General features: G+C 45.0%; 10 protein-coding genes across 15 annotated transcripts; 2 read left to right on the forward strand and 8 right to left on the reverse strand.

Annotated features, from left to right (window-relative positions):
• Nucleotides 1–25942: 25942 nt before the first annotated feature.
• Nucleotides 25943–26492, reverse strand: LOC137301276 (small ribosomal subunit protein uS3mB-like). The gene has a single exon (XM_067970736.1). The coding sequence runs from the start codon at nt 26472–26474 to the stop codon at nt 25956–25958; it is 519 nt and encodes a 172-aa protein (XP_067826837.1). The 5' UTR covers nt 26475–26492; the 3' UTR covers nt 25943–25955.
• Nucleotides 26493–60539: 34047 nt separating this feature from the next.
• LOC137301378 (cell surface glycoprotein MUC18-like) lies at nt 60540–177657 on the forward strand. Of its 2 annotated transcripts, none has more exons than XM_067970838.1 (16): nt 60540–60734; nt 147001–147128; nt 148084–148297; nt 148581–148651; nt 149925–150021; nt 151085–151267; nt 156604–156725; nt 159026–159179; nt 161632–161756; nt 163063–163201; nt 163969–164090; nt 165815–165953; nt 168315–168353; nt 170433–170577; nt 170832–170949; nt 173842–177657. In XM_067970838.1, the coding sequence occupies exons 1-16, from the start codon at nt 60650–60652 to the stop codon at nt 173842–173844; spliced, it is 1884 nt and encodes a 627-aa protein (XP_067826939.1). In that variant the 5' UTR covers nt 60540–60649; the 3' UTR covers nt 173845–177657. The 2 variants fall into 2 exon arrangements, with proteins under 2 accessions (XP_067826939.1, XP_067826938.1); XM_067970837.1 differs by having other exon boundaries at nt 60541–60734; nt 173847–177657.
• Nucleotides 177658–190927: 13270 nt separating this feature from the next.
• On the reverse strand, nt 190928–365209 carry cbl (Cbl proto-oncogene, E3 ubiquitin protein ligase). The gene is made up of 16 exons (XM_067970839.1): nt 364955–365209; nt 329243–329490; nt 276410–276556; nt 260962–261118; nt 242244–242365; nt 237693–237830; nt 234840–234927; nt 225518–225649; nt 223718–223918; nt 215092–215223; nt 210225–210605; nt 208656–208750; nt 205840–206001; nt 204880–204977; nt 204533–204730; nt 190928–202077 (listed from the first exon to the last, which is right to left on the reverse strand). Exons 1-16 carry the CDS (start codon nt 365108–365110, stop codon nt 201815–201817), a joined length of 2718 nt encoding a protein of 905 aa, XP_067826940.1. The 5' UTR covers nt 365111–365209; the 3' UTR covers nt 190928–201814.
• A 3041-nt stretch (nt 365210–368250) lies between these two features.
• On the forward strand, nt 368251–385832 carry drc12 (dynein regulatory complex subunit 12 homolog). Its single transcript, XM_067970737.1, has 7 exons — nt 368251–368338; nt 372952–373024; nt 379311–379376; nt 380965–381084; nt 382830–382922; nt 383679–383809; nt 385371–385832. Exons 2-7 carry the CDS (start codon nt 372973–372975, stop codon nt 385497–385499), a joined length of 591 nt encoding a protein of 196 aa, XP_067826838.1. The 5' UTR covers nt 368251–368338; nt 372952–372972; the 3' UTR covers nt 385500–385832.
• A 4644-nt stretch (nt 385833–390476) lies between these two features.
• Nucleotides 390477–407725, reverse strand: LOC137301279 (hepatic and glial cell adhesion molecule-like). The gene is made up of 10 exons (XM_067970738.1): nt 407554–407725; nt 405949–406263; nt 398781–399098; nt 397475–397741; nt 396604–396741; nt 394642–394662; nt 393836–393883; nt 392898–392945; nt 391776–391810; nt 390477–391319 (listed from the first exon to the last, which is right to left on the reverse strand). The coding sequence occupies exons 2-10, from the start codon at nt 406010–406012 to the stop codon at nt 391194–391196; spliced, it is 1065 nt and encodes a 354-aa protein (XP_067826839.1). The 5' UTR covers nt 406013–406263; nt 407554–407725; the 3' UTR covers nt 390477–391193.
• Nucleotides 407726–410118: 2393 nt separating this feature from the next.
• ift46 (intraflagellar transport 46 homolog (Chlamydomonas)) lies at nt 410119–427700 on the reverse strand. Of its 3 annotated transcripts, none has more exons than XM_067970840.1 (12): nt 427600–427700; nt 425689–425785; nt 421406–421500; nt 418897–419024; nt 416458–416532; nt 415331–415424; nt 414808–414936; nt 413383–413504; nt 412390–412456; nt 412226–412286; nt 411462–411547; nt 410119–410345 (listed from the first exon to the last, which is right to left on the reverse strand). In XM_067970840.1, exons 1-12 carry the CDS (start codon nt 427648–427650, stop codon nt 410253–410255), a joined length of 1098 nt encoding a protein of 365 aa, XP_067826941.1. In that variant the 5' UTR covers nt 427651–427700; the 3' UTR covers nt 410119–410252. The 3 variants fall into 3 exon arrangements, with proteins under 3 accessions (XP_067826941.1, XP_067826942.1, XP_067826943.1); XM_067970841.1 differs by having other exon boundaries at nt 413383–413501; nt 427600–427699; XM_067970842.1 differs by lacking the exon at nt 427600–427700 and adding an exon at nt 427372–427588.
• Nucleotides 427701–428973: 1273 nt separating this feature from the next.
• vps11 (VPS11 core subunit of CORVET and HOPS complexes) lies at nt 428974–455542 on the reverse strand. The gene is made up of 16 exons (XM_067970843.1): nt 455376–455542; nt 453814–453957; nt 452410–452548; nt 451818–451981; nt 450405–450649; nt 448466–448667; nt 446525–446676; nt 445541–445727; nt 443047–443190; nt 441070–441267; nt 440229–440390; nt 436954–437093; nt 435040–435242; nt 433523–433694; nt 432769–432991; nt 428974–431432 (listed from the first exon to the last, which is right to left on the reverse strand). The coding sequence occupies exons 1-16, from the start codon at nt 455526–455528 to the stop codon at nt 431265–431267; spliced, it is 2796 nt and encodes a 931-aa protein (XP_067826944.1). The 5' UTR covers nt 455529–455542; the 3' UTR covers nt 428974–431264.
• A 6886-nt stretch (nt 455543–462428) lies between these two features.
• On the reverse strand, nt 462429–495546 carry hyou1 (hypoxia up-regulated 1). Of its 2 annotated transcripts, none has more exons than XM_067970844.1 (25): nt 495461–495546; nt 489829–489914; nt 488318–488411; nt 488148–488226; nt 486328–486482; nt 485556–485632; nt 484554–484735; nt 483904–484019; nt 481920–482106; nt 481594–481728; nt 480949–481031; nt 477812–477944; nt 476194–476378; nt 475010–475148; nt 473917–473977; nt 472548–472630; nt 471545–471739; nt 470871–471052; nt 470369–470456; nt 467859–467981; nt 467365–467498; nt 466850–466934; nt 466014–466293; nt 465543–465662; nt 462429–464980 (listed from the first exon to the last, which is right to left on the reverse strand). In XM_067970844.1, exons 2-25 carry the CDS (start codon nt 489899–489901, stop codon nt 464922–464924), a joined length of 3048 nt encoding a protein of 1015 aa, XP_067826945.1. In that variant the 5' UTR covers nt 489902–489914; nt 495461–495546; the 3' UTR covers nt 462429–464921. The 2 variants fall into 2 exon arrangements, with proteins under 2 accessions (XP_067826945.1, XP_067826946.1); XM_067970845.1 differs by lacking the exon at nt 495461–495546 and adding an exon at nt 495155–495173.
• A 2218-nt stretch (nt 495547–497764) lies between these two features.
• Nucleotides 497765–521579, reverse strand: treh (trehalase (brush-border membrane glycoprotein)). Its single transcript, XM_067970709.1, has 13 exons — nt 521519–521579; nt 519233–519380; nt 517615–517702; nt 514380–514480; nt 512047–512139; nt 510457–510573; nt 509119–509241; nt 508686–508735; nt 508037–508237; nt 506374–506698; nt 504344–504473; nt 501342–501377; nt 497765–498334 (listed from the first exon to the last, which is right to left on the reverse strand). Exons 1-13 carry the CDS (start codon nt 521577–521579, stop codon nt 498191–498193), a joined length of 1617 nt encoding a protein of 538 aa, XP_067826810.1. The 3' UTR covers nt 497765–498190.
• Nucleotides 521580–527071: 5492 nt separating this feature from the next.
• On the reverse strand, nt 527072–560466 carry ddx6 (DEAD (Asp-Glu-Ala-Asp) box helicase 6). Of its 2 annotated transcripts, XM_067970846.1 has the most exons (15): nt 560104–560466; nt 558530–558590; nt 553673–554142; nt 547877–547940; nt 546010–546114; nt 545648–545777; nt 544239–544385; nt 542251–542345; nt 537934–538056; nt 536928–537056; nt 536016–536132; nt 535095–535158; nt 534253–534354; nt 533651–533843; nt 527072–532420 (listed from the first exon to the last, which is right to left on the reverse strand). In XM_067970846.1, the coding sequence occupies exons 3-14, from the start codon at nt 553879–553881 to the stop codon at nt 533668–533670; spliced, it is 1461 nt and encodes a 486-aa protein (XP_067826947.1). In that variant the 5' UTR covers nt 553882–554142; nt 558530–558590; nt 560104–560466; the 3' UTR covers nt 527072–532420; nt 533651–533667. The 2 variants fall into 2 exon arrangements, with proteins under 2 accessions (XP_067826947.1, XP_067826948.1); XM_067970847.1 differs by lacking the exon at nt 558530–558590.
• Nucleotides 560467–576716: the final 16250 nt, after the last annotated feature.

The following is a 576716-nucleotide window of genomic DNA, read 5'->3' on the forward strand; positions in this document are numbered from 1 at the left end:
CCTAAGGAAGGATATACCTGCCTTAGAGGCGATGCAACAAAGGTTCACTGGATTGATTCCTGGGACGAGAGGGTCATCCTATGAGGAGAAATTGCGAAGAATGGGCCTATATTCTCTGGAGTTTAGAAGAATGAGAGGTGATCTCATTGAAACGTATAAAATTCTTAGACAGCTTGACAGGGTAGATGCCGAGCGGCTGCTTCCCCTGGCTGGAGAATCTAGAACTAGGGGGCATAGTCTCAGGATAAGGGGTGGATGATTTAGGACTGAGATGAGGAGGAATTTCTTCACTCAGAAGGTTGAGAATCTTTGGAATTCTCTACCCCAGAGGGCTGTGGATACTCAGTCATTGAGTATATTCAAGACTGAGATCGATAGATTTTTGGACTCTAAAGGAATCAAGGGATACGGGGATCAGATGGGAAAGTGCAGTTGAGATTGAAAATCAGCCATGATCTTATTAACTGGCGGAGGATGCTCGAGGGGATGTATGGCCTACTACTGCACCTATTTCTTATGTTCTTATTTGCTATAAAGTCTTTCGGATGTGACATTAAACCATGGCCCCAACTACCCTCTCAGGTGGACGTAAAAGATCCCACGGCACTATTCAAAAAAGAGCAGGGGAGTTCTCCCCGGTGTTCTGGCCAATATTTATCCCTCAACCAACTGATTATCTGGTCATTATCACATTGCTGTTTCTGGGATCTTGCTGTGGGCAAATTGGCTGCTGCATTTTGTATATTTAAGATAATTGGCAAAAAATCCAGGGGGAAACGAGGAGACATTTTTTTACACAGCGAGTTGTTATGATTTGAAATGCACTGTCTGAACGGGTGTTGGGAGCAGATTCAATAACCCAGGCCAACATTGCCAGTGCAGTACCCCATTTCCTACATTACAGCACTTCAAAAGTACTTCACTGGCTGTAAAGTGCTTTGGAACACCCTGAGGTCTTGAAAGGCGCTATAGAAATGCAAGTTCTTTCTTTATGCAGCGATGCACTGCAAATTGATCCATGTCACTTATGTCCATGCTGGCCAATTGGAAAGATCCTGAGGCAAAAGAGTTTGAGGCAGCTGTCACTTTCACTGCAACTGGTAGAGCCATTCCTGCCCTAGAATTGGGCTGCAGGTCCTCCTGCATCATGCTGCACAGTTCCATCACTGCCTCCCCACTTGGTTCGGATAATCCCTATGTGGCTGATTTATTTGCTTAGCACGATAACAGCAGTTTTGAGTCTGCCTCCTGTGATGATTCCTCTTTTTCTTGGCATCCAAGTATTCTTCTTATTCTTTCTCCTCTCCTCCTCCTTCAAGTAGAACATGTACAATTGGATTCCAAAACAGTACATTCCCTAGCTCTGTTTTGAAAGCTCCTGGCCAGTGAAGCCCTACTGCAATGGTAAACTTTTACATTTTTCTCACCTCACTGCTAAAAGATATTTTGCCCTTATCCAAGTTGGTGTTTGGCTCCTTAAAGTTCTTAAGATTTAAACACATCATAGAAAACCACTGCACCTAGTGACACACGACCTACTACAAGCATTAAATGAGAAAATAGACATGCAAGCCATGTTGATGTCACTTCCAGCTTTTTACATTTCACTTGCAAGCCAGCACTTGTTTAAGGCATAATGGCCGAGAAATTCGTCCGCACAGCACCCATTTTTCAGGCGCTACTTGGACAACTAAGGCCCCAGTCAGAAGTGCGGCCCCACCATATTGACTAAGGACAAAAAACATGCGCCCATTACTCATGCCTGAAACAAGCATTAGGCCCTTTGCATATGCAAAAAAGGGGGCTCACGACTGTTTGAAGGAGTATTACAAACAAAGCAGATGAGCTAAGGGCACAGATAGACACATGGCAGCATGATATCATTGCTATAACGGAAACCTGGCTTAAAGAGGGGGATAATTGGCAGCTCAACATCCCTGGATAGAGTGGGTGATAAAAAAAGAGGGGGGTAGCATTATTGGTTAAAGAATCAATTACAGTTGTGAGAAGGGATGATATGCTAAATGGATCATCAATCGAGGCCATATGGGTTGAGCTAAGAAATAAAAAAGGGGCAGTCACACTACCAGGACTGTACTATAGACCCCCGAATAGTGAAAGGGAGATAGAAGAACAAATATGTAGGCAAATATCTGAGTGCAAAAATAAGAGGGCAATAATAGTAGGGGACTTCAACTACCCTAACATCAACTGGGATTCAAACAGTGTGAGGGGCACAGAGGGTGCAAAAGTCTTGATCGGTGTCCAGGAGAATTTTTTTAGCCAGTACGTGACAAGCCCAACAAGAGGGGATGCAATTCTAGATTTAGTCCTGGGAAATGAAGATGGGCAAGTGGGTGAAGTGACAGTGGGTGACCATACTGGGGATAGTGACCACAATTCAGTTACTTTTAGCATTATTATGGAAAAGGACACAGTTAAATCAGGAGTAAACGTTTTAAATTGGGGGAAGGCAAATTTTACAGAACGAAGAGGTGATTGGCAGAAGTGGACTGGACACAACTACTTGAAGAGAAATCAGTGGCAAGCCAGTGGGAGGCACTAAAAAGTGAAATTCTACGGGTACAATGCAGACAAAGAAAAAGAGTGGCACTGCCAAATTTAGAGCCCCCTGGTTGTCTAGAAGTATATGGGGCAAGATAAAGCAGAAAAAGAAAGCTTATGACTATCACAGAAAACTAAATACTGCAGAAAGCCAAGAGGAGTATAGAAAGTACGGGGATGACGTAAAAAAGGAAATAAGGAAAGCAAAGAGGGGCATGAAAAAATATTAGCTAGTAAGGTTAAAGAAAACCCAAACATGTTTTATCAGTACATTAAGAACAAGAGGATAGCTAAGGAAAAGGTGGGACCTATCAGGAATGATAAGGGTAACTTGTCTGTAGAAGCAGAGGATGTGGGTAGGGTTTTAAATGAATAAAGGAAAGGGATGATCCAGACGTAGTAGTTAAAGAGGAGAGGTGTGAAATATTGGATAAGGTAAACATTACGAGAGAGGAAGTACTAGTGGGACTGGAATCTTTGAAAGTTGATAAGTCACCAGGGCCAGATGGATTGTTTCCTAGGATATTGAAGGAAGCCAGGGAGGAAATAGCGGATGCTCTGAGGATCATTTTCCAATCCTCACTAGATACAGGGGAGGTACCGGAGGACTGGAAGACTGCAAACGTAGTACCATTGTTTAAAAAGGGTACGAGGGAAAGGCCAAACAATTATAGGCCGGTTAGTCTTACCTCGGTGGTGGGCAAACCATTAGAATCAATACTGAGAGATAGGATAAACTGTCACTTGGAAAGGCATGGTTTAATCAGGGATGGTCATCATGGATTTGTTCAGGGAAGGTCATGCCTTACAAATCTGATTAAATTCTTTGAGGAAGTGACAAGGAGGATTGATGAGGGTAGTGCAGTGGACGTTGTTTACATGGATTTTAGTAAGGCATTTGACAAGGTCCCACATGGCAGACTGGTCAGAAAGGTAAAAGCCCATGGGATCCAGGGAAATGTGGTGAATTGGATCCAAAATTGGCTCAGTAACAGGAAACAAAGGGTAAAAGTCGATGGATGTCTTTGCGAATGGAAATCCGTTTCCAGTGGTGTGCCACAGGGCTCAATGTTGGGTCCCTTGCTGTTTGTGGTGTATATTAATGATTTGGACTTGAATGTAGGGGGCATGATTGGCAAATTTGCAGACACAAAAACTGTCCTTGTAGTTGATAGTGTAGAGGATAGCTGTAGACTCCAAGAAGATATCAATGGGTTGGTGGAGTGGGCGGAAAAGTGGCAAATGGCGTTCATCCCGGAGAAGTGTGAGGTAATGCACTTAGGGAGGGCAAGCAGTAAAAGGGAATATGCAGTAAACGGGAATATATTGAGAGGGGTAGAGGAAATGAGAGACCTTGGAATGCCTGTGCACAGGTCCCTGAAGGTGGCAGTACAGGTAGATAAGGTTGTTAAGAAGGCATACGGAATGCTCTCCGTTATTAGCTAAGGTATAGAATACAAAAGCAGGGATGTAATGATGGAACTGTATAAAACGCTGGTAAGGCCACAGCTGGAGTATTGTGCGCAGTTCTGGTCACCACACTACAGGAAGATAGGCTGGGGTTGTGTTTTCCTTGGAGCAGAGGAGGCAGAGGGGAGACTTGATTGGGGTGTACAAAATTATGAGGGGCCCGGATAGAGTAGACAGGAAGTACCTGTTTCCCCTAGCGGAGAGTTCAAGAACCAGAGGACATAGATTTAAGCTGTTTGGCGGAAGGATTAGAGGGGACATGAGGGTATGGAATTCGCTGCCCGAATTGGTGGTAGAGGCAGGGACCCTCAACTCTTTAAAAAAGTACTTGGGCCTCCACCTAAAGTGCTGTAAGCTGCAGGGCTACGGACCGGGTGCTGGAAGGTGGGATTAGAATGGGCACCTGGTTGTTCTTTGAGCCAGTGCGGACACGATGGGCTGAATGGCCCACTTCTGTGCTATATCTTTTCTATGGTTCTATGGTTCTACAAGATTGGTTTGCTCCGAGGCTGCGTGGCTGCACTCAGGAAAACCAGGCCTAGGGATCTAGGCCCAACCAAGAAGATAAGGAACTTACCTGAATATGGAGCCGGGAGGAGCAGGAATGCTCCGCATCACCCTCCTCACCACTCCCCCCATATCGCCACTCACAGATCTCCTTCCCCTGACCACCCTGATCACCAAACCCCTGATCCCACTTATCTGAGGGCTGCTGCGATGCTAGCAGTAACCCGATCTTGCCCTCCATTGGCAGGCTCAAATCATCGCACCAGCTCCATTATAATGAGGCCCAAGGTTCAATATCTGGGGGCCTCGGGCCTCACCGAAATCCTGGGCCAAAATCAGTGCCCCTGCCCGAACTATGACCAGAAGTGTACATGAAGCGCAGGCAGAACAGAGAGCGGAGTCAAGGGGTCTCCCCCAATTTTTCCTCTGCGTTGTTTCCCAGAAATAGGCATACATGGATCCCAATGTAGAAAAAAATTGGCCCCAGGATATTTAAGCATGACAGATAGTTGTGACAAGGAATTATTATAGGAAGTTGAGCTACGTCAGGAATTTCCTCAGGGGTTCTGCCAATTGGTAGACGTAATTTCTGCGGAAGACCGGCAGAAACTCTGTTTTGGCACGTAAATGGGTTTTCCGCCAAGCTTTTGCTGAAGTTATGGCGGCCGATTGGGAGAGCCCCTAAGAAAATTCCCAGCATAAGGTCTTTAATATATTTGGATTGATGGAAAAAGATTCAATTATGTGGTTGGCACCAAAATGACACCATCTTGTAACTAATTGCATTTGCTGGCTAAAAGGAAACCCTTGCATGTGTTGTAGATACATAGAAAATAGGAGCAAGAGTAGGCCATTTGGCCCTTCGGGCCTGCTCCGCCATTCAAAACGATCATGGCTGATCGTCTAACTCAGAACCCTGCTCCCGCTTTTTCCCCATATCCCTTGATCCCTTTAGCATTAAGAAATATATCTATCTCCTTCTTGAATACATCTAATGACTTGGCCTCCACTGCCTTCTGTGGTAGAGAATCCACAGGTTCACCACCCTTTGAGTGAAGAAATTTCTCCTCATCTCGGTTCTAAATGGCATACCCCGTACCCTGAGACTGTGACCCCTGTTTCTGGACTCCCCAGCCATCGGGAACATCCTCCCTGCATCTAGTCTGTCTAGTCCTGTTAGAATTTTATATGTTTCGATAAGATCACCTCTCATTCTTCTAAACTCTAGTGAATGTAGGCCTAGTCGACCCAATCTCTCCTCATACGTCAGTCCTGCCATTCCAGGAATCAGTCTGGTAAACCTTCGTTGCACTCCCTCCATGGCAAGGACATCCTTCCTCAGATAAGGAGACCAAAACTGCACACAATACTCCAGATGTGGTCTCCTGTATAACTGCAGTAAGACATCCCTGCTCCTGTACTCAAATCCTTTTGCAATGAAGGCCAACGTACCATTTGCCTTCCTAACTGCTTGCTCCACCTGAATGCTCGCTTCCAGTGACTGGTGTAAAAGGACACCCGGGTCTCGTTGCACCTCCCCTTTTCCCAATCTATCACCATTCAGATAATAATCTGCCTTTCTGTTTTTACAACCAAAGTGGATAACCTCACATTTATCCACGTTATACTGCATCTGCCATGTTCTTGCCCACTCACCCAACATGTCTAAATCACATTGGAGCCTCTTTGCATCCTCCTCACAGCTCACATTCCACCCCAGCTTTGTGTCGTCTGCAAACTTGGAAATGTTACATTTAGCTCCCCCATCCAAATCATTGATATATATTGTGAATAGCTGGGGCCCAAGTACTGATCCCTGCGGTACCCCACTAGTCACAGCCTGCCACCCGGAAAAAGGCCCGTTAATTCCTACTCTCTGTTTCCTGTCTGTCAACCAATTCTTAATCCATGCCAGTATATTTCCCCCAATCCTATGTACTTTAATTATGCACACTAACCCCTTGTGTGGGACCTTATCAAAAGCCTTCTGACAATCCAAGTACACCACATCCATTGGTTCTCCCCTATCTATTCTACTAGTTACATCCTCAAAAAACTCCAGTAGATTTGTTAAGCATGATTTCCCTTTCATAAACCCATGCTGACTTTGTCCAATCCCATTAATGCCTCCAAGTGTTCTGTTATCACATATTTTATAATAGACTCTAGCATTCTCCCCACTACTGATGTTAGGCTAACTGGTCTGTAATTCCCTGTTTTTTCTCTCCCTCCTTTTTAAATAGTGGGGTTACATTTGCCACCCTTCAATCTTTAGGAACTGCTCCAGAGTCTAAGAATTTTGGAAGATGATCACGAATGCATCCACTATTTCCAGGGCCGCTTCCTTTAGTTCTCTGGGATGTAGATTATCAGGCCCTGGGGATTTGCCAGCCTTTAGCCCCATTAATTTCCCTAGAACTATTTTTTTACTAATACTGGTTTCCTTCAGTTCCTCCCTCTCACGAGACCCTTGCTTCCCTAACATTTCTGGGAGGTTTTTGTGTCCTGCTTTGTGAAGACGGAAGCAAAGTATGTGTTTAATTGTTCTGCCATTTCTTTGTTCCCCATTATAATTTCCCCCATTTCGGACTGTAAGGGACCTTCATTCGTCTTCACTAATCTTTTTCTCTTGACATATTTATAGAAGTTTTTACAGTCAGTTTTTGTGTTCCCTGCTAGTTTACTCTCATACTCTATTTTTCCCCTCTTAATCAATCTCTTTGACCTCCTTTGCTGAATTCTGAACTCCTCCCAATCCTCGGGCTTGCCGCTTTTCCTGGCAATTTTATATGTCTCCTTTTTGGATCTAATACAATCCCTAATTTCTTTTGTGAGCCACGGTTGAGCCACCTTTCCTGTTTTATTTTTGCGTCAGACAGGAATGAATCATTGTTGTAATTCCTGCACACGTTCTTTAAATATTAGCCATTGCCTATCCACTGTCATCCCTTTTAGTAAAGTTCCCCAATCTATCATAGCCAACTCGCACCTCATACTTTCATAATTTCCTTTATTTAGATTCAGGACCCTAGTTTCGGATTCAACTACTTCACTCTCCATCTTAATGGGGAATTCTATCATGTTATGGTTGCTCTTCCCTAAGGGACCCCGCACAACAAGATTGTTAATTAATCCTTTCTCATTGCACAATCCCCAGTCTAGGATCGCCTGTTCTCTAGTTGGATCCTCAACGTATTGGTCTAGAAAACCATCATGTACACACTCCAGGAATTCATCCCCCACAGTATTATTGCTAATTTGGTTTGACCAATCTATATGTAGATTAAAATCACCCATGATCTAGGAGTACAGGTTCATAGCTCCTTGAAAGTGGAGTCACAGGTGGATAGGGTGGTGAAGAAGGTATTCAGCATGCTTGGTTTCATTGGTCAGAACATTGAATACAGGAGTTGGGAGGTCTTGTTGAAGTTGTACAAGACATTAGTAAGGCCACACTTGGAATACTGTGTACAGTTCTGGTCACCCTATTATAGAAAGGATATTATTAAACTAGAAAGAGTGCAGAAAAGATTTACTAGGATGCTACCGGGACTTGATGGTTTGACTTACAGGGAGAGGTTGGATAGGCTGAGACTTTTTTCCCTGGAGAGTAGGAGGTTTCGGGGTGATCTTATAGAAGTCTATAAAATAATGAGGGGCATAGATAAGGTCGATAGTCAAAATCTTTTCCCAAAGCTAGGGGAGTCTATAACGAGGGGACATAGATTTAAGGTGAGAGGGGAGAGATACAAAAGGGTCCAGAGGGGCAATTTTTTCACTCAAAGGGTGGTGAGTGTCTGGAACGAGCTGCCAGAGGCAGTAGTAGAGGCGGGTACAATTTTGTCTTTTAAAAAGCATTTGGACAGTTACATGGGTAAGATGGGTATAGAGGGATATGGGCCAAGTGCAGGCAATTGGGACTAGCTTAGTGATATAAACTGGGCGACATGGACATGTTGGGCCGAAGGGCCTGTTTCCATATTGTAAACTTCTATGATTCTATGATTCTAGTTGTACCCTTCTTGCATGCGTCTCTAATGCCCTCCCCTTGTGCCAACCTTTCCTGTTACCAAATATTGACGGTCTGCAGCAGAGATCTTAGATCAGGCACTTCCAGTAACTCAGCTATCTCCAATAAAGTGACACTGACTTTTAAAACAATATCCCTTTATATGAATAGGGCGACAAAGTAACTTCCGGATATGAGATTCCTGAGGATGATTAAGGGGACACACTGCTGAGGTGAACTTAAGGTGAAGGTCGGCCTCCTACACAACAACAACTTGCATTTATATTGCGCCTTTAACGTAGTAAAACATCCCAAGGCGCTTCACAGGAGCGATTATCAAACAAAATTTTATACCGAGCTACATAAGGAGATATTAGGACAGGTGACCAAAAACTTGATCAAAGTGGTAGGTTTTAAGGAACATCTTAAAAGGAGGAGAGGCGGAGAGTTTAGAGAGGGAATTCTAGAGCTTAGGTCCTAGGCAGCTGAACACATGGCCGCCAATGGTGGTGCGATTAAAATCGGGGACCCGCAGGAGGCAAGAATTGGAGGAGCGCAGAGATTTCGAAGGGTTGTAGGGCTGGAGGAGGTTACAGAGATAGGGATGGGCGAGGCTATGGAGGGATTTGAAAACAAGGATGAGAATTTTAAAATCGAGATGCTTCTGGACCAGGAGCCAATGTAGGTCAGCGAGCACAGGGGTGATGAGTGAACGGATCTTGCTGCGAGTTAGGATACAGACAGCAGAGTTTTGGAAGAGCTCAAGTTTATGGAGGGGGGAAGATGGGAGACCGGCCAGGAGAGCATTGGAATAGACAAGTCTAGAGATAACAAAGGCATGGATGAGGGTTCAGCAGCAGATAAACTGAGGCTAGGCGGAGACAGGCAACGTTACGGAGGTGGAAGTAGGTAGTCTTGGTGATGGAGCGTACATTTGGTCAGAAGCTCATCTCAGTGTCAAATAGGACGCCAAGGTTGCGAACGGTCTGGTTCAGCCTCAGACAGTGGCCAGGGAGAGGGATGGAGTCGGTTGCTTGGGAATGGAGTTTGTGGCGGAGACCAAAGACAATGGCTTCAAACTTCCCAAGGAAGTTGGAGGAAATTTTTGCTCATTGATGATGGAAGCAGATTCAACTGTGGCTTTCAAAAAGGAATTACTTGAAGGGAAAAAATTTGCAAGGCCATGGAGAAAGAGCGGGGGAATGGTACTAACTGGATTGCTCTTACAAAGAGCCATCACAGGTTCGAAGGGCTGAATGGCCTCCTTCTGTGCTGTAACCATTCTATGATCCAGTACTGGATGTCGGACAAGCAGAGTGACAAATCAGATGTAAGGAGTCGCACAACACCAGGTTATAGTCCAACAGCTTTATTTGAAATCACAAGCTTTTGGAGCTTTGCTCCTTCGACTCTTCAGCTGACGAAGGAGCAAAGCTCCAAAAGCTTGTGATTTCAAATAAAGCTGTTGGACTATAACCTGGTGTTGTGCGACTCCTTACTTTTGTCCACCCCAGTCCATCAACGGCATCTCCACATCATGACAAATCAGAGACAGTGGAAGGGTCAAGAGTGGTCACCACAAGACCATAAGAGATAGGAGCAGGAGTAGGCCATTCGGCCCCTTGAGCCTGCTCCGCCATTCAATGAGATCATGGCTGATCTGATTTTTACCTCAACTCCACTTTCCCGCCTTTTCCCCATATCCTTTGACTCCCTTGATGATCAAAAATTTGTCTAACTCAGCCTTGAATGTATTCAATGACTCAGCCTCCATAGCTTTTTGGGGTAAAGAATTCCAAAGAATGGTGGTGGTGAGTTGGAGCTGGGTGTCGTCAGCATCCATGTGGAACCTGACATTGTGTTTTTGAATGATGTCGCTGAGGGACAACATGTAGATGAGAAATAGGAGGGGCCAAGGATAGATCCTTGGGGGACTCCAGAGGTAACGGTGCAGGAGCGGTAAGAGAAACCATTGCAGGTGATTCTCTGGCAATGAAGCTCAATGGAAGCGCGAGAAATAGCACCTAATCTTTCAATTAGGCACTTTACAACCCTCCACACACAACAATGATTTCAATAACTTCAGATCATAACCACTGCTCCCATTTTTTAATACAGGTACAGAAAATAATCAAAAAGGCTAATGGAATGCTGGCCTTTATATCTAGAGGTCTAGAATACAAGGGGGTAGAAGTTATGCTACAGCTATACAAAGCCCTAGTTAGACCACACCCGGAGTACTGTGTTCAGTTCTGGGACCACACCTTAGAAAAGATATACTGGCCTTGGAGGGTAGATTTACTAGAATTTACTGGACTCCACGGGTTAAATTACGAGGCGAGATTACACAAACTAGGGTTGTAGTCTTTGGAATTTAGAAATGGACTGGGGTGGACAAATGTAAGGAATCTTACAACACCAGGTTATCGTCCAACAGTTTTATTTGAAAATCACAAGCTTTCGGAGACTTTCTCCTTCATCAGGTGAGTGGCTGATGCCTCTCATCATTTTCCTCACTGATGCCTCTCATCTCTTTGTCACCTGATGAAGGAGAAAGCCTCTGAAAGCTTGTGATTTTCAAATAAAACTGTTGGACTATAACCTGGTGTTGTAAGATTCCTTACATTTGGAATTTAGAAGATTCAGGGGTGATTTGATCAAAGTTTTCAAGATATTGAGGGGAACTGATAGGGTACATAGAGAGAAACTATTTCCACTGGTTGGGGAGTCCAGGACTAGGGGACATAGCCTAAAAATTAGAGCTAAGACTTTCAGGAGTGAAGTTAAGAAACACTTCTACACGCAAAGGGTGGTAGAAGTTTGGAACTCTCTTCTGCAAATGGCAGTTGATGCTAGCTCAATTGTTAATTTTAAATCTGAGATTGATAGATTTTTGTTAACCAAAGGTGTTAAGGGATATGGGGCCAGAGCGGGTATATCGAGTTAGGTCACAGATCAGCCATGATCTCACTGAATGGCGGAACAGGCTCGAGGGGCTAAATGGCCAATTCCAGTTCCTATGTTCCTAGCAGGTGCTGGTAATAGTTCTGCTGTTGCCATTTATAGTTTCTCTAAACCCTTCTTTTGTTCCTTTTCTTGTCCCCTTTTGCCTTGCACCATCATCCCTTTTGTCATTTAATCACTCCTGCTCTCCACCCTATCACAGACCTCGCCCTTTGTTCTTTCGTCCCCTCCCACGCCCCTTTCCCTGGCTCTGCACTTGCTTAAAAACTGTTAAATCTTTAACTTCTTCCAGTCCTGACGAAAGGTCTTCGACCTGAAACGCTAACTCTGCTTCTCTCCACAGTTGCTGCCTGACCTACTGTGAATTTCCAGCATTTTCTGTTGTTATTTAAGATGAAGGGTATCTGGCAGTTAACCTGCGTTATTTAGTACAGTTCAATAGTTTGAAATCTTTACCAGAATCAAGCTAAATCTGCAAGTAATCATTCTGAAATGTAAAGTTAGAAAAAAAAACCCAGTTGCATCTATTTTTCCCTCACTGATGCCTCTCATCTCCTTAGTATATCCTGTAGCCAGGACAGAAAATTTGCAAAAAGCAAAATACTGCAGATTTTTTCTTTTTTTATTCGTTCATGGGATGTGGGCGTCGCTGGCAAGGCCAGCATTTATTACCCATCCCTAATTGCCCTTGAGAAGGTGGTGGTGAGCCGCCTTCTTAAACCACCGCAGTCCATGTGGTGAAGGTTCTCCCACAGTGCTGTTAGGTAGGGAGTTCCAGGATTTTGACCCAGCGACAATGAAGGAACGACGATATATTTCCAAATCGGGATGGTGTGTGACTTGGAGGGGAATGTGCAGGTGGTGTTGTTCCCATATGCCTGCTGCCCTTGTCCTTCTAGGTGGTTGAGGTCGTGGGTTTGGGAGGTGCTGTCAAAGAAGTCTTGGCGAGCTGCTGCAGTGCATCCTGTGGATGGTGGAGATATGAAACAAAAACAGAAAATGCTGTAAACATACAGCGGGTCAGGTGACACCTGTAAAGAAGACAGACAAGTTGACGTTTCAGGTATGGAACCTTCAACAGAACTGCCCATGCTCTGACACAGGAGGAGGTGCCCTAGCCACAAGGTCAAACAGCTGGTGTCAAATTCATTTTTTTTAAATTGAGAAACATAGGTGAGAGACCAAACCATATAATGCAGAAGACTGGCAAGGTTATAAAGGGTAGCAGAGAAGAAGTAAATCAGGAGGGTTGTGATTAAGTGACACCAAGCTTGGATTTTAAAAGATTGTAGGAGAAAAGGCAGACTGAGGGAGGTAAAGGAGTCCTGGCAAAGAATGAGTATGGGTAGTTGTGATGAGTCTTGATTTCAACACAGTGAGGATGCAGGGTTGACAACTCTGGTTGGACGTATTCCTGGAGGTATCATCACATGAACACCCGCCTCCAATTGCCCGCCCAGTCAAACAGCCTTCCTTTCCATTGCTAATATTTTTTATAACTAATAAATGAAAGTGTTCAAAGAAAATAAGAAAAGCGCACAATTTTGTTTTAATGCCTCTATGATTTTTCTCCCGGGTTGCTCGTAGCAGAGTCCCACAGATTAATCTTCAATTCCCGGAGATTCCTGGAGGGTTGGCAACCCTACAAAGGCTTGAGTGAAATGTTCTGCTCTCATTGGGGTCCGAATCATCTTGGTTGTGATCCAAATTTGCTTTCCATCCATTTGAATCCACACCACTCCAGTGCAAGATCACTCCATGCTGGCTCTGTGCTCCACAAAATAGCAGCTTGCACATTAACTGTGCCAGTGTCAGCATGCCAGGTTGTACCCCTATTAGGAAATGATTTTTAATGGAATTATTTCTGTTTTGTTATGCCTTCAGGAAAAGCTGAGGAAATTTCTCTTAAAAAGGCAATGTTGCAATTTTAGGAATTTTATATTTTGATTTTCTAAAATTAACACAGATGCTTAGAATAGAAAAGAATGCTGGTCATCCATGACCACACCAGTACTCGTTAACAATAAGATGGAGTGCAGAATCGGAGAGGTGGATTCTTTTTAATCACTTGATGAAAATCAGTTATGTACCGCAGTGTCAGTTTTCCACTTTGCAATGAGATATCAGGTTTACCCGTTGTGGTTTGGTTGGAGCAGACAAATATTTCCCACCAGTCACACACGAATCCAGTACAATCCTCACGGCTGCAAGGTCATGACCGCAGTGATGTAAAATGAGTCTTAATATCATTCAAGTAGCCATTTATAGTTAGATTTTACATGTGTTAAGAGTATGCAATTATGTAATTATGTCACATTGCTTAAAAATTACATAACAATTCATTTTAGATTTTTAATCTAATTTTTTTTGGTTATTTCCCATTTATAGTCCTCTCATTATCTATTATTAAAGGAAGTTATAGCAGGGCACTTAGAAAATAATGCAATCAGGCAATCCCTTTGTGAAAGGGAAATCGTGTTTGACTAATTTATTAGAGTTCTTTGAGGAAGTAACAAGCAACGTGGATAAAGGGGATCCTGTGGATGTGGTGTACTTGGATTTCCAGAAGGCTTTTGACAAGGTGCCACATCAAAGGCTACTACACAAAATAAGACCTCATGGTGTAGGGGGTAACATATTAGCATGGATAAAGGATTGGTTAGCTAACAGGAAACAGAGAGTAGGCATAAATGGGTCATTTTCAGGTTGGCAAGATGTAATGAGTGGAATGCCACAGGGATCAGTGCTGGGGCCTCAACTATTTACAATCTATATCAATGACTTGGATGAAGGGACCGAATGTATGGTTGCTAAATTTGCTGATGACACAAAGGTAGGTAGGAAAGTAAGTTGTGAAGAGGACATAAGGAGTCTGCAAAGGGATATAGATAGGTTAAGTGAGTGGGCAAAAATTTGGCAGATGGAGTATAATGTGGGAAAATGTGAACTTGTCCAGTTTGGCAGGAGGAATAGAAAAGCAGTATATTATTTAAATGGAGAAAGATTGCAGAACTCTGAGATACAGAGGGATCTGGGTGTCGTAGTACATGAATCACAAAATGTTAGTATGCAGGTACAGCAAGTGATTAGGAAAGCAAATGGAATGTTGTCATTTATTGCAAAGGGAATGGAATATAAAAGTAGAGATATTTTACTACAGTTGTACAGGGCATTGGTGAGACCACATCTAGAATACTGTGTGCAGTTTTGGTCTCCTTATTTAAGAATGGAAATAATTGCTTTAGAGGCAGTTCAGAGAAGGTTCACTCGACTGATTCCTGGGATGAGGGGGTTATCTTATGAGGAAAGGTTGGACAAGTTGGGCCTGTATACATTGGAGTTTAGAAGAATGAGAGGTGATCTTATTGAAACAGATAAGATCCTGAGGGGACTTGAAGGGGTAGATGCTGAGAGGATGTTTCCCCTTGTGGGAGACTAGAACTAGGGGCCACAGTTTAAAAATGAGGGGTCTCCCATTTAAGAGGGAGATAAGGAGAATTTTTTTCTCTCAGAGGGTCATGAGTCTGTGGAACTCCCCTCCCCTGACAGCGGTGGAGGCAGGGTCATTGAATATTTTTAAGGCTGAGTTAGATAGATTCCTGATTTACAAGGGAGTCAAAGTTATAATAGGTAGACGAGAAAGTAGGGTTGAGGTCACAATCAGATCAGTCATGATCTTATCAAATGGCAGAGCAGGCTTGAGGGGCTGAATGGCCTACTTCTACTCTTAATTCGTGTGTTCCTACGTTCATCACTTTAGTTTGCTGACAGGACCTTCTCCCAATGTCAATCTGTATCCAGCAGTCTGTGGGTACATAAAAACTGCCCAAATTGACCAATGCTCGAATTTTCCCACCCTGGGGACATTTCCCCCCTTAACCCCACTCATTTCTTCTCCCTATTTGGTGCACATCATATGAATTGCTTACCACTTTGTGCCAGTACACCAATGTGCCATGCTACCAGGCCTCCTCCTCCTCCATCAAATGAACTTACCTTTTAAAATACTGCAATAGGAGCCATTTGTTGCAAATGAACCACTCTCTGGTGGCAATTGGCATGGTTTTTACAGGATTAGACCTGGTCTCCCTTCAACTGGCAGTTTGGTTTGTTCACAGGTGCCAACTGCCTGACGATTAAAGAAAGATTCCTTTGCTATCAGCCTCCCAGACGGTAAGATCATTATGACAGAGCACTGAGTGGAATGTGCTTTTCAGGAATGATTCATCAGGCTCACTCTCACCATAGCAACAAGGAACTAAATTCAAACTTTATCTCTCTCTTTGTTTATGTAGCCGTATATTGATGGCATATCTCTCTTTCTGTCTCTGTATACTCTGGGTCCATCTTTCTCTTTCCTGATCCATCAAATCTTATTTTCATCTGATCTAACAGGTTAAAAAAAATCCAAGATAATCGTTACTTTTTTTTAAGGTGATTTAACACCGTTCACTATTATTTACCGTTAACCCTGATTCCCACTAACGCTACATCATTTGTGCTATTAATTGTTATTGCTATTTACTTCTAATAATATTTAGTATATTTCTCAGCAGTCCATGTTAATTGGAATGTTCCGACATTAAACAGTGCCATTGAGAAAAGCAGCCATGAGTCAAATTTGGTTGATTTGTTGGTTCTACAGAAAGCCCCGCTCGTGCTCCAAATGCCAACCTGAATTCCATTCTTTCAGTAGATTGCAGGTTTGGAGCTATGCTGTTTACCATCTGTACTATTTGCTGTTAGCATGATACAAGATCATTTAAATCTGGGGGAAAAAAACCACAGTACAATTAAATGTGCTTTACAGTATTGAGAGGGAGGGGGTCCAAACTGCACTTCTCCCCTCCACTACCAACGCTCAGCCCTGATCACTGTGTCTTTTTTTTCAGTCCAGCAAGACAGATAAAGCTGTAGAATTCACAAGGTTAAGGAAATATTTGTCCTGACGTCTTGCATACCAAGCTCATCAGCCCCTGTTTGGTAGGTGGAATGGTTTATTACCATATATAGTGAAATTAATCTTTCCTCTCCAAGAGCCAAAGTAAACCTCTCAAAAATCATTAGGTTTTGTGCAACTCTCCCTGGTAACTGGACTCAAACAGCAGCCTGCAAGCCCCGTTTACACAAACACACCAATGTGAACAGAGCACGACAGAGATCTTACCGAAGTGGGGGAAGGGGGTACACTACACTCTTAAAGGGGCCACATCATCTTGTAAGAATATCTGTCCTGCTTCTAATCAAGGTGTGCGCGATTATGACATGGAGTCAATTTTTTATCCTCTTGGTTATTTCCTTTACTTTTATGTCCCTTTTTATTCCCTATTGCTTCCTTTTCACTTGTACCTGCATCTCATGTCGTTTCTCGTGAGATGAACAGTCTGGTGGCCTGCTTCAGCAGCTTTGCTGATTTCACTTGCTGATTGCATGCTACATGGTTTGGAAGAGCAGCTCATACTGAGTTGCCCCACATCATTTCTCTTCTCTTGATTGGGGAACTGCCTAGCCTTCTCATTTTGGCATGATCAAGATTGTGAAGTTGCCACATAGGAAATTGGATGCAGAAATTGTTTGACAACATTCCAGACTCACACAATGAAAAATTACCACTAAGGCTGCCAGTGTGCTAAAATTGTACCTTAGCAAGAGTCAAGAGCAGAGGAGAGAAAATTGGACCAAAAAAAATTGCTGCTACACCAGGATTTAGATTCCTGCAACAACTGTTGTTTTTTTTGCCCCAACTTGGAGCCAGTAACCTTCTGTGGAAAAATAACAGAAGTAGATTTCTGCAATGGATCTCCCACTCATCTGCTGTAACTTCAGCAGAAGAGCTGCAGAAACAATGGAAAACCTGGGGAAGTGAGCTCACTGCACCAAGAACGCAAAATACAAAAGTGCCCCAAAGCAGCAGGAACAGAATTTCAGTGCCTCTGCAACTTTATTTAAATATTGCATTGAAGCTGTCACCTCTTTCAGATAGGAGTTTCCTGCACCCATTTAATTCAACATTGGAAATGTGCATGATGTGCAAAATGCATGGAGATCCAGTGTTGTGGATCACCACCCAATTTCCTGATTGGTAATCCCCACTTTATGCCTGAAAATTGGGGATTACCAATTACCAATTTTGTCTGATCCACAAACTTAGGTGTTTTATTTACAATACCGCCATTAATACGTATAATATACAGCAAGAATCCTACCAGATCCCTGCGGTCTCCACTGGTCAAAGCTGCACCATTAAGACTGTTCTCACTGATAACTAACCTCTGCTCCTTATGCAATTAATAATCTATTTACAACTTCATCCTAAATTCCATGAGCTTTGACAATGACAATAAATAATAAATTCACTTAATTGCATGCTGGGGAACCCATGATGAAAGGGAATGCAGAGAATTGGTGTTACGATATTGTAGACCTATCTGAGACTCATGCTCCCTACTGCTGGGAGTACAGTTTGGTGAAATCACCCTAAAAATCATGAGAGGAGTTATCAAATGCTTTCTATAGGTCAAGACACACCCTCATCTGTAGTGGGTAAGTTGTTAGAGGGTATTCTGAGACAGGATCTACGGGCATTTGGAGAGGCAGGGACTGATTAGGAACAGTCAGCATGGTTTTGTGAGAGGAAAATCATGTCTCACAAATTTGATTGAGTTTTTTGAAGGGGTAACCAAGAAGATAGATGAGGGCTGTGCAGTAGACGTGGTCTACATGGACTTTAGCAAAGCCTTTGACAAGGTACCGCATGGTAGGTTGTTACATAAGGTTAGATCTCACGGGATCCAAGGTGAGGTAGCCAATTGGATACAAAATTGGATTGTCGACAGAAGACAGAGGGTGGTTGTAGAGGGTTGTTTTTCAAATTGGAGGCCTGTGACCAGCGGTGTGCCTCAGGGATCGGTGCTGGGTCCTCTGTTATTTCTTATTTATATTAATGATTTGGATGAGAATTTAGGAGGCATGGTTAGTAAGTTTGCAGATGACACCAAGATTGGTGGCATTGTGGACAGTGAAGAAGGTTATCTAGGATTGCAACGGGATCTTGATAAATTGGGCCAGTGGGCCGATGAATGGCAGATGGAGTTTAATTTAGATAAATGTGAGGTGATGCATTTTGGTAGATCGAATCGGGCCAGGACCTACTCCGTTAATGGTAGGGCGTTGGGGAGAGTTATAGAACAAAGAGATCTAGGAGTACAGGTTCATAGCTCCTTGAAAGTGGAGTCACAGGTGGATAGGGTGGTGAAGAAGGCATTCGGCATGCTTGGTTTCATTAGTCAGAACATTGAATACAGGAGTTGGGAGGTCTTGTTGAAGTTGTACAAGACATTAGTTAGGCCACACTTGGAATACTGTGTACAGTTCTGGTCACCCTATTATAGAAAGGATATTATTAAACTAGAAAGAGTGCAGAAAAGATTTACTAGGATGCTACCGGGACTTGATGGTTTGACTTATAGGGAGAGGTTGGATAGACTGAGACTTTTTTCCCTGGAGAGTAGGAGGTTAAGGGGTGATCTTATAGAAGTCTATAAAATAATGAGGGGCATAGATAAGGTAGATAGTCAAAATCTTTTCCCAAAGCTAGGGGAGTCTATAACGAGGGGGCATAGATTTAAGGTGAGAGGGCAGAGATACAAAAGGGTCCAGAGGGGCAATTTTTTCACTCAAAGGGTGGTGAGTATCTGGAACGAGCTGCTGGAGGCAGTAGTAGAGGCGGGTACAATTTTGTCTTTTAAAAAGCATTTGGACAGTTACATGGGTAAGATGGGTATAGAGGGATATGGGCCAAGTGCAGGCAACTGGGGACTAGCTTAGTGGTATAAACTGGGCGACAGGGACATGTTGGGCCGAAGGGCCTGTTTCCATGTTGTAAACTTCTATGATTCTATGATCTAGTAATTGTGTTACCTGGTCAAAGAAATCCAACGGAATAGTGATACAACCTACCTTTCACAAACCCTTATTGGTGGCTCGGACTTTTTTTAAAAAAAAGACTGAAATCACATCTGTTTTAGAGTCCTCTGGTACTATCCCTCTGGGAATGTGTTCTCCATAACTGCAGAAAGAGGGAAAGAAGAGATGAAAGGACAGGGAGAAAGGGAAGTGGGAGCTTCAGATCCAAAGATAGTGGGATGAGGAGCTCAGCGATCAGACATAACACGTGCCAGTGGGTTCTGAGAGTTAATTTCTGGTTACAAATTGCAGTGGATTGTTTCCAATCGGGAATTTTAAAGAATGCAGAGGTTGATTCTGGAGACCAGAGTTAGCGTGGGAATTCTCAGTGCCTCCAGGCATAAACTGGAGGGCTGACAATTGTGTGGCTGTGGTTAGCAGTTTAAAATAGAATTACAAAAAAGCAGTAATGCATATCATAGAATCATAGAAAGCTACGGCACAGAAGGAGGCCATTCAGCCCATTGTGTCCGTGCCGGCTTTCAAGTCAAAATTATGCGCCCACAATGGGGAACATTCTCTTACTGCTGGTCTTGAGACAGATACAGACTGAAAATTGTATGCGTGATAATGGGCACAAGTCACCTGAAGTATGCTGAGTCTGACCTGAACTGGACCCACCTGTATATGAAAGTTCAGCTCATATGCATAACCCAAAGCACCTGGCCCTTGGCCCAGAATCTGGGCGGTGGAAATGCAGCTGCTGTCGCAGGCCTGAGAGCATGGTCATGGCTGCTGGCTTCAGGGCCTTTTAGTCATAGAGTCATAGTCATAGAGTTATACAGCACGGATAGAGGCCCTTCGGCCCATCGTGTCCGCGCCGGCCATCAGCCCTGTCTACTCTAATCCCATATTCCAGCATTTGGTCCGTAGCCTTGTATGCTATGGCATTTCAAGTGCTCATCCAAATGCTTCTTGAATGTTGTGAGGATTCCTGCCTCCACAACCCTTTCAGACAGTGAGTTCCAGACTCCAACCACCCTCTGGGTGAAAAAGTTCTTTCTCAAATCCCCTCTAAACCTCCCGCCTTTTACCTTGAATCTATGTCCCCTTGTTATAGAACCCTCAACGAAGGGAAAAAGCTCTGTTTTACTCCTGTTTCAAGGCAGCAGCCAGAAGACCTTCTGACCCGAAGATTTTGGGGAGCTGCAAAATAAAACTGATTTCATTGACTTTTTACCTGCTCATGTCAGACCCTCTGGTCTGAGGGGGTCCAGGTGCAAAGGCTACTGCCAATTTCTTCTCTGCAACCCTCCATACGAATGCCTGCCTGGCATACCTGGAAGAAAATAAGGCAAGAGGTCTATACAGGTGCCCCCTCATTTACATTGGCCGCACCTGCTCGAAGCGTCCTTCCCCCAACCCCCCAATCTAGGGAATCCCCAGGAAATCTCTGGAAATATAAAGGAGGCGAGGATCTGGTTTAACAGGGCCATGGATATGTCTGGATTTGGAACGCACTCCATCTTTTAGAGAGAATTAGCATTTGATGTCTCACAGCCCTCACTAATATGCTTGCAATTTACCCCTGTCCACTTAGAAGCAATGAACTTCTCCAATAATTGCATAAATGTCAAATGCTCTTATGTTAATAAGGTCAGAGGTGATCTTATATCACAATGATCCTGTCGGTCTGTGAGAGTAACAGTTATGCTTATAAGTGGCCTAATATGATATTTACAGGAATACGGTAAAAGAAAGTGCTAAAGATGTAGAATCATAGAATCATAGAAGTTTACAACATGGAAACAGGCCCTTCGGCCCAACATGTCCATGTCGCCCAGTTTATACCACTAAGCTAGTCCCAATTGCCTGCACTTGGCCCATATCCCTCTATACCCATCTTACCCATGTAACTGTCCAAATGCTTTTTAAAAGACAAAATTGTACCCGCCTCTAATACTGCCTCTGGCAGCTCGTTCCAGACACTCACCACCCTTTGAGTGAAAAAATTGCCCCTCTGGACCCTTTTGTATCTCTGCCCTCTCACCTTAAATCTATGCCCCCTCGTTATAGACTCCCCTACCTTTGGGAAAAGATTTTGACTATCTACCTTATCTATGCCCCTCATTATTTTATAGACTTCTATAAGATCACCCCTTAACCTCCTACTCTCCAGGGAAAAAAGTCCCAGTCTATCTAACCTCTCCCTATAAGTCAAACCATCAAGTCCCGGTAGCATCCTAGTAAATCTTTTCTGCACTCTTTCTAGTTTAATAATATCCTTTCTATAGTAGGGTGACCAGAACTGTACACAGTATTCCAAGTGTGGCCTAACTAATGTCTTGTACAACTTCAACAAGACATCCCAACTCCTGTATTCAATGTTCTGACCAATGAAACCAAGCATGCCGAATGCCTTCTTCACCACCCTATCCACCTGTGACTCCACTTTCAAGGAGCTATGAACCTGTACTCCTAGATCTCTTTGTTCTATAACTCTCCCCAACGCCCTACCATTAACGGAGTAGGTCCTGGTCTGATTCGATCTACCAAAATGCATCACCTCACATTTATCTAAATTAAACTCCATCTGCCATTCATCGGCCCACTGGCCCAATTTATCAAGATCCCGTTGCAATCCTAGATAACCTTCTTCACTGTCCACAATGCCACCAATCTTGGTGTCATCTGCAAACTTACTAACCATGCCTCCTAAATTCTCATCCAAATCATTAATATAAATAACAAATAACAGCGGATCCAGCACCGATCCCTGAGGCACGCCGCTGGTCACAGGCCTCCAGTCTGAAAAACAACCCGCTACAACCACCCTCTGTCTTCTGTCGTCAATCCAATTTTGTATCCAATTGGCTACCTCACCTTGGATCCCGTGAGATTTAACCTTACGTAACAACCTACCATGCGGTACCTTGTCAAAGGCTTTGCTAAAGTCCATGTAGACCACGTCTACTGCACAGCCCTCATCTATCTTCTTGGTTACCCCTTCAAAAAACTCAATCAAATTCGTGAGACATGATTTTCCTCTCACAAAACCATGCTGACTGTTCCTAATCAGTCCCTGCCTCTCCAAATGCCTGTAGATCCTGTCTCTCAGAATACCCTCTAACATCTTACCCACTACAGATGTCTGTAGTTCCCAGGCTTTTCCCTGCCGGCCTTCTTAAACAAAGGCACAACATTTGCTACCCTCCAATCTTCAGGCACCTCGCCTGTAGCTGTCGATGATTCAAATATCTCTGCTAGGGGACCCGCAATTTCCTCCCTAACCTCCCATAACGTCCTGGGATACATTTCATCAGGTCCCGGAGATTTATCTACCTTGATGCGCGTTAAGACTTCCAGCATCTCCCTCTCTGTACACTCCTCAAGACATCACTAGTTATTTCCCCAAGTTCCCTAACATCCATGCCTTTCTCAACTGTAAATACTGATGTGAAATATTCATTCAGGATCTCACCCATCTCTTGTGGTTCCGCACATAGATGACCTTGTTGATCTTTAAGAGGCCCTACTCTCTCCCTAGTTACTCTTTTGCCCTTTATGTAGTTGTAGAAGCTCTTTGGATTCTCCTTTGCCTTATCTGCCAAAGCAATCTCATGTCCCCTTTTTGCCCTCCTGATTTCTCTCTTAACTCTACTCCGGCAATCTCTATACTCTTCAAGGGATCCACTTGATCCCAGCTGTCTATGCATGTCATATGCCTCCTTCTTCTTTTTGACTAGGGCCTCAAAAGGCCAAAGGTTGTTTTAAACAAAGACAACACCCACAAAGCTGAATCCACTAATCCTAATTCGTCTCATTGGAAGCTCCAGATTTTTTCCCCTAGTTTTCTTCATGTATGAGCCTAAACAGTGAGTATCAGCAGGTTATTCAAACATCGTGAGTATCACAACCAAGTTTGTTCCTGTTCTCAATCAACATTCACACACATGCACACTTTCTAGCACGAGTCACTGGATATCCATGAACCCTGGCTGATATTTCTTCTCTCTAGCCCAAACGTGTTGAGGTCAATGCCGGTATCCCAACTGACATAGTCATTAGGGATACAGAAACGCTCAGGTAAAGAAATCTCCAGATATTCGAATATACAATAAACAATGCTGCCAAAGAGACCGAATAATAAAAGAAAAGAGAAAGTACTGAATAGAACAAAAGCAACAAGGCACAAGAAGTAAGTAAAAGGAGTAACTTTATTTGGAAACAGAAATTTTCTAATGTTTCTCTTCCCAAACAAAGCAACAAAGAAATACGACAGCACCCAATGGTCTTTCCAATTCCAAAAAAAATCAGAAAATGCTGGAATGCACAGATCAGCCAGCCTCAGAAATTGAAAAAAGTTAACATTCTACTTGGAGATCAGAACTTTATATTACTCCTAAACTCCCTCTTATAACCCAATCCTGCACATAATCCTCCAAACCAGTCCCCAATCAATATGTGCACTCAATTTTCCCCATCCCTAGTCACCTATCCTATCCCCACTTTGCTACATACCCAAATTTTGGATCTGAGAAGGAGACTATATACCTCACCACCTTCCCCCACAGCATTACCAAGATCAGGTGCTTGATGCATGGGGAATTGCTTTGCTCTTTGCAGTTCCTCTTAATCTGATCAGAATGCAAAGCGGAGGAGAAAGTGTTTAAAAAAGGTTGGTTGTCTCTAATTCAGTGTGCCAGTGCTGACTGAGGCTTCCCAGAATCCACCAGTGTACTTCCTCCCTATACTGCGATTATGTGACTGCTTTGTCTCAACCATTCTGTTGCTGAGCTGTTTGTTTGCTGTGTTTATGTTAGGAACATAGGAACAGGAGTGGGCCATTCAACCCCTTGATTAGATCATGGCTGATCTGCACCTCAACTCCATTTTCCTGCCTTTGCTCCATACTCAGGAAGCTCGACACCATCCAAGGACAAAGCAGCCTGCTTGATTGGCACCCCATCCACCACCTCAAACATTCACTCCCTCCACCACCGGCACACAGTGGCTGCAGTGTGTACCATCTACAAGATGCACTGCAGCAACTTGCCAAGGCTTCTTTGATAGTACCTCCCAAACCCACGACCTCTAACACCTAGATGGACAAGGGCAGCAGGCGTATGGGAACACCACCACCTGCATGTTCCCCTCCAAGTCATGACTTAGAAATATACCGCCGTTCCTTCACTGTCGCTGGGTCAAAATCCTGGAAGGTTCTCCCAAAGTACCTAACAGTACTTTGGGAGAACCTTCACCACATGGGCTGCAGCGGTTCAAGAAGGTGGCTCACCACCACCTTCTCAAGGGCAATTAGGGATGGGCAATAAATGCTGGCCTTGCCAGTGATGCCCACATCCCATGAATGAATAAAAAAAATTCCTCGATACCCTTACCTAACAAAAATCTATCTATCTTAGTCTTGAAAGCTCCAGTTGATGCCCAGCATTCACAGCCTTTTGGGGGAAGAGAGTTCCAGATTTCTACTACCCTTTGTGTTAAAAGTGCTTTCTGATTTCGCTCCTGAGTGGCCTAGTTCTAATTTTAAGATTATGTCCCCTCGTTCTTCATTCCCTCACCAGAGGAAAAAGTTTCCCTTTATCTACCCTATCAAATCCTATTAACATTTTAAACATCTTGATGAGATCACCCCTCAATCTTCTATACTCAAGGGAATACAAGCCATGTTTATGCAACCTGTCCTTATAATTTAATGCTGTCAGCTCTGGTACCATTCTGGTGAATCTGCGTTGCACCCCCTCCAAGACCAATATATCTTTCCTGAGGTGCAGTACCCAAAACTGAACGCAGTATTCCACATGAGGTCTGACCAAGGCTCTGTACACCTGAAGCATAACTCCCTCCCCTTTGTATTCTAGCCCCCTTGAGATCGATAACGCTATGCTGTTTGTTCCACTTACAAATGGCTGATAATAACATGGGGGTAGGGGTGTAGGAATGTACCAGTAATTCCAGCTGTTACAGGAGTGCCTCACTATCCCCTTTTAAACCTCTCCCCGGTTCATTCACTGTCTCCAAGCTGAAAGCATGATTTTTTTTTAGTTCCAAAAGTAGTTACAATGAGCAATTTATTAATACAAGACTTCAACTGTACAGCACATTTACAATGACAGATAGTCTCTTTAATAGTAAAATGGCCATATAAGCTTTAAAATTTTGCATCAGTCCAATACAATGTTCTTTTGACGTGACTGTAAGACTGGGGTGTACTACAATCTGTACATAGATGCTGCAGCAAATTGTCCACTACAACAACCTGAAAATAGAAAATGCTGCAGAGTTCAGGGGCTTTCATCTTGGTCCCCCCCATCTCAATTCAACAGAAAAAAAAGCTGGCTGTAGCTCCACTGGTCCACAATATCGCATGACTACCACTACCCACTGGGCACCCATTTTACATTTATTTCCCTCATTTACAAGTCAACCACCATTATTTAAAAAAAACAACCAGGTAACGACACTCATCTAATAATGAGAGCATGTTCCAGGAGGTATCGTTCTGTGCATACAGTCAAATGTATTTATACACAATCTTCTTATCAACTGTCTGCACTTCCATCTTGACTGGACATTTATACAGGTAGGAGAGGAGAGTCTCGGTGTAGCCTATTAGGAAATAGAACTTTTGCGGTGGCAATTTCTGTACCAAGACTAGGCAGATGACAATGACGTTTGCTCTTCTCTTTATCACTGCTTCATTGGCCAGACATCCGTGGAACGTTCCATAGATAAATTTGCGGATGAAAACGTCTTCAATTGTGCGGTCTGCAGCTCCTTCTTCGCCATCCAGATTGCTGGTGTGTTGGGACAGCCAACCTTTCCTGTGAGCAATGAAGTGAGGTGGGTGCGCCTGCTCATAAGTAACTGGCTTATCACTCTTGGCAACACGAACTCGGGCGGCTCGGTTCTTGAAGCATGATGTTGTGGTCTGAATACTCCTTCTCCATGCAACAGTCCACGCACTCCCACATCGCCAAGATAACAAAACCTGCAAATTGCTGAAACCCCGAAAAAGTGCGGGTGCCGCCATATTGGATTTGCATGATAAGGCAGCTTGCTGCAAGACTTCTCTGGTGCCACTCATTAGAAAGCTGCTGAAGCTTTGCAAGACCAGCTCTGGGATTACCCTGTCAAGACATTGATGGTGAATTTCCTCACCGTTTCCAGTGCATTAGCGGAAAGGCGTAGGAAATTTTTCTAGTAAGGAAGCTCACATGAAATCCATTTTTGGCCTTTAAATGGCCTCCCCCAAGTTTCCTCCTGCTTTTGGAGCTGTTCCATAATGCACCCATGAGTCGCCACTGGCCTTATTTACATATAGCCATCTGTCAGCCAGCGGCATGACAGGTGGGAGTTTCCTGGATTTTTAAAAAATTTATTCTGGTGATGTGGACATTGTTTGCCCATTCTTAGTTGCCCCCGAGAAGATGGTAGCAGGATAACTGATGGCTTGCTGGGCCACTTCCAAGGGCAGTTAAGAGTCAACCATGTTGATGTGGGACTGGAGTCTCATATAGGCCAGACCGGGTGAGGACGGCAGAGTTCCATCCTTAAAGGACATTGGTGAACCAATTGGGTTTTCATGACAATCCGACAGCTTCACGGTCAGTTTTTTAAAACTGATATCAGCTTTTTATTTCCAGAATTTTTTAAAAACTGAATTCAAATTCTCAAACTGCCAAGGTGGATTTGAACTCACATTCTCTGGATTTGTGGTCCGGATTTCTGAAATACTAGTCCACTAATATAACCATTACATTACCGTACCCATGATTGCACTCAGGGTAAGTTACTATGTTGTACGTGGTGGATCACCTGTTAGGATCAGCTGATACTGGTGGAAGTGAGGAGCTCCCGACAGAGGAAAGATTGCAGATCTTATTTGAAGATTTCTGAAGATAGAAAACATTTTTTTAAAGTTTTTTTTTGCATTCTGCCAACAGACACCTGCACTTGCTTTGGTATAATAGAATAGCTTGTCAACACTATCTAGGCTCACACGTGAATAATGGAATGGTCATTCTGGCAAGCCACCAGAGGAACAGCCAACATCCACGGAACCATATTCAAAGATGAGTCGGTGCCTTCAGGGGAAGAAGGGAGAAAAAAAAGCAAGCCATCATTTATCCCTTAAGTAACACTACCAAAAGAGATTATCTGGTCATTTATCTCATTGCTGTTTGCTATGTACAAATTGGCTGCCAAATTTCCCTATATTATGACAGTACCTACACTTCAAAAAGTAACTAATTGGCTGTGAAGAGCTTTGGGACATCCGTATGGTTGTGAAAGGCATTATATAATGTAAAAATGCAAGTTCTTCTTTTGTAGTTTTTTCCAGGTGGCAAAATCCAATGACTAACACTGCCAACCCCAGTTCAGTGAAATGACTGGACTATCCTGTCTTATCATTTACTGATCCTTGAGCTATCAAACCGATTCTGAAAGCAGCAAAGAGAGTAATGGCATTAGCCAAGTCCCGTGGGTCCTCGTTTTAATAATCTCCATAAGATTATCCACACTATCACAGATGGGACAGCACATGCAGTCACTGGCCATCACCCACTGGGGACAGATATTAATGAGAGGAGAAAAATCACTGAAAATGGCATTAACCCTTTGAGTACTGCTGCAACACCAAACTCAAAGAGTCATTTATTGGTGTTTTATTTCATGTGTGCAGATACAATATTAGTAGTTTATTAGCAGTGGATTATTTCTGAAACTAGCACATTTGGTCTTCTGAAATGGTCTGCCCTTCTGCCAGCATTTTCTATCTGTTACAATTATCTAATCTTTACTAAGATCTTAACAATAAGAGACTTAGCCACTAGTTTCCACTTTTGTATAATGTGTGCATCAGCCAGCTCGCTTTCACACCAGATGGGATTGTTATTACTTCATGGCACTGCAACAATGACAACTTGCATTTATATAGAGCCTTTAACTAAAAAAAATCCCAGAGGCATAATCAAAAAAAATTGCCAGAAGTAATGAAGTGGTATGCTAATATGCATTTGCAAGTGTCAGAATGCTGATATCATTTTTAACATTAGCAATGAGCTGTGACTATTCTGCAGAATGAGATCACAGAAGGAGCAGCAAAGCTCCCAGTATTGTCCTGTCTTAGATAAATGAGTCCCTTTCCTGAGCCTGTTCTTTTTCCATTGAATCATTTTAATTGGATAAGTGAAATCTGTGAGACAACCGATGGTCCCTGTCACCTGAGCGTGCCTGCAATTTATGTGAAAGCAAAGGACACAAGTATCTGAACAACACGAATCAGATAAGAACACTTATCAAAGAGCCACAGAGGCAGCCACTCCACATCCATTATCCACAATAATTAGCTGGAGACCAGGAGCTCTTCACCAATTTTCAACCCTATTGCAAAACTCTGGATAATTTTCCAGTGACATGTAGTGATAAAGAAAAGGACTGTATATGTGTGTGGATGCAGTATGCTTATTAATAGCTTTATAAATAAAGACTGCTTTCATATCTCTTACTGGAAAGAGTAGTTACATAAATTTTATTTTTCAATTTTCCCCTCCTTTCCTGACAGTCTGATTCTCGCTGACATAAAGTTGCATGGCTACTGGCAGCACTCCAGGAACTCACTCAAGTGGCCATTCTTCATGACAGTAACTGTCATCAGATAATTCCATCGTGGCACGCGTCACAACTGAGGCCAATCCTGTTCTCTGTCTAAATTCATAAATGTGCAATTTCCAACAGGAGTCACTGAATAACGATCAGGAGTGGGAATCCTGCCTGATTTTCCTCCTCTCTAACTCAGAGCACTGTGCCTACCACTATCCTGGCTAAGATCAGCTAATTCAGCACCTGCCAGGGATATTGATCCAGGGTCCTTCCTGTCTGTATGGCTTGCAGCAGACATGATGTCAAAATGGTGCCTTTACCCAGTGAACCAATGGGACAGCAACAGTATTTATAGGGCCAATATGACACCAAACCTGAAATATTGAATGGTTGCTGTTTTCATAGGTAACTATCTGGCAAAGAGAGAAGAACCAGAGGAGTTGCGAGTTGTTTCCGTTGAGCTGACGTCACACATAAGCAACACAATGATGAATTTGGCATTGCTTACTTTGTTACATCATGTAATTACAAATAAAGTAAAAACTAAATGGTTCACTGAACATTTTTCCCCCTATAAATTGGGGAAGCTGATGCTTCGTTTTATTTCCTGTCAAGGTTTGGTGAAAAAGATTTATAATGTTTTGGTGAAATGATGCCACTTTCTTTTACCAAAATGTTCCAATTTTCTGATGTGGATTGGAAAACTTTGCACATTTTGTTCCCAGTGTCAGCAGTGAACACCTCTACTTCCGGCATATCATGCATTAGATCAGGTTAATACTCGCTCTTCTGTGTCCCATTGACCGCTCCCGGGTCAGGGAAAGGCACTTTATCTCAGAAAACTGTTGGCTGTAATCGGTGGCCTTTTTCCATGCTGCTCCACCATGGGAAACATGTTACCTTGTAAATGCTGCCCATACTTCAAGTCACACTACAGGACTTGCGATTGCATCTGTACCTCAAGACTTATTGAACCCTCCTCACGGTTGCTGTTGAGTGTGCTTTGATATCTTAGGACACAATGAACACTTATTGCAGTGTAGCCTTCTACCAGATTCTTCCTTTTACCTCAGGGTTCATGGCCCATACTTGTTACCTTCCTGGGCGCATTCTGCTGGTAATCAATACAGAGATGAAATCCTGTATGAATGTTCCTATCATTCTTCGTTCAGGATCCTCAGTGGTACCTGTTAAAGACCCTTTGATATGAAATAAATCACATGCACCTCTACACCACAAATATCCTTCTATTTACTTACTTGGTTTGAACTTCCTTCAGTGGACTGAGGTTCCATAAACAGTCCATTATTATCTCAGTCTGACCTCACCAATAAATTTATTTTCCCGATACTGTTTTAAAAATTATTTTCGTCAACTGAGTTTTATTGCAGGTGGTCGCGAGCGGCCGGGAGGTGGGGCGGGGTCATCCTACCAATCAGGTCTCTGGTCACCCTGTCACTCAGGCTCACCCCGCCCACCAAGTGTCAGCCTACCAATCAGGTCTCTGGTCACCCTGTCACTCAGGCTCACCCCGCCCCCCCCTCCGTGGGCGGCCGTTATTTTTTCCACCTGGGCACGCGCTCTTTCCCGCCCATTTTATTTTTGGGGCACGTTTGTCGATCTCAACTGTTTCTTGCTCCTTTTCAGTTGATTATTCTCCTCATTCATTACTTGACTTTATTATGCCTCTTATGTTGTCTGAATCCAGCGCACTCCACACACTTTCCTCACCTTCAAGAAAATTAATGCTCCAAACATCCCACTTTTCACAGGACGGGTGCCTGGTCGCACTCCATTCCCCCCCCCCCCCCCTCCTCCTCGGTCACGGCTGGTCCTGGGTGAGACTTTCAGTAAGAGTCAGTTTTTCATTTGCGATACAGGTTGTAGTGTGAGAGGGCCTGTCCCGATTTAGCAACCCCACCACCAGCCCCTGATTTTCTTCGGTTATGGAAGGTCCAGGTAAGTGGAAAAATTCTTGCAGAAGAAAACAAAATCAAAATGATGGGCAGATGTGGCTGCCTTGCTCTGCGGTGCTACCAGTGGTGTGGGTGGCCTGTAACTGCACCCTAACAGACATCTGTTTACAAAGGATATATTTTTATTATAAATATTCATATAAGCACTTTTACATATGTGTTGACATTGCAATTTTACATTGTAAATGTTGACATAAGTGGATGTTGTGTACAAGACTTTTAATAATGGACACGTTTAGTGTGTCTAATAATATACTAGCGGATCTTGTGTGGCGTTGCTCACAGTGGGTCAGAAGTTATGCTGCTTTATAATCATGGGGGTGTTTAGGGCATGTAGGGGATAAATTCAAGGCCACTGGTTGACTTATTTAGTTGCTGTAAATATCCATGTCTGTTAAATGGTGTTCTGGGACTTTTACTGCTGCTTTGAGGATCGAATTCCATGACAGCTTATTATTCTCTGAAACCTGTAATACATTCCTTTTCCTAGCAACTTGATTTTTATCCCTTATTAATTTTACAGCTGAAAATATACATTTAGATGGAATGCAAAATGTTCCATTTGGAGCTAGATATTTGAACCTAGAAATTGCGTGATCCTGGGATTGCAAATCTGATGGGTTGGGTCAGAAAATGGGGCAGAACCCAAATTCACTGTATTCTGTCTCATTCAGAAAAAGCCTGATAATTGTGATGGGGCGGTGGGCTTGTGTTTCTTTGGCCCACTCCACTTGTGTTGCAATAGCAGTTTGGGGGCATGCCTTGGGGGGAGGTTCCCAGTTACCCTTGGAATCCCACCAGATACGCCCGATTGTAAATCAGTTTATAAAGAACATGTTTAGTATTTTGTTGTGCTAGTTCCAGGAATGGACTAGCTACAGTATTTGAGAAATCAGAAGGTTTTCTAAGTATCGCTGTGAATGATTCTATAACGCTGTAATATGGGATGCCTCCCTTTTTCCATGAATCCTGAAGAGTCCTGTGCCCTTTCGGAGGAACCAGTCTGCCCCGACTAGTGCACAGAGAAAATCTTAGTCCCTTATACCTCTTCCCTTTCTCTCTTTCCCATTTGCTATTTGTCATTTCTGTTCACAGCCCATTTTAATGTGATATTTTGCTAGCTTCTCCTAATTTACCTCCCCAGAAAGCAGAAGTATTGTATGGAGTTGGGCTGCTGTAGCGTCCATACCATAAATGAAAGGGCTCTATTAATACACAGACCCTATTGCTACAGTGCAAGGACACAGCAGATTATTTTTCATTTTTTTTGCAGTTTTTCTCCCCATGAACTCTGGAAGATACTGACTCGTGTTGGAATGCAGTTCCAAAAGCACCTGATGTTCTGTTGTACCTCTCAAAAATGGCCATTCTTTATAAATGAACATAGATAGTGAGCATCGATAAGTTGTTTGACCATGGGGGACATATGTCTAAGGCTGATACTGTGCGCTTCTACCATACAACCTGAAGACCCTGTTAGAGGGCTTTCTCCCCTCAGTGCCCATCAGTCAATCCCTTCTTCCCCTGACTTCAGCCAGCAACACTTCCACAGATGCATTAGAGAATCTGGGAGTCCTTCCTGCTGATAACCCCTACCCCTGCTACTGCTGCTCCTTCAGACATTTTACACTCACTGCTCCTGAAAAAGTGATGGGAAACGGATAGGAATGGCAGCTCAACGTTCCTGGTTACAGGGTTTTCAGACGAGATAGAGAGGGGGATACAAAAGGAGGGGGGCGGCAATATTGGTTAAAGAAACAATTGCAGCTGTGTGGAGGGATGATATGTTAGAAGGATCATCAAATGAGGCCATATGGGTTGAGCTAAAGAACAAAAAAGAGGCTGTCACACTGCTGGGAGTGTACTACAGACCTCCAAACAGTCAGAGGGAAATAGAAGAGCAAATATGTAGGCAGATTTCTGAGAAGTTCAAAAATAATAGGGCAGTAATAATAGGGGATTTCAACTACATAGTATTAAGTGGGATACAATCAGCGCAAAAGGTATAGAGGGCGCAGAATTCTTAAATTGCATTCAGCAGAACTTTCTTAGCCAGTACATAGCAAGCCCAACGAGGATGGGCAGTTCTGGGTTTAATTTTAGGGAATGAAGCTGGGCAGGTGGAAGGAGTATCAGTGGGAGAGCATTTTGCTGGTAGTGATCATAATTCAGTTAGATTCAGCATAGTTATAGAAAAGAACAGAGATAGAACAGAGTAAAAGTTCTAAATTGGGGAAAGGCCAAATTTACTAAGCCGAGAAGTGATTTAGCAAAAGTGGACTGGAAACAGCTACTTGAAGATAAATCAGCGTTCGAGCAGTGGGAGGCATTTAAGGGAGAGATTCAAGGGGCTCGAATTTAGCAGGCCTGCGGGTTCCCAGCGGGTGGTCCTCCGGGAGCGTGGAAAACGCGGACGGGTAATTGTGTGCGTCCCCCACGCGATCGCGGGATAATTGGACCCATTAAGCCCTGCTTCCGGGTTCTGCGCTCCCCAGCTGCGTGCCGGCCGGCTGCGCATGCGCAGTACCGTCGACGCGATGTAGGAGCTCCAGTTAAAGGGGCAGTCTCCCAAAGCCCCTCCTGCTGCAAGCAAGAGGTCTGGGAGAATGGCTCAACAAAGGGGAAAGGCTGCGCCCCGTTTTTCAGATCTGGCACTGCAGCTGATGCTGGAGGGCGTGAGGAGGAGGAGGGAAACACTCTTCCCAGAAGATGGGCGCAAGTTCCCTGCCGCCGCAACCAGGAAGGCATGGGCAGAGGTGGCGGCGGAGGTGAGCAGCAGGGGCAACACCCCAAGGACTTGGGAGCAGTGCCGCAAGCACTTCAATGACCTGACTAGGTCTGGCAAGGTGAGTACACCAACGCACCCTCCCACATCCCGTCCCCACCATCACGCCAAGCAGATCACAACCCCCTCCTGCACAGCCACCACTGCGCTCCATCAGCAATCCTCACAGCCACTCATTCACCATCCTCGCCGTGCACGCAAGTACCCACCGTCCCTGACCCCACCCGAACACTACCACACACCCCAATCCCCATGCAATGGGATGGGCACGTGGCCCACGCTTCCTCCCATCCGTTCCGCGCCACGCTCAACCCAACCACACCGATGCTCGATGCGTCTCACGATGCAAGACGCACCCACTCACACATCTGTGTTTTGCCTTCACAGGAGAAGAGAAGCAAGAACAATAGGGAAAGGGCACGCACCGGAGGTGGGCCGCCGCAAGTGGTGGAGCTCACCGACGCAGAGGTGGAGGCGCTCGACCTCGCCCGCACGCGACATTGCCTGTCGGTGGCCGATGGCGAGTGTGTCGCTGCCGAAACGGCCGGTAAGGGAAAGCTGACACTCAACACCCATGATCGCGAGTTACCGTCTCATCACCTGCCATCAGGCGCACTGTCAAGTTGGTCCACATGCCTCAAAGTGCCCTCTGTTCTCTTGCAGGTCCGTCTTTGGGTCAAGTGAGCGTGGAGGTCGATTCCTCAGAGGACATGGCGGTCTCTGAGGGTGCATCGTCACATCAGAGCCAACCATCCACCAGCGCAGAGACACGCACCTTGGTGGGTCCCCCTCGCCAACTAGTTGGGGTAGCACTTGGTGAGTCACTGCGCACGAGTGAGCATGAGCAGACCCTGGTGGCAGGGGCAGCCGCGGAGGGTCCGCGACGGAGGGAGCTCTCATCTCCAGGCTCTGCTCAGCCGGACCCAGATGCTGAACCCAGGGGGCCACCAGAGAAAAGGAGAGTCGTCGAGGGCCACCAGCTAATTGCTGAGGTGCTGGCAGAGGTGCCGCGCGCATTGTCCACAATAGCGCAGGCGATGGAGGAGTCCACCTCCTGCATGTGGGCATTGGTGGCGCAGGCACAGGAGGGTACCGGCGACACAGTGTCGCGGGTAGGTGCGGGACTGTCTGCGGTGGAGGACAGGCTGGCCTCCCTCGAGCGTCACGCACAGCTCCACTTCGAGTCCTTGCAGGCCCTCACAACGTCTGTACGGATTCAGGGTGAGCAACATTCCACCAACAGGCTGAGGGATACACTGGGGTGGCCTTGCAAGGCCTCACACGTGCCATCCAAACTGCCGTCCAGCAGGGTAGAAGGGGTGATGTGGGCCGAGGCCAAGAGAGGGATGATGGTGACCGGGGACATGGAAGCGGGGACGCCGTCCCACCCGTCGCCCACCTCTCAACCAGTACCCGCAATGGTGCCTCCTCTCCAGGTGGCCGAGTCTGCCCCTGCCCCGGTGCAGGAGGAGCAGTCTGTGGAGGTGCCCTCACGGGCACCGAAACCCAGGGGCCGTCCGCCAAAAGCATCTACCCGGTCAAGGCAAGAAGACGAGCAACCTGCCACTACCTCTGCTGGAGCCACAGGGGTAGCACCACGTAGGGGTTCCCGGAGAAGAATTGCAAAGGCCTTATAATCACAAAGGGAATACACCAGGGTGTTTATTATTTTGTACTTTGTTTCTTATATGATGTCACATTCCAGATATTAAATAGTCTATTCTCACCACTCCTGCCACCTCTCGTCCATTCTTCCGCGGCTTGTGCAATAGTTGCGTTCCGTGGAGGCCATCATGACGGCGAACACCTGCTGCCACCCATTGGGCACACTGCTGTGGGTGCAGGATTACTGGCAGCACTCTTCAGTGGAGGGGGCTGGTATGGCCGCTCGCCTGTGCAGGTGAGGAGATGCGAGCGCCTCGCAGTGTGTGACTCTAGGAGAACCGTTGACGTATGAGTGCGTCCCTGGCCCGGCGACCATCCCGGTGAGTCGCGGCTCGGCGCATGGGTCGTCCAACATCCTCTGGCGCGTCCTCCTCCTCCGCCTCCTCCTCCTCCTCCTCCTCCTCCTCCTCGCCCTCGCCTTCCTCAATGTGGGTGGCGGGTGTGGATGGGGCCTCCTCCAGCGGCACCCCTCTCTGTTGGGCCATGTTGTGCAGGGCACAGCAGACAACTATGATTCGTCCCACTCTGAATGGTGTGTATTGGAGCGCTCCCCCAGAACGATCAAGGCACCTGAAGCGCATCTTGAGAAGCCCTATGGTCTGCTCAATTGTAGACCTGGTAGCAGTGTGGCTGTCATTGTACCGACGCTCCGGCTCGGTGATGGGGTTCCTCAGAGGTGTCATGAGCCACGTGTGGAGGGGATACCCCTTGTCGCCGAGGAGCCAGCCGTTGCCGGCGTTGGGTGCCTGCAGGATGGGCGGGACGGCGGACTCCCTGAGGACGAAGGCATCGTGGCAGCTGCCGGGGTATCTGGCGCACACGTGTAGGAATCTCTGGTGGTGGTCACAGATGAGCTGGGCGTTCATGGAGTGATACCCCTTCCTGTTGATGAACAGCCTTGGCTCATGCGGAGGTGCCCGTATTGCGATGTGGGTGCAGTCGATTACACCCTGCACCCGTGGGAAGCCGGCCATGGCATGGAATCCAACCGCCCTCTCCATCTGGCTGCGCTCGTCCATGGCGAAGTTGATGTAGTGGGAGGCCCTGCGGAACAACCCATCGGTGACCTGCCTTATGCACTTGTGTGCAGAGGACTGACAGACCCCGGTGATGTCCCCGGTGGCACCCTGGAAGGAACCGGATGCGAAGAAGTTGAGGGCAGTGGTGACTTTGACGGCGACAGGTAAGAAGATGCTGCTTGGTCCATCAGGGAGCAGCTCGTCGTTAAGGAGGCTGCAGATGTCGGCGACTACCTGGCGATTGACTCTGAGCCTCCGTATGCACTGCTCCTCGGAGAGGTCCATGAAGCTGAGCCTCGCTCTGTACACCCTGTGCGGAGGGTAGTGCCTCCTGCGACGCATCTCTCTCTGCGGTTGCCCTCCCTCCTGATGTGCAGGTGGGTGTGCCGCAGCACCGTGTTGGGGGGCCCCACCTCTCCGAGGCGGACGGCGTGGACTGCGAGGCTGCTGGGGCTGGTCATCCTGTTCGTCCTCCGACGATGTCAACGCACCACCCATCTGGCAGGTGTTGGTGTGAGGGGTTGTGCAGGGTAGGTGGGTGGGTCCTCGGACTGGGGCTGCGGTTTCGTGTCGGTCTGTCCTCTGGCTTGGCGGGGGTTGGTGGAGGGCAGGGGTTGCCCTATGTGACGCGGTGGCCTCCTGCGTGGGTGAGGGCTCTCCCCCGTGGAGCGCACCTTGGCACCTGCCACAGGCTGCTGGCTGCAACACGCCTGGTTTGAAGGGTCCTGTTTCCCCCAGTGTGGGAAACTGACTGCGTTGAACCTAAAATCCCACACTTCCTCTTTTGACAGCTGCTTCAGCTCATTAACTGACCACAACGAGCAAGTTAAGTGCTCTCAAGTGGAACCCCGCTGGCTTTAATTGCCTGCGGGATTCCCACTTCCCACCAGCGGGGCTTTCGCGCGCAGCCCCGCACGTCAGCGCGGTACCCGGAAGTGGCCGGGATTTCGTCCGAATCCGGTCACGTGATCGGAGATCGGGATTTTCGGGGCCCCCCCGCTGGAAACCCGCAGGTAACCCGACCCTAAAATCGAGCCCAAGGGGTTCAGAGTAAACATGTTCCCACAAAGAAAAAGGATGGGACTGCCAAATCTAGAGCCCCCTGGATGATAAGGAGCTTACAGAGTAAGATAAGGCAAAAAAGGGAAGCTTATGTCAGACACCAAGAGCTCAATACTGCAGAAAGCCTAGAGAAGTATAGAAAGTGCAGGAGTGAAATTAAAAAGGAAATTAGTGAAGCAAAGAGAGGGCATGAAAAAATACTGGTAAGTAAAATTAAGGAAAACCCCAAAATGTTTTATAAATACATAAAGAGCAAGAGGATAAATAAGGAAAGAGTAGGGCCGATTAGAGACCAAAAGGTAACCTATGTGTGGAGGCGGAAGATGTGGGTATGGTTCTTAATGAATACTTTGTGTCTGACTTCACAAAAGAGGGGGGACGATGCAGAGATTGTAGTTAAGGAGGAGGAGTGTGAAATTTAGGATGGGTTAAACATAGTGAGAGGGGAAGTATTAAGAGGTTTAACATCTTTGAAAGTAGATAAATCGCCAGGCCCGGATGAAATGTATCCCAGGCTACTAAGAGAAGCAAGGGAGGAAATAATGGAGGCTCTGACCATCATTTCCAGTCCTCCTTGGCTACAGGCTTGGTACCAGAGGATTGGAGGACTGCTAATGTTGTACCGTTGTTTAAAAAGGGAGAAAGAGATAAACCGAGTAATTATAGGCCAGTCAGTCTAACTTCGGTGATGGGCAAATTATTGGAATCGATTCTGAGGGACAGCATAAATCGTCATTCAGAAAGGCACAGGTTAATCAAGGACAGTCAGCATGGATTTGTTACGGGAAGGTCGTGTCTGACTAACTTGATTGAATTTTTTGAGCAGGCAATAAGGAGGGTCGATGAGGGTAACGCGTTTGATGTATTGTACATGGATTTTAGCAAGGCTTTGACAAGGTCCCACATGGCAGACTGGTCAAAAAAGTAAAAGCTCGTGGGATCCAAGAGAAAGTGGCAAGTTGGATCCAAAATTGTCTCATTGGCAGGTTGCAAAGGGTAATGGTTTACTGGTGTTTTTGCGATTGAAAGGCTGTTTCCAGTGATGTCCCGCAAGGCTCAGTACTAGTCCCTTGCTTTTTGTGGTATATATTAACGATTTGGACCTGAATGTGGGGGCTTGATCAAGAAGTTTGCAGATGATACAAAAATTGGCCGTGTGGTTGATAGTGAGGAGGAAAGCTGTAGACTGCAGGAAGATATCAATGGACTGGTCAGGTGGGCAGAAAAGTGGCAAATGGAATTCAATCCGGAGAAGAGTGAGGTAATGCATTTGGGGAGGGCAAACAAGGCAAGGGAGTACACAATAAATGAGAGGATACTGAGAGGTGTAGAGGAACAAAGGGACCTTGGAGTGCATGTCCACAGATCCCTGAAGGTAGCAGGACAGGTAGATAAGATGGTTAAAAAGGCATACGGGATACTTTCCTTTATTAGCCGAGGCACAGAATATAAGAGCAGGGAGGTTATGCTAGAACTGTATAAAACATTGCTTAGGCCACAGCTTAAGTATTGCGTACGGTTCTGGTCACCACATTACTGGAAAGATGTGATTGTACTAGAGAAAGTACAGAGGAGATTTATGAGGATATTGCCAGGGCTGGAGAATTTTAGCTATGAGAAAAGATTGGATAGGCTTGGGGTTGTTTTCTTTGGAACAAAGGAGGCTGAGAGGAGATTTAATAGAGGTATATAAAATTATGACAGGATTAGATAGAATGGATAGGGAGGACCTCTTTCCCTTAGCAGAGGGGTCAGTGACCAGGGGCACAGATTTAAAGTAATTGGTAGAAGGATTAGAGGGGAGCTGAGGAGAAATGTTTTTACCCAGAGGGTGGTGGAGGTGTGGAACTCACTGCCTGAGAGGGTGGTAGAGGCAGAAACCCTCAACTCATTTAAAAAGTACTTGGATGTGCACTTGAAGTGCCGTAACCTACAGGGCTACGGACCAAGTGCTGGATAGTGGGATTAAGCTGGATAACTCTTTTTTGGCCGGCATGGACACAATGGGCTGAATGGCCTCCTTTTGTGCTGTAACTTTCTATGATTGTACAATGTCCCCCTTTAACTAGCTGCAGCTTTTTAAAGGCAGCTGTAACAGTACTGACTTTCCTTTCCTCCCAGTGGCAATAGCCCTATCAGGAGTAGTATTAACACTCCAAACCTATCCTGCAGAGCAAATGAGGCCCCGGGAGGAAAGCTCAGCAGAGAGCAGTGGAATCACATGGGCAGCCAGTACTCCGCTCTGTTACTAACCCACCAATGGAAGGATAATTGATCCCAATGTACACTGCATATACAATGTAGAGGGAGCATGTAGCCCTACTTTACTTGACGTCAAAATGTTTGATAGATCAGTGTCAAAGTCTTATTCTGTATCTAATCCCTGTTGTATCTGAACTAGGAGTGCTTAATGCAGTAAAGTATTTCATTCTTCACCAGTCATATCTTTTAGTTTAATGAGCACAGACTGCAAACAAAAAATACAAATTTGCTAAGATTACAAATTTGTCAATGAAAATAAACTATTCTGTAAGTGCCAAATTTTTTCCAAATCTTTACCAACTCTGTGCTGTTTGAAGTTGTTTGTACGGTTGGTGATCACTGACCAAAGCAGTATGAAGTACTATTCACATCTATGTCCCTTCAAACCTAACCTTCATCTGTCTCTGTTTCTATATTGTCTCTATATGCCTCTCTCTCTCTCGTTCTGTCTTTGTTTCCCTGATTATCTTTGTCTAGCTTTGGATTTCTGTTTCATTCTTGTTTTTTTTTCTCTCTCTCTTTCCCCCTCTCCTGCTCTTGTCTCTTTCTGAATGAGTTTATTTTTTCCTAACTCTGCCTTAATCCCTGTGTCTGGATTTTAGGCAAGAACATCTGACACTTTTCTTTCCAACGTTTTAATATTTTATACTCATCTATTGGCAGGGCTTTACCCAAGAGATTTGTACATGTTGAGGAAATTCCTATGACAAATCTCAGACAGCAGATGTCCTCTTTAACAGTCATTGTAGTCCAAGTATTCCTGATATTCCATATGCCATGTCTTAGCTTTGTTGCTTTGTCCCATATTGTCTTTCATAATTGATTTATTCAAGGGTTCCACAATGATGTGGATTTGTCACCATCTTTATTTAAAGGGGTGGTTGTGTTTTTGTAAGCGTGATGTTTCACAGTGAGACATGATAATTGTGCCAAAATGCCGCAATACTAGTTGCTAGCTGTATAATCTTTAATTTTTAAAAAATTCATTCATGGCATGTGGGCATCGCTGGCAAGACCAGCATTTATTGCCCATCCCTATTTGCCCTCGAGAAGGTGGTGGTGAGCCGCCTTCTTGAAGCGCTGCAGTTCGTGTGGTGAAGGTTCTCCCACAGTGCTGTTGGGTAGGGAGTTCCATAATTTTGACCCAGCGATGATGAAAGAACAGCGATATATTTCCAAGCCAGGAGGGGAACGTGCAGGTGGTGGTATTCCCATATGCCTGCTGCCCTTGTCCTTCTAGGTCGTGGGTTTGGGAGATGCTGTCGAAGATGCGTTGGCGAGTTGCTGCAGTGCATCTCGTAGATGGTACACACTGCAGCCACGGTGTGTCGTTGGAGGAGGGGGTGAATGTTTAAGGTGGTGGATGGGGTGCCAATCAAGCGGGCTGCTTTGTCCTGGATGGTGTCGAACTTCTTGAGTGTTGTTGGAGCTGCACTCATCCAGGCAAGTGGAGAGTATTCCATCACACACCTGTCTTGTGCCTTGTAGATGGTGGAAAGGTTTTGGGGTGTCAGGAGGTGAGCCACTCGCTGGAGAATACCCAGCCTCTGACCTGCTCTTGTAGCCACAGTATTTATGTGGCTGGTCCAGTTAAGTTTCTGGTCAGTGGTGACCCCCAGGATGTTGATGGTGGGGGATTCGGCAATGGTAATGCCATTGAATGTCATGGGGAGGTGGTTAGACTCTCTCTTGTTGGAGATGGTCATTGCCTGGCACTTGTCTGGAACGAATGTTACTTGCCACTTATCAGCCCAAGCCTGGATGTTGTCCAGTCTTGCTGCACGCGGACACAGACTACTTCATTATCTGAGGGGTTGCGAATGGAACTGAACACTGTGCAATCATCAGTAGACATCCCCACTTCTGACCTTATGATGGAGGGAAGGTCATTGTTGAAGCAACTGAAGATGGCTGGGCCTAGGACATTGCGTTGAGGAACTGCTGCAGCGATGTCCTGGGGCTGAGATGATTGGCCTCCAACAACCACTACCATCTTCCTTTGTGCTAGGTATGACTCCAGCCACCTGATTCCCACTGACGTCAATTTTACTAGGGCTGCTTGATGCCACACTCGGTCAAATGCTGCCTTGATGTCAAGGGCAGTCACTCTCACCTCACCTCTGGAATTCAGCTCTTTTGTTCATGTTTGGACCAAGGCTGTAATGAGGTCTGGAGCAGAGTGGTCCTGGCGGAACCCAAACTGAGCGTCGGTGAGCAGGTTATTGGTGAGTAAGTGGTGTTTGATAGCACTGTCGACAACACCTTCCATCACTTTGCTGATGATTGAGAGTAGACTGATGGGGCGGTAACTGGCCGGACTGGATTTGTCCTGCTTTTTGTGGACAGGACATACCTGGGCAATTTTCCACTTTGTCAGGTAGATGCCAGTGTTGTAGCAGTACTGGAACAGCTTGGCTAGAGGCACGGCTAGTTCTGGAGCACAAGTCTTCAGCACTACAGCTGGGATGTCGTCGGGGCTTATAGCCTTTGTTGTATCCAGTGCACTCAGCCATTTCTTGATATCACATGGAGTGAATCGAATTGGCTGAAAACTGGCTTCTGTGATGGTGGGGATCTCGGGAGGAGGCCGTGATGGATCATCCACTCGGCACTTCTGGCTGAAGATGGTTGCAAACGCTTCAACCTTTTCTTTTGCACTCGCGTGCTGGGCTCTGCCATTATTGAGGATAGGGATGTTCACGGAGCCTCCTCCTTTTAGTTGTTTAATTGTCCATCACCATTCTCGACTGGTTGTGGCAGAACTGCAGAGCTTTGATCTGATCTGTTGGTTGTGGGATCGCTTAGGGGGTGGGTGTGGCACTTAACTTGCCTATTATGGTCAAATCATAGAAGTTTTTCCTGCACTGTATTGCTGATCTTGGGTTTGTGGGGGTTGCACTAATAGCTTCAGCCACCTCTCAAGACAGTGCTCTCATTGTAACCCAAGATGGTTCCTTTCCCTGTGTGACAAACAGTCCTGCCCTTCTTGCCGTCATAGCTTCCAGGAATATATCCAACTCTGCTTCACTGAAATTAGAAACTCCCCTCCTGCTGGTTTTCTGGCTCCCTGGACATCTCCACTCCTCTCCAATATTACCATTTTTCAATTAAGCTGCTACAGACCTTCAATTCCTGCAGCAGCTTGCCATTTTCTGCCTACTCATTTTTGCCCAGTCATTGGTTTTCCAGGAGGATACTGCAGATAATTATGTTAATGAGCTAACCCCAAGAAATCTGCTGGGGTCAGCAGTGAGTTCAGTGGGTGGGCGGAATTGTGCCTCCGTCGCACTTCCACCGACTTAAGCGTGAATTGGGAAATTCAGGTCAGTAGACTCTGGTTGAAGAGTTTCACCTTTGGTGCAGCCTTATCCTGCATGCCTCGCTCTTTTCCTCTTCATCCTGCTGCTGCTCTGCCTCCATCAAAAAGGTATATGGGAATGCCCACAGGGAATGCCATGGTCAGGGCTCAATGAAAGAAGATTGGGAAAAAAGATTTCCCTGCCCAAAACTGCTGAAAGGCAGCTTGTAGAATCCTTTCTTAGCAGCACAGCAGAATTATTTCTTTTCAAACTGCTTCAATTAAAACTGAGATATCAAACAAAGTCCTGCAGGTAACACATGCCTCTTTTATACAAGCTTACGTTAAATCAGGTGCAATACTGGCTTAAATGACAAAATATTTAATGAATTAGGTTATGCCTTTATTATCCTGTCATTTGTATACATCTGATACTTTGGCGTTAGATGTATCTTCCACCTTCCCCCACTTCCGCTGGAATTTAAGGTGTATTTTCGAATGAGTCTCACCCCAAATCCCAATCCCCTCTGCCAGAAATGTGTCATTTTTGCGTCCAAAAGATTATGGAATTTCTAGGCTGCTGTCTCCCATGCCTTTGAAAAAAATCAAGTCACTTTTTTTTAGATGGGTGAGGAGTGGTAGGTGGATAGAGAAAAGCAATCCTGTAATGAATATTAAATCATTAGCAAAGAAGACACAGGCCTTTTACCTAGTCTTCCCTTTCACTCAGTGATTTCTGTATTGACTAGATTTAAAGTGTGTCAGGGCAAAATCCCAGCACCCGTCCATTCTGGAGTTCTGAGAATAAGTACACAAGTATGCTGTCACTTTCCACTAACTGATTTCTGTATCTCCTACAAACATCCTCTCTTTCCCCTGTTCAGTAACTTACTTCCTCCCACTTCCATAAGCACAACCTGCAACTCACCAAAAGGACAAACTGTATTGATGATAGTCAAGATCAGACACTAGGATGCACACTGCAGCATGGTGGGCTGATCTGTCTTAACTTATCATTTTGATTTCCTCTTGTCCTTCATAGTTACGTAGAACAGACTCCCAGTTAAAGTAGCTGAAACACAAATAATCCTTCATGAAGAAGCTGGATAAATATCTAGTTGGGAACAGTACTGCAAGTTGTAAGTTGCAAGTTATTGACTGAGATGGAACTCTATTACTCCTATACTGGGTCAGAGAGGGGGAAGTATTATCTTAGAGGGCAGTAGGCCAAGATTCAGTCATGAAGATGAGGCAATGGATGAATATTTTGGTGTTTTGCTTCATTATGTCTGGGTTAGAATCTACTTCCTTAATGGTTTCTCTCTATCTACCCTATTTCTCCTGGTGGGAGAGTCCAGAATAAGGGGGGGATAACCTTAAAATTAGAGCTGGCCATTCAGGGGTGATGTCAGGAAGCACTTCTTCACACAAAGGGTGGAAATCTGGAACCCTCTCCCCCAAAAAGCTGTTGAGGCTGGGGGACAATTGAAAATTTCAAAACTGAGATTGATAGATTTTTGTTAGGCAAGGGTATTAAGGGTTATAAAACCAAGGTGGGTAGATGGAGTTAAGATGCAGATCAACCATGATCTATTTGAATGTGGAACAGGCCTGAGGGGCTGAATGGCCTACTCCTGTTCTTATGTTCCTTTCATTTGGTATCAAAGTGCATCAGTATATTGAAACACAAATAGCACTCAACCAAGCCTCTTCATAACCTCTTACACTAATGATGGCTTATCAGAGGAGAGTAATGGAGTATAATCACTAATCTCTAATAATGAATTTTCAAGAATGGTGCCACTTTTCCACACAAACTTGCTTCTTCCTGTTCATGTGATGGAACATCGAAATTGAGTTGAGAGCTCTCAGATCCTGTAGTTCCATAATATCCTGACTGGAAAGCTTTTCTGGTAACCTGTCATTGTCATCCATGCTCTTTTACTTGTTTATAATAATGCTTTCTCTCCTATCTGACAGCATTCATAAATAAATTCATTAACACAGATCTGATCTGTTTATGTGTGCAAAGCTGCAGAACCTGCCAGACTCCACAGACATGAATCTGTGATGGATAGTAGATTATTTTTTTCCTTCCTTACATTTCTGCACATTTTCTTGCAGGGGCAAGATCTATGGGTGCCGTGCACCCTCTAGTACCTCAACCAAATGATAATTCTTCCTGTGTGAGCCTAGATAGTGAATCTCAGCAGGCTGTTTCACCAAAGAGGACTTCATACCCAATCCTGTCCTCACCCAAGACACACCATGCATACTTCCAGCAGAGGCACTGGATAGTGATTAGGAGAAAGAACCATAATTTGCTTTTCCCTTCCATAGCCTGGGTGCACTGAGATCAGTATGCACCCCAAGGCTGCCCTGGTTGAGATCAGTTAAACAGGGATCAAAACTAGCCTATATTGCTCAATTACTCATTGTTTTTCTACTATGAGGAAGGCATAATCATAGTACTGTCACTGGGGCATTCAATGCACCAGCTAGTAGGTGTTTGGAGTGACAATGGCAAAAGTCTGTCATGAGTTCATGTCTGCCCTTTTAGGTCCAGGAGATAGATGGTCATGGAATAGAGATAATAGTCAAAAAGTTGCAACAAAAACAAGTTAATATCAACAGAATAAAGTGACACCAGAGTTTGATTTCAAAGGAGAAGAAGCTATAATGAATTTATAATCCGTAGAAATATCTAAAAATGTTCTGGACCATTTCACCAAGGTAGGTTCTGCAATACCAACACTGTTTACACTCCGCTAAAGACTATTTTTAATTGCTAATTTCCTCTAATCACATTAATCATGAGACAGCGACTAAGTTTTTCAATATTTTAATTTTCTGGCTCAGTCAGTGTGTGCTACAGTGATGTTGTTAGCAGCTGCCACATTGACGTAGCGCCCCACTCTCATTGAAGACCTAACCCACTCACACTGAAGTAGCGTCCACTCATGCACCAACCACACCCTTACAATAACCCAGCCTGTTAAACTCGGGGATAAATTTTCTTGCCGTTCCGCTGGACTCCTGCTACAACTCTGGCCAACAGTGTTATGTTTTTCTGCAAGGTAACATAAATACATGCATCAATTAATTTGTGACAGATAATCTGAATTTAGAGTTGGTGATGTTTAAAAATGAGTGAGTTTTTATTACAACTAAGATTCTGGCCTAACAATGAGTCTCTGTTGCACATTTGACCAGACCCCTAGCCAAATCCAGGCTGAAAATCTACACAATGCCTGGTCTGGCCCCTGTTAAGCTCTTCATCCAGCCCATCTGATTCGATTAAGCTCTAATTAAAGCAGAGCAGAGTTGTCTTTTAGAGCTGCTGTACCACCTGACTACATGACTAGCATGTTTATCACATCTTTGACATGGCATTAGGGCAGCCATCTTTTGCCAAGTCCAAATCTGATAGGGTAGATAAAAGGAACATGGGATTGGGATCATGAGTCCATTTATGATATTTTCTTTGTTGATAATGAAAATGAATTCTTGTACTGCTGCATTGTCCCTGAATCTCCTTATATTTTGTAACATGAAAGGTGTTATATCACTTTAGTTCTTGTAATTGTTGAAAACCTAAATAACTAGGGGCTAAAATTCCATGGGGATTCCAGTGGTCCCCTGCAGTCTCCGCCATTTATGCTGGGTCTCCAGCAGTTCCCTAGGGAGTCCGCTGGTTTCCCGTTGAAGTTGCAGTGGGAGACAGGTGGAATCCCTGTAGAATTTCAGCCTGGCGGCATTTTCACAACAGACACTAAAATAAAAGTCATTTTTATATTTATAAGATGGATTTTTTTTGTCTTCCATTTACACCGTAGAAATTTCCAGACACACTCAAAAACAGGCTGTCCACTCCTATTTGTTCTAAACTCTAAGTCATAATCTAGTATATTGCTATCCTGTTGCCTTCCAAAGCCAAGGAGAATCACATGAGGTTACCCGATAAAACTGAAGTAAACTGGAGAGGGTTCTCTGTTTGAACTCTGGACAAGCTACAAATTTGCTTAGCTATTTGAGCAAGTGAAAACATTCTGAGACATAGGGAGCTAAGGCGTATGTACAAGAGTAGTCTGAAACACGGAAGCCAAAATTATCTACAGTAAAAAAAAGAGTAAAGATACCCCCAAAAATTAACAGATATTACTGGTGACTTTGATCGTGCGATCTAGGTGTTGTGGGTGAGGCGGAAAACAGGTTGAAGGGATTCAAACAGGGAGTTGTGGGAGAGGTATACATGGCGTTGGGAGGCAGTGACGTTCAAAGACCTTGGAGTGGGAAGGGAGGTTGGAGATGGGATGGTAGTTGGAGGGGTCTAAAGGAGTGAGGTAAACAATCAATATGTTAACACATTATACCACCCAGACTCATAATAGCCATTGCGTTGTAAAAGGTACCACAGTGAGCACAATCGTGGGTTTAAAAGACTGGGGGAACAATGCTTAGCTTGAAGCACCAGATCAGTCACTGTAGTTCCACACAGTTTTAAGTGTTAACTTGAATTCAATTTGGATCCCATCTATGTTAGTTCTTCCAGTCCTTGAATGTTACTCTGATCTAATGGCTATCTACAAAGGTGAAGTCTTTGGAAGTGTGCAATTCTACTCCTAGCAATTCCTAGAATATTAAAAAATGAACATCCTACCCACCCCCCCCCCCAGCCCAGAAGGTCCCAACAGGTAATAAATTATCAGAATAAGGCCAGGAGCACCACTTCCAAACCGCACATACACAGCAACCGGAAACTTAACCATTTTAAAACAAGGTTTCAGAAAACTGAATCCTGAAAATATATCCATATATCAGCAATTCAATGTCCTGGTCTAGAAAACATATCTGATGCATTTATGCATGTTGATTCAGAAATGATAGTATATTATTCATGTCTTGAAGTATCTATGAATGTGCTTTCTTAAAGCTAAGAAAGTAAATAAAAACGAATGCTATAGCATGACACGGTTTTGCTGCTGTTACGGTATGTTTGCTAAAAATAAAGGTTTCAGCTTTTCTTGAAACCTGAATATTTGCATTCCAAGGATAAATTCATCTGAGAAAATAAATTGCTGACAGACAAAACATTTGCCTCTCTTGGCAGCATAGACCATGTTAAGGAGACTGTAATTATTGGAACTTATTCTCTGCCTTTCTGTGAATGTGCTGTCTTTGTCCCTGCTGTCCTCCCTTTCTCTTTGTCTAGTTCCCTCTCTCTTATTTTGTTTCTCTCTCACTGATTTTCTGAGTTTCTCTTTGTCTCTCATACTCTTTCTCTCTGTTTACTCCCCATATTTCCTATGCTTCTCTAGCTGTTTTTCTCACACACTCATTCTCATTTCCTTTCTCTTTCTCACTTCCTCGCTGTTTCTCTCTCAGTTCTTTTTGCTCTCTGTTTCTTCCAGTTTTTACCTCTCTATCTCTGTCTTTAGCTCTTTCATTCTTTCTGTCTTGCACATATTGCCCTAGATTTTTTTTGTCTTTAGCATCCAGTTTTAGGCATTCCCAGTGGGCAAAGCTCTTATCAGAAATTTGTGTGCGCTGTTCGCGATCTTCCGTCCATCGTGGACAACTCTTGCCAGAATTTCTGATAGGCTCTCCCAAAGTTTATGCCTAGATATTGACATTGAAAGTCCAGGCCACTTTGTTTCACTCCATTTCTCTCTCACTCTTTCTATTTATGTCTCACGTTGTTTCTCAATCTCATCATCTCAGCCTATCTTGTAGTCTGTTTTTCTTTGTTCCCTCGTTGCTCTGTTTCTCACTCCATTTGTGATATTTTTATATCTCTACTCAACAACTAAGTACTTTTAAGAGCTTATTGCAAAAATCTCTAATGTTGATAGAGCCACATGTTCAATAGCACTGATTTATTTGCTCTTGTCATCTTTACTTCTGCAATGCTAGATTGCTTTATTAAACTTTGTTCTATCCCACCCACAGCACATTCATGGAACCACAGTATCTATTTCTATTTTCTGCATATCACTGTAAAGATGAATTTGATCTGTTTGTCCTGATGACTCCTCATACACAGTAAGTGAAAAGATAATAGGAGCACCTTTATCTAGGCCAGGACTATCTAAATTTTTCTACAGTACATCACTGCTGGTTTATCAGTGCTTTCCAACTGCTCTACTTTATCATTTTATGCCTCAAATTAAGCCCGAAGTATCACAAGATCATCACAAATCAGAGCCTGGGGGTGACTCATCCACCACATACTCTTCTCTCTTCTAGTATTTGTTCTCACTAATCCTCCTCACCCCTTCTGCACCCACTCATTCCAATCTCTGGCTGCCTGACTATAAACAAACTGAAGCTTGGTTAGATTGCTGCCTCTGAAGAGGGATAAAGCAAACATAATGCCCGTTTAATAATGCACAGAATGACATTCTCTCTATCCACAAACTCTGAACTGTTGTTGCTGCTGAATGTCTTCTATTTTAGTTTTCTCTGTAATTATCTGGGTTCTCATGACCAGGACTTCACTCAGAGTTTCAGGATTTCCATTCTGTGATCTCAGGGTGAGAGGGAAGAATTTGAGAAAAATTTAAAATCCTTTTTTCCTCCTTCCCAAAATAAACATAAAATAAAAGCATAAAACAAAAATGATTAACTAGAGAAGGTGAAAAATATGGGATCCTTGAATTAGTGCAAGAGATGAGCCTGATTATAGTGAGAAAGATGACATACTCTTGGCACACTATCTCTTCACAGGGTCTGCATTTGACGTTTCTACGCATTCCCCAACTGAGAGTCATTTGGACATGGATACCTGGTGAGAAAAACTCCCAGATCTATTATCAGCCAGGGCAGCAGTATGGGTGGGATAATCAGTGTCAGGACCCTTGGGCTAAGGAGGGAAAAAAAAAATCAGTCGAGCTTCACATTCCCGATTGCTGTCAGTAACCTCCATGGTAGAAGTGCATGTGTGTGGACATCAGCTGAGGACATGACTGGATTTGGCTGTGATGCTCTGCATGGATGGAAAACCTGCTGATTCTCACTCCCTAGGCTCACACATGAAAAATGATCACTTGAGTGAGGTAGCAGAGGGTAACCAGCACCCAACAAATTACGCCAAGCAAGAGGTTACACTGTCAGGAAAAGGGACAATATTGGGGGGAAAAGTAAGTTCCCAGGTCTGAGTATGCTGTTTCTTTATTCAGTACTAGAGTTTCTGCTGGATGGCTTGTCAGGTTTTAATAATGCAAGCTGCAGTGCAGCAGATATGAAACACAATTAAACTATCAACACATTTCACTGATCTGTCTGTCAGTTACAGTTAGAAACAGGTGCAGTAAGCTAAGACTCTATCTAGTTTCCATAACAACAGGGGTAATTTTACAAATCTGTGCTGCCAGTGGAAAGCTTCACCTACCGGCAGCGCAAATCAGAAATTTGAGCGCATACCAGCTGTGACTTTACAACCAATAAAGTCTTGGGCAGTGCGCACCTGAATTTCTATTTCTAAGGCTACTCACCAACACTCCAGAATCATAAAATTACCCCTAACATGTTTTCCCATTTTGTACGGCAACACCATTGAGCACGAATAAGGGCTCCTTCTCCACTGTAATCCGGATCAAAATTCTTGCTTTCTGACCCTCTCACCAATCCTGTCCACATCCTGTGTTGCACTAAAACCCTGAAGTTGAATTTCAAAGACACTCAATCCATCCCTCTCTCCCGGCACACAATTCAAACCTGCTCGTTCCTTCCCACAATATTTTCAAGGGATCTACAGACTCTTTGACACGATTGTCATTTCTATTGATTTCAATAGAAATGATAATTGAGCTGACGATCCTCCCCGCCGGTTCACCACCCGGCCCGCCCCGCCGGTTCACCGACCGGCCCTCCCCGCCGGTTCACTGCCCGGCCCGCCCCGCCGGTTCACCGCCCGGTCCGGCCCGCCCTGCCAGTTCACCCTGTGGTCCGCCCCACCCGCCCAGTCCACCCCACCGGTTCACTACCGGGTCCGGCCTGCCCCACCGGTTCACTGCCCGGTCCACCCCGCCCAAGCAGTGGAGGTGAAAATTACCCAAAATATGCTACTTGGGCCACTGATTTATAGTGCCCGAAAAAGGGAAATTCTGTTTTTATTGCTTAGAATTTTGGAATTTATAGTGTTTTGGGGATTAAATTTGGTAACTTGGACCCTTTTTCCATGAAAATTGAATGTGTAGCCCTTATTATTATATGTTTCTTTGCATATGCATTTAACTTTTATCTTTTACTTTTTTTTTAGAAGCTCAGGAAATGCAGAAAATTGTGGGAAGATGTTTGCAGTTCCAGTAGTGGGAAGTGGGATGTACAGTTCATGGGGTTTGGCAATAATGGAGGGTTGAGGTTGAGGTTTAGGTATTATTGGGGTGGTGCTGGCTTTTCTAAAACTGAGGGGTGGTGCTGGAGCCTGGCAATACTATGATGGGGAGGAATGAGTGGTCAGAGCAGGAGTAGTAAAAGGTGACAGGAGAGAGAGTAGGTATGGGCATTTGGGGAAGGAGGGAGTAGAAGCGAGTGGCTAGTGGCAGAAAGACACGAACGTTCAGAGTAGAAGCTACAAAATCTGGTAGGAAAGAGCAGGAAGGGGAAGGTAGGGGCATTCAGGCAGGATGTGGTAGAAGGAAGTAGTATCAGCCTTGGCGCAGCATCAGTACTCTCACTTCTGAGTTAGAAGGTTGTTAGTTCAAATCCCACTCCAGGATTTGAGTGTACAATCTAGGCTGATATTTCAGTGCAGTACCAAGGAAGTGCTGCACAGTCAGAGTTGTCCTTTTTTAAATGAATGTTAAACCAAGGCCCCATCTGCTTGCTCAGGTGGACGTAAAAGATCCCACAGCAATATTTGAAGAAAAGCAGAGGAGTTCTCCGAGGAACAATATTTATCCCTTAACCAACACTGCTAAAAACAGATTAACTGGTCATTCATCTCTTTGCTGTTCGTGGAATCTTGTTGTGTGCAAATTATCTGCTTTATTTGCCTATATTACAACAGTAATCATACTTCAAAAGTGAGTCACTGGTTGTAAAATGCTTTGGGATATCCTGAGGATGAGAAATATACTATATAAATACATATTCTTTCTTTCTTTAGTCCTAAATTTCAGTAAGCAGTAGTGGGGAAAGGAAGGGCGAAGGAGGAATGGCAGAAGGCTGGGCAACAAGGTGAAACAACAGACCTAATGGAAATACAGCTGGAAGGGCCATATCACATGTTCATCTCTGGCCAGAGATAAGTGGCAGGAAAGGCTGGTGCCACAGCGCCACCTAACCGGGAGGTTAAGCTGGGAGGACTAAATAGCACCATTAATCACCCCACTGAAATCGGCAAGAATTTTCTGTATGATCGAAAAAGCGTAACGGAAATAGTGTGAGTGTGACAGAAAATCATGTTAGAATGAATTATTGCAGTGTTACTTGACAGGAAGTGCATGCATATACTTGCTTTTAATATATTATTGGCAAATCCATTCTCTGCTGGTGTCATAGTGAGTTGGAGAATAAATTGTTTTATAACAGTAGAGGTGTTATCAATAAAGCGTGATGGGGCAAGTATTACAGGAACAATACCACATATATTTATGCACAATACTTCAGGGTGCCAAAATTGCTTGGCTATCCTGGCAGACTCCTGCCGTAATTCCAGTGGGAGTATAGCGGATTGGCCACAAACTCCACTGGGAACTGATTACACCAGGTTCCAGACTAACGTTGTCTCAGAGGGGTGGTGCCAAGGACAGGGACTCCCTACGGTAGCCATTCCGATGTCCTCAGCTTAGGAGCAATCAGGGTATCTTTGGAGGACAGCTTACCCAGTCAGGAGAAATGTACTGCCCTCAGGATCGCCGTTGGTGATGCCCATCTTGGGGATTTAGGCCAAGCGTGCGTTCGCCTTACGAAAGTCTTGCGTATACCATGCACCTCCAGTGTAATTGCTGGGATCATGACCCGAGGATTTTCGGCTCCCTAATATATTACTAGATGATCTCCTATGGTTTTGCTCACAATGAGTCAGGCCACATTGAAGTGTGACATCTGAAGTGTGATGGGAAGAAAGTGTGACATTTACAGGAATTGCATGCGAGACACAAGTCTTCTAATATTTACATGAATGCTGAAGGGTTCAAATACCGGGACACCACAAGTTAGGAAGCTAGACATGAGAAACCAAGGGATTATTTTTATACAAAATATAACAGATCTGTACAATAAGTGACTAGGGAAGGCCATCGAACTAGACAGTATGTGGGTTTAAGAGACAATTAGATGCATTTCTGGAGAGAGAACAATTGAGGGATATGGTGGATCTCATTTATGAGAAAAGGATGTTTCTTTTTGACCTAATTTTTTTTTATCACAAATTTTATTATGTTCTAAAGATTTTTATTCCCACAAACAGAATCAGGACTGTGGCTTTATATAAATGGCGTGGATCACCAAAACAAACATTATTAGATCTTGCATACTGGGAAGCACTCCTAATCCAAAAGCCAGCATTAACATGGGAAAGGTTATAAGTGTGACCTTTCTGTTGGCAGAGAAATGTATTGAGGCAGGCATTTTTAATCACTGGACTGCAGCCCCCTGGGGGTCTGTGAAGTTATTAGGGTTTTTTGAGGTTGCATTGTAGTTTGTTTATGAATGTGAAATATACATGTCTTAATGATTTTGCCCAAAAGGGACTAAAGACCCACGAAAGGTTAAGCCCCTCACATCAGGTTATGTCAACTCTTAAGATTCTTAACTCTTCCTTTCTCTTTTTCCGTAACTTCAAATTTTGGTAGCTTCTATACGCTCATCATCTTAAGCTATCAATGAATCAGTGGGTTAATGTATTGCCTATTGTGATACTGAGCAATACAAACCAGGAAGCCCTAGGTTTGATTCTTGGTTTGTGCTGAATTACCCAGTTTGATCCATGGTGGCAAAAGTGGCAATAAAGTTAAGCTCAGCACTCTAGATTAGGCAGGATAAATCAGCCAGGGTTCCCACCCCTGGTTGCTATCCAGTGACACCTGTTGGAAAGTGCACGTCTGGATGTCAGGTAAGACAGGATCTGACGAAAGGTCATCGACCTGAAACGTTAACTCTGTTTCTTTCTCCACAGATGCTGCCTGACTTACTGGGTATTTCCAGCATTTTCTATTTTTATTTCAGATTTCCAGCATTCGCAGTATTTTGCTTTTAAAGACAGGAATTGGCTTGGTTGTAAAGTCACCTGTTGTTGAATAGCCTGTTGACACTTCCTATCAAGGCTCAGACATGAAGAATGGTGAGGAACTGGAGGGCATTTAGAGCCTGTGCAAATGTATCCTGGCAAGAGTCTGTGCCACAGGAGAAGTGGAACAAAATGGGAAAACAACCATAAAAGAAATGCTTTAATTTTGAAAATGACCCCGATAGCATGCATAGCACGAGTATTAACACACTGCAAAATGGGGCTCAATGATCCAGGTCCACAGGCACAGTTCCCCATCTGGTAAGTTCTCAATTTTTCTCAATCTTTTTTGGGTCGGTAAGCGAGTTGTGGGGAGCAGAGGTGCCAAATTTTTCTCTTGGGGAGAAATAAAGGAAAAAAACCCATAGATGGGACACCCTTGGCTGTATGTGTTCCTCTGAGTGTTGTGTCTGACCCCTCGGGACAGTCACCTGTGCCAACTAAACAATTTAAGTTGTAAATTCCTTCTCAGTGAATACTCTACCATATTTCACCCAGTTTATAGCCTAAATGCACAATCATCTTATGTGCTAAGAAAGAACTTGCATTTATATGGACCCCACAGCTTACGAAACTGCAGACAGACAAGCAGGGCTAGAAGGTAGTGCAGGAGTCCCCTGGGGGCATTTCATTCTCTGATCTGTATTCTGTTCTGAATACTGGTGTGGGAGAGGGTTCCTCTGGGTAGTGCAGCCAGTGCCAAGCCCATGGGTGGCTCGGCTATATAGGGGGTGCGGGGAGAAAGGTCAGGAGAGCAATAGTGATAGGGGATTCTATAGTTAGGGGAACAGATCGGTGTTTCTGCGGCCGCAGACATGATTCCAGGATGGTATGTTGCCTCCCTGGTGCCAGGGTCAAGGATGTCACTGAGCGGCCGCAGAATATTCTGGAGTGGGAGGGGGAACAGTCAGAGATCATGGTCCATATCGGTACCAATAACATAGGTAGAAAGAGGAATGAGGTCCTGCAGGCAGATTTTAGGAAGTTAGGAAAGAGATTAAAAAGCAGAACCTCAAAGTTAGTAATCTCCAGATTACTCCCGGTGCCACACGCTAGAAAGTATAGAAATAGGAGGATAAAGCAGATGAATGCGTGGTTGGAGAGATGGTCCAGGAGGGAGGGCTTTAGATTCCTGGGGCATTGGGACCAGATCTGGGGGAAATGGGACCTGTACAGGCCGGACGGGTTGCACCTCAACCAATGTCCTTGCGGGGAGGTTTGCTAGTGCTGTGGGGGAGGGTTTAAACTAATTTGGCAGGGGGATGTAGCATTGGAAAGGTGCACAAAGGATTGGGACAGAGAGATAGCACTAGAATAAGAAATAGTACGATATTAGGTGGGATCAGACTAAGAGAGTACAAGAAAGTCTAAGATTGGTTTACAGTGCATGTGTGTAAACGCACGAAGCGTGGTAAATAAGGTTGGTGAGCTGCAGGCGCAAATAGCTACATGGGAATATGATGTCGGGGCAATAACAGAGACCTAGCTCAAAAAAGGGCAGGATTGGGTACTAAATACTCCTGGATACAAGTTGTTCAGGAAAGAAAGGGAAGGAAAGAAAGGAGGAGGGTGGTGGCAATATTGATTAAGGAGAATATTGCAGTGCTGGAGAGAGAGGATGTCCTGGAGGGATCAAGGACATAATCTATTTGATTAGAGTTAAGAAACAATAGAGGTGCCATTACACTACTGGATGTATTCTATAGGCCACCAACTAGTGGGAAGGAGATAGAGGTACAAATTTGCAGGGAAAGTACAGAGAGGTGCAAAAGCCATAGAGTAGTGAAAGCGGGGGACTTCAACTATCCGATTATAAACTGGGATAGTAATAATACAAGGGGCAAAGAGGTGGAGGAATTTTTGAAGTGTCTTGAGGAGATATCAAGAAACGGCTGAGTGCACTGGATACAGCAAAGGCTATGGGCCCTGACAACATCCCGGCTGTAGTGCTGAAGACTTGTGCTCCAGAACTAGCTGCGCCTCTAGCCAAGCTGTTCCAGTACAGCTACAACACTGGCATCTACTCGACAATGTGGAAAGTTGCCCAGGTATGTCCTGTCCACAAAAAGCAGGACAAATCCAATCCAGCCAATTACCGCCCCATCAGTCTACTCTGAATCATCAGCAAAGTGATGGAAGGTGTTGTCGACAGTGCTATCAAGCGGCACTTACTCACCAATAACCTGCTCACCGATGCTCAGTTTGGGTTCCGCCAGGACCACTCGGCTCCAGACCTCATTACAGCCTTGGTCCAAACATGGACAAAAGAGCTGAATTCCAGAGGTGAGGTGAGAGTGACTGCCCTTGACATCAAGGCAGCATTTGACCGAGTGTGGCACCAAGGAGCCCTAGTAAAACTGAAGTCAATGGGAATCAGGGAGAAAACTCTCCAGTGTCTGGAGTCATACCTAGCACAAAGGAAGATGGTAGTGGTTGTTGGAGGCCAATCATCTCAGCCCCAGGACATTGCTGCAGGAGTTCCTCAGGGCAGTGTCCTTGGCCCAACTATCATCAGCTGCTTCATCAATGACCTTCCCTCCATCATAAGGTCAGAATTGGGGATGTTTGCTGATGATTGCACAGTGTTCAGTTCCATTTGCAACCGCTCAAAAAATGAAGCAGCCCGAGCCCGCATGCAGCAAGACCTGGACAACATCCAGGCTTAGGCTGATAAGTGGCAAGTAACATTCGTGCCAGACAAGTGCCAGGCAATGACCATCTCCAACAAGAGACAGTCTAACCACCTCCCCTTGACATTCAACGGCATTACCATCGCCGAATTCCCCACCATCAACATCCTGTGGGTCACCATTAACCAGAAACTTAACTGGACCATCCATATAAATACTGTGGCTACAAGAGCAGGTCAGAGGCTGGGTATTCTGCGGCGAGTGATTCACCTCCTGACTCCCCAAAGCCTTTCCACCATCTACAAGGCACAAGGCAGGAGTGTGATGGAATACTCTCCACTTGCCTGGATGAGTGCAGCTCCAACAACACTCAAGAAGCTCGACACCATCCAGGACAAAGCAGCCCGCTTGATTGGCACCCCATCCACCACCCTAAACATTCACTCCCTTCACCACCGGCACACAGTGTCTGCAGTGTGTACCATCCACAGGATGCACTGCTGCAACTCGCCAAGGCTTCTTCAACAGCACCTCCCAAACCCGCGACCTCTGCCACCTAGAAGGACAAGAGCAGCAGGCACATGGGAACAACACCACCTGCACGTTCCCCTCCAAGTCACACACCATCCCTACTTGGAAATATATCGCCGTTCCTTCATCGTCGCTGGGTCAAAATCCTGGAACTCCCTTCCTAACAGTACTGTGGGAGAACCTTCACCACACGGACTGCAGCAGTTCAAGAAGGCGGCTCACCACCACCTTCTCAAGGGCAATTAGGGATGGGCAATAAATGCCGGCCTCGCCAGCGATGCCCACATCCCATGAATGAATAAAAAAAAAGAACTTTCTTGACCAGCCCAACGAGGAAGGAGGCATTGCTGGATTTGGTTCTGGGGAATGAGGCGGGCCAAGTGGAGCAAGTGTCAGTGGGGGAACATTTACGGAACAGCGATCATGGTATCATAAGGTGTAGAATAGCTACGGAAAAGGATATGGACCACTCTAAAGTAAAAATCCTCAATTGCATGAGGACCAATTTCAGTGGGTTGAGAACAGATCTGGCCCGGGTAAATTGGAATCAAAGATTGGCAGGCAGAACTGTCATTGAACAGTGGGCTGCCTTTAAAGAGGAGATGGTTTGGGTACAGTCTAGGTACAATCCCACGAGGGAGCAAGGTAGGGCAACTAAAGCCAGAGCTCCCTGGGTGACAAAAGAGATAGAGAGTAAGATGAAGCAGAAAAAAGGGGTGTATGACAGATTTCAGGTTGATAACACAAGTGTGAACCAGGTTAAAAATAGAAAGTTCAGTGGGGAAGTGAAAAAGAAAACAAGACGGGCAAAGAGAGAGTATGAGAATAGACTGGCGGACAACATAAAAGGGAATCCAAAAGTCTTCTATAGGCATGTAAACAGTAAACGGTTGGTAAGAGGAGGGGTGGGGCCAATTAGGAACCATAAAGGAGATCTACTCATGGAGGCAGAGGGCATGGCCAAGGTACTAAATGAATACTTTGCATCTGTCTTTATCTAGGAACATGCTGCCAGAGTCTCAGTAAAGGAAGATGAAGTTAAGATACTGGATGGGCTAAAAATTGATTAAAAAGGAGGTACTAGAAAGGCTAGCTGTACTTAAAGTAGTCAAGTCACCCGGTCCAGATGGGATGCACCCTAGGTTACTGAGGGAAGTAAGGGTGGAAATTGCGGAGGTACTGGCCAAAATCTTCCAAACATCCGTAGATACGGGGGTGGTGCCGGAGGCCTGGAGAATTGCAAATGTTATACCCTTGTTCAAAAAAGGATAAGGATAAACCCAGCAACTACAGGCCAGTCAGTTTAACCTCGGTGGTAAGGAAACTTTTCGAAACAATAATCTGGGACAGAATTAGCAGTCACTTGGACAAGTGTGCATTGATTAGGGAAAGCCGGCATGGATTTGTTAAAGACGAATCTAACTAACATGATAGAGTTTTTTGATGAGGTAACAAAGAGGGTAGATGAGGGCAATGCAGTTGATGTGGTGTATATGGACTTTCAAAAGACGTTTGATAAAGTGCCGCACAATAGGCTTGTCATCAACATTGAAGCCCATGGAATAAAAGGGGGCAGTAGCAGCATGGATACAGAATTGGCTAAGTAACAGGAAACAGAGAGTAGTGGTGCATGGTTGTTTTTTGGACTGGAGGGAGGTGTACAGTAGTGTTCCCAGGGGTCAGTGCTGGGACCACTGCTTTTCTTGATATATATTAATGACTTGGACTTGGGTATACAGGGCACAATTTTAAAATTTGCAGATATCACAAAACTTGGAAGTGTGGTAAACAGTGAGGAGGATAGTGATAGACTTCAAAAGGATATAGACAGGCTGGTGGCATAGGCAGACACATGGCAGATGAAATTTAACGCCATTTCAGTAGGAAGAATGAGGAGAGGCAATATAAACTAAAGGGCACAATTCTAAAAGGGGTACAGGAACAGAGAAATCTGGGGGGTCTATGTACACAGATTGTTGAAGGTGGCAGGACAGGTTGAGAAAGTGGTTAAAAAAGCTTACGGGATCCTGGGCTTTATAATTAGAGGCATAGAGTGCAAAAGTAAGGAAGTCATGATGAACCTTTATAAAGCACTGGTTCGGCCACAGCTGGAGTATTGTGTCCAGTTCTGGACATCGCACTTTAGGAAAGATGTGAAGGCCTTTGAGAGGGTGCAGAAGAGATTTACTAGAATGATTCCAGGGATGAGGGACTTCAGTTATGTGGATAGACTGGAGAAGCTGGGGTTGTTCTCCTTGGAACAGAGAACTTTGCGAGGAGATTTGATAGAGGTATTCAAAATCATGAAGGGTCTAGTCAGAGTAGATAGAGAGAAACTGTTCCTATTGGCAGAAGGGTCAAGAACCGGAGGACATAGTTTTAAGGTGATTCGCAAAAGAACCAAAGGTGACATGAGGAAAAACTTTTTACACAGCGAATGGTTATGATCTGGAATGCACTGCCCGAGGGGATGGTGGAGGCAGATTCAATCATGGCCTTCAAAAGGGAACTGGATAAGTACTTGAAAGGAAAAAAATTGCTGGGCTACAGGGATAGGACGGGGGAGTGGGACCAGCTGGATTGCACTTGCATAAAGCCACCACGGACTCAATGGGCAGAATGGTCTCCTTCCATGATGTAACCTTTCTATGATTCTATATTACATTCTTCTGTATTGATGTTTCTGAGTTGTATTAATCTGTTGTGAATTGGTCATCTTTGTGTTGTGTTACTGGCTGTATTGTTAATCATTCTGTTATATTCTCTTTTTATTCTATGATCTATTGTTACTCTATTAATCTGTTAAACAGTTACTCAATATTATTCTTTGTTAACTCTTACTCTGTTGTATGTCTCTGTATTGGTACTTTGTTACTGTGTGACATATTGTTTCTCTACTTTGTTCCTGTATTCTACTTTCTGTATTACTGTACATGGTTACTCTGCAGTATTACTCCTGTATTATTACTCACGGATACATTGCTTTTGCTGGTTGTGTTCTGCGGGGGCTGGTCTCTGTTGCAGTGGGTGGGATTTGGCCAGTTCTCAATGCCTCGCCTCCCTCTTTCCTCTTTCCCTCTCTCCTGAGCTGCTGCTTCTCTTGGTCTCTCTCATTCTCCTCCCGAGTCTCCAGGTGGAAACATGTCTTCAGCAGCCACACCGGGACCAGCATCAGTAAGCGGGAGTCTCTGCCTCACCCTGATAACTCTCATCCTCCCCATCCCAGGTAAGAAATGTCCAATAAGCGTCACCCCGCCCCGAGGCGGGTGGGGGGAGCTCTCGCCGACTCCAATATCTGCCGATACCGGATCGCACCATTTGTAGATTTCACGGAAACCGACTCAAAGCAACAAATGGATCGGTAGAAAAAGAATTGTAGGAATTTGTGGAATTTTGGAGAAAAATAATGTCTGCTATTTCTCGGTAGTTTGCAGAGGGAGGGATTTTTGTGCCTGAACCTTTTTTTTTGATCTGTTTAAATTTTCATCTCCAATAGTAAATAACTGAAGGGTGATGATGCAACGCTGTAGTTTGAGCTTTTACTAATATCTGGGGAGGGGTTAATGTTCCCAGGGAGGGGGCTCCTGCGCCAGTGGCGCTGATTGAGTCTCGGGATATCCAGCACCCAGATTGCTGCAGGGAACGGACATCGGCGCTGCAGATGAGAACTGAAACTTTTAGTTCCGTATAATTTCCCCTTTTTCTAGTTAATTGTGTCTCGGAATCGGAGGGCAGCAGAAGGCTGCGCCTTCCAGGGGACGATACGAAGAAGGGAGGAGAAGCAGAGAGGGAGTGCGGTAGTGATTGAGAAGGCAAAAAGAGAGATGGGAACAGAGCGAGGCGAAGAGAGATAATGAATAAAAGACACGGGAGAATGAGAGAATAGGGACTGAAATAAGATATAAGAGCCTGAAAGAAAACGAGGTAGAAGTAAAGAGAAAGATGACAAAAGAAGGGAGAAACAGACAACGAGATTGAGGCAGCAAGTGAGGCAAAAGAGCAAAGGCAGCGATGGACTGCTGTATTTCAGGAGTTGGTGGAGCTGTTTGCAGCATCTTTTGTAACATTGTGGCCAGACCAAGTTACTGATGCATGCACCTGGAGGTGTTTATTTGTGTATCTATTTTTCTGTTATTGATACATAATATACTCATCTATTTATTTACATGGTGCATTCATACATTATTCTTGTGTTAAATGCATGCATGTGTTAGTTTATATATTATTTTTTATCTGTTGATAAAGTCAAACTCAACTCAGTTTTAATGTTTCACTCAGCTTTGTCGTTAATCTTCTCAACTTTACTGTATTTTTTAAAAACTAACTTTTAATAAAGTGGAAGAGGGCCTGGATCAGATGGTCAGAGCCATTGTCTGTTGGATGTAGGGCTGTTCTAGGAATTGAGCTTAAAGTCAATTGAGAGTTTACTGATTCATTTTTATTATTTCTATATTTATTGTTTCATCGTTATTTATTTCTGTGCTGTGATTGCTTTCCTATAGCCGGTTCTCTGAGCTTTGAGTCTGGAGTGTCTAATGCTGCTGGCAGCCACTCCCTGAAGTGATGGTCAGTTTGTTGGATTATGTTAATCGGAGGCAGCAGTCTGCCCAGCTCTCATTTACCGATAGGTTTGAACTGTCAAAACTAATTCTTTTTTTTTTAAATCCTCTGGTTCAATTGTTGGTGAGTACATAAAGACCAATGATTATATAAAATAAAACTTAAATCTTGTTTCCACAAGCAACTTAGTCTTTTAGCAGGAGGTAGGAAGCTGCTCAGCCCCACCCTCGAGCCCAGGCTGTGCCGATCATTCTGAAACGCTGCATGTCAGAAGAACATAAACATCTTTACTTAAAACCTTTACATTTAGTCTTTACCTTCTCTCTCATACATGCTTTATTCTATTTTTTTCCTTCCCTCCCTCCAATGCCCTCTCCTTTCTTCCTCCTTATTCTGCTAACTGTGTAATGTTTATCTCTGTCACACTTCAGTCCCACCTTTCCTTTCCCAATCAACCCTGTACCAGCTCCTGCATTAATTGTGGGCCAGAATTGTCCATTAATCCCATCCCAGATGCCCAGTATCATCCCTCCCCGATTTCCATTGCTTGCATGAGCTCTGAAACTATTAATCCGAGGGGGGACTGCTCTTCACTTCTGAAATAATTTACCAGTTCTGATTTTGTGATGCATGTTTCCAGTAAACAATGTCACTGGACATCTTGCTGGTTTGTAGAATCAAAGAGTTCTCTCAGTGGACAAAGATACAGCACACAGAGTCTGTTCAGCTGTCTTATGTGGTTTCTAAATTGATCTTTGCTGCAGTCTTTTTAAGAAAAGTTTTTTTCATCTCCTTTCTCTCTCAAATTCATGTTGTCATTCTTAGTCAGGAGTCTGTGATGGCATCAGCGTTGTTCCTTGGAGTAACGGGAGTCACGCTTAAGATATCTGGGAACTGGGCACATCCCTTCCCCAGACCTATTTAGGACAATCCTAGTTTCAATGTCAAATCAGGACTAGGATACAAGCTGAAGTTCCCTGTACAGAGTGCAGTGTTCTAGTGCTGTAACTATTGGGCTGTGTATTGATTCTGCAGCATAGTTAACCCTGCAGGACTGCCCTGAGGTTCCTGCATTAAAAACATTTTATAATTTTATTTCAGGGATTTAGTTTTTTGGGGGAATGCTGTAAAATGTTTAATGCTTTTGTTCTTTTCACTAAATCCAGTTGTCAATCAAAAGTTAGAAGTTGACAGAATTTAAAGCTAAAGTCCATTGTGATTGGGTCAGCAGTACTGCATGGGTTAGGCAACCATCACCCCCACCATGAAAGAAAGAACTTTCACTTATACAGCGCTGTTCACCACCTCACGACTGTAAAGTCTCAAAGTGCTTTACAGCCAATTAAGCACTTTTTGAAGTGTAGTCACTGTTGTAATGTTGGAAATGTGACAGCCAATTTGGGCACAGCAAGCTCCCACAAACTGCAAAGGTGATAATGACCAGATAATCTATTTTAGTGATATTGATTGCAGAACAAATATTGGCCAGGACACCAGGAGAACTCCCCTATTCTTTTTTGAAATAGTGTCCTGGGATCTTTTCCATGATAAGTCATGAGAATGATAGGTCTGGCCCAAAAGTTAAAATTCTAAATTGGGGAAAGACCAATTTTGATGGTATTAGACAGGAACTTTTAGAAGTTGATTGGGAGAGTCTGTTGGCAAGCAAAGGGATGTCTGGTAAATGGGAGGCTTTCAAAAGTGTGTTAACCAGGGTTCAGGGTAAGCACATTCCTTATAAAGTGAAGGGCAAGGCTGGTAGAAGTAGGGAACCTTGGATGACTCGGGAGATTGAGGCCCTAGTCAAAAAGAAGAAGGAGGCATATGACATGCATAGGCAGCTGGGATCAAGTGGATCCCTTGAAGAGTATAGAGATTGCCGGAGTAGAGTTAAGAGAGAAATCAGGAGGGCAAAAAGGGGACATGAGATTACTTTGGCAGATAAGGCAAAGGAGAATCCAAAGAGCTTCTACAAATACATAAAGGGCAAAAGAGTAACTAGGGAGAGAGTAGGGCCTCTTAAGGATCAACAAGGTCATCTATGTGCGGAACCACAAGAGATGGGTGAGATCCTGAATGAATATTTCACATCGGTATTTACGGTTGAGAAAGGCATGGATGTTAGGGAACTTGGGGAAATAAATAGTGATGTCTTGAGGAGTGTACATATTACAGAGAGGGAGGTGCTGAAAGTCTTAACGCGCATCAAGGTAGATAAATCTCCGGGACCTGATGAAATGTATCCCAGGACGTTATGGGAGGTTAGGGAGGAAATTGCTGGTCCCCTAGCAGAGATATTTGAATCATCGACAGCTACAGGTGAGGTGCCTGAAGATTGGAGGGTAGCAAATGTTGTGCCTTTGTTTAAGAAGGGCGGCAGGGAAAAGCCTGGGAACTACAGACCGGTGAGCCTGACATCTGTAGTGGGTAAGTTGTTAGAGGGTATTCTGAGAGACAGGATCTACAGGCATTTGGAGAGGCAGGGACTGATTAGGAACAGTCAGCATGGTTTTGTGAGAGGAAAATCATGTCTCACGAATTTGATTGAGTTTTTTGAAGGGGTAACCGAGAAGATCGATGAGGGCTGTGCAGTAGACGTGGCCTACATGGACTTTAGCAAAGCCTTTGACAAGGTACCGCATGGTAGGCTGGTACGTAAGGTTAAATCTCATGGGATCCAAGGTGAGGTAGCCAATTGGATACAAAATTGGCTTGACGACAGAAGACAGAGGGTGGTTGTAGAGGGTTGTTTTTCAGACTGGAGGCCTGTGACCAGCGGTGTGCCTCAGGGATCGGTGCTGGGTCCGCTGTTATTTGTTATTTTATATTAATGATTTGGATGAGAATTTAGGAGGCATGGTTAGTAAGTTTGCAGATGACACCAAGATTGGTGGCATTGTGGACAGTGAAGAAGGTTATCTAGGATTGCAACGGGATCTTGATAAATTGGGCCAGTGGGCCGATGAATGGCAGATGGAATTTAATTTAGATAAATGTGAGGTGATGCATTTTGGTAGATCGAATCAGACCAGGACCTACTCCGTTAATGGCAGGGCGTTGGGGAGAGTTATAGAACAAAGAGATCTAGGAGTACAGGTTCATAGCTCCTTGAAAGTGGAGTCACAGGTGGATAGGGTGGTGAAGAAGGCATTCGGCATGCTTGGTTTCATTGGTCAGAACATTGAATACAGGAGTTGGGATGTCTTGTTGAAGTTGTACAAGACATTAGTAAGGCCACACTTGGAATACTGTGTACAGTTCTGGTCACCCTATTATAGAAAGGATATTATTAAACTAGAAAGAGTGCAGAAAAGATTTACTAGGATGCTACCGGGACTTGATGGTTTGACTTATAGGGAGAGGTTGGATAGGCTGGGACTTTTTTCCCTGGAGAGTAGGAGGTTAAGGGGTGATCTTATAGAAGTCTACAAAATAATGAGGGGCATAGATAAGGTAGATAGTCAGAATCTTTTCCCAAAGGTAGGGGAGTCTATAACGAGGGGGCATAGATTTAAGGTGAGAGGGGAGAGATACAAAAGGGTCCAGAGGGGCAATTTTTTCACTCAAAGGGTGGTGAGTGTCTGGAACGAGCTGCCGGAGGCAGTAGTAGAGGCGGGTACAATTTTGTCTTTTAAAAAGCATTTGGACAGTTACATGGGTAAGAAGGGTATAGAGGGATATGGGCCAAGTGCAGGCAATTGGGACTAGCTTAGTGGTATAAACTGGGCGACATGGACATGTTGGGCCGAAGGGCCTGTTTCCATGTTGTAAACTTCTATGATTCTATGATTCTATCCACCTGAGAGGAGAGACAGGGCCTCAATTTAATGTCTCACCTGAAAGATAGCACCTACCAACAGTGCAGCACTCCCTTGGTGCTGCATTGGAGTGGCAGCTTAGATTTTTGTGCACAAGTTTCTGGGACATGACCCCACACCCATTCCTGACTTAGAGGTGAGCGTGCTGCCCACTGAGCCACAACTGACACTAGGAGACAGAATTGTTGCTGACTGCTCCAGTGCACCTTCTAATAGCTAGCTAGGATACAGCATTAGCAGAGGAGCAGGTCGCCTGGCTCCAGTCTTAGCCATGGGAGTTGTATAGAATAGGAAGACTAGAAGAGGAAAAAATGGAGAAAAATGAAAGAGTAACAAAGTCTCAGGTAAAGGAAAGCGTTATGAAGAAGCTTTAAATTACCAAAAGTTGTTAAGGACAATGAGATCACAAAAGGTTAACCTATATGAAAAGTTGTAGATAATTCTATTTTATGTGACTTTCTCCACTGCAAAGTACATCAGACAATGAACTAGGTGAACTATTGTGTTAGAAGATTTGGAATTACGTTTTGTATTTAAAAACAAAAAAGGTGAATGTTTTGCTCACCCAGGTGAGGGATATCAGCATTGAACATGTTCAACTTGTTGCACCCAGTGCTAGCCTCAAGTATCAACAGAAGTTAGATACAGAATGAAGTTCTCTCTACATTGTTTCAATAGTATGCCTTAATCCCAGCCACAGAGGACATCCCTCACCGCACCAGTGTGATATCTTTATCTCCTACACCAGCCATTCTGTGGTGTCTCTGAGTGAGACTGTCAATCCATCTATCTATTGCTGTCTATATCTGGCACAGTTCATTGTGTCATACTTTGTTACAGAAGCAAAGTATTCTATAAAAATGTATACAAAATAAAAAGAAAGCCCATCATTTGTTCCAGGCAATGATTCTTTGTAGCTGTGCTGCCCAGTAATAGTGATGTATAGGGTATGGTAGCCTATTGGTTGTGGCACTGGCTTAGGAACCAGGAGGTGTTGAATTTAAATCTCATCATAGCAAGTTGAAAAATTGAATGCAAAAAAAATTAGTAATTTGTGGGATAGCAGCAGAAAATAAGCATGAAAGCTATTGTCATACTAATCCAACTGGTTCACTATAGGAATGGAACCTTCCCCCCCACCCTGACATGGCCTTTGTGGGGCACCAGTCCCATACTATGTGGATGACTTTTAATACCCTCAAGACGATTAGGGATGCACAATAAATACTGCCTTGCCCATATCAGCCCTCCTTTGTTGGGGAGCTGTAATTGTAACAAGGCTTCTTCTTGGCCATCTCCCTTCCCATTTAGAGCCCAGGAGATATGCATATCACAGTCACATAACTGCTGTGCCAGAATTTGGATAGGTGGAATCTGGAACTGGTAGTGTTTATAGCCATTAGACCTTGTGGCCTTAAATGAATGACAAGCCAATTTATACACAGCTGCATTTTAGCAAAAGAATACTCAGAAGATTTAAGTCTTGTGTGTTACATGGTATGTTTTTATCCTCATAAAACAACATATCCTCCGATTTACCTTAAGTAATGCCGTACAAAATGTTAGTATAAATCACTAACATTTTTGTGCTGTTGGATCAATGCCTACTAAGAACTGGGTGCAGACTGTCTCAAACTAATTTCACAAAGAACCATGAGAGGCATTTTCATTCCACCTATTTGGGCTAGATTCAAGCCCAGGTGCTAGAGGTGAAAGGGTATTGTACTGCATCACTTGAGTAATAGCTTCAAAAAAACTCAAAAATCTAAACAAAGCACATCGTAAACTGTTTGGTGGATTTAGAGACTAAGCAAGTATGGATAGTCCTGTATAAATAACCAGAACGCAACAGAACAGGAATCGGTTCTAGTGCCACAATGGGTCTTCAAACAGACATTCTAACAGTTGAGGTGAAAGAAAAATTAAAAGTGTTGGAAATCTGGAATAAAAACAGAAAATGCTGGAATAGGCGGGAAAGTGGAGTTGAGGTCGAAGATCAGCTATGATCTGATTGAGTGACGGAGCAGGCTTAAGGGGCCGTACGGCCTACTCCTGCTCTTATTTCTTATGTTCTTATTACATATTTCCACTATTTTAAAATCTGATAACCTGCTAAGATATTAGCTGCGTCTTTATTAAAAATAGATAGTTGACCTCCACCTGTTGTTTTCCCCTCTGCTTTCTTGACATGTCCTGACTTGTTTGGCCTACAAAAGGGACTTTTCCAGCCTGGCTGCCAGTTCTGAGGAAGGTTTCACCTCAAACGTTACTCCTGTGTTTTTCTTGGATGTTGATTTACCTTCTGTGCCATGCCTGCATTTTCTGTTTTTAATTCTCATATAAATTGACTTGGCCCAAGAACACAAGCGGCATGGAGTAAGGGCTGGCTCCATTTGGAAACCATTTTTGCTGTTTGCCCAATCTCTACCACATCTTTTTTCTTCCGTGTGAGTCATACCATGGCATGTCAGTAATTATAATTCTTTGTGATGGGCAAAGCAGTTACAAAAGCAAGCGCTGTAGGAAATTAAGCACATAAGGCATGTACAAATCAAGTGGAGATTTGGCATCCTGCTCCCTTGTAACTTTTCTCTAACATGTTTAAACTTTTGTAAACAATTTTACAACACCAAGTTATAGTCCAGCAATTTTATTTTAAATTTTTTTTTCGTTCACCTGAGGAAGGAGGAAGCCTCCGAAAGCTTGTGAATTTTAAATAAAATTGCTGGACTATAACTTGGTGTTGTGAAATTGTTTACAATTGTCAACCCCAGTCCATCACCGGCATCTCCACATCATGTTTAAACTTGTGTGAGGATTTACTATCTTTGGTCAGGCTGGTGCCAATGCCACTTAAGTCACAACACTGCTGACGTTTTTTGTTAGAAATTTCATTTTCACCCTCCCTGTTAGAAGCAAAAGAGTTTCTTGATGTCCTACAGAGAAATTATTTGGCATTAAATCTGACAGTAACCGGGAGGGTTGTAGGGTTGATTATGGGACTAATATGGGACCTTGGCTCAAGGAAGATTCTGTTTGTCTAATGAAGGCTTAGCAACAATGGATAACTCCTTGTTAGAATGGTTGCTGCTTTTATTGGAGTTTGGCTGTGATGGAGACTGACATAAATAAATATTACATTTTATTTTGACTGTCTGTAGTAACCATTTTCTGAAATTTGAGTTCGACTTTTGTTTTGTTTTAAATGTAACATTTCATAAAGAATCCTCAGTGTCTGTAATGTTCCAGTGGTTGTCAATCTCCGTTACATGCCCAGTGATACAGATTGACAGTCAAATTAACAGACGAAGTCCTTTACAGCCTTGCTTTAAAGCACAAAGTTGCCCTTAGTTGCATTGTTTGGGGCAAATTTTTATGTTCATTGAGGTGAGAGAGATCAGAGCTTGGAATGTAATTTTGTTCTACTGTTTGTACAGTGTCAGTATTGAGCACTTCCAGGGTACAGAATGATTTAGATACAGAGTAAAACTTACTCTACACTACCCCCATCAAACCCAGGTCCCTACATTGCCCCATTTGACACGCCCAGATCAGGTACAGCATCAGGTACGTTTAGAGTAAAGCTCCCTCTACTGTGCTCCATAATGTAACTTAACCCTAACTTCAGAAGAGTATTCCCTACTGAACTAATATGGAACATTCTGGAACATGTTAACAGAACAGAGAGCAGAGCAAAGAGGAATCCGGAAATGAAAACAGTAAAGATGAGTAAGGTGTTTTGATTGATCATAATGTATATTCATCTTCTGATCTGTGACATTTCAATTCATCAGCACTTGCGTCACTCAGTTTGATGAGTACAGAACTTAATTAAGTCATACTACAAGTGCTCATCCGTCAAGAATCACAGAATAAACGGTCTAGTTTCCTGTAACGTTTAAATTCAAAGCTGTGATTCTGGAAACAGTCTCAGTTGACCACTCTAGCCCGGTTCACATTACCCCGCTGATGTTAGAACTGACTCTTGTGATTGTTACAGCTGCTGTAATCTTTCTTGTCAAGCATGTGAGATCATGCTTTGCAGAAGATACTCCACTTCTGTTTAAATTTTATGACATGAGGGGACAAGTGCTTGCCCCCTACATGTACCTTCCTCTTAGCAATTGTGCTGATTTGTCAGCCGTTTTAATTGCCTCCGTGACCCATGTTGAGAGCTGTAGCACAATGATGGTATAATGATCAGGTTGTTAAAAAGGACAACACAAACATTTATACAATGAAGCATTTTTAAACTCCATATCAGTGATCCATTTCACTTTTAACTGCCTTTTTAGGATACAAGCAATTAGAGAATTGCTAAAGATTATTGATGGTTATAAATGGGAATGTTGTGTGGTTCCTGCTGGAGTCCTGTTTATTGTCTCTGAAGTGGGCAGCTGGTTCCTTTCTTTTCTCCTTTTCAGTTCAAGGCTCTCTGGTTTCAGGTAGAGTAAACAGTAAGATGGAGATAGTTTAAAGTTTCAGCCAAAATTTGAAGCAACAACGTGATGGATGGAGTGCGTCTATGCCTGTGAAAGCCAGGTTCTCTGTACTGACAGACCACTAAAAGCTGCTGTTTTTTAAAAAAAAATAAACTACTGCTTGCACTGTCAGACATCACTAACAAAAGCCAGGGAAGGCAGCATGACTTTAAAATGCATTGGCAAAGGAGTGTCTAGGAAACTGATCACTGCGACTCTCTGCCTGTGGGCTCTCGTTTTGTTCTGATTTTAGAAGCAGCTTGTTAAGATTTCAGCCTAGCTTCCACAAAACATATTTTAACAGGACGTCAGGGTGTGTTTGTCAGGCCACACATGGAGCCACTATTTGCTCCAAATTCTTAGTGCAGTTTGAGGATTCAGTGCCTTTTATTTTTCTGTTGCCTCTATGGAACAAACCTAACACAGAACTTTCGCACTCTACCAAGTACAAAGGAAATCTGAAATAAAAACAGAAAATGCTAGTAATGAACAGCAAGTTAGTCAGAATCCGGAAAGGAACGCAATTTTTGCCGTAATGAAGGGTTGCAATCCCATCATGCCCACCCTCTCAGGTTTCTACATCATATTGTTTTGTGTAGTCCTTGGACCCTCTCAGAATGCCAAAGTACTGTCAGCGCCACAAAAACTTTAGCATCAGGGAGCTGGGCGAGAGAGAGAAGAGAAAGCAATCTAAAAGGTCAGTCCATTCCACCAGCATCTGGAATTGTGAAACTGAAATCTGCATCCTGAGATTTCACCATGTAAGGTCTTGATTCTTTAATCTGTGGTTACTAATGTTTTTATTTAAATACCTCAATCTTCCTCGCTAAGGATGGAAAAATCAGCAAGGGTGCCCATGTTTGATCATTATTCAGTGATTCCTGTTTTTAAACGTTTGTGCATGGACAGTGATTGAGGAGAGGACCAAGCTCGGCTGTGGTGCCCCCATGGTCAAATACCCTGCTGACATTGTGTAGGCTCACACATAAAAAATGGCCAATTAGGTTCCAGAGGATGGACCGACACCTGTGGAACCCAGCGGGAGTCAGCACCCTCAGGAGGAGAGCAGCAAAAATGGGAGGGGAACAAAGGCAGTAAAATCATCTCAAGGCTTAAAATAATCTTTTTTTAACACAGACTTTTTTTGGTAGGCCTGTTGGAAACCTCAAAGTCTCTGGATTAACAGAAGAAAGAATGAGACTCTAGAAACTCAATAAACTTGTTGGTTTATATGGTTAGTTCTTTTGGCAGCAAACGAGATAGTTAATTTTATGCAGTGACAGGGTCAAATGTTCCAGTGCAAGCTGTTTAATTATAGATTCTGATTCATACAAGATTCTGAGGGGACTCGATAGGGTAGATGCTGAGAGGATGTTACCCCTCATGGGGGAATCTAAAACTAAAGGGCATAGTCTCAGAATAAGGGGTCGCCTGTTTAAGACGGAAATGAGAACGAATTTCTTCTCCCAGAGGGTCATGAATCTTTGGAATTCTTTACCCCATAAAGCTATGGAGGCAGAGTCATTGAATACATTCAAGGCTGAGTTCGACAAATTTTTGATCAGCAAGGGAGTCAAAGGATATGGGGAAAAGGTGGGAAAGTGGAGTTGAGGTAAAAATCAGATCAGCCATGATCTCATTGAATTGCGGAGCAGGCTCGAAGGGCCGAATGGCCTACTCCAGCTCCTATCTCTTATGGTTATGGTCTTTATAGAGTTTCTCAAATAACAGATTTCACCATGTTCTCAGAGCAAGATTCATATAAGCACACTTGCCAGTAGCTCACTGCATGTGTTTTGCATGGACTTAAATAGAAAACCAGGTGGGATGGTTTGGGGAAGCCTAAGGTTAATCTGGTAGTGTTTGAGGGACAGTGGTTGGCAAATAATAGGGACAAATAACCCCTGATTGGGGTTAAAATTGGACAGCTCCATCTGCACCTCCACTGTTTGCAAGGCCTGCAGACCCTACTGGATTGCACAGGGTTGGCTAATTAAAAAAATTCAAGTATGCTCCCTGTGTATTTTTAATGTGTGTAGGGAGCACTGTTGCGTGGGGGGAGGGGGGGAATTTGAAGTACAGCAGCTCTTAAAAGGAGGCACAACCTATTTTTGGCTGGAGATTGACTGCTGGTACTGAAGATAGTTGCAGCAGTACAGAGACCTATTCCCTTCACTGAAGAGAGTCTGGAGGTTCTAATGGAGGAGATGGCACTCAGGAAAATGACCCATTTGAGGCAGAGGGGAACCCTCCTAATTAAGCTACTGTGCAGTAGGCATAGCGGAAGGTGGCAAACAGAGTAAATGCAGTCTCCCACGGTTCATAGGTTTTGGGAGCAAATGTGCAAACGTTTCTCAAGACTGAAAAAAGAGTATCCAGGTATATTTGAAGAAATAGTGGCTGCTGAAAGAAATGCAGCCTGACCAAAGCATGGTGCTACATCACAGCAGTGCAGCCTGCAAAACACTGGTCCCAGTTGTCACATTTTACACCCCCCTCATTATCATCTCAGTGAAGCTGCAGCTCCAACTTGGTTGTGAATCTTTGGAATTCTCTACCCCAGAGGGCTGTGGATGCTCAGTCGTTGAGTATATTCAAGACTGAGATCGATGGATATTTGGACACTAAGGGAATCAAGGGATATGGGGATAGGGCGTGAAAGTGGAGTTGAGGTAGAAGATCAGCCATGATCTTATTGAATGGTGGAGCAGGCCCAAGGGGTCGTGTGGCCTGCTCCTATTTCTTATGTTCTTGAATGTTGGCAGGTAAAGATCATGGCTTTCATTCACTCATAGAACTGTTGTCTATTTCTTCAGCCACTCAGTATGGCTCCCCAAATTACTTGCATGCTCTCTACTCCTTCTTTCACACAAAGTGGGATGTTGGCTGGATGTAGAGCTGTAATGGTGTCTACTGCATCCTGCACTTGACACACACACTCTGCACTATCACCAAGAGCAAGCATTGAGGAAGCAAACATTGATGCAGGGACACACATGGTGTAGAGAAATAAACTGTTTGTACCTACTTTAGAATTTTTGACAATGGGCTTTTGCTTGTTTTCTAAGTTGGCATGAATGCATTCCTTTGCTGCTTTTGCAAAGTTTTCCTTCTTCGTTGCACAGCACCCTCTATAGTCATGGATTCCATCAAAACATCAGAAAACTGCAATATTGACACATCAATCTGGACAATCAATGGCCGCTTCAGCAGCGAAACAAAGTGGAATAAATAAAGCTTGAAATTACCATTAAAATGTTGGGGCTGACAATCGTGATCTGTCTTTGATGCAATTGCTTAATGTGTTTAACACATCTCAAACTGTCTCTTCATAAAGCATTGAGTGTTTTCCAAATATGTTCCTGATTTTTAAATAGGGGGGGGGGGGGTGCAGTTGGAACATTCAAAGAGAAGGTTCTTCTCAGAGCTTATTACTGAGAAAAGGACTTCATTGTGTTGGCCATGGAATGCAGCTGAACTCAGTCCCATTGACCAGTTGCCCTCTCTTGTGATCACATAGTTCTCTGTGTATCATGCATTAGCTGCATCCTTGAGGCAGTCTGACTTAGCGTGTGTTACACTGACCCTCGTTGGCAATGATGTTGCTCCCCAGTCTTTGGAATCAGAGATTGCCGTTATTTTGTTTTAATTTTAAAAAGTATAGGGGGAAAAATTGGATAAGGGCCGTTTTTGGACGTAGGTAGCGTGATGCGCTATTACCCTGCGCCCAATCCTTCATGGTCCCTTTAAATAGCGCTGGTGGGGGGTTCTCCAGGCACTCCAAGGCACATTCAGATGGTCGGGGTTAAGACAGTGCGTTGAGTTGAGCGTTAAGTCCCAAAATGATGCCTATCACTTTAAATCAGCGTTGCACACTGATTGAAGCCATTTTCTCCCTACTTTACATGATTCCAGCGTTCGTTATCTGCACTTGCGCTAACTCCTATACCAAGATGGCGTCCAGCGCACGTCACACTGGAAACGTGAGTGCGCATCCAAAGCACCATCTTGGATGTCAGAGAGGGCGCTAGTGCCCATTATCTCTTATCTTTAGAGGAAGCTAAATCCAGTATGATGGTGGGCTCCAACAGTTTGATCCTACAATATGTAGAGTTGTCTTGTCACAATAGAGAGTGATTCATTACTCTTTTTATTTTCAAAACTGTTGAAATTAGAACATTGCATGATTTTGGTGTTGGCTATTGTTTTGATCTGCAGAGATCCCACTTGCTGGCTCGGCTCTGGCTGTGGATTTGGTAAATGAACTGTTCAATCTCATGATTCGCGTCAGAATTACTCTTCGGACTAGTGGCTGATTTAAATATACCTGTAATTGATTGATTTATGATCCAATTAATTGGCAAATTCCCTATTGATTGTCGATTTTTATTTGCATGTGGGACCACGGGACAAATGATGGACTTGAGCATTAAGTGAGCCTCTAACAGAACTGATAACCCAGAGTTTGGAGCAGGAGGGGAGGGATTATAATTATAGCTCAAGTCTTAATAATTCAATGAGGTGACACCAAAGACATTCCAAGAGTAACTCCGAGGTCAAATATTGTGATGTTAGAGAGCTCCAACAGTAACACAGATCCTTTTTAGAAAGCCCAGATCAGCTTTATGAAGGTAGGTAACTGTCTTGTCAAAGTAAAATGCCATTCATACCAGTGTATCTGGTATCAACGCTTTGTTAGCTTACCTTCAACGAAGATAAGGGGAGACCGAAACCAGAATAATTATCAAGGCGATTTCTCATTTGATCCCATTAAGCTTGGGGTGAATGGATGAGCAGCACTCAAGTTGGATAATGTACTGTTTGGAAACAATATAGTGCTCCTAAATTCAGTATTGTACAGACAACATAGAGAACAGCGCTCCTATATTGGATATTATACAGGATAGAGAGAGTGTAGAGTCCCGAAGGTGGATATTGTGCACATTAGAGAAAGTATAAAACTCCCTCTTGGCTGGTAATAATGCATATCAATTTCCCAACCTCAGGAAAGCATCCCTTGAACCAAAACTACAGTTTTCAGTTTTTTTGTGACATCTGTAGTTACAATCTATGGGATTTTTGAACTCTACCCTAACCTGTATGATGCCCAACTTGGGAGTTTAGTGTTGCTTCCTGTATTTGGCTTGAAATTATTCCCAAACTCCTTCAATTCTTTTTTTAATAAGAACCAAAATTTGGACAATAATTAGATTTTTTTAGTTTTCACTTCAGGGCTGAGATAGAAGTCTGACTGTGTTATAGTTTACAGTTTCTAGTTTGGGATGTTGTTGATTTTCCAGCCAGTGCCTTACTAAATGTGCACATATGCCCATCTGCCACCTGACGCATTCCAGACATGATTGTGTTCGCATTTTGTTGCAATCTGCGCTTTCATTTGTTGCCAATTTCATAGCAGGCCTTCAGGGATGGGAGCAGATTCTAACCCCTGGAGCAACAATTGCTATGTTCTTTGTCCCAACTGCATGCAGGTACATGTTCAGCCACTCTCACAACCAAGCTGGCCATAGGCACTGCAAGACCTCGCCAACACGCTCTCCTCTCCTTTGTACCAATTCCCACTGCTGTCTGCCCGGTATGGCTCTTCTATTTAAGTCTTCCCTTACAGCCCCACAATTTGGGTTTCCATATTATTTTATCCCAGCTGGAACCCATACCATCACCTTTTGATTTCTCCTCATTGTTAGTTACTCTGGTCTCCCAGTGCATTCCAAAAGCATGTAAGCTCTGCTTCTGTGCCTTCATCAGATTTCAGCACCATGCAGAAATAGCTTCATACATGATACACCTCTCCTCCAGAGTGGTTTCACCTTTTTCTGCATGCCCTCTCACTGGGTGCACAACATCACAGCAACATAGATATATCCATTCCATTTTCTCAGCATCAATGTCCATTTTCCAGCACAACGGTGGACTTTGGGAAGCTTCCAACTGATTTTAGGGTTTTCATCTCCTATACACTATCCGGAAATTCATTCTATGAGCTGATCATTCTGTATGAAGAACTTCCTGACGTCAGTCCTAAATTTGACTTTTACTAGTTTGAACTTGTGTCTCCTTGTCCCTTTGTCACTGGTTTGAAGTCGTGCGATTTGCTTATCTTGTACATGTCCCAGTTATAGCCTTAGGCTGAAAAGCCTATGTTTCCCCAGTCTTTCCTCAGAACTCAGTCCTCTAATGCTTGGCATCAGGCCCATGACTCTTTCTGAATCTCTTCGCCTTGAACGTCACCTTTTCGACTTGGTGATCAAATGTGGACACGGTACTCAAGGCGTGGTCTGACCAGAGTGCTACACAATTTGAGCATGACTTCCTCTGACTTGTTCTCTCATGCGTGACTCATGATTTAGTCCATGAAAATATTCAACAAGATGGATGTATCCTCGAAAGACTTCTGATGTTTTTCCTGATGCAAGTCTTTGTTCCCCTTTAATAGTTTGGAAATTTTTCTATCTACTCCATGGAGTTCCGGGACCACACTCCACGCCAAGTCATATAATCTTTCCATTTAATCCTTACAGATCTTAAGGATTAAATGGAAAGATTTCCACCCTTTTCTCCAGCTCCTCAGCGGGAGAGTCTGTTCGTTTTAAATTGCTATCTTCGTCTATAACAGGTCTTTGGGAGCCAAATCATTTTGTGTGTTCTAATGAAACAGTTGCTTCGAGGAGTGCATTGCAACATATGGAACACAAGGAAGGTTGGCAGCTAAAAGCTGATAGCTTTATAACAATGTGTTTTATAAAACAGATGACTCCCAAGTCTTATTACAAGAGAAGGTTCTCCCATGACTTTTTTTTTCCCTTGGCTGTTTCTTATTCCTTTGATTAGAGCATTCAGTACTCAGTTAGTTAGGCCCCTAGACTGCTGTGATAGGAGTTTAGGGTATATTTATGGAATAAAAATGGACCATACTTGCATAAAGCTTCCAATGAGACCATTCCCATCAGATTTTATCGTTAATCTATAGTGAGGTATCTGCTGTCAGTTTGGGCGGTGTTTGGGACATGACAGTTGAGCTCAATGCCCCGGGAGAGGAAGGGAAAAATCTAACAGTGTTAAACCCCCCCCCCCACCCTCACAGATTGCTATCTAGTGACCCCACTGGAACATATATGTGTGTGGATTTTGGGTTTAGCTGTGATGCCCTCCATGGTCAAGTAGCCTGTTGACACTTGCTGTCTAGGCTTGCATATGAAAGATGTCTACTTAGTGCTCATATTACTGTATTCCAACTTGGATACTTTTTATCTTCAGAAGAAAAGGAGAAAATATTGTGGGAGGTGGGGGAAATGAACGAGAAGGAGTTAACTAAAGAGGAAAATGAAAGGAACTTACAAAACCAGAGAATGTTTATGAGCTTTCACTCATTCTTTGAATAAAACCAAAATTTAAAGGTTAAAGTCTTTGTAAGTATTTTGGCTAAATTTAAATGATGAAGTCAATGCTGAGGTGTGCCTGTGTGTAAGGTTTGCACATATTCAATGTGTGGTATCACAATCCAGGATCAAGCTTTCAGTAGCAAGTTCCCCTTGAGACCCGTTTAACCTCCAGGGCTTCTGGAAGTTAGCAGTGTTCAGGAGTCGGACAAAGCCAAAACCCCTTTCAGCAGTCTGTGTGATTGCCAGATGGTACACAGACGTTTTTGAAGTAAATCCACTCCATTTTACATCAAAGTAATCAGCTCTGAGGAGGTTTATAGAACAGCCCCCTCCCCCCGCCCCTCCCGTTAAACTGAGTTTGAGACGTCTGTCTTGGTCTCTGAACCATTGGTTAATAGAATCTCTGATTCAGACATGCAGCAGTTATTAGATCAAATATCTGTTTCTTTTCATCTACGTGAAGGCCCGACACCCGGGTAACTAAGGATGGGCAATAAATGTGGCTTCACCAGCGTTGCACAAATCCCAAGAACAAATTTTTAAATAAGGGATGCCTTTAAGTTACTTTCTATAAAACATGCAGTGCAGACAGTGAAGGTTCAAAACTCAAAGAAAAATGCAGAACATCTGGGGCCCGATATTAGGAGGGAGGCGGGTTGGCAGCAGGGGGTCGACTGGGCACGTGGGTAACGTGCCCAGTGAAATCAGTGGGTTTGGCATGCGATTGTAAGTAAATTGAAGCCACTTACCTTGGTTTCTGGGTTTCGCGCTGGAAAGCTGCGCAGTGGGCAGACTGCGCACCCGCATCATAGGCTGTCAGCTCGAGGAGCCCTATTTAAAGGGGTAGTCCTCCACTGACTGATGCTGCAGAAAATAGGCAAAATTACAGCATGGAGCAGCCCAGAGGGAAGGCTGCTCCCAGGTTTAATGATGCCTCCCTCCAGGTCTTACTGGATGGGGTGAGGAGGAGGAGGAGGGAGATCGTCCACCCGGCGGACGGGAGGAAGTGGCCTGCCTCTGCCACCACGAAGGCCTGGCTCGAGGAGGCAGAGGAGGTCACCAGCACCACCAACATATCACGCACCTGCATATAGTGCAGGAGGCGCTTCAATGACCTAACCAGGTCAGCCGAAGTGAGTACTCTTACTCATTCCCCTACACTCCATCTGCCACATCACTGCCCCGACCCCACATCTCCTTCTGCACTGTCACCACTACTCTATCATATCACTCCTCACACCCACTGAACCCTCATCCTCATCTTACCTGCACTTCCTCACCTCCCCAGTACTCATCCCACCACTACCACTCAACCCAATCCTCATACAATCTCATGGCTCTGTCTCATACTCACCCTCTCATGCATCTCTTTCATGGTCAGCCTCACCCCACCTGCCACTACCTGTGCTGCAGCCACAGGGCATGCATCACGTATGTGTGGTAGGAAGTGTAAGGCAAACGTGTCATGAGCATGAAGGGGATGCACAAGGGTGTTTGAGGGTTTGTCATGGTTTTAACTATATTTGATTTCTGATCAACTCACATTATATATTATATTGTCACCACTACAGCCAGGTCTTGGCCATTCTTGACTGGCTTGTGCAATAAGGCCCTTTCATGAGGTTCTCCATGAACACCCTTGATGCCACCCATTGAGTCACCCTACAGTGGGTGTATGTGTAGTTGCACGACTACATTGTGCAGGTGCCTGTTGCGCAGCACTGTGTTGTGTAGCTCCACGTGGCGGAGGTGGACGGCGTGCCTGGCGAGGCTGGTGATGCTGCTCGTCCTCCAATGGAGTGATGAATGCAGCTATGGAACCCCCCCCATCCTGACGGTGTGAGTGTGAGGGGGTCCACAAAGTAGGTAAATGTGTTTGGACAGCAGAGTTTAGAGTATGATGTAATAATTTTGAGTGTGGAGATAACGGTGTGGCAGGCAAAACTTTGTCTGAGGTGACAGAGTACCATGCTGCAATGAATGAGGTATTCCCCCCAACTGTCAAGGAATCCTCTGCATCTCCCAATGGCTGCTGACTGAAACAGGACTGCAACATCAGGGAGTGTTTCCCACAGCATGGGAAACACACTGAGGAGAGTCCAAAATCACATCCCTGCTAAAATCTCTTCCCAATGCGGTTGGTCAATGACCTCAAGTACCTCCCTAACTATCTAAACTGTCATCCCGCCGGCTTTAATTGCCGGTGGGAATCTCGCATGCGGGGGCTGCGCACGCACCGATTCGCGTCATTGGGGAACCCGGAAGTGGGCGGGTTGGAGCCGGGCTCCGGACCCGCTCCGGGATTCCCCAATTTTAGGAACCCCCCCCCCGCCAGGAACGCACCTGCTCGGCCATTCTAAAATTGAACCCCTGGCCTTTTACAGTCTTTGTGCAAACCATTGTGTTAGTCAACTGAAATTAGGGGAATACGCATTGACTAAAATTATTGTATTTTCATCAACTTTATTAAAATTTGGAACAAAATTTCTCATTAAGACTATAATTAAAATAAGACTAAAATGAAAAATATTTCTAGGACTAAAACAGCACTGGTCATTAGTCCAGTGGGCTGATTTTTCCCTCTCTTCCAGCCTAAGTCAGGTAATGCACTGTTGCTCAGCTGAACCTGATGAAACAACTTAGAAATATAGAAGTCTCTCCCTAGTCACCCTATCATAACCCCTCATAGGGCCCGATATTACCAGAGCGGCGGGTTCGCGGCAGGGGGGTGCGATTCGCGCCCGGTGACATCTGTCTGCCCTGAACGCAATCGCAGGCTAATTGGATCCACTTACCTCTTGTTCCGGGTTCCCCGCTGCTGAGCTGCGCGGCGGGCGGACTGCGCATGCGCAGTAAGATCTGTCAGCTGGAGGAGCTCTATTTGAAGGGGCAGTCCTCCACTGACTGATGCTGCAAGAAATAGGAAAAATTACAGCATGGAGCAGCCCAGGGGGAAGGCTGCTCCCAGGTTAATGATGCCTCACACCAGGTATCATTAGACGGGGTGAGGAGGAGGGGGAGGACGGAGATCTTCCCCCCCTCCCCCCCCCCCCCCCCCCCCCCGGAGGGCGGGAGGAGGCGGCCTGCTTCTGCCACCAAGAAGGCCTGGCTTGAGGTGGCAGAGGTCACCTGCACCACCAACATATCGCCCACCTGCATACAGTGCAGGAGGCGTTGCAATGACCTAAGTAGGTCAGCCAAAGTGAGTACACTTACTCATTCCCCTACACACCGTCTGCCACATCACCGCCCCCACCCGACATCTCCTTCTGCACTGCCAACACTACTCTGTCACACCACTCCTCACATCCACTCAAACCTCATCCTCATCTTACCTGCATTTACTCACCTTGCCAGTACTCATCCCGCCACTACCACTCAACCCAATCCTCATACAATCTCTTGGCTCTACCTCATACTCACCCTCTCATGCATCTCTTTCACAGTCAGCCTCACGCAACCTGCCACTACCTGTGCTGAAGCCACAGGGCATGCATCACATATGTGCAGTAGGCAGTGTAAGGCAAACGTGTCATGAGCATGAAGGCGATGCACAAGGATGTTTGAGGGTTTGTCATGGTTTTTACTTATATTTAATTTCTGAGCAACTCACATTACATATTATATTGGCACCACTACTGTCACGTCTTTGCGAATCTTATCTGGTTTGTGCAATAATGCCCTTTCCTGAGGATCACCATGAAGACCCACAACTGATGCCACCCATTGTGTCACTGCAGAGTGGGTGTAGGTGTATTTGCAGGGCTCTTTTGTGCAGACGACTGAGAGACGTCGGCGATATCCCCGGTGGCACCCTGGAAGGATGCGGAGGAGAAGTTGTTGAAGGCAGTGGTGACTTTGACAGCGACAGGTAAGAAGATGGTGCTCGGGCCAGTCGGGAGCAGCTTGGCATGAAGGAGGCTGCAGATGTCCACGACTACATGTCGAGTGACTCTGAGCCTCCGTGTGCACTGGTGCTCAGAGAGGTCCAGGAAGCTGAGCCTCGGTCTGTGGACCCTGTGGCGAGGGTAGTGCCCTCTGCGACGCATCTCTCTCTGCCATTGCCCTCCCTCCTGCTGTACAGGTGGATGTGTCACAGCACTGTGTTGTGGAGCTCCACGTGTCAGAGGTGGACGGCGAGGCCAGTGATGTTGTTCACCCTCCGAGGAGGTCATGACTGCAGCTACAGCGGCCCCCATCCGGAAGATGTACATCTGAGGGGGTCCGCAAGGTAGGTACATGTGTCTGGACACCGGGGTAAGTGTGCAAGTTGGTGAATTTTGTTGTTAGGAGGAGGGTGGTGGAGGCGAAACTTTGTCCAAAGTGACAGAGTGACCTCCTGCAATGAGTGAGGGTCTTCCCCCCCCCCCCCTCCCAACCTGTCAAATGAACCTTTGCAGCTGCCACAGGCTGATGGCTGCAACACGTCCATTTGAACTGGGAGTGTTTCCCCCAGTACGGGAAACAGTCCCAGTTGTTTGTCAAATCCCAACCCTCCTGAAATATCTCTTTAATCAGGTCTGTAAACGACCTGAAATACCTAAATAAATACTTTAAGTGGCACCCCACCGGCTTTAATTGCCGGCGGGAGTCCCACATGCGGGGGCTGCGCGCGCATGTCAGCGTGTCCATGGGAAAACCGGAAGTGGGCGGGTTGGAGCCAGACTCCCGACCCGTCCCGGGAATCCCCGATTTTCGGAGCCCCCCCCCCCCACCAGGAACGCACCCGATCGTGGGTGCTAAAATTGACCCCATAATGTTTAAACCTCTATTAAATCTCCTATTAGTCTTCCCTGCTCCAGTCGAACTGGTTCCAATATCTTAAGTTAATCCTCGTAACTATAATTTCCCGTCCCTAGCGAATCTACACTGTACTCTCTCTATGGCTTTAATGTCCTTTCTATGATGGGGTGCCCAAAGTGCACATGCTACTCTTAACTGTGTCCGTTGCCGTGTACAAATTTATCATTACCTCTTTAGTCTTGTACTCTACACTCCTATTTATAAAATCCAAAATGCTGCTGGCTTTTTTGTGGCTTAATCTACCTGCACTCATATTTTCAGGGAATCATGTATTTATGTAGGTCTCTCTGTTCATCCACATCCTTCAACGTCTCTCCATTGTATGCATATTTCTATTCCTTATTTTTCCTCACTAGATGTATTACCTCATACATCTCCAAATTGCATCTGCTGCCTGTCGGCCCTTCCACTAACCCATCTGTCCTGAGGTCTTTTACAGTCCTCCTTACGTTTTAAAATATATATTGAGGAAACTTCGGCACTAGGGTGGCACTAGTGTATCTGGCCACTGAGGTTACGGCAGGAGTATGCTACAACGCCCCGGGACACAGTACTGAACCGTGGGATATACTGCTCCTAACCTTTCTCAAGTCCAAGCAACATCCATTTATCCTAACTCTTTGTTTCCTGTTTGTCAACCAACTTTGTATCCATGCTGCTACATTTCCTTGCATTTATATAATATTCCTTATGTGCAGGAAAACATCTGAAAGTGTTGTACAATAAGGAGGAAAAGGATATTGGAGATGCTGAGCATAGGAAAAGGGGGAAAATTGGTCAAGGTTCCTGCATCTGGTTGCTGGAAAATGCGCATATGTAGACGTCAGTTGAGGACAGATCGAGCTCAGCTGTTATACCCACATTGTCAAACAGCTGACAACATTCAGTGTTCAGGTTCTCACGTAAAGAATAGTCCCTTGGGTGAGGTTCTGGAGGCCTGCCAACCCTAGTAAGTTAACAATCTTGCCTTCATGAAAGGAGGAGAAAAATTGGAGAGGCAAAAAAAGGGAAAGAAATTAAAAAGGATATTCTTTTACAAAATCTTCTGACCTGTTTGACTTGGAAAGGAGCAGGGAGGTGAATCAAAATTGTGCTCCGGTTAGGTCACTAATAGATCTTTTCCATCATCTCTCCTAATGACTGTCAAGCTTAATGCCAAGGACATGGCTTCATTTGGAAAACAGCTGCTGTTTCTTTGCATACTTCTGTTATTTTATTACTGTGCTCATGTCTTTGCTAACTTTCCAGCACCACTGTATTTGATTTTGTAACTGCAAATGTTGGACCTCATGCTTGCCAAGCATTTGCAATGGTAGTGCACCACACTCGCCACCAGAAGAGCCATGATCAAATGCCAGCTTAAATGGCATTTCTACTTAGCTTTCACCTGAGGTCAATTATCATCTGTTGGGAGGATGGAAAGCCTGCAGAGTTTGAGTGTGTCCCTCAATGGTTTGAGTGAAGCACACTGATATCTTGAGACTTGCCTCTTCTGTTCTCTTTTAAAACCTTATCCTTTTCATCACCAGGCTGCCACTTCTTGATTTATCTCATCTTCTCTCCTATTCTTTTTGACTTTACCAATGTCCTGCGCTACAAAGCTTCAGGGTTTGGTCTCACGATTTTATTGGCTCAGATGGTTGATTTTTTTTTTTAAGCAGTTCTGATCTGAGTTGTTAGTAGAAGTCTGTCTTTTGGGGTGAGGGAGAGAACGGGTGATGACTGAATTCATTCATCTATTTGACCCACTTGAATCACACCACCTGATAGCAAAAGACAGGGTTTCTGATGCTCAATAATTTAGTGCATCCTGACTGCAGAAGGACCTCGTATTAGCGAGTGTGAGAGGACTGACTTATGAGGAAAGATTGGAGAAACTTTGGCTTTTAAGCCTTGAAAGGAGGCGACAGAGACGGGACCTTAGAGAAGTATATATAAGATAGTAAATGGTAATGAAAAGGTAAATTCAGAACACAACTTCAAATTAAACCATTACAATGAGACAATGAAGCACAGGTTCAAATTAGCAAAAGGTAAATTTGGGACTGTTGTTGGGAAATTCTTCATACAAACAGTGATCAATACATGGAGTGGACCTCCAGGAGGAATAGTGAAAAAAAAACCCTTGAATTATTTAAGACAGCTGGGAACTGTGATGATGGACTGCAGTGGGTTCATTCTGGATGGTTAGCTAAGGTAGACAAATAGCCTTCCTCATCTGTATCTATCTTATGATCTGAGCAGTTTGGAAAGGAATGGAAAAAAATATTTTTAGGCCTAATGACATTTCTTATGAGGGTTGTAAAAGTTTGTATCTAATATTGCTAAATGTAATTAATTCAAAATCTCATTTTTATTTCTGTAAAGCATATATTGTATAAAACGTTATCTTCAATGTCAGATGACACTAGAATAACATGTTTCTTGACTTGAGTTTTTTAAAGAAAGAAGAAAGATGTGCATTTATACAGCACCTTTCACGACCTCAGGAGATCCCAAAGTATTTTACAGCTAATGAAGTACTTTTGAAGTGTAGTCGCTGTTGTAATGTAGGAAACGTAGCAGCCAACTTGCGCACAGCAAGATCCCACGAACAGCAATGTGATAATGACCAGATAATCAGTTGTACTGATGTTGGTTGAGGGATAAATATTGGCCAGGACACCGGGGAGAACTCCCCCTGCTCTTCTTTGAAATAGTGCCGTGGGATCTTTTATATCCACCGAACGTTGCCACTCCCAATAGTGAGCACTCCCTCAGTACTGGCACTGGGAGTGTCAGCCTAGATTTTCTGGAGTGGTACTTGAATCCACAACCTTCTGACTCATAGGCGAGAGTGCTACCACTGAGCCACGGTTAGATTTCCCTTACTTCCGCAAGACAAAACTTTCAGCATTTTGGTTTAGTTTGGTTGTTGCCAAACCTTTTTGTGGTTTCTTGCATGAGAGATGGACGGCCATAAGAAGGAAACTACATTTTTAAGTGGCCAAAACTAATTTTATTTCGGTTTGTAAACTGTGAATACTGTACAGATACGGAATAAAAGCTGCCTCTTTCTCTTTATAATATTTTATTTAATCAGTTTCTGGACTCAGTCTGCACATTTATTGAAATTGTGAGCACTTTGAATCCAATAAATACAATTTTTTCCGTTTTAAATTGAATTTTCTTCTGCTAATCTGGCATACACTCCATCCTACATGAAACAGTAAACAAGTAATTGGCCCTAGCCATCCGGTGATGACCTTGTTTAGGAAGTATAAAAGCAACTGCCCTTCCCTCAGGTGGCCAACCTGGTGATTTTTCTCTTGTGTGGGGATATTCCTTGTTGAACAATTACTTTGCGTCAGTATTTACAGTAGAAAAAGAGCTGGAAATCCCAAGAAAACTAATATTGAATCGGGGACAGGGACTTGATAAAATTAACATAAGTAAAGCAACAGTAATGAAGAAAATAATAGCACTAAAGAGTGACAAATCCCCACGACCAGATGGTTTCCATCCCAGGGTTTTCAAGGAAGTAGGTGAGCACATTGCAGGTGCCCAAACTATAATCTTTCAAAGTTCTCTAGATTCAGGAACTGTCCCTCTAGAGAGGGAAACCAGGGAATTATAGACCAGTTAGCCTAACATCTGTTGTGAGGAAAATGCTGGAGTCTATCATTAAGGATAGGGTGACTGAACACCTCGAGAATTTTCAGTTAATCAGAGAGCCAGCGTGGATTTGTGAAAGGTAGGTCCTGCCTGACAAACCTGATTGAATTTTTTGAAGAGGTGACTAAAGTAATGGACAGGGGAATGTCAATGGATGTTATTTATATGGACTTCCAGAAGGCATTTGATAAGGTCCCACATAAGAGACTGTTAACTAAGATAGAAGCCCATGGAATCGAGGGAAAAGTACGGACTTGGTTAGGAAGTTGACTGAGCGAAAGGCGACAGTGAGTAGGGATAATGGCAGGATGTGACTAGTGGAGTCCCGCAGGGATCTGTCTTGGGTCCTCAATTATTCACAATATTTAGTAACGACTTAGATGAAGGCATAGAAAGTCTCATATCTAAGTTTACCGATGACACAAAGATTGGTGGCATTGTAAGCAGTGTAGATGAAAACATAAAGTTACAAAGCGATATTGATAGATTAGGTGACTGGGCAAACTATGGCAAATGGAATTCAATGCAGACAAATTGAGGTCATCCACTTTGGATCAAAAAAGGATAGAACAGGGTACTTTCTAAATGGTAAAAAGTTAAAAACAGTGGTTGTCAAAAGGGACTTAGGGGTACAGGTACATAGATCATTGAAGTGTCATGAACAGGTGCAGAAAATAATCATTAAGGATAATGGAATGCTGGCCTTTATATCCAGAGGACTGGAGTACAAGGGGCAGAAGTTATGCTGCAGCTATACAAAACCCTGGTTAGACCGCACCTGTGAGCAGTTCTGGGCACCACACCTTCGGAAGGATGCATCTACCCGACAATGTGGAAAATTGCCCAGGTATGTCCTGTCCACAAAAAGCAGGACAAATCCAATCCGGCCAATTATCGCCCCATCAGTCTACTCTCAATCATCAGCAAAGTTTTGGAAGGTGTCATCGACAGTGCTATCAAGCGGCACTTACTCACCAATAACTTGCTCACCAATGCTCAGTTTGGGTTCCGCCAGGACCACTCGGCTCCAGACCTCATTACAGCCTTGGTCCAAACATGGACAAAAGAGCTGAATTCCAGAGGTGAGGTGAGAGTGACTGTCCTTGACATCAAGGCAGCATTTGACCGAGTGTGGCGCCAAAGAGCCCTAGTAAAATTGAAGTCAGTGGGAATCAGGGGGAAAACTCTCCAGTGTCTGGAGTCATACCTAGCACAAAGGAAGATGGTAGTGGTTGTTGGAGGCCAATCATCTCATCCCCAGGGCATTGCTGGAGGAGTTCCTCGGGGCAGTGTCCTAGGCCCAACCATCTTCAGCTGCTTCATCAATGACCTTCCCTCCATCATAAGGTCCGAAATGGGGATGTTCGCTGATGATTGCACAGTGTTCAGTTCCATTCGCAACCCCTCAAATAATGAAGCAGTCCGAGCCTGCATGCAGCAAGACCTGGACAACATCCAGGCTTGGGCTGATAAGTGGCAAGTAACATTCGTGCCAGGCAATGACCATCTCCAACAAGAGAGAGTCTAAGCACCTCCCCTTGAAAATCAACGGCATTACCATCGCCGAATCCCCCACCATCAACATCCTGAGGGTCACCATTGAATAGAAACTCAACTGGACCATCCATATAAATACTGTGGCTACAAGAGCAGGTCAGAGGCTGGGTATTCTGTGGCGAGTGACTCACCTCCTGACGCCCCAAAGCCTTTCCACCATCTACAAGGCACAAGTCAGGAGTGTGATAGAATACTCTTCACTTGCCTGGATGAGTGCAGCTCCAACAACACTCAAGAAGCTCGACACCATCCAGGACAAAGCAGCCTGCTTGACTGGCACCCCATCCAACACCCTAAACATTCACTTCCTCCACCACCGGAGCACAGTGGCTGCAGTGTGTACCATCCACAGGATGCACTGCAGCAACTTGCCAAGGCTTCTTCGACAGCACCTCGCAAACCCGCGACCTCTACCACCTGGAAGGACAGGAGCAGCATGTACATGGGAACAACACCACCTGCACATTCCCCTCCAAGTCACACACCATCCCGACTTGGAAATATATCGCCGTTCCTTCATCATCGCTGGGTCAAAATCCTGGAACTCCCTTCCTAACAGCATTGTGGGAGAACCTTCACCACACGGACTGCAGCGGTTCAAGAAGGCGGCTCACCACCACCTTCTCGAGGGCAATTAGGGATGGGCAATAAATGCCGGCCTCGCCAGTGCCGCCCACGTCCCATGAAAGAATAAAAAAAACATATTGGCCTTGGAGGGAGTGCAGTGTAGTTTTACTGGAATGATACTCGGACTTCAAGGTTAAGTTACAAGGCGAGATTACACAAATTGGGGTTGTATTCTCTAGAGTTTAGAAGCTTAAGGGGTGATCTGATCGAAGTTTATAAGATATTAAGGGGAACAGATAGGGTGGAAAGAGAGAAACTATTTCCGCTGGTTGGGGATTCTAGGAGTAGGGGGCACAGTCTAAAAATTAGAGCCAGACCTTTCAGGAGTGAGATTGGAAAACATTGCTACACACAAAGGGTGGTAGAAGTTTGGAACTTTCTTCCGCAAACAGCAATTGATACTAGCTCAATTGCTAAATTTAAATGTGAGATAGATAGCTTTTTGGCAACCAAAGGTATTAAGGGATATGGGCCAAAGGCAGGTATATGGAGTTAGATCACAGATCAGCCATGATCTTATCAAATGGCGGAGCAGGCACGAGGGGCTGAATGGTCTACTCCTGTTCCTATGTTTCCAGTTGGTGCCTCCTCATCTCCTGCTACAACAAAAACAATATTGGGAACTCACTTTGTGAACAGCAATGCACACAAACTATTTGATCTACCACTCTGCGGTATAGTATGTTGGAGCACCACCAATGCTATCACGTTGTAATTAAACTAAAATTTGTTTGTTCGTGAGTCTCTATGCAGGCTGAAACATTAAGCCTGCTGTCGATGCAGGAGAATTACTTCGCAATAGTTAGGAGATTAAATGCAATGTGAATGGGAAATGGTTGTGTCTATTGGCTTCGTCCATTGGATTCTAGACTCGGGGAATGAATGGGAAGGAGTTTGGCCATTTTAGATTCTGTAAATTAAAGTGATTGGAAGTTTTTTTTATTGAGAAACTTAGCGAGTGGCCAAGACCCATAGTGGAGAACACCACAAAGGTTGATGAGAATGGGAGAAAAGACAAAGTAAATGAAGTAGTAGTTATTTGGTGATGCTAATCTTCGGTTTTAAAAGCCCATAGAATGCAGAAGGAAGGGACAGTCAAGGAGCAAAGGAATTCCACATTTAGAGGTCCTAAGAAAGAGTAGAAGATGTTCAGTGAATCTTGATTTTTAACACAATGAGAATGCAACGAGGAGGGAGAGCTTGAAGGACAGCGTATTTGGAGCTTGGGAAGAAAGTTCAACAAGCAGTGACCATAGTAAGGAAAGAAGAAAAAAGTTTCATTTTTAAAGCACTATAAGACACTTTCAAGATGCCCCAAAGTGCCCCACAGCCAATGGATTACTTTTGAAAGGCAGTAATGGTTGTTATGTAGGTAAATGCAATAGCCAATATGTGCATAGCAAGGTCCCACAGACATCAAATGAGATTAATGGCCAGGTAATCTGGTTTTGGTTGTGTGGGTTAAGGGAGGAATGTTGGCCAGGACACCAAGAGAACTTGCTGCTCTTCAAATAGTGCCATGGGAACCCATACGAAATGTGGACCAGTGGGAACCTCCACTGCCGACCCTGGTGAACTTTCTAATTTTCCTGCAAATGGTGGATACCTGTGCCACAAAGAGTGCATATGAGGTGCCTACCATATAAAATAAATATAGGTGCCCAGGCCAGGGAGATGTCAGGGCCCTCAACCTGGAAATAATGCAGGCCACTTACAGAGGGGCCTACTTAAAATTTGGTGCCAGATCTTCAGGGGTCTAGGCCATGATCCCAGCCTGGACCACCAGGTGGTCCCCATATTCGCCAATGGTAGCCAGAGTATGCCGGGCATATCTCCACAAACCAAACTGCGGGTTCCATTGAAGGCCCAGAGCGTGGGAGCCCTGACATTCGGAATACCTGCCTCCAGCCCTGACCCCTCCTACATCAATGGTCATGCTTGGAGTGGGCAGAAGCTTCACCCCAAAAGGCCACTGAGGAAACTTCAACAGTAAGCCAAGACCAGTGTATCTGGGATCCAGCCTACTTTCTGGCCTTTCCGGCATACAGCGTACTCCCACCGAAGTTACGACATTCATACCCAGAACAGTTATAGATTTTCAGGACTGGGATTTTTATACCCACCTGATGTATGTTGGTAAAATAGAGCAAGACAAGAAACATTGCAACCAGAGAGTGAGAGTTGGAGGGTAGAGTTGAGAGAAGGATGAACTATCAGATTAATTGGCCCATTGAAACTATATTCTTAGATCAGGTTGGTATTTATTTGGAGCTGATGTTAAAGATTCCCTTTCCCATTGGTAGCTTGTGAGTATTTAAATCCTTAGATGAAATTCCCCTTTTAAAGAAGGCTATTTTTCTCTTTAATTAACTAACTACTAACAAAATTATGGCTTTGATACATACAATTTCTAACAATGAGATTTTGTTGTTCATTTATTCTGGAGGTAAACAGGTACCCTCCCATTTTTCATTAAAAGACAAATTCACACTAGAGTGAAAGAGAATGGAAGAAGGAATTTTATGTACCTGGGCATCCTACATGCAATCTATAGGCACATTGGCAGAGTGGGGTTAATATTCCCAGTTCATGATACTGACAGGGAGCCTTGCTTACCAGCTGAACATATCAGAAAGTCATGGACTGTATGCTTGCGATCTCACGATATGCACTTCTAGTGGAAAAGCTCCCTGCCAGTAGTGGCCCTGGAGTAATCATTGCTGGTGACATAGGCAAGGAACAAAAATAAATCACCAATTCAAGGGTCAGGGCTGAGTGCAGACTCAGAAGTGATATGGCCGAGGACTTGCCTCTCATCAGGGGTAGGCTGCCCAAATGTTGCTCCTGCAAAATTGATTTTTGAATAAGTCAATAAGTCAGGAAGAGTTTCCTGACATCTTGATGGGTTTCATTAGCTCTGCAGATTATGTGTTTCATGAGAACATTAATGGGATTGAGAACTATTCTAGTGTCTTCTGATGTGAGGATTCAGCAGAGACAGAGATCGAGACAGATAAAAGGAAAGCAGGAGGGGGATTGTGCTAGGTTTGTTTTGAATGCAGTGGAACTTAAACCATAGAACAACAATAATTATGACTGTAGTTTTGATGTAGAGAGATTAATCTTAAAATAAAGCCTCAGTTGATCACAAGATAGGTTTGGATACAGATGGCCCTTTTGCCCTTTGATCTTATCCTTCCAGGGCACCAACCCTAATGTTTAATGGCCCAAAAATTGCTTAAAAAAGAACAGTCAGTGCTCACCATTGTTAGTGGCGATATCGAAGAGCAAGTTCCGGCGTTTGCACATGTGCAGTCAAATGCGGAAATGCGGAACTTGCTTCTCCTGGTTTGCCGGTGATATGACAGCTGTGTATTAAAGGGGTATCGCTGGCTGCAATCAACAGAATCAATGGACAAGCGCCAGCTTGCTCTTCTGCACAGCTGGAAAGTAACTAATATCGCCACAAAACAGGTACGCTTAAAAATACCAGGTCTAAACTAAGTTTTAACGGTGCAGTAAGTCTTAATGACTGCCAAACAACTAAAAATTAACTTTTAAAAATGCGAAGTCTCATTACTCCTTATTTTTATAGTTTTTGGCCATTAAAACATTTTTTAAAAGATATTTAAAAAAATATTTTTAATTTTCCCTTCCGTCTCTTTTATTTAATTCAACTATTTCTTACCCTCTTTTTTCGTGGTCTATAACTGTTTTTACAAATGATTTTAGTGTTGTACCTTTTATTTCCTGGATGTTACGTTCCAGTTTGTCAAAAATGCTGCAATCTGATCGGTCGAGGAGAGAGATCGTCTCACTTCTCCCATGGGTCCGAGCGACACTGGAGCTAACGCTGGGCTCTTCTCCGCTTCCTATTAGAGGAAGTGCCCGCAGTAAAGACTGCGGTAAGTTAGTGGGTTAGTATAAATCTATGGAGTGGCGAACACTGTTGGTTTGCCATTGGGAGCAACTTCTGGGCCAATGGTTTCCCATTGAACTTTTTAACATGCACTTGAACAGCAGACAGCACCTCAATCAATAATGCTCCACCTCTACTGCACTGGAATACCAGCCTACTCAAGTTCTGGAGTAGGGCTCAAACCTACAGTTTGCTGACCCAGAGGTGAGCATACTACCAACTGAGCCAAGCTGACACTGAATCCAGAGTATACATTGTGTGCCTATTCTTAAAAAATACTATATAAATCACATTAGTGTAAAGTGAAAAAATGTGACCCATGTTCATCCCCATTTTTGGGAGGAAATGAGGCAATAATGCTGTGAAAATATGGATGCAGAACATCCCACCCCGTTCCCACTGCCGATCCACCTATCACCATTTCCACTGGGGCCTAGACATAGGTGACCAGAGCAGTTTCTGAAACACCTTGTTGCTGCCCTGAGAATTGCATCCATGTCCCAGGGATGATTCTTCTGACGTTTACATTCTCAGCCACCTCCTTCCAGGCTTGCTGCAGCGTCTGCCTGGGCACCCTTGTGCTATTTGTGGGGAAGAGAAACTGTCTCTGGGCGCTCACCTGCTCCAGCAGGACCCGCACCGCTGTATCACTGAACCTGGGAGCACTTACTCTATCACAGAAAGTTCCAAAAATCGTGCCAACATTTTTTTCAAATTTAATGCACTCCTCACTTAAGTAGCTGGTGAGACTGCTGCAAATCCTGCCCTTCAAAGCGATGAGCTGTCAATCAACACTAATTCTCAGGCAGCTCACCTATGAGATTTAAATGAGGCCCAACCATCACAATGGTTTGGACCTCTCCCTACTGGTCACGATCGCCCCGCCTGATTTGCACCACACATGAAGAGCGACCCCAATGTATAAGAAGCTGCACCTAGAGGATTAAAAGTAGATGTGAAATAGTGGCATGTACTGTGTGTACTCAGTGCTGTATTTTAATCACGTTTGTGCCATGGGCACTGCTGACATCATCTATCGTAAAGAAAGTGTGTTAAGTTACACTCGGGCAGCCCAGAGAATTAGTGAAACCACATCACTTGGCGGTTTATCAAACACTGCTCCCCTGGTCCTCGGCATGGTGGGCACAGTATGTCACTGTTCTGGTTCGTGGTAGATCCAGCGCTCTCTCGGATCTTGTGATTCTTTAGTTGGTGGAAACTTGGAGCTTTTCTCGGGAGGGAAGATTAGAGCATAAATAAGTCATTTTAGCAGCAAGGCCATGAGAAGTATTAGAAATCTGGGGACAAATTGTGCAGCTGCCCTGTCAGCTGGGACCAGTGCATGAGGACCTACAGAGTGTCTGCTTTGGCTGATCTTGAAATATGGATTTTAGATTATTTGAATAGGCACTGTCACCTAAAGGATTGGCCATTTTCTTTTCAATATAATAGCAGATCTCCCATGACATTGCTCAGACAGTGAGCATCTGCTAAAGGATGACATCTGAAGTGTGATGTCTGCAATGTGATAACTGTGGCAGATGAAATTTAAAATAGACAATTGTACGATACTGCTCATTGGAAGGAAACATGGGCAACATACGTAGTCCATGAATGGTGTTGAAATAGGTAAGGATGAAGTTGAAAGAAACCTAGGTGTCTTAGTAGACTCAAAGCTCAACATGTCCAACCAATGGGGAGCAGCAATCAACAAAGCCCATAGAATGGTGATCTACACAACCCAAATAGTAGAATACAAGTCAGATGTGTTCAAACTGCACCTTGAATACTGGGGCCAGCTTTGATTGACTGCTGTCATTGTTTCTCTTAGTTGTGTTTTGCTTGTCTCTACCGTTGTATTTTTTTTGGATTCTTTTTCCTGATTTGTTTCTCTTTTTCTGTGTGTTGCACTTTTATCCTGTTCTCTCTGTTGCATTTTGCTTCTGTCTTTTTTTATTCATTCCTGTCGAGTGGGAGGTAGTGGGTGGTGTGGCAGATCTTGGTTGGACCTTTGGTTGTGGTTGAGAGAAGGATTGAAGCAGGATCCAGTGAGGTTTTGGGTTGTGGGAGTGGTGAAGGAAGTGAGCAGGATGCAGGCCATCTTGTGCGTGACATCTTCTGGAATGCGGTGCCTGAAAGGGTAGTGGAGCAGATTCAATCGTGGCTTTTAAAAAGGAATTGGATAAATACTTGAAAGGAAAAATTTACAAGGCTACGGGGGAATGGGACTAACTGGATTGCTCTTACAAAGAGCCAGCACGGGCTCAATGGGCCGAATGGCCTCCGTCTGTGCTGAAACCATTCTTTGATTCTATGACATTGCATCCTATCTCTTACAAAAACTCTTTACCCCATATGCTAACATGCTGCTTTGTTTCGCCCTTGTACTCCTTCCCTCTCAGTCCCTTTTCTCTGGTCATGTCTGCTGCCCCCAACCTACCATTCCTTTGCATCTCTACACTAGGGATACCAATCCTCCAGGATTGTCTTGGAGTCTCCAGGAATTAAAGATTAATCTCCTAGACATTGCTGTGAGCAAATCAGGATAAAATCTATCAGGGCATTAAAAAAATTGCATTTTTCATTTTCTTTGAACACTTTTGTTTATTAGTTATAAAAATATTGAAGATGGGGAAAAAAGCTGTTTGACTTGGTGGGACGTTTGGAGGTGGGAGGTCATGTGATGAAGCCTCCAGTAACACACCCAACCAGAGTTCCTGTTGTTTTATCAGGAAGCAGTTGCTTTGAATGCATCCAATCATTTTCATTGTCTTCCCAGATTTCCCCATTCTTCAGATGCTCACTCCCCTATCGCTCTATTACCACACTCTGCCTGTCCCCGTCCCCCCTCTCTGCCTGTCCCCGTCCCCCCTCTCTGCCTGCCCCCGTCCCCCTCTCTGCCTGCCCCCGTCCCCCTCTCTGCCTGCCCCCGTCCCCCTCTCTGCCTGCCCCCGTCCCCCTCTCTGCCTACCCCCGTCGCCCTCTCTGCCTGTCCCCCTTATCCCCCCTCTCTGCCTGTCCCCCCCATCCCCCCTCTCTGCCTGTGCCCCCCATCCCTCCTCTCTGCCTGTGCCCCCCCATCCCCCCTCTCTGCCTGTGTCTCCCCCATCCCCCCTCTCTGCCTGTGTCCCCCCCCATCCCCCCTCTCTGCCTGTGTCCCCCCCATCCCCCCTCTCTGCCTGTGTCCGCCCCCATCCCCCCTCTATGCCTGTGTCCCCCCCATCCCCCCTCCCTGCCTGTGTCCCCCCCATCCCCCCTCTCTGCCTGTGTCCCCCCCATCCCCCCTCTCTGCCTGTGTCCCCCCCATCCCCCCTCTCTGCCTGTGTCCCCCCCATCCCCCCTCTCTGCCTGTGTCCCCCCCATCCCCCCTCTCTGCCTGTGTCTCCCCCATCCCCCCTCTCTGCCTGTGTCCCCCCATCCCCCCTCTCTGCCTGTGTCCCCCCCATCCCCTCTCTCTGCCTGTGTCCCCCCCATCCCCCCTCTCTGCCTGTGTCCCCCCCATCCCCCTCTCTGCCTGTGTCTACCCCATCCCCCCTCTCTGCCTGTGTCCCCCCCATCCCCCCACTCTGCCTGGTCCCCCCCCATCCCCCCTCTCTGCCTGGTCCCCCCCATCCCCCCTCTCTGCCTGTGTCCCCCCATCCCCCCTCTCTGCCTGTGTCCCCCCCATCCCCCCTCTCTGCCTGTCCCCCCCCCATCTCCCCTCTCTGCCTGGTCCCCCCCATCCCCCCTCTCTGCCTGGTCCCCCCCATCCCCCCTCTCTGCCTGTGTCCCCCCATCCCCCCTCTCTGCCTGTGTCCCCCCCCCATCCCCCCTCTCTGCCTGGTCCCCCCCATCCCCCCACTCTGCCTGGTCCCCCCATCCCCCCTCTCTGCCTGGTCCCCTCCCCGCCCCCCCCTCTCTGCCTGGTCCCCCCATCCCCCCTCTCTGCCTGGTCCCCCCTCATCCCCCCTCTCTGCCTGGTCCCCCCCGCAATCCCCCATCTCTGCCTGGTCCCCCCTCTCTGCCTGGTCCCCCCATCCCCCCTCTCTGCCTGGTCCCCCCCCCCAATCCCCCATCTCTGCCTGGTCCCCCCTCTCTGCCTGGTCCCCCCCCATCCCCCCTCTCTGCCTGGTCCCCCCATCCCCCCTCTCTGCCTGTGTCCCCCCATCCCCCCTCTCTGCCTGTGTCCCCCCATCCCCCCTCTCTGCCTGGTCCCCCCCCCATCCCCCTCTCTGCCTGGTCCCCCCCATCCCCCCTCTCTGCCTGTCCCCCCCATCCCCCCTCTCTGCCTGTCCCCCCCTCTCTGCCTGGTCCCCCCCATCCCCCCTCTCTGCCTGTCCCCCCCTCTCTGCCTGGTCCCCCCCCATCCCCCTCTCTGCCTGGTCCCCCCATCCCCCCTCTCTGCCTGGTCCCCCCCATCCCCCCTCTCTGCCTGTATCCCCCCCCCATCCCCCCTCTCTGCCTGGTCCCCCCCCCATCCCCCCTCTCTGCCTGGTCCCCCCCCATCCCTCCTCATCCCCCCTCTCTGCCTGGTCCCCCCTCTCTGCCTGGTCCCTCCCATCCCCCCTCTCTGCCTGGTCCCCCCCCATCCCCATCCCCCCTCTCTGCCTGGTCCCCCCCCATCCCCCCTCTCTGCCTGGTCCCATCCCCCCTCTCTGCCTGGTCCCATCCCCAATCCCCCCTCTCTGCCTGGTCCCATCCCCCATCCCCCCTCTCTGCCTGGTCCCCCACCCATCCCCCCACCCATCCCCCCTCTCTGCCTGGTCCCCCACCCATCCCCTCACCCATCCCCCCTCTCTGCCTGGTCCCCCCCCCATCCCCCCTCTCTGCCTGGTCCCCCCCAACCCCCCTCTCTGCCTGGTCCCACCCCATCCCCCCTCTATGCCTGGTCACCCCCACCCCTCCTTTCTGCCTGGTTCCCCCCCCCATCCATCCCCCCTCCCATCCATCCCCCCTCCATCCCCTCTCCCCCCCCTGCCTGGTCCCCCCCCCTCTCTGCCTGGTTCCCCCCTCTCTGCCTGGTCCCCCCCCCTCTCTGCCTGGTTCCCCCCTCTCTGCCTGGTCCCCCCCCCCTCTCTGCCTGGTTCCCCCCCCCACCTCTCTGCCTGGTTCCCCCTCCCTCTCTGCCTGGTTCCCCCCTCTCTGCCTGGTTCCCCCCCCCTCTCTGCCTGGTTCCCCCCCCTCTCTGCCTGGTCCCCCCCTCTCTGCCTGGTCCCCCCCTCTCTGCCTGGTCCCCCCCTCTCTGCCTGGTTCCCCCCCTCTCTGCCTGGTCCCGCCCCCCATCCCCCCTCTCTGCCTGGTCCCCCCCCCATCCCCACTCTCTGCCTGGTCCCCCCCCCATCCCCACTCTCTGCCTGGTCCCCTCCCCATCCCCACTCTCTGCCTGGTCCCCCCCATCCCCCCTCTCTGCCTGGTCCCCCCCATCCCCCCTCTCTGCCTGGTCGTCCCCCCATCCCCCCTCTCTGCCTGGTCCCCCCCCATCCCCCCTCTCTGCCTGGTTCCCCCCCATCCCGCCTCTCTGCCTGTCCCCCCCTCTCTGACTGGTCCCCCCCCCATCCCTCCTCTCTGCCTGTCCCCCCCCTCTCTGCCTGGTCCCCCCCATCCCCCCTCTCTGCCTGGTCCCCCCCCATCCCCCCTCTCTGCCTGGTCCCCCCCCCATCCCCCCTCTCTGCCTGGTCCCCCCCATCCCCCCTCTCTGCCTGGTCCCCCCATCCCCCCTCTCTGCCTGGTCCCTCCCATCCCCCCTCTCTGCCTGGTCCCCCCCATCCCCCCTCTCTGCCTTGTCCCATCCCCCCTCTCTGCCTGGTCCCATCCCCCATCCCCCCTCTCTGCCTGGTCCCATCCCCCATCCCCCCTCTCTGCCTGGTCCCCCACCCATCCCCCCCTCTCTGCCTGGTCCCCCCCCATCCCCCCTCTCTGCCTGGTCCCCCCCATCCCCCCTCTCTGCCTGGTTCCCCCCCATCCATCCCCCCTCCCATCCATCCTCCCTCCATCCCCTCTCCCTCCCCCCTGCCTGGTTCCCCCCCTCTCTGCCTGGTTCCCCCCCCCTCTCTGCCTGGTTCCCCCCCCCCTCTCTGCCTGGTTCCCCCCCGTCTCTGCCTGGTTCCCCCCCGTCTCTGCCTGGTTCCCCCCCTCTCTGCCTGGTTCCCCCCTCTCTGCCTGGTCCCCCCCATCCCCCCTCTCTGCCTGGTCCCCCCCCCATCCCCCCTCTCTGCCTGGTCCCCCCCCATCCCCCCTCTCTGCCTGGTCCCCCCCATCCCCCCTCTCTGCCTGTTCCCCCCCCATCCCCCTCTCTGCCTGGTCCCCCCCAATCCCCCCTCTCTGCCTGGTCCCCCCTCATCCCCCCTTTCTGCCTGGTCCCCCCCAATCCCCCCTCTCTGCCTGGTCCCCCCCAATCGCCCCTCTCTGCCTGGTCCCCTCTCATCCCCCCTCTCTGCCTGGTCCCCCCCTATCCCCATCCCCCCTCTCTGCCTGGTCCCCCCCATCCCCCCTCTCTGCCTGGTCCCCCCCCCATCCCCCTCTCTGCCTGGTCCCCCCCCCATCCCCCCTCTCTGCCTGGTCCCCCCCCATCCCCCCTCTCTGCCTGGTCCCCCCCATCCCCCCTCTCTGCCTGGTTCCCCCCCCCCGCCATCCATCCCCCCTCCCATCCATCCCCCCTCCATCCCCTCTCCCCCCCCTGCCTGGTTCCCCCCCCTCTCTGCCTGGTTCCCCCCCCTCTCTGCCTGGTTCCCCCCCTCTCTGCCTGGTCCCCCCCCCTCTCTGCCTGGTCCCCCCCCCTCTCTGCCTGGTCCCCCCCCCCCTCTCTGCCTGGTCCCCCCCCTCTCTGCCTGGTCCCCCCCTCTCTGCCTGGTTCCCCCCCCCATCCCCCCCTCTCTGCCTGGTTCCCCCCCCCATCCCCCCCTCTCTGCCTGGTTCCCCCCCCCATCCCCCCCTCTCTGCCTGGTTCCCCCCCCATCCCCCCCTCTCTGCCTGGTTCCCCCCCTCCATCCCCCCCTCTCTGCCTGGTTCCCCCCCATCCCCCCCTCGCTGCCTGGTTCCCCCCCCATCCCCCCCTCCCCCCCTCTCTGCCTGGTTCCCCCCCCTCTCTGCCTGGTTCCCCCCCCTCTCTGCCTGGTTCCCCCCCCCCCCATCCCCCCCTCTCTGCCTGGTTCCCCCCCCCCATCTCCCCCCCCCCCATCCCCCCCTCTCTGCCTGGTCCCCCCTCTCTGCCTGGTCCCCCCCCCCATCCCCCCCTCTCTGCCTGGTCCCCCCCCCCATCCCCCCCTCTCTGCCTGGTCCCCCCCCCATCCCCCCTCTCTGCCTGATTGCCCTATTTCACCTATTTGTGTGAGTTCCCAGAAATCCCACCTGGCAAACTCCAAAGCACTTAAAAGACCAAATTTGTTAAAAGACCAAATTTGTTATAGTGCTAAAAAAAAAGTTTTTTTTTCTTTAAAGCACTACAGTATTATAACAAAGGTCAGAGCATCAGCAGTGGTTCAAGGCCCAGGATTGGGCCAGAGAGTGTGTTGTGGTTGGAAGCCCAGGAGAGGGCCAGGTGACTCGGTGTGGGAGCTGGAGGACCAAGAAAAGCCTTTATAAAGAGTCATCGCTGGGGCTGGGAACCTGTGGTGAGGTCAGAGAGCCTGGAAGGAAGAGCCCAAAGAAAATTGAAGGGTGTTAGGGGCAAGAAACTGCAGGGGAGCAAGAGAACAATAGAACCACAGAGCAGGGCCAATGTATAGAATAAAATTAAAAATAAATTAAAATAAATGAAGAAAATTAAAAACTTACCTGCAGAGAAGGCAAAATAATATGTAAAACAAAGAGGTCAGACCTAGGTGATGCACCCCACAGTGCCACCAGTGGTCGGAAACCGTATCACAGGCATTACAATGTTACCTATTAAAAGTAATAGAAGCAAGCACTACCTGGAGGTGTTACTAAGGCGTTGATTTAACCGTTCCTGCCGGGTAGGAAACTGGTACAGCATGTCGCCGCTTGTTTTACGCTGCTAGGTGAGAAAGTAAGCTGTGAGGCGGACACAAAGAGCCTGCAAAGGGATATAGACAGGTTAAGTGAGTGGGCAAGAAGGTGGCAGATGGAGTATAATGTGGGGAAATGTGAAGTTATTCATTTTGGTAGGAAGAATAGAAAAACAGAATAATTTTTAAATGATGAGAAACTATTAAATGTTGGTTTTCAGAAACACTTGGGTGTCCTCGTATAAGAAACACAAAAAGTTAGTATGCAGGTACAGCAGGCAATTCGGAAGGCAAATGGCATGTTGGCCTTTATTGCAAGGGGGTTGGAGTACAAGAGTAAGGAAGTCTTACTACAGTTGTACAGGGCATTGGTGAGACCTCACCTGGAGTACTGTGTACAATTTTGGTCTCCTTATCTAAGAAAGGATATACTCGCCTTAGAGACAGTGCAACAAAGGTTCACTAGATTAATTCCTGGGATGAGAGGGTTGTCCTATGAAGAGAGGTTGAGTAGAGTGGGCCTATACTCTCTGGAGTTTAGAAGATTGAGAGGTGATCTCATTGAAACATATAAGATTATGAGGGGGCTTGACAGGGTAGATGCTGAGAGATTGTTTCCCCTGGCTAGAGAATCTAGAACTAGGGGGCATCATTGCAGGATACAGGGTCGGCCAGTCAAGACTGAGATGAGGAGGAGTTACTTCACGTAGATGGTTGTGAATCTTTGGAATTCTCTACCCCAGAGGGCTGTGGATGCTGAGACATTGAATACATTCAAGACTGAGACGGGTAGATTTTTGGACTCTAGGGGAATCCAGGGATATGGAGATCGGGCGGGAAAGTGGAGTTGAGGTCGAAGATCGGCCATGATTGGATTGAATGGCGGAGTAGGCTCGAGGGGCCGTAAGGCCCACTCCTGCTCCTATTTCTTATGTTCTTATGTTTACACCTCGCCCGATTCTCCTTTCTACTGCTGCCCGTTTCCCACCCCGTGGGAACAGTTAAAATCGACCCCTAAATGTCTCAAAGCATTATTAAATCGTGACAACAGGATAAGCAGGAAATCTCAAGGATTTTAACATATTGCAGATAGATTTTATTAATTCAAGGTTAAAATATAGATTTATTAAATTACAATTACTGTTAGGCAGCAGTAGTGGTGTTATATTTGACTCAGGGCTAGAATAGGGAAAATCAACCAGGGTTCCCGCTTCTGTCACTATCTGAGCTTTGCTGGAAAGTGGCTTTGATATATGATGCCCTCTACAGCCAAATAGCCTGTTAACTGTCAAACCTCACACGTGGAGAAAGCCCACTTGGGTGAGATACCAGAGGGCCGCCTACACCCATGTACTTCAGTCAGTTCTTTCAGATGGGGAGAGGAGAGCATGAGGGAAAATTAGGACAATAAACGTCTACGAGTTGGTACCTCACTTTCAGGGACATTATTGATGTTGGAGTTACAAACAAAATATCAGCTTCAGATAAAATAATCTAAAGGGAACTCTTAGTTTACATTTTATTACATATCAAGGTCAAATTGGTCTTTAAAAGTGCTAATGGCTACAATTTCTGTGCTGACTGTGTGTGGATTTTGATTTTATTAATCGGAGAATAGGTTAAATAATTCAAGGGGATCTTCCTGTAAAAATCTGAACAGGAATCCTATTACACAGAGGAAAAGAAAGAATGTCTCCATTCAGATCCGGTGTAGGGTCTGGTCAGTTGCTAGCTGGTTGGGTTTGGAGTGGTGGAACATCAGCAACTCAGCTGGCAAGATACTGCAGCTGTTGTGTGTCTACAGCTCCACACCTGGACAGAGAGGGGGCTTTGTCCCAGGAAGCCTCTGCTGGCCCCACTGGAGAGAGGAAAGGGGCCTCTTTGTCTGGTAAAGCACTCTGCCAGGCTCTGCTCCTGGGGTTACTGTGTCTTTGAAGCCTCTCTTATCTTCTGCATGGTATAAAGGAAGTGTTCAGTCCTGTATCGCTGGAGCTTTTTTTTGCCAGATCAACTCCCAGAGGGAGGGAGCTTAGCTTCAAGTTATTAGTTCCCCAGCTGTCTGATTTTGCACAGTGTGAAGCACAAATGAGCCAAGTCTTGAAATATCCACAAGAGTGGGTGTAACTGTTAGGCAGTACACCGTGAGCAGTTCTGCCATCCCTGGCAGGTTGTTAGTTCTTTTAATTGTACTGTTAATGAGGTCCTGCAGGGTATTGCTGAACAAAGAATTGGATCAGTTTTAAGACTACAAACAGCACAATGCTAACGTGATGATAATCCTGCTTTTTTTGTTCCTTCAGCTTAAATTTCCTCCTATCTCCTCTCCTCTCCTAAGGGCACTGACTTGCTGCTATATTGTCAAGAGGGCATTCTTCGTGTATAGGTTTAGACAAGTGGGCCTGTTTTTGTTTAAATAGCATTTTCCATCTTTGTGACTTTATGACGGTAACGTGCTAATCTAAATGACCTTTCGGCATCAGGAGCGAGGATAAGAACATAAGAAATAGGAGCAAGAGTAGGACAATCGGCCCCTCGAGCCTGCTCCACCATTCAATAAGATCATGGCTGATCTGATCCTAACCTCAAATCTAAATTCATATCCAATTTCCTGCCCGCTCCCCGTAACCCCTAATTCCCTTTACTTCTAGGAAACTGTCTATTTCTGTTTTAAATTTATTTAATGATGTAGCTTCCACAGCTTCCTGGAGCAGCAAATTCCACAGACCTACTACCCTCTGAGTGAAAGTTTCTCCTCATCTCAGTTTTGAAAGAGCAGCCCCTTATTCTAAGATTATGCCCCCTAGTTCTAGTTTCACCCATCCTTGGGAACATCCTTACCGCATCCACCCGATCAAGCCCCTTCACAATCTGATATGTTTCAATAAGATCGCCTCTCATTCTTCTGAACTCCAATGAGTAGAGTCCCAATCTACTCAACCTCTCCTCATATGTCCACCCCCTCATCACCGGGATTAACCGAGTGAACCTTTGTACTGCCTCGAGAGCAAGTATGTCTTTTCTTAAGTATGGACACCAAAACTGTATGCAGTATTCCAGGTGCGGTCTCACCAATACCTTATATAACTGCAGCAATACCTCCCTGTTTTTATATTCTATCCCCCTAGCAATAAAAGCCAACATTCCGATGGCCTTCTTGATCACCTGCTGCACCTGCATATTAACTTTTTGATTTTCTTGCACTAGGACCCCCAGATCCCTTTGTACTGCAGTACTTTCCAGTTTCTTGCCATTAAGATAATAACTTGCTCTCTGATTTTTCCTGCCAAAGTGCATAACCTCACATTTTCCAATATTGTATTGCATCTGCCAAATCTCCGCCCACTCACCCAGCCTGTCGATATCCCCTTGTAGGTTTTTTATGTCCTCCTCACTCTCTACTTTCCCTCCCATCTTTGTATCATCTGCAAACTTTGATATGTTACACTTGGTCCCCTCCTCCAAATCGTTAATATAGATTGTAAAGAGTTGGGGACCCAGCACCGACCCCTGCGGAACACCACTGGCTACTGGTTGCCAGTCCGAGAATGAACCATTTATCCCTACTCTCTGCTTCCTGTTAGATAACCAATCCTCCACCCATGCCAGAATATTACCCCCAATCCAGTGATTCTTTATCTTGAGCAATAATCTTTTATGTGGCACCTTGTCGAATGCCTTCTGGAAGTCCAAATACACTACGTCCACTGGTTCCCCTTTATCCATCCTGTACGTTATGTCCTCAAAGAACTCAAGCAAATTTGTCAGACATGACTTCCCCTTCGTAAAGCTATGCTGACTTTGTCCTATTAAATTATGTTTATCCAAATGTTCCGCTACTGTCTCCTTAATAATAGACTCCAAAATTTTACCCACCACAGATGTTAGGCCAACTGGTCTATAATTTCCAGCCTTCTGCCTACTACCCTTTTTAAATAAGGGTGTTACATTAGCAGTTTTCCAATCTGCCGGGACCTTTGCCGAGTCCAGAGAATTTTGGAAAATTATTACCAAAGCATCCACAATCCCGACTGCCACTTCCCTCAAGACCCTCAGATGTAAGCCATCAGGTCCAGGGGATTGATCCGCCTTGAGTCCCATTAATTTACTGAGTACCAATTCCTTAGTGATTTTAATCGTATTTAGCTCCTCCCCCCCCTAGAGCCCCCTGTTTGTCCAGTGTTGGGATATTCTTAGTGTCCTCTACCGTAAAGACTGAAACAAAATATTTGTTCAGCATTTTTGCCATCTCCATGTTTCCCACCATTAATTTCCCGGTCTCATCCTCTAAGGGACCTACGTTTGCCTTAGCCACCCTTTTTCTTTTTATATAACTATAGAAACTCTTGCTATCTGTTTTTATATTTTTTGCTAATTTATTTTCATAATCTATCTTCCCTTTCTTAATCAATCCTTTAGTTACTTTTTGGTGGCTTTTGAAGACTTCCCAATCTTCTACCCTCCCACTAAGTTTGGCTACTTTATATGTCCTTGTTTTTAGTCGGATACTATCCTTAATTTCTTTACTTAGCCACGGATGGCTGTCATTTCTTTTACACCCTTTTTTCCTCAGTGGAATATATATTTTTTGAAAGTTGTAAAATAACTCCTTAAATGAACACCACTGCTCATGTACCGTCTTACTCTTTAATCTATTTTTCCAGTCCACTTTAATCAATTCCGCTCTCATATCATCATAGTCTCCTTTATTCAAGCTCAGTACGCTTGTTTGAGAACCAACCTTCTCACCCTCTAATTGGATATGGAATTTAACCATGTTATGGTCACTCATTCCAAGGGGATCCTTGACTAGGACATTATTAATTAATCCTGGCTCATTACACAGGACCAGGTCCAAGGTTGCTTGCCCCCTTGTAGGATCAGTTACATACTGCTCAAGAAATCCATCCCTAATGCACTCAATAAACCCTTCTTCAAGGCTGCCCTGCCCAATTTGATTTGTCCAGTTAATATGATAGTTAAAATCCCCCATAATTATAGCTGTTCCCTTATTACATGCCCCGACTATTTCCTGATTAATACTTCTTCCAGCAGAGTTGCAACTATTAGGAGGCCTATATACTACGCCCACTAGTGTTTTTTTCCCCTTATTATTCCTTATCTCTACCCAAATTGTTTCATTATCCTGATCCTTTGTCCCAATATCATTTCTCTGTATTACAGTGATTCCTTCCTTTATTAACATAGCCACCCCACCTCCCCTTCCTTCCTGCCTGTCCTTCCTGATTGTTAATTACCCTGGCATATTTAATTCCCAGTCGTTTTCACCCTGCAGCCATGTTTCTGTAATGGCCACAAGATCATACCCATACATAGTTATTTGTGCCGTTAACTCGTCCATTTTGTTCCAAATGCTACGTGCATTCAGATAAAGAGCTTTCAAATATGTTTTGTGACACTTAGTTCCTGCTTTTTCCTTTTTTAACACTTTACCTTTTACTCCATACCTTCTGTCCCTTCCTGACACGCTTTCCTCTGTCTCCCTGCTCAGGTTCCCAACCCCCTGCCACAGCTTTGATGCTGGGTTAATCGCCTTACGCCTTCTAGTTTTTATTTTATCTGTCGAGCCTAAAGTACACTTTCTTTCCGCTGCTCTACGCTTTTCCCTTTCACTTGTTCTTGAACAACTGTATGTACTATTTGTATTGTAGATTTCCCCTGGGTCTTCCCCTCTCTTGCTGCTCTCAACTTTACTCCCTTCTGACTCCCCGCTCAGGTTCCCATCCCCCTGCCACTCTAGTTTAAACCTTCCCCAAAAGCACTAGCAAACACCCCCGCGAGGACATTGGTCCCGGTCCTGCTCGGGTGTAACCTGTCCCGCTTGTACAGGTCCCACCTTCCCCAGAACCGGTCCCAATGTCCCAGGAATCTAAATCCCTCCCTCCTACACCATCCCTGCAGCCACGCATTCATCCTGTCTATTCTCCTGTTCCTATACTCACTAGCACGTGGCACCAGTAGTAATCCTGAGATCACTACCTTTGAAGTCCTGCTTTTTAATTTATCTCCTAACTCCTTAAATTCACCTTGCAGGACCTCATCCCTTTTTTCACCTATGTCGTTGGTACCGATATGGACCACGACTACTGGCTGTTCACCCTCCCCCTCCAGAATGCCCTGGATGTTGACATTACAAATGAGGGTGGTGTCTATGAACTTGCCCGGGCCGATTGTTCAGTTACAATCTGAAGGGAACTAAACCTAGAAAATGTAACTCAGGCAGAAAAGCAGAAATACTTGGGGGTAAATTTTAACTCCCAAGAACGAGCGGGTGGGGAGTAAAAATTCTCAGTTTTCAGAGCGGGACTGCATCCCGGCTCCAACACAACTGCTTCTGGGTTTAACCCAGGCAGATTTTTCTGCGTGTGGAGAGCAGACACCAGGAAGTCCCGCCCCCATTTAAAGCCAGTGGGCTGATACTTAAAAGGGCAATGTACCTCATTGAGATACTTTAGATACTTAATATTTTGTGTATTGGATTAATAAAATAAATTTAACTGTACCTGTTCGGGTTTCCCATCGCTTCCGATTCACATCAGGTGAAAGCAGGCAGGAAGGGCCGGATCCATGAGGTGAGAGCCTTTACTGCACTGCTTGTGGGCCCAGAGGAGCAGGAGTGCTTCATCCAGACCTAACAATCTCACCAGGCCGACAGGACCGCCCCCCCTCATGATGGTGGACCCCATCCCCCCGTCCCCCATGGTGGACCTGTACCGACCTCCGAGTGTTCACACAACCTCCAGCGACCTCCGATCTTCTCAGCCCCCTAATCTCCTCAGCCCCCCCGATCTCTTCCTCAGCTCCCCGATCTTCTTCTCATCCCCCCGAGCTCTTCCTCAGCACCCCGCCCCCCCCGATCTTCTCCCCGGCCTATGATCTTTCCCTCCCTCTCTCTGATTCCCTGTTGCAGCAGGCCTTCCTGCCCTACAGCCAGCCAACCTGTCCATCAGGCTGGCTGCCGGGTGTGAAACCCAGAAGTGCAATTGATGGACCGCAACGATCGTGACCCACCCACTTACCTTCTGGGTTTCGCACCTGGAAATCTTTTCCCCTGCTCCCTTCCAGGCTGGAAGTTAAAATTTACCCTGTTCTCACCTGTGGTCCAAATTTTCTGGTCTCTCTAGATTGGTGGTCTTTTGCAGTTGCTTTAAGTTTGGGAGTAAAGTTGGTGCTCCTGAGCCTAATGACCTATTCACCTGGTCAGCCAAAAAAAAAGACTTGAATTTATATAGTGCATTTCATGACCTCAGGACATTCCAAAGCACTTTACAGTCAGTTAAGTACTTTTTTTTGAAGTGCATTCACTGTTGTAATGTGGGAAGCGTGGAAGCCAGTCTGCACACAACAAGGTCCCACAGAAAAGGGCAGATTCGTCGCCACATGAGACTGAAGTAAGTAGCACAAAGTGTGGCATATAGAATAAAGTTATTTTTCAATTTAATATAGACACTATAAGCTGTATCCCTTTGTTTAAGAAACATAGAAACGTGTCTGAAGGTGTGACTTATATGTCAGAGTTTGCAATACACCCGGATCACAATTTGAAATGAGCTTTCCTGTGTATTTTACCCCTGACGGGGTCCTTTGGCGCCTGAGTTATGTTACAGTTTGGTACCATGTTGTCACCATCACCATGCTATACCATGGATAGCTGGGATGCAGTTCCGCTCTCCTCTGAGTTCCTGATCTCAGCCGTGTGTTTGCAGAGGCCCAAATGTCTCCTCAAGGGGAGAGCAAAAAAATTGGATGGAATGAAATTGGCTGAGATTAACTTGGCATTGGCCTGAGAGGAGAACATAGAGTAGGTACATGTCCTGGGAGAAGAGCAGCAAGGGAGAAAATGGTGGATGGTATGTGGAAAAGGAGTTGCATGGCCTTGAAATTAATTCGACTGTTATAAAACTATATTTATGGTAAAGGAGCAAGGTCAATCCCACCGAATCTGACAAGGGAGCAGTTCAACTCGCTGAGCATTTGGCCATTGCTCTGTTGATTTACTGTCGATCACTCAGCATTGCTCACATTTCTGGAATGGGAATACATTTCCAGAGTATTTCTAGAGTCACACAGGAAGTTGTTTCCTCCAACCATTGTGACCGGTAACATTTTTGTATTGCGGAAAGGCTTGGTCCACGAACGGGTTCCATTCAACTGAGTTGAACTGTCTCTTCTCTTTCCTGCCCCCCCTCTTGAGTAAACAGTGCTTTAAGTAACTCCATCGAGTTCTCTAGCTGGGGCTGTTTGCTCAGATGGCAGGTCTGTCAGTTCTGCAGCTGACGGTCTTGTCTGTAGAGCAGAGTGGGAGCAGATGGTATGAAGACAGGCTGCAGAACAGTATCACAGTGTGTGCCAGTCACAGCAGGGTTAAACTACACAAATCAATGGGAGCTCCACAGGGCTGAGAGGTGCAGTGGTGCCGGCAATCCTTTTTGCTGAAGTGTCTGTATCAAGGCTGTCTGATAATTGTCTACTGTATCATAATGACATTATTATGTAAATTACAGCAGAGCCACAGGGGCAGGAGCATCTGATCCGAGTCTTGTGAGCAGCCTTCTTTGGTGCTTTTTTATCCAACAATCCATCAATGCAAAATTACTTCTTTAAAGCTTTCTCTTTCTCCTTATTGTGGGTTAGGTGTAACATTCCTCACTGATGTGAAATTTGCCATTAAAAACCTTATTTGTAAAGACCCTGTTGTCCGGTAATGTATCTTTCATTTTTTTTCAGATTTTCACAGGGTTTTCATTTTTCTCTTCTGAAGGCACTGACCCTTCGTGGTTGGTAGCTCCAGTGTGCCACAAACCCTCAAAAAGCAGCCGTTCTGATGTGTCAGCCCAGATAACAATAGGTAATTTGTCACGGGGTGCATCACAGCCAAAACTCAACCCTCATTTAGGAACATAGGAACAGGAGGAGGCCATTCAGGCCCTCGAGCCTGTTCCGCCATTCAATTAGATCATGGCTGATCTGTATCCGAACTCTATCTACCCGCCTTGGTTCCGTAACCCTTAATACCCTGGATTTTTTCAATTGACTCCCAGCATCAACAGTTTTTTGGGGAGAGAGTTCCAGATTTACATTGCCCTTTGTGTGAAGAAGTGCTTTCTGATATCACCCCTGAACGGCCTGGCTCTAATTTTAATGTTATGCCCCCTTGTTCTTGACTCTCCTAACAGAGGAAATAGTTTCTCTCTGTTTATCCTGTCAAATCCTTGAATCATCTTAAACACCTCAATTATAATACCCCATAATCCTTTATATTTAAGGTAATGCAAGCCTTGTCTATGCAACCTGTCCTCATAATTTAACCCTTTTAGCCCCGGTATCATTCTGGTGAATCTGTGCTGCACCCCCTCCAAGGCCAATATATCCTTCCAAAGCTGCGATGCCCAGAACTGAATGCAGTACTCCTGATGGGGTCTAACTAGAGCTCTGTGCAGTTTTAACATTTTTAACTTTCACCCCTTTGTGTTCCAGCCCTCTTGAGATAAAGGCCAACATTCCATTAGCCTTTTTAATTTTTTTTGTACCTGTCCACTAACTTTTAGTGACTTCTGTACTTTGACTCCTACCTGATGTCCACACCTGATGTGCATTTTCCAGAATTAGATCAGAAGCAGGAATCCAGGCTTCCCCCCTTTCTGGGACAGGGATGCTGAAACCTTCTGTTGCATTACTGCCACCACCCCAGCTAAGATCAGCTAACAGCACAGACCGGGGATCGTCCAGTGCTCTGTCAGGCTACTAGGCCATTGGGAGAGCTTGTAAAGTATCTTTCAAAAAATGACCTGCTTGTAAGTAGAAGCCCTTGGTGACATGATTGGTGACACAACAATGCTTGCACCCCCGCGAACATATCTGGATCATTTTTTACCATTTTAGGAAAACCGCGTTATAAAAGTTTGCGTTGCAACAGGTATTGCACCTGTTACATCACGAGTTCACACTGCCAGCGCATGTGGAAAAGTTTTGAACAGTGGCTCTTACAGGAGTGTGCTCTGCCTACAAACTCCCATACATGGTACTGGCAACACTAACCACCCTGGCACCAGACTACTCTGTATCTGCAGCATTAATCACAGGCACAGTGGATGATATAATGAGCTTGACTTCCGTTATCATAATAGGACTCTGCTGATGCACTGTGTAATTGCGCTGACTGCTGTGATACTGAGCCACAGAGACCAGGAAGGTTGTAGCTTCAATCCCCGCCGGTCTGTGCTGAATTGGCTGGTTTCAGTCAGGGCACTACAGTTGGTCTGAGTATCTGATCATTAGGGAGGGGGGAAAATCAGTCGGGGTTACTGCTCCTGATTGCAAACCAGTGACTCCTGCTGGAAAATGCATGGTATGTGATGCTGACGATCTGAATTATGAGTCTGATGTCAGTGGTTATTGGCAGAAGTTATGAGTCTGACATCACACTGATTAATGCAGACTCTCTCCCTGTTGGTTGTGTCTGATATCACAGTGATTAATGTAGATTCTCTCCCTGGTTATTTGTGGAGGGGTCTGGTTTGTTTTTTGAAGCTGTTATTTGTGAACTCTATTCATATGCTGCTGTACAGCTGGTGTGGGTCATTGATCTGTAACTGTAAATCATCTCCCTTCCCTGCACCTTCGCAGACTGGGAGCCCCTCGCCAGCCCTTTGTTTACTCTGCAATAAATTATGGCTGTGGGGTTGAGTTTTGTTTTGTGCCCTCAATGTTATTTTTGAAGTTTGGAAAACATTTTTTTACAAATTCACCTGAAACATAACTTAATATAATGTTATTATTCTGTGTCACATTTTTACATACAATTTTCCAAAGCAAAAAATTACCATGCAAACATAAATGAGCCAGTGTGAAATTGAGCGTTAGGAGGATATTTGACTATGGGGCGTCATTGGCGAGCCTGTTCTTGTACTCACCTGATGTCCACACAAGCACACTTGCCAGCCGGGGTCACTGGGTGGCTGGCTGATGTTTCCCCTCCCTACTCTAGAGTTGTTAAAGTCAGTCGTAATGCCCCAACTTTTGCGTCAGCTGAGGTCAGCTATCTCAGCAATGCAGGCTTGGAACTTGGGACCTTGCTGGTCTGTCCAGCTCAGTACTACACCACTGGAGGAGCATGAAACCTTTATATTTTAAATTCATTTTTAAAAATAACATGATTTAAAAGAAACTTTAAAAATGAGTTAAAAGTCCGAATCACATCTCGACAAGTAGATTAATAGGCAGTTTGTAATTAAGAACAGTGGTTGCATGAAATTAGAGCATGTGAAAAATACAGACATACTCTCATGCACCTTGTTACCAAAATAAACCTAGTCTTCTGACATCACCTGCTTCATTAAGCAAAGGGGCAGCAAGCCAAGAAGGATATCCTCTGTATTGTGTAGAGGCTGTGATGACTGTGACAGCTGCTCAGGGACATATTCCTGGTGCGCACCCTCCTATGGCTTTTGTTTCATAAGTGTGTCGAGTGCCGGGCAGCTTGAGATTATGTGCGCCTTTGTAACACCTTTGGACCATCTGCTTCCATATTTATTGCCCAGGGTCAGCAGTTCAGGCATAAATATTCCGCTGACAGAGTTAGGAAGAAGACATTCTTGGATCCTGCAAGATTGCTGATATGTTTCATAACCTGCCGATACAGTGAATTAGCCCCCACCCCCATCAGCAAGCGAGCTGCCAATTTGGAGTAGGCAATGACTTTACCAATGATTCAAAGGAGATGAGATGTATTGATCTGTGTTAATTACTGAGTGCACAGTTCTTTCTAGTGGACTGAGGTTAGGATCAAGCTTTTTTTTTCAATTTTTTCCCTTTATGCTCCCCAGTTCTGAATGGGAAAGGAGTTTGGTCAGTTGGAATTCTATACAAAGGGAGTGAATTGGTCCATTGGGATTCTAAACAAAGAGTCAAATTGAAAGGGCTTGGTCCCTGGAATTCTATACAAAAGGAGTGGATGGGAAGGAGTTTTGTCCATTGGAATTCAACACTTTGGGAATGAATAGGAAGAGATTTGGACCAGAGACGTTCTGTCGTTTTATTAGAATTGTTCCGGGATGAGGTGTGTGTTATCTGGAGCCGTTCATCTTTCATTGTCCTCTCAGTGTTCTCCATTCCGAAGTTTGTATTCATCGGTGTTGACTGAAACTGTACTTTTCATTTTGGTTTCAGAACAAGGGGTTAATGAAATAAATCCTATTTATAGCACCTTTCACATCCTCATGAGGCCCTGAAACACTTCACAACCAATGTATTACTTTTGAAATGTAGTCACTATTGTTTTGCAGGTAGTGCAGTAGCCAATTTTCACACACCAAAGTTCCACAAACAGCAAATGACCAGACAATTTGTCTTTGTGGAGGGATGAAAGTTGTCCAGGATACAAGGGTGGGACCCATTGGACCGAATGGCCTGTTTCTATGCTGTACATTCTATGTAAGGAGAACTTGTTGCTTTTCTACCAGGCAGACTATGCCTTAGTTTAATATCTCATCAGAAAAACAGCACCTCTGACAATGTCGCACTCCTTCAGTGCTGTACTGATGTGTCAGTCTAGATTATGTGCTCAAATCCTGGAGTGGGGCTTGAACGCACAACTTCCTAACTCAGGTACCAAGTGACACTTAATAAAATGTTTTCATACTTTACCTTAAATCTGAATTGAAGACTTACCTGGATTTAATTTCTGATATTCTGTGAAGTTTGCTGTGTTTTGGCAAAAAACTAGTGCAGTAAGAAATATCATTGCCATTTCTGATTGGAGCCATATGTTGATATTTCTCTTATACTGGTTAAGCTGAATCCTATTTGTGCTCCTATGTCTGGCTTTGTACTGTATACCTTGTTTTCTTTTTGTTGAGAAACCCGGCTGAAGGGCAGACATCATCAAATTGAAAAAAGTAGGAGAGAAGACTGGATAAATCAGGGAGAAATGGCTTAGTAACACCATGGGCTCAATTTTGAAATGGTGGCAGGGGGAGGGGTGAAGGTGCACGTGGCAAACCCGATTTTAAAAAAACTTACCTTTTCCGACGCAATTGCGATGTAATTGCTGGTGATTAAAGTTGTTTCCGGGTTTCGCGCCCATCAGCCAGCCTGATTGACAGGGAGTAGAGGGCGCTGAAGATCGGTGGGGGGATAGAGGGGGGGGGGTGGGGGGGGGGAGGGAGATCGGGGGGGGGGTGCTGAGAGGGACATCGGAGAGGGAAACATCGGGGGGCTGAGAGGAACATTGGAGAGGGAGACATCGGGGCTGAGGGAGACATTGGGGGAAGAGGGGAACATCAGGGGGGGACATCGGAATGGGGGGGGTGCAGGTAATATCGATGGAAAGGTAAGTTTATTTTGTTTTTTAACTTTGTGCAATGGTTTTTTATTTAATTTATTTCGTTTATGATTGCCTGATCCAGCCAGGTGTGAATTGAAAGCTGTGGGGAAGCCACACAGGTAAGTTTAAAATTGTTTTAACTATCTACTATGTCAGAAATAAAGTACCTTAAATACCTCAATGAGGTATATTTGGTTCTTCAACTATCATCCCGCTGGCTTTAATTGCCAGCGGGACTTCCGTATTTGGGAAGCACGCACGCACAGGTGCACCTGTGGGAAACCCGGAAGTCGGCAGGTTGGGGTCGACTTCCTCACCCGCTCGGAATTTTCCCAATTTTCGCAGCCCCCCCCTCCCCCCCCCCCCCTCCCCCCGCAATATGATTTGAAAATCGGGGCCTATGTGTGGGTTTCAAAAACCTATAGATTGTAGAGGAAAGCAAGACTGAGGTAGGTGAGGAGTTCCACGATTCTGAGATCCCGGGGAAGAATAAGAGTAGGAAACGTTGAGTGGAGACTTAATTGTATATGTTGAGATGTAAGGAGGAAAAACATGTAGACAGTCTATTTGGATCTTAGGAGAATCAAGAGGAGGAAATTTAATATTCAAATCTTAAAACTTTGTGCCTTATGTTCTGCTTTCCCAGATAATGGAGATCCAGGTGTGTTAGAATACTATGGCCAATCCCACACTCCCATCAGGGAGCTGCACCCACAGCGAACATGGGTTCAGTATTCTCGTCTACAGCGTTCTGGCCCTATCTGTAGCCCACATGCTTTTTGAGTGAGGCTTCCCTGCTGGAATTGTGGAATTAACCCTACTGTTTATGACTTCAAAGCTTGCATTTGCAATCCCACTCAGAGAAAGGACAAATGGGAGCTTTGATTGCTGTGTCGATGCAGTTGTCCAGGTTCAATCCCTTCTCAGTGAGCCCGTGCTTATAAACTAACACTTCCCTCACGTTCAGTATAATTTAGACAGATTCTGATGATCTCTGTCAAACTGGCCATCACCATGGAGTGTAAATGGCAGGAAGGGTCCCTCCAGTTTGATACCCACTGACAACTGAATTAGACGAACAAGCAACAGATGTGACAACTGGCTACCAGAGAGGGGCTATATTTTATATTTTCTAGTACAAACAGGGCTGAATTCTCTTTTGTGTTCCTGTCTGGAAACTGGAGGGAATAGTGCAGAAAATGAGGGAAAATTTGGATGCTGAGGCCTACTGCCTGACCTGCATTTCCTTCCCTCGATCCCCACTGGGACTGTCACGAGCCAGTCCTTTCCTGCCTGCCACATGGAAATGGTTGCGGGGGGTGGTGAGGCCAGGGGTGGGGGGGCAGGGTCCCTAGTGGATCTTCTGCCCTGGTAGCCACTTCCTGGAGCCATCATTTGGCGGCCATGAGTCGGGGTGGCCAGTAAACCATCTGGCCCTCGGCAGCGTGAGGCCTGGGAGATTTTAACTGCTGGGCCTCATCAGAATCAGTATCCTGTCTGACCCTGCGAGCTGGCTGGCACACGCGGGATATTGGGCAGCAGGAGGCTGCCGCTGGGGACCCAAAGGAATGGACCCCGGCACCCGGGTAAGTGGTTGGGAGGTTGATCGGGAGGGGATCGCAGTCAGGGGGAGAAGGGAAGCCTGGGGCAGAAGAGGCTCCATGTTTCCTTCTGGGGCCCGGAGAAGCACTCCTGCTTATTGTAGCCCACATGGAAACAAAACATTTTACCTACCTTTCTGGGCCTCATCTGGCCCTGGCTCCTGTTGCCGCCAGGCCTCGGGTTAAAATTGCAGTCGGGGCCCAATGACGTCATCCAAGCTCAATCTGTATATTTAGGTGGGTGTCCCTCTCACCTGCTTGAAAGAGTTGGTCAAAATTACAACTCATGGGAAGGCAGCGGGATCGGAGGGGGTAAGTCGCTGCGGCAATTTTAACTACCCGCTTGCCTGCAGAGTTAAAATCGGCCCTTTAATCATTTTCGTGAACTCGCATCAAACTTGACTAGTAGAACTCTTACAGTTTAATTTCATTTTTTATCTCAACTATTCAGTTTCTCTTTCTGTCTGTTTTATTTTCCATCCTTCTCCATTTTAAAAAATGTCTCTGTTCTCTTTCTGTTTTTAGCATTCTTTCTCATATGGGACAGACAGCACCATAGTCAAAGGAGACAAAGTAGATGCAACACAGAACAGCATTGTATTATTCATGAGTTTTCTAATTCCTTTGAAGAGCAGGATTGCAAGAGGAGGAGACGAATCTTGTTAACTTGGCTGTCATCCTGCTTGAGTTGAAAAATATCTTGATATTTCTCTGGCTCAGAGAATGAGCTTTGCACAAAATGTTGGGAATGAACCTGGTGACTTCCATTCATCCCCAGTGAAACACCACTGTCAGAAAAGAATGAAGAGATTGATGGGGGAGGAATCAGGTTGTAAGGAAACAGTTAAAAGTTCAAATGAAGGTCTTGGGACAGTCACAGCTGGATGACTTGTGATGACAATATCTGTTTCATGAAGTCATGCTTGACTAAGTGACAGCTCCAGAATAAGCCCTCAGCATCCAAGCACTGGGTATCCTGTGTAGAGCTCTATCAGATGGTGTGTGGAGGGTCTGAGTTCCCAGATTATTTATTGCATTCAGTGATAACTCCAGTCTTTATTTAGAGACATTCCTTTCCCATGAGTGAGCCCCTTTGAAGGAGAGACACCGCACAGTTTATTATCTGCCACACTATTTTTGCGATTACATCAAGACTTGAGGTTGCTGTTGTTGATGTGGTCAGTGTTCCTGTTTTTCGATTGTTGGTGGATTTTGGTTGTATTTTTCCATCTGTAAAATATGGCACGAGTCCTTCATTCTTTCAGCACACTTTAGCAATCAGCAGTTCGCGATGCATCAACAGACTCACATTTTCAGCTGTACAAAGAAATTGGTGACACAAGATGTTTCTCTGAAGCTCCGTACTGTGGGTTCGAAGGAGTGTTTTGTAGATTCTCGTTAGGTACCACACATCACAAATGTCAGGCTGTGGCATTCCTACCTCATGCATTCCTGCAACGCAGTCTCTGAACAATCTGTTCATTCTTAAACGCATTTCTCTGCACAGAAACAGCAGCGTGATAACTTTGCATTTGTAAACAGCTGCAGTCAGAGTATTTGCAGAATTCATTTAGCTTGATTGGCTATCAAAATACAATTAGGCAACTTTTTCACAAACAACAACCCCTGAAATTATACCAACTAACTGATCACTGACTCAGCCTTGTACCTGAGACTCGCACCTATTGTCGTTACTGACCAATGTAGTAGTTGCACTGTATGTTGAAAAATACTATTTTAAAAAATTACTGATGAAAAATTTGCAAAAATAATCACAGAAAATTTCTACGCCCCAACACTTACTGTCAAGGTTCAGGCATGTAAAATGGCTATTTAGGTAAGGTAGCAGAGGCCCATAAAACCCCCACACTACAGCATGAGCCAGCACATTCTGGACAGGGAGAAAGGAAACTTGGAAGAGAGAAAAAAAGCTTCATCATCTTCCTGCTCAGATGGTCTGGGAATTCAGCAGGTCCACAGTCGTGGTGAAGTTGTTTGGAGATTTGAGCATGCTCTTAGGTGATGCCCTCTTAGCTTTGTTGTTCTCCACTTGTTGAGAAACATTTGGCCACTGCTTAGTGTCTTTCTTGACACTAAAAATAAAAATTCTCAAAAATACTACTTTAAAGTTTAACCAAGTTCAGCCACCTGCTTGTTTCTTGGTTTCAGTGAAACTTTGCTCCCTAGACTGAAGCCACAAACTCTGTTCACACAGTATTGCTGCTAGTTAACTGGTTCATTTGAAATAACTAGAAGGAAATAACAAGTTAATTTAACACTACTCCGGCACCCTGTACTCCTTATGACAGGACTGAGCCTCTGAGCAACACCACAACTCAGGAGAATCTGAACCCTCATCACCAGCTGGGATTGGGAAACACAGGAGCAGTCAGAAAAAGGATCAGTTAACTACATGAGCTGAGAAAAGAAAAATTCCTGAATACTGGAATCAGAAATAAAAACAGGAAATGCTGGTTTTCAATTTTTGTCTGATTGCACTCCCGTGAAGCGCCTTGGGACATTTTACTATGTTAAAGGTGCTATATAAGTGTAAGTTGTTGTTGTTGTTGAAGTACACAGCAGATCCGTCAGCATCTGAATGATAAAAGACCGATCAACATTTCAGGTGCAACCTTCACCATAACTAGAGGCCAAATCCTTTGGCCGTACTTTTCCCCACACCCCTGAGAGTGAAACAGAATTGGAGTAGAATTAGGCTGTGGCTTTTCAATGAATTTATCAATGTGCATGTGTTTAGAATTCATTGACATGTATGCAAAACAGTAACTGGTGTAGTTGAGGTAAAACCAGATTATTACTTCAAAGTTAGGTTAGTAGGTCCAAAGGACATAAATGGAGATGGAAATTTAGAAGAGAACATTACTCATAGAGTGAAAAATGTTTGGAATAATCTGTCAGACAGCATAGCAGAGACAAAAACACGGGTTGGTAAAAATACAGTACAAGGGAGTTATGAGTGAGTTAGAGAGAGATCTAGGGCAGCATTTTAGCACCCGCTATCGGGTGCGTTCCTGGCGGGGGGCCCCCAAAAATCGGGAAATCCCGGAGCGGGACCGGAGCCCGCCTCAAACCCGCGCACTTCCGGGTTCCCCGCTGACGCGCCGGCGTGCACGCGCAACCCCCGCTGGTGGGAATCCCGCAGGCAATTAAAGCCAGCGGGATGCCACTTGAAAGTATTTATTTGGCTTGTTCAGGTCATTAACTGACCTGATTAAGGGATTATGTGAGGAGGGGTGGGATTTTATAGAAAACTGGGACTGTTTCCCACCCTGGGGGAAACACTCCCAGTTCAAATGGACGTGTTGCAGCCATCAGCCTGTGGCAGCTGCAAAGGTCCATTTGACAGGTTTGGGGGGGAGACCCTCACTCATTGCAGGAGGCCACTCTGTCACTTGGGACAAAGTTTGGCCTCCACCACCCTCCTCCTGACAATCAAAGTCACCAACTTGCACACTTACCCCAGTGTCCAGACCCATGTACCTACCTTGCGGACCCCCTCAGATGTACATCTTCCGGATGGGGGCCGCCGTAGCTGCAGTCATGACCTTGGAGGGCGAACAGCATCACCAGCCTCGCCATCCACCTCTGACACGTGGAGCTCCACAAGACAGTGCTGTGACACATCCACCTGCACAGCAGGAGGGAGGGCTACCGCAGAGAGAGATGCGTCGCAGAGGGCACTACCCTCGCCACAGGTTCCACAGACCGAGGCTCAGCTTCCTGGACCTCTCTGAGCACCAGTGCACACGGAGGCTCAGAGTCACTCAACATGTAGTCGTGGACATCTGCAGCCTCCTTCATGCCGAGCTCCTCCCGGCTGGCCCGAGCACCATCTTCTTACCTGTCGCTGTCAAAGTCACCACTGCCCTCAACAACTTCTCCTCCGCATCCTTCCAGGGTGCAACTGGGGACATCGCCGACGTCTCTCAGTCATCTGCGCAAAAGAGCCCTGCAAATACACCTACACCCACTCTGCAGTGACACAATGGGTGGCATCAGTTGTGGGTCTTCACAGTGATCCTCAGGAGAGGGCATTATTGCAAAAACCAGACAAGATTCGCGAAGACATGGCAGTAGTGGTGCCAATATAATATGTAATGTGAGTTGGTCAGAAATTAAATATGAGTAACAACCATGACAAACCCTTAAACACCCTTGTGCATCCCCTTCATGCTCACGACACGTTTGCCTTACGCTGCCTACTGCACATATGTGACGCATGCCCTGTGGCTGCAGCACAGGTAGTGGCAGGTTGAGTGAGGCTGGCCGTGAAAGAGATGCACGAGAGAGAGAGTATGAGATAGAGCCATGAGATTGTATGAGGATTGGGTTGAGTGGTAGTGGCGGGATGAGTACTGGCGAGGTGAGTAGGTGCAGGTAAGATGAGGATGAGGTTTGAGTGGGTATGAGGGGTAATGTGACAGAGTAGTGTTGGCAGTGCTGAAGGAGATGTGGGGTGGGGGCGGTGATGTGGCAGACGGAGTGTAGGGGAAAGACTACGTGTACTCACTTTGGCTGACCTACTGAGGTCATTGGAGCGCCTCCTGCACTGTATGCAGGTGGGCGTTATGTTGGTGGTGCTGGTGACCTCCTCTGCTACCTCGAGCCAGGCCTTCCTGGTGGCAGCGGCAGGCTGCTTCCTCCCGCCCACCGGGGGGAAGATCTCTGTCCTCCCCCTCCTCCTCACCCCATGTATTGATACCTGGAGTGAGGCACCATTAAACTGGGAGCAGCCTTCCCCCTGGGCTGCTCCATGCTGTAATTTTTTCTGTTTGTTGCAGCATCTGTCTTTAAATAGAGCTCCTCCAGCTGACAGATCTTACTGCGCATGCGCAGCCCGCCCGACGCGCAGATCAGCAGTGGGGAACCCGGAGGAGCAGGTAAGTGAATCCAATCAGCCCACGATCGCGCGGGGGGCAGACTCATTTCGCCGGGCGCGTTACCCATGCGCCCAATAGCCCGCACGCCGAGAACCCGCAGCCCTGCTAACATCGGGCCCATAGAGTTAGAGAGTTGAATGCGGGAGAGACTAGAACTAGGGGCCACAGTTTAAAAATAAGGGGTCTCTCATTTAAGACAGAGATGAGGAGCAATTTTTTCTCTCAGAGGGTCGTGAGTCTGTGGAACTCCCTTCCCCAGAAAGCGGTGGAGGCAGGGTGATTGAATATTTTTAAGGCTGAGTTATATAGATTCCTGATTAACAAGGGAGTCAAAGGTTATAATAGACGGGAAAGTAGGGTTGAGGTCACAATCAGATCAGCCATGACAGAGCAGGCTGAAGGGGCCGAATGGCCTACTCCTGCTCTTAATTCGTATGTTCGTTCGTATGTTCTTATGTCCAAGCAATGTGCAGTTTTAACAGGACAGCGTTCAACTTGTACACCATTGTTTTGGCTCTGCAGTTCAGCATTGTTTGCTGCTCAAGAGTAACTGGACATGTTAAACACTGAGTCTACTAATACCGCAGATCTCTTGTAGCTTGACCCTTAGCTAACGCCACCACTCATGGAGTACTTGGGACTGACAGTGCAGTACTTGCACATTGCTGCTGCTCATCAGGTGCTGAAAAATGAGCTGACTTCAGACGATGCTGTATGGTCAGGTCTTTAAAATATTTTCTGGCACTCCTGGCATGTAGAGCATGACACGCTGGGAATACCAGGGGGAGGCTAGGAGGGGCTGCGTGCTGCCTGTGGAGTGCCACAGTTTTAGTCCTGTTTGTGGCACAAAGTCCCTACTGAAGAATAGGAAGCTAGAAACGTAACATGTTGTTGCTGCAAGAAACATGGATAAAGGAGAGGACTTACTATAGGGCGACCCTGTAAGGAGAGGGCCAGTCAAATAAAGATTTCAATGTTTTTAGCAGACCTCCCCATAACCGCCCTTTCCGAGGGGACACCATTTTAACCTCCAAGAGTTGGGGGTGGATGGGAGGTTAAAGTACCAACTTTTTGAAGCAGGACTGCATCCTGGTTCCAATGCGCCCACATCTGGGTTTAACCCTGGCGTGTTTGGATGCGCGGAAGTCCTGTCCCCACTTAAAGCCGGCGAGCTGATATTTAAAGGGGCAATGTACCTCATTGTGATAGTTGAGGCACTTAATTATTTGCGTATTAGAAATGTCAAACAAATTTAACATTATCTGTTCGGGTTTCCCATTGCTTCTGATTCACGTCAGGTGAAAGCAGGCGGGAAGGGGGCGGAAACATGGGGTGATTGCCTTTATTGCGTTGCATGTGGGCCAGGAGAAGCAGGAGTGCTTCATCCAGACCCAACAAGCTCACCAGGCGTGATCGGACCCCTGCGATCGGCCGACCCCCCTCCCATGATGGTGGACCCACCCCAAGGTGCACCCCACTCCCTGATGCTGCACCCACCCACCCCCACCCAATGGTGGACCTCCCACTTGATGGTGGACACTCCCCCCGATCTTCTCCATGTCCTATCTGATGTCGCCCATGTCCTCCCACTCCTCCAATTTCATCCACGATCTCTCTCTACCTCCCTCCCCCTCTCTGATTCGCGGCTCCTTTCCCTTCCAACAGGCAGCCAGCCTGTCAGTTTAGCTGCCTGGTACGTGGGAAACCCGGAAGCACAAATACTTACCTTCATCTGAGTTGTGATCGCAGATTGCGACGCACTCACTTTACTTCTGGGTTCCCCACACGAATATCTAAAAACGGGCTAGGTTCCCGGCTCTGAGCTAAAATAGTGGACAGGGGAAATGTCAATGGATGTTATTTATATGGACTTCCAGAAGGCATTTGATAAGGTCCCACATAAGAGACTGTTAGCTAAGATAGAAGCCCATGGAATCGAGGGAAAAGTACAGACTTGGTTAGGAAGTTGACTGAGCGAAAGGCGACAGAGAGTAGGGATAATGGGTAGGTACTCACATTCAGGAGCGAGATTAGAAAACATTACTACACACAAAGGGTGGTAGAAGTTTGGAACTCTCTTCCGTAAATGGCAATTGATACTAGCTCAATTTGCTAAATTTAAATCTGACGTAGATAGCTTTTTGGCAATCAAAGGTATTAAGGGATATGGGCCAAAGGCAGGTATATAGAGTTAGATCACAGATCAGCCATGATCTTATCAAATGGCGGAGCAGGCACGAGGGGCTGAATGGCCTACTCCTGTTCCTATGTTCCTATACTTCCAGTATTAAATTTCTCTGGGATTCTCGTTCTGTTATCTGTGACTTTTCCTTCATATTGATTGTGGTCCAATGTTTCACTGGTACTAATGAGCTAAGAAAGAAAGGATTTGCGTTTATATAGCATCTTATCACATCCCTAAGAAAGGTCCAAAGCACTTCACATACGCCAAATTATTTTGAAGGACAGTAAGTTCAGCACACAGCAAGATCCTACACACAGTTGAAGGAGGAATGTTGGCCAGGACAGTAGGAGAACTTCCTACTCTTCTTCGAGTAGTGCCATCAGGTTTTTAACATCTACAATCACCATCAGGACAAGCAGACAGAACAGTTTTAACATCTCGTTCAAAGAACAGCATCTCTGACAATGCAGCACTCCCTCAGTACTGCATTGACACGGCAGCCTAGACCATGTGCTCACCGCCCAGAGTGAGGCTTGAACCCATAAGCTTCTGACTCAGAGATGAGAGTGCTACCTACTGAGCCAAGCACTCCAGAAAGGACATAGCTTCTCTAATAACACCAGCTCTCTAATATTTTGCTTTGCTCTGTCTCCTGGCTTGGTTCCCCTTTTCATATGTTGCTTTTTCCTACAAGAATTCTGACAAAGTGTTGAAACTCAGAATTAATGGAACTTGGTTGTGCTGATCAGTCACCATAGTGAGACAATAGCAAATCTTGGGGTTACTTGTTGCCATGATGACACTATCAACCCATAGTTTCCCTCTGTGTTATATAATGCTGCGTTTGGGGAGGAAGACAGCACGGTTCAGTGAGAGTACTGGGGGAGGGAAAGAGGACTCTCACGCTGTGCTGGGGTGTGCTGGCCTGTGCTGCTGGAGGGGAGGGGTGCAATGCTGGGGTGTGCTGGCCTGTGCTGCTGGAGGAGTGGGTGCAGTGCTGGGTGTGCTGGCCTGTGCTGCTGGAGGGGGAAGTTGCAATGCTGGGATGTGCTGGCCTGTGCTGCTGGAGTGGGGGGTTCACATAAGAACATAAGAAATTGGAGCAGGAGTAGGCCAATCGGCCCCTCGAGCCTGCTCCGCCATTCAATAAGATCATGGCTGATCTGATCCCAACCACAAATCTAAAGAACACAAGAAGTCGGAGCAGGACCCGGCCACATAGCCCCTGGGCCCTCTCCGCCACCCACAGGGCATTGACCGATCCGAACTCAGCTTCATGTCCAATTTCCTGCCCGCTCCCCGTAACCCCTAATTCCCTTTACTTCTAGGAAACTGTCTATTTCTGTTTTAAATTTATCTAATGATGTAGCTTCCACAGCTTCCTGGGGCAGCAAATTCCACAGACCGACCACCCTCTGAGTGAAGAAGTTTCTCCTCATCTCAGTTTTGAAAGAGCAGCCCCTTATTCTAAGATTATGCCCCCTAGTTCTAGTTTCACCCATCTTTGGGAACATCCTTACTGCATCCACCCGATCAAGACCCTTCACAATCTTATATGTTTCAATAAGATCGCCTCTCATTCTTCTGAACTCCAATGAGTAGAGTCCCAATCTACTCAACCTCTCCTCATATGTCCGCCCCCTCATCCCCGGGATTAACCGAGTGAACCTTCTTTGTACTGCCTCGAGAGCAAGTATGTCTTTTCTTAAGTATGGAGACCAAAACTGTATGCAGTATTCCAGGTGCGGTCTCACCAATACCTTATATAACTGCAGCAATACCTCCTTGTTTTTATATTCTATCCCCCGAGCAATAAAAGCCAACATTCCTTTGGCTTTCTTGATCTTGTACTGCAGTACTTTCCAGTCTCTCGCCATTAAGAAAATAACTTGCTCTCTGATTTTTCCTGCCAAAGTGCATTCAGTGCTGGGGTGTGCTGGCATGTGCTGCTGGAGGGGGGGTGCAATGCTGGGATGTGCTGGCCTGTGCTGCTGGAGGGGGGGTGCAATGCTGGGATGTGCTGGCATGTGCTGCTGGAGGGGGGGTGCAATGCTGGGATGTGCTGGCCTGTGCTGCTGGAGGGGGAAGTTGCAATGCTGGGACGTGCTGGCCTTTGCTACTGGAGGGAGGTGGGGGGTGCAATGCTGGGATGTGCTTGCCTGTGCTACTGGAAGGAGGGGGCAATTATGGACTATGGTACTAGATTGAACATCAGAGGCCAGCGAAGCACAGAACAGAATTATCAGTCAATTGTTGCTGCAGCTGTTTTTAACTCAACATGGCTTCCACTGATCCCTCTTGCATTTGAGGAGCAGTAAAATGATGGATTTACTTTCTTTTCTTCACATCTGTTTCCAACAAGTTGACTTTCTCCATCATCACCTCTGGCTCCGATAGTCACTGCTGGCAAATCAGAGGCTTGGAACAGCTGAGAAAGGTACTGGAATAGTGAGTGCAATTCGAAGACAGAGCCTGACAGATAAAAAGGGATCAACCGATAAACTGCAGTGAGCCACAAAAACAGTTATTTAACAGTCTTCCTATGAGCACTGGTGCGATAACAAGCACAACAGCCTCTGTAGCTCCGTAGATAGGTAGGGGCTTTCTCTCTGACTTAAGGACAGGTGATCGGAACACACATCAAGACTGATTTTTCACTTGTAGCGGGGTTGGGGGGCATATTCCCAGGGAGTGCGCTGTGAGAAATTGTGCACACGCTGACCTGTGATTTTCAGTCCATTAATTTTTATGGAAACTCACTGGATGTGCATGTGACTATTTTTATGTAGACAAACACGGCAGTGAGTCTCCACAGCAGCTCCCCATAAACAGCCATAAACTGAAGGAACAGTTAATCTGCTTGTTGATGTTGGTTAGGGGGGAATGCTGGCTAGGACACCAAGAGAGCTCCCTTCACTTCTTCAAATAGTGTCATGGGATCATTAACAGCCACCTGAACCACTGGAAGATCTGCTCCAATATTCTGGACAACTACCCCCCTCAGTACTGGATTGGAACGTACGCCTGGAGCTCAAAGCCACATAAACTACTGCTTTTTGAATTTGAAAAAAAATTATTTATAACGGGCTCGATGTTACCAGGGCCACGGGTTCGTGGCAGGGGGGCTATAGGCGAAATCAGTCTGCCCCCCGCGCGATCGCAGCCTAATTGGATCCACTTACCTGGTCCTCCGGGTTCCCCACTGCTGATCTGCGCGTCGGGCGGGCTGCGCATGTGCAGTAAGCTCTGTCAGCTGGAGGAGCTCTATTTAAAGGGGCAGTCCTCCACTGACAGATGCTGCAACAAATAGCAAAAATTTCTGCATGGAGCAGCCCAGGGGGAAGGCTGCTCCCAGTTTAATGATGCCTCACTCCAGGTATCATTAGATGGGGTGAGAAGGAGGGGGAGGACAGAGATCTTCCCCCCAGCGGGCTGGAGGAAGCGGCCTGCCTCTGCCACCAGGAAGGCCTGGCTCGAGGTGGCAGAGGAGGTCACCTGCATCACCAACATATCGCCCACCTGCATACAGTGCAGGAGGCGCTGCAATGACCTAAGTAGGTCAGCCAAAGTGAGTACACTTACTCATTCCCCGACACTCCGTCTGCCACATCACCGCCCCCACCCCACATCTCCTTCTGCACTGCCAACACTACTCTGTCACATCACCCCTCATACCCACTCAAACCTCATCCTCATCTTACCTGCACTTACTCACCTCGCCAGTACTCATCCTGCCACTACCACTCAACCCAATCCTCATACAATCTCATGGCTCTATCTCATACTCACCCTCTCATGCATCTCTTTCACAGTCAGCCTCACTCAACCTGCCACTACCTGTGCTGCAGCCACAGGGTATGCATCACATATGTGCAGTAGGCAGCGTAAGGCAAACGTGTCGTGAGCATGAAGGGGATGCACAAGGGTGTTTAAGGGTCTGTCATGGTTTTTACATATATTGAATTTCTGACCAACTCACATTACATATTATATTGGCACCACTACTGCCACGTCTTTGCGAATCTTGTCTGGTTTGTGCAATAATGCTCTTTCCTGAGGATCACAATGAAGACCCACACCTGATGCCATCCATTGTGTCACCGCAGAGTGGGTGTAGGTGTATTTGCAGGGCTCTTTTGTGCAGACGACTGAGAGACGTCGGTGATGTCCCCGGTGGCACCCTGGAAGGATGCGGAGGAGAAGTTGTTGAGGGCAGTGGTGACTTTGACAGCGACAGGTAAGAAGATGGTGCTCGGGCCAGCCGGGAGCAGCTCGGCATGAAGGAGGCTGCAGATGTCCACGACTACATGTCGAGTGACTCTGAGCCTCCGTGTGCACTGCTGCTCAGAGAGGTCCAGGAAGCTGAGCCTCGGTCTATGGACCCTGTGGCGAGGGTAGTGCCCTCTGCGACGCATCTCTCTCTGCGGTTGCCCTCCCTCCTGCTGTACAGGTGGATGTGTCACAGCACTGTCTTGTGGAGCTCCACGTGTCAGAGGTGGCCGGCGAGGCTGGTGATGCTGTTCGCCCTCCGAGGAGGTCATGACTGCAGCTACGGCGGCCCCCATCTGGAAGATGTACATCTGAGGGGGTCCGCAAGGTAGGTACATGTCTCCGGACCCCGGGGTAAGTGTGCAGGTTGGTGAATTTTCTTGTCAGGAGGAGGGTGGTGGAGGCCAAACTTTGTCCCAAGTGACAGAGTGGCCTCCTGCAATGAGTGAGGGTCTCCACCCCCCCCCCGACCTGTCAAATGGACCTTTGCAGCTGCCACAGGCTGATGGTTGCAACACGTCCATTTCAACTGGGAGTGTTTCCCCCAGTATGGGAAACAGTCCCAGTTGTCTCTAAAATCCCACCCCTCCTGACATATTCCCTTAATCAGGTCTGTTAATGACCTGAAATACCTAAGTAAATACTGTCAAGTGGCACCCTGCCGGCTTTAATTGCCTGCGGGAGTCCTACATGCGGGGGCTGCGCGTGCACGTCTGCGCGTCTGTGGGGAACCCGGAAGTGGGCGGGTTGGAGCCGGGCTCCCGACCCGCTCCGGGATTCCCCGATTTTTGGAGCCCCCCCACCAGGAACGCACCCGATAGCGGGTGCTAAAATAGAGCCCAATTTGTCTGACTGTTATGAGGTGGAGGCAGGGAGATACAAAGGATAATTTGTGATCCTCTGCTCTTGGACAGAGAGAAAAGTTGTGAGACAGATTCAGAAAGTGGGAGAGACACTGACAGAGGGAGTGTGAAAGAGGCAAAGTTCTGACTTTAGAACAACAACTTGTATTTTCATAGGCCGAGAATTTCTCGGCTCCTCTGCCTTACCTTCACCTTTACATGGATAAACGGAGTTTCCGCTGTGCTGCCACAAAGTTCCGTTGGCGCAGCAAGTGTAGCTCCAAGAAAATTGCTGGTCATAGTAGTGACTTGAAGGGAGGCACTTTGCATGGGGGGGGGGCGGGGGGGGGGAGGGTGAGAGGAAAGAAAAATATCAGAACAGATAAGGGAACGGATGCCAAGCCATAAAGGGAGAGATTAGGAGGGTGATCGAAAGCTTCGTTGAAAAGATGGGCTTTGAGAAGGTTTTTAAAGGTGGAAAGAGAAAAGAAGGGGAGAAGGGTTTAGAGAGGAAATTCCAGGGAGTAGGGTGAAGGCAGTTGAAAGTTCTGCCACTAGTATGGGGGTGAAGGCAGGGAGGAATGCACAAGAAGCCAGAGTTGGAGAAGCAAAGAGCATGAGAGAGGATGGAAAGTATAAGGAGGATGGAGAGAAAGTAGGGAAAGGACATGGAGGGATTTGAGGACAGGATTTAAAATTTACTACGCTGAGGGACTGGGAGCCAATGTAGGTCTGCAAGGACAGGGTTGATGGGTGAGCGGGACTTGGTGTGGTAATGTATAAGGGTTGCTGAGCACTTGGATTTTATGGATGGTGGAGTACAGGAGACCAGCAGGGCCCATTTAGAGAAATCAAACCTGGAGGCAACAAAAACATGTATCAGGGTTTCAGCAGGTTGGCTGAGGTCGGGGCAGAGGCAGGCAGTGCTGTAGAGACGCAAATAATCAATCTTGGTGATAGTTAGGATGTGGGGTTTGAAGCTGGATTGAATAAGTTGTCAAGGTTTCGCACTGTGTTTAGTTCTGTGCGAGTGAGTGGCTAGGGAGCAGCATGGAGTCAGAGAGGTTAGAGATGGGGTGGCATTTAGATGAAGAGAGGAGATGATGGTGCTGATGATGATTTTAAAAGAGAGGGACAATGATTGAGAAAAGAGAGCCATAACAACTTGCTTGAGTCTATGGGGAAAGCTAAGTGGTGAGGTGTTGAGTAGGAAGGGGACCAACGGAACAGTAGATGGGTGTCATTTAGATAGTAAAGGTAATCTTTAGATATTACTGTGGATTTTTATCTTATTCCAGAGAATAACTCTGCCTCCCCTCTCAGTGTGTGGCGTGAGATTATCCACCTGTAACGCAGGCATCTGTGTGCATGGGAAACATTTACTAAAGACTTGTTCGAGTTGCACTGACCTGAAAATTGAGCTGGCAGTGGGTGTAATGTACCTGTTAGTCACGGTTCAGAGCATTAGGGGAGGAGGATTTGTTTCAGGACAAAGTGATGAGGGAGATGGGAGTTGAGAGCAGCTGAATTCATTCTTTCCATAAGAAAGATTCCCACTCAAATAATCACCAACTTGCAATTACTGTTACGAAGCAACACAGCTAAAAGGGATGCTCATTGTTAAAGTGCTGCAATTGGTAAATTAGAAGCTTTATATGTTGTGTACCTGTCGCTGTGTGACTGACTGACTTCTGATAGTGCAGCCCTGGAACTGTATTCTTGACTGACCCCACAATCGTGTGCCACTGTCACTGTGAGACTGACTCACCCCATGAGAGTGCGGCCCCAATCTTAGCCACATCAATCAGTAATGGCACAAGGAGCTGTGGCAGCTCCCAGCAGGAGCAGAGAATAAAATTTGGGGATGGAGGGGGGAGAGTTAATCCTAGGGGCCATCTGTAAGTCATCTTTAGGTGATGTTAGTGGTGGCTTGGGACCAGAACGTGTCCCAGCTGGAAGTGTCAGGCCAGACAGGCAAGGAAATAGAAAAGAGGGCGGGGGAGTAAAGTTACCCAAATAAAAATCCAATTACATAAAAATGAAGCACAGAAGCTGCATTCACCAAAATTTGCATTGTAGTGGGCACACTGGCTCCATTTCTCTCTCTCCTCCCCGCACCTGCCACCTGCATTTCTGGATTGCCAACCAGGCTGAGTAGCAGAGTAAAAGCTTTGATTTTACACAGAGATTTTAGGCCGTGGTTGCTATGGAAGCAGACAGGATGTCAGTCAAGTGATCAGTGTCAGAGCAGTGGGAGGCATTCAAGGGGGAGATTCAAGGGGTTCAGAGTAATCATGTTTCCACAAAGAAAAAGGATGGGACTGCCAAATCTAGAGCCCCCTGGATGACAAGGAGCATACAGGGTAAGATAAGGCAAAAAAGGGAAGCTTATGTCAGATACTAAGAGCTCAATACTGCAGAAAGCCTAGAGGAGTATAGAAAGTGGAGGGGTGAAATTAAAAAGGAAATTAGGAAAGCAAAGAGAGGGCATGAAAAAATACGGGCAAGAAAAATTAAGGAAAACCCAAAAATGTTTTATAAATACATAAAGAGCAAGAGGATAACTAAGGAAAGAGTAGGGCCTATTAGAGACCAAATGGTAATCTGTGTGTGGAGGCGGAAGATGTGGGTATGGTTCTTAATGAATACTTTGCATCTGTCTTAGAAACATAGAAAATAGGAGAAGGCTATTCGGCCCTTCGAGCCTGCTCCACCATTCAATATGATCATGGCTGATCCTCTATCTCAATACTATATTCCCGCTCTCTCCCATACTCTTTGATGATGTGGAGATGCCGGTGATGGAATGGGGTTGACAAATGTAAGGAATTTCACAACACCAGGTTATAGTCCAACTGTTTTATTTGAAAATCACAAGCTTTCGGAGGCTTTCTCCTTCGTCAGGTGAGTGACACTCACCTGACGAAGGAGAAAGCCTCCGAAAGCTTGTGATTTTCAAATAAAAAAGTTGGACTATAACCTGGTGTTGTAAAATTCCTTACATACTCTTTGATGCCTTTTGTGTCTAGAAATCTATCTATCTCCTTCTTAAATATATTCAGTAACTTGGCCTCCACAGCCTTCTGTAGTAGAGAATTCCACAGGTTCACCACCCTCTGAGTGAAGAAATTTCTCCTCATCACAGTCCTAAATGTCCTACCTCCTATCCTGAGACTGTGACCCCTCGTTCTGGACCCCCCAGCCAGGGGAAACATCCTCCCTGCATCCAGTCTGTCTAGCCCTGTCAGAATTTTATATGTTTAAATGAGATCCCCTCTCATTCTTCTAAACTCGAGTGAATACAGGCCAAGTCGACCCAATCTCTCCTCACACGACAGTCCTGCCATCCCAGGAATCAGTCTGGTGAACCTTCGCTGCTCTCCCTCTATGGCAAGTATACCCTTTCTTAGGTAAGGAGACCAAAACTGCACACAATACTCCAGGTGTGGTGTCATCAAGGCCCTGTATAACTGCAGTAAGACATCCTTGCTCCTGTGCTCAAATCCTCTTGCAATGAAGGCCAACATACCATTTGCCTAACTAACTTCACAAAATAGAAGGACGATGCAGAGATTGTAGTTAAGGAGGAGGAGTGTGAAATATTGCATGGAATAAACATAGTGAGAGAGGAAGTATTAAGGGGATTAGCATCTTTGAAAGTAGATAAACTGCCAGGTCCGGATGAATTGTATCCTCGGCTGCTAAGAGAAGCAAGGGAGGAAATAATGGAGGCTCTGACCATCATATTCCAATCCTCCCTGGCTACAGGCTTGGTGCCGGAGGATTGGAGGACTGCTAACGTTGTACCATTGTTTAAAAAGGGAGAAAGAGATAGACCGAGTAATTATAGGCCAGTCAGTCTAACCTCGGTGGTGAGCAAATTACTGGAATCGATTCTGAGGGACAGCATAAATCGTCATTTAGAAAGGCACGGGTTAATCAAGGACAGTCAGCATGGATTTGTTACGGGAAGGTCATTTCTGACTAACTTGATTGAATTTTTTGAGGAGGTAACAAGGAGGGTTGATGAGGGTAATGCGTTTGATGTATTGTAAATGGATTTTAGCAAGGCTTTTGACAAGGCCCCACATGGCAGACTGGTCAAAAAAGTAAAAGCCCATGGGATCCAAGGGAAAGTGGCAAGTTGGATCCAAAATTGGCTCAGTGGCAGGAAGCAAAGGGTAATGGTTGATGGGTGTTTTTGCGACTGGAAGGCTGTTTCCAGTGGGGTTCTACAGGGCTCAGTACTGGGTCCCTTGTTTTTTGTGATATATATTAATGATTTGGACTTGAATGTGGGGGGCTTGATCAAGAGGTTTGCAAGGTTGAAAATCCAGTTAAAAAATCTTTCCTTTCTGAGCCATTTTCGGGGAAGGGGGGTTAAGGGAATATTTTTTATTTAGAACTGGGAAACTGAACAGCAGACTTTTGAGTGTTTTTTGAGTTAATTTTTATCTATTGAAATTTATGTTTATTGGAGACTGTACAAATCAGCAACTCACTACTAGTGCATTGCTTTAAAGGCAGAAAGAAGGTAAGAAGAGGAGCTGGCTGAAGACTGGGAGAGTAGTGAGAGGCAGGTGGGCAAAAGGGGTAATAGACAGGGAGCCTGGTGACTTTAATGGGGCCCATTCCCTTGGTGACCTGTCCCAGTATTCCCACAACCCACCATCGGTGGGGTTCACAAATGCTGGGATGCCCTCCAACTATTGCTAGACCCTGAGACCCTGTGACATTAATGTCAGACCCCGGACTGCCCCCAGTGCTGATAAATTAATGTCCCTGATGAAATGGTCTGGCAAAACACCCTTGTTCTTATAAAACTTCTGATGTACCATAAACAATGCCACGGAAGATCTGCTAGCTTTTTTTTATACATATATATATAGATTGGGGTGGGGGAGGTTTATGAGGTGAAAGCGTGGAGATTGTAGTTTTATATTTCCAAGGCTTGTTTTTGACATTCTTTGGGTGTCACAGCTACTGAGCAACAGATGTTGGAATGTCTCTGGGATCCAGTAAAAGCAGAGCTAAGCCCCGTGGTTAAAGCATTTGTCTCCTTGGGCAGCATTTAATATTTTGAGGATTATCAGACAGAAAGCTGTTTAAAAATTGATTTAAACAAATACTTGCTCTAGACATATCAACGAGTTCCGAGGTCATTTTATATCCGGTCACAGTGGTGAAAATTAGGCTCAACTGACTTCCACTCTAAGCATGGTCCTAAATCTCTGCCCAATTCCTACTTGCAGCCATTGAATGGAATCGCACTATCCCATTGCCTAACCAGAGCTTCTTCTTGGTCGTCACGGTGCTGGTTCAGGGCCTGCAACTGGACTCGTGCTGCTAGTGCAGGTCCTGCTCTTGACCTCACAGTGCTGATGCAGGGGCTGCTCCTACAGTTACAATGCTGGTACATTCCCTGATCTTGGTGCAAGCCCTGGGCCTGTTTCTTATAGTGTCAGTGCAGGATCTGTCCCTGGTTCTCACTATATCAGTGCAGAGTGTGTCCCTGTTTTCAGTGCCGATGCAGAACCTGGGCATGTTCTTATGGACAGTACCTGAGCACAGCTCAGCAAAGTGAGAAGTTCAGACTCATTTGTCTCAGACAGGCTCTTTATGCTGGAGGAGTTTATCTCTGACCGTCATTTGGCCCAGGGCTCTGGTAAGGTCAGGCGCCTTTAGTATATAGATTACCGTTTGTTAAGGAGGTCCATTTCTTTTGAAGCTAAAGAATCAGAAGTGCAGGAGTTTAATGGCTTCAGTGATCTTTACAAAGTGGCTTTCACTCGAGAAATAGGTGAATCCTTCCTGCAACAGTGCAAATCCATAGAATTACAGAATCATAGAATCACACAGCACAGAAGGAGGCCCATCATGGCTGTGCCAGCTCTTTGAAGAGCTATCCAATTAGTCCCATTCCCCTGCTCTTTCCCCATAAACCTGCAAATATTTCCACTTCAAGTATTTATCCAATTCCCTTTTAAAAGTTATTATTGAATCTGCTGCCACCCCTTTCAGGCAGCGCATTCTAGATCATAACAACTCATTGTGTAAAATTTTTTTCCCCATGTCGCCTCTGTTTCTTTTGCCAATTACCTTAAATCTGTTTCCTCTGGTTACTGACCCGTCTGCCACTAGAAACAGAGCAAATAAGGAGAAACTGTCAAAACCCTTCATGATTTTGAACACCTCTATCAAATCTCCCCTTAACCTTCTCTGCTCTAAGGAGAACAATCCCAGATTCTCCAGTCTATCCACATAACTGAAGTCTTTCATCCCTGGTACCATTCTAGTAAATCTCTTCTGCACCTTCTCCAAGGCCTTGACAGGCTTTCTAAAGTGTGGTGCCCAGAATTGGACACAACATTCCAGCTGAGGCCTAACCAGTGTTTTATAAAGGTTTAGCATAACTTATAAAGGTTTGCTTATTAGGTTATGTTAGAGGAGCCCTTAGGGTAGATTCCCCCTCTAATTTCCCCTCTTACCTTGCATGGAAGCATCCAACCTACTCTCATGGTCCAGGCAGAGATTATAAGCTGGCACGAGGGGTGACCAACGGAATGTAAACAAATATGTATTTGTAAGAAAATTACTGTTTTTAAAAATTTGTGTACAACAGCCTAGACTACTATATGCGGAACTACGTTTAACACCTTTATGATTGAAACTGCTTTAAATACTTTTGTGTACTATGTCCATGTGTTGTCTTTGCCTTGCATCATTGATCGACCCTTCCTCGAGCACCACATTAACAAACAGGTAACCAGAATAACTACTTGTATTTATATAAGAGAATTTGAACGTAAGAACATTTAAATTTGCATTTCTATAGTGCCTTTCACAACCTCAGGATGCACAAAGTGCTTTACAGCCAATGAAGTACTTTTTGAAGTGTAGTCACTGCTGTAATGTAGCGTCTTTAATGTAGAAAAACATCCCAAGGCACTTCACAGAGGTGCAGGGAAAAAACACACCATAAAACAGGTCCTGACACCATCCAGTGGCCACAAACTGATCTCCATTCCCAATCCCATAATTTCCAGAGTCATCCCGTTTAAGCAACTTGCATCCTCTTCCAAAACTGTCCTCATCACTCTGCACTTATATTGTCCTCCATCCTTCCCCGTCCCACCCACATGGTTCTCGATAAACTCTGGACGTTGGTTGATATTCCCAGCTTCCAGATACCTGTTGGGATCACCTTTCGTGAATGCGTGGTTGAGATCTCGGTAATCTCTGGCTGTGTTTATGCATTTGGATTCTTTTGCTCCATGTTTAAATGCAGCAGAATTCAGACTGGGCGTAAAATGGAGCCATGCGGGGTTACTGCTCTGAGTCGAGAGGCTGGTAAATGATCAGCCCTTTACACATAAAACGCGTGTTTTAAACGTCTATCACTGGCTGCGCCAACTGGCAGAAATCCTTAAAACAGATTGGGAGTAAATAATAAGCCTTTCATTCACACCCTCGCTATTTTACGAGCAGAGGCAAGGGTCAAGAGGCCCCATTTCCTGCTGATATTTTAAAACCAGTGCGATCAGGGTAGTTTTATATTTCATTGATTTCTCCCTGCGTTGTTTTCAGTTTTGAGAGGAAGCGGGCACTCACTGGGTGAGTAGAGTGGATTTTTCTCAGATTTATTTTTTCTTCTTTCTCTCTTGAGGTTCTTCTGAGTTCAGAATGTTAAAGGATGATTGGGGCCATGAAGTGCTGCAAGAAGACAAACTGGTTACAAAGCCACTTTTTCTCACTGCTCAATAGACAGTGTGGGGAAAATTTCCCCAGGGTTCTCCCAATCTTCTGCCATAACTTCAGAGGAAACCTTGGAGAAATGGCCATTTTTAGCCATTTACGCCACTTCCCTGGGGTTCTGTGAAGTTATGGCAGTAATATTTAAGGAAGGACATACTTGCATTGGAGGCAGATCAGAGAAGGTTCACTAGGTTGATTCCGGGTATGGAAGGGTTGTCTTATGAGGAAAGATTGAACAGGTTGCTCCTATCTTTTATGGTCTTATATCAGAATCCCCGCGGAAACTCCAGGCGTCTTTTTAGTTGTTGTTTCCATGTGCTCTGTGAGATCAGGATTCTTAACACCTCCAACTGTTGTAATACAGCCAATCACACTTTGACACCTAATTATCTGTTCCTGCTCTAAACATAGTCATCAGTCACATGCCTGATAATCGCCATCTATCTGCCCGATACCAGCACCTTCAGTCTGGATGTGGATTAATTTTGCAGTCCCACCTGATACACCTCTCATCCCACATGAGTTCTGCCTCAACAACTGAATGCATTCCTGCAGCTTCCCTAATGTCCCAGTGAGGAAATGCGCCTCCAGGTACGTACCGTACTAAGACATATAGACCAAGAAGCTCCCAGATTTGATCCCCGTACTGTGCTCAGTTATCTGATCACAGCCAGGGCAACAGCTGAGGGACTACAGTTGGCCCCAGCATCCTTGGGCGAGGCAGGGTTCCAGTGTCCAGTGATTTTTGTCGGAAAGTGCACATGTATGGACATTGGGAAAGGCAAGGTTGGGCTTGACGGTGATGCCTCTGTCGTCAAGTAATCTGTCAGTGCTCAATGTCCAGGCTGCTATATGCAATTCAATATTTGGGTGTTAATGAGATGCCATTTCATATGTTGACACCCAGATACTCTCCTTGAAGGTAACCTCCCCTGCTCCATTAGTATGCTGGGCTGACAGTTATGGTTGCATGTTGTGGGCCAGTTTACACCAGGAGATGAGATTTGGAGGGAATTGTACATTAAAGAAATGCAGCTGTGTGTAACAGTGCCAGTAATCTCTGAACAGCTGGACACCAATCATTCTTCAGTTTCTCTCGTACCAGGTCTCAGGGTTATTTATTGCTAGAACCTGTGATGTATTCAATGGCGTCCCAATGCGCATCATGTAATACCGCACCGTAACTGTGCCACAAGCTGTGCAATACATGTTACATAGTGAGTAATTAGAATATGGAAACTGATAAACGGTAAGGGTCTAACATATACGCAGCTTGGGCCAGAGAGTGGGTCTGCAATTACCCACATGGTCAGTCTTCTGTTTACCACCATGCCACTTTGAGGAATCAAGTGGAGGCCAGGCAGTTGCCTGTGTGGAACAAGTGAATATAAGAGTCATCCCCAGGCAGAACTCACCTTGATGAATGCAGACACGGGTAAGTTGTGTATGTTCGTGTGCACGTGTAACAGAATTGTACACAGCCACGTATAAAATGCCTTGCACATGCATCTACGTCTAGAAAGAAGCCTCGTCCATGCCTTTCACTTGTGATATTTGTCCACAGCACTTGACTTTTTGTAAATAACCGGAGGGATAAGCGGGTCCCACTCATACACTGGACGCTGTGCAGTGCAAGTGATATTACATTAGCCTGACTTTGAAAAATAGTGCTGCTGCATCCTATTAAAAAATTGCAAGAGTGGAACACTGAATAGATTTCAAGGAGGATCAAACAGGCACAGCTGCTGGAACAAAGCAGAGATTATTGGATACCGAGCCCCGGTGATTAACACTAACTTCTTCCACTTCCTGTTGAGAACAAAGGAGAGTTTCAACCTCTGAGTGATGTCACTGCTCAGAAATTAGCTGGTCTCAGAACCTGGGCACTGCTGGGGGAGGGGGGGGACCCTGCTGGGGGAGGGGGGGGCCCTGCTGGGGGAGGGGGGGCCCTGCTGGGGGAGAGGGGGGCCCTGCTGGGGGAGAGGGGGCCCTGCTGGGGGAGAGGGGGCACTGCTGGGGGAAGGGGGGCCCTGCTGGGGGAGGGGGGGCCCTGCTGGGGGAGAGGGGGCACTGCTGGGGGGGGGGGGGCACTGCTGGGGGGGGGCACTGCTGGGGGAGTGCTAGCTCACGGTCCGGCAGCGCCGCGATTTCTTGTCCTTATCTTAAAATTCTTATCCTTGTTTTCAAATCCCTCCATGGCCTCACCCCTCCCTATCTCTGTAAACTCCTCCAGCCCTACAACCCTCCGGGATCTCCACGCTCCTCCAATTCTAGCCTCTTTAATCGCTCCACCATTGGCGGCCGTGCCTTCAGCTGCCTAGGCGCTAAGCTCTGGAATTCCCTCCCTAAACCTCTCCGCCTCTCTCTCCTCCTTTAAGGTGCTGCTTAAAACCTACCTCTTTGACTAAGCTTTTGGTCACCTGTCCTAATATCTCCTTATGTGGCTTGGTGTCAAATTTAGTTTGATTATCGCTCCTGTGAAGTGCCTTGGGACGTTTTACTATGTTAAAGGCGCTATATAAATGTAAATTGTTGTTGTGTTGTTGCGGGGGCATTGCTGGAGGAGGGGGAGGGGGCATGTGAGATCCATAGGAGGGAATGGGAGAATACCCACTCTAAAACATCTCAAATCAGGAAACAATCACCACTGTTTTAACAAATCCTAATCCATACCATCCAGGTGAGTGGGTAGACCTTTTTTTAATATATAAACTGTACAATAAAACTGATTTATTCAATCCCTCGCCTCAGTAGAGTTAGTTGATTTGAGCCAGAATGGTGCTAGAGTCAGTGCAATTGTCCTCAGCGCCACTGGAATGGAGAGGGGAAAAATCAGATGAATTCTCACTCCTGATTGCTGTTCAAGTCCCTCCTGCTGCAAAGTGTGCGTGTGGACCTTGGATGGGTATAGGAACAGGCTCAACATGGTGCCTTCCACAGTCAAATATCCTGCTGACACTCACGGCACAGGCTCGGGCATGAAGAATGGCCACTTGAGCAAGGTGCTGAAGTGCTGCTCGTAGTAATGGACCCCAAGAAGAGTCAGTGGAGGTGAAATTTGTCTTGGGAAGCAGTGCAGATTGGACGGCAGTGGATCGTCCCCTGTTTTACACATTGTCCGATTGATATCAATGGGAATGAAAATCAGTTGGTGTGTAAGACCAGCGGCCAATCCGCTACCGCCCAATACAGATTTCTACCCTGGTGCCTTCTGGAAAGGAGGGAAGAAGATTGGGAAAAACAGTTTAGGGCAGTGTTAAAACAATGCTCACTGAGTGCCTGGAGCCTGCTGCAATGATTTCATTGTCTTATAAACATCCATTCTTTTCTGTTGCACAGTATTACTAGGCACATGTACATTAGTGTTCCATTCTTTAATTCACATTATTTTACCATTTTTTATTGGACCATACATTTTCGTTGGTTTTATAGGGGGAGTAGTTTTACAGTGATACAGTCACACTGAAATTCTGGGGTTGATTTTAACTGGGGGCAGGTTTGGAGTAGGTGGATTGTAGAGCTGGAGGGGAACTCCCACAGGGAGCTCAGGGTGAGTCCCAGGCTATTTAAACTCCCGGCCCTCATTTGAATAAACATGAGTATAGGAATTGCTAAACAAAAAAAGACCAGGGTCCATCTAGTTCACCTTCTACCATCCTGGTAGTCACATGATACAATAATGGAGTTGTTGACTAATCATAGCAATCAATCTCTCTCAATTAGTCTCCAACAGACCCAGACAGGAGGCGAGGAAAACCCCCAGTGGTGGAGAGCTTTGGGAACCAGAGGTCCAAGTCCTGTTGCTCTCCAGCATGTTACGCTTACCATATGTCATGTCTCAAATTACTCATATACTGTATCCCAAAATGTTAATTTCTGAAAGAAATCTGTCTAATTTGCATCTCATAAAACAGGACTCCTGCCCAAAACTAGCGGAAGTGACGTCAGGGTCAGCGGGCGGGAACAGAAATCGGATCAGGAGCCCGAGGACCCAACGGAATGGTCCCCAGCATAAAGTTAGCGCTGAGAAAGGTGGTTGGCAGCCAATACCAGCGCTGCGAGGGAGAGGCAAGACTGTGGCTGGAGAGGCCCAAGGACCCCTTGGGGTCCGTGGGGGGGAGCACTCCTGCTCCCCCAGGCCCACAATGATTCCACAGAAAAGTTACATTTTTAAACTTACCTTGGCCTCTTCTGGCCACTCCGTGACTCCCGCCGTGTTTCTGCTGTCGAGGTTCGGCCTGTGTGGACCTCTCGACTCCGGAAGTTAAAATGCTGTTGTGCCAATGACTTCATCGGGCCGCAGATTTGCAATGTAAAGTAGACTCCCTCCTGCCAGTGTTGGGCTGCCTTCCCGAGCTTGTTCTCAGGTAAGTTAACCCCCCGCGAACACTGTTCCTGCCTGGTAGGGTAGGGGGGGTGGAATTAAAATCTACCGCTCTTGCTTAATGATATTTCAATAAAATATTCCCACCCTGTAACTACTTGGAGTCTTCACAATGCAAACAATGATTGTTAAAATGCTACAGTGTGGTGGACTCATTAACTGATTTGGTTGGCTGGAGTCCTTTCTGCTGGGCTTGGCAGGAACAACTTAGAAAGTTCAAATTCCAAAACCTCTGCCCCTTTCCTGCTCCCCTCCAGTTCAGACACAGACCCTTCTAATGAAAGTACCAGCAGCTGCATCAAGTAGGGAGTTTTACAGTGCGATTAATTTTTATCTTAGTGGCGCCTCCAAGTTAGTGAACAATCAGAGTTTCAATCTTACTGTGTATTAGTCAGCAATAACATTCCTGTCGACTTTCAATTTCCTATTTTATTCTGATTATTGATAAGGCTCTTCTCTTTCTCCCCTTTCTGTTGGTCGACAGTCACAGGACCATTGTCGAAGGGCCCACTCGAGTGATCTGCTCGGGTTCTCTGACCATGACATGCATTTTTTGATTATGTCTCTATGAAGCGCTTTGGGACTTTTTTTTATGTTAAAGGCGCTATAAAAATGCAAGTTGTTGTTGAAGCCGATCACCACAAAGGTACTTACCAGTGGCACAGGCTTCTGATTTTCCACCTCAATCTGTGAGGGAGCGCTTGAGTTTTGCTTTACTCCTTTCCATCCTGCAGTGTAACAACTGAGGTCAAGAGCTCACCGTGTGTGGGTATCAGGGGGGTAAGGGGTAGGTGTCAGGTGTTGACCTGTGTCCTAACCAAGTGTTGGGGCTCTGATGCTCAATGCAGTCTCTCTATTATTTTTTCTTAAACTCACTTTCTCGGCTGGAGATTCGAATGAGCTGAACTGATCAGTATTTAGGACTCGGCTGAACTTTACCAGGAAAGATTCTCAGTGTTGCCAACAGATGGTGTGTGAAGTATTAAGCTGTTTGAGTAGTTTCTCAGAGGTTACAGGACTGTCTTCAGAGTTATATAAGTGGGCTATAAATACATCCATCAAATCATCATGCACTAGTGGTAGCTTCTCCCAGTGGCTCTGGGTAACTGCCCCATTGAATGTCAGACAGACCAAGATGGTCCCAGTTCAGTCCTTAGTTTGTGGTGAGTTAGCTGATCTCAGCTGGGTGGGGGATGGAGCTGTGGTGACACTGCAATTTTAAAAAAAAATTTATTTTTCTTTTTTGTGTTTTTAGGCCCCCCTTTTATAAGGGGGGTTTAGGCTGTGTTTTGTGCAAAAATTCAAAAGAAAAACCAAAACAAGTTCAAATTATAATTTTATTATCCCGGTCCAGGATGCACTCCAGCCCCTGTGGTGCCCACCGGCCGCGGAAAGCCTCAAGCATACCGGCAGTCACCGCGTGCTCCATCTCCAGGGCCACCCGGGCGCGGAGAATTCCACGGAAGAGAGGCAGACAGTCCGAGCGACCGCCCCCACGGGCCACACCCAACCTGGACCTGTGGATGGTGACACTGCAATTGATATCAGCACTCTGGAAGGAGGAGGGGTTTAACATTAGCTAGGGCCTGATGCTCATCACCACCTTGTGATCCCAGCTGGAAAAGGCACAGCTGTGACTGGTGGGGACATGATTGGGCTTGGCTTTGATGCACCTCATGGTCAGACAGTCGCAGCATTCACGTGAAGAATGGCCACTTGGACAAGGTACCAAATGGTAGGCAGCACCTGTTGAACTGGACCCCAGAGCCTTCAGGAGAGAAGGGAAGGAAAGTAGAGGGAAAAAAAACATTTTAAAACAGAAAAAGCCCCAGGCCATGAGTCGAGGTGAGGGGGGCAGTTTTGCTGCCAGCTTTGTCCAATACAGTGCTGTGTCTCAGTTTCACGGGATCTAGAACTTGAGAGTACATCAACACTGTAACTCACAACACTTAAATACTTGTAGATTCATTTCCCATTTAATTACAGTTGCACACAGTTTCACACAGAGATCGTTGCAGTGATTACTATCAGAGGACTATCATTCTGCACTGGCTAGAAGGAATGGACTGAGTCTCATATTCATCCCTCTGTGCAGTTTGAATTTTTCACACTGCTGTGAGTGTCATGTTGCAGGTTCCCTGAGTGCTGAGTAAATGAGACACAAGGGTTTTGTAGTTAAAATGTAAAAGATGATAAGCTGCCCACGTGTTAGTGCTGCCAAAAGAAATATTAGCTCTGAATCTGTCCTTGAATCCCATTTGCGCCAAGGCTGACCTGTAACACTGATACAGACTGCAAACAAAAACCCAGTGCACGGAGCAAGACTGCATCCTCAGCAACTGACATTGCTGTAATGAGGTGAGAACCAGCTCTGCTGTCAGACCACTGTCTCAGCAGTGGGTGTAACTTCAACTGAATAAGCGTTTGTTTCATTTATGTTCACCACTGGGGAGAGGCAAGGTCCTTAGTGTACCCACTTGCACGCTTCAGTAGTAAAATACCATCGCTGAGCTCCAGGGGGCAAAAGCTTGATGGGTCTAATGGGTGTCGGATGTCTTGTCCCTGTGCCAAAACTACTGAATGAGGTTTGGTGAATTGGGTCTATGTTGGTGATAGTGTGATCAAGGGCCGTGTTCTGGAACTCTGCTGTGGTGTTCAGTTTCACAGTCTGTCTCAACACTGTCAGAGTTACTGATCCGGGACCATGTGGGTTAAGGCACCCAACATAGCATCTGCTGGAAAGTGTGCCATTGGGTGAAGTATGCCTCTTCATGTATTGCCTCGCTAAGCTTCCTGACCCAACCCCCACTCCCAATGGTTGCCTCTGCTTTCCATTATTTTTGCTGTGCATTGCACCTCGGTACAAAGGGAATGGTGTGCTGATGTCTGATTGCCAACTTTCCGATCTGGCATCAAAAAGGTAAGGGCCCACCAGAAAGATCTACGAAGATCTATGATTACGGGTCCATGAATTAGTTGATCTCAGTTTGGGTAGCAGTTAGGCCGTTGTAAATAGTCTCATCCTCGTTCTCGCAAGAGGAAAATCAACCTGGTTCCTGCTCCTGATCTCTATCCACTGACTCCAGTGAGGTGCATCCACTGTAAAATAGCCTGCTGACACTGGGGGAAATTCCCCTCTGCGATCCTGCCCAAAATCAGGCTGGATCATGGTGGTGAATGAGGGAGAATTGGGGCCACTTCACTGCCCTAACTGGGATTTCCCTTCCCCCGCTCGGACTACTGCTGGTCACTCCTTCCCCGCCTGCTGCATGTAAATAGCCGGTCCCTGAAGGATACCCCTCCCATCCGCCCCAATTACTGCTGCTTTGTGGGGCAGCCATCTGGAAGGTGGAGTAAAGACCTTGAGATTTCCTCCTATAATGGCCTCATCTACCACCAGTTGGCCCCAAACACTTAACCGCTCAAGGCCTCGGTTTTAGCACCACTGGAATTCTCTGCCTCTGCACTGGCAGGAGCCTGCCGTTCATACAAACCCCAATCCAGGAAAATGGTCCCCCTAGAATCCGCCTTGAACAGGAGAATCATGGCATCACTGTCTAGACACACACACAAAGACTGGCCACTTGGGTGAGGTTCTGGAGGGCAGCCAGTATTTATGGAGTCAACAACTGCGGGAGAGATGGGGAAGAGAAAGCTGATGGGAGAACAGAATCCTTTCGATGAGATGCACCTGTTCCAGACACATACTTAGTACCCAATGTTATAATTCCCCTTATCGGTGGGGGAATGCAGTGGTGTGTATGCATGCACATGTGTGAGTAAAACTACAGGGTAAAGCAGCTCATCTACATGGAGTAATACAGCAACGCACTGCAGACAAAGTCTTCTTACTGTATGCAACTTTGTGTCCTCCCTATTTACACATTAGCTTTAACCCACAGATTTTGGTTAGGTTTGCTGTGGACAGTGAAATGGTTAATAAATCTCTGTGCCAATGCCTAATTTTAACCTTAACAGCCTGTTGGCTGCTGGGATGGAGTCCGCTGATCGCTGGCCAGTGAGGATAAACAGAATGAATGCGGCTATTGAGAGTTTACTGCCAAAAATGTGAAGGTTAATTTTTTTCTAAACAGACTGTGAAGCTGACTTAGAAACTCTGTCAAGCCCCAAATGGAGAACAGCTCAGGAGGGAGAGGGAGAGGGAGGGGGGAATACATTCCTGCAACTGGTAGCGGTTGAGCAAATTCTCATGTCCTTAATTGGGAACATCTGAATTTAACAGCACAGAATAAAGACTGGCAGAATGCGAGGCATCAGTGTGAGTGTGTGCATAAAGTCCTCACAGGTTTTTAGAACGGAAGCCTTCCTCTGTTCTCATAGCCCTCCCTCCCCCGAATGCAGATAATCCTCTGTGTTGATTTAATCCACTCACTCTAAATTTTCACTTTTGTCTCAGTGTGACCATGTGTTAAAAGTTGTTTCTTTAAATTCTGTTTTTAGATTTCATTTTGATTTACAAAAAGTGAGAGAAAAGCGGCCATGAATTCCATGTACCCCATCACCTGGATAATTCCTTATCTGTTTTTGAAAAATATAAAAAGTTGTTCTACTTCTTTGGATCTCAGCACTGAGGGAGTGCTGCACTGTAGGAGGGGCAGTACTGAGGGAGTGCTGCACTGTAGGAGGGGCAGTACTGAGGGAGTGCTGCACTGTCGGAGGGTCAGTCCTGAGGGAGTGCTGCACTGTAGGAGGGGCAGTACTGAGGGAGTGCTGCACTGTCGGAGGGGCAGTACTGAGGGAGTGCTGCATTGTAGGAGGGGCAGTACTGAGGGAGTGCTGCATTGTAGGAGGGGCAGTGTTGAGGGAGTGCTGCACTGTAGGAGGGGCAGTACTGAGGGAGTGCTGCACTGTCGGAGGGTCAGTCCTAAGGGAGTGCTGCACTATTGGAGGGGCAGTACTGAGGGAGTGCTGCACTGTCGGAGGGTCAGTCCTGAGGGAGTGCTGCACTATTGGAGGGGTAGTATTGAAGGAGCGCTGCACTCTCGGCGATACCATCTTTCAGATGAGATGTTAAACCGAGGCCCCGTCTGCCCTGAAAAGATCCCATGGCACGATTCAAAGAAGAGCAGGGGAGTTCTCCCTGATGTCCTGGCCAATATTTACCCCTCATCCAACATCACTAAAACAGATTATCTGGTAATTATCACATTCCTGTTTGTGAGACCTTGCTGTGCGCAAATTGGCTGCCACATTTCCTACAATAGTAACTGCAATTCAAAAGTACTTCATTGGTTGAGAAGTACGTTGGAACGTCTTGAGGTCATGAAAGGCGCTGTATAAATGCAAGTTTTTTGTTTCGAAATTAAATGCTACCTTCTCCTTCACCAAACCACACCATCTGCTCCCTGTGCGAGAGGTGATATGTCCTGCTGCCAGGCTTCTGCCAATGCCGCTGTTGATTTGACCTCATGATATGTAATAGCCTGGGGTGACCTGCCCTCCTTTTTAATAAGTGCCAATCTCGAATTAGTGCCATTTTCCCTCCTCCCACGCTACATGCCTGAGATGTCACTATTTTTTTCTTAATATTTTTCCCCCATTTACTGAGGATGCTAACTCTTGCTGGAGTAGAGCACTTCAATACCCAAATAACTGTTCTTTATGGATTAGCCTAGACAGTGCGTATTGGGCAAGCTAGTCAGCTGTGGAGGATGTCACAAGTCCTCACCCAACGTCCACATACATGCACTTTCCAGCAGGTGAACGTCCCTATTCCCAAGGTTTAAACCAGCTGAACAGCATGGAATTTGTGGCTTTCCTGGTCCAAGTGGCCCAGGTACCCGCTGAGTGAAGAGGCTGAGCCATCGGGGGATTTGCTGCACATGCTACCCAGGCCAGTGACAGCTATCGGATTGTGGGTTAATGCCACAAAACAATGAGTTCCCGAACAGTATGTAATTTCAGTCCAGAGGTTGTGTATCCAAGAGGTGAAAGCTTGAATAATGGATAATCTGCACAGACAGATTTATGCTCCCAGTTGATACTAGCCTTACTGATTATGAACAATCTCCCGCCAACAATTTATAGCTCGGTACGGTCGACAATCAGTTGGAGTTATAGTCACACGGAACCTTTTTGGAGTTGACTCATGAAATAACTTTACTCAACCATCTGAGCTTTAAGTTTTTATTTTCTCACGGCTCTGAGAACTGCGCCACGTTACAAAGTGAAGTGTCTCAACTTAGGTGGACAACGGCTGAAGGTAGCAGGGTTAAATCAATGGTCTAAACTCTCCCCTTCTGAGACCTTTTGGGAAAACTTGCTTCTGAGGAGGCATGAACATTGTGTGTCAACATCACCATGACAACTGCAATTGTAAATATCCTGATGAAGTATGTAACTTTCAACATGATTTACATCATTGTGTTAGATTACAAAGGACGCTTTGCCAGACTCTGTTTCATGAAGACATGCGCCCTTTAAATTTGAAACAAGGTTGTAACAGACCAAGTGTGGAAATTAATAAGTGAGTGGGGGGCATAACAGTGAGTGTGGAAGAGGTTTACACTGAGGGTGGGGTGTGAGTGTGGAGATGTTTGTTGTGGGAGTGGCTGGTGTGTGCTGGTTAATTTGAGGTCTTCAGAATTGCTGCCTTATTAAGCCAACAAGTGCTGGCTGCCGTCTTAAATCACTTCATTCTGATAACAGTTGGTTCCTATTGCTGCTGCTATTTAATAAGTAAATTGTTTCCATATAATATTCAGTATATTTACACAGCCACCAGCAGTGCACAAGTGTGCTGTAGTTTGGCGAAAAGAATGAGTGATTCACTCCCGACCCAGTAGTGCAGAGAGGTTCTATCATCATGTGACACATCTGGTCATTTTCTTTAAAGGTCAGCTGATTCTGTCCATCAATCTCACAATTCTTCACCAATCAGCTTTCTTTCTCTGTTCCTGCAGTTTCTTAGAAAAACAGGAGTTAATCTCCCATTACAATCCTGAAATTCCCCACACCCATCACTGTAACACTAATATGCCCCACACTCCTCACTGTAACACTGATATACCCCACACCCATCACTAACACTCTGTTATACCCCACAACCTTTACTGTAACAGTCTGCTATATCCCACACCCCTCACTGTCACACTATCTGATATACCCCATACCCCTCACTGTAATGTTGTCTGTTTACCCCATACCTCTCACTGTAACACTGATATATCCCACACCCTTCACTATAACAATCTGATATATCCCACACCTCTCACTGTAACACTCTGATATATCCCACACCCTTCACTATAACAATCTGATATACCCCTCACCCCTCATTGTAATACTCTGATATGTCCCACACCCCTCACTGTAACACTCTCTGATATACTCTATACCCCTAACAAACTTTATTTGGCGAGTAGGAGGTTAATAGAGAGTTGTAGAGAAAACATATGAAGCTAATATCTTTGTTTGCTCTTTGCTCACAGGCATAAGTGCCACCGTTCAGGTCTCTACACCACCTGTGGTGGAAGCAGAGCTCGAGAAACCTATCAGCATACCATGTGTTCCGGAGATATCCACCCCGAGCAGAATGAGATACATCCAGTGGTTTGTTGTAAGTATAACCATATTATTGTGTGACTGATCCCACGATAGTGCAACTTGTCACTGTGTGATGACTGATCCCACGATAGTGCAACTTGTCACTGTGTGATGACTGATCCCACGATAGTGCAACTTGTCACTGTGTGATGACTGATCCCACGATAGTGCAACTTGTCACTGTGTGATGACTGATCCCACGATAGTGCAACTTGTCACTGTGTGATGACTGATCCCACGATAGTGCAACTTGTCACTGTGTGACTGACTGATCCCACGATAGTGCAACTTGTCACTGTGTGATGACTGATCCCATCATGGTGCCAACCTGTCACTGCATATTTATGTATATATATATCTGTGTGCGTATATATAGATTTACATTTTGAATTAATTGGAGATAAATTGGAATTGATTAAATATTAAATCGATTAACGAATGTGTCTTTGAGCCAAAGACATGCAAAGTTTTGGGAAATTGCTAGCAAGCTGCCAGCTGTTCAGCATCTGTTCCACCCACAGCTTCTAACCAGTGAGGGATTGAAGTCAAAACCTTCAATATAATTGCCTCACAATTCTCTCTGAGTGTGTTGCCCTGTAACAAATTCTGACTTTAAAATGTGGCCTCAAAATAGCGCTGAGCTACTGCTCCATGGATGGTTAGCTCTTGGGCTTGTACCCAGTTTCCACAGTGCCGATGGTGCAAGCATGGAGTAGAGGAAAGTGTGTCCTGCAGCGATTGAGGAAGGCATTGAGGCAGAGTTGCTCATAGGCTACTCTTCAGCATCTCCTGGAGGCCACTGACAGACCAGCACTGTCTGATGCTTCAGAGTAGGTCATCTGCTTAGCATTTCAGCTGGGGTATGGTGTGTGGCTTAGGGAGGGGCAGCTAAAGGGGGCAAGAATTATAATTATGGAACTTACATTTTATTAAAACTCTTTAAAATTCCTATTTTTGTCTGTGTTCAGATGGAGAAGAACAATCGCCAACGAATCTATTTCCAGGACGGGAAAAGTAGTACTATCGACAACGACACTGACTACACCGATCGGATCACGGTGGATAAGAATTACACTCTGACCATTGACCATGTCAAGCTTGGAGATGAGCGGACATTTTTGTGCCAAGTTGGTGCTGGTCCAGCAGGCAGCGGTGAAGCCACGACAGAGCTCAAGGTTTACGGTAAGGATTCTTCCGAAAGCTACCGCGATTTAAATAAAAAAGGATTACAGATTTTCCAAAGATTCTTTTGTGGAACAGTTGATTCTTTTTGTGACAGCTGTGTGTCCTGTTTTGACCAGTCAATTAACATGCATTGACAAGCCATCTATTTCATGGACTTCACATCTGCATTTTGCATTGCAGGGGCAGGTTGGGGTGGCACAGATGTGAGCTTTGGATTTTAAAGTGTCTGCTTTAAAATGCCCCTGCTTCCCCATGTTTAACAATCTTTTTTTTTTGGCAGATGCACCAGAGATGCCTGAGATATTTCGAACTGATACAAGCATATCGGTAATGAAGAAAAGCCCAGCAGAGGTAAGAGGAGCTAAATGACTGACATTTGTTGTCTCACTTTTACACTTGGAGAATGTTTTATTGTGTAAAGAAATTGCACAGCCTCACAGATGGTGAGATGCTTCAGGTTAAAAAAAACTACAGTACAAATTGCCCCTCAGTACCACACACATCAGGATAACCTGAGACCAATGTGTCGCTCTGATCTCCCTCCAGAGTGTCTAAGTCCTGTTGTTAACTCCAGGAAGGGTCTCAGAGTATCTGTTTTATCTGGATCAATACCTGATCTGGCAGTGTAGTTAGGGTATTACTCTGTATTAGTACCTGGTCTAGGAGTGTTTGATGGGGCAGTGTAGTTTGGGTATTACTCTGGATCAGTGCTTGATCTGGCAGTGTAGTTGGGGTATTACTCTGTATCAGTACCTGGTCTGGGAGTGTTTGCTGGGGAAGTGTAGTTGGGGTATTACTCTGAATTAGTACCTGGTCTGGGAGTGTTTGCTGGGGCAGTGTAGTTGGGGTATTACTCTGTATCAGTACCTGGTCTGGGAGTGTTTGCTGGGGCAGTGTAGTTGGGGTATTACTCTGTATCAGTACCTAGTCTGGGAGTGTTTGCTGGGGCAGTGTAGTTGGGGTATTACTCTGAATTAGTACCTGGTCTGGGAGTGTTTGCTGGGGCAGTGTAGTTGGGGTATTACTCTGTATCAGTACCTGGTCTGGCAGTGTTTGCTGGGGCAGTGTAGTTGGGGTATTACTCTGAATTAGTACCTGGTCTGGGAGTGTTTGCTGGGGCAGTGTAGTTGGGGTATTACTCTGAATTAGTACCTGATCTAGAGGTGCTTGATGCTGACACTGGGTAGAAGACATGTTGTGTCCCCCAGTAGTGCCACCCCTTAGTGTGACAAACTGAAAATGTCCTTAATAAAAGAAATGTAATAATTTTGAATAGTGTATGTACGTGTATTTTTATATAGAGACTTTTTTCTCCACTCTTAAAGGAAGGAAAATTGGCCTGGTTCCTTTAGAGGTATACGTTCTGACCCTCCCGATTATGCGATATTAGCTGCACCCAGGCGCAGACCCAGGAAATTCGTTCCTATAGTCTCATAGAGCTTGTGGCGGAAAGAAAGAACTTGCATTTGTATAGCACCTTTCACAAGCTCAGGATGTTCCTGAGGTTTTGATAGCACTTTATAGCCAGTGAAGTATTTTTTAAGCAGTCTGGTGATTTACTGTCGTTGAGATTGTCATCGTTGATGTGCTTTGACAGTCACTGGTATATCTCTGTCTTTTCCAGATTGCCACATGCCGCTCTAGGAATGGTTACCCCGCTCCCATCATCACATGGTACAAGGACCGCACCCCACTTCAAGCTGCCAGCAAGGCAAACGACAGTACGTCACATTCTCATGTCACCTCCTCCATCGACTGCTGCCGTCTCTGGCATACACTACCTGCGAGCAGTTAAAAGAGCACCTCACCTCCATGTAACCTGTATTTGATTGCCCCACCTAGTATCATCCATCACTCATTTCCTAACTCCATCTGCACACCAGACTTAATTGTCAGAACAGATGTTTTGTAGCCACTGGTTTCTACGCAGAATTCGATTACAATCTGATTGAGTTTGACTCTCCCACTTGTGTGTCGCCTGGCTTACTGTCATCAGGGGACTGAAGCCAAAGTGAATTTAGAAACAGATTCCTGGAAGAAAGCAGTGAGGCCGAAATTCCTCGGGCTTTCTACTGGTCTCCCACCGGTGGAACCCCTGAAAAGTGCCGGCGATCCAGTTGCGCCAGACATGCGCTGTTTCTGGAAGCTTCTGACCTGCCTTGTGACTTCAGCCCACCCCATTCAAGGCAAACGCCATCGGGGGTGGGGGCAGAGCCAGGGGCAGGGACTCCCTACACTGGGAATTCCCATTCTACTGGGTTGGTTACTGGAGGCAGGTAGGGTCCAAGAAGGGAAGCAGCTGAAGAAAGGGATCATTTTTAAAACAGATTTTTGCTGATTGGGCCTCTTACTTAGGGTGCTGTGGAGAACGTGGCCAGAGTCAGGGGATGAGATTCTCAGGCAACCCCTCCTCATGGCACCGGCGTTTCCAGTCATGTAGGGCGGGTGGATGCTGGAGATGTGCCCATCTGTCCCGTGCAAATGAGATACCATCCTCCCACTGACTCTGCAAACTCCAGGGCAGTCAGCACCGGAGACCACCCACGGCCGCAGTCTTGTGTAACTGCTGGGGTCACATTCCGAGGAATCTTGGCCCCAATATGTTTTGCGTTGTTTTGTAGAAGAGGTTGAGTTTTCAGTTACTGACCTATAGCCAGTTGGGCAGCCTCTGTCCTGTATTCAGTGTGTGACTGAAGGTGAAAGTGGATAGTGTGTCATCATTCCAAGCGAGTTTAACTGATAATAGCCTCATGCTTTCTGCCTGGTTTTAATGTTTTTCTTTAGAGATGTACATTGTGCCTCAGACCACGCAGGAACCCAGTGGCCTTTACACCATCAGCAGCACACTTTATTACCTGCCTGAGAAAAAGGACAAAGATTCCAAGTTTTACTGTGAGGTGAGCTACAGGATGCCACAGAGAGAGGACAAAATGAAGGAGTCTGATAGGATCAGCGTCTCAATAACCTGTGAGTACTCACCAGCATTGCAGAGCAGATTTAAACCAGGAACCAGTACAGTATTGCATGGACCTGCCTTGATAAGACTGTAGTTGTATGCACAGGTCTTCTCTGTGAGACCCTCACAATCCTGATTTGGAGGCTCTTATCTCCTAAACTATTGTCAGAGATACAAGTTTCACTGTGTGCTGTCTGGAGCAATCCGGAGCCTCCAATTCCCATTCAATAATTGCAGATGCAGCTGCAGGTACAGCTCTAACTGAGGGATCACCGTAGCCTAACCTGGAGAATCTAACTACCGCAGTATCTTATAAGAAGTACTGTAGAGGTGACAGATTGGTGGTTCAGCACACTATGCCACATAGAGTTAGGAAGTGGACTGATGCCTGTGATTCGCTGCAGTGTGAAGTCTCTGCCCTCCTTTCCCTAAGGCAGATAGGTTGAGTTTTGGAGCTCAGAGTAGTGGGGAATTGCATGTGTCACCCACGTCTCACAGCTCAGAATGTTCACACCATCCAAGGCATGTTCTTTATCAGTTTCTGAAAAAGAAGACATATGAAGGATTTTATACCGATAAATTACACCATGGTTTGGAGGGTTTGATCAATGTAACCATTTTTGCAAAGTGTGCCCCCTGGGGATTTGTGACTTCCAGCATTCCCTGACTATCTTGATATGGACCCATTGGTATCATGAATGCAGGTCCTCTGGTACTTTGTATGGTTCAGTCAGGTCCTGGTTTCAGTCATTGTGAGTTTTATTAATAGGCCTCCCTCTTCTGGCAGAAAACAGTTATGGTAACATTTTACAGAACTAAGAGGTGATTTGGCAGAAGTGGACTGGACACAACTACTTGAGGAGAAATCAGTGGCAAGCCAGTGGGAGTCACTAAAAAGTGAACTTCTACGGGTACAATGCAGTCCCCTCAAAGAAAAAGGGTGGCACTGCCAAATTTAGAGCCCCCTGGTTATCTAGAAGAATATGGGGCAAGATAAAGCAGAAAAAGAAAGCTTATGACTGTCACAGAAAACCAAATACTGCAGAAAGCCTAGATGAGTATAGAAAGTACAGGGATGACGTAAAAAAGGAAATAAGGAAAGCAAAGAGAGGGCATGAAAAAATACTAGCTAGTAAGATTAAAGAAAACCCAAAGATGTTTTATCAGTACATTAAGAACAAGAGGATAGCTAAGGAAAAGGTGGGATCTATCAGGGATGATAAGGGTAACTTGTGTGTAGAAGCAGAGGATGTGGGTAGGGTTTTAAATGAATATTTTGTCTCCGTATTCACAAAGGATCCGGACGTAGTAGTTAAAGAGGAGAGGTGTGAAATTCGGATAAGGTAAACATTACGAGAGAGGAAGTACTAGAGGGACTGGAATCCTTGAAAGTTGATAAGTCACCAGGGCCGGATGGATTGTTTCCTAGGCTATTGAAGGAAGCCAGGGAGGAAATAACGGATGCTCTGAGGATCATTTTCCAATCCTCACTAGATACAGGGGAGGTACCAGAGGACTGGAAGACTGCAAACGTAGTACCATTGTTTAAAAAGGGTACGAGGGAAAGGCCGAACAATTATAGGCCGGTCAGTCTTACCTCGGTGGTGGGCAAACTATTAGAATCAATACTGAGAGATAGGATAAACTGTCACTTGGAAAGGCATGGTTTAATCAGGGATAGTCAGCATGGATTTGTTCAGGGAAGGTCATACCTTACAAATCTGATTAAATTCTTTGAGGAGGTGACAAGGAGAATTAAATACGATTAAAATCACTCAAGAGATGGTACTCAGTAAAATAATGGGACTCAAGGCGGATAAATCCCCTGGACCTGATGGCTTCCATCCTAGGGTCTTGAGGGAAGTGGCAGTAGGGATTGTGGATGCTTTGGTGATAGTTTTCCAAAATTCCCTGGACTCAGGAGAGGTCCCGGCAGATTGGAAAACTGCTAATGTAACACCGTTATTTAAAAAGGGTAGTAGGCAGAAGGCTGGAAATTATAGGCCAGTTAGCTTAACATCTGTGGTGGGTAAAATTTTGGAGTCTATTATTAAGGAGACAGTAACGGAACATTTAGATAAGCATAATTTAATAGGACAAAGTCAGCATGGCTTTATGAAGGGGAAGTCATGTCTGACAAATTTGCTTGAGTTCTTCGAGGATATAACGTATAGGGTGGATAAAGGGGAACCAGTGGACGTAGTGTATTTAGACTTCCAGAAGGCATTCGACAAGGTGCCACATAAAAGATTATTACTTAAGATAAAAAATCACGGGATTGGGGGTAATATTCTGGCATGGGTGGAGGATTGGTTATCAAACAGGAAGCAGAGAGTTGGGATAAATGGTTCATTTTCGGACTGGCAACCAGTAACCAGTGGTGTTCCACAGGGGTCGGTGCTGGGTCCCCAACTCTTTACAATCTATATTAACGATTTGGAGGAGGGGACCGAGTGCAACATATCAAAATTTGCAGATGATACAAAGATGGGAGGGAAAGTAGAGAGTGAGGAGGACATAAAAAACCTGCAAGGGGATATAGACAGGCTGGGTGAGTGGGCGGAGATTTGGCAGATGCAATATAATATTGGAAAATGTGAGGTTATGCACTTTGGCAGGAAAAATCAGAGAGCAAGTTATTTTCTTAATGGCGAGAGACTGGAAAGTACTGCAGTACAAAGGGATCTGGGGGTCCTAGTGCAAGAAAATCAAAAAGTTGGTATGCAGGTGCAGCAGGTGATCAAGAAAGCCAACGGAATGTTGGCTTTTATTGCTCGGGGGATAGAATATAAAAACAAGGAGGTATTGCTGCAGTTATATAAGGTATTGGTGAGACCGCACCTGGAATACTGCATACAGTTTTGGTCTCCATACTTAAGAAAAGACATACTTGCTCTCGAGGCAGTACAAAGAAGGTTCACTCGGTTAATCCCGGGGATGAGGGGGCGGACATATGAGGAGAGGTTGAGTAGATTGGGACTCTACTCATTGGAGTTCAGAAGAATGAGAGGCGATCTTATTGAAACATATAAGATTGTGAAGGGTCTTGATCGGGTGGATGCAGTAAGGATGTTCCCAAAGATGGGTGAAACTAGAACTAGGGGGCATAATCTTAGAATAAGGGGCTGCTCTTTCAAAACTGAGATGAGGAGAAACTTCTTCACTCAGAGGGTAGTAGGTCTGTGGAATTTGCTGCCCCAGGAAGCTGTGGAAGCTACATCATTAGATAAATTTAAAACAGAAATAGACAGTTTCCTAGAAGTAAAGGGAATTAGGGGTTATGGGGAGCGGGCAGGAAATTGGACATGAAGCTGAGTTCGGATCGGTCAATGCCCTGTGGGTGGCGGAGAGGGCCCAGGGGCTATGTGGCCGGGTCCTGCTCCGACTTCTTGTGTTCTTTAGATTTGTGGTTGGGATCAGATCAGCCATGATCTTATTGAATGGCGGAGCAGGCTCGAGGGGCCGATTGGCCTACTCCTGCTCCAATTTCTTATGTTCTTATGTTCTTATGTTGTCTACGTGGATTTTAGTAAGGCATTTGACAAGGTCCCACATAGCAGACTGGTCAGAAAGGTAAAAGCCCATGGGATACAGGGAAATGTGGCGAATTGGAATCCAAAATTGGCTCAGTAACAGGAAACAAAGGGTAAAAGTCGATGGACGTCTTTGCGAATGGAAATCTGTTTCCAATGGTGTACCACAGGGTTCAGTGTTGGGTCCCTTGCTGTTTGTGATATTAATGATTTGGACTTGAATGTAGGGGGCATGATTGGCAAATTTGCAGACACAAAAATTGGCCGTGTAGTTGATAGTGAAGAGGATAGCTGTAGACTCCAAGAAGATATCAATGGTTTGGTGGAGTGGGCAGAAAAGTGGCAAATGGAGTTCAACCTGGAGAAGTGTGAGGTAATGCACTGAGGGAGGGCAAACAGGGCAAAGGGAATACACAGTAAACGGGAATATATTGAGAGGGGTAGAGGAAGTGAGAGACCTTGGAGTGCATGTGCACAGGTCCCTGAAGGTGGCAGTACAGGTAGATAAGGTTGTGAAGAAGGCATACGGAATGCTCTCTATTAGCCGAGGTATAGAATATAAAAGCAGGGATGTAATGATGGAACTGTATAAAATACTGGTAAGGCCACAGCTGGAGTATTGTGTGCAGTTCTGGTCACCACATCACAGGAAGGACATAATTGCTCTGGAGGGAGTGCAGAGAAGATTTACAAGAATGTTGCCAGGACTTGAAAATTGCAGCCACGAGGAGAGATTGGATAGGCTGGGGTTGTTTTCCTTGGAGCAGAGGAGGCTGAGGGGAGACTTGATTGAGGTGTACAAAATTATGAGGGGCCCAGATAGAGTAGACAGGAAGTACCTGTTTCCCCTAGCGGAGAGTTCAAGAACTAGAGGACGTAGATTTAAGCTGATTGGCAGAAGGATTAGAAAGGTGATGAGGAAAACTTTTTTACCCAGAGGGTGGTGGGTGTATGGAAATCACTGCCTGAATTGGTGGTAGAGACAGGGACCCTCAACACTTTTCAAAAGTACCTGGACCTGCACCTAAAGTGCTGTAAGCTGCAGGGCTACGGACCGGGTGCTGGAAGGTGGGATTAGAATGGGCACCTGGTTGTTCTTCGAACCGGCGCAGACACGATGGGCCGAATGGCCCCCTTCTGTGCTGTATCTTTTCTATGGTTCTGTTTACTCCACAGCTCCAGAGACTTTAATGCTGATACTTCCTCCAGGTCTGGACCCAGAAACATGAAAGACTTTGTGAACTTGATGCAACTCCACCTCACCATCAATGTCACATAATGGAAAAAGTCCCCTGTTGATAATGAGTGCAGAGCTAGGCTGCCCTTTTACAGCTGCAAATATAAATATGAGACTCACAGGAGGAATTACTGAGATTGTCAGACGCGTGCAGGGATCACTGTACAGAATTATGCACTGCTTGTTTTCAGTAATTCGGGATTTTCAGCTGCCTGACAATGGGATCAGATCATTCCATAACTGAGCACCTTGAGACTGTATTCCAGCCAAGTATCCAAAGCCACCCAAACACTTTCCAAATTGGGGAGTAAAAATGCACCAAGTACTGCACTGTTCTTGAATCAATAGCAATTTTGGCGGTTTGTGGTCTGATTTGATTTAAATTGAGCGAGCAAATAAATAAAATTTATCCCAGTTGAATGAAGGGATCTCTTTGAAATCTGAATCCTCATTTGTTATTAGTTTTGGTGCTCTATTGTGATGAGTGTTATCAGCAATTTTACCATCAATGAGCGATCAGTTCTTCAGTCGTGTGACACTTCCACTACCTGGTCTTTATCTTTTTGCTCCTCATCAGATCCAACAGAGAATGTGGAATTTCTGATCCAGCCCAGCGTGTTGAAGGAGACAGACACTATGATGATGGAATGCAAATCCGATGGTTCATCTTCTGTTGTGTACACCTTTTACAGAGTGCTGGTGAGGACAGGGTTATGTCTTAACTCTTAAGATAATCAGGAAGCAGATGGTTTAGAAGCTCATCAGTGCAATTTGACCTTCTTTCTTGAAGGTGTGGACTAGATTGGATATGGCTGCATTAGCATTAATAGTCTCTTGTACCTTGCTGAAGTGGCTATCCTTCATGTATGAGTCTAGACACTGAATTTCAGCAGAGTTATATTCCATGAATCAGACATCACGGCAAACCCCAATTATGTCCTCTCCTGATAACCAGACACTTTCCAGCAGAAATCACTGGCTAACAGTCAGGAGTAGGAAATCTGGCTATTCCACTCTCCCCCCTCCACACACCAATAACGCAGAGGCCAGATGTAGTCTCTGCCACATTTCAGGATATTTTGACTAGTTCTGCACAGAAAGGATGTGGGAAAAGTTATTTTTAAAAGTGATGTTTTAAAGCATAGTGTGATCACACAAGTTTAAAAAGGCACTAAGCCAATAGGTGGTTAAAATGCTGGTGATTTTAATCTTTGATGTTGTTTCCCTAAAGACTAGGAATAATGAGCAATTTGTTAGTCTGTCTCAGCAGTTAATAAACACCTCACTTCTAGTGTGTCGGGACAGCTCTGATCCTTTTTGATTGTAAACAGAGAGAAATGAGAAACGGTGCTGGAAACACAGGCTGTTGGTATTGTTTTATACAGAATGCTATGAGGAATGTCAGGCCCATCCAGTTGCAAGAACGTTAGAATGCCTGAGGTAGTTAGGAGTTATTCAGTTTGTCAAACAAGATGACCCACTGATGTAGGGAAGTGTGGTGTGTTCATTATTTTGTATTATTACATGGAGGCAAGTTGTACTGATTGATCTAAGTGAATGAAATCATAATTGTTGCTCTGTCTATTACGCTCTTCGAAATAAACCAACTTAATGATTTGTATCCAGTCTTGTCTTACTGAGTGCTTTCTCAGTCCGCTTTCAAAGAGAGCAAGACACAAATATCCAGTTCACAAGGGGATACCACTGTTAGACTCCGGGTTACACTATTGTATAGTTAGATATTGGGCAGCATGGGCACAACCTTAAAGTAAGATGCTCAGATTGCTAGCACCATCGTACCTGAGAGAATATCTAAGCCAAGGTGTGAATTTGTAACACCCACATACTGCGACTAGATCAGGTAATTCAGTACAGGTCAAGGATCAAACCTGGGCGTGTTACCATTTGGGCTTCCTTCTAACATTTTAGTGTTGTGATTATAGCAAAAAAGTATTATCTTGTTGATGAAGTGGAAATGTGCCCCTTTAAAACCACAAAGCAGAGGCTAAGATCAGAGTTCAATTATTGTCTTGCATATAGTGGTCATTTCCTGTGTCACACTCACTTCCTGTACCATTTCCCCCCATCACACTGTCAGTTTTCCAGAATGGAATTTGACTTATTCAGTCATTGTAAACGAGTAGCCCTGATAATACACTGTGTGTTACATAGCATAACAGCCCTCTTGTTATAAAACTGTATTTGCTCCAACTTTTCAATATAAAACTCTTCTTTGTGTAACATAGATGTGGAGATGCCGGTGATGGACTGGGGTTAACAATTGTAAACAATTTTACAACACCAAGTTATAGTCCAACGATTTTATTTTTAATCCCACAAGCTTTCGGGGGCTTTCCCCTTCCCCAGGCGGGGGCTTTCCCCTTCCTCCACAACGCCTGAGGAAGGGGAAAGCCCCCGAAAGCTGTGGGATTAAAAATAAAATCGTTGGACTATAACTTGGTGTTGTAAAATTGTTTACAATTGTGTAACATAGTTCCACAACATGTGGTTCATTCATCACTAAGCCGTTGAGAAAGCCCAACAGTTTTACCTTTGAACAGCAACACCTTTTGTGACCTGTCTTGGCACTGTGTAGAACTCTGGTTCTCCACAGCCATCCTTCTCATCATGTGCACATGGATGTACATTCCACATCTCTGTTCTGACAAGCAGAAGCCACTGACCAAAAGGAGGAAAGCAACAAAATAGCCCACAAGTCACCCTTGGTCATTCTTGTACACTGTGTGAGATCACCAGTCCACAGTCTCACCTAGTGAGTTTTGCACATTGCAAAAGACAGGACCCTAAAGAAATGATAAGGTATTCAATGGATTACATCCTAAATGAATGTACAGACCGTGCTCCTGTCAGCATCATTGCTGTACCCATCAAACACTGGCTGAGCAAAAATAATCTGACTCAACATCTTCTGAGCACTGAGGTTAGTCAGATGGAAATAATCTTTGTAATAAGAACTCTGCTTCCCTTCTGATGAACAGGATGGAATGAATGAGGAGGAGGTCCTTGATGGCACTGACAACACCATGGAGATTAATGGAGTGAATCGAATGGACAGTGGTGTTTATGGCTGTAAAGTGCTGGACTTTGATGTACCAGATGAATTTTACAGCAACCAGACGGTAAAAATCAATTGTACGTATTTTTTTTCTTTTCCCTTTTCCCCTTCCTTCTTTCCCAAAGACTCTGGCTAGGGTCCAATTCCACAAATGCCAGCTGCCCTATGGCACCCCACTTTAGTGACGATTCCTTGTGTATGTACAAGAATAGGGATCCAAGTAAGATCAAAAACTACCTTGCTGATATCACTGGGTTTTAAGGTGATTCTTTGGGTTGTCGCAGCATGTATCTTGCATATTCTGGACATCTCCTACACATTCAAAAAGGAACAGGCTGGATTTTGTTCTTGTGAGGAATGTGTAGTACAGGTTGTGGTTTTATACAAGATTGTGGAATATTGTAAGGCTCGGGAAACCCACTTACATGGCTTTCATTGATTTTTTAATAAGGTTTCATGAATAAATTGAAATTAATGGCCATACACGGGCTAATCAAGGATAGATGAGTCACTGGAAATGAAATGAGGCAAGGTTGTTCACTGTCACTTATTCTATTTAATGTCTTCATCAATGATGTGTTGGATGACATTATATGGTAAGGCTCAGAGTGTATGTTTTGGGCATTTCTGAAAGACTTTGGGTGCTCCTTTATACAGATGATTTTGTGTTGTTGGTGGACTAACCTGGGGCTCCATTACTCTCTGCTCACTATCTCGAACAAGGAGCTAACCACTCGTATATGGCAGTGGGTTCCCCCAGGTGCAACATTATAGCTTTGCACAGCTCAAGGGGTGATCTCAGAGAAGATATAAGGGGCATCTGTCCCGACTGTTGAGTCATATAGGTACCTGCAGGTCCTGGATACAGTATTTTTAGCCTGGATACAGTATTTTTGGACCACATTGAGAAGGGGCGAAGGGATACTTTGGTCTTTCTCCAATAACAGGAAAGTCCCAGGCAGTTTAAGTTTGTGGCCTATAAAACAATTCTTCTTCATGCTTCTGAACTCCAAACGTGCAACAGAAGAGCTTCCTTTGTCCCATGTGCAATATCCAGCTCTAAGCTGCGAGGTGGATTTGTGGCGAACAGGGAAAATTGTTGCAGGGAGGAGGGCTCTGGCCTTACACCAACTTGTCATCAAGTCCACTGGAAGGGCAGACAGGTTGGGCCCATATCTTGAAAACCTGAATTAATTAGCTGCCGATGAGTAAGTCTGCTGCATTGGAAATCTAGAACGTCACAGGGGCTGGCATATCTCAAGCTGTTCTGCATAGGCCTGTACACAAGCTGAAGGTTAATATCCATCCTATAACTGATGAAGAAACTGAGACTTAGGATACCAGCTGTCAAAAGACATTAGCTGAAGGCAGGGTCTGAGAACAAATACTTATATATCCAGGGAAAGCTTGGGTTGCAGAAAGACAAGCAGTTGCTGCTAAAGTTCTGCACTTCCAACTGCTGGAACCACCTTCAGTGTTCATATTATGGTTGGAGGATGATGGAAATGCATTCACACATTTGTGGTGAGTTGTACTGCTCGTGAGGAGCTCTTGGTATTTGCTTTTCACCTTGTCAGTTGTTTAATGACCAAATAGTGATTGTCCTCCTGGGAAGGGAGGTAAGAGGAATCACTTTGGGATTAAGATGATCCCAAGAGGATACACTTGAGCATGGATAATCTGAGCCCAATCAACTTTGTGCGGCAGGCTTGGTAATCCCATACCTGAGCCACAGGTCCACAGTGCTCCAGGACACTGATCAGTCAGTCTGGCTTATGAGCAGGATTTGGAGGGATAGGCCATTCACTAGTCCCCTAACAGGTAGGATGGCCCTGTCTGGATATACATGGGAAGCTTACCAGGGCTTTGTGTTGGCAAGCCTTGTGGTTAAACACCAGTAGTACCTCTGAAAATACTTAAGGTCCCTAACTATTGCTTTTTGCCAACCTGCACCTAAGATCTCTGGACTGGTAAGTGAGGTGGGTCCCCATGGGGAGAGGCTGTACACCATTTTGGGCAAATAGAAATTCAACCCATGTGGATTTCTCAGTAGCTTGGTTTCGAGATTCTTAAGCATTATGATGGGTTTCTACACATGTCAGACACCAAGGTGGACAAAAATGGGTCCCATAAGCAGTGAGTGTCAACAAGCTATTCTGTTTGGGTATCACAGCAACCCTGATCCCTTTCTTACCCAACGTAACAAAGGCACACTCCAGCAGGAAATCAGGATTAGGAAAACCGGCTGATTTTCCCCATCCCAGCCCAAGGGCACCCTTACCACTTGACTGGCTGAGATCAGTTGACTCAATGCAGACCAGGGGTTGCATCTAGGACCTTTCTGCTCTGTATTGCTCAGTGCCATACTGGAAGCTGTAGTCACCCACTGAGCTATCAGGTACGCCACAGATGGTTGTATAATGAAGGGTGCGGTTCCTGTTTTATATATGGATTGGGGGAAGGACACAGCTGTTTAATCGAGACAACCAGTCATTAAGTTTTTCTCCCACTTCCGCTCCTCTCCTACAGATCTGGATCCCATTGCATTGATACCAGAAGGACCATACAATTTCACAGAGGGTGACAGAAATGTAAAAGTATATTGCAATGCGCAGGGATCACAACAGACATCTGTAGTCTGGACAAAACACAAGGTAAAACCCATGAAAGGATGCAGAAAACAACTTTTGCAGTTAATTTCCTCTTTGCACAATATTTAGTATAACCATTAATGCATTTGTATCAATTCTTGTCTCTGTGAATGTTTAATGGGACAGTGTAGAGGGAGCTTTACTCTGTATCTAACCCGTGCTGTACCTGCCCTGGGAGTGTTTGATGGGACAGTGTAGAGGGAGCTTTACTCTGTATCTAACCCGTGCTGTACCTGCCCTGGGAGTGTTTGATGGGACAGTGTAGAGGGAGCTTTACTCTGTATCTAACCCGTGCTGTACCTGCCCTGGGAGTGTTTGATGGGACAGTGTAGAGGGAGCTTTACTCTGTATCTTACCCGTGCTGTACCTGCCCTGGGAGTGTTTGATGGGACAGTGTGGAAAGACCTTGGGGTTAATTTTACCCCGCAAGAATGGGTCAGTTGGGGGCTGGTGGGAAGGTGGAAATGTAAAACCCGACCCCAACTCGCCCACTTCCGGTTTTAACGGAGGCGGGACGAGGGGCAGGCAACCAACCCACTCTCAGGAGGCAGGTCGGTCAGAAAAATCTTTTAAGGAGGCTGTGGGCCGCCTTGTATTTTTAACTCTTAGGGGCCGGGATTCCCGGGCCTTCCGATTTTCACCACCTAAGAGGAGGCGAGAAGGTCCTGATCAACAGGTAAGTCGCTTTATTGCACAGCTTATGGGTCAGGAGGGGCAGGTTTCCTACACCCCGCCCCCCCCCCCCCCACCATGATGTTCCACCCCCGATGTCTCTGACCCCCCCTGATGTCCGGCCCAAGACCCCGGAAGTCAGACTTAACTGGCATCCGCTCCCCATCTGCTTTCCCGGTCACTCAATCTGGCTGCCTATCGGGCGGGAAAGCTGAAAAAATGTAAAAGACGTTCTGACATCAAAATCATCAGGGCGTCCAGGAAATCCATACTTCTGGGTTCCCGTCCAGAAATGCATCCTCGCACTCCATGGCTCGAAGTAACAATCCAGGCCCTTTACCCTGTACTGGTACCCAATCTGGGAACACTTGATCCTCGCACTGAATGCAAACATGGGAATGTTCCTGTCCCATCACAGACATCACTCATCTGAATGAATACAGAACAACTACAGAAGTAAAATAGAAACTAAAAAAAGAAAATTCTCTCTTTCAGCTGACTTTGATATCTAATGCTCATGTGGGGCTGGGGCTGGATGGGAGAGCGAGGGTGCTGTTTCTTAGTCTGTACTGGAGTGTGTCTTTGAAGGATTTCCAACTCATCCTGTTTATTAACCATCTCCTGATTGTTCTTTCAGAAGACAGTGGTCAGTTCTACGAATGGGCTCAGACTACCGGTGGTCACATTTGATGACTCCGGAAACTACAGCTGCAATGTCACAATCCCGAGTGTTCCACACCTGACACGACAAAGAGTCATCAGCATTATAGTCGAAGGTATGAGCAGCTAATCAGTAAAATCACTCTCCGCATGCTTTTACTGTTAATGCTTTATAACCCATCACTTGCTGTTATTCATCACGTTTGTCTGTAACAGTCTGATATACCCCACACCCCTCACTGTAACACTCTGATATACCCACACCCCTCACTGTAACAGTCTGATATACCCCACACCCCTCACTGTAAGTCTGATATACCCGCACCCCTCACTGTAACAGTCTGATATGCCCCACACCCCTCACTGTAAGTCTGATATACCCCACACCCCTCACTGTAACAGTCTGATATACCCCACACCCCTCACTGTAAGTCTGATATACCCACACCCCTCCCTGTAACAGACTGATATACCCCACACCCCTTAGTGTAACACTCTGATATACCCCACACCCCTTAGTGTAACACTCTGATATACCCCACACCCCTTAGTGTAACACTCTGATATACCCCACACCCCTCCTGATTGCACTCCAGTTTCCTGCTGGAAAAGGTGGGTGAGTGGACACAGGTGAGGACCAGACCAGATTTGGCTGTGATGACTCTGGTCGTCGAGCACCAACACTGTCTGGGCTCACACTTGTTGAATGGCCAAGGTGCTGAGCTATTGGAGGGCACGTGGCCCTAAGAAAATGTATCCCAGCAAATATCTTCAGAAAAGGATTGGGGAATAAATACCTGGTTGAATAAAGTTTTATGTGTTGGGGCAGTGGCAAACCCTGCTTCCTCCCCAGGAGTGAACTCTCTCATGTTTCTTCCTGCAGGACCACCTCAAGTAAACTGCACTGAGAAGACATTCCACAAAAACGGACCTCACGTGAACCTCACTTGTGTGTTCAAAGGCTTTCCTGCATCAGAGGTTACATGTAATGTGAAGAAGGCACCGGTATGTAAATAGTGACCGAGTCAGCCTGCATTACATGGTCTTGTGTGACACCATTTGGTGAGAACAGCCTGGATGTCAGAAGAGATTGTGAATAAATATCAATCAACACGTCACATTAAGAGGGACAGAGGCCGAGTGAGCCTCCCAGTGAATTCTGCTGCATTTCAGACACATGTAGTACTCACATTAAACAAACACGCCCTATTATGCATGTGGTAAAAGTATTTAACCCTGAACAGTAAGGTTTATTCAAGGGGGTGGGGCAACAGGGGGAATCGCCACACCAGGAAATTCCTCAGCTCCTGCCTCCTTTCCACCAACTATCCTATTGGCCGGTGAACAGCATTACAGCAATAGATGTGGGCCCACCTGGGGCGTCTATGCCTGGGCTCTCACCTGGACCTCCCAGAAAATTTGCCTCCTTCACTGTTAAATCAGTCCCCTTGTAAAGAGGGCCGAGGGGCCTAAAAAATGCCCTCCCTGAGGCACTGGCGACACTAACTGCCACTGGCCAATGCTGCGTTTCCCAAACCCTCCCACAATAGTGGCACGGGTATGCATCAACCGTACGCTGATGAGGTGACCTCCCTTTGACCCCTGAATACTTCGATGGCGTCAGTGTGGAGGTCACTGGTACCCGCTCAGTCACATTTACACCAGCGGTAGCAGAATGGTCCCATGCATTTTCAGGTCTAGGCTTGGCAACACTCCCCTCATTAATTGGTGAGCAGGTTTTGTTAAGTGTCCTTGGTCTTCTGGGTCCAGTGGAGGGCAGGGCCTGGGGGGCAGCAAACAGATCTGTTTTAGAGATCACTGAAACTATTGGTCACTACACTCAGGGTGAGTGTACCGACCTGATTTCCTGCCATTGTGTGCTGCCTGGGGAAGTTGGGCTAAGCATTCTAAACTTTGGGAACGATCCTTCTCGTACTCACTGGGTGGAAACTTCTCATGGCTGGTGATGCAGAGGGGGGAGGGGAGCAGTGCCTCCAACTGGAATCTTCTCAGGGAGAAAGCGGTCTTGGGACTCGACTTGAGTGCACTTTATACAGAGTAAGATCGGATAGAGATCGATCAGACTTTACATAGCGTAACACTGGTTTGCTTTCTTGAAGTTAACTTGCATGAGGGGGATGGTCTGGTAGGAATTGACTTTGTGGTCCAAGGCATTCTAGCCAAGTCGTGATGTCATTGGAAGTCTCCTCAACTTATTTATTCTTTTGCTCTCTTTTTCAGTTTTCTGTCTTTGACTGTCTCCTCTCTTTCCCAGTTCGTTTCCTCTCACTGGATTGTTTGTTCAGACCAGATTGTCCCACAAGGTCTTGCTTCAATTCATAGGAGGTGCAGACTTGCCAATGGGAGTTGGCTTCTATGTTAAGATGCCAAATTGCATCAGTCTATTTCTCGTATCTTTCTGTTCTCTCCCTCAATCTCTGTCTGTCTTGCTGTGCTTGGCTTTTGATTCTCTTTATTTTTTTATCTCTTTCATGTATAATTCTGTTCTCTATATTGTGCAGATGTCTGTTTCCCTCTCTCTCTTCTGAACCAGATGTTCTCATGGTGACACTCTTCCTTTAAAAGGGGGTTCTGATGATGTCACTCCCTTAATAGGAGCCTTGAGGGGGATACTCTATATTGTCCACTGAATTCTTTTCTTTGCTGCCATGGTAACTCAGTTGATTGCTTTTTATGGTTTGTTTGTGTTTTTCTCTCTCTTTGCACAGATAATAAGGCATCATCCTCAGAATAATTATATTGTTGTTAGTGAATTAATTCTACCGCTCACCATGAAGGTATTGAGTGTGACGTGTAATGGTACCAACGTGCATGGCAGCAACGCTCACAGCTTCACTGTGCACAGAGGTGAGAATCCGAGCACAGGCCGTCCAGGAGTAGGACGTTCATGTTAAAGAGGAACTGAAGAGTTGGCACCAGCAAAGCAAAGCATTCCTCCAAAACGACCCCGTGATTTTCTCTTCTCCTCTCCTAAAGGCGCTAACTTGGGCTGGGGTACAGTCCCATGGGCGTTGATCACTCGTTGCCACCTCACCAAGTGGCCGTTCTTCTTGTGTAAGCCTAGGCAATGAGTGTCGGCAGCCTGCTCAACCAGAGCCAGTCCTGTTCTCACCCAATGTCCACATTCATGCACTTTCTAGCAGGTATCACTGAGCAGCAATCAGGAGCAGGAGTGCGGTCTCCAAACACCTGCTAGACTGCAGGAACTTACCAATCCTGGTGGGATAAAAAGAGGGCAAAGACCCTGGCATAAAAGGTACCCGACCCTTTTAATTCTTCATTGCCTGAGGATCACTAATTTTCCAAGCACAGTGAAGAGGAAAATCTACCCTATCAATGGAACAGTGTAGAGGGAGCTTTACTCTGTATCTAACCCATGCTGTACCTGCCCTGGGAGTGTTTGATGGGACAGTGTAGAGGGAGCTTTACTCTGTATCTAACCCATGCTGTACCTGCCCTGGGAGTGTTTGACGGGACAGTGTAGAGGGAGCTTTACTCTGTATCTAACCCATGCTGTACCTGCCCTGGGAGTGTTTGACGGGACAGTGTAGAGGGAGCTTTACTCTGTATCTAACCTGTGCTGTACCTGCCCTGGGAGTGTTTGATGGGGCAGTGCAGAGGGAACTTCACTCTCTATCTAATCTGTGCTATATATGCCCTGGGAGTTCTTAATGCTAACAATGTGTGCCAAAAGTCAAAAAGTTTTTCTCTCCCCAATAATGACATTCCTAATTTTGACAAGCACAAAAAAATTACCAAAATAGATCAATTAAAAAAAAGGAAAAGAAGTAACTATACCAGGATTTGTTGAGAGATCTTTACTTATTTATTAATTAGAAGTAAGAGGCCCTGACTGCCCCAGCTGAGGGGTTCTTTAACATCTCTTACAGTGAGTAATGAGGTGCTGTTATGGGTGACAAACAGAGGCAAGGGAAAATTGGAGGGTCCTAAATGTTAGAAACCATGATACACTGTTGGCAGAGGCCCAAAGAAGGTCAGTTGTGCTCAGGAGAAACCTGAAGAGGAGGTGGAAAACAATTTTGAAATAATGGGAATAATAGAACCATAGAAAAGATACAGCACAGAAGGGGGCCATTCAGCCCATCGTGTCCGCGCCGAAGATCAACCAGGTGCCCATTCTAATCCCACCTTCCAGCACCCGGTCCGTAGCCCTGCAGCTTACAGCACTTTAGGTGCAGGTCCAGGTACTTTTTTAAAGAGTTGAGGGTCCCTGCCTCTACCACCAATTCAGGCAGCAAATTCCATACACCCACCACCCTCTGGGTAAAAAAAATTTTCCTCATGTCCCCTCTAATCCTTCCGCCAATCAGCTTAAATCTACGTCCTCTAGTTCTTGAACTCTCTGCTAGGGGAAACGGGTACTTCCTGTTTACTCTATCTGGGCCCCTCATAATTTTGTACACCTCAATCAAGTCTCCCCTCAGCCTCCTCTGCTCTAAGGAAAACAACCCCAGCCTATCCAATCTCTCCTCGTAGCTACAATTTTCAAGCCCTGGCAACATTCTTGTAAACCTTCTCTGCACTCCCTCCAGAGCAATTATGTCCTTCCTGTAATGTGGTGACCAGAACTGCGCACAATACTCCAGCTGTGGCCTTACCAGCGTTTTATACAGTTCCATCATTACATCCCTGCTTTTATATTCTATACCTCGGCTAATAGAGAGCATTCCGTATGCCTTCTTCACAACCTTATCTACCTGTACTGCCACCTTCAGGGACCTGTGCACATGCACTCCAAGGTCTCTCACTTCCTCTACCCCTCTCAATATATTCCTGTTTACTGCGTATTCCCTTTTACTGTTTGCCCACCCTAAGCGCATTACCTCACACTTCTCCGGGTTGAACTCCATTTACCACTTTTCTGCCCACTCCACCAACCCATTGAAATCTTCTTGGAGTCGACAGCTATCCTCTTCACTATCAACTACGGCCAATTTTTATGTCATCTGCAAATTTACCAATCATGTCCCCTACATTCAAGTCCAAATCATTAATATATACCACAAACAGCAAGGGACCCAACACTGAGCCCTGTGGCACACCACTGGAAACAGATTTCAATTCGCAAAGACATCCATTGCCTTTTACCCTTTGTTTCCTAAAAGATAAAAGATAGAAATCACTCTTCCTGCTCCTTCTGTGAATATTTTGCTGTCTTTTGATGATTCTTTACTTCCTGTTTTACAGAGTTGATGGGAGTTCCTACAACAGGTCATCCTACTCCTGGTAATTAAGATTCAGTTACTTCAGACCAACTTCACAACCTCATGCAATGCCAGTTCACTCAGATGCAGGTTATTTGTAGAATTCCTGAGGGGAAAAGGTTTCCTTTGCAAACTTGATTGTCTTGAAATTTGGTCATTCAGAAAATTGGAGCACGTGCTGTAGACCAGATGTCACTAATGTGCTTATTTATAGTGTGGAATACAGACATCTTGTGCTGATAAATGTAACTGCATTTTATGACCCATTCACATTCTTTACCAGTTCCTTTGCAGATTGTCTCAAATCTTATTTCAGGTCCACAGAATCTCACTAAGATCAATCCCACCACCTTATTCTGCATGTGTTGTGTTTCTGAGCTTAATACATCAGCATTGTAGTTAGGATGAGCATGGTGGTCACTGTGGGGGCGGGGGTCTATGTTCTGTACATGGTAACTAATGTTAGACTGCACAAACCAGGGTGGGGGGTTGTCAGTGTCACTACGCTGGGTTCATACTGAACCTTGTGGACTGGCACTGATACAAATGACCTCCAAGAGGTGGGTTTGCGTCATTTTGCTTCGCACTGTAGTGGATGCCATTTACTCTTCACTTTTTAAAGATCTAATTCTGATGACACAGCCTTTCAACTGAACTGAACACATTGGGAGGTGGGAACTGTACACTGCACATGTGTTTGAGTTCAGAGCTATCTAAAGTGATATGAGCAGGTAGTGTGGCCTGTCTCACCACTCAAACTGTTGGTAAAATGCTGTTGGCATCAGTAAAAATACAGCATGATATAACACTTCAAGGCAAAACCACTACAAATTCACAGGTGCAGCTTATATGTTAGATTGGGTGCTACACAAATGAGCAGGAAGTTGTTTGTTAGCAGACTGAGGTTGATTTATGTAGTGTCTCTCATTTCTCTATTCATTGCTTGTCATCAGAACGAGAGGTCAGTGTTTCCTTCCCTGGCTGCAGCTCACCATGCATGTGCTGCTGGCACTGCTCCATATAATCAGATTATTGACCGAGCATTTTTGCACTTCTTGCCTCGCAATCTCCCTACTCCCTGCTCTTGCCCAACACAAGCTGTTCCAAGCCAGCCTCCTTTGGCTAGAGTCGGTGCATCCACTGATGTCTCTGTGACAGCAGCGATTAGAGAATAGGAGACAGTGTCGCACATTTCTCAGCTGAGAGAATCTAACTATGGATTGTTGAATCTGTTACTGGCACGATATCCTCTGCACACCTTTAAGTGGGAAATTCCTTGGGTGAGGAACCAGAGTCAGAGACTGCAGAATTGTACCTGAACCTGGGTCAACAACTCCAGGAGAGGAGTCGAAGAAAAAATATGGATAAAAGAACAATCTGAAATGAACAGAAAAGCCCCTCATTTTTCCAGGATTTCTGCCACAGCACACTTTGGGTCAATGTCAGGGCCAGAAATCATACCACTGGAATAAATGGAGGGCTGTGGTATGATTTCAGCAAAGGATACAAGACAGTTACTATCATCAGTTAACCATTGTCTTAAAGGCTCATTATACTAAATAGTATTTGGAATGTTTGGTGAAGCTTCACCATTATAATGACCATTGAGGTTTCTGCATACATTCTATAAAATTTGCCAAATTTCTAAACGAGATTTTGTTAGATGCTGAGCCAGGCTGTCCGGCTCTCGTTCAAAGGGCACGGTACCTCAGTGACTTAGATTCCGACCCAGAGGCCCCAGGTTCAGCCTCCAGTGCCTTCAGGTTTGATTTGTCCCCTGTGGGTGCATTTTGATTTGGAATGGGGCAGCATGTATCAGAAGAGCACTTCCTCCCTCAGGGAGAGGAGAGGATTGGATTACTCTGACACTACAAATCCCACCTCTGATATTGAGCAGCACTGATCTTAGTCGACAAAGAGTCAGGGATCATAGTGGATCTGGTCTGGCTGAAAAACAGCAGAGGTAAGCAGTCAGAAAATGGGAGAAGCTGGAGGAGAAAGTTGAATAGCTGCAGCATTCGTATTGGTATTCAGAGCTGTTAGTGCAGGGAGTGGCTCATTGTCATCATCTTGTGCCTCATTCATTCTTCTGTTTATCTAGATGTGTCTCACAGTAGAAGCAGTGGTGGGGTGGTGATTGTCGTCATCATTGTGTGTATTCTTCTTCTTGCCATCCTGGGTGCCGTCCTCTACTTCCTCTACAAAAAAGGCAAGATCCCTTGCGGACGCTCAGGAAAACAAGACATGTGAGTCTCGCTGTTATTGTGAGTGCACACTGCACATGTGTGTGTGAGTGAGTGAGCGAGCGGGCGGACGGACAGATGGGCCAGATGGGTGGATGATCTACAGTTGTATATATTCCATGTTCCACATTGCCTCTCACTATGCAAAATATTTCATGTTTTTAACTCTGCCAATTCCTGATGTCCGGCTGTCCCAGTCAATGAGGCAACTCCAAACCACTGGTGAAGTAACAAGAGGTTTTGTTTGTTTTGTTCAGCTCACGGCCAGATGCTCATGACAACATTGTGGTGGAAGTGAAGAACGACCAGAAGGTTCCGGAAGAGACTGTGCTTCTGCAAGGAGTCAATGGAGAGAAGAAACTGGCCAGCGACCAGGTTAGGAAATGAAAATAGCTGTTTGTTGTTCCTGTGGGATATTGTACAGGTTTGTGTTTCAGACCTGGGCCTGTGTGGGTATCTGATCCAAGACCCAGACATGACCAGGTGTGTCTACCCACTCCAGATCAGTACCTGTGCAGGTGTTACTATTAATTGTAGAGCATGAAATACCAGAACACTACTCAATAAAGATGGAAGTGCCTGTATGATATAATGGTTAGTGATGGGGATCACGTGCTCCTTGGCTGACATTGACATCTTGCTGTTCTTCTGGTAGTTTCAAAGCAGCAATAAGCTCTGGGAGCAGGCACAGCTTCAGCTTGGGTCTGAACCTCCCACCGTAGGATGGTTTGAAGTACTCTTCCTTTGATTACCTCTAAGGATTCTTTTTGTTCTTTTGGTGGGTCTCCTTATTTACCGTATTCCGCTCCCTGTTGCTCTCTGTGTTGTGCACCATGTTGTAAAGAGGATGTGCAGCATCCTCCAAAGTATCTGCCATTGGTTCTCTTCTGTTTGCTGCATATCAGGGTGATTGAGATTATTTTCTCTCTGAGCGGCCCCCCGCCTCAACCCTCCGAAGAATCACCTGATCAAATAGATAAATCTTTGTTGGGTAAGGGTATCAAGGGTACTGTGCAACATCACAGGTGAGGCAGCAGAGTCCGAGAGGTGAGCACAGTAAAAAAGGAGAGACCGAGAGCGGGAGGAGAGTTTGAGAGGTGAACGCAGTGTAAATCTAAGGCAAGTCACGGCAGCACAGCTCGCACCCATGATATGCTCCTCCTGCACTATGTGGGAAGTCATGGGCACTACCAGTGTCCCTGGCGACCATGTGTGCAGGAAGTGTGTCCAGCTGCAGCTACTGGCTAACCGCATTTCAGAGCTGGAGCTGCGGATGGATTCACTGTGGAGCATCCGCAATGCTGAGACTATCGTGGATAGCACGTTCAGTGAGGTGGTCACACTGCAGGTAAAGATTACACAGACAGAAAGGAAATGGGTGACAGGGACTCGATAAAATTAATATAAGTAAAGCAACAGTAATGAAGAAAATAATAGCACTAAAGAGTGACAAATCCCCAGGACCAGATGGTTTCCATCCCAGGGTTTTAAAGGAAGTAGGTGAGCACATTGCAGATGCCCTAACTATTATCTTTCAAAGTTCTCTAGATTCAGGAACTGTCCCTCTAGATTAGAAAATTGCACATGTCACTCCGCTTTTTAAGAAAGGAGAGAGAGGGAAACCAGGGAATTATAGACCAGTTAGCCTAACATCTGTTGTGGGGAAAATGCTGGAGTCTATAATTAAGGATAGGGTGACTGAACACCTCGAGAATTTTCAGTTAATCAGGGAGCCAGCATGGATTTGTGAAAGGTAGGTCGTGCCTGACAAACCTGATTGAATTTTTTGAAGAGGTGACTAAAGTAGTGGACAGGGGAAATGTCAATGGATGTTATTTATATGGACTTCCAGAAGGCATTTGATAAGGTCCCACATAAGAGACTGTTAGCTAAGATAGAAGCCCATGGAATCGAGGGAAAAGTACGGACTTGGTTAGGAAGTTGGCTGAACGAAAGGCGACAGAGAGTAGGGATAATGGGTAGGTACTCACATTGGCAGGATGTGACTAGTGGAGTCCCGCAGGGATCTGTCTTGGGGCCTCAATTATTCACAATATTTATTAACGACTTAGATATGAGACTTTCTATGCCTTTATCTAAGTTTGCCGATGACACAAAGATTGGTGGCATTATAAGCAGTGTAGATGAAAACATAAAATTACAAAGTGATATCGATAGATTAGGTGAATGGGCAAAACTATGGCAAATGGAATTCAGTGTAGGCAAATGTGAGGTAATCCACTTTGGATCAAAAAAGGATAGAACAGGGTACTTTCTAAATGGTAAAAAGTTAAAAACAGTGGATGTCCAAAAGGACCTAGGGGTTCAGGTACATAGATCATTGAAGTGTCATGAACAGGTGCAGAAAATAATCAATAAGGCTAATGGAATGCTGGCCTTTATATCGAGAGGACTAGAGTACAAGGGGGCAGAAGTTATGCTGCAGCTATACAAAACCCTGGTTAGACCGCACCTGGAGTACTGTGAGCAGTTCTGGGCACCGCACCTTCGGAAGGACATATTGGCCTTGGAGGGAGTGCAGCGTAGGTTTACTAGAATGATACCCGGACTTCAAGGGTTAAGTTACGAGGAGAGATTACACAAATTGGGGTTGTATTCTCAGGAGTTTCGAAGGTTATGGGGTGATCTGATCGAAGTTTATGAGATATTAAGGGGAACAGATAGGGTGGATAGAGAGAAACTATTTCCGCTGGTTGGGGATTCTCGGAGTAGGGGGCACAGTCTAAAAATTAGAGCCAGACCTTTCAGGAGCGAGATTAGAAAACATTTCTACACACAAAGGATGGTAGAAGTTTGGAACTCTCTTCCGCAAACGGCAATTGATACTAGCTCAATTGCTAAATTTAAATCTGAGATAGATAGCTTTTTGGCAATCAAAGGTATTAAGGGATATGAGCCAAAGGCAGGTATATGGAGTTAGATCACAGATCAGCCATGATCTTATCAAATCGCGGAGCAGGCACGAGGGGCTGAATGGCCTACTCCTGTTCTTATGTTCCTAAGGGATATGGAGCAAAGGCAGGTAAATGGAATTGAGATACAGATTAGCCACGTTCTGATTGAATGGCGGGACAGACTTGAGGGGCCGAATGACCTTCTCCTGTTCCTAATGTTCCCATGTCACAGGCAGATCAGGAACTCTGTGTTGGTAGAGGAAGTGGACTAATCAGTGGTGCACTCATTGGCAGTCCAGCAGTAAGACATCATGTTAACACGTTCATATTGTTTTCCCTTCTCTTTCTGGAGTGAAGGGTGAGGAATATGCAGACCTGCGGAGTGAAGGGAAGTAACCGCAGCACTCGCAGCCTGGGCCTGATCGCACGGATATGACAGTGACGTGAAATGTTTTTGCCTTTACAAACGCTGCACACGCTCCTACACTGAAGCCGTTCCGACCATCGCTGGAGCCCTTCCTTCACTGACAGATTGAAGCACACTGGAAAACGCTGAACACTTTACTGAAAGGAAAACACGGTCTATCGCTCCCACTCAAATCTCCACGGTCAAACTGGGCCATGATGTTTTTTTGTTTAATCTCCGTAAATGCAAGTCACCCCTCAGCTGTAGGTTTCTGCTCAAGTTAATGCTTTGTCACATCAGCAGTTAGTGCGAAATGCACGTCCAGGCTACAGTCTCTGAGATATTTGAAAAGAAAATTCAAGAAACCTTTCCATACTATTCGTATGAATCCCTTCTGATCGCACTGATTGAAAATTGGCCTTTTGGATGAAGAACGTGGATATAAAGAAACAGACTGGATCCCATGTTGTTCGATGTGGAATTCTAGCCACCATCCTAGAATTATTCCAACCAGCTGCAGACAGACATTTTCATTTTCCACACGAATCACCATCAGTCGGGTGATTGTTGTTACGAGAGGTGATGTCAAATGGGTCTGTGTAATTCCATTGTATGTTTTAAACTGCGTTTTTTAGCGATATCCCCACTTCCCACCAGGAGAATTAGTTGAGATGATAAAAGTACTTTGTAGGTTTTAGCTGAGGCCTTTGCTCAGCAGCCGGTGTCTTGGTGCCAGGCGAGGAAATCCGTGTTGCCTGTAGCTGGTAACCCGGAGCGAAAGGAACAGAGATTTGTGGCCGGGGGAGGGGGTTTAGTTGACCAATTTTTCCCATAGGGCTTTGCAGTATAAACATTAACATTAGGTCAGGAATCTTTCTGCATATTTACAGGATCAGTTAATTTTCTGTTGGGGAGGGTTTCTATTGGGAACATTCATCACTCAATGATCGATTGTGGTGTTTACTCTCTGGTGACTCCAAATGAAATGCACTGTATTGTGGGAAATTCCTTCCCGTTGGAGCTCCTCCAAACTGAAATTCCAGAAATAAGGATTTGGGACTTGATTGAGGCACATAATCGAAATGAGAATGGCCTCATCACCATCTTTATTCCGTCACAAACACAGATAATCATTTAATGTTTTCACCAGCGCAGGGCCTGTGTTTGAGTGTGGCAGGGCCTGTGCTTCTGTGAGTGGAAGGTCCTGTGTTTCTGGGAGTGACAGGGCCTCTGTATCTGAGAGAGGCAGGGCCTATGTTTCTGTGAATGGCGAGGCCTGTGGTCCGTTGTCACTTTGGTTTCAAAATTATGATTGAAGGAAGAAAGCAGTCAGTTAGTCTTTAACAAGTGTATTTTTACAAAAAAAAATCAGAGTCCTATCCAAGAGTAAACATTACAATTACTTGAATGGGGAGGAACACAGTTTCCTAGTGCAGCAGTGAAGGAATTGCAAGAAAGCCAGCTTGTATTTATCTTTACTGTAAGGGAGCGGAACACATGGGGTGGGGGATGGGGTTCTCAATAATAATCTTCAGGATATATCACTACAATCCTGTAGCCCCCCCACCCTCTCTAAAGTACCAAGGACCACGTGACTGTGTTTCGGTCCGTTATCTTGGAGGCCCCATGATTCATGCGCTTTGTGTTCCCGGCTTAGCTTGTGAAGAGTTTGTATATAGTTTAATGATAGAGTAAACCTTTTAGTGAGTCCTGCCCTTTTCGCAGGCTCTGTCTGTGCCAGTCAGCAACACTGAAAATAGTCACATGGCCTTCAACTTCACTACTTAAAGAACTGTTGGGCGTGTGTTATATTCTGTAAACACTGACACCATCTTTTGGCTCTCTTTGACGAGAGGGGTAACATTATAAACAAGCAGCTAGCAAAAGCCTCACTCTGAGTAGCTAAGATGATAACCTGTAGTCAAATGAAATCAAACATTATCCCCTGGTGCATGGCAAGTGTAGAGCTGAACCATTAAAAGTTAATTGCCAGAACATTTTTAGTTGGTAAAGATAGATTGTCTGTGGGTGGGGGTGGGTGTGTGTGTGTGTGTGTGTGTGTGTGTGTGTGGCACGACGGGAGGAGAAAAGGTGGAAATAGTTTCCTTAAAGGGTTTTTGAGGGCTGGGTTTCTCTCAGGAACTCTTAGAAGATTGTTGGTTTGTCCTCCTGATAATCCAGTGCTGTTAAGTCTCTAGTAATCATAACACTGTACCTGTCAGAAGAACCCAACCCAACTCAATGAGGAGCAGTTGTCTAGTTTTTGACACTGACCATAGCTCCAGTTGTCCTGGTCTTCTACCACCACCAATCAGACTGTTGCTTCCTTTTCTGCCCCTTTTCTGAGATCTTTTGTGCACTGAAACTGGTGAAAAATCCGCCTCGGTTCTTTGCAATTAGACAGTGGTTGGTAGATGGGAACGCTTTTCCAAAGCCCTCAACTGATGAAGATCGCGTTACAGCAAACACATGGGCTGCATCTAGGTCCCCGGTCAGATTGCCAGGAGTTCAGTATTGGGTTTGAGGAGTCAAAGAAAACTTGGAGCAATATAGAGGATCCCTCAGATCCTCTCTGTAGCATCTCCCTTATAAAGAGCATGGTCTCAATCTCTCAGTATCACTGCTGCAGCTCTCTGCCATCTCTGATTCTTTCAGAATGAAGGTCATGAACATGTTAACACATTATTCTATTGCCGTGCTACAAGTTAACTTGCTCTTGTTTGTTGCTTGTGTTGAAATTTCTAGAACATTCCTGCAGGTGCTGAAGCTGTATCTGGATTATATATATCATGATATAGTTAAAATTATATTGTACACAGATTTGAACTGCTGCAGAGTTAACGCAAGTCTACAGAAGGTCCTCCATGAGACTAGGGTGATGCCCATTAATTAGAAACCACCTTTAAGTTTGAATGATTAATGTTGGGGCTACACTGGGTGATGCTGTGGGCAGCTGGGCATTCATCGGATCTTGGGAGTCACTGAAGCAGCAGGGAGTGGCCTAGTTTTTTTTCTTGGCCAGCTGGGTGTCTGACGGGCAGGTAACCTCATCACCATGTTTAAGATTCTGCGAACCAAGTTAGTGAGAAGCCCCTACAGGTAGAGTTTCTCTTTGCCCAAAATGGAGTGCGCACACTCTGCCCATAGGGACACAGCCCAAAGCTCAGGAACTCCCAATTAAGCACAGGGGTACTACTCGAGTTTAATCAGCTAAAACCACAGCCAACCAGTACAGGGCACTGGCGAGGCCCCTGCTATTCATTCAGCGAGGACCACCCGATCCTTTAGAGCATTGACTTGGAGGGGTTTTTGGAGCTGAGTGGGAAGAACGTCACTCCCCAGTGCCAGGTCTACCCCTCCCGGTTCCATTATTGAGCCAGAAATGCACAGCCATGTGCACAGAACAGTTCCACTTCTGGTTTTAACCTGCCAGATGTGCTGGTTAAGGTAGTGAGCGCAACCAGATGTATCTGTACATTATTTTGTGCAAAGTTGAGCTCCCCACAGACAGGAATCACGCAGCCACCATCACTCAGCCGTGGAAGATGGTTGCGTTGCTGTGAACTGTATTTTTTGTAAGGCTCTTCTGCAAGTATGGGAGGTTTGTTCGGGATCGATCACGTGCACAGCCTCATTCTCCCACTGACGTACTTTCAGTCTTATGTAAATCTAAACAAAGGTTGTGACTGTTTCTGTTGTTTGTGTTTTTTTATGATTTGTAAAGAAGAAAATGCCAAATAAAATACTGTTGCAAATTCCTGACATGATTTGTAGCATTCTGAAATCTCTGGAACGTTCCTTTAGATAAAATAAACCAAGAATTCCTTTGCTTTGAAGATGTGCATTCCCTTCTCGTGCATACACATTACAATCTGTAACTAGACCAAGGGGAAAGGGGGTTGAGTTCTGTCAGTCAGCCTCACTCCTCTCCCTTTCTCTCAGCTTTGGTGTATCCTGAGTCAGAGCTCTTACCACCTACAGTTTGCAAAGGGACAAGAGATAGGAGTCGCTGTGGGACAAGTCATCTGCATTCTCATCATTCTTGGAACAAACACAGTTGAGAGGCCAGGGTTGAAGAGTACAAGATGTAGCAGCACATTAATGAGAAGGCAAAGCTGGGTTTGGGCTTGATACAGTTGAGGAGGGTTTGGCCCAATTGTTGTCTCGGGCTTGAAGGGAGAAACAGTCCTTTGTGGTATCAATTCGGAATTAACCAGTTTCAGTTGGTGCCCAAGTTCTCCCCTCTAATGTTTAGCCGAGCCGATTCTCAGTGCCCGATGCCAGAACTTGTCCCTTCAGTTGGGTGAGATGTGCCACAATTGGTTAGAGATGTCTGGGGCAGCTTGGGGGGTTAATATTACTGAAGTACGATCAATAGGTCCCAATTCTAATCATTGGTGTGTGCTGCGGCAATGATACAGGTGCTAAAATTGGCCTCAGCGCCTCGGCTAGGGAAGGAGCAATCATCCAGGATTAACTCTCCCAGTCACTATCCAGCAGTCTCTGCTGGAAAATATGCCAGGTAAATCCAGAACAGGACTTGGCTGTGATTACATCCCTATGCCGTTTCCCCCCCCCCCCCAAAATGGTCATTTGAAGAATGGCCACTTATGCAAGGTATCGGGGGGAGGGGGGAAAGAATGAACCCCTTGAACTGAACGCCAGCAAGAGCCAACGCCTTTGAGAAGTGTTTTTAAAAAAGAAAATCTCAATAATCTGGACATTATCTTCTGTTTGAATTTCTTGCATCTGGGTTTCCACCTACTAGCACCAGCACCATAGCTCAAGAGAGGGGCGCGTGGTTTAAAAATTCCTACAAAACAGCCGTTTATCCAGAGTCATGTGAGTTGGTCCAAAGGAATTCAGCCTGAACTCCCTGGCCCTGAACTGAATGGGACTCTTTCTTTTTGGAACATTCAGTAGTTGCTCAGGTCTCAGAGACCTCAGCTTTTTGGCAGCAGAATGATTTTTCCAATTGAGGGTCTCTAGGAATAGCACTTGGATTCAAGGGACGGGAGAAGCGAGTGTAAATCGGGCACAAATTCAAGTAGTTTTCGATCCCAAACCAGGAAAGACCAGATGTTGCTACTGTTGGGCAGTAATTACCAGAATAAGAAATTCAATAAAATGCAACTATTTCAGCACGATAAACCAGTTTAAACATAACACCCATTACTAAGAATGATTACAAATGTATATGCTGATTTCTTAATCAAAATTATTGTGGGTAAAAAAATGTTGCAATGGTTTGAAATCTCTGAATCTACACCTTTATTTGCACTGTCAGATTTTACTGCACCCCCCACATCCCCTGGGATCAACAGGCTGTTCCACTGGTGATGATGTGCATTTAGTCTGGGCAATATTCCATTCTATCAATTCAGAATTTGGAACTTTAAGAATGAGATTCAGCAAGAGGCCTGTTAGCAGTCAGTATGTGTTAAATAGACTGTGAGGGGGGCTGGGTGCTGCACTCAGCAAAATTCAATCCAGCCCAGACTGAGAAGATTGAAGTCCCCCCTCTCTGCTGGCTGCAAGGCCCCTATATGAAGCAAGTTTAGCTGCACCTCATTCCAGGTCCTAAGGGAAAAAATATAACAAAGCACAAACTGGCAATCTTATTCTGACAGGCTTCAATGGTGGATGGTGTCAGAGATTGAAATATTACAGTGGTGCAATAGGCATTTGAGACTGGGTAAAGACACATTGCAACAACAGTGTTTGATGGGACAGTGTAGAAGGAGCTTCACTCGCTATCTAACCCATGCAGTACCTGTCCTGGGAGTATTTGATGGGACAGTGTAAAGGGAGATTTGTATCTAACTTGTGCTCTACCTCTGCCCGAGGGTGTACATACACAAATCTTTGAAGGTGGCAGGACAAGTTGAGAAGGCTGTTAAAAAGCATATGGGAGCATGGGCTTTATTGAGAGGAATGGAGTACAAAAGCAAGGAAGTTATGCTAAACCTTTATAAAACACTGGGTAGGCCATTGATGGAATATTGTGTTCAATTCTGGGCACCACACTTTGTGTGTCAAAGCCTTAGAAAGGGTGCAGAGGAGATCACTAGAATGGTACCAGGGATGAGGGACTTCAATTATGTGGATAGACTGGAGAAGCTGGGGTTGTTCTCCTTACAGCAGAGAAGGTAAAGAGAAGATTTGATAGAGGTTTTCAAAATCATGAACAGTTTTGATACATTGAATAAGGAAATACTGTTTCCAGTGGTAGAAGGGTCGGTAATCAGAGGACACAGATTTAAGGTGATTGGCAAAATCAGAGGCAACATAAGGAAACATTTTTTTACACAGCGAGTTGTTACGATCGGGAATGCGCTGCCTGAAAGGGCGGGGGAAACAGATTCAATTGTAACTTTCAAAAGGGAATTGGATGAATAGTTGAAGGGGAAAAATTTGCAAGGCTATGGGAAAGAGCAGAGTGCGACTAATTGGATAGCTTGTTCAAAGAGCCGGCATAGACATGATGGGCTGAATGGCGCCCTTCTGTGCTGTACCATACTATGATAATTATCTGGTGTACCCTGCTGGGGTGTTCATCTGTGGAGGCCGGGCAGAGGCAGGACTGTGATGTTTGAATCAAATAGTCTGTCAATGCAAGTTGTCTAGCTATCTAGACTCCCAAATGTAGAATGGGTAAGGTACCAGGAAAACTCTGAACTTGTCAAACTGTACCCCCCCCCCGCCCCACCCCACCTGTGGAACTGTACCCCAACAGCAGCTAGTCTTTCCAGGAAGGGAGAACAATGGGGGGGGGGAATTAATCTCTAAAACATCCAGCATTGTGACAGAACCCATAGGTGTTTCTTTTAATACGTCTGCCTAGGGCAGCAGTATGGATCTGGGTCCGTGTCTGGTTCCTAGAGCCTTGGTGTCATTGTATTACTCTGATTACCTAAAGCCCTCATTATTCACCCATCAGAAGAAAGAGCTTTAGATGTGACAGGACATGTTCCATTAATTAGTAGGAAAGTAACCAACCTCCCACATTGTGGAGATAAGACGACAGGGAATTGCAGAATGCTACATCTTAACGTTACTGCAGCTGCAATTGCTGGAAAGCCATCACATAATTCTCAGCACGCTGCGGGGAGAGTATCAAACAGATGCTGACAGGTCACCAGAAACAATTTTTCACATTCCTTGCAAAGTCCATCTCTGAAGCACGAGAGAGTTTGACTCAGCCACAGAGCTGCACTGTGGGCTGTCATTCAAGTCAGTTGTTGGGTGACTCTCAGGGCTTTTGTCCAGGATTGAGGGAGGATTTCTCTCCAGGAGCACAGGCCAAAAGGAGTGGGTTCAGCCAGGAATACAATCCAAGGGATGGGTAGAAGGGAATGAATGGCTGTCGCCTGTTTACCTAGCAACACTTACAGGTTGGACTGGGTCTACCCTCTCAGTTGAAGGGGTCAATGCAGGCAGTGAGGAGGAATCTTTCCATGTTTAATTAGCTACCCATTTATTCTCCTCCAGTTTTCAATTTGAAGTTGCTGACTGCTGCAGTTCCACAGTGCAGGTAGCTCCCCAGTACATCACCCACAGTGCCATTCTGTGTTAGCCTGGGCAGTGAGTGCCAACAGACTATTCAATCCAGCTCCCTTACACTGTCACTCAGTAACCCCAGAGCCCTGTGTTACTGACTGTATCTCTACTGATATTAATCCAGCTCCCTCACACTGTCACTCAGTAACCCCAGCGCCCTGTGTTACTGACTGTATCTCTACTGAGATTAATCCAGCTCCCTCACACTGTCACTCAGTAACCCCAGCGCCCTGTGTTACTGACTGTATCTCTACTGAGATTAATCCAGCTCCCTCACACTGTCACTCAGTAACCCCAGCGTCCTGTGTTACTGACTGTATCTCTACTGATATTAATCCAGCTCCCTTACTGTCACTCAGTAACCCTAGCATCCTGTGTTACTGACTGTATCTCTACTGATATTAATCCAGCTCGCTCACAGTCACTCAGTAACCCCAGCGCCCCGTGGTAGTGACTGTATCTTTACTGATGTTAATCCAGCTCAGTCACATATGAATTTATTTTTGACCAAAGGTACCATAACTAACATAAAATAAAATAAAAAGATTGTTACTAAAATCAGAGCCCAAAGTGAGTTCTCTTCTCACTCCAATTAGCAGCTCCCCCCCAAAATCAACACACCTGATCCCGGCTATGTTAAAATCCAGCCCAATGTTCCATCTCCACATGGCTCTTTTGTTTAAATTGAGATATCTACATCAAGCCAAGGACCAGCTGCCTGTTTTATTTTGGATGTAAACTGGGCTGTAAATGGCAGGTTTTCTGAGGTACTGTCCTGGTTTTTTAAACTGGTACTGCAGGGTTTACAATTAAAAGTTAATATTGGACCGACCCAAATTGCTCCTGTGGCTGCAAAATCACAAGGGCCTCAAAATATGGTACAGCACAAGCAGCAGGAAGAGGAGCCATTGGTACTGGGAGACAAGGGCACTGAATCGAACTCTGGAGCATTTAAACAAAGAACTGGCAAGCGGACAGTAACGAGGAAATCCTGCAACACATGGACAGCAAATTGAAAGGGACAGAGAGAGAGACATAGATAGATAGAACTAGGGACAGAGACAGAGGGACAGAAACAGAGACAGAAGGAGACAAGACAGAAGAAAGAGGGAAAGAGACAGGGAGAAAGAAACATCGACAGACAGAAACAGAGAGAGAGACACTCGGAGAGGAGAAAGAGAAGGAAAGAATAATTGAAATAATTGGCCGTAGTAGAATTGCCCCCTCCTCTCCACCCCCCAGCCAGTTTAGAATCTGGCAATGATTGCAGCTCCAGCCAAGGCCAACAGTACAGGACACAACACTTGTGAACTGTAGGAGGAAGGAAACACGACAGGAGGTGAGAATTTACAAGGTCCTTGGAAAGGATAATTCTGAGTAGCTATTTCTGAGCCATAAATGCAGTCACTACTGTGGAAGCTGCTCTTTTTTGCCAGATTGTAAATCTAGATGTGGGTTTCTGCAACACATTCTGGCATAAGGAGGCTCCTGTGTATTCATCATCGATATACTAAAAACAAAATCGGATCTTCTCATCAGGTGGGGCCTTCAGGAGAAACTTTATTTTGCACAGAGAGCTGCGAGATGAATCAAAGTTAGTGACAAACAGAAACCATGTCAGCATTTAAGAACAGGTTAGGTAGGTGGCTGAAGGAAAGGGGAATAAAGGGATTATGGGAACAGGGCAGGAGCATGGGATTAGGGCGCTGCTCATCTGGAGGATAAGCACCAACACGGATTTATTGGGTAGAATGGCCTGTTTCTGTGTTGTAATTTCTACGTAATTCATCAAAGTCTGTTTGTGCTGGATTTGAACCCAGGACTGGGAGATGAAGGGTCATGTTTTAATATACTGCACCCCACCAATCTTGTTATTCACCACTTAATCGGGTTAATCATCAGGCTGGAGCAGAACACTTGTCACCACACCAGTAAAAACTGTTCCCAAAATAAATCTCTCATATGGTTTCACTCAGCATTCTGTCAGATTCCACACGACCTTGCCGAGGCAGCGAGAAGCATCGGGGCAAGTTCATCGCCCACAAACGTTTCACGGTACAGTCTCCCTAATCAGCTGCTAACATAATCATGAGCTCATCGGAGACCAATTTCAAACATCTCTGAAAACCAAACCCCACAGCTGCCAGTGTCTAAAGAACCCAGCTGTTGCTCAGATCCAGGTACCGTTAATGTCTGAATACTTCCTAAACCACATTTTTTTTTGAGCACCTCTACTCTTTTCTGTTCCTTTTTGCTGATAGTGCTTGGATCGTTCTCATCAAAAACACAAAATATTCCCAGAGTTTTACAATTACTGTGCTTTATTCCGAAGCTGTTCAGCATTCCAGCTGTTCACCGTACTTGATTGCTCTGGGGCAGCAGTTTACTATCACTGGCCTCAGTGTCATTGAACTAGGAAGGGGCAAAAAAAAAATCAGTCAATCTTCCTCCTCCAGATCACTGTCCAGTGCTGGAAAGCGCAGGCGAGGGGACATTGGATGAGGAGAGGATCAGGCTGGGCTGGGAGGTCCTCTAAGGGCAAATAACCTGCCAATATTCAGGCCCAGACTCACATGAGAAATGGCAGTTTATGTGAATGGCCAGTGGAAGAACATCGAAACAGGTCTCTAGCCCTTCAGGGGAGGAGGGCAGAAAACTGCGGGGAGGTGGGGGGAAGAGGGGGTGGGGGGGAAAGAAATCTGGATGGGAGGAGGGGGTGGGGAGAAAGAAAACTGGATGGGGGAGGGGGTGGGGAGAAAGATTTGAAAGCAGTGAACTGCCCCGTCCTTCTGCCAGTGCGCACACCAGTCTGTGTTGGTCTTTAACAATTTATGGATTAAACAAAGAATTGGTTTGGAAACTGCAGTCACTGTGGGGAATGAAAAATAAAAACCTGTTTTTTTAACCTGCTGCCTCTCAGTCATTTCTAACTTGTTTAAAATAACAAATGAAGTTTAATTCTGTGTGAAACAGCTGCTGCTGTTGGGAGTTGCGATGCATTAACTGGTATCACGGTTACATCCCAGATAGCAGGATGGTGACACATGGGCACCATGCGGGAGGAAGCGGCAGTTGGGACTGCTGACAGGTGGAATTAGAGAGAAAACAGACTGTACGACAACTGGGACCCACACAGACAAACCTCATTACAGCCCACAGCCTGTCTCGCTTTGTTACACTTGGGAGTTTGTTAAACAGGATGATTTGCATCAGATAATGGCTGACAGACAGGGCTTCAACTGGAGTGTAACTCAGCTCAGAGATATCCTGCTCCAGTGAATGTGGTCACTTTCCTGCTCTCATGCTGCCATTTAAAAATAAAATCCTGTATTTCATTTTCAGGTAGGGGTGAAGTGTGGAAGTGGGATTTTTGTGCTGACTGAGGCAGGGAATGCAGCACAGGATATCCACACACACAGTGTGAAAGATTTCACCATCTGCACATTTGTTACTAGACGGCTCCAAGGAGGGGATCCAGGAAAGGGGCTCACTGATTTCTAAGATCGAGACCATCTGTCTCCATCACCAAGACAGCTTACTTTACCTTCCTAACATTGCCTGACTCTACCCCACCTCAGTCCCTCCATCACTGAGACTCTCATTCATGCCGTTCTCACCTCCAGACTCAATTTCTCTAACAATCCCCTTGCTGCCCTCCCACCATCCACAAACTCCAACTTATCCAAAACTCTGCGTCCATTTCCTGTCCTGCACTAAGTCCCATTCCCTGCTGATATAGGCTGGCTCCCTATCCCCCACTCCGTTCAATTTAAAATCATAAGCAAAATACTGCAGATGCTGGAAATCTGAAATAAAATGCTGGAAATACTCAGCAAGTCAGGCAGCATCCGTGGAGAAAGAAACAGTTAACGCTTCAGGTCGGCCTGAAATGTTAACTCTGTTTTTCTCCACAGATGCTGCCTGATAATTTAAAATCATAATCTTTAATGCCCTCCATGGCCTCATCCCACCTCTCTCTGCAACCTCCTCCATTCCCTTCTCAGGGTCCTGTTTGATACACCTTGTCACTGTGCCTAAGCCCTCTCCCATCCACTTCAAGTTCTCCTCCACCCCACTCACCCCCTTTTAAGTTAGGTAAATGACTACACTTCAAAAGTACATCATTGGCCGTGAAACGCTTTGAGGTCTCAGGCTGTGAAATGTGCTATATATAAATGCAAGTTTTTTCTTTTCTTTAAATGATCTGCTTCCAGACCGATAGTATTACTCAAAGCAACCATTAGATGCAGCACAAAACCAGCTCCAGAAACTCACCCTCCATCCACACCTCCCGTATGGAATCATCTGACCCTGTTATCAAGCCCAGATTACAATACCAGGGGCGCAAACTTGATTCTACAGCTGCTGGAAAGTGCATGTATGGGGGCATCAGGTGATAATCAGGCTGGGTTTGACTGATCACCAACCCATGATCAGCTACCCTACTGACACTCATTGACTCGGTTCAACACATGAGGAACGGCTGTTTGAGTGGGTGACACCTGTAGAATCCACTGCCCAGTGTGAGTGAGCAGCTTCAAGAGGGGAGAAAACTGGAAAATCAAAAATATATTTAAATCTGTAACGGTGAAACTGGGCAAAATTAAGTGAGTCAGGGCTCGTGCTCGTGGGTCAGAGCACACATCAGAATCACAAAAACAGATGACTCGAAAAGCACGGGTTTAAGAAACAATTTGGACATCCTTTAGAAAGAATGCAAAAGACTGAGGTTAGAAAAAAATCAGTCCAAGCACTGTGCAGCGAAGGGTAGAGAGCAGCTGGTGGTCACTCTGTGCACAGTACCTAGCCGCACTGTGTTTAACAGCGTCAGTGACTTCAAAACTTCAGTATCTGTCAGATTTGTAAAGTGCGTTCCCACTATTTGACAGTTTGGATGCACGAGAGCCCTGTGCAGATAGAGGTTTTTCAAATTTGTAGTAGTGCACTAGTGCGGTGCTGAGAGCGCGGCACTGTCCGGGGAGGGGGGCGGTGCTGAGGGAGCGCGGCACTGTTCGGGGAGGGGGGCGGTGCTGAGGGAGCGCGGCACTGTTCGGAGGGATTTGGGGGGTGCTGAGGGAGCGCGGCACTGTCCGGGGAGGGGGGCGGTGCTGAGGGAGCACGGCACTGTTCGGAGGGATTTGGGGGGTGCTGAGGGAGCGCGGCACTGTCCAATGTGCCGACTTTTGGATGAGATGTTATATCAAGGCCCCATCTTCCCATTCAGGTGGATGTAAAGATCCCGTGGCATTATTCAAAGAGCAGGGGAGGTCTCCCGGTATCTTGGCCAATATTTATCCCTCAACCAACATCACAAACAGATTATCTGGTCATTTATCTCATTGTTGTTTGTGGGATCTTGCAATCTGCAAATTAGCAGCCACATTTCCCTAAAAGTGGCTATACTTCAAAGGTTCTTGATTGGCTGTGAAGTGATTTGGGACATCCTGAGATTGCGAAAGGCGCTGTGTAAATACAAGTTTGTTCTTTCTTTACTTCATTATTGCATCAGTCAGGCAGGAACCTGGTCCATTGCACAGGCCTCAGAAAATCTGATCGCCAAGGAGGCCTTAAAAGGTTAGTCCTTGGACTTCTATAAGTTCTGAACAACAGGACATGTATTTAATGGGATTCTATCGTACTTTGTAGTGCATCAACTCCCTCTGCTGGCTGCTGTGAATATTGTAAACAATTTTACAACACCAAGTTATAGTCCAGCAATTTTATTTTAAATTCACAAGCTTTCGGAGATTCTCTCCTTCCTCAGGTAAATGTTCAGGATCTCCTTGAAGCCTACGCATTTATACATATTGAATAATACATGGTGTTTACAGACTGCCCCTGCAACTTCCCGTTGCCAAGGCAATCACCGTGTTCAGACAGAGAGGTGTCATCTGCAGAACCCCCGAATACACATTCAACAAAAAAACAAACAGGGAAAAAAAAGAGAAAAAAAAAACAGAGAGAGGCAGAAACATCCGGAAGGCAGAGAGAGCCAGCAAATGACTCCACATGCTGTGAATATAACAGAGAGAGGCTGATTATTGGAGCAGGGCAGTTAGTTCCTGCCTTAGGCACATAGTGAACAACAGCCTTATATTATCTGTACATTGAGTATCAAGGCTGTTGGATTTGGTGACTCAGTAAGCCATATTCTATGGGGCTCTGGGATTTCTACTGATGTTTGTGGGGCCATGCGAACTTTGGCTTTGCTGGTTATTTAAGGGTTCCCGTAAATAGCGATCGGTATTTTTCCTGCTGGTATAGACGTCAGTAACAAGATGATGGAAATATGTGATCACAAAAGAATTAAAGGGAAAGGCTAGGAAATTTTCTTTACGCAGAGGGTGGTTGGAATGTGGAATTCTCAGCCAGAAACCAGCATTGAAACAAAGTCCAAAGGTGCTTCTCCTGCACTAACACTCAGCACGTGAATGACCCTCAAAACATGGCTGCTTACTCCTTACTTGGCTGCTCGCTACCACACAGTTCTGACTGGACTCAATTCTGACTGCTGCAGGCTAATTAGTGAGCTGAATGCAGGCAGCCAAATATAAGCCTACAGCCTGGAGCTCCTGGCCAAGAGCTGTCCATTAAAAGAACTGCAACGAAATGTGGATCCACCACTCACATACCTGACTTAAATCTTCAATTCTGATATAGCTGTCAATCAAATCTACTACCTTAAAAAGATCCCTATGATATCAATTACACGGGATGTTTACACTGAATGGCTTCACCCCTTTTCTGGGAAACCCACTGATCTGTTCCAAACACATTATCATAGAAAATTAATGATGTGGAGATGCCGGTGATGGACTGGGGTTGACAATTGTAAACAATTTTACAACACCAAGTTATAGTCCAGCAATTTTATTTTAAATTCACAAGCTTTCGGAGATTTTCTCCTTCCTCAGGCAAATGTTTGAGGAAGGAGAAAATCTCCGAAAGCTTGTGAATTTAAAATAAAATTGCTGGACTATAACTTGGTGTTGTAAAATTGTAGAAAATTAATGGCACAAAAGGAGGCCATTCGGCCCATCATGTCCGCACCAGCCGAAAATGAGTCACCCAGCCTATTGTACAGACCAGTCACATTTGAAAGAGTGGGTTTGGTGCTGATTTAATGGAGGGAGTGTGGGGGGGGCGCGGTGCTGGGGGAGGGAGCGAGAATTTGTCCCCTCTAAGCGCACTATAAATGCTAAATCAGTGCAGCCAAGACAGACTCTCAAGACTTTACTATTTAGCAGATATTCCAACATAATTAGTAAATTTTCTCAATTATAGATTGAGGTAGATCTGCAGATCTTGACTTTTGAGATTAGTGTAAAACGGGTGATCACGGGTCGGCAGCTCATTTACATCTCTCCCCATTTTTATTTCCATTGAAGTCAGTTCCACAGGCACTGGCCCTCACGGGGGTACAGTTCCACAGGCACTGGCCCTCACGGGGGTACAGTTCCACAGGCACTGGCACCCTTCCAGTACCTCACCCAAATGGGCATTCTTCATCTGAGTGTCGATAGTGAGCATCAAATTATTCTGTCATGGGGGGCCTCACAGCCAAGTCACAAGGATCACTGGAGAAGTCGGGTTTTTAACCATGGGCATTCATCGTTCAGCTTCAAACCCTCAATAATTCGACCCTAGTAGGACTCAAACTCACGACCTTTGAATGCCTTGATGAATAGGCCAGTGCCCTAACTCAGGGGCCAACTGTAGCACCCAGACCACTGCCTCACCTGATACAGTCCCCACCGCCTATAGCGGGCGTGCTGGAATGACCATTAGAAAAGGGAATAGTGCCAGAGGACTGGCAAACAGCTAATGTGGTTCCTATATTTAAAAGGGGAGCTAGAACAAGTCCAGGGAACTACAGACCAGTTATCTTAACATCAGTGGTAGGAAGGATAATGGAATCTTTACTCAAAGGTGTAACGGAAAAACATCTAGAAACTGAAAATATAATATAGTCCACACAGATTTCAAAAGGGAAGGTCTTGCTTGACCAACCTTATTGAATTCTTTGCAGTAGTAACAGAAAAAAATAGACAAGGGTAACGCAGTAGATGTAATATATTTGAATTTTCAAAAGGTAATCGATAATCATTACTAAGGTCAGAGCATGTGGAGTCAGGAGACAGGTAGCAGCATGGATAGCAAGCTGGCTACAAAACAGAAAACAAAGACCACACTGCATGTTCCATGCAGATCGATGAACCAGTTCACAGTAATTAACATTAACCCTGCGTGTGCTGTGACCAGCCAGAAAGAATCCAATAAATAATCCATCAAAGACACAAATGCTGCATCCTTGTCCCAGATTCTGTGAACACTCATGATTGCAAAATATAATCCAAATTGTACAGCCAACATACCTGGAGTGAGCAGAAGCCAGGGTCCATTTGAGGTGAAACTGAAAACTCTCTTTAAAAAGCTTTCTTCCATGAAATGCCAACAGCTTTTTTTTTGAAAAAAGATTCATGAGGTCAAATTTTTAACATTTTGTGTGTAATTTTTTCCTCCCCTCTAAAAGCAGTGCTTCAGGCCAGTTTTTCTCCTCCTCTGTTCTCCCTCTAATAACTTAACATCCATTTTTTTAAAATTGGGAGATCACAACTGCATGCATTACTCCAGGTGTGGTCTCACCAAGACCAGATTGAATTATAGAATTACCTCACTCAACGTATGAGTTAGACCTTAGTTATAAACCCCCAACATTCTATTCTCTTTTCAAACAGCCTGTGGACACATGAACAGCTTTAGCGACCTGACCACTCAAACCACAAGGAATAAAACAGCAGATGCTGAAAATCTGAAATAAAAACATTAAATGCTGAAAATACACAGGTCAGTCAGCATCTGTTAAGAGAAAAGACAAGTTAACATTTCAGATATAGAACTTTCTTCAGAACTGAAAGATAAGCAAGTCCTTTTGTAAGGTTAGGGAGAGAGACAAGGAGGAAAAGAATCAGCAGCTACTGCAATCACTAAGAGGTGAATGAGGTGGTGAAAGAATATTAGACTAGGAGACAGCGCAATGAGACTTGATTTCAATACAGTGAGGATGTAGCAAGGGCGGAGCATGTAGGACAGCTTAGGAGGAAAAACGGGTTTGGTACTTAGGAGTAACAAGAGAAGTTTAGAGGACACTGACCATAGCACCGTTGATAAAAGAGAGAGAGAGACAGAAGAAAAGTTAATATCGAGAGAGGTTGGAGGTGAAAGAAGAATCATCTATCAGAAGAGAGAGAGGGGGTGAGAGAGGAGGGAGAGAAGTTCCAGGCTATAAGTGAGAGGAATTGCATATTAGAAATGAAAGATGGGAGACAATCACAGATACACACAGTTGGAGGTGACAGGTAAAAGGATTGGCTATCAGACAACAGGCTTTAGTTCCTTAACAGAACTGCATTTTGCCAGAGTTACTAACGTTTGTGACCCATTATAATTCAATAAAATCTTGTACACAAGCTTGTGTGATTTCAGTACATATTTAATACATTATTTCACAATAGCACTTTCCATTTACCATTCTTTAAACACTTACCAACACAGTCAGAGAGCACTTAAATGAATATAAATTAATTGCACAGAACTTTCAGAATCTGCGATGAGGTTAGGAGTTTAAAAAAATTACATATTGCAAGCACAAAAAACCCTGAACAAAGTGAAAGATCGTCCTACATCAGTGCAGAATAAAAACAAATTAAAATCTCAGGAAACAAACACATTGCTTGAAATGGACACAGAGACTGACCAGTGTGGGGACACATGGCAAGTCTCAACTCTCATTTATATCAAAAGCATTGGAGATCACCTCTCACAGTAGCATTTTCACCAAAATTAAAATTAAATTCTTAAGATTACAGTATTTAATAAAAATACCGTGACTTAAACGTCCTGCAGTTCTGTACATTTCTACATTTATAACATTGAACATACGAAATTTACAGAATATCCTTTTCTCAGAGGCTATGAGGCAAAGCAAGTGCATATTTGGAAAGCTGTTGAGTACTCAAAGGGTTAATGTAGAGATCCTTTAAAAGCAGGCTCGTTAGTTTCTGGTAGTTCCTTGCCAGTGTGTATGTGGTGGTACTGCCTACATATATCCCTCCCCCCATCCATCCTCATCAATACCAAGCTTGCGAACTACCCCATACTACAAGCCAGATCCAGCTCAATGGCCAAACTCAGACTGGAACATGTGAGAAAGAGGATGTTCACTTTGCAACGTTTACCCCTTAAGTATTCAGGTCACATCAAATACAAACCATGGCCCTGTATTCAATTTACAGGAAACAGTCACTACTACAAGTAATTTCAACCCTGAGCTCACCACCTCTCCCTTTTCATATCTGTAGATCTGGTTTTCTTAATCCCTCCAGGTTTCTCAGCTCAATGGCGTTTCTTTCGGGTTGGACAATGAAATCATTCAATTCCTAGACTTGTTAACTAGGACCAATCGAGCGCCATGATCAGCTGACAGACAAGAGCTGTCCAAGTGGATGAAATTCACTGCTACCATAGCGCAGCCTTGCAGCCCATCTTGCTATGAAATTCAGCTACTTGATCAGGTTGGCTCAGTCGACTCATCTTGGGGCTAGATAGTTGTGGGTTCTAGCCCCATACGAGGGGTTTGAGCTCATAATGTAAGCTGATACTTCAGTGCAGTACTGAGGAAGTGCTGCACTGTAGGAGGTGTCATCCTTCAGATCTGATCACTCTGGTACATGTTAAAAGATCTGATGGCACTATTTGAGGAGGGATGTGTGTGTCCCGGCCAGCATTCCTCCCTCAACCAAAAACAAGTTAACTGATCATTCATCTCATTGCTATTTGTGGGATCAAGTGTGCAAAATGCATGTTGCATTTGCCTACTTAACAGTCAGTACACTTCAAAGTAACTTACTGTGTGAAGCCCAGACATTTGTGAGAGATGTGATAAGGCGCTACATAATTCAAGCCTTTTTTACTTCACAAGGTGATTTCTCCACAACCTGCTTATTCACTGGAGACACCCACTGGAGAGCACAAAAACTATCCGGCTGTGAATCTGCTGCTAATCAGAATCAGAATCCAGCAAACTCAGCAGACCAATTGGTTCTGCTCCTGTGGGGAAAATGCCCGTTTTACATGAACAGTTTTAAATGGATTATAAAGCAAAAGGATTTAAATCAGTTTAAAGCAAATAATCTGATTCATATGCTCTAGTATTCTGGTTCATCTTTGTGTCACACCTACCTTAGACACTGACTGACCCTTGTTTCCTCCTCAGGAGGAGGTCTCTCGTAAAGTTTGCAGAAGAGAAAAACTCAGCAGATTCAAACTGAATTGAATCCAAATACACAAAACTCTGCACTGCATTGACTAAATGTAAACCCTTCCTAAAATCCTGAGGAAACCAACTAATGTTGGACTGTACAGTAAAAACAGAAGAGTGACTGCAGTAAGGAACTCAATACGGATAAAAACTCATGTTCTCTTAGTCAAAATTTATTTTTTTTTTAAAAGGGGAGGGGGGGGGGTACATTTTGCCATCCATTTCTGAAACTGGAACAAAATGAAAAATCCCAAACCAGGACTCGGATAAAAACAGGCTGCACGATTGCCACTGCAAATTCCAGAAATTCAGAAGTCAAAGGCTTTAACATTTTTTAAAAATTGCTTTTCTAAAATATAAAAATGACCCCGATTACCTGAAAAAGTCTGGTATTACTATAGCTGGATGCCAATCAATCTGGGGCCAGAAATTCCTAACTTTCAGGAAATTTCTAGCCTCAATTTCAATCTGGCCTCATCTTTAGCATGAGAGAACAGATGCCTAGTTTGTAAACTGTGTGACGTTCATTAAGGCTCAAGTTTGAGCTACATTAAAAGATACAAACTAAACTACAGGTCACATCCTGCGTTATAGTAGTGGTCAGCAGTGTGGCTTGCTGGGGACTCAGCTCTACCTTTCGTCTGTGAGCAGCAATCGACATTACTCTCCATCTCCTTTTAGAGTTCAATCCTGCAGTCTCAGCCTCAAATGCAAAATCCTTGCCCAATACAACGAGCCTTGCATTATCGGTAGAGTTCGGGAGATGCTTTACACAGGTTTTAAAAACAGGGTGAGACCGTCAAATTTGTATTGAATCACAATTTACCACCTGAAGTTGAAGCTAATAACCTCGGCTTTTTTTTTTGAAAGATTCTACAAAAGTTTCAAGAGTTCCGGAAGTGATGGTTCACAGCTTAGATTCAGTGAAAGGAACGATGGGATGTGACCCGCTGCTCGTTCAACTGAAGGGGTATAATATGGTGTCTCATTAATTCAGCCTGTGTGAAGCCATAGTGCATAAACTGAGTAAGGGGTAGTTAGAACACCATATCTCAAATCTTGAGGCTGATAATACTGTACCATAAAAGTCTGGTTAACAGATCCTGCTGCTAGGTAGGTGGTTTGACAACCACTAGCATTTTTTTTTCTCTTGAAAATGAACGCTCTCAACCCCCTCAACTGGCCATGCCCATCGATTATACAATTAAACCCAGGCTTTTCAAAATGTTAAATTAACTGAAATTAAATATGAAAATGTAACAATTTTTTGAAAATATACTTTTTAACCAAACATTCTTTGAATAATGTCCCTCCCCACACAAAATGAGCAGCAGTAACCAGTGCATACCAGGAAATTTCTAGCCTCAATTTCAATCCAGCCTCATCTTTAGCACGTGAGAACAGATGCCTAGTTTGTAAACTGTGTGCCGTCCAAGCCACGAAATTAATGTTTTCTAAAACCCTTTCTGCTGCTGGTGAAAGCGCTAATGAATTAGTAAGTTTAATATAATCTGGCTCAGGTTACTTTGCTCCATCCTAACTGGATTTCTCATTCAATTCCCAGTGACTAAACCCCTGAACTACAGAGAGCAATGTAAAATAGAAATAATCCACCCAGGCCCCTCTCCAGTTTGAAAATGAACACATCACTAAAGCCCCAGAGAATCTGCCCCACTTCTCTGTGTCTACACAGAGATGGCTCTGTTAAGTAAACTTGCAGTGGGACAATGTGGTGTGTTCCATCCCCTACTTGAGATCAGGTTTGTGCCTGAAGTCCAAACTAAAATGTCACGCCCAGAGCTCAAAGATTACTTTCACTTGACTTATCTGAGAGAGTTTGGTCAATTCTTACAGCCACTAGGTGGTGTGTTACCTGGAAACATGGAGGGAGAAAGGGAAGAAAATAAAAATGAAACTGCCAGAACTCAACTCACTTTGCAGTATTCTTTAAAGAAATCCACAGGCCAGGCTCCCCATGCTAGAAGCAGTAATTGTGAGGGAGAATATTAAGATTTTTTTTGTAAACTACAAGTCATTGAATAGAAACATGGCAAACACTAGATACATGTTTACTACTGGAGGCTTTCAGAATTGAGATCAACCATATAATGCAATCATGTCTCTGGAGGATATGGGAACATTTTTCACAGATAAGCGGGCTGTAAACTGACAACTCTTCCTCCCTGGGAATCATGAATCCAGGATTCACACATCTACTGTCTGGCAAATCTTTCTGAACAATGTAAAATTGGCACCATGACCTGAAAGGCTATTAGTCATCTCATGAGTTATACATCTGCCGGGAAGCCAAAATACTACATAACTTTTGTTAATAAAAATGTATTTATATTAATGACATTTAATTTTACATATCGTTTAATTACAGCCACACTGAAGTGTAATACTGACAATTTTTTTAAAAATCGGTCAGTGTTTCAGGTAAAAGAAAAATCCAGTTATTAATGACAACTATTGACCAATAATTACAAATGATCACAACGGCAAACAGATCCAACCTACACAAAATGATGCATCCAATGTAACAATGAACATTAAAGCACAACTTGTCACTAGATATTTAGACTCAGTAACTAAACGACCACTATCATTCCCCCCAAATATGGCACAATACATCAGCGACTCTCTCAGTAATATATCACGCAATCTTGGGATTCACTGACTGCTCGTGATACTGGCTACAAGCATGTTATAATCATCAAGTATCGCAATCTTTAAATAATAGGAAAACACTTCTTAATCCAAGTAATTATATAGTTTAGAAAACTGAACTGTGCTGAAAAGGCAAGAATATGATTAAACTAGGCCATTAGAAAATTGTGATAAAGCACATTTTTGTTATACCTCCTATTCCAGCAATTAATGTGGCCCTACTGACATATTCATCCAGTGTTTAACTCTGCATGACATCAACCAGAATATTTAGGCAATGTGTACAATACTAGAAAAAGGATAGCCCAGCCACAGCCAACCTTCCATTCTCCATTACATTACACAAACACATACGCTTGCATTCAATCAGACTGATGAAAATTACTCCTTTAATGAAGAAACCGCCACAGTTTGGGTTTAAAAACATCATCACTTTGCCTCAGATCAGACACTGTGCAGTTCAAGGTGAAAGAACAGCTAGTCTCGCAAGGAAATCCTCAGCTTGTGAGTGGAGTGGAAGGATGGACGAAGAATCAATCAGAACCCAGGATTATGCAGTTACAATTGTATATGGCTACTTGCAAGGTACAACCTTTCCAACACCTGAACCAGAATTTGCAACTAAGGACTGGTTTTATCTTCGCAAATGTGAAATCGAAGAACTTCCTGTACTGTCGCCTAATTTTTCAAATTTCAACATTTGATCCCTGTTCTATCCCTGCTAAAATCTGTAAACGTACTGAGAGGGCAGAAACGTAAACAGAAATAAATCTATTGCGCTTTTGACAATGTGTGAAACAACGATCCCTGTAACTAGGACACGTCAACTTCTGACAAATCTCCTCTTGCATATTTCAACAGTAACTTTCTCATTGGGTGTTGTATTGGGGTAAATGCTGCTGATTTGTTAGACTGAAGTGATTGGGCTTAAAGTTCCATAATGCCTTTGAGTGAAGGACATTTGTAAAGTGATTTATTGAGCAGTGTACAATGTCAGGTCTTTTTTTTTAAGTATACAAAACAGGAGGGTCTAGGCTTGCTGTGCGAATTGCAATAATATTTCTGCTCATTGCATTGTGAAGGGACTAGAAGCCCATTTAAAACACTCAGCAACATGCAAATCAGGTTAGAAAGGAGACAAGTTTGCAATGCTACAGAGAACATTAGTTCGGGGCAGCTTTAGCCACTTTCCAGCTAGCTAAACAATCACTACAACAACTGAACTCCAAATGTTTAACACTAGCCCAGCCGTTTAAAATTAGTTTGATTCTTTCCTGCTCTTTCTACAATGAACTCTAATGTAACAATGGGGAGCCTTAAAGCAACTATATTTCTTTTTGTTTCCTGTTTTAATTTGTTCTGTTTGGATGTAACAATGTACTCCAAAAGCCCATTAAAGCAGCCCAGGATAAAGCTCTAACACTGGGCAATGCCTGATGTTGCTTTATACTGAACCTTCCACTGCAATGTACAAAAAAAATCTGTTTTAAAAAGCAGATTGCCAGTCCAAGTAATAAGGCTTTAAGAATTGCCAACCCTAATGCTCACAGTGCTAGGGGCAATAATGAAGTGCCCAGCTGGGGCATGTCAAGATCAGCTCATACCTGTTCCATTGGCACTGCAGGCAATTATTTAAAAAACATACAACCACAATTAAAGAAAAGCTAACTCTCAGGAAAGCGAATGTCGGGATTTGCCCAGCATTCACATTTTGGTTTTATTGTGTTTACAACGAATAAACACAACAACGGGCAAGAAAACTACCAATTTGGCAACAGTTCTGATGCCACAAACAAGAGAAAATAAAATGCCAACTCCAACCTGAAGAACCAGGGTATGGGTACTTGAAAAGGATCGGTTCCTGAGCCATGCTTCTATTCCAGCTGTTGGGATACTCACAGATGTTGGTTAGTGGCTGACTCCCATTAACACCATATCCGCTTCCAGTATCAGTAACCCACCATTCTGGTCATTTACTCCATACTCTCTTTATCCCAGTCCCAATAATTCCATCAGGATATGAAATCATTCCACAAAACATTAAATTGCATCACTACACGACTTGAAAATTATGCACTACAGTGTAGTACTGTACGATCCTTGACCGCCCTTTTTCTGTGATCCAGCTCTAGCCATTCTGCCTAAAATCTAAATTAAGCCTTTTCTGCCTCCCAATTTTGGCTAAGAAAGTGAATGGATGCTTGGCCACTGTGAACTTCTTGACCTACACTGCAGACAACACCGTGATACAGGCAATAAACAGCATTTGCCTCTGGCAGGATGAAATGCAGCACATCCGGCAAAGAAGCTATGTTCTGCTATCAGGGGCCTCTCTGTAAAGCAGGTCTGCTAAGATCCAACAAAACCCATTATAACTAAGCTTGGCAGATTGGAGCGTGAGCAGGCACTGGGACTGAACTTGTATTGTTAACTCCCACTTTGATACAACAACGTATTTAGAAAAAAATGTTTCAAATTATACTCTGCTGGGAATTAAAAAGCCTTAAAAGGGATAACCCCATGTTGGTTACTGATAGGCACATCAGTGACATGATACACATATGGTTTTATGTACTGGAACATATGATAATCATTGGAGTCACTCAAAATTGTAACTAGTTTTTAAAAATAAGATTACTGTAAAGATCCTCTTTAGCCAAAATAAAAATGGTTAAATATCCTGAAAAATGGCAGAATTCATTGAATTCCTGAAACATGGAAAACTTATCATACCACTACCACCCCTACCTTCAAAAGATATCCTAACAGGTTGTACAATTTCCCAGGAATCTTGCACACTCTGTGCAGCAGGAATGCATAACAGGACAGAGCTTGCTCAATGTGTCCTACGTTATCATACAGATTTATAATGGTGGAAAAGTGATTTTCTGTAAAAAAAACAAGATGCAACACTATCCTGAAGACTATTTCTTGAAGCGAATGGCCAGGTGAGACCCTTTCTTTTATACAAGGCAGTACAAAGTCATATATGCTCACAGATTAAGCAAGGACTGGGGGCGACCTAAGACTGTTCCAGTTTCCAGCAGTCAATTCATGCTAGCTTGTGGCAGGCAACCTTTTAAACTTTCCTCCGTGAATCTGCATTAACAATGATGTGCCAGGAATCTGGTATCATCGGACAATACTGCATCAAACTTGGAAGGTGGAGGGGGGCAAGAGAGTTTAGGGCTTTAAACAGGTAAACACTAATCCTCCCCTCCTCTCCTCTCTTTTGCCCTCAATTAAATTGTTACTTTTGGGTTAAACCCTGAAAATTTACTTTGCAGAATGACCACCGTCTCACACTTTCATGAACGTCACAGTAAATGTCGGGTCGAGCTTACTGGTTGTTGGTCACAGCAGCACGGTGAAAAATCGCACCCAACGTTATTCCCAACAGTAATTCTTGCATGGGGCAAGTAAGAAAACTATTTAAAAGTGCACCAGTAAAATTGCTGTTAGTCTTACTTGATTGTTGTGGCAGTTTTACATTTTTAATCTTGATTTCACCAGGTTTTATACTAAATGCGTTAATAGGAAGCAGATTTCTACCACATCTGGCAGATGGAGTTTAATTTAGATAAATGTGAGGTGATGCATTTTGGTAGATCGAATCGGGCCAGGGCCTACTCCGTTAATGGTAGGGCGTTGGGGAGAGTTATAGAACAAAGAGATCTAGGAGTACAGGTTCATAGCTCCTTGAAAGTGGAGTCGCAGGTGGATAGGGTGGTGAAGAAGGCATTCAGCATGCTTGGTTTCATTGGTCAGAACATTGAATACAGGAGTTGGGATGTCTTGTTGAAGTTGTACAAGACATTAGTTAGGCCACACTTGGAATACTGTGTACAGTTCTGGTCACCCTATTATAGAAAGGATATTATTAAACTAGAAAGAGTGCAGAAAAGATTTACCAGGATGCTACCGGGACTTGATGGTTTGACTTATAGGGAGAGGTTGGATAGACTGAGACTTTTTTCCCTGGAGAGTAGGAGGTTTAGGGGTGATCTTATAGAAGTCTATAAAATATTGAGGGGCATAGATAAGGTAGATAGTCAAAATCTTTTCCCAAAGGTAGGGGAGTCTATAACGAGGGGGCATAGATTTAAGGGGAGAGGGGAGAGATACAAAAGGGTCCAGAGGGGCAATTTTTTCACTCAAAGGGTGGTGAGTGTCTGGAACGAGCTGCCAGAGGCAGTAGTAGAGGCGGGTACAATTTTGTCTTTTAAAAAGCATTTGGACAGTTACATGGGTAAGATGGGTATAGAGGGATATGGGCCAAGTGCAGGCAATTGGGACTGGCTTAGTGGTATAAACTGGGCGACATGGACGTGTTGGGCCGAAGGCCTGTTTCCATGTTGTAAACTTCTATGATTCTATCTCCACACTTGATTGAAAACAATTCTAAAACTATACCTGACGAGTGCGCCCCGGTCACTGTGGCACTTTGGACAGAGCCCTGTTATCTGGAACTTCAGCACAATGGACTAAGAATTGCCCAACTCACTTTGTACAGAGAAGGAATGACTGGACCAGTGCAATTAACTAAAGATAAAGCTGTAGCTGATCCAACATACCACACATTTCCTGTTCAGTTTTTTCACCTCCCCTCTCCTGAAGGTATTGACTCATTCTGGGGTTCAAGTCCCAGCATCCCTCTAGTACCTCACAAACCCAGTGAGTATTGGCAGGCCTTTTCACGAAGGAGCGCACTAAAGACAAGTCTAACCCTGTGCTCGCAGGACATTTGCACACTCGAAGACATACGCAAAGACACACGCAAAGACACATTTTGCAGCAGGAGTCACTGGAAACCAATCAGAAGCTGATTTTTCCCTTCCCTAGTCCAGGGGTGCTGCGATCAATTGCAGCAATTGTTGTTTCTGTTCAATCTTGGTGTAGACAATTCCTAATCCAATTAAAAAAGGCTTCTTCATTGCCTGTTTGTTTTAAAATACAACCATCAGAATCACAACTCAATGCCAAATATTTTTTTAAATTACCTGGGCAGCAGCACATTGGGAAGTATAAGTACATTTTTGTTCAGGACTGAATAGCCAAATATGTGTAAAATCACAAAGATAGAGTTAATGTTCTAGAAAGATAAGCTTCCACAGGTTAAGTTTCAATTTACCATCCCTGACTTTTCTTATGTTCTTGTGATTAAATGCGCTGTGACACAATGATTTACAAACCAAGTATTTTTTAACAGCGGGTTCTTCCTTGGTAAACCAGTAATGACGCATTCATCACAAATCAGCCGGGAATAAACCAAAAACTGCTCTAATATCTGCTCAGTATCAATATTGCGCTGATCACATTGCAGCCACCTGCCATTCATTTTCCATTCTTGTTTGCTCCCTATTTTACATTCATGCCTGATGTCACGCAAAAGTATTTCAAATGGGGAAAAAGTTGATTACAAACACTCGGTGAAACTTATTCAGTCATTGCAGATTTAATTATAGCAGGGATTTTGCACCACTGACCTAGGACTTATTCTTTTTTGGACCTGTCCAGATTGGAATCCATTTTTCACATTAAAGTTCTCTCTTGTATGTACCCCACCAGTCACTGTATAAATACAACTTTCTAACTATAGTTTATTTTGTGCAAATGATTCCTGCTTGTACAAAAATAGACCCCCATGTGTTTTTCTGAATGGCAGGCTGGTAGAAGTGCTAACCTGGTTCCACAGCAGCAGCTGCACATCCCAGTGCCAGACATTTACTAGCAACATGGGGTGAGGCAGGGTCCACTTTTAAAGCTCCTTTCTCTGGAACCATGACTTCTGAATCCCAACTCACTGTTAACACTTCCAACTTCGTTAACACAATACTCGTACAGGCAGAGGCCTGTCACTACATACCATAAATCTTCGAATATAATACACCCCTGTGTATGACACACTTCTCAACTACAATTTGGAAACAAAATAGATTAATTTTAACATCAGTGTGTGATGCAGATTCACTTTTGGAATTTTTGTTGAGGGTGGAAGTACACATTATATTCAAAACATTTATGGTAGTTATGCATGAATGAACCAAACCGGATCAGTTTTATATGGATCGCAACATTCCTTTGAAAGTGATAACTGCTCTCAAGAATGTAACTTTATCAAGGTCACACACCTTAACAATACCTTCATATATAAACTTTTTCTTTTTTAAAAAAAAACAAAGCCCACAGCTGGAATGGACATGAGACAGGGAGCTACTGTCCTTCAGTGTTTCAGTAATTGCACAGACCTGATTATTCAAACTGATGAGGCGGCAGGGTTAGATGAGGCACGGTGTCACTCAAGCCGAAGCTTAGATCAGACCCCATCCACGAGCACTGACCTGCCTGAGTCAGTGTCCTGAGGGGTGGCTACGTTGTAATGTGTGCAGGGGAAGGAACAGACACAAACTCTCGAAGAATATTCTTTGCCATTTCCATGTTGTTTTGTGCAATTAGCAACGCTTTCTGGATATCCTGATATGAGTAGCCCTGGCTCAAGAGGCTGTTGATCTCGGCTGAGAGAGTCTGCTGCTGCTGCGTCATCTTGCAGCTGTTTGACCGACTAGGACTGGATTTGCGCTCCGAGTTGATTCGGCGAGGTAAAGGCTTAGGAGGTCTTTCAGGTGCAGAATCTGAGGAAATTAAACTTAAAAAGTTTAACTAGGAAGTCTTATCATCTGAAATCCCTTTTTAAAAAAATAAACCTCTCCAATTGTTTTTCTTTTCCTCTCCTGAAGGCATCAATTCATGCTGGGTTACACAGTGACTACCCCCCACATCAACCAGGTGGCATTACTGTGCATAGCAGACACACGACACATTCAATATTGGCGCTCCATTTAAATTTGTATCCTTGAATTATAAAATGAACCAAAAGGTTTTTTTTTTTCAGGCTTTTTTCTTCTCGTCTTCTGAAGGGATGACTACTGCTGGGGTTCAGTTCTATAAACAGCAGGTGCTCCCAGCACCTCGCCAAGTGGCCATTTTGCATGTGTGACCCCAGACACAGAGTTGGCAGACAACTTGAAGCTGGGTCCAAAGAGACCAATGGCTTTCCAGCACAATCACTGAACCGTGATTAGACAGGAAAGCTGGCCTATTTATCCCTTTCCTCGCCAAGGCTGACATCAGCTAACTCAGCACAGACTGGGATCCAACTTTCCTGGTCAGTTCAACAGTAGTCAATTCCTTTACTAGTTAAGTCAGTATCAGATCTTAAGTCCCCTTTTTAAAAGGAAAAAAAAACAGTTTAAAAGGAGTAGGATCAACTTTTATAATCTTCAATTCTTTCCCACTTTTGTTTGAACCCAGGAAATGGCCTGGAGGAGTTACTGAGCCTAACTATAAGACAGAGAGCTGAAGCACCTTGACCATAACATAATAAATCTCCTGACAACAGCATAAACTGATGTTAGCTTGGCAGAGTATTCAAGGTACCACCTGATGTCATCTAAGCTGGAATAAGGAGCATTCATTTTATGCCAAACACCAATTCTCCCTTCAACAACTTTCTACAAAGCCCAGTCCGTTCAAAGGTTGAACACTGCTCCCTCCATGTGTGGAGGCTCTCCTCTCACACTCCTGAATATGACACAAGGAAACACTTGTTAACCAATATGTAGCCTCCAACTTTGCTCTCTTCCTGTCACAAACTTTCATCTGTTTTATTACTGCTATGACCCTTGCTCTGCTGAACTTTTTTCTCTCTTGCTCCTCTTAAGCTGCCAATATGCTTTAATTCATGCTACTCCTCCTCCCCATATCCTCACTGTGTTGAAATCAAAACTTATTGCACCGTTTTCTATTGGCTTTCCCAAGACCTTAAAACTTACTTCCCTTAGTCTTCCTTTCATGCAACAAACTAGAGGCTTTTTAAAACACAAGCTTGGTGTCATCTAAGCACTGCCCATTGATTATTCAGTCTTTGCAACCATAGTAGTCTCCTGAACTTTGGGCCCTGGCCCTTCATGTAGGTGTCTCAATTTTAGAAAAAATTAAATGAGACAAAAATAAAAGAAAACACAGTAGAGTTAGATGTGAATATCTGAAATAGAGGTTGAAGTTGCAATTTATGAGTTGCAGGGCAGAACACATCACTATTGTCCTTGTAATACAACACTGCCATTGGTATCGAACTCACCAGGACATCGCTACATGAGTTCCTCAGGGCAATGTCCTAGGTCCAACTATCTTCAGCTGCTTCATCAATTACCTTTCCTCCATCGTAAAGTCAGAAGTGGGGCTGTTGCCTGATTATTAGTATTCAGCTCCTTTCGCAATTCCTCAGATAATGAAGCAGTCCATGCCCGCATGCAGCAAGACCTGGATAAAACCAGGCTTGAGATAATAAGTGGCAAGTCACATTTGTGCCACAATCTCCAACAGGAGAGAGACTAACCACCTCCCCTCGACATTACCATCGCCGAGTCCCCCACCATCAGCATCATGGGGGTCTCACCACTGACCAGAAGCGGATCTGGACCAGCCACATAAATGCTGTGACTGCTAGAGCAGGTCAGAGGCTGGGTATTCTGCGGTGAGTGGCTCACCTCCTGACTTCCTAAAGTCTCTCTACCACCTATTAGGCACAAATGGAATTCTCTCCACTTGCCCATATAGTTTCAGCCAAAACACTGAAGAAGCTTGATAAAGCAATCCGCTCAATTGGTACTTCACCTATTAGCATTAACATCCACCACCAGCGTACCATGGCTGCAGTGTGTACTATCTACCTGATGCACTGCAGCAATGTGCCAAGGCTTCTTCGGCAACACCTCCAAAATCTGCTATCTCCACAACCTAGAACAACAAGAGCAACAGGGGCATGGGAACATCACCACCTACAAGTACCCATCCAAGTCACACAACGTCCTGACTTGGACATATATCGCCGTTCCTTCATTGTCGCTGGGTCAAAATCCTGGAACTCTCTACCTAACAGCACTGTGGGAGCATCTTCATCATATGGTCTGCAGCGGTTCATGAAAGTCCACCACCACCTTCTCAAGGGGCAACTAGGGATGGGTTATAAATGTTGGCCTTGCTAGAGACGCTCACATCCAGAGAAAGAATTTTTAAAAATCTCACCTCCTATATGTGCATTGGGGCTAGGCAGACTCTGGTCAACAGACACACTGGCAAATGCTGAAGTGGCATAAGAGATATCAGAGAGTGTGCGACGAGCTGGGGGAAGTGGCACAGGTGGTTTGGGGAAGTCATATGCATCATCCTCATCTTCACTCTCACCTCGTTCAGGCCCGTCGCTGATGGCACAGTCACCATTGTCTACAGAAAATGCACAACAGGTTTAACAGCTCAGTGAGTGACAGAATAAAAGAACCCTAAACTTTTGGAAGGGGCAAAAAAGTATAAATCACATCTCAGGAGATTGGGTTTCAGTGAAGGATAACGGCTTACGTGTAGAAGCACCTTACCAGACATGAATTGCTGTAAATCTACATTCGTGGCCTGAGATGATGATGTAAACATAGACTCGCACATCTGTCTCAATGGATCTGGTTCAGCCAAAGTTCTAATTAAGACAAAGGGAAAAATCAATAGCAATTACACAGTTACAAGAATTGGTTCCTCTAGATTATGTTTTTCAGTCAATCTATCATCAGGTGCACAGATGATGAACTCAAGACAAACAACAGATTTCAGTTAGTGAACGAATAACAGCAGTCTCCTTCAGAAAGCATCTACACAGCACATTCAGTATAGCCACCCAACTTAAAATTTCTCAGGTTTTTCTTCCCTCCTCTCCTGAATGTGCTGAAACTTGCTGCAGTAAACTTTAGGCACCAAATGCCCCCAGTTCCCCACCCAAGAAGCCATTTTTCATTTTGTGAGCCTAGACAGTGAGTTTGCAGCAGACTGCAAGGGGCATCACGGTGGAATTCAATCCAACCTCACCTGATGTTACCAAACACAAACACATTCCAGCAGGAGTCAGTAGAGGGCAGCAGTGTCTCACATTAGCTTCTGCAAACAATTTTACAACACCAAGTTAGTCCAACGATTTTATTTGAAATTTACAAGCTTTCGGAGGCTTCCTCCTTCCTCAGGTAAATGTACCTGAGGAAGGAGGAAGCCTCCGAAAGCTTGTAAATGTCTTCCTCAGGTAAATGTACCTGAGGAAGACATTTACCCGAGGAAGGAGGAAGCCTCCGAAAGCTTGTAAATTTCAAATAAAATCGTTGGACTATAACTTGGTGTTGTAAAATTGTTTACAATTGTCAACCCCAGTCCATCACCGGCATCTCCACATCATTAGCTTCTGCCACAGAGGAATCTGGCTACAGTCAATCTCAGTTAGATTCAAGTAAGGAACCTGCATCCTACAAGTCCAGGTGTTTTAATTAAAAATATACTTGAAACAAAATTTCTCTTACTCTGCATTGTGGCTACTCTGTGTCTGTACCAAAAGTCTGGAATCCAAGGAGGAGGTGACGCAGAGTGGAGTATGTACAGGCAATGAGGATGGAGTCATATAATCAATATCCTCATCACTGCTCTCTGAATGTTCCTCTGGTGTAAATGGCTTTGGCAGGGGTCTGAAAGTACAGAGCAGAGGTTAAAATAGGTTCAAAACATCTCACTCCACTTGTAGAAATTCACGCACAATCTCACCCCGTAACCCACATAAACTCCGCCACAAATACTGCTGCTACATATCAGCAGTATATTGCTGTAACAATGATTTAAACTTAAACTGGTGACTCTTAACATTTCAATGAGATACAACAGCATTATTTCATGTACTTAAAGATTAACTCATTCGGAGAAATGGTTCCAAACTTTCTACCCCAGAGAAGTTAAACTATAAAATATTGTGACACCAGATGCCTACTTTAAACAATGATCACCTGTTCAGTTCTCCACAAGGCATAAAAACAGAACAAGTTCACAGGAAGCTCTCCCCAGGCCAACACATCTGTTACTCAACTGAACTCTTACTGTAAAAGATTTATTGCGAGATTTACTGCAATCGTGACTGGCTTAACCAGTTACGGAAGAGAGCAAATTTATTGCCCCTGCCTGTTTGTCTATACAAGCTTTCCAAAAGTTGCTTTAATTTATAGTTTTTCCCTCTAACGCAGACTATGTCCCAGTAAGAGGCTATCTACCTTCAGGTTTCTGCCAATGCTGTTGTACAACGCTCTACAGTGAGATGCAAGAAAGCTGCTGGGGCACAACTAACCACTAGTTTCTCCTGTCCTCTAAGAACAGAATGTGCCCGGCTGTCATTGGATTCTCCCAACTGGTAGGTGTGGTCAGAAATTCACTATGTGGAGAGTCATGGACATGAACCTGAACCCATGTACTATCATGGCACATTATACTGAAGCACAAACAGGGGTAACCATATAGGCAGAAAGGTTACTTTTCTAAATTAAATAACTGTATGCTTACTGTTGGGTATTAATGCTGCTCATTGAATATTTTTTCAGAAATAAAATTTAATACTACAACTTTAGTACATTAAGAAATATAATATTGGAGATACATTCATATAGATATATCTGTCAAGCTAGAATGCAATTACAGGAATCTGCCACAGGAAGGATCGTACACTCAAAACATTTCTTCTTACAGATTCTGATGGACCTATTGTGTATTTCCAGCACATTGTGATTTTATTTTAAAACTATCATATAACATTTTGTCCGAGCAGCTGTGCCTCAGATCCAATTATAGCTGTGGGTATAACATAGAATTAAGCAAGGAACTCAAGCTTTCCTCCTCAAGAATTTATGGAGTCCCCCTGTACTAAACACGGAGGTCACGATGTATGTGGCTCATACAAGGCCAATTAGCTGTAAGTGGCTTTCAACAACAGCACATAGGGTAACTTACAAAAACATTACCCCTTGCCCTACTGAACAAGCACTCCAACAGATACAAAAAGGATAACTTGCTGAACAAACAATTCCATACAGTTACTTGCCAATTGCTCTAAAGGTAGGGGGTACAGAAGTTAAAAGTAGATGTTAGCAACAGAACGCACCTCTAGATAACTTCAGTCTGCCAGCCTGGTACGTGCCAGGAATGGGAGTCTAAAGGTACAACCTGTAAGTCGAAGTTGCCATATTGGATCTTACCTCAGGACTGATTGTGTATTTGAGGCTCCCTGCATTCCACCTCTATCAAACAGAAAAGGAGCAGCCAGGAGCATAGAAATTGGAAAGTTAGAACAGCACAAGGAACAGAAAGCCCTCCCTAGCGGCAGAATAGAATTATTTTTGCAGTTTAGATTGCTTACTTGCCAACAGTTGTATATCTTTTTTTTTTAAATCTTCCCCCACTCCCCCCTTCCCCAGCTCCATGTGTCATGACCTCCAGCTATATGCTTGCCATTAGGGTAATTTTTTTAATCAATGCTTAAAGTAAACTGCTCATCCTAAATTTAAAAAAAAGCTTTGATAGAGAGGAAATGAAATCAGACACAGTTCCCACTCCTGATCATTATCCAGTTCCTCCTAATGGAAAGAATGTGGGGGTGGATATTGGGCAAGCATTGAGCGCAACTGTAATGCCTCCCTTGAACGAATAACCTGCTGTCAACATCCTATCCATGTTCTATCGATGAGGAATGACCACTTGAGCGTGGTACCAGCATCCACAGAACTGTACTGCAGCAGAGGGCAAATTTTCCAATCCCTTGCTCCCAGTGTGGAGTTATACTGGAAGGGAGCACAGGATTGGAGCTGGGCTCAAAAAGTGTAGCCACAATTCTTTAACCCACTATCCCCTCTGCTGCTGCTGCCCACCCCCCCACCCCACACAAACTACAGCTCTCCACTAAGAGCACGGGTTTGGTGAATTTCTTCAGGAGTGGAAGGAAGGAAAAAATAAACTCAGTGGGTTGGAGAGGAAGGAAAGGCAAGTAAACTTAAAAGTTAGGATTTTTCCACCTTTGACTGTCACAATATGCTGGAATTTTAAAAGCTTGCTGTTATTAATTTAGGTAGAGATTTACAATATCTAACTCTACCAAAGACAAGCACAAGTGATGTTAACATCTCAGTTAGTAACGACATTGCAGGTCACATGATGGAAAACTATGATCACATCGTGCAACAGGTTATCTATGTGTCTCATACAGGTAAAACTAATCACTTCCCTGTGCACGTTTTATGCAGGTACTATAAACCATCAGGTGACACCTGACCTCAATGCAATATCCTTAATGCAGTGCTGTACCTACCGTGTAGCAAGAGAGTAGATGGCGTTCGCTGATGCAGAGGGTTTCACTTTGGAGCTGTCGTACTCTGAAACATCGCTCATGGCACCACTGAAAGCCTGCAATAATTACAAGGTTTTGGTGTATTTCATTTTGAATTATATTTTTCTTAAATCAGCATAAAGTAGGTGAGTTAGATAAATATTTGGGTGTGTATACATAAATTAAGATGTGAGGTAGCTTTCCCAGTCCCACTTATGGTCCCACCTAAAGTCCAGTCCATAATAAGGGGTCACGATAGCACCCAGACATCACTATGACGTTTGCAAGTTTATCCTGTTTCTTTTCACTCAAATCCCATCCACATCCTTCATTTCCACGATGACTCCCATGAGTGAAGAGGTTAAGTAGGACCCTGTGGTTTGTGTTTTATGCTGACTAGCTACTATCAAAGTAACTCAGTCTGGAATTGTAAACCTATGCATATGGGTGAGATAACTCACCTCTCTGTCCACGCAGTTAATGTAGTTCTTATGAGTTGAACAACCTTTTAAAATTACAAGATAATTACAGATGAGGATGGCCTTAGTTCAGAGATCCTGAAATAGTCCTACTGCAGCATCCAATTGTTTCTTAAATGATTCCAGGGTTTTGCCTCTACTATTATATCTGGGAGTCCACTGCACACATTGATCACTCTTTCTGTGAAGAGCTTCTTGATATCAGTCCAAATTTTACCTTTTATTATTTTGAACCTATATCCCCTTGTTCGACTCAATTTAATTTGAAATAATTTTCCAGATTACCTTTTCCGTACTGTTTACTATCTGACATCTCTCTATAAGATCATCTCTCTTCTTTTCAAAGCTGTAATGCTGAAGTTCATCCAATCTTTCCTCAGAACGGAGACCTCTGGCACTAGGAATCAGCCTTGCGGCTCTTCTCTGTACTGACTCCAGCACTGAATGTCTCTTGTGTTTTGCTGACCAGAACTGGATACAGTTTTCAAGGTGCAATCTGACCAGAGCATTGTACATTTTGATCACAGCTCCCTTTGACTTGTATTCTACTGTGTAGATTTTGTTGATTGCTGCTCTATAACGGTTGGACATATTGAACATCAAGTCTACGGTGATCCCTAGGTCTCTTAACTTCAGTCTTAGCTACTTCAACACTATTCATGGAGTATGTGTGTCACTCATTTTTCATTTCTATGTACAGAATTTTACACATGGCTGTAATAAATTTCATCTGCCATTGCTCTGTCCACTTACATATTTTGTCCAACTCATTTGTAACTTCTGAGCTGCCTCCTCCGATTTCACTGCACCTCTTAATGTGTTATTATTTGACTACATTTTGGTTTTGAGTCCAAGCCACTGATGTAAATTAGATCAGTACTGATTATTCCAAATGTCTGACAATGTTTATCCAAGTTAAAACCCTGTACCCCACCATTAAACAGAAACCTGAATCAAACATTTTGGGTACATTGGTTAATTGAGATGTTGTTCTAAAATTAACCCAAGATCTGGGTATGAAAGTATCCAACACTAACAAAACAAAATGTAATGATGCTGTTGCATTTCTCACCACTGTACTGTCAAGCCCGAGTGAGCTGCTGTGCCTAACCGCTTCTGTCCTAGTGTCCATCTGGGATGACAGTGCTAAAGGCAACGAGTGTCTGTTGGATAACTCTCGACCTGCCCATCTATCGCCAGGATTAAGAGTCTGGAGTGGTGCTTTAGGTGCCTGAGATCGTGAATGCCAGGCTTCCCCAAGTCGGTTTGGCAGTGCAACAGGTGGCTTATCTCTTGGTAGGAGATCGCTCGGCGTGCTTGGTAAAGGGCGCCTTTGCATCCGAGAATCTGCGCCTGCAGATGGGTGCCGCTCAGGTGGGGGAGGCGGAAGATCTCGATGAGTTGGAGGAACAGGTAAAGGTTTGTCCTGTTTATGTAGGCCAATAGAGGAAGCCTGTGTGGGAGGAGAAAAAAAATACACTCAAAAGACTGATCCTTTGGATCTTTGTTATGAAGCACGCGAGACTGGTCAGCAGTTAGAGGTTGGAAAGTTCTCACTAAACAAAGGTTCAGCAACTGACCTGACTGAAAAGCACAGAGCTTCACCGACCAGAGGTCAGGGGAAGCAACAGAAGGATACTGCTAATTTATTCATCTCAGTTTTTCTGCTATATCCTAAGTGTGCTTTGTGAACAATCTAATGCAGTGTTACAGTAGTACAAAATTACACATGGTAAACAGGATAGGAGAGTGTGACTATTCCTCACTTATAGTCTACAAGATAACCAGATAAAAATCTGGTTTTGAGTCTCCATTCAGAGAATAAAAGTTCAGAAAAAGCCATACAGAAATATCAGTCCCTTAAATTCTTACTATCCTCTACAGTTTTCAAAACATACCCTAGTTTTTGTCAAATAAAAACACAAAAATTGGGAGAGCAGGTTGCCACAGTGGGTTAGAATGAGCTTCTTTCAGATCTGGGACTTGGGTTCCAATCTGACGCAGGGTGATGGAACGAATGCCTCTGTCTGCAAGGGTCCTGTGTGAAATAGGTTTCAACAATCAACCCCAGTTCCAAGTGGACACAGCAAATTTGGAAATAAATTGTTACCCTCACTCTGACAAACCACAAAGCTGCAATAGCATATTAGTTCAGAAGCTCATTCCTAAACTGGGCAACGGTAAATCAAGTTGTTTTGCTGTGCTTGATACAGATTCTGGGTAACTGAAATGGTCATGTATTAATTCCCCAACATGAACGTCTCTCACCTTGATGAACACAAAAAAGCCAAAGTAGTTCATAATTTTGTAAATTTCCGATATTTTTTTAAAATATAAAAATTAAGCAGGTCCTAAATAACTGGATGAAAAATCTAACACTGCACCATGTCTATAATGACCTATTCACAGTAATAGACCAAAAGCTGTCTGATTGCTGAATTGATCCTGAAAACACAATCACATCATCCTTTTTGGTAGATACCCTTGAAATTGAACTATAATGAAAGAGTAGTCCAATCACACATTTTAACATGATCTACTTATGTCCTTGGGTCCTTTTTGAATATTTTCTAGAATGTGGTTTCAACTCCATTCGTTCCCTTGTTCTGAAGGGATTGTAGAAATGACAGCATGCAATTCGAACATTCATTTTGAAATTGCACAAGAATATTACCCTCACCGTACAAGCCTTTATCATCATAGAACACAATCACTAAGAATGTGGATCAACTTACTACCTGTTGTGATACTGGTACAGTAGTGTAGTGGTTACATTAATGGACTAGTAATCCAGAAGCCTGGACCAATAATCCATTCTTACCCAGTCTGCACTATATGCGACTCCAGTCCTACACCAACTGCTCACTGAGGTGGCCTAGTAAGCCACTCAGCTGTATCAATAGCTTCTCAGGGCAACTAGAGATAGGCAATAAGTGTCACCTTGCCAGCAACGTCCACATCCAGGGAAATAATTTTTAAAAATTGTGGGGCTGCCATCTTGTATGTTGTGGGAGCATGAAATCAAGTTTCATTTTAATCTGTTACACCACTGGTGCAATTATTTTTTATTTATCATTGATCAAGGTATCAAGAGTCCTGATTAATGTTCACAATTCTGCTGTGTTACCCTGGTATGTGTACACTTTCCAATTACAACTATGACAATTGAAGAGGGGGTGGCAGAAGCTATATAACAAAATTATCCATAATCACACATAGATAGTTCACTGCTGTATGTCTAAATGCTGAACGCATGCTGGAAACAGCAAGTATTTTGGCCATCACAACTGAAGAGATGATATTAGGAATAGTGACAAGTTGTGTTAGTGATGGAAGAGCTAATGGTTCATTTAGAATCTCAGATAGATGTACAAGCCATCCAAGCTATTTCAGCCTCCTGTACAGCTGCTGCATGAGGAGTGGGAGTGGGAGTGGCAACTTTTATGCAGCATATACAAGCAGCCTTCAGTTCTTTCTAATGTTTCCCCCTGCTCCCCACACACATCACTGACTCAAATGTAAATTAATCTGACAGTAGTCAAGCTCATACATTTACCAGGCTGTAATTTAATATAGATATGATAGTTTTTATACTTTTCATTGCCACAAACCAAAAAGGTTACCAGACCATGGCATCTCCAGCCAAAAGTTTTGACACACACATCCTTATCACAACTTCCCCAAGCCAGGTTGCTATAAATCCTGCCACTTGACACCATTACTTCACTTAAATGGGAACAACGGTTGTAATTATCTTGCAGCTTCACAATCACGATGTGCTGCAATTCCGGTGTAGATTTATCAACTTCCTTCATATTACAAACCGCCATTGCTCAGGGCATACACTCCTCTCAGTAATTCACTATATCTACTCCATGCTCTTCATGGGGCAATGAAAATCTCATTTTGTTCAGTTCTTCAAAGACAGCTTCTTCATATCTCTTAAGTCCAACAGTTACCACCTCTTACCTTTGATGGGTCCACCCTCAGTCTTTTTTCTCCCAGCTTTCTTGACATCACTATCGCATGACCTTAAATGGAACTCACACAATCCCGTCATTGTCAAAGCTGTCTCCAAGAAGCCCAGTTTTCTTTATCATGCCAAACACTTCTTTTCCCTTCAACAACTCAACCGTTCTAGACTTGAACACTTCTCCCATGTCTCAGAAGACTCGCCCAGTGTCTCTCCAACACAAGAAAAAGCTCACCCTCTCATAGATAATCCCTCCAGCCTGTAACCTCTCTCCATAACAACTCTCCTTGCTTTTCTAAATTGTAATTGATACTATTATAGTCAGTGCTGCTCTGTCGTTTTTCCCCCCCCCTAAGCTCCAAATACGCCATTCTACAAATTCTTCATTCTCCTCACATCCCAGGGTGTGGAAATCAAGTCTCATTTCACAGTCTCCTAATCTAATTCATTCTTTCCCTGGATAGATCTTAAAACTCGACTCCTCACCTCCTGCTGTCTTTACCTCCTCCTAAAGTATACAACAAGCTTTTGAAAACTTGAAGTCTGATGTACCTAATCACTACTGGCTAATTTAATAAAGAAATGGCAGACTGGTTAAATGAATACTTTGCATCCGTTTTCACAGTAGAGGAAGAGGACAAAATACCAGCGGTGCAAGGGAACTTAAAAATAAGTCACGGTGTAAACAGTGGATTTAATATAAGTAAACAAAAAATGGTAATGGAGAAAATAATGGGACTTAAGGTAGAGAAATCTCCAGGGCCTGATGGTTTCCATCCCAGGGTATTAAAAGAAACAGGTAGGGACATTGCAGATACATTTGTCATAATTTTCCAAAGTTCTCTAGATTCAGAAATTGTGCCTTTGGATTGGAAAATTGCAAATGTCACTCTATTATTTAAGACAGGAAGAAGGGAGAAACCAGGAAACTACTGACCTGCCAGTGTTACGTCAGCTGTGGACAAATTACTTAAATCTATCATCAGGGACAGAGTGAACGAGCATTTAAACAAGTATGAGCTGATCAAAGAGTCAGCATGGGTTTGTGAAGGATAGGTCACGTCTGCCTAATCTAGTTGAATTTTTTTTTAAAGGAGGTCATTAATAAGGTGACCTCCTCACCTATGAATATAGGATATTGTCTATATGGACTTTTGATAAGGTTCCACACAAGAAATTATTAGTAAAAATGAGAGTGCATGGAACCGAAGGTAACCTTGGAACATGGGTTGATAATTGGTTGAGAGGTAGGAGACCGAGAGTAGAGATAAAGGGAATGCACTATGATTGGCAGAGTGTTACAAGTGGTATTCCTCAGGGATCTGTATTGGGGCCTCAGCTTTTCACCATATATATCAATAATTTGGATGAATGGAGAGTTGTATAACAAAGTTTGCAGGTGACACTAAGTTAGGAGGAACACTAAGTAGATAGAAGCAGGAAGTTACAAAGGGACATAGACAGATTAAGTAAGTGGGCAAAGCTGTGGGAGATGGAATCAATGTGGGGAAGTGTGAGGTAATCCATTTTAGGTATGAAGGGTAGAAATGTTTTGCTTGTGAGGGACTATTAGCTCTGGGGAGCTATGCTGGTGGGCATGGCATCCCTCCAGGAAGTGGGTTTGGTGGGATTGGAGCAGACAGCTTTTCTTTCCCCTTTGCTTCACCCTTTTATTGTATTACATGGAATGTAGGATACAGGGGAGCAGTTGAAATTATGCTGGAATATTACTACCAAATCCACATTTTGGCCTGGATATCACCTAAGTTGATCTGGTAATGGCTTGCATCCATTTACAGCCCACCAATGGCAACCAGATCAAGATCAAGAACTCATCACACCAGGAACTACAGATGCAAATCCCAGCTAAACCAGCACATTGTGACAACAAGCCAACTCACTGTGCCCCAGTGGTGTTCTTAATGAACGCATGCGATAGTATCATCCCAATAAAATAGTCCCTTACCTTGGGTGAAACACAAGGGCTAGGTGCACTGGACACAGTGGGAGATCGATGCTGCAGCAGGTCTAACCGAGGAGGAACTGGTGGAAGCGCAGAATTGGGAGCTGGGGAAACTGGAGACGGTGGCCGCTCAATCTGTTTAGGAAACAAATTATAAACTAAAATAGTGAGCAATGCTCACAAGCAACATTGTGCAAGGTCTCTAGCGCAGAATGTTTTTACACGATATTAGCAGTCTTGTTGCACATTTCTGCAATACAACGGTTACTGTTTTTCTGTAAAAACAAATTAAATAATTGGCAGAAGGACAGGGGGAAATTAGCCAAGCCCTTTGTTCCTAACTGCTGTCTGCTCCTACAGAAAAGAGCACATCTGTGGCCATGGGGCAGGGACAGCACCAGGCTCAACTGAGATTCCCCCTCATAGGCAGATGGCCTGCTGACTCACCATCTAGGTTCACACATCATGAACTGCCTTTTGGAGAGCAGCTGGCTCCCAGTCAGTGCCTTCAAAAGAAGAGGGAAGAAAACTGGGAAAGAAGGGTAAAAATAAAAAGTGATATAGGTAGTCAAACACAGGAGCAAAGAATAATAGTAGTACCCTGACAAATAAAGGTCAGAAAATGCAACACATCTATATCAGTAAAGAAAATCAAAATGAAACAACATTAGAACTTCCAGAAGGAGGATTCTAATAGTGAAAAAATTAAACGTTGACTATTTGAAGGACCATAACAGAATCAATTACACAATGTAAACAGCAGGACTAGATAAAGAAAAACAAACAACAACCTGACACCATCAGTACAGCAGTGCAGAGTGCTGGTGCTATTGATGTTGGATCCCAATGCCACTGTGCAAGTGGCATCTAGGTACTGTGGAGGGCAGAAGAAAATCAACAAGTTCTCTCTGCCCCCCAAGCCATTAATTAATGTGTGCTGCCAGTAGCCTTTACGAAGTGGCACTGATAGAGGCCTGGGAGCAGGCTTCCAGTCACCCAGGGAATAATGAATGAAGACCGGAAAAATGGGAAGAGAGAAAGACACAAAATTATTTCATTAACTCTTAAGAACCCTATATAATTAGCAGGAGCAAGACAAGCCCTAACTAGTCAGAACTCGATCTCGTCAATTTCCCATCTTGAACACTTGGTCATAAAATGCTGACATTGCATTAAAACACTAAACAAATGAGGCATTAAGTAGATCTACAGATCTGACTGACATGCTGATTTTGTAAGCAGCTGCAATGTAATGCTGGCAATGCATGAAAATTCTACAGTCAGCACAACACAGAGTAGCTGGGTTCACAACATTAACATTACAGGGGAACTCCACAATGATACTCTCACTTAGTAATCACAAATGCTTCTCCTCTGTTATTTAGCCCATTGGTTACAGCACTTCATGCTCGCTTATTTTGTCTTATGGTTGCCATGACATTTTCCAGCTATAAATTATAGATAAAGAAAGCAATAAAAAAGCACCTAGTTCTCACACAAAGCCAGCACTCTTCCCTGTTCCCCCTAGTTGAGGACACTTTCATTACTTAAATGAAAATGAGCCCTGGGTGGAGTATGGTAGAATTTAAACAGGAACATTTTCTGTGCTGAGTTATCCAGTACCAGCTGAAGTTGGCAGCACAACAGCTGCCCTCAGCAACCACAGACTGGGGAGGGGGGGAAAGAGATGGGGGGGGGAAATGAACTACCAGGGTTCCCATTTTTGATTGCAAAGTTCTTGGGATGGACAGTGCCAAACGTGAATGCCAAGTGAGAACAGCATCAGGCTCAGCTATATTGGCCCAACTGTCAAATAACCCATCAACATTCACAGTGCTGCTCACATATGAAGAACAGTAACACCAAGAAGATGAGGTACTGAAGGGGTGGAGGTGTATCTCAGCATGAGTCAGGACAGAAAACTGAAGGGCAAAAACATAAGGGAGAAATGCATCAGTGTGAAATTGCCTAAACTGTTTCCTGTATTCAAAATTTTAAAAGGAGCAGAAGTTCTGACTCAAATCCTGTGGGATAGCCAATTAACTCCATAAGCAACATGAATTTCTACCAGAAATGAATTCACTTTGTACAAAATAAGATGTGGATACTAAAAGTACATTTATACTTCATAAAGCAAAGAGTAAATCATTCCTAAGTTCCCTGTGGGTCTGGAGAGCTGATTTACACTGGCTCTTCCGAACCTGATAAGTTCCTGGTTTTGAAAACACTAGAAAGCCATTTGCCATTCTGGTATTAAAGGATGAACCCTACTGTTCCGCACATCGAACCTGAACTGCACAACATGGCATCGACATTGTAGCTTGGGACCTGGTTTTCTGATGTAAAGCCCCCACCTCCCCTCCCCAAATTGCTGGGTGTTTTACTTCCACTGCTCTAATGCAAACCAGCCATGAGATTGCATGAGTGGATTCCTGCTTACTTACCAATTTCAGCATTGCAGTAAAGCGGAAACTATTTTTCTAAGTTGGGCTGCACCCAAAAATACCTTGGAATCTAGTTCAGTCATCATTCTGGTGTACAGGTTGTGTCCTATTTTATCTTTACCACTTTACTGAAAATGCTGGAAGATGCAATGGCATACAAATCCATATCCTGTATTCAGTGTAACCTATAATGCAGATTTTACAATGAACCTAAATCTGGTAAAATCCTATGTATTTTGTAAATATTAAACTAACTTAGTAGAGTTCTTTTTAAATTAATGAATCATACATTTATTTTTATGCACACAATCTGCACAAGTTCAAGAGGAAGTGGTGGGTGGCTCTTACACAATACCGCACATGGCTAAGTCAGTTACATTGTCTGTAACCCATAAATAGTTAGAATAATCACTTATGTGGAATGTGAATCGTGTTAGTGATTGATCCTGGCTTTTACATTTATGGTACTGGAGCACTTTAGCGGCTTGACAAAGCAAGATGTGAATAAGCAAGACTACACTCAGTTTTTGTGAATATTATTGTTTGAAAAATTATCCATCAATGTTTAGCAAATATAATGTTTGTCAACAATGAGATCCAGTACTATGATCCAGACTCAACACCCAATTATGTACTGGAAGGATTAGTTGCAGAGGAGAACCGGAATTAAGGCAATGGGAGAAAACTGGACTCGTCCACAAAACACTGGGGGGTGAATTAATATTTGAACAGATGCACCAATAGGGAAGCCTTGTATTTAAATCGTATCTTACCATGTCCCTCAAAAGTGCTAAAATGAATTATTCTGAAATACAGTGACTGTTATGTAGGATAAGGTGGCAGCCAAACTGCACTCAGCAAGATCCCACAGGCAGAAATGAAATATGATATAGATCTCTTTTTGGTGCTGCTTGAGAAAGGAAAGTTGGAGAGGAGAACGCTCACAAATACAGACTGGAATTTATCCAAGATGACGTAGTCAAGTCCTGGAGTACGGTTTAAATGTAGAATCTACTGACTCAGAGACTACCAATTGAGGCAAGCTGGCACAGTAATATCTTACTTCACACAGAAAAGTAAGGGGTCATGTTGTGAAGGGGTCATGTTGTGAAAGGGTCATCATCTGTACTTGTAACTGTATAGGCTGCTTGATTCTGTTAATGGCACAGTTGCTGTGTTTTTTCTAAAAAAAAAAGAGACTGAAGATTTTTCACTTTAATAACTTGCAACATCTTAAAACAGTTCTCCACTCAGGTAGGATTAGAAGAGCAAAAGGGTTAATGTGCTGCTTGTGTGCTCAGGAATTATTCTATACTCCTCAAATTCCAAAGGTAATCTATCAGTAACATTGTTCAGCTACTATGACTCATTGTTTTGTTTTCTTGCTTCCAGGAAGCAGATATGTAAATGTTTCAAAGGTGGAAAAACATTTCACCTTAGCTCCATTTTAAAAAGCCTCACAAGTGAAAGGTATGCAAGTTGTTTTAAAGGAATTTTTTGGCAGAGTCCAAAACATACTTAAATTATTTTAACAGTGTTGCTTAACAATTACATTCTCATTTCCCATTTTCTTGTCTGAAGTTTGCTAATTGGCTTCAACTGGATTGGTTATCAAAAAGGATCTTGCTATTCTGGAGAGGTTAGGATACATCCACAACACTGCCTGGAATCAGCCTTTACTCTTCTTCCTCACCAGAAGGCAGCAGTGAGCCGCTACAGAAATAAGCAAACTCCAAGCCAAAGACTATAAGGAAACTTAAAAAAAAAATCTAGTTTCAGAATGACAGGAGGCAACACAACAGGGACAAAAAGCTCATGTCCAATTTAGACTTAAAATCTATAACTTGAAGTATTTTGAGGGAAGAATGTCCAGCTACTGAAAGAAAGTCAAAGTGGGTTTATCCACAATTTATACGCATGAAATTTTGACATTTTTATTTTTATTTTAAAAAATATGTAATTCCCAATTTCCTCTCTTGGAATATAGCAACCCTTGCAGGGTTACAGCAGCCCTCCAGTACTCATCCATGTGATCAATCCTCATGTGAGCTGAGACAGTGAGTATCAGCAGGCTTTTCAAGCATGACGGTGAGCAACTATTAGACCATTCCAATGTTGACATCAACCATTCATCCTGTACATGCTATTTCTAGCAGGGGTCACTGAATAACAATCAGGAACAGGAACAATGGCTGATTTTCATCCTTCCTAACCCAAGTGGTGCTGAGGTTAATTGTAGAACCCCAATTGCCTCCGTGGCTGAGATCAGCCAATTCAATATACACAGAGCATCGAACCTGGAAACTTTTGATCTGCGTGGCTAAGTATTACGCTAAGTATCTTTATCCACCAAACTATTAGGGGATAATCTTTTTATATTTGGATCTTTCATGGAGAGGTCACACATTACAATCTAATTACTAGAGTTATTTTTGCTTTGAAAACTTGTATAAACCCAAACCAGACAACAGCAGCCTACTTAGAGCATATGCAACTTGCAGCTGCATTGGAACTCACTAAAAAGGAATACAATGGATCACTAAATATTCTTTTTCATCTCTTGGCGATATAGGATATATTACAAAAACGTGTATCCCAATCATGCGGCATAAATCATATCTTCTGAATGTTCATCATATATCTTTTGTAGGGTACCCATTTTCCACTGAAAGATGTACATAACCCAGAGACATAAAACATTAACCCCTCACTATGATACCAGGATGACAATTAAATACAACTTAGCATCATTTAAAACTCCCTCTCCAAGAGAAAACACACAAAAATCCTCTCTATAAAATCCTAGAGGAACCCATAACCTCCGACATAACACAGCACTTGTTTTGGCTCCATCATTGATACAGAAACCATAATAAATACTATCTCCAATGCCTGACTCTGCAAGCCCCTCATAAACTGCATTTTTGGGGAAACTAGCTGTTTTTTGGTTGATATAGCAGAAATTTCTGGTAAAGGACAACAGATCCATCAGCATCTGCAAAAGGAAAAGACAAGTTAACGTTTCAAGTGTAGAACCCAACAAAGGGCCCACAACTGAAACGCTTACGTCTATCCTCTTTACAGATACTGAACAACCTATTGTATATTTTTAGCACTGTTTTTATTTCAGATTTCCATCATTTGCAGGGTTTTTTTCTTTTTATGTCTACATTTGGTAGACTATTCTACTGTAAGTCAGGGTTCACTCCTCCCTATTGAGGGGGAAGGGTATGAAATTCTATTTTTGCTACATGCCTTTCCAGACTACACACACAGCATCATTAGGAACAGGACCAGGACGGAATGTCCCACTCCTCAGTTAAGAAAGCAAAAAAGAACGAACTTGCATTTATATAGCACTTTTCACGACCTCAGGACATCCCAAACCGCTTTATAGCAAATAAAGTACTTTTAAAGCGTAGTCACTGTTATAATGTAGGAAATGCAGCAGCCAATTTGAACACAGCAAGGTCACACAAATAGCAATGAGATAATGACCAGATAATCTGTTTTACTGATACTAAACAATAAATGCGAGGGACAATCATTGACCAGGTCACTGTGGTGGCTCTGGGTGGTCCGCTAAAGGTAGCAGAGCTTCCACAGCCAACTAATAGGTTGAATCCTCAAAAACAAAACTTCTAGTATCAATAAGTGGAGTTCCACAATCCATTGAGGAAACAGATTTGCACAGCAATGTGCAAATGCTATGTGCAGAAACCACAGTGCCATTTTAGCCATGACTTTAAGATTTGCTAGCTGCATAAAGTTATTTTCAGCATCTTCCCCCCTCGATTTATCACACGATGCAAGGAGGACATTTAGAATTTTAAAAAAGCACAGACCGTGTAACGCAATAAAAATCACAAAAAGACTTTAAAAAAAATACACCATAAAATTGCCCCTTTAATCACCCTTCCAGAGTACAAAGCAGCAAAAATAGTGCCATCCCAATTATCATGGTCCTGACTAATGTAGCACACATGGAAGCAAATTAAACTATGTACACACCCGGTGCCACAACAGGAAACAAGTATAAGAACGGGTCTATGTAGCCATCAAGCCTCAAAAGCCAGTTTCTTCATTCTGAAAGATGGTCTGGTGGCAGTTTACAACAAATCCTGTGTATGTATTAAGTCATTAAGATAATAATGTTTTGTTATCTCAGGTTACCGCAGGTCACTGTTACTGAGCAAAAAATATATAACCGTGCTTGGGTATTACGTGTTGCTGCTGAACCCTGCAAGAATTCCTTCCCTCATCCAGATTTCTGGATCAACAGTTGCCAAATAGAACAGTGAAGATTACTGATGCAACACCAATGTGTATCATAATTATGAGCCCAAACTTCAGAATCACCACAATCTAGACAGCAGTGTACAAGTACTTGTTTTCTTACAGAATTGCTGACTTTTTGGGGTGTGGAGATAAAAGAGGAAGAGATCCCCTTAACGTTCCCTTCCTTTGAGCTTTTCATCATCCTTCACTTGTTTGAAGCACAACAGTCCAATTCATATAGCTTCTAAGTTGTGTCACTGGGTCGCACCGTAGCAAACTTTGACAGTGAAATATGTTATGAGGAGATTTTCTAATTCAGCGTTCTCGGCACAATTCAGGAGCACACATCAGGAAACTGCATGTCCTAGGCCGGATTTTCTTGCAGGCTCTCAGGCCAGGATTTGTCATCCATCAATTTACTCCACTGGTCATTTTAAAGCAGATGATCTCTTATATTGTTGCAGTACCAGATTCCTGTTGCTGTGTGTTGTAGTTACGTTTCTGCATACCGTCACTTGGCACTACAAAATTACATTTCAATCTAGCAGCTCATTTTGGCATCAATATCTAACTGAAAAACTGTGCTTTTATGCCAGTGTCTGGGCCATGCTCTTTCTGAAGTTGAGACTAGTAATTTAAATGTACACGTGTCCTTGGTCAATAACCTTAAATCTGCTGTTAGCCCAACATTCTAAACTAAAGGTCAGAAAAGGGGATGTTCGCTGACGATTGCACAGTTTTCACAGTTCCATTCGCAACCCCTCAGATAATGAAGATGTCCGTGCCTGCATGCAGCAAGACCTGGACAACATCCAGGCTTGGGCTCATAAGTGACAAGTAACATTCACGCCAGACAAGTGCCAGGCAATGACCATCTCCAACAAGAGAGAGTCTAACCACCTCCCCATGACATTCAACTGCATTACCATCGCCGAATCCCCCACCATCAACATCCTGCGGGTCACCATTGACCAGAAACTTAACTGGACCAGCCACATAAATACTGTGGCTACAAGAGCAGGTCAGAGGCTGGGTATTCTGCGGCAAGTTACTCACCTCCTGACTCCTCAAAGCCTTTCCACCATCTTCAAGGCACAAATCAGGAGTGTGATGGAATACTTTCCACTTGCCTGGATGAGTGCAGCTCCAACAACACTCAAGAAGCTCGACATAATCCAGGACAAAGCAGCCCGCTTGACTGGCACCCCATCCGCCACCCTAAACATTTACTCCCTTCACCACCGGCGCACCGTGGCTGCAGTGTGTACCATCCACTGGTAGATGCACTGCAGCAACTCGCCAAGGTTTCTTTGACAGCACCTCCCAAACCTGCAACCTCTACCACCTAGAAGTACAAGGGCAGCAGGCACACGGGAACAACATCACCTGCATGTTCCCCTCCAAGTCACACACCTTCCTAACAGCACTGTGGGAGAACCTTCACCACACGAACTGCAGCGGTTCAAGGCGGCGGCTCACCACCACCTTCTCAAGGGCAATTAGGGATGGACAATAAATGCTGGCCTTGCCAGTGATGCCCACATCCCATGAACGAATAAAAAAAATCTTGCATCAAAAACCAAATACTAGATCTTTCAAAAAAGGGTTTTCCGCTGGTCTGGCCTAAAAACCTGCCGAAGACCCCAGTCAAGTAGGATTTTCTCCTTTCAATATTATAGTGTGAAGGATACAACAATAAGTAAAATTTCCAAACATTCCTACAATCATTAATCTTTGAAATTTGATTCCAATTATTTTATTTCATAAAATATTTTATTGATGTAAACTAGAAGCTGGACTCCCCACTATTAGACACTGCTATACAAACAATGGAAACTCAGTGAGACTTGCCAGGGCTCACTGCTAACAGGATTTTTAAAAATGTGCACACAAAAGTCTGTAGTTACCTTAGCACTTGACAGCTTGTTCATCATAAACAATTCATCAGTACGGTCATCGTCTTCATCTTCATAGCTTGGAGATGACATTGTCTCCATTCCTAACCGGGCTTGACCTGGTCCATCTTTGGGGTCGAAGGGGTCTACGACAATTGGTTCAGTGCCTTTTATTTCACAGCGACAAAATGGGCAGCCTTGACCTTCGGATTCCTAGATAGAGCACATGAATTTAGTCAACTGTATCTCCTACAACCAAGTCCCATTGCAAAGGCCCTGAGGAATTGTCAGTGCTTTGCACCCTGCCTACTGGAGCTTTACGATCATTACTGTGAAAATAATTTTCATGGCAATGCAGTGGAACTCCAACACACTTTCATAGCAGTGTTGTCACCAGGCCACATACAAAAACACCATAAGGCTAATCAGACTTACGCCAATTTTAATGTTGTGCAATGCTCTTAATTCATTACATTGCTCCCATGAGTGACAGACTTGTAACCACTAGTATTTCGCTCCTAGTATTCTACAGCTCAAAATTCTGTATAATTTCATACACCTAGCATGAAGCTATACTGAAATCCTAGTGACAACACTGAATGGAATTATACAGCTGTAGTTCTGGTAACAATTCTTTTTCACATGTCAAGTTCTTAATCTCAACCATTTTGTTGGGGGGAGGGGGAAGTGCCATAATTAACTGTATAGAACTACATATAGTACCACAGATTTTTTTAACATTCAATGAACAGAAAATAAGCTTAAATTTATTTACTTTCAGGGGTTAGGGCAGGCAGTTTAAATATTTCTGCAATCCTCAATGCATTTGAGGATATGCCTCTGGTCATTTTAATTGAACTGAATCATTCAAAATGTCATTCATTATCCCCAGTTCTAGGATCTAGTTAAAAGTCTGCTAGACCAGTGAAAGAGCTTACTGATGCAGTACCAATATCTAGCGGCCTCTAATAGCAGCAGTATGATAATATTATTTAAACCTCTGTGAAACCACGTGGGCAAAACAATCTAGGTATTCTTGATAAAGGGAACTAAACTATGAAGGTATAGATATTGCTGAAATCCACAGATTTTACTGATCAGTCTCAGTGAAAAGGTGAATTCACTTTGCTTCTATCCCAAGTTCTTCCTCCTCTTTACATTATTAGTGGACCAGAGATACAGCCCAGTCAGTGAGCTCCATATACGCACTGAGGCATCTCTCATCATATCTCTTTCACTCTTCATTCCCATCACTACCTGAATTCAAAACCACCAGTCTGAAAGGATGCTACCACCGATACCATTAGGCTAAAACACACTGCAGGAAGACTGAAGTATTACGAATCAAACAAAACAGCACAACAACATAAGAATGAAATATCCTTAGTGGTTCAGTAATTATTAACTGTACTGATAGTTTAACAGATTCTTTGTAGTGTAGTTTTCACCAATTACTTTTTTTTAAAACTGACTAGTTTCTTATTTTACCTCACTATACCGACTGCAAAAAATGCATTTTTAGTACTGTAGAAGAATGGATTTTTTAAAATTGAAACTCTACTTTTATAATTTTTTTTGAAGTGATTTTCTGATTATTTATCTTAATCACAATTTATAATGATACCGAATAAACAAACAAAATATGACTGAGGTTTACAGTACCCATTCTATCTGTATTCAGCGTTATTGTGATCTGCCTACACTCAGCAGGACGAAAATAAATGTGACAACAGAACATCTTCAATGAGAAATTGCATGAACACATGTATAAATTACTGATGCTAATGACCTTTCCAGCTCATTCTTTCCTACCTGCCAGGCTGTAAGACAGGAAGTACACATTAGGTGACCACAGGGTTCGATTTTTACATCCTTGTCATTTTCCGCACAGATCTTGCAGAGCTGGAAGGTGGAACCCATCTCACAGTACAGTTCATATTGTTCCTTCCAGAGAAAAAAAACCAAGAAAGGAGAATTATATATTAGTGTTGGTGAAATTCAATACTGCAAAGTTTAATTATTTACTTTTCCTTTTTCTCCCCATCTTCTCTCCTCAAGGCAGTGCCACTTGCTTTTGATGCAGTTCCACAGGTACCAAACGCCCTCTGGTACCTCGTGCTCAAATGGTCATTTTTTATGTGTGAGCCTGAACAATGAGGGTGGACAACAACAGAGAGGGTGGGGGGCGGGGAATCTTGTCCATGGCCCAATGACCACACACAATTTCCAGCTGGGGTCAGTGAACAGAGATTAAATATGGGAACCCCAGCTGATTTTCCCCCTTCCTAGCCTGGGGCACTGAGGCTAATTATAATGGACACCATAGACTGCATTTGGATTTGAGTAGTTCAGTTATACTCTGTCTTTACCAACAAAGCCATTGAACTAGTTCAATAGTTCATGTCACATCATATATCTCCATCAATGACCTTTTCACGAGTATGATGTGTTGTGAATATAATATTCTAATAACATTTTAAAATTCCCTTCTTTTTATCGGGATAGAGATGTTAAAGAGAAGCAGCACAAAATTAAAGACAAATACAAATAGGGAGGGTGCAGATGCAACTTCATTTCACCCAGGAAATGCACCTTTCGTTGAAAGAGTGGACACTCAGTGTCTCAGATGTGGGTGGTAGACTCTCACTTCCAGAATGATGGGTTGGTCAGGATCACTTACCCATCTATTCCCCGCTCACTGCAATCTCTACACAAACCAAAACTGTAACATGCATTTTAAATATTGAATAATGACTACGTGGGAGTAATTGTAAATGATTACAAGCTAGTAACCTAACTAAGGGAGTCATCTAATTCAAAACAGTGAAAGCTCAAGTCATTTATAATCATCTAAACCTCAAGATTAGGTCACAATTTGCATTCACCAATTTAAAATCATTCGAATGTCTTGCAACCACATTTCAGAGTGGCAACTTACAATTGCAGTATTTGTAGTGTGGGTGGAAGTGGGTAGTGGTGTCCCACAGGGTTTAGTTCTGGGGCCACTTCTGTTCACTGTGTATGTCAATGATTTGGATATAGACCTAGAGGGAGTGGTGTTGAAATGTGGAGGTGATATCAAAATAGGGGGTATACTCAATTCTTTAGAAGACCAAAGGAAGCTACAAAGGGATATTGATAAGATAGGGGAATGGACTAAAAAGCGGCAGATGGAATTCAACGTCAGTAAATTTGCGTTTGGTTAAAAAAAAAAGCAGTAATTATGGAAATAGGCCAAGTGCTTTGGAAGAACAGAGGGATTTGGGGGTACAGGTTCACTCAACAGTAAAGGCAGCACCTCAGGTTGATAAAACTGTAAAAACGTGCGAATGGAATTCGAGGTTTTATCACAACAGGTATAGAATATAAAAGCCAAAGTAACGATGAACTTACATAAAACCTAAAATAAGACCTCAGTTAGAGGAGTACTGTGTGCAGTATTAGACCCCACACTATAAAAGGGATATTGAGGCTTTACATCGAGTTACATCGAAACTACAGCACAGAAATAGGCCATTCAGCCCAACTGGTCTATGCCGGTGTTTATGCTCTACAAGAGCCTCCTCCCTCCCTACTTCATCTAACTATCAGCATACCCTTCTATTCCTTTTTCCCTCATGTGCTTATCTAGCTTTCCTTGAAATGCATCTATGCTATTTGCCTCAACTACTCCTTGTGGGACCACATTCCACATTCTTATCACTCTCTGGGTAAAGAAGTTTCTCCTCAATTCCTTATTGGATTTATTAACAACTATTTTATATTTATTACCTCCAGTTTTGGACTACCCACAAAAGTGGAAACAATTTCTCTACGTCTACCCTATCAAACCCTTTCATTATCTTAAAGACCCCTATCAAGTCACCCCTCAGCCTTCTCTTTTCTAGAAGAGCCCAGCCTGTTCAGCCTTCCCTGATACGTATATCCTCTCAGTTCTGGTATCATCCTTGTTTGCATCTTCTCCAATGCATCTATATCCTTTCTATAATATGGAGACCAGAACTGTGCACAGTACTCCAAGTATGGACTAACCAAGGTTCTATACAAGTTTAACATAGAGAGGGTACAACACAGATTCACTAGGATGCTGCCTGGTATGAGGAAATTGAAAGAAGAGATGAAAAATTGGCTCTTTATCATTAGAAACTGTAGATTACCAGGCCATATAATAGAAGTGTCAAATTATGAAAGGATGGAACAGGGTAAATAGAAGCAAACTGTTTTCAGTCGTTGAGGGGTCTAGAACAAGGGGCCATAGATACAAGATTAAATGTTAGAACAGAGGGCAGGAGAAGCCTACACAGATAATTAAAATTGTGGAATTCACTTACAGGGTTAGTGGTTGAGGCAGAAACTGTGTCAACAGTCAAGGTTAGATTGAATAGGTGGATGAAAGAAAAGTGCTTGAAGGGATGTGGGTACAGGGTGAGCAAATATGATTAGAACTGTTTGCTAGCGTGTACAGCACAGGGTGCGAATGAAGGTGGGTGAGAATGGGGATAATGGGCGTGTGGGACTTTATCCAGAATGCAGAGTTTTGGATCGGCTGGAGTTGTGAAGGGCGGAGGCAGTGTGGTCGGCAAGGAGAGCATTAAAGAAATTGATCTTCTAGGTAATGAAGGTGCGGTTGAAGGTTTTAGCTGCGCTGTGTGTGAGGTAGGGTTGTAAGCAGGCAGTGTTCCGAGGTGGCAGAAGGTATCTTTGGTGGATGGGATGGAAAACTTAGCTCAGGGTTCAAAGAAAATACAGAGGCTGTGCACCACCAGGTTCAGCCTAAGAGCACAGCCAGGGATGATGAAGTCACTGCCAGAAACAAAATGTGGCTTTAAATTTGCCATCCTTTTTAAAATTTGTAGATGCACAAAACTTGGAAGTTTAGTAAACAGTGAGGAGGATAGTGATAGACTTCAAATGGACATAAATAGGCTGCTGGAATGGGCGGAGACATGGCAGATGAAATTTAACACAGAGAAATGCGAAGTGATACATTTTGGTAGGAAGAATGAGGAGAGGCAATATAAACTAAATGGTACAATTCTAAAGGAGGTGCAGGAACAAAGAGACCTGTGCACAAATCTATGAAGGTGGCAGGACAGGTTGAGAAAGCGGTTAAAAAAGCATACGGGATCCTGAGCTTTATAAATAGATGCAAATAGTACAAAAGCAAGGAAGTTATGTTGAACCTTTATAAAACACTGGTTTGGCCACAGCTGGAGTACTGTGTCCAATTCTGGGCTCCGCACTTTAGGAAGGATGTGAAGGCCTTAGAGAGGGTGCAGAAAAGATTTATAGAATGGTTCCAGGGATGAGGGACTTCAGTTACGTGGATAGACTGGAGAAGCTGGGGTTGTTCTCCTTATAGCAGAGAAGGTTAAGAGGAGATTTGACAGAAGTGTTCAAAATCATGAACATAAGAAATAGTAGCAGGAGTAGGCCATACGGCCCATTGAGCCTGCTCTGACATTCAATCAGATCATGGCTGATCTTCGACCTCAACTCCACTTTCCCGCCCGATCCCCATATCCTTTGATTCCCTTAAGAGTCCAAAAATCCATCGATCTCAGCCTTGAATATACTCAACGACTGAGCATCCACAGCCCGCTGGGGCAGAAAATTCAAAGATTCACAACCCTGAGTAAAGAAATTCCTCCTCATTTCAGTCCTAAGTGGCTGACCCCTTATCCTGAGACTATGCCCCCTAGTTCTAGACTCTTCAGCCAGGGGAAACAGCCTCTCAGCATCTACCCTGTCAAGCCCTCTCAGGATCTTATATGTTTCAATGAGATCACCTCTCATTCTTCTATACTCCAGAAAGTATAGACGAATTCTACTCAATCTCTCCTCATAGGACAACCCTCTCATCCCAGGAATCAATCTAGTGAACCTTTGTTGCACCACTTCAAAGGCAAGGGTTAGATTAAGTAAATAAAGGTTTAGATAAAGTAAATAAAGAGAAACTGTTCTTATTGGCGGAAGGGTCGAGATCCAGAGGACACAGAATTAAGGTGATTGGCAAACGAACCAAAGGGCGACATGTAGTTATGATCTGGAATGCGCTGTCTGAAAGGGTGCTGAAAGCAGATTCAATCGAGGCTTTCAAAAAGAAATTGGATAAATACTTGAAGGGAAAAAATTTGCAGGGCTATGAGGAAAGAGCAGGGGAATGGGACTAACTCGATTGCTCTTACAAAGCCGGCACGGACCTGATGGGCCAAATGGCCTCCTTCTGTGCTGTAACCATTCTATGATTCTGTGATCATTGATCTGTAGGAAATTTCATCTCATTCAGAACTTGATGTTGGACAGGCAATCGGATAGTATAGCAACTGTCCTGGTGTCTGAGGTGGTAGTATGGAAGCTGACTCTGTGCTTGTGGATAATGTTGCTGAGAGGTAGTATATAAATAAGAACATAAGAAAAAGGAGCAGGTGTAGGCCACACGGTCCCTCGAGCCTGCTCCACCATTCAATCAGATTATGGCTGATCTTCAAACTCAACTCCACTTTCCCGCCCGATCCCCATATCCCTTGATTCCCCTAGAGTCCGAAAATCTATCCATCTCAGCCTTGAATATATTCAATGACTCAGCATCCACAGCCCTCTGGGTTACAGAATTCCAAAGATTCATAACCCTCCGAGTGAAGAAATTCCTCCTCATCTCAGTCTTGAATGGCCGACCCCTTATCCTGCGACTATGCCCCCTAGTTCTAGACTCTTTAGCCAGAGGAAACAATCTCTCAGCGTTTACCCTGTCAAGCCCCCTCATAATCTTATATGTTTCAATGAGATTATCTCTCATTCTTCTAAACTCTAGAGAGAATAGGCCCATTCTACTCAACCTCTCCTCATGGGATAACCCTCTCATCCCAGGAATTAATCTAGTGAACTTTCGTTGTACCACCGCCAAGGCAAGTATATCCTTCCTTAAATAAGGAGACCAAAACTGTACACAGTGCTCCAGGTAAGGTCTCACTAAAGCTCTGTACAACTGTAGTAAGACTTCCTTACTCTTGTACTCCAACCCCCTTGCAATAAAGGCCAACGTGACATTTGCTTTCCTAAATTGCCTACTGTACCGGCATACTAACTTCTTGTGTTTCTTGATGAAATGATTAATGCAAGGGACAACGATGGCGCCCTGGGGAATACCAGAGAAGACTGTGCAAGCATGGGTGGAAAAACATTTTCAAAAGTAGTAGTAACTGTGAAGGAACAGGTAGAAATGGAACCGCAAACTCAGGACATTAAAGATTATGGCATCCTTTTGTGATATTGTCATAACAAAGGTACAGAAGAATCATTTGTAATAGGTTCTATAAACATGATACACAAGTATATATCGATGGTGGTCACGTCCTTTCATTCTCGCCTTCTCCAGCACAGTTAAGCGTTAGCATAAAATGTACACAGTGCAAATAAACTTGCTGGTAAAGTCAATTTGCAACAGACTTGGGGGCCCACATCCATATTGTCTTAGTCGTAAAAAGGAGTGCAAGTAGACTTGTGAAATCATCCTGCCAGCATTAGATACGGCTCCTATATTTTCACATTCGCAATGTTTGCAGGGTTCAGCTGAAATTTGCAACACTGACTTCATGTACTGTTGTGAAAAGAACATTTTAATTAAGTACATAGTAATTACAAGTACCCAGGGTCATCTAAGGAAATGACATGCATTCAAATACAACCACAATTTTAGTACTTAGACTGAAACAAACTGCCTGTATTATAGGAACAGGAGTCGGCCATTCAGCCCCTCATGCCTGCTCCGCCATTTGATAAGATCATGGCTGATCTGTGATCTAACTCCATATACCTGCCTTTGGCCCATATCCCTTAATACCTTTGGTTGCCAAAAAGCTATCTATCTCACATTTAAATTTAGCAATTGAGCTAGCATCAATTGCCGTTTGCAGAAGAGAGTTCCAAACTTCTACCACCCTTTGTGTGTAGAAATGTTTTCTAATCTCACTCCTGAAAGGTCGGGCTCTAATTTTTAGACTGTGCCCCCTACTCCTAGAATCCGCAACCAATGGAAATAGTTTCTCTCTATCCACCCTATCTGTTACCCTTAATATCTCATAAACTTCGATCAGATCACCCCTTAACCTTCAAAACTCCAGAGAATACAACCCCAATTTGTGTAATCTCGCCTCGTAACTTAACCCTTGAAGTCCGGGTATCATTCTAGTAAACCTACACTGCACTCCCTCCAAGGCCAATATGTCCTTCCGAAGGTGCGGTGGCCAGAACTGCTCACAGTACTCCAGGTGCGGTCTAACCAGGGTTTTGTATAGCTGCAGCATAACTTCTGCCCCCTTGTACTCTAGTCCTCTAGATATAAAGGCCAGCATTCCATTAGCCTTATTGATTATTTTCTACACCTGTTCATGACACTTCAATGATCTATGTACCTGAACCCCTAGGTCCCTTTGGACATCCACTGTTTTTTAACTTTTTACCATTTAGAAAGTACCCTGTTCTATCCTTTTTTGATCCAAAGTGGATGACCTCACATTTGCCTACACTGAATTCCATTTGCCACAGTTTTGCCCATTCACCTAATCTATCAATATCCCTTTGTAATTTTATGTTTTCATCTACACTGCTTATAATGCCACCAATCTTTGTGTCATCGGCAAACTTAGATAAGAGACTTTCTATGCCTTCATCTAAGTAGTTAATAAATATTGTGAATAATTGAGGTCCCAAGACAGATCCCTGCGGGACTCCACTAGTCACATCCTGCCAATGTGAGTACCTACCCATTATCCCTACTCTCTGTCGCCTTTCGCTCAGTCAACTTCCTAACCAAGTCCGTACTTTTCCCTCGATTCCATGGGCTTCTATCTTAGCTAGCAGTCTCTTATGTAGGACTTTATCAAATGCCTTCTGGAAGTCCATATAAATAACATCCATTGACATTCCCCTGTCCACTACTTTAGTCACCTCTTCAAAAAATTCAATCAGGTTTGTCAGGCACGACCTGCCTTTCACAAATCCATGCTGGCTCTCTCTGATTAACTGAAAATTCTCGAGGTGTTCAGTCACCCTATCCTTAATTATAGACTCCAGCATTTTCCCCACAACAGATGTTAGGCTAACTGGTCTATAATTCCCTGGTTTCCCTCTCCCTCCTTTCTTAAAAAGCGGAGTGACATGTGCAATTTTCCAATCTAGAAGGACAGTTCCTGAATCTAGAGAACTTTGAAAGATAATAGTTAGGGCATCTGCAATGTGCTCACCTACTTCCTTTAAAACCCTGAGATGGAAACCATCTGATCCTGGGGATTTGTCACTCTTTAGTGCTATTATTTTCTTCATTATGATTCTGATTTGGTTGGATCTCCAATCTTTGCACAATTAACCCGCTATTTCAAATGTACTTTCTACTCTCTGCCCACCTGTTTCCCTTCTCCATCTCCCCTTCACCTCTGGTAGTAGAGGCAGGGACCCTCAACTCTTAAAAAGTACCTGGACCTGCACCTAAAGAGCTGTAAGCTGCAGGGCTACGGACCAGGTGCTGGAAGGTGGGATTAGAATGGGCACATGGTTGATCTTCGAGCCGGCGCGGACACAATGGGCCGAATGGCCCCCTTCTGTGCTGTATCTTTTCTATGGTATCTGCTCCACAAAAATTCAAGGTAGAGATGGTAAAGCATGAAGACTGCACTTGAAAGCCATTCCATGAAAGAAACTGACTGAATTCCATAAGCACTGAACATTAGAAGAGTTGAATGAGCTAAGCTCAGTGTCCTTGGCAATCCCTTTTCAGTTCATCTACAGATTTCAACACTTTGCATGTCGCCAGTAGAGTATATTCCAACGGCTACACAGTAATTTCCTTTTTCCTGGGTGATCCACTAATTCTTAAGCAGACTCCCAGTTGACTGGCATTGCTGTTACTATTGAGGGCTCCCATCATCCCTATAAAGAAATTCCATAACACAGAGGAGCACAAATGCTAAAGACAGAACGTCAGCAAATGAAGCAAAGAACAACAATAGAATAATCAGTACTGCAAAAAATAATAGTGCAATACTTCATTGAGAGTTGCACTCTTCAAAGACCTCAAAATGGCATGAAGTATCAGATAAGTTAAAAGGGGAATGGAAGCACTAAAAGGATATCACTAGCCTAAGGAATTTGAAAAGCAGCAGCAATAGGTATCCGTGAAAATGAGAAGTTAAAGGAGAAGTAAAATCAAAAGGGTGCAAAACTAGAGAAATAAAAGGAGACACCCAAAAGAAGTAAAAATCAAAGGGGGGCAAACATGAGAAGTAAAATTAGAAGGGGAGCAGCCAAAAGAAGTATTATTAGGGTGGAGGCTGTGAGGCGTGTTTGTTGTGGGATGTCCACGAATGAGAATGCCAGGTTTAATAGATGGGTGAAGAGATGCGAAAATTGTCCGATCAGAAAGCTTACGGAAAAGGTTATGGCCTTAGAGAGAAATGCACAGGAACTTACAAGGGCAGACAAAAATGAATATGTTAAAAGGACGGTCAAAGTGACAGAGGCCTAGAAAAAAAGCATAACTGCAAAGGCAAAAGATAACTAAGAAATTCCCAGTATTTCAACAATAAGAGGACAGTCAGAAAAGAAGCAGGAACAATTTCAGAGGCAAATGGGCTTGAAACATTGAGTGAGCACAAGACAGTTATTATTATGAATGATTATTTTTCGAAGAATCGACAAGGAGAGACATGAGCAACATGCCCTCCCCAAGCAGAGATAACCTAAGCAGCTGTCAGTCAACCCAGCAAACAAAAGTGGGGTCACATGCTCAGGATGCTAGACTATGCTTCGAGCACAGAAATGGTAACCAACTAGAAAGGTGGAGCATGGAAGGCCAAGGATACCCTGGCAAAGCACTGTAGAGGACATCTGGAAACTGAATCACCCAGAATCAGGCAAAGCAGCTAGCCAAAACAGGTGTAAATGCAAGAGATTCATACTGACTATGTTCCTAGGGCACTACAGGACCCATGTACCATATTATAAAAGCTTTTGAACTCAACGAGCTCACAGATGATCTAAAGGTTGGGTAACATGATGAAGCAAGAATCAATGTCACTTTGTTAAAAGCAGCACTGAGCTCCCCAGCGAGCAGAAGCAGGCAGCTCACATACCCTACCTGTGTCACTTTGATATGGTCATGTGGTGTTGGCTCACATAACCCGGTCAGATCAGGATTCTGACTGCGTCCATCGGGAAACAGGTAACTAGAAAAGAGTAAAACTAATCAGAAGGTCAAATATTTTCTCTGAATATAGCACACACATCACATGACAACAACATTTGTGTTAGTCACTTTGAATCACTAACATAGTTTCCCCCATCCTAGAGAATCTCCACTGCACCTTCTCTATTCTTGTTATATACTTCCTTTCATGGGGCACACCAAACTGGAAGATAGGATGAGCAGAATTGGTGTTGAAATTTTATCTTATCTTTATATTTTAAGTGTTTACTTCAGCCACATAATGCTAATATAATCTGGAGGGTACTAGGCTACAGATCAGATCAAGTTATACTGGCATTGTACAAATCAATGGTGAGGCCAATTCAGAACTATTTCACTCTATTTCAAAAAGGATTTTGATACACAGAAAGGGTTCAGAGAAGAGTGACTAGGACACTTCCAAGCTTTAGAAGACTAACCGGGTACGGTAGCATAGTGGTTATGTTACTGGACTAGTAATCCAGAGGCCCGGACTAATAATCCGGAAACATGAATTCAAATCTCACCACAGCAGCTAGGGAATTTAAATTCAGTTAATTAAAATAAAATCTGGAATAAAAAGCTAGTATCAGTAATGTGACCATTGTCGTAAAAGCCCATCTGGTTCACTAATGTCCTTTAGGGAAGGAAACCTGCCGCCCTAACCCGGTCTGGCCTATATGTGATTCCAGACCCACAGCAATGTGGCTGATTCTTAACTGCCCTCTGAAATTGCCTAGCAAGCCACTCAGTTGTAGATCAGAGGTTCAAGAACCACTTTCTTAAGGGCAATTAGGGATGGGCAATAAATGTTGGCCTTGCCAGTGACGCCCACATCCCATGAATAAATAAAAATAAATTTATGAAAGAAGGCACAAGCAACAATTTATTTTCTCTGGAGAAGAGATGACATGATGGGAATAGATAAGGTGGAAGTAAACAAGTACAAAATTCAGACGTCTTTAGCGAGGTTAAAAGTTAGACAACTCTGCGCGCGCACCCGCGCGCCCCCACCCCGCCTCCACAGAATAGCTGAAATGAGGCACAGAGAATGGAATTGATGTTTGGTCAATTGGCACCTTTAAAAAAGAACTGGATTTATTAAGTGTGGAGACGGTTAATAGTACCAGAGGTGATCAGGGAAGAAGAGAAGATTCGTGTTCCCTAAAATAGAGGCTAAACAGGTGGTGTGGGAGGAAAGTCAGGGATAGAATAAACATACAATGGCTCTGAATAGAGTGGGGTTGACGGGCCAAATAGCCTTTTATTAATCAGAGTTTTCTTAAGTGTGTGTACAGGAATAGGATCAGACTCAGCTGTAAACTCCAACCCCCACCCCACACCACCCCTCCCCTCAAAAGCCTACTGCCACTCATGGATTGACGAGGCTTACATGTGAATGATAGCCTCTCAGACACAATAGTGGAAATCTTTCAGGCCTCAAAATTAGGCTTAAATTCATTATTGGCATAAATGGTCATGAGTTCAAATAATGGGAGCAGCATGACAGAGAATTCAAACCATGACAGATTCAGTGGAGCAACTGAAGGAAAACACTCCAACAACACTGAATTATGAATGCCTTCAGTGTTCTAATCCTTTGAACAGTAATTGCAACAACAGACTGCTAAATTTTGGACTTACTTTGAAAGGCTCACATAATTTTACTGAGATTTCAAATTGGGCGAACAGTTGAATCTCACAAGCCACACTTTATAACATAAGTTTTCAAAGTGGAATGTACGAGTTTAGATTTCTGTCCATCTGGGGTCAGGCTTACCATATATTCTGCATTTTTTTGCATTTGTTCACTTATTAGCATATTACTTCTGCTGCTATAAACTAAAGTGTTATTTCCAACAATAGCACTGTTTTCCGTTGGGCAGCTGACTGTCTTTCAAAGTTAGGATGGGGAGAAGGGGAACAGATAGAGTCTCCAGAATTATCAGTTTTGTAGAGGATTCTCCACACAGAAAAGTTTGAAAACCACTAATTGGAGAGCTAAAGAAACTGCACCACAACATCCCAGTTTGTGAATATTTGCAACTGAAGCTAATACCATCTGTATATTCAACTGTATGGAAGAGGGGAAAAATCTGTCAAAGTATTGGGACTGCACGGAATATTTAAATAAAAAACTAAAAAGTGAAACATACAGGTGGCATTTCTTCTTGTAAGCTCAAGAATCTAGACTGTACATGCCAACAATTGTTCACATATTATATTTGCTTAAGTTGTGTCTCTTGAATACTAGCCCACTGCAGTATTAGAGGGCTTATTGTGGTCATAAACTAATACAGAATTTCCACTCTTGCAGGAGGAAAAGTAAACCAAGAATATTCAAATCTCATGGGATGTAAGATCTAAAAAGCATCAGTGTTCATGACTGGAGCTTCCCATCGCCTCAATCATTCAACTTCATTTGGTTTTAAAAAAGCATTTAGTATGTGCAAACCATGAAAAAGATAGATGCAGCATCATTGAAGCTCATTCCCCCATCCTAAGTAATTAGTAGCAATATTCAAATCTAACTGTACAAGCATCATTAAATAAAGTTGACAGTATTCTATTGCCCATCTCAACATCAAAATGAGTATGAGTTGAACATGAAAGCAGTAATTCACATGTGAATGGTGGGATATCTGAAGTGATTTAACATTTTAAAGGTGATTTTTAAGCACAATCTAAAGTGAAGCTATCAGTCATGTTTAGATGAGAGAATTATTTTCATAACATTATAGCATTAAGAAAAGTCTGTGAACCTACAATCCTTCACGGAATCCATCGATGAGAGCCTGGAAGAGGGGCTTGTTGTGAGGGATTGTTTGGAGAATGTTACCATCTGCAGTGACATAGCCAATTGCCCATTGGCCAAGCCTGGTGCAGCTCAGCCGGAATATGTAGCTGAAAGAAAAATGCAGAGTGGAAGTCACATTAGATGAATCCCAGCACCACTACCCAAACAGATGGTTTCATAGGTCAAGTTTGGAAGTTCATCTATCGTCATCATGTAACAGTAGTCTTTTGATCATTTTCATGGCAAGGTAGTGCTTTAGGGTAAGGAGAGGACCGGGCTCAGCTATCATGGCTACAGGTCAGAATAGACCATTGCAGTTCACTGGCTAGTCCTAAAGTTTGAAAAATACCAGACACTACTCTCTCATATGCCCTCAAACTCTTTCCAGTTCCTCCTTAGGTTTGCTTGCACTATCTGCTAACACTCACTGTCTATGCTCGTGCATGAACAATAATCACTAGGGCAAGCTACCAGAGGGCTGCCAGCTCTCATGAAACTAATCCCCAGGAAGAATCAGCACCTTCAGGGAGAAGGGATACAAAGGAGAGAAAATTGGACAGAAACAGAAAAAAAATTACGATAAAGATCTGAGAGCATTGGTATAAATATTGGCTGGACACAACTTTATAGATTAAATGTTCTATAATGTTTCTAAATCTTTACAATTTTGGGACAGTAAGTGCTGCAACACTGGCCTGTGGGAACTTTATCACTGACAGGCCATTAAAGTGTGCTGTTCCCCAGCCTCATTAATACATCCCATCAACATCTTAAAACACCTTTTGAGAAAACAAACGTTTCAACTCAGCAAAGTGTGTGAAGCATTTACTATAATAACAACTCATTCTCTCACATCACCATTGCAAAACTAGTTACTACAATAAAGCAACAGAAGTGCAAAACCAACACCAACATCAGTACCATACCTTCTGGTACTTTTGGTGGTGAATGAAACAAAACCAACATTAAATTTATGATTCTCCATTAATTTAACATTGCTATTGTTTCATTCACCAAACAAAAATAGCTGGGATGGTGTTGATTTTACTGCAATAACTGGCTTCGCAATGAGGATTTGTAGCAAGCAAGATCGAGTCACATTACCCATTTACTGCCATAAATCAGCTTGCGATTGGTGCTCAACTCTGATATGAAAGCCTCTCTGAAGTTTAATTTGGTTCATATGGATCACAGTAAACTAAATGTCAACTTTCCACACTGCAGAGAGTTTAATCATTGTTGCAGATTTTCTGCTTTTGCCCCCAGCTTTTTGGGCCTTCTCTCTGACCACCGCAACCAGTTGCGGGATTTTTCCACCAGAAGTAATGGTGGCATTGAATATGTCCGCCATAATCTTTGCCAAAAATATTGGCAAGTAAAATCAAGGATAACCCAAAGATGTTTTATAAATACATTAAGAGCAAGAGGATAACTAAGGAAAGAGTCGGGCCTATTAGAGACCAAAAAGAACGAGGGGTCACAGTCTCAGGATACAGGGTAGGACATTTAGCTCGAAGATGAGGAGAAATTTCTTCACTCAGAGGGTGGTGAACCTGTGGAATTTTCTACCACAGAAGGCTGTGGAGGCCAAGTCACTGAATATATTTAAGAAAGAGATAGATTTCTAGACACAAAAGGCATCAAGGGGTATGGGGAAGAGAGCAGGAATATGGTATTGAGATAGAGGATCAGCCATGATAATAATGAATGGCGGAGCAGGCTCGAAGGGCCGAATGGCCCACTCCTGCTCCTATTTTTCTATGGTTCTACGGTTCTAAAGGTGACCTATGTGTGGAGGTGGAGGATGTCGGTATGGTTCTTAATACTTTGCGTCCGTCTTCACAAATGAGAGGGACGATGCAGACACTGTAGTTAAGGAGGAGTAGTGTGAAATATTGGATGGGATAAACTTAGTGAGAGAGGAAGTCTTAAGGGGATTAGCATCTTTGAAAGTAGATAAATCACCAGGGCCGGATGAAATGTATCCCAGGCTGTTAAAAGAAGGGAGGAAATAGCAGAGGCTCTGACCATCATTTCCCAATCCTCACTGGATACAGGCGCGGTGCCGGAAGAATGGAGGACTGCTAACGTTGTACCATTGTTTAAAAAGGGAGAGATGGATAGACCGAGTAATTACAGGCCAGTCAGTCTAACTTCGGTGGTGGGAAATTATTAGAATCAATTCTGAGGGAAAGGATAAACCATCACTTAGAAAGGCACAGAGTAATCAAGGACAGTCAGCATGGATTTGTTAAGGGAAGGTCTTGTCTGACCAACTTGATAGAATTTTTTGAGGCGGTAACAAGGAGGGTCGATAAGGGTAGTGCATTTGATGTAGTCTACATGGATTTTAGCAAGGCATATGACAAGGTCCCATATGGCAAACTGGTCAAAAAAGTACAAGCCCATGCGATCCAAGGGAGAGTGGCAAGTCGGACCCAAAATTGGATCAGTGGCATGAAGCAAAGGGTAATGGTCGACGGGTGCTTTTGTGACTGGAAGGCTGTTTCCAGCGGGGGTCTGCAGGGCTCAGTACTAGGTCCTTTGCTTTTTGTGATATATATTAATGATTTGGACTTAAACGTAGGGGGCATGATTAAGAAGTTTGCAGGTGATCAAAAATTGGCCTTGTGGTTGATAGTGAGGAGGAAAGCTGTAGACTGCAGGAAGATATCAATCGCCTGGTCAGGTGGGCAGAAAAGCGACAAATGGAATTCAATCTGGAGAAGTGTGATGCAATGCATTTGAGGAGGGAAAACAAGGCAAAGGAGTACACAATAAATGGGAGGATACTGAAAGGTGTAGAGGAAGTGAGGGACCTTGGAGTGCATGTCCACAGATCCCTGAAGGTAGCAGGACAGGTACATAAGGTGGTTTAGAAGGCATAGGGAATATTTTCCTTTATTAGACGAGGCATAGAATATAAGAGCAGGGAGGTTATGTTGGAACTGTATAAAACACTGGTTAAACCACAGTTTGAGTACTGCCTATTGTTCGAGTACTGTGTACAGTTCTGGTCACCACATTACAGGAAGGATGTAATTGCACTAGAGAGGGTACAGAGGAGATTTACGAGGATGTTGCCACGACTAGGGCATTTTAGCTATGAGGACAGATTGGATAGGCTGGGGTTGTTCTCTTTGGAACAAAGGAGGCTGAGGGGTGATTTAATTGAGGTGTATAAAATTATGAGGGGCCTAGATAGATTGGAAAGGAAGGACCTATTTCCTTTAGCAGAGAGGTTAATAACCAGGGGGCATAGATTTAAAGTGATTGGTAGAAGGATTAGAAGGGAGCTGAGGAAAAAAATTTTCACCCAGAGGGTGGGGGGTCTGGAACCCTTTGCCTGAAAGGGTGGTAGAGGCAGAACCCTCAACTCAATTAAAAAGTACCTGGATGGGCACCTGAAGTGCCGTGACCTACAAGGCTACGGACCAAGTGCTGGAAAGTAGGATTAGGCCGGGTGGCTCATTTTTGGCTGGCGCGGACACGATGGGCCAAATGATCTCCTTCTGCGCCATAAATTTTCTATGATTCTAGTCAGGCTGGCATATGCAAATAACAAAATACATTACCCGACTTATTTCCCATCATTAATGCCGTTGGATTCCTGGCATCCATTGTTGCTAAGGCAGCAGAGGGAGGCCTCAAAATTTAAATGGCCAACTTGCCGAGTGCAATCAACGTTGAGTGACCCGCTGAACTAGGCTAGGTACACTGGCTATGGTATGCTACAGCAGGAACCACAGTGAACTGCCAGACACCCACCACAAAAATTCAAATAGGCCTGACCCTGGAAGATCCTCAGGAATCAGAGCAAAGGGTGCCAAGCGTTCAACACCACTGATCTTATGGGATTCCTACCTGATCAAAAAATCTAGACCTGTGTAACACAAAAATCACCTTGAATACTACATACTCTAGCAGGATTCACAATGATGATGATTCTCTATGTGAATCCACATCAGAACTCAGGCTGCATTTATACTGCAACCATTGTGTCAGTGCAGATGATTTCACTTAGCAGGGACCCTAAACTTGCAGCATATATCTGGAATCTGGTCAGACTCTGGATTTGCACGACAACTTCTTATCGGAAGTGTGGAGTGTAACCTCTCTGCACCAACACTACAGTTGTGGTGTAACTGCAGTCTCAGTGCAAATGGTATATAAACATGGGCTCTTTGGACATTTTTGAGCACTTTCAACTAACAATATCCAAAATGATAAATTCACCAAGGAATATTAAAATAGGATCCTGCCACACATCACACCACACCTACTAATGCCACCTGTCACACACTTACAGATTTAAAGAAATATTTTTCTCTCCTCCCTGTATAGAAGACCTTTAATTTGGATACAGGTAGCATGAATTACCTAAAGGAAAACTGGGAGTTCCTAATGAAATCACGGCAGATATCGTGCCTCAGTCCTGCTGTGGGGGCCATTCTTTTTCTCTTCTCCTCCCCCCTCCACCCCCACCCTCAACATGGTACTGCAGCTCCTAATTTCCTTACCTCCCAGGTTTATGGATGAATTTCTGGAGTCTTGCTTTTACCTCATCGTAGGTTAAGAAGGCCATATATCCTGGGTGAGTGACAGCTAATGAGTTCCAGTTCCTGAGCAGTGACGACCATGGCTATGGATCAGAAACACACAGTGAGATAAGTACAACACATCTGTTACAATTGATAGCTGCTCTCTCTTCTACATCACCACCAGCCACAAAATATAACTTTTATATTCTCAAGATATGCGTTGGCTGAAGAATTCTGCCAGACCACACATGTTCTAAAGCAATGTTCATGCCCGACATACAGATCAAGGGAAGAACTGACAAACCTCAACCACAGTGGACAAGTGAATCACACCCTGGCATCTCACAACCAACTAATTCTGATGCATATGATTATCTTATTTAAATACTGTATGAAGATAAATACTTTGCAAGAATAAAAACAACATTGTAGGGGAGGAGGAGTAAAACTGGAGAGGCACTTAATTTTTTAAGATACTATTGACATTATTGGAACCAACTTTTCTAATGTTCTAAGAAGATTTTTAGAATACAAATTTTACCTCGCAAATGGCACTAATTATTAACTCACTTACTCATCAGGCCAGCCCACTTGTGTGATATGACCCTTACCCACAATCTTCATTTGTATCCTCCATTTCCCACACATTCTGCTCTGAGTAAAGATTGCCAAATTTGTGCTAAGCTGTGACAATTAATCTACTGTGGATTTTCACCTACTGAGAAACCAAGTTGAGACTGTCAAGACTAATTTCATGCAGAATCCTTCCAGTCAGCTGAGACAGGGAAAGCTTTCATTCCCAATGTTATCAACATTTATTGTTACATTAGCTATGTATTAATTTTTCATTATTGTTTCAAAACACACAATTCATAGGATGGAAAAGAGAGAAAACCATCTCATACTACCGCTTCCAACTGTCCAAAATTTGCACATTAAAATAATAATGGGGGCTGGATTCAAACTCAGGCCCTAGTGCTGAAAGTCAATGTTCTAACTAGCCTCACACTACTTAACGCCTTCCATGCTTCTGTTTGACGGTCTGCAAATAAAGCACATTATTTAATTTACAAATATGGACCAGTGATATTGTTTCAGCAGTTTTGCTTCAGACTTTAAGCAGTACCCACCTATCCACTGGTGTAGCCAGTTATTTTGCAAAGCAGTGGCAGTTAAAGGTTTCTGAATAGTTATGTTACAAGCTGCACAAGTCCTTCCTTTTTCTGTTGAAATATCTGGGTAGGAAATATGTGATTAATACTGGCCAGCCATATCCAACTAAGTCCTTAAAAGGTCAGGGTGGACCTATTTTTTTTTCCAAGAAATTAAGCAAATTTTTGAGGTCAGTGGTCAAGCTGTAAAACATACATTCCCATATTTACCAGACCTTGCGCTAAAATTAGTCAACATTTCCTCTTCCTGTTATTAACCCTTTTTTTCCTTTTAGTTTGCCAACAGAAATGCACCATTAAATTTATCAAATAGGAGCACTGATAAGAGTGAAGAAAAAAATCTTAAATCTAACCACAGCTGGAACTGTATTAATAGACAGGGAACTGCTGCTGAAATTACTAATTTGAATGAGTATATGAACGGGTTACCAACTCTTTCCTGGACTTTGGATCGGTTTCAAGTTCTTTATGACCTCAGCTGGCTGATCTCGCGTTTTCTTCCCCCCATTCTGCATGTTGCCACCGAGTGCTGCATCAACTCAGAGCGCCATAGATTAGGGGGGTCAGATTCAATTCACCCACACCACTCAGCTCGCCACGTAAGTGGTATTGAAGGGAATTCAAAAAAGCATAGGATCAAGCATCTCCCTGCAAGGTGTGGGACAGGGGTGGGGGTACATGGGAGTGAAGGAGGAAAAGTAAAATTGGACAGGCAATTTTAGCCTGAGCAGTATCTGGCCAATAGTTGTATTGCAGGGGGACTGTTGACCCTCAGCAACAATGGTGCAAGACCAAGGGGGTGGAATAAATCAGGAAAATAAAAAGATTAATTAAATTGAATTATATTTTACAGATACTTCTTGCACATGACAGACACAATGGCCAAGTAATGTAAGAAAGACTGGAATGAGACTGTAATTCCACCACCAGCAGTCTACAAATTGGAAAATATCATATTATTTCAATTGTTTAATCACTTGGTAATGCTCACTATTAATAAATCCTTTAATGGGAACCTCATGCACCAACTACACAATTCCTGGCCAGTGCACCAAGTGTCGGCAAAAGCAAGAAAAATGGACCGAAACAGAATAAAATCACTATCAACTCCACAGTTTGGTTTATAAAATGTATAAAGGACATAGTCCGAGCCTAAGTAAATTACAGCCCATGACTCACTCACTCACTCACACGTCCACTAAACAATCTGCTCTGTTAATTTGAAGCTGGTTTTTGCTTTAAAGAATCAAATTAGCCAGTTGCTTGAACTAAGCAATTTAAATAAACAGCACAGGTCTTCTTTGCATAATTTCAATTTAAATGAACAGAAAATTCAAATTAAACAAATTCAAATTCATAGATTGTATGACTTAATGTTTTAATTTTCCAACGGAGTAGTCATTGAGAACTCAGGTGGGTTGAGGAGATTGTAACTGCACATTGCTACCCAGCTACACTCTGGCCCTATTTTGTAAGTTGGCCACAGGGCAACAGCAGTTGCAAAGTGCTTATTATTGCCTCTACGTTTTCAGCTGATTTGGACATATGCAGGCCCAACTGGGCTAAATGTTTGCAGGAGCAATTATTTACATTTAAAGCATTTTTAAAGTTTCCCTCACAATGGATTCCAACTGGACAGGAATTAGATTTTTCAAACCTGTTATGCCTGTTCCACGCAGTGATACATACTGGCATAAAGGCTAAAGTGAAATGGATGCTGTCAACTCTCTGCAACACACTTATGAACACCCCTATTGCCAGATATAGGATTCTGTGCCATCAAGGAACCTGAACTTCATATAACAATTTGATTTTCCTATTTTTAATCACTGATTCTGAATATCAGCATTTTCCACAAACCCACTTTCTCGAGCACAGCTTCCACATTCTTGAGCAGCGACACCTGTGTTCGGAAATTGAAACATTTACTGCATTGAGAGTACTGGTACTATGCCAGTTCACATAACCCTGAAATCTACACCAATCCAAACTGAGTAAACTAGCAAAAGTCCTTATAAATACAAACTTCTCACTCCCCTAGTACCTCAGCACGTTCACTTAGTAAGCAACTCAGCTACACAGACATGGAGGGTCCCAGGTTCTATGACTCACTTGGTCCATGTTAAATTAACTCATCTCAGCTGGACCAGCAGAAGGCTCATCCAGTCCGTGTTGGTGTTTATCCTCCACGAGTAGTAGTCCTAATCACATGTACCTGCCCTGTTTCCCATATCAGAGTCAAGCTGTAGGCTGCTTCATTAATCGGAGGAGTTGTGAATAGAATTAAACACTGTGGAATTGTCAGCAAACAGCCCCTCTCCTGGCGTTATGTTGGAGGAAGCAGCTGAAAATTGCTGGGCCAAGGACCTATCCCTGAGGAACTCCTGCAGTAATATCCTGGGACTCTGGTGACTGGCCTCCAACAACCACAACCATCTTCCATTGTGTCAGGTATGCCTTCAATCACTGCAGGGTTTGCCCCTTGACCCCACTGACCTTGGTTCTGCTAGGTCTCCTTGGTGCCATACTTAGTCAAATGATGCCTTGAGATCGAGGGCAGCTATTCTCACTTCTTCTCTGGCATTCAGCTCTTACATCCATGCCTAGACCAAGGCTGTAATGAAGTTTGGAGCCAAGTGATTCTGGCAGAACCCGAATGTGTGTCAATGAGCAGGGTATTTGGTGAGTAGGTCTTGCTTGATGGCACTATTTATGACTTCTTCCATCACTTTACTAATTTTTGGGAGAAAGTTGATAAGACTATGATTAGCTGGGTTAAATTCAGCTTGCTTTTTGTGAATAGGACATATATGGGCAATCTTCCACATTGTCGGGCAAATGCCAATGGCACAGCTGTACTATAACAGCTTGGCTGGGGGAGCAGCTGCTTTGTTGCACAGATCATCAGCACTACAGCTAGGATGTTGTCAGGGCTCATAGCCTTTGCTGTGACCAGTGCACTCAGCCACTTCTTAATGCCACCTAGAGTGAACCAAATTGGCAGGACACTGGCATCTATGATTGTGGGGGGGGGGGGGGGGTCTCGGGAGTAGGAAGAGTAAGATCATCCATTTTTGGCTGAAGATACTTGCAAACACATCTGTCTTGTCTCTTGCACTCACGTGTTGGGCTCCACCATGGTTCACGATAGGGACATTCATGAAGCTTTCTCCTCCTGTTAGTTGCCTTTAAGACTTTAACAATCATCAGTGAACATATCAGGCTTGTTTGAACCCACAGATTTCCACCACCACTCTGAACTGGCGGTGGTAGGGCTACAGAGTTTTGCTCTGTCTAAAGCCTGCTGCTTTTGGTGTTTAGCATTCAGGTAGCTCTGCGAAGTACATTCACTAGGTTGGCACTTCATTCTAAAGTATGCCTAGTGCTGCTCCTGGCATGCCTTTCGACACTCTGCATTGAACCAAGTTTGGTTTCTTGACTTGATGGTCAAGGAATGAGGGATGTTCCGGGTTAAGAGATTACAGATTGTGTTAGTATAAAATTTTGTTGCGGGTGCTAATGGCCCTCATGGACATGCAATTTTGGGCACTTAGATCGGTCCTTTGTCTGCCCCATTTAGCATGGTGATGGTGCCACATCTCACGATGGAGTACATCCTCAAGGTGGAAACAAGACCAGACCTTCTTTAGTCTTCCCTTTGTCCTATAAATGTAGAGGCTTTTAAAAAGTCATTTAATCACTACTACTTGGTTTATCTCACCTTCTACCCTTTTCAGTCTTCAGGCTGTCCTGGATTATCAGGTCCTCCATCAAGGTTTTAAAATTTAAGTCAGTTGACAGGAATGGGTGAGAGGAATGATTTTGATCGGGTTGTTTTTAAGAAAATTACAGCCATTTTTTTCTGTTTATTCTGACCCTAACACATTATAAATCTGGTCTGTCCAGTGTATGCATATTCCCTTGGAAAGGTACAGCTGTCACTGTATCGATACATTTCCTTACTTGGAACAGGAGGATGCCATTTAGCCCCTCAAGCCTGTTCTGCCATTCAGTGAAATCGAGGCTGATCTGTGACCTAACTCCATATATCCGCTTTAGCCCCATATCCCTTAATACCTTTGGTTCACAAAAATCTATCAATCTCAGATTTAAAATTAACAATTGAGCTCGCATCAACTGCTGTTTACAGAAGAAAGTTCCAAACTTCTACCACCCTTTGAGTAGTTGTAATGGTTATGTCAATTTCAGTTACTGCCCTCCGTACATATAAATAATGTATGAACCCCCTTTTTTATAAAGCTCTTTGCCACACTATCACTCTGCACCATGTTAGCCAACATAACAAATTAGGTTAATTTTTTTGTATAGTGCTTGTTTTGTGATGCTCAACATGAATCAGCTTCCTGCACAATATGGAGTCATGACAGTCTCTAATGAGGAATGATCTCTTTGATCAGTTCAGAGATTAGAATTCAAAACGAAGTTTCTAAGCAACCCTCAGTTGCCAAAACGCAGTCCGCAAGTAAACCAGATCATTTTATAGGGAGATTCTTGCTTTCACAGTCTTCTGCAATTAATTTTCTATGGAAGCATTTAAAACTTTAAATTTTAATAACAGAACTGATCAAATCTTATCAGGATTCAAAGCTCCAGCAACAGAACTCTGCACCTGATCAGTTCAGTAACTTAATGTTTTAATACAACACTTCCACCACTAGATGGTGCTACTATGCTCATGTATGAAAATTTGCTGGTGGCTGAAGTACTAGGAGATTATGATGATTTGCAATATTTCGACTGATCACTGGGCAAGTACCTTGTCTAAAGAAAATTTTTGGTCCCACAACTTTATAGATTTTCGCCGTTACAAAACTCAAGCTATACAACCTCGTGTATCAAACAACCAATAGCTTCGAACTGCTGACAACATACTGAAATCGCTAGTTCCATTAGTTCCTGAACCTGATCTTACTCAAACCAACGTCCAGTAAATTAACCCAACCAGATCAGCCCATCAAATCCTTGCCTCATTTCCTTTTACAATTCCTTTACTTCTCCAAACTTGGCCTCTCCCAATAATGCATTGTTCCCTACATATGCTCAGTACCAATGCATTGTGTGTTCCTGTGCACAGCATAGCATTTTACCAGGATACAGTAGTCTCTCCTGAGGTGGGGAGCAGCCCCCACCCTCTGTAGGTACAATTCCTTTCCAGCCGAAAGGTAATTTGCCTAGATACACGGCTCACTTTGTTCCACATAAAAAGTACAGTTCAGAAATTGTGTACGGGAAGGTTACACAGAAACAGGGATGTAACAGTTCTAATAGAGAGTCCTATCGGAAACATTAACCCATCTTTCTCTTTCAGATCAGAACATTATTCCACAAGTGAGCCTAATGATTGCACCTGCCTGCCTCCATTCAGACACTTTGCTTCTCAGTTTTGTTAGAGAATGATGCAGGAAAAACAATGAGAGTGAGAAGAATCCTTTTTTGTTTCAAAAAAAGGAAAATAAAAAGAGCAAGAACACAGAGGAGTTAACTGAATTAAGATCTGAGAAACGGGGAGGGGGTGGGGGCAATTTAAGCCACCACGGTGGGCAGGAGAGGAGGTGTTAAATTGGTAAATAAGTGAAACCTGGCACCAACCCGCCGCGAACGCGCCTATTTCCGGTTTAACCGCAGTGGGTTTGGAGGCATCTGAGTAACCCGCTCTGGAGAGGTGGGTCCATCATTATAATATTTAAATGAGGCTCCATTCCGCAGATTATGGCAGCCATTTGAATTTAACGGCTGCAGGCTGGTTTCCCACGGCTCAGGAAACCTGGCGGCTAAAGGGATGCGGAAGTTGCCAGATCCAGTAGGTAAGTGCTTTTCCAGCAATGCTTGTGGGCCAGGAGGAGCAGGAGAGCTTCCCCGGCCCCTCAAGCAAATCTTCTGCTGCAATCGGCCGACCCTCCCCACAATCTCTCCCTCCCTCCTTGCTGCTGCACTCAGATTCCCCCCCCCACCCCCACCCCCACGATCTTCTCCAATTGCCGGGGACCAACCTTAGCGGTCCCCGACTGCGGCCTTCTACTGCTGGCTTTCCTGCCCAACAGCCTCTCAATCCAGACCCCACCGGGCGAGAAACAGATTTAAAAAATGCTAATGAGGTCCTGCCATTAAATTCGTTAGGACCTCCACCCCCTCTCCCTCCCCATAAATATCGGGGGGGGGGGGGGGGGGGGAGAGAGAGAGAGGGGGGAAGTAGAACAGCAGCTTTAAATTCTGTAGGTGGAAACAGAATTGTAAAATCCTGAAACATTTGGCTGCAATCTTGCCAACTTAAAGACAATATGCCTTTTGTTGGCCTACACATGGATTTAAAAAAAACTCAAATTCTCTGTAAGCAAATTGTTCTGAACAAACATTTGACAAGTTACCAATATGCAAAACCAGAATTGTCCAAGTATTTCAATCCAATTTCTTCCTCATACAAAGTAGAAGAAAGAAAAAGACTTGCATTTATATAGTGCCTTTCTCAACCTCAGGACATCCCAATGCATTTTACAGCCAATGAAGTACTTTTAACGTGTAGTCACTGTTGTAATGTAGGGAGTGCGGCAGCCAATTTGCACACAGCAAGGTCCCACAAACAATTTGATAATGACAGATAATCTGTTTTAGTGAGGGATAAATATTAGCCAGGACACCGGGGAGGATTCCTTTGCTCTTCTAAATGGTGCCATGGGATCTTTTACATCCTCCTGAGAGTAAAATGGGGCCTCGGTTTAACGTCTCAGAGGTGGGTTCAGGAAGATTACACAGAAACAAGAATGTATCAGCTCCAATTGAGGGTTCCATCTGAAACATTAACTCTTCTTTCTCTTACAGATATAACAAGATGCTGAAATACAGAGCAGACATGTCGACATATAAAAAGGTAGGTTAATATTTCAGATTTCTAAATCTCTACCATTTCTCTTTCAGATGCTGACCAATCTTGATTATGTATTTCCAGCATTTTCTGTCATTGTTCCATATTCTTTTGTGCTGCTGCGCGAATTTTCCATCAAATTGTGACAGTACTTCTGCAGACTGAGGAGTGCACTGTACATGACAATTATCGCCAGATAAAACTTCAAGCAGCAAATCTCACTGGTGATTCAAGCACCGAGGACCCAGAAATTATGATGCAGATTTGCAACAAACTCACTCAGCTTTTAGTCTCCATACATTTGATCCTACTGGTCAATCTCCTGTGACATTGCAGACAGGGAGACAAGACCAAGTGCAGTATTGAGGCCATTCTGGGTTAGGGACGGGAGGGAGAGATGCTGATTGGGGGAGGGGGGAGAAGAGAGAAACAAGAGAGAGACATTTATAATGTTATCAGCATCAGAGACCAGCAAGAACACATTTGCAGAGCTCTACTTTTTCTGATCTAATATGGTACAAGTGAGGCTGAGGTGTGATGGACTCAAACCCCTTTGATAGACAGACAGACAGACACACATACAATTAACAACATGGGGAGGCTTCATTCCCTTTTGGTTGGGTTTTGTGCCAATGCTGGATGTCAGCTTGAAGGCCAACTGGAAACATACTCCAAAACATCAATACTTGAAGGTAGTCACAGTGAAGGATTAAATGACCCACATCATTACAATTTAAGTTTTATGGACCAGCATATATCATGTACATTTAATGTGATTAAAATCATGTGCACTAAATTGCAGGCAAAATATCACCCACAATGCACTTACACTATATTGTGAAATATATTGTCCCTCTGATTACACTCATTTGTGGTCAATTTCCTCCTGCTTGTTCTAGATTTAAATTAATCCTCTGTGTATATGTCCAATCTTGTTCTAGGACTTGCTGTGATATAAACTGCAGCCTGCTGTATCATCAATCACTGTATTGATGTTCATAGAGTATTAAGGTACAAAACCATGAGAGTTAAGTTTACCCGATGGGCACCCCTTCTGGATTAGTTCATTGCTATGCTTATGAGGGGCTCAGGTAACAAACAAAACAGGGAATCACTGCTGGTAATGTACATTAGGACATTTTGGAAATCAGTATTTTAAAACTACAGATACTCTGCTTTGCAAAGTCGGAAGTAGAGTTTAAAGAATTTACAAAGTAGTTTTTTTTTTAAATTAAATTCCCCAAACCTCAAACTATGAACGTTAAGCTCCAAGATTTACAGCAGCAGCTCAACAATACATCAGTAACTGGATTTCACAGAAATATTTTTAGCTATGAACTTCCTCCTGCACTTTCCCCAGGATTTTCATGCCAGTGTGCTCTGCAGCATACACACACACAGCAGAGAAGAGGTTCATACAAAGTTTGAAACTTCACATTTGGATATCCTCACAAAACTTGTCCCTTTGGAACTGTTACGTGCAGTCAAAGGAAAATGCTAAGTAGTCCCAGACATCAGCAAATGTCCACCACAACTTTCTTGATTTTGAGTCCTGCAGAAACAAAGGCCAGACAACCAGGAGACCCCAGGATGATAGCTGACAAAATGTAACAAATTAAACTCATAGCTGCAACACGCTGGTGTTTGATGAATGTTTTCAAAAAGCCTGCCCAAGTTACTTCCATATGGGAGTGCAATGCTGCAGACCTCTTGTTGGAATGTTTGTTTACCAATGAACTAAACCCCAGTCCTATCAATGGTCATAGGTTCTTTGCTAAATGCAATGGCCCTGATCTGGCATCCCTGTGTTCTTTGAGCCAGGGTACAGGTATGGCCATTTCTGTTATAAACACATATTTGCAGAGACTCCAAACTCAGAAGGTTGGTTAATCAAATCTCAATGAATTTCAAACCCAGTTGCCCTAATTGGGGTATATGCCATAAACTAATAATATCACCCATGATGTTTATGTAACTTTATAATCAAATTTCTTGTGTCTCTCGTACTTCACGTTTGCCATCCACATTGCGACTGACGAATGTGTAAATCAACGTTTTCCTGCATTGGTGAAGTGGTTTTTGTTGTTCCTCACTGATCAAGTGTCTATGCATTCCTCCTTTCCAATTGGCTATTTTCTACTTTTGGTATTCACCAGTCATTTAATGCAAAATCTATTCGCCCATTTCCAATTATCTGCCCACTCGCTTTGCAATAAATTCTCTGTAAACTGCCTGATGGTTCCTCACTCACCCCAATTCATAAAATTGGGAAGGTGGGGGGTGTTGGGAAGAGATAGGAGGATGAGCGAGCGAGAAGGGGGAATGCGAGCAAGAAAGACATACATACACAGGCACAGAGTGGAGGATAAGAGAAAGGAGAGTGTTGTGGAGGAGGGGGGGCCTGGGCTTGGATGAAATGGGAAAAACAGGCCTACATTAACTCTGATTCACAGTCAACAAAATCCAATATAATGGTCAAAATGGGTTCTGTGCAGTTCTTGATTTCAAAAAGGCTAGCAAGTTTCCTCTTCCCTGCAAGGCTTATGCTTTGATTTTGGGAATAATTAAAAATATGCATTTGGTATGCTGAATGTTATATGTAGGAGTGGGCTGCCGTGCTTGCCAACAAATTCATAGTATCGATCAGCCTCCAAACAGGACAGTGCTTCACAATTCGTGTGAAAATTGCCTAACCATTATGTGAAAGTCATCAGGACTTCAGTTATTGGATTAATTATGTCTTTTGTTCTGTATACCTTAATGGGAATTTATTTCAGTATTTGATTTGACTAAGTTTGATTGTTAGCTCTAACTTCAAAAGAAAAATAGTTTACAAGAACCAAATTTGGTTATTGGAATAGAATCATAGAATGGTTACAGCACAGAACGGGGCCATTTGGCCAGTCGAGCCCATGCCAGCTCTCTGCAACAACAATCTAGTTAGTCCCACTCCCCCACCCTTTCCCCATAGCCCTGCAATTTTTTTCCCCTTCAAGTACTTATCCAATTCCCTTTTGAAAGCCATGATTGAATCTGCCTCCACCACCCTTTCGGCAGTGCATTCCAGATCATAACCACTTGCTGCATAAACAAGTTTTTCCTCAGTGTATCGGCTCTGAGCCCACCTGAGCGTGCTTTGTGGGGGAAAGCTTACCAATTAAGTAAAGCAATAGAGGAGAATGCAGAGTTTCTTCATTTCTTGTAGTTCAAACAGAATACTTTTGCCTAATTACTGCGAGAGTAATCTTTGGATAAGGGAACAACCTCTAATAAACACTTAATCATGAAGTCGTCTGATTATTGTACTGTTATTATTACCAATTTCTTATGTATTATTAGCCTGTTTAATTGCAGTTATTTTATATCTGGTCATGCTCGATATTTCCAAGCCTTTATAAAACTCAGTACACAATTTACTGCATTTAGGTAAATTATTAGACCTTGGTCACGTGACTTTCTGCAAAGACTGAATCTCGTAAGTTGTACACTTCCTGATTGTGGGGAACAAGGTCCATTCATGGGAAATACTGTACAATCGTACAACCGTAGAAAGAAAAACAGTATTTTAAAGGTCTACGTTGTAACAGGAGAGTTTCACATACTATCATTTGGGTTGTTTTCTTACAGGGAGTTGGGGGCAGGGGAGAAAGAGGAGAGAAAATTCTTTTGGGCAACAATTGAGAATGGAAGTGGATTAGTAGGTACAGCTAAATGACTTCAATCCTTCAAAGGGAAGTAAAATCAAAATGAATTGACCAGAACTTATTCTTCACATTTGATACCCCATCACACCATGTTTCAATTACCATTACTGGTGGCTTTACCGCACAGTGAGTTCCGTGTCTGAAATGTGAGGAAGTATAACTAGTAGAATGTGCATTTACATCGTACCTTTAAATGGAAAAAAATGTTCCAAGGCAGCTCAGGTCTGAAAATAAAAAGGAACAAACCCCAAACCATGGTTAGAGAATAAGGAGAAGTGACCAAAAGCAGGAAGGGACACAAGGGTGGAGGAGGCTGCAAAGGTACAGTGGATCAAAGCTGTGAAGGGTAAGGATTTTAAATCTAATGCATTGGGGGACAGGGAGCCAGTGCAGAGCAGCAAGGACTGAGGCAATGGACGAATGGGACAGGATACGGGTGGCTGAGTTTTGAATGAGTAAGAGTTCTTGAGGCAGGGAGAGGAGGACCACAGCAAGGAGGATGTTGGGGGAAAAAAAAATCAAGCATTGACGACAATAGCAAGGATAAGGGTTTTGTCGAAAGCAGGGGCGAGGTAAAGATAGAAGACAGGTGACACTGCAAAGACAGAAGCAAACAGTCTTCACGATGGATAATGGTACAGCTTGAACTCAACTTTGGGTCAAATGAGACACAAAGGTTTCACACAGTCTGAGTGAGCAGCCAGAGAGGAGGGCAGAATCAGTGGCAAGGAAGTGTATTTTATGTTGTGGGCTGAAAACGATTACTTCGGTCTTTCCTATGTTCACTTGGAGCAATTTTTCATTCATCTACTTAGTCAAGTTGTCTGATATCACAGAGGTGGTCGTGCGGTCAAGGGAAGTGGCTGAGAGGTGGAGCTGGGAGTTATCAGCATACAGATAAAACCTGATCCCTTTCCTGTAAATGTAGCAAAAAAAATAGGGACCAGTGGCAACTCCAGATGCTGAAGTAGAGTAAAAGATGATTGAGTTGAACACTTGATTTCTTCTGAAGATTTCAAAAAAGGTCAGTGGATTTTTCACTGTCAACTAAATTGCAGGTAAACTATTCTACCAGAACAGCTGGTCTCTGCAACTTCAACATAACCATAGTCAGCTACTACAGCTAGAATAATTTGGAGAAATCATCCACCAACATATTATTTAATTTGCACTGTTGGCTCAGTGGCAAATATACCAAATAGTGTGATAATCAGTCAAACAGACTAACAAGGTTCAGTCCTTTGTGTCAATCAGTCCAATATGTCATCTGCGCTCATGCGAGGAACGGCCACTTGGGTAGCATATTTGAGGGCTGCAAAAACCTACAAGAAACCGTACCCACCATTAGTCAGCACCTTCAGGAGAGGAGGAAAGGGGAGAACATTATAAAACAAAGAGATTGCCCTGTAATGTATGATGTCACATGGGTTTATTCAGACACCTTTTGTGGAGGCAAATGATCACATTTCAAAGGTTTTACAGTAACTGCAGTCTCAAAGAAGGTAGGGACCATAAAGAATCAAAAGGAAATAGAAAACAAAAGAATTATGTTTCTATTGGTTGAGACAGAGCAAACAAGATATCTGGTGTAAAGTATCTGCCAAATTTAAAACCACAGCATTCGTCATTTCTGCCCAACAATGCAATAGTGATTTCAAGAATGGTTCAATAAGAGACTCAACCCTCCAACATTACATGCATTATTAAAGTAGATTTTAGATATGCCCTTTCAGATGTTTTTTGTAATCGTTGCGTTTTTCAGGTCACTGTAATGTATACTGATCATAGAGGAGTACTCAATGGCACGAATACAAACTTAATAATCCAGATGATGTTAAAAACCTGCTATCACGATAGGACTTCATGTAAACACTGGATTACATAAGTGAGTCATACCTCACTTATTAGGGACCTGCCAACCAATATCAGTAATGGGATATTTTGGATTTTGGCCACAGCTGCATGCTGACACGATGCTGATCTCACCACATTTTTCTAGTTAGTACACGCGTCAGAAGATAAACTGAAGAGTACAACAGTGCAAAACAGTAACTTGAATTTGCATAGCACCTTCAACATTGCAAAACACACCAAGGCACTTTATAAAGTTGAGAAGGTGAAATAAAAATCAGGTACTGAGCAGGAATATGAGGGGAGGGCTGGGGAGGTGATTGACAGCAGGATTGATGTAGGTGGTTTTAAGGAAGTTTTTGAAGGTCCACAAGATAGAGAGGTTTAGGAAGGGAATCCCAGAGTGCTGGGGCTGTGAGGCTGAAAGCTCTGCTATCAATGGTAGAGGAGAAACAGAGGTCAGAGACAGAAACGTGGTGGAAGCAAGCTGGGACACAGGGATGAAGGAAGTTGTAGATACACAATAGGAAAGGCCATGGAAGGACCTATAAACAAAGTTGAGGATTTTAAAAACAATGCTAGAGGTAGGGAGCCAGTGGAGACCAATCACAGACAGGACAAGCTTGAAGGTCAAGCAGGACACCAAGGTTGTGCACCATAGAGTTGAGCGTGACTAGGAATGTGGAAAGGGGCTTGAGGTGCAAAGTTTCTGGCAGGGGCTGAAAAGGATTGCTTCAATCTTGCCAATTTTGAGGTGAAGAAAGTTCCAGGTCACCCACAGCTTGATGCAAGTCAAACAATCGAACAGCAAAGCAATAGTGATAGAGACTACGGTGGTGGTAGAGAGGTAAAACTGGATGTTGTCGGCATAGGTATAGAAGCTGATCCAATGATTGTAAAGGATTGAGGGAAACACCAGATATGGTTATACACCAAATTATGGAAGGAGAACCCATTGCAGGTAATATACTGACTACTTAGAGACAAATAGAAATTGAACTATGATAGGGAAATACCACAGAAGTGGGCCATGGAGAACAGGCAGTGGAGAAGGACTGATCAACAATATCAAAAGGCCACAGAGAGGCTGAGTAGGACAAGGCAGCCACACAGAATATTGTAATACCTTTGACCAGGGCAGTCTTGGTGCTGTGGGCAGGACAGAAATCTGACAAGGGATTCAAATAGGAAGTGATGGGAGAGATGGGCACAGAATTGGGTGGCGATAACATATTTGAGAACTTCAGAGAAAGGAGAGCTCAGAGATGGGATCTTAGCTGAAGAGGACTTAGGAGTCCTCAGGAGTTTTTTAAGGCACAAAATAAAGACAGCAGTTTGGAAAGGGGAGGGGCAACAATGCCCGAGAAGAGAGAGAGAGTAGTTGATGTGTCCTAGTTTCACCAGTTAAGTATCAGTATCAAGCAACTCCCTCTGCTCTGTCTCAACAATGCGCCTAACCTCAAAAAAAGTGGCATTTCTACTTTTCATGCCAACTATCTTCAAAAGGGAGCAGGATAGGTTTCTGAGAGTGGCCAATCTAACTGCATATAGAAGGTAGTTGGGTAGTGGAGGATACACTGTGGTCTCCTGGAACTTGTTTGATTGCCTTCAGGGGTCAATGAGGAATTTTTCCCCTTAAATTGGCCTAACTTTTTTCCAAGTGTTATCTATAAAGACATAAATCAGTCGAGTTCAAATCCCCAGTAGGTATACTGAATACGCACAGGGCTCTGGTTAGGCTGCACTTAGAGTACAGGGAATAGTATATGCAGCCCTTAGAGTATTATGTACAGTTCTAGTTACCATGACATAGGCAGGCCTTTCAGGCAGTGCAGAGCAGAGCTATAGGCTGTTTTACCAGGGATAAGCTATGAAGATCAATCCGATAAGCTGGGTCTCTTTAGTTTTAGACATGATTTGGGATATCAGCTGATCTCAAAAGGCTTGACTGCAGCCTATCTAACACAAGAGTTTCTATTTGTAAAGGATTTTTTAAAATCTTATTTTGCATGAATGCTACTTCAACTATAATTATCATGCAAAGACCCTTCCCTTCAGCTGCATGAATTCTAATCCTGAATCTTTTTATTCCCAAGTTATTTAGAATTTCTTTTTAACAAGTCACTACATTTCTGCACTATTTTATTTACGGATATTTCCCCCTCCTCAATCAGTATAGGGTGGAGAAGAAACACACAGGCCAGGGTTTTCCACTTCTGTGCTCACTATTTCACAATCTGCCACCCATTTACTTTAACTGCGGGAAAACATTACAGGTTCGTGTACAGAAGCAGAACACCTTGGCCAGAATGGGGAATTTGTGGAAGAGTCAATTTTAGGGTTTTTTTGAAATGCCATTTTTTAAAAGATTCTTTATCTTGAAGAATATTAACACAGGATATCTCTCCTTCAACTCAGCCTCCTTGTTCCCATCTAGCAAATCAAGAAGATGGGCAAGACAGGAAAGCAAGCCCATTGCATCCACTGCCACCTGGGAAACTTGGCCCATCTGGAGGTGAATGGAACACAGCTGTAGTGTCCTTGGCCCACCCACATTTGAAAATACAACCCTGGCAGGTAACAGGGGGCACCATTCTGCATGTTTGTCCTAATAACAAGTTGCTTAAATAAACTATTTTATTTGGCATAACAAGATTGCTCTATGCAATATTAAATTACTTTCTCCATTTTTTTCCATCTTTCCTGCTAGGTTTCCTCCAGGCACAATGATGAGATACAGTGGCTGAGGCTCCTTAATTCACTACAGATATTGTTTACATGGTCCCAAATCAGCAGATAGCTAGTATTAGTTTCCTCCCCTCCTAAATAAAACAAACACAAAGAACGTAGGTGGTTCCATGCAACAGCAGGACCAAAAATATAACCCGAACACACACAATCAAAACTATGGGGAATTAACTTGGGTCTCCACACCATGACTTGAGTCTTATGAAGACAGTGGGCTTCCGGCTATACTGCTGTGAACTACAATGAATGAAACAGAAGAGCACATCATTGGGAAATCAATAATGGAAGTTGTAGTAGGATCTAGTCCATTGAATAACATGAAAAACAAAACTGGACCTGTGGCAGTTTGCAACTTTTGCAACAATTGGCACAGGTTCGGTTATCAGAGAGACAGATGTAGACAGTGTACTCGAGGAACTGACAATCCATGCCTGCCAAACAGGATTGCATGGCTAATCTTAATGTAACTATTCAATCACATGGGGATGATTAAATAACTCCTGCTAAATCCAGATGTGTCCACAGCAGCCAAGAGGTTCTATCTAAACTCAACAAAAGGACTCAACACTTTTTAAAACTCTTTTGGGGGGCAGGAGGAGAAGAGGAGGAGGCCAGTAATGGATTAGAAATGATGAGAAAGTTTTACTCCTTGAATGTTTTTGTAATCTTCCAAGTGTCAGTTTGCACACAGAAGCACTGGACACAATGAAAGAACATGAAAACACAGATGATTTGGACAATCGATTCTAAAAAGACTTAAATATTCATAAATAGAACAAGATCAAAGGGCTTGGGTAGTTTACATGTAGAATAATGGATGCTTTGGAGTGTGGTACAGATCGCCATAAATGCATGTTGGCACAATGCACGAAGGTTCAGAGGGCAAACTTACATAGAATTTTACAGCACAGAAAACAGGCCATTCGGCCCAACAGGTAGGTCAACGTCAGTGTTTAGGCTCCACACGAGCCTCCTCCCACCTTACTTCATCTTACCCGAACATATTCTTTTATTCCTTTCTCCCTTCTGTACTTATCTAGCTTCCCCTTAAATGCATCTATGCTATTCGCCTCAACCACTCTCATGTGGTAACGAGTTCCACATTCTAACCTCTCTCTGGGTGAAGAAGTTTCTCCTGAATTCCTTATTGGATTTATTATAAGTGACTATCTTATATTTATGACCCCTAGTTGGGGTGACAAGTGGAAACATCTTCTCTACGTCTCCCCTATTGAACCCCTTCATAATTTTAAAGACCTCTATCAGGTCACCTCTCAGTCTTCTCTTTTCTAAAGAAAAGAGCCCCAGCTTGTTCAGTCTTTCCTGATCGTTGTACCCTCTCAGTCTGGTATCATCCTTGTAAATCTCTTTAGCACTTCAACAACATAGCACATTGCCAATCTCTATTGCCTGTTACTTTTCACAACATTAAATGTTTAGATTTGTGTTTATTTTTGTGTTGGCAGTGTCTGTCGGTGTGAACAATTATCCAAGCACCCCATGTTGCTAATGAATGATGATACTCACACTGCATGAGTACCAACTCTCGTGCTAATACTTTAAATTTATAATAGAAAAATAGTTTACAATTCATTAGCAAGAACCTCTATGGCCTGTATATGTACGAAACTTAATCATTATTGGAAGCACACACAGACTTTAACAATTTATTTGCACTCGACATATACAGCAGCCTGCTGGGGAAATGATCTGCATCTATTTGCACTCAGACAAATAGAAACAAACTACCTTACGGAAAAATATTTCACATTTCATAATAAACCACTTTTACAAGAATGAAGGAATGGAATTATCATCTAAGGAAGTAATCAACTTCTAGGACTTTTCTCACTCAACTCCCTCATTTCAATATTGAAGAAATCTTTAATTTTACCCAATTAAGGCTACCAGCCTTTGTATTCTCCATCCGCCCCCCAACTGAAGGAGTTAACTCTACCTGAGGTACAGTTCTACAGGCAATAGCAGCTCTCTGGTACCTTGCCTAAGTGGCTATTCTTCATGTCTGAACATAGAAAGCGAGTGTCAGCAGGCCACTCTACCATGAGGATATCACAAACCAGATCCTGTCCTCATCAGATACATACACATTTTCTACAGGGATCACCGGATAGCATTCAGGAGCAGGAACTCTGTCTGATTTTTCTGCCTTGCTGACCCATGGATGCTGGGGCTAATTGTAGCACCCCAATTCCTGCCCCGATAATTGAACCTGGGACTTTCTGGTTGGAATGATTTAGTGTTACATTATCCAGTGCCTTTACCCACTAGGTCATCAGAAGTGTAGTCCTCTCATACTTATGGTCATATACAGATGAACTTACCTGAAAAAGTCGAGTAAAAATGTCAAATTCAAAGACAGAGATGAAGTCATTACACGTCAGATCGATAGTAGATTTCAGGGCCATGGCCTCCAGACCGGAGGTGATTGGATGAACATCATGTAAGGCTTGTCGAAAAACCTTCCAGTGAACGATCGTCCTGACACAGGGAGAGACACAGATCAGTCACAGTACAGATTACAAAATGCAACAGTATGGAATGCAGCAGGTTCTAGACTAACGTAACGCCACTCTGATCCACCACAAATATGTCTTCATTTACAAGATACAAAAGTGCCAGTAGTCCTGATTGGCTGCCTTCTAGCAGTACCAGTCAATCCATTTTACTGTTATTTGGCAAGCTATAAAATGGTGTTTATACTATTTATTATAGGAGCACAGCTGAAAGTGGGATGCACGGTTCTCCTGCTGTGGACTGCACAGACTCCACTGTGTAAATGACCCTACCCTCAGAGGAAACTGAAAGGGGAATAAACTTGTGGGCAATAAATGTTACCCCCCTCAACTTGTGTCATAATGTACAAACCATCCTCAGCTCCCAGGTTTCCACATAAACCACTCTTTATCAGCACGAAAGTGTATCGTAGAGTTACACTTCTGGATTTTCCTTCCCCCCCTCCCTATGAGGAAGTGCCTGACCTATACACTGTGATTCTCCACAACTGCATAACTGAAATTGATCATTTGCTGTGCAAGAAAGTTAGCGATCATGAAAATGACCACACATCCTGCTAACTTGTTGCAGAACGTGCTGGAGCTCCAACACAGAATAAATGCAGCTTGTAGGGTAGGTCAGATCCAAGCTTATGGTCACTGTTCCTTCTAAGCTGCGTGCGTGCGCGGCCGCGCAGCAATCTGTTGTGGGCTGCGCACTTAAATATTCCGTCCGCACACCAAACCAGTGCTCTCAGCCCGTCTCACACTGACCAGTCCCCGGACCCCAGGCCCTTCTCCAGCTCTGCCTCCCCAGTCCCCAGTGCTCCAGCCCCAGGTGGGCTGCTCTGCCTCTGGTGCTGGGGAGTGTCCAATCCCGCGACCCAGGCCCCGGGAGGCGGCGGATTCTAGGTCTCATTTTGTTTTCTTCCTGAGCCCCTCAACTTCATCTGGCAGCATAATGTTGGTGAGTGGTGATTAATTGCCCTGGGAACCAACAGGAAGAGAGCTCAGGCCAGAGGGCCAAGGGAGCAGCGTGTTCTGCACCAATCGCGGTGCTTGAGGGGTGGAACCTGAGTCGGTGAGTCAGGTGAATTTGTGTGAAGCCCTGTTAAACAATTTATCTTTTAAAAGCTAAATCTAGATTTCTTTCGTCAAGAAAACTGTTTAACATTTGTCAGTATTTTGTTTTCCTGGAGTTCCTATTATGAGTTTCAGACACTTTAGTGCCAAATGAACCAGGTGTTTAAAGGTCATTCATTTCCCTCTTTCCATGTGCTGTTAGCTAAAGGTTGAGAGATTGATTTCCCCCCTTTTTTGATATTTAGAGGGACAATGTCTCACCTTTTCTGTGCCTTTAGTAGTTAAAAGTATCATCCTTCCTGTTAGTCTTGAGTCACATTCTGTACTGGGGGAAACGGCCGTCTACTTTGGTGGCTTCTGCCTTTAAAATTCTCATCCTCTCGTCAAACCCCTCCAAACCCTGTCTATGGCTGTAACCTCCTCCAGCCCTACAACCCTCTTTTTATAAGGAGAAACTGTTTTCAGTGACAGAAGGGTCAGTAGCCAGAGGACACAGAATTAAGGTGATTGGCAAAAGAAACAGAGGCGACATGAGGAAAAAACACTTTACGCAGCACGTTGTAATGATCTGGAATGCACAGCCTGAAAGGGTGGTGGAAGCAGATTCAATAACAGCTTTCAAAAGGGAACTGGATAAATGAAGTGGAAAAAATTTCAGGGCTATGGGGAAAGAGCAGGGGAATGTGACTAATTGGATAGCTTGTTCAAAGAGCCAGCACAGACACGGTGGGCCCAATGGCCTCCTTCTGTGCTGTAAGATTCGGTGACTATCCCGCGGCTCCAGCCCCAGCCGCTGCATTGTTTACCGCATTGCTAGGAAACGCAATCAGCGAGCAGTTGATTGGAAACCAGACCAGGAAGTAAAATCGAAACTGATGAGTTTGTGCCCGGACCCCAGGTCCTTCTCCAGCTCTGCCTCCCCGGTCCCCAGTGCTCCAGCCCCAGGTGGGCTGCTCTGCCTCTGGTGCTGGGAGTGTCCGAGTGTCCGGAGGTCCGAGTGTCTGATCCCGATCTCAAGGACCAGGCACCTCCGCCCAATCAATCAATTAGAGACCAGGCACCTCCGCCCAATCAATCAGAGAGACCAGGCACCTCCACCCAGAGACCAGGCACCTCCACCCAGAGACCAGGCACCTCCACCCAATCAATCAGAGAGACCAGGCACCTCCGCCCAATCAATCAATCAGAGACCAGGCACCTCTGCCCAATTCAGCTTCACACGAATTCACCTGATTCACCGACTCAGGTTCCGCCCCTCAAGCAGATTGGTGCAGAACACGCTGCTCCCTTGGCCCTCTGGCCTGAGTTCTCTTCCTGTTGGTTCCCAGGGCAATTAATCACCACTCGCCAACATTACACTGCCAGATGAAGTTGAGGGGCTCAGGAAGATAAAAAATGAGACCAGGCACCTCCGCCCAGTGATGAGGGGCCCATACATCGAGGCAGCCAAAACTAATGAGACCGGCAAGATGTACAATTGGAATGCAATAATTTGTTAAACCCTACTGAGGATTCAATAGAGGGAGGGGGAAAGGGGATGAGAGCTTTTAATTAAACTGTTCCCTACCCCCAAATTCGCATTGACTGATTTGACAGCTGTTTTGTATTTCTGACTCAATTTAAATATTCTGATTGATTCAAACAGAAATAAATTGTGTGCAGTCATTAAGCTGGTTCAACAAAAAGCTAATTGGAATTGTTCCCATTGGATAATTTTTAATAAAATATAATGAGACTGGTCTGCTCAATTCTAGTGCAACTTAAGAAATCCATTTCATAAATTATATAAACTTATCAGCCAATATAACATTAAATTGTTACAATTATCCATTATTTTGTACATTTGTTCTGTTTGTTATTTACTCTGAACGATGTTTTCTAAAAAGATTTACTATTTAAAGTTGTGATTTTTTTTACGGTGGCGCACACAGCCTTTATATCGGTGCACAAACCCAAATTTATTCCGATGGCTGAAAAAAATTAGAGGGAACCTTGCTTGTGGTCCCTTATCCAGATCAAGTGCAAATACAAATACAAATACAGAGGTTCCATGTACAACTCCCATTCAGTACTGTTTTAGCTGATCTTTGATGAAGCAGCAATTGCAGCATTACAAATTAACCTCAGCACCCCCACCCAGGGTTTCCAGTCCTGAGTGATATCCAGTGATGCCTACAAGAAATGCATGGACCTCAGGTGAGGACAGAACCAGGATTGACTCTGATGCCCTCCACTGTCAAATAGCCTGCTGACACTTATTGTATAAGCTGACACATGAAGAATGACCGCTTGGGCAAAGTACCACATGTCAACCAACATTCATGGAACCAATGCTTTTAGTAGTAGAGGGGAGAAAAATCGATGGAAAAAGCATTTAAAATACAAATGCAGTAGAATAAACTGACTTAACTATACCAATTAGGTAGATTGAGTTGATATTGTTGTATATTACAATTCAGCACTGACATGCACAAGAGACAACATCTACAGCTTTGAAGATGGGAGCTATGCAATTAGATGTATGTTGCAACTTGCAGATATCAGTGCAGCAACAGCAGCCTTGACTGCTGACATAAAACCAGGTGGCACAGGATTATTCAGATCAATGACAGTCCTGGTGGCTGAGAAAAGAGAACAATTTAAGTTTTCAATGGTTCAAATAAGTGCCTGGATCTGATGTCATTTCAGTTGCATCTAGGACATAGAATTTAACTGACAAGCAATTTTTAAAACAAAAATATCCCAGGGACAGGTGTGCTTTCTAAACTTTGGATACCCATGTCCAATCTACACACACATTTCACATCCGAACAGTATTTGCCACTGTTCACTGATCTTATCATGGAACACTTGTGAGCTCAATCAGTCTGCAGCAGCAAGCAACACAACAGCACTGAAAGTCAAAGCACTAACTTGCTGCTAGCTTACTACAGTGCATAACAGTCCTACAAGGAAAATGCAACACTGAACTTGGCTTCAGGTAATGAAGCAGAGCAGGTTGACAACATGAAGGTCAGAAAAAAGTTCGGGATATGTAATCATAGCAAAATTAGTCGTACAGTTAAAATAAAAAAAATAAAAACAAAGTTGATTGATTAGAGACAGGTGAGCTATGGAAGATTGAAAGAAGACTTAGAATGAATAAATTGAACAGATAAGTTAGCTACAGCAACAGTGGGAAATATTAAAATGGGAGACTGGTCCAGATAGTCCAGGAATATTCCACTGAGGAAAAAAGGTGCAGCATTTGGAATCACGGTTCTGTGGATGAACAGTCAGATTAGATTGACAATAAATGCTAAAAAGCATACAAAGCTTAAAGTAGTGACACAAAAGAATCATAAAAATGGTCATATACAAAGAGAAATAAAAAAAGGAAAGGAGAGCTGAGAGGGAATATGAAAAAAAAATATTTGCAGCTAACCTATAGGGAAATAGCAATGGTTTTTGTAAATACTTCAGGAAAAAGTCTCATTAAAGATGGGGTCAATCAAAAAATTTACATAGGGAGATCATTACAGTAGATGTGGAAATAGCAGCGATGCTTTGAATATTTTGCTTCATTATTTGCAGAGAGTGAAGAAAGACTTAATTTATTTAATACCCTGCCCTATCATTTTATTTCCCTTGAAAGCAACAGTCTACATTCATATAGCACCTTTAATGTAGAACAATGTCCCTAGGTGCATCACAGAGGTGCAAGAGAAAAAAATGGATGCTGAACCAAAGAAAGATACTGGGAGGGGTGATCAAAAGTTTTGTCAGAGAGCTGTGTTTTAAGGATGGTCTTAAAAGGGCGGTAGAGAAGCAAAGGAATTTAGGGAAGGAATTCATGGGGTCCAGACAGTGGAAGGCACAACCGTCAATAGCGGGACATAGGCAGGAAGGAATGCCTAAGAGATTGGAGTCAGAGGAACAGAGAGTTTGGGTAGGGGTGGGGAGGTTATAGCACTGAAGGGGGTCACAGATTAGGAGGGATGAGACCATACGGGATTTAAACACAAAAATGAGAATTATAAATCTGAGGCTTTGGAGGACCAGATGTGAGGAGAGGGGATGATGGTCAAACAGGACTTGGTGCAGATTTAGAATACAGACAGCAGAGTTTTGGATGAGGTGAAATTTACAGAGGCTGAAGGATGGGAGGTCAGCCCGGAGAGCATTGGAATAGTTGAGTCTGGAAGCAACAAAGGAATGGATGAGCCATTGCTGGAGATTCTCTAGCTACAATCTGGAACCAAACAAGGGCAGTCCCCACTGAACTGGACAACGGAGGAGAGGTGTTGAAGGAGGATGATGATGTGGTCGATTGTGTCAAAGGCTGGAGAGAGGTCGAAAAGAACAGGACAGACGATGCACCATAATCCCAGCCACAAAGGATAGAGTCATAGAGTTATACAGCACGGATAGAGGCCCTTCGGCCCATCGTGTCCGCGCCGGCCATCAAGCCCAGTCTAATCTAATCCCATATTCCAGCATTTGGTCCGTAGCCTTGTATGCTATGGCATTTCAAGTGCTCATCCAAATGCTTCTTGAATGTTGTGAGGGTTCCTGCCTCCACAACCCTCTCAGGCAGTGAGTTCCAGACTCCAACCACCCTCTGGGTGAAAAAGTTCTCTCTCAAATCCCCTCTAAACCTCCCGCCTTTTACCTTGAATCTATGCCCCCTTGTTATAGAACCCTCAATGAAGGGAAAAAGCTCCTTAGTATCCATCCTATCTGTGCCCCTCATAATTTTGTACACCTCAATCATGTCCCCCCTCAGCCTCCTCTGCTCCAAGGAAAACAAACCCAATCTTCCCAGTCTCTCTTCATAGCTGAAGCGCTCCGGCCCTGGTAACATCCTGGTGAATCTCCTCTGCACCCTCTCCAAAGCGATCACATCCTTCCTGTAGTGCGGCGACCAGAACTGCACACAGTACTCCAGCTGTGGCCTAACCAGTGTTTTATACAGCTCCATCATAACCTCCTTGCTCTTATATTCTATGCCTCGGCTAATAAAGGCAAGTATCCCATATGCCTTCTTTACCACCTTATCTACCTGTTCCGCCGCCTTCAGGGATCTGTGAACTTGCACACCAAGATCCCTCTGACCCTCTGTCTTGCCTAGGGTCTTCCCATTCATTGCGTATTCCCTTGCCTTGTTAGTCCCTCCAAAGCGCATCACCTCGCACTTTTCCGGGTTAAATTCCATTTGCCACTGTTCCGCCCATCTGACCAACCCATCTATATCGTCCTGCAGACTGAGGCTATCCTCCTCGCTATTTACCACCCTACCAATTTTTGTATCATCAGCGAACTTACTGATCATACCTTTTACATTCATATCCAAGTCGTTAATGTAGACCACAAACAGCAAGGGCCCCAGCACAGATCCCTGTGGTACCCCACTGGCCACAGGCTTCCAGTCACAAAAACAACCTTCGACCATCACCCTCTGCCTTCTGCCACTAAGCCAGTTTTGTATCCAAAGTGCCAAGGCACCCTAGACTCCATGGGCTCGTACCTTCTTGACCAGTCTCCTGTGCGGGACTTTATCGAAGGCCTTACTGAAATCCATGTATACCACATCCACTGCGTTACCCTCATCCACACGCCTAGTCACCCCCTCAAAAAATTCAATCAAATTCGTCAGACATGATCTTCCCTTGACAAAGCCATGTTGACTATCCCTGATTAATCCTTGCTTCTCCAAGTGGAGACTAATTTTGTCCTTCAGAATTTTTTCCAATAATTTTCCTACCACTGATGTTAGGCTCACTGGCCTGTAGTTCCCCGGTTTTTCCCTACTCCCCTTCTTGAATAATGGTACTACATTAGCGGTTCTCCAGTCCTCTGGCACATCCCCTGTGGCCAGAGAGGTTCTGAATATATATGTGTTAGAGCCCCCGCAATCTCCTCCTTTGCCTCACACAGTAGCCTGGGATACATTTCGTCCGGGCCTGGGGATTTATCCATTTTTAGGCCTGCTAAAACCGCCAATACCTCCTCCCGCTCGATGTTAATATGTTCAAGTATATCACAGTCCCCCTGTCGTATTTCTCTGTCTACGTCGTCCTTCTCCATAGTGAAAACAGATGCAAAAAATTCATTTAGAACCCCTCCTACATCTTCCGGCTCCACACACAGATTGGCATTTTTGTCCCTAATGGGCTCTATTTTTTCCCTAGTTATCCTCTTACCCTTAATATACTTGTAAAACATCTTAGGATTTTCCTTTATTTTGCTCGCCAGTGTTTTTTCATGGCCCCTCCTTGATCTCCTAATTTCCTTTTTAAGTATCCCCCTGCACTTTTTGTACTCCTCTAGGGCTTCCTCCGTCCTGAGCCTTTTGTATCTGCCAAAAGCCCTCCTTTTTTTCCTAATCCATTCTCGTATATCCCCTGACATCCAAGGTTCCCTGGAGTTCTTGGAACCACCCTTGACCTTTACGGGAACATGTTGCCATTGTATGGTCTCAATCTCCCTTCTGAAAGACTCCCATTGCTCCGATGCGGATTTTCCTACAAGCAGCTGATCCCAGTCCATTTTGGCCAGATCCTGCCTTATCCTATTAAAATCGGCCTTCCCCCAATTTAGAACCTTTATTTCCGGCCCCTCCCTGTCCTTTTCCATGACCACCTTAAATCTCACTGAATTATGGTCACTGTCACCAAAGTGCTCACCTACTCGCACTTCTTCCACTTGGCCGGCCACATTCCCTAGAATTAGGTCCAGTACCGCCCCCTCTCTTGTAGGACTTTCTACATGCTGGCTCAAAAAGCTCTCCTGGATGCACGTTAAGAATTTTGTACCCTCTAAGCCTTTTACACTCTGAGTATCCCAGTTAATATTGGGGAAGTTGAAATCCCCCACTATTATTACCCTATTCTTTGCACAATTTTCTGAGATTTGCCTACATATCTGTTCCTCTATCTCCCCCCGACTGTTTGGGGGTCTATAGTACACTCCCATTAAAGTGCTTGCCCCCTTTTTGTTTTTAAGCTCCACCCATATGGCCTCATTTGAGGAACCTGCTAATATATCATCCCTCCTTATGGCAGTAATTGATTCTTTAATTAATATTGCGACCCCCCCTCCTCTTATACCTCCCCCTCTGTCTCGCCTGAAGATTCTGTACCCTGGAATATTGAGCTGCCAGTCTTGCCCCTCCCTCAACCATGTCTCTGTGACAGCAACAATATCATACTCCCATGTGTTTATCAACACCTTCAGTTCATCCACCTTATTTGCAAGACTCCTTGCATTAAAATAGATGCCATCCAGCCTTGCTCTTACATATTTGCCCTGTCTTTCAAGCTGACTTGTTTTTTTCTCAATATTTGGCTGCACATCACCCCCTATTGTAGCTCCACTCTGTATCCCATCCCCCTGCCAAGTTAGTTTAAACCCCCCACAACAGTGCTAGCAAACCTCCCCGCAAGGATATTTGTCCCGCTCTGGTTCAGATGCAACCCGTCCGACTTGTACAAGTCCCACCTTCCCCAGAAGCAGGCCCAGTGATCCAGGAAACTGAAACCCTCCCTCCTGCACCAACTCTTTAGCCACGCATTCATCTGTTCTATCCTCCTATTTCTATACTCACTAGCCCGTGGCACTGGGAGTAATCCAGAGATTACAACCTTTGATGTCCTGCTCTTTAATCTGCTACCTAGCTCCCTAAATTCTTGATGCAGGACCTCATCTCCCTTCCTACCTATGTCGTTGGTCCCAATGTGGACCACGACCTCTGCCTGCTCACCCTCCCCCTTGAGAATGCCCTGAAGCCGCTCAGTGACATCCATGACCCTGGCACCAGGGAGGCAACAAACCATCCTGGAGTCACGTTTACGGCCACAGAAACGCCTGTCTGTTCCCCTTACGATAGAATCCCCTACCACTATAGCTCTTCCACTCTTTTTCCTCCCAGCCTGTGCAGCAGAGCTACCCCTGGTGCCAGGAAGTTGGCTGCTGCTGCCTTCCCCTGATAAGTCATCCCCCTCAACAATATCCAAAGCGGTATATTTGTTTGAGAGGGGGACGGCCACAGAGGACCCCTGCACTGCCTGCCTGCTCCTCTTACTCTGCCTGGAGGTCACCCACTTACTTCCTGCCTGTACAACCTTTACCTGCGGTGTGACCATCTCACTAAACGTGCTATCCACGACGTTTTCAGCATCGCGAATGCTCCATAATGAATCCATCCACAGCTCCAGTGCCGCAATGCGGTTTGTCAGTAGCTGCAGCTGGATACATTTCCCGCACACATGGTCGTCAGGGACACCGGAAGGGTCCCTGATTTCCCACATAGAGCAGGAAGAGCATAACACGAGGATGTCATTTCTGATTTGGTTAGGGTTGTTTCAGTGCTGTGGCAGGGATGGAAATTTGATTGAAGAGGTTCAAGATGGAGTTGCAGGAAAGATGGGAACAGATTTGGGAGGCAACAACACATTCAAGATCTTTGGAGAGGAAAGGGAGATTGAAAACAGAGCAGTAGCTTTCAAGCATCGAAGGGCCGAGGGCTAGTCTTTTGAGGAGGGGGTGATGACGCCAGTTTTGAAGGGAGGAGAAAATTAAAGAAAATCCTTATGGGACATCCAGAAACAAATCTACCAAAAATGCTTTATTAATAAGTTCAGACACAAACTTAATCTATAGAATGTGATGTTTAATGATTATGTGCAGATTGACTTCACACCTGATTGATCAAGTTTTGGAGTAAAGATAGATTCCTACTATCAAATTTAATAAGAGCTTTCTATTGGAAGCACAATAGCATTTGTTCAATAGGTTTGCCACAAATTTGAAAAATTGAACACCAACAATTTCACAAAGGATTCTTTGTTCTGAATGATTAAGTACTGAGCTATAAAATAAATGCAAATACATAGACAGTAGATAAATTGGAATAATTAGAACCTAGTGATCTCATGGAAGATTCAAATTACATCAAGTTGCAGCAACAAAGTTTACCTGAGCAAACAACAGTCTTGAAATTACTCCAGGCCACAGATAACAGGAAATCGATAGTGGAGTGGGGGGCGTATTCATGACAACAGTGGGCAGCACAGTGGATGCTGGCAACCAGTGAAACCTGTGTACTTGATGCATTGTGGTATTCATGCTGAAAGATGAATGATGATTGCAAGGTAACCACGGCAAGTGACTATACACACTTGTGAATAGGGGTGGGGGAACGAAAATAGTAATTTGGGGTGTCTTTGGAATCAAACTGGCTTCGAAATGACATGTTTTGCATACTTGGTTGTACAATACCTGAGCCAGTAAGGTTCACAGTACCCTAGCCAGCCTGGGAATCGAGGGATGGACCAGTCACTGGGGCCTGAGATTCTTCCCACTCGGTACCTGATAAACCTGCAAGCTAATGAAGATAATGGGCCTAGCTAAAGCAGCAACAGAAGCTCACAGTGCTATGGTATGCCCTGCCTGTTGCCAACCCATACCCAAGCTATATAGGCAGAGTGGATGCTCCACGTCAGACAAACAGATGCTCTATTTGATTGTATTTCTCAACAGCTTGGTTTGGAGACTCTTTTGGGTAATTTTTTACATTTCCATTTGTCTAGTTCAGATTTGAGAGAGTGGCACCTGGTCACCAGCTCCCTGTATTAACACTGGCTCTGTTATCCTGTGGCAGAATCACAGACCTGCATTTTTGTGTGTATATGTGCAAATGTGAAGAGCTGTCATAAAGGCTGTGCTCTCCTGCTATCCAAACTTTAACAAGCATCAATGTAAAAAAGCTCCCATCAGAATGGTGATGCGCTTCTGCACATCTGAGACATCTGGCCAACCCAAAAAATGATGAATGTTAATCAATTGCTGTTAGCAGCACACTATATTATGACCACATTGTTCAGCCCATGAAATATGAATGGATTGGACAAGTTCCATTCCATATATGGGCAAAGCAGAACATGCTGAAAATTAAATAGAGCCATATGACACTTTACTGACACTGGGAAAAGTCCTGAGCCAGACAACAAACATTCCTCTAACAACCGGACTGCTATGATAAACAGAATACCCAAACTAAGGAATTATAAACAGCCCCTGCAGTTACATTAATGATAGGAACAAAACCAGTAAATTTGTTGTTCTAAACAGAACTTGCATTTGCTGATGTCAATATATTACTGTGGGTCCTGTATACAGCAGATTAGGTCCTCAACTGACCCATTTTAATTGGAATGTCCTGACATTAAACAGCAATACTAAGGAAAGCACAAAGTACTCTTGTCCCAAGTGTCAACCTGAATAATACCCTTTCAGCATAGTGCTGGTGAAGAGGTGCAGTCACTTGCATTCCAATGTTTGGACCTATTCTCTGCTTTAAGAATATAAAAACATAAGAAATAGGAGAAGTAGGCCATATGGCCCCTTGAGCCTGCTCCACCATTCAATAAGATCATGGCTGATCTTCGACCTCAACTCCACTTCCCCGCCTGATCCCCATATCCCTTGATTCCCTTAGAGTCCAAAAATCTATCTTTCTTTTAAAAAGTTCATTTATTTCTATTTATATCCATGCTATATACAGAAATCTATTGTTATGTCTATCACCATGTAGACCCAACATCATGTCATGCTTGCGACTTTGCTGCTGGTGCTTTATTCAGTCATTTTGCCCCTTGTATAAACAAAGAAAGAAAGCCTTGCATTTCTGTAGTACCTTTCAAAACCTCAGGATATCCCAAAGCGCTTTACAGCGTAGTCATTGTTGTACTGTAGGAAATGTGGCAGCCAATTTGAGCATACCAAGGTTTCACAAACAGCAATGTGATAACGACTAGATAATCTGTTTTACTGGTGTTGGCTGAGGGATAAATGTCATATCCAACATATCCCAAAGTGTACCCCTGTACTTTTTCTATGGTTTAAAACAAGTAATGATTATTTTACGCAATGACAATCTGTAGAGTACTGCCAGTCCTTACAACCAAACACTGACAGCATGTCTGCTGTCACAGATTCTACAGGAGACTGTAACTCAGGGTTCTACTTTTAGATTACCACCAGATAGTTACTGCGGTCATTAAGTCTATAATTCTGATAACTACTGTTAAACACGTAGCTAAAATAACTATTTGGCATGACCACTATACTGGATTCGTTACCATTTGTAGGAGTATAGTTACCAACTTCAAAAATAGATACTCTAACATTGCCTCCAGAATGACAGCAGTAAAGAGCTCCTGCCATAAAAGCGTTTAGCCTTAAATTTCTATGATCAGTTTAACATAAGCTAAGAGTCCAAATGTTTCCTTAAAAATACATAAAACTTTATGGACAGCTGCAGTACATACCATTTAAACAGACTTATTGCAACCCTTTTATATTAGAATGTCAATATCCCTGTTCGATTTATGGTTATTCTGAATTTGCTGCAAGAAAACGAGAATGGTTAAGAAAAGACCATTAGACCCAATAAGTCCGTCCATTTTCGACTGATCTTAACCTTCTCACCATATCCCTCAATCATTCGCTCCAGAAATAAGTAAATTGTTTCTTGAACCCATTTACCCCGCCCCCTTCAATGGTCTTTACTGGTAATTAATTCCAGAAGTCTATATGTATAATAGTTAGTCCCATCATTCCTGGTTTCTTCTAACTTCTTAATTTTTAACTTTTTGCACCCTTCTCCACGATGAATAATTTGTTTGGATCGACTCTGAAATAGCATTATAAATATTGAAAATTTAGATCACCTTAAAATATTGCCCCTCCCCCTAAAGGAAAACAAGCTTAATTTTCTTAACCTTTCATTACAACCTATATCCCTAATACCAAAAACCTTTTTGTCTGCTCACCCTTATATCCTCTCAAGGTCAGTAGCAACCTTCTTTCAATTAAATTAGAGCCTTTGGAACTGTACACTCTTTTTGGGGTTTGATTAACACCCCATATAGCAATGATATAAACCTCTCAGCTTGTCTTTGAGACTACATTGTTATTTTGAAGCTCCCTCAAAGATTGCAGGAATGTAGTTACTAGTCCGCTATATTCAACCACAGTAAGCAGGTCTCAATTACGCAACTGATACAGGAAATTTACGGCTTTTTCCCCACGTTCATGTGTTTTTTTTTGTCAAATCAGATTAGCAATTACAAAATAGTAAACAAATGTAAAATAATACCACTGAAAAATTAAAATACTAAACAGATCTTTATAATCCTGGGGAGAGCAGTGCTTCAACTTGTATTTTTTTTAATATTTCTTTATGTTTGACATCTCTTCACTATTACAGATTCATAGACAAATATAGCCATTGTTTGCCACTACACGGCTCTGTTTCGCAAATGAAGGAGTCCAAATTAAGCCTCAGACTATTAAACAGAGATTAGTACATTTTGTGAAAGGACGGTGAGAGTGGGAGCGCAGCTGTTCTGATGGATCAGTGCGTGCTCTGTGCTCCCACACCCAGGAAGCTGCTTCTGCAAGCGGTTTAACAACTGCTTCCAAACAAACACTTGTGTGTAAGGTACAACGATCACATTTTCTGTTTCTATCATGCTGGTGGGCAGTTTTCTTCTATTGCAAAACAATAACTTTTGTCAGTTACTAGAACTGATATCTACTGGTTCTTCATGCCTCTGAGTTAGAAGGTCATGGGTTCAAGCCCCACTCCAGGACTTGAGCACATAATCTAGACTGATACTTCAGTGCAGTACCAAGAGAGCACTGCATTGTTAGAGGCGCTTTCTTTTGGATACAATGTTAAACCAAGGCCCACATCTGTCTACTTAGGCGTAAAAGATCCCATCGTGCTATAATTAATAAAACACTCCCAAGAAATTCGAACAAAAACATGAAGCTCTATCTACTTGACGTGGATTTGATGCTACTATATTTATCAAAACCCTATGAACCCAGGCAATTTTCTGGGCTTGTATTGGCTAGAAACTAGTTGATTGCTCACCTACTGTTTATTGCTGTCTGAAAATTAGTCTTAGTCATTAACATGAACTTTATTAGCACAGCATTTTGCATAATATAATGAGGTGAGGGTTACGGTTAATATCCAATAGGATGAAATTCAACATGTAAACTTCAGGGGTAATGGTCCATCAGCCTATCACAAATGTGGTTATAGCCGCTTCCTTTAGGATTGTGTACTTTTTTGAAGCCCAGGATATACAGGAAGATGTCATCACTTCTAGATAAGTAGCACGGGTATAGTAATAGTGGGGAGTTGCGGGGGGGGGGGGGGTGGGGGGGGGGCAGGGGAGGAGAACATTCATGGGGTTTTGCAGTAATGGGATGGCAATAGTATTTGGGGCAGGAGCAAAGCAGTGGTGGAGAAAACATGAGCAGTAGTGGGGAGAGCAGAGGGGTAGGGTGGGGTGGGGAAGAGGAAGAAAGCTCCAAGTCTGCCATTCTGCTCCCTCCATTAGGTCTGAGGAAGCTCCATTAGTTGAACAGCTCGCAGTATAAATAACAGTGGCTTCCACAAAGCGAATCCCACTTCTGCACTTGAAAAGTCCATCCCATTCATGGCCCTGAGCAGTTTCCTTTTCAAGTGTGTGATTCTGCTGTGTGGATGGGAGAGGGGTCTGATGGGGGAACAGGCTACTGCAGGGATCTCTGGAGTTGAAACAAGGTGGTCAGGTGGGAGTACAGCCATCTCTGAATCTCCGGAGCTGAGCCAGGCTGATCAGGCGGGGGGAAAGGCCACCATGGAGATTACTGGAGCCGTGCCGTGAAAGAGACCGGTAAGGAAGAAAAATAAGAGCTGGGAAACAGGTCTGAAAAAAGAGTGAGACGGGAGAGAAACAAAAACAGAGGGCATAGAAACATAGAAAATAGGAGCATGAGTAGGCCATTCGGCCCTGCTCCCCCATTCAAAATGATCATGGCTGATCGTCTAACTTAGTACCCTGTTCCCGCTTTTTCCCCCATATTCCTTGATCCCTTTTAGCAATGGGTCTTAAAATAATACTGAGAAACAAAAACACAGAAATTGACTCATGCTCCTGGAAACAGTGGCTTGGTCATTATGAAGTTCAGTAGTAACCTGCCCACTGAGACTATTGAGTACAGAATTCCAAACACAGCCGTACATAAATTGACAACAAGCCCAGCGGATTGATTATAGCAAAAGAATAGGGCAATCTTCTTGAATGGGAGGATATCAGGATTCTATCACCATTCTGAAAATCACATTGAAATGATTGGAAACTAAGGAACTCACTTTTCTCCAAAAGCTTTCCTCCAAAAATCTGCTGCATCTGCTTTTGTGATCCTGAAGATGTCCCCCTGGAACACTCCGTTTTGGAATATAGCTTTCAGCTCTGCCAACATGTGACTGAATATCAGTGACAGTTTGGTCAAATGTCGTCTGAAAGGAGAGAGAAAAAGAAAGTTCAGAAGAAGAAATATTTTATCTAAGTAATGACGTTTATAACCAAAAAGTGTTCTTAATAATAATTAAAAGCTCTGTAAAGTTGCTAATATGGCAAATCCATTAACGTATAAACAAAAGCTTTTTTAAATATACACAAGAATAGCAACTCCAGCTACTGAGCCAGTATTGCAATTTTTCTTTTCACCCCAAATCTTCTGAAAGTGTTGACTCCTTGCTAGGTACACAGTTATTTAAGTGACTATAATCCTCTGTTAGCTTGCCCAAATTAACATTATTCATGTATGTGTTGGCATGGCTACTTAACTACAGACAACACCACAGCAGAGCTCAAACTTGCATTCACCCAACATTCATACACGCATTTTCAGGAGGATTCACGGGATTGCAAGCAGAATCAGAAGTCCTGGCCGATTTTCCCTTCCCTAACCCAGATGCAGGGGCCAATTGTAACATCCTGAGCAGGTCAGAGGCTGGGTATTCTGTGGCGAGTGACTCACCTTCTGACTCCCCAAAGCCTCTCCACCATCTACAAGGTACAAGTCAGGAGTGTGATGGAATACTCTCCACTTGCCTGGATGAGTGCAGCTCCAACAACACTCAAGAAGCTCGACACCATCCAGGACGAAGCAGCCCGCTTGATTGGCACGCCATCCACCACCCTAAACATTCACTCCCTTCACCACCAGCGCACCGTGGCTGCGGTGTGTACCATCCACAGGATGCACTGCAGCAACTCGCCATGGCTTCTTCGACAGCACCTCCCAAACCCACAACCTCTACCACCTAGAAGGACAAGGGCAGCAGGCACATGGGAACAACATCACCTGCACGTTCCCCCTTCAAGTCACACACCATCCCGACTTGGAAATATATCGCCGTTCCTTCATCATCGCTGAGATAAAATCCTGAAACTCCCTACCTAACAGCACTGTGGGAGAACCTTCACCACATGGACTGCAGCTGTTCAAGAAGGCGGCTCACCACCACCTTCTCAAGGGCAATTAGGCATGGGCAATAAATGCCAGCCTTGCAACGCCCACATCCCATGAACAAATAAAAAAAATCCCTTTCAATGCCCCAGCCGAGATCAGATAACTCAGCACAGACTGGAGCTCAGACTATCAGGGAGCCTACTTCACCATTTTGGTCACATGCCAGTTTGCGTACCTCAGCTACAAACTCTTCATGCCCTCCTTCCCCAAACAGCTCAGCCCCATTTCCATGGCAATAGGTAGTAAATGGGCACACCATACATATCCGTGACTATACCCAACCCTGAACAACATAGGAGTCCGATAAGACTTGATAAAATAAGGATAAATTAATCTTTAAAAATAATAAAAGCATTGATTCATTTAACAAAAACTGGTTTACAAAAATATTCGCCACAGAAGTAAAGGTAATTTGAAATGTTATTGAAATATATTAAAACTATGCAGCACCCATAAATGACACTGTACAAGTAAACACTGTTATCAGATGTTGAAGAGTAGCTTTGACACATAGCTAAGTATAAGACGACATATGACAACGTATAAAATAAAAACAGAAAATGCTGGAAACACTTAGCAAGTCAGGCAGCATCTATGGAGAAACAGAGTTCACGTCCTGAAACATAACAAGACCTGAAACGTTAACTCTGTTTCTCTCTCCACAGATTCTGCCTGACCTGCTGAGTGTTTCCAGCATTTTCTGTTTTTATTTCAGATTTCCAGCATCCACAGTATCTTGCTTTTGTTTTAGGGCAAAGTATATATTAGTCCTCTGCTTCCACCCCATTTTTTTTTGAAGAATCAGGGTTTGCTATTCTTGACTCCACTTGAGTATTTATCAGAATACATCTCAATCAACAGAGTTTGTAACTGGACCATAAATAAATTCACTCTTCTGTACAGTAGACAATTTGCTAGACTCAAACTTTGTGCATACATCCCCCTATCATTAATAGCACAAAACTTGGAGTTACAGATTGCTGACCTACAGCAACAGTATAATAAAGTTTGACTTGCATGCCAGATTTTAATTTATTTAACAGAGAAATTCAATTTCAATTTTAGATTTGTAACAGAATGCACTTTGGACCATTCAAACTTTTATTACACTTCAGGAAGTTGCATTGTTGGACTGGGAAATAAACATTTCAAACTCATGGAATAAACACAATCTATTCCCATCTCACATTATGCAGATAGATTTCAGCTTGACATAGACACACAGCTTTGTTATAATTGAGCCCTGAAAGAACAAGCAGTGCACATTCAATCGATGGACTCAAGCCACACAATCCACAGTCCAGTCACATTTCACTACGAATGACTTCCATTGCTTTCTGCATATTATCACAGCACAAATAGAACAGTCAGTGGGAGGCTTTAGATCATTGGCTGAGTGACAGGTTTCTGTACAGAGTGTCATTCGTTTTTTTAAAAAAGTGAGGCTCTCACTGCAGTAATTTTGATTTCTTTGTGTACACTGACTATCCATTTACCATTAATATCATCTCTAATAGGGCTAGGCAAGAGGTTTCTCCGTTCAGGAGCGACTGGATGACTACTATTAGATTTTTTTCTGTCTGGATTGCATAAAAGAAACAGTATAAAACTAACCTCCTAGCTCTTTGACACCCATGAAGATTAACCAGAGTGTTGGAGACATTAACGGCCAAATTCAGTCAATACCAGCTACAACATAGAAGAGCTGGCACTAATAGAATTTCAAAATCTTAAAACAACTGTCATTATAATGCATTAGAATTTTAGCTCATAATCATGAGGAGGGTGGGGGAGGGGGAAGTAGGGTGCAGAGAAATTAAAAATTAAGAAGCTATGTTACCATCAACTTTACCTCCTTTTTTCCTCTCCTGAAGGTATTAATGATTGTTAGGGTACAGATCTACAAAATTGCTGACAACCCTCTGAAATGTTGCCCATGGGGTCATTACTCATGATAGAGCCCAGGCAACAAATGCATGCAAGCTATTTGACCATGGGGGGGGGGGGGGGGGGGGGGGGAGGGGAAGGAGGGGAAAAAAAAGACCTCAGTGAGCCCATTCCTATTCTAACCATGTTAACCATAACATGGTTACATTCCATATCCAATTAGAGGGTGAGAAGGTTGGTTCTCAAACAAGCGTACTGAGCTTGAATAAAGGAGACTATGATGGTATGAGGGCGGAATTGATTAAAGTGGACTGGGAAAATAGATTAAAGGGTAAGACGGTACATGAGCAGTGGTGTTCATTTAAGGAGTTATTTTACAACTTTCAAAACAAATATATTCCACTGAGGAAAAAAGGGTGTAAAAGAAATGACAGCCATCCGTGGCTAAGTAAAGAAATTAAGGATAGTATCCAACTAAAAACAAGGACATATATGGTAGCCAAACTTAGTGGGAGGGTAGAAGATTTAGAAGTTTGGGAAGTCTTCAAAAAACAGCAAAAAGTAACTAAAGGATTGATTAAGAAAGGGAAGATAGATTATGAAAATAAATTCGCAAAAAATATAAAAACAGATAGCAAGAGTTTCTATCGTTACATAAAAAGAAAAAGGGTGGCTAAGGCAAACGTAGGTCCTTTAGAGGATGAGACCGGGAAATTAATGGTGGGAAACATGGAAATGGCAAAAATGCTGAACAAATATTTTGTTTCAGTCTTTACGGTAGAGGACACTAAGAATATCCCAACACTGGACAAACAGGGGGCTATGGGGGGGGGGGGGGAGGAGCTAAATACGATTAAAATCACGAAGGAATTGGTACTTAGTAAATTAATGGGACTCAAGGCGGACAAATCCCCTGGACCTGATGGCTTACATCCAAGGGTCTTGAGGGAAGTGGCAGTGGGGATTGTGGATGCTTTGGTAATAATTTTCCAAAATTCCCAGGACTCGGCAAAGGTCCCGGCAGATTGGAAAACTGCGAATGTAACACCCTTATTTAAAAAGGGTAGTAGGCAGAAGGCTGGAAATTATAGACCAGTTAGCCTAACGTCTGTGGTGGGTAAAATTTTGGAGTCTATTATTAAGGAGATAAACATAATTTAATAGGACAAAGTCAGAATGGCTTTACGAAGGGGATGTCATGTCTGACAAATTTGCTTGAGTTCTTTGAGGACATAACATACAGGGTGGATAAAGGGGAACCAATGGACGCAGTGTATTTAGACTTCCAGAAGGCATTCGACAAGGTGCCACATAAAAGATTATTGCTCAAGATAAGGAATCACTGGATTGGGGATAATATTCTGGCATGAGTGGAGGGTTGGTTATCTAACAGGAAGCAGAGAGTTGGGATAAATGGTTCATTCTCGGACTGGCAGCCAGTGGCCAGTGGTGTTCCGCAGGGGTCGGTGCTGGGTCCCCAACTCTTTACAATCTATATTAACGATTTGGAGGAGGGGACTGAGTGTAACATATCAGTTTGCAGATGATACAAAGATGGGAGGGAAAGTAGAGAGTGAGGAGGACATAAAAAACCTGCAGGGGGATATAGACAGGCTGGGTGAGTGGGCGGAGATTTGGCAGATGCAATACAATATTGGAAAATGTGAGGTTATGCACTTTGGCAGGAAAAACCAGAGAGCAAGTTATTATCTTGATGGCAAGAGACTGGAAAGTACTGCAGTACAAAGGGATCTGGGGGTCCTAGTGCAAGAAGATCAAAAGGTTAGTATGCAGGTGCAGCAGGTGATCAAGAAGGCCAACGGAATGTTGGCGTTTATTGCTCGGGGGATAGAATATAAAAACAGGGAGGTATTGCTGCAGTTATATAGGGTATTGGTGAGACCGCACCTGGAATACTGTATACAGTTTTGGTGTCCATACTTAAGAAAAGACATACTTGCTCTTGAGGCAGTACAAAGAAGGTTCACTCGGTTAATCCCGGGGATGAGGGGGCGGACATATGAGGTAAGGTTGAGTAGATTGGGACTCTACTCATTGGAGTTCAGAAGAATGAGAGGCGATCTTATTGAAACATATAAGATTGTGAAGGGGCTTGATCGGGTGGATGCGGTGAGGATGTTCCCAAGGATGGGTGAAACTAGAACTAGGGGGCAATAATCTTAGAATAGGGGGCTGCTCCTTCAAAACTGAGATGAGGGGAAACTTCTTCACTCAGAGGGTAGTAGGTCTGTGGAATTTGCTGGCCCAGGAAGCTACATCATTGAATAAATTCAAAGCAGAAATAGACAGTTTCCTAGAAGTAAAGGGAATTAGGGGTTACGGTGAGCAGGCAGGAAATTGGACATGAATTTAGATTTGAGGTTAGGATCAGATCAGCCATGATCTTATTAAATGGCGGAGCAGGCTCGAAGGGCCGATTGGCCTACTCCTGCTCCTATTTCTTATGTTCTTATTCTCACATAATGTCCAGACATATACTATGTCCGGACATGCACACTTTCCAGATGGTGATGAGGCAGGAATGTTGGCTGATTTTTGCCCTCCCTAACCCACGGATGCAGAGGTAAGCCGTAACACCCCTACTGCGATCCAGGCTGAGATCAGTTAACTCAGCATAGACTAGGAATCTAACCCTGGACCTTCTGATCTGTGTGGATTAGTGCTGCACCAGTGCTTTTACCCACCAGGCTTTCAGGGATCTAAAATAGGTTATTTTTAATGAACGCAATGAACCGGCAGATTAATCATTTAGTAACTGTGGGACACCTTTCTCACCTGTTGGAGACGATATCTTTCCCAATTTTTAATGCTCTGATCAGAGGCTACAATGTTGCAAGTGAAGCGTTGGGTTGTAGAACAGGGGAGGGTTTGCAGATTTCCACTGAAAGGATTCAGAAATATATTTTTAAGTGTTTGACTACTGGAAAAATGTTTTCCTTACCCAATGCAGGTAAAGAAAGAACTTGCATTTAAGTAGAACCATTTGGTTCCAATAAGCACGGCCTCAGGATGCCCCAAAGCACTTTACACTTTCCAATTAAGTACTTTTGAAGTGTAGTCACTGTTGTAATGTATGAAACGCAGCAGCTAATTTGCACACAGCAAGGTCCCACAAACAGCAATGTGATAATGGACAGATAATCTGTTTTTAGTGTTGGTTGAGCAATAAAATATTGGCCAGGACACCGGGGAAAAGTCCCCTGCTCTTCTTCGAAATAGTGCCATGGGATCTTTTACGCCTACTTGAAAGGGCAGACGGGGCCTCAGGTTAACATCTCATCCGAAAGAAGACATCTCCGACAGTGCAGCACTCCCTCAGCACTACACTGAAATGTCAGCCTAGATTTTGTACTTAAGTCTCTGGTGTGGGACTTGAACCCTCAACCTTCTGACTGAGTGGCAATGATGCTTTCAACTGAGCCACAGTTGATACGGTGTAGGTAAACGAATTTGTTACTTTCATATACCACAGTTACATTTACAGTTACATTCTGCAAGTAACAAGGGTGAGGCAGTTCTTTGCTTGTACTGGCCATCTGTCGAGGGTGCGTGTTTTTATAGCAAGGGCCAATATATAAACCTTAAAAAAATTGAACTAATTTGCACACACTCTTAACCAAAAAGTGTTTATTGGTACCAAATGGTTCTACTTAAATGAAGATGTTTTAATTCAGGACTTTTACTCAAACTCCATCCAAACTTTAATAATGGTACAGCCCATCCAGGATTATTAGCTGTTGTTTTTCTTGGTTATCTCTTAATGTACCTGAATAAAAGGAATGCAGCTGCTGTAACTATTTAGAATACATTACAAAATATTTCATCCTGGAAGAATGTTACCCTAACCCTAACCCACAGGGGTCTGTTTCGGGACCTCATTTGTTTAATATCTTCATAAATTATTTGGAGTTAGGAATCACAAGCACAATGGCTAAATTATGCAGATGATACAAAGCTAATGAAGGTGGTAGACTCAAAGGTGAAAAGGATAAGCTACAGGAGGATTTGAATAGACTAGGGAATTGGGCAGTCAGGCAAAAGATGAAATTCAAGGTAGAGAAATACAAAGTGCTTCACATGTGGACAAAAAAAAAATCCATGAAAGCCCTATTACTCAAATGGATAGGAAATAATGTACATGGAAAATGAAAGAGATCTGGGGGTCCTAAATGATAATAAATTGAAGCTATCACAACAATGCTTGGTGACAGTGAGTAAAGCAAATTAGATGTTTGGACGTATTAAAAAGGTCAATATTGAGCCAAAAGAGTGAGGTAATCCAGCCACTTTATAAGTCATTGGTGTGACTGCACTTATGACTACTGTGTACGTTTCTGGTCACCACAGTACAAAAAGGATGTTGCAGCTATTGAAAAGGTACAGAAAAGCGAGCAACCAGGATGATTGAAGAGATGAAGGTATTGGATTATGAGGAGGCATGTCCTCGCTGGAAAAGAGATGGTTGAGAGGTGATATAGTTGCTGTTTTTAAGGATTCTGAAGGGACTAGATAATGTAGACCATAACAATTTATTTCTCCTTGTCCTGAACAGTAGAACCAGAGGACACTTGAAGTGGGGTAAATTTAAAACTAATCTGCAGAAACATTATTTCAGTGAGCAAGTGGTCAGTCTATGGAACAGGCTCCCTAGGGAGACAGTGGAAGCAGATAGTATTGATTCATTCAAATTATGTAGATTTCTTTCAGAAAATAATATTTTGGGATACAGTATATGACTAATTTGAGACATAACATATGGTAAGTGTAACATGCTAGAGAGGAACGGTGACTTTGGTTCCCAAAGCTTTCCACCACTGGGGGTTTTCCTCATCTCCTGTCTGGGTCTGGGTCTGTTGCAGTCTAATTCATAGAGATCGATTGCTACGATTAATCAACAACTTCATTATTGCATCGTGCAACTGCCAGGATGGTAGAAGACAACTAGATGGACCTTGGTCTTTTCTTATCTAGTAATTCTTATGTTCCTATCCAAATTAAATTAGTCTTTACATGTAAAGTCTTATTTCGAAGTAATAAATGAAGACCATGTAGTATGTAATATTAATTGGCACTGCTACTGCCGTGAGAAATGTTCAGTTGCGTTACTTAACTCAAATAGAATATACAAGCTGTCCCTCACCAGCACCCAGTGGGTTAAAATATAATTTCCTGTTAGTTTATGTTGTTCGTCAATCATTGGATGAAATGCAGTCAAAGCCGGCTGCACACCTGCAACATCTGTGGCTTATGAACATGGTTCCATCAAGAGATGTTTTAAAAATCAAATATTCTGCCTGGACCATTTGGTATCAGATAAGCACCAAATGCACTGCTGTGCATTTCTTCTACGATCCTCTTTGTACTACTATGGAGAGAAAAAACCACAAGCATAGTGGTTATGTTACTGGACTAATAATCCGGAGTCATGAGTTCAAATCCCGTCACGGCAGCTGGGGAACTTAAATTCAATTAAATAAAATCTGGAATTAAAAAAAAACTAGTATCAGTAATGGTGGCCATGAAACTACCGGATTGTCGGAAAGTGCCGAGTGGATGATCCATCTCGGCCTCCTCCCGATATCGCACCATCACAGAAGCCAGTATTCAGTTAATTCGATTCACTCCACGTGATATCAAGAAACGGCTGAGTGCACTGGATACAACAAAGGCTATGGGCCCGGACAACATCCCAGCTGCAGTGCTGAAGACTTGTGCTCCAGAACTAGCTGCGTCTCTAGCCAAGCTGTTCCAGTACAGCTACAACACTGGCATCTACCCGACAATGTGGAAAATTGCCCAGGTATGTCCTGTCCACAAAAAGCAGGACAAATCCAATCTGGCCAATGACCGCCCCATCAGTCTACTCTCAATTATCAGCAAAGTGATGGAAAGTGTCGTCGACAGTGCTATCAAACGGCACCTGCTCACCAATGCTCAGTTTGGGTTCCGCCAGGACCACTCGGCTCCAGACCTCATTATAGCCTTGGTCCAACAAAAGAGCTGAATTCCAGAGGTGAGGTGAGAGTGACTGCCCTTGACATCAAGGCAGCATTTGACCGAGTGTGGCACCAAGGAACCCCAGTAAAATTGAAGTCAATGGGAATCAGGGGGAAAACTCTCCAGTGGCTGGAGTCATACCTAGCACAAAGGAAGATGGTAGTGGTTGTTGGAGGCCAATCATCTCAGCCCCAGGACAATGCTGCAGGAGTTCCTCAGGGCAGTGCCCTCGGCCCAACCATCTTCAGCTGCTTCATCAATGACCTTCCATCCATCATAAGGTCAGAAGTGGGGATGTTCGCTGATAATTGCACAGTGTTCAGTTCCATTCGCAACCCCTCAAATAATGAAGAAGTCCGAGCCCGCATGCAGCAAGACCTGGACAACATCCAGGCTTGGGCTGATAAGTGGCAAGTAACATTCGCACCAAACAAGTGCCAGGCAATGACCATCTCCAACAAGAGAGAGTCTAACGACCTCCCCTTGACATTCAACGGCATTACCATCGCCGAATCCCCCACCATCAACATCCTGGGGGTCACCATTGACCAGAAACTCAACTGGACCAGCCATATAAATACTGTGGCTACAAGCGCAGGTCAGAGGCTGGGTATTCTGCGGCGAGTGACTCACCTCCTGACTCCCCAAAGCCTTTCCACCATCTACAAGGCACAATTCAGGAGTGTGATGGAATACTCTCCACTTGCCTGAATGAGAGCAACTCCAACAACACTCAAGAAGCTCAACATAATCCAGGACAAAGCAGCCCGCTTGATTGGCACCTCATCCGCCACCCTAAACATTCACTCCCTTCACCACCAGCGCACAGTGGCTGCAGTGTGTACCATCCACAAGATGCACTGCAGCAACTCGCCAAGGCTTCTTCGACAGCACCTCCCAAACCCGCGACCTCTACCACCTAGAAGGACAAGAGCAGCAGGCACATGGGAACAACACCACCTGCACGTTCCCCTCCAAGTCACACACCATCCCGACTTGGAAATATATCGCCGTTCCTTCATCGTCGCTGGGTCAAAATCCTCGAACTCCCTTCCTAACAGCACTGTGGGAGAACCTTCACCACACAGACTGCAGTGGTTCAAGAAGGCGGCTCACCATCACCTTCTCAAGGGCAATTAGGGATGGGCAATAAATGCCGGCCTCGCCAGCGACGCCCACATCCCATGAACGAATATAAAAAAACCCTTCTGGTTCACTAATGTCCTTTAGGGAAGGAAATGTTACCCGGTCTGGCCTATATGTGACGGCAGACCCACAGCAATCTGGTTGATTCTTAATCGCCCTCTGAAATGGCCTAGCAAGCCACTCAGTTGTACAATCTCGCTACAAAATGTCATTAGAATTAAACCAGACGGACCACTAGGCACTGGACACGACAAAGACAAATCAAGCCCAGTCGACCCTGCAAAGTACTCCTCTCGAACATCTGGGAACTCGTGCCAAAATTGGGAGAGCTGTCCCACAGACTCGTCAAGCAACAGCCTGACATAGCCACTCTCACAGAATCATACCTTTCAGCCAAAGTCCCAGACTCTTCCATCACCATCCCAGGGTATGTCCTGTCCCACCGGCAGGACAGACCCAACAGAGGTGGTGGTACAATGATATACAGTCAGGAGGGAGTGGCCCTGGGAGTCCTCAACATTGACTCTGGATCCCATGAAATCTCATGGCATCAGGTCAAACATGAGCAAGGAAACCTTCTGCTGATTACCACTTCCTTCAGTTGATGAATCAGTCCTCCTCCATGTTGAGCACCACTTAGAGAAAGCACTGAGGGTAGCAAGGGCACAGAATGTACTCTGGGTGGGGGACTTCAATGTCCATCACCAAGAGTAACTTGGTAGCACCACTACTGACCAAGCTGGCCGAATCCTGAAGGACATAGCTGCCAGACTGGGCCTGTGACAGCTAGTGAGCGAACCAACACGAGGGAAAAACCGACTTGACCTCGTCCTCACCAATCTACTTGTTGCATATGCATCTGTCCATGGCAGTATTGGTAGGAGTGACCACCGCACAGTCCTTGTGAAGACGAAGTGCCGTCTTCACACTGAGGACACCATCCAACGTGTTGTGCGGCACTATCACCAAGCTAAATGGGATAGATTCAGAACAGATCTTGCAGCTCAAAACTGGGCATCCATGAGACACTGTGGGCCATCAGCAGCAGCAGAATCGTATTCCAGCACAATCTGTAACCTCGTGGCCCGGCATATTCCTCACTCTACCATTACCAACAAGCCAGGGGATCAACCCTGGTTCAATGAGGAGTGTAGAAGAGCATGCCAGGAGCAGCGCCAGGCATACCTAAAAATGAGGTGCCAACCTGGTGAAGCTACAACACAAGGCTACATGCATGCTAAACAACAGAAGCAACATGCTATAGACAGAGCTAAGCGACTCCACAACCAACGGATCAGATCAAAGCTCTGCAGTTCTGCCATATGCAGTCGTGAATGGTGGTGGACAATTAAACAAATAACGGGAGGAGGAGGCTCCGTGAACATCCCCATCCTCAATGATAACAGAGCCCAGCACGTGAGTGCAAAAGACAAGGCTGAAGCGTTTGCAACAATCTTCAGCCAGAAGTGCCAAGTGGATGATCCAGCTCAGCCTCCTCTCCAGATCCCCACCATCACAGAAGCCAGTCTTCAGCCAATTCGATTCACTCCAATATCAAGGAACGGCTGAGTGCACTGGATACAACAAAGGCTATGGGCCCCAAAAACATCCCGGCTGTAGTGCGGAAGACTTGTGCTCCAGAACATGTCGCGCCTCTAGCTAAACTGTTTCAGTACAGCAACAACTCTGGCATCTACCCAACAATGTGGAAAATTGCCCAGGTATGTCCTGTCCACAAAAAGCAGGACAAATCCAATCTGGCCAATTACCGCCCCATCAGTCCACTCTCAATCATCAGCAAAGTGATGGAAGGTGTTGTCGACAGTGCTATCAAATGGCACTTACTCACCAATAACCTGCTCACCGATGCTCAGTTTGGGTTCCGCCAGGACCGTTCGACTCCAGACCTCATTACAGCCTTGGTCCAAACATGGACAAAAGAGCTGAATTCCAGAGGTGAGGTGAGAGTGACTGCCCTTGACATCAAGGCAGCATTTGACCGAGTGTGGCACCAAGGAACCCCAGTAAAATTGAAGTCAATGGGAATCAGGGGGAAAACTCTCCAGTGGCTGGAGTCATACCGAGCACAAAGGAAGATGGTAGTGGTTGTTGGAGGCTAATCATCTCGGCCCCAGGACATTGCTGCAGGAGTTCCTCAGGGCAATGTCCTTGGCCCAACCATCTTCAGCTGCTTCATCAATTACCTTCCCTCCATCATAAGGTCAGAAATGGGGATGTTTGCTGATGATTGCACAGTGTTCAGTTCCATTCGCAACCCCTCATATAATGAAGTAGTCCATGCCCGCATGCAGCAAGGCCTGGACAACATCCAGGCTTAGACTGATAAGTGGCAAGTAACATTCGCGCCAGACAAGTACCAGGACATGACCATCTCCAACAAGAGAGAGTCCAACCACCTCCCCTTGCCATTCAATGGTATTACCATCGCCGAATCCCCCATCATCAACATCCTGGGGGTTACCATTGACCAGAAACTTAACTGGACCAGCCACATAAATACTGTGGCTACATGAGCAGGTCAGAGGCTGGGTATTCTGTGGCGAGTGACTCACCTCCTGACTCCCCAAAGCCTTTCCACCATCTACAAGGCACAAGTCAGGAGTGTGATGGAATACTCTCCACTTGCCTGGATGAGTGCAGCTCCAACAACACTCAAGAAGCTCGAAACTATCCAGGATAAAGCATCCCGCTTGATTGGTACCCCATCCACCACCCTAAACATTCATTCCCTTCACCACCGGCGCACCATGGCTGCAGTGTGTACCATCCACAGGATGCACTGCAGCAACTCGCCAAGGCTTCTTCGACAGCACCTCCCAAACCCGCGACCTCTACCACCTAGAAGGACAAGAGCAGCAGGCACATGGGAGCAACACCACCTGCACGTTCCCCTCCAAGTCACACACCATCCCGACTTGGAAATATATCACCGTTCCTTCATCGTCGCTGGGTCAAAATCCTGGAACTCCCTACCTAACAGCATTGTGGGAGAACCTTCACCACATGGACTGCAGTGGTTCAAGAAGGCGGCTCACCACCACCTTCTCGAGGGCAATTAGGGATGGGCAATAAATGCTGGCCTAGCCAGCGACGCCCACATCCCATGAACCAATAAAAAAAAATCGGTACGTTGTTGTATGCACAGCTTCCTTTAACAACAGTGTACACAGCGTGGACTGTAAAAGCTTTTAAATACAAACATCCATTATATGAAAACAGAATTCATATCAACTAGTTAAAATAAAACCAGCTAGTGCTTAAAATAGATTATGTGAATCACACTTCAAGATGATATGAAATTTAATCCACCCAATATGACAACATTCAGCGCCTCATACACTTCGGTGCAGCAACTAATCCTTAACAGCACCTTGACTGTGTCACTGCTGTTATTAATTCAACTCCACCAACAGTACTGGGATCAGACGCGCCATATATCATTCTCCACTATCTAAACAAAAATGAGCTGGATAAATATCTGGTTATAAATAGAATTGAAAGTTTTAGTAATAAATACGGACAGAGATAATCAAACATTCCATGGGACTCAATGATCCTGTGCTGTTGACATGGAAGGGTAGGGCTCAGGGACATGGAAGGGTAGGGCTCAGGGATATTGGGGAGGGGATGAAGGGGGTCATCTTTGTCGGACAACAGATAAAGGATTAAACGACTAGATATTCTGAATTTTGCTCGATTATCTTTGGGGCCAGGGAATATTTTCCCTCGTGTGGAGTGGATTCCATGGTAGAGTTAACAGTGCATGTTTTGTGAAGGAGCAACTTAATGGCCTTTTCACATTCCATGGTTTCCTAAATCCTTATGATATCACCCAACCTCTAAAGTACGTTACAAATTTTTAATCTATATTAAATAGGAGGCTGTAATCAGCTGATAGATAAGTGGGTGCATAATAGTGCAAAGATTAAACCAACAATCATGTAGCTTATCTTTTCAATTCCAGTAAGCCTAATAAAGCCTAACAACGCCAATATCTCAAGCAATGGGTGAAGTAGTTCATATTAAGTATTTTGGAAATTAGGACAAAAGATTGTATTCCAAGGATACCAGGGTTCGCCCAAGTTCATAAAATGGAAGTTAGTATCAGGGTTTACTGAAATGTCAGATGTCAGCTAGTTAAAACTACAAACAAAGCATTTCTATTGTCAAAAGACCAATATTTTAAGGAAATAAAAATTTGATGGACCAATATATATTTTCTTCTATTTAAATAGGCTACAAGTATACAAATTAGAAAGATGCTCTGCAGCCTGCCCAGACACTATGTAGAACAACAAAAATAATTTTACTTTTTGCTTGCTGCTTCTTGGTGAAGGGAACAGAGTCTGGCCACATTGACACCTGCAATTTGAGGGTTTTTTTTGCTCACCACGACAAGTGTAAATAATAGTCTAGCAAGCTCAAAGTCACTACTCGATACTGCAGTTTCCTGATTAATGCCCAAAGCATTGGAATTACTCTACTCAACAGAGTCAAACTTGGCCTCCATTCTCTACTGTGCGTAACCTACAGTGTCCCATAACACACCAAGTTAAATAGAAATCACTCAATTACATCTGCAGCTTAAATCAGCAGAATATTTCGACAATTATTAGAAAGTTCTTCAGAGTCTACATTCTTCAATTTATTTTCTTAATCTTTAGGTCTCTGAATGCGTTGTGTGTCATCCCAATTGATAGGTTTGACAGGCTTCTGCTATGGCCACTCTTGGACTGTTTTTTTTATTCGTTCACGGGATGTGGGCGTCGCTGGCGAGGCCAGCATTTATTGCCCATCCCTAATTGCCCTAGAGAAGGTGGTGGTGAGCCGCCTTCTTGAACTGCTGCAGTCCGTGTGGTGACGGTTCTCCCACAGTGCTGATCGGAAGGGAGTTCCAGGATTTTGACCCAGGTGTAAGATAACAACCTAAGAGGCCATGTCTTTAAATGTTCCTTTCCCGTGAGGGAAATTTCCTGACCTGTGATTTGTCAGTGGGTCCGTGTTACCAACTTCCCACTCTGTCCCTTTACTAAGGCCTGTTACATTTCCTAGTGGAACTCTGGAAAAATGGGGTACTTCTGCATTAGTCATTACTGCAGAGTTAGCATTGTCTGCAGATATGACGAGCAAATATAAATCCAACTAATAGATGTGCTATCAGATTTTATACACCAAAGTGAAAAAAAAAACATTAATCATCCTCAAGTGCATCACCACAGACAATACCACTCCCAATTACTTCTCCATACCCAATATTGCTGTGTTTGCCTCATCAGAACCCCAGAGGCCAGGTCAATTATATTTGAGTGTCAAAGGTGGCAGGAGAAAACTCATATCTAAAGTTAATGGCATTGTCATGGTAAAAGTGCCTTTAAGTACATAACGATATATTTGTCTGTACTATTTATCACTGCCTACATCTTCAAAGGCTGCTACAAGGAAGCTATTCTATAGTCTATAGGCAGCGAAGGCTACAGTTGAGTCCAAACTCGAAGTTAAAATTTTGAACAGTAATTTGAAGGTTTCCATTATCTGATTTGGTGATTAGCATACTATACAAACAAATTGCACTGTAACATGTGGAATCACTCTCAACCACAGTAACAAGAATTCCATTCACATCATTTTCCTTTACCCACAACCTTTGACCTTCATCAGTCAGACTGTGCACGAGTCAAGCTTCTCCCTTCCTGTTTCCTGTTTCATGTGATAAACTCACCCTGGTTGCATGGTGTACTTTAAAAACTGCAAGATCAATAAATGCACTGTATTAAACCCAGCAAATCATCGTTATTGCAACTTGTATATAAGGCTACAAGCGGGACTCAGTACATAGAGGATACTAGCTACTTCTAAGTGGTTTACAATTCAGGGATTCTGATATCATAAATTACAAGAACAAAGCACAGGCAGTTTTATGTTGGCAAAAAGAACTAACAATTCAAAGACTAGGTTACTATCTTGTGAATCTAGAGTAGCAATTGGCATTTACAACATTATGTAATTTTATTTTCAGCTGTCATAATGTTAAGCACAGGTCACAGGACATATGGTCTCCAGGATAGCACTTTACAGAAGTAGGATCACTTTCACTTGATATTTTTGATAAGTGAATTTTTTTTAAATCCAAACACAAGGAAAATGTATCATTCAAGTTGCTCCCAATATCCCTACTCTTACTTTCCTGTGTGACTGCTTGTAAGCAGTCTGTGAAAAAAAAATTCCCAACATGCACCAAGGATGCTGCTTTAATTTGGGCTCTCTTCCCCAATATCCGTGCACACTACATAGAACAGGCAGCTTCCATTGGCAAGCCGCACTTCCTCTAAACTGAAACTTTGGTGTATCGAGTATGGAATGTAGCAGATTTCTGGGGAAATGACCTACCCTCACTGTAAAATTGCCATTAGTTTGTACGATTCCACTACTTTTCATATTACCGCAGAAGACATCAATTATGCAAGACAATTATAACAGGTTAATCTATTAATTCAGATTTATTTACAAAATAGAATTACTTATGGAAGTAAATATAGGCATGGCATTATACAGCATAATACAGTAAACTAGAAACAGTTACAATGAGTTAATCAAACAAGACAGTCGGACAAGTTCCTTTGGAGTTGTTCTTGCTGATCGAGACAAATTGCTTCTTAGAAATAAGTATGCATTCTTGTTTGTCAATGAAAACAGAATAGTCTTTCAAGGATTTACATAAGCACTAGCTTAGAGTTTAGCCTATTCCCATACAACATGGCAAAACGTATGGACTGCCTAATATACAAAACCTCCTGATTTTTATATTAATTCCTTTGATGAACAGGCACTTACTTTGAAATATGTCTGTCAAAGCAAGGTGATCAACTCAATAAGACCAAACATGCTTACAATCTTTTAAACATAAAATCATGATTATGACTGCATGATGTATTGATGAGGACTGTAAATATACATGGTTTTGGGCAATTCAATCCACAATATACATTAGACACAATCAATTTACACGTGATCAATAAGCAAGCAAGCAACCTTGTTTCTGTAAGCAAGACAATGTTGGTTTCACCCTCAAAGTCTTCAGAAGGAACAGCTTCCATTTTGTAAACAGGAGTTGCTGTTGCTTTTAATCTACAGGTAAACCCAAAGACAATACATTCATTTTTGTCACAGCTGCTTTTCTTCTGAATCTAACAGACACAAGAACTTGCTGCGGGGGGGGCGGGGGTGCATTTAAATGATTTATGCAAGAATGGCCATTGCTAGAGGACATCATGGCTTGCTATTTGTTCACTCCCCTACTCCCATCCAACAGCAAAGGCATTACTGACATGAAAACCCAGGATAGCAGTGAATATTTGAAAGCTTATTTTGAAAAATAAACTCAGAAATATGAACTGAACTCTGACGTAAATATATTTAAGGAGTTGGTTATGTATATAGCTATAGCCATAACATCCACAGATTATTTACCTATAGTATGTATAAGGGGAATAAATTTATCATCTACCTACAGCAGATAAGGAAAAAGTTATTTATTAATTTTCCAGGATCCAATCAAAAAATACATGCTTCATTGTCTCTCAAACTTTCCAAATTCCTTCATAAACTATGTGCACCCATTTCCACACCCCAGCAACACCCTCCCCCCACAACAGTGTAGCCTCCAGCACACATCACAGATCTGCTGGTTGTTTAAAAAAGTAATCATTCTGTTTCAACTTCTATTTTGCTGTCAAACAATGTACAGTTTTGAAAAGAAATGTATTTCCTTGAAGTTCCGCTGCAATAAACACCTATCCATTTCAGGTTTCATTTACTTAGTGAATATCAATGGAACTGGATGATGCACTGGGTCAGTGAGGTTAAGGTATTCAACACAGCTCCTAATCTGCACAAGCCCACAGCATACAACTGCTGAAAATTTTGTGCAAATTGGCAACTTCCCTCAATGAGGGCATGAGGAAAACTGGTGTGGGAAATGGAAATGTCTCACAGGTACAGGAGACACTGCTCTGCAAAAACACACTGTTGCCGCAAAATAGTGGCATCAATAATTTGCATCTGACACATTTTATATATGACATCCAAGTGTTTGATACTGGCATTAAGCGCCAAAAATGGAAAAGTGCTCCATTCCTCAGAAATGACATCATTCACCTCGATGCAAAAAAAAATTCAATGATAATGGATGCCTAAACATCCATTACAGGAAAGTAAGCCAATTAATAAATGCAGACGGCATCAATCAATCACCAGAGAGAAGCTCAGAATATTTACTCACTCTCTCATGGTGGCTCAATTGGTAAAGACAATGTGTACCTGGGACGTACAGATCAGCAAAGTCCCAAGTTCAACTCCAGATATGCGTTGAGTTATCTGACTAGCAGTGAAGCACCACAATTGACCTCAGCACTACTGTAGGGATAGGGAGATATCTGCCAGCTTTCCACTCCTAATCATTATTCAGTGACACCTGCTGGAAAATGTCCATGCGCGTGCTTCAGGTGAGAACTGGATTAGGTTCAACTCTGTTGTCACTTGTTTAAACTCATACATGAAGAGGAGCCACTTGGGCAAGATACTAGAGGAAACCTGACCCAGCAGGAGTCGATGACTTCAGAAGAGAGAACATTTTGAAGAGAAAATAACTTTCTTCAGCTGAACTTCTATCAATGTTTTTATTTTATTTTTTATGGCAGCAGCTTCTGATATTATGGGTTTTGCCAAATAACTCATGGAACATCATGTTAGTTTTAGATAGTGAAGTATAAAATACAACAGAATAAAATACTGTTGCAAACTTGAATTTTATTTAGATGGATGGAATTCTGGCATGAGAAAGGTTAAGTCATTTCATTCAAGAACTGTAGGAATTCCCATTATTTTGAATGGGAATCAGAAGGACAGTGCTAGCTTTAATCATACAGGAATGGTCAGAGACATGTGCAACATTTTCATCCAAGAAAACTCTTAACCCTTCAGTGCAGCTGACAGCATCATAAAGCTCAAGCAGCATCAGAAAGGCGACACCTCAGTTTCATTAAAGATGATTAATAATGAACAAATATTCTATTTGTTGAGCTGGAACTTACTCCAATTCTAGATAACCTGATAAGACAAGATTGATAATTTGATGACAATCAGAAGCTCATTATTTAGGATCCAAATGTTACCTGATTATTCAGACTGAGTACTATAGAAAATACAGTGCATTATAATCTTCCTTTTAAGCCCAAACTGTCTCACCCATTCTCAGACTCTATCTTTCTTCCCTCTTCACTCCCTCCTCTTATATACTACAATGATCATTGTGATATTGAACAATCTGGAAAAGGATAAGGATAGGGAAAAACTCATTCCATTTTAAGATACAACACTGAAAGAGGACTTATCTCGTCAAGCATAATATAATGAAATAACCACACACATTAGAGTATAAAATATAGCAACTACAGTAAAGTTTAAAAAGTCCCCATCTGAGGACATGTGGAGCTCTCTGCTTCACTCTTCCGTTTCCACACAGCAGATGTGTCTCCAAATCCCCAAGAGCTCTTCAGCATTAGAAAGGTACAGAAAAGTGATTTTTACAGCTGTTTTATGATTGAGAACATGTGCATTGTGAAAGCTGGAGAGGAAATTCAGTACACAGATAGCATAAGTATGTTACATCTTCATGTAAAGATACAAAATAAGTAAAACACATGCTATTTATTCCATCCGTTTATCACGTTCCTAGGGAATTACAAATCAGGAAACTGTAGCCAAAAGACAATGTTAAGGCAATCATAATGAAGTCCTTTCATAGTATGGAATAAAAGTAACTGATGTGGACAGGATACAGTTTCCCCCACAACAATTTATTTATTTATTCTCTCTCCCCCAGAAAGTTTTTCTTTCTCCTCCAGTTCCACCACACCGCTCCCCCATTCACATGTTTTTCAATTATTCTCAGGATGTGGGCATCGCTAGCAAGGCCGGCATTTATTGCCCATCCTTAGCTGCCCTAACAACTGAATGGCTTGATAGGCCACTTCAGTGGGCAGTTAAAAGTCAAAACCATGTTGGAGTGGGACTGGAGTCACATTTAGGCCAGACTAGGTAAGGACGGCTGGTTTCCTTCCCTTAAGGACATTAGTGAACAAGGTGGGTTTTTACGACAATCCGACAGCTTCATGGTCACTTTTACTGATACAACATTTTATTTACTAATTTTTTTTTAAACTGCCATGGTGGGGTTTGAGCTCATGTTCTCTGGATTACTAGTCCAGTGATATAACCACTACACTACCATACCACCTAAACACATCATTCCAATCTACTCCTAGTTTTCTACCAATGCTGCCCTGGGCTTTCAGATCTTCCCACTCTCTTCCGGGGGAGGGGTTGAGGTGACTGCATAAATGGGAAAGCATGTAGTCTTCATTCACAATATGCCATGAACACATGCCTGACCACTCAATGCTGCATCATAGGCCGCTTCAAAACACAGATAGTTTTAAAATAATTTTTAAAAAAATATTCAGCTCTCATCCCCGACTGGTTTTGAACTCCCACAGGCAAGATTAAAAAAAAATTAAATGTTTCCTTTTTTGCCTTAAGGGCTGCGCTTGACAACGTAAAATCAGAGTTCATTCTAGGCAGGCTCATTTAAGTTACTGAACCATCACAATTCATTCTGATCTCTAAAATTTCCACATACAATCTACTTGATATCTTTTTGCACTAAAGAAATTCAAATAATCCAGTAATTCAGATAAAACAATATAAACACAGCACAAGAATTTAATGCTAAAAAAAATTGAATGACTAGATAATTTGAATTAAGTGACTAGAGTAGACTGTACTGAATCCAGAGACATTTAAAAGAACTTGGAAACAAATTAATCATGTACCCTCTTAATATATGTTGTCTACTTAGTGTAAATTTCAAATAAAATAAGTTTTAATTGAGAATATCGGAACAGGAGTAGGCCATGCAACCCCCACGAGCCTGTTCCACCATTCAATTAGATTCTGGCTGATCCGTATCTCAACTCCATTTACCTTCCTTGGTTCCATATCCTTTAATATCTTTATCCAACCAAAATCTATCAATCTCAATTTTGATAGGATCATAATTCAAGCAAGTATTTTCTCATTCTGAAAGGCGTCCTCAACATTTCAGAGCCCTGCAATCCATCAGAGAGGCCAATCACACCCACATTTGCCTGTCTGTACCAGTCTTTGGCAAGAATTCATTATTTCTACTAGATGCCCACCTCAATCCTTGTACCGCTGCAAGCTCAGAAACACCTTCCAGCTACTCCTTGATGTCACCAGCATTTCCTGCTTAAAGGAGTCGTATGCTATAGTTAAACCACTAAAACTTTAGCTATTTGATGTATTGACCCAAACTGAAAAATCTGCATTTATATATTGCCTTTCAAGACCTCAGGATATCCCAGAGCGTTTCACATCAAATTAATTACTTTGACACCATTGTAATATATAGAGAAAAGCAGCAGCCAATTTGGGCAAAGCAAGGTCCCACAAATAGCAATGAGATAAATGACCAGATATTCTATTTTCGTGATGTTGGTTGAGGGATGCTGGAAGAATTCCCCTGATTTTCTTCAAATAGTACCGTAGGCTCTTCTACGTCCCCCTGACAGGGCAGAAAAGTCCTTGATTTAACATCTCATCTGAAAGATGGCACCCCCCACAATGCAGTACTACACTGAAATGTCAGCCTAGATTATGTGCTTGTATCTGGAGTGGGGCTTGAACCCACAACCTTTGACTCAGAGGTGAGAGTGCCAGCAATGAGCCAAGGATGACACCTTAAAAACAAAGCAATATTTGAAAAAAAAATTACAAAATCTATTTTACTAATCATCTGTCTCCAACATTACAGGTATGAAGTTCTGGAATCAGGTTTCTGAAAGCTAGGCTACCAAACATGCATTTTGCAATATTATTTAAAATAAAAATAATCATGATTTATAAAGCTGCAGAGTAATTATTCCTGTTATTAAAAATCAGGTTAAATTAAAGCATGCAGCTTTAAAACTAACAGAAATAGACAAAATAACTCTTTATAACTGATTTTTTTGAAACTGGTTCCAAGACAGACATTTACTCTACAAAGTGAAAGTCAGGCAAGCAGAAAATTGTTACTGTCGATCCATCCAGCACTTCACATGTTGTAAGGTGAATGCTGCAGAATCTTTTCTGATCAACACATCACTTCAGCACCTGCAGTCTTGCATCAAGAAAAACCTTTATCTGCACCATCTCACATGGTTACAAAAGCAAGCGCACAGTACATTGCTGGGTTAGCCTCAAATGGCTGGAAAGCAGACAAATATTGAAGTTCTAAATCTGTATTTGCCACCTGTTTTTGCACATTTGTAAGTAAATCACCATTAGCTGTAAATCATGAACCATAATCAATAGGATAGGTTCAGCTTAACCATGTATTGAAGTACAAAATTATATTGCATATTTTTCTGCTCTACAAATAGGAATCTAACAAGCCAATCATGTACGAAGAAACTCAACTTACCAGTTTTCACAGGAGACAGTGGAAAATACTTGTTTTAGACCATTTCAAAAAGGGGGAGGGCAAAGAATGGGGCAACGAGCAAAAGGCACCATTCTCCATAAGGATGGGAGGTGGTTGTTAGAATAACAATAGTTTTACACCATCTTATGAAGGCCTTTGAGTCTGCACAGCAGAGGCAATCTTAAGTAGGGGATAGTTTTTGTACTTTTGCCACTCACATGTGGCACAATCCCTACCCACACTGACCAATGATAAAACATAGGGGCCTATTTACTTAGGTTTCAGTTCAGAGTTCAAAATGCCTCTTTCCCATCAATTTTGTCTAGCAGGGTGAAGCATACTTGTATCATCCCAGTATAAAACACCTGATGTGAAGGTCATGCAATTTAAACTGGTATCCGAATCAAATCAGATGAGTGATTTAGTACAATACTTCCTGTCACATAGACCAATTTAGATAAACACAAAAGGTAAATCCAAAGGAAAGTAAATAACATGCACTTTGGGGGATGTAGTTCAATTGTGGACCAGCAAGGAGAAGAATGCAAGTTCACGGTGGCAATTCTCCATATAGGGAGTTCCTAATCTCAGCAATGTGTCTGGGGAATTGTGTAAAGTAGAGAACTTGTGCTTCCCTTCAGGACTTAACTCTAGTAGCATTACAATGTCTGCATAAAGCCAATGCACACTGAAGTGAATGCACACAACTGATCACCAAACTCTCTCCCCTCCAAATTAATAATGTTTCCTCTCCTGAATCTTAGTTTGGATCCAGCCCAAATAGAGATGGTGCACTCCTGTCTAATGGAAAAAAAAGCTGTGCATTGGAGTAAAACGCTGTCTCAGGCACAGGATTGAATCCAGCGCAAACAGAGATAATGACGGTCTCTTCCTTTGGACAGGAAAGAGAGTATCCCAGCATCACAATATTGGTCCTTTCACCCAAATAAGGCATGTAGCTTGTATATACTCAAAATGAGTGATTTGCCTTAATAACAAATTTGACACCTTTAAAACTAGGCTCAGGTTAACACAGCAGGAATGTTTTTTTTCCCAGCCTCCTTGCTATGAGTAGTTTCTTGGCTGAACAGGAGCAGCACTCGAAAACTTTGCAGTCTACTCTTGGTGTCTCACCAGATGCAATGACAGAAAACAGTTGTCAGAAGAAGATGCCAAATAGAGAAACTATGCTAATCAGACTTGAGGCATGCAACGACAAGTGGGAGAGTACAGGTGAGAAGGTATGCTCGAGCACAAGCCTGACAGGAGAAACAGGGTATTTGGCTGAATAGAGCTAGGAGAGAAATCACAGGCCTGGAGAGAACCAGGTAAATTCAGCTTAAAGTTCGCAAAACCAAAGCCATTCTCTTCAGTTTATACCAGCTCTTAGAATCAGGCGAAGGCACCGGTCAACCTCTCTGCTGGAGATGTGGAGCTTTGGCAAATTGCTGGACCCCAAGCTGAAATTCCTTCCTCATGTTCATTGTTACTAAGACTGCTTTCTCCCATCTTCAAAACATCATCCCGCTGCATCCCTATCTCTCCCCAAAGCATTAATCCACAACTTTACCACCAAGACTCAATTTCTTTAATGCTCTCCCACTCTTCACTTGCCACAAATGACAACCCTTCAGAATGTTGCATTCTGCATTCTTACCCATACAAGTCCTCACTCTCATCATCCCTGTCCATCTCCACAGTTTCCCCATGCCTCAGCTAGACTTCAAAGATCCTTGTCCTTACTTTCAAATGCCTCCCTGGCCTCACCCCAGCAATCTCCTCCAGCTGTACACCTTGCAACCAGTCACCAAATGCTCAGTTATCCCACTCCCTCTGCTCGCATCGGTGGCAGCACTTTCAGCCACTACACCCCTATCCCTCTGGAGTTCGCTCTCCAAAGCCTTTTTTTTTTGGAGTGTCAGCTTAGCTCAGTTGGTAGCACTCTTACTAAATCAGAAGTTTGTGGTTTCAAGCTTCACTACAGGATTTGAGCACAAACAGTGCAGTACTGCAGTGTCAGAGGTGCCAGCGATGCCTAAGATCAGACAGAGCCCACTTACCGGCCTGAGGTCACTCCATTTCCACATTTCCACCCCCCCCCCACCCCGGCTCCATTTCATCTTCACCGACTTTCAAGTTGGCCGAAGCTCCCTTTTTTTAAGTGTTAAAAGATTCAGAACTATTTTTTCTGAAGTAAGTAAATGGTGACTTATTCGTGTAAAATTTGGAGAGGCATCCTCCTCTGATAGACCCAGTACAAAATAATTTGTTATAGTATGTTTATTTTAAGGTTTTGTGAACCAACCAGTTTGTTACACAAAGTTCTAAGTACTGGGAGGAGGATGCATCTCCAAATTCTACACAACTAAGTCACCATTTACTTATTTCAGAAAAAATAGCTCTGAATCCTTTAACACTTAAAAACATTAAAGAGCGGACTAATGGAAATGCTCCAGCTGAAATAGAAGTAATTAGGCTCCGCATTTACACAGAAAATGGGTCTCAATGTTCCCAACTGGTGTCTTAAGGAGCATGGCAGCGGTGAGAAAGTAATAAAAAGTCCACACTGCTGGGAGATAGTATAGTGTCGCTCTCTGAAACTGAAGCAGCAAAATAAAAAAATGCTGCAGATCACAAAGGATGACCTTGCATCTGATACCTTCAGCCCAGGTCTTAGTTGCTTGAGTTCATGAAGCAAAACGGTATCCAATTTGGCACAAAATACTGGTCAGTTCAGGCAGCAAGTACATTTTTGAAGATTAAGGGAAAACAATTATTACCATACCTGACTATGCACGGACAGCCCTGATGGCATCACTAAATAGAAAGGAAAGAAAAAAGTCCCCTTTTCCAGCACTGCCCTAGCTCATCCTGACAAGTGTACAGTTGGCTCAGTAGGCAACACTTCCACCTCTGTCACAAGGTCATTGGTCCAGGCCCCAATCCAGGACAGGTGCACATAATTTAGGCCGACACTTCAGTGTAGCATTCAGGGAGTGCTGCATTGTCGGAAGTGCCATCTTTTGGATGAGAAGTGAAACCAAGGCCCTGTCTGTTCAGGTGGATACACAAGATCCCACAGCACCATTTAAGGAACAGGAGGGGAGCTTCCCTGGTGTCTTGGCCGACATTTATTCCTCAATCAAAGCCACCAAAAACAGATTAACTGGTCATTTATCGTTTGTGGGACCTTGCAGTATGCAAATTGGCTGCCATGTTTACCTACATAACAACAGTGACTACACTTCAAAAGTCATTCATTGGTTGTGAAGCGCATTGGACATCCTGAGGACGTGAAAATCACAATATAAATTCAAGCTAATTCTTTAACCACAGATGTGGAGATGCCGGTGATGGACTGGGGTTGACAATTGTAAACAATTTTACAACACCAAGTTATAATCCAACAATTTTATTTGAAATTCACAAGCTTTCGGAGGCTTCCTCCTTCCTCATGTGAATGTTGTGGGAAAAAACACAGACAATCAAGCACACGTTTCAGGGAAATTATAATTCCATAATGAACTCTCCACAGGGAAGCATCCACCAAAAAAAGGGAGCTGGGGTTCAGACTACATGTGAGCAATTCAGTGTGAAGCAGAAGCTCTGAGCTTGCTCAATAATCCATTTAAGTGAGTCTCAGAGGAACTGGCTTACCCAAGATGTGGACAAATGTAAGGAATCTTACAACACCAGGTTATAGTCCAATAAAATAAAATTGTTGGACTATAACCTGGTGTTGTAAGATTCCTTACATTTGTCCACCCCAGTCCATCACCGGCATCTCCACACCAAGATGTGGAGAGGAAGTAACTAACAGAGCAGTAAGTATTTAGCCAGGACCCGCTTTAATCTTCTCAGCTCTGTGGCTCAGACTCTGTACATTAACTCCTTTACTGCTTTTGTTATTTTCATTTAAAAACAATTAAGGGAAAGTTCTGGCTCTTTAAAGGCTACAATTGAAGTCAATTTTAGTGATATCTGAAAGGACTCACTAAGCTGTATTTTGTCCATTGCACGGTGTTAAAAAAAAAGTTGCAGCAAAAAATCCCTTTAGTTGATGAATAGGCATTTGGCAAACAGAACCATTTTTTAAGCATCAAAATATACAGTATAATTATAAGATCAACCACTGAGCTACCTGAACTCCATACCTGCAACTTGGGCTGATAATTGATTGGGAGTGAGACTCTGGCTGATTTCGCCATCCCTAACCCAGAGATACTGGGGTCAAATGTAGCACCTTTACTGCTACCTGACTGAAAAGTAGACATTCAAACATACTTTCACAAGACATAGGACAGCTTTCTAGATTCCAATTTGAACATAGCCTTCTAAAGCAATACAATGTTGTCTTCAAAGCAGTTGGCCACCAACAGGTATTCAAAATCATGAAGGGTCTAGACAGAGTAGGTAGAGAGAAACTGTTCCCATTGGCAGAAGGGTCGCGAAAGAGAGGATATAGGTTTAACGTGATTGGCGAAAGAACCAAAGGTGACATGAGGAAATACTTGTTCACACAGCGAGCGGTTAGGATCTGGAATGCACTGCTCGCGGGGGTGGCGGAGGCAGATTCAATCATGACCTTCAAAGGGGAACTGGATGAGTATTTGAAAGGAAAAAATCTGAAGGGCTACGGGGATAGGGTGGGGGAGTGGGACTAGCTGGACTGCTCTTGCATAAAGCCGGCGCAGATTCAATGCGCCGAATGGCCTCCTTCCGTTGCTGTACCTTTCTATGATTCTGTGATCTATGATTCTATAACAGTGGAGTCTAAGTCCAGAAACAGCTCCATTAACTATTCACTTTGCCACAATACAGACACCTAATGGTTAGGATTGTCTACACTTCTCAACCAATCACTCCTTTCTGAGTGACCAGAACAATGATGTGGAGATGCCGGTGATGGACTGGGGTGGACAAATGTAAGGAGTCTTACAACACCAGGTTATAGACCAACAGCTTTATTTGAAATCACAAGCTTTCGGAGCACACTCACCTGACGAAGGAGGAAAGCTCTGAAAGCTTGTGATTTCAAATAAAGCTGTTGGACTATAACCTGGTGTTGTAAGACTCCTTACATTTGACCAGAACAACTAAATTATTTATCTATATCTAGTGTTGGGTGGGCCCATAACCTTAGCTGTGTCCAGTGCACTCAGCCATCTCTTAATGTCAAATGGAGTGAACTGAACTGGCTGGACATAAGCATCTAAGTTGCTGGTGACCTTGGGAAGAGGCTCAGCAGGCTAGTCCACTCAGCACTTTTGGCTGTAGACACTTGCAAACATTTCAGCCTTGTCTCTTGCACTCACATGCTTGTCTCCACCATGGTTGAGAATGGGATGCTTATGAAGTCACCTCCTTCTATCTTCCCCTCCCCTCTCAGCATTCCGAAAGAACCGTTCCCTCCGCGACACCCTGGTCCACTCTTCCATTACCCCCAACACCCGCTCCCCTTCTCATGCAAGCGCAAGAGATGCAACACCTGCCCTGTTACCTCATCCCTTCCCACAGTCCAGGGCCCCAAACACTCCTTCCAGGTGAAACAGCAATTTACTTATACTTCTTCCAACTTAGTATATTGTGTTTGCTGATCACAATGTGGTCTCCTCTACATTGGACACAGATTGGGTGATCGTTTTGCTGAACACCTCCGTTCAGTCCATAAGTGTCACCTTGAGCTTCCAGTTGCTTGTCACTTTAATTTTCCATCCCACTCCCTGTTAATCTCCAACATCTTCCAGTTCTGATGAACGGATAGCGACTTGAAGCGTTAACTCTATTTCTCGCTCCATAGTTGCTGCCTGACTTGCTCAGTGTTTCCAGCATTTTCTGTATATATTTTGGATTTCCAGCATCTGTTGTATTTTGCTTTTGTTTCCTCCTATTTATTGCCTCAGTGTCCACCACCATTCTGATGTGATAGGGCTAGAGTTTTGGTCTGATCTGTTGGTTGTGGCTCTGTATATAGCCTGCTGCTTTTGGTGTTTAGCATTCAGGTAGCCTCTGTAGTAGCTTCACTAAGGTTGGAGCCTGGTTGTAAGGTATGCCTGGTGCTGCTCCTGGCACACCCTTCTACACTCTCCATTAAATCAGGGTTGGTCTCCCAGCTAGATGGTGATGCAGCAGTGAGAGGTGAGGTTACAGATTTTGGCAGTGTACACTTCTGCTACTGGCCAAATCCATCAATAGAGATCACTGCTCACTCTGTTGTCCCTCCTTTCATTTGCAAGAGTTCCTCAGGGCAGTGTCCTAGGCCCAACCATCTTCAGCTGCTTCATCAATGACCTTCCCTCCATCATAAGGTCAGAAATGGGGATGTTCGCTGATGACTGCACAGTGTTCAGTTCCATTCGCAACCCCTCAGATAATGAAGCAGTCCGAGCCCGCATGCAGCAAGACCTGGACAACATCCAGGCTTGGGCTCATAAGTGGCAAGTAACATTCGCGCCAGACAAGTGCCAGGCAATGACCATCTCCAACAAGAGAGAGTCTAACCACCTCCCCTTGACATTCAACGGCATTACCATCGCCGAATCCCCCACCATCAACATCCTGGGGGTCACCATTGACCAGTAACTTAACTGGACCAGCCATATAAATACTGTGGCTACGAGAGGTGGTCAGAGGCTGGGTATTCTGCGGCGAGTGACTCACCTCCTGACTCCCCAAAGCCTTTCCACCATCTACAAGGCACAAGTCAGGAGTGTGATGGAATACTCTCCACTTGCCTGGATGAGTGCAGCTCCAACAACACTCAAGAAGCTCGACACCATCCAAGATAAAGCAGCCCGCTTGATTGGCACCCCATCCACCACCCTAAACATTCACTCCCTTCACCACCGGCGCACCATGGCTGCAGTGTGCACCATCCACAGGATGCACTGCAGCAACTCGCCAAGGCTTCTTCGACAGCACCTCCCAAACCCGCGACCTCTACCACCTAGAAGGACAAGCAGCAGGCACATGGGAACAACACCACCTGCACGTTCCCCTCCAAGTCACACACCATCCCGACTTGGAAATATATCGCCGTTCCTTCATCGTCGCTGGGTCAAAATCCTGGAACTCCCTTCCTAACAGCACTGTGGGAGAACCGTCACCACACGGACTGCAGCGGTTCAAGAAGGCGGCTCACCACCACCTTCTCGAGGGCAATTAGGGATGGGCAATAAATGCTGGCCTTGCCAGCGACACCCACATCCCGTGAACGAATAAAAAAAAAAGAATCCTGAAATGTGTTCAAATGTTATCATAGGAGTGAAGAAAAACATCTTGAAATGTCCCCCCCAATGAAGCCATTTGCAAGATTTGCTGCAAAATTCCACACATTTATTTCACAGCCATATGTCTTCCATAAAGTCTCAGTTTGGGGATACACCACATAGAATAGAATCATAGAAAGGATACAGACGGAAGGAGGCCATTCGACCCAACGAGTCCGTGCCGGCTCTATGCAAGAGCAATCCAGTTAGTCCCACTCCCCCGCCCCTTCCCCTTGGCCCTGCAAATTTTTTCCTTTCAAGTGCTTATCCAGTTCTCTTTTGAAGGCCATGATTGAATCTGCCTCCAACATCCCCTCGGGCAATGCATTCCAGGTCCTAACCACTCACTGTGTAAAAAGGTTTTTCCTCATGTCACCTTTGGTTCTTTTGTCAATCACCTTAAATCTATGTCCTCTGGTTTTTGAGCCATCCGCCAATGGGAACAGTTTCTCACTATCTACTCTGTCTAGAACCTTCACGATTTTGAATACCTCTATCAAATCTTCTCGCAACCGTCTCTCGTCCAAGGAGAACAACCCCAGCTTCTCCAGTCTATCCATGTAACTGAAGCCCCTCATCCCTGGAATCGTTCTAGTAAATCTCTTCTGCACTCTCTCTAAGGCCTTCACATCTTTCCTGAAGTGCAGTGCCTAGAACTGGACACAATACTCCAGTTGTGGCTGAACCAGTGTTTTATAAAGGTTCATCATGACTTCCATACTTTTGTATTCTATGCCTCTATTTATAAAGCCCAGGATCCCGTACGCTTTAACTGCTTTCTCAACCTGCCCTGCCACCTTCAACGATTTGTGCACGTATACCCCCAGATCTCTCTGTTCCTGTGCCCCTTTTAGAGTTGTGCCCTCTAGTTTATATTGGCTCTCTTCGTTCTTCCTACCGAAATGTATCACTTCTCATTTTTTGCATTAAATTTCATTTGCCATGCGTCCGCCCATGCCACCAGCCTACCTGTATCCTCTTGAAGTCTATCACTATCCTCCTCACTGTTTACTACCCTTCCAAGTTTTGTGTCATCTGCAAATTTTGAAATTGTGCCCTGTACACCCAAGTCCAAGTTATTAATATATATCAAAAAAAGCAGTGGTCCCAGCAGTGTTCGCTGGGGAACACCACTCTACACCTCCCTCCAGTTCGAAAAACAACCGGTCACCACTACTCTCTGTTTCCTGTCCCTTAGCCAATTCTGTATCCATGCTGCCACTGCCCCCTTTATTCCATGGACCACAATCTTGATGATAAGCCTACCATACGGCACTTTTATCAAATGCCTTTTGTAAGTCCATATACACCATATCAACTGCATTGCCCTCATCTACCCTCTCCGTTACCTCATCAAAAAACTCTATCAGGTTAGTTAAACACAATTTGCCTTTAATAAATCTGTGCTGGCTTTCCCTAATCAATCCACCCTCGTCCAAGTGACCATTAATTCTGTCCCGGATTATCGCTTCTAAAAGTTTCCCCACCATTGAGGTCAAACTGACTGGCCTATAGTTGCTGGGTTTATACTTGCACCCTTTTTTGAACAAGGGTGTAACATTTGCAATTCTCTGGCACCACCCCCGTATCTACAGATGTTTGGAAGATTATGGCCAGCATCCCCGCAATTTCCACCCTTACTTCCCTCAGCAACCTAGGATGCGTCCCATCCGGACCGGGTGACTTATCTACTTTAAGTACAGCTAGCTCTCTAGTCCCTCTTCATCAATTTTTAGTTGATCCAGTATCTCAACTATATCTTCCTTTACTGAGATTCTGGCAGCATCTTCTTCCTTGGTAAAGATAGATGCAAAGTACTCTTTTAGTACCTAGGCCATCCCCTCTGCCTCCATGAGTAGATTTCCTAATCGGCCCCACCCCTCAACCTTCTAAAAGTATACAGTACAGGACAAGGCTAAAGGTCACGTCTGTTTGGATTAGTAATGCTGTATATTTTGTGGCTGTACTTCCTTCTTTGGAACTTCCTCACTATAACCTGCAGTATTCTGAGCTACAATTTTTTTTTAAATTCTAAAATCAAGGAAAAGCCCAGAGTGAAATTGCTTTTTAGCACTCTGCAACAAACTACAGTACCAGCAAGCATTAAAAAAAAATGTACAAAAAATACAACTGCCAGTGAAGACAATCTCATCTGATATGGCCTCTGAAATTGTCAGAATGCAAACGACACACCAGGAAGCAATTTTAACCATACAAGACAGCTTCTGGGAAGTTCCCTCAGCACTTCCTCAAACTGCAAGTGAGCTCTAGCACCTGTTAGCCTGCACTACCAGCACACATTAATTAACTCATTACGGTTCCTTCACTTGCAGAGACACATAAAATGCATTTCGTAAACTCAATTATGTGGGCTGCCACAGGTACCATTATAAACCAGGTGGCTGTGTGGGTAGAAGATGCCATGTACACATGCTGTATACAGTAGTTTTCACACAAAGGTTTATTCAACATTTTTTTTTCATGAGCACTGCCTTCAGGATGTTTTGGTCTAGAGATCAGCTGGGGCAAATTTCAACTATGATGTGCAAGAATCTCTATACTTAGTTAAGGGGATTACCCCTCGACAAATATCCGTCAACTGATGGTATTAATTCAAGTAGCTAAGCAGAAATAAAATCATTCTTGCAAATTACTTCACTGCTGAATTTTGAAAGCCAATGAGGATCTGAAGTATTACAACTACAGACTTTCATTTATATAGCCCCTTTAACATAAAGACATGTCGCAAAGTGCCGCACAAATAGGCATAAGGAAAATGTACACTCAGCTAGAAAGGGAGAGGAGGAATGGCTGAAACCTTGGTCAAAGAGATGGATTTTGAGGAGTTTTTTTTTTAATATATAAAAATGCAATTTAGGAAGGGAGAGCCAATGAATAGACAAAGGCAGCTTAAAGCGGTCACCAATGATGAAGCAAAGTGAAGGGGGAGGAGGCCGGAGTCAGAGGAACAGAGCATTTGAGAGGGAATACAGGACTGGAGGAGACTGCAGAAACAGTGTGGGACACTATCCTGAACCCAACTTCGAATAACTCCTACTACACCAGTGAGACATTTTATCTCCCACAGTAACGATTCCAATGGGTTGTGAATATATGAATTGCAGGCAGTTTCATGCTGTGGACTAGCACCCATGAATTGTGTTAAAAGTGCTCCCAAAATCATTTTACTTAAAACCCTTACAATTGAGGAGGAAGGGGGGAAATATGAATTCTATTACACTGTGCTGGATTTTAACAAAGTCTCAGAGGTGAAAGTGTAATGTTCCAACCCATTGCAGAAGCCAATCTCCTCATATAACACCGCTTAAGCCAAAATATAGAGAGGCATGATCTTCATGTGAAAGAGTGTGGTAAATTACTTTATTGACTGGGGAGAAAAGATCAAGAAGAGTTCCATTTTCACCAAAATTACATTACTCATAATTGACAAAATAATGCACTTCAAAGTACTATACATTATGATTTGTTTGCAAACAAAAGACTAATGAAATTTTTTTCATGAATACAGACCCTCTAAAGAAAAAAAAGACCATAATTCATTTGATGTTTAAAAATAAAGACTGACAAAAGACTCCAGTTATTTAGCAATTCAAATAAAAGCAAAATCAGAAAGCGTTAGCAAAACACTTACATTCTATACAGAAATAATTAGATTTCTAGAAGGCTCTGCTATTCCAGATCAATTCTTACAGTGGGTGGAATGTATTGACTGAACTAATCAATACTTTCAATTTGGAACATTTTATGCTTGATCACAAAAAGATTTGCTCCATCGGAATTCCCTGCTTAGATCGTTTTTGCACAAACAACTGCAACATCTTCTCTATTTAGATCTAGCCAGAGACATACACAAAGCGTTTCATAAGTATTGATAATTTCAGTAATTCTGGAAACAAATCACTTTTTGACCTTATTCCAGAGTCAATTATTAATAGAATGCTGCTCAGTAAACATGTTATTTATACACAGGCCACTAAAATTACTTCAAACCATTTTAATTTTTATTAACCAAGTGCTACAGCAACAGTTTTGCACCCAAAAATTTAGAAAATGCAACAAGGCTACAGCTTATTTAATTTATTCTACAGCCAGGATGTTCTCAGAACCTATAGTCCTTGGTCCTTGCTCTGTCAAGTGCACTCAGCTGCTTCTTAATGCCAAATGGAGTGAACTGAATGGGCTGGACACTAATATCTATGATGGTGGGGCCCTCAGGAGGAAGCCAGGTAGGATAGTCCACTTGGCATTTTTGGTTGAAGACACTTGCAAACAATTTTGCTTTATCTCCTGCACATACGTAAGTACTGGGCTCCATCACGGTTGAGTATGCGAATGTTCATGGAGCTTCCTCTTCTTGTTAGTTGGCTGGTTGTCCTCCACCATTCTGAACTGGATGTGGCAGGGCTACAGAGATTTGCTCTAATCTGTTGATTGTGATCCACCTAGCTCTGTCTATAGCCTGCTGCTTTTGGTGATTAGCATACAGATAGTCTGTCATAGCTTCACTTGGTTCGTACCTCATTGAAAGGTATGCCCGGTGCTGCATCGGGCGCGCCTTTCTGCACTCCGCATTGAACCAAGGTTGGTTTTCTGGCTTAATCATCATCACTGACTGCAGGATGTGCCAAGAAATGAGGTTACACATTGTGGTGGTATACAATTCTGCTGCTGATGGCCCATAGTGCCTCATGGGTGCCCACTTTTGGGGTGTCAGGTCTTATTCTGTCCCATTTAGCACAGTGGTAGTGCCACACTACACAATGGAGAACATCCTCACTGTGAAGACTAGATTTTGTCTTCACACAGACTGTGTGGCGGTCACTCCTACCAATACTATCGTGGACAGACATGTCTCCAACAGGTAGGTAGGAGAGGATGAGGTCAAGTAGGTTACTTCCTCGTGTTGGTTCCCTAACCACCTGACAGACCCAGTATAGCAAATATGTTCTTTAGGACTCGGCCAGTTCAGTCAGTGGTAATACTATCGAGCCTGACCAACCTCCTTGACTTTTCTTTTAAAAAAAGGGACAGAATATCTTAAGTGGGATTTGCAAAAGCCTATGATATAGTGTACCAAGACTTCAGGAATACCTCAGATAAAATTCCACAAGAAAGGCAGCTACACAAACTTATGGCATTGGATATCCTAGGTAAAACTTGGAGGTGGAGGAAGCAGCAGGTGTTAATTAGGGGAACGATGTTCAGCTAGGGAGATGTAACTGAGTGAAGTGCACCAGGAGGAGTGATGACCACCGCCTGTTTCTGCTCTACATAAATGACCTAGGATTCAGAAACTCAGTGCAAGTCAGTCAAATTTATAGATGATTCTAAAATTATAAAGGCATTAAAGCCTCACCTAAGCAGTTGAAGAATTACAGAAGGACCTAGACAATACAGGCAGAAAGGAAATGGGTGACTGCCAGGCAGAGTAAAAGGACTAGGCAGGTAGAGCAGGAGTCCCCTGGGGCCATCTCCCTCTCAAACAGATATTCCGCTTTGGATATTGTTGGGGGAGATGGCTTATCAGGGGAATGCAACAACAGCCAAGACCATGGCACCACAAGTGACTCAGCTGCACAGGAGGGGAGGAAAAAGAACGGGAGAGCAATAGTGATAGGGGATTCCATCGTAAGGGGAATGATGGGCGTTTCTGCAGCCGTAGACGTGACTCCAGGATGGTATGTTGCCTCCCTGGTGCTAGGGTCAAGGATGTCACGGAGCGGCTGCAGGACATTCTGAAGGGGGAGGGTGAACAGCCAGAGGTTGTGGTCCATATCGGTACCAACATCATCAGTTAAAAAAAAGGGATGAGGTCCTGCAAGCAGAATATAGGGAGTTAGGAAATAAATTAAAAAGCAGGACCTCTAAAGGTAGTAATCTCAGGATTACTCCCAGTGCCACGTGCTAGCGAGAGCAGAAATAGGAGGATAGACCAGATGAATGTGTGGCTTGAGAGATGGTGTAGGAGGGAGGGGTTTAAATTCCTGAGGCATTGGGACTGATTCTGGGAAAGGCAGGACCTGTACAAGCTGGACGGGTTGCACCCAAGCAGAACTGGAACCAATATCCTCGCAGGGGCACTTGCTAGTTCTGTTGGGGAGGGTTTAAACTAGTATGGCAGGGGGATGGGAACCAAAGGCCAGGTACAGATAGGATAAATTCAGACCAGGAAACAGGAAGTAGAAAAGTAGTTAGTGACGTAGTTAGCGACTCAGAAAGGCAAAAGAAGCAAAGGTTAAATAGTGTTCAGCACAGGAATTTGACAGGGTTAGAGGGTATATACTTCAATGCCAGGAGTATTACAAACAATTGTAAACAATTTTACAACACCAAGTTATAGTCCAACAAATTTATTTTAAATTCCACAAGCTTTCGGAGGCTTCCTCCTTCCTCAGGTGAACGGCGTGGAAACAAAGCAGATGAGCTAAGGGCACAGATAGACACATGGGCAGCATGATATCATTGCTATAACGGAAACCTGGCTTAAAGAGGGGGATAACTGGCAGCTCAATATCCCTGGATATAGAGTTTTCAGGCAGGATAGAGTGGGTGATAAAAAAGGAGAGGGGGTAGCATTATTGGTTAAAGAATCAATTACAGTTGTGAGAAGGGATGATATGCTAAATGGATCATCAATCGAGGCCATATGGGTTGAGCTAAGAAATAAAAGAGGCAGTCACACTACCAGGACTGTACTATAGACCCCCGAATAGCGAAAGGGAGATAGAAGAACAAATATGCAGGCAAATTTCTCAAAGCAAAAATAAGAGGGCAATAATAGTAGGGGACTTCAACTACCCTAACATCAACTGGGATTCAAACAGTGTGAGGGGCACAGAGGACACAAATTTCTTGATCGGTGTCCAGGAGAATTTTTTTTAGCCAGTACGTGACAAGCCCAACAAGAGGGGATGCAATTCTAGATTTAGTCCTGGGAAATGAAGATGGGCAAGTGGGTGAAGTGACAGTGGGTGACCATACTGGGGATAGTGACCACAATTCAGTTAGTTTTAGCATTATTATGGAAAAGGACAGAGTTAAATCAGGAATAAACATTTTAAATTGGGGGAAGGCAAATTTTACAGAATTAAGAGGTGATTTGGCAGAAGTGGACTGGACACAACTACTTGAGGAGAAATCAGTGGCAAGCCAGTGGGAGGCACTAAAAAGTGAAATTCTACAGGTACAATGCAGACACGTCCCCTCAAAGAAAAAGGGTGGCACTGCCAAATTTAGAGCCCCCTAGTAGTCTAGAAGTATACGGGGTAAGATAAAGCAGAAAAAGAAAGCTTACGACTGTCACAGAAAACTAAATACTGCAGAAAGCCTAGAGGAGTATAGAAAGTACAGGGATGACATAAAAAAGGAAATAAGGAAAGCAAAGAGAGGGCATGAGAAAATATTAGCTAGTAAGATTAAAGAAAACCCAAAGATGTTTTACCAATACATTAAGAACAAGAGGATAGCTAAGGAAAAGGTGGGACCTATCAGGAATGATAAGGGTAACTTGTCTGTAGAACCAGAGGACGTGAGTAGGGTTTTAAATGAATATTTCATCTCCGTATTCACAAAGGAAAGGGATGATCCGGACGTGGTAGTTAAAGAGGAGAGGTGTGAAATATTGGATAAGGTAAACATTACGAGAGAGGAAGTACTTGAGGGACTGGAATCCTTGAAAGTTGATTAGTCACTAGGGCCAGATGGATTGTTTCCTAGGCTATTCAAGGAAGCCAGGGAGGAAATAGCGGATGCTCTGACGATCATTTTCCAATCCTCACTAGATACAGGGGCGGTACCGGAGGACTGGAAGACTGCAAACGTAGTCCCGTTGTTTAAAAAGGGTACGAGGGAAAGGCCGAACAATTATAGGCCGGTCAGTCTTACCTTGGTGGTGGGCAAACTATTAGAATCAATACTGAGAGAAAGGATAAACTGTCACTTGGAAAGGCATGGTTTAATCAGGGATTGTCAGCATGGATTTGTTCAGGGAAGGTCATGCCTTACAAATCTGATTGAATTCTTTGAGGAAGTGACAAGGAGGATTGATGAGGGTAGTGCAGCGGATGTTGTCTACATGGATTTTAGTAAGGCATTTGACAAGGTCCCACATAGCAGACTGGTCAGAAAGGTAAAAGGGAAATGTGGCGAATTGGATCCAAAATTGGCTCAGTAACAGGAAACAAAGGGTAAAAGTCGATGGATGTCTTTGCGAACGGAAATCCGTTTCCAGTGGTAGGGTTTAGTGTTGGGTCCCTTGCTGTTTGTGCTATATTTTAATGATTTGGACTTGAATGTAGGGGACATGATTGGCAAATTTGCAGACGACACAAAAATTGGCCGTGTAGTTGATCGTGTAGAGGATAGCTGTCGACTCCAAGAAGATATCAATGGGTTGGTGGAGTGGGCGGAAAAGTGGCAAATGGAGTTCAACCCGGAGAAGTATGAGGTAATGCACTTAGGGAGGGCAAACAGTAAAAGGGAATACGCAGTAAACAGGAATATATTGAGGGGTAGAGGAAGTGAGAGACCTTGGAGTGCATGTGCACAGGTCCCTGAAGGTGGCAGTACAGGTAGATAAGGTTGTGAAGAAGGCATACGGAACACTCTCCGTTATTAGCCGAGGTACAGAATACAAAAGCAGGGATGTAATGATGGAACTGTATAAAACGCTGGTAAGGCCACTGCTGGAGTATTGTGCACAGTTCTGGTCACCACATTACAGGAAGGACGTAATTGCTCTGGAAAGAGTGCAGAGATTCACAAGAATATTGCCCAGGCTTGAAAATTGCAGCTATGAGGAGAGATTGGATAGGCTGGGGTTGTTTTCCTTGGAGCAGAGGAATATGAGGGGAGACTTGATTGAGGTGTACAAAATTATGAGGGGCCGAGATAGAGTGGACACGAAGTACCTGTTTCCCCTAGTGGACAGTTCAAGAACTAGAGGACATAGATTTAAGCTGATTGGCGGAAGGATTAGAGGGAACATGAGGAAAAGCTTTTTTAACCCAGAGGGCGGTGGGTATATGGAATTCGCTGCCTGAATTGGTGGTAGATGCAGGGACCCTCAACTCTTTTTAAAAAGTACCTGGGCCTGCATCTAAAGTGCTGTAAGCTGCAGGGCTACAGACCGGGTGCTGGAAGGTGGGATTAGAATGGGCACCTGGTTGTTCTTCGAGCCGGCGCGGACACGATGGGCCGAATGGCCCCCTTCTGTGCTGTATCTTTTCTATGGTTCTATGGTTCTAATACTTACAAGTGGCAGAACTACAGGAGATAACATTCATTGAAGATAAGTGCACGGTCTTACACAGTGGTGCTGAACTAGCGAGGGGGGAGGCTGAAAGAGATCTGGGAGTGGTAATAGACACTACACTGATCATGTCCAGTCACTGCAGAAGAGCAATTAACAAAGCAAACAGAATGCTGAGCTATATTGCCAAATCAGTAGAGTTAATTTATAAGCTGAAAATGTACAGTGCTCTGGTCAGGTCGCAACTTGAATACTGTATTCAGTTCTGATCACTGAGACATAAGGGAAACATCCACAGCCCTGACAGCGGTGCAGAGACAGGCCATGAAGCTAACTTTGGGTGTTAAGGGTAGTGATTTATGAGGAAGGTTAGAAAAAACTTGGACCTTTCAACCTTCAAAGTAAGTGCATGAGAGGGAACCTTAGAGTTACTTAAGATAGTAAATGGATTAGAAAATGTCAATCCTGAGCACTATTGCAAGTTAAACCACAACCACAGAAGGAAAAGCTAGATGGGCCGAATGGCTTCCCTCATCTGTACACATCTTTGTACAGAGTAATCTTTGTTTTGAGAGATATTTTAGTATTTCACCAGAAGTCATCCATTTTGTTAAAATGCTGCTTTGCCAACAGTAGCTGATAATGTTCAATATTAGTATTGCTACATATTGTACTTCCAAGATTGATATATTGCAGCAATGTAGAAAAAGTCTCTGTCAACCTACTACAATTTTAACATCCTGTTGCCTGCTTTTCCAGTACTATGGGATCATATCCCATAATTGTAAAGTGTAAGCAGATGAGCTATGAAGAAAGATTAAAGAAGCTTAAGCTTTGCAATCTACAAAGAAAGCATTTGAGGGGGAGTGAGGAATCTCAACATATATAAAATATGAAATGGTACAGATCTGGTAAAATCAACCGATTGGTTAATCAAACAATGCAAAAAAATTCACAACCAATGCAAGTATCAATAACTTGCATTTATATAGCACCTTTATCAAAGAAACATTCCAAGGCATTTCACAAATAGCTACAAGAAATCTAACACTGAGGCAGGAAAGGAGATTTGATTTAAGTACATTTCAGTGTTTTTCTGTTTCAGCCATACTTTTCAGTCACAGGAAATCTACAATGGCATCTACTGGGTTGGGTCACTTCCACAGCTAGAAAAATGATTATGTCGATGTTCTGAGTCATCAGCACCCAATCGAGCAACCAGAAGTTATTTGGCAGACAGTTGAAAAGTACATCAATGTGTAAAAATGTAATTCAGTAACTATGATCTTTCCAGCAGTGAAGTGGACTGAATAGCCCCAAAACCATCAACTGAAGGGAAGCCTCAGATGCCAATCATATACTGCATGAATGCCTTCAACAGTTTAACTCCCTCTAAAGAGAACCATTTATTTTGGAGAATGGCCTTCAAATCTAATTCAGACAGATGACAGTCTTCCTTATGCTAGGTGGAGAGTTCTGAAGACTTACAGAATCCATGAAGAAACAAACCATCCTCAATGATTTCCCTAATTTCCATAAACTGAGGTTTGAACCTCCATCCCATCCCAGCTCACACTGCAGCACAGTAATTTATTAATTTATTGCATGAGCCATTCAACCTCAAGCATAAAGGGTTTAGGCAGTCTCAATCCAATTCCCAGTATCTTAAGTAACAAAACAAGACACAAACTCAACAATCTGTATCCAGAGCAGGGAGGGAAATGCAGACTGTGAAAGAGAGGAAGGTAGGAGCTTTGTATTGCATCTGAACCGTGTAGTACTTGACACTGACATTGAGAAAAAGAGATATAAATTCCGTCCTCAACTGCATCATGCTCAACTTTGGCGAACTTATATGTGGCTTGTTTTTTTTTTTAAAAATTGCCGAAATCAATTTACCCAGTTGTACCAACTCTCTCTGGCAGTTTAGCACATTATCTCTCCAGTAGACCTCTGTGTAGGTCAGTAGCTATACTGCACAAATAACAATAACGAGGACACAGCAAGAATAGCATTTGAACTCTGTACTCAGGATGATGCAGAAATGCCATCATCCAGGGCAGTGAGGATGACATAGGATCATAGAACGAAACAGCACAGAAGGAGGCCATTCAGCCCATCATGTCTGTGTCGGCACTTTGAAAGAGCTATCAATTAGTCCCATTTTCCTGCCTTTTCCCTATAGTACTGCAAATTTTTCCCCTTCAAGCATTTATCCAATTCCCTTTTGAAAATTAAAAAAAATTATCCTCATCTCGCCTCTGGTTCTTTTGACAATTATCTTAAATCTGTATCCTCTGGTTACCGACCCTTCTGCCACTGGAAACAGTTTCTCCTTATTTACTCTGTCAAAACCCTTCATGATTTTGAACACCTCTATTAAATATCCCCTTAATCTTCTCTGCTCTAAGGAGAACAACCCCAGCTTCTCCAGTGTCTCCACGTAACTGAAGTCCCGTATCTCTCGTACCATTCTAGTAAATCTCCTCTGCACCCTCTCTAAGGCCTTGAATCCTTGCTAAATTGTGGTGCCTATAATTGGACACAATACTCCAGGCTGGGGCCTAACCAGTGATTTATAAAGATTTAACATAACTTTCCTGCTTTTGTACTCTATGCCTCTGTTTATAAAGCCATGGATCCCGTATGCTTTTTTAAAAACAGTCTTCTCAACGTGTCCTGCCATTCAAAGATTTGTGTACGTACACCCCCAGGTCTATGTTCCTGCACCCCTTTTAAAATTGTACCATTTAGTTTATATTGCCTCTCTTCATTCTTCCTTCCAAAATGCATCATTTCACATATCTCTGCATTAAATTTCATCTGCCATGTGTCTTCCCATTTCATCAATCTGTCTATGTCCTCCTGAAGTCTGCTACTATCCTCCTCACTGTTTACTACATTTCCGAGTTTTGTGTCATCTGCAAACTTTAAAATGATGCTCTGTATACCCAAGTACAGGTCATTAATTTATATAATAAAGGAGCAGTGGTCCGAATACCGACACCTGGGGTTCACCAGTGCTTACTTCCCTCCAGTCTGAAAAATAACTGTTCACTACTACCCTCTGCTTTCTGTCTCTAAGCCAATTTTGTATCCACGCTGCCACTGCCCCTTCAATCCCATGTATTCACAATGCATTGCAATTCTAATAACTACAATCTTTCAACTCCAGTGAGCTAGTAGAAGCAATTGTGAGACGTTGGCAAGAACTTAGAACTGTGTGAGAGCTAAAAGGAATTAGGAAGGAAGGAAATAAGAGTGCAATGAAGCCACAAGAGTGTTATTGCACTCTGTAGCATCTATCAACACAAAACAGCAGCACAACCCTCAAAAAAAAAAGCACTTTGGAAATGCTGATAACACTGCTGACACCCACAGACTATTTTTGCACAGTTCTTTGCTAAAAATTGACGTCATCAGTCCAAGCTGTCTTAATTATTTCTGTGTCAACAGGTACTGCAGCATCAAAAATCCCTACTGTGCACACTGCTGCCTTTGCTCTAGTTTCAGTCGATAACAGTGTGCACGTGTGCTAGACATGAATTAAATTTACCAAAAGATGTAGCAATGGTATTTTTCAACAGGAAGCACTTAGCAAGTCAAAGAAAAACAAATGGTTCTTTCAGAAATATGTTTAAAAACATAAGAAATAGGAGGAGTAGGCCACATGGCCCCTTCAAGCCTGCTCATTCAGTCAGATTATGGCTGATCTTCAACCTCAACTCCACTTTCCTGCCCGATCCCCATATAATGCTTAAGACACTAAAGGAATTTTTAAAAAATCAATTCATTGAAATTCTATATGAAGACTGACCAGGTCAGAAACAAATTCAGCCTTGATAAAGATGTGCTTATATCAGGCTCTCAGTATAGATGTATCACAAGCTAAATTGCAAAATATATCGCAATTAAATGAGATAGATGGCTGAAAACCAAAGATCTGGCATTATGTCACTGGCAATTTCCATACATCTTATTGGCTAAAATATAACTCAAAATGTCTTGAAGTGGTTTGTAGATATCTACAAATATTTCAATATCTCCAACTTAATTGCCACAATGCAACCTCAGTCTTAGAAAAGAAATGTTATATGAACTTTAAAAAGATTAACCAGGTTGAAAGTTTTAAGTACCTGGATTTGTTTTGGGAGCCGCATACAAACCATTTCAAACTTTCTCCCAATATCAGCTCAACGAGCTAACCTGGAATGCCAAAAAAAATGACTCTCAGAGTTACTGTTCACCCTAATAAAAATGCTCTTACTTTTATCCCATTTTAGTTCAACCTCAACTAAATATGCTCTGCATTTAAGGTAGAAAGTGGAACCTCAATGGTCCCCTGATGAGTGCAAGTTTATACAGTGAGTGGCTAAGTTTTATAAATTAAAGTTTAATCCTGGGTCTTTACTGAGTTAGTTCATCTCCACTGGGGCAAAGATATGGCATCTAAAATTGGCTTCAGTCCCCTTTGATTATGCAAAGCAAAATCAGCCAGGGTTCATGCTCTTCATTGATATCCATCAACGTCTATTGGAAGAACACATATATGGATGTTGATTGAGGACAGGATAAGGCTGAGATGGGATACCTCCACAACACTCACCATTAAAACTCATTCGCGAAAAATGTTTTTTTTGGCAAGGTAAGGGAGATTCCCTTACCCCAGCTTTCAGGAGGGAGAAAAGGAAAATTATGAGAAATAGACGGGAGGAGAGGAGGAGCACGAAGCTCAATTCAAAAATTTCATAATTTAACTCACAGGTAGTGATGATTTGATGCATTTCAAAGAATGCTATTGATTATAGAAAGTACACGCCTGGACATTTCTGTGCTAAACTATCTTTGCTACGAGAGGGGATTGCATGGAAAAGTATTTGGTCCAGGATATGTTTCAGGCAGTTTCTTAGCACTATAGACACCAACGTCAGACAGCAGACACGCTTCCAGGGAATTCTATTTCCTACCCAACACCATCGTGGGAGTAGCACAAGCACAAGGACTGCAGTGGTTCAACACAAAGATCCACCACCACCTTCACAGGGCAGCTAAGGAGGGGCAATAAATGTAACCTTGCCAACGTCAGCCATATCCCAAGAACAAATAAGACAAAATGATTTACTGAGGGTTCAAAAAGTTATTTTATAATTAAAATTATGAATCAGAAAATAATAGAAAGTTACGACACAGAAGGAGGCCATTCGGCAAATCGTGTCCGTGCCAGCCGAAGAAGAGCTATCCAGCTTAATCCCACTTTCCAGTACTTGACCCATAGCCCTGTATGTTATGGCACTACTAGTGCACATCCAAGTACTTTTTAAAATGAGGTGAGGGTTTCTGCCTCTACCACCCTTTCAGGCAGTGATTTCCAGACCCCCACCACTCTCTGGGTGAAAACATTTCTCCTCAGCTCCCCTCTAATCCTTCTACCAATTACTTTAAATCTATGCCACCTGGTCAATGACCCCTCCGCTAAGGGAAATAGGTCCTCCCTACCCACTCTATCTAGGCCCCTTGGAATTTTATACACCTCAATTAAATCACCCCTCAGCCTCCTCTGTTACAACGAAAACAACCCCAGCCTATCCAATCTTTCCTCATAGCTAAAACTCTCCAGTCCTGGTAACATCCTCATAAATCTCCTCTGTACCCTCTCTAGTGCAATCACATCTTTCCTAAAATGTGGTGACCAGAACAGTACAGTTGATATCTTCCTGCAGTCCACAGCTTTCCTCCTCACTATCAACCACTTAGCCAATTTTTGTATCATCATAGGGGAGTCCTTATCCAACTATTTGCCAATGTTCTGATTTTTAATACACACCCGGATGACCATGGAGTACAACCACCGAGTATCCATTCTATCTAGTCCAGTCATAATTTTATATACCTCAATTAAATTTCCCCTCAGCCTTCTTTGTTCTAAAGAAAACAACCCCAGCCTATCCAATCTTTTCTCATAGCTAAAATTCTCCATGGCAGCCGTGGCAACATCCTCGTAAATCTCCTCTGTAGTCACATCTTTCCTGTAATGTAGTAACCAGAACTGTATGCAGTACTGAAGCTGTGGCCTAACCAATGTTTCATACAGTTCTAGCATAACTTCCCTGCTCTTATATTCTGTGCCTCGGCTAATGAAGGAAAGTATCCCGTATGCCTTTTAAACCACCTTAACTACCTGTCCTGCTAACTTCAGGGATCTGTGGACATGCACTCCAAGGTCCCTTTGTTCCTCTGCACCTCTCAGTATCCTCCCATTTATTGTGTACTCCCTTGCCTTGTTTGCCCTCCCCAAATGCATTACCTCACATTTCTCTGGATTGAATTCCATTTGCCACTTTTCTGCCCACCTGACCAGTCCATTGATATCTTCCTGCAGTTTGCAGCTTTCCTCCTCACTATCAACCACATGGCCAATTTTTGCATCATCTGTAAACTTCTTGATTAAGTCCCCCACATTCAAGTCCAAATCATTAATATATACCACAAAAAGCAAGGGACCCAGTACTGAGCCTTGCGGAACCCCACTGGAAACAGCCTTCCAGTCGCAAAAACACCTGTCAACCATTACCCTTCGCTTCCTGCCACTAAGCCAATTTTGGATCCAACTTACCACTTTCCCTTGGATCCCATGGGCATTTACTTTTTTGACCAGTCTGCCATGTGGGACCTTGTCAAAAGCCTTGCTAAAATGCGTTACCCCTCATCGACCCTCCTCGTTATCTCCTCAAAAAATTCAATCAAGTTAGTCAGACACAACCTTCCCTTGACAAATCCACGATGACTGTCCTTCATTAACCCGTGCCTTTCTAAATGATGATTTATGCTGTCCCTTAGACTTAATTTGCCCACTACTCAGGTTAGACTGACTGACCTATAATTACTTGGTCTATCTTTTTCTCCCTTTTTAAACGGTACAATGTTAGCAGTCCTTCAATCCTCCAGCACCACACCTGTAGCCAGGGAGGATTGAAAAGCCTCTGCTATTTCCTCCCTTGCTTCTCTTAACAGCCTGGGATACATTTCATCCGGGCCTGGTGATTTATCTACTTTCAAAGATGCTAAACCCCTTAATACTTCCTCATGCATTAAATCTGATTCAAATTCACAACTCAGAAGTTGGAGGTAGCCTCTGATAATGGTTTGTTTTGCTCTAGGTCACTGAAATATTCTAAATAGATTGGGAAACTTAAGTAAATTGTTTTGTTGAAATGCATACCAGATACGAAGAGACAGGCAAGAGTGATTTTAGAAAGATGATCACTACAGGTCTCTCTCAAAGCAGACAGCTGAGAGGAGAAGCAATGAAGAACAGTCTCAAAGAGGCTTGGAAGCAGAAAGTCACTACTATAAACTGGCCAGCAACAGGAACAGAACAAAGAACCAACTACTTCAGAAACGTATTTTCTTATCGAGATCACAGTGTACTATATGAAATGCAAACACTTCGGCTGGGTGCACTTCTGGTGGGTTGCGCATAGCAACACATACAAAGAATGTCTGTATCACATATTTCACAGATCGGGATAAGAAATCCACAATCTATAATTAATATGTACAACAAAAAAAATGCTCCAGGGCAAAATCCACAGGTAGGGTCTGTATGATTTTTAAAAAAAGACAACTACCTTCTGATATCCACAGTGCATGTTTAATAATTTCATTTCAGGACCCATCCCTCATCTATAAGATACCTAGAAGTAAAGTACTCTCTGAAGGCCACCCTCCCCAAGAGATCTCCCTTATTGCTAGATCTTCTCTCCTCTTTCCTTCCCTTCCTCACTGCTATCCAGCAACTCTATTGAAAGAATGCATTACATGGATGTTGGTTGAGGACAGGATCAGGCTCTGATGTGATATCCCCACAACACTCAGCATTAAGGCTCACAAGCGAATAAGTCACTTTGGCACGGTAAGGGCCCTTACCCTAGCTTTCGGGGGGGGGGGGGGGGGGGGGGGGGGGGTTAGTGGAGGAGGAAAAATTGCTGGGAAATGGACAAGGGGAAGCTAGAAGCTTAACTCAAAAATTTAACAATTTAACTCACTGGTAATGATGATTTGAAGCATTTCAAAAAAGGTAGTGGGGAGGATGATCATTACAAAATGGGATTAAATTTAGCTGTGGGTTTTGCCCCAATTTTCTACCCTCTCCTCCTTAAGGTTCTGTATCTTGCTTGGATATGGCTCCACAAGCACCTCCAAAAACCTCACCCAGAAGTGCATTACACAGACTATTCCGCAAGGAGGCATTACAGCCAAACCTAATCCTATCCTCTCAAAATCCAGGCGCACACACTTCCAACAGAGGATACTGGATACAGGTCAGAGGCTGAAACCATGACCAATTTCTCCCTTCTTAGCCCACTGGTACTGGTATGAACTGTGGCACTCTTCATTGTTGCCTCAGTTGAGATCAACTAACTCAGCACAGACCGGAGATCAAACCTGGGACCTTCTTGGTATGTATGGTTCAGCTATTCACTGAATAAGCTCACTGGGGTTATCTCAAAGTAACATTTACAACCTGCACGGATTTGCTAAAGGCAAATTGTGCTTAACTAATTTGATTGAGTTTTTTGAAGATGTAACAAAGAGGGTTGATGAGGGCAATGTGGTTGATGTTGTATATATGGACTTCCAAAAGGCATTTGATAAAGTGCCACATAATAGGCTTGTGAGCAAAGTTGAAGCCCATGGAATAAAAGGGGCAGCGACAGCATGGATACAAAATTGACTAAGTGACAGGAAACAGAGAGTAATGGTGAACGATTGTTTTTCGGACTGGAGGGAGGTATACAGTGGTGTTCCCCAAGGGTCGGTACTACGACCACTGCTTTTCCTCATATATATTAATGACTTGGACTTGGGTGTACAGGGCACAATTTCAAAATATGCAGATAACACAAAACTTGGAAGTGTAGTGAACAGTGAGGAGGATAGTGATAGACTTCAAGAGGATATAGACAGGCTGGCGGAACGGGTGGACAAGTGGCAGATGAAATTTAACACAGAAGTGCGTGGTGATACATTTTGGTAGGAAGAATTAGGAGAGACAATATAAACTAAAGGGTACAATTCTAAAGGAGGTGCAGGAACAGAGAGACCTGGGGGTATATGTGCACAAATCGTTGAAGGTAGCACGGCAGGTTGAAAAAGCGGTTAAAAAAGCATACGGGATCCTGGGCTTTATAAATAAGAGGCCTAGAGTACAAAAGCAAGGAAGTTATGATGAACCTTTATAAAACACTGGTTCGGCCACAAATGGAGTATTGTGTCCAATTCTGGGCACCGCACTTCAGGATGGATGTGAAGGTCTTGGAGATGGTGGAGAAGAGATTTACTAGAATGGTTCCAGGGATGAGGGACTTCAGTTACATGGATAGACTGGAAAAGCTGGGATTGTTCTCCTTGGAGCAGAGAAGGTTGAGAGGAGATTTGATAAGAGATATTCAAAATCATGCGGGGTCTAGACAGAGTAGATAGAGAGAAACCGTTCCCATTGGCGGACGGTTAAGAATCAGAGGAAACAGATTTAAGGTGACTGGCAAAAGAACGAAAGGCGACGTGAGGAAAAACCTTTTTTTAAACACAGCGAGTGGTTATGATCTGGAATGCACTGCCTGAGGAGGTGGTGGAGGCAGATTCAATCGTGGCTTTCAAAAGGGAATTGGATAAGTACTTGAAGGGAAAATATTTGCAGGGCTACGGGGAAAGGGAGGGGGAGTAGGACTAGCGGGATTGCTCTTGCAGAGAGCTGGCACGGGCTTGATGGGCCGAATGGCTTCCTACTGTGCTGTAACCATTCTATGATTCTAGAGCAAAAGTTGCAGCTGTGAGGAGGGAAAAGTTTGCAGTAGTAACAGCCACTTGAACGCTTGCTTGTTAGGCAAGCCCTATCAAGATTATATTCAAACCTATAGTACAGACAGAGTTTTATATGGTTTCTGTACCAATGCGCAGTAAACAGTACCTGATGGATGTACTGTTTAGCCATGTTCCAGTGAAGGGTACATTACACTCACTCTAGAAAGTATTAGCCCTCAAGAGGACTACAGCAAATTCTGCAACAATATAATATGAATGGAAATGGTGTGGATTTAGAAACAGTCTGAGACAAAGGGTATTTCTCAAAAAAGTGGTTGTACTCGAAGTATTCAATGGATGTTGCCCATTTTGAAAGTTGTAAAACATCTGCTAATTCAAGACTCAGCATACTAGGACCCTTAATTTTAAGATCAGATTACTTATACTCTAAAGAGAGACCCTGTTAGAATACCAAACTACATAAATCGCTAAGAGCTGGGACTATCCATCAACAGTGCAAACTCCCAAAGATGTAATTCAATATCTTAAAGTAGTTTTGGCACGATATCAGAACCTCAAACTTATGACTGCAAGAATCTCTATGCATTGGAGTTCCTTTGCACAAAGTGTTAATCATATTTAAGCCTCAGTAAAGAAAAAGTACTGAGATGGCGATTTCGAAACTGAACTTCCTTCCCCTCCCTCTGCGTGTAAACTGAAGTCACCCAAAGATTCTTTTCCTCTCCCAAAACAAGCGACTGCACAATTATTGTGCAAGATGTAATTGTGTAATGCAGGATCGGTGACATCTAAAAAGACAACTAGCTTCTGGTTTTGTCTTCTATTCATGCAAACGCACCACCAAAAATTGGAGGCTAAAAACACTAGAGCAGCAGAAAGATGTTGTAGAACCTTCTGAAGATTAGCTCCAATAAAATCAAGACTTCCACCACTTAAGGAAAAACATTTATTTTGATCAGAAATGAAAACACTAATCATCGCACCCACGCCAACCTATTCTGCTTAACAATATATTAATAACCAATGACTGACATGATGATCCAAAGTTGGACTATAACTTGGTGTTGTAAAATTGGTTACAAAGTTTAAAAGGTTACAAAAATCTCAGTTACCAAGATGCCAACCTGGTTGCCATAGTAATCACTATACATTGCTAATTCCAGATCATCAGGATTGGGAGGAAGGGCTGGGGGAGGGGGGGAAAAATAAACAAACTGACCGGTGAATACTGCAAGATCTCGCTCAGGTTAAATACTGCAAGATCTCCTAGCTAAACTGAATGGCTCAGTTGTCTGACTGAGTCCGTAGTCTGGTCAAACTATATAAAAACTGTCTTTCTCTTGTCTTTCTTTAACAACCTCAACCTCTCTCAGGTAACTAGAACTAACAAAAGTACCAGGGTAAACTCATGCCTTTTTTTATATCCGACATCAAAAACCATATCAAGGATTTGGCTTTTCCTCCAACTTGTGAAAAAAAGATAAACACTTTGATATGCTTGTTAATGAGGGTGGTGGTGCGAATACAGCCATCATCTATCTAACCACGGTCAAAATATGCAAGTTGCAAACTTGTCATGGCTTTTACAGGAAATGCTTCCTTATAAGGGATGACTGGCCACTGACCTAGAAAAAAGGTCACCATTTGTTGCTATGGGTTTAGAGGGTCATTAAAAAATCCTGAACAAAGGAAAAGCCACAGAAAACTGTTTAAGAATTACTATTAATACAAAATGGGGTTTTGATGCTATCCTCTCTTTTAGCTTCCTCTTATTTTTCCTATGCAATTTTACAACCATTAAACATTACTACAAACCCCTATTTCATGTAACATAAGGGGGCACTTTATAAAATTGTGATGCTGCACTATGATTATAAAAGAGGTCAGGTAAGAAGTGAGGGTTTTTACTACAGCAATGCAAGTCTGCTTTATTGAGGTAGAATACTACTGCAGATTCTAAGTTATATCTGTAGAAGAAGATGCCATCCAAAATTATACAATGGGAGCAGTGGTACTCAGTTTAGAGGGCATATTATAGTTTAAGCATTTTACTTGTTACAGATATATTCTGAATAAAGACATTCCCAAATCTACATATATTCCCACCCTTGTACTGTTTTGCCCCCAGTGAAAGTTTTCCCATGAGGGCATGACCATATTGCTTCTACGTAAGCTGATGCCAACACAACCTTAACAACTTGCATTTATATAGCGCATTTAACATAGTAAAATGTCCCAAGGCGCTTAAGTCAACATTGTGCCGACACTTCCTAGTCCAAGTTTTAGAATTTGTTTTAAGCTTTTGATCCTTGGCCCTGGAACCGAAAGGTTTCACACATGCAAACTGTCAGCTTTTAACAATGACTGACTGTGCACCCAAAACACTGACAATGTCTCAGCATTTGCCAACAAACAGCAGCAGACTGGGGCCCCCTCCTGCCAGTCTGGCTGCAATTGTACCAGAACTGCGCTCAGTGCCGCTCCCAAAATTAATGGCAGGGATTGCGGCCTCAGTGTACTGTAAGCAGGAACGCTGATGAGGGAAGGGAGAAAACTAAAAGGGAGGAAACAAAAAGAAGGGAAATAGATTACAATGAAGCAAGAACAGAAGATGGGAATGAAAGGGAGAGGGAAGACAGAAGAAGCTGGGAATAGCACTTTCACGTGAGGTAGGAAGGAGAGTACCAGCACTAACTGAGTGGGGAGGAAGACTTTCAGCGTGAACTGGAGGGCTGGGAGAGGGGAACAAATTGCTACCTTAACTGGGCTGGAGGGAGAGAAGTGTGGCAGCTTGAACTGGGTGTGGGGGGCAAAAGAGGAGCAGGAGCATCAGTATGAAATGGAAGGGAGAGGGTTGGAGGAAAAGGGAGCACTTACCATTCTACATCTACCATTTTACAAAGCCTGCGTAAAGACTTGTTTTCACGTCAGGGACATTCTTGAGCTTTGTGGGAGCTGCGTCAGCTTTTTTAAAAAATGTTGGCCAGCCTTTCAGAATTATTTTTAATAAGCTGGCAGATTTCCTGGTGCTAAATAAATAAATAATTTGCATACGGTACAAAAGGCGTCTGAGGGCTCTTCTATGCAACTATATGCAGAGACCAAAGCAAGTTAGTCTATCAGAATAACCAGATAACTCAGTAAATGAATCAAAGACTAGCAGCCAGAAGCCATCATTCCACAGGATACCCAAGGTCCCATTTGAAGCTTCTGCTCAACTGTAGGCCCCATTTTCCGATATAGCAACCAGAGCTATCAGTTTTCACCCTGCAAGCCTACAGCAATGAAGTAGAACATGCCAACTCACACATCCTGCATCAACCACATATTGTATCAGTTGTTAACCAACTTCCTTAGTTCAGATGACACCACTCTTATTGCAAAGGGAATGGTTCATCAATTTGAAGATCTCACACTTGGCACCTTTACACTTAACAACATATTGGTGCTATTTGCTGGAATTGCTATATAATTAGGTAGAGACAATTATATACAGCAATATACTAGTTTCAGATTATAAATTTTATACACTTAAGTATTCCACAATCAAGCTACATAAATGATGCAATTTTGAACAACACTCTAACACATACTGGCAACCATTTTGTATAGTTACACCACCGCCATCTGACTTATCAGCATTAGGGACTGCAAAGGGAATAAATAAAAAGAAACATAATCCACTCTTACCTTGGCTGTGAGGTTTCCTCATACATTTTCTCTTTCCCTTCCTTGAAAAGGCTAATGGTTTGTTTTGTTTTCTTAAGCAGGTTCTCCATGAAGACCCTGAAGTATTCATTCTCTCCAAGGACCTCCATCTTGCCCTCATATCGAGACAGGATCATACGTAGATGCTGGTAAGTGTCAGGCAACAGATCCAGAATATAGGGAGGGCTGTTCTTCAGCCCCACCTTGGGATTCTGGCACAGTCTCACCACCTATACAGAGAAAACAAATGAACCAAGGAATGTGTAAATAAATAGAGATAGGACATACAAAAGTGAGTGCAAGTAAAATAGTCTGTACTGGTCAACTGAAGGAGGTGCTCTTTAAAACAAAAGTAAAGCCATGCTCTATTATGGTAGAATCTGAGAATAGAAAGGAGGCCTCAGCTCATCAGGACTGTATCAGTTCTCTGATAAAGTACCCATTTAGTTAATTCTCCTACCCTTTCTCCATATCCTTCTAACATTATTTTCAAATATTTATTCACTGCCCTTTTAATAGCTATTATGGATTCTGCTACCACCGTTAATTCTAGTATGGCATTCCATGTTCCAATAACATTTCTCTGTGCAAAAACATTTCTTCTAATGTCTCCCTTCATTCGTTTGATAATCTTAAACCTATGCCCTCAGGTTACCAACTTACTGACTGGTGAAAACAGTTTTTCCCTATTTACCTCTCAAATTTGAACACCTCCTCTTAACCTTCTCTTTTCACCAGAGCAAAGCCTAGTTTCACTGGTCAAATGTAAGGAATCTTACAACACCAGGTTATAGTCCAACAATTTTATTTTAAAATCACAAGCTAGCGGAGATTATCTCTTTCGTCAGGTGAGTGAGTGAAAGGTTCTCAAATCGCATATCTTATATTAGGCTGGGACACCATCACACCAATCAAAGGTGTCGTTGGTGTTCAGACAGGTTAGCCACGGAAAACAGTAGGTCCCAGTATGCTGAATACACATTGTGTCAAATTACACAGACAGAGAGAAAGAGATCCGAAAGGCAGGGAGAGAGAGAGAGAGAGAGAGAAAATATTAAAAACAGATAACTTTTTTTTCCCCTTGCTGGTGGGGTTACGTGTAGCGTGACATGAACCCAAGATCCCGGTTGAGGCCGTCCTCATGGGTGCGGAACTTGGCTATCAATTTCTGCTCGACAATTTTGCGTTGTCGTGTGTCTCGAAGGCCGCCTTGGAGAACGCTTATCCGAAGATCGGTGGCTGAATGTCCTTCACTGCTAAAGTGTTCCCCGACTGGGAGGGAACCCTCCTGTACCCTACATCGACGACATTTTCTTCCTATGGACCCACGGCGAAGAATCACTGAAGAGACTACACGATAACATCAACAAGTTCCATCCCACCATCAAACTCACCATGGACTACTCCTCAGAATCGGTTTCTTTCTTGGACACACAAATCTCCATCAAAGACGGGCACCTCAGCACCTCACTCGACCGCAAGCCCACGGACAACCTCACGATGCTCCACTTTTCCAGCTTCCACCCTAACCACGTCAAAGAGGCCATCCCCTATGGACAGGCCCTACGAATACACAGGATCTGCTCAGACAAGGAGGAACGCGATGGACACCTACAGACGCTGAAAGACGCCCTCGTAAGAACGGGATATGACGCTCGACTTGTCGATCGACAGTTCCGACGGGCCACAGCGAAGAATCGCATAGACCTCCTCAGAAGACAAACACGGGACGCAACCAACAGAGAGTACCCTTCGTCGTCCAGTACTTCCTCGGAGCGGAGAAACTACGCCATGTTCTCCGCAGCCTTCAACATGTCATCGATGACGACGAACACCTCGCTAAGGCCATCCCCACACCCCCACTACTCGCCTTCAAACAGCCACCCAACCTCAAACAGACCATCGTTCGCAGCAAATTACCCAGCTTTCAGGAGAACAGCGTCCACGACACCACACAACCCTGCCACGGCAGCCTCTGCAAGACATGCCAGATCATCGACACGGATACCACCATCACACGAGAGGACACCACCCACCAGGTACATGGTTCATACTCCTGAGACTCGGCCAACGTTGTCTACCTCATACGTTGCAGGAAAGGATGCCCCGGAGCATGGTACATTGGCGAGACCATGCAGACACTGCGACAACGGATGAACGGACACCGTGCAACAATCGCCAGACAGGCGGGTTCCCTCCCAGTCGGGGAACACTTCAGCAGTCAAGGACATTCAGCCACCGATCTTCGGGTAAGCGTTCTCCAAGGCGGCCTTCGAGACACACGACAACGCAAAATTGTCGAGCAGAAATTGATAGCCAAGTTCCGCACCCATGAGGACGGCCTCAACCGGGATCTTGGGTTCATGTCACGCTACACGTAACCCCACCAGCAAGGGGAAAAAAAAGTTATCTGTTTTTAATATTCTCTCTCGCTCCCTGCCTTTCGGATCTCTTTCTCTCTGTCTGTGTAATTTGACACAATGTGTATTCAAGCATACTGGGACCTACTGTTTTCCGTGGCTAACCTGTCTGAACACCAACGACACCTTTGATTGGTGTGATGGTGTCCCAGCCTAATATAAGATATGCGATTTGAGAACCTTTCACTCACTCACCTGACGAAGGAGATAATCTCCGCTAGCTTGTGATTTTAAAATAAAATTGTTGGGACTATAACCTGGTGTTGTAAGATTCCTTACATTTGTCCACCCCAGTCCATCACCGGCATCTCCACATCATAGTTTCACTGGTGACATCCTTCCTAAAGTAGGGCACCCAAAACGGGGCACAATATTCCAATTATGGCCTAACCAATGATAGGTTTTATAAATAGGAGCACAGAGTAAAGAAGCAAGAGGTAATGCTAAACCTAGGACCCCAGACACTTTGTTTCTTATTTAAAACTTGTCCTCCCACTTTTAAAGATTTGTGTATCTGAACCCCTAGGTCTCTCTGCTCCTTTACTCCTTTGTAAAGTTTAACCATTTAGTGTTTATGCCCTCTCCATTTTCTTCCTGGCAAAATGTATCACCTCGCATTTTACCACATTAAATTTCATTCAACATCTATCTTCCCAATCTACTAACTCCTGAAATCACCTACAGTCCTCTTCACGTTTAATCAATCATTCTCTGTTTTTGGGTCTGCAAATTTTGAAATTGTGCCCCCATACGAGAGTCTAGATCATATACATATTATATACCTAAAAGAGCAAATAATTCTAATACTCACCCTGGGGGAAACCAGTTCAAAAAAGATCCATTAGGCAGTACTTTGTGTCCAGTTCTCTGCCCTTTACCCAATTTCCTATTCATCCCACCATACTTCTTCAAATACCACATAGCTTAATTGCATCAATAAGCATCCTTTGCTGAACCTTATCAAACACTTCTTGAAAATTCAGACATACCATCCACTGCATTTCCTTTATCAATACACTCCCTTATTTCTTCAAGGAACTCTTAAATTTGTCAGACACTTGATTTTTACAAATCCATGCTGACTGGATTTAATTAATTTATGATACTGAACCATACAACCCTTGAAGATCCTGGGTTCAATACCATGCATGTGGTGAACTAACTAATCACAAGCAGAATAACGGTAGGGGTGCTACAATTGGTCTTGGTGTTCCCAGACTATGGGGGGGGGGGGGAAGAGGGGGTAGAATCCACCATTGTCAATTCATCACAATCACTTAAGGACTGCTGAAATGCTGTGTGTGGATGGTAGGTGAGGACAGAAATGGCTCAACTGTGAAGACCCCTCCACCTAGTTAACTGGCTTGTTGACAGATTTAAGGAATCTTACAACACCAGGTTATAGTCCAACAGTTTTATTTGAAAATCACAAGCTTTCGGAGGCTTTCTCCTTCGTCAGGTGAGTGTCGAGATTCATTGAAAATTACCGCATATATAGTCATAGAACAATGCCTGGTGATTACAGATAATCTTTCCAACTGCCCGTTATCAAGGCCATCAAATTAATTGAATAGTGTTCAGACACAGAAACCTTAGATACCCCAGACAACTGAATATACAAACGGCCAGAACCAAAGAAAGAGAGGGAGAGAGAGAGAGAAACATCCGAAGAGAGAGAGAGAGAGAGAGAGAGAGAGAATGACCAGTTGTATTAAAAACAGATAACTTTTTTTTTCCCTTGCTGGTGGGGTTACGTGTAGCGCGACATGAACCCAAGATCCCGGTTGAGGCCGTCCTCATGGGTGCGAAACTTGGCTATCAATTTCTGCTCGACGATTTTGCGTTGTCTTGTGTCTCGAAGGCCGCCTTGGAGAACGCTTACCCGAAGATCGGTGGCTGAATGTCCTTGACTGCTGAAGTGTTCCCCGACTGGGAGGGAACCCTCCTGTCTGGCAATTGTAGCGCGGTGTCCATTCATCCGTTGTCACAGTGTCTGCATGTTCTCGCCAATGTACCATGCTCCGGGGCATCCTTTCCTGCAACGTATGAGGTAGACAACGTTGGCCGAGTCACAGGAGTATGAACCATGTACCTGGTGGGTGGTGTCCTCTCGTGTGATGGTGGTATCTGTGTCGATGATCTGGCATGTCTTGCAGAGGTTGCCGTGGCAGGGTTGTGTGGTGTCGTGGACGCTGTTCTCCTGAAAGCTGGGTAATTTGCTGCGAACGATGGTCTGTTTGAGGTTGGGTGGCTGTTTGAAGGCGAGTAGTGGAGGCGTGGGGATGGCCTTAGCGAGGTGCTCGTAGTCATCGATGACATGTTGAAGGCTGCGGAGAACATGGCGTAGTTTCTCCGCTCCGAGGAAGTACTGGACGACGAAGGGTACTCTCTGTTGGTTGCGTCCCGTGTTTGTCTTCTGAGGAGGTCTATGCGATTTTTCGCTGTGGCCCGTCGGAACTGTCGATCGACGAGTCAAGCATCATATCCCGTTCTTAAGAGGGCGTCTTTCAGCGTCTGTAGGTGTCCATCGTGTTCCTCCTCGTCTGAGCAGATCCTGTGTATTTGCAGGACCTGTCCATAGGTGATGGCCTCTTTGATGTGGTTAGGGAGGAAGCTGGAAAAGTGGAGCATCGTGAGGTTGTCCGTGGGCTTGCGGTCGAGTGAGGTGCTGAGGTGCCCGTCTTTGATGGAGATTCGTGTGTCCAAGAAAGAAACTGATTCTGAGGAGTAGTCCATGGTGAGTTTGATGGTGGGATGAAACTTGTTGATGTTATCGTGTAGTCTCTTCAGTGATTCTTCGCCGTGGGTCCATAGAAAGAAAATGTCGTTGATGTATCTGGTGTATAGCGTTGGTTGGAGGTCCTGTGCAGTGAAGAAGTCTTGCTCGAACTTGTGCATGAAAATGTTGGCGTATTGGGGTGCGAATTTGGTCCCCATGGCTGTTCCGTGTGTTTGGGTAAAGAACTGGTTGTCGAAGGTGAAGACATTATGATCCAGGATGAAGCGGATGAGTTGTAGGATGGCGTCTGGAGATAGGCCGTCATCGTGGGGGATACTGGTGTAGAGTGCCAAGACGTCCATCGTGGTGAGAAGTGTTCCTGGTTCAACTGGTCCGTGGGTGCTGAGTTTTTGTAGGAAGTCTGTAGTGTCGCGACAGAAGCTGGGGGTTCCCTGTATGATGGGTTTCAGGATGCCCTCGACGTATCCAGAGAGGTTCTCACACAGGGTTCCGTTACCTGATACGATAGGACATCCAGGTGTGTTGGCTTTGTGTATCTTTGGGAGGCAGTAGAAGTCTCCCACGCGGGGAGTACGTGGGATGAAAGCGCGGAGGATGCTTTGAAGATCTGGGTCGAAGGTCTTGATCAGTTTGTTGAGCTGGTGGGTGTGTTCTTTGGTCGGATCTGTGGGTAACCGTCTGTAGTGTTCCTGGTTGTCCAGTTGTCGGTATGCTTCTTTGCAATAGTCCGTTCTGTTCTGTAGGACGATGGCTCCTCCTTTGTCTGCTGGTTTGATGACGATGTTGCAGTTGGTCTTGAGAGCGTCGATGGCGTTGCGTTGTGCTCGGGTGACATTCTGGACTGTCTTGTGAGTGCGGCTGATGAATCTGGCATAGACGCATCTCCTGACAGCTTGAGCATACATGTCAAGCTTAGGGCAGCGACCCTCCGGAGGAGTCCAGTTTGACTCTTTCTTCTTCGGTTGCTGTACCACGGATCCCTCTGTCTGCTGTTCTGGATCGTTGATTGTCTCATTGGGTTCGCTGCTGAAATCTTGGGATTTGTGGAAGAATTCCCGGAGCCTCATTCTCCTGATGAATTCCTCTGTGTCCGCCGCTAGACTGATGGGGTCCATTCTGGTGGTGGGGCAGAAGTTGAGCCCTTGGCTGAGAACCTCGATTTCGTCTGGTTGAAGGGTGTGATTGGACAAATTGACGATAGACTTCCCTGTGGTTGCAACCGTGGTACCGGGGGAGGCTTGGTTGATGCTGGTGGTGATGCCGAGTTTCTTGTTGACACATTGCCTAGGCTCACACAAAGAATAGTCCCTTAGCAAGGTAATAGTGCTACTACCACCTATGAAACGGTACCCCAGCATACATCACCACCTTCGGGCAAGAAGAAAAATGTGGTGGGGGGGGGGGGGGGGGGGGCGGTGGAGTGAGAAACCACTACAAAGAACTATAATTGAACTTCTTCTTCTGTTTGAAGGAAAATAAATCAGAAACAAACATTAAGCCTGGATTCCACCATTGGGGAAGTGGCTGGGAGGACAAACTACTGAGGTCAAGAGCACAAGGACAAAGTAATGCTTCTAATTTTTTACTTCCCTGGTTAATGCAAGGGAAGTGAACTTGGCAGCTTAAATGAGTCCAATTCTCTAATTGCCCAACTTGAAGAAAGGGGTACTGATGAAAATGTTTCCATAAAGAGCTTAAGTGACTGAAGCAGAGACCATGTCATAGGAACATGCCGACATTCAAGAATAGCTTAGATAGGTGATTGAAGGAAAGAGGAATAAAGCGATATGGGATTAGGAAGGGCAGATGGAATCAAGACTATTGCTTATGTGAAGGATAAACACCAGAGACTGGTTGTGCCGAACAGTCTATTTCCATTTTGTAATTTCTATGTAATATGTAAAGAAAGTTTTTCTCAATGTAAAAGCACTCTTTCTCCCCCACCCCCTCCCAAAAAAATTAGGCTTAAAAACCATCTACCTCAAAGGAGAAATCTTACATTTAATGATCACTTTACAGCTCCATAAAGTCCTGCTATTTCAACTCACAAACCTAACACTAAGCCACTCAGGCTGGCATGAGCACTTTACATAGCCCTGTACAGATTGGTATGAAATGATGCAGACGAGCTGGATACTACTGTGTAATGTGCATCCAGCCAGTGCTGAATGTTCAGGATCAGATACTTCACAATCGAAGAAGTTAATGAGTCTACCAGTGAGTGTGTACACACAATGGTGCAATTACTGAAGTATTGAATTAATGAACCATCACTCCCGATATCAATCCAACTCCAAATCTATTCAAAATCAACAGGAATAGAAATATACCAAAAGGATGTTGAAGTTAAACCACAAGTCTTTGTAGCCATTTTGTTTTGCAAAAGAGGAACTGATAAGATTAACCGGCAGACAATCGCAAGACTACTCCAGTAAATTCACCCAAAAGGGAAGGCCCATATTTGGCCACTGCATTTGGGGCTGGTGAAACTGTGATACAAGTGATGACTGGCTACAGTCTCCCAAAGCCAAATCTGCTTTTCCCAAGAATTTCTGCTGGTGAAAATGTTTATCCAGAACACTAACTTCATTTATTACAAAATATATTAATATTTATATTAAAAATTACCACAAAGGTCATAATCTCTGTATTATTACCTGAGCCACAAGCAAATTGGCATAGGGTCAATAAGATCAGGGAGATGAATGCATGGCTCAAAGATAAGTGTGGGAGAAGTGGATTTCGATTCGTGGGGCACTGGCACCAGTACTGGGGAAAGAGAGAGCTGTTGCGTTGGGACAGACTACACCTGAACCATGCTGGGACCAGAGTTCTAGCGAATCGAATAACTAGGGAGGTAGATAGGGCTTTAACTAAATAAGGAGTGGGGGGGGGGGGTGAAAAACAGTCCCGGTGGCAAGAAATCTAGAATGCTAAAGAGAAAAGACAAGGAAGCAGTGCAGGAAAGTGATTGGGGTAAGGATAACCAGGTTGTGTCAGGAAAGGACCGAGTGTACAAACAAAAGAGTGCACTAACAAACAGGGTCCGGGCAAGAAAAAATGGTAAGACAAAAAGGGCCATAGAACAAAAAAATGTTAAGATGTCTAAAAATGTTAAAGACAAGTCTAAAGGCACTGTATCTGAATGCATGAAGCATTCGTAATAAGGTAGACGAATTAACAGCGCAAATCGATGTAAACGGATACAATATAATTGCGATTACGGAGACATGGCTGCAGGGTGACCAAGGCTGGGAGCTGAATATCCAAGGGTATTTGATATTTAGGAAGGACAGGCAAAAAGGGAAAGGAGGTGGGGTGGCGTTGTTAGTAAAGGATGAAATCAGAGCAATAGTGAGAAAGGATATTGGCTCAGAAAATCAAAAGATGTAGAATCAGTCTGGGTGAAGTTAAGAAGCACCAAGGGGCAGAATACACTCATGGGAGTTGTCTATAGGCCTCCAAACAGTGGTGGTAATGTAGAGGATGGCATCAAACAGGAAATTAGAGATGCATGTAACAAGGGTACTACAGTAATCATGGGTGACTTTAATCTACATTTGGACTGGCCAAACCAAATTAGCAATGATAGGAGGATGAATTCCTGGAGTGTGTACGAGATGGTTTTTTAGACCAGTACGTTGAGAAGCCAATTAGGGAACAGGCTATCCTAGATTGTAAACAATTTTACAACACCAAGTTATAGTCCAGCAATTTTATTTTAAATTCACAAGCTTTCGGCTTGTGAATTTAAAATAAAATTGCTGGACTATAACTTGGTGTTGTAAAATTGTTTACAATTGTCAACCCCAGTCCATCACCGGCATCTCCACATCATATCCTAGATTGGGTATTGTTCAATGAGAAGGGGTTAATTAATAATCTTGTTGTGGGGGGTCCTTTAGGGAAGAGTGATCATAACATAATTAATAATCTTGTTGTGGGGGGTCCTTTAGGGAAGAGTGATCATAACATGATGAATTCTTCATTAAGATGGAAAGTGAAGTAGTCCAATCCGAAACTAGCTCCGAAATCTAAACAAAGGGAACTGCGAAGGTATGAGGAGTGAGTTGGCTATGATAGATTGGGGAGTTTCATTAAGAGGCATGACGGTGGATAGGCAATGGCTAACATTTAAGGAACAAATGCATGAATTGCAACAGTTATACATTCCTTTCTGGCGCAAAAACACAAAAGGAGAAGTGACCCAACCAAGGCTAACAAAAGAAATTAACGATAGTATTAGATCCAAAGAGGAGTCATATAAAGTTGCCAGAAGAAGTAGCAAGCCTGAGGATTGGGGGCAGTACAGAATTCAGCAAAAAAGGACCAAGAGATTGATTAAGAGGGGAAAAATAGTGTACGAGAGTAAACTTGCAAGGAACATAAAATCGGACTGTAAAAACTTCTACAAGTATGTAAAAAGAAAAAGATAGGTCCCTTACAGTCAGAAACAGGAGAATTTATAATGGGGAACAAGGAAATGGCACAGCAATTAAACAAATACTTTGGTTCTGTCTTCACGGAAGAGGACACAAATAACTTCCCAGAAATGATGCTAGGGAACCAAAGGACTAGTGAGAAGGAGGAATTAAAGGAAATTCGTATTAGTAAAAAAAAGTGCTGGAGAAATTAATGGGGCTGAAAGCCGATAAATCCCCAGGGCCTGATAATCTGCATCCCAGAGTACTAGAAGTAGCAGCCATGGAAATAGTGGATGCATTGGTTGTTAACTTCCAAATTCTGTAGATTATGGTACAGTCCCTGCAAATTGGAGGGTGGCAAATGTAACTCCACTATTTAAAAAAAGGAGGGAGAGAGAAAACAGGGAACTACAGACCAGTTAGCCTAACATCAGTAGTAGTGAAAATGCTAGAGTCTATTATAAATCAATGGGATTATACAAAGTCAACATGGATTTATGAAAGGGAAATCGTGTTTGACAAACCTACTGGAGTTTTTTTGAGGATGTAACTAGTAGAATAGATAAGGGAGAACCAGTGGATGTGGTGTATTTGGATTTTCAGAAGGCCTTTGATAAAGTCCCACATAAGAGGTTAGTGTGCAAAATTAAAGCACATGGGATTGGTGGTAATATACTGGCATGTATTGAAAATTGGTTAACTGACAGGAAACAGAGAGTAGGTGGCAGGTGGTAATTAGTGGAGTACCGCAGGGATCAGTGCTTGGGCCCCAGCTATTCATAATATATATCAATGATTTGGATGAGGGAACCAAATGTAACATTTCCAAGTTTGCTAACAACACAAAACTAGGTGGGATTGTGAATTGTGAGGAGGATGCAAAGAGGCTTCAAGGCGATTTAGACAAGTTGAGTGAGTGGGCAAATACATGGCAGATGCAGTATAACATCGATAAATGTGAAGTTATCCACTTCGGAAGGAAAAACAGAAAGGCAGAATATTATTTAAATAGCAATAGATTGGGAAATGTTGATGTACAAAGGGACCTGGGTGTCCTTGTACACCAGTCACTGAAGGCAAACATGCAGGTGCAGCAAGCAGTTAGGAAGGCAAATGGTATGTTGGCCTTTATTGCAAGAGGATTTGAGTACAGGAGCAAGGATGTCTTACTGCAGTTATACAGGGCCTTGGTGAGACCACACCTGGAGTATTGTGTGCAGTTTTGGTCACCTTACCTAAGAAAGGATATATTTGCCATAGAGTGAGTGCAGCGAAGGTTCACCAGACTGATTCCTGGGATGGCAGGACTGTCGTATGAGGAGAGATTGGGTCAACTAAGCCTGTATTCACTAGAGTTTAGAAGAATGAGAGGGGATCTCATTGAAACGTATAAAATTCTGACAGGGCTAGACCGCCTGGATGCAGGGAGGATGTTTCCCCTGGCTGCGGGGTCTAGAATGAGGGGTCACAGTCTCAGGATACGGGGTAGGACATTTAGGACTGAGATGAGAAGAAATTTCTTCACTCGGAGGGTGGTGAACCTGTGGAGTTCTCTACCACAGAAGGCTGTGGAGGCCAAGTCACTGAATATATTTAAGAAGGAGATAGATAGATTTCTAGACACAAAAGGTATCAAGGGGTATGGGGAGAGAGCGGGAATATGGTATTGAGATAGAGGATCAGCCATGATCATACTGAATGGCGGAGCAGGCTCGAAGGGCCGAATGGCCTACTCCTGCTCCTATTTTCTATGTTAAATTAAAAACACAAATGTAATCCAATTCTCAAGCCATACACCTACATCTTTTTTCCAAACTGGCAGAGTAACTGCTGGCTATAAAACAAACTTGTACGGTTTGACCATTTATCCCTTAAAGCTGCAGTACTCCACAATAGCTTTTTAATTTTAAAAAAGCAACTGAAGTTCCAACTAATTATATTTCTAAAACTCAACAAGCCGTGTCAGGGACCACAAAACTATCAAACCCAGGTTTGACCCTCTAATTTTGATTTGATGAACTATTTGGCCCGATCATAAAATCATATAATCATATAACACATAAGGCGGCCATTAGGCCTGTGCCAGCTCTTTGAAAAAGCTTTTGAATTCGTCCCATTCCCCAGCTCCTTGCCCGTAGCCCTGCATTTTTTTCCTTTTCAAGTATATTCCAATTCCCTTTTGAAAGTTGATGTTCTAGCAGTTACAAGGTGTTTCAAGGACAACCTAATCTTGAGACGACTGGACACTGAAAAAGAAAAATGCTACATAATCATACTGGACACATGTAGTCAATACTCACTGAAAAGGGGAGCAATGTTGCAGGCTGGTTAGACCTCACTCCTCAAACACACACCAGATGTCTCTTGCAGAACCATGCAGGTGCTTCACTGTATGAACACCAGCACCACAGAAGATGTCACCATTTAGGAGTAAATCTTTAACACAAGTTATCTTCAAAATGTTCACTGGTGGCAAGACATGAGCTGGTGCAGAAAATGTTACCACTGTCAAACAAATTCATCTGCGATGACCCAGTCCCACTATAGTTGATGAATGGAAAAATACAGGCAAGACACCTGCTGAGTTGGAGTATTTCCTGTACTTGTTACCTCTATCTCCCCACAGTAATTAATCTCTGAATAGCTGGTCGGGTTTACAATCACAATTGCCTTTTGCGATCCTGGGATTTCGGAATTGAATCTTGCATATCCCAGAAAACTAAGATAAGAAACTTTGTCTAAGACCTACTAATACTTGGGGGTAAAAGATAAAATTATGGATTAAAATATATGTATTTTCATACTCAACATAAGTTTTTTTTTAAAATGTAAAAAAAAGTATGATTCTTCTCTAATCAGCTCTGCATAACTTGCCTTCAGCACATCTAATGAAAAGGACTAGAGTCAGACTAAACAGTAATAGTCACACATGCATTCATCTTTTCCTACATTTCAACAGTGACTAAACTTCAAAAGTACATCATTGACTATAAAGCGCTTTGGGATGTCCAGAGATCCTGAAAGGCGTTATATAAAATAATTAAAAAGGCTAATGGAATGTTGGCCTTTATCTCAAGAGGGCTGGAATACAAAAAGGGGTGGAAGTTACATTACAGCTGTTTAGAACCTTGGTCAGACCCCATCTGGAGCACTGCATTCAGTTCGAGGCACCGCACCTCAGGAAGGATATAATGGCCTTGGAAGGAGTGCAGCGCAGATTCACCAGAATGATACCGGGGTTAAATTAAGAGGACAGGTTTCATAGACTAGGCTTGTATTCCCTTGAATATGGAAGATTAAGGGGTGATCTAATTGAAGTGTTTAAGATGATTAAAGGATTTGATAGGGTAGAGAGAGAGAAACTATTTCCTCTGGTGGGACAGCACAGAACAAGGGGGCATAACCTTAAAATTGGAGCTAGGCCGTTCAGGGGTGATGTCAGGAAGCATTTCTTCACACAAAGGATAGTGGAAATCTGGAACTCCCTCTCCCCCACCCCGCCACAAAAAGCTGTTGAGGCTGGGAGTAAATTGAAAATTTCAAAACAGAGATTGATAGATTTTTGTTAGGCAAGGGTATTAACGGTTACAGAACCAAGGCGGGTAGATGGAGTTAAGATACAGGTCAGCCATGACCTAATTTAATGGCGGAACAGGCTTGAGGGGCTGAATAGCCTACTCCTGTTCCTATAAATGCAAGTCTTTCTTTCTTCTTTCTTCCACAACACACAGTAACATTACACCAAGAAACCACAACCAGTGCTCTTAACTCACCCTTCAAACTTTAAGTCTACAAATATAACGTAGGCTAGTTTCCAGTAGTGTAAAGTATCCTCAGAATAAAAATTAAGTGAATGGAGTTTTGTAGAAATTATTCCAGCCACTGAAAAGACCCGGCTTCTACACAAGTTCATGTTATGGACAGGATATAATTAAATAATTGCTGTATATTGTATCCCCATATCTGGCCACTATTGACTGCAAAAGGTGATCTCTCACTGCACTGTTGCTTGAATATTGTTAGTGTTAGGCACAACAGAAGCAGATGGCCGTAAAAAAAGATCCCTGCATTACCAGCTCCAACTGCTGCTTCAGTGACAGCACTTCCATGGGACTCGATGTCAGCGTTACCAAAGCTGTTGTACCTGCATGTGGTGCTGCTTCAGACTCAATCACATGGAGAAATTTTTCACAACTTCTCCAATAACAAATTGCATGACTTTATCATGTAAGTGCAACGATTAGGAAAATATCATCTGCCTCTGTATTTCAAACAACACAATATCTGGGTTCGTCAGGTACTGGACTTAAATTCTTACTGACAGTCTTATCCTGTTTCTCATAGCTGAAGCATGTCCTTTGCCAATAGGCATAATCCTATCATCCAACAAAACAGAATGGTTGCATTAGCAGTGAGAAGATGGCATCTTTACATCCAATATGATTGGTTGAAGTGCAGCCATGATTTCTGCAGTTGATTAAACTGTTCAGGAATGAAGTCCGAATCGGATGGGCATTTCAGATCAATTACACCTTTGTGAATGGAGATCGCCAGAACTTGTATACATTCCAGCAGAGAAAGCAGATTGTCACACCAGGTTCTACAATCCAGAACTACCCTTTGCTTTTGCCCACATGATTGACACATTGCCGAATCATGCCATTTTCCACCAAAGACTTTCAAAATAGATTGATAATGGTTCTGTCTTTTTTGGTTAGAGACTGGATATCATCATGTATCAGTACGCGTCATAAGCTGGAGCAAGAATTTCCTTTATTAATGCCAGTATCCTGGTCACATTCACTATCAACGCCATCACATTCAACTCAAACTTCTTCACTTCTGAATTTGGACTTGTTAGGCAACTTAGGAATAGGGATGGGCTTCTCAAAGTTGTACAGTATATCCAATAATGCAAATTGGATCACATGCACATAGCAAATTTTCTGCTCAGCCTTATAAAGTTCTCCCAACTTTTATCATATTATCAAAGGCACACATGTCATTTGACAGTGAGAGGCCACACGATTTGAGCTTCACTTCTAGTAGCAAGATACATTTTGGCTGGCGTAGAACTGTGATCTTAAATCAACTCAAACACTGGCGAACATTTTCAATCGCGTTTATTTTCATTTATTGTCTGTTTCATGTTGAAGTCCATTTGTTTAAAATCAGACTGAACTTGCACTTTTCTCTGTGTGACCCAGAATATCACTCATTGCAAAAGATCTTATTGCCAGCCATGATGAAACTCTCTTTTTACAAACTTTGGTAAAATGAATCCCTTTGACTTACAAAGCCTCACAAAGATAAGGTGAAGAACAGAACATCCTGAATGGCAAACCATCTCTTGTGGTGATGTGCAAGCATTGCTTCAAGACTATTTTCATCAGTGCCAAAGAAATCAGTAGCATGCTTCACCTTTGTACTAGGTGATGCTGCCATCCGAGTAGTCACCGAATGTAGCGCCGGTGGCGATTGGCTCGTTGTTCTTTTGCTTGGATCATTGCTGTGTTCTGCCCTTAAGATGCATATTCAAATCTTTGGTACAACTGCCAGGTCATGTCCAAATTATTGGCACATTTTTTCTTTGCACAACTTGCAGAAGGCTAGCTGTTCATTCTTTTCTTCAAAAAAACTGCTATATTCCTTCTGATTTGTATTCTTAAAATGATGCAGATGGAGCCATAACCAATTTTCTTTCTATCTGTACTAATGGTACTTCTACTTCCTCCATCACTTCAATTTTATATATACAGCAGTCTTTTCTAAATGGACTAACCATCATAGCCATCAATAATCTTTAAATCTTTTGTACTATTTCCAACTCTACCATTGATTCAATTTTCCACATGGGGTTTTGTAACAGCTGTAGTGGCCAAGTGGAGGGGGGGAAAATCACACACAACAATGACACATTGTCAGACTAGGGTGTACAATAAAAGTCTGAAGTGCTGTAATTGTTTTGTGAACTTCATTCTGCAGTATTGCATCACTTCAGCAACCCCCAAGTCCTAGGATTTTTAAGTTCCAAGTTCCCAGGGATCAATGTTACATTGTTCGGGATCCCAGAGTTTCAATTCTAGTGCCAGGTTTAAGCAGAGATTGCAACAATTTCCCCTCTCTCAACCAGCCAAACTAAAGCTTTTGGATAAAACTGAAGGGTAGATCACATAGATAATCATGAATCTACCCCAAATCATCACCCTCCGAAAAAAATACTTTGACCCATTATTTCAAAGGATGCAAGACCATGGGAATTACCATTCCAGGCTACAGTGGTGGATTAATATCAATGGTTAGAGAAACCGCCCATTGATGTTTTGTTGTTGTACTGTCTTTTTTTTTATTTGTTCACGGGATGTGGGCGTCGCTGGCAAGGCCGGCATTTATTGCCCATCCCTAATTGCCCTCGAGAAGGTGGTGGTGAGCCGCCTTCTTGAACCGCTGCAGTCCATGTGGTGACGGTTCTCCCACAGTGCTGTTAGGAAGGGAGTTCCAGGATTTTGACCCAGCGACAATGAAGGAACGGCGATATATTTCCAAGTCGGGATGGTGTGTGACTTGGAGGGGAACGTGCAGGTGGTGTTGTTCCCATGTGCCTGCTGCCCTTGTCCTTCTAGGTGGTAGAGGTCGCGGGTTTGGGAGGTGCTGTCGAAGAAGCCTTGGCGAGTTGCTGCAGTGCATCCTGTGGATGGTGCACACTGCAGCCACAGTGCGCCGGTGGTGAAGGGAGTGAATGTTTAGGGTGGTGGATGGGGTGCCAATCAAGCGGGCTGCTTTATCTTGGATGGTGTCGAGCTTCTTGAGTGTTGTTGGAGCTGCACTCATCCAGGCAAGTGGAGAGTATTCCATCACACTCCTGACTTGTGCCTTGTAGATAGTGGAAAGGCTTTGGGGAGTCAGGAGGTGAGTCACTCGCCGCAGAATACCCAGCCTCTGACCTGCTCTCGTAGCCACAGTATTTATATGGCTGGTCCAGTTAAGTTTCTGGTCAATGGTGACCCCCAGGATGTTGATGGTGGGGGATTCGGCGATGGTAATGCCGTTGAATGTCAAGGGGAGGTGGTTAGACTCTCTCTTGTTGGAGATGGTCATTGCCTGGCACTTATCTGGCGCGAATGTTACTTGCCACTTATGAGCCCAAGCCTGGATGTTGTCCAGGTCTTGCTGCATGCAGGCTCGGACTGCTTCATTATCTGAGGGGTTGCGAATGGAACTGAACACTGTGCAGTCATCAGCGAACATCCCCATTTCTGACCTTATGATGGAGGGAAGATCATTGATGAAGCAGCTGAAGATGGTTGGGCCAAGGACACTGCCCTGAGGAACTCCTGCAGCAATGCCCTGGGGCTGAGATGACTGGCCTCCAACAACCACTACCATCTTCCTTTGTGCCAGGTATGACTCCAGCCACTGGAGAGTTTTCCCCCTGATTCCCATTGACTTCAATTTTACTAGGGCTCCTTGGTGCCACACTCGGTCAAATGCTGCCTTGATGTCAAGGGCAGTCACTCTCACCTCACCTCTGGAATTCAGCTCTTTTGTCCATGTTTGGACCAAGGCTGTAATGAGGTCTGGAGCCGAGTCTAATCCAGTTTCTGGTTTAAAAAGTTAATCTTTAGAAATCCAACCTAGGTAAAGACTTTCTCAGTGGGGGATATCAAATTATGAGACGTTTTATAGCTCTTATAGAAAATACTAACTAGTTCACCTGAAGAGCTATTTCCTTTAGTTACAGAATGTTCCAGTTAATTACAGCCCTGGGTTCTGATAATCCAGGTAAACAATTAAAAGCTTGCTGGGTATTATTTGTGTGACTTGCATTTCTGTACGTAGGCTGTATGGATGAATTGACTAGTCTTCTACCATATTCCTGATTTCAGTAGTGTAGAAATTCTTCCAGCATTTTAACTCACTATCTCAACTGTTCAAGCTCCAGTTATACTAGTCAATATAATTTAAGTCTCCAATACAGTGCAAGATATTAATCTAAAGTTTATTCCATTTGTTTACCTTTAGACTCAAGTCGACCAAGTGAGTACAGCTCTAAGCACAGGTTACAATTTAACAGCAGCCCACAATCCCAACCACACACACAACTGACTTCACATCACTATCTCTTAATAATGAATCTTACAACACCAGGTTATAGTCCAACAATTTTATTTTAAAATCACAAGCTTTCGGAGATTATCCCCTTCGTCAGGTGAGATTATCCCCTTATCGTCAGGTGAGATTATCCCCTTCGTCACTCACCTGACGAAGGGGATAATCTCCGAAAGCTTGTGATTTTAAAATAAAATTGTTGGACTATAACCTGGTGTTGTAAGATTCCTTACATTTGTCCACCCCAGTCCATCACCGGCATCTCCACATCGTCTTAATAATGAGGTTTTTTTTCCCCTTTCTTCTCAAAACTTGAGAAAATATTGCTTCACCTCTGAGGCCTGTATTTAATCCAGCCCAGATTGATGGGCTGAAAGTTTTTTCTCTCATTCACCTATAAGTGAAAAGAATTTGGGCAGTTACTTGTGGGCACATATCAGACTAAACTGTGAATATCACTCATATTCCCTGATGATAACTGGTGTTGGAAATTAAATGCATACTGATGCAAAACAGAAGGTGCTTTTCACAGTTTGGAACTAAAGTGCATTGTCAGGCAGAGTAAAGGGAATCATAGACTGCATCCAACCCATGGTATTTCTGACCTAGGAGTTTCTCTTACACTGGGTTCAAAAAGTGCAAATGTATTATTTTATTCACATCACAGACATATCTCACTCTCAAATCCATTCTGAAAACTAGGTGGTCAGGTAGCTTAAATACAATGACTGCAAAGAACAGCATAACAAAAACAAATTGGTTTAGCTTGACTGTGGCAGATGCTTGGACCCATCCAATTTCAACTCAATGAATTTGCAGCGAAGCCCAGTATTGTAGTAATTTATCATGATTTCTGTTGCTCTTCGCTGACTTAGTTTGCCATTCTCTCCCCATGAGGAGGGGAAGGGTGAACAAATCTAGACCTGTCAATTGAACACTGATATTCAAAAAAGACCTCCAGATGGCACTGCTCCTGAACCTGGCAAAATCCACCATACACTGGTCCAGGATGTCACAGAATTATAGAAAGTTACGGCACAAAAGGAGGCCATTTGGCCCATTGTGTCCGTGCCAGCCGAAAAAGAGCTATCCAGCTTAATCCCACTTTTCAGCACTTGATCTATGGCCCTGTAGGTTAAGGCACTTCAAGTACTTTTTAAATGAATTGAGGGTTTCTGCCTCTACCACCCTTTCAGGCAATGACTTCCAGACCCCCACCACCCTCTGGGTGAAAAAAATTCTCCTCAGCTCTCTTCTGATCCTTCTACCAATTACTTTAAATCTATGCCCCCTGGTCACTGCCCGCTCTGCTAAGGGAAATAGATCCTCCCTATCAACTCTACCTAGGCCCCTCATAATTTGGTGACCAGAACTGTACAGTTGATATCTTCCTGCAGTCTACAGCTTTCCTCTTCACTATCAACCACATGGCCAATTTTTGTATCATCATAGGGGAGTCCTTATCCAACTATTTGCCAATGTTCTGATTTTTAATACACACCCGGGTGACCATGGAGTACAACCATCGAGTGTCCACTCGCTTGCTAGATATCTTCCATGATTGGTGGGCACTGCAGGATATTGAATGCTGCATTGACATGACCTGCTAAATAGGGGTTTAAATTCATTTTTAATTTGAAGAGGTCATTTGTTTATTTTTAAAACTAGTATTGCCTTCCTTCACCCAATGATACCCTACCGATCTAAATAAACAGGATACTCAAAACAGACAGCCCACCTTTGTTTATATTAATTTCTGATAGGGAGTCCTCTGTTCGGTCAAAATGGTTTGATTCTCTCCTCAGGCAACATACGTGAGTTGCTACTGTGAGAACAAGAGTCAGAGCTGTTACCTGCAATCGCTGTTCCCTCAAAGAGTTCTAAATCTAATTAAGTCAAATCCTGACTAACTAGACAGTGATGGTTAAAGTTATTTGCACCTGAAATTCCTCTTGTCTGTTACTGAAGGAAGTGGGACAGTTTTTAATTTCTTTGTGCCAGTTTGGACTTCAAAACAGACAAATAACTAGGCTGTCACCCTATATCCTTAGTTTCTTATTTTGCTGCGCTGCCATATAGAGGGCTACTAGGAGCTCCATGAGGCTTTTCATCATGAGCATGTTCAAAAGTTATTGAAGGGAACTGCTAAGACTTTGGAACGTTTATTTTGGAACAGATAATGAAAAGTTACATTAGGTTAGTTGTGTTTATCTACTGATTCATTCTTGCATCTGTGTAATTTTACTTTTTAAATAAATATAAATTAATTTTTAGCTTGAGCTATAATGTGTTTTCCCCACTTGAGATATGGTGCACAGGCAGTACTATTTCTGGTGCACACTCCAATGTTCCTCCTGTAGCAACGTTATCCCAGGTACTGTGCACATAAGATCAAGTTTCAGTCCACGAGAACTATGGGCTTCCTATGAAAGCTGATTTTTGCAGACAAGAGAGTATTAGGAAGTAACCCAAATTGTAGCAATGACATTGAGTCCATTTCATTTGATTTAAATTTTCAGTTCGATGAAAAAACAGTTACATACCATTAATCCTAACAGATGATTCTATGGAATTATGAACTATTATACACAATTTGTTAAGGTCAAATAAAGTCATATGGATATCATCTGAAATCCAACATTATCACAGCCATGTTTCTCACAGCTATACAATCAAAACAATAAAATCAGTGTTTCAATCACACTGAACCAGAGGCAGCTCGTCACGCCTCACCTAGAATTTTATGCGGTGCTACAATTGCACGGGTTGCCGGGCCAGTCAGGGGCCCCACAAGTGGATCCGCGCCTTATGATCAGAAGCTGTACCGGCTACGTACCCGAGGACGGGCACTCTGCCCAGCAACTCTTCACCTCCGCCAACGGACTTATCTACAAGTAAAAGCCCCCATCAAATAGGAAGCAATTAGGGACATAGGAATCAGTGTATAAAATGTAGATGTAATGCATTCCAGGCAGGACATGCTGCTCACAACCTAGCTCCATGATGGAGGAATGCAGAGACCGAGTTATCACTGCACTGCTCCCCACCCCTCTCCTTTCATTCATAATTTACAATCACGAATATGGAATAAGATTCAATTTCTGCAAATGTGAGCAGTTAAGGGTAGAGAGTAGCCCCCAAACTGCTAGGGAGTTTTCCTGCCCTCCCTTAATTCCTTACTTATAAGGTTGGTAATAGGTTTCCACAAGGCATGTTGCCATGGTGACACGCTGGCTTGGCTAGGCATGAATAGCCGTGCCTCACCCATCAAAAAAGTCACCAGCACTGATCAAAAACTGCAAGAGGTTTCTTTGATGTTGTGACTGCAGAATACCATCACTTGGAGGGCAAATACACCACCTGGTGCAGTACTGAAACCACAAGCTGAGAAAACCACAAGTTCAATCCATATTCTCTGCTGCGTTTCAATAGGGCAGCAGTAAACGACTCTAACTGGTCTCAGTGTCTCTGGGCTAGGGAGGAAAATCGACCAGGGTTCCTTCTCCACACTGCTGTATATGTGACCACATACCAGAGGTGCATGTTTGTGGACATCAGCCGAGGACAGGGTCGGCTCAGCTATGACTTCTGCTCTAGCTGAACAGCCCCTATACTCACTCTCTAAACACACGTGAAGAATGGATTCTTAAGCAAAGTATCAGTGCAGTGTTGATGAGAATAGTGATTGCACTAAAGCGTAAAGGCATGCAAATAAAATTTTGGTACTTCATGAAATGTGAAGGAAACTCAAACTCAGCAGTAAAATTTATAGATTTTGGTCTTTCAAGCTTGGGCTGTATCCAAAGAACAATTTAGCTGTACAACAATAGGTGAAGGAGCAGAGGAATCAATTTGAGGTCATGAATTAGAAGCATGTCACACAACACAAACGTATTGGCTTAAGTTCAACTTTTCCCCACTGCATATTAGTACCAATACAACACAGTTTTCACAGTTGCAGAAATTTATGCTGAAATATTCTAATTGGCAGCAATTTTATTCAGAACATTACGTGTTAATGGGGTAACTATTCTGATGATGCCATCACTGGAGCGGAAACTGAGTCTGGCGAGACTTCTAACAGAGTTATCGTGCCATGTTCGTTTCCACCTGGACTTCAGGTTCGGTTCTATACTAGAACAGCAAGCTCCCGCTCACGACGACATGGGCAGGGCTTGGGAGTTCATTAAACTGCGGCCAGAATTTTAGAGCACTACTGCAGGTACTTAAATTGATGCAGAGGAAGATGAAAAACCATCACCTGAGAAGCAGAAGTGCTTGAACAATGATAGAGCAGAACAAGTCAACCCAATGAGCCTTTTTTAAAAATTATTCATTCATGGGATGTGGGTGTCGTTGGTAAGGCCAGCATTAATTGCCTATCCCTAATTGCCTTAGAGAAGGTGGTGGTGAGCCACCATCTTGAACCACTGCAGTTCACAGTTCTGTTAGGTAGGGAGCTCCAGAATTTTGACCCAGCAACAATGAAGGAACGGCGATATATTTCCAAGTCGGGATGGTGTGTGACTTGGAGGGGAACGTGCAGGTGATGGTGTTCTCATGTGCCTGCTGCCCTTGTCTAGATGGTAGAGGTCACGGGATTGGGAGGTGCTGTTGAAGAAGCCTTGGCGAGTTGCTGCAGTGCATCTTGTAGATGGTACACACTGCAGTCACTGTGCACCGGTGGTAGAGGGAGTGAATGTTTAAGGTGATGGATGGGGTGCCAATCAAGCGAGCTGCTTTGTCCTGGATGGTGTCGAGCTTCTTGAGTGTTGTTGGAGCTGCACTCATCCAGGCAAATGGAGAGTAGTCCATCACACTCCTGACTTGTAGATGGTGGAAAGGCTTTGGGGAGTCAGGAGGTGAGTCACTAGCTGCAGAATACCCAGCCTCTGACCTGCTCTTGTAGCCACAGTATTTATATGGCTGGTCCAGTTAGGTTTCTGGTCAACGGTGACCCCCAGAATGTTGATGGTGGGTGATTCAGCGATGGTAATGCCGTTGAATGTCAAGGGGAGGTGGTGAGGCTCTCTCTTGTTGGAGATGGTCATTGCCTGACGTGAATTTTACTTGCCACTAATCAGCCCAAGCACGGACTGCTTTATTATCTGAGGGGCTGTGAATGGAACAGAACACTGTGCAATTATCAGCGAACATCCCCACTTCTGAGCTTATGATAGAGGGAAGGTCATTGATGAAGCAGCTGAAGATGGTTGGGCCTAGGACACTGCCGTGAGGAACTCCTGCAGCGATGTCCTGGGACTGAGATGATTGGCCCCCAAGAACCCGCATGCAGCAAGCTGGACAACATCCAGGCTTGGGCTGATAAGTGGCAAGTAACATTCGCGCCAGACAAGTGCCAGGCAACGACCATCTCCAACAAGAGAGAGCCGAACCACTTCCCCTTGACATTCAACGGCATTACCATCGCCGAATCCCCCACCATCAACATCCTGGGGGTCACCATTGACCAGAAACTTAACTGGGCCAGCCACATAAATACTGTGGCTACAAGAGCAGGTCAGAGGCTGGGTATTGTGCGGTGAGTGACTCACCTCCTGACTCCCCAAAGCCTTTCCACCATCTACAAGGCACAAGTCAGGAGTGTGATAGAATACTCTCCACTTGCCTGGATGAGTGCAGCTCCAACGCTCAAGCAGCTCGACACAATCCAGGACAAAGCAGCCCGCTTGATTGGCACCCCATCCACCACCCTAAACATTCACTCCCTTCACCACCAGCGCACTGTGTACCATCCACTGGGTGCACTGCAGCAACTCGCCAAGGCTTCTTCGACAGCACCTCCCAAACCCGTGACCTCTACCACCTAGAAGGACAAGGACAGCAGACACATGAGAACACCACCACCTGCATGTTCCCCTCCAAGTCACACACCATCCCGATTTGGAAATATATCGCCGATCCTTCATCGTCGTTGGGTCAAAATCTTTGAACTCCCTTCCTAACAGCACTGTGGGAGAACCTTCACCACACAGACTGCAGCGGTTCAAGGCGGTGGCTCTCCACCACCTTCCCAAGGGCAATTAGGGATGGCCAATAAATGCTGGCCTCGCCAGCGATGCCCACATCCCATGAACGAATAATAAAAAAAACCACCACCATATTCGTTTGTGCTAGGTATAACTACAGCCCCTGAAGAGTTTTCCCGATTTCCATTGACTTCAATTTTACTAGGGTTCCTTGATGCCACACTCGGTCAAACGCTGCCTTGATGTCAAGGACAGTCACTCTCACCTCACCTCCAGAATTCAGCTCTTTTGTCCTTGTTTGGACCAAGGCTGTAATGAGGTCTGGAGCCGAGAGGTCCTGGCAGAACCCAAATTGAGCATCGGTGAGTAAGTGCCACTTGATAGCACTGTCGATGATACCTTCCATCACTTGGCTGATGATTGAGAGTAGACTGATAGGGCAGTAATTATAAGGATCTAAAGATAAACTCAGCAACTATAGGCCAGTCAGTTTAACCTCCGTGATGGGAATAATTTCAGAACGATAATCCGGGACAGAATTAACAGTCACTTGGACAAGTGTGGATTGATTAGGGAAAGCCAGCACAGATTTGTTAAAGGCAAATCATGTTTATCTAACCTAATAGAGTTTTTTGATGAGGTAACAGAGAGGGTAGATGAGGGCAATGCAGCTGATGGGGTGTATATGCACTTTCAAAAGGCGTTTGATAAACTGCCGTATGGTAGGCTTATCATCAAGATTGCGGCCCATGGAATAAAGGGGGCAGTAACAACACGGATACAGAATTAGCTATGTGACAGGAAACAGAGAATTGTGGTGAACGGTTGTTTGTCGGACTGGAAGGAGGTGTACCGTGGTATTCCACAGGGGTCGGTGCTGGGACCACTGCTTTTCTTGATGTATATTAATGACTTGGACTTGGGTGTACAGGGCACAATTTCAAAATCTGCAGATGACACAAAACTTGGAAGGGTAGTGAACAGTGAGGTGGATAGTGATAGACCTCAAGAGGATATAGGCAGGCTGGTCGCATCGGGGGGGCACATGTGGCAGATGAAATTTAACGCAGAAAAATGCGAAGTGATACATTTCGTTGGCAATATAAACTAGAGGGCACAACTCTAAAATGGGTACACAGAGAGATCTGGGGGTATATGTGCACAAATCATTGAAGGTGGCAGGGCAGGTTGGGAAAGTGGTTAAAAAAGCATACGGGATCCTGGGCTTTATAAATAGAGGCATAGAGTACAAAAGTATGGAAGTCATGATGAACCTTTATAAAACACTGGTTCAGCCACAACAGTTCTGGGCACCGCACTTCAGGAAAGATGTGAAGGCCTTAGAGAGGGTGCAGAAGAGATTAACTAGAATGATTCCAGGGATGAGGTGCTTTAGTTATGTAGATAGATTGGAGAAGCTGGGGTTGTTGTTCTTGGAACAGAGACTGTTGCGAGGAGATTTAATAGAGGTATTCAAAATCATGAAGGGTGTAGATAGAGAGAAACTGTTCCCATTGGCGGAAGGGTCAAGAACCAGAGGACATAGATTTAAGGTGATTGGCAAAAGAACTAAAGGTGACATGAAGAAACACTTTTTTTTTTAAACATAGCAAGTGGTTATGATCTGGAATGCACTACCCGAGGGGGTGGTGGAGGAAGATTCAATCACAACCTTCAAAAGGGAACTGGATAAGTACTTGAAAGGAAAACATTTGCAGGGCGGAGGAGATAGGGCGGAGGAGTGGGACTAGCTGGATTGCTCTTGCATAGAGCCGGCATGGACTCGATGGGCTGAATGGCCTCCTTCCGTGCTGTCACCTTTCTATGATTCTAATTGGCCGGATTGGATTGTCCTGCTTTTTGTGGACAGGGTAATTTTCCACTTTGTCAGGTAAATGCCAGTGTTTAGCCGTACCAGAAAAGCTTGGCTAGATGTGCAGCTAGTTCTGGAGCACAAGTCTTCGGCATTACAGCCAGGATGTTGTCGGGGCCCATGGCCTTTGCTGTATCCAGTGCACTTAGCCGTTGCTTGATATTATGTGGAGTGAATCGAACTGGCTGAAGACTGGCTTCTGTGATGGTGGGGATCTCAGGAGGAGGCCGTGATGGATCATCCACTCGGCACTTCTGGCTGAAGATGGTTGCAAACGCTTCAGCCTTATCTTTTGCACTCATGTTAGAACTGAAGAACTGCCAGATTCAGTGATGCATCAGATCTCCAAGAGGGTACCCTGGAATCTCAAACAGGTATGCTACCCAAAAGTAGTTGCAGCTGCGTACAGCGTCCAAGAAGCCAGTGCGTCCCTCACTCCACCCATCAGAAGCACCTGCAAAGGTACTCCAATGGCAGATGGGTCAGAAACTGGGCAAGACCAGCTTGCCATGACATCTGTGAACATAAGAACATAAATTGGAGCAGGAGTAGGCCATAGGGCCCCTCGAGCCTGCTCCGCCATTCGGTAAGATCATGGCTGATCTTCGATCTCAACTCCACTTTCCTGCCCGATCCCTCGAATCCCCTTCAGTCCAAAAATCTATCTCTCTCAGCCTTGAATATACTCAACGACCCGGCATCCACAACCCTCTGGGGTAGAGAATTCCAAAGATTCACAACCCTCTGAATCTTTGTAATTCTCTACCCCAGGAGGGCTGTGGATGGTGAGTCGTTGAGTATATTCAAGGCTGAGATAGGACAAATTGGACATTCAATAAGCAATCGCAGGGACATCCCACGAATTAGCACAAGTAGGTACAGGGCCAATCAAATCCCAAGCAGGTCCCACTGACGCCCAGCAGTTGGACCACCCTCGAATGTTACAGTGCAGAGACAGGTCAAGGTCCTCTGCAAGTCTGTTGATATCGGACAGAACAGCTCTGTAGCCATCGCCCTGTTGTACCTGAGCCTGCAAAAGCAGTTCTCCTTGAACACTGCCATATCGTTGTGTCTCAGCCTATAGAGAGAAGTATGTGGGTAATGGTGGCTGCAGGCAATGCACTTCTAATGCAACCTTATCTCCCTGGCATTTACCTGGTGTTCTTCATCTATCAAATCCAGTGAGAGAGGAACAATGAACCTAATGGCCATAACTTTGAAGTCAATTGCAACTTAAAAGTTCCAGCTTGAAAAAAAAAACCCTTGTATCAAGGACTGAATATAACTGGCCTTTAATGTCTAGTTTCAATGGGCATATTCAGAAAGTGGTGAATGCACATTGAAATCTCCTGAGATTTTTTTACGAAATTCATCGGCATATCTTTTCAAAGTATGTGTGAGAGCAATGAATGCCTGCAAACAAAAAGGTCTATGATATATGACTGTGATACTCCCACAGGATGCAGCAACTTATTTAACACCCCAAATTCTAGACCCCACTGGCTACTTCACAGCAGCGGAATCATTTCCATTGGCTGGAATTTTTACCCTAATTTCTCCGAGTGTAATGTAGTTCTAAGTGTCGCCTTGGAATCGAAGTAGTGGGTTCAAGAGCCATCCAGCACATCAGTCCATAATCTAGGCTGGTATTTCAGTGCAGTACTGAGGGAATATTGCATTGTTGCAGTTGCCATCTTTCAGATGAGATGTTAAACTAAAGCTCCCATAGTCAAGTGGATGTAAAGATCCCATGGCAGTAGTAGAAAAAGAGTAGGCAGTTTTTCCAGTGTCTTGGCCAACATTCCTCCCTCAACCAACACGACTAAAAATAGGTTTCCTCGTCATTCATTCATTTTCTGTTTGCAGGACTTTTAACTGTATGCAAATTGGCTGCCACATAACAGTGACTACACTTTAAAAATAATTCATTGGCTGTGAAGTGCTTTGGGACATCTGAGGATATTAAAGACACTATAACAATTCAAGTTCTTTCCTTCTTAAAGCAAAATTAAGAAGTGCATTAAGAACAAAGTGCATTTGCCAAAATAACGTGAAAAAGCACTCCTTGTATGAAGAGCTTTGAGATCTTGACATGTTAAATGCTATATAAATGCAAGTATTATAAATAGGACAGTTCTGTGTGAGCAACACAATATATCTCCACAAGCTAGACTGATCAAGCAACCTATATGTGACAAAATAACAAGTGCATTATGGTTAGTCTCAGAAAAGAGATGGATTTAGATCACGCTGTGCACATAACGTTCTATTCATGGTGTGTTTGTGACTGAAATTCATTTTAAATGGGTATTTTTATAGCCCATGCCAATCAATTGAAGCTACTTTGGGTTTTTTTTTCATTAAGACAACTGGATAAATACTTGAAGGGGAGAAAATTGGAGGGCTATGGGGAAAAGAGCAGGTGAGTGGGACTAATTGGATAGGTCTTTCCTTCTGTCCTGTAAGATTCTATGTTTCTAGGGATGTGAGTGTCATTGGCAAGGCTGGCATTTATTGCCCACCCCTAGCTGCCATAAAAGGGTGAGGCTGAGCCTCGTTCAACCACTGCATGCTATGTGGACAACTGAGTGGCTTCATAGGTCACTTCAGAGGGCAGTTGAGAGTCAAAGAACATAGGAAATAGGAGTAGGAGTAGGCCATACAGCCCCTAGAGCCTGCACCACCATTCAATAAGATCATGGCTGATCTTTGCCATCAACTCCACTTTCCCGCCTGATCCCCATATCCCTTGATTCCCCTAGAGTCCAAAAATCTATCTATCTCAGTCTTAAATATACTCAGTGACTCAGCATCCACAAACCTCTGGGGTAGAGAATTCCAAAGATTCACAACCCTGAGTGAAGAAATTCCTCCTCATCTCAGCCTTAAATGGCCAACACCTTATCCTGAGACTATGCCCCCTAGTTCTAGACTCGCCAGCCAGGGGAAACAACCTATCAGTATCTACTCTGTCAAGCCCCCTCAGAATCTAATGTTTCAATGAGATCACCCCCATTCTACTCAATCTCTCTTCACTGGTCAACCCTCTCATCCCAGGAATCAATCTAGCGAATCTTCGTTGCACCACCTCCAAGGCAAGTATATCCTTCCTTAGAGGAGACCAAAACTGTACACAGTACTCCAAGTGTGGTCGCACCAAAGCCCTGTACAATTGCAGAAAGACTTCTTTACTCTTGTACTCTAACCCCCTTGCAATAAAGGCCAACATGCCATTTGCCTTCCTAATTGCTTGCTGTACCCTGCATGCTAACTTCCTGTTTCTTGTACGAGGACACCCAAATCTCTCTGAACACCAACATTTAACAGTTTCTCACCATTTAAAAAATATTCTGTTTTTCTATTCTTCCTACCAAAGTGAATAACCTCACATTTCCCCACATTAAACTCCATCTGCTACCTTCTTGCCCCCTCATTTAACCTGTCTATATCACGTTGCAGACTTTTTTTGTCCATCTCACAGCTTACTTTCCCACCTAACTTTGTATGTCAGCAAACTTGGATACATTACACTCGGTCCCTTCATGTATGAGTCACATGTGGGAGTTACATATCGGCTAGACCCAGCAAGGAAAGGTTTCCTTCCCTAACTGACATTAGTGAACCAGTTGGGTTTTTACAACAATCAGCTTTTATAGATATCGTAGAACATAGGAAACCAGATTTTTTAAACTAAATTCAAATTCTCAAACTGAATTATTGTCCAGGCCACTGGATTACTAGCCCAGAAACATAACCACTACATCACCCTATGGGAATATAGATTTTTTATTTCCATTGGTATTTCTATTGGTATTTCTCTATATGTATTTTATTACTCTTAATGGAGGTCATAAACAGGTGAGAAGCAACTGAAAGATTAGAGAAAATTAACTGATGGATTTTTTTCAAGGCACTAGTACAAAGCCAACAGAAATTGAAACAGAGTAGCCTAATGAAATATATTCTACATCCACTCTCATTTATTTCAGATGTCACCGTAAGCCGGTTGTGTGGACCAATGGGCCATTTTACTGAGCACTTATTTGCAATTTCTGTTGATATATATGAACGTCAGATTCAGAACGGGTTGTGTTAAAGCTTTCTAATACCAGTCACAAGACAAGACCAAATATTTCCTTGTAAAACTATCCTCTATCACAGGTTGCAAAAAACACAAAGCAAAGCATTGCAGCAATATCACAGACTGGACAAGGACAATAACAGGAATAATTAGATCAGACAGATAGTTAACATATATAAATACAGACTATACACACATACAGATAGTTCAGAGAATTGGGGGTATGTTAAAGACACATTCTCAGTTTTAGATCAAGTCATAATCAGGAGCACCCAAAACCCAGAAGTTAAGATTAGCCTTGAACATGCTTACTGGTCTTCTTACCAACACATTTTACTTGTGTGCATAGCAGAAAATCAGTTTCCATGAACAGACCCATGATTCCCGTGAACTGAAAACAAGTTCTCTTATGCATGATGCGAGTGGGATAGCATGTCACAGGATTAGTAACTCCTCTCTACCACAGTTTCGAGCCAGAGCTTGTGGACTGTCCACCACTTCTTCTGTTCACTTCAGTTTTCAGAAAATACCACATTGTCAGACCACTACATGCTGGGCAAAACTCACAGTCCAATTTACAAGTAATACAATTATATAGAAGTAAAAGAATACAACAACAACTTGCATTTATATAGTGCCTTTAACAGAGTAAAATATTTCTAGGCGCTTCACAGGAGCGATTATCAAACAAAATTTGACACAGAGGAGATATTAGGACAGGTGACCAAAAGTTTGATCGAAGTGGTAGGTTTTAAGAAGCATTTTAAAGGAGAGGGGAGGAGGGATTTATGAAGGGAATTCCAGAGTATAAGGCCTAGGCAGCTAAAGGCATGGCCGCCAATGGTGGAGTGAAGAAAATGGGGGATGCACAAGTGGCCAGAATTGGAGAAGCAGAGAGATCTGGGAGGGTTGTAGGGCTAGAGGAGGTTACAGAGGTGGGGAGGGGCAAGGCCATGAAGAGATCTGAAAACAAGGATGAGAATTTCAAAATACAGCAAACATCCAGCAATGTAAACCGTTTCAAACAATAGAATACTGCATCTTTAGAAGTTCAATAAATTTTGAGTTGAACATCTGACGATACTTTACACAGCAAAGGTCTTCTTGACAGCTGCAATAGGCAGTACGAAGTGGGGAACTGGAGTCCTTGGAACATTCCACAACTCTTACATAACTCTCTGGGACTTCCAAAGGCAGGTTTTCAGCTCGCAAAATCAAGAACAGTCCTTTCACTACAATTAGGCGGTCAGGAGGTTAATAACTTGCGCCACTCAAGTAGATGAGGAAGAACAGTACTCTTCAGCCATTTAATGGTTTCCTTTCCTTTTCACGCTGGGCTGCCACAGATATCATCCTTAATGTCTAAGCGATGATGGCTGAGGCTTACAAATAAAATAGCTTTGTTCTTCAACGTATCAGTAATTCGATTTACCGCCTTTAAACTGAGCAACATTATCCTAATTGACTTACATATCAGTCTACCTACTCACATGTAGAAAGCTTGACTCACAGAAACAGTGAACAACCCCTGAAAAGTATTGTAAAATGGATACCTCACACCAAGTTAATCTTCTAATACAACTAAATTGAGTACAAGCAACAATGCCACTGCAAGGAGTTAGAAGGCACCCCATGGATATTTGGATAGGTCATGACAGTTTTACAAATTGTTCTTTCTTCCACACACCATAAAACAAAAGAATTCTACGTTTCACCTACAGCTAACGCAAGTCAATTTTTGTATTCACAATATCTTATCTACCTGAAGTCATATATATATTTTTTTTAAATCACACAACTTAAATGTTATCCTTTGAGGCATAACAGAGCCCTGTGTCCATTGTATTCAAAAACAATCTTTGGACAGGTAAGAAAGATGAATTTTCCATTACTACGAATAATTTTTCCCATCAGCAGCTTCCAATCTTGCACTTGGGAATTTTGCCACGCAACTTTGCATCAGATGACAGGAAGGCGCACACGCATTCTATTTTTCCAAAATAGTTGAATGTGCAGTTGCAGGTTATAACACAATCTCAAGGTTCTGACAACATCAAAATTTCAAACTCCATGTTTTGACTTCAACCCAGTAATTAGTACGATAATAGTTCAAAAGCGAGAACCTATGCTGGTCAGTTATTGCTAGATTTGAGGCAAGGTTCTGGGTTACATTTATTTTGAAGCATCCCAGACCTTGAACCATGGTTCGCAGACAAGGATAACAGCAGTGAAAAACAAATTTCGAGATATTACTAAGTATAAAAAAAAGTAAATCTGCATAACTACTTCAACTGCTATGAAAGTAGATAGGTTCAAACTGATGAAAAGCAAATTTAGGATCAATGGCAGGAGTTCTTCTTCACTCAAAAGAGTGACTAACACTTACAAACTTCTGGGTAGAGTAGTAGAGGCAAAAATCTTGGAGTAATTAAAGGTACAGTTGAAGGATGTGATTGGTTTTGCTACGGTGGGCTAAATGGCCCTCCCCTCCATATTTATCTTGTACTTTGCTTTCTGGAACTATGAACTGAAGACACAGCAGTCCCTTCCAGAGCCTCCTCTAGAGCTGTTTAAAATCCAACTATTCCCTAAAGTTGCTGTGTCCATGCTCTAGCTGAACGAGGTGATCACAATTCCATTTACTTGCTCTGACTCGAGCTGCTGCAGTATAACAATTGGGATAATATTACTACTGCTACAATTAGAACATATGTTGATTATGAAATATTCTGGAATTGAAAATTACTTTGATAACTTTACAGTAACACAACAGTTTCTCCTCCAGGGTGACCAGCATCATTATTTTACTGATGTGAAAATGATTGGTTTTAGTTCTATTTTTGTGCAGTACCTGTCAAACAAAAATGCCATGTAAAATTAAAACAGGAGAAATTAATATTTAAAAAATCAAGTTACCAGAGGGTGATTTCATGACAGTAAGCTAATCATGCCATTCATATGACTGAACATGCTTGAGATGTTTATAACAGCATCTGAATATCTCAATTACATTATTGTTGTGTAATCTCTCTCAGATATCTGATGTTCTCTATATCTTGTCTGTCTTTTGTGGAAAGTGTCTCATCCGCGTGCCAGCTCAGCAGGACCGATATTCTACGTGTGCACAGGTTAAACAGAAAGATCAGTGCAAAATCCTGCTAACTTTTACTTGTCAATTAAAAATGTAATTGTTTTTCTACATCTTAAAAATATGAACTTTCAAAATTCTGCTGCATTAAACAGGAACTTCCTGTGGCAACCATCATCAACACCTTTGCTATGGATGAATGAATGCTATAAGATTTGCATACTGGAATGACAAACAGCTATTAAAAAACCTATCACCACTCGCTTTCAGCCGTGGCTCAGTGGGAGCACGCTCGTCTGAGTCAGAAGGTTGTGGGGTCATATCCCACTCCAGAGAAACAAGCACATAATCTAGACTGACACTCCAGTCCAGTACTGAGGGAGTGCTGCACTGTCGGAGGTGCCGTCTTTCAGGTGAAACGCTAAACTTTCTCAGGTGGACGTAAAAGATCCCATGGCACTATTTTGAAGAAAATCAGGGGTGCTCGCCCTGGTGTCCTGGCCAATATTTATCGCTTAACATCACTAAAAAACAGATTATCTGGTCATTATCATAGTACTGTTTGTGGGATCTTGCTATGCGCTGATTGCCAACCATGTTTCCTACATTACAACAGCGACTACACTTCAAAAGTACTTGATTGGCTGTAAAGCGCTTTGGGATGTCCTGAGGTTGTGAATGGCGCCATATGAATGCTAGTCTTTCTTTCAATATCTGCCCCCTCTCCCTCCCGAGCAAAAGGCAGAGACTCGTGTTGAGGTATGCCAGCCACCCTCCAGTACCTTACTCTCAAAACCATTTGTAATAAATGAGCCTACAGAGTTATAGTTGACAGGTTATTCAATCATGGGAAGCGTTACAGCAGAGACCGATCCCATCTTCCTGTGATGTTTATATACACACACACAGTTCCCAGCAGGAATCATTGCATAGTAATCAGGAGCAGGCTGCTTTTTTTTCTCCCCCTCTCATAGTCCAGGGGTGCTGAGGACAATTAAAATGCCCCAACTGTTGGCCAGGCTGAGATCAATTAATTCAGTACAGACCAGGGTTTGAACCTGACCATCCTGGTATGTATAGTTCAGCACCACACCGGGTATTAAATGAGCCATTGGAAGCACTCTCTTTCAATATCTTTTATGACCTCTTTTTGAAGTTATACAACAATGTTCAGGTTTTGCTTGTAAACCACTTTTAAAAAGGGAAAATGTTACACACACCATTATTCGGACCTTCCTTTGTGCACTATTGGCACTTGGCAAAACCTCATATTCTGCTGATAGAATATTTGAAGTTGAAACAATTCATTCATCTGTTACTGAAAACTTTAAAAATAAAAGACAGCAAGCAAGCAGTTTTGCTCACAGTTACAGCTGAGTGACAAGGCTGAATCAATAATACATAGACAGACAGGGATTCAGGTAAAATTAACTGTCATGGTCAATCACTTGATAATTTCTGCTTTTGGAAGTTACTAAATTATGGGAGAATTTCAGCTCCTGGTCTTTTAAGCTGTGTGCGTTATGGATCACTGTTTACTAAAGTGAACAGAGCTCTCCACAAGATAAAGCCAGAAGCTGTTTCAGACATATCTAGAAAAGATGCTAGTGAAATATTACACACCCAAGCAGTGTTGTAACTAGGTTAATAAATGATTATACACACAGCAATAACATTTACTCTGCACATAGCAGCCAGTCTCTTTGCACTACTGGTGAGACTTTATGAGCAAAAAGAGCAAGACTGTCTGCAAACCCATGAAGTACTGCATACACATTACACCTGACACTGACAATAAGACCTCACTGCAACACAATGAGACTTGGCAGCCAGGCATGCTGAATGTGTACCTCCTGTACCAGTTTAAAACTTCACTGCATCATCCCAATATCCACAATTCTGATGAGCAAAAAAATAATCTGTACAGCAATTGTTTATCTACCTGGACAGTGATGGGTCACTAGTAAAGGGAGCTAGACTACATACTGCAATTATATTTACCACCTGGTCCTTGGTGCCTAACATTTATCGACCAACCCAGCAAGGATGACAGCTATAAACATACAGGATGTTAATCAGAAATAGTTGGTGCAGTACCAATGTTGTCTTTAGATATATTTGCTATGCTTTGCAGACACAAATATTTACCAATATACACTAGTAACAGCAATATTGTACCAATCCTTAGTCTGTAACATGCATATACTTTCCAATTTGGGCACTTTTGATCCTTTCTATATTATTTCAGATCTCCTTTGAAGATGTATGACTAGATCTAAAAGTGGTGAGATATTTATTTACGTGTTAATAGTAAACCTTGTCTATTCCTGTTTGCGTTGAAAAGTACTGTACCCCTTAATGTATGACCATGACAATAAGGATGTCATAGCTATGTAACTCCCACCTTGACCATCAGTCCGCTTTTCTTCATGGCTCTCTATGCCAGCCTAGTTACACTTGTTATACTACTAACAATGTCGCCTCCGGGAAATGTTGACCACATGGAAAACGATCGTTCACTCGGTTTATTCTGTGCATCGCTGATAAACTGCCCCAACGAGCTTGCAACCTGCCTCACTCTTGCTGCTCGAGCCCGAGCAGGGCTCCCGGTGCGGGCAGCGGTTGTCAAATTTATGCATTCGAGCAGTGACCGGTTCTCGGTGACAATCCTCGGGTGAACATGAACCCCCTCCCCCGGACAGAAAGGACTTAAACCCCACACACCTCCCACCACCACCACCACCCACCTGCGAAGGGGGAGCCGCGCTGTCCTGGATGGGGAAGCGCTGTTTGAGGGGACATGTCCGAGAAGCGCTGAGGCGAGATCCCCCCACCCGCCCCGGGTATGCGTTTGTCGGCAGATGCCGTTACTAAAGTGCGGGGAGGATTCGGGAGGAGCCTGCGGCCAGGATCGGGGCTCGGTCTCAGGCTCAGGTGCCCCCCATTACCGCCGGGCCCGGCTCCCGTACCTTGTCCATCAGTTTCCAGCATTTCTCCACCGCTCTCTTGTCCACGACGCCCGCCGGCTGGTGCTGGTGCTGGTGGGGCTGGAAGGCGTCCTTCACCAGCCCGATGAAGCCGGTCGCTTTCCTCAGGTTACTGCCCCGCGCCGCCGCCGCCGCCATCAACAAGAAGCGGAGAAAATAATAATTTAAAATATATAGATATATATATAGATTTTTTTTTGTAAACTTTTTAACAGAAGAAAAGGGCAGGAGACGATGCCTGAGGGGATTAGACGGCGGGTTTACCTCATGAAACGTGCCCCTCGCTCGCTCACATTATTTTAAATGTTTAAAAAAGCGGAATCGCCTCTAAATTCGCTTCAGTTTTTTCTCCCTTCGCTCGTCCCGCCCTCCTCGCGCGGCCGCCGCCGGGGTCAGAGTTCACCGAGAGGAAGAGGAAAGCGGACCGCGAAGAGACAAGAGATTTGTTGGGGGGGGGGGGGTGGGGAGAGATAAACTGCGCATGCGGATCAGCAAGGCCGGCAACCTGAACCATTTATGCGGAAGCGCCATGTTTCATACTGGCAAGACATTATTTACATCGGAACAAGAGGAGGCGAATTCAGTCCCTCCAGCGCGTTCCACCATTCAATTAGATCGTCGCTGATCTGCAGCTTAACTCCATCTACCCACCTTGGTTCCGTTACCCTTAATACCCTTGCCTAACAAAAGTAATTTTAAATAAACCCATTATTTAAATGGAAATCTGTTTTTTTTCTTATTGCTGAATAAATTCCATCAAGGCAATGCGATGACACTGTCTTTCCCATATAATAATGGTATATGAAAAAACTTATATCCACTTTCTGTCACCTTTTCCATTATAAATTCCTATGTCCATTCGTATAATGTAAAACGTTTATGTCACGCTGCAATTATTCCTTCCTGCCACAGGTGATGCTGCAAAGAAACCCCTATGCTTGGTCTAACTCTAATTCTCTGCTTCCCAAACTGCCCTACATGTTCTATTTAACTATAAATAATAATATAAAATCAAAATATTATAATAAAGTAAGGACAGAATGTATGGTATTAAAATGGCAACTGAATGACATCTATGCATCCTGAACTAATCAACATGGTAAAATGTCCCAAGGCGCTTCACAGGAGCGATTATCAAACAAAATTTGACACCGAACCACATAAGGAGATATTAGGACAAGTGACCAAAAGATTGGTCAAAGAAGTAGGTTTTAAGGAGCATCTTAATGGAGGAGAGAGAGGTAGCTTCACCTGAAGATGACACTTGGTCCTGACTCCCCACATGCAATGTCACAGGAGATTAATTAGCATAAATATAATACTTTTGCCCTCAAATCCATGGAACTCCTTACTTCCCACAATCTTCCTTTTCACTTACAATCTAAAGCTTTTAACATTCAAGCTTGTGCCATATACACAGCATAAATAGGATAGAGTAAGGTAAAATTAAATATTCATTCTGTAAGGAAGGGTAACATTCCAACACTGTCTTGGCTAAACCTTGGGAGAGGAGGGAATGTCAGGTAGATCCAATTATCATAAGGAGCTTCAGGCAGCCTCTGGAGAAGAAGAGGCAAAAGAAGTAACCACATGCAGCAGAACATAGTGGAAAGAAATTGAGTCACCAAATTTGTTGGCTTCTTGAACAATGCAGGCTGAGAAGGGGTGAAGAAATTCAATCCATCAGGTCCTTGTCCCCTCCTCTTCATCAGTTCCTGCCAAGAAAGTTCTGCAGAACTGTCCACATGGGGTGTGAGGTTGTAGTATTAATGAGGATAAGGAAATGGGGACCCACAGTGTCTATGAATTTGTCCTGTGTTAGTCTAAGTGTGAACCAGACTTTCTTTGATGAGCTTAGTTCTACTAAATATGGATGCACATTGACAGTGACAGGAGACCCACCTGGCACCACATCACCTGAAAATTCTGCCATGTTGCAAATAGCAGATCAAGCAAGTGAACTATCTTGAGATCAAGAGGGTTCTCCTCAGGGAGACCAAGTAGCATATGGTGTGAATCGAGATGCCTAGAGTGGACCTTATTCTTTGGACCAACCAAAATGGCTGAACAAGGCAAATCTGTAAAGTATGAAAGAGTGTTGGAACCCACAATACCCGAAAGAGCATACCAAGTCTCCACAGCTCTTCCAGCAAGCATCAGGTTTAAAGAGTTTCAACAAAGCAGATGTGAGGTTGAGTAAGACTGGGGCAGTATTTTGAGCTTACATAATATCAGGTAGTTGCTGTTTGTCATTTAATGAGTCATCACAAATATGATCTTCTCACTGCTCCTCTGAAATATCACTAACCAATTCTGCCTTTTCCAAACATGTCATAATTTCACCAATTTCATAGAAATTAAGTTTCAGAAGTACAAAGAGACTAATTCCTTCTCCAAGGAGGGAGAGATTACCATTAGACACAAACATCGCAGAACAACCAGGTCATACTGCAACAGTGTGGCCAGCACTGCTCAGTCCCTGCTGTCTCCACGCATCCTGAGATATGCTGTTTAGGAAAAGCTTGATGACCAATATTTCAACCCCAAACCTTTCCAGCATTCAACCAACTGAACTACCCAAATCCTGGATGAAAGAAAGACTGGAATTCCTCTACTGTCATCAGTAAACATATGGATTATTCCAGGCCCTCCACATCAGCCAGGAGATGACATGAATGGAGGTACCATTGACCTGGGAATGGTCCTACTGCATGTATTGCCTAACCAGGACTTCCCGATGCACCTCTTCTTCCATCCTACTCTTTTCAATCTTGGTGGTGTCCTCCATTATGGGCTTGTCCCACTCCCTCCTCTTGATGAACGATTGCAATATCATCTTCCATGGTCTGATTTTAGAAAAAAACTTTGTGAGAAAAAGGGAGAAAGCTCAAAATCATCTCTGAGTAATGTTGAATATTCTGATGCTAAAGTTACACAAATGTATGAAACACATTTATTTAGTCATAATATTTTTTTTCTAAATAAAGCAAAACACTTTTTTTTATATTGAGATCTTTGTACTCCTTTATTCACTGATGGAATGAGGAGGCGACCAACGCTTGAGAAATTGGACTTCATCCGCCAGTCTCAAAGATGGCGTTCAACCACTTCCACTCCCGAGTCAGGCTTCGGTATCCGAGCAACGAGCGCTTGTGCTGCCTAGCAACGCCGAATACTTAATCCCCGCCTTTGCGCTGCGCTGATTGGTGGGATGGTGCGACCGGCGTTCTGATACAGCTCCTGATTGGCGCGTCGCCACGTCAATCAGAAGACGTCCGGTCCCAGCTGGGCCGGGGATACATTGTCTCCATCAGAGTAACCGATTCTAATCGGTGCGGAGTCGCGGCGATCCCACAGGCTGTGTTTGTATAAATATTCATTTTATAATTGCAAACAGATTTATTTTGTGCTAAACCGAGTTCTGCAACTTTTTAAAATCTGCAGCTGTTTCTGTTGATTTTCTCTACATTTTCCTTTAGATTTTGTATCCATTTTTATTTGTGTTTTTCTCAGGTTTGCGTTTGGATACTTTAAAAAAAGTTTAAATCTTTTCTATTTTAATTTATCTGGTACTTTTTGTTTGTTCTTTTTCCTTTGTTCAGTGGGTTAGTTGACTGGATTTTAGTGGAATTTTTGATCAGTTTATTTTAGTTGTCCCTCTCTAAACTTTATTTTGTGACCTCACAGCCTTGAAAAGTCTCCTCAAAAATATGTTTGGGTCAACGTTCCTTGTCCTCTGACCCGTCCTCGGTCCCTTCTCTCTGGAGACCCCCCTGGGATATTCGCCACCCTGAAGACACTGAATGAATGCTAGTTGTTGTTCAATGATAAGGAGTTGGGGAGAAGGACATTCGGAGTGTGGGGAATCACTGGGTGGAAATTGAAATCCGAGGCTCCCCGATGGTCCAGCCTGTGTGTTACTGAGCCACGCCGACCAGGAGGAGTCTCGGTTTGATCCCAGTCTCTGCGGAGCTGCCTGGTCTCAACCGGGGGCGGAGGTAGAAACAGTGACCTCAGTGACCTTGGCCTTGAGAAGGGAAAATCGGTCAGAGCTGCCGTGACCACTATGCAGTGGAAAATGTGGAGTGTGTGTGAGAGATGTGTGAATGTATGTAGAGTATGATTGTTTGTGGTGTGTGTGTAGAGTATGTTTGTTTGTGGTGTGTGTGTAGAGTATGTTTGTTTGTGGTGTATGTACAGAGTATGTGTGTTTATGGTGTGTGTGGAGTATGTTTGTTTGTGGTGTGTATATTTTTTTATTCGTTCATGGGATGTGGGCGTCGCTGGCGAGGCCGGCATTTATTGCCCATCCCAAATTGCCCTTGAGAAGGTGGTGGTGAGCTGCCTTCTTGAACCGCTGCAGTCCGTGTGCTGAAGGTTCCCCCACAGTGCTGTTAGGGAGGGAGTTCCAGGATTTTGACCCAGCGACAATGAAGGAACGGCCGATATATTTCCAAGTCGGGATGGTGTGTGACTTGGAGGGGAATGTGCAGGTGGTGTTGTTCCCATGTGCCTGCTGCTCTTGTCCTTCTAGGTGGTAGAGGTCGCAGGTTTGGGAGGTGCAGTGCATCCTGTGGATGGTACACACTGCAGCCACTGTGCGCCAGTGGTGAAGGGAGTGAATGTTTAGGGTGGTGGATGGGGTGCCAATCAAGCGGGCTGCTTTATCTTGGATGGTGTCAAGCTTCTTGAGTGTTGTTGGAGCTGCACTCATCCAAGCAAGTGGAGAGTATTCCATCACACTCCTGACTTGTGCCTTGTAGATGGTGGAAAGGCTTTGGGGAGTCGGGAGGTGAGTCACTCGCCGCAGAATACCCAGCCTCTGACCTGCTCTTGTAGCCATAGTATTTATATGGCTGGTCCAGTTAAGTTTCTGGTCAATGGTGACCCCCAGAATGTTGATGGTGGGGGATTCAGCGATGGTAATGCCGTTGAACGTCAAGGGGAGGTGGTCATTGCCTGGCACTTATCTGGCGCGAATGTTACTTGCCACTTATGAGCCCAAGCCTGGATGTTGTCCAGGTCTTGCTGCATGTGGGCTCGGACTGCTTCATTATTTGAGGGGTTGCGAATGGAACAGAACACTGTGCAATCATCAGCGAACATCCCCATTTCTAACCTTATGATGGAGGGAAGGTCATTGATGAAGCAGCTGAAGATGGTTGGGCCAAGGACACTGCCCTGAGGAGCTCCTGCAGCAATGCCCTGGGGCTGAGATGATTGGCCTCCAACAATCACTGCCATCTTCCTTTGTGCTAGGTATGACTCCAGCCACTGGAGAGTTTTCCCCGATTCCCATTGACTTCAATTTTACTAGGGCTCCTTGGTGCCACACTCAGTCAAATGCTGCCTTGATGTCAAGGGCAGTCACTCTCACCTCACCTCTGGAATTCAGCTCTTTTGTCCATGTTTGGACCAAGGCTGTAATGAGGTCTGGAGCCGAGTGGTCCTGGCGGAACCCAAACTGAGCATCGGTGAGCAGGTTATTGGTGAGTAAGTGCCGCTTGATAGCACTGTCGACGACACCTTCCATCACTTTGCTGATGATTGAGAGTGGACTGATGGGGCGGTAATTGGCCGGATTGGATTTGTCCTGCTTTTTGTGGACAGGACATACCTGGGCAATTTTCCACATTGTCGGGTAGATGCCAGTGTTGTAGCTATACTGGAACAGCTTGGCTAGAGGTGCAGCTAGTTCTGGAGCACAAGTCTTCAGCACTACAGCTAGGATGTTGTCGGGGCCCATAGCCTTTGCTGTATCCAGTGCACTCAGCCGTTTCTTGATATCACGTGGAGTGAATCGAATTGGCTGAAGACTGGCTTCCGTGATGGTGGGGATATCGGGAGGAGGCTGAGATGGATCATCCACTCGGCACTTCTGGCTGAAGATGGTTGCAAACGCTTCAGACTTGTCTTTTGCACTCACGTGCTGGACTCCGCCATCATTGAGGATGGTGATGTTTGCAGAGCCTCCTCCTCCCGTTAGTTGTTTAATTGTCCATCACCATTCACGACTGGATGTGGCAGGACTGCAGAGCTTTGATCTGATCCGTTGGTTGTGGAATCGCTTAGCTCTGTCTATAGCATGTTGCTGCCGCTGTTTAGCATGCATGTAGTCCTGAGTTGTAGCTTCACCAGGTTGGCACCTCATTTTTAGGTACGCCTGGCGCTGCTCCTGGCATGCTCTTCTACACTCCTCATTGAACCAGGGTTGATCCCCTGGCTTGTTGGTAATGGTAAAGTGAGGAATATGCCGGGCCATGAGATTACAGATTGTGCTGGAATACAATTCTGCTGCTGCTGATGGCCCACAGCGCCTCATGGATGCCCAGTTTTGAGCTGCTAGATCTGTTCTGAATCTATCCCATTTAGCACGGTGGTAGTGCCACACAACACGTTGGATGGTGTCCTCAGTGCGAATACGGGACTTTGTCTCCACGAGGACTGTGCGGTGGTCACTCCTACCAATACTGTCATGGACAGATGCATTTGCGACAGGTAGATTGGTGAGGACGAGGTCAAGTAAGTTTTTCCCTCGTGTTGGTTCGCTCACCACCTGCCGCAGGCCCAGTCTGGCAGCTATGTCCTTCAGGACTCGGCCAGCTCGGTCAGTAGTGGTGCTACCAAGTTACTCTTGGTGATGGACATTGAAGTCCCCCACCCAGAGTACATTCTGTGCCTTTGCTAGAGTATGTTTGTTTGTGGTGTGTGTGTGTGTGAGTGTGTGTACAGTATGTTTGTGGTGTGTGTATATACAGTATGTGTGTTTGTGGTTCATGTGGGTGAGTGTATGTGTGTTTGTGGAGTGTGTAATGTATGTGAGCATGTGTGTGGTGTATCTGCTTGTGTGTTTGATGTGTGTGATGTGTGTGTGTGTGTGTGGACAGCAGGTGAGGACAGAGTCAGGGTCAACCATGATGACTCACACAGTTGAATAGCCTGCCAATACTCACTGTCCACATTCCCAAGGGTGCCCACTTGGCTGAGATAGTGGAGGTGGCTGCACTGTTATCCCAGCACGAGTCCACCCTGTCAGCAGAGGAGGGAGGTCACTGCAGGAAAACAAGATACAAGATATAAAGGAAAGAATTTGCATTTCTACTGCGCTTTTCATGACCTCAGGACGTCCCAAAGTGCTTTACAGCCAATTAAGTATTTTTGAAGTGTGGTCACTGCTCCAATGTAGAAAAACACGGCAGCCAATTTGTGCATGGCAAGATCCCACTATGATCATATAATCTGTTTTTTAGTGATCTTAGTTGAGGGATTGGCCAGAACACTAGAGAGAACTCCCCTGCTTCTCTTCAAATAGTGCTCCTCCGACAGTGCGGCGCTCCCTCAGTACTGACCCTCCGACAGTGCAGCGCTCCCTCAGTACTGACCCTCCGACAGCGCAGCGCTCCCTCAGTACTGACCCTCCGACAGCGCAGCGCTCCCTCAGTACTGACCCTCCGACAGCGCAGCGCTCCCTCAGTACTGACCCTCTGACAGCGCAGCGCTCCCTCAGTACTGACCCTCCGACAGCGCAGCGCTCCCTCAGTACTGACCCTCCGACAGCGCAGCGCTCCCTCAGTACTGACCCTCCGACAGCGCAGCGCTCCCTCAGTACTGACCCTCCGACAGCGCAGCGCTCCCTCAGTACTGACCCTCCGACAGTGCAGCGCTCCCTCAGTACTGACCCTCCGACAGTGCAGCGCTCCCTCAGTACTGACCCTCCGACAGCGCAGCGCTCCCTCAGTACTGCACTGGGAGTGTCGGCCTGGATTTTGTGCTCAAGTCTCTGGAGGGGACTTGACCCCGTGACCTTCTGACTCAGAGGGTCAGTTCGTTACACCAACTGAGCCAATCCTAACAAACGTAGCTACAAACACAAGTATATTAAATAGTCCTGGGCTGCGGAGTTTGTTTTTACCATTGACGAGTGTAACCGTCCCTTCTGGCCTGCTCCCCAGTCAGGTACTTTTTTTGTTCCTTTGCAGGTTCAGGACGTTCCGAGCAAAATGCCGCCCAAGAAAGGGAAGGCAAAGAAAGGGAAGAAGAAAGCAGCAGAGGGTGAGTACGGAGCAGAACAAATGATGACATCCAGACCGATGAATTTTGATCCTTCCTCAAACACTCCAATGCACCGAGAAATCACCCAACAGCATCAAGCCTCAGCAAACTACCGACTGTGACTGAAAATTATATAGAATCACACAGCACAGAAGGAGGCCCATCGAGCCTGTGCTGGCTCTTTGAAAGAGCTATCCAATTAGTCCCACCCCCCTGCTCTTTCCCCCAGAGCCCTGCAAATTTTTCCCCTTCAAGTATTTATCCAATTCCCTTTTGAAAGTTATTATTGAATCTACTTCCACCGCCCTTTCAGGCAGCGCATTCCAGATCAGAACAACTCGCTAATATATATATATTTCCAATTATTTTCAGGCTGTGGGCGTCGCTGGCAAGGCCGGCATTTATTGCCCATCCCTGGTTGCCCTGAGAAGGTTTCTCCTTGAAAGCAATTGTTTTTACATCTGACTTTCAGGGTAATTTTATCTGTTGCCAACCCACAGATTACCAGATTTATTAAAGTGAGTTTCACAACTTGTCACCGTGGGAGTTATGCTCACAACCTATGAATCATTTTCATAGCTCTCCTCTGAACCTTTTCCAAGGCCACTGACTGGGGCAGAGATTGCATCATATAGAAGGAAAGTGTCTTTATAGATAACACTTGGTCCGTGCGATCTCCTGGACGGGTTTCGAGCGCCTGAGGGCTGGGAGAGGAAAGCAGGATTCAATAGCTGCACCCTGAACCTTGAACTCTGAACCCCAATCCTAAACTGTGACTACCCATCAATTTACAGCTCATCCATACTGGATTTATTGTAACACTTTCCTCTAATATAAAGTGTCGGCACTGACCACAGACTGAGGACTGTCAGAGCTGTGCAGAGCACAAGAAAATTCAACGGATTCAAGAGTTGTAACAATTGTCCAGCTTCTTCTCTGTAGAAATGTCAGATCCGTGGGTCAGACTGTGGGACTGACCATAAGCCTGTCTGTGGGACTGTCTGTGGGACTGTCTGTGGGACTGACAGTGGGACTGGCAGTGGGACTGGCAGTGGGACTGGCAGTGGGACTGGCAGTGGGACTGGCAGTGGGACTGGCAGTGGGACTGGCAGTGCGACTGACCGTGCGACTGACCGTGCGACTGACCGTGCGACTGACCGTGCGACTGACCGTGCGACTGACCGTGATAATAACTGTGGGACTGACCGTGGGACTGACCGTGGGACTGACCGTGGGACTGACTGTGATAATAACTGTGGGACTGACCATGGGACTGACCGTGGGATTGACCGTGAGACTGACAGTGAGACTGTCTGTGGGACTGACCGTGGGACTGACCGTGAGACTGACCGTGGGACTGACCGTGGGACTGACCGTGGGACTGACCGTGGGACTGACCGTGGGACTGACTGTGATAATAACTGTGGGACTGACCGTGGGACTGACCGTGGGACTGACAGTGAGACTGACAGTGAGACTGTCTGTGGGACTGACCGTGAGACTGACCGTGGGACTGACCGTGGGACTGACTGTGGGACTGACTGTGGGACTGACCGTGAGACTGACCGTGGGACTGACTGTGGGACTGACTGTGATAATAACTGTGGGACTGACCGTGAGACTGACCGTGGGACTGACCGTGAGACTGACCGTGGGACTGACTGTGATAATAACTGTGGGACTGACCATGGGACTGACCGTGGGACTGACCGTGGGACTGACAGTGAGACTGACTGTGGGACTGACCGTGAGACTGACTGTGGGACTGACTGTGATAATAAATGTGGGACTGACCGTGAGACTGACTGTGGGACTGACTGTGGGACTGACCGTGCGACTGACTGTGGGACTGACTGTGGGACTGACCGTGATAATAACTGTGGGACTGACCATGGGACTGACCGTGGGACTGACCGTGGGATTGACCGTGGGACTGACCGTGATAATAACTGTGGGACTGACCGTGGGACTGACCGTGGGACTGACCGTGGGATTGACCGTGGGACTGACCGTGGGACTGACCGTGGGACTGACCGTGATAACTGTGGGACTGACCATGGGACTGACCGTGGGATTGACAGTGAGACTGACAGTGAGACTGTCTGTGGGACTGACCGTGGGACTGACCGTGAGACTGACCGTGGGACTGACCGTGGGACTGACCGTGGGACTGACTGTGATAATAACTGTGGGACTGACCGTGGGACTGACCGTGGGACTGACAGTGAGACTGACAGTGAGACTGTCTGTGGGACTGACCGTGAGACTGACCGTGGGACTGACCGTGGGACTGACTGTGGGACTGACTGTGGGACTGACCGTGAGACTGACCGTGGGACTGACTGTGGGACTGACTGTGATAATAACTGTGGGACTGACCGTGAGACTGACCGTGGGACTGACCGTGAGACTGACCGTGGGACTGACTGTGATAATAACTGTGGGACTGACCATGGGACTGACCGTGGGACTGACCGTGGGACTGACAGTGAGACTGACTGTGGGACTGACCGTGAGACTGACTGTGGGACTGACTGTGATAATAAATGTGGGACTGACCGTGAGACTGACTGTGGGACTGACTGTGGGACTGACCGTGCGACTGACTGTGGGACTGACTGTGGGACTGACCGTGATAATAACTGTGGGACTGACCATGGGACTGACCGTGGGACTGACCGTGGGATTGACCGTGGGACTGACCGTGATAATAACTGTGGGACTGACCGTGGGACTGACCGTGGGACTGACCGTGGGATTGACCGTGGGACTGACCGTGGGACTGACCGTGGGACTGACCGTGATAACTGTGGGACTGACCATGGGACTGACCGTGGGATTGACAGTGAGACTGACAGTGAGACTGTCTGTGGGACTGACCGTGGGACTGACCGTGAGACTGACCGTGGGACTGACCGTGGGACTGACCGTGGGACTGACTGTGATAATAACTGTGGGACTGACCGTGGGACTGACCGTGGGACTGACCGTGGGACTGACCGTGGGACTGTCTGTGGGACTGACCGTGAGACTGACCGTGGGACTGACTGTGGGACTGACTGTGGGACTGACCGAGAGACTGACCGTGGGACTGACTGTGATAATAACTGTGGGACTGACCGTGAGACTGACCGTGGGACTGACCGTGAGACTGACCGTGGGACTGACTGTGATAATAACTGTGGGACTGACCATGGGACTGACCGTGGGACTGACCGTGGGACTGACAGTGAGACTGTCTGTGGGACTGACCGTGAGACTGACTGTGGGACTGACCGTGAGACTGACTGTGGGACTGACCGTGCGACTGACTGTGGGACTGACTGTGGGACTGACCGTGATAATAACTGTGGGACTGACCGCGAGACTGACAGCAAGACTGTCTGTGAATGTTTAAACTTTGAGATCAGTGACTGTGCTGCTTCCTGATGAGTCAGAATTTGTTTTTGAAAATGTGGAAGGTTTAATTTGCTGCTAAACCAGACAAATATCATAAAACACAGGAGGAGGCGGTGAATGACGTGAAGCAAATCCATTTGCAGCGTCTCTGTTAAGTGTGAAGTTTGTACCTTTCTGTCTGTCACTCCAGCCAAGATTAGGGCCAGTGCACCCCAGGGCTGGGGAGGAAAACACCAGCCAGGGTCCCCACTCCCGATTATCCAGTGATCCTTCCGGGAAGTGTGTAGTGAGAACAGGATCAGTTACGATGACCCTGTGGTTGAATAGCTTCTGCCTAGACTCACACATTAAGAAGGGCCACTTGGATGGGGTACCGGGAGGAAGCTGGGACCCATGGAAACTGTAGCCCAGCAAGAGTCAGGAGTGGAGGGGGAGGAGGAAATAGAGAATAGTTTGTGTTTAACAGGTATGCACACTGCAGTGGTTATATTACTGGACTAATAATCTAGAGAACCTGAGCTCAAATCCCACAATTGCAGTTTGAGAATTTGAATTCAGATTTTTAAAAAATCTGGAAATAAGAAGGTTTTATCAGTAAAAGTGACCATGAAGCTGTCGGATTGTCGTAAAAACCCAACTGGTTCATTAATGTCCTTTAGGGAAGGAAACCTGCCGTCCTTACCCGGTCTGGGCCTATATGTGACTCCAGTCCCACACCAACGTGGTTGACTCTTAACTGCCCTCTGAAGTGGCCCCTCAGTTGTATCAAATCTGCTACCAGCGGTTCAAGAAGGCGGCCCAGTACCACCTCCTCAGGGCAACTAGGGATGGGCAAGAAATGCCGGCCTCGCCAGCGACACCCACATTTCAAGAATGAAGATATTTTAAAAACACATCACTGCATTCACCTGTCACCAAATCGTACTGAAATATTACTGAGAATTTATTTTGGCAAACAGTTGTTATGCTCACATTGGCCTTTTGTCTCACCAACGCACACAGTGTCTCACTACAACAACAATTTCATTTATATAGCGCCTTTAATGTAGTAAAACCTCCCAAGGCGCTTTACAGAAGCGATTATCAAACAAAATTTGACACCAATCCACATAAGGAGATATTAGGACGGGTGACCAAAGGCTTGGTCAAAGAGGGAGGTTTTAAGGAGCATCTAAAAGGAGGAGAGAGAGGCGGAGAGGTTTAGGGAGGTAATTCCAGTGCTTAGGGCCTAGACAGCTGGCGTGTCTCACTAGTGCACAGTGTCTCTTGCACACATTGTCTCACTAGTGCACAATGTCTCTTGCACATATTGTCTCACTAGTGCACACAGTGTCTCTTGCACACATTGTCTCACTAGTGCATATAGTGTTTCTTGCACACATTGTCTCACTAGTGCATATAGTGTCTCTTGCACACATTATGTGCACTAGTGCATATAGTGTCTCTTGCACACATTGTGTGCACTAGTGCATATAGTGTCTCTTGCACACATTGTGTGCACTAGTGCACAGTGTCTCTTGCACACATTGTGTGCACTAGTGCAGTGTCTCTTGCACACATTGTCTCACTAGTGCACACATTGTCTCACTAGTGCACACAGTGTCTCTTGCACACATTGTCTCACTAGTGCACACAGTGTCTCTTGCACACATTGTCTCACTAGTGCACACAGTGTCTCTTGCACACAGTGTCTCACTAGTACACACAGTGTCTCTTGCACACAGTGTCTCACTAGTACACACAGTGTCTCTTGCACACTGTGTCTCACTAGTGCACACAGGCACGTGCTACAGGCTGTTGGACAGATGCGATTGCAGGAGGCCCACGGAAGAGGCACAAATGCAGCAGAGTCCAGAAAGGAACTGTTGTGATAAAGGGTCCAGTGTGATAGAGCAGACCTCCGAATTCAGAGCACACGATCCATTCTGTTATTTCATTCACTTCAAGTCCTCCTCCACTGCTCCCCCCACCACAAACCATCTTCTTGCCCGAGGCTGAGAACAGGCAGCTTCCTCCCACACGGCCAGCGGGTGGCACCACTGAGCCACGGTCTGCAGACAAAGTGCTGGGGTTCATATCTAGAGAATACAGGAGGTAATTTAAACTTATATTAAACCTTGGTTACACCACACTCTGAGTACTGTGTGCACTTATTTGGTCTCTGTACTACAAAAAGTATATTGAAGCGCTGGAGAAAGTGCAGCAAAGATTTAAAAGGATGTTACAAAGAATTGAGAGGAAGCAACTATCAGGAAAGATTGAACAAGCCGGAAAAAAGACCAAGAGGTGACCTGAGAGAGGTCTTTAAAATTACGAAGGGGTTCGATAGGGTGGATGTGGAGAAATTGATTCCACTTGTGGATGAGCCCAGAACAAGGGGGCATAAATATAAGATATAGTCACTGACAGATCAAATAGAGAATTTAGGAGGAATTTCTTTCCACAGTGTGGTGAGAATGTGGATCTCGCTGCCACATGCAGTGGGTGAAGCAGAGAGCTTTGATGCATTTGAGGGGAGGCTTGACGCATACAGGAGGGAGAAGGTAATAGAGGGTTCGGGGGTATGGGGGCAGGGTGGGAAGAGGTAATTAGAGTGGGAGGAAGCTTGTGTGGAATACAAATGGCCTGTTTCTGTGCTGTAGGTTCTATGTGATGCCATGTAATTCTATGTAACACTATTCCCTGGGTGACGGAGTCAGCACTGTAATGGTTCTGTTCTGTAACCTGCTGCTGGGACAGCAAGAGGGAATCTCAGGGTGAATCAACTGCTCTGATTTGCAAATGATATGTAATTTTATCTAGAAAAACAATCAATGTTTCTCTTTCTCTCTCGGTTCCCCTCACCCATCCTACTCCTGTGCCCCTCTCTCTGTTTCTCATATTAAAGGAGACAACATTGAGGAGAAATACACACGGACAGTTCATCAAGTGGAATCACTCAAAGATCAGTTGGGTAAGAGGTACCATTTTTATACCCAGAATTTTAAATAAAGTTTATCCCAAATTTCTATTTGCTGGGGTGATGGTGTGAAGGGGCTGGTCAGTGGAGGGGTGGAGGGGGTGGTTGGGTGGAGGGGGTGAAGGGGCTGGTCGGGCGGAGGGGGCGGTCGGGCGGAGGGGGCGGTCGGGCGGAGGGGGCGGTCGGGCGGAAGGGGCGGTTGGGTGGTCGGGCGGAGGGGGTGGTTGGGTGGTCGGACGGAGGGGGTGGTCGGGCGAAGGGGGTGGTCGGGCGGAGGGGGTGGTCGGGCGGAGGGGGTGGTCGGGCGGAGGGGTGGTCGGGCGGAGGGGTGGTCGGGCGGAGGGGGTGGTCGGGCGGAGGGGGTGGTCGGGCGGAGGGGGTGGTCGGTGCGGAGGGGGTGGTCGGAGCGGAGGGGGTGGTCGGGCGGAGGGCGGAGGCGGAGGTGGTCGGGCGGAGGGGGTGGTCGGGCGGAGGGGGTGGTCGGGCGGAGGGGGTGGTCGGCGGAGGGGGCGGTCGGGCGGAGGGGGCGGTCGGGCGGAGGGGGCGGTCGGGCGGAGGGGGCGGTCGGGCGGAGGGGGAGTGGAGGGGGCGGTCGGGCGGGAGGGGGCGGTCGGGCGGAGGGGGCGCGGTCGGGCGGAGGGGGCGGTCGGGCGGAGGGGGCGGTCGGGCGGAGGGGGCGGTCGGGCGGAGGGGGCGGTCGGGCGGGAGGGGGCGGTCGGGCGGTGGGTGTGAAGGGGGGAGTGGAGGGGGTGGTCGGTGAGCGGAGGGGGCGGTCGGGTGGAGGGGGGTGGTCGGGCGGAGGGGGTGAAGGGGGGAGTGGAGGGGGGTGAAGGGGGGAGGGGGCGGTCGGAGGCGGAGGGGGCGGTCGGGCGTGAGGGGCGTGAAGGGGAGTGGAGGGGGTGGTCGGGCGGAGGGGGCGGTCGGGCGGAGGGGGCGGTCGGGCGGAGGGGGCGGTCGGGCGGAGGGGGCGCGGTCGGAGCGGAGGGGGCGGTCGGGCGGAGGGAACGGTCGGGCGGAGGGGGCGGTCGGGCGGAGGGGGGCGGTCGGGCGGAGGGGGTGAAGGGGGAGAGTGGGTGGTAGGGGGGAGTGGGGGCTGGTCGGGCGGAGGGGGCGGTCGGGCGGAGGGGGAGGTCGGGCGGAGGGGGAGGTCGGGCGGAGGGGGCGGTCGGGGGTGTCGGGACTGTGTTCTGTCCCTCAGTGCCGGCTGCTGGCAATCGTGTGACTTTCAGTAGTTCGTTGTCGCCACCAGGAGCCAATCAGTGGTACTGCAGCTTTGCAAAGTCCAGGTTAAAACCAGGAACTCTCCCCCTCTTGATGGTATCTGTAAGCCTTGTTAATGCAGATATAAAAAGAGCTCTGCACACAGGCCACATGCAAGCTGTTTTGACACACTGCCCTTTAAGACACTTCAGTGTGTTTGATGGGACAGTGTAGAAGCTGACACTAGATACTCAAAGTGGCAAAAGTTCTATTTTCCAACATTAATATCCTTCACCTCAATGAGCATAAAATTGCCACCCAAAATAAAACTTGGATTGTAGGTTCTGAAATCCTGTATGAATACTTTTCCCTTAAATACCAGTTCTACGGAGGGATATCGCGAGACAGGCCTTGCTGGTCAAAGAGGAGTGGAAGGCAAAGCTGCAAGTTCTCAAGAATGATTTGAATGAGGAACAAGACGTTAAGAAGTCGATTCACTCGGGTAAGAAGATGGACATGGGGCAGACTGAGGGCTCAGGCCATCCGAGTGGGGAGGGGCACCTCCGGACGCTTTGTGGAAAAGCTCATATTAAGCCCGACCACCTCAGGTCCTGTCCCTGGTTTGCACTGAGATCGCAGCTGGGGTAGTGGTAGGGGCCACATCGCCTCAGTAGCCCAGGTTAGAGAGGGGGCTTCCCCCCCGCCCACTATTGATGTCTAGTGGCTCCTGCATGTCTGGTTGTCAAATGAAGACAGGATCAGGTTTGGCTGTGATGCCCTCCAGAGCTGAATAGCCTGACAATACTTACAGTCTAGGTTCACATTTGAAAAATGGCTACTTGGTTGAGATAACAGAGGATGCTCGAACCCCACCACAAGATGGCACCTTGGGGGAGGGGGTGTGAACAAGAAATTCAGGTAATTCATTATTTTATTAATTGATATTGGATCAATTATTGAACTAACAAATCCCTCCTATAGTCAGGAGGGAGATGGAACCGCAGCCGAGCTGTGTAATCTGGATATTAAACCTCTCATATTCTGGGTGGTTTCAGGTTTAGGAATCGGCCCTGATCCAGCGTGAGGTCTTCTGGAGACAGTGGCAGGTTTTAAAAATGCTTTTAGTTGATATTTCTGCTGCCTTAGATCTGGTTTAATTAGTTTAGGACCAGGTTCAGGTGGCAGGAAGCAGCAGAATGTGCACAGAGCTCCTGGTCTCTGCCCAGCGGTGGGGGAGGAGGGTCAGCTGGAGGTGGGACAGCCTTACCCTCCCCCCCCGCCATCTCCTTCCAACTCCCCCCCCGCCATCTCCTTCCAACTCCCCCCCCGCCATCTCCTTCCAACCCCCCCCGCCATCTCCTTCCAACTCCCCCCCCGCCATCTCCTTCCAACTCCCCCTCCCCCCCGCCATCTCCTTCCAACTCCCCCCCCCCGCCATCTCCCTTCCAATTCCCCCTCCCCCCCCGCCATCTCCTTCCAACTCCCCCCCCCCCCCGCCATCTCCTTCCAATTCCCCCTCCCCCCCGCCATCTCCTTCCAACTCCCCCTCCCCCCCATCTCCTTCCAACTCCCCCCCCCCCCCCCCCGCCATCTCCTTCCAACTCCGCCCCCCCCCGCCATCTCCTTCCAATTCCCCCTCCCCCCCCCGCCATCTCCTTCCAACTCCCCCTCCCCCCCATCTCCTTCCAACTCCCCCCCCCCCCCCCCGCCATCTCCTTCCAATTCCCCCTCTCCCCCCGCCATCTCCTTCTAACTCCCCCCCCCCCGCCATCTCCTTCCAATTCCCCCACTCCCCCCACCATCTCTTTCCAATTCCCCCTGCTCCCCCCGCCATCTCCTTCCAATTCCCCCTCTCCCCCCGCCATCTCCTTCCAATTCCCCCCTCTCCCCACCCCCCCCCACCGCCTGCTCCCTCTGTCTGTTCTCCCCCTCCCCCGCCTGCTCTCCCCCCACCTTCCTCCCCATCTTCTCCCTCCAACTCCCTCCCTCCCCGCCTGTTCCCTCTGATTGCTGTCTCCCCCTGTCCTTCCCCTACCCCCTCCCTCCACTCCTCTCCCCACCTGGTTAACAGGTTTATCCTGTGTGCTGTTTAATGGAGTCACTAACTATGTCAGATTAAGATACTGGGGCAAACACAAGGACTGGAGGAGATGGGTGGGGGGAGCAGAAATGTGTCAAATCTTAAATAAAAGCTGTGAACAATCCCCGTACTGTGTAACTTCCCTCGTTCTCCCCGACCCCCCCCAGATATGACCCGTCAGTACAAGACAATGAGGTCTGAGCTGGACCTCCGAGTCCATCGGCTGGAGATTGAGGTCAACCGTCTGCAGCAGGAACTGAGTGAGTCCTGGCCATGATAATCACACCGCCTGTCACACATGTGAGCACTGAGAGTGCCTGTGAGCGAGTGATTGTATGAGTGTGAGTGAGTGTAATATGCGTGAGTAAGTGTGCGTGTGGGTTTGTGGGAGCGAGTGTAGTGTGTGTGGGTGTGAGTGAGTAAATGAGTGTATATTGGAGAGTGTCTGAGTGAGATTGTGCTCTATAAACTGATCACTCTCACTGCCGATTTTCACCCAGTCATTGCCACACAAAATCTTGTAATAAACTTACATCTTATGCTGGGATTCAGTGGAGCTGTGCGGCATCACGTTGGAGCTGTGCTGGGTTGTAGTGCTTTGATTACTGTGGGGCTATGCAGCATTACTGTGCTGGATTGCAGTGGAGCTGTGGGATTGTGTTGGAGCTGTGCAGGGATTTTGGTGGAGCTATGCTGGGATTGCTGTGCTGGGATAGTGTTGGAGCTGTGGGATTGTGTTGGAGCTGTGCTGGGATTGTGTTGGAGCTGTGCTGGGATTGCTGTGCTGGGATTGCTGTGCTGGGATTGTGTTGGAGCTGTGCTGGGATTGTGTTGGAGCTGTGCTGGCATTTTGCTGGATATAGCAGTGCTTGTCGCGCTAGGCTGGAATTTTGTTTCCCACTAGCAGATCGGATTGGGGTCTGGTTGGGGAGAGAGGGGGGTCACATGGCCCGGAGGTGAAATGAGACCCTCGCCGGCAGGTCAGAAAGTAATTCTGTGATGTAATTTCCTGTCAGCATCGTGTCAGCAACAGCTGGCGAGAGTACAGGAGGAGAAAGTGCAGATCATCGAGGAGAAGGATTCCACCATCAAAGAGCTCCAGAGGAAGATAGACAACATGGAGACCGAGTACGAGATCATTCTCCATGTAGGTATCACCGTCGGGCCTACAGGAAGTGAGAGACTGACGCGTGCGTGCTGTGGGGGCCACGTATCTGAGCTGGGGTTAGGATGCATTGTTAAGGTGTCAGTGGGTAGCACTCTCACCTCTGAGTCAGATGGACATGGGTTCAAGTCCCCACTCCAGAGACTTGAGCACAAAATCCAGGACGACACTCCCAGTGCAGTACTGAGGGAGTGCAGCACTGTCGGAGGGTCAGTACTGAGGGAGCGCCGCACTGTTGGAGGTGTTGTCTTTCAGATGAGATGTTAAACCGAGGCCCCGTTCTGCCCTCTCAGGTGGACGTAAAACATCCCAAGGCACTATTTCGAAGAGTTTTCCCCACTGTCCTGGGGCCAATATTTATCCCTCAACCAACATCATTAAAACAGATTATCTGGTCATTATCACATTGCTGTTTGTGGGATCTTGCTGTGCGCAAATTGGCTGCTACATTTCCTACATTACAACAGTGGCTACACTTTAAAAGTACTTCATTGGCTGTAAAGGACTTTGGAACATCCTGAGATTGTGAAAGGCGCTGTATAAATGCAAATCTTTCTTTCTGTTGCCTTCTGTCTCTGTGACTGAACACACAGAGCGAGTTCAGTGTGTGAGACACACGGAGGGGCAGCTTCTTACATCAAATTTACAGCAAAGAAACAGGCCATTCGGCCCAACTGGTCTATGCTGGTGTTTATGCTCCACACGAGCCTCCTCCCGCCCTGCTTCATCTCACCCTATCAGCATATCCTTCTATTCCTTTCTCCCTCATGTGTTTATCCAGCTTCTCCTTAAATGTATCTACACTATTCGCCTCAACCACTCCTTGTGATAGTGAGTTCCACATTCTGACCACTCTCTGGGTAAAGAAGTTTCTCCTGAATTCCTTATTGGATTTATTAGTGATTATCTTATATTTATGACCCCTAGTTCTGGTCTCCCCCACAAGTGAAACATCTTCTCGACGTCTACCCTATCAAACCCTTTCATAATCTTAAAGACCTTTACCTTGAAGTCTGTCCCCACAGTAAGATGCTAAATATTGTTCGAAGGGGACAGTCTGTCAGTTATTCTACGGGGCGTTGCTCCTCTCTCCTGAGCTCCAATTCCCTATCCTACACACTCTCCCCCTCCTGGCCTCCTCATTATGTTACAGTCAAGACTTATCGCATTTACAGCACAGAAGGAGGCCATTCAGCCCATCGTGCCTGTGCCGGCTCTTTGAAGGAGCTTTCCAATTAGTCCCACTCCCCACCACCCCCCCCTCCCCCTCCCCCTCGCCCTCCTTTTCTCCATAGTCCTGTAATTTTTTTGTTTTCAAGTATATCCCCTTCCCTTTTGAAAGTTGCCTTAACTCATTCTTTCTCAGGACTTCACCTCCCTCAGTCTCCTCTCCCTCCTACAATCTGTAAACTTCTAAAACTCAACCTAAAAACTTGCTGATTTTCTTTTCTCTTTTGCTCTTTGCCCCGTGCTGCCTGGCCGGGCGTTTCTGAACAGTAAAAGACCCACAGACACTGACCTCTCTCCTCCTTCCTCGCTACAGGACAGTCTGGACCTGCTGTTGACCAAGTTGGAAGCGGCCAAACGCCAGTGGGAGAAAGCAGCAACGAGTCTCCATTCCGAGCACAAGGGGAAGCTGCTGGAATTCGGGCTCAACCCGCTGGAGATTTAACCCGAGGGGGGATGCAAATACCGGAGCAGGTGAGAGTCAGTGAAAGGCTCCCCAGGGTGTCTCTGCTTCCAAACAAACTTCTCCATTTACAACAGTCGCCTGTCGGACTCGACCGTCTGACTCTAAAGTGGCTCCATTTGGTTTTCCTTTTCTCCCCGATTTGTACAAAGTCTTCGAACAACCGGAATGTTTATTTTAAACAGTTTTTTTTGGTCACTTAAAATTGGATAAATAATCTGCCTTGGAACAGAGTTTTCTGACTACAGCAGGACATTGTGTGAACATCGTCCTCTCACATCTGAGTGTAAAATAAAGGTTCAGAAATACTTTAAATCTAATATCCATCTTCTCTCTCCCGTCCTGAGCTGGAAGTGATTTGTAATTAGCCTGTGATTCACTCACAGGTGCCTCAAACACACTCACTAATGGACACCAACACACACTCACTAATGGACACCAACACACACTCACTAATGGACACCAACACACACTCACTAATGGACACCAACACACTCACTAATGGACACAAACACAAACTTAAACACTGACACAAATACAAACTCACAAACACACTGCGCACTGACAAAAAGACGTATTTACACAGTAACATAAATATGCACTCACAATGACACTATACTATTTTATAAAACTATTTTTTGTCTCTGACATTTTGACTCGTGTGAGAATCAAATGAAATTTCCAAGTGACAGGTTTGTCTGTACCACTCGCCCCCAGCAGGTGGCAGTGGCTCCACCGTCAGTGAACGTGAAACTCGACAGACAGCAACTGGAATCGAGCAAACCAGATTCTGGTTCAGCTCTCTCTGTGTGTCTGCCTGTCTCTCTGTCTGTACCTGTCCCTTCGCTGTTGTCTGTGTTTCTCTGTCTAATTCTTGCTAAGATATAGTTGCAGAGTCACACTAAGTCCAGATCAATCTGCGTTATTTCCCACATCGATGCAGCTTTATTACGATAAACTCCAGATAAAATCCATTCCCACTCCCAGTAACAGGGTGCACTGTCTGAATGCCCATGGGGTAAATACTCTGCTCTTTGGGGCACGGGACGGGGAAGGGGCATGGCTAGCATTCCGAGACCCTCACTCCAGGTGCACGATTCAATACCTCACCAGTACTCTGTGGCACTGGAGGGGATCCAGGGCCCATGGAACTTGGCCCCAGTGAGGGTCAATGCCCGGAGAAGGTAAAAGAAAACTGTTTAATGCATTAATCTGTTTTACTGATGTTGTTTGAGGGATAAGTATTGGCCAGGACACTGGGGAGAACTCCCCTGCTCTTCTTTGAATAGTGGGCGTGGGATCTTTTACATCCATCTGAGAAGGCAGACGGGGCCTCAGTTTAACGTCTCATCCAAAAGACGGACCTTCCGACAGTACAGCGCTCCCTCAGTACTGCACTGGGAGTGTCGGCCTGGATCATGGGCTCAAGTCTCTGGAGTGGGACTTGAACCCACGACCTTCTGACTCAGAAGCGAGAGTGGGACCCACTGAGCCACGGCTAACACCCACTAAAAGAAAGATTTTCTTTCTTTCTCACCCAGCTTTAGTCTGCACTAATGTGCCAGCTGGCAGAGTAGACGAGTGACCAGCTCCCGGGAGCCAGGCACGGCATGGCAAGGCCTGGTACAGCACGCTCGCCTGGTCACTGTGAGGTGATTGAGAGCAGCTCCAAACCCATCAGCACGTTACTTTGCCTCCTTCTCTGGGGCAGCACCTCAGTTCCTCCACCAAGGCTGCAATTTGTCCCCAGTTTGTGTGGAAGTTGATTTGCTGTTTGGACAGTGTGAGAGCAGCACCTTCGAGAGACAGGAAGCAGGCAAGATGCAGCCTTTGGTAAGCCCGAGGGCTGACCTTTACCAGCTCAGAGCTGAAGCTGACTGATGTGGGTCGAGGTTTTGGAGAGTTTCAGAGGACAGCGCTGCCTCAGCTCCCCCTCCACGTCACAGCAGGGCTGCAACTAAGGCAGTTTCCAATATCTGCCTCCCTCCCCCACTCCCAGGGCAGGTCACTGCTGCAAACGTTCACAGACTCACGGAGCAGTCACGAGTTGCGTTGGAACAGCAGCACGTAGCGTCACGTAACATCACGGAATGCCAGGCTGTGAACTCCTGTCCATGATCCTCGCTCCCGCACTCCGTACAGTCACAGGGCTCTCACCGGACAACCCTCACCCTCTCAATGTGGGACAGTGACAGTCGAGACAAATACCCCCCCAAAAATAGGGTAATTGGATAAATACTTGAACGGGAAAAATTTGCAGGGCTGTGAGGAAAGAGATGGGGAGTGGGACTAATTGGATAGCTCTTTCAAAGAGCTGGCACAGGCACGATGGGCCGAATGTCCTCTTTCTATCTGTGAGATTCTATGAAAAGAGAGGGACTCAAACCCTCAGGAGAAGCAAAACCACAGGAAGTGTCTCCAGAAAGAGTTGGACAAAATACGTAAGTTGGCAGAATAATGGCGAATGGAATTTAATACAGACACACATAGAGGACCAGACATGGGAAGGAAAAATTTGACAAACTCCTTGAAATATCGAAGCTGAAAGAGACCTCGGAATCTTAGACCGGACACTACATGTCCAATCAATGCAGAGCAGCAATCAAGGCCAACAGGATGTTGAACTACACATAATCGAAACAGTAGAATACAAGTCAGAGGAAGTCATGACCAAACTGAACAGTGCACTCGTCAGACCGCACCTAAAGCACTGAGTCCAGTTCTAGTCACCAAGACACCAGAGAGTCATTCAAGACACTAGAGAGTCATTCAAGCACTGGAGGCTGTGCTGAGAAGAGCCACGAGACTGATCCCCGGTGTTAGGGGAACGCAGGTCCAATGCCCCAACTTCTCTGATTTCATAAGTTGTGAAAATTATACGAGGCGCCGTGTGTCAAACCCGCTGAGCTCGAGTTTCCTGCAGACCAGCTGAGACACACGGCCTGGGAATGGGCATCTCACCCAGACCCTCTCAGCCTCAGGAGGGGAACCTGTGAGGGAGGAAAATAAAGAGGGCATAATGTGGGGGGGGGGTTTATACCCCAAGTGTCTTTGTCTGAAGTACGTCACACACTTCAATCAGCAATTATTTCATTAACTAAAGATTGTGGGTTCAAGCCCCACTCCAGACCGACACTCCCAGTGCAGTACTGAGGGAGTGCTGCACTGTCGGAGGTGCCGTCTTTCGGATGAGACATTAAAGCGAGGCCTCTGACAGTGTTGGGTCTGAGTGCAGACTTTGCTCACACAGTTGGCCTTCTCTCACTCCACTCGTGCATCTTGCTGGGAAATGCTGCAGGAGGTGCGGCCTGTGTTGATGATGAATTCTTCAAACCGCTTCATGAAAAAGTCCGGGTTGCCAACTCTGGTTGGATGTATTCCTGGAGGTTTCATCACATGACCTCCAACCGCCCCCCCCACTCCTGCCCGACACACCCATCCTCGCGGTGCCCCGCCCCCACACTCCCGCCATTGGTCGCCTGACACGCCCATCCTCGCGGTGCCCTGCCCCCACACTCCCGCCATTGGTCGCCTGACACGCCCATCCTCGCGGTGCCCCGCCCCCACACTCCCGCCATTGGTCGCCTGACACGCCCATCCTCGCGGTGCCCCGCCCCCACACTCCTGCCATTGGTCGCCCGACACGCCCATCCTCACGGTGCCCCGCCCCCACACTCCCGCCATTGGTCGCCTGACACGCCCATCCTTGCGGTGCCCCGCCTCCCAGCTGATTGGAAAGTGAACAGACTGTTCGTTACCCGATTGGATGATTGACTGTCAAACAGCCTTTTTCTTCATCTCCAATATTTTTTTATAACTAATAAACAAAAGTGTTTAAAGAAAATGAAAAAACACGCATATTTGTTTAAACGCCCCTATGATTTTTCTCCCAGGTTTTGCTCGCAACAGTGTCCTGGAGATTAATCTTTAATTCCTGGAGACTCCAGGACAATCCTGGAGGGTTGGCAACCCATAGAAAAAGGGGTTTTCTCTCCGGATCCAGTCTCCATTTGCTCCACCTCCACACTGGAAGCAGCCATTTTGTGAGCAATTAGCAATAACTAGGCCACTCAGATTCTCGCTGCGTTTGGGACTTTTTGTGCAAAGCTGTGGTTCATCGGCAGCAAAACATTCCATGTGGTAAGCGTAGAGATTAGTGGGGCCTGTCACAGGATGTTGTGTTTCACCAAGACACTTCCCCGACAAATAACGTGGCCGGAGTAGGTCAGTTTTAAGGGGACTGCACGTCCTTAATCAATCACCCAGACAGCAGAGAATCGGCCAATGTTTCTGGTCACCGATGCTCTTGTAAAATGTTCAATTCATTTTTTTTTTACACACACCCAGTGGAGAAAGTTCCTGCACAGACATCGTCCCCAGTGATTAACCGGCAAAGTTTACTCAAACATTATCGATGTATCAACAGCCCCCCCTCCCAATAAACCATCAGAGAGAATCGCGGCCCCGGGGGGAGGGGGAACGGCGCGGCCCCGGGGGGAGGGGGAACGGCGCGGCCCCGGGGGGAGGGGGGAGGGGGAACGGCGCGGCCCCAGGGGGAGGGGGGAGGGGGAACGGCGCGGCCCCAGGGGGAGGGGGAAAGGCGCGGCCCCGGGGGGGAGGGGGAAAGGCGCGGCCCCGGGGGGGAGGGGAAACGGCGCGGCCCCGGGGGGGAGGGGGAACGCGCAGCCCCGGGGGAGGGGGGAGGGGGAACGGCGCGGCCCCGGGGGGAGGGGGAACGGCGCGGCCCCGGGGGGAGGGGGAACGGCGCGGCCCCGGGGGGAGGGGGAACGGCGCGGCCCCGGGGGGAGGGGGGAGGGGGAACGGCGCGGCCCCGGGGGAGGGGGAACGGCGCGGCCCCGGGGGAGGGGGAACGGCGCGGCCCCGGGGGGAGGGGGAACGGCGCGGCCCCGGGGGGAGGGGGGAGGGGGAACGGCGCGGCCCCAGGGGGAGGGGGGAGGGGGAACGGCGCGGCCCCAGGGGGAGGGGGAAAGGCGCGGCCCCGGGGGGAGGGGGAAACGGCGCGGCCCCGGGGGGAGGGGGAAACGGCGCGGCCCCGGGGGGGAGGGGGAACGCGCAGCCCCGGGGGGAGGGGGGAAAGGCGCGGCCCCGGGGGAGGGGGAGGGGCGCCCCTGGGGGGTACAGAAATCCATTACCAGCAGTTTTCTGGGGTTTAAACTCAATCTCTCTCTTGCTCGATATTTTCCCCGAGGAGGGGGTGCAGACCGTGGGCTGGAAATATTCGCAGCCCCTCCCCCAAAACCACCGAAAATCCAGAGGAATTGATGGGATTTTCATTTCAAACAACTGAAAGATTTGATCTCCCTCCATTGTTGCATCCTGAGGGGTGGAGAGAATAGATCACACTCAGCTCGTGAGCCAGGATTGGCCGGATCCCGTACTGGGATCGGCTGGATCCCGAACCAAGATTCACGCAGGTGGCCTCGGCCTAGTCTGGGAGACTCATGCCAATGTCCAGTGCTCTGTTGCCTGATCCCTGTACCCCCACAGTTTCCTGCCCCCACAGTTAACAGCCTGTCCTTAAGTTCCAGAAGTTTGATGTGTCTTTTTAAACTCTTATTTAAAGCTCTCTGCTGACCAGTAACTCCTTGCAACTCTGAGCTGCCGTGCATTGGGTTCAAAGATCAGGTGCAGAATGTCCTGCGATTTAAACAGGGCTCACAGTCTGGGTCCAATGGTGGAATATCCAAATTGATCCCCCTCCGTCTCTCGATTCCCACTGCTGGGGATAAAATGCAGGTAGATGTAATGGGCACCCTGCAGTCCAACCCCCGAGTCAGACATCTGAAAAACAGCAGGTTAGAATATCAGTGACTGCCCATCTGATCTCCGAGAACTGACACAGTGACCCAACTCTCCAACTCTCATTGCCCCAATTAAAATATGGACTTTAAAACAACAAAATATGACTGCTTTTTGTGTGTACATCCAAAAATGACAAGAAACACCCAGCGCTGATTTAAACACCCAGAGTAGATTTAAACACCCAGCGCTGATTTAAACACCCAGAGTAGATTTAAACACCCAGTGCTGATTTAAACACCCAGAGTAGGTTTAAACACCCAGCGCTGATTTAAACACCCAGCGCTGACTTAAACACCCAGCGTAGATTTAAACACCCAGCGTAGATTTAAACACCCAGCGTAGATTTAAACACCCAGCGTAGATTTAAACACCCAGCGTAGATTTAAACACCCAGCGTAGATTTAAACACCCAACACTGGTTTGATTCCTACTCACGTTAGTTTGGCTGTGTTCATTTAGGATCTCTTCCTCTGCAATGAGAAGGGGCGACATTAACATTCATTCTTAAATGGAAATTATTTTGATCACCGCAGCCCCATAGAATAAACAAAATTACTAAATGAAGATACAGATCTGATTCCCATTCCCCTCCGCTCCCAGTCTGAGCCATGATAAGCAAGGAGGTTACATGTCTCCCAACCCAGGACTGGAACGGGGCGGGGGGGGGGAGGGGTGGATTGGGGGGAGGATGATCACCCCTGGATAGTCCTGGTGACCAGTTACTGGGGCAATTAGCGGCAGACGGAAGCATTATTCACTGCAGGAGGGCAAAGAAATGGGAACACAAAAGTTTAAAAGCCACGGGTGAGGCACAGCCAAAGACCCTATAAAATAAAATATAAAATATTCTGATAGGTAACAGTTTTGGGTTGAATACCATCATTAAACTAGTACAGATGGGCGTCGCTGTGCAGTGTCGGAACCTGCAGAGAGGGCAGCAGGAGATCCAGTTCCAAACAACAGGCTCGCCCAGAAACCTTTGTTCAGCTGCCTGACTGGGCTCAGCTCAGTGCAGGGAAAGTGGAGTTGAGGTAGAAGATCGGCCATGATCTGATTGAATGGTGGAGCAGGCTCGAGGGGCCGTACGGCCAACTCCTGCTCCTATTTCTTATGTTCTTACGAATCGACGCGCAGGAAGAAGATAAGAAAAAGTCAAGGACAATAAAAGGATATTCAGCCTATTAGAGCTCAAGCTCCAGTACTCCAGCTTACACCAGACAGACACAGAGCGACACCGGCAGACACAGACAGACAGACAGAGAGAGAGAGACAGAGAGACAACGAGAGAGTCAGAGAGAGACAGACCCCTTGTGCAGATACAGATAGATACATACAGACACATGACAGACATGCAGACATACAGAGGCAGACATGAACATGAGGGGCACAGACAAACGCACAGAGACACAGATGGATATACGCAGACAGAAACATACACAGAGACACACACACACACAGACAATATTAAGCTGAATGGAATCAGCTGACCCATCCAACACATTAAGTTACTGAAAGTGCGAGAGACACAGAACAAACAGAGAGATCTCAGTGCTGTACCAGGGAATGGCAGGGGCTCTGCTGACTCTCTTCTGTTGCCTCTGGTCTCTGTTACACAAAAACAGAAAGAGCAGTTTATTTTAATAAAATCGAGTGTCCCACAACAATGGTTAAAGTGCAGTCTGAGGTCCGTCTGCAGCCTGTACACAATGGGCTGGATCATGGGGCAATCAGTTCAGCCGAGTCTAGCCGAGTCCAGCCACTAGCACGGCTGGAGAGCTGCCCAAGGCCAATCAGTCTCCAATTCTTCCCTCCTGGTGGGAAGCTGGTTGGGGTCCGGTCTGTGTCCCAATCCCCACAAGGCCAAGCTCCCAATGCCAGCTGTGCACCTGTGTGAATCGCTGGGGGAGGGAGGGAGAGAGAGAGAGGGGCAGGGGAGGGAGAGAGAGTTGGGGGGGGGGAGGGAGAGAGAGAGAGTTGGAGGGGAGGGAGAGAGAGAGTTGGAGGGGAGGGAGAGAGGTGGGGAGAGGAGGGAGGGGAGGGGAGCGTCTCCTACATCCCCATGGAGAGGAGGAAATGTGCTAAAATTTTCAGAGAGAGTGAGAGCCAGGAAAATTACCAACTCGTCTGAGTCCCAATCCTGGATACCTGTACAAAGACAGCCCCCCCCCTGCCAGATCCAGACTTGCCCCTAGAGTGGGGGACACCGCTGATATGAGAGAGATATTGGAGTAACCCAACACTCCCAGACAAGGCATCAAAGCCCCTCTGCCAACAACCCCACCCCCACGGTCCCTATTGACAGAAAACCTCCGAGCCGAAATAGCCAAAAGTGTGCAACTCTACACCCAGTTTGTACAACTGTACCGACACACTGGGTGTGTATCCTTGCACACTCCATGAATCTGCGCACTCTCCTGCAGATACTGTCTGAACAAATGTACAACAGAGAAACCACAGCAAGATCCTGAAAAATAAATTGAAAGAAGATTTCTTACCTCTGGGTGAATTCTCTTCCCCGCTGAGCTGCTCCCTGAGGATTAGACCTGGGCAGAATGTGAGAATATAGCACAAAAGTCAACATCTCAAACTGAAAGATGACACACTGATTATCCAGTCTCGTGGGCACCGGGGAAGGGCCCCCGTCCCACAGGGCAGGGCACCGGGGAAGGGCCCCCTCCCACAGGGCAGGGCTTCCGGGGCAGGGTCCCGTCCCACAGGGCAGGGCACCGGGGAAGGGCCCCCTCCCACAGGGCAGGGCTTCCGGGGCAGGGTCCCGTCCCACAGGGCAGGGCACCGGGGCAGGGTCCCGTCCCACAGGGCAGGGCACCGGGGAAGGGCCCCCTCCCACAGGGCAGGGCACCGGGGAAGGGCCCAGTCCCACAGGGCAGGGCACCGGGGCAGGGTCCCGTCCCACAGGGCAGGGCACCGGGGAAGGGCCCCCTCCCACAGGGCAGGGCACCGGGGAAGGGCCCAGTCCCACAGGGCAGGGCACCGGGGAAGGGTCCCGTCCCACAGGGCAGGGCACCGGGGAAGGGCCCAGTCCCACAGGGCAGGGCACCGGGGAAGGGCCCCCTCCCACAGGGCAGGGCACCGGGGAAGGGCCCAGTCCCACAGGGCAGGGCACCGGGGAAGGGTCCCGTCCCACAGGGCAGGGCACCGGGGAAGGGCCCCGTCCCACAGGGCAGGGCACCAGCAACCCTGAAAGTGGGAGACTCTATGAGATGATTCGGCAATTAATTAGTAGTTAGGTGATGCCAAGCTTGAAATAAATGACACTGAGCCTGCCTGAAGTTTCTCTTACCTTCGAGCCATCGCACGCATCCTACCTTTGCAAAAAGAAAAACACAATGAGGGATACTGCACACATGCTCCACAGTACAGACCCCTCCTCAACCCACCCCCCCCTCCACACCTCCCCACGCACCCTCCCACACCCACAGACAGGCAGAAGCAGAGCTACTGCTCTGTGTCAAAATCAATGACTGTATTATACATTTTACATGACTTTAGGTATACAGGGAAAACCTGCAATAAAACATTCAGAACCCGTTTTCCTCTCCAGATCCTCACTTATCTGAGCAATTCTCCTCCTTGTCTCCCATGATTTGGATCCTGTCGGTCAGTGCAGTGTCCCCCTGGAAGCGACAACAATCTGCACCATATATGATGGGTGGGAGCATGTGACCACATTAAAAAAACAATTGGTGCGACATAGAAACATAGAAAATAGGAGCAAGAGTCGGCCATTCGGCCCTTCTCCGCCATTCAAAATGATCATGGCTGATCGTCTAACTCAGTACCTTGTTCCCGCTTTTTCCCCCATATCCCTTGATCCCTTTAGCATTAAGAAATATATCTATCTCCTTCTTGAATACATCTAATGACTTGGCCTCCACTGCCTTCTGTGGTAGAGAATTCCACAGGTTCACCAACCTCTGAGTGAAGAAATTTCTCCTCATCTTGGTTCTAAATCGCATACCCCGTATCCTGAGACTGTGACCCCTGTTTCTGGACTCCCCAGCCATCGGGAACATCCTCCCTGCATCTAGTCTGTCTAGTCCTGTTAAAATTTTATATGTTTTGATGAGATCACCTCTCATTCTTCTAAACTCTAGTGAATGTAGACCTAGTCGACCCAATCTCTCCCCATACGTCAGTCCTGCCATCCCAGGAGTCAGTCTGGTAAACCTTCGTTGCGCTCCCTCCATGGCAAGGACATCCTTCCTCAGATAAGGACACCAAAACTGCACACAATACTCCAGGTGTGGTCTCACCAAGGCCCTGTATAACTGCAGTAAGACATCCCTGCTCCTGTACTCAAATCCTCTTGCAATGAAGGCCTACAAACTTCATGTAATCAATTGCAGTCAGTGTATTTTCCAGATCCAAATCTATTAACGTATTTACTGTGTTACGTTTGTGCGCAATTACTGTCAATTTTTGCTATTATAAATTCCATTGTCCACATTTAATGGAAACTTCCTATGTAAATGTGTGGTGTTAAGGTTAGACTGCACTCCCTGTGGAGGTGCTGGAGCGGCACCATTGGCAGGAGGGTGTAATTACAGCGTGACAAGTTTGCATAGGAAATTTCCATTATAAATATGGACATAGGAATTTATAATGGAAATGCATAAAAATAAGGACACAATATACGACTTTAAAATGGGGACTGCGTTATATTTGCGTGCTCTGATCCAGTTATCCCCTCACCTCTAACCCTGCTTCACCTTGACCTCGACTCCCTGTGTGCAACACCATGCAAGGTCAGCCAGATTCTCCATGAAAATCACAAATTTTATTTGACCGAGATACTGGTCAGTTTTTCCAATGTGCTCGTTAATGCCGCCAGGCAGTTTTATTGTTTAATATTTTACAGCAATTTAATTCCTGTGATAGGCAGACCCTTCCCCAGAGGCACGACTATGCAAAATGAGGTTAGCTTTAAGGAATCGCTGTGTAGCAGCAGAGACACTGACTGGTCTCGAGTCCACATATGGAGCATGTGTGGTGTGAGAAATCACTAGTGATGGCCCCCCTCACGTACATCCTGTGTGGAAACCACGTCAGGAAATTATCATGTGGGTGGGGAGCCTCTGCTTACACAGTTGGCCCCCAAGGGAGAGGGAAAGGAACTTCCAGGCTCCCAACTCGTTTAATCGCAGCCTCATCACGCCTGGCCACAGTGCTCTGAACCAGTCCCTGCGGTTCTCTCTCTCCGGGAGTCTCACACTGACTGGCTCGGAACATTTCACAACCTTACCCCTTCGCCTCTCTTTGTATTTTTTGATTGTGAGGAAAACGACCAGGAATCCGATCGCACAAAACACGGCTGCAGTGATGCTCAGAACCACTCCCAATCCCAGAGCGGCTGGAAGCAGACATTCCGTGAAATGTTCATCTGGGGAAACATAAAACAAAGAAAGATACAAGCTGCTCCCACTCACAATCTTTTCTTCCCAAATAATTCTGTCTGATTGTCTCTCCTTCTCAAGGCATCGACTCCGATTTCAGGATACGGTCCCTCAGTAGGCAGCTCTCCTTAAACCCTGGGCTTGGACTGGGAAACACACCCAGTCAAACAGCCTCGAGCTCCGTGCAGGTTCAGACAAAATACTATGAACTTGCTGTATTCTGCAAACAGTTTAAGGTTTATGCCCTCCCCAGCTCAGGGAGACAGACCCCGCTGCTAATCCCCGCAGAGATTAACTAACCGCAGGTGACGCATTTAAACAATGACTCGCCAGGGAGTTTAGACAGTTCGATTGTGAAAAGGGTTTACCAGAGACTTGAGCACATAATCTAGGCTGACACTCCAGTGCACTTCTGAGGAAGTCTTTTGGATGAGACGTTAAACCGAGGCTCCATCTGCCCCCTCAGGTGGATGTAAAAGATTCCATGGCACTGTTTCGAAGAAGAGCAGGGGATGTCCCTCAACCAACATCACTAAAGCACAGAGTACCTGGTCATTATCTCATTGCTGTTTGTGGGATCTTGCTGTGCGCAAAATGGCTGCCTCATTTCCTACATTACAACAGTGACTACACTTCAAAAGTACTTCATTGGCTGTAAAGCGCTTTGGGACGTCCAGAGGTCACGAAGGGCGCTATAGAAATGCATATCTTTCTTTCTACCTGTGATCAGCTGATGAGCCTCGACCCTGTTTATAGGGTTTTGAACAATGCAGGTGTAAAAGCCACAGTCCGAGCAGGTCAGGTTGGCGACTCCTAAAATGCTGTGATCGACCGATGGCTGGAATTGTTGGTCACCCAGGAGGATTTTGTTGTCTTTCATCCAGGAGAATTGAGGGTCGGAGCCGCTCTTGATGGTGCAGTTCATGGTCAGCGTTGGGTTGGGAGAGTGCTCTGTCTGCACTGTAATGCTGGGCTTTGAAACTGGAACTAAATCAGAGAGACAGTCCATGTGAGGTGGAGTCCACCAGAACCTTGGCAGTGGAGGCAAAATTAAAGGCACTGCCTGGTGTACTACAGAACCACACTGTCCAGAGAGGGCACAGGTTCCATCGCTCATCTGTACTGACCTCAGCTGGTAGCAATTGGGGCTTTACAATTAGCCTCAGTATCGCAGGGCCAGAGATAAGGACACAAGCCATGGACCCTTCTCCTGATCCCGACCCTTGTGGAAGTTGCAGACCCGGACCCCACATCCCATCACTGGGTGCGAATCACAGACCCAGACCCACGTCCCATCACTGGGTGGGGAATTACAGACCCAGACCCCGCGTCCCATCACTGGATGGGGAATTACAGACCCAGACCCCGCGTCCCATCACTGGATGGGGAATTACAGACCCAGACCCACGTCCCATCACTGGATGGGGAATCACAGACCCGGACCCACGTCCCATCACTGGATGGGGAATTACAGACCCAGACCCCGCGTCCCATCACTGGATGGGGAATTACAGACCCAGACCCCGCGTCCCATCACTGGATGGGGAATTACAGACCCAGACCCACGTCCCATCACTGGATGGGGAATCACAGACCCAGACCCACGTCCCATCGCTGGATGGGGAATCACAGACCCAGACCCACGTCCCATTGCTGGGGAGTACAGTGTGTTGCAGCATTATTGAGAGTTTCCCACCAGCCGGGCACTCCCCTTTCACCAGCTACCAGGATTACAAGTGCAAAGATTTTGTCTTAATGAAGTTTTAATACGTTTTTGGTCAAAGTCCTCCATAAAAAGATGGCACAAAACTAATATCCTCATGGGGAGAATCAATGGCTGCCCGGGGCTGGAATCCGGGGTTATGGGATTTGATGTTCCGAGGTTGAATATGGGATGCAATGTTAGAGACCGATTATAGGGAGCTTGACCCGTGTTATATTTTATCTGGCAGTGCTAAATGTTAACGCCAGCAGACCTACCTCACCTTTAATCAGCTAAAATTGCTACAAAAGGGTATAAACTGACCCAGCACTGAGAGGTTGATGGATTCAGTAATTTCCAGCCCAGAATGAAGTGTCATCGTCATCCTGTAGCAACCCTCATCCTGGAGGCTCAGTTTGTGGATGAGCAGTGAGTTGTTTTCTGTGATATAGGTCACACGTCCCTTATACTTGGGAAAGATCATTACCGACGGGTGTGTTGTGTTCTGGTATTCGACTATTGACTGGATCCCTCTCTGCCAGCTGATGGTTTGTACCAGGCTCGAGCCATTCATGTTCTCCTCCGCCGCAAGACAGATGGGTCGATGCAGGAATCCAGTCACTAGTTTTGTATGCTCAGATTCTGAAAGGGAATTAAACTCACATTAAAATAACAGAAAGTTGTTTTTTTTCCAGGGCCTGGGTGGTCCAGACACCGACCTATCACCTAGAATCATAGAATAAAACAGCACAGGAGGAGGCCATTCGGCCCATCATGCCTGTGCCAGGTCTTTGAAAGAGCTATCCAATTAGTCCCACTCCCCTGCTCTTTCCCCATAACCCTGCAAATTTTTCCCCCTTCTAGTATTTATCCAATTCCCTTTTGAAAGTTACAATTGAATCTGCTGCCACCCCTTTCAGGCAGTGCATTCCTGATCGTTGCAACTTGCTGCGTAAAAAAATGTTTCCTCATGTTGCCTCTGGTTCTTTTGCCAATTATCTTAAATCTGTGTCCTCTGGTTACTGACTCTTCTGCCACTCGAAACAGTTTCTCCTTATTTACTCTGTCAAAACCTTCATGATTTTGAACATCTCCATCAAATCTCCCCTCAACCTTCTCTGTTCCAAGGAGAACAATCCCAATTTCTCCAATCTCTCCACATAACTGAAGTCCCTCATCCCTGGTATCATTGTAGTAAATCTCCTCTGCACCCTCTCTAAGGCCTTGACATCATTCCTAAAGTTCCCACAAGGTCCCACAATCAGCAATGTGCCCAGAATTGGCCACGATACTCCAGCTGGTGCCTAACCAGTGTGTTATAAAGGTTTAGCATAACTTCCTTGCTTTTGTACTCTATGCCTCTGTTTATAAAGCCAAAGATCTCATATGCTGTTTTAACACCCTTCTCAACTTGTCCTGCCACCTTCAAAGATTTGTGTACGTGCACCCCCAGGTCTCTCTGTTCCTGCACTCCCTTTAAAATTGTACCATTTAGTTTATATTGCCTCTCCTCATTCTTCCTACCAAAATGTATCACTTCACACTTCTCAGCATTAAGTTTAATCTGCCATGTGTCTGCCCATTTCACCAGTCTGTCTCTGTCCTCCTGAACTCTGTTACCATCCTCCACATTGTTTACTACATTTCCAAGTTTCACGTCATCTGCAAACTTTGAAATTATACCCTCTATACCCAAGTCCAGGTCATTAATAAGAGCAGTGATTTCATCACCAACCCCTGGGATGGGAACACCATTGTACACAGCACCCCCCCAGTCTGAAAAACAACCGTTCACCACTACTCTCTGCTTTCTGTCACTTAGCCAATTTTGTATCCATGCTGCCACTGTCCCTTTAATCCCATGGGCTTCAATTTTGCCAACAAGTCTATTACGTGGTACTTTATCAAACACTTTTTGAAAATCCATATACACATCAACCGCACTACCCTCATCAACCCTCTCCGTTACTTCATCAAATAATTCTATCAAGTTAGTCAAACATGATTTACCTTTAACAAATCCATGCTGGCTTTCATTTATTAACCCATATTTAACCAAGTGCCAATTAATTTTGTCTCAGATTATTGTCTCGAAAAGTTTCCCCACCACCGACGTTAGGCTGACTGGCCTGGAATTGCCGGGTTAAACCCTCTCCCCTTTTTGAACAGGGGTGTAACATTTTCAAACCTCCAGTCCTCTGGCACCACTCCTATATCTAAGGAGGATTGAAGAATTATGGCTAGACCCTCCACAATTTCCACCCTTACTTCTCTCAGCAACCTAGGATGCTTCCCAACTGAACCAGGAGACTTTTCTACTTTGAACATAAGAACATACAAAACAGGAGCAGGAGTAGGCCATTCGGCCCCTCGAGCCCCTGCTCCGCCATTCAATAAGATCATGGCTGATCTTTGACCTCAACACCACTTTCCCACCCGATCCCCATATCCCCTAATTTCCTTAGAGTCCAAAAATCTATCGATCTCAGCCTTGAATATATTCAGCAACTGAGCATCCTCAGCCCTCTGGGGTAGAGAACTCCGATGATTCACAACCCTCTGAGTGAAGAAATTTCTCCTCATCTCAGTCCTAAATAGCCGACCCCTTATCCTGAGACTATGCCCCCTGGTTCTAGACTCTCCAGCCAGGGGAAACAGCCTCTCAGCATCTACCCCGTCAAGCCCCCCTCAGAATCTTACATGTTTCAAAAAGATCACCTCTCATTTTTCTAAACTCCAGAGAGTATCGGCCCATTCTATTCAACTTCTCTTCACAGGACAACCCTCTCATCCCAGGAATCAATCTAGAGAACCTTCGTTGCACCGCCTCTAAGGCAAGTATATCCTTTCTTAGGTAAGGAGACCAAAACTGTACACAGTACTCCAGGTGAGGTCTCACCAAAGCCCTGTACAATTGTAGTAAGACTTCCTTACTCTTGTACTCCAACCCCCTTGCAATAAAGGCCAACATGCCATTTGCCTTCCTAATTGCTTGCTGTACCTGCATGTTAACTTTGTGTTTCTTGTACAAGGACGCCCAAATCCCACTGAACATCAACATTTAATAGTTTCTCACCATTTAAAAAATATTCTGTTTTTCTATTCTTCCTACCAAAGTGAATAACCTCACATTTCCCCACATTATACTCCATCTGCCACCTTCTTGCCCACTCACTTAACCTGTCTATATCACTTTGCAGACACTTTGTGTCCTCCTCACAGCTTACTTTCCCACCTAGCTTTGTATCATCAGCAAACTTGGATACATTACACTCAGTCCCTTCATCCAAGTCATTAATATATATTGTAAATAGCTGAGGCCCAAGCACTGATCCTTGAAGCACCCCACTAGTTACAGCTGCCAACCCAAAAATGACCCGTTTATTCCTACTCTCTGTTTTCTGTCCGTTAATCAATCCTCCATCCATGCTAATATATTACCCCCAACCCCGAGCCCTTATCTTGTATACGGGTATGGCAGCATAATGGTTATGTTACTGGACTAATAATCCAGAGACCTGGACTAATAATCTGGAGTCATGAGTTCAAATCATGGCAGCTGGGGAATTTAAATTCAATTAATTAAATAAAATCTGGAATTAAAAAACGAGTATCAGTAATGGTGGCTATGAAACTACTGGATTGTTGTAAAAACCCATCTGGTTCATTAATGACCTTTAAGGAAGGAAACCTGCTGTCCTTACCCGGTCTGGTCTATATGTGACTCCAGACCCACAGCAATGTGGTTGATTCTGAAATGGCCTAGCAAGCCACTCAGTTGTAAAATCTCACTGAAAGAAATCATAATAAGAATAAAACCGGATGGACCACAAGGCACCAACACTGTGGGAGAACCTTCACCACATGGGCTACAGCGGTTCAAGAAGGCGGCTCACCACCACCTTCTCAAGGGCAATTAGGGATGGACAATAAATGCTGGCCTCGCCAGCGACGCCCACATCCCGTGAACAAATGAAAAAAAACAACCTTTTGTGTTTTACCTTATCGAATGCCTTTTGAAAATCTAAATATACTACATCCAATGGTTCCCCTTTATCTACCCTGCTAGTTACATCCTCAAAAAACTCTGATAAATTTGTCAAACACGATTTCCCTTTCATAAAACCATGTTGACTCTGCCTAATCATATTATGATTTTCCAAGTGCCCTGTTACCACGTCCTTAATAATGGATTCCAGCATTTTCCCGATGACTGATGTCAGGCTAGCTGGCCTATAGGTCCCTGTTTTCTCTCTCCCTCCTTTCTTTAATAGCGGGGTTACATTTGCTACCTTCCAGTCCATTGGGACCGTTCTAAAATCTAGGGAATTTTGGATAATCATAACCTATGCATCCACTATCTCTGCAGCCACCTCTTTTAGGACCATAGGATGTTGGCCATCAGGTCCAGGGGATTTGTCAGCTTTTAGTCCCCTTAATTTCTCCAGTACTTTTTCTTTACTAATATTAATGACTTTAAGTTCTTCACTCTCATTAGACCCTTGGTTCCCCACTATTTCTGGTATGTTTTTTGTGTCTTTTACTGTGAAGACAGATACAAAATATTTGTTTAACGTCTCTGCCGTTTCCTTATTCCCCATTATAATTTCTCCTGTTTCTGCCTCTAAGGGACCCACATTTACTTTTGTTACTCTCTTCCTTTTTACATACTTGTAGAAGCTCTTACAATTTGTTTTTATATTTCTTGCTAGTTTACTCATTCTATTTTCTCCCTTTTTATCAATTTTTTGGTCATCCTTAGCTGGTTTCTAAAACTCTCCCATTCCTCAGGTTTACCACTCTTCTTAGCAACATTACAGGCCTCTTCTTTTAACCTAATACTATCCTTCACTTCTTTAGTTAGCCACGGATGGAGTTTTTATTTCTCAATGGAATGTATATTTGTTGAGAATTATGAAATATTTCTTTAAATGTTCGCCATTGCTTATCTACCGTCATATATTTTAATCTAATTTCCCAATCAACCTTACCCAACTTGCCCCTCATATCTATGTAGTTGGCTTTGTTTAAGTTTAAGATTCTACTTTCGGACTTAAGTACATCACTCTCGAACTCAATTTGAAATTCTATCATATTATGATCACTCTTCCCCAGAGGATCCCTTACTATGAGATTACTAATTATCCCTGTCTTATTACATAAGACAAAATCTAAAATAACCTGTTCCCTGGTTGGTTCCATGATGTATTGTTTCTAGGAAGCTGTCTCAAATGCATCCCATGAACTTGTCCTCCAAACTACTTTTGCCAATTTGATTTGCCCAGTCTATATGAAGGTTAAAGTCCCCCATGATTATTGCATTATCTTTGTTACATGTTCCTCTTATTTCTTGATTAATACTCTGTCCAACAGTATAACCATTGATAGGGGGCTTATAAACTACTCCCACCAGTGTTTTCTGCCCCGTTATTTCTTATCTCCACCCATACTGATTCTATTTCCTGATCTTCCGAGCCAAGATCCTTTTTTGCAACTGTCTTTATGACCTCCTTTATTAACAGGGGTACCCCCCTCTCCTTTTCCATTTTGTCTGTCTTTTCAAAAAGTCAAGTACCCTGGAATATTTAGTTCCCAACCTTGGTCACCTTGCGCGTCTCAGTCATGGCTACTAGATCAAACCCATTTATCTCTATTTGAGGGCTGCCAACCCTTTAAGTACCTCCTCTTTATCTATTTTTATCCTATCCAACTTCTCTCAGGGAATGTTTTTGTTTAGTTGGATGTCTGATGCGTGTGGAAATCCATCACTGTACAGCAGAGTCTGTGAACCCGGCTTCTGAGAAATCCACACCGTGATTTCCATTTGCTCCATATGGAGTGCACATTCTTGCCCCATAGGGACATCCCACCCCCAGTTACCCAAGTCCAGAACACATAGGTGCAGGTTGGCAAACCAAAGGATTTGGGATCCCAAGTGTGAGCTGGGTTACACCTGGAGTTCACCCAGGGAAATCTGTACAGTTTATCGACCACAGGGCTGAAAGCTTCTTGCTGCTTGTCTAAGTGTTTGGGACGTTTTCACACTTTAAAGGCGCTATATAAATGTAAATTGTTGTTGTCTAGCCCGGACCACCCTGTCTGTAAGGACATGACTTGCAGCATTACCTGGAGCTGAGTGGGAGTCACAGAATCTTCCAGCACAGGAGAAGGTCATTCGGCCCATCGTGCCTGTGCCGGCTCTTTGAAAGAGCTATCCAATTAGTACCACTCCCCAGCTCTTTCCCCATAGACCTACATTTCTTTCCTTTTCAACTAGATACCCAATTCCCTTTTGAAAGTTATTACTGAATCTGCTTCCACCGCCCTTTCAGGCAGCGCATTTCAGATCATAACAACTCGCTGCGTAAAAAAAATTACTCCTCAGCCACCTGTGTACTGTTCTGGTCTCCATATTATATAAAGAATATAGGGGCACTGGAAAAGGTGAAAAAAAGATTCACAAGGATCATACCAGAACTGAAAGGATATACTTATCAGGGAAGACTGAACAGGCTGGGGCTCTTTTCTCTAGAAAAGAAAAGGCTGAGGGGTGACCTGATAGAGGTCTTTAAGATAATGAAAGGGTTTGATAGGGTAGACAGAGAGAAAATGTTTCCACTTGTTGGAGGGAGGTGGGGGGGGAACGGGGGAGTCCAAAACTAGAGGTTTTCTTAGTGGCAAAAGTGAACGGTTTGTCTGAACCGGTTCTGGCGATACTCTTTATAACTGTAAAAGCCTACCTCCTCCACCCACACTGTCATTTCTTCCTAGTGTCAACCGTGGCTCAGTTAGTAGCACTCTTGCCTCTAAGTCAGAAGGCTGTGGGTTCAAGTCCCTTCAGTGCAGTACTGAGGGGGCGCTGCACTGTCGGAGGGGCCGTCTTTTGGATGAGATGTTAAACCAAGGCACCGTCTGCCCTCTCAGGTGGACGTAAAAGATCCCACAGCACCATTCGAAGAGGAGTAGGGGAGTTCTCCCCGGTGTCCTGGTCAATATTTATCCCTCAAGCAACATCACTAAAAACAGATTATCTGGTCATTATCACATGGCTGTTTGTGGGATCTTGCTGTGGGCAAATTGGCTGCTGCATTTCCTACATTGCAACAGCGACTACACTTTCAAAAGTACTTCATTAGCTTTAAAGGGCTTTAGAATGTCTTGAGGTCATGAAAGGCGCTGTATAAATGCAAGTCTCTCTTTCTTTTTAGTTATGTAGTTATGTACAGGTCTGTTCTTTCGCGCCTTGTAGGAGAAGAGAGCACAAAATGCAAGGGAGAAGGCGAGGACTGGAGGTGGCCCTCCACAAATAGTCCATCTGACAGATGCAGAGGAGGAGGCCATGGAGATAAGTGGGTCATCTGCATCCCTATCCATCAGAAATGGAGAGACTGGGAACCCGCAGATGCCTGGTGACAGAACAAGACAAGACAGAGAACGATTGACTTCCACAAGGCTTTTGAACGCACTGTTCTGAAGTAACATACACACTTACCTCCCTGCAGCAGCCCAAGGAGCAAGATGATGAATGAAGTCAAATATCCTTGTGAGCGCAGCATGGCTCCGATGATTTCAGAAACTCATCCCAGGAACATGCCTCCGGTCGAGTATGGAGAATTCCAAATCAAACTGAGCCAAAATGTCAAAATGGTACAAAAAAGCACAAATAAGTTAGCAACCCTTTATCCCTGAGTAGATGTTCTATCGCAAATCAGCAGGAGGAAAGATGTTTTCCACTGTGCACTACGCTCTTTCACGTATTTGTCAAACCATTTTGCGAGTCCACATTATTTCTGTTACACAAACGCCACTGGAAAAGAAATGGAGATGGAAACAAGGTTAAACCACAGTGCAGATGATGTCTGTCGAGCAGCCCCATAATCAGCAGCATTCCCGCCTACACCGCCAGTCTTTCAAACTCACTGTGGTTTAGGCCCTAGGGCGGAGGTCAAACCTACAAGAATTGGCCCATTTGTTGTAACCCTGCAATCATTTAAGGCAAATTTTTATTTGTGATGCCTTGGTAGTTAACAGCTGGAATGCGATTGTGAACAGTGTGATTGTGAGCAGTGTGATTGTGAGCTGTGCGATTATGAACAGTGTGATTGTGAACAGTATTGTGATTGAGATCTCATTGTCAATCAAGGACTTGGTTGTTTATAAAGCCCGTCTGTTCAGAAAGACCTCCCGTCTTTTACACTTTTTTCTCCCCAGATGTTTTCCCTGTTCCAGCTCAGGTGTCCTCCCAACACCTTTACCTTGTGCTTATGACAGAAAAGCAGTTTCCATACACAGACTGGGTCTCCTAGGCACTAAACCTATGCCTGTCTGTGTGCCGTGAGGGGGTAGCATGTCCAAGACTGGCAGTACCTGGCAGGAGAGACACGGTGGGACACTCATACACTTTCCTGTATACTTCAACAAGTGGTAAGTACAAAACTGTCAGAAAATGCAATCAAGCTCAAACTAATTGATTAATCTCCAAGTAATATAATTACACAAAAGCAGAAAATCAGTTAGAAATCACAAGTACAGTCTTAAAATAATAAAGATATCATCAGTCCATGGGGAGTAAAATACCTTTTTCAAAACGTATTACAAAGTTCAATCTGCGATATGGTTTTTGGATAAAGTAGTCTTACGTAAAAAAATCCTAGTCAGAGATAACTGAATTCTTTTAAAAATCTAGCTATCCAACGCCTCCCTTTCTAAAATCATATAAAAATATAATAGAGATCCCTCATTGGTTACATTCCCTCCTCTCCTGAAAGCACTGACTCTTACTGGGGTCCGGCTCCCTTGGTTCTCTAGCACCTCAGTCAAGTAACCATTCTTCAAATGTTAGAGTAGACAATGACGATGGGATATTCAACCATGGGTAGCATCACAGCCCAGCCTGATCCTGTTCCCATCCAGTATCTATAAACACGCATTTCCAGAAAAAGACACTGGATGGTGATCAGAAGTCGGAAGCCTAGCTGATATCCCACCCCCCACAAACCACGGACACCAAAGCCAACTGTAGCACCCTCATCCTCGACCCAACCCTGGGTGGAGCCTTCACTCATTGAGTGATGTCCCTCTCTTTTATTTTTCTCACCTCCTTTCTGTCTCCCTTGTGTCACATGCTGTATCCTGGCGGGAAGATCAGGCAGACTGGAGGCTTGGTACAGGTTCTGCTAATGGCTTTCAACATACTAGAAGAACACTCTGCACCATTAAATGGACCAGAACTCACTGCCATCCAGCTTTCAGACAGTGAAACTGCTCAGTTCACACATTTCCTGTGCCATTTCCTGTGTGATGTAATCAGGTTCACACTGTCTGCAACCAGTCCTGTCTGAGGTCCTACATTACATTAAAACCATCACATATTTTACAAAATCAGGTGTTACACAGTATGAAGCATAAAAACAAAAGATTATCCAGGAACACAAAAGGGCCATTTGGCCCAACAAGCCTATCCCCTTTTGATAGGTCACTTCCACCTACCCACCATATCCCTTGTGTTTCTGAGAGATAAAGTGCAGTATAAATATAAGAACATAAGAACATAAGGAATAGGAGCAGGAGTAGGCCAATCGGCCCCTCGAGCCTGCTCCGCCATTCAATAAGATCATGGCTGATCTGATCCTAACCTCAAATCTAAAGAACACAAGAAGTAGGAGCAGGACCCGGCCACTCAGCCCCTGGGCCCGCTCCGCCACCCACAGGGCCTTGACCCATCCGAACTCAGCTTCATGTCCAATTTTCTGCCCGCTCCCCGTAACCCCTAATTCCCTTTACTTCTAGGAAACTGTCTATTTCTGTTTTAAATTTATTTAATGATGTAGCTTCCACAGCTTCCTGGGGCAGCAAATTCCACAGACCTACTACCCTCTGAGTGAAGAAGTTTCTCCTCATCTCAGTTTTGAAAGAGCCGCCCCTTATTCTAAGATTATGCCCCCTAGTTCTAGTTTCACCCATCCTTGGGAACATCCTTACCGCATCCACCCGATCAAGCCCCTTCACAATCTTATATGTTTCAATAAGATCGCCTCTCATTCTTCTGAACTCCAATGAGTAGAGTCCCAATCTACTCAACCTCTCCTCATATGTCCACCCCCTCATCCCCGGGATTAGCCAAGTGAACCTTCTTTGTACTGCCTCGAGAGCAAGTATGTCTTTTCTTAAGTATGGACACCAAAACTGTATGCAGTATTCCAGGTGCGGTCTCACCAATACCTTATATAACTGCAGCAATACCTCCCTGTTTTTATATTTTATCCCCCGAGCAATAAAAGCCAACATTCCGTTGGCCTTCTTGATCACCTGCTGCACCTGCATACTATCTTTTTGATTTTCTTGCACTGGGACCCCCAGATCCCTTTGTACTGCAGTACTTTCCAGTTTCTCGCCATTAAGATAATAACTTGCTCTCTGATTTTTTCCTGCCAAAGTGCATAACCTCACATTTTCCAATATTGTATTGCATCTACCAAATCTCCGCCCACTCACCCAGCCTGTCTATATCCCCTTGTAGGTTTTTTATGTCCTCCTCACTCTCTACTTTCCCTCCCATCTTTGTATCATCTGCAAACTTTGATATGTTACACTCGGTCCCCTCCTCCAAATCGTTAATATAGATTATAAAGAGTTGGGGACCCAGCACCGACCCCTGCGGAACACTACTGGCTACTGGTTGCCAGTCCGAGAATGAACCATTTATCCAAACTCTCTGCTTCCTGTTAGATAACCAATCCTTCACCCATGCCAGAATATTATCCCCAATCCAGTGATTCTTTATCTTGAGCAATAATCTTTTGTGTGGCACCTTGTCGAATGCCTTCTGGAAGTCTAAATGCACTACGTCCACTGGTTTCCCTTTATCCACCCTGTACGTTATGTCCTCAAAGAACTCAAGCAAATTTGTCAGACATGACTTCCCCTTCATAAAGCCATGCTGACTTTGTCCTATTAAATTATGTTTATCTAAATAATTATACTTTTTAATTATGTCTACTAATACTTTCTATGTAAATGTCAGTTTCCAAGCAACTTTCCTGCTTGAGTTTATGAGCTGAACAGAGATTGCATTGTGTTGCATTTCTGGTGCATGGCTGGGATCACATTCGTTGTGGTTTCTTATCTCTCATCAGTAGAAGAGGTGAATGCAAATCCTTTCCATTAGAGCCTGGGTTTAATGTTCTCATCTTCAACTGCTAGCTTTGGGCATTAGCTGATTGACCCTTGGGGGTTTCCATAAGACTTTTTCCATCCTCATCTGTTTTGCAAGATCTTCAGCCAAGTGGATATGAAAATGTTTTATACCAATTCTGTGGATTATCTAAGACAATGCTGTCTAATATGTTCGGCACTCGCCACATGTGGCTAATTGAATTTCTGAATTAGTAAATAAAAATGAGTAAGAGACACTGTTGGGCGTGTGATCTCTATACTCATATTCACACAATGTAGGGCAGGCTCGATGCACTAACAGGTCTTTTCCTGTCTTTTTTTGTATGTTTGTATGACATTTTTAAAACTAACACGCCTTGGTACAGGTGAAGAGTGAGTCAACCAAAGTCTTTCGATGCACCTGACAGTTTGCCTAATTTCCCAAAGGCCCTTGTAACTAACTTGTCCAGTTGTGGTGGTTGATACGATGTACTAATGAGGTAAAAACTTGTTCAGAATAATATTTATTAGAAAAAGTTATACAATAAATAGAAAAATAAAACAACTTCAATGTGTTTTTAGAATGAAAGGAAGGTTATGAAGCTTCCATCAGAGAGAGAGTTATTTGCCAAATGCTGCTGCTCAGTCGAATGTTACCGTGTCCACTTCTGCACTCTGGGACGGAGGCTCATCACGGCTGCTCACCTGGTTCCCTTCTGCCAGAGCTTTGAAATGCTGCAAACAGAAGATGAGAACAGTTGGATGGAGACTGCAAGCGCTTGTAACAGGCAAACACCTGTCCCTGACCACTGCGGCCTTCAGGGGTAAAGTGCATGTCAGAAAAAGTTGAATTTTTAATCCAAAGTGAGTATATGTCACTCCCAATGAGAGCCATTTGTCATGTTGGAACAAAGGGCTGCTGAGCAGTGAGTGTTAAGGGAGTGTCAGGAGTGAGATTCGGGGTCAGAACGAGTGAGACAGATGACTGTAACCTTGTTGAACCACAGAGCTGTGCTTATTTTTCAGAAAGAGAGGGGTGGCTAATTAGATTACAGTTCAAAGGGATGAGTCTCACTGGGCACTAGTAACTTTACATGTAGTCATTTAAGCACTGAGGACTTACAGACCAATTCAGGAAAAAAGACTTGCATTTATATAGTGTCTTTCATGACCTCAGGATGTCCCAAAGCGCTTTACAGCCAATGAAGTACTTTTGAATTGTAGTCACTGTTGTAATGTAGGAAATGCGGCAGCCAATTTGCACACAGCAAGATCCCATTAACAGCAATGTGAAAATAACCAGATCATCTGTTTTAGATGTTGGTTGAGAGATAAATATTGGCCAGGACACTGGGGAGAACCCACTCTTCTTCGAATAGTGTTATGGGATCTTTTACATCCACCTGAGAGGGCAGACGGGGCCTCGGTTAATGTCCCATCCGAAAGACGGCACCTCTGACAGTGCAGCACTCCCTCAGCACTGCACTGGAATGTCAGCCTGGATTTGGTGCTCAAGTGAATCCACAACCTTCTGACTCAGAGGCAAGAGTGCTACCCACTGAGCCACAGCTGATACCTTCATTCAGTGCAATATAGTCTTCTTCAGAGGAGATGAGAACGACAGATGGATAAAGAGAGAAACAGGAAGAATGGTGGGAGTAAGAGGGCCATTTACAAAACTGCCTCTTTCGTAGGGTGGGGGCGGGGGAGGAGGGAAACGAAGGGAGGGTGGCATTCTTGGCATCACTCTGCCAGGCCTGTACTAGAGCCCGTGGGGTAAAGCAAGAGGAAATCGAATAAAGACAAACAGTAAGGCTCATTATTTTCAGTCCTTACCCTGGCATCTCTTACCTGTGAGTTTTTGAACTCAGAGTAGAGGGTGAAAAGCACGTGCAGGGAATGGATGCGGTCCTTGTACACAGGGATATCTAGGATTGCTGCAGAGGGAGGAGAGAAAATAATAATTTTAAAACAAATACTTACAGAGCCTTAGTGTCAACAGCCTGGGCTGCAGCCAATCTAATGGGACATTTCCAGAGAGCCTGAGCTAACGATGACATGAAGAATCTCTATAAATTAACTGTGACGGCTACGCCTGCTATTTAGCTGTGACCTTGCTGAGGTACAGTTCAATAGGGACTGTCAGCCCTCTAGTAACTCCCCTAACTGGCTGTTCTTCATGTGAGTTGCAGCAGGCTATTCATCCATGGGGGGAAGCATCATCACCACGCCTGATCCTGAGCAATATCTACACATGCACACGTGCTTTCTACTTGGGGCAATTGGACAGTGATCAGAAGCAGGTTCCCTGCCGGGCTGTTCCCCACCCTTGCCTGGAGCCTGTGAGGCTAATTGTAACACCCCTACTGTTCCGGCTGAGGAGATGGGCGGACTGAAAGAAGCAGAGTTGAATACAGATCAATGACAGTTCCGGCACAGAACCCAGCACTTCATCTCCTCAGTCTGGATTTTCTCCCAGTGCAAGAGGTTGATGGGACAGAGTTCCAACGCACAGTGTGGCGCCCATTCTGTATCTGTACAGGTTGTGTGAAGTTACCCAATATACTTTCAACTTCCCTCCTGCCAATCACTTAACGCTAACAGCTTGTGCTTACCACAGATCATGTCAATGTACTGGGGCAGGTCGCAGTTGACTTCTGCTGTGGGCAGGCTCACCTAGGTTGAAAGGAGTTACCTCATTTAGCCACTGAGAGAAATATTTCACACTTGCAATACCAACAAGATGTAAAAGTTTACAGCCCTGATCAGACTCACTCACCTTTCCCAAAAGCTCCTCGAACTCTGGTGGCCACTCTTGCATGAGAGTGTCGATATCAGGCATTGGCCTATTGGGGGGAGAAGGGAGAACAGAATACATCAACTCACAGCTACAAGACGAGGGTTTATTCCCCCTCTTCTCCTGAAGGCACTGAGTCTTGCTGGGATACAGTTCCAGAGGCACTGTCCACCACCTGAAGCAGTCACCATGCTTCATATGCAAGCCTAGCTTGTGAAAGTTAACGGGTTATTTGATTAAGCCCAATCCTGTCCTTACTCAATGTCCACACATGCTCAGTCACTGGGCAGGGATTAAGAGGGGGATCCCTGGCTCATTTTCCCCTCCCTAATTCAGAGTGTTGAAGCCAACTGGAGCAGCCTACTGCTTAGGCTGAAATCAACAGACCTCAGCACTGCGTGTGGGGAGGGTCAAAACAATTGGGGAACCTTCTGGTCAGTGCACACACTGAGCTATCAGAGGAACTCCTTCTGTAAACTTTCAAAACAGCAGGCAGCACAGAGTGATGGGTTAAGACACCACAGCCGTGCTGCAATGCTGCACAGCATGACAGAATGTCCCTGTCCCTCCCCGCCACCTCAACTGAGGGGTAACTACACAGGATCAGGTAGTATCCGCTACCAGAGGGGTAAATACACAGGATCAGGTAGTATCCGCTACCAGAGGGATAAATACACAGGATCAGGTAGTATCCGCTACCAGAGGGGTAAATACACAGGATCAGGTATGTCCGTTACCAGAGTGGTAAATACACAGGATCAGGTAGTGTCCACTACCTGAGGGGTAACTACACAGGATCAGGTAGTATCCGCTACCAGAGGGGTAAATACACAGGATCAGGTAGTGTCCGCTACCAGAGGGGTAAATACACAGGATCAGGCTGTTGTTTGGATCCTGAATACTTGATGCATTGAACCCAACAGAAGGGACAGAAAGTGATGTGTTTGGGTGAGGAGAGGAAGAGATGTGACTCACTTGGTGTAGTGGACATTGGCAGGTGGTTTGGACCGGTGCAGCTCGCTGATGCTGTCCATCCAGTTATCAAGAGCTTTTGGATTCTTCTCTGCGTTCTCCAGGCTTTTCACCTTCAATTGCTGCTGGGAAAGAAAGGAATGGTAACTGGACCTTAAAGGCACCTTAAAGCCACATGCAGGTGCGACACTGGAACTTTGATCCAAACACTGCTATACCCATAGCACCGTGGACCAGTAACAGGACTTTTATTGATTTCCTCCCTACCTCTCAGAGTCCCTGACTTATATCTCTAATTTAAAATTCTCATCCTTGCTTTCAAATCCCTCCATGGCTCCTCCCTCCCTATCTCTGTAACCTCCTCCATCCCTACAACCCTCCGAGAACTCTGCGTTCCTACAATTCTTGCCTCTTGTGCATCCCTGATTTCCTCCGTTCCACTATTGGCGGCCGTGCCTTCGCTGTCTAGGCCCTAAGCTCTGGAATTCCCTCCCTAAACCTCTCCACCTCTCTCTCCTCCTTTAAGACCTCCTTAAAACCTCTTTGACCAAGCTTTGGTCATCTGTCCTAATATCTCCTGATGTGGCTTGGTGGCAAATTTTGACTGATAATCGCTCCCGAGATGCGCCTTGGGACGTTTTACTTCATTAAAGGTGCTGTATAAATGCAAGTAGTTGTTATTGTACTGGGATATCGTTTGACCTCTCATACATCACCCAAATGACCACATGCAAGTCTGAACAGTGATGTTGGCAGTCAATTCAATCACAGGCTGTATCTCAATTCAGTCTTTTCCTGTCCTCACCTGACGCGTACACATACTTCCCAATGGAGGCACTGGAGAAGGAATCCTGGCTGATTTTTCCCGGCTTTGCCCAACCTGCCAGGTTGTTCCCGTGAATCCCATGACAAGGGAATGTGTTAATAAGAATAATTAAATTTAGCTGCATTTAAATTGCACATATGGTATCAAACACTGTCGCTGGTTCATGATATTTATTGAACCGGATGCACGACCAAACAACAAGAGCAGCACAAGCTGCAGTGCCATCACTGGGCAGATTCAGTGCACTGGCACCAATGCATTAAAGGAAATATCACTTAAAACATACACTTTTTGCGTGATGCTCTGAATTAATCCTCTCAAATTGCTCCCACCCCTAGTGAGATACCTGTAATCACCAGCACTTAATCCTACAGCTCAAAGCACTCTCTCTAGACACAAGTCTGGAAGGACAAAATCTAGAAATATGCTGCTGGCTATTTTTCATAGTTCAAGCAGACACACTGTAGAAATTTCATCCAATCTCCATTACACTTTACTGAATACCCAGCGAGAACACTCAGCTGGTTTTGGCGGTTGGGTTAATCAATGGTGTTACAGCAGAGGCTGTGTCGCCTCTATTAATGTACTGCCTGTCTCCTTACCGTGATGCTGTGCTGCTTCGAATTCTCAGTCAGCCACAGTGACAGTACAGTTGGGTCAGACTGTTTCGCACAAGGTTCATCCAACGGGATCAGGCCCAGGTTGTCAGGCTTCCCATCGGGGCGAGGTACCTGCAGGTCACATGGGAAATAACACAACCATTCAGGGGAAATCATAGCGAAAATCTTCACATAACTATCTGAATCAATCGCCCAATGGTGGGCTGGTAGGACTGGAGTCAGTAAACAGTTTAATCCTTAACGCGCCACACGAGTTGACCTGCTCAGCTGCGACCAGGCTCAGTGGGCTGTTGATCAGCTGACTCACTTGTCAGCAGCCATTCCTGGTTTGATGCATTTCTATGATGTGTGGAACAGGCGAAAATCAATAGAGAGCGTTTTAAGAGGAAAAAAATGGTTAGAATAGAATAAATGACCAAAAAATTCAAGTTAAAACTAAACTAGGAAAACAAGAATGGAGAAGGGGGGAAACTATGTATGGTAATAAAATAATTTCCTTCTGTACCTTCAAAAAAGCGTCGATATCACCCACTGAAGGAATGAAGTCAGGAATGAATGGCTTCAGTTTGTGATCCAGCTCGATGGATTGTGGAGTGTACCTGTCACACACAAGCACAAGCATGCTCAAACTTACAACCACGTCTCAACTCTTGTTTAATAACATAGATGGTGAGACTCCCTTTCCCTACCTTGGGTCTCCATGAGCTATTGCTAACTGCAGGGTGCTGGGAGGGGAGAAAGGAGCCCAGAGTGACTCCCCCTCTTTGTGGGGAACTGCCTGTCCTCCACTTTACACTGGCAGTATATGGGTAAAATCACACCTTTCAACGGGCTGCTGAGAGGTGCACAAGAGTGTCCCAAGATGACTCGCCCACTGATCACCATCCCCTCTCCATGGAAAAAACCTGCCCTCTGCTCAGTGCTGCCCATAGTAATGTGGCTCAGAGCAGCAACTCGCTGTGTGGGGAAATCATCTGAGCAAACTCGGGTGCTACTATTTAAATATGTAACTAAGTATTTATAGTAATTTGGTGTGTACAATACTGCATGGATTGATACAATCAATTCTAATAATCAGTTTTTCACATACGAACAGGCTGCACAGGTACACAGCAAGTTAGGAGCATGCTGCACAGGTACACAGCAAGTTGGGAGCATGCTGCACAGGTACACTGCAAGTTGGGAGCATGCTGCACAGGTACACAGCAAGTTGGGAGCATGCTGCACAGGTACACAGCAAGTTGGGAGCATGCTGCACAGGTACACTGCAAGTTGGGAGCATGCTGCACAGGTACACTGCAAGTTAGGAACAAGTTGCACAGGTACACTGCAAGTTAGGAACAAGTTGCACAGGTACACTGCAAGTCAGCCTGCAGTTATTAATATAAGATTGCCAACTTGTTCTGGCAGTGGAAATCCATTTTTCCATGAATCTCAGGAACTGTCACTGGATTCACCAGTTCCACTTCTGCCTGGCACCTGTTGGAGAACAGTGGCTGGTGGAAGTGTAAATTGGGGGAGATTGTCACTGAGAGACTGGTATAGAACCACTCTCTCAAAACCGTCGCTGGAATATAAAAGCACACAGAGACACAGGTATCCAAATGAAATAAATGATTGGCTGGCTGTTACCGTGTGATATACTGGAAAAGCTCCTTTATCTCAGTGGAAGTGGGAAGATGCTCATAATCTGCAGGGTCATATGCACTGAAAGGGAGAGAACATTCCAGATTATAGACAGTGACTCAGTTTTCTGATCCTATCAGTAATACTAGCCAGTAAATAGTATCACAGTAAATGGCATCACAATGAAACCATTAAACAGTGGGGAGAGAGTCTGCCAAAAAGAACATTACTCAGGGACCAGAGGAAATAAGTCTTTCCCTAAGCACCTTATCAAAACCCTTTAAATGTTAAAAACCTCAATTAAATCCCCTCTTAGTCTTCTCTGCTTTAGTGAAAATAGTCCCTGTTTCTCAAGTCTCATCCTGTGATTACAGTTTCTCATCCCTGGCATAAATAAACTGCCTGTTGGTTTGTAGCCGAGCCTCAGCCTGATCGTGTGTATTCGATCCATCCACTGCAGCATGTTATACAGCGGACGCACAGTGGCAAAGCTTCTCTGTTCAGCCCCTGGGTCTTGCTCCAGTTGCCCTAGACATTGTGCAGGTTAAGGCACGCAGTGGATAAGAGGTCTGCTAACAGCAAGGTCAGTGACAATGAACCCAAGGAGATTATTTAGCGTAAAAAACAAAAGGCGTAGAAGCCAGTTATTTTAAACAGGTTAACACCGGTGCTAAAATAACACTGATCAGAAAACCTAGCAAATGTGTCGGCAACATGGTGAATAGCAGATAGTCTTCTCTGCATTTCGAGTGAAATTGTAAATGGGCTCAAAAAGAACAGGCTCACTGGAAATACCGACTGCAGAAAATCACTGGCTGTTTATAGTCTCACTGACCCGGAAAATCAGCTCCAAAAACGTGTCACCTGGAGCTTTGCAGCGAAGCCATACTCATCTCCAGAGTCACTAATCGAGTACAGTCCCCACTGCACATAGCGGGCGCTTTCGTGCTAATGTGATTTGCCCACTATACGTGGTGCACGGTAAAACATTAATAGGTTACAGCAAAGAGATAACTCCCGTAATTGTTAACAGTGCGAACAGCTGATTGAAGCTGACACCGTCTGAAATCAACGGCGCTTTTAAAAAGTCGGTAAGTACTGAACTGCACGAAATAGTCGGCACGCTTAATACGTTATAAACAGCACCTTTGTAACTGACGCCTTTGGTAATAGAAAACGGTTAGCACCATTTGCCCAATATAGGCGGCTGCCCGTGATAAGTGTGGATGGGGTAAGTGGTGGGGACTGCACTACAATACTGCAATTCAGTCACTCCTCAGACTCTTAACTGATGCTTCCTGCAGCTTCAGACATTCAGTCCAAAAAGGCTGACAGCTCTGGCTACTTTTATCTGTGCCCATTATAAAATGGAGATGTTAATGCCCTTTTAAGTTACAATGTCCATAAACTCCAACTGGTCTAAAACGCAGCCGACCACAAACCATCCCGCACTAAGCCCTCCTCACCCTGTCCCCACTGACCCACACTGGCTCCCTCTCCCCCAACGCATCCAATTTAAAATCCTCGTCCTTATCTTCAAATCCCTCAAAGGCTGCACACCTCCATAACTCTGTAATCTCTTCCACCTTTAGGCCCCTCCCACACCCTTCAGTCCTCCGACTCTGGCCTCCTGTGTATCCTTCCCCCTTTGCCCCAGCATTCGGGACAGAGCTTTCAGTCAACCTCTGGAACTGCCTCCCTAAACCGTTCCACCTCGCTCTCCTCCTCTGAACACCTTATCACAACCCATCTTTTTCACCTAGCCTTCAGTCGCCTCGCCTAACCCTCTCCCATATCTCGACATCCATTGCTATTAATATTTCTCTGTAAAGTGCCTTGAGACATGTTGTATGTTAAATGCAAAAAGTTGTTGTTGAGTGTCCAGACCTCAATATCTTGGGGCGGGAGAATGAGACCATCCAGACTGTACTAGTTCAGAGATTAGAGGCAGGCCAGTCCTCCCAGGATATAATGCACCACCTCCAGCTTTCACTGCACACTTGTAGTTTTCAGTTCTCACCCCTCCTCTGGAGGCACCAGCTCTTACTGGGGTATGTTTCCACGGACACCAGCTGCTATCAGTACCTCTCACAAGTACCCCTTTGGCACGTGTAAACCTCGACAGTGAATGTCGGCAGGGTATTTGGCCATAGGAGGCATCCCATCCTTACCCGATGTCCATGCCCATGCATTTTCCAGCAAGAGCCACTGGACCGTGATCAAGACTGTGAACCCTGGCTAATGTTTTCCCCTTCCCCAGCCCAGGGGCGCCGCAGCCAACTGTAGCGACCCAACTGTTGCCCCAGTTGAGATCAGCACGGACCAGGGGTTTTACCTGGAGTACTCTGGTCCGTACGGCTCAATAACACATCACGTGGTGCACTTATCCATTGAGCCACCAGGGAGAGCTCTTGGGCTTTCATTTCCATTCATTGTCTGACTCACCCTTCTGGTGGCGCTCCATGCTCCTCATCATCTTCATCAGATTCTGTCTCATCCGAATCTTCATCTTCCTCCTCATCCTCGTTCTCCACAAACCCTTGCTGCATGGGCTTTGATCCTTTCTTTTTCTCCTGTTGAATAAATACAAAGACTGCCCAGCTCTAAGGAGAAATAACTTCAGCCGATCATGTTTCTTGCTCGTTGTTCCTAAGGACTCTCGTCCCTAAGTCTCTCACTTTTATACTTCCTCTGTGAGCAGAACCTTGGTTCATTTTCCCTCCCCTAGAGGTGATCCTGGGAGTTCTGTAGGAGTGGCTGCCTCTGCTACCTTGCCCATTGACCATGATTGACAGTGAGAGCCTAGGCAGTGAGTGTCTCGGCTGAGCCTGATCCTGTTCACACACATGCACAAGAGTCCATGGACAGTGATCAGGAGCAGGAACCTTGGCTGATTGCCCTCTTCTCTAATCTTAGCCCAATTGGAGCACCTCAACTGAGATCAGCTAACTCAGCGCAGACCTAGCCTGGGGCCAGCCCTTCTGGCTCAGTTCTGGACTGGGCAATCCATTTTCCCACTGAGTTATCTAGGGACCTGCATGAACACTGCAGGCAGTCCTCTGTGATCAGCTAACAGGAGTACATATTCACAGGAGAATGAGGTACAATGTCAACATCTACTTCCCTGAAAAGAACACAAGAAACTCGAATTGAGACAGGGCATTCAGCCTGTAGAGCTCACCCTTTGTATTCTGTACAGGTACAGGTCTTGCCTGGTGCTGAGGCCCAGCACAGAGTCTCTTCCTCTGCAGTGGAACACTATTTTCTTAACTATTTTCTAGTGCCTTCTTCAGTCAGCCTTTGGTACTGTACCTAAGTGATCATTTTAAGGTGTGAGCTGAGATTGTGAATGTCAGCGGGAGGCATTACAGCCAAGTTCAATCATTTCCTCACTCGATGTCTACACACATGCAGCATTTTCCAGCAAAAGTGACTGAATCGTGACCAGGAGCGAGAATCCTGGCTGACTGCCCCTTCTCTCTAACTCAGAGCCAAGGACAATTTTACCATCCCTACCATAACCACAGCTTAGACCAGTTAACTCAGTACGAGGACTGAACCCAGGAGCTTGATGGACTGCATGGCTCAGCTCAAGGTCTTAAATCAGCTGAGCTGCTCGGTGAAGTCCACAATCAGCCATTTTTAATGATAGAGGAGAGAGAGAGAGAGAGACTGCTAGGCTCCTCAGCTGGCCAAACACTCCGTTCTGGTGGTCGTGGGTCTGCTACAGTCCTTTAAAGAAGCTGTCAAGTTCCCGAGGGAGACCACCACTGGAATGTATGGGGAGGGATGCATCACAGGAAACCATGATCACCTGGAATTTGCTCAACTGCCTTATGGAGCTGGAGAGGAATCTCCCCAGAGCTTTTCCTGAAATTGGCTATAGATTCTTTCCCCCACTCTCTCAGGATTTGGCATCACTAGCAGCTGACGAGGGTGGTACACATGGTTGAGCAGTCTTGTGTACAGAAGGCATTGATGAGCCCGACAGCCTCTTCTTGCCCTTTTCATATGCTCAATATAAATGAGAGCTACACCAAGTATGGAGAAGGACTGTAAGAGAATCCATTCATCAGCCAACGTACCTGCCCAGCTTTTCCAAGATGGCTGCCAGCATCGAGACACAATGAGGCTTTGAGCACTAACCCAGGGAGTGAAGAATCACCGCAGTCATTCATTACTGCAATCCATCTAATTGCGTTTTGAAATCTTATGCTGTATTTGTTACTATTGTAGCGATGATTGGGATGAAATCCGTTGCCTTTGTGGAATATGTGTATTTTCACGATCTGCTATCTACACCCACACTGTTACATGACTTCCCACGGACTTTGAGCACTCAGGGTGTAGCAACTCGCTGTTCCCTGGAAAGCAAGACTCTCACAAGTCGGAAAAAAGCAAGTTCTCCATCCTAGTTGGCTCTTAGAATCATAGAAAGATTACAGCATGGAAGGAGGCCATTCGGCCCATCGAGTCCGTGCCGACTCTATGCAAGAGCAATCCAGCTAGTCCCACTCCCCCGTCCTATCCTCATAGCCCTGCAATTTTTTCCCTTTCAAGTACTTATCCAGTTCCCTTTTGAAAGTTATGATTGAATTTGCCTCCACTCACCCTCTCTGGCAGTGCATTCCAGATCCTAACCAGTCGCTGTGTGAAAACGTTTTTTCTCATGTCACATACACATTTTCTTCAACTGGGTTTCTCCATTTTAAAAACATGCATGCACCCAAATCCAACCTGCTGGTGTTAAATGTATGAAAGGGAATGTGTGTACACTCACAAGCAGCTTGTGTTGGGTTACTGTGTAAGAGCAATGTGTGCACGGATCTGAGGGTGATGTTACCTTGGAGCCACATATTCCTCACGTGTAGTGTTGGTGTGTAAAGGCAGACAGGTGTGCATGCAGAGCCTGGTCTGAGTAGTAGTAATGTGCAAGTATGAATGTGTGTGTTACCTCTGTGGGTGTTATCTTACTGTTATCCTCCTCGTACTCATCGCTGCTGTTATCTGCCATGATTCTGGTCTGGGACCGATTTGACCTGGGACCAGCTGAAAGCAAACAGAAGAAAATATCAGTAAATCTTTTGAGTCTTGGTTCCAGGCCTACTGCAAACAGGCAATGGCTGTGAACGTGCAGCCAGGTCGTGATATACATTACATGTATAAATGGTGTTGTCATTTTCACCCTAGTTCAGATAAAGAGGTCTTAATATTGGTGACTAAGAAAGAAGGGGATAGATTAATGGTTGCACACTGCAGTGAAGCGGCCAGGGTCTGAGTGCACACCCATCTGATGCCACACACCAGTAATTTAATGCACAGCGTAAAAACCAAATGCCAGTGATACAAGGTCAGTTCAGGCTACTTTCCAGATATCAACAGTACATACTACCAGTGAAGCAGAGCACGTCTCTCTCCACCGATTAGGTTAACAGAATGTGGCAACAGGTTCAGTTAAAACTGTTATAAAACACTACAGATCTGTTGTGAAGGGGGCGAGGGTTAGTGTAGAGGAAGAGGACCTGTTTTTTAGGCTCAAGACCTTTCAATGCAACTACTGCAGGACCAGTGAAATAAATTGAAATGCTGCAGGCCAGTTTTAGAATCATAGAATGGTTACAGCACTGAAGGAGGCCATTTGGCCCATCGAGCAAGAGCAAGAGCAATCCAGCTAGTCCCACTCCCCCCCCTCTTTCTCCGTAACCCTGCAAATTTTTCTTCTTCAGGTACCTATCTAATTCCTTTTTGAAAGCCACAATTGACCCTGCTTCCACCACCCTTTCAAGCAGCGCATTCTAGATCCTAACCACTCGCTGCGTAAAAAAGTTTTTCCTCATGTTGCCTTTGGTTCTTTTGCCAATCACCTTAAACCTGTGTCCTCTGGTTTGCCAGTGGGAACAGTTTCTATTTATTTACTTTGTCTAGACCCTTCATGATTTTGAACTCCTCTATCAAATCTCCTCTCAACATTCTCTGCTCTAAGGAGAACAATCCCAGCTTTTCCAGTCTATCCATGTAACTGAGGTCCCTCATCCCTGGAACCATTCTAGTAAATCTTCTCTGCATTCTCTCTAAGGCCTTCACATCCTTCCTAAAGTGCAGTGCCCAGAATTGGACACAATATTTCGAACCAGTGTTTTATAAAGGTTCAATATAACACCCTCACTTTTGCACTCTATGCCTCTATTTATAAAGCCCAGGATCCCGTATGCTTTCTTAACTGCTTTCTCAATTTGTCATGCCACCTTCAACAACCTGTGTACATATACCCCCAGTTTTCTCTGTTCCTGCACCCCCTTTAGTTTATACTGCCTCTTCTCATTCTTCCTACCAAAATATATCACCTCACACTTCTCAGCATTAAATTTCATCTGCCACGTGTCCATCCATTCTATCAGCCTATGTCCTCTTGAAGTCTATCACTATCCTCCTCACTGTTTACTACACTTTCAAGTTTTGTGTCATCTGCAAATTTTGAAATTGTGCCCTGTATACCCAAGTCCAAGTCATTAATATATAACAAGAAAAGCAGTGGTCCCAGTACCGACCCCTGGGGAACCCCACTGTATACCTCCCTCCAGTCTGAATAACAACCGTTCACGACTACCCTCTGTTTCCTGTCACTTAGCCAATTTCGTACCATGCTGCCACTGCCCCTTTTATTCCATGGGCTTCAATCTTGATGACAAGCCTATTATGTGGCTCTTTATCAAATGCCTTTTGGAAGTCCATATACACCACATCAACCGCATTGCCCTCATCTACCCTCTCTGTTACCTCATCAAAAAACTCAATCAAGTTAGTAAAACACGATTTGCCTTTAACAAATCCGTGCTGGTTTTCCCTTATTAATCTACACTTGTTCAAGTGACTATTAATTTTGTCCCAGATTATTGTTTCTAAAAGTTTCCTCACCACCGAGGTTAAAATGACTGGCCTGTAGTTGGGGTTTATCTTTACATCCTTTTTTGAACAAGGATATAACATTTGCAATTCTCCAGTTCTCCGGCACCACCCCGTGTCTAAGGAGGTTTGGAAGATTGTGGCGAGTACTTCTGCAATTTCCACCCTTACTTCCCTCAGCAACCTAGGATGCATCCCATCCAGACCTGGTGACTTGTCTATTGTAAGTACAATCAGCCTTTCTAGTACCTCCTCTTTATCAATTTTTATCCTGTACAGTATCTCTCAACTACCTCCTCTTTTACTGTGGCTTTGGCCGTATCTTCTTCCTTGGTAAAGACAGATGCAAAGTACTCATTTAGTACCTCAGCCATGCCCTCTGCCTCCATGCGTAGATCTCCTTTTTGGTTCCAATCGTCCCCACCCCTCCTCTTACTACCCGTTTACTGTTTATATGCCCATAGAAGACTTTTGGATTCCCTTTTATGTTAGCCGTCAGTCTATTTACATACTCTCTCTTTGCCCCTCTTATTTCCTTTTTATCTTCCCCTCTGAACTTTCTATACTCAGCCTGGTTCTCACTTGTATTAACAACCTGACATCTGTCATACGCCCCCTTTTTCTGCTTCATCTTGCTCACTATCTCTTTCGTCATCAGGGAGGTCTGGCTTTGGTCGTCCGATCTTTTCCCCTGGTGGGAATGTATCTAGACTGTAGCCGAACCATCTATTCTTTAAAGGCCACCCATTGTTCAATTACAGTTTTGCCTGCCAATCTTTAAATCCAATTTAATCGGGCCAGATCCATTCTCGTCCCATTGAAATCGGCCCTCCTCCAATTAAATATTTTTACTCTAGATTGCTCTGTGTCTTTTTCCATAGTTAATCTAAACCTTATGATACTATGATCACTGTTCCCTAAATGTTCCCCCATTGACACTTGCTCCACTTGATCCATCTCATTTCCCCAGAACCCGATCCAGCAATGCCTCCTTCCTCGTTGGGCCAGAAACTTACTGATCAAGAAAGTTCGCCTGAACACACTTCAGAAATTCTTCCCCTTCTTTGCCCTTTACACTATTACTGTCCCAGTCTATATTAGGGTGGTTGAAGTCCCCCTTTATCACTACTCTATAGTTCTTGCACCTTCTGTAATTTCCCTGCAAATTTGCTCCACTACATCCTTCCCACTAGTTGGTGGCCTATAGAATACATCCAGTAGTGTAGCGGCACCTCTATTGTTTCTTAACTCTAGCCAAACAGATTCTGTCCTTGACCCCTCAAGGACATCCCCTTCTCCAGCACTGCAATATTCTCCCTAATCAATACTGCCACCACCCTCCCCTCCTTTTTTTCCTTCCCTATCTTTCCTGAACACCTTGTATCCAGGGATATTTAGTACCCAATCCTGCCCTTTTTTGAGCCAGGTCTACCACTAGAGGAGAGGTAGAGTTCGATAGTCACTGGGTGCTTGCAGTGGCGGGAGCCCAGCACTCCAGCAATAACTGCAGGGTCTGGGTATAAAACACTTGGGGATCTGAGCATCTTGGCACCCCTGGGTCCTGACTAATGTGCACTCACAAACCCCAACACAGCGCACACCGTTATATTCTGGAGTGGACTCCTTGACGCCTCAGTGAGCAGCTGAGCAATGTCAGGTTTGATCTCCAGTACATGCTGAGTTAGCAGGTCTCAGCTGCGGAAGAGTAAGGGGAGCTGTAGTTGGACTCAGTGTCTCTGGGGTAGGGAGAAGAAAAAATACCCGGAATGGTTCCCAATCCTGATCATTAACCAGTGATTCCTGTTCAAAGTAAGTACATGTGCGTGGAGATCGAGTGGGAACGGAATCAGGCTCATATAGTGAATAGCTAGTCAATACTCACTCTCAAGGCTCATGTATAAATAACAGCTATTTGGGTAAGATACAAGAGGGCACTCTGTGTCCCTGGAATTGTACCTCTTTCAGAGTCACTGTCTTCACAAGAGGAGGGAAAGATGTTACAGATTTTATTAAAAGACAGCCACAAGTGGTTTCAGCCAACATATCTTTTGTTTATTCAGTTTAAAACACACTACAAGCATCTCAAACAGAATAAGTTACAGTCAGCAGTGAATATCATTGATATCTGCACCCGTGACTTTGTCTCTGACGATTTCTCTCATCAACCTCACCCACTGAGGTATTTGCCATGTCATGTCATGCTAGTCCATGTGTTACTCAGCATGTACTACACTCCAGTCTGTGCATTGCCCAGTGTGTAACATGTTCTGGTCTGTGAGCCCTCCTCTATATATCTCACCCTTGCACCACACACTACTATTCACTTGTACTTACCAGGCTGCCTTGGGGATGGAGTGTAGATGCTCGCTACTTCTTCAGAATCATTGACATCCAGACTTTCATCATAAGGCTGGTTAGTAACGAGCTTTGTCTGAAAACAAATTAAAAGGTTCTTTCAATTTAATGAAATAACTGGTTTCAAAAGTTGAAGCAAATCAGTCGTTTGTGCTGTACTTTACAAAATAAACACCCTGGGCTAAAGAATTGGGGGGGGGGGGGAGAGGCAGGGGGAAGGAATCAGCAAGGGTCTCCATTCCTGATCATTATCCAGTAACTCGTGTGCCAGGCAAGTACCTGTAGTCCCGTACCAAGTCAGAGTCCAAGCCTTCCGAGGAGGAAATAAAGAGTTGTCAGCATGCATCTATCAGGAGGTTCACCGCATTCAGGTTAACCTCACCCATGTAAACACACTGGATATCAGCACACCTACCAGTCCTGGTACATCACTGGATATTATTTACATTCAGTCTGTTATAAAAAGAAAATGATTCATACAGCGTTTTATCACATGTCTCAGAAATGTACCAAAGCACCTCACGTAAAATGGATTACTCTGAAGTGCAGTCACTTTTGTTATGTAGGCAAACACAGGAGTCACCTTGTGTACAGCGAGATCCCATAGATACCATGCGTTAATTGACTAGTTAATGTGTTTTTGGTGGTGTTGGCTGAGGGAAGATGTTGGGCAGGACATCAGGAGAACCCCCTGCTCTCTTAGTAGTGCCATAGGATCTTTAACATCCACCTGAACTAATGGAGCAGCAGGCAGCAAGGCTTTGGTTTAACATCTTTGAATTTTACAACACAGGAGGGCATTCGCCCCTCTGTACTTGTGCCAGCTCTCCGTAAGAGCTATCCACTTAGTCCCGTTCCTCTGCCCTATCTCTACACCCTTTTATGTCTTTCTTTTTAAAATATTTATCCACTTCCCTTTTAAAAGCCATTATGGATTCTGCTTCTAGTGCAGTTTCTGATACAGCAATTCCATGTCCTAACAATTGTCTGGATAAAAACAATTCTCCTAACCTCTCCCTTCATTCTTTTTAAGTGTCAGCTTGGTTCAGTCAGTCTCACTCTTGCCTCTGAGTCAGAAGGTCATGGGTTTGAGTCCTACTCCAGAGACTTGAGCACATAATCCAGGCTGACCTTTCATTGCAGTAATGAGGGAGCGCTGCACTGTCCGAGGTGCCGACCTTTGGACAAGATGCTAAACCCATCTGTCTCCTCAGGTGGATGTTAAAGATCCCACAGCACTATTTATAAAAGGGACACGTCTTGTGACAAAGGCATTGTTTCTGTTACTAACGCCGCGCAGGCAATAGCAGTTTCTAACCTCTAACCTTAACCCCAACCCCAAATTGGTGTCACCAGCGTAATGCAGGGCAGACTGCGGTGCCGTTGGTCACTCCCTTATAGAAGAGCAGGGGAGTTCTCCCGGTGGGATGACCAGCATTCCTCCCTCAATCAACACCACCACAAACACATTAACTGGTCATTCATCTCATTGCTGTTTGTGGGATCTTGCTGTGCGCACACTGGCCGCCCCCATCGGCTGTCCCGCGCTCCGGGGACGGAGACCGCTGTATTAACAGGTCCTTCTCCTGATGTTAAGTTTAGGCCCGGCAGGGAGAGCAGATCCCCCCCGCCCCCGTTTAGCTGATCGCACCCAGTCATTACTTTCAGCTGCTCTCCCGGCTGTTTAACCCTCATCCACAGGCCGCCCCTCGGCCGATGCAACGCCGCGCTGGGGGTGACCGGCCCGAGGCTCGAGGCCCGGCCCGTCCGCGGGCACCCGTGTCACTGAGGTTCGATAAACGGGACGAGAGTCAGGCGGCTCCAACACTGAGCACGGGCCCCCGATATTCGGCCTATTCACCGCGTCCTAGGCCCCGTTGCTATGGTTACCTTCGCTCCCTCAGAGTCTGACTCCGCCATTAACTCTGCCGCCAAACACATTCGCCAAAGAGCGTAAGAAACGTCAAGAGAATACACCGGTATCGGACCTCCCACAGCAGCGCGACCGGCAGGCGATGAGAGGGCGGTACCGTTGCAATTTGCAGTGGCTGCAGCCTATTTTTCAAAGTTACTTTAATTTCACTGGTCACATTTTACCTGGCCATTTATCACATTGCTGTTTGTGGGATCTTGCTGTGTGCAAATTGGCTGCTGCATTTCTTACAACAGTGATTACACTTCAAAAGTACTTCATTTACTATAAAGCGCTTTGGGCTATCCTGAGGTTGTGTAAGACGCTATATAAATGCAAGTCTTTTAAACCTGCAAGGTTCCTAGGGAGATGAATGGCCTCCTCGTCTGTACCAACCTTTGATACATTTCTCTGGCAAAATATGATTGAGGCAGAAGTACAGAGTCCTCATCTTGATTCTTCAGAAAAGCATTCCTCACTCTGTTACCTTCATGGCTTCAGCTCAGTTAAGAACATTTTTATTCAAAGTCCTTTGATCACAGGATTGACGTGGAGGTGACCAGGTTCCCAAGCTATGGGCAAGCATGCTCAGGCCAGTCTCAGCTATTCCACCCGAGTTCCTGACATTTACCTGAGGAAGGAGGAAGCCTCCGAAAGCTTGTAAATTTCAAATAAAATCGTTGGACTATAACTTGGTGTTGTAAAATTGTTTACAATTGTTCACCCAAGTGGCCATTTTTTACTTGCACAAGTCTGCATCGAATGGAGGACATCACATCCGAGCCTCCTCCTGCTCAAACCAGCCATCCAAATGCACACATTTCCCCAGTAAGGTCACTGGCTCGTGATCGGAAGTGGGAACAGCTGATTTTTTTTCCTCCACTGCAGATGAGATTAGCTAACTCAATAACTTGGAGATTAAACGGCCCTGGGTCCTTGCAGTTCAGTGCTGAACATCTAGCCATCAAACTGGAACAGAATCTTCGATGGTCTTCCCTATGCGTGTAACTGCTCTACAACCCTCCGAGATCTCTGGCCTCCAGCGCATTCCGATTTTCATCGCTCCACTATTGGCGGCCATGCCTTCAGCCATCTAGGCCCTAGGCTTTGGAATTCCCTCCCTAAACCTCTCCGCCACTCTCCCCCTATAAGACGCTCCTTAAAACCTACCTCTTTGACCAGGCTTTTGGTCACCTGTCCTAAAATCTCCTTATGTGGCTCGGTGTCAAATTTTGTCCGATTACGGTCCCGTGAAGCGCCCTGGGACGTTTTACTACGTTAAAGGTGCTGTATAAATGCAACTTGTTGTTGGACTTATCTAGGCAGATAATAACTTTATCCGTGAACAGCAATCCAATTACTGCAGTAGATTTTATTTACATTTAGAAATCCTAAAAGTGTATTTTTGAACTGTGCACAGAAACAATCTATTAAGCACTGGGACATGCAAAGACCAGGCAGAATGGCAGAAAATGCAAGAACAAATGGGAAGTAGACACATCATGAAGAACCGGGGGTGGGGTCCTGACAGGGTGGGCCGCGCAAGTGCCCAAGGTCTGAAACTGGCCTCTAAAAAGACGTGAAGCTGAATCATAAAAGTGATAAACTCCTTATACTGCGCATGCAAAGCAGCACAGGGTATAATCACTGGGGCTGCCCTCCCCCACCCTCCTGTCTCCCGACAAGACTGGTAGATTTAGACATTTATGGCAGGAGATGGGCTGAAGTGGAGCAAAACAATTCTCTAGCCCTCGCACTGCCACATGGGGGAATCAGACGGGATCTTCTCCTGAAGCAGGTGCTTTGGCTTCATTTCAGCTGGTGAGACTAGCGGTCGGAGGGGATTTGATATTGTCGTGCAATAACTTGGGAGTCATGATTTGTAGGATTTTCTCGGGTGTTCCAGTCAACAGCCAGGGAGCCGAGAGGCAACTCGCACAAAAATGCAACATCGAACATTTAAGACTCCACACACTGAACCCTCAGGATATAAAACCTCAAACTCAGATAATCCCAACATCTCGCGTGAACAGACAGTGCAGCTGGGATCGAGCAGACTCCTCCCTGGATCTCTCACACCAGGTTAAGTGGGAGACCCACTGCTCGGGTTCAGGAGGGATGTCTGACGCCGTGTACCCTCCCCGCGGGACGCCGTGCACTCGAGTGTTTTCAGACAGCCAGGCTGCTTGTTTGTCCTGGGTAAGGAGGGGCAGGTTTGCCTCAGAAACCAAATCCAGACTGCAGGCGGGCGGCAGCTTTTACCCATTAACATGATGAGGATTTCACCACCTGGTTAAACCGCCGTTAACGTTACATTCCTTTGGTGCTCATAACCAGTCAGGTCGTGAAGATCAACAGGCATTCTCGGTCTCCTGGTTAGTGGGCAAATATACAAGAAGGTAACAGTTTGTGGGAGGAGGGAAAGAGAACGGACCGAGGATCTTACTCACCACGAGGCCAAACTCAGGAGAAATGAGGGAAAGAAAATAAAAATAAAATGCTTCAACATTACAGTAAAAGCACGACTGTACATCCTTAAACTTTTAGCTTTTCCTCCCATTTTTTTAAACCTACATGTAATTTATCATTTATTTACTGAGAGAAATTGAGACCTGGATCCAGCCTTATTCCAACTTACAGAACTGCAGGGATCAGTGTGTCTCTAGTCAACATTTACTTGGTACTTGGGGTCTCAGAGAAGCTACATCCAACCCTGGCCATAATGCTTATTCACGGCCATGCTCGGTTAGATGTGGCACTGCTACACACAGAACTAACACTGTATGCTCTTGGCCGTTTGTACTTGGATTACAGCGGAACACAGCTGTGGAGGTGGGTGTAGTAAATCCTTCACTGTGTAAACCAAATAACTAACGTGACTGGGCTGCAGACCAGACACTGGTACCTGGGCTGGGCACATCTTGAAACTGAAGTCCCCACTTAGACAAATCAAGGCTCTGTGACTGCATACAATGCAAGACTATCAGGCTTAAATAGATGAGCAGTGTGTAGTGTAACTGTACACCTGGCTATGAAACACTGCACCAGGTGCGACCAAACACTCAACAAAAGGACAGGAGTTAAAAAGGAAACTGTGAGGATGTGGGGAAGATTAATGGCCAAGAGGGAGAACTGAATCACTATTCCCCCAGGTCAAATATGGGCCATTTCCACTTGTTCCATCTTCACTGCCGAGTGAGTGATGAATTATGCAGGTCTGTGGATTCATGTCCACCAGAACCTAAGTTAATGACCCCCTGCTACTCTGAGGCGGGACCCTCAGGGCCTGTGGAAAGTCCCTCCGACCCACTGTAAGGTTGGAAGAGTAAAGCAGTGACACCACAGGCAATTTCACTGCATTCACCGGTAGGTTTTCTGGTCGACCAGCTAGGATTCCCAGGACATCCACAAGACCGGGCCTCAGGATGTTGCCATGGCGATCGCAACTAACCAATTACACACACACAATTTGCATGAGCGCTCTGCGTTGCCCTGCACTAACTCACACTCCTCGTCACTTCTGCAGTCTCTAGCACCAAAGCAATTCAGCTTACTGCAACTTTTATATTACAGCAAGAGTTAGACATGAAGAGTTATTAAAAAAAACAAGAGTTTGATGAAGGTGCAGGCGTTGGGTTCTGTCCTAGGCTGTTCTCTTGGTGTGTATCAACAGGTCCCTCTGAAGTCCAGCATCGATGGTGGTAGTGGCTGCTCTCCCTGGGAGGGGGTCCGTGATTAGCGTCAGCTTGTTGAAGACCCCACGGCCAAAGTAATCCGCAATGACAGAGAATCCGTCCTTCGAACACTTCAACTGGGAAGCAAGCAGAGTGTTACATTTCATTTAAAGGAACAGACGCAAAGCATGAGATCAGTAACGCAACAGGATCAGTTAAACCAGGAGTGAGGGAACTCCAGGCCTCCTCTGATGGCTTCGAGTTAAGGCATGGAACAGATCAGAAGATCCCAGGGTCAATCCCAGTCAGAGTCAGCTGATCTCCTCCAGGACCTCAGCGGGAACGCTGTGCTCGACCCTGGGCTAAGGGAGGGAGGGAGGGGGGAGAAAAGGCAGCCAGAGTCCCAGTCCTGATCACTAACCAGTGATTCCTGCACAGGTGGATATCGGGCGAGACCAGGATCGGGATCGACTGCAATGGCTCTCATGGTCAAATAGTCTGTCAGCCTCCCGCGATAGACACGGCCCCGACGCCCGGAGCCTCCCGCGATAGACACGGCCCCGACGCCCGGAGCCTCCCGCGATAGACACGGCCCCGACGCCCGGAGCCTCCCGCGATAGACACGGCCCCGACGCCCGGAGCCTCCCGCGATAGACACGGCCCCGACGCCCGGAGCCTCCCGCGATAGACACGGCCCCGACGCCCGGAGCCTCCCGCGATAGACACGGCCCCGACGCCCGGAGCCTCCCGCGATAGACACGGCCCCGACGCCCGGAGCCTCCCGCGATAGACACGGCCCCGACGCCCGGAGCCTCCCGCGATAGACACGGCCCCGACGCCCGGAGCCTCCCGCGATAGACACGGCCCCGACGCCCGGAGCCTCCCGCGATAGACACGGCCCCGACGCCCGGAGCCTCCCGCGATAGACACGGCCCCGACGCCCGGAGCCTCCCGCGATAGACACGGCCCCGACGCCCGGAGCCTCCCGCGATAGACACGGCCCCGACGCCCGGAGCCTCCCGCGATAGACACGGCCCCGACGCCCAGAGCCTCCCGCGATAGACACGGCCCCGACGCCCGGAGCCTCCCGCGATAGACACGGCCCCGACGCCCAGAGCCTCCCGCGATATGGTCCCGACGCCCGGAGCCTCCCGCGATAGACACGGCCCTGACGCCCGGAGCCTCACGCGATATGGTCCCGACGCCCGGAGCCTCCAGCGATAGACACAGCCCCGACGCCCGGAGCCTCCCGCGATAGACACGGCCCTGACGCCCGGAGCCTCCCGCGATAGACACGGCCCTGACGCCCGGAGCCTCCAGCGATAGACACAGCCCTGACGCCCGGAGCCTCCAGCGATAGACACAGCCCCGACGCCCGGAGCCTCCAGCGATAGACACAGCCCTGACGCCCGGAGCCTCCCGCGATAGACACAGCCCTGACGCCCGGAGCCTCCCGCGATAGAGTTCCGATACCTGGTGCTGGAATTTCTCGTGAAGATCCTGCTTCTGCTCCTGGGCACGGATCATGTCCATGACTTTCCGGTTTTCTGGCATGCAGGTTGGGCATTCAGAGTCGTGTTCTGCATAACTCTCGAAGCAGTGCTGGTGGAAGGAGTGGCCACACAGGAAATGGACAGAGGGCAGTTCCAGGGGACTATTACACATGCTGCACTTGGGCTTCTGGAAGATCTTTGCACTGTCAACAGATGAACATCAAACCTGATAACAACTCCCTGCAGATTGAGCAGAGCGCAGCGAGTTTCGAGGCATACAGGCAGAAGCTTATACATGTTCTTAAGACTCTAACTTGCCGGAGGGAGCGAGTGTACAGGGGAGAGATTCATAGCCCAGGGACGGAGCTCCCCACCTCTCTCCACACATAGGCGGTTCTGAGCAAAGGCCGAGCAGCTGCTTCCAGAAGATGATCACAGTGTTCAGCGACAAACACCACAGCTGCCCTGAGACAGAGTTACACAGCCCCAAAACATTCGGAAAAATTAATGCCCTGAAGTTGTGCACAAGACTTTAACACAGTTCAGTTGTCCCAAGAGCGCGGGGCCATTAGAGAATGAGTTACAGGCTCACTGCGTCTGAGACACAATCAGAGCCCCTTGACTCCACTTTTGGCTTGTTAACATGCTCCAGGATTTATCTAACAATGAGCCCAAAGGAAAGGCACCGGGCCCGAGAGAGGATCTGATGTTTCGCCCACTTTATGCTCATTTACCTGCTCTTCAGTTCCTCGATCTCCTCTCGGATTTTCTTGGTTTCCTCTCGGTATTGTTTGATCTTTCGCTCATCCTCTGCAATGTGGTCACTCTCCTGCTGCAGCTTGTTAATGAGGTAATCCTTAATGACCGAGAGCGTGGCTGTGGAGTTATGAGCAAGCGTCTGCACAACTGGGGAGAAAAAGAGGGAAAAGCTTCAGATTCATCAACACTTACAAGAGGGCCTCCGCTTGGAAAACCTTAAGAACATCGGGGGGAAGCAAAATCTAGAACGGCTTTTAAAAGGGAAGTGGATAAATATTTGAAAGAAAAATTAAAAAAGGGTACGGGGAACGGGACTAATTGGAGCGATGCTCTTTCAGAGAGTCGGGTGCAATGGCCTGAATGGCCTCCTTCAGTGTTGTAAAATTGTATGATTCTCTGAACAACCGATTAAATATAAATCGTCTCAAGCAGCAATGTGCAGCATCCAGGAACGACTGGACAGGCAGAGGACCCTCCCCTCCGAATTTCTTCCTCTCCTCCGACTGTACAATCGTTTTTCCTCAGTTATCGTCTTGCGGTTATAAAGCCCAGAAATCAATCGCTCTGTTGGGATCACGAGAGACACAGACCTGCTTTTCTAAGGTTCAATGGCGATTTTACATCGATAGTAAATCTACACAACATTCTGAACTGGAGATCTCCAAACTGGGAGCTGATGACCCTACAGGCCCTGTGAAGTTACCAGGTTTCTGTCTGTCTGTCACAGGCCCAGTCAGTAAGCAGTGTCTGCACAGCTCAATTCTATATTTTTCTGCATTCATTGATTTAAGAGCAAGGTTCTTTCTGTTGCTGTAACCCAGCGTTGTCCAATACATTAACCACTGGCTACATCTGGTCAATTGGGAATCCAGATGTGGCTAATTGCAGTTCTGATGAAATAAAATGATCAATGGACACGTCGCTGGTCACGTGTTCTCAATAATCATTCGCAGGTGTATGTGTGAACTTTAACGGTTTTGTGCGTTTGTTGGTAAAATGGTAAGGTGAAGAGCAGAGTGTTTTTAGATCGTTGAGTGTTTTACTTCCTTGGTTACTGAGTGGTGGTTGATGTTTGATAAGTAAATATACACGTGAGAGTATATTTACCTGTATTGTGTGTGAGGCATTTTCTACTAAACTCAGTGCAAGTAGCTAAAACGGTGTCGCCGTAGCAACACCTGTGGTTGGTCAGTGATTTCTAATGGACAACACTGACGTAACCAATACACATTTCTGCGGTGACAATGCTGACTGTCACAAGTATGGATGGGGGTCTCTAGGAGTGCGTCAGTATTTGCCGGGGGTCCCCCGCACCGAAAAATTTGGAAACCACAACTGAAAATGGTCAGACCTACAAAACATTCACTCGTGAAACAGAGTTTAATCCAGTCAGTGGGCGAGTCCAGCTCTGCCCATGGACCGTGACACTGGGTGGGGACCAAGCAGCTGTCCCTACCTCAGGACACTATATGACTAGAAGGCTCAGCCTTACCCAGCAAAGGGGGCATGAGGTTGTTCCTGTCGATGTGCCTCAGCACACTGGTGATGTATTCCTTGCAATCCTCCTCCTTCCGTGCAAAGTATCCGAGGGCTTGTTCCCACAGACAGGCCTCCTGCTCACCGTATCGCTCACAGGTCTCGATCACCTTGGCGTACTCGTCGTTCTGCATGTGATAGTGCATTATCTGCTGGTACCTGAAACGGCAAAACGACTTACAACGGGGGAAAGAGAGCAGCATCTCGCCCACACCCACACACTGTCCACCCACTCAACCCCACAGCACTCCGGACATTCAATCCACAGAAAGACTTGCATTTATACAGCACCTTTCACAACCTCAGGACATCCCAAAGCGCTTCAAAGCCAATGAAGTACTTTTGTAGTCACTGTTGTAATGTAGGAAACACAGCAGCCAATTTGTGCACAGCAAGATCCCACAAACAGCACTGAGACAACGACCAGATGATCTGCTTTTTTACAAATTTTGGTTGAGGGATTGGCCAGGACATTGGAGAGAACTCCCTTACCCATCTTCGAACACTGCCGTGGGATCTTTTACCTCCACCTAAGGTGGCAGACAGGGCTTCAGTTTAACGTCTCATCCCAAAGACGGCACCTCCGACAGTGCAACACTCCCTCAGTACTGCACTGGGATTGTCAGCCAGGATTACATGCTCAAGTCTCGAGTGGGACTTGAACTCATGACCTTCTGACTCAGATGCGAGAGTGCTACTCACTGAGCCATGGCCGACACATTCTAACCAAATGCCAAGACCCTCTGGTTAGCACCATATTCCAGAGATTCCTGTGCTTTCATTTAAATCATAAATTTAACCACTGAATAATTTTTTTTTAAATTTCAAGCAAAAAATTTGAATTAACAGGAGATTAAATCTAAAACCCAAATTCTGTTCTGCTGGAATTTTAAAAAATGTGTTTTTTCACTTCCAATCTGGCTTTTTATGATCTCATTCAAGTTTTTGTTACCTCTAGACTCGACTATTCCAATGCTCTCCTGGCCGGCCTCCCATCTTCCACCCTCCATAAACTTGAGCTCATCCAAAACTCTGCTGCCCGTATCCTAACTCGCACCGAGTCCCGTTCACCCATCACCCCCTGCGCTCGCTGACCTACATTGGCTCCCGGTCCGGCAACGCCTCCATTTTAAAATTCTCATCCTTGTTTTCAAATCCCTCCATGGCCCTCGCCCTCCTCCCTATCTCTGTAACCTCCTCCAGCCCTACAACCCTCCGAGATCTCTGCACTCCTCCAATTCTGGCCCCGTGTATCCCCCCACTCCCTTCACCCCACCATTGGCGGCCGTGCCTTCAGCTGCCTCGGCCCTAAGCTCTGGAATTCCCTCCCTAAACCTCTCACCTCTATAAAACCTACCTCTGACCAAAAAGTCACTCCTCCTAATACCTCCTTTTCTGGCTCAGTGTCAATTTTTGTCTGTTTACGCTCCTAAGGGACTTCTTACTACGTTAAAGGTGCTATATAAATGCAACTTGTTGTTTTAAAAACCTGTACATCTGATCTTAGTCACTCCGCTGAGAATTTCATCAGTTAGAGTATAATTTCCAATCCCTTTGTCCCATGTTAGAAAGCGAGGTTTTCTTGAGACAGTGACTGGCGACTTCCAGTCCCTCCCTTGTACACTTTAAACTTCTGTTCAAAGACTGCCTGGTCGCAGTGTCTTGCCCCAGTGACCTCTCAAATTCTCTTTTCCTTATTTACTATCTGCCAAAGAAACCTACACAAATGTCTGCTCCCAGTCAGCCTCTGAGCAGCAGGTATAAAGTATTAAACACGGGACCAGGCGGTGCCTTTGTAACATGTAGGGTGCCACAGCAATTCAGAAACAGGGTTCAGAGCGTTACCGAAGAGATCCCATTCTGTACTCACAGTCGGCCCTGCTCATAGAGGTACAACACTCCATCTTTGAAATTGTGCATCTGACACAGCACCAAAGCCTTGTCAAAGACAGCCTTAAATAATCCACTCTTCAACAGGCTCATCGCATCTTCCTGCAGCCGTTTCTTTGCCTGATTGGGAAGTGAAATGAAATGACCGATTTAATAGAGAGCAAGAGACCGTGCCAGACAGAAGCTCAGGCATCATTACCAACTGACAAAGCACATTCACATCCAGTCGGCTGACCCTTCCTCCCCACCCATCATCCCTGCGGCTGTTGGAATCATCCACAATCTTCAGTCATCAACATTAGAAGATTATAGAATCATAAGAACATAAGAACATAAGAAATTGGAGCAGGAGTAGGCCAATCGGCCCCTCGAGCCTGCTCCGCCATTCAATAAGATCATGGCTGATCTGATCCCAACCACAAATCTAAAGAACACAAGAAGTCGGAGCAGGACCCGGCCACATAGCCCCTGGGCCCTCTCCGCCACCCACAGGGCATTGACCGATCCGAACTCAGCTTCATGTCCAATTTCCTGCCCGCTCCCCATAACCCCTAATTCCCTTTACTTCTAGGAAACTGTCTATTTCTGTTTTAAATTTATCTAATGATGTAGCTTCCACAGCTTCCTGGGGCAGCAAATTCCACAGACCTACCACCCTCTGAGTGAAGAAGTTTCTCCTCATCTCAGTTTTGAAAGAGCAGCCCCTTATTCTAAGATTATGCCCCCTAGTTCTAGTTTCACCCATCTTTGGGAACATCCTTACCGCATCCACCCGATCAAGACCCTTCACAATCTTATATGTTTCAATAAGATCGCCTCTCATTCTTCTGAACTCCAATGAGTAGAGTCCCAATCTACTCAACCTCTCCTCATATGTCCGCCCCCTCATCCCCGGGATTAACCGAGTGAACCTTCTTTGTACTGCCTCGAGAGCAAGTATGTCTTTTCTTAAGTATGGAGACCAAAACTGTATGCAGTATTCCAGGTGCGGTCTCACCAATACCTTATATAACTGCAGCAATACCTCCTTGTTTTTATATTCTATCCCCCTAGCAATAAAAGCCAACATTCCGTTGGCTTTCTTGATCACCTGCTGCACCTGCATACCAACTTTTTGATTTTCTTGCACTGGGACCCCCAGATCCCTTTGTACTGCAGTACTTTCCAGTCTCTCGCCATTAAGAAAATAACTTGCTCTCTGATTTTTCCTGCCAAAGTGCATAACCTCACATTTTCCAATATTATATTGCATCTGCCAAATCTCCGCCCACTCACCCAGCCTGTCTATATCCCCTTGCAGGTTTTTTATGTCCTCCTCACTCTCTACTTTCCCTCCCATCTTTGTATCATCTGCAAATTTTGATATGTTGCACTCGGTCCCCTCCTCCAAATCGTTAATATAGATTGTAAAGAGTTGGGGACCCAGCACCGACCCCTGTGGAACACCACTGGTTACTGGTTGCCAGTCCGGAAATGAACCATTTATCCCAACTCTCTGCTTCCTGTTTGATAACCAATCCTCCACCCATGCCAGAATATTACCCCCAATCCCGTGATTTTTTATCTTAAGTAATAATCTTTTATGTGGCACCTTGTCGAATGCCTTCTGGAAGTCTAAATACACTACGTCCACTGGTTCCCCTTTATCCACCCTATACGTTATATCCTCGAAGAACTCAAGCAAATTTGTCAGACATGACTTCCCCTTCATAAAGCCATGCTGACTTTGTCCTATTAAATTATGCTTATCTAAATGTTCCGTTACTGTCTCCTTAATAATAGACTCCAAAATTTTACCCACCACAGATGTTAAGCTAACTGGCCTATAATTTCCAGCCTTCTGCCTACTACCCTTTTTAAATAACGGTGTTACATTAGCAGTTTTCCAATCTGCCGGGACCTCTCCTGAGTCCAGGGAATTTTGGAAAACTATCACCAAAGCATCCACAATCCCTACTGCCACTTCCCTCAAGACCCTAGGATGGAAGCCATCAGGTCCAGGGGATTTATCCGCCTTGAGTCCCATTATTTTACTGAGTACCATCTCCTGAGTGATTTTAATCGTATTTAGCTCCTCCCCCCCGAGAGTCCCCTGTTTGTCCAGTGTTGGGATATTCTTAGTGTCCTCTACTGTAAAGACTGAAACAAAATATTTGTTCAGCATTTTTGCCATCTCCATGTTTCCCACCATTAATTTCCCGGTCTCATCCTCTAAGGGACCTATGTTTGCCTTAGCCACCCTTTTTCTTTTTATATAACTATAGAAACTCTTGCTATCTGTTTTTATATTTTTTGCTAATTTCTTTTCATAATCTAACTTCCCTTTCTTAATCAATCCTTTAGTTACTTTTTGCTGTCTTTTGAAGAATTCCCAATCTTCTATCCTCCCACTAAGTTTGGCTACCTTATATGTCCTTGTTTTTAGTCGGATACTATCCTTGATTTCTTTACTTAGCCACGGGTGGCTGTCATTTCTTTTACACCCTTTTTTCCTCAGTGGAATATAGAATGATACAGTGCAGAACGAGGCCATTCGACCCATCGTGCCTGTGCCGGCTCTTTGAAAGAGCTATCCCAGTTAGTCCCACTCCCCTGCTCTTTCCCCATAGCCCTGCAAATGTTTTCCCTTCAAGTATTTATGTAATTCTCTTTTGAAAGTTATTATTGAATCTACTTTCATCACCCTTTCAAGGCAGCGCGTTCCAGATCATCACAATTCACTGGGTAAAAAAAATTCTCGTCTCCCCTCTGGCTCTTTTGCCAATTATCTTAAATCCGTGTCCTCTGGTTACTGACCCTCCTGCCACTGGAAACAGTTTCTCCCTATTTACTCTATCAAAGCCCCATATAATTTTGAACACCTCTCCCCTTAACCTTCTCTGTTCTAAGGAAAACAATCTCAGCTTCTCCAGTCTCTTCACATAACTGAAGTAACTGATCAGGGTTCACATCCTGGGATGAAAGTCGTACGGTGCCAAGTGAGTTTAGACACTGGAATCAGCCCATTAAATTGGGAATCCTGCTCAGAGGCCACAGGGAAAAGGTGTTAGAAGAAAGGGAAATGCTGCAGAGGGGCAGCGAGGGTTGGTACTGAGGCTGGGATTGGCATATTGTTAGAGCAGAAATTGAGCATTTTAGCCCCTCTAACCCCACACTGTACCAGGGAGCCAAAAGCAGAAGAGTGTCCCATTGCCTAGCAGAAACAGTGGGGGGAAACTCATCAGTGTGTACGGGGGAAAGGCAAACAGTTCCAACCTGTGTCTCCTCCTCATGGGCCCAGTCCTGCAGCCGGAGTTCGAGCAGCGTGTCGTACACACCCTGCGGGGAGTTGGTCTGCACCTGGATCATATGCTCCAGGAACTCCTTCAGCTCCCGTGGGTTGTTGGCAAAGATCGGAATGAACTCCTCTGAATTCGCCTAAAAAACAAGAAAACACGAGGCAAAACTGTCAGTCACGCGAAACCTTTATAAATCACTGGTTCAGCCCCAGCTGGAGTATTGTGTCCAATTCTGGGCACCGCACTTTAGGAAGGATGTGAAGGTCTTGGAGAGAGTGCAGAGGAGATTTACTAGAATGGTTCCAGGGATGAGTGACTTCAGTTACGTGGAGAGACTGGAGAAGCTGGGGTTGTTTCTCCTTAGAGCAGAGGTTAGGGGGAGATTTAATAGAGGCGTTCAAAATTATGAAGGGTTTTGATAGAGTAAATAAGGAGAAACTGTTTCCAGTGGCAGAAGGGTCGATAACCAGAGGACACAGATTTAAGGTAATTGGTGAAAGAACCAGAGGGGAGATGAGAAGAATTTTTTTAAATATATATATATATACATACACACAGCGAGTTATGATCGGGAATCCGCTGCCTGAGAGGGCGGTGGAAGCAGATTCAATAGTAATTTTCAAAAGGGAATTGGATAAATACTTGAAAAGGAAAAATTTGCAGGGCTACAGGGAAAGAGCAGGGGGCGTGGGACTAATTGATAGCTCTTTCAAAGAGCTAGCAGAGGCACGATGGGCCAAATGGCCTCTTTCTGTGCTGTATCATTCTAGCATATTGAGGATGGGAGGTGACCATACTGTACTGTGCCAGTGCTGTACCTTGTCCTCGTATCGGCTGATGGGCTCTCTCTCTGCCTGGGGGTCTCCGCTGGGTCTGTAGTCCGTGCAGAGGATCTTCAGCAGCTCAGTGGTCTCGTCTGGAGCGTGATGCATCAGCGTTTTCCCGTATTTCTTCATATTCCTCTCTGCCTGGTCGAAGGGCAGCTTCCCAATATAGTGCAAGGCCTCCTGGTAGTTCTGTGAACACAGGAAACAATTCCAACTAGGAGGCAAATCCCTGGCACTCGAGCCCAGAGGGGAAAAAAAATAAAATCAGGACTTTAGAGCAAGGAGGGAACTTTTCAATCCTAAGGGTTAATAGATTGCAGACTTAGATCCAAGGAAAGATGTTGAATCGGACAGTATAAACAGGGTCAGGGTAGAATTAGATGCGTCTCTGGATAGAACACGGGTTGAAGGATAAAGTGGGGATGGTTTATGAAAAGGGAATGGACTTGTCGCCCATTTCCTCCTCTTAAAAATTTCTGCGTGCAATGAAAAAGCTCGTGGGTTTTTTGGGTGTGGGTGGGAGAGTGGTGATGGAGTGAAGTGCACAAGTATACAGTCTAACCTGAAATAATTCAGGGCCACATTCACTAACCATTAATTACACACATCGATTCCCACCAGTTAATCTTCCAGGGGCACGGCCAGAGTTAATGCACCATCTGCCAACAGACCTGGGTAACTGGGGGCACAGAGCAGGAGTGAGCACTAAAAGCCTAGCGCTCTGCGGAAGACTGAGCGCCCGTTTCCTTTAATGCGTTTCTTTCAGAACTGCTGGGCTGTGGGATTTTGAACCGAGGGTAACTGGTGCCGGACAACGACCTGCAAGATCGGAGGCTCACAGTCACAATGGAGAAAGCGACACAGAAACGGTCTCAGTTTTGGAATCACCTGACATAATACGGAGAGACGCAGGCCAGAAAGGGCAGCAGTCTGCACTGAACCTGCTGATTTCAGCAGGGGCAGCGGTGGGGACAAAACTAAAGGGCCAACCAAGGTTCTGCTCCTGATCACAGCCCACTGACCCCTGCTGGAAAATGTGTGTAGAAGTCAGATGAGAACACAGTTAGGGACATAAATGATGCTCTCCACAGTCAAATAACCCAACACTTAATGCCCAGCCTCTCACGGAAGAATAGACACGAGTGAGGCAACGGAGAGCACCCAACACCTCTGAAACTGCACCCCAGCAAAACACAGCACCCTCAGGAGGGAAGAACATTACGAGAGACTCTCATATCAAGCACACGCATTGTGGACCATGGCAGAGAAAGAGTTAAAGTACCTGGTAGGAACAGGAGGAGGCCATTCAGCCCCTCGAGCCTGTTCCACCATTCAATCAGATCAGGGCTGATCTGCACCTCAACTCCATTTACCCGTCTTTGCTCCATATCTCCTGATATCCTTACCAAACAAAAAAAAAAATCTATCAATCTCTGTCTTGAAAGCTCCAACTGATCCCCAGCATCCAGAGCCTTTTGGGGGAAGAGAGTTCCAGATTTCTACTACCCTCTGTGAAAAAGTGCTTCCTGAATTTCACCCCTGAACGGCCTGGCTCTAATTTTATTATATCCTCTTGTTATTGATTTCCCCCACCAGAGGAAATAGTTTCTCCGCATCTACCCTATCGAATTCTTTTAATCATTTTAAATACATTGATGAGATCACCCCTCATTCTTTTGTACTCAAGGGAATACAAGCCAAGTTTATGCAACCTACCCTCATAATTTAACCTTTTAGCCCCAGTATCACTCTGGTGAATCTGTGCTGCACCCCCTCCAAGGCCAATATATTCCTCCTGAGGTGCAGTGCCCAGAACTGAACGCAGTATCTCCAGATGTGGTCTAACCAGAGCTTTATACAACTGTAGCATCACTTCCTCCCCTTTGTATTCCAGCTCCCTTGAGAAAAACACACAGTGGTATGCAATCATTCTGAGGAAAGAGCAGCTGAAAGTTTGGAACGAGTTACCTTGATATCCTCGAGCTGTATCTTGAGGTACCACTCATGGTGGAAGTGCTTGTCAGCCAGGTAGACAGCGTGTTTGTAGTAACCAGCCTGGCGCAGGACCTTGATGGCAGTTTCAACATCAAAATGTACCTCACTCTCACTGGTCTGCAGTGAAAGTGGATAAAGAACAGGTTAACAGGCGAAGGTCTCCCCGATAACGAACTGCTTTCTAATGCTTCACTGCCATTTATTAAACAAAAGACTTGCGTTTAGCTCCTTTCACGACCTCAGGCGTTTTACAGCCAATGAAGTGCTTTTGAAGTGTAGTCATGTAGGAAACGTGATAGCCAATTTGCACACAGCAAGATCCCACAAACAGCAATGTGATAAACGACCAGATAATCTGGGTTTCTTTTTTTAGTGATGTTGGTTGAGGGATAAATATTGGCCAGGACACCGGGGAGAACTCTCTTGCTGAACGAATAACCACTTAGGGACATAAGGAACCTCTCGACTCCCCACTCACGTACCTGGCCTCAAACCCCTCTCCAACCGTGCTCGCTGACTAAACACAGCCACCCTTGCTCAGCACTTAACTTTAAATCACCGACAGCTCTGGCATCTTAAAGCAGCTCATCTCAAGTTGACTGTCGTTAAAATCGGGCAGCGACTCTCCAGCTGCCCCGCGTAAAATACACCGCTCTCTACCGTTTCATGTGATTAACAAGAATCGGATTTTCCTCACCAGGTGGGAAACTTCTTTTAACAAAATGTTTACTTTTGACAACTCAGTGTAACCTTACACTGAAATACTTCACCCTGCAGCAAGGCTGCACTCAACACTGGTTAAACACAGTAACAGTTTCAGGCAGGAGACGACCGTAGGCCCATCTATCCACAGTCTTCCCTTGCTGCATTTCTAATATTCCTGACCCCCATTTATTGACAAGAACCTGTCTAATTCCTTCTTGAAACCCATTAAGGTTTCTTGTTCCAGCCCGTGCCAGTAATTTGTTCCATATACTCACTATCGTTTTAGTAAAAAAAAATTCCTCTGCCATTTCCTATTTTCTTTTCTTCTTAATTTTTAAATATGACTCCTTTTACTTCAGTTCTCTACACAGCAGAAAAGTTTACTTGGATCCAATTTCTCCAAACCTTTCATAGTTTTAAACGCTTCTATTATATCCCCGCTCAGTTTTTTCTCTGTTCGAGAGGAGACACTCAGGGTCGCCAATCTTTCCTCACATGTCAATCCCTTAAGTTTTCTGATCAACTGTGCAGTTTTTTCTGTACCCAAATAACTGAATAGCCTTCTCTGTACCACATACAATAACTTCTTGCATTTATATAGCACCTTTAGCATAGTAAAACATTCCAAGGCGTTTCACAGGAGCGAAATCAAACAAAATTTGACACCGAGCCACAAAAGGAGATATTAGGACAGGTCAAAGAGGTGGGTTTTAAGGAGCATTTTAAAAGGAGGAGGGGTAGAGAGGTTTAGGGAGGGAATTCCAGATCTTAGGGCCTGGGCAGCTGAAGGCACGGCCGCCAATGGTGGAGCGATTAAAATCGGGGATGCGCAAGAGGCAATAACTGAATCCCCTCGAATAACCGAATCCCCTCGAATAATTCAATACCTTTTTTAAAATAGGGAGATCAGAACTGCATGCAGTACTCCAGATGTGGTCTCACCAGGGCCAAATACAGTTTTAAAACGACCGCTCTGGATTTGAATGTTATGGCAGACATTCTGGTTGCTTTATCATCAGCCTGGGAACATTATGCTTATGGTTTTAATGATGTGTCCACTAAAACCCCCAGCTTTCTCTCCTGCTCCAATACCTCAAGTACATTCCCACTAAGCACATAATCCACATCGACCTTCCCGCTGCCAAATGCCAAGACCTTCCATTTCCCGGTATTAAAGTGCATCTGCCATTTCTCCACCCACCGACTGAGCTTGTTGATACACGTCTGGTCTTCAAAACTTTCTACCTCCTCCAAGTGGTCTGATTAAAGACGCAGGTTATGGCCTCGTCTTGTCCCATCTGCATGTCAGCAATTCCACCTTTCGCCCTGTGGTGCTGGCTCCAGTTCAGGGATCACTGTGGTCTGGATGCACCATCCATTGCTGATGCTGTAAACGCTCGTTCCATGATTAATAAACACGGGTCAGATTTGAAGGGTTGGGGGAAGGGGTTGGAACTAGAGACAGATTCTATTCTGTGACTAAGATAGAACAGGTTCCTGGGCACCACGCCCTCTCCACCACTGCTCAAACCATTCCCAAACCAAACAAACAGCTTTGCTTTGGGACTCCAGCTCATGAAATTCTGTGTAAAGTCTCAAGAAGCCACAGGATGGAGGAATATTTACGTTTCTCCATTCTGAATCGGCCGGCTGGTTCTGAAGGTTGGGGACTGACGGTTGGTGGGAAGGACAGCGATGGGGAGAGGGAGGGAGGAGAACAAGGCGGGGAGAGCAGGAGAGGGGGAAGAGAGCTGATGTTTACCTTGATGAACTCCTCGAGTTTGGAGCTGTCCTTCAGTTTGGTGTAACAGTTGAGGAGGAGTGTTGTGTGATCCTCGTTGGCCAGTGACTGGCGGTGCAAGGCCTGCAGGTATGCCGTTAGGTTGTGGATCCGCTGTGCATCCAGAAACTTCCGTATCACATAGGAGGGCTCGAGCTTTCCGATAGTGCTGCGGTCAGTAGTGAGAAAGAGATTTTCTGGTGTAAGGAAATGGTCACTCACAAACCCAATGAAAAGTGTGAACTGGCTCAGCTCGGCTCGTGCCCACAGGACACGTTCTCCTCTCTGCAGGGCAGAGGCGGAGCTGGGTTTAGCCGACTTGGGCGGGGGGGGGGGGGGGGGGGGGGGGTGGTGGTCGAACTTCAGATTTGGCCGACCAGGAATGAGGCCGAGCTGGACTGGGGGTAACGCCGACTCACCCGGTCCAAGGGACGAGCTGAGAGCTGCACAGACCTGGAGGCCAAGGATGGCGAAAGGGTCCTGGCAGCGGAATGGAGGCCTCCATTTGGTTGACCACAATGATGGGGGGAGGATTGGGGTTATGACCCCCACTGGCTCCGCCCCGAAGGGTGGCAATTCACGCTGGGCTGTTCCACACGTACCAACTGCCCAAAGGCTGTTCTTTATCTGTGAGGTAAGACAGCTAGTCACCAGGCAATTCGCCTGTGGAGGGCATCGAAGCCATGCCCTAGCCCATCTTCACCAGACGCTCATGCACTTTGTAGAAGTCGCTGGATTAGGACTTTTCCTCTCCCGAGACCACGGTCCACTCCCAGCAAGTGCTTCTCCCCATTAAGCCGTCAGAGGAGGTGTCTAAAGTGGGCCCTGCAACTCTGGGCTATTTACTGATTATTTTTAAAACCTGTTGGAAGGGGTTTCATTTCTACAATGTGCCCGTGGATTACGAGGCCTCCCATTAGGATGTGTTGAGTGCCCGCGGGTACCCGAGTCGACCCAGATACATACCGTATGTACTGCTGAATGGCACCATCGTGATCCCCTTTCACGTACAGGTGGTCACCATATTGTCGGAAGATTTCCGCGAGCCCGTCGTTATCCAGATGTTGGCTTTTTGCCAGATTGATCGCCATAACAAACAGGTTCTTCTTAAACAACATCTGTCAAAGAGGAAGGAGGTCTCGTTTAACAGGAGCAAACCGTTCCCTCGCGATTAAACGCGCCAATGCACCGGATTGGTGTAGTGTCAGGCGTGGCTCAGCGGGTCGCACCCTGGCCCGAGTCAGCAGATTGTGGGGTCAAACCCCACTCCAGAGACTAGAGCACAAAATCCAGGCTGACACTCCTAGTGCAGTACTGAGGGAGTGCTGCACTGTTGAAAATGCCGTCTTTCAGATGAGACATTAAACCGAGGCCTCGTCTGCCTTCTCAGGTGGGTGTAAAAGAGCCCACAGCCACTATTCGAAGAGCAGGGGAGTTCTACCCAGTGTCCTGGCCAATATTTAACACTCAACCAACATCACAAACAGATTATCTGGTCATTATCACATTGCTGTTTGTGGGATCTTGCTGTGCACAAATTGGCTGCCGAGTTTCCTGCATTACAACAGTGACTACACTTCAAAAGGACTTCATTGGCTGTAAAGCGCGTGGGACGTCCTGAGGTCGTGAAAGGTGCTATAGAAATGCAAGTCTTTCTTTTTCTTTTAGACAATGTGCTCCAGGGCGCAATTGGGCATTTCACCCGTGCTCCCGGAGTGCTGCGGAGCAGGCTCGAGAGGCTCTGTGGCCTGCTCCTGCTCTTCCTCCCGTTCCTCCTCCTGCTCTTCCTCCCGTTCCTCCTCCCGCTCCCCCGCCCGCTCCCGCTCCTCTGCCCGCTCCTCCGCCCGCTCCCGCTCCCCCGCCCGCCCGCTCCTCCGCCCGCTCCTCCGCCCGCGCCCACTCCTCCGCCGCCCGCTCCCGCGCCCGCTCCTGCTCCCGCTCCTCCCCCGCCCGCTCCCGCTCCTCCCCCGCCCGCTCCCGCTCCTCCCCCGCCCGCTCCCGCTCCTCCCCCGCCCGCTCCCGCTCCCGATGTTCTCCCCCGGTGCTGCAATGCTGCAGGACCAGATGCCCAGCACTGCCTAATGCTCCCTCCAGTGGTAAGAACAGGAAATGCATCATTTCAGTTTACTACACAGGCTCACGGGATTTACACACAGAAAGAGGAATAAGCCAATCGCTCAGCTTCAGCTCGGTCATTTTTAGCTCAAATTCCAAGATTCTCTCACTTTATTCAGGTCTCCCCTACACTAAAGTCGACCGTACCTACCCGGTCAATTCCTTTCGTTATTTCAATGCATAAAAAATCCTAAACCTTAACAGCAACAACTTGCATTTAAATAGCACCTTTAATGTAGAAAAATGTCCCAGAAGTGTAATCAGACAAATATCAGTGCTGAGCCAAAGGAGGAGATATTAGGAGAGGGGTGACTAAAATATTTATTGCCTATCCCTAGTTGCCCTGAGAAGGTGGTGGTGGGCCTTCTTTGAACTACTGGTAACGGGTTTGATACAACTGAGGGGCTTGGCAAGGCCACCTCAGAGGACAGGTAAGAATCAACCACGTTGGTGTGGGACTGGAGTCACAAAGGCCCAGACCGGGTAAGGACGGCAGGTTTCCTTCCCTAAATGGACATTAGTGAACCAGTGAGGTTTTTACAACAATCCGACAGCTTCATGGTCACTTTTACTGAGACCAGTTTATTTCAAATTACTGAATTTGAATTCTCTAGATTATTAGTTCAGTAACAACCCCTAACTCTAATGGGAGTGCACTACTCCTGAGCCAAGCTGACATGATTCGTATTGTGCAGTTTGTACAGGCACCTCTGTAAAATACACACGATTAGCCTGCTGCTCTTTCGAATTTCTGCCTTTTGCTGATCACCCCTTGCATTCCCACGTCAGTACCTCCAGTTTTGTCTGCGTGTCTTTCTCCTGCAGGACGCTGATTTTCCGATCGCCGGTCAGTACGTAGAGTGATCCCCACTCCGCCAGCACGTCAATGATGTCATCGAACACCGCCGTGTATGCGATGAACTTATTATCCAGGTCGTAGATGGTGAGTATCTGCTTCTCCGAGGGCTGTCCATTACCACCAACAAAATCTGTTCTGGAAAAGATGCAGCGAGTGTTGAGATGGACAGCTGGGGGGGACTAAAGCAGCTCACCCCTCACCGTCGAGCAAGCAAAACAATTCCACTTAAAAACACAAACATTTGGAATTTATTTGCTCCCTGATTAGGGTCACGCACCCAGAACTTGTATAAATGACGTCAACAGCTGGAGTGAGGTTTGAACCCTCCACCTTTTTTTTAAAATTTATTCTCGGGGTGTGGGCTTCGCTGGCAAGGCCGGCATTCATTGCCCATCCCTAGCTGCCCTTGAGGTGGTGGTGCTGGGCCTTCTTTGAACCGCTGGTAGCGGTTTGATACAACGGAGAGGCAGGTTTCCTTCCCTAAAGCTCATAATCTCACAGCTTGCCACTATGAACAACGAAAGCAATGACGCTCCTGCCCCATTCTGGCCTCCTTCACTACCACATCCCTCCGCACTGCTCCAGCCAACACCTGGAATTCACATGTACTTGACCTGCCCGTGAACCTCTGCACTGGAAACGTAACATGTTAAGACACTAGGCCACATGTTCAATTTTTAAAATCCGTTAACTCTGCTTCCTTCACAATGCAGAAACCACAAGAGGCTGGGGGCTGGGACACTGTCCGCTAACTCATACAGCACAAGATCAAATCCAGCCCAGAACTGGTGAAGATTTCACCTCCCCTTTGGACGTTCAGGGAAGATTATAAAACGGAGTCTCGTCAGTGCACAGACCACCCAGAACTCAGCATCACTCAGAGCCACACAAGGTCAGCGGGTATGGAGAACAGAAGTGTCACATGAAGTCTTGATGAACCTTTATAAAACACTGGTTCGGCCACAGCTGGAATATTGTGTCCAGTTCTGGGCACTGCACTTTAGGAAGGATGTGAAGGCCTTAGAGAGGGTGCAGAAGAGATTTACTGGAATGATTTCAGGGATGAGGGACTTCAGTTACGTGGATAGACTGGAGAAGCTGGGGTTGTTCTCCTTGGAACAGAGAAGGTTGCGAGGAGATTTGATCGAGGTATTCAAAATCATAAAGGGTCTAGACAGAGTAGATAGAGGGAAACTGTTCCCATTGGTGGAAGGGTCAAGAACCAGAGGGCATAGATTTAAGGTGATTGACAAAAGAACCAAAGGTGACATGAGGAAAAACTTTTTGCACAACGAGTGGTTAGGATCTGGAATGCACTGCCCGAGGGGGTGGTGGAGGCAGATTCAATCATGGCCTTCAAAAGGGAACTGGATAAGTACTTGAAACGAAAAAATGTGCAGGGCTACGGGGATAGGGCGGGGGAGTGGGACTAGCTGGATTACTCATGCATAGAGCTGGCGCGAACTTGATGGCTGAATGGCCTCCTTCCGTGCTGTAACCTTTCTATGATTCTATCAGTGCAGCAGGAGGCACTCCGAGTCGGGGTTTCATCATTAATATACTCTGTATCTAACCCTGTGCCTGCCCTGGGAGTGTTTGATGGGACAGTGTAGAGGGAGCTTTACTCTGTATCTAACCCTGTACCTGCCCTGGGAGTGTTTGATGGGACAGTGTAGAGGGAGCTTTCCTCCCACGTGAGGGAGTTTTATCTGCTGCATATTCCTCACTTGCCTAATCTTGTCACCGGATCCATTCCTAACTCTCCAGCAGTCGTCCTTCAAATTCACGTGCTGATTTTTTAAATGAATCGGTGATGGTCTAAAGCTCAATTCTAACAGCCTCCTTAGACAGGATATGAAACTATCCGCATACTTTGGCGCCTTCTTTTCCTTCGAGACGATGATCAGGTAGCCTCGGTACCAGTGAACGATCTGCTTCTGGCCGTCGAAAGCAAAGCACGGTCCTCGCTCGTCGGGCTGGTACAGATACACGCAGTCATCCCCCGCAACAATGAACTGGTTGTCTTGCGAGGGGTCACAGAGGGCAGAACAGTGCAGGCTGCAGCCGTGGTTATCGAGCTCCACCGCCGGGAAATCTTTCACTGAAACGTTGTACGACTATAAGAGGGTAAACACAGTGAAAGAAAGGACTTGCATTTATATAGCGCCTTGCACGACCTCAGGATGTCCCAAACCACTTCACAGCCAATTAAGTAATTTTGAAGTGCAGTCACTGTTGTAATGCAGGAAATGCAGCAGCCAATTTGTGCACAGCAAGATCCCACAAACAGCAATGAAATAAATGACCAGATCATCTGTTTTTAGTGAAGTTTGGTTGAGGGATAAATATTGGCCAGAACACTGGGGAGAACTCCCCTATTTATCTTTGAATAGTGGCCATGGGATCTTTTACCTCCATCTGAGAGGGCAGACAGGGCCTCAGTTTAATGTCTCAACCAAAAGGCAGCACCTCCGACAGTGCGGCGCTCCCTCAGTACTGCACTGGGAGTGTTGGCCTAGATTTTGTGCTCAAGTCTCTGGAGTGGGACTTGAACCCACAACCTTCTGACTCGGAGACAAGAGTGCTGCCCACTGAGCCACAGCTGTCACCTGTATAAAATTTATATCCTGCTCCTCCCACTGCTAAACACGCTGGACCTCCCTAGGGTACAGTTTCTTGTGCCAGCAGCTCTCACTCAAGTGATCGGTCTTTGTGTGACAGCACAGACAGCGAGCGCCAAGAGGGCGTTCGAGAATTTGGAGGCAACACTGCCGAGCCCTGAGCGGGTGGTCTCCCCACACCACTACACACATGCTCTTTCTGGCGGGAGTCCCTGGGTACTGATCAGGAGCAGGAACCCCGCGGATTATTCACTCTGTTCTAGTGCGGAGACACTGAGGCCAGATTTTGCACCACCTGGCTAACTAGACACAGACCAGAGACTGAACTCGAGACTGTCTGGCTCAGTCCCACACCAGACGGCACAGCCATCAACTAATCAACCAGGGAAAGAGCTACTTTGCTCTGTCGGTCCTTCGCATGCTACACGGTTATTGTGTGAACAAGGGAGTAAACACAATTCATCGACCCTCAGATCCCATTACTGGGTTGTGATTGAAAGAGGATTAAATGCCACTCAGCTGCTGTATCCCCCTCCCCTCCCCCACCCCCGTCCTGGGGGAGGAAGGGAAGGGAATTATCGCTTTTGTTCGCCATTTCCCACAGTGCAAAACGCATTCCTCACACCCCCCAATCTCACAATATATAAAAGCAAATCCCAATCACCTTGACATTCTCCGTAGTAACCACAAAGAGATGGGTCTGTTTGCCAGACTGTTGGAACCCAAGGCCCGTGATGGGGTAAGTCCCCTCCGGTATAACGTCGGTTTTGCTGTGTCTGTCGCGAGTGATGTCCCCTTTCTTCAGAACAACACTGCCATCCGTGAATCCTGCACAGGACAGAGTGGTTGAGGCAAATAACAGAGATGCATTTAAGGGCAAGCTAGATAAGTACACGGGAAAGAAAGGAACAGAAGGGTTTGCCGATAGGGTGAGATGAAGTAGGGAGGGAGGAGGCTCGTGTGGAGCACAAACACCGGGATAGACCCGTTGGGCCGAATGACCTGCTCCTGTGCTGCTAATTCTATGTAACAATGGGAAGAAATCCTGACTCTAGAACAGGGAGAGCCACTGATAATGTTTTAAGTCAGATTTTGTGATGGTGGTGGGGTGGGGGGGGTTTAATGACGAGCGAAGTCTTGGTGAACGGGTGCCCCACGGACCAGTGATGCCCCAGTCACTCCCTGGCCTGTGTGGAGCGAGCGGACCTCAGCGAGCAGCGCGATACGCCAACAGCGGTTCTGGTACTGGCGATTACCGATTGCCATGTAGTTGAGGTTTTCGTGGACTGTGAGGCACGAGACTTCCGTGGGCTTGTTTCCTGGAATTGCGGAAAATATCCGCGTGCACAGAGGATTCCCGCTGCTATCTCGCTTCTCCAGGTTCCAGACCTTCACCTGGATGGTAAAGGAAAACAAAATAAAACAGATGAGACCCAGAAGCTCGTGGTTTATTAGAAAGCCAGCTGACTGATCCACTCCCCGACAGCTCCAACCGGCAGATCGGCACACGTACAAATCGGAATTGTTCTGAAAACACTTTTATTCTCAAAGCACCAGAAGTAAACGCACAAACACCAAGGACGTGCCCGGGGCAGGGCACATGATCGATATACAACTGCTCGACCTCTGTACCCAGGCCTTCTGCATGGAACAGATGAGCTTCTGACCCCCATAGCCGCTCCATCACCAAGTCCGCCTACTTCCACCTCCGTAACATCGCCCGTCTCCGCCCCCGCCTCAGCTCATCCGCTGCTGAAACCTTCATCGCCACCGGGCTCAACAATTCCAATGCTGACCCGGCCGGCCGGCCTCCCATCGTCCACCCTCCGTAAACAGCAGCTCATCCAAATCTCTGCTGCCCGTATCCTGCTCACCCATCACACCAGTCCTCACTCACCTACATTAGCTCCTGGTCACAGCGTCTTCAGTTTAAAATTCTCATCTTCATGTTTAAGCTATAATAATCTCACCCTTCCCGATGTCTGTAACTTCCTCCGGCCCTAAACCCACCCACCCCTGAACTCTCCATTCCTCTGACTTTGTCATCACTCCCCCCACCCCCGCCTTTCATCCCACTATTGGCAGCTGTGTCTTCAGCCACCTGGGCCCCACACTCTAGTATCCTCTCCACCTCTCTCCTTTAAGGCCCTCCTTAAAACCCACCTCTTTCACCAAGCTTTTGGTCACCCCTAACACTTCCTTGGCGCAGTGTCCATCTTTTCAGATTATGCCTCTGTGAAGCACTTTATAGGACCTCTATATAAATGCATCTTCTTGTTGCTGAATTAGCTCTCAGCCAGTGTACCAGTACCACACTACTTGCCTCAGTGCCCCGGGATTACCCTAGCCTGGTGCACACGGACATCAGGCGAGGCAGATGACCCCCCCCCACCCCCCCCACCCCGCCTCTCCCAATCCCGCCAAAGGGTGAGGCACTGAGGGGCAGGCAGTGCCTGTGGAACCCTGACCCAGGGCCCTCAGGGGAGGTGAAGAGAAAATGAGAACGGGGGCAGGATGAAAGGAAAAATTGGTCAGCCAAGGTCACTGAGGACCAGGGTAGCGCCCTGGTTTATCAGCCACTACTCCTCTCACACATGAACTGGGGCATTCATTCATGGTCCCAGCCCTGTCGGCTCATTAACCAGGTTTACGGCACTCACCAGTGGGTTGATCCCTGGCTCGTCCTCTCCCACCGAGACCAGGATACTGTGCTGTTTGAGTTGGTACAGGTGCGTAACGCGAAGCTTGTAAGCCTGGAATGAGCTGAACTGCAACGTCCGTGTCAGGGACCAAATATTCCCCTCGATATGTGCCCGACCGTTAAGGAACTCATTGATTAGAATCTTAGCAAAACTAATATCTACTGGGGAGGAGACGGCCCCACAAAACAGGCCATGAATAATAATCAAAACTAATCTGAACAATGTCAGAAAACTTTGTGCTCTCGCTGGCAACTATTCTTTCAAAATTGACCAAAGACAGTCAACCACGAGCACCTCGAAAGAGAGTGAAGCAGTTTTCAGATGTCAGCAGTAACGGAGAACCCTCTGTCACTGTTGAAAACAAGCTGACATCTCCAACAGCAGCAGAGCCCGCGATGCAAGAATGGGACGTTGCTCTTTAGGGTGCCAGAACAGAGGGCAGCGAGATACTGGAGAACACCATCCACAAACTCCACTAGATCAGCCTGCCTGTTCTCAATCCCCAGTACAGGCCTTGGAGAGGGGGCAAAGGAGATTTACCAGAATGGGGTACCGGGGATGAGAGACTAGAGAAGCTGGGGTGGTTTTCCTTAGAGCAAAGACGGTTAAGGGGAGATTTAATAGCGGCATTCAAAATTATGAAGGGTTTTGATAGAATAAATAAGGAGAAACTGTGTCCACTGGTGGGATGAGGAACCAGAGGACACGGATTTACAGTCAAAGAACCAGAGGTGAGACGGAATTTTTTTTTTTACACAGTCTGGAATGCGCTGCCTGAAAGGGCGGTGGAAGCAGTTTTTCAAAAGGGAATTGGATAAATATTTGAAGAGGAAAAATTTGCAGGGCTATGGGGAAAGAGCAGGGGAGTGGGATTAATTGGAGAGCTCTTTCAAAGAGCTAGCATAGGCACGATGGGCCGAATGGCCTCCTCCTGTGCTGTAAGATTCTAGGTTATTGATAAAGCACCAAACCAGGTACAGAATAAATATCTGACCGACCGCAGGCTCTTGTTTGATTTCTGATTTAACGCACGGTCACATCACAACCCGGAGGAGCAGTGGGGGCGGCCCGGGGTCACAGGACGCGGTGCCCGGGGTGGTTCACTGTTTAACCCCCGTCACCCAGGCGGGGTCTGGAGCGGCCGCGTTAGTCGGGGCTCGGGGTCCCCTTCGGGTGAACCCATTCCCTGCCGTTTTACCCCCAACTCGCGGGCGGGCGGGCGGAGCGACGATCCCCGGGGTTAAACGTGGAGATTCCGCTGGAAAAAGAGTCAATGGACTCAGGCGGGGCGGTTACCCGGGGCCGGGCGGTCACCATCCCGGGCAAACCCGCGGCTGCACCGGGGGAAGGAGGAGGAGGAGCGGCCCTGACTGGGACCCAGAGCAGCCCCCGGGACTACCTGACCCGCTTTAAGGGCAAGGCCCCGGCCTCTCCCCCGGGCCCCGGCCTCTCCGCTCCTCCCTTCTCCCCCGGGCCCCGGCCTCTCCTCTCCTCCCCCGGGGCCCCGGCCTCCGTTGAAGGATATCCCCCAGCACCACGCTGCCTCTGCCGCTGGTGCACACGCTGATGGCCGAGTCCCCGGGGCAGCGTGAATCCCTGCCCGGCTCCCCGGGCTCCTTCACCGGCTCCTTGTCGAAGAAAACGAAGCGTCTCCATTGCAGAAAGGCGGCCATCTTGCACCGTCACATGACCAACACACGTGACCATGAGTTGCCTGTGTCATATGACCCTCCTTAAAGGGACCGCACTCCCCTGGTTGTGGTCGCCTGAATGGCCAAAGTCTTTCTACAAGACAGCCCCCAATGAGCTTGTTTAAACTGCGCTGAGTGAGTTTTAAAATTAATTGCCCAAGATGTGGGTGTCGCTGCCAAGGCCTTTATGTGACTCCAGTCCCACACCAATGTGATTGATCCTTAATTGTATCGCTAGCTGCCCTGAGAAGGTGGCGGCGGTGGTGGCGGAGGCGGAGGTGGAGATGGCGGTGGAGGTGGAGGTTGAGGAGGTGGTGGTGGCGGTGATGGGCCTTCTCCTTTGAACTGCTGGTAATGGTTTGCTACAACTGAGTGGTTTGCTCGGCCACTTCAGAGGGCAGTTAAGAGTCAACCACGTTGGTGTGGGACTGGAGTCACATATAGGGCAGATGGGTAAAGACGACAGGTTTCCTTCCCTGAAGGACATTAGTGAAATCCTGGAACTCCCTTCCTAACAGCACTGTGGGAGAACCTTCACCACACGGACTGCAGTGGTTCAAGAAGGCGGCTCACCACCACCTTCTCGAGGGCAATTAGGGATGGGCAATAAATGCCAGCCTCGCCAGCGACGCCCACATCCCATGAATGAATAAAAAAAAGTTGTGTTTTTTCCACAATATGACCGCTTCATGCTCACTTTTACAGACTTTATATTTCTAGAATTTAAAAAAAATTGAATTCAAACCTGCAAACTTCCATGGTGGCATTTGAACTCATGTTCTCTGGTTTACTAGTCCAGTAACATTACGACACTATCATACCCATTAAAGAAATAGTTCCTGAATGTAAGGGCATTGCAATATTATGAAAAAACACATCAAGTTGAGTATATCCATGAAGAGGATTTCCACATTTTTGCCAATCTTATGTTGCTATTTTCCCTCTCCCAGTTTCTGAGGCTCCTCTTCCTGCATAGTCAGTTTTGAGAGATGGCCGTCCTTGCTGCCCCCGCCCCCCAGTTACATGTGTCATTTGATGATTATGAGCCAGCTTCTTCTTTGGAGGGAGGAAAGTGTAGCATAGGGACTTGTCCCATACGAGCACACATATGCTATGATGATGAGGAGCACGTGCTTGTCCCTTGAAGACAAGCAGAGGCCTCCGTGGCAGGCAGCATAAGTTGACAGTGGTTAGTTTAGATGGTGCTCAAATGTTTTGAGATATTTGCTTGTAAATTAGTAAGTTTCCCTGGGATTGGGGTGCTGAGAAAGAGCATGAGGCAGAGTGAGTGCAGGCAGTACACAGGGTAGGTGATGTGTATTGGGTGTGGGGTCTTCATGCAGTAAGAAGACCAAGTCAAAATATTGATCGCAACTTTTTTTTATTTGATCATGGGATGTGGGCGTCGCTGGCGAGGCCAGCATTTATTACCCATCCCTAATTGCCCTTGAGAAGGTGGTGGTGAGCCGCCTTCTTGAACCGCTGCAGTCTGTGTGGTGAAGGTTCTCCCACAGTGCTGTTAGGAAGGGAGTTCTAGGATTTTGACCCAGCGACGACGAAGGAACGGTGAAATATTTCCAAGTCGGGATGGTGTGTGACGTAGAGGGGAACGTGCAGGTGTTGTTCCCATGTGCCTGCTGCTCTTGTCCTTCTAGGTGGTAGAGGTCGCGGGTTTGGGAGGTGCTGTCGAAGAAACCTCGGTGAGCTGCTGCAGTGCATCGTGTGGATGGTACACACTGCAACCACGGTGCACCAGTGGTGAAGGGAGTGAATGTTTAGGGGATGGGGTGCCAATCATGCATTGTCCTGGATGGTGTTGAATTTCTTGAGTGTTGTTGGAGCTGCTCTTGTAGCCACAGTATTTATGTGGCTGGTCCAGTTAAGTTTCTGGTGACCCCCAGGATGTTGATGGTGGGGGATTCAGTGATGGTAATGCCGTTGAATATCAAGGGGAGGTGTTTGGACTCTCTCTTGTTGGAGACGGTCATTGCTTGGCATTTGACTGGTGTGAATCTTACTTGCCACTTATAAGCCCAAGCCCGGATGTTGTCCAGATCTTGCTGCATGCAGGCACGTACTGCTTCATTACCTGAGGGTTTGCGAATGGAACTGAACACTGTGCAATCATCAACAAACATCCCCATTTCTGACCTTATGATGGAGGGAAGGTTATTGATGAAGCAGCTGAAGATGGTTGGGCCTAGGACACTGCCCTGAGGAACTCCTGCAGCAATGTCCTGGGGCTGAGATGATTGGCCTCCAACACCCACTATCATCTTCCTTTGTGCTAGATATGACTCCAGCCACTGGAGAATTTTCCCCAATTCCCATTAACTTCAATTTTACCAGGGCTCCTTGGTGCCACACTTGGTCAAATGCTGCCTTGATGTTAAGGGCAGTCACTCTCACCTCAGCTCTGTAATTCAGCTTTTTTGTCTATGTTTAGACCATGGCTGTAACGAGATCTGGAGCTGAGTGGTCCTGGCGGAACCCAAACTGAGCATCGGTGAGCAGGTTATTGGTAAGTGCCGCTTGATAGCACTATCGACAACACCTTCCATTACTTTGCTGATGATTTGAGAGTAGACTGGTAATTGGCCGGATTGGATTTGTCCTGCTTTTTGTGGACAGGACATACCTGGGCAATTTTCTACATTGTCGGGTAGATGTCAGTGTTGTAGCTGTACTGGAACAGTTTGGCTAGAGGCACAGCTAGTTCTGGAGCACAAGTCATCAGCACTACAGGCGGGATGTTGTCAGGGCCCATAGCTTTTGCTGTACCCAGTGCACTCAGCCGTTTCTTGATATCACGTGGAATGAATCGAATTGGCTGAAGACTGGCTTCTGTGATGGTGGAGATATCGGGAGGCCGAGATGGATCATCTACTGCCACTCAGATGCCAAGCTGATCTCTCAAATGTTCAGCTCCTTAGTAACACAAATGCCAGGTGAAGTGGCACACATAGGCCAGTCTCAGCCTTGGCTCATTGGTAGCACCCTTGCCCCATCTCAGAAGATTGTGGGTTCAAGCCCCACTCCAGACTTGAGCACATAATCTAGGCTGACCGAGGGGAGTGCTGCAGCCCTATAGAGATGTTAAACCAAGGCTCCATCTGCCCTCTCGAGTGGACATATAAGATCCCATGTATTATCAGAGCTTTCACTGACAAAATATTTTGGTAAACAAGATATAATTTTAAAAATTGGTTCTCAGAAAGTGGCCGCATGAGGTGGTGGCTGTGGGCCTTCAGATGTGATTGTATTTACAACTAAGTGGCCACTTCAGAAACATTAAAGTCAGCCACCCGTACACAAGACTGTGCAGGGGTGGCAGGTTCCCTTGCCCCAAGTACAGTAATGAACCAGTTGGGTTTTTACAGTAGCTTTCGGGTAACAGCCCACAAATTTTATTGAATCAATTTCATAACTTACCCTGGTGGGATTTGAACTCTCAACCTATGGGTTTCTAGTCCAGTAGCATAACCAATCACAACTCATTGCCTATAACCTCCAAACTATATGAGAACATTTAAGCAGCTCTGAGTAACTGCAACTATTACCAGTTATTGTGGTTTAGCAGATAGGATGAGTGGCTGTGGTGAGTTTGTATGTATGGGTTTATACATCAACAGCAACTTGAGCTAATTCGCAAATAACAATCAGACAGAAGCTTGCTGCTCAATAACTAAAGGACCCTGTGCTGTGTGTGAAATCCAACCTGTTAACCAGAGCTTCAGACCCAATAACCAGGTTCCAGCTTTGCACTATTGAAAGTCCCTTAAAACAAGTCAAGGTTCAGCTGAACGATGGAAACATTTTCAGTTTGTGACATGTCCTTGTAGTTGAAGCCAGGCAAACCAAAAAGGTGCAAGGTTAAACTAACCAAAACTTTTAAAGTCTGAATTTGGGCAGATGCATTGCACCTGCTAAAAAGGATATATACAGCAAATAGCCCAGGCAGTACAGTCTGCAGACCAAGCGTATCCCAGGCCTCCACTGTGTAACTCTCACTAGCTATGTACGTGACCCAGGCAGATCTGAAATCATTGCTCTGTTTTGGCCCCTGTAGTCCAGCTGCAGTTTTGAATGCAGTGATGCTGAGTGAGCCTTTTCCCACTGTCGTGGCAACATTAAAAAACTCAAAATAATTGCACACTTGCTTCAGGTATTTAGAAAAGCTTTATATTTAAATTGCTCTGCAGGTCACTGGACAAAATACAATTCCAATCGGTGTATCAATCATCTTCGGTGTCCGACTCTTAATAACGTGGCATTAATGAACGAATAAACGAGGTCATTTAAATCAGTTTTGCGTTCAAAATGTCCAAACCATTAGCAGCAGCTGTCGAATGCATTCAAAGCGTTTCCAGCAAAAATCTAAAATGGATAAGATGTCTCGCTCTGGCCTACGGCCTCTGCCTCCGAACCACTCCCAGTCATTAAAACATTGTTTATACAACATAAAAGGTCTATGGAGACCATGAACCGAGAATTCTGGAGCAGTTTTAAGCAACTCTTGCAAAAGACCAGTTATATTAGTTTTTTTTTAAATCTTGAATTTTAGCAACACAGGCCCAGGTCAGGTTTCTCATTGGGCTGGAGAAGGGTTTCCTTTTGGTGGTGTATTCCTGCCTCGTTAACTCTGGCTGAGTTACTTGGGTTATATAAGTAAACTAACCCCTTCTCCAGCTGGGGTTTCTGGCCCTGGGAGTCTCCAAAGTGACAACTCCTTCAGAGGGATCCACAGTGATGGGGAGGGGGCAGGTGACTGCCTTGCTCTGTTCATTTCCCCACCTCATAAGGCAGAGCTGGTGTTAAAAGCAATAAAAGTCTCAGCCCCCACCCTCTTTAATACAAACTATTTTTACATCCACACACCATTTGAATGAAGCATCAAGCTACCCACCACCCGCCATCCTTTACTGCTGCTGGTGTAGCAGACGGGGTACACGGATGATCAAAGCTTGGGATGGACTCGATGCAGGAGACTGGAGGCACAGACCCAGAATCAAGCGAGAGACAGTACGATGCTGTAATGGAGGACAGGGACTAAAAGACGACGGTCGGTTGTTTTGGACGGGAGAGGTAGATGGGCCGTGTTTGCCCATCTGTCAGAGGGAGGTTAACCAACGCAGACAAGTCTCTTGTTCTCACTCTGCTGGTCACACCTATCGCCCATTAGGATTGAGATGTGTTCACATATACAGGTGTAGAGAATGAAGAGCAAAAGGACACAGCGCAGCAAAAGCCCATTACTCTCAAGTAGAGATGCTGTGAATGATAGTTTTAACACAGCACTACTCTCGCTGCCTGGATGTGGTTACCAGAGGCATTAATTGCCCCCCAGAAAAAAGATACACACAATTCATCCTTCCTCATTTTGGTGAAAATTTAAAAATAAACCAACTTCACGAACTAGACAAGCGGTAAATCAAACCCAGAGCGGGAGTCAAAACATGAGATTCTCAACCTCCAAGTGCTGGAGTTTATGACGGGACTAGTCACAGACTGGGAGAGCTATCACACAAAGGGAGATTTCAAGTTTACCCAAAGAATGGAATCCATGAGAACGAGGATGCGAGTGATACTGAGGAGAAAGAACTGAAACACAAACATTAAATTCAATAGGGACAGTTCAAAATCACCCAGCCCATGAGTGACTCGGGATTTGCGGGGGGGGACCACACTATCCATGTGGCTGGCTGATCATCTTTCAATTTTGATGGTCAGGGGAAGGGGATGGGGAATAACATTTATCCCCTTCACGCTTATTGCAGTTTCAAACAAAAAGGTGTCCCTTGCACTAAAACTGGTGCAATGCCCAACTCAGGCCCTCAGACTCAGACACACACCCACCCAATGCAGGCACATTAATTCCCAGAAGTTGCACTGTCACATGCTACATGACAGAGCCCTCAGCCCAGACACTAACCACGCAATCCTCACCCAAGCAGAAAGTCTTTGGTCTAAAGTCATGGAACATGGGAAAATACATTATTGGAATAGATTGCAATCCATTGCACCAGTCTGAAAACTAACACTCACTCCCTCAAATATCAATCCAGTTCACCCTGAGTGCAGGGATCTATCTTCCAACCACTGGTGGCAGCGCCTCAATCTCTTCCATCATCCGTAATCGCAGGAGATGCAAGACGACGACGACATTTATTAACAGACACGACGCAGAGGATAAATCACAGTGAAGGCACAAGTGCTGGCATTAGACTAATCTTATAAAGTTGACAGTAAAACTAGTCCACAGGGCACAGACAATTCCTACAGAGAACACCAGGGAACAACAGAGGTAGAACCAGTGTCTTGATTCATGGTAAGAGACTGTCGTATCAGCTCCATCTCTCAATGATGGAGTAAAGTAGCAGCTTGAGGATGAGATCAGCACAAGCTGCATGTCCAGGACTCCCGTACGGGAGCACGCTATTAGCCCTAAATATCTCTGTACTCTGTTGATGGGGACAGAGCGCAGGGGCTGGTTTTCTGAGTCGGTTGCTTCAAGGAGGCTCTCATGGTAAAGCTGAAGCCCATTTAATGGCAGGTACTAGTTACTGAATTATCATTTTAGGTAATTGCCAACTGGATTGATGACTCCACAGGTGAGTCACAGAGCCTACGGCAGAAATAACTCAGCCCCAAAACAGTAGACACAAGAACTTGCACTGGTCTCAGTAGAGGGTACAGAACACAGGTTAATGAGCAGATGATTAAACATCTGACAATATCTTATGCGAGGGCCAGGAGGACAGGGATGCCACACTGGAAGAATGCAGGATCCACTAAAGACAAACAAAAGTTTCTGGCAGACAACACCAATGTCACACGTCTTCTGAGCTTAGCTATGAACAGAAGGCACAGCATGTAATCAGCCACAGAAAAATCATCAACATTTTATTGGGGAGAGGGAACAATAGTGTAGATAAACATAACTGGTAGGGAGACGAGGGGTGTCATGATGAGTCTGGTTATTTTTGAGGGCTTGTATGTGCACAAATAGCCCCTGTTCTGACTGCAGACTGTACATTAGACATCAGTTACAGGCCAGTGACCAGAAGCACAAGTAGTAAACCAATCCTAATTCTACGTCGACTCCCTACATTCAGTTATACCTCACAGCAGGTCCACCAGCTGCTGGCCGGAGCTCGTTATTAGAAGGAATTTTAAATTTTATTTTTTGAAATTATACATTCAAAAAACACCTCCTAGAGCAGGGGGAAAAAAAACACAATAATCTAACCTACAACACAGTACTAAAGCCACTGACCGTCAATAAGTGAAAGTACAGTCCAAACCACTGTAGTGGTCATCTGTGCGTCTGGTGAGATTAGCTCCCAGCCCATCAGCTTGGAAAAGGAGAGCGGGGTTTTGGGTGGGGGGGAAATAGGAGACACACCCATATTTTAAACATTCAGTCAGTCGGACAACATGTTTCACTATTGTTAAACTGGAATACGGTCTCCAATCAATGTGTCCTTCAGCAATTTAGATGCAGGTAAAGTTTTCCTTCAGTCTTTAATGTCAGTTGCAGGTTCAACACTTAGCACTGGGAAAAGCTGCCCCTTGCATGTGGACACTCAAAAAAACCAAATTAAATACAAAACACACACACAGCACACTGCAGGCCAGACTAGAAGCAGCAACCTTATGCCCCGCTGCCTGATTGGTAACTGCTCTCAGTTAGCACAGGGCAGAAATCTGGCATGGAGCGTAAAATAGGGAGAAATCGTACCACTCTGCAGTCACATTTAATATCTAACGGACGTCAAGTGGTTAACAGCTCACTATACCAGAGGCAGCCAGCTCTAAAAATCGCACATGTGGCAGTCACCTCAGAGCAGCAGCTTCTCAACACCATAGAGCGAGTGAGGGCTTTTAGAGTTCCATTCTTCTAACTCGTTTTAAGGAAAATAAAATTAAAGTTTACAACAAGCAGGGTCAATAATTCGAGGACCGGTGTGTTATCTGCAGAGCAGCAAATAGACCAGAGTTCATCTCTAGGGGCTTCACCAGAAACTGCGAAATTGAAGCAATTTGTCAAAAATCATCTTACCACCGAACATTCCTGAACCCACTCCAGCCTGTGATTTCCTACAAACCCCAAGGAGCCCAATATCCCCCCACCCCCAACGGAGCCCAATATCCCCCCAACCCCCAGGCACAGCACAGCCAGAGTTTGCAAGAGTGGTTTTATTCCAAGTTTTTAAGCAAGTTTTTTTTTAAAAAAGCTTTGAGGACGGAAGCCCCAGTGATCGATTCTAAAGCCCCCAATGCACCACACAACATCAACTGGAGTTAGAATCAGGGGAACAGCAGACCCTGTACATTAGACAGGATCTAACTTATTCTAACAGCAAGGGTCAGAGAGCAAACACTTCAAACTCTGCCTCTGACCTGTACCCTTTCCATCAAGGTTGCAGAGCAGTTATCAAATTCACGGAGTTGTTCATCATTCAGGATTAATCTGGTGTCTTTTGCCCCTCAATGTTGCAAGAGTATTCACAGAAAGTAGTTCCACATGAAACCCGACTGGTCGGAACACAATAACCACTCACCGGCTCCAATCTCAGCTGCATCAGGTGGATACCAGCTCTCCCTGCATCTCAATTGGGGGGAGGGAGGCGGGAAGGAGATGATAGGAGGGGATGTCCTACACCTCAGACCCCCTCTGGTGGTTGGCTATGAGAGCACGCTTGCAGCAGCCTGGGTCACACTCAGCTGCAAACAGCAGGCCAGCTTTACAAGGAAGCTGCCCCACATTCACCTCCACACATCATGTGCATATAGCTGATGACTGGACCCACTAAGGCAGGAGGCTCCGCTGTGTTATAAGGTGATGCGCACCCCCCCACATTAATGGCTCACAGACTGTGCGAGTTTAGGGCCCATTAACTTATTTTAAAACTGCGTATGCAGCTCTGAAATAGGCTCCAGCGCTCTTCGTTTTAGATTCAACAAATGCAACACCCACCCCCAACCGACAATTTAAAGCAAAATTAACGTACTTCAATTCAGTGCAAAAAGTTCCCTCACAACCATTTAAAAAGAGGGGGCAGAAGAGACAAATGGAACGTGAACAAAAACACTTGGCTTCCAATAACTCAGGAAGTTTTTAAATCCCTTTGAACATTAACATCCTTCCTGCAAACACTGCCTCCTGCTGGTCACTAAATGCGGCTTGAACTGTACCTGGTGTTACGAGAAACTCTCCAACAAAGCCCATCACAGGGAAATCCAGTTTCTTTTGTTTTTTTAAAAAAAGGAAATGTACACCTCTGCTCATCGTTCTGTTAAATTATGGCAAAGTGGTCCATTACATAAAAAGTAATGTAATATAAATAGAGCTGGTGCAGGACCCAGGAGGGGTTACAGTTCGTCTGGAGGATGCTTGTCTGAGTTGCTTTCTAGTTTCTTCTCAGCTATACCTGGAAAAAGAAAATTTTTATTAATACACCAAGTGTCACGCGACGTATGCCGACCATTGCGGGGCGGGGGAAGAGACTAGCTCAGCCTTCATCAATCTCACTTTTATCAGCTGCTGAAGGGGTGCCACACGAGCCTGGCCTCGGCTCCTCCTCATTTCACCACCTGTAAATAGCTCTAATGCACCACATCAATGGCGTCATTTACAAACCTCTTTCCATCACTGAGTTACTTTACAATCGGCACAGGGGAAGAGTGGGAGGAAAAAAAAAGATGGAATAATGAGGTCGGCTAACGTACAAGTCATCACTGCAGAAAACAGAACAAAACTTCTTTTCCACACGTGACGGGAAAGTTTCCAGTACAGAGTTTGCATGGGTTTTATTTCCCAGGCCAACCATTTCAGGCAAAGTCCGGCCTTTTTGTTTGCACAGCAGGGCTGTCAATAATGTCCTGTTCCAATCCCTCCCAATGACAGATTCCGCCCAGTAGGGGTTCCTGAAAGCAGTCCCAGGCAGCACAGATGATATGTAAAGCCGCAGGCACACACTCATTGATGCTCACCTTCACTGGACTCTAACTCTAGCGGATCTGGCATCTTAACCTCACCGTCCTCTGTGCTGCTTTTCATAGTTTCGCTTACTGTAGGAGGAGCCTCTCCCGGTTTCACCTCTTCCTTATTCTCTGTTGGGAAAGAAATATTCCCATTAGTAACACATCACTGCAGAACAGGACATGCAGCCTGTGCAAAAGAAAACTCCAAGTACATGTAACAAAGAGCTCAAACCGACATGGAACAAAGTCCATTGTTTTATTTTTTTTGTCCCTCCTCTCCTGAAGGGCCCCTGACCCCCCTGAATTAATGGGAACATGGATTTAAACTTTACACATGGCCCACCCCTCCACAGTACACACCAACACAACCCATGGAGACCTCTAATCAAAAGCTTGGCCCGTCAGTCCTGCCAGACATCGCAACTCCTCAGTTACACCTGCAGCAATAGTGCCCCACCCCCCACTTTGCAATAAGCTCACCAGTTTCTCTCCCCTCAGAGGCCGGGTCTTTCTTGGGTGGTATAACCCTCTCACTATCGGCGGATGTTGAGTTCTTGTCCTCCTGCGTCGCGTTTTTCGCTTCCTGTGTTGTGTTCTTCTCCTTCCTGGGCTTGGGTTTAGCAAACTTTGCTTTGTTGAGTAAGTACTTGACTTCTCGATCCAGGAGAGCCAGCTTTGCCTCGATGTCCTTGGAGAGCAGGACGGGTTTCTGTGTTGACGGCAGCTTATTCTGCTCCATCACAGTCGTGTTTTTCCATGTCTGAAACAACAAATAATACATTAAATATAACTTCACAACACCCCCCCACCCCCCCCACTTTGCATCCCACCCCCACACAACACCCCCACCAACCCCCAGGCATCCCACCCCCCCATCCCGGGCATCCCACCCCCCCATCCCGGGCATCCCACCCCCCCATCCCGGGCATCCCACCCCCCCACCAGGGCGCAGAGCTTAAGGAGGTGTGTTAAGCGGTGCAGCTTCCCTCTTGGTTCAACATTCCCTCCCCAACTCCACCCTCACCCGACAATTTAACCCCTCTTCTCAGAACCCCACAGCTGAATGATTCAGATTCCGACTCCTAGGCTGAGAGTCAACAATCCCAACACTCTGCAGGTGACACCCCTGCAAGTAAATCATCAGCAACTGAGTTAAACCCCCCCCCAACCCCATGAAATTCTGTCTCTCAATCCCCGTCAGTTAGCGAAGGGTTGAATAAACTATTTAAGGGGATAGTTTTCAAAATTCTAAACTGAGATTTTCCCCCAGTTCAGTAGCTTTGTACTCACTGGCGATCTGATACAGTCGTACTTACAATGGTCTCGGTGATGACTTTTTCCATTGTGTTTAACTCCACCTCTGTGAAAATCTGGTCAGCTTCTGGAATGAGTCTTGCTCCCCTGAAGTCACAAACATAAAGACAGTAAGAAACGGGATCTTACTATCTCCCCACTCCCAATCGTGCAAGGCGGTCTTGGTAACCATGGTTACCCCGTGAGTAGCTGAGCCCCACAGACCAGGACAGTCCTGGGTTCAATCCTTGGTCTGGGCCTAGCGAGCCCCTCAGCCAGGGCGACACTGGGGTTGGGGGGGGAAATCCTGCTCACGATCCAGTGGCCCCTGTTGAGCGTGTGGACTGAGGACACAATTGGACTAAAGTACAATTGTTCCAATAGCCCAGATATCAGAGGGACCACTTGGGAGTCAGGTTCAGAGAGTACCAGTGCCGTGGAACCATACCATACTACAGATCACTGCCTTCAGGAGCAGAGAAATTAATCATGAAAAGTCTGCCCAGGAGGAGTTCCTCACCTCCATCAGGATACTTACTTGAGGAAGATGGTGGAGTGGTTGAGCATGCTATCCAGTGCAGCCAGGCGATCTGGCCACTTTCTCCTCTCTTCCACTTTGAAGAAGAGCTCCTTGCACAGCTTCCGTAGCTCAGAGAGCTTCGTTTTAAGTTCCTAAACACAGGGAGGTACAATTCACTGGCTTTGCTTGGTACAGTCCCAACATACAGGATATACTCAATACAGAATGTATCGGTGTTTGGTTCCTGTAGCATGGCTCCGTCACTCAGTGGAGGTATTAAACTACAAACTCTGCAGCACCCTGCCAGAATAAGCAAGACACCAAACAACTCACTCCCAGTTTTATATAAAGCTCTGGATTAGATTCCAGCCTCAAACTCACCCGACCCATTGCTTCATCTGTTCTATGCATGCAGTAAATGTATAATTGATCAATATTGTCTGCTGCTGGACCAGTTAACACCCACCCCAGGTACCAGAATACAACAGCAGCCAAATAAAACAAGTTCAAACCTTGGTGGTGGCAGCATATCCATCCTCGTCCAGCCAGTTGGAAACCTCGCTGAGTTTTGCAGAGATCTCGTCCCGGTCACCTTGTGTCGAGACTGCCTGATACTCGTCCTGGTACAGCTTGTCCTAAGGAAGAGTAGCGAAGGTTAGCAACTGCAAGTTGAGAAAATAAATCCAGGCACAGGATAACCTAAACCAGGTGGCCTCCTGATATTTCCCTTCCGCAGAAAGTGCCTGGCCTCTGCTCATATAGTTCCCCCCCGCATCAACTTGGAACACCCTAGTACAGGGATGGAGGCCACAGCCCACAGCATGGAGCAGCACACTGACCTGCTGCTAAACCCGCTGTCTCACAGCACCACCACTGCCCCTCCCCCCAACACACAAACATCATTCCCATCAAACCTCAATAAGACCATAAGGGATAGGAACAGGAGTAGGCCATTCGGCCCCTCGAGCCTGCTCCGCCATTTAATGAGATCATGGCTGATCTGATTTTTACCTCAACTCCACTTTCCCGCCCTTTCCCCATATCCTTTGACTCCCTTGCTGATCAAAAATCTGTCTAACTCAGCCTGGAATGTATTCAATGACTCAGCCTCCACAGCTTTTTGAGGTAAAGAATTCCAAAGATTCACGACCCTCTGGGAGAAGAAATTCCTCCTCATTTCCGTCTTAAACAGGCGACCCCTTATTTTGAGACTATGCCCCCCCTAGTTTTAGATTCCCCCATGAGGGGTAACATCCTCTCAGCATCTACCCTATCGAGTCCCCTCAGAATCTTGTATATTTCAATAGGATCTCCTCTCATTCTTCTAAACTCCAATGAGTATAGACCCAACCTGTTCAATCTTTCCTCATAAGGCAACCCTTTCATACCCGGAATCAACCTAATGAACCTTCTCTGATCTGCCTCCAATGCAAGTATGTCCTTCCTTAAATAAGGGCACCAGAACTGTACGCAGTACTCCAGATGTGGTCTCACCAGCACCCTGTACAGTTGTAGCATGACTTCCCTGCTTTTATACTCCATCCCCCTAGAAATAAAGGCCAATATTCCGTTTGCCTTCCAGATTACCTGCTGCACCTGTATGTTGACTTTTTGTGTTTCATGTACGAGGACACCCAGATCCCTCTGTACCGCAGCATTTTGTAGTATTTCTCCATTCAAATAATATTTTGCTGTTTTATTTTTCCTCCCAAAGTGGATGACTTCACATTTTCCCACATTATATTCCATCTGCCAAATTTTTGCCCATTCGCTTAACCTGTCAATATCCCTTTGCAGACACTTTGTGTCCTCATCACAACTTGCTTTTCCACCTATCTTTGTATCATCAGCAAATTTGGCCACAAGACACTCTGTTCCTTCATCCAAGTCATTGATATATATTGATCCCTGCGACACCCCACTAGTTACAGATTGCCATTTTGAAAATGACCCTTTTATCCTGATTCCTTGTTTTCCGTTAGTTAGCCAATCCTCTATCCATGCCAGTATATTACCCCGTCAGACACCTCCCTTCAGCGAGCAGATTAAGACAAATGTCACCTTAACTCCAACAGTTTGAAAGGATCTCAACCTCAGATAATCAAACTTTACAGCAACAAATTGTCTTTAATGATTTTTATTAATAGCACTAAACAGCTGTCCTTGCACAATTGTGACCACAGGATGTCAGTTAACACGACCGTTTGAATTGTCAGGTCAAATACTCTTCCAGCAAGCCCTTAAGTTACATATCCTCTTTCCAAACAATGTCTAACGGTTACACGTCATCATAATTACACACTCAAAAATATTATTTAAAGATACACATCGAGAGATGGTATTAAGACATTTGTTCATACCTGACATTAACTTTTAGCCAGACTGCCCCTCAAGATTGCTGACAGCTACACTCCTGAGCCCAGCATCAAACCTCCTTTAAATCCCCCATAGAAAGCAAAACACATATCAAGTGTCTCAGCAGCCCAGGACAATCTGGTAGACCTACATCAAGATTTTAAAAAACGAGTCCCATCCCAGCTGCAGCCCAAAAGGGAAATTACTTACTCTTGCAGGAGAAATGGAGGATCCCTGTGAAGCACTCCAGAAAGCAAAGACTTCGGCAGCACTCACTGCACAAGACCAGGTTTAAATGTGGCCTCAGACACTGAACCAAACCTCTCTGTGCGCAGGCACTGGGGTCTATACCAGGAGAGAACAGCACATCCTGCCAAGCACAGCTCAAACATCCCAAAGTGCTTCACACAAATCACACTGACGGTGCAGTCACTGTTGTGCAGCTCTTGTACTTGGGAGCAGAGCAGCTGTATTCCTAGGCTGCAGAACACACGTTCGAACAAAAAACAGTCCCTCCCTGAAACTGCCAAATTTATCATGAATTGGGACTCGATACCCTGCACAGCTGGTCGTCAGATCAGTCCTTTCTCGAGACCTGGTGGGTACATTTGACACTTTACGTGACCATCTGTAATTGGTCAGGATTACAAGTGAAGGGATAACTTACCCGTGTTTCAAAGATGAAAGCCTCCAACGAATTGGCCATTTTTTCATGCTCGTGTTTTTGTAGGTCCCGATCTGTAAGGTCCTGAAGCCTAGATGTAAACACAGGAGCAGTGAGGGGCTGCAAAAGTAAAAGGTATCAGAAAGTGTCTAACTGGCTGAAAGTCCAGCTTGCACTGGGCTAGGGGTCTAGTGCAGTATACCTGTAACTGAGGCTAGAGCCGGGCTCCCCTCAAATGATTCCACAGGTTACAGTACCTCACCCATCAAAGCCCCCGCCTCTGGTACAGTACCTCTCCCATCATGGAATCTAATTGTATTGTGAAGAATTCCAATGTTTGTCTCTCTAAAGACCCCGCTGAGAAAATTATTGAAAACATTTGTCACAGAGGTAGTTCTCCCTGAAACTGGCTGTAAGTTACGTTTCCACTAATTTTCATACTTTCTCTGCCTCAGTCTGAGGAGAGGGGATTTTAAGAGTTGCTTAAGCAATAAGCGGCCCTTACTTTTTTTGTGATTGACTCATTTCCTCTTGTGACAGATCTGGCAGGTCCTTGATTTCCAATTCGACAATCACCTCCTCACTAATCTTCACCCTCTTGGGCCCCTTTGGCCTCTTAACCTCCTCCGTTTTATTAGATTCTGGATCTTTCACCTCCTCCTTCCCAACATCCTCTGATTTTTTATCCTGCACAAAAAAGAATAAAACCTATTACAGCCACACCCAGATCAGTGACACGTGTACAGTAAACACTGACTCCAGAGCAAATACTTCAAGTAAATTTCAAAACGGTCAACAGCAATTTAGCCCCATCAGTCATTAAATAAAGAGCATTTGAACCTAGGCAACAAAGGGACGCCACGGTTGGTCTCAACATTTCTGGGCTGTGGGGTGGGGATAAAAGACAGTCTGCTCCCATCCAGCTGTTCTGCTGGAAAATGCACATCTGGATATCGAACAAAAATAGGATGGGGCTTAGGTGTGATACCCCCCTATTGCTGAATAGCCTGCCGAGACTCATTGCCCAGGTTCAATATAGAATGGCTGCTTGAGCGAGATACAGGAGGGCGCCCAGCACCCGCACAACTACAGGAAAACAAGGAAGGAAATCACAGAGACACGGAAGCAGTATTCGTCTCACAGGACAGCAATCAATCATCCAGTGAAGCGTTTCCTTACCGGAGTTTCAGGCTTCTCAGATTTGGCCTCGTCCTCTCCCGTTTCAGCCTGGCCTGCTTTCTCTCCATCAGGTTCAGCCTTGCCTTGCTCCTCGGGCTTACCGTTCTCCTCCTCTGTGGGCGAGGCAGATTCTTTCTGGGTCTCTGGTTCTTCCTGCTCATCCTTGTCACTTTTACTTGAGGCTTCTTCTTCATCCTTCCAACAAGCAAAAAAATATTTCAGCAGCAACTCATTTTTCCAGCTTCCATAGGGTGGCTCACCCGAACTGCTCACCTCCCAGTGATTGTCGACCATTCGGTAACTAAATGGCAACTTCACATTGGTTGAATACATGGGGCTGAACAATCTCTGCAGGCAGATCATTCAAACAAAAACGCGAAACTGGCCAGTTTCGCAAGAGATATTGCTGGCCAGCGAATGACTTCCAGCTGCATGCAGCCTCCTCACCTTCCCGCTCGTACAGTAAACCCTTTCCTTCCTTGTGAATAAACTGCACCCTCAAGACCAGCATCGTGTGTCACAACAGTCTGTGCGCTAAAGTGAGTGTTCCACAACACAGTGTGCAATATCACACAGGAAAGGTCGAAACACGGTTTATTGTACAAGATCGATGCAGCATTCTCCAGACTATGCAGAAAGGCACCCGGTTACTATGCGATCATATTTATTTTGCCATCTTTCTCTCCACCTGCAGACACCAATTCTTGCTGATATACAGGTCCACGGACACCAGCAATGTTTCAGTGCGAGCCTAGACAGTAAGCGTCAGCGGGCCATCACAGCCAGCACTCAATGTTCACACTTCCCGGTGGAGGTCATTGGAAAGTGATCAGGAGACAGTGATTTTTTTTTTGGTCAATCTCCCTTAGCCTCAAGGCCCAGCTGCAGCACCTGAACCGCTGCCTCAGCCGAGATCAGCTAACGGCACAGACCAGGAATCAAACCAGGTGGTCTGACTCCGCACGACACACGAGGATGGAGACCCGCGCGGGCACACACTCACCTGCACAGATTCAGTCAGGTTCTCCTTGCCATCTGTCTCGGAGCTCCCACCTCCAAACAAACTAGAAATGGTGTTCCCAAGCTCTGCAGATGAGATCAGAATATGAGAAACTGCAAAACACTGCACCAGAAACAAGGCCATCACCCAATATCAGAATTCATAGTTTAAAATAAAAACACACACGTAGCTCTTTACAAAAACAGCAACACGTCCCACGCACACACCTACCTCTCGCTGGGATACAGTTCCACAGGCACCAGCCACCCTCTAGGTCCCTCACACAGGTAGCCATCGGCAGCAAGTATTGGCAGGCCATTCAAACTGTGGAGGAGAGAACAGCCAAACCCAATTTGGGCCTGGCCCAATGCCCACTCATTCAATCAGCAGGGGGATACCGGACAGCAATCAGAAGCAGGAACCCCAGCCGAGAGTCTCACCCTAGCCCTGGAACACCTCAGCTGAGACTAGCTAAATCTGTACACGTCGGGGATCAAATCTGGAACCCCCTGGTCTTCATGGTTCAACCACTGAATGAATAACCAAGCTATTGGAAGGAAACAGAATACAGAGGGCAAGTGGGAGAGCAGAGCAGAGCTGAAGGTACCAGGTGAGCCATGGACAAGTTCTTCTAGGACTTAGGAAGTGGAGACTGAAGTTTTTTTTGTTCTCAGGACATGGGCGATGATGGCAAGGCCATATTTATTGTCCACGTCTCATCTCCTGAAGTGGAGATGAATTCTCTTCTGGCTTCATAGCAATGGTTTGTTTGTTTTTTCCTTTACACAATGGAGTGGTTTGCTAGGCCACTTCAGAGAGCACAAAGAAGCAACCATGTAGTGTGCGACTGAGTCACATGTAAGCCAGTCCGGGTAAGGACGGCAGGTTCCCTTCCCTGAAGGGAGTTAGTGGAACAGTTGGATTTTTACAAGCTAAGTTTTCAGGGTCAATTTTCTGGTGCCAGCTCAGAAGCTACCTGATTTATTTAATTCAATTTCACAATGTGCCATGGTGAGATTTAACTTCTAGGTTGCCATCTGTATCATACCCATTAACATATATATGGCATGTATGGGGCTTTTAAAAAAAAGAGTTCCATTAGTGACATGCTGGGTCTTGTGTTCTGTAACACAGTGACAGGAAGCAAGTCTACAGCCACAATAGCCCAGAGTGTGGGGTAACAGGAGTCGGACTGGTCACATCCAGCAGAAATCTGGAGCAAATCTCCAGCCACCACTACTCTCCACAGAAAGAAAATGATGTTTTCAAAAATAAAAACATTCAACTTTTCAGATCATAAAACAGCAGCAGCCATTCAGTAGTGAATCATCTGAAGTAGACGGTAATCTACAGGCAGGAACACTATACTCACTGGTCAGGGTCGACTCTTCCTCAGGTTCTCCATCCTGCACCTTCTCAAACACAGCTTCCACCTACACCAAAAGAAGACAATTTCATTCAAAGGTCAATCTAACAGGCTGAAGAAATTTATTTCCTTTTATATGGTGTAAATCAGTATTGGCCAATAATAAGCCACTGGCCAGATGTGGCTAATTGCATTTCTCATTAGTAAATAAAAATGAGTAATAGACACAGTCGTCGAGCCCATGATCTCAATACTCATATTCCCCAGACACATGCTTGTAAACTTTAACCTTTTTGTGCATTTGTTGATAAGATAGTAAGAAAGCAGAGTGCGAGTGTTTTTTGATCATTGAGTGTTTTACTTCCTTCGTCACTGAATGGTGGGATACGATTGTCAAGTAAATATACACGTGAAATACACTTCCTTGTATTGTGTTGCAAGGTGACTTCTTCTAAACACAGTGCAAGTGGCTAAAAAGTGTTGCCATAGCAGCACCTGTGGTTAATTAGTGATTTCTATTGGACAACACTGGTGTAAGTGGGAAAAAAAAAACCCAAGCTGGGGCAAGAAAAAAAAATCAACTGGCCTGGGTTCCTGCTCCTGACCACTACCCAGCAACTCGTGCTAGGAGGTGCGTGTGTTTGGGCATCAGTGATAGGATCGTTCTGGTCTGTGATGCCCACTAATACTGGGCGAGTGCAACAGGTGAAGAACGGTCACTTGGGTGAGGTGGTGGAGAGCTACCTGATCACTTCATGTTGCCAGAGAAGAGGTTATTTAACTGCGGTTGCACTTGTTAATTGAGGATCTTTAACCATACCTCTGTAGTTAATTGGCAAATTGCTAGGGATTGTCTGTCAGACTTTCACAGGCAAACTGCACAGAGTGTAACTGATTCAGCCCAGTTATCACCTCCTTTTGTCGAAGGAGTCATAACACACCTCCACTCCACTGATTAGCTGACCAAATAATTCACCAGATGGACAGAAGTTATGTGTTTCTCCTCTGCAGAGGCCACCCTCCAAGTTTAGATTGGAGGAAGGAGGGCATACTATGGTTGATCAGCTTGTGAAGGCAACAGAACCTCAAGGATACTCACTCTGTCCAGTGCCAGTATTCCACTTTCATCCATGTTAAAATGGGCTTTAATGCCTTTAGACTCAGCATCCGAATGCTTCTGGAAGCTCGAACCGACTCCACTCAATCGAACTGTGGTCAAGTTCAATGACCCAAAGATACTAGAGGGGAAAGACATGGTTGGAGGTCAATGAAACAGTGATTATCCACAGCTCACTTTGTGCATTGCTGGATAACTGCATCATGGGTGAAACCAGTGACACACTCTCAGGATGCTCGGCAAACACAACTCACAGCAAACCACGGGCAGCACGACACTCACGGGAATAAGACACACGTCTGGTCCAGAATTTCACTACACAGAAACTCAACATAAGCTGCTTTCATGCGTTTCCCAGCAGCATAGGCAGAGAAAGGGAACAGGTCACCTGTAGGACGTGTTGGCGCAGGAACGACGCACAGAGGAAAGACTGAATACTGGAAACGTCCAGCCAGTGTAAATCCTATCCTCACAGTCCAGCCCAAGGCTGCAATCGGACCTTGGTATGAAACATCATACGATGCAGCAACAAATGTTTACAAAGCATTAGCTTGGTTCAGTAGCACCTCAGTACTACAGTCCTTCAGTTGAGACATTAAACCAATGTCCTATCAATTTAGGTGGACATTAAAAATTCTGCCACTGCTAAAATCAGAGCAGAAAATTCTCAGGGTGCCAAAAACCTCAACCAACGTCATGAGAAACAGATCAGTTATCCCAGCTGCACGTGGGATCTTGCTCGGTGCAAAATAACTGCTACGTCTTGCCTACATAACCAACTGGAACCTATTATATTTGAAGTACCATGTACTCACATTGTATATGAGGCACTTGAGAAATGGCTGACAGAATCAAAAGGGAGCTTAACAAATATTTCTTTAGTTAGAACGTGGAATTTTCTGCCACAGTCAGATGTTGAAGCAGAGACACCAAAATTTTTTTTAAAAAAGAATCAGATAGTTACTTGAACAACAGGAGTGTTGAAGGGAACGGGGAAGGAGAGTGGAATTAGGCTGAGCAGTTTATATGGAGAAAACACCAGTACAGATTCGATGGGCCGAATGTTTCTGTGCAGGAACATTCTATGATAAGGCACTGTATAGCTCCAGGTCAAACATTCCCATTGAACAGCCACCAGCTGACGCTTCCCCTCCCAGTGTCGTTACCTGAGGCCACCCTCACTAAGGAAGTTCATATCGCCATAATTCACAAAGAACTCAAAGTCATCAATGTAGCGGTTGAAGGTGATGACTTTGCGCTGGGGATAGGGGGACATTCTCTGGAACAGCACACGCTTGTTGTGTTTAATGTTTTTCACACCATCCTCTTCAATTGACCGTGTAAATTCAACCTACCAGGCAGAAAACAAAGGAAATTAAGCAAGCAGAAGCTGCTGGCTAACAAGAGTACACTGTTGGGCCCTGGGAGGAGAGTCTGGGTTATGAGACCCCAGTCTGTGCCCTGCTACAAGACAAAGCAAATTCCTGCATTTTTGTTTTCAGAAATATAGGGGAAAACAGATTTCTCCACTACTCCAGTGTGTTGGAGATGGGAAGTAAAGCAGCTAACCCATTTACATACCTCTGTAATTTATTTTACTTATTCCTTTTCAATTATCCACTTTTCTATTGCTGGGATACAGAACCAGCAATAAAGACCCCAGTATCTCTCCCAAGTGGTCCTTCTTCATACAGAGTTAGCTACAGTTGACGAGCTCGCACTGGCATGATGAGCTAAATGGCCACCTCCTGCGCTGTAATTTCTATCTGCAAACTCACACAGTAAAGTATCAGGATATTTTCCCTGAGAGGCCATCACAGCCAGGCCCATTTCCCGTTCTCACTATGTCCACACATGCGTACTTTGCAGCAGGTGTCACTGGGCAGAGGTCAGGAGCAGGAACCCTGCCTGACCTTTCCCTCTATGGCCCACAACAATTACAGCATCCCAGCACTGTTCAAGCCGAGACCAGCGGACAGCTCAGATTGGGGATCAAACCTGACACCACCTAGTCTGTACAGCTCAGTTGCACATTAATTCATCGAGGAAGCTTACTTGTGTAGTTTTTAAAAACCATTGGGTACTCAGTGTAACACCAGTGACATTTACATACATGGAGTTCACTTTTTTTTTGGTCAACCAGGTGTCTGACACAGAGAAACCGACCATGTTAAACAAACAGTCTCCAAAACAAACTACTAAAAAATCCACACAGATTTAAAAAAAGTTTCTATTTGCCCGATATAAAGTGTGCACTCCCCACACAGGGCCACTTATCCAAGTCCAGACAGCTTAGTTGCAGAATGGCAGAACCAAAGCTTAGGAACCAACAAATGTGTGCTGGGGGACTGCTGGAGTTTAACCAGCTAAAACCATGCAGTTTACTCGCACAGAGCTGGCTACAATAAGCTCCCCTCTACTTGTCTGGCTTCAACTCTAGGTTATTGGCTTGCAGGGTTATCTGGAGTGGAGTGGGCAGAATCCTAGCAGCCACCGATTCCATTAGTAACACCGGCTGGACAGAGCCTTGGGAGTACCGCGGACCTGCCTGGTTCCGCATCCGATTACAAAGTCTGCCACAGAGGGTTTACTTAGTTCTGAACTTTCATTGCCAGATACATTATCTTGATCCCACTTACTACCACCTCCTTCTCATCCCCCCCTAAGAGTATTTCAAGTTTTAAAAAGTAGCCTTTTAAACACTGCTGAATATTTAATCTTCAGCGGCTGACGGTTTGGACAGGGTACATGTGGAAGCACACACAGCCACTGTATAAAGTTTACCTGAATGGGGTACAGAGCTGCATCACGGATGAGGAAGGGTTTGACTTTGAAGGCTTTGCTGAGAGCAGCAGCCTGGTACACAGCTCCCATTGACGCTGCCTCGTCAGCATTTATATTCTTTCCCAACTCCTTCCTGCAAAGGGAAACAAATCCAGCGACCAAGAAAGACAGCGAAAAACAACAGAAAACTGAACAGCCAGCAATGAACATTTTGCACTCATGATATAAGGTAATAGCAACATCCATCTCCTCCATAGTTTCCTTTTGAAATAAAGAATGTGCAGGCCCAAAGTTCTCACACCGAGCACCATCGTAATCCACCAGTCAACACCATGTGTGAATACGCTGCTCCTGTATCTTCAATGAGCTACTGAAATAAAGTCGGCACCTTCTGAGGAATTCCAGCTTTCCTCTTTTCATGGAAGAAAAATTCCCTTTTGAAGGTTTACCTGCTTCCTTTGGTCTCCTGAAGCCCTACATCATCCTTATCCAAATCTCTAGGGAGTACTCGGCACTTCCCACACTACCACCACCCATGTAGGACCATAGGCATGAGCTCTCAATCTGCCACTCAGCAGCACATTAGGGCTCCAATGCACTGCTCGGCTCTTATAATAGATGATTATGGGGTCATTTAATGAGCTGTTTAAGACGATTAAAGGAGTTGATAGGGTAGAGAGAGAGAAACTATTTCCTCTGGTGGGGGGAGTCCAGAACAAGGGGGCAGAACCTTAAAATTAGAGCTAGGCCGTTCAGGGGTGATGTCAGGAAGCACTTCTTCACACAAAGGGGAGTGGAAATCTGGAACTCTCTCCCCCAAAAGGCTGAATGCTGGGGGTCAATTGAAATTTTCAAGACTGAGATTGATAGATTTTTGTTAGGCGAGAGTATCAGGGGAAATGGAACCAAGGCAGGTAAATGGATTAAAGATACAGATCAGCCACCATCTAACTGATGGCAGAACAGACTCGAGGGGCTGAACGGCCTCCTCCTGTTCCTACGTTTATTTACACAGCCTGTTTTACGCAACCCTTCATGGTCTTCTCACTTTTGCTAGAGAAGAAGCTAACAGCACAGGATACTTCAAAACCAACTTAAAACACAATTCAAAAGGGAAAACATTGTTCCCGTTTGGAGACTAATCTTTCTTGGGCCTAATGACACCTCACTGGATCGACCACAAACCACATTCACGTCCTGCTAATATACCTGCAGGAAAGCAACCCGAGGGGAGTGAGATCCGGTTTCAGCATAAACCTCTGTGCTTCACAACTGATTAAACTCAGTAATTCTATAATGAATGACGAGCACTGATATATCAATTACAGAGGACACCTTAAATAGAGGGGTTCAGGCGATATATATATCGAGTAAAGGGTAACCCAGGAGGGAGGATAAGGCTGGAATCTGACCCAACACTGAGGCAAGTAACGGTAAAGGCATGGATGTTAGGGAACTTGGGGAAATAAATAGTGATGTCTTGAGGAGTGTACATATTACAGAGAGGGAGGTGCTGGAAGTCTTAACGCGCATCAAGGTAGATAAATCTCCGGGACCTGATGAAATGTATCCCAGGACGTTATGGGAGGTTAGGGAGGAAATTGCGGGTCCCCTAGCAGAGATATTTGAATCATCCACCGCTACAGGTGAGGTGCCTGAAGATTGGAGGGTAGCAAATGTTGTGCCTTTGTTTAAGAAGGGCGGCAGGGAAAAGCCTGGGAACTACAGACCGGTGAGCCTGACATCTGTAGTGGGTAAGTTGTTAGAGGGTATTCTGAGGGACAGGATCTACAGGCATTTGGAGAGGCAGGGACTAATTAGGAACAGTCAGCATGGTTTTGTGAGAGGAAAATCATGTCTCACGAATTTGATTGAGTTTTTTGAAGGGGTAACCAAGAAGATAGATGAGGGCTGTGCAGTAGACGTGGTCTACATGGACTTCAGCAAAGCATTTGACAAGGTACCGCATGGTAGGTTGTTACATAAGGTTAAATCTCATGGGATCCAAGGTGAGGTAGCCAATTGGATACAAAATTGGCTTGACGACAGAAGACAGAGGGTGGTTGTCGAGGGTTGTTTTTCAAACTGGATGCCTGTGTCCAGCGGTGTGCCTCAGGGATCGGTGCTGGGTCCGCTGTTATTTGTTATTTATATTAATGATTTGGATGAGAATTTAGGAGGCATGGTTAGTAAGTTTGCAGATGACACCAAGATTGGTGGCATTGTGGACAGTGAAGAAGGTTATCTAGGATTGCAACGGGATCTTGATAAATTGGGCCAGTGGGCCGATGAATGGCAGATGGAGTTTAATTTAGATAAATGTGAGGTGATGCATTTTGGTAGATCGAATCGGGCCAGGACCTACTCCGTTAATGGGAGGGCGTTGGGGAGAGTTATAGAACAAAGAGATCTAGGAGTACAGGTTCATAGCTCCTTAAAAGTGGAGTCACAGGTGGATAGGGTGGTGAAGAAGGCATTCAGCATGCTTGGTTTCATTGGTCAGAACATTGAATACAGGAGTTGGGATGTCTTGTTGAAGTTGTACAGGGCATTGGTGAGGCCACACTTGGAGTACTGTGTACAGTTCTGGTCACCCTATTATAGAAAGGATATTATTAAACTAGAAAGAGTGCAGAAAAGATTTACTAGGATGCTACCGGGACTTGATGGTTTGACTTACAGGGAGAGGTTAGACAGACTGGGACTTTTTTCCCTGGAGAGTAGGAGGTTAAGGGGTGATCTTATAGAAGTCTATAAAATAATGAGGGGCATAGATAAGGTCGATAGTCAAAATCTTTTCCCAAAGGTAGGGGAGTCTATAACGAGGGGGCATAGATTTAAGGTGAGAGGGGAGAGATACAAAAGGGTCCAGAGGGGCAATTTTTTCACTCAAAGGGTGGTGAGTGTCTGGAACGAGCTGCCAGAGGCAGTAGTAGAGGCGGGTACAATTTTGTCTTTTAAAAAGCATTTGGACAGTTACATGGGGAAGATGGGTATCGAGGGATATGGGCCAAGTGCAGGCAATTGGGACTAGCTTAGTGGTATAAACTGGGCGACATGGACATGTTGGGCCGAAGGGCCTGTTTCCATGTTGTAACTTCTATGATTCTATGATTCTATGAAAACAGAACTCTTACTTTCCAACAGCTTTCAGCAGAACCTCCTGCACTTTGGGAACTCGTGTTGCTCCTCCCACCAGGATCACATGGTCAATTTCTTCCTACAAGAAAAAGGGTCCTTTCAGAAAATGAAACTTCAAAATTTAATCTGTCTTTTTTTTTTTAAAAAAAGACAGCTGACTGGTGTTGCCTGGTTATCTGCTTCTGTGTCTAGTACCAAGCAAACCTAGTAGTGACCCTGCGATAAACCATTCTGGTCAGAGTCAGCTCTTCAAATAGTCTCAGCATTGACACAATGGAACACCGTGTGCAAGGTTTAAACAGCTCAAGCTCCTGCACATGTTAAGGTGTTACAAGGCACGTGACAGTTGTGATAGTTACACGGCCAAATTGCTAGAAAGCAAGTTATCACTGCAGTAAATACGAATGGGGCCGTAGTAAAATGAAATTACAACTCCAACTTAGAAAAAAAATTGCACATGTTCACCATATAAAGTCCCTTGGTCATCCCAGGCTATTGGAAGCACTCACCATATAAAGTCCCTTGGTCATCCCAGGCTATTGGAAGCACTCACCATATAAAGTCCCTTGGTCATCCCAGGCTATTGGAAGCACTCACCATATAAAGTCCCTTGGTCATCCCAGGCTATTGGAAGCACTCACCATTTTCAACTCGGCCACTTTTAAGGCTTGATGTACAGGGTCCGCAACTTTCTCAAACAGATCTCTGCACATCTCCTCAAACTCCTGTCTCGTTACTTTGGCTTTGAAATCAATGTCATCGAGAAGTCCCTCAATCTGCACAGAAACCACAAGGACAAGATTTATTAAATTCAAGATATTATTTCCAGTAAAAGTTAGTCATACTGTGTTTAAAACTCAATGGATCTATGTAATTATGTCCCTCGAATGCACATTTGCAGGGAAAGCTGCCCTGTATTCCAGAGCCAATAAGATCTGATGGCAGCAAAGCTACTGATTTTCTTTACCTGTGCCATATGATCTAAATTCGCGCTCAGTACTGTTTTCACACGATTTGCTTCTTTCCACAGCTTGGCCATTGCTCGTGGGTGCTGACGGACATCTTTGGATGTTTTCTTTTGTGCGTTGAAGAGTTTTGCAAGGTGATCCCGCAGACGAAGCTCCATCTCAAGCCCACCCAGATTCCGATCAAACCTGAGGGAGGCAGGGAAAGAAAATAAATTTACAAAACCAAACTACAGCTGTTAGCTGTGGCTCAGTAGGTAGCAGCCTCGCCTCAGTCAGAAGGTTGCAGGTTCAAGCCCCACTCCAGAGACTTGAGCACATAATCTAGGCTGACACTCCAGTGCAGTACTGAGGGAGTTCGGCACTGTCAGAAGTACCCTCTTTCGGATGTGATGTTAAACTGAGGCCCCATCTGCCCCCTCGGGTGGACTTAAAATGGTACTATTTCGAAGACGACCAGAAGTTTGTCCTGATGTTCTGGCCAATATTTATCCCTCAACCAACAGATTATCTGATCATTATCATATTGCTGCTGGAAGGATCTTGCCACATTTCCCCATTACAACAGTGACTACACTTCAAAAGTACTTCATTGGTTGTAAAGCACTTTGAGACGTCCCGAGGTCGTGAAAGGCGCTATATAAACACAGGTCTTTCTTTTCAAACATTCAAGACAAATAGTAGATCAGCTGGAACCACGTCCACCGATGTCTCAGGGTCTGAGTAAATTCCAATTATTTCTTTACTGCACACTACAAAATTTGTCATTAAGATGTAATTACTTTTACAGAAACTAGGTGACCAAGTTACCCCCTGACCTCTCACCCCTGGGACCATCCTTTAAATCTAGCCGGGGAAAAACGGGTCCCCTGTTCTGAGTTGGGCACTAAGTGGTACAGTCTATTCTGTGGGGTTGCATTCAAAATCCCAGCCTAGACACAGGCAGCTATTCAAGTAAGGAAAGAAATGTGGCAGCATTTCATTTCACCAAAAGAGTTTGGAAAGCTAGGACTTCTTTCACTGGAATAGAGAAGGTTAAAGGGATCTCAAAGGCATTCAAATTGTTAAAGACTGTTCATACTGACTAGGTCAATTGGTAAAAAGGAGGCACGGTTGGAGATCATCACTAGAATCATAAAGGGGGAAGTTGGAATCAATGTTTTTCTGCAGAGGATTATTAGAACATGGAATGTGGTTCTTGAGGCAGAGACTATTATTTAAAAGGGAATATAAAATGGACACGGGGAAATCAGATTAGAGTAGACAGCTCCAGCTCCAGTTGAATTACTAGCACCAGTAAAGCGACGGTGGGCAGAATGACTTCCTTCTGTGTTGTAATTTCTATGCTTCTATGAACACATTTGAGATGATAAATTTATTTTTCTTCTAGAAATTATAAAACTGAATTCATGAGATTAAATACGAGATAGCAGCACTGAAAGAGTTTCTAATATGCACTGAGTGTTAAAAGAAGCATCGAGTCAGTGGGCTGTCTGTTCATACAGAAGGGTCAGAGCGGAAATTTGCAGCAGGAATTCAGGCCCAGCCGCTACTGACTCTGGTTTTCTCCCTAGGTTTTTCTCCTCAAGGCGGACACGTACTGATGTCCAATTCAGGAATGATTTCATTCCATTTTTCCTGAAGGAGATTAGGTCATGCTGGGGTATGGTTCTGCAGGCACCAGTTGCTCAGATAAGTTATCAATCGCTCGTTGCTTCCCCTTTCCAACAGCCCTGTGGTAACCAGAGGGAAATACCAGCGGTCAGGGCTGCACTGCCCCACGGCCTTGCTCACTTAATTAATTTCCCCCAGAATAACCATTCATTTTTTGACTATCCTGTCCTCTACCCCGCTGGATGCGAAGGCTGCATTTAGTCTTGACTCCATGTTTGCAACACTACGGGATGTTGACTATATTGCTAAGCAGCCAGCAGCAAAATTAAAATCATTAAACACTGAGGCTTCGAACAGAGAATAGAAATTTACCCGATCCCTTGGATCTGGAGCTGGGGCTGCGTCCCCCAATCCTTTGTCTTAGTCGTCATGTAGGTAACGATGGTGGCAGTGGTGCTGCTTGACCCCATATCGTAAAACATCACATTCTGAAATAAAGCACGAGGTATCAGGGAGAGAGGCTGAGCACAGTGCAGAGGAACAATACATTACATTCTGAAATAATCCAATTTGTTGCGCTCCCCATAATTCTATCCCCCTTAATCTTCTCCAATAGTCTCCTGTGCGGTACCTTGTCAAAGGCTTTCTGAAAGTCCATGTAAACCACATCCACTGTATTACCCCATCCATCACATCAGTCACTCCTCAAAAGAACTCAATCTAGTTTGTCAAGCATGATCTTCCTTTCTAAAATCAGTGTTGGCTGCTTCTAATTATTTTCTCCTCGTCTAGATATTTAGTACTTTCATCTTTAAAGATACCAACAGTTTCCCTACAACATGCATTAAACCAACTCGCCTGTAGTTACCCAGATTAGCTCAGTCTCCCCTTTTCAAAATGGGTATTACATTGGCCATTTTCCAGTCCTGTGGCTCACACCATTGCTCATTAGACCATAAAGTAGATTTTCTATTTGAACCCGGGATCCACAAAGCCTGTGCGTTAGCGACGAGACATCCTACCTGGGCTGTGGCATTGATGTCCTTTCTCCGGAACACGCCATAGTTCAGGGCCACAGCCGTGTTATCGTTGATGAGCTGAAGGACCTTGAGGCCCACCATCTGAGCAGCCTGCAGGATCGCCCGCCTCTCTGCCTGATTAAAATACACTGGCACTGTGATCACTAGGTCCTTAATGGGCTGCTCTGCAGGACAAGGGTAGATCAGAACAGAAGATATTAGCAACTATAAAAAATATAACAACAGTGTCACAAAAATCTTAATCTACCACTTGAATTACTGGATGCACATTACGTTAACATCCTGCTTTATATGTACATAATCAGAACTCCTTTAGTCAGATTAGTTTAAGACAGCCCACATGTTATTTGCCCCACTAAAGGTGTGCTTGTTTTGTTAAGATTACTCCTGAGCTTTTTCTCAACAGGTTCTGAAATGATTAAAATCAGGTAAATGAGCATGTTGTACCAGGAGTCTGATCCAGATCAGATAACAGGCAGTCCTGTACACTATATAAATAGGTACATCAAAAGAGTAAAATTCCAACTTTTGCTTTTGGTTAGGTAACGTCTAACAGCCAATCACACATTGACAAAGCATAGAATGGGATACTCGAAGATTAATTTAAACAATCTGTCAGAAAGTGCATTAAGAGCAGAACATGTTTGGAACAAAACGATCTAAGTAATTTACACTCCAAAAATTTCCACTGCAAAATTTAAACAAAACTATAACTGGAGATTGAACCAAAAGGACATACAACTCAAATCCTGACCCTGACCCTGCCCTGGGATGGGATGGGTAGACAAATAGCCGGGCTTCCTGCTCCTGAATCACTATCCACTAACTGTAGCCGGGTGTCAGTTGTAACAAATTCGACGGTTAAATATCCTGCAACCATTCAGGTGAGCTTCTACAATCAGTGGAATTATAACCCTGCATCAGCTCACACCTTAAGTGGAGGAAAGAAAAATGTTAGTCTTAGTTGAGGGAAATTGGACCAACCTGCAAAATCCTGAGCCAAGGATCTTGAGTAATTCAGAACCATCCCCAGGATCTCTTCAGGTGAATAATACAATTCACTAGAAAGAGAAACAAATGCTTATTTAAATTAAACGTTGAGTGAGGACTGGACGATGCAGAATTCAAAATCAGTACAGGCAGAAAGAACAAAGGATTTTCTCTCAGCCGCTTCTGAGCACGTGCAGTTTGACCAGCCTCAATCCAGCTTTTCCACGATGCAACTCACAGCACACGGTTACTGATAATTCATCAGGACCAATGGGTGAGCACTGACCGGCGGCAACAGAAATAGCAGCACACGGGACAGTACTAGCTATCAGAAACTGCCGAGAACACTTAACAAAAAAGTAGAAAAACTGCCTGTGCTCAAAGAACATAAGAAATAGGAGGAGTAGTAGACCATTTGGCCCCTCAATTCAATAAGATCATGGCTGATCTTTGATCCCAACTCCACTTTCCTGCCCGATCCCCATATCCCTTGATTCACCTAAAGTCCAAAAATCTATTGATCTCAGTCTTGAAAATCCTCAAAAGAAAGCTTGAATGAGGCAAGGGAGGCAACGAAGGCTGATCTGTGCCTGTGCAACTGTACCCCAGCGAGAGGGCAGAAAACAAAACGATAATCTGTTTCGGATAGAGACACAGGCAAGTTTTCTGTGTGTTAATTTACTATTATGTGAAGCGTCTCTTTAAACGTGGGCAGTGCAGCGAAACTAAGGAGATCTCCACCAGCTCGTGCATAGTGAATACTCACTCAGATAGTTTGTAGAGAACAGTTCCTCGCTGCTCAGTTGCCATTAGCTGATGTTCGGGGAAACGTTTCCTGTACAGCTCTGCCTGTGGGTTTCCCAATTGTTTCCCCAGCAGATCCTGCAGGTAACGGATCACCACCTTCGGGTTTTTTGCCGACTGTAAAGTGCAACCAAAAGGCAACTTAGAGAATTCAACACACTCGTACCCCAAGAAACTATGCAAATCAGCACCACAGGCTGCTGTGTGTTTGGACACATGTACCTTGCACTGCACAGACACATCTTTTAATGGGGACTATCTGCGTTACAACAGTGACTACATTTCAAAACTACTTCATGGCTGTAAAGTGCTTTGGTATGTCTTGAGGACATGAAAGGCGCTATATCAATGCAAGTCTCTTTCTTTCTTTTAATAACTGCCACAATACCAATAGTCTGCTAACACTCACTCTCGGGACTTTAGCATGAAGAACGTCCATTAGGGGAGGTAGAAACACAGAAAATAGGAGCAAGAGTAGGCCATTCGGTCCTTTGGGCCTGCTCCGCCATTCAAAATGATCATGGTTGATCGTCTAACTCAGTACCCTGTTCCCGCTTTTTCCCCCATATCCCTTGATCCCTTTAGCATTAAGAAATATATCTATCACCTTCTTGAATACATCTAATGACTTGGCCTCCACTGTCTTCTGTGGTAGAGGATTCCACAGGTTCACCACCCTCTGAGCAAAGAAATTTCTCCTCATCTCGGTTCTAAATCGCATACCCCGTATCCTGAGACTGTGACCCCTGGTTCTGGACTCCCCAGCCATCGGGAACATCCTCCCTGCATCTAGTCTGTCTAGTCCTGTTAGAATTTTATATGTTTTGATGAGAACGCCTCTCATTCTTCTAAACTCTAGTGAATATAGACCTAGTCGACCCAATCTCTCCTCATACGTCAGTCCTGCCATCCCAGGAATCAGTCTGGTAAACCTTTGTTGCGCTCCCTCCATGACAAGGGCATCCTTCCTCAGATAAGGACACCAAAACGGCACACAATACTCCAGATGTGGTCTCACCAAGGCCCTGTATAACTACAGTAAGACATCCCTGCTCTGTACTCAAATCCTCTTGCAATGAAGGCCAACATACCATTCGCCTTCCTAACTGCTTGCTGCACCTGAATGCTCGCTTTCAGCAACTGGTGTACAAGGACACCCAGGTCTCGTTGCACCTCCCCTTTTCCCAATCTATCACCATTCAGATAATAATCTGCCTTTGTTTTTACAACCAAAGTGGATAACCTCACATTTATCCACATTATACTGCATTTGCCATGTTCTTGCCGACTCACCCAACTTGTCTAAATCACATTAGAGCCTCTTTGCATCCTCCTCACAGCTCACATTCCACCCCAGCTTTGTGTCATCTGCAAACTTGGAAATGTTACATTTAGCTCCCTCATCCAAATCATTGATATATATTGTGAATAGCTGGGGCCCAAGCACTGATCCCTGCGGTACCCCACTAGTCACTGCCTGCCACCCAGAAAAAGACCCGTTTATTCCTACTGTTTTTTTTAAAAACAGATAGAAAACAGAGAGTAGGAATAAGAAAACAGAGAGTAGGTACTAAAGAGTTACCATCAACTATGGAGCTGCACCCCCATCACATCCTGCAAACTTGGGGAGGGTGGGGGGGGGAAAGGAAGGAAACAAAATGCTTGAAGGAAAAAATTGTTCTGTAAATGTATATTTAGGAATATTACTGCCGAGTCTGTGCCCAGTCATTCTGTCCCATTACTTCATTTTGGGCGAGTCTTATCTGAAAATGAAAGGCTCACCATCGCTACTGCACTGTCCCCAAAGAGTCGTTCGTTTTCTTTTAAAGAAACAGCAACTGGAGTTTTCCTTCTCGACTCCCTGCAACAGCCAAAAAAACACAAGCTTGGTACAAACTAAACCCAATCAGAAGCGCGTGTCGGAACTGCCACGTTAGGTCAGGTGCACGTACTTGTTTAATACGATCTCCATGGGCACGCCCGGTTTCACAATGGCAATCTTCATCCATTCACTTCCCAAGTCAACTGACATCACTGCTACTGAATCTGTACAAGAGGAGCACATGAAAGCAGTCAGACAGATCCTCAGAGCTGGTAATGAAGGAGGGAGAGGCAGAGGAGGAAAACAATTTATTTTGTCGGAACTTGTGTTGGTTCATTGAGTATTCTAGCAATGCACGATTAAATCCTCTCTCCCAAAGATTGGCCATCACCCTGAAAATCACGTGAACAGGCACGATTAAAAGTTCGGAGTGGGCTCAACATTCAGCAGATGTGCCACACAGATCGGAAATTGCGTCTGATCTTTGCTGAGTTAGTCAATGTCAGCCGGGTAGAGGTATGGACACTACAACTGGGCTCTCAGTCCCAGGGTTAGGGAGGACTTGAGAAAAAAAAAGGTCACTGTTCCTGCTCATTATCTATGACCTCTGCACATGTGGCTAGTCTACCAACACTTACTGTCCAGGCTCACACACGAACAATGGGCCTTTGGGCCTGCATTTGTGGAACCGTTGTCCGATAGAGAACTGAAAATTAGTGAGCAAAATAAAACTGACCTAACAGTCATGAACAGGAGTAGCCTCTGCTTCAGAGGCAGCCCACTGCGTCCTTCTAACCACTTTTTTGTGCTGGTTGGCAGGGGGAAAATGGACAGTCAGCTAAATATTCTCCATTGTAGGCTCCAAATGCTAGTTCATGAATCACTCGAGTGAATGCTACAGAGTAAGGGGACCAAACCCCCTCGTGGTGAGTATTTTGCTCTCTCAAACATCTTACAATTGAAGCCATTCAAAGCACTGTTTCCCTTCCAGCTGTTCACAGTAACTCCCATACGGGGATTATGGCCCCTACTACTCAGAAAGCAGTAATTTTATTGATAACTTGCTGTGCAGAAAATAATGTTAACAGTTACCCTTATTTTGTAGCAATCTATTTACTGGATTAAGAGTCTCCACTACCAGTGTCGCCAACATTGACGAAATATTAAACTCGAGAGCGGGGATTTTACCGCGTAAACTACTAGAACATTCTCTTTTTTTTCTCCCAATGTGTTTTCTAATTAAATCAAAACAGATTCAGCAACATTAGTGTATTGCAATAAAATTCTCAAACACTGACAGCAGCGAATGACATACTTAGGATGGAGCTGGTAACATCAGCAAACCCACATCCCAATCTTACCCAAGTGGCGGGTGTTCACAGTAAAGCCAGGCTTACCTGACGCACATATTTCAGGACAGATTTTCATATACAAATGAAGGCAAAGCATCACCCACTGCAATAGACTGTACTCCCAACAGTACTCTGCAGTAAAGCACTACCCTGCAATCAGACTCCATAAGTTTTACTTCCTCAGTGACTGCTTTTCACCACAAAGTATTAAAAAAAAGAAAATTTAGAGATTAAAATTCAAGGGTGATAATCTCAGATTTAATTCAGCAAGAAATTAAGTCAGACATACCTGTGTGCAAGGCCAAGTGCACGAGCGTGAGGCATATTAAAGCCCAGATCGACAGCCCCATCTTTCTCTCCATTGTAAAGGTTCACCTGCAGGAGGGAAAGCAAGGGTCGTGAACACATAACATGTTTAAATTGATGTATCCTCTGTTCACACAGCTTTTCATGTTCCATAATGGATAACTGTGAGATAAACTATAAAAAGTTGGGCAGCTCTGATTACACGGATACAATATGCAGACAGCCACGGGGCAATTTATAAACTGAGAATTATTTACTCAAAGCACTCTGGGCACAGGTACTAACACTGCCACAGGGTTGTGGAGCGAGGCAACGCCACACACACCGAGCATTTAACCCGAGATGTGCTGTCAAGGGATACTTTGGGGACAGGTATAAATCACCAGAGGCCTGGGTGCAAGTTGGCCATGGTCTTGATCAGGTTATGTGCACACACCGACACCTAGAGGGTTTTCTACTGCCCCACCTCCACTGATATTTTAGTTGCTGTTGGCAGCTGCTGTTTTATCCATTTTCAATCTCCAATGCACACATTCAGATCCTTCCTATACAGCTGTTTACTTTTCCTCGTCTCTCCCTTTCTCTCCAGAGACCCAGGCAATTGCTCCAAGATATCTCACTAGAGTTGCTCCTCTGATGGGCACAGGAGAATGCACATGGCTTCTCTACAACCCCCTTCGTAAACTCTCCTCTCGTTTCTGTAGCAGGAATTAGGAATCTACTTTAGGAGGAACCCAACACAGCAAAATTATCTGGACTCATTTATTTTTCAATGAAGCACCTGCAGGTATAGCTTGGCTGAGCATCACCCACCTACTTCCTCAATGCAATAAAACCAGCACCTACCTCAATTAACACAAGGCAAAAAGTACACAGAGCTCCACCCAAAGCAATCCTGATGTAGACACTCAGCTATCCCATACTATTTTACAGAGGTTAATTTCATGGGAAGCCAAAATGATTTGTTCTCAAACAAAGCAGCAATCCAACCAGCTAGTTACAGACACATTTAAGCATTACCCATCACTCAGGCGCGGTGGGGGGGCAGAAAGAGGGGGACCACACGCAGCGGAGGGGAAAAAAAGGGGTTGCAGTCCATCCACAAGATGTAAAAGCATCAGAAGTGGGTCATTTGCCTTTGCTTCTGTTTCTCGGCCCCAGCACTGCACCTTCTCAAAGCACTGGCTTATCATGCTGCAAGAAACCTCCCATCGTTGCTGGTTAAACTTTTCTGCTGAACTTGTGATAAGATCTCGGATAGGGATGTACTGAGTCAGTCTATAAAATCTACAATGACATGCAAATCATAAATGACGGAAAAAGCATCACTGCCACCTTTGCTCAGGGGCAACAACAGATTCATAGGGATAATAAGTGAGAAATAACTTGCTCCTTTTTATTACACTATAAAGGGAAGCCATAAAAGGTATTGGATGAAGTCATCATGCAGCTGATGTCATCAGTTGTGGCTCAATGGGCAGCACCCTTGCCTCTGAGTCAGAAGGTCACGGGTTCAAGTCCCACTCCAGAGACTTGAACACGTAATCCAGGCTGAAACTCCAGTGCAGTGCTGAGAGAGTGCTGCACTCTCAGAGGTGCCATCTTTTGGATGAAATGTTAAACCAAGGCCCCGTCTGCCCTCTCAAGTGGATATAAAAGATCCCATGTCACTATTGGAAGAGCAGAGGAGCTCTCCCAGGAAATTTAACATGAAACACACTAAAACTCTTCCATGTACCACAACCTTAAGAGCAATATCACTAGCTTCCTGTTCCGTCACAAGAAGGGGAGCAATAGGAGAGCCCTTCTGAATCGGCTCCGGATGCTGCTTCACACAGACGTCAATGTTCAAACCAAACAGAAAACACAGGATAAACACATCATCAACTCGGAGCCAAGTTTCAAATCCCATCCGTCACTCGATGACTTTCTTCCACCTCCACCCTGCCCACGCCTCACCCCAATCGCTGAAATACCTACGCACATCACAATTAATTCTAGACTTCACTCCTCACAGGCTTCTGAACTCCACCTGCCACAAACGGTAACTTGTCCAAAGAATTGGAACATTGGGTCCAGTTCTGGGACAGGAGACACCTGTTCAAGGCAGACGGGTTGTACCTCAACAGAGCTAGGACCAATATTGTCACGGGGAGGATTTAAACTAATTTGGCAGGGGGATGGGCACCAGGATGTAGCATTGGAAAGGAGAAACAAAGTGCACAAAGGATTGGGAAAAACAGATAGCACTAGGGCAAAAAAATAGCGCAGTATCAGATGGGATCAAACTAAGAGAATACAAGAAGGTCTAAGATAGGTTTACAGTGCATGTGTGGTAAATAAGGTTGGTGAGCTGCGGGTGCAAATAGCCACATGGGAATATGATGTCATGGTGATAATGGCGACCTGGCTCAAAACAAGGACGGGATTGGGTACTAAATATTCTCCTGGATACAAGGTGTTCAGGAAAGATAGGGAAGGAATGAAAGGAGGGGGAGGGGGGGGCAGTATTGATTAAGGAGAATATTAGATAGATAGATAGATAGATAGATAGATAGATAGATAGATAGATAGATAGATAGATAGATAGATAAAGAAAGAGACCTTGAGGGGGTCAAAGAAAGAATCTATTTGGTTAGAGTTAAGAAACAATAGAGGTGCGATTACACAACTGGATGTATTCTATAGGCCACCAATTAGTGGGAAGGATATAGAGGAGCGAATTTGGAGGGAAATTAGAGAGGTGCAAGAACCATAGAGTAGTGATAATGGGAGACTTCAACCCACCCTAATATAGATTGGTAATAGAGGAATTTCTGAAGTGTGTTCAGGAGAACTTTCTTGATCAGTATGTTTCCGGCCCAACGAGGAAGGAGGCATTGCTGGATCTGGTTCTGGGGAATGAGGTGGGCCAAGTGGAGCAAGTGTCAGTGGGGGAACATATAGGGAACAGCGATCATAGTATCATAAGGTTTAGGTTATTTATGAAAAAGGACAAGAAGCAATCTAGAGTAAAAATACTCAATTGGAGGAGGGCCAATTTCAATGGGTTGAGAACGGATCTGGCCCGGGTAAATTGGAATCAAAGATTGGCTGCAATCGAACAACGAGCGGTCTTTAAATGAGATGGCTTGGGTACAGTCTAGGTACATTCCCACGAGGGGGAAAGGTAGGGCAACCAAAGCCAGAGCTCCCTGGATGATGAAAGAGATAGAGAGTAAGATGAAGCAGAAAAAGGGACCATATGACAGATGTCAGGTTGATAATACAAGTGAGAACCAGGCCGAACATAGAAGTACAGAGGAGAGGTGATAAAGGAAATAAGAGGGGAAAAGAGAGAGTCTGAGAATAGATTGGCGGCCAACATAAAAGGGCATATAGAAGTAAACGGGTAGTAAGAGGGGTGGGGACGATTGGGACCAAAAAGGAGATCTAGGCATGGAGGCAGAGGGCATGGCTGAGATACTAAATGAGTACTTTGCATGTGTCTTTACCAAGGAAGGTGATGCTGCCAAAGTCACAGTAAAAGAGGAGGTAGTTAAGATACTGGATGGGCTAAAAATTGATAAAGAGGAGGCACGAGAAAGGCTGGCAGTACTTAAAGTAGATAAGTCACCCAGACCAGATGGGATGCATCCTAGGTTGCTGAGGGAAGTAAGGGTGGAAATTGCAGAGGTGCTGGCCATAATCATAGAAAGGTTACAGCATGGATGGAGGCCATTCGGCCCATCGAGTCTGCGCCAATAATCTTCCAATCCTCCTGGTACGGGGGTGGTGCCAGAGTACTGGAGAATTGCAAATGTTACGCCCTTGTTCAAAAAAGGGTGTAAGGTTAAACCCAGCGACTATAGGCCAGACAGTTTAACCTCAGTTGTGGCGAAGCTTTTAGAAACGATAATTTGGGACAAAATTAATAGTCACTTGGACAAGTGTGGATTAATAAAGGAAAGCCAGCATGGATTTGTTAAAGGCAAATAGTGTTTAACTAACTTGATTAATTTTTTGATGAAGTAACAGAGGGTTGATGAGGTGTATATGGACTTCCAAAAGGCATTTGATAAAGTGCCACATAATAGGCTTGTCATCAAAATTGAAGCCCATGGAATAAAAGGGGCAGCGGCAGCATGGATACGGAATTGGCTAAGTGACAGGAAACAGAGAGTAGTGGTGAATGGTTGTTTTTCAGACTGGAGGGAGGTGTGCAGTGGTGTTCCCCAGGGGTCAGTGCTAGGACCACTGCGTTTTTTGATATATATTAATGGCACAATTTCAAAATTTGCAGATGACACAAAACTTGGAAGTGTAGTGAACAGTGAGGAGGATAGTGATAGACTTCAAGAGGATATAGACAGGCTGGTGGAATGGGCGGACACGTGGCAGGTGAAATTTAACGCAGAGAAGTGTGAAGTAATGCATTTTGGCAGGAAGAACGAGGAGAGGCAATATAAATTAAATGTACAATTCTAAAGGGGGTGCAGGAACAGAGAGACCTGGGGGTATATGTGCACAAAACATTGAAGGTGGCAGGGCAGGTTGAGAAAGTGGTTAAAAAAGTATACGGGACCCTGGGCTTTATAAAGGCATTCAAAAGCAAGGAAGTCATGCTGAACCTTCACAAAACACTGGTTCGGCCTCAACTGCATTTTGTGTCCAGTTCTGGGCACCGCACTTTTAGGAAAGATGTGAAGACCTTAGAGAGGGTGCAGAAAAGATTTACTAGAATGATTCCAGGGACGAGGGACTTCAATTACGTGGAGACTGGAGAAGCTGGGGTTGTTCTCCTTGCAGCAGAGAAGGTGAAGAGATAGAAGTGTTCAAAATCATGAAGGGTTTAGATAAAGGAAATAAAGAGAAACTGTTCCCATTGGTGGAAGATCGAGAACCAGAGGACACGGATTTAAGGTGATCGGCAAAAGAGCCAAAGGCGACATTAATTTTTTTTTAAACGCAGCGAGTGGTTCTGATCTGGAACTCGCTGCCTGAAAGGGCAATGGAGGCAGATTCAATCGTGGCTTTCAAAAAGGAATTGGATAAATACTTGAAGGGAAAAAATTTGCAGGACTATGGGGAAAGAGCGGGGGAGTGGGACTAACTGGATTAGCACAGGCTTGATGGGCCGATTGGTCACATCACAGGAGGGGGATCCCTGCCTGGCCCATCTGTCCCCCTAATCCTCGCCCTCACCCCCCACTCTCGCCCTCACCCACCATCGGACCCCTGTCCCCAAAATCCTCCATCATAAATCCCTCCTCCGCCCCGTCCTGTAATCGCCCCCCAGCCCTCTCACACCCCAAGGGGCTGCTCCCTACCCCGCTTCAGCCCGGGGGTGAACCCCCCGGTGCCTCCCCATCATGCGGGTGTCCGGGGCACCGACCGAGGATTGCTGGCTCAGGCTCAGACCCACTGAGCGCCCCGCTCGGATCCGCCGGGATCTACCGGGACCTCCGCCGGGCTCAAAGCCCCCGACTGGGGGCGGGAGCCCCGGAGCCCGGACTGTGACCGAGGGTCTCCGGTGCCGGGACTAACTCCCTCCACTCCCCGATTACCGACCCGACCCGACGCGGAACTTCCCCCCCACCCCGGCCGGCGCCGCCGTCGCCGCCGCCGTCACTCACCCGCTCTCGGTGACTAGGCCTCAGGCTCCGGCCGCTCCGCTTTTCGCCTTTAACCGGCGCGAGTGACGGCCCGCGAGCCCCGCCCCCCGCACGAACGCGGCGAGCTCCCATTGGTCTGCGTCGCCACAAACCCACCGTCAATCATCCCTACTCCCAGCGCCGATTGGACCACGTTCAAATGGGCGGGGCGACTGGGAAAATCAAATCGACCCCGCCTACCGGCCCGCTGATTGGTACACGTCTAGAACGACAACAAGACCGTGCGCGTTTCAAGAGATAACCTCCTGGACCCAGGCTCGGAGGACCACGGGGAGGAGGAACGTGGTGTGGTTGCCACATATTTTATGCAGCCAGTTGTTATGATCTGGAATGCGCTGCCTGAAAGGGCGGTGAAGATTCAATAATAAACTTTTAAAAGGGAATTGGATAAATACTTGGAGGGGTAAAATTTGCAGCGCCACAGGGAAAGAGCAGGGAAATGGGGCTAATTGGATAACAATTTCAAAGAGCCGGCACAGGCAGGTCGGGCCGAATGGCCTCCTTCTGAGCCGTAACATGCTATGATTCTCCAGTGAGCAATATGCTGCAGTTAGGTGTTGCAGTAAGGGGACTAATTCTGATTCATTGTTGAATTTAATTGTGAACTGACAGAGGTTAAACCAAAGCCCCATTTGCCTTTTCAAGTGGCATAAAAGACCTCATGGCACTAGTGAAAGGAGAGCAGGGGTTTTCTCCCTACTGCCCTGCCCAACATGCCAGTAAAACAGATTAACTGGTTCTATATTTCACTGCTGTAATTCCCTACATTACGACAGTGACTACACTTCATCCAAATCCATTTCCTATCAACGTTTCCCCATTATAAATGACGATGTCCACATTTAGGTTAGAAGATGCCTATGTAAACTTGTCACACTGGGATTACATCCTCCCACCAGTGGACACACTGCAACAGCACTAGTGACAGGAGGCTGTCATTACAGCACGACACAGTCAGTGAGTCAGTTCCCATTTTAAAATAGGAAATTACAAAGGAAATAGAAAAAATAAGGATAGAATGTATGACTAACACAGTAGACTGAACTATGTCTGTACGCTCTGATCCAATTATCCTCCACCCTCTAACTCCACTTAACAGCTGGTTTTGATTCTTCAGTGCAATACCCAGGGAGATCGACCAGCTTAATAGTTTTGGAAAATATAATTAGACAAAAGGTGTTTAAAAATTGCTTAATTTAAATAAAACCTGAATTGTATATGTGGAAAAGATGGAGAAAGGCAATAATTAAGTTGATATTAGAAAGCACTTCTTCACACAAAGGGCAGTGGAAATCTGGAACTGTTCAAAAAATTGTTGGGGAAGCAGGGGGCAATTGAAAATTTCAAAACTGAGATTGATTTTTGTTTGGCGAGGGTATTAAGGGTTACAGAACCAAGGCGGGTAAATGGAGTTAAGATAGAGATCAGCCATGACCTAATTGAATGGCCTCCTGCTGTTCCTATGTTCCGGGGGCGGGGTGAAGAGAGGGGAGAGGGAAACGAGCAACTGCTGCAACCCAAGGGACCTTTACTATTTGTACAGATCATTTATAGTTGACTGAGTGGATGTTTCAATGTGATAATTATCCCATATAAATTAACTATAATGAGCTGCCTTTGAAACAGTAACCAGACTATTTTTTGAAGACAATTCCACACCTGAAACGTTTACTGGTCTGTTCTTGCCACTTGCTGAGCATTTTTTGCACTTTCTGTTCTTGTTTCAAGGTTTCAGTGTCTGCAGTATTTTGCATTGTTTTTATTTTCCTCCTGCTCCTCGTCTCTCCCTGATGTTCGCCTCACCTGAAGGTGCTGGAACACCATTCCAGTACTTCACCTAAGCGGCCATTCTTCATGTAGGAGCCTAGACAGCGAATGTCAGCAGTTATTTGATCACAGAGCGCACCACAGCCAAGCCTCTTGTACCCTCACCCAGTGGCCATGTGCCACAGCTCATACACATGTACAGAACTCACATGCGAAGACACACATGTACACACAGCCCACATGCACCAACCAATAAAGCACACCAACCACCCCCCACCTGCCAGCAGGAGTCACTAGCCTGAGATTTCTGACAGTTTCCCCTCCCTACAATGCAGTGGTCCATTGTAGCCCCCCTAATACCACTCCAGCTGACAACCATGGCTATATGGGGCTCAGCACAACAGCTGGGATCTCCTGGTCTGTAGTTCAGCTGCACAATCATATATTTACCTACTGAGCCATTTTTTAAAAAATTAAATAAAACTTATCAGCACAGAGTATGAATCTCTGGAATTGTTTGATTCACTTTTATTGCTATGTTTGCACTCAGTCCGTGCAGAGATCACCAGTTATATGAGACCAAACACAGCATCAGAGGAAATAACTCAGGAAATGGTTCACAGGGAGGCACAGCAGCAGCTTCACCGACACACTTGCTATTTTTAATGAATTTTTGCAGCAAATGTCCCCATCATAACACAGAATGACAAATTTCTTTGTAAAATAACTGATTTGCTCCTTTGACTCCTCTATGCATCCGTCTCTCTCCCTTCACCAACTGAGTTCAGCTTTTTGTTCCTCTTTTGGTCTATCGCTGCCTCTCCCCCTCTTCCTCCTAATAGAACAGGCAGTGGCTGAGGAGAATGTTGCTGATAATTCACGGTTGAAATTGATGGTAGCTGATTTGTGGCAGTATTGACACTGTTATCGGATCAGAGAGAGCAGGAAAACGGCTGGAAACACAGCGAACGAGGCGAAGCTGATCAGCCTGGTGACTCCCGACGTGAGCTGATCTCCGTACTGGTCCAGGAGCTGCAATGCCACTCCATTCGTCCATCCGAAGCCAACCTATGGACAGACAGTGTTACCGGTTAAGAACTCAACTCCACAGACACATCACCTGTACAGATCAGGGCTTCCCCCAATTTTATCCCCCTCCTCTCCTGAAGGTACTGCCTCTCACTGGGGTACAGGTCCCCTCCTCTCCTGAAGGTACTGCCTCTCACTGGGGTACAGGTCCCCTCCTCTCCTGAAGGTACTGCCTCTCACTGGGGTACAGGTCCCCTCCTCTCCTGAAGGTGCTGCCTCTCACTGGGGTTCAGGTCCCCTCCTCCCCTGAAGGTACTGACTCTCACTGGGGTACAGGTCCCCTCCTCTCCTGAAGGTACTGACTCTCACTGGGGTACAGGTCCCCTCCTCCCCTGAAGGTACTGACTCTCACTGGGGTACGGGTCCCCTCCTCTCCTGAAGGTTTTGCCTCTCACTGGGGTACAGGCTCCACATTCGTCATGTGGGAGATTAGACAGGAAGTGTGAGCACGATATTGCACTGTGGAGGGCACCAGAGCCCAAACCTGTCCTCACCTTACGCTCACTTTACAACAGGAGTTACCGGAGGGTAATCATGGCTGGACGCCTGGCTGATTCTCCCCTCCCTATCCCAGAGTCCCATTGCACCCCGAGATCAGCTAATTCAGAACAGGCCAAGGATCAAACTGGGAACCTTCTGCTCTGCATTCCTCAGTACCACATTGCCTGATACACAAGACCCAATCTTGTGCATCCACCCATAGCACAGGGACCCTTGAGCCAACAGCAGGGAGATCTGGCCTCGTGGAATTATCAGAGGTTAACCCATCCCCTCGTTGTAATAATCGTCCTGTGCAGCGGAAAACCACAATTGGCTGGCGGGGAGCAAGAAATCCAGGGAGGCTGCGGCTTTTGAAGGGCTGCTGTTTCTTCCCTCCCTAAACCCCTCCACAACTGCTTAAAACCTACCTCTTCACCCAAGCTGTAGGTCACCTGTCCTCATAGCTCCTTATTTTGTTTGATAATCGGCCCTGTTAAACACCTTGGCACATCTTAATACTCTAAAGGCACTTTATAAATGCAAGTTATTGTTGGTCATTAAAGGGGAGGGTTTTTGATTTTATTTGACCCAAAATTGACTTTGGTAAGAACAAGAGACAAAAAGGAGAAACGTAGAAACAACTTCCCCCTTTTGAGGCTGATGCCTGGAAGGCCCTGCTCCAGGAGTCAGTGTGCGGAGGACAGAGGAGACCACCTTCCTGTCGTAGCAGAGATTGCAAGCTGCGTAGATGTGGGTTGCTGAGAGTCCCAGGTTTTGGGACAAATGAGGAGGAAGTTTTTTTTTGATACGAGGAGCGCACTCAACCTTTGAAGACTGAACTGCAGCAGCCTCAGGGAGGGAAAATACAAAGTACAGCGACAACCCCACCCCATTTCTACACTCTCTCACCGAGGGAAAACTAAAGCGCACAATTATTCTGGCGCACAGATAACTCGTGCTGTGAAACACAGGCAGTGAAAGGTGAACTCTGACCACGAAAAATTACATGGGCCCCACACTGGAATAAACTCACCCCGAGGGGTGTGGATTGGCCTTCTACAACAGCCCAGACTCTCGGGTACCCAACAAATGCTCTCCAGCTGATGTCTCCTTTCCACAAAAGTGATGATAGTGACACACTTTGCTTGATGCATCGATGCACTGCCGATCTGGCAGACGTGCCAAGCACTGGCTTGGAAAGATTCAGTGGCAATCCCAGTGCTGGATCTGTCTCCAGGTCAGCAGATTCCATAGCCCAGTGACAACCGCGCTGGTGAAGCCAGGGCAACCTCCTCGGACGTGACCAGGTAGGAGTATCGGGGTCTGCAAGTGTTGGGGGGCACCTGGGGTACTGGCAGGTTGGGCATGATGTCATCATACCTGCATCTGATGGCCCCCAGTGAAATCAACCTTAAGGAAATCGTGGAGCACTGGGGTAATCCTCAAAAGGAATGCCCATCATTCAGCACTTTCTTTGCTGCAACCAGCAACACAGGAGGAAAGTCTCGTCAATAAAATCTTGAAGGTGCAAAAATAGCCCCTGCACAGCAACAGAAACTAATGCAAGGAGCAAAATGCAGTGTAACATTGATGTGTTTTTATTTAAAACAAAAAGTTTACTATCACCTTGGAGAAGGTGCAGAGGAGATTTACCAGAATGGTGCCAGGGATGAGGGACTCGAGTTATGTGGAGAGACAGGAGAAGCTGGGATTGTTCTCCTTAGAACAGAGAAGGTTAAGGAGAGATTTACTGGAGGTGTTCAAAATTATGAGGGGTTTTGATACAGTAAATAGGGAGAAACTGTTTCCACTGGCAGGTAACCAGAGGACACAGATTTAAGATAATTGGCAAAAAAATCCAGAGGGGAGATGAGGAGAATTTTTTTTTAACGCAGCGAGTTGTTCTGATCTGGAATGCGCTGCCTGAAAGGGCGGTGGAAGCAGATTCAATAATAACTTTCAAAAGGGAATTGGATAAATACTTGATGGGGAAAAATTATAGGGCTTTTGGGAAAGAGCAGGGGGGAGTGGGACTAATTGGATAACACTTTCAAAGAGCCGGCACAGGCACGATGGGCTGAACGGCCTCCTCCTGTGCTGTATCGTTCGATGATCAACTTTACCAACACAAATGTGCTGTGTCCATGGTGTGTGGGGAGCAACTGGGGTGGGGTCAGTTACTCAAACGTGAAAGGAGGCACAGAGTCAACAACAACAACTTGCATTTATATAGCACCTTTAACATAGTAAAACATCCCAAGGCGCTTCACAGAAAGGCGGAAAGGTTTAGGGGGGGAATTCCAGAGCTGAGGGCCTAAGCATGGCCGCCAATGGAAATCGGGGCTGACCACCGTCTGTTTCGATGCTGTAGTGAAGGGAGCCCAATGATCCAACCCACGCCTGCCCCGGTCACTGCTCAGCCACCGGACCCTCACACAGCTGGGAGTAAAGACTGTTCAGGATCAACGTATTTTAAGGGTACTGGAACCATTGAGGAGGCTCTCACCTGCACCTCATACTCTCCGCCCCCATTCACATCGTACTACAAACACAAACACAAAACAAATTATTCAGGTAAAATAGACTCTGCAGCAGGACAGACGCCTCCACACCAATGCCTGAAGGCTTTACCGACAGGTGGGATAAACCCAACATCGGCCAATCACTGTGCACTCAGATTACACCCAACCCATAACTTTGGATTATCAATTTTTAAAAAAAATATTTTCTAAAATCAAAGAACTAAATTTGGATGATAATTAATCACCTTTTATGACTGTAGTTTTTGAGAGGAGGGTGAAACATTTTGAACAAAAGTTAAACTGGTTTACACGATGGAAGTATGATTTGGCCGAATGCTCTCACCACTCACACTGGTTCACACTTCCTCGTGTAAAGTGGGTTTGGTTCTTCAGTGAGCGATCTACCACTTCAGTGACAGGCGGCTCCATGTAAACAGTGCAACAGGCCATTCACACGTGTGCTGAGTGATCACCCTTTTCCCCATTTATACTGTGCACGATGTGAGCTGTCGGCCATCGCATCGAATTATTCAGTGTGAATTGTCCCTGTAATCCCAGGGGCCTGCCTGAACTTCACAGCTCTGCCTAGAGGGTGAAGGCTGCACCCAGACCCTGCCAACCCCTCACTGCACAAAGTAACACCCAGAGTAGCCCGTCCAAACTTCCCTCCTTACTCTGCCAGAGAGCACCGCCTGGAGCCTCCCCACATCAGGAATCAAGTTCAGCAGGGAGAGAGTCTGCAGCCCACCAGAGACACAGTGCTAGTGCCTGCACTCAGGTTAGTTTTCATTAGCAAATGTACCAGTGGGTAACATAAAGGAGAATGCTGCTCACATTCTGCAAACAGTCGATCCTCATTGTTTTGTATCTTTTTCATCCAGACTTAGATTTGTTTTGAATTCCAGGTGCTGACAACATAAAAAGGAGCAAACGGTAAATCCCCAATATCCCAAGCCAGGCCTCCACTCAGTGTAACTCACGCAGGGCCCCACGCAGGGCCCCGAGCGAGCGAGCGAGGGGGGCCCCACGCAGGGCCCCGAGCGAGCGAGGGGGGCCCCACGCAGGGCCCCGAGCGAGCGAGGGGGGCCCCACGCAGGGCCCCGAGCGAGCGAGGGGGGCCCCACGCAGGGCCCCGAGCGAGCGAGCGAGGAGGGCCCCACGCAGGGCCCCGAGCGAGCGAGCGAGGAGGGCCCCACGCAGGGCCCCGAGCGAGCGAGCGAGGAGGGCCCCACGCAGGGCCCCGAGCGAGCGAGCGAGGAGGGCCCCACGCAGGGCCCCGAGCGAGCGAGCGAGGAGGGCCCCACGCAGGGCCCCGAGCGAGCGAGCGAGGAGGGCCCCACGCAGGGCCCCGAGCGAGCGAGCGAGGAGGGCCCCACGCAGGGCCCCGAGCGAGCGAGCGAGGAGGGCCCCACGCAGGGCCCCGAGCGAGCGAGGAGGGCCCCACGCAGGGCCCCGAGCGAGCGAGCGAGGAGGGCCCCACGCAGGGCCCCGAGCGAGCGAGCGAGGAGGGCCCCACGCAGGGCCCCGAGCGAGCGAGCGAGGAGGGCCCCACGCAGGGCCCCGAGCGAGCGAGCGAGGAGGGCCCCACGCAGGGCCCCGAGCGAGCGAGCGAGGAGGGCCCCACGCAGGGCCCCGAGCGAGCGAGCGAGGAGGGCCCCACGCAGGGCCCCGAGCGAGCGAGCGAGGAGGGCCCCACGCAGGGCCCCGAGCGAGCGAGCGAGGAGGGCCCCACGCAGGGCCCCGAGCGAGCGAGCGAGGAGGGCCCCACGCAGGGCCCCGAGCGAGCGAGCGAGGAGGGCCCCACGCAGGGCCCCGAGCGAGCGAGCGAGGAGGGCCCCACGCAGGGCCCCGAGCGAGCGAGCGAGGAGGGCCCCACGCAGGGCCCCGAGCGAGCGAGCGAGGAGGGCCCCACGCAGGGCCCCGAGCGAGCGAGCGAGGAGGGCCCCACGCAGGGCCCCGAGCGAGCGAGCGAGGAGGGCCCCACGCAGGGCCCCGAGCGAGCGAGCGAGGAGGGCCCCACGCAGGGCCCCGAGCGAGCGAGCGAGGAGGGCCCCACGCAGGGCCCCGAGCGAGCGAGCGAGGAGGGCCCCACGCAGGGCCCCGAGCGAGCGAGCGAGGAGGGCCCCACGCAGGGCCCCGAGCGAGCGAGCGAGGAGGGCCCCACGCAGGGCCCCGAGCGAGCGAGGAGGGCCCCACGCAGGGCCCCGAGCGAGCGAGGAGGGCCCCACGCAGGGCCCCGAGCGAGCGAGCGAGGAGGGCCCCACGCAGGGCCCCGAGCGAGCGAGCGAGGAGGGCCCCACGCAGGGCCCCGAGCGAGCGAGCGAGGAGGGCCCCACGCAGGGCCCCGAGCGAGCGAGGAGGGCCCCACGCAGGGCCCCGAGCGAGCGAGCGAGGAGGGCCCCACGCAGGGCCCCGAGCGAGCGAGCGAGGAGGGCCCCACGCAGGGCCCCGAGCGAGCGAGCGAGGAGGGCCCCACGCAGGGCCCCGAGCGAGCGAGCGAGGAGGGCCCCACGCAGGGCCCCGAGCGAGCGAGCGAGGAGGGCCCCACGCAGGGCCCCGAGCGAGCGAGCGAGGAGGGCGCCACGCAGGGCCCCGAGCGAGCGAGCGAGGAGGGCCCCACGCAGGGCCCCGAGCGAGCGAGCGAGGAGGGCCCCACGCAGGGCCCCGAGCGAGCGAGCGAGGAGGGCCCCACGCAGGGCCCCGAGCGAGCGAGCGAGGAGGGCCCCACGCAGGGCCCCGAGCGAGCGAGCGAGGAGGGCCCCACGCAGGGCCCCGAGCGAGCGAGCGAGGAGGGCCCCACGCAGGGCCCCGAGCGAGCGAGCGAGGAGGGCCCCACGCAGGGCCCCGAGCGAGCGAGCGAGGAGGGCCCCACGCAGGGCCCCGAGCGAGCGAGCGAGGAGGGCCCCACGCAGGGCCGTTTGTGAATATGCAGTTCTGCACTGACATGGACTCTCAAAAGCTGTTTTCCAAATAAAATGACGCTCACCTTCTCAAACATGGCTCGATGCTTCTTGTAGAGAGCCCAGTTTGATTGGATCCACTTCTGTGCTTGTTGGAACGCAATCCGCCGGCCTTGCTCAGAGTTAGACTTTGCTAGGCCTTTGTTACAAAACAGAGATTTTCAACAAATTGAATAAAAGCTCAAACTGTGCAGCGACCCAGGTGATTCTGTGATCGAGATCCTTGCATCGTATACTCGAGGTGTGTGCAGGGAGGACGGGGAAGTGACTGATTAACCACCGTCCGAATAATTCAATACAGAACACACACTTCTTCATTACCACCGCGATTCCCCATCACCTCCATCTCCTGCACTCACCATGGAGCCCCAAATCACTGATGATCCTCACTCCTCTCTCCCTACAAACTACAGCCCTTTTAAAACCCAAGCTTTGTGTCACTTAACCACTACTTCTGATTGCTCTGATTTTCCCTCCTTGCGGGTGTCCCATGTGACCAGCCTTCCCCCAGGATTCTCCAACACCCTCTCTCGGGTTCCACGTGCACCTTTCCTCTTGGTTCTGAAGGTTACAGGAATGGACTCCCTTGGAACGAGCTCAAGGCTCCCAGGCACAGTCCACCAGCTAAAATATTTGTAAGACCAAATCCATCATCACTGGCCTCCGCCATTAACTTGCCACTGATTCTATCCGCCTCCCTGGCCCCGATCTTATGCTGAACCCGACAGCTTGCAACCTTGGTGTTCTATTACCACCTGCGTAACATCACCCGCCTTCACCCCCGCCTCAGCCCATCGCCTGCTGAAACCCTCATCCATACTTTGGTTACCTCCAGACGCGACTATTCCAATGCTCTCCTGGCCGACCTCTCACCTTGCACCCTCACTAAACTTGAGCTCATCCAAAACTCTGCTGCCCGTATCCTGACTCGCACCAAGTCCCGTTCACCCATCACCCACTGTGCTCGCTGACCTACAACGGCCGGGAACGCCTCAGCTTTAAAATTCTTATTCTTGTGTTCAAATCCCTCCAAGGCCTCGCGTCCCTCCCTCTCTCTAACCTCGAGGTATCACAGAGATGGAAGTAGGTGGTCTTGGAGAGGACACAGGGCCGGAAGCAAAGCTCAGGGTCGACTAGGACGTGGGGGTTGCGAACGGTCTGGTTCAGCCTCAGACAGAGGCCAGGGAGAGGGACGGAGTCGGTGGCTGGGGGACGGAGTTTGTGGCGGGGCTGAAGACAACGGCTTCGGTCTTCCCAACGTTTCATTGTGGAAATTGCGACTCATCCAGGACAGGATGTCGGACACGCAGTGTAACACAGATGCATCGAGGGGTGGAGAGAGGTGGAGCTGGGTATCGTCAGTGAACATGTGGAACCCAACGTCAGGTGCTAATCCACGCAAAGACAGAAAGGGACTGGAAAAAACGTAGGCATCTTCCAGTACTGACCTATACAGTTGTAAACAATTTTACAACACCAAGTTATAGTCCAACAAATTTATTTTTAATTCCACAAGCTTTCGGAGGCTTCCTCCTTCGTCAGTTGAACAGTGTGGTATTTCCACACCGTTCACCTGAGGAAGGAGGAAGCCTCCGAAAGCTTGTGGAATTAAAAATAAATTTGTTGGACTATAACTTGTTGTAAAATTGTTTACAATTGTCAACCCCAGTCCATCACCGGCATTTCCACATCATGGCGACCTATACAGTGTTATGGGACACGGTGACTGCACCACAGTGAAACCATCCGTTTATTAACAGTTATTTTCCTGCCTTCCTGTGATACCCACGCACTTTCTAGCAGGGGTCTCTGGACAGTGATCAGCAGCAGGAACCCGGACTCTTTCCCAAACCAACAGCTGCTGCTGAAATGAGCTAACTCGGGACAGTCCAGGGATCAAACCTACAGCCCTCCTGGTCACAGGCGAGCTGAAACCTGACAGCTGCCTTTTGCAACGTACCAGAGGTGGGTGGGTGCCCACGGAGCCCAGTCACAGTCAGCAGGGACGAAGAATGGAAATAACTGCGTGCCTCGGTGATCCCTGCAGATATTTCACTGCAAGGGGAGACAGCATTCACTCACTCTCGAAGTTGCCCCACAGGTGAAATCCCCTGCGTGGGGTATATTCAGGGTAACTAACGTGCGCAGCAATACCTCCAGGTAACGGATAACCATCTCCCCCATCTGCCCCGGCTCCTGCTCAGCAAGGCACTCGGCCCAGAGAGGCATCAGACAGGAGGCGTAAAACTCGGCATTGCTGCGATGATTTATTAAGTTGTAATCAAACCAGATTCCTTGGGTTTTGTCCCAGAAAACGTCACGCACAGCGTCAATTCGACGGTTCAGGGCATCCTCGTAATACTTGGCTTTGAGAGAGTTACCTGAAAAACAGAGACAGGCACATCGCGAGGACTGGTACAGGCAGCGGGGCACTGCATTGGGGCGGGCGGGAGGGAGGGGGGTACAAGCAGGGGACATCGCACGGGGTGGGGGAGGGCGTGAGGGCAGTTTCACACAGTGGGAGCGCTGGAACAGGCGGAGAATCGTGAGGTCTGGTCTGCCACACAGAGTGGTACACTGGCCTTTGAGGCAAGTTACCAATATCAGCCTTCCCGACAGAGAAATGCCTCACTGAGACCGTGCACCCCTCTAGGGAACAGGTCACCTCACAGCCCTCAGTCACAGAGCTCTGTTGTCCGAGGTACGAGTGAGTTGATCCGCACACTTTGCTGGAGATGTGGCTCAGAGACAGCGCTGGGAGGGGGAGGAGGAGGAGACATCCAGTGAAGTAGGAAGAGGAAATGATCAGTGTCTGAAAAACAAGGAAAGGTTTAATGTAAAATTAAGCTGGTCAACAGGATTGGGTTTGTTTCCCTGTGATATTGCCCTCCCCCAAAGGTGCAGACTCCAGCTGGAGTATAGTTCAGTGACCACCCACTAGGAGCTCACCCAAGTGGCCAGTCTTCATATCTGACTCCCTGTAAGTGCATGTTTGGTCAGAGGCAGCCCAAGGCCAGCCGTATTATGTGGAGCCACGAGGACCAGGATTGATGAGTTGTCATACGTGTATCACGCACACCCTCTCAGTGGAAGCCTACGTGGCTTGCTGTGTCGGTCAGATCCCATAACTCGCTCTGACTGCAGGGAAAGACTTGCATTTAAAGTCTCTCAAAAACATCTTGCAGCACTTCACATACAAGTCACTTTTGAAATGCAGAAACCATTACATAAGCAAATGAGGCAGCCAACATATGCATAGCAAGATCCCACAAACAGCAATGAGATAAGTGACCTGTTAATCTGTTTTCGGTGGGGCTCATTGATGCAGGACAGCAAGAGAACTCCCTGCTCTTTGAATACGGTCAGTCACAGGATCTTTAACATGCACCTAAACAGATGGACGGGGCCTCAGTTTAACATCTTATCCAAAGGACAGCACCGTAGACATTGCCGTAACAGCCTGGATGATATGGCCCAGTCTTGGATTGGGGGTTGAACCCGCAACTTTCTGGCTCAGAGCCAAGTGTGGCACTAACCGAGCCAAGCTGACCGCGGGTATCAGTTCTTGATCTGACTTGCCTTTTGACGGCACACTAACACGAGTTGGAACTGAGGCACGTACAGCACCAGACTAGAGTTGGAACAGGGAGTTGTGATAAGAGACAGAACATTAAAAAACGATATAAACTTGTTCCCCCTTGGCCTATTGATGTACTGACCCAACTGCTTATGGAATGACGCCAGGACTCGCTCGTTCCTGCAAAGGATGGAGTTCAGATCCACAGGGAGGACGTGTTTAGTTTTCGTGTCCTTTAACGTTCCGTTATTCTCTCCGTTAGAGTCAACGAACCAGCGTGATGAAAAATCCCAGCCGGATTCTGCTCCCGTCTTCAACTCCATCCACAGCTCTCCTCGGGCAGCTGAGGAGGAGAATGAACAGTCACCTGAACCGCCCGATCTATAATCCTCGTTTGATTAGCAAGATTGTGGCTGAGTTGCTAAAATGTTGGTGCAAAAGTCTCAGCACAAACTGCAACGTTAGACGACAAACCTTCACCCACTGATGGTCTAACCAATTAGATTTATATTAAACACTCCCAGGGCAGGTACAGCACGGGTTAGATACAGAGTAAAGCTCCCTCTACACTGTCCCATCAAACACTCCCAGGGCAGGTACAGCACGGGTTAGATACAGAATAAAGCTCCCTCTACACTGTCCCATCAAACACTCCCAGGGCAGGTACAAGGTTAGATACAGAATAAAGCTCCCTCTACACTGTCCCATCAAACACTCCCAGGGCAGGTACAGAATCTTTTTCCACCTTGGCTTGGAATGTAGGTGGCGTTTAGAATATAACAAAAAATTACCTTCCGTTAGGGTCTGTGCTACCTCTACATCCTTGCTGTAGGACTCGGGCCTGTTTTAGAAAAAGCAATAAATCTTTAATTAAAATAAAACAATAAAGCTTTAATAAAAATAAAACATTATGAAAGGATACGGCAGGGCAATCGGAGAGAGGAGCGGACAGGTTAATGACTGGGTTTCCTGACAATGGGTCCCTACCCGAGTTGTTAGCCTGTCTGTCTGACCTCTCTGCAGAGGCTGTGTGTCCAGCATTTGCTGTTTTGCTTTTGATCAGTAAATCTTTCTGCTGCACGGTAATGTTGTGTTAAATAGCAAAGGAAGGAACTTGAAACAAACAAACAGTGATCATCTGCTGCCCCCTCTTAGTAAATTTGAGGCAATGACCTTTGCACAAGTTAAACAGCAAAAGCAGAGAGAGTTCAGATCAGCACACACCTGGGACCAGCTGCTTCAACAATATATCTGTTCACAATATGAGTTCTCCCCTCCACGATGACAGGCGTAGATCGATTCCTCATCCAGAATTCATACTCCTGGTCCAGTAGATCAATATTTTGTCTGATAAAAGTTACATTGAGGTATTAAATTGTGGAGTTGTGGACAACACAAATATCCACAGCACGAACCGAGGTCGATACGGTAATAAATTGGATAGCCAGGTGATGAAGGATAAAATACTGGAGACCGATCTTCAGTTGTATTCAGAGATCCCCAATTGATACGCACCACCTGAATACAATTAACACTCATTGATATAAATCACAGATACAATTAACAGATACGACTTCTGCTCCAAGTGGTTTTGGTTAATAGATTTTCTGTACAATTCTCTCATATGGGCATCCTGGCAAGGCCGGCATTTATTGCCTATCCCTAAATACTGAGTTGGTGGTGATGGGCCGCCTTCTTTTAGTGGTTTGATACAACTGAATGGCTTGCTTCACAGGGCAGTTAATAGTCAACAACGTTGGTGTGGGACTGGAGGCACATATAGACCAGACCGGGTAAGGACAGCAGGTTTCCTTCCCTAAAGGACATCAGTGAACCAGTCGGGATTTTATAATAATCCGACAGCTTCATGGTCACTTATACTGAAGCCAGTTTGTTTTTCCGTTTATTCAGCAGGGTAAGGATTACTCACTGTGTACCTGTACAGGATAAAATTTACTGCTTTTACAGAACTACAACGAATGAGACCAGACAGCCATTACATCTGGCTCATTAGCGGCAGAAGCAGAATAAAATCGAAAGTGATAATATGTCAAGCACCACAGCTTTACATTGGCTGAGCAAATCAAATTCCTTTGGGAATTTTACTAATGTTTTGGGGATCACTGTCTGTCCTCCAGTTGCGTGAGTGTCAACAGCTTATTTAATTCCCGCAGGGGGATCACTGGACAGTGACGAGAAGCACGCCCCACACCCCCAAACTGAGATCAGCAAACCAGCACAGATCAGGAACGGAATTGGGAACCTTGCTGGTTTGTGCGGATCAGCTCAGACCCTGAACATATCGACCTTCCATCGCAAACTCGTGCAAATAAAACCGAGCGTGAAAATGTAGTGTGTACAAGGGAGCACCAACGCGATGTGACGCAGAGGGAGAGTGACCCCCTGGTGTTCCCCCACCCCGGTGCATGCCAGCATTGGTTAAAGAGGGTTCCTCACTCCCTCTCCACCCCAATATCCTTCTCAACCTGGAGGGAGAGAAAATAATAAACAAACAAACACACAGACACCAATCGCAGCCAACATTGATATCAGACAACTCACGTCAAGAAGGCCCGGTCGTTTGTGGCATTGATGTAACTCTCCATCATCAGCACCAGGAACGGCGGCTGACTCCTGCGCTGATAGTATACCCGCCCTCCGTTTGGGATGAGGCCAAATCTGGAAAATCAAAAGAGGTTAAATATTCCAAATTGTTCAATTCCTCGCCTAACGTAGCTAGGCCAACAGAACTTTACGATGCTAAAGAACGGGATTTTCCCTGGGACTGATGGTGGAAGCTGCAAGGTGTAGCAATGATAGAAATTGGAACCAAGAGAGCAAGTGAGTGAGTGACTGGGAATTGAGTTATAGACAGAGCAGGGATTATTGTAAAGAGCTAGTTTCCATGGGGACTGTGAGGAGAAGAAATTCAGAGGGAAAGTAATGCCACAGTGAGGTCCTGACATCACCCAGGGGTATCTGGAGGAGGAGCCCTGTGACAAGGCACTCGAGAAAATATTGGTAAACAATGTACAGTCACAACGAGCCCTGGCCGGGTTAAGGAACACCTCGCATTTATAATCGCACCTCTAACATAGTAAAACATCTCAAGACGTTTCACAGGAGCGTAATCAGACACAAATAGACACCGAGCCACAGAGATATTAGGACAGGACGGACCCAAACCAGAATCTAGAAGGACAAGGGCAGCAGGCACATGGGAACGCCACCACCTGCACGTTCCTCTCCAAGTCACACACCATCCTGACTTGGAAATATATCGCCGTTCCGTCATCGTCGCTGGGTCAAAATCCTGGAACTCCCTTCCTAACAGCACTGTGGGAGAACCTTCACCACACGGACTGCAGCGGTTCAAGGCGGCGGCTCACCACCACCTTCTCAAGGGCAATTAGGGATGGGCAATAAATAGTGGTCTTGCCAGCGATGCCCACATCCCACAAATGAATAAAAAAAGTGCCCAAAAGCTTGGTCAAAGAGGTAGGTTTTAAGGAGTGTCTTATAGGAGGAGAGGTTTGGGGAGAGAATTTCAGAGCTTAGGGCCTAAGTAGCTGAAAGCACGGCCACCAATGATGGTGATATGAAAATCTGGGATGAGCAAGAGGCCAGAATTGGAGGAACGCAAAGATCTCGGAGGGCTGGAGGAGGTCACAGAGATCTCGGAGGGTTGAAGGGCTGGAGGAGGTCACAGAGATCAACACTGATAAGGGCCTAGGAGAAGATCCTGCCCACCATGAAGTCAGGGGTCATGGGACTCTCACACAGGTTGGGTGGAGGGGAATTACTTTCAACAATATTCCATTTTTATTTGCGAAGTGTGCAATGCTGACAGGGAGCGCAGGTCAGAGACTCAAGGTGAGTGTTACAGCTCCATCTCCAACCTATTCTCAATTCGAGCATGGTGTCCTTGCTGGGAGCGCAGGATGGCTGATTCCTCCTCTAACATTATTGAAGCCATCTCAACTACAGCAACACATTTATTGCAATGCTCATGTTGGTTAATTGTGTTGTTTCCTTGTTCATTTCTCCCCCAGTTTCCCTCCCATCTCTCCTGAAGGTGCTGCCTCTCACTGGGGTTAAGATCCCCTCCTCTCCTGAAGGTGGAGTATGCTCCTGTCTCCCTTCACATTCTACCTTCGAATGAGATGCAGGAAGTTTTCGATCATTCCTTTGGAGGTTTCGGCCATCTCAGAGAGGAGCAGTCCCTTTATTATCCAGTACGAGTCCCTGAGGAGGAAAAGAAAACAATCAGTGCACCATACCAAGCACAGTATGAACCATCCAACATTAAATGTGGCAATGTGGAACCAACACCGACATGTGGATGCACACACACACACAAACAGCAACGTAAAATCCCCAATCCTGCGATGATTTACTGAGCCCATCAGCAGCCAGTTCTGTCAGGAGCTGCACTGCTGTCTCTGGAGGAAATCTGCACTTTCCCGCGGCCGCTTCTCTGCTCCAGCCCCGGCAGAACCACGGCCTTATCCATCCCCAAGCTCGGTTGCTGAGCCCAGGGCTGAGATACAATGTTAATATCAGATGACACTCAGCAGCTTAACATGCCAGCGAGATTGTGCTTTACAGAGGCAAGGCTCTGCAGCTGGACGACACTGCACTCGTCCCTTGCTGTTGAAATCGAATGTCATTTCAGCCAGAGTCAGTGTTAGGATCGCACAACCTGTGTAACTGCACGAGGCCCTGAGCGGATCCAGCGACAGGCACTGACCCTCTACGGCAATCGCTGATCGACTATTATTATTACCTGTTGCAAGCATATGTTTTAGTCATCGTGCGTATGCGGATTTGACGGCAGATTAAGTCAGTCATATTTAAGAGTTATTGTCCAGTAAAATGGAGGGGCCCCAAGCCAAACTTTTGCACACGGCCCCCGCAAAGCAAACGACTCCCCGATTTCAGCGTCAGGCTATTGCACTGTGGCAGGCATCACAGACACGCCCAATCCTGGCCTCACCTGATGTCCCTCTCCTCCTTTCTCTCTCTCCCCCCCCCGCCCCCCCGCCCCCCCCCCCACCCAGGTAACCAGATAAAGACGAGGATCAGGAAACCTGGCTGATATTCCCCTCCGTAATCCAGGGGGTGCCGAGGTAATTGGGTCAGGCAGGGATGCGGTCAGGGCAAGTCTGTCTGTATGATTTCCTCCGCTGCAGGGATCAGTGCTTGGGCCCCAGCTATTCATAATATATATCAATGATTTGGATGAGGGAACTAAATGCAACATTTCCAAGTTTGCAGACGACACAAAGCTGGGGTGGAATGTGAGCTGTGAGGAGGATGCAAAGAGGCTCCAATGTGATTTAGACAAGTTGGGTGAGTGGGCAAGAACATGGCAGATGCAGTATAATGTGGATAAATGTGAGGTTATCCACTTTGGTTGTAAAAACAGAAAGACAGATTATCTGAATGGTGATAGATTGAGAAAAGGGGAGGTGCAACGAGACCTGGGTGTCCTTGTACACCAGTTGCTGAAAGCGAGCATTCAGGTGCAGCAAGCAGTTAGGAAGGCGAATGGTATGTTGGTGTTCATTGCAAGAGGATTTGAGTACAGAGCAGGGATGTCTTACTGCAGTTATACAGGGCCTTGGTGAGACCACATCTGGAGTATTGTGTGCAGTTTTGGTCTCCTTATCTGAGGAAGGATGTCCTTGCCATGGAGGGAGTGCAACAAAGGTTTACCAGACTGATTCCTGGAATGGCAGGACTGACGTATGAGGAGAGATTGGGTCGACTAGGTCTATATTCACTAGAGTTTAGAAGAATGAGGTGATTTCATCGAAACATATAAAATTCTAACAGGACTAGACTGACTAGATGCAGGGAGGATGTTCCCGATGGCTGGGGAGTCCAGAACCAGGGGTCACAGTCTCAGGATACGGGGTATGCCATTTAGAACCGAGTTGAGGAGAAATTTCTTCACTCAGAGGGTGGTGAACCTGTGGAATTCTCTACCACAGAATGCAGTGGAGGCCAAGTCATTAGATGTATTCAAGAAGGAGAGAGATATATTTCTTAATGCTAAAGGGATCAAGGGATATGGGGAAAAAGCGGGAACAAGGTACTGAGTTAGACGATCAGCCATGATCATTTTGAATGGCGGAGCAGGCCCAAAGGGCCAAATGGCCCACTCTTGCTCCTATTTTCTATGATTCTATGATTGACCTCGCCTGATGTCATCGAGGGTGGCCACTTTGCTCGCAGTAAGCAGCCAGTAAATTGGTCTCAAGGCTGGGAAGGAGGAGGTGGATTATAGCACTGGGGAGGAGGAAAGAAAGTGACCAAATAAACAAATGCAAAATATATTGCTTCAGAAAACCCAGACAGCAACGATAGTGAAAGGGCCTCTGTCTTCAGACTGCTTTCAGCAGTACGGAAAGTTACAACTGGCAGGGCCAGAGAGTCACATCAAACCTAGCAGCTCCACCTTCCACTCAATGAACTCTTACCAGTAATAATATTCCCTAAATCGGCCACCAGGTACAACCAATGGTTTGGGCACATAAATCTGGGAATACAGCTCCGGGTGTGACTGGACCTCTACCTTAATCTGAAAGGAACAAGAGTGAGTTTAATCAGAATCAGGTCAGATGACATTTCCTTAAATCCAACACAGAAACTTACATCACAGACTCTGTCATATAATGATCCCCCAAAATTGCAGATGATACAAAGATGGGAGGGAAAGTAGAGAGTGAGGAGGACATAAAAAACCTACAGGGGGATATAGACAGGCTGGGTGAGTGGGCAGAGATTTGGCAGATGCAATACAATATTGGAAAATGTGAGGTTATGCACTTTGGCAGGAAAAATCGGAGAGCAAGTTATTATCTTAATGGCGAGAAGCTGGAAAGTACTGCAGTACAAAGGGATCTGGGGGTCCTAGTGCAAGAAAATCAAAAAGTTAGTATGCAGGTGCAGCAGGTGATCAAGAAGGCCAACGGAATGTTGGCTTTTATTGCTCGGGGGATAGAATATAAAAACAGGGAGGTATTGCTGCAGTTATATAAAGGTATTGGTGAGACCGCACCTGGAATACTGCATACAGTTTTGGTCTCCATACTTAAGAAAAGACATACTTGCTCTCGAGGCAGTACAAAGAAGGTTCACTCGGTTAATCCCGGGGATGAGGGGGTGGACATATGAGGAGAGGTTGAGTAGATTGGGACTCTACTCATTGGAGTTCAGAAGAATGAGAGGCGATCTTATTGAAACATATAAGATTGTGAAGGGGCTTGATCGGGTGGATGCGGTAAGGATGTTCCCAAGGATGGGTGAAACTAGAACTAGGGGGCATAATCTTAGAATAAGGGGCTGCTCTTTCAAAACTGAGATGAGGAGAAACTTCTTCACTCAGAGGGTAGTAGGTCTGTGGAATTTGCTGCCCCAGGAAGCTGTGGAAGCTACATCATTAAATAAATTTAAAACAGAAATAGACAGTTTCCTAGAAGTAAAGGGAATTAGGGGTTACGGGGAGCGGGCAGGAAATTGGACATGAATTTAGATTTGAGGTTAGGATCGGATCAGCCATGATCTTATTGAATGGCGGAGCAGGCTCGAGGGGCCGATTGGCCTACTCCTGCTCCTATTTCTTATGTTCTTATGTAACCTGTCCCACATTGTGCTTTGGCAGGTTCCATTTAATTTAAACAATAGGTGAGGTGCCTGAAGATTGGAGGGTAGCAAATGTTGTGCCTTTGTTTAAGAAGGACGGCAGGGAAAAGCCTGGGAACTACAGACCGGTAAGCCTGATATCTGTAGTGGGTAAGTTGTTAGAGGGTATTCTGAGAGACAGGATCTACAGGCATTTGGAAAGACAGGGACTGATCAGGAACAGTCAGCATGGTTTTGAGAGAGGAAAATCATGTCTCACGAATTTGATTGAGTTTTTTGAAGGGGTAACCAAGATAGATAGATGAGGGATGTGCAGTAGACGTGGTCTACATGGACTTTAGCAAAGCCTTTGACAAGGTACCGCATGGTAGGTTGTTACATAAGGTTAAATCTCATGGGATCCAAGGTGAGGTAGCCAATTGGATACAAAATTGGATTAACGACAGAAGACAGAGGGTGGTTGTAGAGGGTTGCTTTTCAAACTGGAGGCCTGTGACCAGCGGTGTGCCTCAGGGATCGGTGCGCCTCAGGGATCGGTGCTGGGTCCGCTGTTATTTGTTATTTATATTAATGATTTGGATGAGAATTTAGGAGGCATGGTTAGTAAGTTTGCAGATGACACCAAGATTGGTGGCATTGTGGACAGTGAAGAAGGTTATCTAGGATTGCAACGGGATCGTGATAAATTGGGCCAGTGGGCCGATGAATGGCAGATGGAGTTTAATTTAGATAAATGTGAGGTGATGCATTTTGGTAGATCGAATCGGGCCAGGACCTACTCCGTTAATGGTAGGGCGTTGGGGAGAGTTATAGAACCAAGAGATCTAGGAGTACAGGTTCATAGCTCCTTGAAAGTGGAGTCACAGGTGGATAGGGTGGTGAAGGCGGCATTCAGCATGCTTGGTTTCATTGGTCAGAACATTGAATACAGGAGTTGGGATGTCTTGTTGAAGTTGTACAAGACATTAGTAAGGCCACACTTGGAATACTGTGTACAGTTCTGGTCACCCTATTATAGAAAGGATATTATTAAACTAGAAAGAGTGCAGAAAAGATTTACCAGGATGCTACCGGGACTTGATGGTTTGACTTATAGGGAGAGGTTGGATAGACGGAGACTTTTTTCCCTGGAGAGTAGGAGGTTGAGGGGTGATCTTTTCGAAGTCTATAAAATAATGAGGGGCATAGATAAGGTCGATAGTCAAAATCTTTTCCCAAAGGTAGGGGAGTCTATAACGAGGGGGCATAGATTTAAGGTAAGAGGGGAGAGATACAAAAGGGTCCAGAGGGGCAATTTTTTCACTCAAAGGGTGGTGAGTGTCTGGAACGAGCTGCCAGAGGCAGTAGTAGAGGCGGGTACAATTTTGTCTTTTAAAAAGCATTTGGACAGTTACATGGGTAAGATGGGTATAGAGGGATATGGGCCAAGTGCAGGCAATTGGGACTAGCTTAGTGGTATAAACTGGGCGACATGGACATGTTGGGCCGAAGGGCCTGTTTCCATGTTGTAAACTTCTATGATTCTATAATAACTGATAAGGGAGGTGGATTAAAGATCAGACAGTGATTTATTGAGAATGTGAACATTTAGAAAATATATATACACACTAGGTAACCCGTGGCATTGTTCATTGAGAGAAGTAATTCAGTTTTACAAGGACAGGAGTTTCGCACACAATGTATTATTCTGCTAAGGTAGAAGTGTGTGTAATGTGGCCAATCCATTAAAGGCCACAAGGTGTTATAACTCAAGTTCCTGGGGTCAATTATAGTTTAATTGCTGTTGATTCGAGGATGGGGGGAGATGTTTGCAAGTCGACAGGTGTTTGTAGATTTCCAGCTCCCGGTAGGAGGGAATTCAGAGCACGCACACGTCACAGTTTGTGACACCCAATTTCCAAGTGGATGGTCCTGCGAGTGATCGCGCCTGAACGCCTTCTGATACAGGGACTGTCGGATCGCAGCTTACCCAACAGTAGGTTATTCTGTTTCTTGCCCCCTCCCCCACAATGCTCAGAGGTAAACACGTGCCTGTGATTGGGCTGTCTGTACGTACAGCTCCACGTGTACCTTTCTCCCCAGGGATTTCCAGAGAGCGTGCAGTTCTGCAGCCCAAAGTCGCAGCTTCTGGTCAAAAATCTTCTGAAGGATTCGGGGGCTGCAAGAGTGACATATTCATTAAACACAGGCAATCATGCACCACATTTACAACCAGCCCTTCTTGAACTCGTTAGCTTTGCAGTCCTTCCCTCCCCACTGGCCCAAATCAGGGTCCTTCTCCTTTCTACTAAGCTCACTGAATTGGTTCCCCAAGCTGCACTGCAATCGCCCTCACTCCAAGGTTAGTGATTCATTTCTTGTATCTCATGTTTCCAGATACAAAACCAGAAAGATTCCATTAGTCTTTTTTAATAGCCCATTTACTTAAGCTACCAACTTTAACGATCTGTGGATCTGCACGCCAAGGGCCCTCTACTATACACAATTGCCTGTGATTGTTCCTTTAATGCTGGGCTGATAAATAGCTGTCCTCCATCTTTCGCCTCTGTCCATTCTCTTGCCTCCCATCTACCCCAGAAGTAACCGCTTCATTCCATTTACCAGTGAGCTAAAACCTATTCCAGACAAAGACAGAACTAACAATGATAGTCAGGGCGCAATGTATCAAACAGGCTGATTCTGGGTACAAGTTCCAGAGATCCATGCGAACTCGTTCCAGTCATGGTCAACAGTCTGCCTCAGTCCCTCTCGGAGTCTCACTGCTCGGGTTAAGTATCTTGTTCCCTTGACTGGTATTACAGTTGATTACTTATCAGTCTCCTATCTTGTACTTGGGCTTGTACACAGACAGGTTTGAATTTATACGGTGTCTTATCACGTCTCAAACATTTCAAAATGCTTCATGTACATGGAGTTATTCTGATCTGCTGTGAATTATGCAGGCAAATGCAGCAGCCATTTTGCTCACAGCAAGATCCAACAGGCAATGAGAAGAACTAGTTAATTTGTTTTTGGTGGTGTTGGTTGAGGGAGGAATGTTGGCCAAGGCACCAGGAGAACTCACTGCTCTTCTTCAAACAGCCAGTTGAACAAGCAGACATGGCTTCAGTTAAACCAAGGCCCCGTCTGCCCTCAGGTCGATGTAAAAGATCCCATGACACTATTTGAAGAGTTCTCCCCGGTGCTCTGGCCAGTATTTATCACTCAACCAACATCACTAAAACAGATTATCTGGCCATTATCACATTGCTGTTTGTGGGATCTTGCTGTGTGCAAATTGGCTGCCGTGTTTCCTACATTACAACAGTGACTACGCTTCAAAAGTACTTAATTGACTGTAAAGCGTTTTGGGACGTCTTGAGGTTGTGAAAGGCACTATATAAATGCAAGTCTTTCTTTTGATGTCTCACCTGAAGAATGACACATCTGACAATGAAGCACTCTCTCCGTACAGCACTGAAATGTTAGCCCAGATTATGTGCCAGTGCTGGGTTTGAACCCACGACATTGTGACTCAGAGGAGAGTGCTACCAACAGAGCCAAACTGACACACATAACCAAAAGGTTAAAATAGTTTTTAAAAATAACCTGGTCGGCAGTTATGACTCAGCTCAACCCCCATGGACAAAGCTGCCCAGCAATATTGAGCTGGGAGGAGCGAGTGTGATTGCACTGTGTTTGCACCTACTGATCACCCCAGTCGGCCGGTGTCCATTTCTCCAACTCCTGTCCGGGAGCATCGAAGTACATTTCAACAAAGAGTTTCAGCTGCTCCTTTGTTAGATCCACAGCAGGCGAGGCAGTGGTGAGGTTTCGAAAAGCTTCCAAAACGACATCTGAACATTTTCAAAGCAGGAAAAAAGTGACCCAAATTACATTTAAATTAATTTTAAAAACTATAAATAATCAGATCAAAAAAATCTTGTATTTATACAGCACCTTTCATAACCCCAGGATATTCCTAAGTGCTTTACAGCCAATGAAGTACTTCTGAAGTGTTGTAATGTAATCAGTAAATACATAGGAACAGGAGTGAACCATTCAGCCACTCGAGCCTGTTCCGCCATTCGATTAGATCATTGGGTCGGTCTTATGTGAGGCTACATAGTGTTGTAAAACCATCAAAAATCAAACAGTTAGCACAGTTAGACACTGCAGTTAATGGTAGGTAGATTGCCTGGCGTGTTGCCGAGTCATACAGACCAGGAGGCCGCAGGTTCCAACTCTGGGCCTGTGCTCGTTGAGCCCAGGCAGCAGTCAGGGCTACAACTGGCCTCAGTCCTTGGGCGAGAGGGGATTGCTATCCAATGTGTAAACGCCAAGTGAGAACAGAATTGGGCTCGGCTGTGATGTGCTCCACAGTCAACTATTCTGCCAACACTCACTGTCTAGGCTCACACGTGAAGAATGGCCACTTGAGCAAGGTTTGGAAACACAACCCAGAGAGACTTCGGTAGAAATCAGTGTTGAACAGATGTGCCTCCCAGTAACACACATAACCAACCCACGCAACAAAACAGTTGCAGGGTTGAACCCACATCTTCCTTAGAACGTTTGTCCAGGCATTTTTCATCTCAACTCTGCTGTAAACTCTTTCCTCACTCAGGCTCCATAACATCTAAACCACTATTATTGCCAGGAAATGCTAACTCCTACTTAATGTTCAATCAGGGCGTAAAGGCTGCAGCAAGCACAATCCCAGGGAGTCTGCAGCCAGTCCTGAGACCGCACAAGATTGAATCCCAAAGACTCTGCCCCCAGATCTGGGGCTACATAGAGCCAAAACCCTCAAGACCTCCAGTAGCAGTTCTATATGAAAATGATTTTATTCACTTTTTAAAAAAAATGTTACAGTATCAATGAGACAGAGCCACGAGTTATAGGCCCAGAATTTGCCGGAGTGGGCCATCTCGCGGCGTTCTCCGTTTGTTAGATTTTTTTCCTCACCCATCAGCTCAATTTTGTGCTGTAAATTGCTGAGAATGTGAGCTGGTAACAGCGCGGAGAGGGCACCAGGGCATCTGGGACCTTAGTGAACAACGGGACCAACAGTCCTTAACCAAGGAGATTTAAGGATAGAGAAAAAGAGGATCGATGGAGAAAGAAATAGGGTGAATTAGAGTCAAATTAGGAACAGAAAGAGAAATAAAGAGTCAAAGTTTGGATTAAGAAAGAGAATAAAAAGATAGAAAGGAAAAGTAAGAAAAAATAAATAAATTTTAAAAAACCTTCAAGAACAATTTACTACTTGCAGGAATGAGACTCCACAGTTTCAACTGTTCCCGTTCTGGGCCAGATTAAGTGGTATTGCAGGAACATAAATCTAGTCATTAAAATGGTCCTTACGTCAAGTACTAGCCTTAACTTTCTGCGGCGAGTTTAATGGGCAATTAATGCCCAAATGCAGCAATTTCTTGAAACTCACAGAGGTTGAGAGCGAGCTGCCATTTTTGCAAGGGGAGCGGCACAAACCATCCAGCAATTTGTGGTGATTCACCACTCACCTCTTCCTCACCACAAGTTGCTGGACGACGTACACATCAATAAAGGTCGGCACTATTAAACGCGCAAATCCTGGCTCATTGAGATGGAGTCGTGTGCAGTAGCCATGCGAAAGTGATTCTTCCAACTGCTCATTTCATACAAGAAATACTGAGTGGTAACAAGTCATTAAGTCATAATTTAATTAAATGGAAAGGTGCTGGACTGCAGCCTCCCTGACTATCGCCAGTCCCTGTACTAAGTTCAAGGCCATGGATGCTGGCTCTTGATATTCTCTGAACCCCTCAATTGTGTTAACGGAGCAACACTTCAACCAATTACTTCTGTCTTAATTGTAAAGTGAGCAACTGAACTGGCTGATCACTTGTAAATTGTATTTGAAAGTTGCAGTTTGTAGGAATTCTACTTGTAGCATTCCCTGGAAACTATTGGCGAGCAGACATGAGGCTGAGAAAGAGGTTGAGTCCTGTACCTGGATTAATCTTTAACTTCATATCCACAAAATGCTTGTTGTCATTAAAGAGTTTAGCCATCTGCACTTGGTGGAGAAGCTCTCCGGTACAATAGATGCGACTTGGGGAGGGAGAGAAACAAGAAATTGTGATGGTTAGCATTCTACAATGAGTAAGCATGGCATTACAATGCAGACTGGGATACACTTGGCAAACATTACCTTTGAGCCCCTCAACAGATTAGCCCATATATTGTGGGTGTCCAAGTCTCTGCCTCTGTAGGCCAAATAGGTGCACGCCATCAAGTCTCTGAGACCACATATAAAGTTTAAACCCATGGCCCCATTAATTTGCATAAAATCCCAGTTGCTTATCCACCAATGAGGTAACAGCTTTGAGAACAGCCCTTTCCTGACCTCCAGGCCCATGATGTACGAACAAAACAAACCAGCGAATGAGAAATAGGTTTTGGGGCTCCAGTTTGGACTCCCCTCCTTTACGTGCTCAAGGGCCTCCAATATCCATCCCGCTCCTTCCACAGCCCATATACAATCCACCCAGTCATGGTCTCTACCCCGTCCATCCCGCTCCTTCCACAGCCCATGTACAATCTCTCTCATCAGGGACTGTGCTATTTAATATTCCAAGGGAAAGCCAAAATGGTAATCAAAACTCCAGAACATTTATCCTCTGCAGCCACTAATCTATCTTTTAAGAATGGTTGGAAGCTGTACACGTCCAACCAAGTTGCAACAGTCTCATCTATCATGGGCTCTAGGACCACAGGCTGTCAGACCGTGATAACCCCTTCTCTTTCCATTGCGTTGTCCATCCATAATGATGTATCCTAATGCGCATCAGGTCCTAGCACAGGTACGGTAGCATAGTGGTTATGTTACTGGACTAGTAATCCAGAGGCCTGGACTAATAAATCCAGAGACAGGAATTCAAATCCTGCCACAGCAGCTGGGGAATTTAAATTCAGTTAATCAAAATAAAATCTGGAATAAAAAGCTATTATCAGTAAATGGTGACCATGAAACTACCGGAGTATCATTAAAACCCATCTGGTTCACTTTAGGGAAGGAAACCTGGTCTGGCCTATATGTGACTCCAGACCCACAGCAACGTGGTTGATTCTTAACTCTTTCTAACTTGGTCCGGCAATGCTTTGATTTTAAAATTCTCATCCGTGTGTTCAAATCCCTCCATATCTCTGTAACCTCCTCCAGCCCTACAACCTTCCGAGATCTCTGCGCTCCTCCAATTCTGGCCTTGTGCATCTCCGATTTCCTTCGCCCCACCATTGGCGGCTATGCCTTCAGCTGACTAGGCCCTATTCCTTTCCTAAATCTCTCCACCCTCCTATAAGATGCTCCTTAAAACCTACTACTTCTGACCAAGCTAGATCTATATTATTGCATTAAGCTCCAGCACCATCCGCAGGGCAGATATACATCTCCGTATTTGTTGAAGGGGTTAATCCACTATCATACCTTGACTAAGACATTACTAAGACTTAGCTACATCATTAGATAAATTTAAAACAGAAATAGACAGTTTCCTAGAAGTAAAGGGAATTAGGGGTTATGGGGAGCGGGCAGGAAATTGGACATGAAGCTGAGTTCGGATCGGTCAATGCCCTGTGGGTGGCGGAGAGGGCCCAGGGGCTATGTGGCCGGGTCCTGCTCCGACTTCTTGTGTTCTTTAGATTTGTGGTTGGGATCAGATCAGCCATGATCTTATTGAATGGCGGAGCAGGCTCGAGGGGCCGATTGGCCTACTCCTGCTCCAATTTCTTATGTTCTTATGTTCTTATGTTCTTAAGACCAATTTAAGTTGCCCCAAATGGATAAATGCATAGTTTGGTATGATTCTGAGCTCCACAGAGAAGAAGGTTCCAAATTCGAATCAGCCAGCGTGCCTGCACCCGATCTCCATCCAGGGACGCTGCAGAGATGTGCAAACACGTGGATAGAACAGAGTTCAGATGTGATTCCACCTCCCCTCCCGTATCGAGAATAGTCTGCTGACACTCACTACCTAGAATGGACACAGGCTAAGGTGCTTTTGGTCTGAAGGGTGTGACCCTGTTCCATTGGCACCAACAGGAGAGCTCGAGCCAGGGTTTTGGGGGGGGGGGGGGGGTGGGGAGAAAGGAAATGGAAAAATATAGAAGGGGGCAGGAAGAGTACATCCCTTCTGACAATTTTAATTCCTGCACTACGTGTACAGATGCATAACCTGCTGGACTACCAACTCCTTCTCCAAGATCTGATGAGGGGGACACTACGTGTTTATATAGCGCCTTCAACGTACTAAGATGTCCCAAGGCGCTTCACAGGAGCGTAATCAAACAACTGACACCAAGCCAAAGGGGACATTAAGACAGGAGACATTAAGACAAGCATTGACGGACCAAGTTAGAAAGAGTTAAGAATCAACCACGTTGCTGTGGGTCTGGAGTCACATATAGGCCAGACCAGGTTTCCTTCCCGAAGGAGACATTAAGACAGGAGACATTAAGACAGGAGACATTAAGACAGGAGACATTAAGACAGGAGACATTAAGACAGGAGACATTAAGACAGGAGACATTAAGACAGGAGACATTAAGACAGGTTTTAAGGAACATCTTAAAAAAAGGTGGATAGGCAGAGTGTTTTAGGGAGGGAATTGCAGAGCTTAGGTTCTAGAAAGGTGAAGGCATGGCCACCAATGGTTGGTTGAAGGAAGTGGGTAATACACAAGAGGCTAGAGTTGTTTGGCTGGAGGACGTTAGAGATGGGGAGGGATGAGGCCATGGAGGGATTTGAATAAGAGGATAATAATTTTTTTTTAAAAAGAGGCATTAGTGGACCAGGAGCCAATGATCATCAGTGAGCTCAAGGGTGATGGGTGAACAGGACTTGGTGTCAGTCAGGATATGGTCAGAGTTTTGGATGAGCTCAAGTTTATTGAAGGCTGGCCAGGAGAATATTGGAATAGTCGAGTCTGCAGCTAACAAAAGCATGGATGAGGGTTTCAGCAACAGATGGGCTGAGGCAGAGATGATGTTAGAGGTGGAAATAGGCGGTCTTTGTGATGGAGAGGGTATGGGATTGGAAGCTCAGCACAGGATCAAATAGAACACTAATGTTGCAAACTGTCTGGTTCAGCCTGAGACAGCAGCCAGGTATTCAGAGTTCCAAAATCTCATAGTTGGGAGAGTGAGGAAGTGGAGGCAAAGAGGAGACGGGCTCAGGCAGATTAAAAAAAGTGATATACTGGAGGGTTTCTAGTGCAGCAAAATACCTTACAAAAAAAGAGGTATTTCTATTCATGATCTTAAAAGGCAATAATCACAAATGCTTACATCATAGAATGATGCAGCACAGGCCATTTGGCCCATCGTGCCTGTGCCGGCTCTTTTAAAGAGCTATACAATTACATTCCCCCATTATCCAATTGAAAGAGCTATACAATTACATTCCCCCATTATCCAATTGAAAGAGCTATACAATTACATTCCCCCATTATCCAATTGAAAGAGCTATACAAATACATTCCCCCATTATCCAATTGAAAGAGCTATACAATTACATTCCCCCATTATCCAATTGAAAGAGCTCTACAAATACATTCCCCCATTATCCAATTCCCTTTTGAAAGTCATTATTGAATCATTCCATCAGGCAGTGCATTCCAAATCATAACGTGCTGCGTAAAAAAACTCACTATCTCCTCTGGTTATATAGTACTTTTCATATTGAAATGTCCTCAAAGCCCTTCAGTGAATTACTTTTGAAATACAGCAATTAATCTCCACCTGCAACATCCTCCAAACTGCAATGAGACAAATTACCACCTAATGTTTCTTCAGGTGGTGTTGCGGGAGGGATGTTGGCCAGGACACCAGAACTCCTCTTCAAACGGTGGTATGGCCCTCTAACATTCATCTAAACTGACAGGTGGGGCTGAGATGATGATGTAGCTGAAGGACACTGCAACACTCCCTTAGTACTGCACTGCAGTATCAGTGCATAAAAAGAACAAACTTTTATATAGCAACTTTCACAGCCATGGGACGTCCCAAAGTGATTTACAACAACTTGCATTTATATAGCGCCTTTAATATAGTAAAACGTCCCAAGGCATTCAAAGGAGCAATCAAACAAAATTTGACAACAAGCCATGTGAGATATTAGGTCAGGTGACCAAAACCTTGGTCAAAGAGACAGGTTTCAAGGAGTGTCTTAAAAGGAGGCAAGGTAGGTAGGCAATTCCAGAGCTTAGGCCTAGGCAGCTGAAGGCACAGCCACCAATAATGGAGCGATTAAAATCAGGTATGCGCAAGAGGCCAGCCAATGAACTAATTTTGAAGTGTAGTCGCTGTTATAACGTAGGAAATGCAGCAATTTGTGCGAAGTCCCACAAACAGCAATGAAATAAATCTGTTTTAGTGATGTTGGCTGAGGGATAAATATTGGGCAAGGCACCGGGGAGAACTCCCCTGTTGTTCTTCGAAATAGTGCTGAGGGATCTTTTACGTCTACCTCAATTTAATGCTTCATCCAAAGATGGCATCTCCAACAGTACAGCACTCCCTCAATACTGCACTGGGAGCGTCAGTCTAGATTTTGTGCTCCAGTCTCTGGAGAGGGACTTGAGCCCACAACCGTCCGACTCAAGAGAAGCTACTGAGACAAGCTAGTACTTGAAATGATTGTTATACACACAAACATTAAACACGTACCTGTCACAAGGGGGAAGAAGTCTCGTTGTGGATCCAGTCATATAAACAAAAGGCTGCCACCAGTAAACACCAGGACTTCAGAGCCATAATTAATGGAGGAGATTGCAGACAGCGAGTCCCAGTTAGTACAGCAATATTGAGAGACCGTGGAGCAAGAAATGAAAGTTAATCACAGTGCAAAGATCGAAACAGAGCCTGGTGATATCTCAGCAAAAAGGGAGGAGTCACCACTATTCCCAAAGTTCAAGGTAAACAACTAATAGCATTAAAAACTAAACAATTTGCCTTTTAAATGAAAAACTTAAAAAAAAAGATCGACATTCACAAATCACTAAATCCTGCTGAAAAATTATTTCATTAAAACCCACTTTCGTAAGAAGCTCGCCCAATGGTCAATGCTCAGTGTAGTACTGAAGCAGGGTGCATGCCTGTACCCAATTAGCTGTTATCAGCTAGGGCTGCAATTAGATACTACAACCGACCTCTGCACCCCCTGGGCTGGGGGGGGCCTCACTATCCAGTGAACCCGACTGGAAGTATGCATGTGGATAGGAACCAATTCAGCAGTTGTGCCTCTACTACCAAATAGCTTGCTGACACTTGCTCTCCAGTCATTCGAATCGATCCTGATGGTAACAAGAGTCAGCTCATTCAGGACATGAGAGCAAAGAAATTAACAGTATAAAAATATAGGATACTTATTAAAGGAAGGGTTAAAATAAAAGACACAATCATAGTGGCTGAACGAGGGGGAGACTATCTCGTGGTTAGACAAAGTGACACAGAAATTTAGAAAACAATGAGCAAAGCACATCGAATCAAAACACAAATCAGACAATTAGATTCCAGTGAGTTTTTATTGAAATGAACAAAATGCAACTCTGTAGCTTTCTTTAAACAATCTCTCAACTCATTCTTAATAAGCATTCAAATCATTTCACAACCGGTCCACATAGCATCAGCCTTAAAGAAAAGTTCTCGTTTGAAAGTAAAAGTTCTTTTTTTTTTAGTTCACTGGAATATTCAGAGCCAATTACACCCATAATAGGGAACCAAATCGGTGTGTGTGTTTTTTTTTTAAATAGACTCTTCTTCATATTTGTAAGTAACACTATTCACTTTAGTCAAGTGTTACAATTTAACAGTCCTAACATTTCAGTATCCTTAATGCAATGGGTTCAGATTATGCTTTCTTTTTAAGCCGCCAATTTAAGAATCTTTGTTCAAATTGGGGAAACATTTGAAGGATTTTTTTCTTGAACACTGAAACGGGACAGGTTTGCCTTTAGTTTGTTTTTAAACCCAACCCGTTGCCCTCCCCCTTTGGTAAAGATCCATATGCATATGGCATTACTTGAACTCTGTTCAACAACCCCCAACCCTGAACCCCCCTCCCTCCCTCCCCTCCCAACCACCTCACTAGAAGGCTACATCTGCACAATGAAAGGAGCTCTATACTGCCCAAGGATCTTCCCTCCCTCCCCCCACCCTCTTCAGAAGAGAACTACAAGGGAAAAAGAGAGACAAGATGTCAATTACCCAAGACAAAATAACTGGCCCTAGATGGCGTCAATGGCCATTAACAAAATGGCTTGATGTCTGATGGCCTTGCTTGGCATCTTAGCACACATCGAGTTTCCATTATCCGGTGGAATTTTCTCACTTTCCACCATTACAAGTGTGCCAAGTTTTGAATTACTCAGTTTCCATGCAGATGTAGCCCTCTGAACAGCAGACCACCCACCCAACTCCCCAAACACAAAAATAGAATGAGATGATTCGGTCATCTAATGTGTGAAGGGCTCACTGATGATGCTGTGAGCCAAAGTTTAGCTACTTCACACGTCAGAAATATGCTACGGAGAACAAGGGAAAGATGCTCTCATCTCATTCCATATATTAAAAAATTTTGCCCCCCACCCCCCTGAAAATATTCCCAAGAAGCCAGTTACCTGTTATGAAAAACTTAGTGAATAACTACAGCACAACCCTTTTGTAGGATCATCCCACTGTTAAAAAGATGTTCCTTAGTTAAGAGAGACTGTTGCTCTTCATTTAAGGAATGTCTTTTTGTGAGCTGTATATTGACCAAGTTCCTACAGCAGTTTGGTGTAGGCATCTGCTGTTATCTACCTACATCAGCGGCTTTTATGTTAGAAAATCATTGTTGAGGCAGAGATGTGATTACACACTCAACAATGGGAATACAAAGCATCTTTCCCTATCCAAACCAAAATTTGCGTACTCCGGCATAGTCTTACCATCCCCAGATGGCCGCCAACACCAGAAGCCATCAAGGGGACAGTCTAGTTAAGTGCCAACCCTTACAGGAGAGGCCAAGCATTAATACTACTACATATTTTCAACTTTATCTGTGCTTCGGTAGGGATCGTTAAACCATGGCACCAGGCTTGTTTGTTAATGATGGCAGTGTGTACGCTCAAAGTCCAACACAAGCTTTGCGTCTGATGTGCACACTGCCGTCGGCTCTCTATTTACAAGACGGGAAGTGAGTGTATGGAACGATCCCTTCATCTTTTATCCATGGATGAAGAAAGCTGCAGTACAAGAGCAACATGCTACTTTTGGTCAATTCCTCTTCTCACCCACACCCCCACCCCCCTCCCCCCCCCAAAACAATAACTGCTTTTACATGAAGTACCTGCAGAACTGGAGGCGTTTACACAGCTGGTACCCGTGCTCAAGTTTGACCATTAACACAGCTTTCTGCTACTGACACTTATCTTACAGCATTTTAAATCTTGTAAACCCTATAATCTTTGCACATTAACAAAATGGAAGTCTGTCAGAGAGGCACCTGTGCACACCTAGAATTCTACTCCACAAAAAGTAAGTGCAAGTTTGTTAAACTCAAAATCCCAATTAACAAATAGTTGGCAAAAAAAAATGCACAAAATGTTCATTGCACTCCAAGTGCAAGGTGCCTATTTATGCACGGATTACACTTAATATTGGATCCTAGTCCTGAAATACATCCGCACTTTACTCAAACCAATCCCCAAGTATTTGTGAAATGGCCACTCATCTCACAAAGCAGAAAGGAATTAAATGCTGGAAGAATCCAGTGGTCCATCATTGGGGCCCCACACAACAGAACTAATATGAATTTTAGGAAACTGAACCACCACCAACCCAACACTCCAACAAGCCAACTCCAGGATTTATGGACTTTTGGGTGTTTGCCAGTGGTAAATAACTATAGCAAGACTTACAAACTTAATACTATAGTTTGAAGGAGATAATTTCTTTCAAGGTGTCCAAATTAAAGGGTTTTGCTCCCTTGAACTCAGAAATACTCAAGCTAGTGGAAAATTCCATTGGAGGGCCACTGACTTGGCCTACTGGTCCTCAACCAGCAGTTTATTTCAGAACTAATAAGGATTCTTCCAGCTACCATTTTGTATTTAGATCACAAACTGTCCAAAGTTTGTGAGCGTAGGAGTTGGTTAGAAGTACAGGTGCCTCTGAGACAGCAGTTACTCAGGCTGGAGGATACTAGCAATCTGTTTTCTGTCCCATTGCTTCACACTGCCTGTACATCAGGCCAATCTACAAGCACACTGTGAGGGGCACAGCTACAGGCAACAGCATATTAAAAAAATGATTACAGCCATTTGTTTACAAAAAAACCTAATGAGCTCAATACAGTTCCCAATGTGTCAGACTGTTTACCATTCATTTTTTAAAAAAATCTTGAAACTTAAATGGTAATGGAGCACAAGTCAGCATTCTGTAGACAAACTGAAGTTAAACTGTAACACACACATTACTGACCAGGGAGAATCTTGCTTTTTTAGATATAATACTATTACCAATGCTTAAAAGGGTTCAAAAGTAGAGGTAATGGCATCCTATCTTTTTCAGAGTTACACAGACATGGTTATATTAATTATTTTTTTAAATCAAATCTTCAAATTATTTAGCATAAAATCTGCTCTAAGAACAGAAGGTGACACATTCATGTGCATGCTGGGTAGATGGGTGTGGTGGGAAATGAAAGGTGAATAGTAGTTTTACAAGTCCAAATAAAAGGGTCCTAGGATTAAATTTGTTCCAGGAGGTCCAATTTTCCCACATGTACACGTTTCAGAAGTACTACTGATGGCAGCACTTACTGCAGCAGGAGCTACTTTTGCACTTGTCCCCATTACATGATGGGCAGTCACAGCTGTGACATCACACGTCAACTGGCTCTGAAATAGGCTCACAGTAAAGATTCAACTGCACAGACTATGCCAAATTGCATTAAGCTTTTATTTCACCAAGAGAAGCTGGCCTCTCTGCTGTGTGCAATAATGCCAACTGAAGATAGAGCTCCTTCAAAAGTGCTGCTACAGAAACTGTGGAGAAAGACTGGACTGGTCGAATGGGTAAAGTGGGAATGTGTCTTGTTTGTTCCCTCTGTTTCAACGATCAAATGTGAACCCCAAATGTGAATTCAACAGGTTACAATGGAAGAGAGTCTATGCAGATCACGTAGGTGGAAATTAAGATCTCATTAAAAAGCACAGATAGCCAAATAAAAAGAATTGGGTAGTCAGGTCACCTTAATGCTCTTAAAGTGAGAGAGAATACCAAGTATGCCCAGCTAAAATTTGCCAAGACTGGGGCGTGTACAGTGGCAGCTATAGTGTAAGCAGCTGCCCTTCTAATCCTTGCAGCTATTTTTTTTTTAAAGTTTTCAGTCACCAATTTGAGGCCCCAATTGCATCTATTGTTTGCAATGGGAATACACACAGCCAGCTGCTGCCCTTTAGGTTAAAAGCTGTTTTCTTAATTCACAGCAAGTAGGTGCCTTGCAGCCATGGTATTCATGGAGGGGGAGGGGGAGGGGTGGGGGGCACAGAACATCCTTCATTAAGAGGTGCTTCACTGACAAGTATTTGGAAGTCAAAAAGGTTCTGTTATAGTCCCTGTATCCAATGCAGACTGTGCCATCTCAGCCATTGCACCTGCATTGCCAACTCCCTAAATATAGGTTGCTGGATGTCTTTACACTATGCTAACAGAAATCAGCTATGATGCTGGTGTTTCATGCAACAGTGCCCCTCACAGCTTTAGCTTCACAGCAACATCCTACCCATCCCCTCCCAGCCCCAGTAACCAGTAATTTTTTTATCAAAGGTAACAAGATGATAGAAAAAACCTATTTACATGTTTACAGGTGTATACACATCAATCTTCTGTGGGACACACTTCATCTTGCTGCCAGAAGGAAAATGGATGCTTGTGTTTAGAAGTTCCCCAGAGTCAGAGTGTAGTTGCTGCAGAACAGTCTACATTCAAGTCTAAGGGGTGGGGGGGGGGGGGGGGTTCTTAGTGTTCTGCTAGGGTCGTGCTTGGAGCCTTCTGGACGACCTCCACGAAGAAAACAAAATTAAAAATGCACAATGCAAGCTTTCCTTCTGAGCGCAAATGCAACAAAATTAGCCCCAACATATTTAACATATATACATCAAGATGACATCTCATCTGGAGTTCCAGCTCAACTTCTCCAAGGAAAATAGTCCCCTTCAAAAATTAAAATATCTAAAAACTTGCAGATTCTTCTCCCCCCTCCAATACATTCCATATTACTTTCACCAAAAGGAAAACAGATGAAGTTAATGTCACATAACCCTCCCTCCCCACCCCACCCACACAAAAAAAAATAGATGGCTATAATCTAGGGATGGTATTCATATGGTCCTGCATCACCGTAAGGCACTTTATACAAATACCATAAAAACTTGGTAGCCTAAGACTGATGAGTGCGTGCGCTGGGAGAAGTTGAGAAATCATCAGATGAATATCCTGGTCAGTGGCTTCAGCGAAAATGGAAGGGTAAAAGGAGGGGGAAGGAAGGAGAAAAGGAGGCGTTAACAAAGTGTGCTGTCCGCTGTTCAGTTCAGCTCTTCAGTGCCGCTTAGTCTAGATCCCCCGTGCCAGTTAGTGCAATAGTTGTCCACTCCCTGCACACAGTGCAAACCATTGAGCTCAGGAAGAAATGGTCCTTCACAAATCAGGGAACTACACTTTGTGTCATCATCAAATGAAGGAAAATAATGGAGTTTGGTGTTGTCTTAGACAAAGAAAAAAAAAAGAGAAGGGTATCCCCAAGAAATGATGTGTTCCAGAACAGGCAAAAAAAAAAAATTCTTCAGTTTCTGTATTCTGTGATCGGTGCCTGCGGGTAGAAAAAATGTAGTTAGCTACTTCAAAGAGATTAGACTATAGCAAAAACAAGATGCTTGTTGAAAATCCCGCACAACAAGCCGATTGTTTGAAAATGGCATCATTCACCCCTTCAAATTCCAGTCCATTTCCCCATTTCCACCCTTGCTTTCCTCCAACTGAAAGGATGTGAAAGTCTCTGGTAGTCCTCAGTGCCACAAAGGTGAGTGTTACTTGGTTAAATAGTCACTGGTTTCCTACCCTATACCCCCCCAAAAAAAAGTCCCACTTCAGTCAGCAGCAGGATCTGAAATTAATGGAGTCCAACTCCCCAACTACAGCTTAAGCAATCTTTACAACTCTTGTACCAACAATTAGTTGCCAGCATTCACACATCTGTTGCAACACCAGACAATTGCAGCACATCAGCCTCCACCTTGCAGTTCTCGACAGCAACAAAGCCAAGATCGGGAAAGTAGGATAGCGTCCAGTGATCGCTATTAGAAAGCATGCATGTGTGGACAATTGGGCAATTCAGGATCAGACACGTGGATCATAACCCCCCTCCCTTGATCCTTGCCTGCCAACATTGTTATGTTCACACTTAAGAATAGGGCTTGAGCAAGATGTCAAAGGGCTGCTGGCACCACATGATGGGTCAGCTGATGAAAAAGAACGAGAAGAAATCTGGAAGGGTGATCCAATTTTTGCAACAAAATAAGTTATTTAATGTACTTACATACATCAAGAGGACTGCTTATGTGGAGTTCCACTTCATCCTCTTCACAGATCCTTTCAAAAGTAAGTGTTTATAAACTCTTTCCTGCCCCATCCACCCCACCATTCCATTTTAAACTCACTGTCTGTGCAGACTAAATGCTAGAACCCAGACAATTTTCCAAATGGAAAAGCTTTTCCAATCTTGGTCATGACAGTGAGTGAGTGCAGCACATGGGTCAGGGACTTGCTCCAAAAGGGGAAGATGGAGATGGAAAAACAAAGTTTTTTCAGCTACTAATGACAGTTATGAAGTGGGATTGGCAGAGGCCCCAAGCAGGTCTCCAGCTTGTCCTTTCAGCAGGGTAAGGTGCGTGCCATGGGAGACTTCAGGAAACCTAATACCTACTGGTACAATTTGCAGCTTATGCAATTCAACCATCAATTTTAAGTTAAACACAGCATCTTTTGTTATGGAAAGTCTAACAATCAATGCCCATTTGGTAAAGTTCCATCGAGTACCCACCGGTTTTGTCTGCAGTGTTACTGTTTGTCCTCGCCATCTGGCTCGCTGTGGTACTCTGCAACATACAGACTCTTGTCAATGCTGCCAGGGATGGGCTTGATCTCTGTTCCGAGCTGCTCCTCGATGGCCTTCAGATTAAAGCGGTCATCATATGTGATGAGGTTGATTGCTAGGCCCAGATGGCCAAACCGCCCTGCAGAGAAGAAACATTTAAACACACTTCATTTTAATCAGCAGTTGAAAGTCTAGAGCAGCTTCCCTCTCCAATCTAAACACTCCACTCAGCTGAGAAACACTACACAATTTGCTTTTTTTTGGGTGGTGGTGGGCTCAACATGTTGGAGCACCAAAAGTGTCAAAGTGGAGAGATACAGGGTTTACACATAGAATCTTTCCCACACTACCAAATCCCCAATCTAAACCAGGATGTTGCTGGGATGCACTAAGCACAGGCAAGCACTTCCCAGAGGACGGAAAGGTGCAGACAGGTGGAGAAAGGAGGATGGAGTCATCCTCAGCATGTTGCAACCTGGGAACAGAATGCAATCCTGAGCTGGTATTATGTAGGGAAATATGGAGAAAATAATTAGGTGTATCCTTACCTGATCTGCCAATGCGATGTAGATAGGTCTCTGCAATCTTTGGGAAATCAAAGTTTATTACAACATTCACAGCTTGGATATCAATACCACGAGTGAACAGATCTGAGAAACAAACAAAACATTCAGGTTAAAAACCAGTCTGGAAAAAGATTTTAAAGAAACACCACTGGTCTACACACAGAACACTTCAGGAACAGAAGTGTCCACTTAGTCTAACACCCAAAAATGATCCAATTCCTACCATAAATCGCTCTGAATCTTTCCCTCCACAAACATAGCTAGTTGCCCATTTGCACAGATGAGCTTTCTTGGTAACTTCCCAAATCTCTAATCCCTGAAATATTTCAACCCAAGTTCTCTCATTACTCAGTTTCCTTGATTTAAAAATTTCATCCTCTAGGCTTTAAAACTATAGTCAGTGTAAATCTACCTGAATCAAGTGGCTTTATCATTCCTTTCATAACATACAATTAACTCTTTTGCCTACATAACTGACTACATGTCAAAGTAATGCACTGGCTGAGAAGTGTTTTGAGACATTTTTTTCTTTACATTAGCAATGGCCAAACTACAAGCCAGCAGGGCCCATATCCACATTAATCTCTTGTAGCAGTGCACTCCAGGCTACATTGCCGGGAGATACAACTGGAAGGATTCTCTCTCCCCAAAGTTTTTCCTTCCTCTGTTTAAAGACTTCATTCCCATCCAATAGTAGGTGTAGGATGAAATAATATTAAAATGCAGCATGCAGGCCTATATAACCCAAGAACATTAAACTGTATGTAAGATCAGCCCATCATGTAGTGAAATTAAACCATTTCTGAAAATTATTTAGTACGTACCAGTGCAAACCAAATTGCGACACATTCCATTTCTAAAATCATGAAACACACGGTTACGATGTTCCTGTCAAAACAAAAATTGACAACTCATCTTACCAAAAAGGAATGTTCATTCTTTACAATAATCCTTAAGGTCATGTGTAAAACAAACCAAACTATTTCAAATCAGAAATGGAGTGGTTTTGTAGTACAATGTATTCCTCACATTGCCAGTAAAACGAGGATCTAACTTGCATGCAGTGGCCACACAGTTCTGTCAACTCATATATGAAAGGGTCCTGAGGCAGCACGTATTCAACCGCTTTCTCCCCTCCCCAAACAAAAAAAAGCTCTCATTTCCAATCACTATCCAGCAATACTTGCTGCAAGTGTGGTTATCGGGTTTCAACAGGAATGGTTAAATGGCATCCCAACACTCAATGTCTACAGGCTTAAGAAAGGGCACTTCGGCAAGTACTGGAGGATATTAGGCACCTGTGGTACCACAGCCCAATAGGAGTCAACACCATCCAGGATCAAACAGAGGGGAGTGGTGGAGGAAGGAGGAGCAAATTAAAAGAGCGGCAGAAAAATAAGTTACTTAGGAGCTAATCATTTCATATTTAAATATTTTGGTTTCAGTCCAGTTTCCTGCAAACAGACAAAAAGAGTCCTCGGTTAAGAGTAAAAAAGGAATGATAAGCAAATCCTCAGTCCTTCCCTCAAAAATACAAATCTCATTAGGGAAGGACTGTAGATATAGAGTGTTACCTACTTTTAATACAAACCTGTATGACCACACATGGAGATGATGGAGAAGGCAATTAGTCTTACCAACATTTGTAAAAAAATATTAAGTGCATTAGTTAAATCCACATAATATTGTGCATCAGTGCTGAGGAGTGAGCTCCTTCAGTCTGCAAGTTCTTTTTACAAACTCACCTGCCTCATTTTAGCATGAATGTAGAAACAGGAGTAACCCAGCTGGGAGATTTTCTTGGCCAGCAGCTCCACTCGCTGGGAGGAGTTGCAGAATATAATTGACTGGTTAATCTGAAGCTAAAAGTAACAAAATCAGTGTTAGCACAAGATTTTCTTAAAAATGAGTTGTAAATACAAAACTTGTTTACATATGCCCTGTTTCATCACCATCCCCCAGCTGCCTCCTCCCTCCCAAATACCCTCACTGAGTTGTGCAGGTAACCTGATTCGGGGCTTTTTCAATGCTGCTCTTTAAGCAGCTGCTGGGAGACAAACAAGTGGAGAGTGCTGACGTGGCCTTCTTGTACAGAAATGCTCAGCATCGCCCTCACGTCACAACAGGAACTTAGAAGTAACTTATATTCTGCAATTCCATGGATAAGGATATTGTTACAGCAATCTACTGATTCATTGGGTCCCCTGCCATTGTAAAGCACTTTCAACAGAATCAAAAAAAGTCAATCTCTCTTAAAACTGATTGTTATGTAGACAAACACAGCAGCAGTGTCTGAGGCAATTAATGGTTAGAGTACCAGAAGTACTCACTGTTCTTATTCAAATTGAACCATGGAACATCCACCTGAACAGGAGATAACACATCAAAAGGATGGCACCTCAGACAATGGTGCAGTCCTTCGGCAATGCACTGGAACGTCAGCTTACATTACACACGAGCCCAAACGTGGGTTTGGCTCTCAAAGTTCTGAGCCACACAGCACTACCAACTGAGCCACGCACGATCCCAATTACAACTGAACAGGGCTCCATCCAATTGAGCACCTGCTTAAATTTTAGCCATTAAAATAGCTGAAGATCAGGCTACTCTCCTACTACACAAAGCCGAAAACCCCACAAGCCAGACACTTCTCTTACCCTAGAAAAGAGCGTGTTGAGACAGTGCACTTTCTGCCGTTCTGTAACATAGGCATAGTATTGGGTTACTCCTTTCAGTGTCAGCTCTTCCATCAGGTTAATTTCATATGGTTTCTGCAAATGCGAATTCTGCCAAGAGGACAAGACTAAGTTAGTGCATCATTACTCGATTCAGTTTAACCCACCCAAAATGAGCTATTCTAGACACAGCACTTAAGGTTTAGCAGGCTTTTGCAATGTAGTCCTGGAGATCCTGTCTCGTGCGTGCTGAAATAATGCAGCTTGAATCTAGATCTTAAAGTATTAGAACTATTAGTTCTAAATGCAATTTCAACTCAAAACTTCAAGAAGCTTGGCAGGATTAATCACTGTTGGGCATTCTCTCAGCTGTTTGTAACGGTCTTACAACACAGCAGCACTTCTCAATTAGTTACATATAGCATCAAGCGGGATAATTACCCAAAAGGAATTATATCGTACATGAGTGGAATATGTTTGCTTTTAAGTACCAAACTTTCCAAAGCAAATGTACACGCTCCTGATGAGAAAAGAAAGCAGACTATACTGGGCCACACGCAATAATTCATCATTTCTGGACAAATGTTCCTTCAGCACTATGGCACTAGTCAAATCAGAGTCTAGTCTTAGTTTCAATTGCTATTTATACTTACTGCACTGGGAGAATGGGGAAAGAGAAAGGAGAGAGATTCTATAATCACGCTCGCTAGTCTCCTGGTTATCTGGGTGTTGGGGGGGGGGGGGGGGGGGGAAGAAAGACAGATGGCTCTGGTCCCTCCCATGTCATTCAAGTGCACTTCATAGCAACTGAATCAAGCACATCAACACTTGCATTTATATAGTGCCTTTAACATGGAAAAACATCAAATTCAACCGGAGCAACAGTGAGGCCATCAGTCCCACTCGTTAATGGGAAAAAAATGAAGAGTTATACATGATGCAGAAGCACATCATCTTAGATGGGTCGTTTCAAGTGGCGAATTCTTACCATGAATTTCTGTACACTGAGTGGGAACGTGGCAGAGTAAAGCAATATCTGTCTAGTTCTTGGTAATGTAGAGATTATGTCCTCCATCATCTGCACAAAGTCCTGTGACAGCAGTTTGTCTGCCTATAGGAACATTCAGGAAAAAAGCACTCTGTTAAACATTCAGCATTACAAAACAGATTGCTCAGCTAGACCTTTAGATGAATGGACAAAAGGTACCCACGAGATCAGAAAATGAATAGTTCAGTCACTGGAACAAAATATTTATAAAAAGGAATAACTATCCAGAATTACTAACAGTTCAATGAGTGAGGGGTCAATTTATTGAACAGGCTCCCTAGGGAATCAGTAGAAGCAGATAGTATTGATTCATGCAAGTGCAAATTAGATAGATTTCTTTCAGAAAATATTTTGGGATACAGTAGGAGTAATTTGAGACATGACATGCAGTAAGTGTAGCATGCTTTGGGGGGGGGGGGGGGGGGGGGGCTGGGAGTGACTGGTTCCCAAAACTCCTCACTCTGGGGTTTTCCTCGCCTTATGTCTGGATCTGTCGTAGACTAATTGATAAGAGATTGGTTGTTATGATTAGTGAACAACTCCATTATTGTTGTATCATGCAACTACCAGGATGGTAGAAGGCAAACTAGATGGATCATGGGTCTTTTTTCAATCTAGTAACTCCTGAGTTCCTATGTGCTAGGTAAAGGTGGTGGGGTAGCTCTGTTAATAAAGGATGAAATTGGTATAATAGTGAGAAATGATCTTGGCACAGAAGACCAAGATGTTGAATCAATTTGGGTGAAGGCAAGAAATAGCAAGGGAAAGAAGTCACTAGTGGTAGTAGTATATAGGCACCCTAGCAGTAGCTACACTGTAGGGCAAAATATTAAAATCAGGAAATAAGGGGGGAGGGGCTTGTAAAAGAGGTAATGCAATAATCATGGGCGATTTTAACTTTCACATAAATTGGACAAATAAAATTGGCAAAAGTAGCAGAGGAGATCATAGAGTGTATTAGGGACTGTTTCTTAGACCAATACGTCGGGGAACCAACCAGGGAACAGGCCATTTTGGATCTGGTACTGGGTAACGAAACAGGATTAATTAATGATCTCAAAGTAAAGGATTCCTTGGGAAGCAGTGATCATAACATGATAAATTTCACATCCAGTTTGAGAGCGAGGATCTTGGGTCTGAAACTACTGTATTAAACTTAAATAAGGGCAATTATAAAGGAATGAGGGCGGAATTGGCTAAAAGTGGACTGGGTGAACAGATTAGATGGTATGATGGTGGATAAGCAATGGCAAACATTGAAAAAGATATTTTATGACTCGCAACAAAAATATATCCCTGTGAGGAGGAAAGACTCCACAAAAAGGGTGAACCAACCATGGCTAACTAAGGAAGTCAAGGATGGTATCAGGTTAAAAGAAAAAGCTTACAACATGGCAAAGATTACTGGTAAGCCCAAAGATTGGGAAAACTTTAAAAACCAGCTAAAGATGACAAAGAATAATAGAGGGAGAAAATAAAATTGAGAGTAAACTAGCAAGGAATATAAAAACTGACAGTAAAAGCTTCTACGAGTATATAAAAAGGAAGAGGGTAGCTAAAGTAAACATTGGCCCCTTAGAGGATGAGACTGGGGAAATAATAATGGAAAACAAGGAAATGGCAGAGGAATTGAACAGATATTTTGTATCTGTCTTCACAGTAGAAGACACTAATATTAGAAAATCAAGGGGCAAAGGAGAAGGAGGAACTAAAAACAATCACTATAGAAAAAGTACTAGGTAAACTAATGGGTCTAAAGGCTGACAAGTCCTCTGGACCTGATGGCTTGCATTCGAGGGTCTTAAAGGAAGTGGCTACAGAGATCGTGGATGCATTGGTTGTAATCTTCCAGAATTCACCAGATTCTGGAAAGGTCCCAGCATATTGGAAAACCGCAAACGTTAACACCTCTATTCAAGAAGGGAAGAGAGACAGAAAGCAGGTAACTGTAGACCAGTTAGCCTAACATCTGTCATTGGGAAAATGCTAGAATCCATTATTAAGGAAGTAGTAGCAGGACATTTGGAGACTCATAATACAATCAAGGAGAGTCAACATGGTTTTATGAAGGGAAAATCGTGTCTGACATTTATTAGAGTTCTTTGAGAGAGTAACGGGCAGGGTGGATAAAGGGGAACCAATGGATGCAGTATATTTGGATTTTCAAAAGGCATTCGATAAGGTGCCACATAAAAGATTACTGCACAAGATAAGAGCTCATGGTGTTGGGGGTAATATTCTGGCATGGATAGAGCATTGGCTAACTAACAGAAAACAGAGTCGGGATAAAAGGGTCATTTTCAAAATGGCAATCTGTAACTAGTGGGGTGCCGCAGGGCTCAGTGCTGGGGCCTCAACTATTTAAATATATATCAAAGACTTGGATGAAGGAACAGAGTGTCTTGTGGCCAAATTTGCTGATGATACAAAGATAGGTGGAAAAGCAAGTTGCGATGAGGACACAAAGTGTCTGCAAAGGGATATTGACAGGTTAAGCAAATGGGCAAAAATTTGGCAGATGGAATATAATGTGGGAAAATGTGAAGTCATCCACTTTGGGAGGAAAAATAAAGAAGCAAAATATTATTTGAATGGAGAAATACTACAAAATGCTGCGGTACAGAGGGATCTGGGTGTCCTCATACATGAAACACAAAAAATCAACACACAGGTGCAGCAGGTAATCCAGGAGGCAAATGGAATATTGGCCTTTATTTCAAGGGGGATGGAGTATAAAAGCAGGGAAGTCATGCTACAACTGTACAGGGTGCTGGTGAGACCACACCTGGAGTACTGCGTACAGTTCAGGTGCCCTTATTTAAGGAAGGACATCCTTGCATTGGAGGCAGTTCAGAGAAGGTTCACTAGGTTGATTCCGGGTATGGAAGGGTTGTCCTATGAGAAAACATTGAACAGGTTGGGTCTATACCCATTAGAGTTTAGAAGAATGAGAGGAGACCTTATTGAAACATACAAGATTCTGAGGGGACTCGATAGGGTAGATGCTGAGAGGATGTTACCCCTCATGGGGGAATAGTCTTAGAATAAGGGGTCGCCCGTTTAAGACGGAAATGAGGAGGAACTTCTTCTCCCAGAGGGTCGTGAATCTTTGGAATTCTTAACCCAAAAAGCTGTGGAGGCTGAGTCATTGAATACATTCAAGGCTGAGTTAGACAAGTTTTTGATCAGCAAGGGAGTCAAAGGATATGGGGAAAGGGCAGGAAAGTAGAGTTGAGGTAAAAATCAGATCAGCCATGATCTCATTGAATGGCGGAGCAGGCTCGAGGGGCTGAATGGCCTACTCCTATCTCTTATGGTGCCAATAAACAATTTTTAAATTGTCCAATTTAGGCTTTCTCTTCATTAACGGTTGATGTGGGCAACAGTGACAGTGTTATGGAGCAGGGGATGGGTTTGGATCTACAAACCTGCATCAATTTACCCACCTCCAACAAAGGCACTTCCCCACAGGGAGGGTGAAGTTACTTAACTTCTGACCAGCTGCACAGCTCTTACTGGCCATTTTAAAACATCATTGCAGAGACCTTGGAGTATGTTTCCCAGCCTCTTGCCTGAGGGCAACATGTGTTACAAGGAGACATGAAGAAATCTTATCCTCAAAACAATGTCTACAGGGCAGTACCTGCTTGTGACCTGACTGATATATTTGGAAGTTGCTTCCAGATACCTTTAACAGAACATGAGTGGTACATCTCCCAGTGTCTGGCACTCCAGCCCCTTGTTTAGATGTTGGCTGTTCTCAGACTGAATGGAGGTTTCCAGATGAATAAAACTAAGTAAACCAAATAATTGCACCCTCACTTAACATTTGTCAAGATCATCCAGCAAAAAAGTGCAAATGGACCCCATAACAACTCAAGTCATTACAGAAAGGGAAACTCCACAGGATCCAACACTATTCCACAGCAAAGCAGGGGCCCAAAACTAACATTCCGTATAGCAAGGACCCAATCCTGGCCATTCAATAAAGGCATCAAGGGAATACTGGGTGAAAAGCTGGACAAGTGCAAATCTGAAGAACAATCACTTTAGGTGACTCTCGTACACCCCTGTCCTATTGGCAAAGCTCTGGACACAAGCCACCTGCCTTTCAGCAAGGTGGGGGGTGAGGGGGAGGGAAAAGAGACAAATGATGTGTAGAGATGGGGGAAATAAATCTCCAAAAGGAATTTACAATGCTACATTAAAAAACCATTGCTACAATTTAATAATTGGACCATTTAAGTGTTACGTTACCTCATCTAATACAATCATCTGTATGTTGTCCACTTTAGCCAAGCCTTTCTTGATCAAATCCAGGATTCTTCCAGGTGTTGCGATCACCACGTGGACTGTATTAAATAAAACCATGAAATACTTAACACTAGATCATTCACAATTGTAGACACAGATCGAACGCTAGGCCGGCTCGTTAATGATTTCTCACACAGCGAATCTTCAAATACAGATGGGCTGCAGGGTGACAGACAGAAGAGCCACTGGAATGAAAAGGCTGATGAGACATTGGCAAACTTATTGCCTTTTCATTTTACTATCTAGAGGCTTGCAACTTTAGTCTCTTCTAGATAGATATCAGGAACCCTTCCACTCTAAATGAATCATTTAAGAGGTTAACTGTCCCATACAAATCACAGTACACCCCAACCGCAAAGATGAAAACTGGTCTATGGAATGATAACTAAAAATTGCTCAACTAAGCAATTTAAGATGTCTCATTATGGCCTCAAGGGCCCCAACACGGTTAGCATTGCATCATCCTAAAATCTGATGAAACTGAGGTTGATATTTCTTGCTTGTCATCGTGTACTTTAAGAGGAATTCTGCCTGCTGGCTCAGAGATAAGGATGGCAGTTAAGACACACAGAGCTTGTAATGGCTGCAGCTGAAAGGGTGGCGGGGGGAGAAAATCACAAGCAAAACATCTCGAGTTATAAAAATGTTCTTTATATTACTAAACTAAAAATATTCTGAATGATTCAAAACAGCCATTGAAAGCCAGGACACGTGTTTTACTTTTAACTTGCCCCATTTTTACACTGATCATTCATCATACAGACTATTAATCTACTGCTTATACTTTCCCCCGGCTCAAAGCACTGGCTGTCCGGAGTACAGTACACTCTGATCATTTTAATCTTTCAATACTGAATGTCCTTTCAGTATCAGAAGGACACATATTGCAGTTACCAATTGTTGTTTCAACTGTAACTCAAGGCTCTTTAAATCAAAAGGGCATTGCTGAAGTATTATTTTTTTTTAAAATGGATGCACTCCTAAATGTGTGAAGAAACAATCTAGGTATCAAGACACAGTTATTTCAAAGGAAGTGATATTAGCAATACTGAAAAACTCTCAGATTTTAAACTTCTGCACCAAAACATAAAAACATAAAAATTTAATAGGTTCACTTAATGTTTCTCTGAACACTATTTTAGCCTAGGTATTACCCAATTTATTTAAGTGGGTCAACCCTTCTGCTAACAGCAGACAAAAGATTGTAACACAAGTGTGTGTCTAGTAATACCTGTAATTTCTGCCTAAGCAAACCGTCGGTGATTTTAATTAGAGAATGTGGTTCCTTCAACATCCCATTTTCAAGAAGATAGTATTAATGAATATAGTCTGATAGAATTAAGATATATACCAACTTTTTACACATTAGCACATGCCTTCAATGGGTTAAAAAAAGATTAATTTAATCTTTTCCCACCCAAAATGGAAAATTTCAATTCCCCTGAAAATAGTGGAAATTCTGGATAGAAATTAAAAAGCTCAGCACTAATCTTTTTCCCTAGCAGCAACTTCTATGAGCCCATCTTCTGAAAGCAAGCTTTAATACACTTTTTAAAAAAAAGTCACACCTTGAATACCCTTTTGCAAGTTTACTATTGGCAAGTTACTACAGTAATCCTGCTGCTATCTCTTACTACAGAAACTCAAAAGGTAAGCCTGCCATTATTCTGACTTGGGAGGCCTCAGCTTGCAAGAGGAGACTGCTCTTTGACTACTGAAATCTAGATAATTGCATTTCCATAGTCTAACTACATTTACTGAGATGGGATGGATGGGAGAGATGAACATTTCGTCGGTCTCCTGAAAAATGGGTCAGACCAACAAGCAGCTGGGTCCAGCCTAAACAAAGTACAAAACACTGCAGGTAAATCAGTGTACATTCCATTGTCACTGAATAGCCTACGCTACTTATGATATCGGGCTACACTCACCAGTCTCATCGAGCCTCAAGATGTCATCCCGGAGATTGGTTCCTCCTGTGGTAGCCATCACTTTCACGCCACCCATGTGTTTGCTGACTTGGATACAGATCTGACTGACTTGCAGTGCCAGCTCTCGGGTAGGCACGATCACCATAGCTTTAAAAACAAACGCAAAAAGTGACACTGGGTTGATTATCGATGAATCTTCCTCAACTTCCTGCAGGTAGCACAATAGATATCAATTTGTGGCACAAATATGGAGGCATTCACCCCCCTCCCCCACCCCAAAACCAAACGTAAAATTTACTATTCTTTCAAAAAGGGTCCAAGGTTAATTCCAAAAGTGGGAACTTCAATTTATTGGTTTTCTTCTGAAAAGTTTTATATTGCAGATCTACTTCAAGAAGCGTTCTACTTTAAGGTCCAAGTGCAGGGGCACCCACTCTTTCTATACTGCAGGCAGATTCCACAGCAGCTTAGATTTAAAACTGCACAGTTTTAAAACCACGATGTGTCTGGTCACAGTGCCTTCCACAACGACTGGGAAAGGTACACAGGAAACAAGCACAAAAACTAGCTTTTATGGGAGGCGGTCTCTTCCAGCACCCATGGAAACAACCCTTTGGGTCTCGGAACCTCTTGGGCCAGCCTGCTCGCATTGGCAACAATACTAGTTGTCAGCCTTGGCTCAGTGATAGCACTTGCGCCTGACTTAGAAGGCCATGGACACAAGCCATTTCAGAGACTTGAGCACATTATCCAGGAAAAAATACTTCAGTGCAGTACTGAGGTTGTGCTGCACTGTCTGAGGTCTTCTGTATGAACCAAGGCCCCTTCTGCCTTCTCAGGTGGGCATAAAAGATCTCACTGCACTTTTTGAAGAGGAGTGGGGTGGGAAAAAAAAGTTCTCCCCAGTGTCCTGGCCAATATTTATCCCTCAACCAACATCACTGAAAATACAGATGATTATCTCAATGTTTGTGGGATCTTGCTGTATGCAAATGGCTGCCCCATTTCCCAACAGTGCCTACACTTCAAAAGTACTTCATTAACTGTAAAGTGCTTTGGGACGTTCTGAGGTAGTGAAAAGCACAATATAAATGCAAGTCCTTTCCTTACTAATACAAGAAGCTTACAGATATGAAACAAACAACATTACTTCCAATTTTTCTCTTTTCCTCACCAATATAGTACATGTCCCCCAAGTGGACACTCCATGTGCAAGTCCAGCTCAGCTCCACATTGAACTAAACTAGCATCACAAGTTGCCTTTTTAATCCCATGTTCAAAAGTACAGTAACAATTCTTTCCCCTTTTCTCTTCCACCTAGCAAAAACCTAAAAATAAAACTATTATTAGGATAATTGAGAACTATTGGCAGTTGTGATTGGTGAAGAATTAATCATGATTACACAAACCTTGAATACAGTCTCTCTTCAGGTCCAGCCGTTCAAGTAATGGAATGAGGTAGGCTCCACTTTTACCTGTTCCGTTTTTGGCTCTGGCCAAGATATCTCTGCCAGACAATGCAATAGGAATACTCTCCTCCTGAGAAACATGGAGATCAGAGGAACATCAATTTAAATGGAAAACAAACTTGTGGCACGTGGCAAAATTTCTGTACCTAACAAACTTACAAAGCTTACAAATAGGCCAAATACATTGGACACAGGACAAATAAATGATCGCATTGGATGCAGCACTAACCCAGTTTCTACTTTCTCAGTCAAACCTCCCAGCATTATATTGAGCACACAGCTGCAGGAGAGTGCATACACACCTGGATTGGAGATGGTTTCTCCCAGCCCATTTCAAAAATGCCCATTAACAACTCGCGCTTCAAACAGTAATCTTCAAATTCATTTCCTTTTGTGGCGGTTACATCCTAAACAAAGACAGGAAACAAAAGTGAAAAGCAAACCACAGACATTACAGTACAGTTACCAATGCACTTTGCTGCAAGATTGGTAAATATAAAGCACTATATTTTGTCATTTACTATTTGGACTATTTTGTCCATGGTTAGAGATAGTGTAGCTACCCCAACCTGCGATTAAGCAAGCTAATTACAGGAGTGGAGCAAAAGGAGAGCTACATCTTTAAGTGACATCCTGAAAACGCAGCTGATGTTTGTAAGAAGGGTGCAGAGGTGCTCATTCTGCATATTAATATATCTAGCTGAACACTGCTTTTAGTACCATTGTCAGTAACTCAATTGAAAACTACAACTTCTCATTTGGGGCAATTGTAAACAACCTCAATATCTTGCATTCAAACCAAACTGAATTAATCGAGATACAAGAAACAAGACTTAATCTCATGGTTTACAAACCAAGAGACTTAAAAAAAAAAAAAATTGGTTTCAGTGTTGCTATTGCAAGACAGACCCAAGTATTTAAATCAAAAAAGGACTTTGACAAAAAGCAGGGAGAAATAGAAAACTATCCAAATTGAACTATATTTAGAAAAACACAAGGCAATGCAACTGCAGCACTCCACGGTTAAGATAAAGCTGCTAGTTTCAGAAAGTAAATTTCACATGCTTCGACAAACTATGCGTTCCACCAAGGTCTATGAAGAAAATGCAGCTCCAAAATATTTGCTATATAACACTTTCCACTACAAAAACTGCAAAGCCAAATTTACAGCCACGATGTTCGTACTGAAAGACCAAGTTACCACTGACAGTCGCTGCAGCCAGTGAAGTGGACAAACTGAACAAAACTACACTAGTTTTACAAGAAGATCTTAAAGGTAATTATTGACGTTTGCATTTGCTAAATTTGAAGTCATCATTACTGCCTGCACTCACTCTCCGGTATCTTTTATTCTCCATTTAACACACAACACTGTTCCAGTATCAAATTCTCAATCTTCCCAATTTCACTTACACAGATTCAAGGTGAATGTTCTGTACTTGATAAGCAACTGAAGAAGAAGAAAATTAGCATCACACTGCTGTGGCTTGCTGAAATTAGACATTCATGAGTTCTCCATTTTTTTCCTCTTTGCACAAGATGAAGCATTAACACAGCAAACACCCGTTTCATGTAATCCTGATCAAAGCTGGTTATTAATAAATCCATTAAAAAAATTCCTAAGCAGTGAATTTTTTTGCCTCATTCTATAAAGGGGATAATTGATCTCACCAAAGCAAAAAATAGAAATCAAACTTCAACTTATGGAAATTAGTTCTAAGAATTAGAGGTCAGAGCAGCACTTTATTAAACACAAGTGGTCTGGAGCCCAAACTTTCCTTCGGAGACAGACACGACTTCGCCAGTACCAACTTCCTAGCTTAGGGAACTGCATTATAACAAAGACTGCCAAAACACCAGCGTCCACATTCACATACACAGCTGCTCTGATGCAATTTAAGTCTTGAATAGTTAGCTCTCCATGGAATGAGAAATTATAAATACGCTCTCAAGATAGGAGATCCATAACTTTTTATATTATTTAAGAGGGGGAAGAAGTATTTTATCTTGAAAATAAGCCCTACTCACCATATTCTGACTGATATTGTAACACTTGACACTATGTCTAAAGGGCACCCAACTTTATCCTTAACAGTTCTAATTCAAACAACGATTTGAAGCAGAAGCAACGAATAAATACCACGGATGGAATACTAAAATTCTTCTTACCGAAGTTTTCATCCTCCTGTCTTTTGGAGGCAATTTTAAACTTTTCTTCCAGTCATCACCTGGTCTACAGGGAATGAAAAATAGAGATTACATAAACATTTAAACATTACAGCAGCAATTATTATCCAAAAGGAAAACAGTCCTGAAATTCAAACTGAATGCAAATTAAGCACGTCCACAAGGATCTGCTGTTGCATCAAATAAGGCTCTAAGTTTCACTGCATCCTTCACATATAATTTGTCAAAATGATTGACCATGCTGAATTTCAAATCTGACTTCACCCTCTCCACCCTACCTTACCTCTTCTGCTGCTGAAACCCTCATCCCTGCCTTTGTTACCTCTAGACTCGACTAATCCAATGTTCTCCTGGCTGGCCTCCCACCTTCCACCCTCCATAAACTTGAGCTCGTCCAAAACTCTCTTGCCCATATCCTAACTCACACCTAGTCCTGTTCACCATCACCCCCATACTCACTGACCTACATTGGTTCCCGGTCCGCTAACGCCTCGATTTCAAACTTCTCATCCTGGTTTTCAAATTCCTCCATGGACTCACACCTCCCTATCTCTCTAATCTCCTCCAGCACTATAACCCTCAGATTTCTACGCTCCTCCAAATTCTGGCCTCTTGCGCATCCCCAATTTTCTTCATTCCACCATTGGTAGCCATGCCTGCAGCTGCTTAGGCCCTAAGCTCCAGAATTCCCACCCTAAACCTCTCTCACCTCCTTTAAGACACTCCTTAAAACCTACCTCTTTGACCAAGCTTTTGGTCACCTGTCCTAATATCTCCTTATGCGGCTCGGTGTCAAATTTTGTTTGATTACGCTCCCGTGAAGCGCCTTGGGACGTTTTACTATGTTAAAGGCGCTATATAAATGCAAGTTGTTGTTGCATGTTCATTTCCTTTTTACACAATGAATTCTTTCCTCAAAAAATATCCAAAAATATGAAGATCACAACATTAAAAGTGTTTTTCCCTTTATTATTTTAATACCCAATTTCCAAAATCTTAAAATTCAGTACTGAAACACTTACTATAAAAACATTAATGTATGCTGATGTTTAAGGCACTTGGTTTAGATTCAGTCGTAGTTCAGTTGTAGGACAGAAAACAGAGTAAGAATAAATGGGTCATTTTCAGGTTGGCAGGCTGTTACTAGTGTGGTGCCGCAAGGATCAGTGCTGGGGCCTCAGCTATTTACAATCTATATAATTGACTTAGACGAAGGGATCGAGTGTAATGTATCCAAGTTTTCTGACGATACAAAACTAGATGGGAAAATAAGCTGTGAGGAGGACACAGAGTCTGCAAAGGGCTATAGACAGGTTGAGGTGAGTGGGCAAGAAGGTGGCAGATGGAGTATAATGTGGGGAAATGTGAGGTTATTCATTTTGGTAGGAATAGAAAAACAGAATATTTTTTAAAATGGTGAGAAACTATTAAATGTTGCTGTTCAGAGGGATTTGGGTGTCCTTGTACACGAAATACAAAGTTAACATGCAGGTAAAGCAAGCAATTAGGAAGGCAAATGGTATGTTGGCCTTTATTGCAAGGGGGTTAGAGTACAAAAGTAAGGAAGTCTTGCTACAACTGAACAGGGTTTTGGTGAGACCACACCTGGAGTACTGTGTACAGTTTTGGTCTCCTTACCTGAGGTAGGATATACTTGCCTTAGAGGCAGTGCAATGAAGGATCATGAGATTGATTCCTGGGATGAGAGGTTTGTTCTATAATGAGAGATCGAGAAGAATGGGCCTATATTCTCTGGAGTTTAGAAGAATGAGGTGATCTCATTGAAACATATAAAATTCTTAGAGGACTTGACAGGGTAGATGCAGAGAGGCCGTTTCCCCTGGGTGGAGAGTCTAGAACTAGGGGGCACAGTCACAGGATAAGGGGTCGGCCATTTAGGACTGAGATGAGGAGGAATTTCTTCACCGAGAGGGATGCGAACCTTTGGAATTCTCTACCCCAGAGGGCTGTGGATGCTCAGTCGTTGAGTATATTCAAGGCCGAGATCGATGGATTTTTGGTAAGGGAATCAAGGGATATGGGGATTGAGCTGGAAAGTGGAGTTGAGGTCAAAGATCAGCCATGATCTTATGGAACGGCGGAGCAGGCTCGAAGGGCCGTATGGCCTACTCCTGCTCCTATTTCTTATGTTCTTATATTAGCATACTCTGCAAAATCTGTACCATAGTATACATACTCTACAAGTGGAATAGCTCTTCATGGTCCTTTAACGTAATTATGCAACTCCCACCGTGGATGAGTGCCATACAGTCATCCCTTAACAGACAATTGTTCAAGGTTTGGTATCTGGGGTTCATTTTGAAAGAAAGTTGGGAGCGATTCTTGTAAGAAGTCAGTGGATAAGTGCACCAACTGGAGTGGTACTGAGCCATAAAGACCAGATTGAATCTCTGATGTGTTAGCTGATCTCAGCCAGGGCAACAGCAAGACTGAAAACAGTATGTGGGGACTACGATCAAATTATTCCTGTTTTTTTGGGACAATAGAACAAAAAAAATACACCTGACTGCTGAAAAGTGCACATGGACAGGTTAGGCACAGCCATGATGCTTCCACAGTCAAAATTCATTATCTCGGTTCAGAAAAGCATAGCTAGCCATCTTAGAGATGTAACAGAGAGCTACAAGCACCAATGGAACTGTAACCCAGCACTTACAGTTCATCAATGCCTTCCGAGGTGGGGAGTACAAATGCTAGTGTGGCAATTCTCTCCATACATAAAGTATGCAGAGGATAAATGGATGAGGAAAGATAGCAGGTTCTACTATCTGGTTCAGTATATCATTAGCAATTTAGATTGCTGCTGGTTGGAACGCAGCCCAAAATGTGACTATTCAAATAAGCAGGTAGAAATCAGCCCGAAGGGCTAAGTGGTTTGTAAATGGTTAACAATGGATACTTGAAGCTCATACTATCAAGTAGGTGATACAGAAGTTTTTTTTAAAAACAGTTTATGCGATCTTCCCCACTGCACCCCAAATTCCTGCACTTCCTTTAGTGACTACTACTGAAGTCTCACACTTCACAACAGAATAACCTGTTTGGATATTATTTTTAACATGAGTTTAGGAATTAGTCATCGTCTTGACAACAAATAACCTATTCAATGCTTTCCCACTGTTATTCAGTGTTTTGGGAGGTGATGGGAAGAGATAGTAAATCAAATTGAATAAAGAGTCACCAATGGGAACTGGATTTCTGCCATCTTGTTAGTAGCACAAAAAAAAGTGCTTTCTATGACCAGATATTTCAATACAGAAAAAGGCCCATAGGCCCAATATGCCTGTGCTTAGCTTCCCCATTGGAAGCAGCTAATTTAATCCAATTTCCTTGCTCATTCCCCATACACTCAGTATTTTACTTTTTGTTCAAGCATTTATCTATAAATTGCAATTGAGTTAGCTTCAAAAGCCACATGTGGTAAAGCATTCCATATCCAAATAACTATGCCTGAAAAAAAAAAACCCTGCTTTCCTCCCCTCTACGCTTCTAGTAAAGATAGTGAATTTAAGTCCGCTTGTTTCCAATTCACTGATCAGTGGAAGTGATTATTTATGCTATTAAGAATAGTCACACGATGAAAACGGCCCATTGTATTTACCACGGCCAATGGTTCATATATTCAGTAGTTCTAATGTCTGGGCTAGTTCCAATGGATTGGAGGGAAGTCACACTATCTGAAAATTTGATTGATGATCACCTTGAGAGTTTGATAATTATTAGGGAATCCCAGCACAGCCTTAGGAAACAGAGACCCTGCCTCACCAACCTGACTGAGCTCTTTGAGAAAGTGACCAAATTACTGGATATTAGCAGTCCAGCAGGTGTTATACACACCTTGATTTCCAGAAAACCATCGATAAAGTGCCACACAGACAGCTACTAGGAAAGATTACATCAAATGGGATTGGCAGTCAGATATTAAGCTGGATAGATAAATAGTTGCAATCTCTCAGGCATCAACAGGACTAGATCTGTATGGGGCCAGGTAATGAATGGAGTTCCACAGGGTACCCACTAACACTTACAGATAGAGAGAGAAATCGGGGTGGGAGTGGTAAAGTCATAAGTGATAAATCATTGAAGATGCCCAACAATGCCACTAGGAGGGCAAATAGAATTGAAGGTTCTATTGCTACAAAAATATAAAACTATGATCATTATATTTATGCCGTACAAGGCCTCAGTACATGGAGCACTGCGTCCAGTTCTGGTACTCACATATGGTAGCTCAGAGAGGCCCCGGATAAGACAAGAGGAGGGGGACCAAAATGTTATTCAGTCTTAGTGCTCTTAATTATCAGGATAGGATCAAGAAGCCAGGTCTACTTTCACTATAGAAACAAGCATATAAATTAAAGCACTAGATTCTATCCAGTGGACAGGTCATTGGAGAGGGTTAGGAATGGTAGGACTAGGGGGCATGTTTATAAAATACTTAAGTAGAAGGGTTAGGTTAGATGTTACAAAGTATTTATTTTCACAGACAGACATGGTCCTCTGGAACAGATTACCGAAGCAGGTGCTGAGTATAAATTCCCTGCAGTCCTTCAAAAGGAAACAGGACAAGTTCTAGCGAGAGGAGGGCATTTTCAGTTAGAGGGCAAATGGCAGTTTAGCGGAGATTAGATTTATGGGTTACCAGTCTCCTGGAGCTTTCTTTGATGTCAGAGAGGAATTTCCCAGATTTTTAGCCAATCCTAGAGGCTAGCATGGCTCTGGTGAGGTTTATGGTGGGGCAGGCATGATGAACTAGATGGTCTTTTACCAACCTTTTTTATGTATAATTGTATTGTTTTTAAATTATGAGTTAGTCAGCACCTCTGGAATCAATTTTAACACCTTCATAAATCTGCATTTTTGTTTAAATGGAGTGCTGATGACATCAGGAGTTGGTTTGTTACTCAGATAGAACAAGGGGAGAAACATGTAGATGAACTGACTGATCACTGAAGTGTTCTAGGTCGAGGGCTGTCTCTTAATATTAATTCAGCTTCCTCAAAATCAGAATAGTTTCTCCAAGCTAGTGCTCAATTGATTTCATCAGTTTAAAGAAACAAAAATGTTACAGTTAGCAGTTCTTAAAAGAGAGCTCTTTTTAAATGGCATGTACAACAAAAAGCCACAGATAAAATTTCCAACAGTGCAGATTGCCATAACCCCTACTATATAAAACATCACAGTCGATGCGTCAGCCTTGGCTCAGTTGTAGCATTCTCACGAGAGTTAGAAGGTTGTGGACTCAAGTCCCATTCCAGACAGTCCAGCGCAGTATTGAGCGAGTGCTACGCTGTCGGAGGTGCCATCTTTCGGATGAGATGTTAAACCAAGGCCCTGTCTGCCACCTGAGGTGGACATAAAAGATCCAATGGCACGATTTCAGAGGAGCAGGGGAGGTCCCCCTGGTATCCCGGCCAATATTTAATCCCTCAACCAACTGATCATTGTTTGTGGGACGTTGCTGTGCGCAAATTAGCTGCCAAATTTCCCAACATTACAACAGTAATTACATTTCAAAAGTACTTCATTGGGATGTCCCGAGATTGTGAAAGGCACGATATAAATACAAGTTCTTTCCGTCTTTCACATTTGGCAAATTAGATTAGTGCTGCAGCAGACATCCCAAAACGCAGTGAATCAGGAGCCCAGTTCAAGATCAAAATTAGATACATTCATTAAACACAAAAACAGTAGTGGCAAGATTATTTCACAAATCAGAACAGATGATGATTTTTTTATGATTTAAAAGATACTTACTTAATAGTACTGCTGGTTGTATGTGCTTGCTGCTGAGTGCCATTAAGCGTGCTGGCATTCTTTAGCTGCTGTAGCTGTTGGTTGGTCTGTGAGACTTGCTGTGGCGGCACCCCTCCCGGGCCTGTACTGGGTTTCAGCGGGCCTCTCAACTGCCCGTTCTGAGTGGACAAACCCATAATAACGGGATTTTCCGTCCTGGCTGTGGTCATTGTATTTATATATATATAAATATATGCGGTTTCAGTTTACAGCCCAATGTTCATACAGAAACTGTAATAGTTTAAACCTCTTCAAACGAAGAGATAATAAAGTCTGCTCAATATATACGAGTCCTCTGTTGCAAACAAGGCAAGCACTCGTACGAGTCTTTTAAAAAGTCAAGCAGTCACTTGCACTGATGCTTATTATTAGACAATTTTTTTTCACATAAATCCTTTTTCCATAAAGGTCTTGTGCGTATTCACTTCCACCTGTAATGCAATAAAAATCTTTTTAAAAAGATGGTTGCAGAACTAGCATTTATACCTATTTCACTGGAACAGAAATTTGTCATTCATTTTGACAACCACACAAAGTTCAAACTAATGACTGTTTAAACTAAAAAGTTTGCTTTTAAACTAGGAGGTTCATTACTACAATTGCAAAGTTCAACATTCCCAACACATTTGGTTTATACACCTCATGTTTTACGGTCAGAAATGCGTTGTTCTCCTGCTGCCCATTCCAGATCCCCTACATTTTGAAACTATGCCACGTTGGGGGAAGAAGAGTTGCACATTTTGGCCAACTCCATTTCCTCAATAGCACATTGTGGAAACACAGATGCTAGATTCAGCACGGCCTGTCACTCCATACCAAACACAATGCAATCACCATTAAACAATTTCAGATTTCATGCGCAGGATAGTGCCACATCTAATTACCGGAACTATTTATTCAGAATCTGCATCACAGGACACATCAACAATAAGTGGCACAGCACACGTTGGACCTGGGCTGTTGTCATGTGCCTCCAACAGTTAAGACAACGAAGCCTGGGATTAAGTGATCTGTTGACCACATCTCATTTTCCACAGTCATCTTCGTCGTCTCCTCCTCCACCACCACCACCACCACCACCATTTTCTGGCAAGGTGACGTATGTAAGCCAATATACCAAATATAATTAATAACATTTTCCAAAAATACCTCCAAAGAGAATGCAACCAAGTTATCTTAAAATAAGACTCTGGTTTCTCACAAATCAAGTGAGAACTGTGCTATATTGCAACTCCCACTTACAATAATATGGCAAGAAGTTTATTTGGGCTCAAAGCACATCATAGCTATGGGGAAAGAGCAGGGAAGTGGGACTAATTGGATAGCTCCACCAAAGAGCCAGCACAGGCATGATGGGCCAAGCGGCCTCCTTCTGTGCTGTATCATTCTATAATTCTGATCTGAATTTTCCAATGTTAAATCACAAATCAGTTGTTGGGATGCCCATGATTTCATAAGAACATAAGAAATAGGAGCAAGAGTAGGCCATACAGCCCCTCGAGCCTACACCACCATTCAATTAAGATCATGGCTGATCTTCTACCTCAACTCCACTTTCCCAATTCCTCGATTCCCTTAGCGTCCAAAAATCTATCGATCTCAGCCTTGAATATACTCAACGACTGAGCATCCACAGCCCTTTTGGGTAGAGAATTCCAAAAATTCGCAACCGAGTGAAGAAATTTTTCATCACAGTCCTAAATGGCTGACCACTTACCCAGAGACCCCAGCCAGGGGCAACAGCCTCTCTGCATCTACCCTGTCAAGCCTTCTAAGACTTTTATACGTTTCAATGAGATCACCTTTCATTTTCTAAACTCCAGAAAACATAGTTTTCATCGAAAAATTCTATACTCAATCTCTCCTCAAAGGACAACCTTCATCCCAGGAATCAATCTATTGAATCTTCGTTGCATCCTCTCTAAGGCAAGGAGACCAAAACAGTACTCCAGGTGTGGTCTCACCAAAGCCCTATATAACTGCAGCAAGACTTCCTTAGCCTTATACTCCAACCCCCTTGCAAGAAGGGCTAACACACATTTGCTTTCCTAATTGCTTGCTGTACCTGCATATTAATTTTCAGTGATTCACATACAAGGACCCCCAAATCCCACTAAATACCAACATTTACTTGTCTTACCTTTTAAAAAATATTCTGCTTTTCTATTCTTCCTACCAAAATGGTTAATTTCACATTTCCCCACATTATACTCCCTCTGCCACCTTCTTGCCCACTCACTTTACCTATCTATATCCCATTTCAAAGTTAGACAAGACTGCATGTGACACAACTGATGCAGTTAAGTATTAAAACTGTTCAGAAAGGAATGCTGTAATTTCATTTAGAATATAACCTTAAGACATTTTCATGGATTTTTCTGACTCAGAAGGGAGACTACACAGGACTCAGCAGCTCAATACCTCCAGCTATCTTGGTTTTACAAACTTTGTGAAGTACTTTGTCTAAACATCAACTTACTCAGATACTAAATACAGTCAATGGGCCAGAATTTTCTGTAGCTGGTGAATGAACTTTGCCCTTGCCTGTTTAATTTCCATGAGATTTTGCACTGCAAGTTGCTGTAAATGGGAGATGGAAACAGCACAGCGCTCTCTACAGAGCATCTGGGACCTGTGTGAACAGGGCAAGCAACTGGGTACCTCCTTAACCAGATTGAAGGATTGTGAAATGAACGAGGAAGTAGAAGTTAGAATAGTGAATTCCATGTCAAATCAGGTACAGAAAGAGAAATGGAGTGCAAAAGAAAGATTGGATTGAGAGAAAAAAAGGCAAAGTAAAAAAAAAATGAATTTACATTTTTTTAAAATCTCCAACAACAATTAAAAACTGAAGGAATGAGACTCCACACTTGTAAGTTAATTTTCAGTGCCAGAGTTTGTTTAGCAGTCATTAACACTTATCAAGCCGTTAAAAAGGGTATTCAGACTGAAATGGACAAGGCCTAACTTTCTGAGATGAGTTAGCTCGTACCTACCATGCAAATACAGCAACTTCACGCCATTCAATGTATGTGAATGGTGAGTCAGGCAGCGAGATGCTGTTTGTGTGAAGCAGCGCATCTCACACAGCAACTTCCAATTTTCACATTTAATCTTGGATCTGCTCTCGCCTGAAGTTGCTGTGCGATTTGCACATAAATAACAGCGAGCACCGTTAGCCTCACCATTATTTTGACAGCAAATTCTGGGCTAATATTTTATGGCTTTGTAAGGAAAGTCACTACAAAATTTAAATCAAATTTAAAACAAAGTCAATCTCTGAACTGTAAAATTATTAAGACTGAAACCTTACAACTGGAGTAGAAATAATAAATGGCCAACAGCAGAAGAAAAAGTTACCTATCAGGCTGGAAATAGGTATGATGCTAGGAATAGGGTCAAAAAGTTTTGAAGCCTTTGTTATACTTTTGGAGTACAAAACTGAATTTTTAAAACTACTGTAGTCCTAACTTCGTGCCCCTTTCACAGTGCCATTAAACTCAGCAGTGGAACACAACGCAAAATGATGAATTCCTGATAAGCAGATGGATTCAAATTAAGACACTACCATCAATTGACAAGTCACTGGTCCATTAAAAGAAAATATACCTTACACAAATAGCATAGGTTTTTAGTAACTCCTGTAGCTGCAAGTACAGTACAGAAAGCATGTATTGCAATTGAAAGTATTTATTGTTCCATCATACTCTTGCCATCTGTATCCTATTCTAAAATGCAACGTCTCCATTTCTCACCTTGTGAATTGTAAGTCTCACAGCTTATGGGTTACAAAGGTTGGTTGGTCACATCTTGCAATTTCTTCCCATAGCACCCATTGTGGCTAAACTGATCGCCATTAGAGATGTGCGAGTGCCTTACGTAACACTGTGCTGAACACACAAGTTTTTAAATCATTGAAACCAGCCCACTAGCCCTTCCAATGCAAATGGATGCACAAACTGCCAAAAGGGCAAACAGCAGGTGAGAACTCGGCACTAATGCACTTATATGCGTGCGCAGAGCTTTGCTCCCAGATTGTAAATTTTCAATGCTTTGAGCAGGCTGGAGTGGCCGCACCATTAAAACATTTTTTAAAAAATCTCAAGTTTATAAAGCGCTCAGGAATTGCAACAGACCCTCTGGGCATTTTTTTTCCAAATCGCACAGAGCATCAAGCTTAAGAGGCGAGAGACTGTGTCTCTAAAGAGTTCTCACACCGCTGCACTCAAGTCAGATTGGGACCAACTCCAGAGTTATGTGGTCACTTTTGCGTCACTGTGAAGCAGAAACCACTTTGTAATGCAATGAAAAATGGCAGTATAACTGCAGTTAGTCTTGACGAGCGATGCAATCCTTATGAGGGAAGACTTATTAATCGCTCCAGGATTAAACTGGCTATTCCACAATTTTCAAGAATTCAGCCTTTACACGTGTGGGAATTTTTAGGAAAGGGATCTTTCACCTCTCCACTTTCACCCCTTAAGTCACCTCTCATAGGTGGGCAGATGCTGGGATACTGGGAGCCCTTTGGTAGTTTGCTCATGCAGCCACTCTTAATATGAGAGCTTAGACAATGAGAACTAGCAGGCTATTTTGACAGCTTCCCAGTAGCCAGGTAGCTTGCCCATTTTAAATTATTTGTCCAACAAAAATTTTAGAGGCCCAAGTCATATTATCTTATGCAACACTGGACTGAACATGTTTTTATCGTTAAAACCTACCCACTAGCCCTCCTCCAATGCCAAATGAGTTAATAACTGCCAATCAAAAGGGCGAACCTAAGCAAATGATGTAGAAAGCCAAAGTGTCCATACAAACCTTGGATCCTTGTCTGCTCTTGGCTATATAACGCTTTAAAACAGCAGTACCCCAAGCAGAGCTAGTTAATATAAAACAGAAAATACAATTCAAAGTCATTTTTGCCTCAAAATTGAATTATCCTATAGTTTGAATTAAGCAACTTAAAACACACAGAAGGCATTTCTTACTCAAAATAACTCTTCAAATTAAGAGTGGACCATACAACATTTCAACTACTTATCAAACTGCCAAAATACAGCAAGGCTCCCATTTCCATTTTTTTTCCAGTGAACACTGCATGTAGTCAGGTAAAAGGGATTGGGTGCTCACTTGAGTAGCAAGAAAAACAACCACTTGAGTGAGGATGTGAAGAGTCACAATTGCCTCTTGAACTACCTCCCCCACCCCCCAAAATCAACATTAATTAATGCTTTACAAAAAAGTGGGGGGAAATCAAAAAAGGTTAATCATCAATTTTGCAACTGATTATTATTTCTGCAACATTTATTTAAATTCTCAATAAAGTTTGCTTTATCCAACATACCCCATTTATCCATTATCTACATTAAACTTCATAAATATAGATTACATTCCCGACATCAAAAAACAATACATTAAAACAGCAAATGTTGACAATAGGAAGTAAACGTGTTCATGTAATAGCTACCCTTAAACAAATCATGCAAGGGATGCAGAAACTTCAATTACAAGAATTTAGTAATCTTATAACAGCAGGAACCAATGATAATACAGAACAGCAAATACAATTCAGTCATTTTTGCTCCAAAGAAAATCAAATTATCCAATAGTCCAAATTAAAGCAAGTAGTCAATATTTACAATTTTTCCTTAGTTTCTCATCCCTTTCGACATGAGGAGATGTTTTAAAACCCCCCCTAAGGCCTACCACCATCTGTCACATTACATAGTGACATAAGCAGAAAGCAAAAACTGGATTAGAAAATGCACCTTCACAGAGTAAACAAAAACTACATGCTGTTCAGTTTTTAAAAATATTGTATATACACACAAGTTTGTCAGCTGGCAGACTGAATGTTTGAGAATTGGGTCGGTCCAGGTTACTGAGAGGGGAAAAGGCCAGGGGTAAATGGGGCAATATTTACCCCACTTCTCACAGAAACTCTAGGCTTCTACCTTTCCTGTCACACTGAAAAGGCGGGGGGGGGGAGCACAAACCCAAACATTTCCCCACATGCACACAGCACAGAAAGAATTTAGTCACTGTTAGAAATTAGTATATTAAAGAAAATTGTTTTAAAAAGATATTTAATAAGCTGTATAAATATCCGAAATTAGAAAAACACAGCTATTATTTAAAAAAAACGATTTAACTTTAACACGGATTTTTTTATAAAAATGGATAAGCATGTTAAAAAATAAATAACGCCAAAAAAAGGACTTCGGGCCTTGCACCAAAGCAACGGCCAACGGAAGAGAGGAACAGAATATAATCAACTTCCTACGCAGCTTTATAAATAAAAGCTGCGGAGCGACGGTTTTCAAAAATGAACCTAGATCCCAGCCCCTGACACTTAGACAAAAGAGTTAAAGAGAAAATATCTGTCAACGAACCCGCGATGGCGGCGATTTCTCTCCGATTTGCCTTATATTTTTCTCTTTTTTTGTCTGTCAGCTCTGCCCGATTCCAATATGGCTGCTTCCCTCTCGGCCCCCAACGTCATCAGCCGAGCCCGAATATATCACCTCAGTTTTTAAAGCAATCCTGTCCTTTGAAAAAAGTGGGTTACCTCATAAAACTCGATAAATCGACAATAAACAATCGAAATATGTGGACAGTTTTCGAATTTAATTTAGATTGGGGGGGGCGAAGAGAATATGCGCGTTGTCGTCACGTGATCTCCCCCCTTCCCCCCACTTACACGCTGTGCGTTGACTTGATTCTTTACCCGTTGATGAGTTTGGAAGGTTTTTTTTCTGTTGTTTTTAATTATATTTCCACCCCCCGTGTGGGTTTGTCTTGGTTTAATCCTATTTTTCCATCACTCTGCCTGTGTTTGTATAGCCGCTTATTGACGGCCTTGTTGTTCTACATTCGCGCCCTCTCCTGGCAGTTCCAGAGTTTGAGTGGAGATTTAACCCGTCCACATGGGTGATGTGAGCCTCTGAGTTACACTTTCACTCAGTTTTCCCGATTCTATTCGAGTATTCCTGATAGATGCTCCAAGCAGAGGCTTGTTGGAGCATGGAAGGCTTTGCCAGAGGGAGTGGTTGAGGCATCTTTTAAGGGAAAAGTGAATATTTGAAGCAGAGGAAGATACAGGTCTATGGGATGAGAGCAGGGTAGTGAGATTAATTTTGGATTGCTCTAGCAAAGAGCTAGCACAGATACAATGGGCTGAATGGCCTTGTTCTGTGCTTTTAACTCTTAAGCTAGAAGATTGTGGGTTCAAGTCCCACTCCAGAGACTTAGAATCATAGCTTGAAAGCTTGTGAATTTAAAATAAAATTGCTGGACTATAACTTGGTGTTGTAAAATTGTTTACAATTGTCAACCCCAGTCCATCACCGGCATCTCCACATCAATCATAGAAAGGTTATAGCACAGAAGGAGTCTATTCGACCCATTGAGTCCATGCTGTTTCTATGCAAGAGCAATCCAGCTATCCCACTCCCCCACCGTAGCCTTGCAAATTTTTTTCCTTTCAAATACTTATCCAGTTCCCTTTTGAAGGTCATGATTGAATCTGCCTCCACCACCCCCTCGGGCAGTGCGTTCCAGATCCTAACCACTCGCTGTGTAAAAAAGTTTTTCCTCATGTCACCTTTGGTTCTTTAGCCAATCACCTTATGTCCTCTTTTTCTTGACCCTTCTGCCAATGGGAACAGTTTCTCTCTGTCTACTCTGTCTAGATCCTTCATGATTTTGAACACCTCTATCAAATCTCCTCTCAACCTTCTCTGTTCCAAGGAGAACAACCCCAGCTTCTCCAGTCTATTCACGTAACTATAGTCCCTCATTCCTGGATTAATTCTAGTAAATCTCTTCTGCACCCTCCCTAAGGCCTTCACATCTTTCCTAAAGAGCGGTGCCCAGAACTGGACACAATACTCCAGTTGTGGCCGAACTGGTGTTTTATAAAGGTTCATCATGACTTCCATACTTTTATACTCTATAACCTCTATTTATAAAGCCCAGGATCCCGTATGCTTTTTTAACCGCTTTCTCAACCTGCCCTGCCACCTTCAACAATTTGTGCACATAAACCCCCAGATCTCTCTGTTCCTGTACCCCTTTTAGAGTTTATATTGCCTCTCCTCATTCTGTGCAAATGTATCACTTCGCATTTTTCTGCATTAAATTTCATCTGCCACATGTCCACCTATGCCATTAGCCTATCTATATCCTCTTGAAGTCTATCACTATCCTCCTCACTGTTTACTACCCTTCCAAATTTTGTGTCATCTGCAAATTTTGAAATTGTGTCCTGTACACTTGGAACACATAGTCCCACTCCAGAAACTTGGCTGACGCTCCAGTGCAGTAATGGGGGAGTGCTGTATTGTCAGAAGTGCCATCTTTCGGATGAGACATTAAACTGAGGCCCTATCTGCCTTCTCAGTTGGACGTAAAAGATCCCGTGGCACTATTTTGAAGACGACCAATGGAATTATCCCTGGTGTTCTGGCCAATACTTATCCCTCAACCAACACCATCTGGTCATTATCACATTGCCGTTTGTGGGAGCTTGCTGTGTGCAAATTGGTTGCCGATTTTCCTACAGTGACTACATTTCAAAGGGTACTTCACTGGCTGCAAAGTAGCTTTGGGATGTCCTGAGGTTGTGAAAGGCGCTATATAAATGCAAGTCTTTCTAACTGTTCTGTTCAGCATTTTACTTTGAGGATGTTTGCAAATAACATTGTAAGGAACAACCTCAGGACCTCCCAAAGTGCTTTACAGCCGTTATATACTTTTAAAGGGCAGTCACTGTTGTAATGCAGGGAATCGCAGCAATCAATTGCGCAAATCAAGGTTTCACAAACAGCAATGGGTTATAGATCAGATAATCTGTTTTAATGATGTCGCAGAGATAGGATGGGGAAATCCCTGGAGCGATTAGAAGACAAGGGCGAGGAGTTTAAATTTATTGTGTTGGGGGCAGGAACCCAGTGTATGTCTGCAAGGACAAGAGTGATGGGAAAGTGGGACTTAGTGTGGGACAGGATATAGGCAGCTGAGTTTAGGACAAGTGTAGGTAGAGGTTGGAAGGCTGGCAAGGAGCCCTTTTTAATTCCAGAAGACTTTGCAGCTTGCATTGTAACCTGCCGGGCATGCTGATAGAAGGAGAGTCTGCTGATTGACCTTTACATCAATGTGCGACATCCCATTCACTGTGAAGAAGAACAAAATCCCCACAAATACAAAGAGTTACAACATAATCACCTTTGTAACAGGTTCTGCTACATCACATATAGGGAGAAGAGGTTCAGGGGAAGAGGACTTAGGGGGGAATTACAGTGAGTAAACACACAAGCCTAAACTTTTGCAAGTTCATGCCGGCAGTGAGATACGTCACCAGTTACAGCGACTTTTGGAAAATTGAAGGCAGTGCACCCGTGGTTTTCCAATTTACACCGGCAGTAGGTGAAGTGCTTCACCACTGGGGCGGACTCAGACAATTTACTCCACTATCATTTCATTTCTGGAATCCTGAATTACTCTGTATCCAGCCTGATAGAATGAAAGTCGCCTCTCTCTGTCAGATGTAATGAGTCTTATGTTAAATGAGTTTGAGGCAGACTCCTGTTCTAGTGTGGGTCCATAGAACTAGCCTGCTTAAATAAAATCTTCAAGTCTATAGCCCATAGGGGCAGAACAAAAGCCAGTGCTTAATAGTGAAGAGTTTAGAACACTGTTTAACCTCACCTGGGGCAGGAACATAGGAACAGGAGGAGGCCATTCAGCCCCTCGAGCCTGTTCCGCCATTCAAATAGATCATGGCTGATCTGTATCTTAACTCCATTTACCCGCCTTGGTTCTATAACCCTTAATACCCTTACCTAACAAAAATCTATCAACCTCAGTTTTGAAATTTTCAATTGGCCCCCAGCTGCACCAGTTTTTTGGGGGAGTGAGTTCCAGATTTCCATCCTTTGTGTGAAGAAGTGCTTCCTGACATCACCCACGAGCGCCTGGCTCTAATTTTAAGGTTATGCCCCCTTGTCCTGGACTCCCCTACCAGATCAAATAGTTTCTATTTGTACAGTTCTGGTCACTGCTACACGGGGTCATCCTGACTTTGGAGGAGGAGCAGAGGAGAGAAACGAAACTGAACATCAGGGATTAGGCACCTGAGCTATGAGCAGGGACTGAGAGGAAGCTTAAATATTTACATTAGAAAAAGGCAGTTCAGGGAGATCTTATTGAAGTTTGGATGGGATATTGATAAACTGAATAGAAAGAAGGAAAACAGAAAGACTTGCATTTATATAGCGCCTTTCACCACCTCAGGATGTCCCAAAGCGCTATACAGCCAATGAAGTACTTCTGAAGTTTAGTCATTGTTTTAATGTAGGAAACACAGCAGCCAAATTGCACACAGCAAGATCCCACAAACAGCAATGTGATAATGACCAGATAATCTGTTTTTAGGTTTTGATTGAGGGATAAATATTGGCCAGGACACTGGGGAGAACTCCTATACTTTTCTTCGAATAATAAATTTTAAGGAAGAAAGGACATTTGCAGTGCATCAAATCTAACAATCTCACACCATACCCTATCTCAAGAAGCTCAACAACATCCAGGACAAAGCAGATCGCATGATTGGCAACTCATCCACCACCCTAAACATTCACTCCCTTCACCATTGGCGCACAGTGGCTGCAGTGTGTACCATCCACAGGATGCACTGCAGCAACTCGCCAAGGCTCCTTCAACAGCACTTCCCAAACCCGCGACCTCTACCACCTAGAAGGACAAGAGCAGCAGGCACATGGGAACAACACCACCTGCACGTTCCCCTCCAAGTCACACACCATCCCGACTTGGAAATATATCGCCGTTCCTTCATCGTCACTGGGTCAAAATCCTGGAACTCCCTCCCTAACAGCACTGTGGGAGAACCTTCACCACACGGACTGCAGCGGTTCAAGAAGGCGGCTCACCACCACCTTCTCGAGGGCAATTAGGGATGGGCAATAAATGCCGGCCTCGCCAGCGACGCCCACATCCCATGAACGAATAAAAAAAAAAGACTCACATATGAAGGATGGTCACTTGTGTGAGGTTATTGGGATACAACACACACTTGTAGACCCTGCCTCAGCACAGCTCAGCACTTCCAGGTGGAGGGAAAAAGCATTTAACAATTTGATTTCATTTCAAAGCCGCTTCTTCCTTTGTAAAGTTAATTTTCCTCCCTTCTTTGAGCCTCCCTCGACCAAATAACACGCAAGTCCCCACCAAGGGTACTGCCACCCTTCAGTTTCTCCTTCATCCTTGTGTTCAATTCCTTCCATGGCCTCACCCTTCCCCATCTCTGTCACCTCCTCTAGCCCTACAACCCTCCGAGATCACTACATTCCTCCATCTCTGACCTCCTATGCATCTCCCCTCCCTTCACCCCACCACTGGCAGCCGTGCCTTCAGCCATCTAGGCCCTTAGCTCTGGAATTTCTTCCTTAGACCTCTTTGCCTCTCTACCTCTCTCTCCTCCTTTAAGACGCTCCTTAAAACCTATCTCTTTGATCAAACTTTTAGTCACTCCTCTGCACCCATTCCAGAGTCTTAAAGTCACTCACCATGTGAGGAGACCAAAACTGGACAAAATTTTCTAACTGAGGCCTAACCAAGGTCTTTTCCAGGACAAAGGAGTTCTCCTGGTGTCCAAGCCAATATTCCTTCCTCAACCAAAACCACCAAATACAGATTAACTGGTCATTCACCTCATTGCTGATGTTATGATCTTGCTGTGTGCAAAATAGCTGCTGTGTTTGCCCACATAATAAGTCACTGCATTTCCAAGGTACTTGACTGTATATGAAGTGCTTTGCGATGTGATAAGGTGCTTTATATAAATACCTTTCGTCAGGGTGAAGGATTTCAGTTGTGAGGAAAGATGCACTTTTCTGTAACCGGAGGAAACATGATGTACAGATCGATTAGACTGTTACTTCACACAGATGGTGATGAATGTGTGTAACAGGCAGCCCAGGCAAATTCAAGAGGGAGCTGGATAATATTTTGGCAAAAGAAGTGATTGAGGGGTGTAAGAGATTTTTTTTATTATTCGTTCATGGGATGTGGGCATCGCTGGTGAGGCCAGCAATTATTGCCTATCCCGAATTGCCATTGAGAAGGTGGTGGTGAGCCGCCTTCTTGAACCGCTGCAGTCCGTGTGGTCTGACACTGTGTTGAGTGCTGAAGCCTGATCCTTGTTTTCACCCAACTGCCATCCACAAGTGCAGTTTCCTGCAGAAGTCACTGGGCCGCACTCAGGAGCAGGCGGCTTGGCTGGTGTTTCCTCTCCCCAGCATTGCTCGTGCTCACTGCTGCCCTGATTAAAATCTTCTAACTCAGCAAAGACCAAGGATGGAACCTAGAATGTGACTTAATTTTAAGAGTTCATTTGAGCAAAAGACTTTCCTTGAGTAAAAGTTACTGGGGTAGAAATGAAAGAAAGACTTGCATTTCTATAGCACCTTTCACAACCTCAGGACGTCCCAAAGCACTTTACAATGCGATTTACAGTCACTGTTGTAATGTAGGAAATGCAGCAGCCAATTTGCACACAGCAAGATCCCACAAACAGCAATGAGCTAAATGACCAGATCATCCCTTTTTAGTGATGTTGGTTGAAGAAAAAATATTGGCCAGAACTCTCCTGCTCTTCTTCAAAATAGTGCCATGGGATCTTTTACATCCACCTGAGAGGGCAGACGGGGCCTCAGTTTAACATCTCACCTGAGAGACAGCACCTCTGACAGTGCAGCACTCCCTCAGTACTGCACTGGCAGATTATGTGCTCAATGTCTCTCAGAGTGGGACATGAACCCACTGAGCCACAGCAGACACCATAACCACTTGGGTGGCAATGTAGTGGAATGGATCACCCATCTGTATACTGGGTGGGGGGCAATCCACTCCAGCAGGTTAGTGTTTGTGTGTGGGAGGGAGTTGGGGAGAAGTGCAGCTTTAGGGGATTCTGGCTCTATGTCCCATCCTTAGCAATGGAGCATGGAAGAGGCTGTGACTGGAGTGATCATCTTAGATCTTTGTTGTTACTTTTCTTGCCGACTTGTCAGTTGAAGGTTGCAATTAGCCACCTGATCTCAGTATTTCCCCCACAGTACACTCAAAACATCAGAAGAAATGAGGAACTTGTGAGTGTGGCTGAAGGCTCATGGGTCACAGTCATGCCTGAGCGCACCTGGGTGTCATTATGCAAATTATTGCAGGGAAATGGGCGTAATCTGAAAATAATAATCCGAAAAAATGTTTCAATGGTAAAATCAACAAGACAGAAACACTTTGGTAATTTCCAGTGCTCTAGTTCTGTGACTACGCTGCAGTGTCCCAAATCAGCTATCAATCTATTAATATATTAAAAATCCTCCATCTGTGTGCACTTCCTGTCAACTTTTCTGTGATAAATTTTTAATATCCTTCAGGGAAGGGAAGAGAAGCTGTGCCTACACGTGACCCCAGTCTGCTTGGTTGCCTCTTAATGCCCTCAGGCCAACTGGGGTTGGGCGATAAATGCTGGCTTGCTCCTGCTGCCAGCATCCTAAGAGCAAATAAAATAAAAGACTGTCTCAACCTATAGGGAGAAAGTTGAGGGGAGAGTCCAGGAGCCTCCAAAAATAGTGGACGTGGTCAGAAGGCAAAGACAGAACTAGAGGGCTGATTGTCCGAGGCACTCCTAGACAGGAACTTCACTGGACAAAAGATTTACTGGTCAGGAGCTTCACTGGTCAGGAGCTTCACTGGACGGGAGGTTCACTGGACGGGAGATTCATTGGACGGGAGCTTCACTGGACGGCAGATTCACTGGACGGGAGATTCACTGGACGGGAGCTTCACTGGACGGGAGATTCACTGGACGGGAGCTTCACTGGACGGGAGATTCACTGGACGGGAGCTTCACTGGACGGGAGATTCACTGGACGGGAGCTTCACTGGACGGGAGATTCACTGGACGGGAGGTTCACTGGACAGGAGATTCATTGGATGGGAGGTTCACTGGTCAGGAGGCTCACTGGACAGAAGATTCACTGGGCAGGAGATTTACTGGATGGGAGATTCACTGGAGGGGAGGTTCAATGGATGGGAGTGTGGTTTGCAGAATCGTGCACAGTACTCAGAATATTCTGAGGAGAATGTTTTTCCAGTGCGAGTCTCATTGCGCCTACGAATCCCATGCTCTTACACCATTAGAACCATGGTGAGTCCCAGGATTTGGAGCGACCTTGTCTCTCACAGCACCACTTGCTGATATAAAATGGGTGCAGGACTTCCTGTGTGGCCTGGCCTTTGTATAATGCCACCTTATCTTGGGCCACTGGTAGTGCTGACAGGCTTCTTTTCTAGACCTGCAGTGCTAGCCCCCAACACCCCTTCAAACACAGCATACACACAAGTCACGGGGGGGGGGGGAGGGGGAGTGGAATTGGGCAGTAATGTAAAAACGGGCGATAGTGAATCAGCCAACCTTTTTGCACCCTGATCGATTTCCTTTTCCATTAAGTGGGGATGGGATGTAAATCAGACTACCCATTCACTATCACCTGATTTGCGTTATCGCCGAAGGTCGATTTCACCCCCAGTGTGTGTGATGTTTATGGGGTTTCGTCCCCAGTGTGTGTGTGATGTTTATGGGGTTTCGTCCCCAGTGTGTGTGTGATGTTTGTGGGGTTTTGTCCCCAGTGTGTGTGTGATGTTTGTGGGGTTTTGTCCCCAGTGTGTGTGTGATGTTTGTGGGGTTTTGTCCCCAGTGTGTGTGTGATGTTTGTGGGGTTTTGTCCCCAGTGTGTGTGTGATGTTTGTGGGGTTTTGTCCCCAGTGTGTGTGTGATGTTTATGGGGTTTCGTCCCCAGTGTGTGTGATGTTTGTGGGGTTTTGTCCCCAGTGTGTGTGTGATGTTTGTGGGGTTTTGTCCCCAGTGTGTGTGTGATGTTTGTGGGGTTTTGTCCCCAGTGTGTGTGTGATGTTTGTGGGGTTTTGTCCCCAGTGTGTGTGTGATGTTTGTGGGGTTTTGTCCCCAGTGTGTGTGTGATGTTTGTGGGGTTTTGTCCCCAGTGTGTGTGTGATGTTTGTGGGGTTTTGTCCCCAGTGTGTGTGTGATGTTTGTGGGGTTTTGTGTATGTTTACGTGGGACTGAGTGAGAAGTGGACAATAGAAAAAGAGCAGGACGGGGGTGAGTGGGGAGCTGGTACAAAATGAATGGAAAATCCAGGCCAAAGTCACTATTCGTTGCCTAAGTTTTACTCAATGAGCGATTTAAGTACACGAGAGGGAAAAGGAAGAATGGGCTCTATCTGCAATACTCCCCACCCAACACACCATCTGCTGCAGAATGAAGATTCATTTCAGTTCCCAAAGGGGATATTCCACCAAAATTCCACCAAAGAAAGCAAACTATGGTTCATTTCTAGAGGGATCGAATTGATAAGCAGAGAAGTTATGTTAAACTTGTATAGGACCTTAGTCAGACCACACTTGGAGTATTGTGCATTGTCCTGGTCTCCATATTATAAAAAGGAGGAGCTGGAGAAGGTGAAAAAAAGACTCACAAGGATGATACCAGAACTGAGAGGATATCCTTATCAGGGAAGGCTGAACAGGCTGGGGCTCTTTTCTCTAGAAAGAAGGTTGAGGGGTGACCTGATAAAGGTCTTTAAGATAACAAAAGGGTTTGATAGGGTAGACGGAGAGAAAATGCTTCCACTTGTGGGGGAGACCAGAACTAGGGGCCATAAATATAAGACAGTCACTAATAAATCCAATAGGGAATTCAGGAGAAACATCTTTTTGGGGCCGAGTAGAAAGAGCTTTACGGTGTATCTGGCTGTGCTGTACCTGACCTGGGAATGTTTGAATGGGAAGAATTCTGTTCCCCAGCTCTAACATCCCTCACCTTGATGAACACCAAAATTTAAATAAAAACTCCTTCCAACATTCACATGTGTGAGCCTCGGGGTAATCTTAACTTTCGGCGATTGGATAAAACGGGCAATATCGGATTGGGGACCTCAATCCTGATCATTATCCAGTGATGTGGTGTGTGTACACGCATGTGCATGTTCATACATGTTTGTGCATGTGCATGCACGTGTGTGTGTGTGAGAGGTACTGGCGGATTGGCAGGGCCCATAGAACTGTGTCCCAGTGAGAGTTAACACCTTTAAGAGGGGAGGAAGTGATAAAAAGTTTTTTTTAGGTCAAATTTAATTTTATTATTGCATAATATTGCTTTTACTTTATTAACTAATTGATTGTTTTGTTTGTTTAGTTTTTATACTCTTGCTTTTAATGAGATGCTCTGTTGTTGCACATTTCAGCTGGCTACTGTAAGACAAACACTTCGAATTGGTGGCATATCTCTTGCACGTCTTTTTCTACCCTCTGTATAATTCATATAGACACTCAGGTCTGAACAAGTCAAAGAGAAGAAAGAGAGAGGGAAGGAAGCACGCCAGGGGAGGAATAACCTTGATGTTTGTTAACATTTCTATATTTAACAAGGAAGGGCGGGGAGAATGAGAACCAAATGCCCAGTAGCTGTGAAATTTCTGATTGTGTGTCCACCAGAGGGTGACAGAGGGGGGTTTATGAAAAGCCGCCCAGTGTCACCTCCAGCAGGTCTGCAACAGATTCCAACCCAAATATTGCCTTACGTCATTCTCGCTGACCTACATTGGCTCCCGGTCCGGCAAGGCCTTCATTTTAAGATTCTCGTCCTTGTTTTCAAATCCCTCGTGCCTCTCTATCTCTGCCTACAGCCCTACAACCCTCCGAGATCTTTGCATTCTACCAATTCTGGCCTCTTGCACAAGCCTGCTCCACCATTGGCGGCCGTGCCTTCACCCGCCTAGGCCCTAAGTTCTGGAATTCCCTCCCTAAACCTCTCCGCCTCTCTCTCCTCCTTTAAGTCGCTCCTTAAAACCTACCCCTTTGACCAAGCTTTTGGTCACCTGTCCTAATATCTCCTTATGTGACTTGGTGTCAAATTTTGTTTGGTAATCGCTCCTGTGAAGCATCCTGGGACGTTTTATTATATTAAAGGCACTGAATAAATGCAAGTTGTTGTATCAAAGACATTCCAAATGTTGACACACAGTTTGCTCCTGTATTGAGTTTGTTAGTGGCATCCCTGTCATTTTAATCTTCAGGCTTGGTTGCGATGCCGCCATGTTCAAAGAGCCCAGGGACTCTCACTGTCTAAGATCACGCATTGAATGATGGGCCGTTTCAGTGAGGTGCCAGCGAGGCAACCAGTGCTCGTAGTGCAGTGCTGCTACAAACTGCGGGCTCTCTGCGATTCTGCTCCTCCCAGCACTGTAGAACCTGTCATGCAGGGAATGCAACAATTAAATAACGTCACCTTCAGTGGGGAATTTCCCGAGTTCTGGTGGCTGTAATCAGCTCATTAATGTTGGATTGAGGCCTTTCAGGCTCACACACTTGGCTTCGGAGATTAAGATGGCCCTGTTCCTGGACCGCTTACCCCACCTTGCTCAGGAGATCATTCATTATCGCTTTCTCTACTGAGCATCTATCCAATTCCCTCTTGAATTTGCTCCCATCTCCACCTCCACCCACACCCCACCCCGACCCCTATCCTCATCCACACCCTCCACTCCCACCCCCACCCCCACCTCCACCCTCACCCCCACCCTCTATCCGCACCACTACCCCTAACCCACACCCACCCTCCACCTCCATCCCAGGAATGGCTTCTACTCCCTTGAGTTTGAAAGGTTGAGGGGAGGTCTAATCGAGGTATTCACAAGGATTAAAGGTTCCAGTACAGCTACAACACTGGCATCTACCCGACAATGTGGAAAATTGCCCAGGTATGTCCTGTCCACAAAAAGCAGGACAAATCCAATCCGGCCAATTACCGCCCCATCAGTCTACTCTCAATCATCAGCAAAGTGATGGAAGGTGTCGTCGACAGTGCTATCAAGTGGCACTTACTCACCAATAACCTGCTCACCGATGCTCAGTTTGGGTTCTGCCAGGACCACTCGACTCCAGAGCGCATTACAGCCTTGGTCCAAACATGGAGCTGAATTCCAGAGGTGAGGTGAGAGTGACTGCCCTTGACATCAAGGCAGCATTGGACATAGTGTGGCACCAAGGAGCCCTAGTAAAATTGAAATCAATGGGAATCAGGGGGAAAACTCTCCAGTGGCTGAAGTCATACCTGGCACAAAGGAAGATGGTAGTGGTTGTTGGAGGCCAATCATCTCAGCCCCAGGACATTGCTGCAGGAGTTCCTAAGGGCAGTGTCCTAGGCCCAACCATCTTCAGCTGCTTCATCAATGACCTTCCCTCCATCACAAGGTCAGAAATGGGGATGTTCGCTGATGATTGCACAGTGTTCAGTTCCATTTGCAACCCCTCAGATAATGAAGCAGTCCGTGCCCGCATGCAGCAAGACCTGGACAACATCCTGGGCTCATAAGTGGCAAGTAACATTCGCGCCAGACAAGTGCCAGGCAATGACCATCTCCAACAAGAGAGAGTCTAACCACCTCCCCATGACATTCAACGGCATTACCATCGCCGAATCCCCCATCATCAACATCCTGGGGGTCACCATTGACCAGAAACTTAACTGGACCAGCCATATAAATACTGTGGCTACAAGAGCAGATCAGAGGCTGGGTATTCTGCGGCAAGTGACTCATCTCCTGACTCCCCAAAGCCTTTCCACCATCTACAAGGCGCAAGTCAGGAGTGTGATGGAATACTCTCCACTCGCCTGGATGAGCTCAGCTCCAACAACACTCAAGAAGCTCGACACCATCCAGGACAAAGCAGCCCGCTTAATTGGCACCCCATCCACCACCCTAAACATTCACTCCCTTCACCACCGGCGCACTGTGGCTGCAGTGTGTACCATCCACAGGATGCACTGCAGCAACTTGCCAAGGCTTCTAGAAGGACAAGGGCAGCAGGCACTTGGGAACAACACCACCTGCACGTTCCCCTCCAAGTCACACACCATCCTGACTTGGAAATATATCGCCGTTCCTTCATCGTCACTGGGTCAAAATCCTGGAACTCCCTTCCTAACAGCACTGTGGGAGAACCTTCACCACACGGACTGCAGTGGTTCAAGAAGGCGGCTCACCACCACCTTCTGAAGGGCAGTTAGGGATGGACAATAAATGCCGGCCTCGCCAGCGACGCCCACATCCCATGAATGAATGAAAAAAAAGGGTAGATAGAGAGAAACTATTTTCCTCTGGTGGGGGAGTCCAGAACAAGGGGGCATAACCTTAAAATTAGAGCTAGGCCATTCAAGGGTGATGTCAGGAAGCACTTCTTCACACAAAGGGGAGTGGAAATGTCTCTCCTCCAAAAGTCTTTGGATGCTGGGGATCAATTGGAGCTTTCAAGACTGAGATCGATAGATTTTTGTTGGGTATCAAGGGATATGGAGCAGAGGCGGGTAAATGGAGTTAAGATACAGATCAGCCACGATTTAATTGAATGGCAGAGTAGGCTCGAGGGCTGGAAGGTCTCCTCCTGTTCCTATTATGCTATTATTAGGGTTCAGATTATCTGTACCCCTTATATCTTGAGTACCGCTCACTACGATCTCCCTGAGCCTCCTTTTCTCCAACAATCATTACAACAGTGACTCCATTTCAAAAGTACTTCATTGGCTGCAGAGCGCTTTGGAATGTCCTGAGGTCTTAAAAGGCGCTATATAAATGCAAGTCTTTGTTTCTTTCTTTAAATATCCCCAATTTCCTCAGCCGGTCCATGGGGCTGATTTTAACTTGGCCAAATTTGTATTAACAGTAAGGGGTCGGTAAACTCACCAGCCCTTTAATGAATACATTCTGGCCGCCATCATTCTTAAAGGGGCCTTCCCTTGGGCTATGGCTCGACGGCCTTTTTCAGATGGTAAGCCTCTTGATTATGCAAATTCGGGTCCTAGGACGTAGTTAGGGCCCCGATTGCAATTTTCAGGGACACAGATTGCAGTCGGTCGCTCCAAAAACAACCTAATGAAAGGTTGTAATTTTGTGGAGGCAAGAGGAACAACCTGTTAATCTACTTTGTACCATGCCTTCATAATTTTAACCGCCTCTATCAAATCATTGCTTAATTTCCTCTGTTCTAAAGAAAGAACTTGCATTTATACAGTGCCTTGCACGACCAAAGTGCTTTACAGTCAATGAAGTATTTTTGAAGTGTAGTTACTATTGTAATGTAGGAAACGCGGCAGCCAGTTTGCACACAGCAAGATCCCACAAACAATGTGATAATGACCAGAATAATCTGTTTTAGTGATGTTGGTTGTGGAATAAATATTGGCCAGGACACCGGGGAGAAGCGTGAAGCAGACATTTAGCATGTTATGTGCAAGATTTTCCCAACATTCTCAACATGTTGCTGGCAGGTGAGATTCCCCCTTGGTAGCATGAAGTTGGAAAATGACCCCCAGATCTCCACCACTACCATTGACTCCAAGGTTGTTGGTGAACTATCCAACGTATTTGTCCTGGATGAGCTGAAATGTCCTGCAGCTCAACAACACCAAAACTGAAGCCGTCCTTTTCATTTCCCACCAGCACCAACATGTCCCTGGGCTCCATCTTCATCAACGCCTCTGGCCGACCACCCAGGCAGAGCCAGGTGGCGTGGAATCTCAGGGTTCTGCTTGATCCCACATCTGACTAAGATCATGTTCAGCGCACCTCTACTTCACCCTCCTCCACTGGCTAAACGCAAACCCACACCTTCATCACCCCAGCGGAAGACACAAAAAGCATAACAAAAATAGTGGGGAACCCAGGGGTAAATGAGAGTGAGGAACTTAAAACAATTAATATCACTAGAGAAAAAGTACTGGACAAACTAATGAGACTAAAAGCTGACAAATTGCCTGGACCTGACGGCCTACATCCAAGGGTTCTGAAAGAGGTGGCCGCAGAGATAGTGGATGCATTGGTTATGATCTTCCAAAAATCTCTAGATTCTGGAATGGTCCCAGTGGATTGGAAGGTAGCAAATGTAACCCCGCTAGTCAAGAAAGGAGGGAGAGAGAAAACAGGGAACTACAGGCCAGTTAGCCTGACGTTCGTATGTACATCAGTCGTCGGGAAAATGCTGGAATCCATTATTAAGGAAGTGGTAACAGGGCACTTAGAAAATCATAATATGATTGGACAGAGTCAACATGGTTTTATGAAAGGGAAATCGTGTTTGACAAATTTATTAGAGTTTTTTGAGGATGTAACTAGCCGGGTAGATAAAAAGGAACCAGTGGATGGAGTATATTTGGATTTTCAAAAGGCATTCGATAAGGTGTCACATAAAAGGTTGTTACACAAGGTAAGGGCTCATGGGGTTGGGGGTAATATATTAGCATTTAAAGGACAGAAAGCAGAGAGTAGGGATAAACGGGTCATTCTCAGGTTGGCAGGCTGTAACTAGTGGGGTGCCACAAGGATCAGTGCTTGGGCCTCAGCTATTTACAATCGATATTAATGACTTAGATGAAGGGACCGAGTGTAATGTATCCAAGTTTGCTGACGATACAAAGCTAGGTGGGAAAGTAAGTTGTGAGGAGGACACAAAGAGTATGCAAAGGGATATAGACAGGTTAAGTGAGTGGGCAAGAAGATGGCAGATGGAGTATAATGTGGGGAAATGTGAGGTTATTCACTTTGGTAGGAAGAATAGAAAAACAGAATACTTTTTAAATGGTGAGAAACTATTAAATGTTGGTGTCCATAGAGACTTGGGTGTCCTTGTACAAGAAACACAAAAAGTTAGTATGCAGGTACAGCAAGCAGTTAGGAAGGCAAATGGCATGTTGGCCTTTATTACAAGGGGGTTGGAGTACAAGAGTAAGGAAGTCTTACTAGTTGTACAGGGCATTGGTGAGATCTCGCCTGGAGCACTGTGTACAGTTTTGGTCTGCTTATCTAAGGAAGGGTATACTTGCCTTAGAGGCGGCGCAACGGAGGTTCACCAGACTAATTCCTGGGATGAGAGGGTTGTCCTATGAAGAGAGGTTGAGTAGAATGGGCCTATACTCTCTGAAGTTTAGAGGAATGAGAGATGATCTCATTGAAACATATAAGATTATGAGGGGGCTTGGCAGGGTAGATGCTGAGAGATTGTTTCCCCTGGCTAGAGAGTCTTGAACTAGGGGGCATAGTCTCAGGATGCGGGGTCGGCCATTTAAGACTGAGATGAGGAGGAATTTCTTCACGCAGTAGATTGTGAATCTTTGGAATTCTCTACCCCAGAGGGCTGTGGATGCTGAGTCATTGAATACATTCAAGGCTGAGATAGATAGTTTTTTGGTCTCTAGTGGAATCAAGGGATATGGGGATCGGGCGGGAAAGTGGAGTTGAGGTTGAAGATCCGCCATGATCTGATTGAACGGTGGAGCAGGCTCGAGGGGCTGTATGGCCCACTCCTGCTCCTATTTCTTATGTTCTTATGAACTTATTTTTCGAATCTCCTGCCCATTTTTCGCCAACTGCAGCTAATCCAAAACCCTATGCTCCAAGTTCTACTCACACAAAGTCCTCTCGCTCCTGTCCTCTCCAAACTCTCTGTTCTCCCACTCCATTCATTCCAAGGTTCTTATTCTCATTTTCAAATTCCTCCACAGGCTTCACCCAACTGATCTTAGCAATCTTCTCCTGACATGTATCCCAACCCTTTCCTTCTGCTCCTCAAACTCTGGTTTATCGTTTATGCCCTATCCTCTCTGCCACACCATTGGACCCTGTCCTATCAGTCACTACACCACTGTTCTCTGGAACTCTTTGCGTCTTCCTTGTCTCCAAAGCCTCTTGAAAATCTGGTTATAGTCCAGCAATTTTATTTTAAATTCACAAGCTTTGTTCCAACAACGTTCACCTGAAGAAGGAGGAAGCCTCCGAAAGCTTGTGAATTTAAAATAAAATTGCTGGACTATAACTTGGTGTTGTAAAATTGTTTACAATTGTCAACCCCAGTC

Source organism: Heptranchias perlo, chromosome 33 (genome assembly GCF_035084215.1).
Source record: "Heptranchias perlo isolate sHepPer1 chromosome 33, sHepPer1.hap1, whole genome shotgun sequence".
In the NCBI taxonomy this organism is placed as follows: Eukaryota; Metazoa; Chordata; class Chondrichthyes; order Hexanchiformes; family Hexanchidae; genus Heptranchias; species Heptranchias perlo.

Coding starts and splice junctions, on each gene's coding strand:
- ift46 (XM_067970840.1), bottom strand. CDS start 427,650: ATGTGTTTGGCGGCAGAGTTAATGGCGGAGTCAGACTCTGAGGGAGCG. Junction 416,533..418,896: donor CATGGAGCGCCACCAGAAGG/GTGAGTCAGACA, acceptor TCTCCCTTTCAG/TGCATATGACCCTGCAGATT. Junction 412,287..412,389: donor TCGAGGAGCTTTTGGGAAAG/GTGAGTGAGTCT, acceptor CTTTCAACCTAG/GTGAGCCTGCCCACAGCAGA.
- hyou1 (XM_067970844.1), bottom strand. CDS start 489,901: ATGGAGAGAAAGATGGGGCTGTCGATCTGGGCTTTAATATGCCTCACG. Junction 486,483..488,147: donor GGGACAGTGCAGTAGCGATG/GTGAGCCTTTCA, acceptor TGCACTTTACAG/TCGGCAAAAAACCCGAAGGT. Junction 466,294..466,849: donor AAGTCATCACCGAGACCATT/GTAAGTACGACT, acceptor TTGTTGTTTCAG/ACATGGAAAAACACGACTGT.
- treh (XM_067970709.1), bottom strand. CDS start 521,579: ATGGCTAAACTCTTTAATGACAACAAGCATTTTGTGGATATGAAGTTA. Junction 519,381..521,518: donor GAAGTTAAAGATTAATCCAG/GTACAGGACTCA, acceptor GAAAATGTTCAG/ATGTCGTTTTGGAAGCTTTT. Junction 504,474..506,373: donor GAATGCTGTCTCCCCTTGCA/GTGAAATATCTG, acceptor TTGTTGAAAATC/TCTGTTTTGTAACAAAGGCC.
- drc12 (XM_067970737.1), top strand. CDS start 372,973: ATGCCGCCCAAGAAAGGGAAGGCAAAGAAAGGGAAGAAGAAAGCAGCA. Junction 379,377..380,964: donor ATCACTCAAAGATCAGTTGG/GTAAGAGGTACC, acceptor CTTAAATACCAG/TTCTACGGAGGGATATCGCG. Junction 383,810..385,370: donor AGTACGAGATCATTCTCCAT/GTAGGTATCACC, acceptor TCCTCGCTACAG/GACAGTCTGGACCTGCTGTT.
- LOC137301378 (XM_067970837.1), top strand. CDS start 60,650: ATGTCTTCAGCAGCCACACCGGGACCAGCATCAGTAAGCGGGAGTCTC. Junction 147,129..148,083: donor GATACATCCAGTGGTTTGTT/GTAAGTATAACC, acceptor GTCTGTGTTCAG/ATGGAGAAGAACAATCGCCA. Junction 148,652..149,924: donor TGAAGAAAAGCCCAGCAGAG/GTAAGAGGAGCT, acceptor TGTCTTTTCCAG/ATTGCCACATGCCGCTCTAG.
- LOC137301276 (XM_067970736.1), bottom strand. CDS start 26,474: ATGGCGGCACCCGCACTTTTTCGGGGTTTCAGCAATTTGCAGGTTTTG.
- cbl (XM_067970839.1), bottom strand. CDS start 365,110: ATGGCGGCGGCGGCGGCGCGGGGCAGTAACCTGAGGAAAGCGACCGGC. Junction 225,650..234,839: donor ACCATATCAAAGTGACACAG/GTAGGGTATGTG, acceptor TTTCTCTGGAAG/GAACAATATGAACTGTACTG. Junction 202,078..204,532: donor CCCCAATGCACATATAGGAG/GTGAGATTTTTA, acceptor TAATTTCCTCAG/ATTCTGCACCTGAAAGACCT.
- ddx6 (XM_067970847.1), bottom strand. CDS start 553,881: ATGACCACAGCCAGGACGGAAAATCCCGTTATTATGGGTTTGTCCACT. Junction 542,346..544,238: donor CTTGAGGCTCGATGAGACTG/GTGAGTGTAGCC, acceptor TATTTAATACAG/TCCACGTGGTGATCGCAACA. Junction 534,355..535,094: donor TCGCAATTTGGTTTGCACTG/GTACGTACTAAA, acceptor TTTGTTTCTCAG/ATCTGTTCACTCGTGGTATT.
- vps11 (XM_067970843.1), bottom strand. CDS start 455,528: ATGGCCGCCTTTCTGCAATGGAGACGCTTCGTTTTCTTCGACAAGGAG. Junction 446,677..448,465: donor ACACGCAGACAAAACTGGAG/GTACTGACGTGG, acceptor CCTCTTTGACAG/ATGTTGTTTAAGAAGAACCT. Junction 432,992..433,522: donor ATCGAGGAACTGAAGAGCAG/GTAAATGAGCAT, acceptor ATCTGTTGACAG/TGCAAAGATCTTCCAGAAGC.
- LOC137301279 (XM_067970738.1), bottom strand. CDS start 406,012: ATGCTGCGCTCACAAGGATATTTGACTTCATTCATCATCTTGCTCCTT. Junction 397,742..398,780: donor CATCAACCTCTCAGTGCTGG/GTCAGTTTATAC, acceptor TCTCTGATTTAG/TTCCAGTTTCAAAGCCCAGC. Junction 393,884..394,641: donor ATGCGTGCGATGGCTCGAAG/GTAAGAGAAACT, acceptor CATTCTGCCCAG/GTCTAATCCTCAGGGAGCAG.